At 47.4% G+C, this 475,148-nt stretch overlaps 26 protein-coding genes, 4 long non-coding RNA genes, 4 other non-coding genes and 1 pseudogene across 82 annotated transcripts; 17 read left to right on the forward strand and 18 right to left on the reverse strand.

Annotated features, from left to right (window-relative positions):
• Positions 1-27,725: 27,725 nt before the first annotated feature.
• LOC128595143 (U8 small nucleolar RNA) lies at positions 27,726-27,862 on the forward strand. Its single transcript, XR_008382811.1, has one exon. It is a non-coding gene; the product is annotated as a U8 small nucleolar RNA (small nucleolar RNA).
• Positions 27,863-78,580: 50,718 nt separating this feature from the next.
• Positions 78,581-79,531, forward strand: TSBP1 (testis expressed basic protein 1). The gene has a single exon (XM_053603600.1). It carries the CDS (start codon positions 78,581-78,583, stop codon positions 79,529-79,531), a length of 951 nt encoding a protein of 316 aa, XP_053459575.1.
• Positions 79,532-92,384: 12,853 nt separating this feature from the next.
• LOC128594577 (butyrophilin subfamily 3 member A2-like) lies at positions 92,385-110,296 on the reverse strand. 10 transcript variants are annotated; one of them, XR_008382596.1, is made up of 12 exons: positions 109,606-110,296; positions 108,729-108,869; positions 108,374-108,468; positions 106,169-106,516; positions 104,325-104,606; positions 104,016-104,216; positions 103,686-103,706; positions 103,570-103,596; positions 102,468-102,494; positions 98,851-98,993; positions 97,637-97,663; positions 97,244-97,323 (listed from the first exon to the last, which is right to left on the reverse strand). XR_008382596.1 is itself a non-coding variant. In XM_053603499.1 (11 exons), the coding sequence occupies exons 2-11, from the start codon at positions 108,737-108,739 to the stop codon at positions 96,659-96,661; spliced, it is 1,620 nt and encodes a 539-aa protein (XP_053459474.1). In that variant the 5' UTR covers positions 108,740-108,869; positions 109,606-110,294; the 3' UTR covers positions 92,385-96,658. The 10 variants fall into 10 exon arrangements, 9 of the variants coding, with proteins under 9 accessions (XP_053459474.1, XP_053459469.1, XP_053459472.1 ...); XM_053603499.1 differs by lacking the exon at positions 98,851-98,993 and having other exon boundaries at positions 92,385-97,323; positions 106,169-106,432; positions 109,606-110,294; XM_053603494.1 differs by lacking the exon at positions 98,851-98,993 and having other exon boundaries at positions 92,385-97,323; positions 109,606-110,294.
• A 5,824-nt stretch (positions 110,297-116,120) lies between these two features.
• On the forward strand, positions 116,121-126,620 carry LOC128594683 (la-related protein 1B-like; annotated as a pseudogene).
• Positions 126,621-127,991: 1,371 nt separating this feature from the next.
• On the reverse strand, positions 127,992-130,495 carry LOC128593380 (uncharacterized). 2 transcript variants are annotated; one of them, XR_008382345.1, is made up of 4 exons: positions 130,269-130,495; positions 128,500-128,626; positions 128,373-128,407; positions 127,992-128,175 (listed from the first exon to the last, which is right to left on the reverse strand). It is a non-coding gene; the product is annotated as an uncharacterized LOC128593380 (long non-coding RNA). The 2 variants fall into 2 exon arrangements; XR_008382344.1 differs by having other exon boundaries at positions 130,009-130,495.
• A 104-nt stretch (positions 130,496-130,599) lies between these two features.
• Positions 130,600-159,138, forward strand: LOC128593373 (G-protein-signaling modulator 3). 7 transcript variants are annotated; one of them, XM_053601320.1, is made up of 34 exons: positions 130,600-130,805; positions 131,548-131,629; positions 131,820-132,115; positions 133,612-133,959; positions 134,059-134,181; positions 134,284-134,520; positions 134,620-134,775; positions 135,136-135,330; positions 138,648-138,761; positions 139,480-139,593; positions 139,680-139,802; positions 140,785-140,944; positions 141,541-141,686; positions 141,942-142,094; positions 142,299-142,416; positions 142,643-142,730; positions 143,081-143,234; positions 144,326-144,510; positions 148,379-148,631; positions 148,867-148,979; positions 149,646-150,169; positions 150,724-151,107; positions 151,218-151,393; positions 152,039-152,258; positions 152,446-152,527; positions 152,620-152,752; positions 153,232-153,527; positions 153,753-153,900; positions 154,403-154,500; positions 154,672-155,194; positions 157,372-157,430; positions 157,654-157,756; positions 157,974-158,173; positions 158,407-159,138. In XM_053601320.1, the coding sequence occupies exons 1-34, from the start codon at positions 130,742-130,744 to the stop codon at positions 158,542-158,544; spliced, it is 6,306 nt and encodes a 2,101-aa protein (XP_053457295.1). In that variant the 5' UTR covers positions 130,600-130,741; the 3' UTR covers positions 158,545-159,138. The 7 variants fall into 7 exon arrangements, with proteins under 7 accessions (XP_053457295.1, XP_053457294.1, XP_053457296.1 ...); XM_053601319.1 differs by having other exon boundaries at positions 152,446-152,518; positions 157,307-157,430; positions 158,012-158,173; positions 158,407-158,679; XM_053601321.1 differs by lacking the exon at positions 157,974-158,173.
• Positions 152,265-159,832, reverse strand: LOC128593379 (uncharacterized). Of its 2 annotated transcripts, XR_008382343.1 has the most exons (5): positions 159,714-159,832; positions 156,760-156,873; positions 155,289-155,358; positions 152,614-152,749; positions 152,265-152,501 (listed from the first exon to the last, which is right to left on the reverse strand). It is a non-coding gene; the product is annotated as an uncharacterized LOC128593379 (long non-coding RNA). The 2 variants fall into 2 exon arrangements; XR_008382342.1 differs by lacking the exon at positions 159,714-159,832 and having other exon boundaries at positions 156,760-156,927.
• A 121-nt stretch (positions 159,833-159,953) lies between these two features.
• Positions 159,954-165,425, forward strand: PBX2 (PBX homeobox 2). 2 transcript variants are annotated; one of them, XM_053601333.1, is made up of 9 exons: positions 159,954-160,186; positions 161,150-161,223; positions 161,446-161,693; positions 161,804-161,994; positions 162,180-162,315; positions 162,854-163,007; positions 163,380-163,468; positions 163,590-163,676; positions 163,800-165,425. In XM_053601333.1, the coding sequence occupies exons 1-9, from the start codon at positions 159,966-159,968 to the stop codon at positions 163,890-163,892; spliced, it is 1,293 nt and encodes a 430-aa protein (XP_053457308.1). In that variant the 5' UTR covers positions 159,954-159,965; the 3' UTR covers positions 163,893-165,425. The 2 variants fall into 2 exon arrangements, with proteins under 2 accessions (XP_053457308.1, XP_053457309.1); XM_053601334.1 differs by lacking the exon at positions 161,150-161,223 and having other exon boundaries at positions 160,062-160,186; positions 161,281-161,693.
• Positions 165,426-165,572: 147 nt separating this feature from the next.
• AGER (advanced glycosylation end-product specific receptor) lies at positions 165,573-169,181 on the forward strand. Of its 8 annotated transcripts, XM_053601328.1 has the most exons (11): positions 165,573-165,976; positions 166,142-166,248; positions 166,362-166,554; positions 166,705-166,769; positions 166,887-166,974; positions 167,209-167,391; positions 167,535-167,662; positions 168,110-168,251; positions 168,542-168,568; positions 168,696-168,822; positions 168,932-169,181. In XM_053601328.1, the coding sequence occupies exons 1-11, from the start codon at positions 165,925-165,927 to the stop codon at positions 169,026-169,028; spliced, it is 1,209 nt and encodes a 402-aa protein (XP_053457303.1). In that variant the 5' UTR covers positions 165,573-165,924; the 3' UTR covers positions 169,029-169,181. The 8 variants fall into 8 exon arrangements, 7 of the variants coding, with proteins under 7 accessions (XP_053457303.1, XP_053457301.1, XP_053457306.1 ...); XM_053601326.1 differs by having other exon boundaries at positions 165,573-166,248; XM_053601331.1 differs by lacking the exon at positions 168,696-168,822 and having other exon boundaries at positions 168,542-168,649.
• Positions 169,182-169,363: 182 nt separating this feature from the next.
• On the reverse strand, positions 169,364-171,817 carry RNF5 (ring finger protein 5). The gene is made up of 6 exons (XM_053601335.1): positions 171,529-171,817; positions 170,593-170,611; positions 170,386-170,498; positions 170,230-170,284; positions 170,033-170,150; positions 169,364-169,929 (listed from the first exon to the last, which is right to left on the reverse strand). The coding sequence occupies exons 1-6, from the start codon at positions 171,666-171,668 to the stop codon at positions 169,832-169,834; spliced, it is 543 nt and encodes a 180-aa protein (XP_053457310.1). The 5' UTR covers positions 171,669-171,817; the 3' UTR covers positions 169,364-169,831.
• A 1,494-nt stretch (positions 171,818-173,311) lies between these two features.
• On the forward strand, positions 173,312-182,195 carry AGPAT1 (1-acylglycerol-3-phosphate O-acyltransferase 1). 6 transcript variants are annotated; one of them, XM_053601348.1, is made up of 10 exons: positions 174,048-174,354; positions 175,639-175,718; positions 177,786-177,868; positions 178,693-178,771; positions 178,911-179,119; positions 179,343-179,476; positions 179,815-179,990; positions 180,134-180,229; positions 180,356-180,428; positions 180,964-182,195. In XM_053601348.1, exons 5-10 carry the CDS (start codon positions 178,920-178,922, stop codon positions 181,146-181,148), a joined length of 864 nt encoding a protein of 287 aa, XP_053457323.1. In that variant the 5' UTR covers positions 174,048-174,354; positions 175,639-175,718; positions 177,786-177,868; positions 178,693-178,771; positions 178,911-178,919; the 3' UTR covers positions 181,149-182,195. The 6 variants fall into 6 exon arrangements, with proteins under 6 accessions (XP_053457320.1, XP_053457323.1, XP_053457318.1 ...); XM_053601343.1 differs by having other exon boundaries at positions 177,786-178,771; XM_053601347.1 differs by lacking the exons at positions 177,786-177,868; positions 178,693-178,771.
• On the reverse strand, positions 182,123-184,367 carry EGFL8 (EGF like domain multiple 8). The gene is made up of 8 exons (XM_053601339.1): positions 184,241-184,367; positions 183,898-184,020; positions 183,686-183,795; positions 183,477-183,572; positions 183,200-183,370; positions 183,029-183,108; positions 182,785-182,938; positions 182,123-182,494 (listed from the first exon to the last, which is right to left on the reverse strand). The coding sequence occupies exons 1-8, from the start codon at positions 184,339-184,341 to the stop codon at positions 182,451-182,453; spliced, it is 879 nt and encodes a 292-aa protein (XP_053457314.1). The 5' UTR covers positions 184,342-184,367; the 3' UTR covers positions 182,123-182,450.
• Positions 184,368-185,190: 823 nt separating this feature from the next.
• Positions 185,191-195,345, reverse strand: PPT2 (palmitoyl-protein thioesterase 2). Of its 3 annotated transcripts, none has more exons than XM_053601337.1 (9): positions 194,672-195,180; positions 194,155-194,345; positions 193,774-193,927; positions 193,218-193,313; positions 193,024-193,131; positions 192,103-192,186; positions 191,902-191,986; positions 186,923-186,977; positions 185,191-185,327 (listed from the first exon to the last, which is right to left on the reverse strand). In XM_053601337.1, exons 1-9 carry the CDS (start codon positions 195,156-195,158, stop codon positions 185,256-185,258), a joined length of 1,332 nt encoding a protein of 443 aa, XP_053457312.1. In that variant the 5' UTR covers positions 195,159-195,180; the 3' UTR covers positions 185,191-185,255. The 3 variants fall into 3 exon arrangements, with proteins under 3 accessions (XP_053457312.1, XP_053457313.1, XP_053457311.1); XM_053601338.1 differs by lacking the exons at positions 185,191-185,327; positions 194,672-195,180 and adding exons at positions 185,905-186,731; positions 195,255-195,345; XM_053601336.1 differs by lacking the exon at positions 185,191-185,327 and adding an exon at positions 185,905-186,731.
• On the forward strand, positions 195,014-201,105 carry PRRT1 (proline rich transmembrane protein 1). 3 transcript variants are annotated; one of them, XM_053601342.1, is made up of 5 exons: positions 195,014-195,144; positions 197,616-197,697; positions 198,593-199,131; positions 199,746-199,931; positions 200,061-201,105. In XM_053601342.1, the coding sequence occupies exons 2-5, from the start codon at positions 197,679-197,681 to the stop codon at positions 200,235-200,237; spliced, it is 921 nt and encodes a 306-aa protein (XP_053457317.1). In that variant the 5' UTR covers positions 195,014-195,144; positions 197,616-197,678; the 3' UTR covers positions 200,238-201,105. The 3 variants fall into 3 exon arrangements, with proteins under 3 accessions (XP_053457317.1, XP_053457315.1, XP_053457316.1); XM_053601340.1 differs by lacking the exon at positions 195,014-195,144 and having other exon boundaries at positions 197,564-197,697; positions 198,916-199,131; XM_053601341.1 differs by lacking the exon at positions 195,014-195,144 and having other exon boundaries at positions 197,566-197,697.
• Positions 201,106-212,791: 11,686 nt separating this feature from the next.
• FKBPL (FKBP prolyl isomerase like) lies at positions 212,792-214,635 on the forward strand. 4 transcript variants are annotated; one of them, XM_053601352.1, is made up of 3 exons: positions 212,809-212,992; positions 213,236-214,291; positions 214,585-214,635. In XM_053601352.1, exons 2-3 carry the CDS (start codon positions 213,308-213,310, stop codon positions 214,612-214,614), a joined length of 1,014 nt encoding a protein of 337 aa, XP_053457327.1. In that variant the 5' UTR covers positions 212,809-212,992; positions 213,236-213,307; the 3' UTR covers positions 214,615-214,635. The 4 variants fall into 4 exon arrangements, with proteins under 4 accessions (XP_053457326.1, XP_053457324.1, XP_053457327.1 ...); XM_053601351.1 differs by lacking the exon at positions 214,585-214,635 and having other exon boundaries at positions 212,792-212,830; positions 213,236-214,381; XM_053601349.1 differs by lacking the exon at positions 214,585-214,635 and having other exon boundaries at positions 212,803-212,992; positions 213,236-214,381.
• A 231-nt stretch (positions 214,636-214,866) lies between these two features.
• On the forward strand, positions 214,867-225,036 carry ATF6B (activating transcription factor 6 beta). The gene is made up of 18 exons (XM_053601356.1): positions 214,867-214,983; positions 215,351-215,430; positions 215,570-215,648; positions 215,872-215,963; positions 217,333-217,474; positions 219,685-219,770; positions 219,890-220,025; positions 220,121-220,252; positions 220,408-220,532; positions 221,203-221,388; positions 221,474-221,565; positions 222,321-222,500; positions 222,674-222,781; positions 222,962-223,043; positions 223,254-223,324; positions 223,529-223,640; positions 223,778-223,862; positions 224,355-225,036. The coding sequence occupies exons 1-18, from the start codon at positions 214,869-214,871 to the stop codon at positions 224,582-224,584; spliced, it is 2,133 nt and encodes a 710-aa protein (XP_053457331.1). The 5' UTR covers positions 214,867-214,868; the 3' UTR covers positions 224,585-225,036.
• A 127-nt stretch (positions 225,037-225,163) lies between these two features.
• TNXB (tenascin XB) lies at positions 225,164-293,423 on the forward strand. 3 transcript variants are annotated; one of them, XM_053601353.1, is made up of 44 exons: positions 225,164-230,709; positions 240,303-240,713; positions 241,066-242,904; positions 243,314-243,429; positions 248,109-248,265; positions 248,442-248,705; positions 249,553-250,287; positions 251,415-251,783; positions 252,839-253,135; positions 254,930-255,220; positions 255,589-255,894; positions 257,480-257,812; positions 263,187-263,495; positions 264,678-264,986; positions 266,211-266,498; positions 266,768-267,076; positions 267,483-267,782; positions 267,905-268,207; positions 268,669-269,019; positions 271,444-271,740; positions 273,452-273,784; positions 274,246-274,596; positions 275,267-275,617; positions 278,281-278,613; positions 279,607-279,930; positions 280,309-280,659; positions 283,290-283,613; positions 283,992-284,342; positions 284,891-285,178; positions 285,498-285,776; positions 287,283-287,570; positions 289,141-289,449; positions 289,750-290,085; positions 290,350-290,472; positions 290,593-290,736; positions 291,039-291,158; positions 291,271-291,414; positions 291,518-291,648; positions 291,768-291,900; positions 291,996-292,147; positions 292,240-292,336; positions 292,425-292,586; positions 292,665-292,828; positions 293,138-293,423. In XM_053601353.1, exons 2-44 carry the CDS (start codon positions 240,311-240,313, stop codon positions 293,237-293,239), a joined length of 13,266 nt encoding a protein of 4,421 aa, XP_053457328.1. In that variant the 5' UTR covers positions 225,164-230,709; positions 240,303-240,310; the 3' UTR covers positions 293,240-293,423. The 3 variants fall into 3 exon arrangements, with proteins under 3 accessions (XP_053457328.1, XP_053457329.1, XP_053457330.1); XM_053601354.1 differs by lacking the exon at positions 275,267-275,617; XM_053601355.1 differs by lacking the exon at positions 249,553-250,287.
• A 27-nt stretch (positions 293,424-293,450) lies between these two features.
• Positions 293,451-295,980, reverse strand: LOC128593390 (steroid 21-hydroxylase). Its single transcript, XM_053601357.1, has 10 exons — positions 295,779-295,980; positions 295,610-295,699; positions 295,340-295,494; positions 295,144-295,245; positions 294,958-295,059; positions 294,767-294,853; positions 294,398-294,598; positions 293,992-294,170; positions 293,805-293,908; positions 293,451-293,719 (listed from the first exon to the last, which is right to left on the reverse strand). The coding sequence occupies exons 1-10, from the start codon at positions 295,978-295,980 to the stop codon at positions 293,451-293,453; spliced, it is 1,491 nt and encodes a 496-aa protein (XP_053457332.1).
• A 3,428-nt stretch (positions 295,981-299,408) lies between these two features.
• C4A (complement C4A (Rodgers blood group)) lies at positions 299,409-313,868 on the reverse strand. Its single transcript, XM_053601358.1, has 41 exons — positions 313,712-313,868; positions 313,381-313,579; positions 312,998-313,199; positions 312,721-312,791; positions 312,551-312,639; positions 312,169-312,251; positions 311,902-311,998; positions 311,650-311,755; positions 311,431-311,563; positions 310,942-311,057; positions 310,656-310,835; positions 310,324-310,509; positions 310,005-310,190; positions 309,683-309,841; positions 309,265-309,391; positions 309,027-309,101; positions 308,561-308,755; positions 308,358-308,469; positions 308,198-308,268; positions 307,794-307,933; positions 307,485-307,694; positions 307,216-307,267; positions 307,026-307,115; positions 306,671-306,880; positions 306,404-306,479; positions 306,079-306,235; positions 305,869-305,985; positions 305,592-305,763; positions 305,128-305,360; positions 304,885-305,052; positions 304,154-304,213; positions 303,048-303,141; positions 302,757-302,943; positions 302,555-302,645; positions 302,367-302,441; positions 300,962-301,064; positions 300,694-300,783; positions 300,513-300,611; positions 300,260-300,343; positions 299,847-299,979; positions 299,409-299,684 (listed from the first exon to the last, which is right to left on the reverse strand). The coding sequence occupies exons 1-41, from the start codon at positions 313,774-313,776 to the stop codon at positions 299,543-299,545; spliced, it is 5,235 nt and encodes a 1,744-aa protein (XP_053457333.1). The 5' UTR covers positions 313,777-313,868; the 3' UTR covers positions 299,409-299,542.
• Positions 313,869-314,455: 587 nt separating this feature from the next.
• On the reverse strand, positions 314,456-321,282 carry STK19 (serine/threonine kinase 19). 2 transcript variants are annotated; one of them, XM_053601372.1, is made up of 7 exons: positions 321,048-321,282; positions 320,786-320,922; positions 316,650-316,745; positions 316,219-316,358; positions 315,351-315,448; positions 315,092-315,239; positions 314,456-314,885 (listed from the first exon to the last, which is right to left on the reverse strand). In XM_053601372.1, the coding sequence occupies exons 1-7, from the start codon at positions 321,145-321,147 to the stop codon at positions 314,840-314,842; spliced, it is 765 nt and encodes a 254-aa protein (XP_053457347.1). In that variant the 5' UTR covers positions 321,148-321,282; the 3' UTR covers positions 314,456-314,839. The 2 variants fall into 2 exon arrangements, with proteins under 2 accessions (XP_053457347.1, XP_053457348.1); XM_053601373.1 differs by lacking the exon at positions 316,650-316,745.
• Positions 321,283-321,453: 171 nt separating this feature from the next.
• Positions 321,454-323,745, forward strand: DXO (decapping exoribonuclease). Its single transcript, XM_053601371.1, has 7 exons — positions 321,454-321,675; positions 321,912-322,273; positions 322,441-322,676; positions 322,759-322,978; positions 323,078-323,213; positions 323,351-323,445; positions 323,536-323,745. Exons 2-7 carry the CDS (start codon positions 321,918-321,920, stop codon positions 323,684-323,686), a joined length of 1,194 nt encoding a protein of 397 aa, XP_053457346.1. The 5' UTR covers positions 321,454-321,675; positions 321,912-321,917; the 3' UTR covers positions 323,687-323,745.
• Positions 323,746-323,801: 56 nt separating this feature from the next.
• SKIC2 (SKI2 subunit of superkiller complex) lies at positions 323,802-334,586 on the reverse strand. Of its 6 annotated transcripts, XM_053601363.1 has the most exons (28): positions 334,461-334,586; positions 334,280-334,383; positions 332,911-333,020; positions 332,699-332,816; positions 332,500-332,614; positions 332,316-332,390; positions 332,046-332,099; positions 331,764-331,954; positions 331,472-331,600; positions 331,084-331,229; positions 330,542-330,688; positions 330,334-330,418; positions 330,048-330,154; positions 329,574-329,720; positions 329,400-329,496; positions 329,015-329,227; positions 328,801-328,911; positions 327,152-327,382; positions 326,613-326,750; positions 326,332-326,469; positions 326,085-326,189; positions 325,643-325,790; positions 325,445-325,571; positions 325,028-325,238; positions 324,772-324,882; positions 324,471-324,689; positions 324,144-324,284; positions 323,802-324,038 (listed from the first exon to the last, which is right to left on the reverse strand). In XM_053601363.1, exons 1-28 carry the CDS (start codon positions 334,480-334,482, stop codon positions 323,838-323,840), a joined length of 3,741 nt encoding a protein of 1,246 aa, XP_053457338.1. In that variant the 5' UTR covers positions 334,483-334,586; the 3' UTR covers positions 323,802-323,837. The 6 variants fall into 6 exon arrangements, with proteins under 6 accessions (XP_053457338.1, XP_053457336.1, XP_053457337.1 ...); XM_053601361.1 differs by having other exon boundaries at positions 323,802-324,284; XM_053601362.1 differs by lacking the exons at positions 334,280-334,383; positions 334,461-334,586 and adding an exon at positions 334,121-334,269 and having other exon boundaries at positions 323,802-324,284.
• Positions 334,587-334,703: 117 nt separating this feature from the next.
• Positions 334,704-341,015, forward strand: NELFE (negative elongation factor complex member E). Its single transcript, XM_053601374.1, has 11 exons — positions 334,704-334,778; positions 335,209-335,291; positions 336,924-336,993; positions 337,096-337,241; positions 338,040-338,114; positions 338,238-338,275; positions 338,455-338,762; positions 338,875-339,019; positions 339,183-339,237; positions 339,485-339,587; positions 340,846-341,015. Exons 2-11 carry the CDS (start codon positions 335,217-335,219, stop codon positions 340,941-340,943), a joined length of 1,113 nt encoding a protein of 370 aa, XP_053457349.1. The 5' UTR covers positions 334,704-334,778; positions 335,209-335,216; the 3' UTR covers positions 340,944-341,015.
• Positions 341,016-341,163: 148 nt separating this feature from the next.
• On the reverse strand, positions 341,164-347,336 carry CFB (complement factor B). The gene is made up of 18 exons (XM_053601367.1): positions 347,081-347,336; positions 346,759-346,992; positions 346,174-346,359; positions 345,862-346,035; positions 345,523-345,624; positions 345,280-345,416; positions 344,867-345,005; positions 344,398-344,529; positions 343,831-343,932; positions 343,617-343,754; positions 343,033-343,130; positions 342,779-342,896; positions 342,460-342,613; positions 342,275-342,351; positions 341,978-342,078; positions 341,757-341,889; positions 341,629-341,678; positions 341,164-341,368 (listed from the first exon to the last, which is right to left on the reverse strand). Exons 1-18 carry the CDS (start codon positions 347,142-347,144, stop codon positions 341,213-341,215), a joined length of 2,295 nt encoding a protein of 764 aa, XP_053457342.1. The 5' UTR covers positions 347,145-347,336; the 3' UTR covers positions 341,164-341,212.
• Positions 347,337-347,697: 361 nt separating this feature from the next.
• Positions 347,698-361,794, reverse strand: C2 (complement C2). The gene is made up of 18 exons (XM_053601368.1): positions 361,420-361,794; positions 361,051-361,257; positions 360,249-360,434; positions 358,038-358,211; positions 357,856-357,954; positions 357,502-357,635; positions 356,020-356,158; positions 354,767-354,907; positions 353,083-353,172; positions 349,873-350,013; positions 349,662-349,756; positions 349,473-349,584; positions 349,192-349,357; positions 349,009-349,085; positions 348,775-348,866; positions 348,466-348,592; positions 348,290-348,339; positions 347,698-348,133 (listed from the first exon to the last, which is right to left on the reverse strand). The coding sequence occupies exons 1-18, from the start codon at positions 361,463-361,465 to the stop codon at positions 347,954-347,956; spliced, it is 2,256 nt and encodes a 751-aa protein (XP_053457343.1). The 5' UTR covers positions 361,466-361,794; the 3' UTR covers positions 347,698-347,953.
• A 19,648-nt stretch (positions 361,795-381,442) lies between these two features.
• Positions 381,443-383,918, forward strand: ZBTB12 (zinc finger and BTB domain containing 12). 2 transcript variants are annotated; one of them, XM_053601369.1, is made up of 2 exons: positions 381,443-381,681; positions 382,189-383,918. In XM_053601369.1, the coding sequence occupies exon 2, from the start codon at positions 382,209-382,211 to the stop codon at positions 383,586-383,588; it is 1,380 nt and encodes a 459-aa protein (XP_053457344.1). In that variant the 5' UTR covers positions 381,443-381,681; positions 382,189-382,208; the 3' UTR covers positions 383,589-383,918. The 2 variants fall into 2 exon arrangements, with proteins under 2 accessions (XP_053457344.1, XP_053457345.1); XM_053601370.1 differs by lacking the exon at positions 381,443-381,681 and adding an exon at positions 381,868-382,089.
• Positions 383,919-385,505: 1,587 nt separating this feature from the next.
• On the forward strand, positions 385,506-406,368 carry EHMT2 (euchromatic histone lysine methyltransferase 2). Of its 2 annotated transcripts, XM_053601359.1 has the most exons (28): positions 385,506-385,803; positions 386,450-386,516; positions 386,611-386,835; positions 386,935-387,188; positions 392,032-392,116; positions 392,211-392,239; positions 392,382-392,537; positions 393,617-393,754; positions 393,865-393,979; positions 394,137-394,238; positions 394,456-394,604; positions 394,702-394,845; positions 394,931-395,166; positions 395,245-395,427; positions 395,523-395,605; positions 396,074-396,180; positions 396,278-396,400; positions 396,497-396,598; positions 399,594-399,698; positions 399,820-399,974; positions 400,059-400,226; positions 401,239-401,383; positions 401,756-401,833; positions 402,121-402,236; positions 402,337-402,423; positions 405,100-405,178; positions 405,333-405,508; positions 405,868-406,368. In XM_053601359.1, the coding sequence occupies exons 1-28, from the start codon at positions 385,540-385,542 to the stop codon at positions 406,046-406,048; spliced, it is 3,852 nt and encodes a 1,283-aa protein (XP_053457334.1). In that variant the 5' UTR covers positions 385,506-385,539; the 3' UTR covers positions 406,049-406,368. The 2 variants fall into 2 exon arrangements, with proteins under 2 accessions (XP_053457334.1, XP_053457335.1); XM_053601360.1 differs by lacking the exon at positions 394,137-394,238.
• A 693-nt stretch (positions 406,369-407,061) lies between these two features.
• SLC44A4 (solute carrier family 44 member 4) lies at positions 407,062-423,618 on the forward strand. 2 transcript variants are annotated; one of them, XM_053601375.1, is made up of 21 exons: positions 407,062-407,155; positions 408,811-408,859; positions 411,106-411,179; positions 411,295-411,373; positions 412,424-412,523; positions 412,607-412,732; positions 412,922-412,982; positions 414,619-414,700; positions 414,792-414,875; positions 415,144-415,379; positions 415,466-415,565; positions 416,178-416,270; positions 416,522-416,624; positions 421,039-421,292; positions 421,365-421,459; positions 421,555-421,658; positions 421,765-421,838; positions 422,083-422,153; positions 422,264-422,358; positions 422,441-422,525; positions 423,395-423,618. In XM_053601375.1, exons 1-21 carry the CDS (start codon positions 407,122-407,124, stop codon positions 423,514-423,516), a joined length of 2,121 nt encoding a protein of 706 aa, XP_053457350.1. In that variant the 5' UTR covers positions 407,062-407,121; the 3' UTR covers positions 423,517-423,618. The 2 variants fall into 2 exon arrangements, with proteins under 2 accessions (XP_053457350.1, XP_053457351.1); XM_053601376.1 differs by lacking the exons at positions 407,062-407,155; positions 408,811-408,859; positions 411,106-411,179 and having other exon boundaries at positions 415,203-415,379.
• Positions 423,619-423,716: 98 nt separating this feature from the next.
• On the reverse strand, positions 423,717-424,915 carry LOC128593405 (uncharacterized). Its single transcript, XR_008382351.1, has 3 exons — positions 424,783-424,915; positions 424,204-424,369; positions 423,717-423,848 (listed from the first exon to the last, which is right to left on the reverse strand). It is a non-coding gene; the product is annotated as an uncharacterized LOC128593405 (long non-coding RNA).
• NEU1 (neuraminidase 1) lies at positions 423,926-429,015 on the forward strand. The gene is made up of 6 exons (XM_053601377.1): positions 423,926-424,413; positions 424,863-425,055; positions 426,014-426,276; positions 426,971-427,153; positions 427,317-427,539; positions 427,635-429,015. The coding sequence occupies exons 1-6, from the start codon at positions 424,093-424,095 to the stop codon at positions 427,859-427,861; spliced, it is 1,410 nt and encodes a 469-aa protein (XP_053457352.1). The 5' UTR covers positions 423,926-424,092; the 3' UTR covers positions 427,862-429,015.
• A 19,831-nt stretch (positions 429,016-448,846) lies between these two features.
• Positions 448,847-452,099, reverse strand: LOC128593419 (uncharacterized). Its single transcript, XR_008382353.1, has 4 exons — positions 451,767-452,099; positions 451,508-451,548; positions 449,298-449,485; positions 448,847-449,090 (listed from the first exon to the last, which is right to left on the reverse strand). It is a non-coding gene; the product is annotated as an uncharacterized LOC128593419 (long non-coding RNA).
• LOC128595279 (small nucleolar RNA ZL8) lies at positions 449,193-449,272 on the reverse strand. The gene has a single exon (XR_008382911.1). It is a non-coding gene; the product is annotated as a small nucleolar RNA ZL8 (small nucleolar RNA).
• On the reverse strand, positions 449,580-449,646 carry LOC128595199 (small nucleolar RNA SNORD52). The gene has a single exon (XR_008382848.1). It is a non-coding gene; the product is annotated as a small nucleolar RNA SNORD52 (small nucleolar RNA).
• On the reverse strand, positions 451,647-451,711 carry LOC128595204 (small nucleolar RNA SNORD48). The gene has a single exon (XR_008382853.1). It is a non-coding gene; the product is annotated as a small nucleolar RNA SNORD48 (small nucleolar RNA).
• Positions 452,100-459,586: 7,487 nt separating the features above from the next.
• Positions 459,587-462,043, reverse strand: LOC128593413 (heat shock 70 kDa protein 1). The gene has a single exon (XM_053601392.1). The coding sequence runs from the start codon at positions 461,864-461,866 to the stop codon at positions 459,941-459,943; it is 1,926 nt and encodes a 641-aa protein (XP_053457367.1). The 5' UTR covers positions 461,867-462,043; the 3' UTR covers positions 459,587-459,940.
• Between the last annotated feature and the right edge of the window lie 13,105 nt (positions 462,044-475,148).

The raw sequence follows: 475,148 nt of genomic DNA on the forward strand, positions 1-475,148 counted from the left end.
CTAGCAAACTATAATCTTTCCTTCTAAAATTACTATGTATGTAATGACATGTTAGACCATCTTTCAGATCTTATTTCTCTTTTGTATTTTTTATCTGCATTAAGTTAACTCCAGATCCTGTAATAAATAGATAAAGTCTAAATTCACAGTGGTTTTTCATAATAGAATTTCATTTCTTACTCATGAGAAGTCCCAAATAGGAATGCCTAATCATTCTCTTAGCAATGTCTTAAGCACTCAACTTCATCTTATCCAATGTGTCCACCATCTTCAAATAGCAGCTTCTTAATTCATCATATTTAATTGTCTGCCTTAAGTGAGCAGGGAGGGAAAATGTTTGGAGATCATGAGTGGAAAGCTTTACAAATAAGCGTGGATGATGTCTTATATTAATATATCACTCCCAACAACATTGGATTGGCTAGAACTGAACCACATGGCCACAACTAACTGCAAGGCAGTCTTGGAGAAATAGTCTAGCAATATCGTATCAGTTTTCTATAACTTCTGTAAAAAATTACCACAAACTTAATGGCTTCAAATAACACAAGTTTATTATCTAACAGTTTCATAGGTTAGAAATCTGCCATACATATCTCACCAGACAAAAATCAGGTTATCAGCAGGTCTGCATTCCTTCTTTAGGTTCTAGGAGCAAATCTTTTCACTTGCTTTTTCAGCATCTAAAGGCTGCCTGCATTCCTTGGCCTATGGCCCCCTTCCTCCATCTTCAAAATAAAAATAAATCAAGGCTTCTCATCACTCTGACCTTCTTCCATTGTCACATCTCTTTCTCTGACACCCTTATACCTTCCTTTTTCACATTGGGCACACCCAAATAATCCAAGATAATCATACTATTTTTTTCAGTTTTATTTTATTCAGAATATTATTGGGGTACACACATCATTTTGGTTACATAATTTGGTTTTGTACATTAAGTCAAAGTTATATGTGTATCCTTCACCTAGAATGTGTGCATTATACAAATTAGGAATGAATTACCCAACTCCTCCTACCCCTACAATCTACTTGATTTCTATTGAGTTTTACTTCCATGTGTACATCAACCAGTTCCAATTTAGTAGCTAGTACATGTGGTGTTTGTTTTTCCATTCTTGTAGTACTTCACTTAGAAGAATGGTCTCTAGTTCCTTCCAGGTTGTTACAAAAGATACTAGAGCACCATTTTTTATGGCTGAGTTGTACTTCATGACCCTACTTTAAATTCAACTAATTAACAACTTTAATTTCATCTTCAATCTTAATTCCCTTTTGCCATGTAAGCTTAACGTATTCATAGGTTTCAGGGATTAGAACATGGAAATCTTCAAGAGGGCCATTAATCTGCCTACCCACACACATGTCTAAGAGAAGAAGGAAACACCAAGGTAATCTGTTATACTATTTTTTTATTTCTCTGTACTGGGTCCTCAATGATTTCCCTCAGATTTATTTTCCAGTTCACTAATTTGTCTTCAGTTGAGTCTGTTCTCTTTATTTATTCACCTAATGACTTTTATAATGAAATGACTTTATTTTCCATATCTGCTACTTTCATTTTTTTCTTTATTAAGTGTACTTGTTCTTATGAATTCTATTCCTTCCTTTGTATCTTTGAACATTCAAAACCCACTTGTTTAAAAATTTCCTTCAAACTGCTCTTCTATTGTGTACTGTTGCATTTGCTGTGGCTATCTACATGGCAGTAGGTTTCATCCAAAGCTTTTTAACTTTTGTCTATAAGCTCATTGGTTATCATGTGTTTGAGTTCCTCATAAATCCTATGTTGTACAATAATTATACTGCTCTGTAGATTTCATGAGCCATTTTTATGATAGTATCTGTGTTCATAGTTTCATCCCTGCATGAGGTGCTCAAATGTGGGTTTTATACCTGAATTTTCAGCCTTCATTGAGGGTTCTACCATTGCTGGAGACTCAATTCCAACAATGGCCTTGTGTAAATGAGTCATTTCCTGGCATACCCTTACCAAAAGGTAATGGTTTCCTTTCATAGAAAATGCTTTGAGAACCTTAGATTAATATAGGAAGATAGTCTCAAGTTCTTACAATGCCTGAGGCCTGTGGCTTTTATTTCTGATGACGATTAGGTGTTTAAAACTCAGCTCCCCAATAAGATACTCGCATGAGTTATGAAACTTCTCAATCACTATCAAGATCATGGGTTCTCTCTTGACATATTGCTCTTGGGGACTTCTCTTTCTAGTTTGCACGTTCAACTATACATTTTAAAGACTTTAAAAACATTGTGTCCGTGGTTACAGTGCCAGCCGTTCAACTATACATTTTAAAGACTTTAAAAACATTGTGTCCATGGTTACAGTGCCAGCCGGCCACATACACCAAGGCTGGAAGGTTCAAACCTGGCCTGGGGCCAGCTAAATGACAATGACAACTGCAACAAAAAATAGCCAGGTGTTATGGTGGGCGTCTATAGTCCCAGATACTTGGGAGGCTGAGGCAAGAGAATCACTTAAGCCCAAGAGTTTGAGGTTGCTGCAAGCTGTGATGCCACAGCACTCTACCGAGGGCAACATAATGAGACTCTGTCTCAAAAAAACAAAAAAAAAAAAAAAAAATATATATATATATATATAGTGTCCAACTTTTCCAAGTGATTAAGGGAAAGATTGGAATATTCATCTTGACAGCAAGCCCCCTTTTCCTGCATTACTCTTTATCTTCCAGTATTGAAGAACTTCCTGATTTGATAGCTTGCTATTCAGCATTACCCTAGGACACAAGAGACTTTTTGGAAAGTAGAAATCCCTTATTGAAGCAGCTAGGTAGTATCAGTTTTGTATAACAAAAGATCTTTCAAACAAAGGGAGAAAGAGAGAAAGAAAAATTAAGGAGAGAAAAGAGGAGGAAGAAGAAAGGTAGAGAAGAAAAGAACAAAAGCAGAAAATCAGCAATGAAAGAAGACAGTAAAGACAGAAAAGTTTCTATGCACTGAGAAACTGCAGTTTCCCAAAATAGTTTTATTCTCTTATTCAAAGAAATTAAAAAACAGATTACATATATCTTGCAGTCCTATCCTATGACAAAAGTATTACCTAGGAATTATACCAAAGTCTGTAGTTTATACCCAAAAAACAACCCATAAATGGATATATAGCTGCTCACCAGCTGCATTACCACTGAGAATAGAAACGGGCTGTAACTCATTTCTGCTCTCTCTCCCACAACACTTTCAGTATAGTGTCTATAGGATCGAAGTTTTCCCTGGGACCTGCAGAACTCACTCTTGTTTTGATTTGTTTTCTTTCAGCACTGTCTTGTTCAACCTTTGGTAAGTTCCTTTACTTTTAGTCAATTCTAACATTTAGCCCCATTTAATCAAGAGTACATTTTCCTAAATTTCTTCCTAGATTTCTTCCATTGAAGGATAGCAGAAGCTTGAGCTTTGCATTTCTTCAATTCTCTGTTCTTCATAACCAGACACCTCAATAATCAATCAAAACTATAGAATGGAAATGAAAGTTTCTAGTGGCTCATTATAATGACATGTCAGCAAGAAAGAGAGCAATTCTCAAACCTAAAGTACTGGAAAAACAGAATAAATAAAGCAGGAAGAGAGCAAGGAGTTAGTCGAAAAAAAAAACACACAAAAAGATGAAAATAGAGATAATAGAGAATGAAAGACAAATGGTATTACCTAACTCCTGAGGATTTCAATTCTTTGTATGGCTGAGAAGGAAGGGCAGCCTTCCCTGGAAGTATCCTGAAACCAGGCTTGCAGTGGTGGAAAGATGCCTAATCCCTGAACTCCCTGAGCTGCAATTGACACTCAGGGTTTGTTGTTCCTAGGGGCTCCTTGTTCTGATACCCACCCCATCCCCCCAAAAGGAAAGAAATGTGTATTTTTTTGAGCCAGATATCCACATAAACTTTTTCATTTGTATTAATTTTTAGGGTAACAAAGAAGCAAGGTCCCTTCTATTTCCAAATTCTAATTCTCTTTGGTGTGTCACAGAGCTGAGGAGCATTTACTAACCCTGCTGAGCTCTCATCCCTCACCTTTTCCTCCTCCATCATTGAGCATTTTATCTGAAATTAATGACAGCTTTAGAAAATGAAAAGTCCACTAATTAACAAAGAATAAATAGAAAATTAAAATTTAGCTGGCAGTGACAGTTTCAGCAAAACAACAATAGATTCTTGAACTTAGAAATAGGAGGGAAGAAAACAAGAGGGTTATGAGGAGAGCAGGGAACAGGAGTGGGCACAAGAAGAGCTATAATTAAAGTCATGTTCATTGAGTCCATATTTATAGATATTACAGATGAGAGAAATGAAGTTCAAAGACATTATTTAACTTGGCCAAGGGTATATAACTAGTAAAACTATAAAATTGAAGTTCTAAATACTGGTCTTTTGACTGCAAGTCCCATGCTTCTCCAACTGCCTCCAGAAGACCATTAAATATAGTTAATTTTCCAATTCCTTTGAAATAAAAGATTTGTTTCAAGGAATTTAGGAAATTGTGCATATATAAAAAAAACATTATTTTCATTTTTAAAATGTCATTTGAGAACCTTAAAATGTAAATTAATCTACCCTTATTGGATTATCATAAACTTGTCCTTGAATAACCCTGCTTTATTACATATATGACTCTTAAAGGGGGCCCTTAGAAAACTATCAAGATCAATATTTTATTATTTTTATAACTAAAACAGTTTTTATTTAGTTTTGTTTTATATTAATCTAATTAAGTCATAGGCTAATATACTATACAAACAAAGTAAAATATCTTCAGGTTGAAATCTACTAAATAATAGACTCAGATCTTCAATTTCTGCTGCAAAATTTTCAGGGGACCCATATGAGACTGGCTTGCTATAAAAGCCCTCCAAAGCAGAAAATAATTCAATGGGTTTCAATTGCTATGGCTAAGACTATTTCACGGACAGCATAGATTCTAGTGAGGTAAGACAGAAAATAAACATGTAAACAAGCAAATAAAATAATTTCAGTTCATATTAAATTCTATGGAGAAAATAAAATAATGCAATAAAGCAACACCAAGGAGAAGCAACTTTTAGCTAGGGAATTAGAAGAAACATCTCTGAAGAGATATTTGAATTGACATGAGAATGATGAAAAGGTGGCAGCCACGTGAGTTTAAAGGAGAGTCAGGAATGGGAATGATTATCCTCATTCTCCCAGGCACTTTACTGGACTGTGCTAACTTGGGAAAGAGGCTCTCAAACCAGGAGTTCAAAGGACTTGATCCTGTTATTTCTTTGAAAATCTTGTACTACGGTAGGATTATTGAAGCAAGAGGGTGAAGAAAAAGTTTGGAGAGATTAAAGATATAGAGGAAGTTGCTGATGTAATTCCAGGCAGCATGGTGTGAGAGTGAGGGGACGGGGAAGAAACATCAGATTAGGAGTTATTCCAAGAATTATGATAATGAGTATCCTTAAAATGAGGATTATCCTCTGATGGTGAGTAAATTAATTTAGGATATAACACATGTTGAGATAATCTCAAAGGAAGACAAATAATTAGCTATTAAGAGTATTCAGCTGAAAGATGCCTGAGGCCACCAAGAAGCTATTCATCCCTGACGCTCAAGATAATGTGTGGTCCTGCAGAATGAATGAGGCCCACTTGACAGGTCATTCTCCCAGGCACTTCACTGGACTGTGCTAACTTGGGAAAGGGGCTCTCAAATGAGGAGTTCAAAGGACTTGATCCTGTTATTTCTTTGAAAATCTTGCACTACCATAACTACCAAGGCAGAGGATGCTGGTCCATCTTCCCTACGTATACACAGATAAAGACTGCAATTTGAAATAAAGCTATAATAATTAATATGTATTAAGCATTATGTTCCAGGCTCTGTCATGAGCATTTTATATCTTCATAACAATCCTATGAACCGTATATTACTATAAATCCTATTTTTAAAATAAACTTAAGCACAAAAAATAAAATATAACAAGCCAAGTATCACAGACATTAAGTAGAGGAACTAGGATTCAAACCCAAGCGTTCTAGTGGTTGATGGCACATTATATTTAAAGAGACCTAATTAGGGTCCGCTTTCTACAATGACTTCAGTGAGAATTATATAGTTTATAAACCAATTAATCTAGACTGATGTGGATTTTTGTTAATATTCCTCAGTGTCAACTCTAAAAGAATCATATTTAAGTTTCTTCTCTATTTCTTGATTTAGGAAAGAGAAATAAGAATGAACAGGTAAAAAAAAAGTACATAGGGAAACAAAAATAAGTTTAATCAAGACTAAGATCCTCCCAACTCCTCAAAGCATGTAAGAGAAAAAAGACTGAGTGTCTTCCAAGTTCCCTTAAGAGCTTCAACCTTTAAAAAGGGAGAGAAGAAAGGGAAGTGGGAATGGCCTTCCATGCCCTCACCAGTCCTACATATCTTTCTGGGTCAGCCCCAGCACCAAAGTAGGCAATCCTTAAGCAATCCATGACCAAATAACACTACAGATGATATAGAGGATTTGATGCTCCCTGGGGAGGGTAGAGTGAGGGTTCTTTTCTGGTGCTTCTTTTCAAAGTGAAATTTACTCTGATGTTTTTAAGCAGTTTATCTCATGAATTTATAGGTATAGCTATTTCACACAGCTCACAAGGGAATTGAACAAGTTCTTGTTTCTTCACCATGAGCTCTTGTATCTACAGACCTTGTGCTCCCTGTCTGCCTCTTCATAGGCTGACCCTCATTCTAGAATGTCAGTCTTTTTGCTTCCCCTACAAAACTTATCCTAGATTTTATAAGTTAAAGCTGAAAGGCCTAAGTACACAGGACCTCAGTTTGTGAATTTAGACTTACTGAATCATTAGGAGTCGAGCTGCAAATAACATTGTTAACTCCTGTCATTTTAGAAAGGACTTAAATCCTGATTCCAAAAGATGCTGAGAATTATCAAATTTCACACAGGCACTTAACACCCAATGTAAGGCAAATAAGACTAATGTCCAGCTTTTCTCCATTGAATATAACTAGAGGTTGATTTTATGGTAGTTTTACCAATTACTATTACTATCAAAATTAATTTCATTAAAAGTTCCACAAGACTTGCCCTAGAATTTAGATCATTTTATAAAAGAAGCATTTCATAGATAAAAAGAATAGAAAAAGAATGTTAGGGAGAGAAGGGGGTCAGTATGTAGGAAAGAAGTTAAAACATTTTTTACAGGGGCTAGGTGCGGTGGCTCACACCTGTAATCCTAGCACTCTGAGAGGCCAAAACAAGAAGATCCCTTGAGCTCTGGAATTCAAGATCAACGTGAGCAGGAGCAAGACCCCATGTCTACAAAAAATATAAAAAATTAGCCAGGCTTTGTGATAGGTACCTGTAGTCCCAGCTACTTGGGATGCTGAGGCAGGAGGAACGCTTGAACCCAAGAGTTTGAGTTTGATGTGAGCTAGGCTGATGCCATGGCAGTCTAGCCTGGGCAACAGAGTGAGACTCTGCCTCAAAAAAAAATTTTTTTTAAGGAATAGTCTAGAAAGAACAGAAAGAAGAAAAGATTGTGAGGAGTGTGAAGGCAATGCACTGAACTTAGCATCAGGAAAACTGGGGGCTAAACTTCCTATAATTTTTTGCACACTTAGGCACAGCCCTTACCTCTCTCAGTCTCAGTTTTCTTTTTTTTATATATATATAAATTAGAACTTTTCTAGCATTGCCTTTCTTTGCTTTTGAAGCTATCACATTATGGAATGGAAACTCTCCAAACCCAAAAGATGAAAGAAATAGGGAGGAAAAATGGAAAAGATGGGGAAAGGTGGTGAATAAAATCAGAATAATGGAAATATAGTAACCCTGCATATTCCCCTGGAAAATCTCACTCCTAGATAGCATCCAAGGGAGAGGAACAAAGGACACTACCTGCAAATGTGCCAACTTTATGTACCTACTAGAATGTCTAATGTAACCTGAGGGCACAAATTCTGGGAAGACCTTTGGGAAATGGGTAGATTATTGAAACCATTAACTCTAGACTGATTTGATGTTGGTTATTGTTTCTAGCTTCATCTCAAGGATCCATAGGTGAGTTTTTATTCTTGTTTCAAAATTTGGTATTGTTGGGCTCCCACACTAGGCAAGGACCTGTCCCTATCTTACCAGTTGCCTGCTCTCAGAGTGACAAGGGCTTGAGGCTCCTGATTCTCCACCCTTTCCTTCATTGCCACCTTAAGTATATCATGCTGACTTTTGTTTTGTTTTATTTTTAATTTATTTTTTCTTTTTATTTTCTTTTTTTATTTATTATTAAATCATAGATGTGTACATTAATGCAATTATGGGGCACCATACACAAATTTTATATACCATTTGACATATTTTTATCACACTGGTTAACATAGCCTTCCTGGCATTTTCTTAGTTATTATGTTGAGACATTTACATTCTACATTTAGTAAGTTTCGCATGTACCCTTGTAAGATGCACCATAGTTGTGGTCCCACCAATCACCCGCCCTCCACCCATCCCCCCCACCCTCCCCACGTGGGTTTTATCCCAGGGTCACAAGACTGGTTCAATATACGTAAATCTACAAATATAACTGAGCACATAAACAAAGTAAAAAACAAAAACCATATGATTTTCTCAATTGATGCAGAAAAAGCTTTTGATAATATCCAGCATCCCTTCATGATCAGAACTCTTAAGAAAATTGGTATAGAAGGGACATTTCTTAAACTGATAGAGGCCATCTACAACAAACCCACAGCCAATATCGTATTGAATGGAGTTAAATTGAAATCATTTCCACTCAGATCAGGAACCAGGCAAGATTGCCCATTGTCTCCATTGCTCTTTAACATTGTAATGGAAGTTTTAGCCATCACAATTAGGGAAGAAAAGGCCATCAAGGGTATCTATATAAGGTCAGAAGAGACAAACTTTCACTCTTCACAGATGATATGATTGTATATCTGGAAAACACCAGGGATTCTACTACAGAACTCTTACAAGTGTTCAAGGAATACAGCAGCATCTCAGGTTGCAAAATCAACATTCATAAATCAGTAGCCTTTATATATACCAACAATAGTCAAGTTGAAAAAACAGTTAAAGACTCTATTCCATTCACAGTAGTCCCAAAGAAGATGAAATATTTGGGAGTTTAGCTAACAAAGGACATGAAAGATCTCTATAAAGAGAACTATAAAACTTTAAGAAAAGAAATAGGTGAAAATGTTAACAAATGGAAAAACATACCATGCTCATGGCTGGGAAGAATCAACATTGTTAAAATGTCCATATTACCCAAAGCAATATGCAATTTTAATGCAATCCTTATTAAAGCTCTACTGTCTTACTTTAAAGATCTTGAAAAAATAATACTTCGTTTTATATGGAATCAGAAAAAACCTCGAATAGCCAAGACATTACTCAGAAATAAAAACAAAGCAGGAGGAATCACGATACCGGACCTCAGACTATACTATACATCAATAGTGATCAAAACAGCATGGTACTGGCACAAAAATAGAGAGGTAGATGTATGGAACAGAATAGAGAACCAAGAGATGAACCCAGCTACTTACCATTATTTGATCTTTGACAAGCCAATTAAAAACCTTCAGTGGGGAAAAGATTCCCTATTTAACAAATAGTGCTGGCTGGCAACTTGTAGAAGACTGAAACTGGACCCACACCTTTCATCATTAACTAAGATAGACTCTCACTGGATTAAAGATTTAAACTTAAGACTGAAACTATAAAAATACTAGAAGAGAGTGCAGGGAAAACTCTTGAAGAAATTGGTCTGGGCGAGTATTTTATGAGGAGGACCCCCCCCCCCAAGCAATTGAAGCAGCTTCAAAAATACACTACTGGGACCTGATCAAACTAAAAAGCTTCTGCACAGCCAAGAACATAGTAAGTAAAGCAAGCAGACAGCCCTCAGAATGGGAGAAGATATTTGCAGGTTATGTCTCTGACAAAGGTTTAATAACCAGAATCCACAGAGAACTCAAACATATAAGCAAGAAAAGAACAAGTGATCCCATCCCAGGCTGGGCAAGGGACTTGAAGAGAAACTTCCCTGAAGACGACAGGTGCACAACCTACAGACATATGAAAAATGCTCATCATCCTTAATCATCAGAGAAATGCAAATCAAAACTACTTTAAGATATCATCTAACTCCAGGAAGATTAGCCCATATCACAAAATTTCAAGACCAGAGATGTTGGCTTGGATGTGGAGAAAAGGGAACACTTCTACACTCCTGGTGGGAATGCAAATTAATACATTCCTTTTGGAAAGATGTTTGGAGAACACTTAGAAATCTAAAAATAGATCTGCCATTCAATCCTATAATTCCTCTACTAGGTATATACCCAGAAGACCAAAATCACATTATAACAAAAATATTTGTACCAGAATGTTTATTGCAGCCCAATTCATAATTGCTAAGTCATGGAAAAAGCTCAAGTACCCATCGATCCACGAATACATTAATAAATTGTGGTATATGTACACCATGGAATATCATGCAGCCTTAAAGAAAGATGGAGACTTTACCTCTTTCATGTTTGCATGAATGGAGCTGGAACATATTCTTCTTAGTAAAGTATCTCAAGAATGGAAGAAAAAGTATCCAAAGTAATCAGACCTACTATGAAACTAATTTATGGCTTTCACACGAAAGCTATAACCCAGTTATAACCTAAGAAGAGGAGGAAGGGGGAGAATGAAGGGAGGGAGGGGGAAGCATGGGCGGAGTGAGGGTGATTGGTGGGACTACACCTGCAGTGCATCTTACAAGGGTACATGTGAAACTTAGTAAATGTAGAATATAAATGTCTTAATACAATAACTAAGAAAATGCCAGGAAGGCTATGTTAACCAGTGTGATGAAAATATGTCACATGGTCTATAAAACCAATGTATGGTGTCCCATGATCACATTAATGTACACAGCTATGATTTAATAATAATAATAATAAATAAAATAAATAAATAAATAAAGTATATGAAACTTGTCCTTTTAAAATTATCTTTATTTGGTGGTGGGAGTGGCAGTATATTGCCTCACCTTCTCAAGAAACTGCCTATTAGGAGACAGAGCAAGATAGTGGAACAGAAGCACCATTCAGCTTAGCTCTCCTATTAAGACTGGGGAAAAAGAGAGAACTTGGCCATTACTTGCTTGGCACAGGGACTTTGCCCAAAGGTGTAGCTTAGGCAGCACAGTGAGAAGGTGGTGAGCTGGATATAGCATGTGATCCAGAGTTGTGGAAATCTGCCAATTAATACGATTTCCTCTACCACTCTCATTGTCCTCTTCCTGTCCTCTTTCTCTCCTGTTCTTCAATTCTTTTCTTTCATCACCTTCCCTTTTTTTTTTAATTTTTCTTTTCTTTTTCTCTTTGCTTCTTTCTTCTTCTTTCTTTCTTTTCCTATTTCTCCCTTCTTGACTTCACCCTTCTCTTCCTTTTGACCTAAGTTCTGAGACAAGGTAATTTGAAGCCAAGGAGGAAGTGAGAAGGAAAAAGGACAAGGAGGTGAACAAGTAGAAAGAATACATGAGGGAGGAGCTAAAGGTCAAAACTCAGCTTCCAAAAGGTGCAAAGGACAAAACTTTATTCACAAAATAAGGTGAATAGAACTACACCACACTTATCAATTCTCTCAATAAATGTCAGTGGATTGAATTCCTCACTGAAGAGGCACAGGCTGGCCAATTGGATAAAAAAGCATAAGTCATACACAAGCTTGAAGGACAAATCAAGACTCAGGATTAAGGGATGAAAAACAGTATTTCAAGCAAATGGAAATCAGAAGAAAGGAGGGGTTGCAATCTTATTATCAGATACCAATAGATATAAGCAACTAAAGTTAAGAAAGACAAGGATAGACACTTTATACTGGTTAAAGGATCAAAAAAACAAGACATTTCAAGTGTAAATAGTTATGCACCCAACTTTAAACGCTCCCAGATTTATGAAACAGATCTTGTGGGTCTAAGCAATATGATATCCCATAACATCATAAGAGCCAGGGACTTTAACACCCCTCTGACAAAACTGGACAAGTCCTCTAAACAGAAATTAAACAAAGATGCAAAGGACTTAAATGTGACCCTATAACAAATGGGATTAATAGACTTATTCCAAGCACACCATCCCAAAGCTAAAGAATATACATTTTTTTCATCAGCCCATGGTACATTCTCCAAAATTGGCCACATCCTAGGATATAAATGAAACCTCAGGAAAATTAAAAGAATAGAAATCATATGTTGTATCTTCTCAGACCACAAGGCAATAAAAGTGAAACTCAACTCCAACAAAAACATTCATCTCCACACAAAGACATGGAAATTAAACAACCTTATGCTGAATGATAGTTGGGTTCAGGAAGAGATAAAAGAAGAAATAATTAAATTCCTCAAACATAAAACAATAAAGACACAAGTTACCAAAACCTGTGGGATACAGCAAAACCAGTCCAAAGAGGTAAATTTATCACATTAGATGCCTACCTTCTTAAAACAGAAAGAGAGCACATCAACAAACTCATAACCATCTTATAGAATTGGAAAAAGAAGAAAAATCTAATCCCAAACTCAGAAGAGGAAAAGAAATGACCAAAACTAAATCAGATATTAATGGAATTGGAAACAAAATAATCATTCAGAAAATTAGCAAAACAAAAAGGTGGGTTTTTGAAAAAATAAGTAAAATTGATAAACATTTGGCCAGATTAACTAGAAACAGAAAAGTAAAATCTCTAATTACCTCAATCAGAAATGGTAAAGGGGAAATAACAACAGATGCCACAGAGATACAAGAGATCATCTCTTAGTACTACAAGAAACTCTATGCCTAGAAATTTGACAAGATGGAAGAAATGGATCAATACTTGGAATCTCACCCTCTCCCTAGACTTAGCCAAGAAGAAATAAATCCCTTGAACAGACCAATTTCAAGAACTGAAATTGAAGAAACAATAAGAAATCTCCCAACAAAATAATGCCCTGGTCCAGAAGGCTTCACACAAGAATTCTATCAAACTTTCAAAGAAGAGTTTATATCCATACTGCAGAAATTATTCCAAATAACTGAGAAGGAAGGAATCTTCCCCCAACACATTCTATGAAGCAAACATCATCCTGATACCAAAACCAGGAAAAGACCCAACTAAAAAAGGAGACTTCAGACCAATTTTGCTAATACACATAGATGTAAAAATTCTCAATAAAATCCTAGCCAATAGATTACAGCTACACATTAAAAAAAATCATTAATCATGATCAAGTAGATTTCATACCATGCAAGGCTGGTTTAACATATGCAAGTCCATAAACATAATTCATCATATCAATAAAGGCAAAGACAAAGACATATGATCTTCTCAATAGATACAGAAAAAGCATTCAATAAAATTCAGCATCCTTTTCTAATTAGAACACTGGAGAATATAGGCCTAGGTGACACATTTCTTAAATTGACTGAAGCCATCTAGGACAACCCACAGCTAATATTTTACTGAGTGTAGTACAACTGCAAGCTTTTCCACTTAGAACTGGAACCAGACAAGGTTGTCCTCTATTACCACTACTATTGCCGCAAGTTCTTGCCAATATAATCAGGCAAGAGAAGAAAATGACAGGCATCCAAATGGGAGCAGAGGAGGTCAAACTTTAGCTCTTTGCTGACAATATTATTGTTTTGTTTTGTTTTTTGAGACAGAGTCTCAAGCTACCATCCTGCGTAAAGTGTCATGGCATCATAGCTCACAGCAACCTCCAACTCTTGGGTTCAAGCAATCCTCTTGAATCAGTTTTTCCATTTTTAGGAGACAGGGGTTTTGCTTTTGTTCAGACTGGTCTCGAATTCATGACTCACGCAGTCCACCCACCTTGGCCTCCCAGAGTGCTAGGATTACAGGCATGAGCCACTGTGCCCAGACTGATGATATGATCTTATACTTAGAGAACCCCAAAGACTCAACCACAAGATTCCTGGAAGTGATTAAAAAAAAAAAAAAAAAAACCAGCAATGTCTCAGGACATAAAAATCAGTGTCCACAAATCAATAGCCTTTGTATATGCCAATAACAGCCAAGATGAGAAGCTAATCAAGGACACAATTTCCTTCACAGCAGCCTCAAAAAAATGAAATACCTAACAAAAGATGTGAAGGACATCTACAAAGAAATTTAGGAACACCTAAGGAAAGAAATAGCAGAAGATATTAAGAAATGGAAGGACATACCATGCTCATGGCTGGGAAGATCAACATTGTCAAAATGTCTATACTTCCCAAAGCAATCTCCAGATTCAATGCAATCCCCGTTAAAATACCATCATTATACTTTCAAGATTTGGAAAAAATAATTCTTCATTTTGTATGGAACCAGAAGAAACCCTATACAGCCAAAGCAAATCTTAGTAATAAAAAAAAAAAATTGGAGGGTATCTCCCTATCAGACTTTTGGCTATTACAAGGCCATAGTGGTCAAAACAGCATAGTATTGGCACAAAAATAGACATTGACATTTGGAACTGAATAGAGAACTATGAGATGAAACTAACATCTTATAGCCACCTGATCTTTCATAAACCAAACAAGAACATACACTGGGTAAAAGAATCCCTATTCAATAAACAGTGGTGAGAGAAGTGGATAACCACATGTAAAAGACTGAAACTGGACCTGCACCTCTCATCACTTACAAAAATTGATTCAAAACAGATAAAAGATGTAAAATAAAAATAATAGAAAGCATAAAATAATAAAAAGCCTCAAAGAAAGTGTGTGGAAAACACTTGGAAGATACTGGCCTGGGGAAAGACTTTATGAAGATGATTTGTGTGACAATTGCAACAACAAAAATAAAAAAATGGGACTTAAACTGAAAAGCATCTGTACAGCTAAGGAAACAACCACCAAAGCAAATGGACAACCTTCAAAATGGGAAAAGAGATTTCATATTATGAATTGGACAAAAGCTTGATAAGTAAGATCTACGGAGAACTCAAATTAACAAAATAAAAGACCCAACAATCCCATATATCAAGAGGCAAGAGAGATGAATAGAAACTTCTCTAAAGAAGACAGACAAATGGCCAACAAACCTATGAAAAAATGTTCATCGTCCCTAATCATCAGAGAAATGCAAATCAAAACCACCCTGAGATATCACCTAAGCCCAGTGAGAATGGCCCACATCACAAAGTCTCAAAGCTGCAGATGCTAGCATGGATGTGGAAAGAAGGGAACACTTTTATACTGCTGGTGAGACTGCAAGCTAATACAACCTTTTTGGAAGGAAGTATGGAGAATCCTCAAAGAACTCAAACTAGACTTCCCATTTGATCCTGCAATCCCATTATACCCTAGGCATCTACCCAGAAGGAAAAAAATCCTTTTACTAGAAGGACATTTGCACTAGACTGTTTATCAAGCTCAATTTACAATCACCAAAATGTGGAAACAACCTGAATGCCCACCAGTTCACGAATGGATTAACAAGCTGTGGTATATGTATACCATGGAATACTATTCAGCCATTAAAAGAGATGGAGACTTTACATCTTTTGTATTAACCTGGTTGGAAGTGGAACATATTCTTCTTAGTAAAGCATCACAAGAATGGAGAAGCAAGAATCCAATCTACTCAATTCTAATATGAAGGCAGTAGATGAGCTAATACAAGGGGTGGGGTAGGGGAATGAGTTAGTGGGGAGAGGGGAGAAGAGAAGGGGATGGGGGTCATGTTGTATGGCACATCTCTTGGGGGTGGGACACAAGTGTAAGAGGGACTTTATCTAACAAATGCAATCAGTGTAACTTAATTCTTTGTACCCTCAATGAATCCCTAACAATAAATATTCATTATTTAATGTGTTATGATATCACATAGAAAAACTGGCACCTTTTCCCAAGTGCTGAGGGTAGCTCTTGTCATTTCTGGAGAAAACTATTATTTTTTTTCCCAAAAAAAATATTACAAATAAAAACAGTTATATGCAAATGAATAAAAAACTGATCATTTTTGTGACGTTTTCAACTCACAAAAACATTTTCTGGTAAATATAATTTCTTTAAAATAATACTTCACCACTTGAGGAATATTCAACAAAGAGAAACAGAGTATAGAAGGAAAAGGGAGTTGGATGAGTAGAAGAGGAAAAAGTAGGAAGGAAAGAAATGAAAAAAAAGAATTTCACTGAAAATCTCTAGAAAAGGAAAATGAAAGACCAATGTAAATTCTAAAAGACCAAGTGGTCGCCTTGGTGTGTGTCACACTTTATGGGGGCAAGACATGATTGCAAGAGGGACTTTACCTAACAATTGCAATCAGTGTAACCCGGCTTATTGTACCCTCAATGAATCCCCAACAATAAAAAAATAAATAAATAAATAAAAATAAAAAAAAAAAAAGACCAAGTGGTCATGTGTAGTGGCTCATGCCTATAATCCGTAGCACTGTGGGAGGCCAAGAAGGAAAGATCACTTACAGGTCAGGAGTTTGAGACCAGCCGGGGCTACATAATGAGACCTCACCTCTACAAAATGTTTTTAAAAATTAGCAAGGCAGGGTGGTGCCTGTGGCTCAGTGAGTAGGGCACCCGCCCCATATGCCGAGGGTGGCGGGTTCAAACCCAGCCCCGGCCAAACTGCAACAAAAAAATAGCCGGGCGTTGTGGCGGGCGCCTGTAGTCCCAGCTACTCGGGAGGCTGAGGCAAGAGAATCGCTTAAGCCCAAGAGTTAGAGGTTGCTGTGAGCCGTGTGACGCCACGGCACTCTACCCGAGGGTGGTACAGTGAGACTCTGTCTCTACAAAAAAAAAAAAAAAAATTAGCAAGGCATGGTAGCCCCGATGGTCTTCGCTACTCAGAGGCTGAGGCAGGAAGATCACTTGAGCCTCAGAGCTTGAGCTTACAGTGAGCTATCATCCTGCCACTGCATTCCTGCCTGGGTGACAGAGCAAACCCTATCTCAAAAAAAATAAAAATGAAAATAAAAAGTCCAAGTCATAATTTCATAATACACAAAACCTTTGAAATTCCATGTGGAAAATAATTCATTTCATAAATGAACTTGTTTCAGTAGAGAAGCTTTTGCCATCTTAAAATATGATTAGGTATTTCTCAGGGCAGAAACAATAGAGATTAAAAGAGCATAACTAAGGTATTAAGGTATACAGGAAGACAGTTTTTTAAAAGAATAAAATCACACAGATTAATAAAACACATGATAAAACGTTTATTATAGTGCTCCGTCATCAACATTCAGAACTTTCCAAATAACCATAAGAAGAAAAATAAGGTATAAAAAGTAAAAGAAAATAGAATACTTTAAATGTGGTGAAAGCTTACTACTTTAGTAAAGCTTAACTACTTTGTAGTTACTGAATTTCTTTCCATAACATTTTTAATAGAACTTTTTTTTCATTACTCCTGATTTTTCACTATAGCTTCAATATATAAATAAGACAAATATACAATTTCCATTTTAAAGATGGGAAAATTAATGTTCAAAATATGTAATGACTTGCCCAAAGTCATGGAGCTACAGGGTAGCAAAGCTAGGACTCAGGTCTTCAACTTCAAGACTACTTGTACTTCCATCTAAATATGGAGAAGGAAATGGGATTATCTTCCCTCCATGTCTTTGAAAGTCTAAATCTAAGTGAGATTATATTTGTCAACTTTTATTATAAGTAGTATAAGAAATTTAAGGACAACTCAAAGACCTTTGTGTAAGTTTCCATATTTACAATTCCCATTTTTATTGATATGTGATGATAACACATATTTTTAAGGTACATGTGATATTTTGATGCATGCATGTAACATGTAATGATTTAGATCTTCTACAAAGTGACTACCGTTGTGGGCTGGGAAGGGTAGCATGAAAAGGCATTTATGGAAGTTCTCCCTTTCCTTTACCAGTGTGAGAAATTTGAGGCTGATTTCAAGATCCCCTAAGTAATTGATCATATTTTTATTTAGGAAAGTGGAAACTCTGCTACTAAAAAATAAATAATTCATTAAAAGGTGAAAGATAAATCCTGGGGCTATGTAGAGTTGTTTATCTAAAACTTTTAGAAGGATTTGATAGCAGAAAGATAGTCAAAATTAAGAATAAGAAAATAATTACAAGAAGTATTATTTTATCACTCTTCTCAGAAAAAAAGAAAATGCAACTTTACCTTTTTGCTGCCTTTCCATGTAAATGTAATAATAGTAAATGCTGAAAATCCCTGAAATGAACCTCCTTGTGACATGCTGTCTCCAAACTCACTTTTTTGTTGTTTGTATTTTAGCCGGCATCCCAGCGCCCATCAGTAAGTTCTTTTTCTTTTTAATTCTCAGGTACTTTGCTTTACCACACTGTTAGAATATGTATGACAGTCATATTCCTGGATGTTTGGGGGGTTTGTTTATTTGATTTGCATTACTAGAAATTCCCAAATCTTCTAATGGATTTTTTTTTACTTCCTTCACAAATTTTCGATTCTTTTCCCCTTATTTGTTTCCTATTCTTATTTTAATAAGCTGGGGTACCTCTGTCAAAAAGAACTACTATTTACAATTTTTTCCAAAACTTGAAATCCAAACGCAAAGGGAAAAGTGTTAAGAAGAAAAATGGTCAAGTGAACAGTAAGCAAGTTCCCCTGCTAGAAATCCCAAAAACACTCAAAGGAAGAGGCTTGTTGGTGACCATTCTACTCAATACCCACCAAGAGAGTTTCTGTGGCATGTTGTGAGTCCAGTTCAATCAGTGAGGGTCCCCAAACAGTCACTGGGTTGGTGCAATGTATATGCCCTATATAAACAAAGAATAAGTCTGGAAAAAGCATCCAGATAGAACTTTAAATAACAATTAGAGCATATTCCAGCAGAAGCACTGGGAGGGAATAGAAAATGAGAGATATGTGAAAGGTAGTCTATACAAAAAGAAAAAATGTGGTAAATAAACATTTAAATGATCTGAGATTTCACCAGCCTTTTATAACCTTGATGCTTGAAGTGTGTCTAAGGACAAGCATCAGCACCACTGTGGAGTTATTAGAGATGCAGAATCTCAGCCTAATGTCCATCCCAGACCCACCAAATCAGACATCACATTCAATGGGATCCCCAGGAGATTTGTGTACATGCTGAAGTTTAAGGACCATTGCTGTACATTATTTTAATCCTCTGTCCTTAGAAAGGAAACAAAAAAGATAAGGGCACTTGGTCCCACTCTAACCAAATTTTCCATCACAGCAAATTCTCCATGCCATGAGTAAGGTTAAATCAAAAAACAAGAAAGATGAAACTCACCAGAGTTTAATTCATTTTTTGACACATTTCCATCCATCATTTCTGAGGATGTTCAGAGTTTGAGCTTCTGGGGTAGAGAAAAAGAATGATTTGAGAATTAGGGCTCATGGCATGTCACAACCTATGTCCACTCCTCTTAAAGTATTTGTATGCACGAAACATGATTATAATCGAAAGTCAGGCCAGGGGCAGTGGTTCACATCTGTAATCCCAGCAATTTGTGGGGTGCATGGAAGAGGATTGCTTGAGGCCAAGAGTTTGAGAAAACCCTGGGCAATATAGAAAGGCCCCATCTCTACAAAATTTTAAAACTTAGCCAGGCATGATGGCACATACCTCCTAGCTACTCAGGAGACCAAGACAGAAGGATCAGTTAAGTTAAGTTCAGGAGTTCAAGGTAACAGTGAGCTATGGCCACCCTACTCCAACCTGAATGACAGAGGGAGACCCTTTCTGTACAATAATAATTATGATAACCAAAAGTCTAACTTCATAAGGAAACTCTGCGGAGGTATTGCAAAAGAAAATATAGCCTACAAGGCATAGAGAAGTGTGATATATATTCGTGTGAATGAGTGTGTGTGTGAAGGAGGTGGCCAGTATTGCCAAGTATATGGGTCTAGTATCCCAATTCCTTTAACACCTGACCACACCTATGAAAGTCTTAAGTGTATCTAGCAGCTGAGCATATTGCAGATCAACTTACTCTATCGCCTGAGGGCCAAAGTCACCACAGACACAGGAATCCCCCCATCACCTTCAGAAGATGAGGCTATAAATTATAGTTTAAACAAGTTCAAATTAGCCTAGCTGGAAGAAAGGCAATGGCTTGTGTAATCTGAGATAGAAACAGGTTACTCATTGAGAAACGGGAAGGACCCCTGACCACTGTATCCCTACACTTCCAGCTAACAGATCCCAGCAATAACTGGAGTCCTCCAAGGTGAGAAAGGAAGCATCTGTAACTTTATTTGTTCCTCTACTGAAGGGGAAATTTTTGCTCCTGGTGTCTACATTTCTGATGTTTTCTTTTTTTTTTTTATTGTTGGAGATTCATTGAGGGTACAATAAGCCAGGTTACACTGATTCTGATGTTTTCATAGAAACAATTTCAATGCAAACTGTATTTTCCTATACCAGAGAACATGTCTCATTAATTCTGTTTTGTTTTTTCCCTATTATAGCTGGAACTATTGGACCTATAAGTGAGTTCCTTTTCAGTTTCCTATTTCTAACTCTCTCTGGCCTTCTGTGGGCATATCGGGACCTCTGCACATGCTCTGTACATTTTGAAGTTTAAGGAGCATTGTTGTACATTATTTCAATCCTGTTATCAGGATTATTTTAATCCTGAACATCCTCGGAAATGATGGATGGAAATGTATCAAAAAAATGAATTAAACTCTGGTGAGTTTCATCTTTCTTGTCTTTTGATTTAAGCTTACTCGGCATGGAGAATTTGCTGTTTAACCTGTTGCCATTTCTACCCTGCAGGATTTCTCTGTCATGTTTCTTGATTGTATTCAAATCTGCTGACACCTCCTGATACCCAAGCCATCAGACAAAATGCCCTAAATTGTCATTGAGTTTATGGAACATGAGAGAGCTAATTACTTCATATTTTAAATTTTATTATTTATATTTTTACCTATTTTTTAACTACTTAAATTTCTCACTTAAAATGAATATTAAATAACTTGATCTGGTGGGAGGGTCATGGGGCTTCCATGCTAAAGTTATCTGCAGTCCCACAGTAGTCGTTCTGCCTCTGGGTGACTTCCTTCATGATTTCTTTAGAAAGAATACTAGTGGCATGAAAATTATGTTAATGATAAGCCACAATGTTTTTCTTCCTTTTTGTATTTCAGTGCAATTCACAGCACCTACTCGTAAGTATCAAGTCCATTTCTCTATTCCACTCTCTTTTCTTTTTTTTTTTTATTAAATCATAGCTGTGTACATTGATATGATCATGGGGCATCATTCACTAGCTTCACAGACTGTTTACCAAGTTTCACATATACCCTTGTAAGATGCACCGCTGGTGTAATCCCACCAATCCCCTTCCCTCTACCCACCTCCCACCTCCCTCCCCTCCCTTTCCCCCTGCCCCCATTCTTAGGTTGTAACTGGGTTATAGCTTTCATATGAAAACCCTAAATTAGTTTCATAGTAGGGCTGAGTACATTGGGTACTTTTTCTTCCATTCTTGAGATACTTTACTAAGAAGAATATGTTCCGGCTCCATCCATGTAAACATGAAAGAGGTAAAGTCTCCATCTTTCTTTAAGGCTGCATAATATTCCATGGTGTACATATACCACAATTTATTAATACATTCCTGGATCGATGGGCACTTGGGCTTTTTCCATGACTTAGCAATTATGAATTGGGCTGCAATAAACATTCTGGTACAAATATCTTTGTTATGATGTGATTTTTGGTCTTCTGGGTATATGCCCAGTAGAGGGATTACAGGATTGAATGGCAGATCTATTTTTAGATCTCTAAGTGTTCCCCATATCTCTTTCCAAAAGGAATGTATTAATTTGCATTCCCACCAGCAGTGCAAAAGTGTTCCCTTTTCTCCACATCCGCACCAACATCTCTGGTCCTGGGTCTGCTCTCTTTTCAAATGTGACAAGGACTTGGGACTTGGGGCCTGATCTGCCCTGCTTCCTTGACACCGTGTCTCCCAACTCCCCTCACATTCCTGCTGCTCAGTTTCCAATGAGACCCTCATGATGCATTAGCTAATCCCACAGGTCCACATAAAAAATAAAAAGAGCCATCTTAGTAACCGTTACGATGACTCACTAGCCAAGGAAGACACATTTCCCAAATAAACCATAAGTCTCCAAGAAAATGATAGGATGTGAGGGAGAAAAATGTAGGAAGAAAAATAGAGGCGTAAGAAATTAATATGGAGTGAGTCTTTCCCAGTCTTCTGAAGGGTTTCAGCCAGCACTGAAAACAAGCACAGGCCTCGCATTACTATAGGTCCCCTGTACTGTGCAATTTTGAAAGCCTGCCTGAGGCTTACCATGCAAGCAACCTTTGATCTTCCCAAGGGTTTCCATTTAAGATACTCCCTCTAGAGTGAGTATTGAGAAACAACTATTTCCTTCACAGTAATTAAGCATACTGATATTTTTCTCTCTCTCTCTCTCTCTCTATCTTTCTCTATCTATCTATCTCTATCTCTCCAGCTGGACCACCAACACCTATCGGTAAGTTTGCTATTTACTTCTCCACCGTGGAGCATTTTAATTTCTCACAGTATCTTAAAGATCTTCACCTGGTTTCCATGTTGGGATTTCAAGGGCTTAGAGTTCGCATTTTCTTGGCCTTTTTGTTTTCTTCTACCTAACATTTCAGTAAGTCATACAGGATCCTGGGAATGTACATTTCACTGATAAACACAAACTACAAAGAGGAGGATGAACTCTTATAGAAGTTTTCTGTTGGCTTATTGGCACCAAACAGAGGACTTTTGTGACATGAAAAGCATGAAAACAGAATGAACCAGGGGCTGTGGCTCACCCTTAGAATTTCAGCTACTTGGGAGGCTGAGGCAGGAGGATCTTTGGAAGCAGGAGTTTTGAGTCTAGACTGGGCAACAAAGCAAAACCCCCATCTCTACAAAATACTTAAAAATTAGGTGAATATAGTGATGCGTGCCTCCCAGCTACTTGGGAGGCTGAACTGGGAGGATCTCTTGAGCCCACGAGTTCAAAGTTACAATGAGCTATGGCCACTGTGCTCCAGCCTAGGTGACAGAGTGAGACCCTATCTCTAAAATAATAATCATCATCATCAAAAGTTAAACTTCATGAGCAAACACTAAAGAGAAATCACAAAAGCACATACAACCTACAAGATATAGGGAGGTATGGTGTGTATAATTTGTGTGTGCTTGTATGTGTGTTTGCAAAGAAGGAGAAGGCTATATTGCCAAGCATGTGGGTCTAGTATCCCAATTCCTTTAACACCTGACCACCACTATGAAGGTCTTAAATGTATCTAGCAGCTGAGCATATTGCAGATCAACTTACTCTATCGCCTGAGGGCCAAAGTCACCACAGACACAGGAATCCCCCCATCACCTTCAGAAGATGAAGCTATAGATTATAGTTTAAACAAATTCAAATTAGCCTAGCTGGAAGAAAGGCAATGGCTTGTGTAATCTGAGATAGAAACAGGTTACTCATTGAGAAACGGGAAGGACCCCTGACCACTGTATCCCTACACTTCCAGCTAACAGATCCCGGCAATAACTGGAGTCCTCCAAGGTGAGAAAGGAAGCATCTGTAAACTTTATTTGTTCCTCCACTGAAGGGGAAATTTTGCTCCTGGTGTCTACATTTCTGATGTTTTCATAGAAACAATTTCAATGCAAACTGTATTTTCCTATGCCAGAGAACTATTCTCATTAGTTCTATTTTGTTTTTTCCCTATTTTAGCTGGAACTATTGGACCTATAAGTGAGTTCCTTTTCAGTTTCCCATTTCTAACTCTCTTCGGCCTTTTGTGGGAATACGGGGACCTCTGCACACCCTACCTGTTGCCACTTCTACCCTGCAGGATTTCTGTCATGTTTCTTGATCGTATTCAAATCTGCTGACACCTCCTGATACCCAAGCCATCAGACAAAATGCCCTAAATTGTCACTGAGTTTATAGAACATGAGAGAGTTAAATACTTCATATTTTAAATTTTATTATTTATATTTTTACCTATTTTTAAACTACTTAAATTTCTCACTTAAAATTAATATTAAATGATAGCTGGGCATTGTGGCGGGCGCCTGTAGTCCCAGCTACTCGGGAGGCTGAGGCAGGAGAATCGTCTAAGCCCAGGAGTTGGAGGTTGCTGTGAGCTGTGTAACGCCACGGCACTCTACCAAGGGTGATAAAGTGAAACTCTGTCTCTACAAAAAAAAAAAAAAAAATGAATATTAAATGACTTGACCTGGTGGGAGGGTCATGGGGCTTCCATGCTAAAGTTATCTGCAGTCCCACAGTAGTCGTTCTGCCTCTGGGTGACTTCCTTGATGATTTCTTTAGAAAGAATACTAGTGGTATGAAAATTCTGTTAATGATAAGTTAATTCTGACACTGATTTTTCTCCTTTTTGTATTTCAGTGCAATTCACACCTATCCGTAAGTATCAAGTCCACTTCTCTGCTCCCTTTCACATGTGACCTACAAAGACTTGGGACTTGAGGCCTGATCTGCCCTGCTTCCTGACACCATGTTTCTCAACTCTCCTTGCATTCCTGCTGCTCAGTTTCCAATGAGACTCTGCATGAAGCATTAGCCAATCCCACAGGTCAACATAAAAAATACAAAAGAAAAGAGACATCTTAATAACAGTTATAATGACTCATTAGCCAGGGAAAACACACTTCCAAATAAACCATGTCTCCATGAAAATGATGGGGTGTGAGGGAGAAAAATGTAGGAAGAAAAACAGAGGCATAAGAAATTAATATGGAGTGAGTTTTTCCCAGTCCTCTGAAGGGTTTCAACCAGCACTGAAAATAAGCACAGGCCTCGCATTCCTGTAGGTCCCCTGTACTGTGCAACAGGAAGCCTGCCTGAGGCTTACCTTATAAGCAGCACTTGATCTTCCCAGCCCCTTTTGGAGTGAGTGCTGGGAAACCAGTAATTCCTTCACAGCCCTGAAGCATACTGATATTTTTCTCTTCGTCTCTCTTTGTCTCTCTCTCTCTCTCTCTCTCTCTCAGCTGGAGCAACAGGACCTATCAGTAAGTTTGTTGTCTAACTCTCCACTGTGGGGCATTTTAATTTCCCATAGTACCTTAAGGTTGTTTACCTGGTTTCCATGTTGAGATTTCAAGGGCTTGGAGTTCATATTTTCTTGGCCTTTTGGTTTTCTTCTACCTAACATTTCAATAAGTCATAAAGGATTCTGGGAATGTACATATCACTGATAAATACAAAGTGGAGGATTAACTCTTGTAGAAGTTTTCTGTTGCCTTATTGGTACCACACAGAGGACTTTCGTGATGTGAAAAAGTCTGAAAACAATCCCAGGTACTTGGGAGGCTGAAGCCGGAGGATCTCTTGAGACTGGAGTTTGAGAACAGCCTGGATAGCATAGAGAGACCTCACCTTTTTTTAAAAAAATAAAAAGTTTTAAAAACAAGAGTGAGATGGCAAGTAGTGAAATAATAGGAGAAAGGAAGAACAGAAAGTTTAAATGGATAAGAATTTTCCTGATCCCCTAGGTGGGTTTAAATGGTCCAAAGGGTGACCTCTGCTTAGTACCTTGCAGCTACCCTCTCAGTGAATCCTTTAAATCAGTGGTTCTCAACCTTCCTAATGCCATGTCCCTTTAATACAGTTCCTCATGTTGTGGTGACCCCCAACCATAAAATTATTATTATTTTCGTTGCTACTTCAGGTGTTGCTACTTCATAACTGAAATACATGTTTTCCAATGGTCTTAGGTGACCCCTGTGAAAGGGTCGTTCGACCGCCAAAGGGGTCGTGACCCATAGGTTGAGAACCGCTGCTTTAAATGGAGAGGCCTTTTACATGTATTAGTTTGCCATAGTATCCCAGCTAAAAAGTCAACATTTCTACTACCCAACTGCAGTTGAACGTAAGCTTTGTGATGCAGATTCTTAGTAAGGAAAGTACATAAATGAAAAATAAGGTCTCCAGAGCCTGAAATCACCCACTGATTTCTTTTATTTCTTGTTTGTTCCTGTGTTTAGAGCTCTCTCAAAAAACCATTGGTAAGTCATCTGAGTCTCAATTATAATGCCTTTTGGTCCTTCAGAATACTTAGAATGTCAGTCTTTTTTTATTTTAATGATTTGTGCCCACAGATTCAGGTATCCAGTGCTTCTGCCACCTTATAACCCCACCCAGAACTCCTCTAGGTTGGATTTACGCTGTTTCTCCAATAAAAAGATATTAACTATGAAGCTGAAATGCAAGGTGAAAAAATACCCCCCAGAGATATGGTCTTTCCTGAGCTGTTTCCATTAAGTATACATATCTAGCTCTTTATAGCCAATATACATAAGATAAAGACCTTCTCTTTCTATTATTAGATTACCTTCACTCCATAAACTAGTGGAAATTTTAAGTTACCTTTCATTTTAATTGCTCTGAAAAGTCTCCAAAACAGGCTTTATTTTCACCAACCTTTAGCAACTTTCCCTATTATACTTTTCCATAGAAACATTATTCACAAAATGAGTAGGTTCTAAGAGATAATTGCTCACAATTACATGTTTATAAACTAAAACCCATCTGTGTACGAATAGTTTGTTTCATACACCAGATTATAATATTCCTAACAAAAATTAGAGAATTTTTTAAATTACAAAACTAAAGAAACATGATTTGAGTTTCCTCCATATTCATGTGATAGAATGAATAAGAGATCTATATCTACCTAATCATGTTGTCTGAGCTATTAATAATGTTATTAATAATGTCTTAATAATGTTTTTCTAATACGCATGTGCATTTACTATTGGATCTACACAACATTCCAATGGCAGTAGGTAAGACAGGTATAATACTCATATTTAAAGATAAGGAAACTGAGGGTTAGGAGTCATTTCTTGAAACAAAAAACAAAGAAGGAGAAAGGAGGAGGAGAAAAGATGAGGTAGTTAATAATAAAATTAAGACCAAAGTTTTATAGATTCTTAGTTCTTTCCACTACCATTTTTGGGTGTCATAATAGGTTACTAACAATGAATAAAATGAACGTCTAATTTGAGATTAAAGGCTTAAAAAGGCCTATAGGGAAATGCAATGAGAGAAAGAGCAATACAAGTCGTAAAGAGAATGAAGGTGCAGCTTAAGGAGAGATAAGCAGATGAAAATTTTGAAAGAAAATTGAAAGGAGAAAGATTAGGGCGGCGCCTGTGGCTCAAAGGAGTAGGGCGCTGGCCCCACATGCCAGAGATGGCGGGTTCAAACCCATCCCTGGCCAAAAACTGCAAAATAAAAAAAGAGAGAGAGAGAAAGATTAAGTGAATTGGCACACAGGAGAAAAAAGAAGGGTAAATGGACATGAATAAAGCAGAGAAAGGGAAGTAAAGCAAGGGTACAAGAAGTTACAAACTAAGAGTGGAAAGGAGGGAAAAAACAATAGGAGAACTGAAGAAACAAAACAAAATTTGAAGTGATAACCTATCCAAAGATTTAGTAACTTAGGTCAAGAGGGCAGGTGTTCTAAGAGTTCTACTTTAGGAATCAAAGGCACATATTTACAGTTATAGTCAAAGCAAATATTAAATTACTTTAAAAATAATTTCTAACTTGCCCATGGCCCATAGCCCAGGATATTCAGAGCTGGCAAAATACCTTCTAGCTATTTTACACAGAAAAAAATTCAGAGTTAAAGATTTAAGATTTATGATAGCGAAGTGGGATAATCCTTACCTGTTTCTCCTTATGGAGAACAGATTAGAAAATGATGATTGGAGCTCGCATGATACATGATTATACGTCTCTGTATAACCAGGACTTGCAACACCCTGGTTGCTCTTATCTGATTCTTCTTGACGATCTGTTTAAAAATGAAAATTAAAAAATGTAAAAAAAGATTTAAGGCTTATGGGTCCCGACTAGGATATTTATCGTGGTACGTGCCCTTGAAGTAAGGGACTATGGAAAAGAAAGACACTGCAATGCCCTCTGGGGTTGTCTTTTGAGATTCAACTAACCCTGCAGATTCACAAGATTATCATAGCCCTCCTGTGCACCTATGTACAACAGGGCCTTGCCAACAGAGCACTATCAGCCATCCCTCTTCTGTAAGAGTAGCCCTCCCTACTCTATGATCTATGCAGGTATCCACATAGCCACCTAGGAACTCTTCTCTTTGGCCCCCCATCAGTTGAGTATGGAAGCTGCCCTGGCTTAGAAGCCACACAGGTCCCCAGGAGCTAAAATCTCCTATAAGAACCCCATACACATTACCTGTAAGGATTCCCTAAGGAATATGCTCAAACATGAGCCACCACCCTCAGGGAAGCCCAAAGCTATGGCTTCTTAACTATTTATACTTCTCCCACTTCAGACAGAGTTTACCAATCAAGGATCATTCTTACATAAGTAATGACACCAAGTAACAGGCTTTCAATCTTTTTTTTTATTGAGTCACCATGCCTGGCCAGGCTTTCAATCTTTATCAAGTCACCAGGGGATAAGAGCTAGAAAATCAATTGACAGCTAACTTCTCATTAAAAATTGAAAGTTTTCTTGGCCCTTTGCTTATAGACACTAAAGCTAGTCAAAGCAGCAGTAACCACTCTGTCAGCACCCAATAGCTGGAAGTTACAAGAAGGGGGAATGGATCATTGCCTCCTACCCTAATGCCTCCCCGTGGAATGTATTTGGTCAGAAACAAAACTTTTAGTACACAAGTAGTCCCTTGAGAAAGCCGTATCTTCTTTTTTTTTTCCCATTTTTTTTTTTTTTTATTGTTGGGGATTCATTGAGGGTACAATAAGCCAGGTCACACTGATTGCATTTGTTAGGTAAAGTCCCTCTTGCAATCATGTCTTGCCCCCAGAAGGTGTTACACACACCGAGGAGAAAGCCGTATCTTCTATTTTACTGACAAAAAGGGTTTTACCTTTCCCTGAAATAATATTGATACCTAATAATCAACAACTGATAACAAATTTTCACCTTTCCCTAAGATCTCCTAGGTTGAAAAGATCTTATAGAAACCTATATTTTGGGCTGAAATACTGCACTAAATTCTAAATATTCCTTTTGCTCTACAGTTAACATAGTTGGATTAGTTCTCCCTATTGATCTCATAACTGCTATTACTTCCTCTCCTCTATTCTACCCCATAAAGCCTCATCCCTAGAAAAAAATTAATAAAAACTATATTCTTCAATCAAATAACCACACTAATATGACAATTTGAAATTTCTTTTTAGTGCAAACTGCGGGACCTCTCTGTAAGTTGTCTGTATATATCTGTATCAACCTGTCTCTGGTGGCTTCCTACTATGTCTAAAGGACTTTGGCTACAACTACTTACATTTCTGAGTTAAAGAGGTTGAAAATGGTCAGGCACAGTGGCTCACACCTGTAATCCTAACACTTTGGGAAGCTGAGGCGAAAGGATTGCTTAAAGTCAGGAGTTCTAGACCAGCCTAAGCAAGAGCAAAACCCCATCTCTACAAAATGTAGAAAAATTAGCCGGGCATGGTGGCACACACCCATAATACTAGCTGTCAGCAGGTTGACACAGGAAGATTGCTGGAGCCCAGCAGTCTTAGTTGCAGTGAGCTATGATGACACCACTGTACTCCATCTAGCATGACAGAGTGACACTCTGACTCAAAAGGAAACTGAAAATCACATTTCTCAGACTTTCAGACTTTCATTTTGCCATATCCTAACTGTCTCTGAGCAACCAATCATATTTTATAGAAATCACTTTACCTTAAAGTTCATAATAGGTATATTTCTAATGATTATAGCAGTTTGTCAATAATCATCATAAGAGTCTTCCAAAGTAAAGATGTAAGAGAGAGATCTGGAGAAGGATGTAAGAAATGAGCAAAAACATAAAAGAAAGATGATTAAAAGAGTGAAACAAGAGTGATAGGAGGAAGAAAGAATGAGGGAAGATGAAAAAAGTAATACAATTAAGAATTTTACCTCCAGCACCTACGACGAAAAGCTAGAATTAAGTGGTTATCCTTCTAACTAAAACAGCTACAAGTCTTCTAGAGGTAGATCTGACTCTTACGGAGAGGCTAGATAGTCCAGCAGCAGGACAATACAAAACGTTTAATCCTGAATGCAGATTTAGTTATTCCTGAGAAAATTGTTTGCACTGCCCTCCTCTGGAAAACATCAATAGTACCAGTACTTTCTATGTTCAGCAGCCACAATAACGTGTTTGTTTCTATTTTTAGTACGATATACTGGCCCCTGTGGTAAGTACCTCATCAATTTTTTCACTTCTGCATTCCTCGATCTTCTACAGAGTCTAGAGAGCTTGTTCCTTGTCCTGAATGTGTCTGTTGCCATAAGAACAAGGGTTTTAGACATAGTCTCAGGCTTCACAGTTTCTACCCACTGAGAATTCTCCAGGGCTATTTTTTTTTTTTTAATAGTTAGCACAGGAAGATCACTTGAGCACAGGAATTGGCAGTTACAGTGAACTATAATGCCCCACTGCACTCTAGCTTGGATGACAGAGCAAGACCCTGTCTCTAAAAAAAAAAAAAAGAGGTAGAGTAAGAAATTCCCCCAGTAAGTCTTGAATGGCTTATACAACAATATAGAAGAACTGTTTAACTAACAGAGAAAGAATTAAAAGGGCAGCATTTTAGTTCTGAAGCGCTTTATAGTTTCTAAAAGGCCTACTCAAAAATAATGCAAACAATATTTAAAAAATGAGAAAATAAAAAAATAAAAAATATATAAAAAAACAAAAAAATAATTTAAAAAATGAGAAAATAAATGTAAAAGGAGGAAAAGACAATAAAATTTAAATAGACTGAAGTCTTTTCAGTTTCCTGATGCAAGTCTACTAGGAAATACTAGTCAAGGCCTAGCCGAGAGACAAGAGAGACAAGGAGCACTTCATGGAACAGGATATGACAGTAGTTGTGCTGCAATTAGAGAAACAGGCAGAAGCATCAGGCAACTGCACACCTACATGGAAGAGAACAAAGGGAAATCTCATATTGTGACTAGCTAGGGAAAAGCCAATGTCAAAATCTAGGGTGTCAAAACCAACCCTTGGACATGGGGAATTCTGAGTCTGGAAATTAAGCAATAGCATTCCGAAATTATCAGAAGGCAAGTCAGGTATATTCAAATAAACACTTCTTCATTTAGCCTAAGCTCCTACTGTGCATCAGATACTGAGCTGAGCACTAGAGATAAAGCCATAAATAAGAGAAAGAAGTAGTTGGTCCCCAGTGCCACAGAGTTTACAGTCTTACAACAGTATTTAGGAAAAATGAACTCAAAATTGTTCAGAGGGCAGGTAGCATCCAACACAACCACAATACTATAGCCATTAAAACTTGATGTTTCCTGCCCTAAATGCTGATTCTAAATATCCTTCTAATGAATGAATAAGAGCCATGACTTATTGACGATGCCCCTCAATCAAGGCTGCCTCTCTCGGCACTCATAATTATTGCCAAGACCTACTGCCTTGGAAGTTCTCATAATTCTTACAGAGAGAAAAAAATTAGAAGCCACTCCACCGAGAGGATCTCACTGGGGCTAAAAGAAAGGGCCCATCTAGTCCTAAAGTCCCCTAATAGCCACCATGTGTCAGAGAATCTATGTGGATACGTGGCCCTTCCTTTCTTTCCTGCTTAACTCCCTCATCCCTATGTGTAAACACTTTAAAAATATAACAATGTATAAATGAAAATTATAGGCTCAGCGCCCGTAGCACAGTGGTTACAGCGCTAGCCACGTGCACCAAGGGTGTCGGGTCAAACCCAGCCTGGGCCAGCTAAACAACAATAACAACTGCAACCAAAAAAAAAAAAAAATAGCTGAGCGTTGTGGTAGGCGCCTGTAGTTCCAGCTACTTGGGAGTCTGAGGCAAGAGAATCACTTAAGCCCAGGAGTTTGAGGTTTCTGTGAGCTGTGATGCCACCGCACTCTACGAAGGGCAATGTATTGAGACTTTGTCTCAAAAAAAAAGGAAATTATGATTATTTTTATTTCTCCCTAGATTTTCCCAAAATTATAGGAGATTGGGAGAAGAGTGAAAAATTCACAATTAGGCAGCACCTGTGGCTCAACGGAGTAAGGCGCCAGCCCCATATGCCAGAGGTGGCGGGTTCAAACCCAGCCCCAGCCAAAACTGCAAAAAAAAAACAAGAAAGAAAAAAGAATTCACAATTAAAATTTAAAAGATTTTAACAAAAATTAGTGGCTCCCAATAGGCCACGTAAAGGTGAACAGTAGGATGAAGACTTTTCAAATCAATGAACAGGTCAGGTAGGAAAGAGTGACTAAAGAAAATGAGAACGATGAAAGTATATAGAAGTACAAGTTTAAGACCTTATGAATCTTTAGAAGTATTTCAAGCATTACCATCCCTGAATGGAATGAGAAGGATAAATAAAGCCTCACTTCAACACTTCATGTCCACAATCCTATCCCAGACCAGCAGAAACAGGCTTGAGGGTGCAAAGTACAAAGCAGAGCATTTATGCCCAGATAGTGTACCATTTTCTTTGCAGTTACCCTTTTAAAGCCTGAGAACTGAGTTCTCTTGGTTCTATACATGCTGATTTCTTTCTTTTCTTTTTTCCCCTTCCATTTTTCCTTCAGTGGAATCTTCAGACACAACCAGTAAGTTCCATTCCTATTCTTATATAATAGCTGCCTGTGGCTTCCCACAAGGTCTGGGATCTTTTTCTTCCATGTTTGTTTCTGTCCTGTAGGTGTAGAAATTCATGTTCCTCCATCTCTTTTGCTTATTCCAAAATCTAGGGGCTTCCCTGCCCTTAAAAACAATGAATGGAGGAAAATACCAACCCCACTGATCAACCCAAAAGAAGTTTATACTGACTTGTCAACAAAGGAAGGGGAGGATTATTCACATTAATGAATAAAAGCTTGCATAGAATGGCAGAAATAGGAAGAAGGAAGGTAAAGGCAATACAGTTTAAAGAAATTACCAATCTCCTACAAGATTTCAAGCAGTGACTAGTCATTGCAGAAAGGGAAGAGATAAATCATCTCCCTTTGCTGCAGCCTCCTATACTAAACAGGAGGCAGAATCCCCCTTAAGGCATGATGGCAGGTATATTCCCCAGCATGGCACTCTATGCCCCTCCACTGAGGAGGACAGTTCTCTGATGCCATTTCTCATATTTCCTCTTACAAGACTAGCAAAAAAAAACACTGATTTCTCTCTTCGCTTTTCAGCTACAGAATCCTCTTGTAAGTTTGACTGACACCCCTGATGATGAAACTCAATTGTCACAAGCAATGTCTAACACATCTTAAGCCAAAATTTATCCACCTATGTTGGTATACAAAAACTTAAAATTCCAATTTCCTTAACATCTTGTTGTTCTATTACTCAGAACTCCAGTAGGTTATGAATGACTTTCTAGAACATTCACTGAGTCACATAAAAGTTAAAGATTAGAGGGGAAAATTCTCTAAAATTGGTTGTAAATATTGTCAAGAGCTTTCCATAGAGAAGGAAAAAATGAGTAAGAGAACAATGACACAGAACATTTCGGTTTTCAAGCTGGGTGTGTCATCCTTCTATACGAGCAATTAGTAAATTGTTTGTTTCTCTGCTGTGCACTTACCAAAGTCTAGCCATGTCCATTGGAACTTGAGTTCTACTAGAAAAACTTGAAATTTTTATTTTCTTAGTCTTTGGCTGCTCCATTATCCAGAATTCTACCAGCTGGTAACTAGTTTTCTGAAAATTTCTAATGCCACTGTTCAGAAAACCTTTTCAAGCAAGAGTATCACTAAGAAATTTGCCATTATCATTTAGAAACACCTAAGTAGGGGCGGGTACAAGAAAGGGGTAATCAGAAAATCTCTCTGGGGTGGGTAGAGGGAGGGGAATAGGTGGGATCACACCTGTGGTGCATATTACAGGGGTATTTGCGAAACTTGGTAAATGTAGAATGTAAATGTTTTGGCACAGTAACTGAGATAACGCCGGAAAGGCTATGTTAACCACTGTGATAAAAATGTGTCAAATGGTTTATGTAGTGAGTGTATGATGCCCCATAATCATATCATTGTATACAGTTATGATTTAATAAAAAAATTAAAAAAAAAAAAAAAAAAAGAAAATCTCTCTGCTTGTTTTTCAGATGCAGAAACTCTCCATTCAGCCAGTAAGTCCATATGTTCATTTAATTCTCTTCCGCAGGACTCAGCTGGTCTCTAGGGAGGTCAAAGAGTCTTTATCTGCCCATATTAGGATACGAAGGGCTTAAGGTACATCTTGGCTTCTTGCTGTCTCATTATCAAAACACTTTGGGTTACTCATAATGTATGAAAACGTTCCAAACCTACTGAGTTACAAAAATAGAGAAAGCACAGAAAAGAATTACATAGTTACAAGGACCATCAACAAGAGATTGTCTACAGAAAAGGAAAACATGATGGAACAGAAAGGAAGAGATAAGTTTTTATAATGCTTTTTCCTTGGACCTTCTGCCCTACTACACCAGTTTAAATTCCCAGATATCTGAAAAGAATTTCCCTGACCATACAGGGATTTAAGCTCTCAGCTTTTAAATAATTATAGGGGGAAAAAAATCAAACTTTACTGATTTGTCTACAAAATAAACAGCAGAGGGAAAAGTTTCTGAGCAGTTCAAAATAATATATTATACAAAGGACATCACAAATTGAAAAAAAAAAATGAACAAGGAAGAAAGGAAGAGAAGATAACCTTTTTTTCTCTGTTCTATTTACCAGCTGGGTCAAGTACACTCGCCATCAGTAAGTCCATGTTTCCAACATTATCGGGTCCTAGAATCGCTCCTTTCCCTGGCAGTGCTAAGATTTCTGGGCTTAGAGTACATATTACTTACCTTCCATTATCAAAATTTCATTAAGTTATTTTTAATGACTTTTACTAAACTCTGATTCTATCAGTTCACATTAAAAGTAAACAACACCAGAGGGAAAGTTTTCTCTATTGTTATAATGACATGCCAAAAAGAAACTAAATAAAAGGGGGGACGAATAGTAGGAGAGAAAAGTTGCTAAGGTACTTCTCTGTTTTTCAGCTGGTTCTGCTTCGCAGCCCAGACGTAAGTTGAGTTTGTCTTTCTACTGTTTTCCACCGTTGTTCTTGGTCTATACAAGGCCTACAGACCTGTCCTTGCCCTGCTCATTTTTAACTCTCTGAGCAGCAACTTGAGACTCACAGCTTCCAGATTCCTTTGCCTTCAACTCATCTATGTTCTTCCTCTAAGACAGCTTACATTTACTTAATTTCAAACATATATTTACTTCGTGCCTCCTATTGGTTCTAAACATTGTTGGTTAGGAGCTTTTCATATGGAAGGAAAAAATGAGTAAGAGAAAAATGATACAGAGAACCCTTCTGTTTTCAAGCTGGGAGTGTCATCCATCTATACGAGCAATTAGTAAGTTGTTTGTTTCTCTGCTGTGCACTTATCAAAGTCTAGCCATGTCCATTGGAACTTGAGTTCTACTAGAAGAACTTGAAATTTTTATTTTCTTAGCCTTTGACTGCTCCATTATCCAGAATTCTACCAGCCAATAATAAGTTTTCTGGAAATTTCTGATGACACTGTTCAGAAAACCTTTTCAAGCAAGAATATCACTAAGAAATTTGCCATTATCATTTAGAAACAAATGAATAGGAGAGGATACAAGAAAGGGGTAATCAGAAAATCTCTCTGCTTGTTTTTCAGGTGCAGAACCTCTCCATTCAGCCAGTAAGTCCGTATGTTCATTTAATTCTCTTCCACAGGACTCAGCTGTCTCTAGGGGGGTCAAAGAGTCTTTATCTGCCCATATTAGGATACGAAGGGCTTAAGGTACATCTTGGCCTCTTACTGTCTCGTTATCAAAACACTCTGGGTTACTCATAATGTATGAAAACGTTCTAAACCTACTGAGTTACAAAAATAGAGAAGCACCAAAAAGAATTACATAGTTATAAGGACCATCAACACGAGATTGTCTACAGAAAAGGAAAACGTGATAGAAGAGAAAGAAAGAGATAAGTTTCTATAACGCTTTTTCCTTTGGACCTTCTGCCCTACTACACCCGTTTAAATTCCCAGATATCTGAGGAGAATTTCCCTTACCATACAGGGATTTAAGCTCTCAGCTTTTAAATAATTATAGGGGAAAAAAAATCAAACTTTACTGATTTGTCTACAAAATAAACAGCAGAGGTGAAAGTTTCAAAGCAGTTCAAAATAATATATTATACAAAGGACATCACAAATTGAAAAAAAATGAACAAGGAAGAAAGGAAGAGAAGATAACCTTTTTTTCTCTGTTCTATTTACCAGCTGGGTCAAATACACTCGCCATCAGTAAGTCCATGTTTCCAACATTATCGGGTCCTAGAATCGCTCCTTTCCCTGGCAGTGCTAAGATTTCTGGGCTTAGGGTACATATTACTTACCTTCCATTATCAGAATTTCATTAAGTTATATTTAATGACTTTTTCTAAATTCTGATTCTGTCAGTTCACATTAAAAGTAAACAAATACCAGAGGGAATGTTTTCTCTATCGTTATAATGACATGCCAAAAAGAAACTAAATAAAAGGGGAGATGAATAGTAGGAGAGAAAAGTTGCTAAGGTACTTCTCTGTTTTTCAGCTGGTTCCGCTTCGCAGCCCAGACGTAAGTTGAGTTTGTCTTTATACTGTTTTCCACCGTTGTTCTTGGTCTATACAAGGCCTCCGGACCTGTCCTTGCCCTGCTCATTTTTAACTCTCTGAACAGCAACTTGAGACTCACAGCTTCCGATTCCTTTGCCTTCAGCTCATCTATGTTCTTCCTCTAAGGGAGCTTACATTTACTTAATTTCAAACATATATTTACTTTGTGCCTCCTATTGGTTCTAAACATTGTCAGTTAGGAGCTTTTCATATGGAAGGAAACATGAGTAAGAGAAAAATGATACATAGAACCCTTCTGTTTTCAAGCTGGGAGTGTCATCCATCTATACGAGCAATTAGTAAGTTGTTTGTTTCTCTGCTGTGCACTTCTCAAAGTCTAGCCATGTCCATTGGAACTTGAGTTCTACTAGAAGAACTTGAAATTTTTATTTTCTTAGCCTTTGACTGCTCCATTATCCAGAATTCTACCAGCCAATAATAAGTTTTCTGGAAATTCATAATGCCACTGTTCAGAAAATCTTTTCAAGCAAGAATATCACTAAGAAATTTGCCATTATCATTTAGAAACAAATGAGTAGGAGAGGATACAAGAAAGGGGTAATCAGAAAATCTCTCTGCTTGTTTTTCAGGTGCAGAACCTCTCCATTCAGCCAGTAAGTACATATGTTCATTTAATTCTCTTTCATGGGACTCAGCTGGTCCCTGATGGGGTAAAAGAGTCTTTATCTGCCCATATTAGGATACGAAGGGCTTAAGGTACATCTTGGCCTCTTACTGTCTCATTATCAAAACACTCTGGGTTACTCATAATTTATGAAAACGTTCTAAACCTACTGAATTACAAAAATAGAGAGAGCACAGGGCGGTGCCTGTGGCTCAATGGAGTAGGGTCGCTGGCCTCATATGCCAGAGGTGGTGGGTTCAAACCCAGCCCTGGAAAAAACTGCAAAAAAAAAAAAAAAAAAAAATAGAGCACACAAAAGAATTACATAGTTATAAGGACCATCAACAAGAGATTGTCTACAGAAAAGGAAAACATGATAGAACACAAAGGAAGAGATAAGTTTTTATAATGCTTTTTCCTTTGGACCTTCTGCCTTACTGCACCCGTTTAAATTCCCAGATATCTGAGGAGAATTTCCCTGACCATACAGGGATTTAAGCTCTCAACTTTTAAATAATTATAGGGGAAAAAATCAAACTTTACTGATTTGTCTACAAAATAAACAGCAGAGGGAAAAGTTTCAGAGCAGTTCAAAATAATACATTACAAAGGACTTCACAAATTGAAAAAAAATGAACAAGGAAGAGAAGATAACCTTTTTTTCTCTGTTCTATTTACCAGCTGGGTCAAGTACACTCGCCATCAGTAAGTCCATGTTTCCAATATTATTGGGTCCTAGAATCTCTCCTTTCCCTGGCAGTGCTAAGATTTCTGGGCTTAGAGTACATATTACTTACCTTCCATTATCAAAATTTCATTAAGTTATTTTTAATGACTTTTACTAAATTCTGATTCTATCAGTTCACATTAAAAGTAAACAAATACCAGAGGGAATGTTTTCTCTATCGTTATAATGACATGCCAAAAAGAAACTAAATAAAAGGGGGGACGAATAGTAGGAGAGAAAAGTTGCTAAGGTACTTCTCTGTTTTTCAGCTGGTTCCGCTTCGCAGCCCAGACGTAAGTTGAGTTTGTCTTTATACTGTTTTCCACCGTTGTTCTTGGTCTATACAAGGCCTCCGGACCTGTCCTTGCCCTGCTCATTTTTAACTCTCTGAGCAGCAACTTGAGACTCACAGCTTCCGGATTCCTTTGCCTTCAGCTCATCTATGTTCATCCTCTAAGGGAGCTTACATTTACTTAATTTCAAACATATATTTACTTTGTGCCTCCTATTGGTTCTAAACATTGTCAGTTAGGAGCTTTTCATATGGAAGGAAAAATGAGTAAGAGAAAAATGATACAGAGAACCCTTCTGTTTTCAAGCTGGGAGTGTCATCCATCTATACGAGCAATTAGTAAGTTGTTTGTTTCTCTGCTGTGCACTTCTCAAAGTCTAGCCATGTCCATTGGAACTTGAGTTCTACTAGAAGAACTTGAAATTTTTATTTTCTTAGCCTTTGACTGCTCCATTATCCAGAATTCTACCAGCCAATAATAAGTTTTCTGGAAATTTCTAATGCCACTGTTCAGAAAACCTTTTCAAGCAAGGATATAACTAAGAAATTTGCCATTATCATTTAGAAACAAATGAGTAGGAGAGGATACAAGAAAGGGGTAATCAGAAAATCTCTAGACTGCCCTCAGAATGGGAGAGGATATTTGCAGGTTACATTTCCGACAAAGGTCTGATAACCAGAATCCACAGAGAACTCAAACTTATTAATAGGAAAAGAACAAGTGATCCCATTTCACTATGGGCAAGAGAACTGAACAGAAGCTTCTCCAAAGAAGACAGGCGCATGATATACAGACATGAAAAAATGCTCGTCTTCTCTAATCATCAGAGAAATGCAAATTAAAACTACAGATGTTGGTATGGATGTGGAGAAAAGGGAACACTTCTCTACCGCTGGTAGGAATGCAAACTAATACATTCCTTCTGGAAAAAAGGTTGGAGAACACTCAGGGATTTAAAAGTTGACCTGCCGTTGGATCCTGCAATTCCTCTACTAGGAGTATATCCAAATGATCAAAAATCATTTTGCAAAAAAAGATATTTGCACCAGATTATTCATTGCAGGTCAATTCATAATAGCCAAGTCATGGAAGAAGCCCAAATGCCCATCAACCCATGAATGGATTAATAAATAGTAGTATTGGCATACCATGGAATACTATGCAGCCTTTTAAAAAGACAAAGCCTTTACCTCTTTTATGTTTACATGGAGAGATCTGGATCATATTCCCCTGAGTAAAATGTCTCAAGAATGGAGGAAAAAGTATACAATGTACTCAGTACTTCTATCAAACCTACTTATATTTACTCACACTTTCTTATGAAAGATAGAACACAACTATAGGCCAGGATGAAGGAGAGAAATGGAATGGGAAGGGGGGGAGGAGGGAGGTTTAATAGAGGGAGGGTAAAAGGCAGGACCACACCTATGGACCACATGACAAGGGTACAAATCAAATCTGTCAAGTTTAGAACACAGATGTTTTGGCACAATAATCAAGTAAATGAGGTGAAAGCTATGTTGATTGGTTTGATCTAACCACATCAGATTGTATTAAAAAAAAAGTCAGCACATTATACTCCACATATGCATGAATGTATTCATGATCTATGTGTATTTGACTTAATAAAAAAAAAAAAAAGAAAAGAAAATCTCTCTGCTTGTTTTTCAGGTGCAGAACCTCTCCATTCAGCCAGTAAGTCCGTATGTTCATTTAATTCTCTTCCACAGGACTCAGCTGGTCTCTAGGGGGGTCAAAGAGTCTTTATCTGCCCATATTAGGATACAAAGGGCTTAAGGTACATCTTGGCCTCTTACTGTCTCATTATCAAAACACTCTGGGTTACTCATAATGTATGAAAATGTTCTAAACCTACTGAGTTACAAAAATAGAGAAGCACCAAAAAGAATTACATAGTTATAAGGACCATCAACACGAGATTGTCTACAGAAAAGGAAAACGTGAATAGAAGAGAAAGGAAGAGATAAGTTTCTATAACGCTTTTTCCTTTGGACCTTCTGCCCTACTACGCCCATTTAAATTCCCAGATATCTGAGAAGAATTTCCCTGACCATACAAGGATTTTAAGCTCTCAGCTTTTAAATAATTACAGGGGAAAAAATCAAACTTTACTGATTTGTCTACAAAATAAACAGCAGAGGGAAAAGTTTCTGAGCAGTTCAAAATAATATATTATACAAAGGACATCACAAATTGAAAAAAAAAAATTAACAAGGAAGAAAGGAAGAGAAGATAACCATTTTTTCTCTGTTCTATTTACCAGCTGGGTCAAGTACACTTGCCATCAGTAAGTCCATGTTTCCAATATTATTGGGTCCTAGAATCTCTCCTTTCCCTGGCAGTGCTAAGATTTCTGGGCGTAGGGTACATGTTACTTACCTTCCATTATCAAAATTTCATTAAGTTATTTTTAATGAATTTCTCTAAATTCTCATTCTGTCAGTTCACATTAAAAGTAAACAAGTAACAGAGGGAAAGTTTTCTCTATTGTTATAATGACATGCCAAAAAGAAACTAAATAAAAGGGGGGAGAAAACACCAGGAAGGAAAAGTTGCTAAGGTACTTCTCTGTTTTTCAGCTGGTTCTGCTTCACAGCCCAGACGTAAGTTGAGTTTGTTTTTCTACTGTTCTCCACTGCTCTTCTTGGTCTATTCAAGGCCTACAGACCTGTCCTTGCCCTGCTTTTTCTTTTTTTTTTGGCTAGGGCTGGGTTTGAACCCACCACCTCTGGCATATGGGGCTGGTGCCTTACTCCTTTGAGCCAAAGGCACCACCCACCCTGCTCATTTTTAACTCTCTGAGCAGCAACTTGAGACTCACAGCATTCTGGTTCCTTTGCCTTCAGCTCATCTATGTTCTTCCTCTAAGGAAGTTTACATTTACTTAATTTCAAACATATATTTACTTTGTGCCTCCCATTGATTCTAAATATTCTCAGGAGCTTTCCATAGAGAAGGAAAAAATGAATAAGAGAAAAATGATACAGAGAACCCTTCTGTTTTCAAGCTGGGTGTGTTATCCATCTATACGAGCAATTAGTAAGTTGTTTGTTCCTCTGCTGTGCACTTCTCAAAGTCTAGCCATGTCCATTGGAACTTGAGTTCTACTAGGAGAACTTGAAATTTTTATTTTTTTATGAATTATATTTATAGATTTATATATATTGAAGCAGCCTTGAGACCCTGGGATAAAACCCACTTGATCATGGTGTATAATTTGTTCGATGTGTTGCTGGATTCTGTTTGCTAGGATCTTTGGGGGGGTGGGGATTCATTGAAGGTAGAAGAAACCAGGTTACACTGAATGCATTTGTTAGGTAAAGTCCCTCTTTACAATCATGTTTTGCCCGCAAAAGGTGTGGCACACACCAAGACCCTACCTGCCTCCCTCCCTCCTTCCTCCTTCTTTCTCTCTCTGTTCTCCCCTTCCCCACTCCCACCGTGTCATTACTTGTCATTAATTGTCCTCATATCAAAATTAAGTACATAGGATTCATGCTTCTCCATTCTTGCGATGCCTTACTAAGAATAATGTCTTCCACTTCCATTCAGGTTAATACAAAGGCTGTAAAGTCTCCATTTTTTTAGTGGCTGAATAGTATTCCATGGTGTACATATAACACAGCTTGTTAATCCATTCCTGCGTTGGTGGGCATTTAGGCTGGTTCCAAATTGAGCTGCAATAAACAGTATAATGCAAGTGTCCTTATAATAAAAGGATTTTTTTTCCTTCTGGGTAGATGCCCAGTAATGGGATTGCAGGATCAAATGAAAGGTCTAGGTCGAGTTCTTTGAGAGTTCTCCATACTTCCTTCCAAAAAGGTTATATTAGTTTGCAGTCCCACCAGCAATGTAAAAGTGTTCCCTCTCTCTCCCTTCACATCCACGCCAGCATCTGCAGTTTTGAGATTTTGTGATGTGGGCCATTCTCACTGAGGTTAGATGGTATCTCAGGGTGGTTCTGATTTGCATTTCTCTATTAATTAGGGATGATGAGCATTTTTTTATATGTTTGTTAGCCATTTGCCTGTCTTCTTTAGAAAAGGTTCTATTCATGTCTCTTGTGCATCGTTATATGGGATTGTTGGCTTTTTTCATGTGGATTAATTTGAGTTCTCTATAGATCCTAGTTATCAAGCTTTTGTCTGATTTGAAATATGCAAACATCTTTTTCCATTGTGTAAGTTGTCAATTTGCTTTGGTTGTTGTCTCCTTAGCTGTACAGAAGTTTTTCAGTTTAATTAAGTCCCATTTGATTATTTTTGTTATTGTAATTGCCATGGCAGTCTTCTTCATGAAGTCTCTCTTCAGGCTGATACCTTCCAGTGTTTTTCCTATGCTTTCTTTGAAGATTTTTATTGATTCATGCCTTAAATTTAAGTCCTTTATCCATCTTGAATCAATTTTTGTGAGTGAAGAAAGGCGTGGGTTCAGTTTCAGTCTTTTACATGTGGATATCCAGTTCTCCCAGCACCGTTTATTGAATAGGAGTCCTTCCCCTAAGAGAGTATTTCCCCTATAACCACTTTTGGATTAAATTTACCAGTTTGAGGTTGAGATATATATATATTACTCTTCCTTTTCCAAATGAGGAAAGGAAAAAAGAATCAATTTCTTCAATCACTAAGCATATGCTGTATGCAAGTGCTGTTAGGAGGTGAGAATACAAAGAGGTTCAGGGCCTCAAATGTTCTTGTTTGGTTTATCCAAGATTAGGTGGTTGTAAGATGTTAGTTTCATTTCTTGGTTTTCTATTCTATTCCAAATATCTATGTCTCTATTTTTGTGCCAGTACCATGCCGTCTTGACCACTATGGCTTTGTAGTATAGCTTAAAATCTGGTATGCTGATGCCCCCAGCTTTGTTTTTATTACTAAGAACTTCCTTAGCTATACGGGGTTTCTTCTGGTTCCATACAAAATGCAGAATCATTTTTTCCAAGTCTTGAAAATATGATGTTGGTATTTTAATAGGGATGCCATTGAATCTGTAGATTGCTTTGGGAAGTACAGACATTTTAACAATGTCAATTCTTCCCAGTCATGAGCATGGTATGTACTTCCATTTGTTAATATCCTCTGCTATTTCCTTTCTTAGAGTTTCATAATTTTCTTTATAGAGGTCCTTCACCTCCTTCGTTAGGTATATTCCTAGGTATTTCATTTTCTTTGAAACTATGGTGAAGGGAGTTGTGTCCTTAATTAGCCTCTCATCTTGACTGTTATTGCCGTATACAAAGGCTACTGACTTGTGGACATTGATTTTATATACTGAGACATTACTGTATTTTTTTATGACTTCCAGGAGTCTCGTGGTTGAGTCTTTGGGGTTCTCTAATTATAAGATCATGTCGTCAGCAAAGAGGGAGAGTTTGACCTCCTCTGCTCCTATTTGGATTCTCTTTATTTCCTTGTCTCGCCTAATTGTATTGGCTAGAACTTCCAGCACTATGTTGAATAGTAAAGGTGACAGAGGACAACCTTGTCTGGTTCCAGTTCTAAGAGGAAAAGCTTTCAGTTTACGCCATTCAGTAAAATATTAGCTGTGGGTTTGTCATAGATAGCTTCAATCAGTTTTAGAAATGTGCCACCTATGCCTATACTCTTCACTGTTCTAATTAGAAAAGGATGCCGGATTTTATCAAATGCTTTTTCTGCATCTATTGAGAGGATCATATGGTCTTTGTTTTTGCTTCTGTTAATATGGTTGATAATGTTTATGGACTTGCATATGTTAGACCAGCCTTGCATCCCTGGGATGAAACCTACTTGATCATGATGTATGACTTTTTTGATGATAAGCTGTAATCTATTGGCTAGGATTTTGTTGAGAATTTTTGCATCTATATTCATGAGTGAAATTGGTCTGAAATTCTCCTTTTTAGTTGGGTCTTTTGCTGGTTTTGATATCAGGGTGATGTTTACTTCATAGAACGTGTTGGGGAATATTCCTTCCTCCTCAGTTTTTTGGAATAATTTCTGCAGTATGGGAATAAGCTCTGAAATTTTCATTTTCTTAGCCTTTTGCTGCTCCATTATCCAGAATTCTACCAGCTGATAACTATTTTTCTGAAAATGTCTAATGCCACTGATCAGAAAACCTTTTCAAGCAAGGATATCACTAGGAAATTTGCCATTATCATTTAGAAACAAATGAATAGGAGAGGATACAAGAAAGGGGTAATCAGAAAATCTCTCTGCTTGTTTTTCAGGTGCAGAACCTCTCCATTCAGCCAGTAAGTCCATATGTTCATTTATTTCTCTTCCATGGGACTCAGCTGGTCTCTAAAGGGGTCAAAGAGTCTTTATCTGCCCATATTAGGATACAAAGGGGTTAAGGTACATCTTGGTCTCTTACTGTCTCATTATCAAAAGACTTTGGGTTACTCATAATGTATAAAAAAGTTCCAAAGCTACTGATTTACAAAAATCTAGAGAGCACAGAAAAGAATTACATAGTTATAAGGACCATCAACAAGAGATTGTCTACAGAAAAAGAAAACATGATAGAACAGAAAGGAAGAGATAAGTTTCTATAACACTTTTTCCTTTGGACCTTCTGCCCTCCCACACCTGTTTAAATTCCCAGATATCTGAGGAGAATTTCCCTGACCATACAGGGATTTTAAGCTCTCAGCTTTTAAATAATTATTTAAAATAATCAAATAATCAAAATAATCAGACGTGAATGATTTGCCTACAAAATAAACAGCAGAGGGAAAAGTTTCTGAGCAGTTCAAAATAATATATTACAAAGGACTTCACAATTTGAAAAAAAAATGAAGAAGGAAGAAAGGAAGAGAAGATAACCTTTTTTTCTCTGTTCTATTTACCAGCTGGGTCAAGTACACTCGCCATCAGTAAGTCCATGTTTCCAACATTATCGGGTCCTAGAATCTCTCCTTTCCCTGGCAGTGCTAAGATTTCTGGGCTTAGGATACATATTACTTACCTTCCATTATCAGAATTTCATTAAGTTATTTTTAATGACTTTTACTAAATTCTGATTCTGTCAGTTCACAATAAAAATAAACAAATACCAGAGGGAATGTTTTCTCTATCGTTATAATGACATGCCAAAAAGAAACTAAATAAAAGGGGGGACGAATAGTAGGAGAGAAAAGTTGCTAAGGTACTTCTCTGTTTTTCAGCTGGTTCTGCTTCGCAGCCCAGACGTAAGTTGAGTTTGTCTTTCTACTGTTTTCCACCGTTGTTCTTGGTCTATACAAGGCCTCCGGACCTGTCCTTGCCCTGCTCATTTTTAACTCTCTGAACAGCAACTTGAGACTCACAGCTTCCGATTCCTTTGCCTTCAGCTCATCTATGTTCTTCCTCTAAGGAAGCTTACATTTAATTTCAAACATATATTTACTTCGTGCCTCCTATTGGCTATAAATGTTGTCAGTTAGGAGCTTTCCATATGGAAGGAAAAAATGAGTAAGAGAAAAATTATACAGAGAACATTTCTATTTTCAAGCTGGGTGTGTCATCCACCTATACATGCAATTAGTAAGTTGTTTCTCTGCCGTGCACTTGAGTTCTACTAGAAGAACTAGAATGTTTTATTTTCTTAGCCTTTTGCTGCTCTATTATCCAGAATTCTACCAGCTGATAATTCATTATCTAGGAATTTCTAATGCCACTGATTAGAAAACTTTTTCAAGCAAGTATATCATTAGTAAATTTACCATTATCATTTAGAAATAAATGAGTTAGAAGAAGATACATGAAAGGGTTAATAAGAATATCTCCCTGCTTGTTTTTCAGGTGTAGAACCTCTCCATTCAGCCAGTAAGTCTGTATGTTCATTTAATTCTCTCCCACAAAACTCAGCTTGTCTCATGTCTGTCCTTTAATTATGCTATATCATCTAATCCTTGGCATAATCCCTAACTCCTTTGTAAAGGATAACAAACTGAGGCCAAATACTTGCTTAAGATCACACAGTCATAAAATAATTCAAACCCAAAGCTGTGCGATTACCAAGCTTTACCTCTATACAAATATGCCTCCCTAGAAAGAACCTTGTTCCTGTCAAACAGATCTTCAGTGATACCTAATTTGTTTTTTTAGGTCCATCCCAGGTACCCATAGGTAAGTATTATGCCCTTTCCTCTACTCTGGTTCTCTTTGATCCCCTTCACTTCTCTTCTGTTAAAGTGATTTGAGTTTCTCATTCCTCTTTTGCTTCCTCGTTACCCAAGTTGCTTTATGTTATAGATAATTTAAGAAAACACTAACAAAAATAAGGACTAAGATAGCATTTGTCAACAAAAAGCTGGAGAATATTACGTTAACAGAAATAGGCAGAATTTTTAAGAGGGAGAGAGAAAGCCCATAATGTTTAATTGGAGATAGACCTCGAGTGTTTTGAGTGTTCTCTCAAGATTCAAAAAAAACAAAGATCCGGTGATACTTATGTAAGACTGTACCCAAAGCTGTTCAGGTCCATTCATTTGGACGGGATTGTAAAAAATAAATAATTAATTAAAATTTTGGGCGGCGTCTGTGGCTCAAAGTGGTAGGGAGCCGGTCCCATATGCCGGAGGTGGCAGGTTCAAACCCAGCCCTGGCCAAAACCCACAAAAAATAATAATAATAATAATAATAATTAATTAAAATTTTAAAAAATGAAGTTGCTCAAGTCCAATGAATGCAGAGCAACTTTAAGGAAACCTTTTTTTTTTTGTCCCCCCCCCATTTGGGGGGGGGACAAAAAAAAAAAAGGAAACCCTACTTTTGACTTCATTATCACTGCTTAATCTTACATCGAAGTTTGCATTGCAAGTAATCTATAGGGTTGTTTGGTATGCTTCCTTTTTTATTCACCTCATCCCTCCCCTTATGAACTATAGCAAAATATATTAGATAATACTATGTTTTTAATATTTGAGAAAAATTAATGGATTTCTTTTTGCTTATTTTTTAGTGCTTTCACAGAGATCCACAAGTAAGTTCTTTATTTCTCAGCTGTTCATAAGTGGAGACTTTTTCTTATCTTAGATGTTCTATGTCTAAGTGCCCAAAAGATTGAGACTCATGTTTTTCATTATCCATTTGCTTTCATGTTACCCAAAAAGCCTCCAAATTAGAACTCAAGACATTTTTTAATTTAATAACAGTGGGATTTTCCATTATTTGTGTTTTAATGCAATTTCCCAGGTAACAGACACCAAGAGTGGCTCAATATTTAAAGGAATTTAAAGGAAGTATTTAAAGGAAACAAAATGAATAAAAGCACCAAAAATGGTGATATTTCATACTCATGAAACCATATTTCACACTATGTCTTAGTTTTCCACAATTGTAAGTCTGTTTCTTATACCTAAGTTACAAATGATTTTTAAGCAATATCCTCTGAGATTCCTCTGACTGAAATTAAATTACATTAATATTACAACTCAGAGTTCTTATCAAGACTAAGAATTCAGCTGCCAACAAAGCCCAGGCAGGTAATATAAACGAGTAAGGTAAGGTAAGTCTTCTAGGAACTGCGTAGAACTGGGTGGACACATGCAGTCTGAAGAGTGTAGCAGCTCCACTCCAGCCAACTTCTCCATGCAGGAATGCAGAGTTGCCAAAGCATCTGACTTAACCCAGATTTTAGGTAAAATTTTCCAATTTTTATGCATGTTAGACATCTGGATTACTCTGACAGATTGTAAACATGCCTATATATACTCCCCTCCATTTTCATCTAAACATACACTGCATATAATTTTTATAATAATAGCATTTTAATAATTTCAGTAATGTTAGGAAAAAGGCAGTGGTATTAGAGAAAATTATATTGGCGCTATTAAAACAAAATGAGCTAGTGTCCCTGTGATGTCCCCATCCATACATCCTTTCTAAATCCCAAGCAAAGAGGCTGATCAACTAAATATTCCCACTGCACAGATGAAAATACAAAGTCAGTGGTCCAGACCCAAGGATGAGGTTGGAAACTCCAGATGTTCATGTTTGAGCATAGGCTGTATAATTGGGAATAGGGACCAAAGTCAGCAGAAGGGATTATTGGTTTTGAAGCTAGAAATTACAAGCCAGAATCTAAATTGAATGTATAATATCCTTTACAGTGGAGTGATGAGAGAAAGGATAAGCAGGATAGAAATGTAAAAATCCAAGACCCCAGGGGTTGAGAGGAGGAAAAAAGGTACACCAAAGTTATTGGAGACTATGCCACCTTCTTTTTGGCTGACTTAGTCTTAGCTGATAATTGTTTTTAATAAAAAATACACAGCCACATGTAAGCATAGAAAAGGAGGGCAGAGTATTTTCCAAGGGGTAGAAACTGAATACAGGAATATGCTGTGAGGAGAGTTGACAGGAAAGGTGAAAGAATGAAGAAACAGGTAGCAGTTTTGCCTCAGGAACAAAGCCAGAGTTTCAACACCTACTCTCAGATGGCAGCCAAAGCCTCAGACTACAACATGGTGGAGAAGTGGAATTGGATGACACTGAAGAAAACCAGAAGCAGAAAATAAACTGCCTGTCCATGAAGAGGAATCAAAATATCTCCACCCATCTGCCCCAAGCATGAAAACAGAACCACCCACACCGGTGCACACCCACATCTGCCCAGGGTACAGAGCCCAGCTAGAGATGTGCTATCTAAGCAGTGTGCATATTCCAGGTCAAAACAGTCGAGATCTGGTTCATGACAGTGTACTCAGGAAGCTGCGACAAAAGCAACCACAATACTCCCCACAAGAAGGGATTCACAAATCAGAGACTTTATAAGATAAAAAAAAATCCACAAAAGAAAATTCCCAAAGAATAACTAGAAAAAAAATATCTTTGAGGAAATTCAGAAAAAGCCCAACTGATTGGAGGGTTCCAACCCAAAGAAAGATGGAAATTTTCCCTAGAATTTGCTGGAGAAATCTGAAGACTAAAATAAGAAATTTTAAATTCTTCAATGACATCAATACATTTAACAAATGTATATGGCCTGTTCCAGGCCAGGTATCATCCTAAGCACTGAGAATATAGCAGTAAATAAGACAAAGCGCTTGCACTCAAGGAGTTGATATTTTGAGATTAAAAACAGGCAAATAATATATAATAAATGTCAGAAAGATAAATGCCATAAAGAAAATTAGGAAGAGTAACAGACTGGACAAGATAAAGATGTATAGAAAGGGGAGACAGTGTACTCCAGGTATAAGGAATGTACAAAGGGCCTGCTAAGGGGGATGCAAAATAGCCAGCCCAGCAGAAGGAAGGACACAGAGCATTAGAAGATTAGGTCGGAAGGCCAAAAGCCAGATTATGTGAGGCCTTGCAATCTTTAGTAAAAATGGCAGATTTTATTGTAGGTATAGAGAGAAGCAAGTGGAGGGTTTGAATAGGGGAGTCATAAGGATCTACTTTATAATTTTAAAAGATCATTCTGTCTACTATTGTGGACGATTAACTGAGATGAGAGTAATAAGGGTAGAGGGCTCAAGAGAGGAAGCAGAAAGACCAGTTAGGAGACCTGAAACCAAAGAGGAGTATGGCAAGGAGAAGGCTTCTGATTCCATTTATTTTGGAGACAGTCAATAGGCCCACTATTGGATTGAATAGGGGCTTGTGGGAAAAAGATGACTCAAATGAACTATTTACTGAAGAGTACATTTAGAGGAAGCAATCATGAGTTCTCTTTCGCTAGGTTAGATTCTAGATGCCTGGGACACTTAAGACTAGTTTATTAAATAATGTGAGCATAGCAAGCTTTGAGTGTATTCTCTAACACCTATCTCTTCCCTGTCCCTTAATGCTATCATAAAACCCAAATTTTTTAGTCACTTTAGATTATTAAAAAAATTCAGGCCACCCACTCTTAAAACACTCTAGTAGCTAATCTTAGGTCCACTGACTCAGAATAGGGAGGAGGTGCAGCCTGTTATTATAGTTTCCACTGAGTTGAGGCTGGAAGAATGGATTTAGGACATGCAATTTCCCTCCTCTGTTAGTTGAAGGCTCTTTTCTCTGAAAACCTGAGACTGACTGTCCTTTGATGTCATCTAGGGCAGGCACCCAAATGTCTTATAGAATACATATTTGAGTTCTTTAAATGAACCTGCAAGAGCTTGGCCAGTTCTGAGGGCTTCAAAAGATAGTCCCTGGTGTAGAAGAGTCCACCTTAGTCTTGTGTGTTCCAAAACCCCTCTGTTCCCTCCCTAGCAATAGACCTCATAGCCTGTACTACAAAGGTGCCCTCACCAAGTAGGCCACCCACCTGAATGATGTACCAGCAAGAAGACTCAAGCCTGGATGACTTTCATTACTACCCAATGGTTCTCAAGAAGCTCAAGCATCCTTATCACCAAAAGAAAAGGACCTGAGCACTGCTATCTCTTTCCAACTTTATTTTCCTTCTATTCAAATAGGTACAAAACAAATCAACAAATGTAATAAGCAGATATTCAACTAGGGGATGAGTTACCACACATCCTTTCTCAGACTCATCCCTAATCTTTGTAAGAAACTCTCAATGTCAGACAGGCACAATAGTTTACACCTGTAATCCCAGCACTTGGGAAGCCAAGGTGGGTGAATTGCCTGAGCTCACAGTTTCAAGACCAGCATGAGCCAGAGCAAGACCCTGTCTCTAAAAAAATAGCTGGGCTTTGTGGTGGGCATCTGTAGTCCCAGCTACTTGGGAAACAGAGACAAAAGAATCGCTTGAGCTCAAGAGTTTGAGGTTGCTGTGAGCTAAGATTCCACAGCACTCCACCCAAGGGTAACCAAGTGAGACTCTGTCTCAAAAAAGAAGAAGGAGGAGGAGGTGGAGGAGGAGGAGGAAGAGGAGGAGGTGGAGGAGGAGGAGGAGGCGGCAGCTCTCAATGTCCTTCTCATTTGCCTTCAGAAAAAGAAGGTACTATTTCTTCCTTCCCTACAACAACATAATTAACTACTCATAACTCAAAACTGCCTTAAATTTCCTTCCCCTTAAACCTATTTGTCTATATAGCCTTGGCAAAGGGTGATATTTGGAATAGGGGAGGTAATTTGGCCATCATCTGTTAAAATATGAAAGCATCACCTCTGCCTTGCACAGCTCCAAGAATCCTTTCCCAGTGTATTCTGGAGTTGGGCAATGTTGCAGCCTTTCCTGAGGACTTATCTCACCTCAGTTCAGTGAAGAGGGAAATGTGAACTTATAATCTCTTTTTCGTCAGTTTTGTGATCCTACCTGTCAATTTTGTGATAACAGGAAAAGTCCCACTCATCATCCAGTTTGCCATCAAAGCATATACTACATATCAAAAAGCAATTAAATACTTGAGTCTGAAGATTTAGGGAGAAATCAGATGGGGAATAAATTTGACAGTAATCAACATATTAATAGCATTTTAAACCACTGGGCTAAATTAGTATTTATGTAAAGCTGTATGTAAAGGGAAAGTGCTATGAATTAAGCTCAAGAACACTGGTTGTTTGGAAGAAGAGAAAAATCTAACTATATAGAGTGAGCAGGGAGAAAGAAAGAAATGAGGAAAAGGAGATCTCACAGAACTATTTCAAGAAGGAAAGAATAAACAAATGCATCAAAAACTGCTAGTAAGTAAAGTTTTGGACTAAGAATTGACAATGAATTTAGCAAAATGCTGGAGGTCCAGTGACACAATCAGTTAGCACACAGTTCTTATATGAATTTTGTAAAATGAAGGTCATTAGTAACCTCAGTAGGACAGGAAGAACAAAATCCTAATTGGAGGAGTTAAGGAGATAAAATTTTAAAAGGTAAGGCAGCTAATAAAAACATATAGTAGCTAATATAGCATGAAAGGCCAGTAAAGGCCACAGGTCTAATAGGTTATGGCTTGCCTCATGGGGAATACAAAAAAGACTATCCGTTAAAAAAAAAGATCAAAGAAGAAAATACATATTTTAGAGATAATTTGAAGAACATGCAGATATTGAAAAGAATCAAACAAATCTTGAGAATGAAAAATAATTATTGACATCAAAATGATGTATATTAATATTTATAGTTAGGTAACTATATATGAGTAATAGTTAAGTATTATATTAATCATAGTTTAAAAGAGAAAATTGGAAGATAGAACTAAGGAAATATCTTTGAACAGTACACAGAAAGAAGAGATTGAAAATATGAAAAAGAACTGAGAACAGAATGAGATCAAGTGTAACAGGAATTGGATATGAGAGAATTCAGAGAATATTTTAAAAAATAATAATGATAATATTCCAGAAGAAAAAAAATGTAAGTCCTCAGATCAAAAGGGTTCATTAGAGCTGAAATTAGATAACTTGAAACAGAAAGACAGATACACAGACACACATAATAAACACACACATACAAAAGTGTCAAAACTCATCATAAGAAACCGACAAACAGCCATAAAAAGAAAATCATTATGAAGTGACAATCTTTGTCTTTCTTAACTTTAGTTGCTTTAAATCCATTCATATATAAAAATAAGATTGCAGCCCCTCCTTGCTTTGCTTTCCATTTGCCTGATATATTGTTTTCTGAACCCTCACCCTAGTTTTGTCCTTCGAGACTAGGTATGTTTCCTGGAGATAGCAAATGAATGGCTTGTGCTTTTTTTATCTAATCAGCCAGCCCATACCTCTTCAGTGGGAAATTCAAACCATTTACATTTATTGAGAGAATTGATACGTATAGTGTAGTTCTAGTCACCTTATTTTGTGAAAGTCCATTGCTTAGTTTTATCCTTTGTATCACTGTGGAAGCTCAGTTTTATCCTTTAATTTCTGGGTGTTTACTTTGCTGATGGTCCATTGTGGTGGTCAGTGTGGAGAACAGGTCTGAGTATTTCCTGCAGAGCTGATCTTGTGGTGAATCTCCTCAATGTTTGCATGCCAATAACAGATTAGTTTAGCAGAGTACAGAATCCAGGGCTGAAAATTGTTTTATTTAAGGTTAAAGGTAGAAGACCACTCTCTTCTGGCTTAAAAAGTTTCAGCTGGAAAGGCTGGTGTCACCCTGATGGGATCTGCCCCTGTAAGTCAATTGACGCTTACATACGCCTGGCAAGTGTATTGACAAATACCTATCTATTTCTCACCGTCTGGGGGCTGAGAATTCTAAGATCATAACACTGGCTGATTGTGTTCCTGGGGAGGGCACTTATCCTGGTTTGCAGATGGTTGCCTTCTTGGTGTACTTTCGTATAGCATAAAGAAACCATCTCTCTCATGTCTCTTATTCTAAAGGTGCCAATCCCTTTTATAAGGGTTCTACTTTCATAAAATAATCAGCTCCACATATCATCACATTTGGGTTTAGGGCTTCAACGTGAATTTTAGAGGGACACAAACATTTTAGTCCATAGCAAAATGTAAGCCTAATATATAAATTCCTTTTTCCTTTCTTAATTCTGCTATTCTTTAGTATTCTAAAATATCTGGGAGATTCTAACCAGATACTAACACATGTTATTTCCAAAGCCCAGCTTTAAAATTCTGATTAAACTCCAAAGATTATCAGAAATAAAAACAGAAAAATTATCATCACAAGATTTTAAAAACATATAAATAAACTTTCTATACTGTAAAATAAAAATAAATAACAATGGAAGTTGGCATGATGATAGGGATTTGAAAGGAAGAGAATATTGTAAAAGAGAGACATTTGTTTACCTACTCCTTTCTGCCCATGGATGCTGTCAAAGAAGTCTCTCTTCCCACTGCCAACACGTGTAAGTCAGAGTCTCTAGGGAACCCAAACAGCTGTGGAAGCTCTTCATTGGAGGGCTGAATTTTGAAACAACCAATGAAAGTCTGAGTGATTTTGAGCCAAAAAGGAGGCTCGCAGACTGTGCGGTAATGAGAGAGAGATCTGTTCCAGGGGCTTTGAGTTTGTCACATATGCCACTGTGGATGCAGCAGTGAATGCAAGGCCACACAAAGTGGATGGAAGAGTTGTGAAAACCAAAGACATCTGTCTCTAAAGAGGATTATCAAAGACCAAGTGTCCATTTAATTGTGAGAAAGATCTTTTGGGGTGGCATTAAACAAGATACTGAAGAACATCACCTAAGAGACTTTTGAACAGTATGGGAAAACTGAAGGGATTGAAATCATGATGGACAGAGGCAGTGGCAAGAAGAGAACTTTGCCTTTGTAACCTTTGATGATTATAATTCTGTGGATAAGATTGTCATTCAGAAATACCATACTGTGAATGGTCACAATACCATACTGTGAAGTAAGGAAAGCCCTGTCAAAACAAGAAATGGCTAGTGCTTCATCCAGCCAAACAGGTTAAAGTGATTCTGGAAACACTGGTGGTGGTCACAGAGGTGGTTTTGGTGAGAATGACAACTTTGGTCCTGGAGGAACCACTGGTGATGGTGATAGCTTTGGTGGTAGCCATGATGGTGGTGGATATGGTGGCAGTGGAAATGGCTACCACGGACTGGTAATGATGGAAGAAATTTCGGAGATGGTGGAAGCTACAACGATTTTGGCAATTACTAACAATCAACTTTAAAATTTGGGGCCCATTAAGGCAAGAACTTTGGGGGTAGATCTTCTGGCCCCATCGGTGGTGGAGGCAAATGCTTTGCCAAACCACAAACTAAAGTGGCTAATGGTAGTTCCAATAGCAGCAAGAGCTATGCCAGAGGCAGATGGTTTTAATTACCCCCCAGGAAACAAAGATGAGTAGGAGAGGAGAGTCAGAGAAAAGACAGGGAAGCTATAGGTTACAGCAGATTTGTGAACTCAGGCAAGCACAGTGGTGGTCTAGCTCCTACAAGAAGACATGTTTTAGACAATACTCAAGTATATGAGCAAAATAACTCCAGGGCTATATTTGTAACTAATTGTATCAAAGGTTATTTTAGTTTCTGTACTGTGGAAAGTTTAAAGCATTCCAACAAAGGGTTTTGATGTAGTTTTTGTTTGTTTGTTTTTAACATCCATGTTGTTGATTGCTAATTCATGACACTGAATACATGTGTCTTTTTTTTAAATGTGCTGTGTAAAGTTCATCTACTCTGAAGCCATTTTGGTAAACATCCCCAGAAGTGTGAAGGTAGAATTCCTTCAGGGTGATGCCAGGTTCTATCTGAAATTCATTCACAACCTGCTAGGGTGGAGAAGCCATTGTCTTCAGAAAGCTTGAAATAGTTGGGACCTGACGTTTACCATTGAAAAGGGTCATCCAAGCAAAAATCATAGAATTACTGATTATAGAGATGGTGGTTGCAATATCCTATGCAATATATCTAAATTGAATAACAATACTAGATAAAAGTGAGAATTAAGCTTGTGTATCATCCATTATCATTAATCAGTAAATGATTTAATTCTCTTGAATGAGAAAAGGATATTGTGTACACAGCTATGATTTAACAATAAAAATAAATAAATTTAAAAAATAAAAAGGATATTGTAAGACAAAAAAAAGATCATAAAGAGAGAACATAAGTTATTAATTTTTAACTATTAACCAGTCTCCTAAAAAAAAATGTGACCCTGTCATCCTGGTTAAGAATGTTAAAAGTATATATGTGTATATTTGTTTCATTAGAAAAAGTAATGTTTACTCATATAACCCATCACACTAACCTTCCAAAATGGCCTGGATATTTAAGCTATTAAAGTGAAGTTAAAACCATCTTAAGGCTATGTTAACCAGTTTGTTGAAAGTATTTCAAATTGTATTTAAAACCAGCACATTGTACCCCATAAACGCATTAATGTACACAGCTATGATTTAATAATAAAAAATAAATAAAATTGTCTTAATAAGGAATAGCATATTCTTGTGAGATTTAATGTTTCCCAAAAGTCCCTTTTCTGGTGCTCTAAGTGAATGTTCAATGGGAACTCAGTACATAAATTTTAAAAAATACTAATTTGTTTTTATTTTCTTTTTAGCAATTCTTCCAATGTCAGCCAGTAAGTTCATTTTATCTTTTTCCATTTCTTCTGTTGTTCTATAGTGTGTGAGTTCGTATATCTACAGGGACACATTTGGCATACGACCTCTGGGAATCCTGAGAGTCAAACTCTTTTCCATCTCTTTTCCTCTACATTTTCTAGTATTACTTTAAGTTACAAATAGTTTTTGTTGGTGGTGGCTTTAAAGTGTTTTGGTTTGGTTTGGAGGGTTTGGGGGTAAATTAAAGGCCCACAGAAACTGGGAACCACATTGAAGGGACAAAAGAAAAAAAAAAAAAGTTATGCTTCTGGTAATAGAATTAAGTTACAAAAGAGAAACAAAAAGAAGCGGTGTTAGCAAAATACCCTGGGGTCAGATGACAGGAAAGACCGTGGAAATAAAACACTCAGATGTTTTTATTTCAGTATGAAGCTTATAAGTTCACAAAACAAAACTCAAAAAAACAAAAAGTAGGCATAATAAAATATAACAAATGAGAGCAAGAGAGGGACAGACTACAAAATGCAAATTAAGAAAGCACTAACAAAAAAAAAAAAAGAAAGCACTAACAAAAATAGAACCGAACATAAATGAGAAAGGCTGATCTTTGTTGTCTTCACAAAGTTCATCACATTTATTTTTTTCTTTTTTTTATTGTTATATCATAGCTGTGTACATTAGTGCAATCACCTGTACCCATTCTAAGATGCACCGTAGGTGTGGCCCCACCCATTACCCTCCCTCCACCAAAACCTCCCCCCTCCCTTCCCCTTCCTTGGTCCTTTCCCCATAGTCTTGTGCTATAGTTGGGTTATAGTCTTCATGTGAAAGCTATAATTTAGCTTCATAGTAGGGCTGAGTACATTGGATACTTTTTCTTCCATTCCTGAGATACTTTGCTAAGAATATGTTCCAGCTCCATCCATGTAAACATGAAAGAGGTAAAGTCTCCATCTTTCTTTAAGACTGCATAGTATTCCATGTATACATGTACCACAATTTGCTAGTCCATTCTGTGGGTCGATGGGCACTTGGGCTTCTTCCATGACTTAGCAATTATGAATTGGGCTGCAATAAACATTCTGGTACAGATGTCTTTGTTATATTGTGGCTTTTGGTCTTCTGGGTATAAACCTAGTAAAGGAATTATAGGATCGCATGGCAGGTCTATTTTTAGGTCTCTAAGTATTCTCCAAACATCCTTCCAGAAGGAACGTATTAGTGGGCATTCCCACAAGCAGTGTAGAAGTGTGCCCTTTCCTCCACATCCACGCCAAAATTTCTGGTTTGGGGATTTTGTTATGTGGGCTACTCTTACTGCGGTTAGGTGATATCTCAAAGTAGTTTTGATTTGCATTTCTCTGATGATTAAGGATGACGAGCTTTTTTTCATGTGTTTGTAGATTGTGCGTCGGTCTTCTTTAGAGAAGTTTCTCTTCAAGTCCCTTGCCCACCCTGAGATGGGGTCACGTGTTCTTTTCTTGTTAATATGTTTGAGTTCTCTGTGGATTCTGGTTATTAGACCTTTATCAGAGGTATAACCTGCAAATATTTTCTCCCATTCTGAGGGCCGTCTGCTTGCTTTACTCACTATGTTCTTGGCTGTGCAGAAGCTTTTTAGTTTGATCAGGTCCCAGTAGTGTATTTTTGATACTGCTTCAATTGCCTGGGGAGTCCATACAATATTCACCCAGGCCGATTCCTTCAAGAGTTTTCCTTGCACTTTCTTCAAGTATTTTTATAGTTTCATGTCTTAAGTTTAAATCTTTTATCCAGTGAGAGTCTATCTTAGTTAATGGTGAAAGGTGTGGGTCCAGTTTCAATCTTCTACAGGTTGCCAGCCAGTTTACCCAGCACCATTTGTTAAATAGGGAATCTTTTTAATTGTTAAATAGGGAATGTTTTTAATTGGCTTGTAAAAGATCAAATAACGGTAAGTAGCTGGATCCATCTCTTGGTTCTCTATTCTGTTCCAGACATCTACTTCTCTGTTTTTGTGCCAGTACCATGCTGTTTTGATCACTATGGATTTATAGTACAGTCTCAGGTCTGGTAGCGTGATTCCTCCTGCTTTGTTTTTATTGCTCAGTAATGTTTTGGCTAGTCAAGGTTTTTTCTGATTCCATATAAAACGAAGTATTGTTTTTTCAAGATCTTTAAAGTATGACAATGGAGCTTTAATAGGAATTGCATTAAAATTATATATTGCTTTGGGCAGTATGGACATTTTAACAATGTTGATTCTTCCCAGCCATGAGCATGGTATGTTTTTCCATCTGTTAACATCTTCGGCTATTTCTTTTCTTAGAGTTTCATAGTTCTCTTTGTAGAGATCTTTCATGTCCTTTGTTAGGTATACTCCCAAATATTTCATCTTCTTTGGCACTATTGTGAAAGGAATAGAGTCCTTGACTGTTTTTTCGGCTTGGTTATTGTTGGTATATATAAAGGCTACAGATTTATGGGTGTTGATTTTGTAGCCTGAGACATTGCTGTATTCCTTGATCACTTCTAAAAGTTTTGTAGTAGAATCCCTAGTGTTTTCCAGATATACGATCATATCATCTGCGAAGAGTGAAAGTTTGATCTCTTCTGACCCTATGTGGATACCCGTGATCGCCTTTTCTTCCCTAATTGCAATGGCTAAAACTTCCATTACAATGTTAAAGAGCAATGGAGACAATGGGCAACCTTGCCTGGTTCCTGATCTAAGTGGAAATGATTTCAATTTAACTCCATTCAATACGATATTGGCTGTGGGTTTGCTGTAGATGGCCTCTATTAGTTTAAGAAATGTCCCTTCTATACCAATTTTCTTAAGTGCTCTGATCATGAAGGGATGCTGGATATTATCAAAAGCTTTTTCTGCATCAATTGAAAGAATCATAAGTTCATCACATTTAAACTTGGACCACCCTGCTGCAGAGAATGAACCTTTTCTGACTTCCTCTCTTGAAAGAATTGAGTTGGGACTTGCCATTCATGATAACCACACACATTATAAAAACTTATTTGTGTTTCTCTTTAAGAAAAAAAACTGTGGGCATAAATATATAGGTTTAAAAATCTATATTTAACCCAAATCAAGATTTTTTTCTACAAATGACACCTCTTTTCAAAAAGTTCTTTTTTTAATTTTTTTCCTTTTTATTTATACCACAGATATATTCATGCGGTACAAGCGCAATTATGCCACATTGATGTATTGCATGGTGGTGAAGTCAGGTCCCTCAGTGCATCCATCCCTAGAGCAACTCACTTTATGCCAACCAAGCAACGTCCCATCCCTTGCCCACCCCCAATACCCACCACTCCAAGCCTCCATTGTTCATCATTCCACACATTGCTTCTATGTATATACACTTTTTAGCTCCCATTTATAAATCAGAACATGCTACACTTTTTAGCTCCCATTTATAAATCAGAACATGCAGTATGTTTCTGTCTGAGTTGTTTTACTTAAGATAACAGCTTCCATGTCCATTCATGTTGTGGCAAAAGGAGTGGCTTCATTCCTTTCTACAGCTGAATAGTGTTCCATTGTGTATATATACCACATTATTTTTGTCCAGTCCTCTATTGATGGATGCTTAGATTGATTCACTGTGCTATTGTGTATAGTGCTGCATAGTTTTATGCATGGGTTCTCTATGTCTGTTCCATTGATTTATGTGTCTATTTTTATACCAGTATCATGCTATTTTGATTACTACAGCCTTATAGTATAACGAAGTCAGGCAATGTGATGCTTCCAGCTTTGTTCCTTTTGTGCAAAATTGCTTTGGCTATTTGGGCTCTTCTTTGGTTCCATTTGAACTTTAGAATTATGTTTTTTTTTAACTCTGTGAAAAAGGGCATTCGCATTTTGAAAGGGATTGCATTGAATCTATAGATTGCCTTGGGCAATTTGGTCATTTTAATGATATTAATTCTTTCAATCTTGAGCAAGAAATGCTTTTCATTTGTTTGTGTCATCTACAATTTCTTTCATCAGTGTTTTATAGTTTTTCTTTTAGAAATATTTCATCTCCTGGCTCAGTGCCAGTGGCTCAGCAGCTAGGGTACCAGCCATATACACCGGAGCTAGTGGGTTCGAATCCAGCCCTGGCCTGCCAAACAACAATGACAACTACAACAACAAAAATAGCCAGGCGTGGCAGGTGCCTATAGCCCCAGCTACTTGGGAGGCTGAGACAGGAGAATCACTTAAGCCCAAGAGTTTGAGGTTGCTGTGAGCTGTGATGCTACAGCACTCTACCGAAGGTGACATAGTGAGAATCTGTCTCAAAAAAAAAAACATCTCCGTTGTTAAATATGTTCCCATGAATTTTCTTTTTTTGTAGCTACTATAAATGAGACTTTCTTCTTCCTCTTCCTCCTCATCCTCATCTCTCCTCCTCCTCCTCCTCCTGTTCCTCTTCTTCTTCTGTCTTCCAGAATCTTACTCTTGTCATCTGGGCTAGAGGCATCATTATACCTCACTGTAACCTCAAACCTCAAACCCCTGGGCTCAGGCAATCCTCCTGCATCAGCCTCCTGAATAGCTGGGACTACAGGTATGTGCAACCGTATCTGGATAATTTTTCAATTTTTTAGTATAGATGAGATCTTGCTTTTGCTCAGGTTGGTCTTGAACTCATGAACTCAAGAAATTCTTTCAGCTAGGAGGATTACAGGGATGAGCCACTACACCCACATGAGACTGCCTTCTTGAGTTGGTTCTTCTCTAGATCATTACTGGTATATAGAAATGCCACTGATTTCTATATGTTGATTCTGTATCCTAAATTCATTTGTCAAATCTAAGAGATTTTTGGTGTAGTCTTTAGGATTTTTTAGATACAGATTGTATAAACAGCAAATAGGAATAATTTGATTTCGTCTTTTACAATTTGGATAACATTTATTTATTTATTTACCCGACTGGTGAGGACTGCTAGTACTTTGTTGAACAGCAGTGGTGAAAGCAGGCATCTTTGCCTTGTTCCAATTTTTAGAGGGAATGCTTTCAACTTTTCCCCATTTAGTATGATGTTGGCTGTAGGTTTGTCATATATGACCTTTATTATTTTGGTACATGGTCCTTCTATGCCTAGTTTGTTGAGGATTAATATAGAGGAATGCTTAATGTTATCAAATGGTTTTCATGCATCTATTGAGATGATCATACAGTTTTTGGTTTAATTCTGTTTAAGTGATTATCACATTTATTGATTGGCATAGGTTGAACCATTCTTGCATCACTAGTATAAAACTCATTTGATCATGGTGTATTATCTTTTTGATGTGCTATTGAATATGATTTGCTAGCATATTTTGAGGATTTTTCCATCTGTTTATCAGAGACACTGGTCTATAGTTTCTTTCTTTCTTTTTTGTTATGACCTTGTCTGAGCTTGCTATCAGGGTAATACTAGCATTCTAGAATGAGTTAGGGAATATTCCCTCCATCTTGACTTTTTGGTACAGTTTAGGAACATTGCCATTAATTCTTTGTATATTTGGTAGACTTGGGTGTGAACCAATCTGGTCTTGGGCTTTCTCTTTTTCTTGGAAGATTTTTTTTTTTTTTTTTTTTTTGAGACAGAGTATCAATATGTCATCCTTGGTAGAGTGTGATGGCATCACTGCTGACAGCAACCTCAAACATTGTGCTTAAGCCATTCTCTTGCCTCAGCCTCCCAAGTAACTATATCTACAGGCGCCAACCACAATGCCCAGCTAATTTTTGTTGTTGTTATAGTTGTAATTGTTGTTTGGCAGGCCCAGGCCAGCTTTGAACCCACTAGCTCGGGTGTATGTGGCCAGTGCCCTAGCTGCTGAGCTACAGGCATCAAGCCAAGGAAGATTTTTTATTACTTGTTTACTTTATTACTTTATTCAATCTCACTATTTATTATATGTCTGTTCAGAAATTCTGTTTCATCCTGGTTCTATCTTAGTAAGTTGTATATTTCCAGGAATTGATCCATTTCTTCCAGGTTTTCTAGTTTGTGAGAGTATAGCTGTTCATAATAGTCTCAAATGATCTTTTGTATTTCGGTGGTATCAGTTGTAATGTCTCTTTTTTCACTTCTGATTTTGTTTATTTGGATCTTCTCTCTTCTTTTCTTGGTTAGTCTGCCTGGTTTATCAGTTTTACTTATCTTTTTCCATTTCATTGATTATTTGTTTTTGTTTTTGGTCTCTATTCCATGTAGTTTTGTTATGATCATTACTATTTCTTTTCATCTGCTAACATTCAGTTTGTTCCTGTTTTTCTAGTTTCTTGAGGTCAGATTTTCAGTTCTTAATTTGTGATGTTTCTACTTTTTGACATACACATTTAATGATATAAACTCCCCTTTTATTCCCTCAGTATTTGATATGTTGTATTTTTGTTTTCATTCATTTCAAAAAGTTTTTTAATTTCTCTTTTTTTAATTAAATCATAGATGTGTACATTAATGCAATCATGGGGTACAATGTGCTGGTTTTATATACAATTTGAAATATTTTCATCAAACTGGTTAACATAGCCTTCACGGCATTTTCTTAGTTATTGTGTTCAATTGCTTTGCTTACCCAGTGATTGTTCAGGAGCATGTTGTTTAATTTCTATGTATCTGCATAGTTTCTGAAGTTTCTCTTCATATTGATTTTTAGCTTTATTCCATGAAGGTCTGAGAAGAGGCTTGATATAATTTCAACTTTTTAAAATCTGTTAAGACTTGTTTTGCAGCATAACTTTTTTCTTTTTTTGAGACAGAGTCTTACTATGCCACCCTCAGTAGAATGCCGTGGCATCACAGCTCACAGCAACTTCAATTTCTTGGGCTTATGCAATTCTCTTGCCTCAGCCTCCCAAGTAGCTGGGACTACAAGTGCCCACCACATGCCTGGCTATTTTGTTGTTGTTGTTGCAGTTGTCATTCTTGTTTAGCTGGCCTGGGCCAGGTTCAAACCCACCAGCCTTGGTGTACATGGCCAGCGCCCTACCCACTGAGCGACGGGCATCGCCAAGCAGCCTAACATGTGGTCTACCTTGGAAAATGTTCATGTGCTGGCGAAAAGTTACTGGGCAGAATGTTCTGTAAATGTCTATTAAGCCCATTTAGTCTATTGTCCAATTGAAGTCCAATGTTTGTTAATTTTCTGTCTTGATGATCTGTCCAGATCTGTGAATGGGGAATTAAAGACTGCCACTATTATTATATTGCTGTCTATCTCTCTTTTTAGGTCTAGTTATATTTGTTTTATGAATCTGGGTCCTCCAGTGTTGAGTGCATATATATTTAGAATTGTCAACATCCTTTTGCTGAATTGATCTTTTTATCATTATATCATTATATAATGACCTTCTTTGTCCTTTCTACTGTTTAGACTTAAAGTCTGCAATATTTTATATAAGCATAGCTCACTTTTCTTTTTTTTTTTCTTTTGTGTGCATGTGTGTGTTTTGTTTTGTTTTGTTTTGTTTTTGAGGCAGAGTCTCAAGCTGTTGCCCTGGGTAGAGTGCTGTGATGTCCTAGCTCATAGCAACCTCCAACTGTCGGACTCAAGCAATCCTCTTGCCTTAGTTTTTTTTATTTTTAGTAGAGACAGGGTCTCACTTTTGCTCAAGCTCATCTCAAACTCGTTGACTCAAGCAATCCACTGACCTCGGCCTCCCAGAGTGCTAGGATTACATGCATGAGCCACCATGACAGCCCCTGCTCACTTTTTCTTTCCACTTGTGTGAAATACTTTTTTCCACTACTTTACTTTCAGTCTGTGTGTGTCTTTACAGGCAAGACGAGTTTCCTATATACAATATATAGTTTTTATCCATTTTGCCAATCTATATCTTTTAGGTAAAACATTGAATCCATTTACATTCAAGGTTAATGTTAATATGTGAGACTTTATTCTTATGCTTTTCATTGTTTTCTAGTCACTTTATAAATTGTGTTTCTTTCTTTTTCTCTTTTTTGTGTTTGCAGTTTAATGAAATTATGTTGTGTTGCCATTTGAGTCCATTCTCTTTCTCATTTGTGTGATTATTTTAAAACACCTCTGAGTTTTATATTTTCATGTAAATACCTAATTAAAAAAACAAAGACCAGCAGGACACAACTATGACAAGGACTATAGTTAACAAATGCAAACATTGTAACCTAATTCTTTCTACCCTCAAATTAATCTGAAAGAAGAAAAAAAGTTAACAGAGTACATAAAAACCATGATCCAATATATGCTGTCTATAAGAAACTCATTTCGAATTTAACAATAAAAAGTAAAAGAATGATAAATATTTGCCACAAAAGCATTGATTTTTTTAAGTATAAATGGCTATGTTAATATCACATAGTTCAAAAGATATTACCAGGGACAAAGAGGAACATTGCATCATGATAAAAAGATCAATACATCTAGAAAGTGTAGAAATCCTAAATGTGTATGTACCAAAGAACAATGCTTCACAATAACTTGGAAAAAATACCTATTAAAACTGAAAAATAGAAAAACCAATAACTATAGTTGAAAAGTTCAAGAACTCAGTCTCAGCAATTGATAGAACTATTAGATGGAACATGCAAGAGGTGAGAGAATTAACAATGCAGATATCTGAGGAGGGAATATTTCAAACAAAGGAGATAACAAGTAAACCATCCTACAGTAGGAATGTTTCCAGACTATTTGAAGAAAAGCAAGAAAGCAAGTACCATATAGCTAGCTGTAAAAGAATGAAAAGCAACATGAGGGCAAGTGATAATATAAATCACTTACACCTATAACCTCAGCACTTTTGGAGGGTGAGTTGGGAAAATTAAGTCATGGAGGCGAGGAGTTTGAGACAAGTCTGGGCCAACATAGCAAGCCCCCATCTCTAAAAAAAAAAAAATTTGTAAGTAGCTGAGCATGGTGATGTGTCTGTAGTCCTAGCTACTCAGAGGGCTGAAGTAAGGGGATTGCTTGAGCCCAGAAGTTCAAGGCTACAGTGAGCTATTACCACACCATCGCACAGCAGCCTGGGCAACAGAGTGAGACCCCATCCCCAAAACTAGTAATAACTTTGAAAAAAGAAAAGTGACATGAAACAAATCTATTTGGAAGCTATTTTAGTGGAGCAGATTTAAGGCCTTCTTTGAAAGCCACTGTAATGATTTTGATATTGACTGAAGCAAGATGAGGAACCACTGGTGAATTCTAAACAGAGTCTAACACTTTAAAAGGATCCCTCCAGCTACTGTACTAAAAATTGACTGGAAGGCAAAGGTAAAAACAGAGAGAGCAATTAGAGAAATGACCATAACTTGAATCTCAGTGAGAGTCATAAAGGTTGTTAATAGTGTCAGGTTCTTAAAACTAACTGAGCTGTCACAGTGTATCCTGCTAGAGGTCTTAATGGTACTCTAGAAAAAAGAATTGGGGAAATGGGAGTGGGGAAGAATTGTATTTCTGATCCAAAAATGTTACCACTAATCTATCTTCTTGTTTTGATTTTCAGAAACACCTCAAATATACTCTAGTAAGTTCATGATGTATTATTACTAGTACTTTAGTTCCTTCTAGAGATGGAGTGAGCAAACTTCTATAAAGATCCAGATAATAAATATTCTACATTTTACAAGCCATAAAGTCTCTGTCAAACTAGTCAGTTCTGCTATTGTGGCACAAAAGCAGTCATAGGCAAATATCCATACCAAATGAGCATGGATATTTCCTGATAAAATACCATTTATAGAGATTTGAATGTCACAAAATATTTTTTTCAACCATTGAAATATGTAAAATCCAGTCATACTTTATAGAACATACAAAAATAGCCAGCAACCTAGATTTGTTCCATAAACAGTACTTTGTCAACCCCTACTCTGGCGTTTAAATACCCTAATTCCACATAGTTATCCCAAATCAACAATCAAAGTATTGGCTCGGCGCCTGTGGCTCAAGCGGCCAAGGTGCCAGCCACATACACCTGAGCTGGCGGGTTCGAATCCAGCCCGGGCCTGCCAAACAACAATGATGGCTACAACCAACAAATAGCTGGACGTTGTGGCAGGCATCTATAGTCCCAGCTACTTGTGAGGCAGAGGCAGGAGAATTGCTTGAGCCCAGGAGTTGGAGTTTGCTATGAGCTGTGATGTCATGGCACTCTACCCAGGGTGACAGCTTGAGGCTTTATCTCAAAAAAAAAAAAAAAAAAAAATCAAGGTATTATGTTTCTCGCAACTTTATGTGTTCTTATTATTTCTGCTTTCTATGTTGTATATATCAAATATTGATAATGTCAACGTAAGAGATTCACTCATATATCAGTATTTGGCAACAATTGTACTTTACATTATTTTACATCAAGCAATGTCAATGAATAGTATTAGCACACATTTTCTAAGAAAGACCATATATGTCCCATATTTTATAAATTGTAATCTTGATGCTCCATACAAAATTGCTAGTGAATAATGAAAAGTAAACATTATTAAAGGTAGCTTATCACAAGCACAGTCTTTCTAAACTAAAGCCAAGAGAAAGTGGCAGGTAAATGAATGTTTCTTATATTTAAATAAATGAAAATTATTAATGCCACAAATACCATCCAATGCAAAGGCTTGTGAATTGGGAAGAAGAAGAGAAAACCTAATACCTACCAATGTCTTTGCCTTTCAGAGCAAAGTACTGGAAAAATCAGTAAGTTTTGATCACTTCCCTACCTTATCTATTTTTATGTCTAGGACCTTTGAGTTCTTTCTCAACTTTCCTGTACTACAAGTTCTTCTACCTTCAAGTAGTCAGTATTTCTTAAATAAGTGATCTCCTCATATTTCTATTTTGATTGTTCTTATCTATTTTCCTTTTATGACAAGATATAATAGTCTTATATTTGATTCGAGTTATTTACTACCAAAGATTATTTGTAGCATATATTCCCAGCTAGTCTGTCCCAAGAGAGGTTATTTTCTCTGTATTTTAATCGGAAAATTTTTACTAAAAAAAAAAAAAAATCTTCTAAGATTGACATAAAGAATATATGCCAGGACAAGATAGTGATTTTGCTAATTGACCAACAATACACATTTTTCAAATGGATCAAGACAGTGGGTGAAAGCTAGCTTGTGAAAGAACAAAGAAAGGTAGGAAATGCAATAGTCTGAATTTTGATAAAATTGATATTACCTACCCAAGATTTCAAATCCTTACATCAACAAAACAGCATCCTAAAAATAACTCTGTCTGTGGAATGGGATGTGGATCTTTGGCCACACCACCGTAAGGATGAAGCAGAGACTTTCATGAGTGGTATTCCATGGAGGTACTCTTTCTTTATTCACCTAGAAACCAGGATATCATTGGAAGTGGGTTCTCCGTGAGTTAGAAAATCCCCACTTTCTTTTGTGTGTTGTTTTTAGCACTATCTCCTGTGGGTAAAATACCTTATCTATTCTCAACTCTGATATTTTACATTGCTTATAATTGTTTTCTGGGCTGGCTGTTTCTACTACCAAAATAGAGTCTTATGCTTCTAAGATCATTTTAAACATTCCTATTCTCCAGGCTCTTCCAAAATTTTAAATAACTATTTTTGAAGAGATTGCTGTAGAGGAAATGAAATTTAAATGAAAGGATATCACAATCTCTGGTCATCTGGGCTCTAAAAAACAATCTCCTCCCCAATTCTCAGCAAAATGTAATGAAAAAAAGATTGGTTTCTGAATTCCATTAGTTCTTTGTTGGGAATTTAGACCTCTTTTTGTTGTTGTTGTTTTGTTTTGTTGGGGGGGGGTTTATTATAAGTGCAAGACACTTTCAAAAATAGTATCTCTTACTATTTCTTATTCTTACCATAGCCCTGCCTGGTAGCTATAATTATCCCCCATTTTACAGATCAAGAAACTACCTCAGATATCTGCCCAAGGTTAAGGAGTTGGTAAACGTCAGTGTCAGGACTTAGCCAGTGCTTCCTGTCTCTAAAATATACACACTTTCCACACAGCCTCCTACACTAAATCACAAATGTCCTTTTTATGATTAGTCATGGAACCATATCTATAAATGAAATGCCTGTAATAAAAAGATACATATACTAAAGAGACTAGATAATTAAATGTACACAAAAGAATCCTTTTAAAAATAGAAGACTTTCCATTTAAATCAGCGTTCAACTTTTAATTATTTTCTAAATCCGGATTTCTCTCTATTGAGATTATTAATGTATGGCTCAACTCTTCAAGGAAACCATGTAAAATAGAATAATAATTTTTTAATTCTTTAAATATATAATTACAAGAAGCAAGTAAGACTTAAATTTAGTAAGACACATTTCAAACATTCCAAATACTGACAAACACAAAATATGTCTTTATTTTTAGTCATGCTTAAGCCCCATTTTTTTTCCTTAGTTCACACTAGAAAGAGGGTGGGTTAAGGGGAGGGGAAGACAGGGAGATGAAGTCAAAGGGGTGGATTATCTTCTTTTACTTCACAGTACAAGACACACTTGCATTCAGAGCAATCATGATGTGCCTACATCCCTCAAATGTCCTCCCCACATAGGAAAGAGATAGGACTGTGATCTTATGTGTTTCCCTGACAGAAATAGGACTGTGATGGCTAATCTTATGTCAGCTTGACTCAGGAGAACCCTGACTAATACAAGGGCTCTGAGAAGGACTCATAGGCCAAATCTCTTCCTGGAGGTAAATTAGTTGTTAATGAACACTAATTTTTTTAAGTTATCAGGAAAAATAAATTTCTTTAATCTTTTAAATTTTTTTCTTGTAAAAGATATATTCTTGGCTCGGCGCTGGTAGCACAGTGGTTATGGCACCAGCCACATGCACCAAGGCTGGCAGGTTCAAACCCAGCCTAGGCCAGCTAAACAACAATGACAACTGCAATAAGAAAATAGCCGGGTGTTGTGGCAGGCACCTGTAGTCCCAGCTACTTGGGAGGCTGAGGCAAGAGAATTGCTTAAGCCCAAGAGTTTGAGGTTGCTGTGAGCTGTGGTGCTGTGGCACTCTACCAAGGACGACATACTGAGACTCTGCCTCAAAAAAAAAAAAAAGATGTATTCTTATTGATAAAATCTTTCAAACACTTATTATTCTTATTGATAAAATCTTCCCAACTGATAATTATAGAAAAATGAGGTTGAGGTTTAATTCACTGAATCAAAGAAAGATTTACGACAGATAAGACCATCAAATATCATCATCCTCTCAAGTTGAGTCTCTTATTTCTCACCCTCATATTCAGCTAATAAGTATATGATCTTTTAAAGTGTAATTCATGCCCTGAGAACCATAATGATTCTTAATAGATCATCCTAATGCTTAATAGATCTTTTAGAGTTTATATCTGATTGTGCTCTTCCTACTAACTGCTGAGTTAAGAAGATTAGTTTCCTAGTAAAGCCCAGGTTCTATTTCCTACATTAAGTATCATACAATTAGAATTACTAATGTGATAGCTGTTTCCTATCTTTTAGTTTTAACACAGATTAATCCAATTTAAAATATTTAATTAATAAATTTTAATCAGGCTATGTTCCATTGATCTCCAAAGTCTTCATTAAATCTTTTAATTTTATGAGAATTTTTTTGTGTGGGGGCTACTGCCTGCAATAAATGGACTTCTGGCCAGGGCTTATAAATCTTTATATTAGAAGATTTACATGGTAAATATAGAATGATTATGAGGTCCAAGGAAAAAAAAAGACTTATGCACTATCTTGAAGTCTTGGAAATGAAAGAGAAAAACTTAGAATGTGATGAGATAAATATTTGTGGGTTACTTCCACAATGCAAAGTTGAAATAAAAGTAAACCTCACTGTGAGATAGATAAGTTCCTGAAAAATAAATTCTAGCAAATCTAATTTATGTTAATTAAGTTTAAGATAGAAAAGATAACATCAAAGTTATTAAAATATTAAAATTATTAAGGGTATCTTTCATGAAGATACTATTAAAAGTTACTAAGGTATATTTCAGGGCAATAGGAAAAAGGATAATTTTTTTAATTCTATGAAATTAGGGATGATATATTTAAGAATAAACACCATTTCATGAAATCCTAGAATACTTAATTTTGACTAACAAAATCTACACAATTTAGAGGGTAAACATAGGCTAAAATAGATTACGCACTGATATACACAGTAGTAAACAATTACCCCAAGATATGGTAAAAATAAAAATATTCATATATTAAGGAAAATCAGTGTTCCCTGGTTCTCTGTACCCTCAATGAATCCTCAACAATAAAAAAAAAAAAAAAAAAAAAAAGCACAGCCTTTGGAGACTCACTCTTTCAAATCCTGGCTCCACACCTAACTAGCTGGGTGACCTTCAGCAAACTTTACTTTCTTGTTTTACAATGAGGGAAATGGTAGTAGCTACCTCAAAGAGGATTAAATAATGTTATCTAATGAAAGCACTCAATACAGTGCATGGAACATAGTAGTCAGTAATCCTTGGCCATTACTACTACCAAATGAGTTAGTACAGGCAGGAACTCTGATCCAGTCAAGGCAAGGCATTCTTATCTCCCAACAGATAATTTGGAGGAGTGGTTAATTATCTTGCAAGAAAACTTTTTGCTTAAAAATTATTAGGGTTAGCATTTAGGGTTTGATGCTTAAAAAATCAGCATACACATGAAGAATTTTATCAGTTGTAAAAAACGAGGCACATCTGTATAAGTTAAGAAATGAATTATAAATCAAAAGGGATATTGTAGTCAGTGTTTATTGGTGTTTTCTCTTTTTTAAGCTTTTGACACTAAAATGAAAATAACATTAGGGACATTGCAATAATGCTTTCTTAACCATTTTATATATCTTCTTAATGCTTTTCATTAAAGTACAAGTCCTGTCATTTTATTGTAGACAAACCAATATCTAATTTTCTTTTTTTTTGTGTGTGTGTGGTTTTTGGCCAGGGCTGGGTTTGAACCCACAACCTTCGGCATATGGGACCGGCGCCCTACTCCTTGAGCCACAGGCGCCGCCCCCAATATCTAATTTTCTAATGAAAATCAGGGATAACATATCCCAATCTTTGCTGAATTGAGAAAGACAGTCCCGAATATTTTGATCTTTGAGAATTTTTATTGTTTCATGCCTTAGATTTAGACCTTTTATCCATCTTGAATCAATTTTAGTGAGTGGAAAAAGGTGCAGGTCCAGTTTCAGTCTTTTGCATGTGGTTATCCAGTTCTCCCAGTACCATTTATTGAATAAGGATGCTTTCCCTCCAGTGTATGTTCTTGTTTGGTTATCAAAGATTGAGTAGCTGTAAGATGTTAGTTTCATTTTATGATTTTCTATTCAGTTCCAGATATCTATGTTTCTATTTTTGTGCCAATATCATACTGTTTTGATCACTATGGCATTGTAATATCGCCTAAAGTCTGATAAGCTGATGCCCCTGGCTTTGTTTTTATTACTAAGAATTGCCTTAGCTATACAGGATTCCTTCTGGTTCCATACAAAACAAACAATTATTTTTTCCAAATCTCGAAAGTATGATGGTGGTATTTTAATGGAGATTGCATTGAATCTATAGATTGTTTTGGAAAGTATAGACATTTTAACAATATTATTCCCAGCCATGAGCATTGTATGTTCTTCCATTTGTTAATATCTTCTGCTATTTCTTTTCTTAGGGTTTTGTAATTTTCTTTATAGAGGTCCTTTTCTTTTTTTTTTTTTTTTGTAGAGGCAGAGTCTCACTTTATGGCCTCACACAGCTCACAGCAACCTCCAACTCCTGGGCTTAAGCGATTCTCTTGCCTCAGCCTCCCGAGTAGCTGGGACTACAGGCGCCCGCCACACGCCCGGCTATTTTTTGGTTGCAGTTTGGCCGGGGCTGGGTTTGAACCCGCCACCCTCGGTATACTGACTGAGCCACAGGCGCCGCCCTAGAGGTCCTTTTCTTTTGTGTTAGGTATATTCCTAGGTATTTCATTTTCTTTGAAGCTGCTGTAAAGGGAACTGTGTCCTTGATTAGCTTCTCATCTTGATTGTTATTGGCATATACAAAGGATTCTGATTGTGGACACTGATTTTATATCCTGAGACATTACTGTATTTTTGGATCACATTCAGGAGTCTTGAGGTTGAATCTTTGGGGTTCCATAAGTATAAGATCATATTGTTGGCAAAGAGGGAGAGGTTGATCTTTTCTACCGCCATTTGGATGCCCTTTATTTCCTTCTCTTGCCAGCACTATGTTGGGTAGTAGTGGTGTGGAGGACCGCCTTGTCTGGTTCCAGTTCTATGTGGAAAAGCTTTCAGTTTTACTCCACTCAGTAAAATATTAGCTATAGGTTTGTCATAGATGGCTTCAAGAGATCAAAGCAAAATAATCTGTTTATTCAAGAGATTAAAAACAAAATAATCTGTTTACAATTATAATTGCACCTCCTTTCCAATTTGTATACCTATATTTTCTTTTTCTTGCTTAATTGTTTTGCATAAAGCTTTTGAACAATAAAATAAATAAATAAAATAAAAAGAAATATGCTACCTATGCCTAAATTCTTAAGTGTTCTAATTTTAAAAGGATGCTGAATTTTATCGAATGCTTTTTCTATATCTATTGAGAGGATCATATTGTCTTTGTTTTTGCTTCTGTTTATAGGCTGAATTACGTTTATGGACTTGCATATGTTAAACCAGCCTTGCATCCCTGGGATGAAACCTACTTGATTGTGATGAATAATTTTTTTTTAATGTGTAGCTATAATCTATTGGCTAGGATTTAATTGAGAATTTTTACATCTATATATATTAGTGAAATTGGTCTGAAGTTCTTTTTTTTTTTTTTTTTTTTTTTTTGGTTTTTGGCCGGGGCTGGGTTTGAACCCACCACCTCCAGCATATGAGACTGGCGCCCTACTCCTTGAGCCACAGGCGCCGCCCTGGTCTGAAGTTCTTTTTAGTTGGATGTTTTCCTCATTTTGGTATAAGGATGATGTTTGCTTCATAAAACATGCTGGGGAAGATTTCTTCCTTCTCAATGTTTTGGAATAATTTCTGCAGTATGGGTATAAGCTCTTCTTTGAAGATTTGATAGAATTCTGTTGTGGAGCCATCTGGACCAGGGCTTTGTTTTGTTTTGTTGGGAGATTTTTTCTTTTTTTTTTTTTTTTTTGAGACAGAGCCTCAAGCTGTTGCCCTGGGGGGAGTGCTATGCCATCACAGCTCACAGCAACCTCCAACTCCTGGGCTCAAGCAATTCTCCTGCCTCCACTTCCCAAGTAGCTGGGACTACAGGCGCCTGCCCCAATGCCTGGCTATTTTTTTTTGGTTGTAGCCATCATTGTTGTTTGGCGGGCCCAGGCTGGATTCGAACCCACCAGCTCAGGTGTATGTGGCTGGCACCTTAGCCGCTTGAGCCACAGGCACCGAGCCGGGAGAATTTTTATTTATTCTACCTCAGTTCTTGAAATCAGTCTGTTCAAGAGATCTGTTTCTTCTTGATTAAGTCTAAGGAGAGAGTGTGATTCCAAGTATTGATCTATTTCCTCAAAACTGTCAAATTTCTGGGCATAGAGTTTCTTGTAGTACTCAGAGATGATCTCTTGTATCTCTGTAGCATCTGCTATTATTTCCCCTTTATCATTTCTGATTGAGGTTATTGGAGATTTTACTTTTCTGTTTCTACTTAATCTGGCCAAAGGTTTATCAATTCATTTATTTTTTTGAAAAACCAACTTTTTGTTTAATTAATTTCTGAAGTATCCTTTTCAATTTTATTAATCTCTGATTTAATTTTTGTCATTTTTTTTCTTCTGCTGGGTTTGGGATGGGATTGTTCTTCTTTTTGCAAATCCATAAGATGGTTCATGAGTTTGTTGATGCTGTCATTCTGGTTTTTTAATGTAGGCATCTAATGCAATATATTTTCCTCTTAAGACTGCTTTTGCTGTATCCCACAGGTTTTGGTAACTTGTGTCATCATTGTTGTTATTATGTTTGAGGAATTTAACAATTTCCTCTTTTATCTCTTCCTGAACCCAACTATCCTTCAGCATGAGGTTGTTTAATTTCCAAGTCTTTGTGCAAAGATGAATGTTTTCATTGGAGTTGAGATCCACCTTTATTGCCTTGTGGTCTGAGAAGATACAAGGTATAATTTCTATTCTTTTAATTTTCCTGAGGTTTCATTTGTATCCTAGGATGTGGCTGATTTTGGAGTACGTACCATGGGCTGATGAGAAAAATGTTTATTCTTTAGCTTTGGGATGGTGTGTTCTGTATGTGTCTATTAATCCCATTTGTTCTAGGGTCACATGTAAGTCCTTTGCATATTTGTTTAGTTTCTGTTTAGAGGACCTGTCCAGTTCTGTCAGAGGGGTATTAAAGTCCCCGGCTCATATCGTGTTATGGGATATCATATCGCTCAGACCCATCGAGGTCTGTTTCATAAATCTGGGAGCACTGAAGTATATAACTATTTAAAATTGAAATGTCTTCTTGTTGTATTGTTCCTTTGACCAGCATAAGTGTCCATCTTTGTCTTTCTTAACTTTAGTTGCTTTAAATCCACTTGTATCTGATAATAAGATTGCAACCCTCCTTTCTTCTGATTTCCATTTGCTTGAAATACTGTTTTGCATCCCTTAACCCTGAGTCTTGATTTGCCCTTCAAGGTTAGGTGTGTCGGGCGGCGCCTGTGGCTCAGTGAGTAAGGCGCCGGCCCCATATACCGAGGGTGGCCGGTTCAAACCCAGCACCGGCCAAACTGCAACCAAAAAATAGCCGGGCATTGTGGCGGGCGCCTGTAGTCCCAGCTACTCGGGAGGCTGAGGCAAGAGAATCGCTTAAGCCCAGGAGCTGGAGGTTGCTGTGAGCTGTGTGAGGCCACGGCACTCTATGGAGGGCCATAAAGTGAGACTCCGTCTCTACAAAAAAAAAAAAAAACTAGCTGGGCATCCTGGTGGGCACTTGTCATCCCAGCTACTTGGGAGGCTAAGGCAGGAGGATCCCTCATCCCTCCCAGGAGACTGAGGCTGTTGTGAGCTAAGATGATACAATGGCATTCCACCCAGGGTGAGAGAGTGAGACTCTCTCAAAAAAAAAGGTTAGGTGTGTCTCCTGGAGACAGCATATAGATGGCTTGTGCTTTTTTATCCAATCTGCCAGCCTGTGCCCCTTCAGTGGGAATTCAGTCCATTGACATTTATTAAGAGAATAAATAAGTGTGGTGGAGTTCTATTCATCTTACTTTGTGAAAGTCTGTTGTATAGTTTTATTCTTTGCACCATCGTGGAAGCTAAGTTTTGACCTTTGTCTTCTGGGTGTTTATTTTGCTGGTGGTGCATTGTGGTGGTCAGTGTTGAAAATAGATCTAAGTATTTCCTGTAGAGCTGGTCTTGTTGTGGCAAATTTCCTCAGTGCTTGTATATCCACAAAATATTTGATTTCTCCATCCATTTTGAAGCTTAGTTTAGCAGGGTATAGAATTCTGGGCTGAAAATTGTTTTGTTTAAGAACATTGAAGTTGAGGGTAGTGCCTGTGGCTCAAAGGAGTAGGGCGCCAGCCCCATATGCCAGAGGTGGCGGGTTCAAACCCAGCCCTGGCCAAAAACTGCAAAAAAAAAAAAAAAATTGAAGTTGGATGACCATGCTCTTCTGGCTTGGAAGGTTTCAGTTGAAAAATCTGGTGTCATCCTAATGGCTCTGCCTCTGTAGATCAGATGGCACTTACTCCTGGCTGCTTGCAGAATTTTTTCTTTCTTTTTGACTTTGGACAAGTTTATTACAATGTGTCTTCAAGAGGCTCTATTTCAGTTGAGATGACGTGGGGTTTGATATTCATCTGAAAGGAGTGTGTTGGGATCTTTAGTAAAATTTGGAAAGTTTTCATTCATGATAGTCTCCAGTAGGGTTTCCATTCCTTTGGGACAATCTTCTTCCCCTTCAGGAATGCCTATTATTACATGTTTTAATGCTTTGTGGTGTCTCATAGTTCTCTAAGCACCTGTTCTGCTTTCTCTCTCTTCTTTTCTGCCTTTTTGACTATCTGGGTTAACTCAAAAATTTTATCCTCTAGCTCTGAGTTCTTTCTTCTCCATGGTCTAACCTATTTTTGATACTTTCTACTGCACCTTTACATTCCCTGATTATCTCCTTCAATTCCGTAAGCTCTGCCATATCCTTTCTATATTCTACAAATCTCTTGTCTGACTTTTGGTTCTGTCTTTCCATTTTTCTCATCCATTCCTTTTATTGTCTTTATCATCCATCTTTTAACTTTCCTTTCTGTCAAGTCCATTAATTCTTTATAAGTGGAATCTTCTGCAGTAGCTGTCTCATGGCCCCTTGGGGGAGTTCCTCTGTTTTGGTTTTCCATGTTGCCTGAATATTTCTATTGGTTCCTCCTGTGTTCTTTCTTCTTGTTCACCTCCTTGTCTTCCTTTTTACTTCTCACTGCCTCCTTTGTTTTAAACAGAAGTCCTTGCTCTTGAAGTACGTGCAATGTGTTGCTGGGACAGTTGGTGCTGCGGTGTTTTTAGCAGACAGAGCACACAGCCAGCAACCTCTATGGTCCTTATTCCAAACTTATTTGCCTTGGGTGATTGCCTGATTGTTTCCTCAGCGTTCAGATTCTGCCAGGTTGGTATTTTAAAGTTCACAAGAATCTTTCAGGGGCAAGTCTCACAGTGCTCTCTGACTCCAGTTCCCATGGGGTGTAGGAGTTCCTCAACCTGTCCCAAGACTGGATTTCTGATCCTAGCAGGCAAAATTAAGATGGCTGTGCTTTAGGCCCTGATAAGACCTTCTCCTGACCTTCCCACAATGGCCCCTGGTCACCAAGACATTCTCAGTATGACTGCCTTGCCAGCCACCAAACCTATGGCAAGTCCACTCCAACTGGCATTCAAATCTGGTTGCTGTATATGAGATTTGAGTCCATCTACTCTTCCAAGCTTCCTACTCAAAGTGCAGTTTCCCCCAACAACTGAAAATTCTTGAAAGGCTTCCGCCCCTGCTCTGTGGGCAGCCAGCCAATCCCAGCTCATACAATCACTTGCCTAATTCATCATATTTCCACTACTCTGGATCATACATTGTATCCAGCTCACCACCTCCTCACTATGCTCCCTGAGCTATGACTCAGGGTAAGGTCCTCACACCAGGTATGGGTTCTCTCTTTTTCCCCAGTCATTCTAAGAGAGCTCAGCTGAACAATCCTTCTGGTCCAGCATCTAGCTCCACCCACTTCCTCCAAGGCTATGCTCCTTTAACATTGGTCTACAGTCTTCAATAACTCTATAAAGTGAGCCCACATGACTAAATATAAGAAAAGTGAGTCTTTTGAGGTCTGACTGATTCACCCAAATAAACCTAGATAACAGGGAAAGTAAAACCAAGTCTTCTGATTCAGCTTTTAAATTCAGTATTCTTTCTACTATATTAATATTAGATATTCTCAAAGCAAGACATGTCTTTGCTCCACAACAAGAACCCATGCAATTCTCCTTGGTAGCTTAGGTATTTCTTTGACTCACTACAGGAAACCAAATTACAAAAAGAAAAAAGTACCAATACATTCAAATTTTAAATCACACAGAAATTGAAATATAGCATAACTGATCTACCTGCATGCAACAAAAGGGACTAAGGAAATGATTAAAAACTGAACTTTGAAGTCTGACTAGTCAAGTTCAAATCCAAGCTCTACTGCCTACTGATTACCTAATCTTATTTACATTCATGTAAGCTTTCTATGCCTCAGTTTCTTCATCTGTAAAATAAGGATAATAATAGCACCTACTCTATATGTTTATTGTATTAAATAATTTAATGTGTAAAATACACAAAACAATGAGTGCCTACTATATGGTGAGCACTTACTAATTATCAGCTGCACTGTTATTACTTTTGCATAATAAAATATGCTTTTATTCATTATGAAAAACATATTTAAGCTTTCTTCTTCTATTTTAAGAAATAATTATTCCTTCTTCCCACTATTTTTCCCTAGAATAAGTTCTATTTCTTTTCAGAATATATCCATCATTAGCCACTGAGCATTATTCATTAGTCATAATCTACTCAACAAATATCACTTCGTCTATAGTACATTTAACTTTTCTCTCATTGGCCTTGCAATTTATTGAAAAAAGTCTAGAATTTGTATCAATACTTCTATAATTTTACATGTTGAGATACACCATTTTAGATAACTTGAGATTCAAGAAAATCTCAAGTTGCCTCCTGTTTGTCAGTTTTAAGACCAAGAAAGAAACCAATATAAGGGGGAAATTCAAATAAAGAGAAAATACATGATATCTGAATCATGCACTTTTGTTGTATGCTCAGTTGTATTTCCAGGTTGCATGAATGAACAACTTGCAAGAAAATCAGTTTCCAAAGCCCAGATTCCAAAAACTAGAAGCCTTACAAGGTCTCAGAATAGCCAAGAAGAAAACAAGGCAGCACTAAAAAATGAAGTCATGTTTACAGGTTCTCGTGAATCCTTGACATCACCATACAGAAAGGAGTCAAAAACAAAAGCAAAAGGCCCTTATTTAGATAAAGACAAGATAGGAATGGAGGTCAAGGTAGACAGCAGCACAAGAATGGGAAAAACACAGGAAGCCCAAGTAAAGAAGAGTGAGTCAAGAGTACTAAAAAGACAAGAAAGCCGAGAAAGGAAGAGTGAGATGGATAAAAAACGAGCATCTCAAGTAAAGATTGAGGTGAATACACCAAAAAGACAGGAATCCCAAATAAAGAGGAGTGAATCAGGTGTACCGAAAAGACAAAAATCTCTAAGAAAGAAAAGTGGGCTAAGTGTATCAAAAGGACAGGAATCCCAAGAAAAGTTGATTAAGGTGAATGTACCAAAAGGTAAAGAAGTCCAAGAAAAGGAAAGGGAAAAAAGTATACAACAAGGACAGGAAGGTCAAGAAAAGAAGAATGAGGTGGGTGTACCAGAAGGACAAGATCAAGAAAAAAAGAGTGAGGTGGATGTACTAAGACAGGAAGTTCAAGAAAAGAAGAGTGAGGAAAATGTACTAAGACAGGAAGTTCAAGAAAAGAAGAGTGAAGTAAATGTACTAAGACAGGAAGTTCAAGAAAAGAAGAGTGAGGTGGATGTACTAAGACAGGAAGTTCAAGAAGAGAAGAGTGAGGTGGGTGTACCAGGACAGGAAGGTCAAGAAAAGAAGAGTGAGGTAGACATACTAAGACAGGAAACTCAAAAAAAGATTGAGGTGGGTGCACCTGAAGAACAGAAAGATCAAAAAAAGAGTGAGGTGGGTGTACCTGAAGGACAGGAAGCTTAAAGAAAGTAAACAAAAAGGTAAAAGAGTAAGGATAAATAAAAGGAAGTCCCAGAAGACAAATCATCATTAAAATGATTCCCATCCTCCTCCAGCCATTGCCTAAATGGATTATAATTATAAAATACCCTATAAAATACCTGCAGCATTTCTGCTCTTCAAGTTTCACCATTTTTAGACCTCTCAGCCACAATCCTCAGATTCCAAATATTTGTTTTATTTGGGGTCAAACACTGGAGTAAAATACTTTAATTAAAGAAATGTTTAATAATTTTCTTTGACAAGTATCTCTATGATAGCCTACCCAACCAACCAACCAATAACTCCTCATGCCAGGCTTAATGTTTGCAAGATGCTGTTCTAAGCAATAAAGGGTATGTGGGGGTGGGGGGGGGATGTGGAAAAATACAAGTCAGAGTCCCTGCAACCAAGTAGCTTGTATCATATATGGCAATATATGTATACATGGCAATTATTTTAATAAGTAAAATCTAAGTGTCAGAAAACTTAGACGGACAATATAATCCATCTTGGGATGAGAAAGTAAAGGGGACAACTTCATGAGGAAGGTAATAGTGGAATATGACATGTTTTGGAAAATGGTTAAGATATTGATATGCTGAGTGAAGTAGAAAGAGTAGAAGAAATTCAAAAGGGTTCAAGGCTATGGTGTCATGCTTTAGGGGCAGCAGGCAATTTTGCAGGGGCAGCAGACTCATGGGAGACATTCTGGGGTATAATTTTGAAAAGGAAGAGGTGAAGGGATTTGAAAAACCACAAATTTATATTTTATTCTTCAGGCACCTGGAAGCCTTCTGAGGTGTTAGAGAAGGATGAGGTAAATATGGTTGCATTACCAAAAAATGTTAATCTTGCAATTGTGCAAAATAGACTGAAGAGAAACATCACAGGTAGGAAGTCTAGTTAAGAGGTGCTTAGAAGAAGTTATGGAAAGAGAATAAATAGAAGGGATAGACACATTTTGCAGAGAAGAATCACTACTTCGTGATGACTGGCTGTATAGGAGTAAGGGGAAAAAAAAAGGTTGACTTCATAACTTTTGAAACCAGTAACAAACTAGAGGCTAGTTTATGGGGCAGGGGAGAGTAACAAATTGTTGGTTTTAAGGGGATAAGCAATAACGTTTGTCATTTAAGAGATAACAATTGAAGCCATTAAGACTAAATGAATTCTCCAACACAGAAAGGATACAGCTAGCAAAAGCAGAAGTCCAAGAACTGAGTTTTATATATGTAATAAGTTTAAGAAGGATGTTATCTCTGGGATTGCAAGATATAAGGAAAACCTGTGTAATGGAATGTTCCAATAATTAAAGAAGCTGAGAGTTCAAGAAGAATAGATGATTAAAGGATAGCCAAGACTTCAAAGAAAATAAGGATAGAAAGAGACCATTGTAGTAGCTATGAAGTTGACTTGTAAACAGCACTGCCCAAAGAAAGGTAGCTATGAGAAGGAAGTTAACCAGGTAGAATATAGACACACAAGTAAGTAGATATGGGATGTGCTTCAAAAAAACAATTTTTTTAGTCTATTTTTAAAGTAGAGTTTTTATTTTTATTCTACTCTTTTCTGTGCTGATTAGCCCAAACTCTTCATATTACATTTGGTTCTGTCATAGGATATGGATAAACTAAAGTGCCTTGAGTAGAGAAAGACTCAAGTGAGCTGGAAGTTACACAGGGCACCTGGGGGATGGGGGAGGGGGGACATATAAGGAAAACAATGAGAACTCTTTTCAAATGTATGAAGGTTCATCATGGATTAAAATATTTTGTGTGGCCTAGGAAAATAAGAGCAGTGAACGGAAGGTATAAGGTAACAAATGTTATCTCAGTAGTAAGGGTAAGTGGGGTGCCTGAAGGAGATTAAGCATGAGTTTAAGGCCACATGATCATTCGCTGGTAATGCTGCAGTGGAGACTCCGAAAACACCTGAGTAATTGGAATATATTAACTTCATGGTTTCTACCAAACAGACTTCCTAAAAGTCTATAATTCAAAGTATGAAATTATTTGGACTAACTAGATATCTTCTAAGGAAACTTTTCCCAGGGATATGTTGATTCTTTTGGAGAAGTATAATGAAAAAAAAAGGTGAAGAACCAGACTTTATTCTCTGCTCAAAGTATAAAGTGTTTCATAAATTTTTCAAGCTAATCAACCACAATCTTAAGAGAGTATCTCCACAGCTTCTAACATAATCCAAATCATTGCAGGGATGTCTTGTCTGTGCTCACAGCCCTCCCACAAGCATAGAAGCCTTTTTTAATTTTGGAGGTCACAGAATCCTCAAGACTTCCATGAGCTGACAAATTTAGCAAAACTAAATTGTGTTGGGGGAGGGAAGAGAATAGGGAGGACAGATATTCAACACGGAATTTTTTTAAGTTTATTTTTATGTCTCTGAAAAATATTCATTTAGAGATTTTACCAGGCTTAGCTGATTTGTCTCTTATACACATTATGCTGCTATAAGGGAAAATTTGTGACCAGAAGACATTTCACATCATCAAAAGCATTTAAATTTTCATCATCATCATGTTTTTTCAATAGCTCTTTCTGGTCCATCTGGCAGCTAAGTAGGAGATTTTAGAAGGCTTTGACAAATGGAGCTTTTCTCAGATTTCTACTAAGAATCAGGGACCCCTGTCAAGGCAACTACCAAAAAACTAGCAGATAGACCAGCAACCCAGCTCAGCTGACTCCATGTCTGTGTGTATAGCCCACTAAACCAAGGATTTGGAAGAGATGGATCTACAGAAACTTCCATAGTTCCTTCTAACTTGAGGTCAAACATTTTCACTCTCACTAGGTATTTGAAGGTAAGTACATCATAAAATAGAATACTACAACTATGAAAATTTTGTGAACCATTCTCTAAAGGCCACTGAAATATAGGTCAATTTAAAACCATCGTTAACCCTCCCTTAAAGATACCAGTGTGAAAATCTTAAAAGACCCAACCAAAAAGGAGGAGAAAAAGAAAAGCTATTAAAATGACATGTTTAGGCTTGGCACCCATCAGACAGTGGTTATGGCTGGTGGGTTCAAGCCCGGCCCAGGCCAGCTAAACAACAACTGCAACAACAAAAACAACAACAACAACAACAACAAAAAAAATATATATATATATATATATATATATATGGCATTGTGGTGGGCGCCTGTGGTCCCAGCTACTTGGGAGGCTAAGGAAAGAGAATCACTTAAGCCCAAGAGTTTGAGGTTGCTGTGAGCTGTGACACCACAGCACTCTACTGAGGGTGACATAATGAGTCTCTGTCTCAAAATATATATATCTTACCAGAATTAATGGCAGTAAATTTTATTTTACAAATAAGCTAATACAAAACATCACATGTCCTGTTCACAAGAATGGAAATCATTCAGTTAGTCATTTTAAGTTTAGGAGCAGAACATGGAAGGAAAACAGAAAAGTTAGTTTAGAGAGAACAAAGCTGAATAATAAATACAAGAGACTGGGAAGTAAATAATTTATGTAAAATTGGTTAGTGTGGCTCTCATCCCAATTAAATATTTCCTGGGTTAGTAGTGTATTAAAAATACAGTTTCCCATTTGCCTCCAAATAGCTCTCACCTTAGCTTATAAATGAAATATCTAGGAAGTGAACACAGGGAACTGGTAAAGGGGACAAGACATAGAAGGAAAAAACAGGATCCAAAGGAGCAAATGGATAAAATGAAAAACTGTCCAAAATATTCAGTTTTATGTTTGATAAAATTCCATTACTCTCCCCCCCTTAAGACAAATAGAAATAGAAAAAAAACTGGTATTCCTGTACTCTACCTGGGAGGTCCCAATGTGATTCTGAAGAAATATAAGCATATTTTCCCAATGTTTAAGGAACAAAACACACTTTCATCCATCATCAACCAGAAGCCTGAGTACCTGCCAAGTCTGGGAAGTCAAATCTAAGAGACTACAGATCACACACACTGTAATCCAGATCGCAATAAATATTTAAATATCAAGTTTCTCTTCAAAAATTAAAAATTCATGGTGTTAACTTCACGTGAATCTCCCCATTTCTTAATCCATGTTCATAGAAACATATATGTAAGTACAAGCATGTGTAAGGAATTTTTTCTAAAAATGGAGTCAAACTACATACATAATTCTGCAATTGGATTTCATCACCTAACAATGCATCACGGATATCCCTTTTGTCCATAGACTTCAATCTAAAACATTTAATAGCATAGCATCCAGTAGCGTAAATGAATTACCACTTATTCAACTATTTCCTTAAAGGTGGACATCTAGCTTGTTTCCAGCTTTTTTCCTTTGGCTAAATAGTGCTGCCATTGCCAGTGATGTAGAAATGAACATCTTTACATATGATGTCTCTTTGGACATCCTGGAGAAATAAAATCTCTAGGCTGGAAATGCCATCCTAGAGATTGCCAAATCAAAGAAAATATATATTTTTAATGTTAATAGATATTACTAATTACTTTCCAAAAAATTTATAATAATTCACATTCCTGCAGGAATGTATGAGAGTTTGATTTTCCTCATACTCTCTCTGGTGATGGAAACAGTAGCTATTTTTTATTTTTGTCTATCTAATAAGAAAAGTGGTATCTAATTGTTCCTTTGATTGCATTTTCCTTACTACTTGTGAGATTGAACATTGTCTCATAAATATATTTGTACTTTGGATTCCTTTCCTGTGAATTGTTTTCTAAACTGGTGGTTTACCCCTTTGTCTTTTTTTAGGCCCTTTTTGTATACTTTGTACCTGCAATTTGTGTTGAAAATGTTTTCCCAATCTACTCATTCTTTCTGTGCATCCAGTTTATCAACCAGTACCCTAAAATTATATCCTAAATCTAACTACTACTCACCTCCATCAAGAAGCCCAAACCATCACCCTATTTCACCTGCACTGCTGCTATGCTAGCCTGCCTCCAAACAGCTTCTTATCCCACTCTCTACTCCCAACAGAATCATGCTTTTAAAATATAAATCAGGGCCAGACACAGTGGCTCACACCTGTAATCCTAGCACTCCAAGGAGGCCGAGGTGGGAGGATCACTTGAGCTCAGGAGTTCCAGACCAGCCTGAGACCCCGTCTCTAAAAATAGGTAGGTATTGTGGTGGGCGCCTGTAGTCTCACCTACTTGGGATGCTGAGGCAGGAGAATCTCTAAAGCCAAAGAGTAGGAGGTTGCTGTGACCTGTGACACTATCACACTCTTACAGAGGGCAACAAAGTGAGACTCTGTCTCTAAATAAGTAAATAAATAAATAAAATATATTTTATGTCACTTTTCTGCTCAAGACCCTCCAAAGACTTTTCATTCCCCTCAGTGTAAAATTTTAAATTCTGGCCAGCAGTGATGGTTCATGCCTATAATCCTAGCACTTTGAGAGGCAGAGAAGGGAGGATCACTTTAGCCCAGGAGTTTGAGGTTGCAGTATGTTATGATGACCACTGCACTCTAGCCAGGGGGACAGAGTGACATCCTGTCTTTAAAAAAAGAAAGAAAGAAAGAAAGAAAAAAGTGGGAAAAAAATTTCTCTTTATTGCCAATAGCACTTGCGCAAACATGGTGAAAGTTCCTAAAACCCGCTGGACTTTCTGTAAGAAGTGTGGTAAGCATCATCCCCACAAAGTGACACAGTACAAGAAGGGCAAAGACAGAGAAAGCGGCATTATGACAGGAAGCAGAGTGACTATGGTGGACAGACTAAGCCGATTTTCCGGAAGAAGGCTAAAACTATAAAGAAGATCGTGCTGAGGTTTGAGTGTGTGCAGCCCAACTGCAGATCTAAGAAATGCTAGCTATTAAGAGATGCATGTTGAACTGGGAGGAGATAAGAAGAGAAAGGACCAAGCGATACAGTTCTAAACATCTTTTGTTTTATTATAAAGACAATAAAATCTTGAGATTATGTTCACTTCCGAAAACAGTTTCTTTTTTAAGTTCTTATCATGGACTTCAAGGCTTTACTCTAGCATCTTCTGGTTTCCCCTCCAGCATTATCGCCCTCTCTCCCTGTCCCACTGCTGCAGCCACGCTGGCCTCCGCATTCTTCTGCATGCCTGCCAAGCTTGCTCTCGCTTTCCCTAAAACATCTGCACTACTTCCTTCCTCCGTCCTTTAAGATGTGTCTGCTCAGATTTGACTACTCTAGCTAAAACAGTGCCCCCATTCTCTAAGCCTTTGCCCTGATTTATCTTTCTTCATACCATTTGTCACTACCTGACTATATATATATTCATTTTTGTTTTCTGACTTTCAGCCCCAGAAGAATGTAAACTGTTAAGACAGGAACTTTGCTAACTGTTGAATCTCCAGTGCTTAAACAGTGTCTCGCACATAGTAGATGTTCATCAAAGATATTCTCAATGAAATTAAGTAAATTAAATGAAGGTATCTTTCACCATACAAAAACCGATTTCATATAGTCAAATGTGTCTGCCGTATTCTTGATAATATCTGGGCTTTCAAAAGGGGTCTCCTCTGCTACTGTGATACATATGTTTATATTCATTTAATTTTTCTGAATTTTTAATTTCTCTTTTATCCTTGAATATTTTAATTCATTTTGTTTATGGGGTGAAATATGGTTTAGTTTTCTTTCCTTCTAGATATCAAATTATGTCAGCATTTGTAGAATAAACCACCCTTTTTCCACTAAATCACACATTCTCAGCAGAGGCAGTGTTGCCCTCCAGGGGGCAAAAAGTGATTCTGAAGGATCAAAAACTATTTCACATTTTACATATAAATCACAGATATTCATAAAGCACATAAGCAGATGTACAGTATAGTCATAAAATATATAAGCAGATATACATTTATTATATTAAATTTTTATGAAATGAGGCAACTATGCTAAAAAAAATTAATAGTTTCCTCAGGTAAATGGTAATTAAAAATATCATACTGCTTTGACACATGACTTTACAGAAAGTATGAATATCTGTTAGAACTGTCTTAGTCTACTCTTTTTTCCTTGTTTTCTTGGTTCTTTTTCATGTATGTTCTGTCATATGGACTTTAAAATATTTACTGGACTCCCTAAAAAAAAAACTAGCATTCTTGACTAAAAATGAGCTAAATTTATACAATGATTTGGAGACATTTGACTTCATTACTATTATTAAAGTCACCACACCCAAAAAGGTTGTAGAAGTCTTCATTGGTTTGGGTCTTGATATTGGTGCTTTCATAAGACTTTAGAGTTTTCTCCATATTAGTTCTAGTTATATTTACTCCTATGTATTTAATAGTTTTTTTGTCATTATGAATATGATTGTTTTAACTTTCTTTTCTAATTAATTTTAACAAGTATAGAGAAAAATAATTTTTATATTCCTCTTGATTCATGACTTAGACTCTCAAATTATTGCTAGTAGTTTTCTAAGCATTTCTTGGATTTTCTAAAACACTCTGTAAAGAAGTACGATTTGCTTTATAAAATTTGCATTTACACCTTTTGAGCTTGTATTGTTGGGTCTACATAGGATCCACATTCGTCCAGAAAAATCATTTCTTTTATCAATAGTTAATGATATTCTTTACTCCTAATAACTTCTGATTTAAATTCTATTTTAACTGATAGCTTTCTTTTCGTTAATATTTTCCTCTGCTATGTCTTTTTCCATTTTTTTTTTATTTTGCAGTGTATCTTGTGAATGGTAAATAACTGGATCCTTTCTCCCAATCTGAGAGTATATGTCTTTTAAGTGGCAAGTGTAAGCCATTTATATATATGATGATTGCTGATTTATTCAGTTTTATTTATGATACATACACTATTCCATTGTCCTTACTGTTGTCTGATATTTTCATTCTGCTATGTTTTCAAGCACCTCAAAGTTAATCATAATAATTAAGTTGTTCTTGCAATCCATAGTTATTCAGATTTACTCATATATTTGCCAATATCTTTGCTTACTATTTCTCTTTGCGTCTTAATCCTTGCTTTATGGTTTGATTTTCTTCTTTTAGATATGTATTTTTTATTTGTTTTCCAGTGAAGATCTGTGAATAGCAAACTCTGGACTTTTGCTAGAAAAAAAATTTTTTCAATGTTAAGTAGAGAGGTAATTTGGGCTGAACTTGAAGAGTGCATAAATTCAAGTTGCCCAATACAGCTAGAAAAATTTTTAACTTCACTTTCACTGTCAAACAATAATTTTGCTAAGTAAGAAATTCTAGGTTGCAATTTATTTTCTCTCAGCTAAATAAAGATATATTATCCATTGCTTTTCAGCTTTTGTTTTTGCTCTCAAGAAGTGTGCTAAGCACCTAATTAGTTTGGAAATTCAGGGGTTTTTTTTGTTTGTTTTTGTTTTTGAGACAGAGTCTCCCTTTGTCACCCTTGGTAGAGCATGGCGTCATAGCTCACAGCAACCTTCAACTGTTGGGCTCAAGCGATTCTCTTGCCTCAGCCTCCTGAGTAGCCAGGAGTACAGGCACCCACCACAATGCCCTGCTAGTTTTTACAGACAGTAGCCAGTATACATAAAACATGCAATTGTCCAAACACAGTATTTCTGATGAGGTAGCCACAAACAATAGGAGGAGCATATGTGGCTCATAAAGTGGGAAGACAAAGCAATTTAACAGTGGCTGGCTTTGAACAGTGACTGGCTCACTTACTAAATGAGGAGAAGGAGCCATTTTCATGCATGCTTGCCTAGTTTTCTTTGTAAGCCCCACTAAGTTAATAGCTTTTCATCTTTTTGGTGTTTGCATTATGTAACACTTTTACTATCTTTTGATTTATTGTGCTTTTTGTGGAAATATTTTGAAACATTTTCATAAAAAAAAGAAAACATGGAGAAAAAACAAAGTTCAAAGAGGTATTGCCTAAGAATTTTTCAAAATTGATGAAAAACATTATTCTGATGTTTTCAGATACACACTTTCAAAGTGAGAATAATGAAAATGTATTACATACTTACTAGTAAAATTGTGTAACACCAAAACAAAGAGAATTCTAAATGCTACCAGACAGGAAAAGACAAACGAACCTCCATCGGAAAGAGATATGGAGAACACTTAGAGATCTAAAAATAGATCTGCCATTCAATCCTGTAATTCCTCTACTGGGCATATACCCAGAAGACCAAAAATCACATCATAACAAAGATATTTGTATCAGAATATTTATTGCAGCCCTATTCATAATTGCTAAGTCATGGAAAAAGCCCAAGTGCCCATCGATCCACGAATGGATTAATAAATTGCGGTATATGTACACCATGGAATATTATGCAGCCTTAAAGAAAGAGACTTTAAATGGAGACTTTACCTCTTTCATGTTTACATGGATGGACCTGGAACATATTCTTCTTAGTAAAGTGTCTCAAGAATGGAAGAAAAAGTACCCAATGTACTCACCCTTATTATGAAACTAATGTAGGACCTTCACATGAAAGCTATAACCCAGTTACAACCTAAGAATAGGGAGAAGGGGGAAAGGGAGGGGAGGGTGGGGGGAGGTAGGTGGAGGGAGGGGGATTAATGGGATTACACCTGCAGTGCATCTTACAAGGGTATATGTGAATCTTAGTAAATGTGGAATGTAAAGGTCTTAGCAAAATAACTAAGAAAATGCCAGGGAAACTATGTTAACCAGTGTGATGAAAATGTGTCAAACGGTCTATGAACCAAGTGTATGGTGCCCCATGATCATACTAATGTACACAGCTATGATTTAATAAAAAAAATAAAAAAAGAAACTAAAAAAAATAATAATAATAATAATAAAAATACCAAAAAAAAAAGAACCTCCAGACTGGCCAGGTGTGGTGCCTCAGACCTGTATAATCCTAGCACTCTGGGAGGCCGAGTCAGGAGGATCCCTTGAGCTCAGGAATTAGAGACCAGCCTGAACAAGAGCAAGACCCTGTCTCTAGCAAAAATATAAAAAATTAGCCGGGTGTCATGGTGGGTGCCTGTAGTCCCAGCTACGCAGGAGGCTGAAGCAGCAGGATCACTTAAGCCCAGGAGTTTAAGGTTTCTGTGAGCTAGGCTGCCACCATGGCACTCTAACCTGGGACAATAGAGTAAGACTTTGTCTCAATAAACAAATAAAAGAAAATTTTTGTACATCAAGACCACAGCAAGGCAGTTTTGTCAGGATAGAATCTGCTATTCAAATTTATATACTTCTCTCAGAACACAGGCAGAACTCTTTTCTAGTTCAGAGCTCACTTAAAGGGTATCTGAGCTAGAAGAATAGGTAAAAGGGCTCCGCTAGGCAGGCATAACGGAAAACTTGTGCTCAGCTTCCAAGACATGAGGTATTCTGAATATAGCCCGGAGCTTGGTCTACAAAGAGGAGAATAGCTTCTTAAATCCCTTCAAGGCAAACATAAGCTTTCAATTTGCCTCCCATACTGAACCTCCACAAGATATCTACAAGGTAGACAGGGTAGTATGTGTACTCATTTTATAAATGAGGAAAACAGGTTTTAGAAGTGGATATCAAGACTTACTCTACCTCTGTCTAAGAGACCCTTAATAGTGCACACAGACTAAAAAAACAGCCTTATTCAGAGATTGACTTCTACTGTGCCAAGTGCTGAGGATGCCAAGAAACATTTCATTTTCACTAATTTTTCTCTTCAGCATCTAATGTTCTAATTAGCTTATGGAGTTTTAGTCAATTACTAATATTTATTGTTTCTAAAAATTCTATTTTATTCTCTAAGGTTTTTTCATAATTTCAAGTGTGGGGGGGTTGTGTTTAATGGTTTTCATTCTTTTATTAATCACTTTAAGGTCTCTTTATGATTACTCTATAGTAGAGATTAGCAAACTTTTCCTATAAAGGACCAGGTAGTAAATATTTTCAGGTTTCCAAGCCATACAATCTATGTCACACCTATTCAACTTTATCAGTGTAGTACAACAGTAGTCAATGCATAAACCAATGGGTATGGCTGGATTTTGCCTGTGGTGGGCTGCATTTGGCCCATGTGCTATCATTTGCCAACTTTTCATCTATATCTCAAATTCCTAGAATACCAATCATCACCTTTAATCGTACTTTGCTGTCATCAGTTTTTTCAAATGCTATTTCTACATCTATTGAGAGTACCATATAATTTTTCTCCTTTATTCAGTTAAAACTGAGAATTATTCAGCTATTATTTCATCAAATAGGTGGTCAGTTCCCTCTATGGTGTCCCATATCTCACCTGTCCCATATCTCTTTTTGTATATATATGTGCTTAGACATTTCAAAAGGTCTGTCCTTAGATGAGGTATGTAAAAATATGTATATATATATATTAAAGACCTGTCTTAACTTTGGAAATTCTTTCTTCTGCTCAATCTAGTGTTGAAGCTCTTGACTGTATTTTTTATTTCATCCATTGAATTCTTCAGTTCCATGGTTTGTTTGGATTGTTTTATGATATCTATCTCTTTATTAAATTTCTTTCCTTATTTCATTGTATTGTTTATCTGTGTTCTCTTGTATTTCACCAAGTCTCTCTAATATCATTATTCTTTATTCTTTTTTAGGAAATTCAGAATGTCTCCTTCTTCAGTTTCTGTTACCAGAAAATTGTTATGTTCCTTTGGAAGTATCATGTTTCCTTCCTTTTTCGTGGTTCTTGTGTCCTTATGTTGTTACTTGTATACCTGGCATGACAGTTGCTGCTTCCATTTTTATAGATTGGCTTTCACAGAGAAAGACACTCTCCTATAAATCTATCTATAGAGTTGGTTGGCTTTTATTGTGGACAGGTGCAGTAGTGTGGTCTCATATGATTTTTTTTTCAGCTATAATCAGCATCAGTGGTGTCTGAGTTCTTCAGTGGCTTGGACTAATGTTGTTAATAGAACCTATGGTGAGGCTTTGCTGGGGCAAGAATTTCGGGCCAATCCTCAGGCACCAGTGGTGGTGGCAGCAGACAGAGAAGGCCTCTTCTCAGGACCCCAGTATGTGTGGGAGCTGGTGAGCAGGGTAAGTCAATCTCTAAGGAGAGGAAAATGAGTAAAAAATATATTTTGCACAGGAAAGCTGGTTGGTATAAAAGATAATCCAGTTATGAAGATTATTTACATAGTCATGATAGCGCTAAAATGACTTAGCAGTTTAAAACAGGGAGGATAAATCAAACAAAGCTGGAGAAGCAGGCTAAAATCTCACTATGTAGAGTCTTTTAGGGTATGTTAGATTTTGTCTTTTGTCTTTGACCAATCAAAAAACCACTGAAAGGTTTTTAATGAAAGACATTAGTAGATTTGTATCCTGAACAAAAAAAAAAATCATTCTACATACAAATGGGTGACTAAGTCAGATCTTATTACCATCATTCATGTGAGTAATGAAAATACAGGCAGTTCCCTGGTTATGAATAAGATAGGTTCTATAGGTTTGTTCTTAAGTTGAATTTGTATGTGAGCTGGAACAGGTACATTTACCTGTACCTATAATAGCCTCCATTCATAAGTGCAAATTGTACATCTGTCAGAAATTTGCAACTCAAAGACTTAACTGTAATCACCTCTCCTCAAAAGTGCGAGTTGTACATAAGTCATATGTTTGTAACTCAGGGATTGCCTGTATCCTGGTGGTGGTAGTGGAGACAGAGAGAAGTGGCCAGATTTGGGAGTCATTTGTGAGTAAAATCAGCACGATGAGGTGATGGACTGAATTTGAAAGATATGGGAGAAGTGAGGTAAAAAAGGATCACTCCTTGATAGAGACAACCAGGGTTTCCATTTTGTTTTCTTTGACGTACCTTTTCAACATTCATGAGGAAATGTTAGTTAGGCAATTAAATATAGAAGTAAGAATCGCACAGAAGTCTGGGCTGGAGATATATATTTAATTGATCAATAGAGATGGTAGTTGAAGCCACGAGTCAAGATCATACAGAAAAGGAACACCGAATGAGAAGAAGAGGTATCCAAAGTCAAACTCGTCTCTCCCCTCCAGTGTCCCTGTAACCTAGTTCTCCACCAGCATTGCCTGAGCTCCACCCAAGACTCCTCCCTCTCCCTAATCCTCCAAATCCTATTAAAGCTATCCATTTCCATCTCTCCCAACTGCCACCACATTAGGTCAATTCCTCATAATTTCTCATCTGGATTACTATGGCAACCTCCTAAATGGTCTCCTTATATTCCTTCTCTCCCCATCCACTTGCCACATTGCATTCAAAGGTAATCGTATTCTTAAATCTGATTAAGTTGCTCTTTTGCTTAAAATCTTCAAGGGCTTTCCGTTGCCCCATTAGAAGATAACATGGTTTGCGAGACCTCTATGATCTATGCCTACTTCTTCAGCTTTATTTCTCATTACTCGTCCACTTCCTAATCACCAAGCACATCAGGCCATCCTTTCTCACTTTGTTATGAATTCACATATGTAGGACAAGTCTTACTAATTTCTGATCAGTTTGTAAGTCACTTCCTGTAGCGGTTTGGGGTCACCAGAAGAGGGGGTCTTGGCATGAGGAATGAAGAGGCTTGACACAAAGTCTGTGTCAGGGGACTGAGAGGACTGAGGAACTCTTAAGAGGAGCCCTTCCGAGAAAACCTCAGGTCCATATTGATAATCATAAAACAGGAAGAAGTAAACAAAAGCTGCCTGTCTGACATTAGCACTGATTAGGGAGGAGATGGAGAAGATGAGCTAGAATGTCTTCACCTTTGTTTTTGCAAAACCGCAGACCTAGAGCACAACTCAAGCCTCCATCATCAAGAGAACTTTGGAATCTAGAGAATCTTTACTACAATTATTATTGCCACACCTCCACACATACATTTTCTCTGGGAGGCCAGTTTTCTGATCTCCTGCATGCACAAAACTCACATGCCATTCTCATGATTCTCCAGGTCTCACAAGCAGGAAGTGAGTCTTATGCTAAAGATCAGGGCTCATTTTCCCCTACAACCTCTTCCAGGAAACCTCTCATTCCCCAAACTAGGTTAGCTATATAGAAGTTAGGTTTGCAACACCTCTACTTCCCTAATCAAAACACATAACACATTTACATTTTATTCTAATTTTAAGTTCAGTTAGCTTGCTTTCTTCCACCAATCATAAGCTCCATGACAGAAGATAATTTATCTGTCCCATTTATGCTGCTAATTTACTTAACACAATGCTTAGTCTACAATAGATGCACATTGTTAAATTACATGTAATGAGTATATTAATTATATTTTATAATGTTTAATAAATTATATTAGTTAAATTAATGAATATATGGAAAAACCACATGCTTCAATTGTCCACTGAAATAGGATTCATGTAATGACGAAAAGCCTAGCCAGGTTATTTTCACTTCCCAAACAACTTTGGAATCTGTGCCACAATCACAAGGTTATAGTCGTACATTGTCCCTGGGCAATTTCTTCCTACAGGGCCTTCCTGCTTTCTGTCTCATCTCCATCCTTCAGACTGTAGTATCTAAAGTACAACAAAGTTTATTTTTCTGTTTAAAACTCTTTAATAACCGCTCACTGCTAATAAGGTAAAGCACAACCTCTCATGCAAATTGTATACCATGTGATGGCATCCAGACAAGAGGTGAGTAAGTACCTGAAATTTCCCAGAGAAAGAAGCATCTTCTTCCTGTTCATATGGAGGAACTCTATGGTCTCTAGTGGCAGTTCTGATGAACCCACACAGTTTTATAACTCATGAAAATTTCTGTATAGAAATTCTGTACTAAATAAGGAAAATTACATTAAAACTAAACCATAATCCAGTCACTTTTGACTAGGTGTTATAAGCCTTTACATTCTACCCTTTGTGATCTAACAAATCCTCACTTGTAGGATTCAACTCAAATGTCATCTCCTTTGTAAAGTCTTCCTAAACACCTAAAATGAAGATTGCCCTCCATTCAGTTCCCAAACACTCTTACTATACCTCGATTATCCTCTGTTTATATGTTTACCTCCTTTACTAGACACTGAGTGCCTAGAGATGGGGGATCAGATGTTTTTCCTATTAGTTTCTCCAGAATCAAGCTTAGCTAGACTTCATAAGAAGTATTTTTAAATTACTGAAAGAATCTCAGTCAAAAGGGAAAAAAATTAAACAACTATTATACATAGTGACAAAGAGCTTAGGGACAAAATACTAAAGGAGGAACGACTATTTCTCCTATTAGAGTGCCAGGAAGCTTCACAGAAAGTTGACATTTGCCTTGCTTGAAGAGAGAATAGGATTACATCAGCAAGAGAAAAGTTGATTTTAAAGGTGAAATAGAATCCAGTCCAAAGAGTAAGGATGAGCCAATGACCAGAGGGATTTACATGATATCGTGGAGAATCTACAGAAAGTCAGTGGCTGGGCCTGCTAGACTGTAAGTGAAAAGGAATAAGCAGCAATGTGAAATAACATAAGAAAAATAGACTGGGCCCAACTTAAAAACACCTGTGATGACATGATAAGTAAAGATTTGGTGTCTTGCAGTCAATATGGACCTAATGGTTGTAAAGGGGAGCATCAAAATTAAGTTTGTCCTTCTAAAATTTTATTCTCCCTGGATTAACAAATATTATTTCAGTTATAGCTATAGCCTCCTCAAAGGTCATGACCCTGGCCAGGTGCAATGGCCCATGCCTATAATCCTAGCATTCTGGGAGGCCAAAGCGAAAAGACCCCTTGACCCAGGAGTTTGAGACCAGTCTGAACAAAAGCAAGACCCCATCTCTACTAAAAACAGAAAAAGTAGCTGGGCATGGTGGCACATGCCTATAGTCCCAGCTCAGGAGACTAAGGCAGGAAGATCACACGAGCCCAGGAATTTGAAATTGCTGGGAGCTATCATGATGCCACCACTATGCTCTATCTTCAAGAAAAAGACAAAAGAGAAAGAAAAAAACACACTTGTAACTGGTGCTAATTTGATCTAACATTCAAGGCAACTTGAATATTTGTAGTCCTCAAATATGACCCAAATAAACTCTGTACTCTAGTTTGCCTCAGCCTTTTCCCCCACCCACCCCCATAGGTAAACTAATTCTTACCATCAGATTAGGAAATGCTAACAGGCAATATATTTACTAACTGGAAATGTTCATGGTCAAAGCTTTCTACACGTCACCCTGTACCTGAAAATTCTCTTCTTCATTCATGTCTTATCCTGGTACTTACTGCCTGCTTGTAGTAAGTTTTCTTTCCATAGTTGTGGTATTGACAGAAAAGGTGAACCCACGCCCTTATCCTTAACTCCATGAATTATCACAGCACAACTTTTTCACAGGTAATATAAATTTAGTAAGGTTTGGAAAAAAAATAATGGTGTGTGTCATCCATCCCACAATAAAAAGTGGATAACAGACAATACTAGATTTAGATTCTCTCCTCTTACAAATCCATCAGTCATCCATTTCTCTGGATTTTTTTTTTTTTTGAGACAGAGTCTCACTATGTCGCCCTGGGTAGATTGCTGTGGCGTCACAACTCACAGCAATGTCAAACTCTTGGGCTTAAGTGATTCTCTTGCCTCAGCCTCCCAAGTAGCTGGGACTACAGGCACCCACCACAACACCCAGCTATTTTCTGTTGCAGTTGTCATTGTTGTTTAGCTGGCCCATGCAGTGCTCCAACCTGCCAGCCCCGTGTATGTGGCTGGCACCGTAACCATTGTGTTACAGGCACCGAGCCCTCTCTGGATATTTTTACATGGCCAACTTTTCTGGTCAGATACGCCAAACTCCCCAGAATAGAGCTGGGACCACCCTCAACCTCGGGGTCCCTCTGCACAAACCCAAGTTGAATAAAGTAAATTCCCCTTTACTCTGCAGAGTAATTCAGCCTTCAGCCACTTTCATATCCAAACAGTATGAAACATTTATTTTATAAACTCCCATGAAACATTTTTTAATACCAAAAGAAAAATTACTTCTCCTGGTTAAAGTTAGCCTACTCCAGGCAATTCCAACAACAGCCAACTTTTATCTTCGGCTAGCTGAGCACAAGGCATGAAGTAACTATTCTCATAACCACATATCCCAGGACTCTACACTCAGAACAAGAGGACAAGGTTCCCAGGGCCATCCAGGACTCAGCTCAGAAGCTTTTAACACAAGAAGTCTGTAGCTCCTGGAAGAGCCACAGTCAGGGGTCAAAGGACAGTAATAGGACCCTATGATGCCACAGTCTCAGGGATGAAGGGTAGTAATGGGGATTCCACCTCTGGAGGAATACCACCAACACCTGAGCCTGAGATGAACCTCTCCCCTGGGGAGCTCTTCAGCTCCTCCAAAGAAGAATTGTTATGGGATGCAGGGAGCCCCTCAGGCCCACCCACCACAGAGCAGATGGTCATGGACAAATCTCCTGAACGTAACATGAAGTATGGAAACAGAGTCCCTGAGAAGGAAGCCGGAGGGAAGGAGAAAATGTGGGACCCATCGTTCATGTTAAAAAAGGAAGCATCTCCTTCACTGTAGTCCAGGAAAACACCTACTCTGTGGGGAACTCGCTGAAGGCACAGCTGAGTATCAGGTTTAGTACAGGCACAATATCCAACATCAAACCGCCCCATAACCCAGAACCCCTTATCTGGGGACTCTTTGTACCAGTCTGTCCTTTTCACATCTTCCCTACAGACCCCCAGAGTCCACTGGTTGCTGTCTCCATTCTCAACCTCCACCTCCCAGTAAACTCGCCCCGACGTGATGCCCTCAAGGCCCAACACGCTAAAACATTCACTTGAGCTACCACTGGTGTCCTTCCAGGTCAGTGTCTTCTTGTCATGAGAAATGGCAAGGTTGGAATGGGCAGAGCCTGGATTCAGAGTGACAGACCCTGCGGAGAAAGTTACCAGTTACACAAGGCCCTACCCTGGCCCATAACAAGAGTGTACACACCCCTCATCCCACCACTTAGCTGCAGGGGGGAGGGGTGGGCGCTCTCCAAGCAGAAGAAGAATCCAAGAGATTAATTTGACAATTATGTCACAGGCTCCTTGAAGAACAGGGCCAGCTTTGCAATAGTCAACTCCACCACCCCCTCATCACCAATCATGGTGCCAGCACCTGTATAATCACAGAGAACAAAAGAAGCCAGAAGCCAAGAGGGCAGCAGAAGGAGCACCCAGAAATAACATGAGGTCACTCACAGGCCTGGAACTTTTCCGTCCGCCAATCTACAAGAGAACCACACAATTCATATCAGGGCTGTGCAGGGATGGTACACATCAAAATAAAAACCTAGTCTTCTGACACATCGCAATACAGGAGTCAGAGGGAAAAATATGTTTGAAAATATTCAACTGACTTTCATTCACACACCACACACACACACGTATCAATCATGCTACAATCTTCATAATGAAAGCTAAGCCATTAAGCTTAACATCCAGGCATTGACAGACTGGACACCGCCTGGATTTCACTATCAAATTATGATTCCTCAAGTCTCTAGTAATACAACCTTCCTGAAAGCTAGGGCTTTTTGAGAAAGAATTGAGGGGATTAAATTTTCTAAAACCTCCATTTACTTGTAAAAATCTGACTGAGCTGATCTTGTAGGTAATCTCTAAACCATGAGCAGAGAGAGAACTATATCTGGTTGAGTTGAACTTGAAGGATGACTGTAAACCATAAGTGAAAACTCAAGGTACAGAGTAAGGGAAATCTTGCCCAGTTAGGAGGCAACAGGGAAGTTTCTAGGATAAGAGAAAAGAAGTTCAAGTCAGGAAGCACATATATCCAGTGAGAGGTCTGATGGTAATGACCTCTTTTCCCCTCTTTGAGGACTGGTGGGAGCAAAAACATCCCTATAAATAAGGAAGAACCCAGAAATACTGGATCAAGCCATCTGGCTCCCTTAAGAATTGCCCAAAGCTTTTATACTGCATTGAAAGTCTCTAACAGAAACACCACTGTCCTCAGCCCCCCAAAGATGTCTATATTCCAAGCCCCAGAATGTGTAAGTATGCTACATACAAGGGGGACTTTACAAATGTGATTAAGATTAAAGATTTTCAGATGGGGAGATTAATCTGGACTGTCCAAGTGAGCTCAAACCCTTAAAAGCACAGCACTTTCTTGGCTGTAGTCAAAGAAACAGATGTAATCACAGGAGCAGTGTATGAGACATGCTGGTTTTGAAAAATGCAAGAATAGGCTTACAAAGGAAGGAAAACAGATGACCTCTAGAAGCTGGAAAAGATAATATCCTCCAGAAAGGAACACGGTCTTGTCCTTATTGGACTTCTCATCTACAGTGCTGTGAGATAGTAAGTTTGTGTTGGTTTAAGTTTGCGGAAATTGTTACAACAGCAAATAGAAAACAAAGAAGCCCACATAAGGTTAGGAATATAGAACACACCTTACATGGACTGAGGCGCTGGCGGGGGAAGATATCAGGAGAGAGGATAAGATTCCCCATCAACCGCACATGGAAAGCTGAGGACCCAGCTTCCTACTGGAAGGTGGAGAGGCAGAGATTCCCAGAGAGCCAGTAGACCAAGCCTAGGGTCAAGAGGAAGAAGCCATAAGGTGTATCAATTTTGCAACCAGAGACAAGTGACCCAGACTACGAACTTCACCTCAGTCAGAGTCACAGGAAGAAGGACCAGCAATGCTCCTAACAGCCACATGAGACATGCCCTTTCTCAGCAGATACCAATCCAAGGACCTTAAGGACCAGATCAAACTAGCCTCCCCAGAGTGAGGACCTGACATGACTAAGAGGGAAGCACAGGGTCCCCTCTCCCCCACTGTCCCCCAACCTCTATGCTCCTTTTAGGGAAGAAGAAAGATCACCTGCCAAAGCAAATTGTATATATATGTCATAAAACACCAAAATGTCTTCAACTGGAAAGCTTTTGCCTCCAACAGGGTGGAGCCTCAGGAATAAGATTAGAACAATAAGCAACAAGTAAATAACATTTATCTTGCACGTGGGTGCAAGATCACCATTGTCACCTATCCAGATTCAACAGGTATTTCCATCTTTGTTAATCTGCTTGATGGAAAGAGGATCACATAAAACAGTTGGGTGCCCCAGATGACCCTTTGAGAAAAGTGAACTTTAATTTACTCACCAAGACATGAGTGGATACTTGTTTATAATTTTCTACAGCACTACTGACAGATTACCAAAGAAGAAGAAAGAGAAGGAGGAGGAGACAGGACAAAGGAAAGAGAGAGAAGGAGAAAAGGAAACTGGCATTCAATTTTGAGACAACAGTGTATCAAGGGCTATGCTGCACACTCTAATGCATTCTTCGCTTAATTTCCACAGCAAATCCTTAGGTTGCAAATTATTGCTCTCATAAGATGAGAACAGGCATTTGTCCACCTCACACTGTAAACCTGTCAATATGAAAATGTTGATTCTAGTGTAATGATAACATTTACAAAATAAAAGTGTAGGTAAGACATACATTAAAACACATAGACAGCAGAGAAGGGGGAGATGGCACAAGAAGGCTATTTGAACTTCATTGTTTATTAAACAAATCCTAGGGAGAGCCAGTCCAACTCTTTGGGTGGGTTCCTCATGCATATGGTCCACCCCCAGCCCTGCTTCATCTCATGGCTTGTCCCTCTCTGTCTCTCAGTCTCTGTCCCTAATTATGAGCAGAATCATCCGGAGCAAGGGAAGGGCAGGTCACACAGGCTCAGAGGCACAGATCTCAACCCACCCTAGGGATAACCCTCCATTGCACTTGGATTCCCTCACTATACTCCTGTTCCAACTACCGCCGGGAGGCTGAGAGGCCTCATTCCCAGGGGCAAAACTTACATGCTTACTTCAAATGGCTAAAAAATAAACGTCTTTACTGAAAACTTTTAAAGCAGTATCAGGGAGTAGATTACATTTCATGCAGTCAAGTAACCTGCAAACCCTCTTCACACTTTCCAAGTCAGAACCCCCAGCTATGATTTTCAGTCCTTTCCTACACTTCCTAATGCCAATCCTGGGCACTCTCCTCTCTCCTCCACACCTACTCTTTTTTTCCCCAGTTTGCTCCCTAACTTTTCTCAGGTAAACAATTTTAACCTCTCCAGGTTTCTTCTTTTATGTATAATTTTTTTGGGGGGGTGTTTTGCTTTGTTTTGGTTTTTTGAGACACAGTTTCACTTTGTCACCCTGGGTAGAATGCGGTGGCATCATAGCTCACAGCAATCTCAACTCTTGGTCTCAATGGGTCCTCTTGCCTCAGTTTTACATTTTTAGTAGAGATGGGTCTCGCTCTTGCTCAGGCTGGTCTCAAATTCATGAGCTTAAGCAATCAGCCACCTCATCCTCCCAAAGTGCTAGGATTACAGGCCTGAGCCACCCTGCCCAGCCCTTTTATGTATGATCTTCACACATTACCCCTAAAAAACCTAACCAAGGGCCAGGTTCACCAAGCAAAACAGGATTCTCCTAAACAGAGAGAAAATGGTTGTGAGCAATTATAAGTTGCTTTTTTCTGTAACACAAACATATACACGGAATTTTACATAATTTCAGGCAGTTCACAGACTCCACCTCAGGGCCATAAACATCCTAGAGGCTCTAGACCCCATATACGGAGCATTTGCTCTAAAGCAACTAATTCCTCAGCATCCAAGGAGGCTTAGAAAAAGAAACTTAGTTTGTAGAGCAAGACAGAGCACAAGGAAGCAGACGGGAGACCAAAATCCCAGAAGTTGAGGACCAGGAAGGAACAAGAAAACCAAAACCTGACCAACAAGCAGAGGAACTTTCAGGTAAGAGAAATACAGAACCAAAGACTCCCCAAGGAAGACCTGACTAAAAATGCAAGCATGATTTCTTTTTGTTGTTGTTGTTGTTTTGTTTTTTTGAGACAGACTCTCATTTTGTCACCCTCAGTAGAGTGCTGTGGTGTCACAGCTCAAAGCAACCTCAAACTCTTGGGCTCAAGTGATTTTCTTGCCTCAGCTTCACAAGTACCTGGGACAACAGGCGCCCACCACAACACCCAGCTATTTTTTTTTTTTTTCCACAGACAAGGTCTCGCTCTGGCTCAGGCTGGTCTCAAACTCATGAGCTCAGGCAATCCACCCACCTCAGCTCTGTAATTCAGAGTGCTAGGATTACAGGCATGTGCCACCACACCCCGCCAAAAGCGAGATTTCTAACTCTTCTTCAAACCAGCAATTCCTGATCTACACAGTCATTACCCTGCTTTCCTCAGAGCTAAACTCTCCACTGTCAATGCAACAAAGTATCAACTGAACGAGGTATTGTCCTGGGGTCTTGACAACCCTGACAGTGACCTGTAGTAGAGGAAGGGCCAGAATGGTAACAGATCTGTGTTCCCAAGGAGGAGTCCCCACAGTCTTCTGAAGGAGACTATAAGAGTGACAAAGAGGGCCGGGCATGGTGGCTCATGTCTGCAATCCTAGCACTTTGGGAGACAGAGGCAGGTGGATTGCTTGAGCTCAGGAGCTCGAGACCAGCCTGAGCAAGAGTGAAACCCTGTCTCTAAAAATAGCCAGGCAATGTGGTGGGCGCCTGTAGTCCCAGCTAGTCGGGAGGCTGAGGCAAGAGAATCACTTGAGCCCAAGAGTTTGAGATTGCTGCGAGCTATGATGCCACAGCACTCTACTGGGGGCAGGAAAGTGAGGCTCTATCTCAAAAAAAAAAAAAAAAAAAAGGCCGGGCGTGGTGGCTCACGCCTGTAGTCCCAGCGCTGTGGGAGGCCGGGGCGGGTGGATTGCCTGAGCTCAGAGGTTCAAGACCCATATAAGCAGCAGTGAGCCAGAGTAAGACCCCGTCTCTACTAATAGCATCAAAAACAGCCAGCACCGCAGGAGAAAGAAGAAAATCAACAAAAATGGAGTACTTCAAACAAAGAAGAATGAACAAGCACACTGAAATTAAAAATAAAAATAAAAAAAGGCAAAAAGAGAAGGGCCACTGACAGGGAAGAAGACAGGACAGAGGCTAGGGGAGGTAAAGCCAGAGGAAACAGCAGAGTCGCTCACCTGCGTACAGCTGGGCCTTCCTCCAGGCTGAAAGAAAACACACCCTGGTGAGACGCCAGCCAGTAAAAACCTGCTCAGGGTGATCCTACTGACCCTTGCCTCACCTGGGCTGGAAATAAGGTGAGGCTATCCATAGTAGGAAAGAGGCTGGACAGCAGGGTGCTGTGGGAAATTCCCTGTACACAGGCCAGGAAGCCTGAATTTTGGCTTTCAGATAGCTGCCTCTGCCTCACAACCTCAAAAATTGATATTCCATCTTCAGTAGATAGAATAAAAAAATTATGGTATCATGTGAAAATATTTGGGGAATAAAATTTTAATTGTTCCATAATCATAAAAAAGCATTATTATACCCAGTCTTTTTCTGGCAAAGGTTTGGGAAATTACAAAAAAAGAGGAATGATTTAAGGACAGGGATGTGAGGTGAGTTCTGGGATAAAGGTAACCAGTTTTTCAGAGATAAATTATTTCTGAAGATAAACACCACTATTCTGGGGAGCATTCCGCTCGTCCCATCCCACTCCCTAATGTGGTCAGCAGCCCAGTTCTCTCATCATCACTTTTTGATCAGCACCTTCAGGAGCTGAAGAGAACAGATTCCCTGGAAGCTTTTATAGAGAGGGGCCTTGCTATGTCACTCAGGCTGGTCTCCAACTTGTGGCCTCAAACAATTATCCCACAGGCCTGAGCCACCAGGCCCACTGGCTGGGGTTTTGGGCTGGGGGAAATGGGGAGGCAGGACCCAACTTATTTACATAGCTTATTTAGTGAAACATCAGAGCATCTGGCTTTGGCTTTCAGGTGCAGACTGCAAGTTAGATGCATTGAAGGATAAAAAACTAACAATCTGGTGGACAGGCCAGGACTGCAATAAGACCCAGGATGCATAAGAGACTCCAGGAGTCATCATCACACTCGGGTTCCCAGGCACATCCGAGATCAGCTGCCTAGTTACCGAAGAGCCCAAGGAGCAGGGCTCCACCTCCCACCAGTTTCTGCTTTTGTCACCAGGGAGCTGGGATCCACAAGTCTGTGCCTAAATATAAACAAAGACAAGGGACACATGGGCAAGAGACTAAGGGGCATGTTCAGAGTCACTCACCAACCCTGTAAGCTTTCTTCCTCTTGTCTGAAAGGGAACAAGGAAAGAGGTAAGCTGAAAGCCAGAATGTCTCCTCAAAAGGATACAGAGAGTTCAAAAGAGAGAGTAGAACGTACCAAGCTCTTCCTGGAGTTGACCTGAAAGAGTAAAAAAAAAAGCATGAACTCCCACCCCTAAGAAAAGGAAAGACCAGAGAACCCATCAAAAAATATTTTTTGCACTTGATCTTAGACAAACAGCTGAGAAGTGATAAGAAGTATTTTTCTGTACCCTAGAAGAACTTCCAACCCCAGTTCCACCCTAGCCTCCACGGCTCCAGCTGTCCTCTCTGGATCTCCTCAGACACCTGCTCTGTGGCCTGAGCCCTGGGTCTCCCTGGAGAGCTGGCCCCGCAGAGCTCAGCACCAGCTCCTGCACGCGCCAGCCCTGGCCCTGTCCTGCCTTACCCACGGCCTCCAGCGTCTCCTCCTTTGCCTTCTGGTCCTCCTCCTTAGCCCGGCGCAGACTCTCCCTTTCCTCCTGCTCCTGCAGCTTTGTGAAATATTCTCTCGTGATAAAATATGCGGCCCCAAAGAGTAGGAGACCCAGCATGACCATGCTCACAGCAAACACTGACTTCCAGGGAGACGCCTGAGGGAAGAAGGCCTCTGTGGCCCAGGCAGAGACACAGTCAGGAGCACAGCCCAGGAGGACCAGCCCAACACGCTCAGCCCTGCCTCCCTCTGACCCTGCCGGGACCAAGGAGCAGCACTGACCCGGGAGGAAAATGGCCGCCACCTTCTCCAGGCCCAGGAGGGGGTTGAGGATGGAGCAGGTCACGTTCCCCGCAGAGCTGTCTCTCACCACCAGGGTGGCCTCCACACTGAATAGCTCCTCAGCATCTTGGGCGTGGGCCTCAGAGAACGCCAAGAACTTCTCTCCGCTGAGGTGTCTCCACTGGACCTGGGGCTTTGGGAACCACCCCGAGGCCGTGCACACCACGCGGATCCCGTCGTCCTCGGGCCCGTCAATGCGAACTTCAGGAGCGGAGCCCACCCCTGCGAGAGGGAAGCTATGGAGCCAGGGACGCGTCCTGGAAACCCAGGAACCCAGCAGCGCCTACGCCTTTGCCCAACACCAGGGGGAGCCAGTTGTGTTGCATTCTGAGGGGTGGGTGGGTGGGGCCTGGAGGAGCAAGGTACTGGCCCTGCCGCAGGAAACAGAAGGAAGCGGCACGGGGACAGCTGGCTGTGCTCTGCAGCCACCAGGTGCAGTCTGAAGCTCAGAGGATGAGGAAGAATGGCTTCCAGGTCCCAGGTCCCTTCTTGCCCCTTCACGCTTCTCACCTCACACACTCTCCCTGGGCATCTTGTTTGATGCCCTCTGCCTCTTTCTGTAAATCATGTCACCCTGTCTCCCAAACTTCCTTCCCTTATAACCGCATTTCTATGGGTTATCTCTACCACAATTCCTCCCATACACTTCAAACTCAAAATTCCAGGCCTGAATTTATAATTTTGCCCTATCTGTGGTATATCAATTATAAAAAAAAATATCCTCGGTTTCTTGCCATTCATTTTATCCAGCTCACCCTCTGACATCTGCTTGTTAGGAACTTCACACTCTGGCGCTGGGCTCCGTCATGTGACTTGATTTGGCCAGTGAGGGTTTACCAAAGGCAACTCAAGCAGAGGTTTGACAGGCACTTGCACCCCTGGTTTTGCCCTCTGATAATTCCACAAAGGACAAGCTTGGGCTAGTCACGGGAAGGTGAGACTCATGGAACATTCCCTGGCCACCCCAGCCTTTCCGCTGAAGCTGTCAGAGATAAGCCAACATCCAACTGACCACCACAAATGTACAAACCCAGCCAAGGTCCACATGGTGACCTCTTCAGCTGACCAAAGATGTATGAGCAAGCCCAGCTGAGATCAGCCAAGGCCAGTCCTGACTTGTTTAACTCCCTTAATGCTCAAGTTAAACATTTATCGCTATATGCCATTGAGACTTTGTGACTCTTCATTTCACAGCATGTCACAGCAACAGGTAACTGATGCATAATTGCCCATCTCTCTATCACTAAACACAGATAGCCAAAGCAAATCCCTGGGGGTCTCTCAAGTCCCCTCTTGCCCCTCCAAACTCTATGTCCCCAAACTCCATGTCTCCCAAACTTCCTTCCCTTATAACCGCATTTCTACAGCTTATATCTACCACAATTTCTCCCATACACTTCAAACTCAAAACTCTGAGGGAAGAAAGGCTCTGTGGCCCAGGCAGAGACACAGTCAAGGGCACATCTACTTTCAAGGGCACATTTTAAGGGCTCTATATGTTTGTACTGAATAAATAAATGTATGAGTGAGTGCCCTTTTACTTATCTATAACATGAGAGCTAAGTGTAGAATATAAATATCTTAACACAATAACTCAGAAAAGGCCATGAAGGCTATGTTAACCAGTTTGATGAATATTTCAAATTGTATATAAAACCAGCACATTGTACACCATGATTGCATTAGTGTACACAACTATGATTTAATAAAATAAATAAAAATAAACTGATATTCCTCTCAACTCCAATACTCCAGAACTCTAGAATACAGAACAAGTCACCAACCTGCCACCTTCAATTCCAAAGTGGCCTCTTCATAGAAGGCTCCTTTTTTGAAGAAGCAGGTGTACAGCCCATGATCAGAAGCCTGGACCTTGTGGATCTGCACAGCAGCCTTCCCCTGGGTGAGGAAGTCGCTCACGAGCGAGGTCCGCCCTGCGTATTGGGCCATTTGCTCCTTGTTCTGCTCCTGTCGGTTCCGATAGACGAACACCACATCTGAGAACTTGCTGCGGAACCACCTCAGCTCCATGCTTTCCGCATTCATGGCTGGGGACAGGAAGCAGGGCAGCATGGCATTCCCGCCCAGCACCGCCACAATGGGGTCCAAGGGTCCCATCACAAGGAACTTGTCTGTGGACACAGACATAGAAGTGAGAAAGCTGGGTAGACACAGGCCCAGAGGCAGAGAACACACACCATCAAGTGCTCCAAGCAGGTGCTGGACGAGCTGCCCCTGGAGGCCTGATGGATTACACAACAGTGACTGAATCTAGCTAAGACCTCTGACCACATGATGTGGCCCAGAGATGATGTCAAAGAAATTCCCTCACTGGCCCATGTTCCTGACCCCAGACCCTTCTGTGAACTCTCTACCTCAGTGATTCTCAGTCTTGACTATGCATCTGAATTTCCAGCAAGGCTTGTAAAACCTAAATTGCTGTGCCCCATCCCCAGAGCTTCTGACTCACTGACTTCTACAGGGCTCCCAGGGATATGGATGCTGTTGGTCTAGGGACCACACACTGAGAAACACAACTTTAACCTGTCTCCAGACAAAACTGACCAAGGTGAATCACACGTGTGGCCTGGGTCAGACTGTTCTGACAGTCAGCCACACCAGGAAACTCCCCACTCTCACTCCTCAGTCTTTTGTTTCTCTCCATATTTCCCCCCACCTCACTGAATTATATGTGTACCTAAAACCTAGAGTCAAATGCTGCTTCCATTGAAAACCTGCCCTATCTCTCCCAGGAGCCTGCGTGATAAGGTAATTGCTGTGTGAGAAAAAGGAACGTTCACCACACCCTCTGCCCCCTCAGCACCCCGGCCCTCTGAGGCCTGATGGATGGGCCACAACATGATTGTTCTGCCGGACGAGTCACAAAGGGCCTCCAAAGAGTAACTTCTCACCCCCCATGCTATTCAACCCTGGCCAGGGTCACCATTATATCTCCCCAGTGGACTAGTCTCCCCGTCTGTCCTCTCCCCATGTCCCTGTCTATGATCCTCTTACCCATGTCCCTACTATGCCCAAAGCCGTTCTATGGCTCCTTAGTTTCTCCCAGTGGCCCACAGGCCTGACAGCTTGACCCCAGTACTTCTCTGACACCAACATCTGAAGAACAGGACCCTCCAGTATTTCTCTCCCCTGCACACTTGGCCCCATCCAGCAATTGTCTCTGCTGTTTCCCAACATGCTGGGCCACTGTCGGCTTTGCACTGGCTGCTGCCCTCAAGGGAGCTGTCTTTCGCAGAGATCCTCACGGCTCTCTCCCCTTCCCGTGGCCCCTTGTTCAGCCACTGCAGCCCACCCACACCCCACCCTCCTTCATGCTCTCATCACACTCATCTCCTGGATGGACACGGGCCTGCCTGGTTTGTCCCATTTGCTATTCAAAGTCCTCTGCTAGAAGGTAAGCTCTGTGAAGACAGGGAATCTGTTTTGTTATTAGAATAGCACCTAACACAAAGTTGACACCCCATTTATTAGGTGAATAAAATAAATAATTAATTAATGTTTAGAATACCAGTAAAGCAGGTAACCAAAACTGATGGGAAAAGTATTTTTAAATTTTTAAAATTTGGCTTTTTTCCCATTTTTAATTGCATCCTTTTATTTTGTATTTCAAAATATTAAGGAATACATGTTTTATTTACATACTTTGTTTTTTGTACAGACTGAGTCAAAGTTCTAAGTGTTCCCTTCACCTAGATAATGTGCAGTGTACCCAATACATGTGAATTTACCCATCCCATCCTCTCTTCCTAATATTTGGCATTATTGGACAATTTTCAGGATCCCTTGTGATTATTTTATGGTTTAGTTACTCTTCTTGAATTTTAAACTGCAATCAGTGGTTGGGGAGCACTTCCTGGAGCCAGGGCCTCCACAAATCCCCTTCCAGTCCAGATTAAGAGAACCAGCAGAGCACCTAGAGGGTCCCCGACACCTGAGAGAGACACGGGAAGAGGGACAGGGACACTCACCTGCAGACACACAGGTGGGCAGCCGGGTGAGGAGGAGTACGGAGGTGAGACAGCAGAACAAAGAGCTGCTGGAGCAATTCTCCATTTCTTCAGAGCTGAGGAGAAAGACAGGATAGGACAGAGATCCAGCCCAGGGCCCTGGAGCCTCAGAGGGAAGACAAGGCTGGTGTCAGCACTTCACAGAGGCAAAGCTTGGGCCAGTAGGAAACCACTAGGGCGATTCTAACAGAGAGCTGAGCTGGCCTCCTCCCAGCCCTCCTGGGAAGACTCTGTGGTGTTAGGGAACTGACAGGTTGGCCTGGGAAGAAACTTCATCTTCCCTTCCCGCCATAATCGCAACCACAGCAAGCTTCACCTGGGGCCCATGGGTCCTTATCTCTTCATGGGTCACACAACACTGGTGATCTTCCTCCTCTCCCAGGACACAGGACCCAGACTTGGGCCCCAAGCCACGGAGGACGTGCCAGCTCCTGCTTGCTTGTTCTGTCGCCCCCTACTGGTGACCAGGGTATAACATGAGAAGAATCACAGATGGCATCCTCAAGGGGCAAGCCTGTCACAGCTGCCGAGAACCCGGTCCTGCTTTTTCTTTCTTTTTTTTTTTTTTGCTTGTTTACTTCACCTAAGTTTGAATCCAACCCCAAGCCCTGCCTATCATGGGCCAGAACATGGGTCCGCATCCAACAATTCCCCACTGACAATTTAATCCTCAACCTCTCTCTCTTTCAGGAAGATTTCTGCCTGAGAGGTGAAGGACTGTGGTGGGAGACAGAGCAGCAGAGAAGACAAAATGAGCCCTGGTTAGAGTCCGGTTTGGAAGGAGGGAGAAGAGGCAGCTGGTGTCCTAGGAAGGACAGGCTCCAGGGGCTGACTGCCAGCCTGCCCCCAGGGCTTGGCTCTGTACGACCACCTTAGGGGAGTGTCTTCACCTTCTCTGCCTCTCTTTCCTCACCCATACAAAATGGGGATAGCAGCCACACCTCCCCCCAAAGCTGTAATGATAGAATTAGAGCAGGGCCTGTCCTAGTAATATCACTACCTAGTCCTGCAGAAATATCATTAAGGTGCAACCCTCACTAAGGCTGTCTAGGTCCTCTGAGAACAAGGATATTGTCCAGCCGCCCACTTGCCCTTACTCCCCAGGCTCATCGCATTCTCAGCCTCCTCCACCTTTAGCCGCTGCTCCCTGGCTTGCTCTTCTTGGCCCACAGGTGTCTTTGAAGCCAACTTACCTGCTTCTCTTCCTTCCCACTTTGAAAGGCTGTGACTTCCTAAGGCGTCTGCAAACTCAGCACTTGAGAAAGTTCAGAGCCGGAGTGCTGGGGGCCCAGGATTCCTCATCTCTGAGTGGGAGGGGGCTTCATAGAAGAGCAGAGAAGCAGCAGAACCTGGCAGAGGTCACAACAGCATCTGCAGAGACCCCGGCCCCAGGGCCCCCCTAAGTGCTACCACCGGGAAGAGTCAACCCCTCTCTGGCTCCTGCCATCTGAAAGTGAAAGCTTGCAAAAAGCAGCCTGAGCAGAGTTTGCCTTGCCCTCTGGACATCGCACCCCTGTTGTCAAAAAGGAAGCAGCATAAGCCAGGCAGCAAAGAGAGGGCAGCCAGTTACCCTGACGCTCCCTGCAGAATACTCCACTTATAGTAGGAACATCGTCCTCTGCCACCCCCACTGCCACCACCAGCCTGCCCCACAAGAGCCTTCCCAAAGCCTAGAGACAGCAGGAAAACTTTATGAAAACACAGGAAGAGGAAAACAAAATTACCCTGGATATCTACTATCAGGAACTGGGCTACACAAATTATACTCATGCCACCGCATTCACACAACTACCAACAGAAATGAAGTAAGACGTGAGCCCTGCTAACTAGTCACACTAACGCAGTAGCTGCCTGGGGGAGGAAGGGGCTAGAGCTGCCAGGAGATGGCCCCTCACACACCCAGCCCAGCCCCCAGCTGCAGACACCTCAAAGTGAGAAAGGAGCAGGAAGGAACCCTGGACTCTGATCACCACGGGCCAGAAAGCTTATCTCACCCGAACCCCAGCCCCTAGAGCTCCCTAACGGGAGGGGGAGGGAGTGTCAGAGCACAGGTCAGAGTTCCTGTAAGAATAGGTGGGAGACTGGGTTATAGCTTTGCATCTTACAAGGGTATATGTGAATCTTAGTAAATGTGGAATGTAAAGGTCTTAGCAAAATAACTAAGAAAATGCCAGGAAGGCTATGTTAACTAGTGTGATGAAAATGTGTCAAACGGTCTATGAACCAAGTGTATGGTGCCCCATGATCATACTAATGTACACAGCTATGATTTAATTAAAAAAAAAAAAAAAAAGAATAGGTGGGAGAGCACCGGCAGAAGGACGTGAAACAGCAAACTTCGCTGCCTCCCAGCTGCTTAGGACCGTGTTCCAGCTGCTTTAGCAACACTGTTCACTAAGCCAGGAATGACTTTGCTTGTTTAAAATATTAATTATCCTATGCTAATGGGGTTAATATTTTACATCCCTTTTTAACAAGCTCGTAATAGCTCTTATCTTTAGTGGTTCCAGGTGCTTTTGAAAGAGTTTCAGATAAATGCCTAGACCATAAAACAATGGTTAATATAAAATGTATTACATACAGGTGTATGGTGATTTTTAAATATGAATGTCAATAGAATTCAACTACTTTGCTTAAAGGTGCAATCAAGTAAACTTAATTGATCTTGACACTTTTAAGATGAGGAGTTCCCTGGGTTGTTGTCTACTGCAAGAAAAATTTTAAAGAACTGTTTTCTGACGACTTATTTTCTGGCGGAAAAAAAGAAAAACACAAGGTAGTGTGTTTTTTTCTTTCAACTTTAAAATTTTTCCCTTCAATTTCTAACCACTCTGACCTGCTGATGGACTGTGCTCCACGTTGGCCGCCTGCTGAGAAGAGTTGCAGAGGTGTGGCAGCACTGTCCGCTTTCTCTGGACCCATCTGCCCCTCTAGTAGGGAGATCCCCTCCCAGGGAAGAGTCTCACTTCTATAACTGAAATGTCCAACCCAAGGTGGCTCAGGGACTGATCCCTCTCACCCTCCCTGAGGTCTCAGGGCCTTCCCCAGCACCCCCAAAGGTGGACAGCAGAAACCTTCTGGCCCAGGACACCTGTCCCACCATCATCTGAATGGGCAATCCACCCTGATTCCAAATCTGAGATTCCAGAGGAGGTGGAGATAAAGAGATGTAAAGATAAAGGAGTGAGGCAGAGGGGAAAAAGTCTTTTTTTGTTTTGTTTGTTTTGTTCTGTTTGTAGAGACAGTATCTCACTCTGCTGCCCAGGCTGCAGTGCAGTGGTGCAGCCATAGCTCACTACAACCTTGAACCCCTGAACTCAAGCAACCCTCCCACCTTGGCATCCTGAAGAGATTACAGGCATGACCCACCACCCCCAGCCAAACAGATGTTCTTCTAGAAAATTCAATCAATTGTATTAGACTCATAAAAAAGCAAAAATAAAAAGCAGCAGAAAAAGAAACGTCAAAAGAAAAGAGCAAAAAGGAAGGAAAGGAGGAAGAGAATGAGGAAGAGTGAGGGAGAGGTGAGAGAGAGGAAGAAGAAAAGGAAGAAGGAAGGGCAGGGACATCCTGGCCCTTAGCCCTGACATCTGTCAATGGGACGCCAGAACCCAGGCACCAGATGACAGGGGATGAATGCAGAGAGCAGCATAGCACTGCCCAGCAGGTGACCCGCCCAGGGACCTAGGAAGGATTTCCTGATCCTCCTAATCCCTTCCCTGGTCAAGGGTGAAACAGGCAAGTCTTGGTGGGAGGAATTTGAGAACCAAGTTATGGGGAAAGGCCTAGAGATCTCTAACCTTGATCTCTGTTCCTGAGAGGATCAAAGGGGAGAGGCCTGGGGCAGTGGGGGCTGGAGAGGCCCTGTCCTACCCTGAGAGGCTGATTCTCACACTCCCCAGGATGCCAGACACCCTTTTCATCTCCTGCCACAGTGTCTTCTCCACAGGAAAAGCTGCGTCTTAAGCCCCGAGGCCAGCACCCCTGCACTCTAATGACCACCTTCAAATAATCAGGCCCACCTCACACCTGGAATCAGCTTACTCTGCACTTAACTTATTTTATTTCCATGAATATTTTGGGGTAATAATGTGAGATAATTCTTACTGTCCTCATTTTACAGCTGAGAGATAGAGGCTCAGCAATATAAGGAAATCTGCACAGTATCACACAGTCCTGTGGCCAAAGTGATGGAACCAGGGCTAAACCAGAGCTCAGCGGAGCTCTAAAGGGGAACCACCAGATTGGGAGCACCAGACCCAGGGGGTGCTCCAGAGATTGCGGAGGGGTTGAAGAGGAGGCAGAGAACATCTAAAAACTTCTATTATAAAAGCTTTAATTTACCTCTTTTAATATGCTATTTGCATTTCTTCTTCTAACCCGTATAATGTTTGTACATACTATTTGTTAGCTGCATGTTCGACATATATTGCTGAGTGTATGATAAGGGTTTGGAGATCCTTGCTCCGAACCCCTGCTCTGGAAATCTTGTCTAAAGCAGCAGGTCTCAGAGAACTAAGCAAGACCAAGACGCAGCAGCTGCTGCCCGGGAAGCGCCCACGTAGGTGAGGGGAGTAACTGACGCGCCGCTGGAAAGGCAGCCCAAGTGGTCAGACCCGGTTTTACTTGCCCTCTGCTGCCCCCGTGTGGCTAGAACATAGAAGACAGAAAGAGCACTTCCAAGCCGCAAGACTTACTGGAGGGGTATGGAGAAGGACCCAGAAAACAAATCTTAAAATTGTGGCAGGACACGGCGGCTCACGCCTGTAATCCTAGCACTCGGGGAGACCGAGGCAGGAGGAGCTCTAGAGCTCAGAAGTTTGAGACCAGCCTGAAAAAGAGACCCCGTTTCTACTAAAAATAGAAAAATTAGCTGAGTGTTGTGGCAGGCACCTAGAATCTCAACTACTTGGGAGGCTGAGGCAGGAGCATCACTTGAGCCTAGGAATTTGAGGTTGCTGTGAGCTAGGCTGACGCATGGCACTGCAGCCTGAGCAACAATGTGAGACTTTGTCTCAAAAAAAGAGAGAGAGAGAGACTTAAGACATAAATCCAATACATGAATCTTGTTCTGATACTGATTCAAACCGTGTATATACACACACACACACATATGGGTGTGGATATATATATATTAGATAACTTGGGAAATTTGAACACTGATTGCACACTGCATATTTGAGAATATTATGAAATTGTTGCAGAGGTGCAGGGAGAAGGGGATGAGCAAAAATCTACCTAACAGGTAACAGTGAACACCGTCTTGGTGATGGGCACACTCATAGCCCTGACTTAAGCACTACAAAGGTGACCCAAAACATTTATACCCCCGTAATATTTTGAAATAAAAAAATAAATTATTGCAAAAACAATAATGATACTGTGCTCATGCTTTTTTTTTTTTTTCCTTTTAGTGCCGTGGCCTCACACAGCTCACAACAACCTCCAATTCCCGGGCTCAAGCGATTCTCTTGCCTCAGCCTCCCGAGTAGCTGGGACTACAGGCGCCCGCCACAACGCCCAGCTATTTTTTTGGTTGCAGTTTGGCCGGGGCCGGGTTTGAACCCACCACCCTCGGTATATGGGGCCGGCACCTTACCGACTGAGCCACAGGCGCCACCCAGTGCTCATGCTTTTTAAAAGTCTTTATCTTTTAGAGATACTGAAGTATTTGTGGTAAAAGTGATATAATATCTAGGATGTGTTCTAAAATAATCTGGGGTTGACAGTGGAAATAGAGATGGGACCAGAGTGGTCCTGAATTAGTAATTATTGTATTCTGGTCATGGGTACATGGAAATTCTTTGTTTCATTATCTCTACTTAAGTGTATGTTTGAATTTTCCAGAATCATAAGTTTAAAAAAAAATTTTCATACTCCCTCTTTCTATACATCTTTTCTCTGCAACTCTAAATAGCAAAATTCTTTAAGGAATTTTATGACACAAAATATCTCCACTTCTATATGTGTACCATGAAATACTATTCGGTCATTAAAAAAGATGGAGACTTTACATCTTTTGTATTAAACTGAATAGAAGTAGAACACAGTATTCTTAGTAAAGCATCACAAGAATGGAGAAGCAATAATCCTATGTATTCAATTCTGATATGAGGGTAATTGCTGACCTAGTACCCTGTGGGGGGTGAGGGAAGGAGAGAGGGAGTGTGGGAGGTCACGGGGTGTGACGCACCTCTTGGGGATGGATCACCATTATAAGAGCCACTTTACCTAACAAATGCAGTCAGTGTAACCTGGTTCTTTGTGCCCTCAATGAATCCCCAACAATGAAAAGAAATTTTAAAAAATTTAAAAGAAAATCTCCACTTCTTCCTCTTTTGCAGATTTAAGGCAGAATTCACATACTATAAAATTCATCATTTTAACTGTACAATTCAATGATTTAATTTATAGGGTTATAGAACATTTTCATCACCCCAAAAAGAAAGCTTATGCTCATTTTATACATATACTCCATTCCAACACCCAGCCCGGACAAATACTAATCTTTCTCTGTAGATGCATGCATTGTGCACGTTTCATGCAAGTGTATTCACAGTATATATGGCCTTTTTCAGTCTGACTTCTTCCTTTCCCTTAGCAAAATGTTTTCAAGGTTCATTCATGTTGTAGCACATATCAGTATTTCATCCCTTTTTATTGCTGAATAACATTCCATTGCATGGATACATTATATTTATTGCTCACCAATTCACAATTGATGAATATTTGAGTTGTTTCTATTTCATGGCTATTGAAAATAATACTGCTGTGAGTTATTGTACAAGTATTTGTATGGACCTATGCTTTTATTTTCCTCCGATGGATGCCGAGGGATGGAATTGCTGAGTCATATGTTAAATCTAAGTTGAACACCTTGAGGACTTGCCAACCTGGCTTCCAGTTATAGAACAAGATGAAGTAGATGCACTTCTGATTCTTTCTGCTAAATACCCGGAAGTCATATAAAAAACAAACACAAGAAGATTCTGAAAGTTAGAAAGAAGGTAGACTGGCTAGGAATCTCAAGATCCAAAGAAGAACACAGTGGTGAGTTCCCTGGATTTTGTTTTTGCTGCATATTATGCCTGCAAGACTGGGTGTTAGAAAAGCCAGCAACCAGGAAACTTCAAAAGTCACAGGCCAAAAAAAATCCCAAAAAAGTCTATAGCCAGGCTCAGCGTCTGTAGCTTAGTGGTTAGGGCACCGGCCACGTACACCAGGGCTGGTGGGTTAGAACCTTGCCTGAGCCTGCCAAACAAACAAACAAACAAAACAAAATAGCTGGGTAGGCGCCTGTAGTCCCAACTACTTGGGAGGCTGAGACAAGAGAATCACTTGAGCCCAAGAGTTTGAGGTTGCTGTGAGCTGTGACACCAGGGCATGCTACTGAGGGTGACAAAGCGAGACTCTGCCTCAAAAAGAAAAAAAAAAGTCTGTAGCCAAAGGACTAAGCAAGGGACATCCTGGAAAGACAAAAAAACCTTTTAGACAATAATTGTTCTATTCCAGACAAAAAATTCAGGGGGGAAAGGTGCCCACACCCAAACCTGCCAGCAAAGGCCAAGTGGAGTTCAGAAATGACACTTTAGACGTCCACAGTCACCCAGGGGAAGTACCCCTCCCCACTGCTGGCATAGCTTCAGAGATCAAGTGGGAAGCTGGGGCTTCCAACCCTTCCTGGTGGTACCAAGCCCCCTTCATCACGATGTCACTGGAGATCAAGTGGGAAGCAGGAATAAGGTGCTTCACCCTCTCTCGGCCAGTGTTTGCCAGCAGAGACCTAGTAGGAAACTTGAAGTCCCAGCCACACCTGGCAATAGCAAGGTGCCCTGCCTCTGCAAGTGTCAGCAGAGGCCAACTGGGGAACCTGGACTTCTACCCCCACTTGACAGCTGTCAGGTGCCACCCTCTTTCCTCTACTGGTCCAGTGTTGGAGAATGCCCACTAAAACAGACCAAAGTAAGATCCAGAGCCTCATAACACAATATCCAAACTGTATAAGGCATAACTGAAAATCAATTGTCATACCAAAAATCCGGAAAATCTCAAACTGAATAAGAAAAGACAATTAACAGACACAAACACAAGGAGTTAGTTTCATGAGACAGGAGTCTGCCAGCCTCCTCACTTGCCCACAAATTAATAAATGTCTCTTTCCTTCTCTTTAAACCACTTGTCCCCATTTTTCTGATGCAGCTTCAGGGGACAAGTACCAAACTTTTGGTAACAGATTTTGGAGTCCCTGGGTGGGCCCATAGGCACCCAGTGGAATAGCCCTGGGAGAGGCAGGGAGTACCCTCTCCCACAATACCCTGTCCTGGGAGCAGTCCCAGGTCAAAGCTGTAGGTCTTTGCAGGCAGGAGCAATTTCCTTTGAAGGTAAGAGCAAGAGACAACCTCAGCAGCTGCTGGAGCCTTTTTTAGCTCCAGGGAAACTCCGTCTCTGTCTCCCCAAAGTAGATGTAACTCCCTGCAACTTAAACTGAGTTGAGGAGAAGGAACTGGATTTGGAAAGTGTCTGGATGCCAGGCCTTTTGTTGGCTATGCCAGCTAAGGATTCTTTGAGACATTTGAAAGGAAACACCACCCTAGGATAGGGAACAATCAGTATGCATTTTGGAAAAAAAAAGACATTGTAAGAACCCCGTCCTCAAATTGCAGAGGACTCCAGGTAACAGGAAACCCTCAGGAAAGCAAATGATTCCTTCAGGTCCGGGACTCAGATGAGGAAAGGGGGTCCAGGAGGACTTCCCTGCCTCACTAGTAGCTCCAACCCAATTATCTCCATAGAAAACCCAGGTGCAAACTGACAATGGAGACCTGATCGGCAGACTTTTATGCATGGGGGGAATCCCAAGGCTCCATGCCTCCCCACTGAAGCCCCAGGAGCAAATTGACAGAGGGGATTTGATTGGTTCCAAGATCCCCTTTAAAACCAAAGACTGGGACTCTGGCCTTTGGAATGACATAGCTAAGTGGAGACGGATTTCTTTTTCTTTTTCTTTTTCTTTTTCTTTTTCTTTTTCTTTTTCTTTTTCTTTTTCTTTTTCTTTTTCTTTTTTTTGAGACAGAGCCTCAAGCTGTCACCCTGGGTAGAGTTTCCTGGCATCAGAGCTCACAGCAACTTCCAACTCGGTAGAGTGCTATGGTGTCACAGCTCACAGCAACCTCAAACTCTTGGGCTTAAGTGATTCTCTTGCCTCAGCCTCCCAAGTAGCTGGGACTACAGGTGCCCACCAGAATACCCAGCTATTTTTTGGTTGTAGTTGTCATTGTTGTTTAGCAGGCCCAGGCTGGGCTCGAACCTGCCAGTCTTGGTGTATGTGTGACACCCTACTCACTGAGCTATAGGTGCTAAGCCAGTACCATTTGTTGAAAAGACTTCTTTCCCATCTTGAATTGCCTGGGTAGCTTTTTGAAAATTAATTGAGCATAAATCAATTCTATTGCATTGATTTATGTGTCTAAATTTATGCCAATACCATGCTGTCTTGATTACTGTAGCTTTTGAAACTGGAAAGTGTAAATCCTTCACTGTCCTTTTTCAAAACTGTTTTGGCTATTCTGGGTTCGTAGCATTTTCATATGAATTTCAAAGTCAGCTTACCAATTTCTGGAAAAAACATAAGACAGGTAGGATTCTGAGAGGTACCAGGTTGAATCTATATATCAATTTGGACAATATTGCCACCTTAACAATATTAAGTCTTCCAACACAGGAAAATGAGACATCTATTTAGATATTATTTAATTTTTTTTGTTTGTTTGTTTGATAGAGGGTCTAGCTCTGTTGCCCACACTTACAGTATGGTGGCATCATCATAGCTCAATGCAACCTCAAACTCCTAGGCTCAAGGGATATTCTAACTTCAGCTTCCAGAGTACCTTGGACTATAAGAATATGCCACCACACCCAGCTACTTTTTCGATTTGGGTGGGAGATGGAATCTTGCTATGTTGCTCAAGCTGTTCTTGAACTCCTGGCCTCAAACAATCCTCCTGCCTTAGCCTCCCAAAGTGCTAGGATTACAGGCATGAGCCACCACAACTGACCTATTTTATTTCTTTCAGCAATGTTCTGTAGGTTTCAGTGAATGAGTCTTGCTATCTTTTGTTAAATTTATTTCAGAGAAATTTATCCTTTATGATAATATTAGAATAGAATGGTTTTCCTAATTTCATTTTTTTATTGTTTAGTTGCTAAGACATAGAAATGCACTTGAATTTTGTGTATTGATCTTGTATCCTGGGACCTTGCTAAACTTGTTCATTAGTTCTAGTAATATTTGGAGATATTTGGTAGAATTTTCTGCATGAAACATCATATAATCTGCAAATAAATACAGTTTACTTCCTTACTTCCTTTTTACTTCTTCCATTCCAATCTGGATTCCTTTCATTTCTTTCTTTGTGAGGCCTAATTACACAGGGAAGACTCTCAAATATAGCATTGAAAAGATGTGATGAGACTGAAAATCCTTGTACTGTTTCCAAATTTATGGGAAAACATTAAGATTTTTACCATGTAGTAGGAAGTTAGCTGTAGGTTTTCATTAATGCTCTTTCTTAGGTTGAATAGGTTCCCTTCTATTTATAACTTAAGAGTTTTTATCAATGATGAGTATTGGATTTTATCAAATACTCTTTCTGTTGAGATGACATGTGATTTTTTTTTTTTTTGGCCTTTATTCTAACACTCTGGTGTACATGTATTAAGTTACTTGATTTTTGGATGTTAAGTACTAATTAAATCTGTAGTTCTTATGGGTCTAGTCAGATCTGGGGGAGGGGGTTCCCCCTTGAGCCAATTTCCACAACTTGTAGCATTCTAGGAAATTGTCCATTTCATCTAAATTGTCTAATTTGTTGGCACATAGTAATTGATAGTATTTTGATAAGTTCCATCAGTAGCAATGCCCCCTCTTTCATTCCTAATTTTAGTACATAATTTGTCTTTTTCTTGGTCACTCTAACTAAGGATTTATTAATTTTGTTAATCTTTTCAAAGAGTTGACTTTTGCTTTTATTAATTTTGTCTATCGTCTTCTTAGTTTCTGCTTTATTTATTTCCAATTCAATGTTTGTTCTTTTCTTCCTTTTGCTTGCCTTTTTTTTTTTTTTGCAGTTTTTGGCCGGGGCTGGGTTTGAACCCGCCACCTCCAGCATATGTGGCTGGCGCCCTACACCATTGAGCCACAGGCGCCACCCCTTTGCTTGCTTTTAGCTTAATTTGTTCTATTCCCAACTTCTTAGGGTGGAAGTTTGGCTTATCAATTTGTGATCTTCATTCTTTTATAATATAGGCATTACCAGCTATGAATTCTGAGCAGAGCTTAGAGAGCTCTGTTAGAGCTGCAACTCAAAACTCCGCTATGTTGTGTTTTCCTTTGCATTCAGCTTCAAATATTTTCTTTTCTTTTTTTTTTTTTTTGAGACAGTTTCACTATGTCACCCTCAGTAGAGTGCAGTAGCATCACAGCTCACAGCAACCTCAAACTCTTGGGATTAAGCAATTCTCTCGCCTCAGCCTCCCAAGTAGCTGGGACTATAGGCGCCCACCATAATGCCTGGCTCTTTTTTCTTTCTTTTTTTTTTTTAAGAGACAGAGTCTCACCCTCGGTGATCACCCTTGGTAGAGTGCTGTGGCATCACAGCCCACAGCAACCTCCAACTCCTGGGCTTAGGCGATTCTCTTGCCTCAGCCTCCTGAGGAACTGGGACTACAGGTGCCTGCCACAATGCCTGGCTATTTTTTGTTGCAGTTTGGCCGGGGCCCTACCCACTGAGCCACAGGTGCCACACTATTTTTTGTTGTTGTTGTTGTTGTTGTTGTTGCTGTTGTTGCAGTTTGGCCAGAGCAGGGTTCGAACCCACCATCCTCGGTATATGGGGCTGAACCACAGGCGCCACCCCTGGCTATTTTTTTTGTTGTAGTTGTCATTGTCGTTTGGCAGGTCTGGGCTGGGTTCGAACCTGCCATTCACTTTGATGAATGTGGCCCTAACTGCTGAGCTATGGGCACCCAACCACCTCCAGATATTTTCTAATTATGTTTGTGATTTTTTTTTCTTTGATCCATTGGTTGTTTAGAAGTATGTTGTTTCTGGTCAGTGCCTGTGGCTCAGTGGGTAGGGTGCTGGCCCCATATAACGAGGGTGGCAGGTTCAAATCCGGCCCTGGCCAAACTGCAACCAAAAAATAGCCCGGCATTAGGGTGGGCGCCTGTAGTCCCAGCTACTCGGGAGGCCGAGGCAAGAGAATTGCTTAAGCCCAGGAGCTGGAGGTTGCTGTGAGCTGTGTGAGGCCACGGCACTCTACCAAGGGTGATAAAATGAGACTCTGTCTCTACAAAGAAGTATGTTGTTTCATTTTCACCCCACTTGCAATTTTCTCAAATTTCCTTTTCTTGATTTTTAATTTAATTCTATTGTGTTTAGAGAGCATACTTTCTATGATTTCAGTCCTTATAAAGTTATTGAGACCTGTTTTACATCCTGTCATCTGGTCTATCGAGTACCTTCCATATGCACTTGAGAAAAGTGTTAGGTTCTGCAATTATTTAGTAGAATGTTTTATAGATGTCAGTTAGGTTTAGATGGTTGCTAGTGTTGTCAAGTCTTCTGCTGGAAGACAGCTTTTACCTGTCAGCCCTCTTTGTGAACTGAAGGTCACTGCCTCCCCAAGGCCACACTCTTTCCAGGGGCAACCCACTTTCCAGGACTAGTGAACGTGGGGGTGCAACAGCCTGGCTCTCTTACTCTGATTCAAAACAGCTCTGAAGGGTCACCTCAGTTATGGATTAAGCCTCAAAGTCTGCTTCCTGGAGACTCAATCTGTGTACCCCTATTCAGTCAAACTATGACAACCTAGTTTTAAAGTATATTCCCAATCAAACCACTTCTCAGCATGTCCCCATCACTCCTCATTGGCCACCACACAGAGACTGGCCTGACGACGAGGTTGGGGGAAGGTTGGAAGCCAGAGAGCCAGGGAGGATACCATGCAATATTCCTAATAAAAGATGGTGGGGGTTCAGGGAAAAGCAGTCTGATTTGGAGTTGAATTTGAAACCAGAATTCCTTTCTCCTGTGGCCCTCACTCTAAAAGTGGTTCAAGCAATGAGAAGAGCAGGTACAATGGCCCTATGGTCTGGCCGTTCCTGTATAAAGAAGTGAGAAGGCAAGTGGGGCTGGATGGAGGGAGGAGTGATCAGAGATGAGGCCAGAGAGGCACAGGGAGAGGGGAAGGAACAGCAGATACTAGGGCCTCGCAGGCTCTGCAAGGAAGTTACTGTTACTCTGAATGAGTGGAGAAGGGACAGAAGAGTTTTGCCAGAGGAGTGGCTCAGTCAAAGCCTATTTTAACAGACTCGCTCTGGAGGCTGTGTAGAGAAATCACTGAGGACAGCAAGGACGGCAGCAGGGAGAAATGTTAGGAGATGCAAGAGATGATGCTGGGTTGGACGAGGGTATTAGCAGTGGGGATAAGAAATGGTCATATTCTGTGCGTGTGTGTGTTTGTTTCTACAGGTAGAGCCAATGGGACTTAAGACAGATTGAATGTAGAGTATAAGAGGAGTCTGCAACATCTTCAAGGATTTGGACCTGAATCACTGAAAGAAGATAACTGCAAAATGCTATCAGGGAAAGGCAGAAGGTTTGGAGGTAAAATTGGGTCAGTTCTAGGCATGCTGAGTTTGAGGTACTCATCAGACATTGGGAGCACAGTCCTGGAGTCTAGGTAGTGGCTACAGATATAAATTTGGGAGTCAGCAGCACAAAGATGGTCTTTGTAGGTGGTATTTGAATGACAGGAGTGAGGAGACTGGATGAGATCACATAGGGAGTGATAAAAATACAAGAGGCAGAAGGATTGACTATGGACCCTACAGTGGTAAGACACTGGGGACATGAGGAGTGACCAACAGGGAAGCAGAGATGGGCCCTAGAGGAACAGGGAGCTCCAAGTCCCTGAACTACATACTTACCAATAATTTCTCAGGTGGGTCACTCCTGCTTATTTCTTTTCTTTTCTTTTCTTTTTTATTTATTTTTATTGTTAAATCATAGCTGTGTACATTAGTGCAATCGCCTGTACCCATTCTAAGATGTACCATAGATGTGGCCCCACCCATTACCCTCCCTCCTGCTTATTTCTATAGCTACAGTGAGCTCTTTTTTTTTTTTTTATTGTTGGGGATTCATTGAGGGTACAATAAGCCAGGTTACACTGATTGCAATTGTTAGGTAAAGTCCCTCTTGCAATCATGTCTTGCCTCCATAAAGTGTGACACACACCAAGGATCCATCCCCCTCCCTCCATCCCTCTTTCTGCTTTTCCTCCCCACCCCATAACCTTAATTGTCATTAATTGTCCTCATATCAAAATTGAGTACATAGGATTCATGCTTCTCCATTCTTGTGATGCTTTACTAAGAATAATGTCTTCCACTTCCATCCAGGTTAATACGAAGGATGTAAAGTCTCCATTTTTTTTAATGGCTGAATAGTATTCCATGGTATACATATACCACAGCTTGTTAATCCATTCCTGGGTTGGTGGGCATTTAGGCTGTTTCCACATTTTGGCGATTGTAAATTGAGCTGCAATAAACAGTCTACTACAAGTGTCCTTATGATAAAAGGATTTTTTTCCTTCTGGGTAGATGCCCAGTAATGGGATTGCAGGATCAAATGGGAGGTCTAGCTTGAGTGCTGTGAGGTTTCTCCATACTTCCTTCCAGAAAGGTTGTACTAGTTTGCAGTCCCACCAGCAGTGTAAAAGTGTTCCCTTCTCTCCACATCCACGCCAGCATCTGCAGTTTTGAGATTTTGAGATGTGGGCCATTCTCACTGGAGTTAGATGATATCTCAGGGTTGTTTTGATTTGCATTTCTCTAATATATAGAGATGATGAACATTTTTTCATGTGTTTGTTAGCCATTCGTCTGTCATCTTTAGAGAAAGTTCTGTTCATGTCTCTTGCCCATTGATATATGGGATTGTTGGCTTTTTTCATGTGGATTAATTTGAGTTCTCTATAGATCCTAGTTATCAAGTTTTTGTCTGATTGAAAATATGCAAATATCCTTTCCCATTGTGTAGGTTGTCTCTTTGCTTTGTTATTGTCTCCTTAGCTGTACAGAAACTTTTCAGTTTAATGAAGTCTCATTTGTTTATTTTTGTCGTTGTTGCAATTGCCATGGCAGTCTTCTTCATGAATACAGTGAGCTCTTATCGTCTTTGTGTTATTATACCAGGCACAGAGTCAATTCCCATAAGATGAAAACTCCTCACAACAAAGGTGTGAATGGCTGAGACTTTTATCAAAGAAAAGTCATTTGAACAAAATGAACCTTTATTTGATAGGCTATTGTAAGGAAAAGGTCATTTTACATGAGAGGGAACTATCTGTGTCCCTGCCATGCTATGACTCACTAGAATGATGACAGGGCCAGTGGCACCCTCATTAGCATCAACCATTGGGAAGCCACTGGGAAGGAGAAAGACACTCTGAGAGAAGCATCAACACTCTCTTGGGCTGAAAGCTCATTGAGGACCCAGGCACAGTTTAAATGCCTGAGTAGGTGCATAGTGTCTGGTCTTGGTTAGGGTAAGGCAAGAAGTGGGCTGGACACCTGCCTGGTACTGTCCTTAAGCTCAGCTCTGCCTCCCACCCCACACTCTTGGTTCTGCATCCACCTAACCACTTCTTCTCTGTCTCTGTTGCAATTTCTTCTTTCTCTCAAACTCCAGCCTACTGCCTCCTTTTCCACAAACGGTGTGAGGTCACAACATTGCAGATATGGCAAGTTCAATTCTTTCCACCAAGGTCTTTGTGGTTCCATGAGAAACTGGTGTCTCTTCCTATTTTCTTTCACTGTTCACAAACACCAAACCCCCCAACTCAACACCCAGAAAGTGCAAAAGCAGGAACTTTTCACATTAGGGTTTCTCTTCCCAGATTCATACCCCCAACCACTGCCTCCTCAACTAAGAGATGTGATGTGAAAATAATAATGACACAAGTAGGGCCATGAGCTAAAAAACACAGGCAGAAAATTCACACAAGAAGAAACAAGAAGGCCAGGAGTGGCTCACGCCTGTAATCCTAGCACTCACGGAGGCTAAGGTGGAAGGATCCCGTGAGCTCAGATGTTCAAGACCAACCTGAGCAACAGTGAGACCCCATCTCTACTAAAAACAGAAAAAAAAAAAAATAGCCAGATGTATAGGCACCTGCCACATCTGGCTATTTTTTTCTGTTTTTAGTAGAGATGGGGTCTCACTGTTGCTCAGGCAGGAGGATCACTTGAGCTCAGGAGTTTGAGATTGCTGTAAGCTAAGCTGATGCCACAGCACTCTCCCCCAGGGTAACAGGTAAGACTCTTAGCAAAGTATCACAAGAATGGAGAAGCAAGAACCAAGGTACTCAGTTCTAATATGAAGCCAGGAGATGATCTAATTATACACCCACGTAAGCGAAAAACTCAAATCAATTCAAAGTGGGGGTGGGGGAAACGAGGGGGTGGAAAGGAGAGGAGGGAGGAGTGTGCTCCCACTTAATGGGCATAATGTTAGAGTATATGGCACATCTCTTGGGGCCAGGACACAATTTTAAGAAGGACTTTACCTCACAAATGCAAACATTGTAATCTAATTCTTTGTACCCACAATTAACCTGAAACAGTTTTTAAAAAGAGAACTGAAGGGGGCCCAGAGGGGGGAACTTGGCAGCACTGCCTGGCCTCCGTGGTGGTGCTGGCGTTTCCTCCCCACCCCCCACGTGGGAAAGTAGCTAACTTTAGATAGATACTGCAGTGCATCATTTGGGAAAGTCTCTGTGGACCTTTTTAAAAAGCATTGAAGTAACACAGAGCAAGGGATTTATTGAGCTCAGTTCCCCAAAAATCATAAAAGCAGGAAAACTCAAGACAAAGAAATCCAACAAGGCTAGTGATTTCAGAGATACGGTGAATTGGCCAACACCAAGTGAACTAATGAACACTGGATGTCAGAGTATTATCAGTCAAAGAAATAAGCAACCACAAAATAGAAAAGAAAAAAAAGAGAAGGTTGAAAAGAGAAGTAATAGTGACAGCAAAGAAAACAGGGAAACAAAATTAGATGATCCTGGTGAAAATGCCAGTGAGGGTGAGGCTCAGTCAAGTAATCAAAGAAGGAGAGCTAATAAGCACAGGTGGGTACCACGTCATTCAGATGATGTAAGACCAGGTAGTCAAGAAAGACCTGGATCCGGAACAGCTCAAGACGTCAACCGGAAGCAAATAAACCAGCACATAGCAGTAGGAGAAATGATACACAGAGTTGGAGGAGAGATAGAGAAAAGCGTGATGATCGAGATGAAGTTTCCAGCGTGAGAAGTGAGGGTGGTAATGCCTGCGGTTCCTTCAGAGGCCGGGGAAGAGGCCAAGGACGAGGCAGAGGACGAGGGAGAGGAAATCCTCGATTGAACTTTGATTATTTGCATGGTTATTGAGAACATGATGAAAGACTGATCAGCCATTTCAAACAGAACTTAATGCCATGTGTTACCATGGTGATGTACAGGCGCACGGGGTATCCTGTGGAAGAAGCATTGCTTACGGAGTATATTAAGCGTCAAAGTGAATATTACTTCAGCACAGAAAATTTGGAATGGGACTTTTTTCTTCAGAGGAAGGTGGATGAACAAGGTTTCTTGCCTATTTCACTGATTGCTGGTTTTCACCGTGTTCAGGCTCTCACTATAAACCTAAGTCTCATCTTAGAGGCACTGAAAGCACTGAAGTAGAAATTGTGGATGAGAAAATGAGAAAGAAGATAGAACCAGAAAAATGTCCAAATTCAGGCCCTCCTCTACGTACTGTGAAACGAACAGACTTCTCTCAACTGATTGATTGTTGAGAGTTCATACCAGGCCACACCTTTTGTCCATATACAGCTAACAACTTTTCTTTTCTTTCTTTCTTTTTTTTTTTTGTTGTTGTTGTTGTTGTTGTTGTTGTTGCAGTTTGGCCAGGGCTGGGTTTGAACCCGCCACCCACAGTATATGGGGCTGGCGCCCTACTCACTGAGCCACCAGTGCTGCCCCTAGGTAACAACTTTTCTTCTAGAGCAAACATCATAACAGTGGGCTATTTGGTCTAATTCACTTATCCTTTTTTTAGTTTATTGAGATTCATTGAGAAAATTAATGATAAATGACTTTTAATGCTCCAAATTCTATTGCCTCCCACACAGAGCTGTAAGTTAAATAAGGATCTAAGAATTGTGAGGGATGCTCTTTTGTGTTTCTTGTTCTTAAATTATATTTGTACTTTGTCATGCATGATTTTACTAAATGATTATAAATATATTGTGCCAGTTTTCCCCCTTATAAAATTGAAACAGTCTAGTATGATTGAAATAGTCTAAAAGTCTTAAGAGCAGGGTAGCCTTTCTTTAATTTTGTTGCCAATGTACTTCAGCTTTGGCTTGAAAAGATAAGATGACCTCCGTTCTAAAGCAGAATTGGCGTTCTCTTTAATCTGGTTTTGGGTGGAACAGTGGTTCTCAACCTTCCTAACGCCGTGATGTATTTTCATTGTTACAAAGGGGTCTCGACCCACAGGTTGAGAACCACTGGTGTAGAATTTCCAAAATCTGCTTTAATCTTAAGAATTTTTCCTGTATCATTTTTAAGGCATTCCCTCTTGAGAAAAAAATGTGTGCTTAAACTGTTTTCAGTCAGGGTGATGATCTACTGATGCTCTGGGATGTCATTCAATCAGAACACGCCATGGAACAGGTGTCTCACTGAAATGCCATTATAAATATTGGAACGAATCGTACTGTAGAAATGAAAGCAACCAGACTGTCTTCTGTTCAGGAATATCTACTCCAACTCCTTGTGGAGGAGGTTGGGCCAACACTACCGTGACGATAACCACATTTGAGATGAGGATGAGAGATAGACCAGAGGGCTATGTGTTTATAGGAGCTGACCCTTTCTGTATAATTGACCTGGGCTGCATGGGCTACTTTTATTCACGGTGGGAAAGTCAACTATTATTCTGGAAATACTGCAAGAGTCCGTCTTCTGTTTTTCAGGCTTACGTGTCCAGATCAATATAGTAGAAAAAGAGAGGCTCGAGTAGCATTTTCCACCTGTTAAGTACTTTGCTATTTGATTTGTCTTTCAGTACAGTGTACATCACATAACGCACATGCTGTCATGATGTTTCCCATGGACTGTAAGATCTATTCATGCGTACATACAAAAGATAAGAAATTTTTTAAAAATTCTTTGAAATTATTTTTTTTAAAAAAAGAAAGAAAGGGGCGGCACCTGTGGCTCAAGGAGTAGGGTGCCGGTCCCATATGCCAGAGGTGGCGGGTTTGAACCCAGCCCCGGCCAAAAACCACAAAAAAAAAAGAAAGAAAGATGAATAGCCATTAATGTCACAGCCCTTACCGGCCCCTATGGCCCTGGACTCGATCACCGCAAAAAGGAACCAGGCGTGACGCGGATTAGAAGTACAAGCTTGTAGGAGGCGAGCTAACCTTATTTGCAGGGTAGCCCCGAGCAACCTCCGCAGTAGCCTTTTATTGAGCCAGCACAAGACAGGTGAGGGGAGTATTAGACAATGACTATGTGCCTAAGGATCGCCGTGGGCTCGGGCTCTTTGTCCGCAAGGAGCACCTGCGGATGAATCACCCGAGGGTCCGTTCCCCAGCTGCAAATCATCTTGCTCAGAGGTCCTCTGGCTCTTGGCATCCTCTGCACATTAAACAGACAAAAATAATGTAAACACTGAAGCAAAGTGCAACTTAAATGAGACACCATTTCCTCTAGTGAAGTGGCAAGAGTCTGGACACAGGCAGACACTACTGACTGGAGGAGAAAGGCCCACCCTGCTTTCTGGAGAAGGACTTGGCAACACTTGGGAACCAAAGGATTTGATACCAGTCTCTCACCTTTTGATTCAGTGGCTTCATTTCTAGAATTCAGCCTAAGGAAATAATTAGACAGTTATGCAAATATGTATGGTCAAGAATATTTACTACAGCATAAATTATCAAGTATTTAAAAATTGAGACCCACCTAAATGCACTAAGACAGGAAACTGGTTTCAAGAACTAGTAGAATATTGGGCCACTCTTATGAATGATGTTGGCTAATGGGTCCCCTGATGTGATGCACTGGACACAACATCACTTCTGTGGTACTCCTGGCAAGAAATGTTTAAAAATCAGACACATCTAAATTTAAGAAAAGTCTACAAAATAAATGACCTATATTCTTTTAAAACACCAATATAAAGAACGGCAAAGTGGCCCAGACACACTTTGGGTCACGCCTATAATTCCAGCACTTTGGGAGGCCAAAGTGAGAGGATCATTTGAGCCCAGGAATTCAAAACCAGCCTGGGCAACCTAGGGAGACACTATCTCTCAAAAAAAAAAAAAAAAAAAAAGATGCGGGGGAGAAAAAACATAATAGGTGAAATCATTCTAAGGAACTACACCCATATATAAGGAAATTTTTTTTTAACTTGACAACGAGGCTCGGCACCCATAGCACAATGGTTACAGTGCCAGCCACATACACGGAGACTGGTGGGTTCAAACCCTGCCTGGGCCAGCTAAACAGCAATGACAACTGCAACAAAAAAATAGTTGGGCATTGTGGCAGGCGCCTGTAGTCCCAGCTACTTGGGAGGCTGAGGCAAGAGAATCACTTAAGCCGAAGAGTTTGAGGTTTCTATGAGCTGTGACACCACAGCACTCTACTGAGGGCGACATAGTAAAACTCTGTCTCAAAAAAAAAAAAAAAAACTTGACAACTAAATGCAATGGCAATGCATGATCACAGATTAGGTCCTGGACCAAGGAAAAAGTTTGTTGCAAAGGACATTATAGGGCTACTGGCAAAAATTGTATATGGACTGTAGATTAGATCATCGTATTATATCAATCTAAGTTTTCTGATTTGGATCATTACACTATATTATGTAAAAGAAAATTTCTGTCCTTATAAAATACACACTGAATTGTTTAAGGGTAAAAGAACACCTTTACCCTTACTCTCGAATGGTTCGGAAAAAATATTAATATGTACTTATAGGGAAGTAACGATAAAGCAAATGTGGTCAAATGATATCAATTGATGAATCTTAGTGAAGTGTATCCTGGAGTTCTTTTCTGTTTTCTTCTTTTTTTCTGTGAGTTTAAGACTATTTCAAAATAAAAAGTTTTTTTAAAAAGGAAAAGAAGAAAAGAGTGCTGCTGGTGAAGTATACTCCTCAGCAGGGGAAGGTGCTCAGGTGCTCCAGGCTGTGGCCATGAGGCCTCCCTCCACACTGGGCTGTGCACAGCTGCTGATGGCACCTCCTGCCACCCCAGACTCTCAGTTCTCTTTGCTACTGGAGAAACTCGATATGTATGTGGCCAACCCCAAAGCTGTCCTGGGTTGACTCAAGACAGTAGAATAAACTTTGGAGGGGCAATGAATTCCCTTTTATAATTTTGTATTCTAATTGGTATTCCCTGCATCCTAGGGACCTCTGCAGTGGAGAGGTGGAGAGGTGGAGATGAGGGGAATGACAATTACCCAAATTCAGTGATTGCTGAAGATATTCCAGACTGCAAAACGTAGAGTGAACTGTGTTCATTTATCATTGATAAGACATTCCTCTCCAAAGGAAGGCCTAGACTTCCCCAAGACCAGCATCATGCCCACCTCCAGAAAGAGAAAAATAAGTCTCAGCAAAGGTCAACATAAGGCCCAGCAGTCCCCTGGGTTCCCTCTGCAAGGTGAATGATTTCAAATTATGAGAAGTTACAGGTTCTCTGAGAAGCATTTGTACTGACCTGGCAAATTAAGCATCTTCTCCTTGAAAGAAGAATAGGGAGATCTCTCACCACCCCACAACTTGGTTTCCAGTTCCTGCTTCTCCTGGGCAGTGCAGGGCCAGCCACCCAAAGTCTCTGTCTCTAGAAAGGAGAGACTACATCCCTTACAGAAGGGCTGCCCCAGCAGGGTTCCACAAGCCCACTTTTCCCTCCTATCACCTGCCCTACAGATACACTATCCTACTTCCCTCCACTTCCCCAAGGGTTGTCAGGGACAGAAGGCCCCTCCCTCATCCCCCCCAGTGTTCCTCCACTCCTCCCCACCCCCATCACTAGGGTGTCCAGGACATTGTGTGACTCAGGAAACAGCTCAGACGTGAAGCTTGCAGCAGGCCGAGGAGGAGGAAGAAGGGGCATTGGGAGCAAAGGAGGTGGCTTCTGCCTACTGAGGGCTCTGAGGGTCCCTGCCTGAAGATAGACGGGGCTCTGGAATGCAGTCCCCTTCACTGCTGCTGCTGCTGCTGCTGCTGTGTTTCTCAGTGGTCATGACCAGAGGTGAGGCATGAGTGGGAGAGGTGAAGCACCCATGTCCCTTAGGAGGATGTCCAGTGGGATGGAGGAAGAGGGCCAAGCCCCAGGTTTTGAGGGGACACTGGATGGAGGAGATCCTCAGCCCCCAAATAGGGACAGCTTGCAGGAAGAGATGACTGCCAGTGGAGCTGCACAGACCAAGGCTTTGGGCCTGGCGCCAAGGGTGGTAACTGCTATGGGGGAAGAGGGTGCCCATCCCCAGGGAGAACATAGTCAGCTCTGGAACTAAGAGGCAGAGGGCTTTTACAGCCACATTGAGGAGGGGAGAGGGGACAGACGGACCACCTGTTAGGGGAAAAGATGAGAGGGAAGCAGGAGATGGAGACAAGGGCCCTGGTCCCTTTCCTGGTCCAGCTATCCCCACCCCCGGATGGCTCAGTGCTAGGCCCTTCCTGGAGGAAATCCCTTCTAAGACTCAACCATTCACCTCCCGGGAGCCCCCTCCGCCCCCCTCCTGATGCCTGTTGTCTTGCTTCCGAGGGTTGGAGCCTAAGGCTGGACTTGGGAGGCCAACGAATAAACAGGAAAGGGGTTGGGGGGGGTAGTAACCGAGAGGCCTGGGGTGAAGGGGGCTGGAGTAGGAGCCACGGGAGCTGGGGGCGGCTGGTTTAAGCACCTCTAGGGGCTCCACAGGCAGGCCTCTCAGGGGAGGAAAGGTGGAGGCACTGTGCCCCCCCACCCCCCCTTATCTCCTTCTCCTCCCTAGGGCTGCTGTGCGGGAGTTTCCCTGAACCCTGTGCCAATGGGGGCACCTGCCTGAGCCTGTCTCAGGGGCAAGGGGCCTGCCAGTGAGTGTGGGAGTGGGAAAAGAGAGAAAGGGGGCAGGAAAGGATGGAGGGAGAGGTGAGGAAGTGGGACCAAGGGAGAAAGGGAGGAGGGGCAGGAGATGGAGGGACATGAACGAAGGCAAGGGGGGCGGTGGGAGAGCAGGGGAAGAGGGGCAGATGACGTCGTTCTCCTCCCTCCTCCCCCGCCCAGGTGTGCCCCTGGCTTCCTGGGTGAGATGTGCCAGTTTCCTGACCCCTGCCAGGATGCCCAGCTCTGCCAGAATGGGGGCAGGTGCCAAACCCTGCCTCCTGCCCCCCGAGGGTCCCCTGGCCTTTCCTCCCATTTGGCCCCCAGCTTCTTCTGCACCTGCCCCCCTGGCTTCACTGGTGAGAGATGCCAGGCCCAGCTCAAAGACCCCTGTCCTCCCTCCTTCTGCTCCAAAAGGGGCCGCTGCCACATCCAGGCCTTGGGCCGCCCTCAGTGCTCCTGCATGCCTGGATGGACAGGTGAGCGCAGATGAGGGTGGCGAGGAGGGGACAGGCAGGAGCAAGGGGCTAGTCTGTGGGGTGGGAAAGCTGGAACTGCAGCCTGAGAGACTGTGAGCACTTTCAGGACAGAAGCTGTAAGAATTAACATGCCAATTCTTGGCAACCCACATACCCAAGATTAACATTGACCAGCTACATAACCTTGTCCATAAGGTTGTACTGATTGCTAAAAAGTTGAAATATATCCAAAATAAGGGTGCCATAAGCCCCATTGTGCACTGCCCTGATGCTTCTCCTGGCCCCGTCAAACTCCCCACTCCCCAGCAGCTAGAGGGTTACTGCCCAGCGTACCAGGGCCTCCAGCACTCTGCATTCCAAACATCTGAATGGCCACTATTCTGAGTGGTGGGTGCCCATAATATCAGCCAGAAAGACTGCAGCAGTGGGAGGTGTGTTGAGGACAGGAGGGAAGTGACCCAGAGAGAGGAGTAGGGAAAAGGAGTGTAACCCTGGGGTGAGCTTAGTGCTGCAGAATAGGGGCTCTGGGGCACCCAAGATCCAAATAGCAGTTCTGCTACTGACCAACTACATAACCTTGCATAAGATATTTTAGCTTTCTGAGTCCTCATTTGTCAGCTGACAGAGAGACTAATGCCCACCCTTAATAAGGTTGTTGAAAGGATGGAAGGGGCTCTGGGCGAGGTGGCTCACAACTGTAATCCCAGCACTTTTGAGGCCAAGGCAGGTGGATTGCCTGAGCTCACAGGTTAGAGACCAGCCTGAGCCAGAGCGAGATCCCTGTCTCTAAAAAATAGCCAGGTGTCCCAGCTACTCAGGAGGCTGAGCCATTAGAGTCACTTGAAGCCAAGAGTTTGAGGTTGCTGTGAGCTAAGATGCCATGGCACTCTACGAAGGGTGACAAAGTGAGACTCTGTCTCAAAAAAAAAGGACAGGATGAAAAGGGATGATGCTCAAGAAGTGCTTGCTTAGCTCAGTACCGGCTATACAGTGTGTGTGCAGTGAAGGGGGCTACAGCCATCTTCACTGCTGCTGCCATCACCACATGGGCTGTGAAGTGAGTCTCTGGGTGATTAAACCCACCCAAAGACCAGGAAGTCAGAAAAGGCAAAGTGACTGAACGGTAAGCCAGTCATGGCACCACTCAGCTGCCAACCTGAGTCCCCCTGCTGGTTGCCTTTCATGTCCCCCAAGAAGGTCACCACTGAAGGGACCCACGTCCCAGATTTTCCCAGTTGGGGCCAATTAGCAATGCTTCCATTGTTAGATACATGTCCTATTTTCAGTTTAGAAAATATGGTCACCCCAGATATATCCTTCTCCAAGCATGGCAAAACTCAGCACCAGGGGGTGGAACGGAGCAAAGAGAGTACAGTAATAAAGGGACAGAAATGTGATAATCAGACACTGAGATAATCCAGAGTGAGAGCTGGGTGATCTCAGAGGGGCTGGCGTTTGTGCCGTACTGGAACAAGACCCTCTGCCCTGTGCCTCAGGGGAGCAGTGCCAGCTCCGAGACTTCTGCTCAGCCAACCCCTGTGTCAACGGAGGGGTATGTCTGGCCACATACCCCCAGATCCAGTGCCGCTGCCCACCTGGCTTCGAGGGTCATGCCTGCGAACACGATGTCAACGAGTGCTTCCTGGACCCAGGACCCTGCCCCAAAGGCACCTCCTGCCATAACACCCTGGGTTCCTTCCAGTGTCTCTGCCCTGCGGGGCGAGACGGTCCACACTGTGAGCTACGGGCAGGACCCTGCCCCCCCAGGGGTTGTCCTAACGGGGGCACCTGCCAGCTGGTGCCAGGGGCAGACTCCACCTTTCACCTCTGCCTCTGCCCCCCAGGTACGTTCTCACAGGGGCTTTCCTGCAGCCCCTCTCTCTGGGCAGGGAAGGTTATCTCCCTTAGATGCCCACCCCCAACTGATCCCATGACCTCGTCAGGTTTCACAGGCCCTGACTGTGAGGTGAATCCAGACAACTGTGTCAGCCACCAGTGTCAGAATGGGGGCACTTGCCAGGATGGGCTGGACACCTACACCTGCCTCTGTCCGGAGACCTGGACAGGTGGGTTGTTTAAACCAAATTCATGACACCAGTGGCCCAGGTGGTCAGCCTCAGCCCTGCCCTACACCCAAGGCTCCCTTATCCCTTCCTCACCCCCTGCAGGCTGGGACTGCTCCAAAGATATAGATGAATGTGAGGACCAGGACCCCACTCGCTGCAGAAATGGGGGCACCTGCCAGAACTCAGCTGGCGGCTTTCACTGCGTGTGTGTGAGTGGCTGGGGAGGCACAGGCTGTGACGAGAACCTGGATGACTGCCTTGCTGCCACCTGTGCCCCAGGATCCACATGCATTGACCGTGTGGGCTCCTTCTCCTGCCTCTGCCCACCTGGACGCACAGGTATGGGGTAGAGCATATCCAGAGATGGGAGTACAGCTGGAGGGTGAGAGAGGAAGCAGGAGGGCCTCTGAGAGCCTTATCTCCATCCTGCCCCTTTAGGCCTCCTATGCCACCTGGAAGACATGTGTCTGAGCCAACCATGCCATGAGGCAGCCCAGTGCAGCACCAACCCCCTGACAGGCTCCACGCTCTGCCTGTGTCAGCCTGGCTACTCAGGGCCCACCTGCCACCAGGACCTCGACGAGTGTCAGATGGGTGAGCACCAGAGCTTCAGAGCTTCAGAGCTTCTCTGAGCCCAGACAGGCCTCTGCACTGAAGAGAGAAAAGGGCAGATTGCTTTTCAAATTAAAAAACCAAGCATCATTTTCCTTGAATTTGTCCAGATTTGGCATCATTTGCCTACATGATCCTCTCATGCTCAGGCATGAGATCCTAAATGCTCAGCCCTCCAGGTCCCATGGATTTGTCCCCTTAGTCCTTCTCCATCTTAAAGACACAAAACCCTTCCCCAACTTGGTCTTATCTACCTTCCTACCTATTGCCTTCCCTGCCACCTGGGCTTCTTGCCTTCCCACTCTGGACCTCTGAGAACTCCCGGATCTTCTTTCCTCCCAGCCCAGCAAGGCCCCAGTCCCTGTGAACACGGTGGCTCCTGCCTCAACACCCCTGGATCCTTCAACTGCCTCTGTCCACCTGGCTACACAGGTTCCCGCTGTGAGGCTGATCACAATGAATGCCTGTCCCAGCCCTGCCACCCTGGCAGCACCTGCCTGGACCTACTTGCCACCTTCCACTGCCTCTGCCCACCAGGTACCAGTTGAAGGGGGCCTTGGTTGGAGAGGACAGGAAACTAATCCTGAAGCCATTGGGAATTGCCCCTCCGAGAATGAGGAGAGCCTCAGGCCAATCAGGGTCAGTTACCTCAGGCTGCTTCTCCTCTCCCCATCCCCACATGAAAACTCAGGGACACTCATGACCCATAGGAGAAGGGTTGCCACAGACAGCAGTGAGATTGAGCATTACTCAATTCTGGGGTTCCATCATTCATTTCATAGTCATCAAAGAATGCACAACCTGGCCCACTATACACAGCAGCCCAGCAAAGGCGGGTAGAATAGCAGTTAATAAACTTTCCATGCTGGGCAGCACCTGTGGCTCAGTCGGTAAGGCGCCGGCCCCATATGCCTAGGGTGGTGGGTTCAAACCCGGCCCCTGCCAAACTGCAACCAAAAAAAAAAAAAAAAATAGCCGGGCGTTATGGCGGGCGCCTGTAGTCCCAGCTACTCGGGAGGCTGAGGCAAGAGAATCGCTTAAGCCCAGGAGTTGGAGGTTGCTGTGAGCTGTGTGAGGCCATGGCACTCTACCGAGGGCCATAAAGTGAGACTCTGTCTCTACAAAAAAAAAATAAATAAATAAACTTTCCATGCTGCAGCCTCTGCTCAAGTCAACCCAGAAAGCTCTGATCTGGAAACTGATCACAGAAACTCTCCCATAGAGATACCCACATATGAGGTAATTCCTTAAGACCCCAAAAGTCCTCTATGCTTGAATATGGTATAATGGGTAAGGAATGCAGCAAAATTGCACCCACCTGCAGGCTAGTTTTAAGGGGTGAAATTCTCCCCAGGGAGAGAGTGACAGAGTCAATGTCAAGAGAGCTGGATGAAGCAAAAAAAAAACTACAGCTGACTTTGTGTGAGGTACTGGCTGAGCACCTTACATGCGTTGTCTCCTCTTTACTTTTTTTTTTTTTTTGGTTTTTGGCTGGGGCTAGGTTTGAACCCGCCACCTCCAGCATATGGGACCGGCGCCCTACTCCTTGAGCCACAGGTGCCGCCCATCTCTTTACTTTTTTTTTGAGACAGGATCTCACTTCATTGCCTAGGCTAGAGGGCAGTGGCATCATCAGAGCTCACAATAACTTCAAACTCTCAGGCACAAGTGATTCTCCCACCTCAGCCTCCTGAGTAGCTGGGACTACAGTGTGCACCACCACGCCCAGATAACTTTTTGCAAAGATGGGGTCTCACTATTTTTTTTTTTAAAGAGTTCACTGCTATTTATTTATTTGTGCAGTTTTTTTTTGTTCATTTTTTTTTTTTTTTTTTTTTGGCCGGGGCTGGGTTTGAACCTGCCACCTCCAGCAAATGGGACTCGCACTCTACCCCTTTGAGCTACAGGCGCCACCCACCACGCCCAGATAACTTTTTGCAAAGATGGGGTCTCACTATTGCCCCAGCTGGTTTTGAACTCCTGGCCTCAAAGACACCACACACACACTCCTAGGCCTCTTTCCAAAGTGCTAGGATTATAGGTGTGAGCCACCAAACCCAGCCTCATCTACTCTTTACAATAACTCCAGGAGATCAGCATCGTTACTATGCCCATTTTATAAATGAAGAAACTTGACTGGGTGTACCAGCTCATGCCTATAATCCTAGCATTTTGCAATGCCAAGACAGAGATTGCTTGAGGCTCTATTAAATCAGCCTGAGCAACCTAGCAAGACTCCGCCTCTACAAAATATCTTTGAAAATTTACTTGGGTGTGGATGGTGCATTCCTGTTGTCCCAGCTACTTGAGAGATGGAGGCAGGAGGATCGCTTAAGCTCAGGAGTTTGAGGTCACTGTGAGCTAGGATGATGCCACTGCACGCTTGCCTGGGCAACAGAGCAAGACCCTGTCTCAAAAAGAAAAAACGAAAGAAACTGAGACTCAGAGAGATTAAATGACTTGCCCAAGGTCACCCAACTAGGAAATAGCAGAGGTGAAATTCAAAGTAAGGGCTTCATGGCTCAGCCCCATAGCACAGTGGTTATGGAGCCAGCCACATACACTGAAGTTGGTGGGTTCAACTAAACAACAACAATAACTGCAACAAAAAATAGCTGGGCGTTGTGGCGGGTGCCTGTAGTCCCAGCTGCTTGGGAAGCTGAGGCAAGAGAATTGTCTAAGTCCAAGAGTTTGAGGTATCTGTGAGCTGTTGACACCATGGGACTCTACCAAGGGCAACATAGTGAAACTCTGTCTCAAAAAAAAACAAAGTAAGGGCTTCAGTAGTTATAACCAGGCTGGGCACAGTGGTGCACACTTATAATCCTAGTACTTTGAAAGTCCAAGGCAGGAGAATCATTTGAGGTGAGGAGTTGAGAATAGACTGGGCCACACCTCAAGACCCCTGTCTCTCTACAAAAAAAAAAAAAAAAAATTGTTTTTAAATTAGCCAGGTACAGTGGTACCAGCCTCATGAGCTCCCAGCTACTCATGAGGCTGAGGCAGGAGGATCGCTTGAGCCCAGAAGTCTGAGAGAGCTCAGAGAGCTGTGATCAAGCCAGTGTACTCTAGCCTGGGCAACAAAGTGAGACCACGTCTCTTTAAAAAAAAAAAAAATCTAACCACTACTCCATGTCACCTTTCTAAGCTGAGCAATACCCAATGATAGGAGCTCAGGCCACCCATAGACAATCAGAAAAATAAGAGAAACCTCTTCAGTAATCTAGGGAAGAAGGTTGTAGGTATCACGGAGCTTCAGATACAGACTCCCCAGCAAGAAAAGGGAGGCACCAATGTCTAGAGGCTGATTTTACCTCTATTCAGGGCAAGACAGCGGAGATCAGAATGAAGCAACAGGACAAACAGAGAAGCAACACAGCTTCCCAAATGCCCTGCAAATTCCCCCCTTTGGGCATCCCTGTTCTCCCTGACATGGAGGCCTGCCCAGGTAGAACAAGAGAAGTGAATCTCCCTCCAAGCAAATGCCCATTTGTTTTATTTGTATCTTGAGGACCTCAGGTTGACCTGGGTGAGCCTGCCCTCTGTGTACACAGGAGTAGCCCCCAAAAGGCACTTCCTTACAGGCCTCCTACAGGCCCACGGCAGGTGCCCTGCTCCCTGAGCTTTCACACCTTAAGAAGGCAGAGCCACACACCTGCAGAGTGGCACAACCTGTGGATCCCTCTTACCCAGTCCACACACACAGAGCCCGAGGGAGGGCTGCCTGATGGCAAGTCAGAGACAGGGCTTGTTCTGATTGTCTGTGGGTGGCCTGAGCTCCAGGCAGAATTGGGAGCAGCCAAGGAAGGGCCAGCCCGGCTGAGCCTCACCACTCATGACACCCCTGTCCTCAGGCTTAGAAGGGCGGCTCTGTGAGGTGGAGACCAATGAGTGTGCCTCAGCTCCCTGCCTGAACCATGCTGACTGTCACGACCTGCTCAATGGCTTCCTGTGCGTCTGCCTGCCTGGTGGGTACAGAGTCCACCACAGCCACTCTCAGCTCCACACCTCTTGAACCTGCAGGGTTCAGGCCCAGCAACCACCTAGGCCTCTTGAAGCTCTGTCTAGCCTGCCCCAGGAGCCCCCCTTTCTCTCCTTCTCTGCTCCTCAAAATCTTTTCTATTCCTGAGATGATAGCATTAATAATAATATAAAAAAAATTTGCAGTTCTATCCTCACACCCACCCTCATCTCTGCCCTGCCAAGTTACCGGAGGATCCCTCCTTTCCAGCACTCCTGCAGAGTCCTCTGTGTACTCTCCTTGCATGTTGGGGGTCCCAGGCTCATCTTGGGGACATTTTTCTCCAGCTTCATTGGATATCTGTCTGTCCCCTGCTATGATAATAAATACATTTATGGGGTAGTTACTCCAGGCCAGCCACTTAGCTATGTACTTTTGGGGCATTATGCCATTTAATCTTTTTAACAGTACCATGAGGTGGGTTCTGTTATTATTTCCCTTTTACAGAATAGGAAACTGGAGCCTAGAGAGGTCAAGTGGCTTGCCCAAAGGTGGCATAGCTTCACCTTTTCTGCATCACTGTCTTGTCACCGCATGTCCACCTGCCCTAAGTGTCTTCTCTGGGAAGTGCCTCAGGTTTACCTTTCCTGAAAAGGAGAAGGGCTATAACGTGTCTCCCTTGATGACCTTGGCCTTCTCTCCCCACCCACCCCCTCCCCCATAAGGATTCGCCGGCACCCGGTGTGAGGAAGACATCAACGAGTGCAAAAGCTCTCCCTGCGCCAATGGTGGGCGGTGCCAGGACCAGCCTGGAGCCTTCCACTGCGAGTGTCTCCCAGGTAAGCTGAGGCTCAGACACTGGAGGGGAGGATGGGGCTGGGAGCAGAAGTCTGTGCAGGTCTCTGACCTTCTGGCTATGCCATAGGCTTTGAAGGGCCACATTGTCAGACGGAAGTGGACGAGTGTCTGAGTGGCCCATGCCCCACTGGAGCCAGCTGCCTTGATCTCCCAGGAACCTTCTTTTGTCTCTGCCCCTCTGGCTTCACAGGTCAGCAAGGGAAGTGTTGGAAAGGCCTAGAAGGATATTTGAGTCCCTCTGGGGTGGTGCAGAGGTCATTGATGGGTGTTTGATGATTGGGATGTAAGGAAGAATGAGAATGGTATCCTTCAAAGTTATTCAGTGCAAAATGTGCTCCACTGTACAACCCTGGGGACAAGAACAGTTGTTATTGTAGAGCCCACACTGGGCTCACCATAAATGGTGTGCTTAGGACTCAGAAGCAGACAGTAGGTTCAAAGGGAACTCACTTACTTGCACCTAATATGCCAGATACAGATGCAAAGCTGAGTAAGAGAGTTGCTATGTTCAAATGGCTTTAAATCTGATGCAGAGAGACCAGTAAGTCTTCCGTTGTCTATGGCCCAGAGAGGAGCTCAGAGAGAGGAAAGCCCAGTACGCTGCAGGAGCACAAAGGACCAGCCAACCCAGACTAAAGACAGGAAGGCTTCATGGAGGAGATGATGACTGAGATGAGTCGTGAAAGATGAGTAGGAGTATGGAGTTTATCTAGACAGAATGTCAGATAGAGTGTGGGGCACATACCTGTGGTCCTAGCTACTCAGGAAGCTGCCCGGGCATGGGCACTGCCCGCACAACATAACTAGACTCTGTCTTTAATCAAAAGTATTAAAACGGGTCTAGATAGAATGCCAGATGGTGTGTTTTAGCCAGAGATAACTACATATGCAAAGGCATGAAAAGAAGAAATACACACCCCATTTAAGGAACTATAAGAGATCCAGAGTCTAGAGTGCAACAGGGCAAAGATGAGAAGCACAGCGGTTGTCCAAACATCGCATCACGCAGGACCCTGTGCGTGATTCTGAGAAGGTCAGTGTTCTCTAAGGCAAGGCAGCCACTGAAGGACTGGTTCATAGGGAGTGAGCAAGTCATGTGGAAGAAGTGGCCTCTGTCCCCATCATGGATGTGGAGGGGCTTGTTTTCTCTCTGGGCCATCTCCCCACCCCAGGCCAGCTCTGCGAGGTTTCCCTATGTGCCCCAAACCTGTGCCAGCCCAAGCAGATATGCCAGGATCTGAAAGACAATGCCCACTGCCTCTGCCCTGATGGAAGTCCTGGCTGTGCCCCCACTGAGGACAACTGCACCTGCCACCATGGGCACTGCCAGAGGTAACCTCTCCCAAGACTCCTTCACGTGGCCCCTCCTCTGGGCTCTCCTCAGCTAGGGCAGGAGAAGACAGCCAGTCAGGTGCCAGGTCTGTGAGAAATGACCAGTGGGGAACACAAAGAAAATGGGACAGTTCTCTGGGCAAGACAACGGGAGGGCTCAACTGAGTAAGTGTTATCCAAGGAGGGGAGAGTACGCAAAAACAGGGGAGAGTGGAGGGGCAAGGGGGTCAGAGAAGAAGAAAGAGCATTAAATCTCAGGGCCAATTCACCGCTCATCAGACAATCCCTGCGGAGCACCTGCTTTGTGCACATGCTGTTCCAGAGCAAAGGAGACAAAGCGACTGCTCATGGGAGCTCTCATTCTAATAGGGAAAGACAGACAATGAACTCACAGAAGGAATGTACATACACATGTATCTAGTCAGGGAAAATGAGTGGGGTGGGCTGGGGCAGGGGATGATACTGAGAGGAAAGTCACTGAAGAGATTGGCCAGGGCCTCAGGCCAAAATGTGAGGAGGTCATAGGAGTCCAGCCAATGGGGAGAGGGGAGAATATACTAGAAGAGGAAAAAACCTCCCTTTTCTCTTCTTACCAGATCATCATGTGTGTGTGATGCAGGTTGGACAGGGCCAGAGTGTGAGGCAGAGCTGGGGGGCTGCATCTCCACACCCTGTGCCCATGGGGGGACCTGCCACCCCCAACCCTCCGGCTACAACTGCACCTGCCCTACACGCTACACGGGTGAGGCTCCCTCGCATGTACCCTGCGCTGGTCACCCCTCCCCCCAAAATCAAGGGCAAGGCATGGGAACATGGGCCCTTCATCTCAGTCACCACCAAGGAGAACTGGGCATGGGCTGCAGGGGACACAGGTGACCTGCAGGAGGAAGTGGTGAGAATGATAGAGCTGGGATGGGGAAGAGAAGGAGAGGGATGAAGAGGGGGTGGAGGGAAAGAAGGAGGATCCCAGTTCTCAGACCCCGCCTGTTTCCTTCAGGGCCCACATGCAGTGAGGAAGTGACAGCTTGTCACTCAGGGCCCTGTCTCAATGGCGGCTCCTGCAGCCTCAGCCCTGGGGGCTACTACTGCATCTGCCCTCCAAGCCACACAGGAGCCCACTGCCAAACTAGCACTGACCACTGTGCATCTGGTGAGCACCCTTATGTCCTGGGGCTGGGACACAAAAGAACAGAGGAAATGGGCAGGGTGTGTTTGTGCCATATTTTTAAATAATTAATTGGATGGCAGAGAGCTATTGTTTTAGTGGGGGGGGTATGTCCTGTGTTGGTACAACTGAGGCTATAGGCCAGGCTGCAGGCAAGGAACCCAAACCCTCACAGCCTCCTCTCTCCAGCCCCATGCCTCAATGGGGGTACCTGTGTGAACAGGCTGGGCACCTCCTCCTGCCTCTGTGCCCCGGGTTTCCAGGGCCCACGCTGCGAGGGAAGGATCCGCCCCAGCTGTGCAGACAGGTGAGCAGGGCACAAAGACCCCTGGAAGGGAAGGAGCTCCTCCCAGCCTTCCCACCCGTCCTCTCCCTCTCCCCTTGGGCTGCAGGTTACCTCCCACTCCACACCAGCATGCTGCCTTCCCCTGTGGTTTCCCATCTCCCCGCCATCACTCCCTACATCACAAACTCTCCCCAACCTGGGTTTCCCAGAACGTCTTCCTACTGTGCTCTGTCTCTGTCTTGTCCAGCCCCTGTAGGAACAGGGCAACCTGCCAAGACGGCCCTCAGGGTCCCCGCTGCCTCTGCCCACCTGGCTACACAGGAGGCAGCTGCCAGGTGAGGAGTGTTGAGCCAGATGTGCTGCAGAGGGGGGAAGGCTGAAGACCCCCTCTAGTGAGAGGGGTCTCAGGAACCAAAAGGTGGGCAGCAGGAAGCTTGGAAGAAGTCTCAGCAGGGAGGGAGCGAGGAGCCTCTAGGAGTTGGTGTAGCTTGAGGTTTGTGTGGAGTGAAGAAGGAAGGAATGAACAGATTCCCAAGAACTGCTCTGGGAAGGAAATCAGGGAGGGTCACCTGGTCCCATAGCATGCAGGAGAAAGTTTTAGAGGTAAGGAATTTTGTGTTGCTAGAGTTGTCAGAAAACCACTCTGGGACCAGGAACCTAACGGTCTATCCCACCTCATGCTCAGATTTTGCTGGACTTATGTGCCCAGAAGCCCTGTCCGCACACTTCCCACTGCCTCCAGACCGGGCCCTCTTTCCAGTGCCTGTGCCGCCAGGGATGGACTGGGCCTCTCTGCAACCTCCCACTGTCCCCCTGCCAGAATGCTGCGCTGAGCCAAGGTACCAACCCAACCACTGGACAGCAGATGAAGGAAAAAGGGTGTTCTCCTCTACCCAACCCCTAAGGACATCCACACAGCCTTTGGCCAAAGCAACTGAGAGTCAAAGCCACACAGACCAACCTATCATTAATTCTACATTTCAGCATCCAGGAGAGCCTAACACAAGTCAACTCCTGCCACCGCTTTCAACACAACTCAAGCAGCACCAACCAGCCCAGGCAATAAGACTGAGGCATAACACAACCACCAAGGACATAGTTCACTGTGGAGTAACTCAATACTGTCCTGATCACCATAACTCAACCAGAATGGACCATGCTCCACCCCACTACACTCAACACATTTCACCCACTCCATTTATCTTAATGTAACACCAATCCAAATAATATTTCCTTATCCAAATAAGGTTTTATAAGAAGAGCTCAGGAAAGAGACTATTGTGGGGTTAGAGGATGGTTGATGGGAATCACGTTGAGAGAACATCAAAGAGAATGCAAAATTCAGGGGACGAACTTAAGCCACATTTCCAAACCTGAAGTGTTCCTTGTATTCTTTCTTGCTTAAGACTTGTTTTAAGCCAAGAAAACTGCTTTTAACACTCTGATAAGCTTCAGAATTATCATGCCCGGGTGGCACCTGTGGCTCAGTCGGTAAGGCGCCGGCCCCACATACCAAGGGTGGCGGGTTCAAACCCGGCCCCGGCTGAACTGCAATCAAAAAATAGCCAGGCGTTGTGGCGGGAGCCTGTAGTCCCAGCTACTCGGGAGACTGAGGCAAGAGAATCGCTTAAGCCCAGGAGTTGGAGGTTGCTGTGAGCTGTGTGATGTCACGGCACTCTACCCAGGGCCATAAAGTGAGACTCTGTCTCTACAAAAAAAAAAAAAGAATTATCATGCCCATATTCTGGCAGAAAAGGTGGGAGGGAAAACTTACTGTATTATCTTCTGCAGTGTCAGGAGTCATTAACTCCTTAGGCTGAGAGTGGCCTCCACCCAGGAACATTAAGCGGCCCCTGAGGTAAAGGCTTCTGTGCTCAAGGTCTGGGGTCCCTGAACACTCTTCCACCCCACCATCCCTCTCTCTCCCTAGGCATAGAGGTCTCTTCCCTTTGCCAGAATGGAGGCGTCTGCATCGACAGTGGCCCCTCCTATTTCTGCCACTGCCCTCCTGGATTCCAAGGCAGCTCATGCCAGGATAAAGTGAACTCGTGTGAGTCCAGGCCTTGCCAGCACGGGGCCACCTGTGTGGCCCAGCCCAATGGGTATCTCTGCCAGGTAAGAGTCTAGAGGAGGGGGGAAGGGAGAAAAGGGTGGGCTGGATGTGGGAGACAGCAGTGATGGAGGGGAAAGCCAGTGTACCCCTTTTCTCTTTCCCTTCATTTACCCAACACTTGCAACTACCCACCTCCTGAATATTTCTCAATTCTGTCCTTTCCCCTTCACCCTTTGGCCCACTGCCTTAGTCCCCACCCTGGTTGCATTCATCCTAGATACCAGCATCAGCCTCCTAACCAGAGTCCCTGCCTCCACACTTGTCCTCCTACAGGTTCAACCTTTCCCCACTGCCAGGACACTCTGCTGAAAATGTTAATCTGACCTGTCACTCCCTTACTAAACACCCTTCAATGGCTGCCCACTTCTTTCGGAATAAGTCCAAGGCCCTGCATGATCCACCCTTGCCTGCCTCTCAGATCTCATCTCTCCCCACCCTCCTTTTCCTACTCTCTGCTCCAGCAACACAAAACTGCTGCTGCCTTTCCTGCCACCTCATACTGATTCCGGCCTCTCAGTCTTTATCCCTGCTGCTGCCACTGCCTGGACTGGCCTTCCCAACCCCTCTTCCACCAGGAAGATGTCCCTAATTTCCCTCCAGGATGAATTAAGGCCTTTCCTGGTGTTCCAGGTCACTTAGCCAGGAGAGGCAAAGCTGCCATTCAAGTCTGAGCAGCCTGATTCCTGTACTCAAAACCACAATTTTTTAGTGGTTGCCATTTAATTTTCCTATTTTTTTTTATTTTTACATTTTTTTTTAGAGATGGTCTCACTTTATCGCCCTCGGTAGAGAGCTGTGGCATCACAGCTCACAGCAACCTCCAACTCCTAGGCTTAGGCGATTCTTTTGCCTCAGCCTCTGGAGTAGCTGGGACTACAGGCGACCACCACAACGCCCAGCTATTTTTTTGTTGCAGTTTGGCCGGGGCCAGGTTCAAACCCACCACCCTTGGTATATGGGACCAGCGCCCTACCCACTGAGCTACAGGCACCATCCATTTGCCCCTTTTTTTAATTGAATTATTTGGGAATTTTTTTGTTATTGAGTTGTTGGATTTCCTTTTATATTCTGTTTATTAATATCTTCTTGGATTAATAGCTTACAAATATTTTCTCTCACTCTATAGGTTGTCTCTCCACTATTGATTGTTTCCTTTCCTGGCAGATTTTTAGCTTTATATAAAGCTAAATTCAAGCTTGATATAAAGCAAAAATCAATTTTTGCTTTTGTTGGCTATACTTTTGAGGTCTTACCCCAAAAAAGTGTTTGGCCAGACCAATCTCCTGAGGATTTCTCCAATGTCTTCTTCTAGTAATTTCTTAGTTTCAAGTCTCACATTTAAATATTTTCCATTTTGAGTTGATTTTATGATTTTTTTTTTTTTGAAACAGAGTAACACTGAGTTGCCTAGGCTAGAGTGCCATAGCCTCATCCCATCTCACATCAACCTCAAATCCCTGGGTTAAAGCAATCCTCCCGCTTTAGCCTCCCAATAGTTGAGGCTACAGGTGTTTGTCACAATGCCCAGCTAATTTTTCTATTTTTTGTAGAGACAGGGTCTTGTTCTTGCTCAAGCTGATCTCTTAACTCCCACCTCAGCCTCCAGAGTAGCAGAATTACAGGTGTGAAAGTATACCTTGCCAAGTTGATTTTTTTATATGGTGACAGATAGGGCTCTAGTTTCATTCTTCTTCATGTAGATATCCAATTTTCCCAGCACCATTTATTTATGAGACTATCTTTTCCCCAGTGTATGTTCTCAATGCCTTTGTCAGAAATGAGTTGGTGGTAAATGCACAGGTTCTCTGGTCGGTTCTATTAGTCTATGTTTTAGGCCTGCACCACGCCTGTGTCCTTGTATTATATTTTGAAGTCAGATATTGTGATGCCTCCAGCTTTGTTCTTTTTGGTCAGGAATGCTTTAGCTATTTAGGTCTTCTGCAGTTCCATATGAACCTTATGATTGTTTTTTCTATTTCTGTGAAGAATATCATTGGCATTTTGAGAAGAATTGCACAGAATCTGCAGATCATTTGGGGTAGCATGGACATTTTAACAATATTAATTCTTCAATCATGAGCATAGGATATCTTCCAATTTTTTATGTGCCCTTTTGATTTCTTTCATCAATGTTTCATAGTTTTTATTGTAGAGCTCTTTCACTCCTTTGGTTAAATTTTTTCCTTGGCATTTTATTTTATTTTTGTACCTATTTTAAATCGAATTGCTTTCTTGATTTCCTTTTCAGATTGTTTACTGTTGGTGTATAGAAATGCCACTAATTTTTGTATATTGATTTTTTATCCTGTAACTTTACTGAATTTGTTTTTTGGTGGAGTCTTTAGGTTTTTCTAAACATATAATCATGTCAAACAAGGGTAATTTTACTTCTTTTTTTCCAATTCAAATGCCTTTTTTTTTTTCTTTCTCTTACCTAATTGCTCTAGGACTTCTAGTACTGTGTTAAATAAAAATGGCAAAAGCGAACAACTTGTCTTATTTTAAATCTTAGAGGAAAAGCTTGCCATTTTCTCCCATTCAGTATGATGTTAGCTGTGAGTTCATCATATTGGGTATCTTTGTTTTGAGTTATAGAACCACAACTATTGATAGAAGGCTGAAAACAGATTCTCCAACCCACCCTCTTTCTTTCACTTTTTAATTTTATTTTTTAATCTTTTATTCTGAATATTTTCTTTTTTTGAGACCGAGCCTCAAGCTGTCGCCCTGGGTAGAGTCCTGTGGCATTACAGCTCACAGCAACCTTCAACTCCTGGGCTCAAGCAATTCTCTTGCCTCAGCCTCCCAAGAAGCTGGGACTAGAGGCACCCACCACAACACCCGGCTATTTCTTGGTTGCAGCTGTCATTGTTGTTTGGCGGGGCTGGGCTGGATTCGAACCTCCCAGCTCAGGTGTATGTGGCTAGCACCTTAGCCGCTTGAGCCACAGGTGCCGAGCCATTTTGAATATTTTCAAACATATACCAAAGCAGTATACTGATCAGTAATGAACCTCTGTGCACCCACGACTCAGCTTTACTTCCTCTTTCATGAAACTCCCTCCCTCCTCCAGCTCTCTGGCCATGCCTCAGATTCTTTGATAATCTGTTTTCTCTACCTCTGGAAATCCTACCTGTTCTCCAGTCTTCCATGCTCTCCTTCCTTCTCAAGAACCCAGCATATGGTACAGACCTTGTCAATGACCCTTCTCTCACTGGCAGACTGGCATGAAGCAATCAGAAAATGCTTGAGAGCATTGGTTATGGAGTCATAGACTTGCCCCAATCCCTACTCTGCCACCTATGGCTATGTGTCCCATGCAAGTCACTTAACCATTCAGGGACTCAGAGTCCTTATCTGTAAAGTGAGAATCAAATGAGATAATCTATACAAAGGGTTGTTAGGAGAGTTTTGTGAGGTTATGCATATAAATTATGCAATCAATGCTAGCCATCTCTCTCTCCTCTAGTTGACTCAAAGCATGAAAACAGGAATGACTGCTAATTTTTTTTGTATACCTAATTCCTAAAATGGTCCCTGGAACAAAATAGGCATTCAGTAGATGCTTATGAATTAACTGATAAAGCAGGAGACAATCTGGTGGGTGTTTGTTAGGGGAGGGAATTTGGTGGCAATGTGTCACAGGGATTGTTTGGGACTGGGGAAGGTTAAGTTGTATCTTATTGAACAATTATGTATCACATGGAGTTGGATAGCAGAGTTAAGCAATGTGTGGCCATGTGGATGGCGAGTTGAGTGATGCTGGTGAGCTAGAAGGTGGGACCTGGGCAGACTATCTTGAGCTGGGTCACTTGTAGGGCTGAGCTAGGTTCACCCATTGGCTTCCTGTCTGGCCCTCTTTGATTGCAGTGCACCCCAGGCTACAGTGGACAGAACTGCTCAAAGGAACCTGATGCTTGTCAGTCCCAACCCTGTCACAACCAGGGAACCTGCACCCCCAAACCTGGAGGCTTTCATTGTGCCTGCCCTCCCGGCTTTGTGGGGCTACGCTGTGAGGGGGATGTGGACGAGTGTCTGGACCAGCCCTGTCACCCCACAGGCACTGCAGCTTGCCACTCTCTAGCCAACGCCTTCTATTGCCAGTGCCTGCCTGGACACACAGGTAAGGCCTGGACACAGACATCTCTGGGGCATAGCTGAGCAGACCATGGAGACCCAGACAGTTCCCACCTTGAGGCAACCGCATCATCTTATGCATTCCCTGCCTCTACACCCTGCCCTAGAGAAAACACCCCAGGATCCATTGCTTAGATGAGTACTGGGCCAGCTCCCAGAATGAGCTGTGGGGAGGCAGTGACTGAAACAGTGTGTGATATCTGATCTCACCTCCACCACAGGCCAGTGGTGTGAGGTGGAGGTAGATCCCTGCCAGAGCCAGCCCTGCTTTCATGGAGGGTCTTGTGAGATCGTAGCAGGACCACCCCCAGGTTTCACTTGCCACTGCCCCAAGGTAAGTGACTACAAAGCTGCCTTCTCTGTTGCCCCTTACACTGACAACAGGCAAAATGCTGAGTAGAAATCCTAGTGGGGAGTGTAGGAGAGCACTGCAGTGGGAATTATCAGAAAAAGCTATCCCAAGTTCACAGTGGTGAGTGTCTCTCAGAAGCAGTCCAGAGAAAGGCAAGATCAGTTGGTAGCATGAATGGAATTTTCAGAAATCACAGGTCTCCAAGGTCAAGCTGGATGGTTAAATTGATGCTCTCTGGGGCGTACTTTATTTTATTTTTGAGACAGGGTCTCACTGTGTCGCCCTCAGTAGAATGCCATGGCATCACAGGTCACAAGCAACCTCAAACTCTTGGGCTTAAGCGATTCTCTTGCCTCAGCTTCCAAAGTAGCTGGGACTACAGGCACCCACCACAGTGCCCATCTATTTTTCGTGCAGTTGTCATTGTTGTTTTAGCTGGTCTGGGCCAGGTTCAAACCCTCCAGCCTTGGTATATGTGGCCGGCGCCATAACCCTGTGCCGGTGGTTATGGGTGCCGAGCCATCTGAGGCGCCTTTTAAATATGAGAATCTAGGACCCTCTGTGCTATCTCAACACAGGAATTTGCTTGAGAGATAGCGAGAAGAATAATGCAAGTTCCTTCTAAAGTATCTCCCCTCCTCTCCACAGGGTTTTGAAGACCCCACCTGCAGCCACAGAGCCCCTTCCTGTGGCCTCCATCACTGCCACCATGGAGGCTTGTGTCTACCCTCCCCTAAGCCAGGCTTCCTACCACGATGTGCCTGCCTCAGTGGTTATAGGGGCCCTGACTGCCTGACCCCACCAGCTCCTCGAGGCTGTGGACCCCCATCCCCATGCCTACACAATGGCAGCTGCTCAGAGACCCCTGGGTTAACAGGCCCAGGCTTTCGATGCTCCTGCCCTCCCAACTCCTCAGGACCCCAGTGTCAGAGGTCTGGAGAAAAGGGGTGTGAGGGCAGAGGTGGAGATGGGGCCTGCGATGATGGCTGCAGTGGCCCAGGAGGAAACTGGGATGGAGGAGACTGCTCTCTGGGGGTCCCAGATCCCTGGAAGGGCTGTCCCTCCCACTCTCAGTGTTGGCTTCTCTTCCGGGATGGGCAGTGCCATCCACAATGTGACTCTGAAGAGTGTCTGTTTGATGGCTACGACTGTGAGACCCCTCCAGTCTGCACGTGAGCCTGAAATCCACTGGAGCTAGGAAAGGAGGGAGATGGGTGAGGGGAAGGGGAAGGACATAGACGCCTCTGAGTTACAACGCCTCAGGATCCAGGAGATTTCAACTCTAATAACATTGCTCTATAAGGGTAGAAGAGACAGGGTGATGGAATGGCATCATTATTTAATATGGGGCAAGCCCTTTGCCTGGGTTCCTCTCTCAGAGTTGTGAGAACTGAGGCCTCAAGCCTCCCTCCCTAAGCCCTGTTGCCATGGAGTATCTCCCCTAGCAACTAGCACCTTACAGAGGGAAAAGGGCCTCAGACTTTCCTTCAGGAAAACAGGAGAACTTGGCAGAGGAGAGAGAGAGGATGGTCTTAGGAGATGATAGAGTGTCAATAGTCATAGGGTGTCCAGACTACCATCCAGGGCTCAACTAAGCCCATTGCTCCACAGCCACCCCTACATAGCAACCAAAGCCTTGGGGGTCATAGAATGTCAGGAATTTTCTCTGGTGAAGAGGGACACCAGTTGTGGGGCAGTCCTGAATCCCTCTCTCCTCACCCCACAGTCCAGCCTATGACCAGTACTGCCATGATCACTTCCACAACGGGCACTGTGAGAAAGGCTGCAACACTGCAGAGTGTGGCTGGGATGGAGGTGACTGCAGGCCCGAAGATGGAGATTCAGAGTGGGGGCCCTCCCTGGCCCTACTGGTGGTGCTGAGCCCCCCAGCCCTGGACCAGCAGTTGTTTACCCTTGCTCGGGTGCTATCCCTGACTCTGAGGGTGGGGCTCTGGGTGAGGAAGGACAGTGATGGCAGGGACATGGTGTACCCCTATCCTGGGGCCCGAGCTGAAGAGGAGCTAGGAGGAACTCTGGACCCCTCTCATCAGGAGAGAGCAGCCCCTCCAACACAATCCCCAGACAAGGAGACAGACTCCCTCAGTGCTGGGTAAGAAGCTGAACAGAGGGGAGGGCCTGACTCTAGTTTTTTTAACAGGGCAGAGGGAGGGAAGGTAGCCAAGGACCAACACAGAGGTCTCTGAGGTGCTTCCCATACAGGTTTGTAGTGGTGATGGGTGTGGACTTGTCCCACTGTGGCCCTGACCATTCAGCATCCCACTGTCCCTGGGACCCTGGTCTCCTGCTCCGCTTCCTTGCCGCAATGACTGCAGTGGGGGCTCTGGAGCCCCTATTACCTGGACCCCTGCTGGCTGCCCACCCTCATGCAGGCACTGGTAAGTAACCCTCTGCCATGACCCCTGACCTTTGCTCCCAGGTCAGCTCTGATACCAGCAATAGGCAACAGAGGTGGAATAAAACAAGATAGTTGAGATCCAAAATGTTCTTGTGGGGACTTACTCTCCTTAACTCCCCCCCTCTCTAACTGGATCTTCTTTCCTATTTCCCTAAATACTTTATCCTAAGCTCTGTCAGAGCCCTCCAACATACCTCAAGTTCTGATTTATCTTCTCTACTAGATCAAGAGTATCTAATGGTCTCTGTATCAAACACTTCATAATACACGAAAGGGCAGTAACTGTAATATTGTACATACTCTGTGCCTTAGCACTTTACATTATCTCACTTAACAGTATTATCCCAACAACCCCATTTTGAAAAATTTACCTTAGAAATCTGAACTCCTAAATTCTGTAAGCATTTCCTTTGAGCATCATGTCAATGCTCAAAAAGTATAAAATTTTGGAGCATTTCAGATTTCAAATATTTTGATTAAGTATCCTCAACATGTATTATTATCTGCACTTTATAGATAAGGAAACTGAAGCAGAGTGAGGTTACTCAAGTTGCCCAAAGATTTCCCAGTAGTAATCAGTCTCACAAGGAATGGCCTCTCTTTGTGACTCTTTCTCTCCCACCAGCACCCCCCGCCAACCAGCTTCCCTGGCCTGTGCTGGGCTCCCCAGTAGCCGGTGTGATTCTCCTGGCCCTCGGGGCTCTTCTCGTCCTCCAGCTCATCCGGCGTCGTAGGAGAGAACATGGGGCCCTCTGGCTGCCCCCTGGTTTCGCTCGAAGGCCTCGGAGTCAGCCAGCTCCCCGCCGCCGCCGGCCCCCACTGGGCGAGGACAGCATTGGCCTCAAGTGAGAGTGAGGAGGAACCTGGGCTTGAGGGAGCTTTCCTATCTACATATTTATGATCAGAAGAGATAATACTATTGCAGAAGTCAAAGATAGGGGAAGGAAAGAGAGGTAGGAAGGCTGCTGGAAATCTTGCAGGCTCTGATGTTCATAACTCCTTATAATTTATATCCATTCCAAACCCTTCCAGGACGCTGAAGCCAGAGGCCGAAGTTGATGAGGACGGAGATGTAATGTGCTCAGGCCCTGAGGAGGGAGAAGAGGTGGAGCAGGTGAAAGGGATAGGGAAAGAATGGTCTGGAGGTGATGGAGGGGATCAAAGGACAAATCAACCACCCTCACTGATCCTTGCTCTTACCCCAAGACTGAAGAAACAGCCTCACCATCCAAGCGCTGGCCTCTGAGTGGTGACTGTGGGGAGCTCCCTCAGGCAGCCATGCTGACTCCTCCCCAGGAATCTGAGACGGAGGCCCCTGACCTGGACACCCGTGGACCTGGTACATAAGTCAACCCAGACCAAAAAAATAGAAAAAAATTTCTTTTGACTTTTTTAGAATCAGAAAATCCTTTAATATCAGAACCTAGAGTTTAACAGTGATTGTCAAAAACAGTCCTTAGACAACAGAATCAGCATTGCATATAACTTGTTAGAAATGCAAATTCTTGAGCTCCACTGTTGAGCTACTGATTCAGAAATTCAAGATGTTAAGCAATTTGGAGTTTAACAAGCCCTCCAGGTGAACCTAATCCAGATTCAAGTTTAAGAAAACCATTGCCCTGGAATGTTAGAGAACTAAGGCCTGCTAGCTCCTTTTACAGATGAAGAAATTGAAGCTTAGAGAAAAGTCACAAAAAATTATGGGCCAAAACTTGGCTTCCTGACATCTCAGGCTTTGACTCTCCCCTAGCCCCCATTTTTCCCCCTCTTCCATCGTTGTGCCTTTTGATTAACCCATTACTCATGTCTCACCCACAGATGGAGTAACACCCCTGATGTCAGCAGTCTGCTGTGGGGAAGTAGAGTCCAGGACCTTCCATGGAGCATGGTTGGGAAGTCCTGAGCCCTGGGAACCTCTGCTGGATGAAGGGGCTTGTCCCCAGGTTCACACTGTGGGCACTGGCGAGACCCCCCTGCACCTGGCTGCACGATTTTCCCGGCCAATTGCTGCTCGGCGCCTCCTTGAGGCTGGAGCAAATCCCAACCAGCCAGACCGGGCAGGGCGTACCCCGCTTCACACAGCTGTGGCTGCCGATGCCCGGGAGGTCTGCCAGGTCAGCACACAAAGATCCCTAAAGGGAATGGGGGAAGAGTTTACAAGTAAAGCTGTGCAGAAGCATCCCCTAACGTTTGACAAAAAGGAAACTGATTTCAGATTGGGGACCTGAAAGGGAAAAAATGGAAGATAGTTGAACATGGATTGGGAGGAGAGTTGGAACTGTGAGAGGCCTGAGCTAGCAGTCCAGGGTACACCAGGAGTCACAGGCCCTCTGTGTCAGCTTCTACTCCGCAGCAGACAAACTGCAGTTGACGCACGCACAGAGGATGGGACTACACCCTTGATGCTGGCTGCTAGACTGGCGGTGGAAGACCTGGTTGAAGAACTGATTGCAGCTCGAGCAGACGTGGGGGCCAGAGATAAATGGGGTATGGGGGGGGATGTTGTGATAAGATGTTAAGTAGATGGGGTGTGAGATGACATGCAAAATACCGTATAGGAGAGGCAAAGAGATCCACCGGAGGGGCATCCCCTCCACACTCCTATTATGGTGGTAAATCTGTGGTGCGGTGACAGTATGGAACGTGTTGAGTTTTCACCACCATCCTAAACAAAACACATGCACTCTGCCCCAGCCCACCAGGAACTGGAATAGAGGAGAGTGTGGGATGAGCGGTCTCGTGGGGGGAGGTGGTCTCCTGGTCCCACCGACCCCAGAACAATGCCCCATTGTCCCTCCAGTGCGCCGGTGACGTCACTGGGGCACGGCTTCCTGCCAGCCGGCGGTTGCCGAGGCAACGCTTCCCCCCCCCCACTTAGAGGGAACGGCGGGCCGGAGTAGCCCTTCCCCCCAAGGCCGGGACCCGTGGGAAACCGGAACCCAGGCGTCTGGCCCCAACCGCAGTAACAACCTCCCATGTTGTCACCCAGGAAAAACCGCGCTGCACTGGGCAGCTGCCGTGAACAACGCCCGAGCCGCCCGCTCCCTTCTGCAGGCTGGATCCGATAAAAACGCCCAGGACAACAGGGTTAGAACGAGCAGCGGGTTCGAGACAAAAATTTGGGCGTAGGAGAGGTGGGGAGTGAGGGAACTCCTGAAAGGGGAGAAGCCAGAGGTCAAGTAGATGACAGCAGAAAAGGCCAGTCTCTTGGGTGCGGCCTTCTCTGACCTCGCCCCCTGGGTATTTCCTTCCGTACAGGAACAGACGCCGCTGTTCCTGGCGGCCCGGGAAGGAGCGGTGGAAGTAGCTCAACTGCTGCTAGAGCTAGGGGCGGCCCGAGAGCTGCGGGACCAGGCTGGGCTAGCGCCCAGGAACATCGCCCGCCAGCGGAACCACTGGGATCTGCTGACACTGCTGGAAGGGACGGGGCCATCGGTGGCCCGTCACAAAGCCACAACCAGCTGCGAGGCTGCAGCTGTGCCGCGTGCACGCACCGCGTCAGGAAGCGTGCCCCCGCATGGGGGCGGGGCTCTGCCGCGCTGCAGGACGCTGTCAGCCGGGACAGGCCCGCGCGGGGGTGGAGCTTGTTTGCAAGCTCGGACTAGGTCGGTGGACTTAGCCACGCGTGGGGGCATGGCCTATTCGCCTTGCCGGAGCCTAACGAGAGAAGGAGCAGGAGGCGGCCCGCCCCCTCGTGGCCGTAGGTTTTCTACAGGCATGCGCGGGCCTAGACTCAGCCCGGCGGTAGCGCGAGGATCCAGAATAACTGCGGGGCGAGGAGGTAGGGCTTCGGCGGACGACTGGCCCTGCGATTGGGTGGCCTTGGGAACCTGCGGCCCCACCTCCAGCATGCCTATCCCTCCTCCTTGCCTTACCCCGTCTCCGGAGCATGGGTCTCCTCAGGTTATGTGGGGTTCCGCAGCCTACCAAGAAATACCTTTAAACCTAGAAGGGAAAGGTCAAAAATAGAAGGCTACATTGGAGGTGGAGCGCGAACTCCAAAATGATTGCCTTTAAATGACAAGCATTCTGGAAAGCCCACCAGCTTTAATATGGAACCCCAAAAGTGAGGCGTCACGAGTTTAGTTTCCCTCCTAAAATAAGTGTATGCGCACCCCAGCAGGCATCATCTTCCACACGGAGAAGGTGCAGCTTTGGAAAGAGAGTTTAGGATAGGGGAGGTCCAGTTCCTCTCTCAGTAAAATAAAAGGTTACAGGACGACAGAGTGGAGTGGAAGAAGTACCCCTAGACTGGAGCCAAGGACTGCAGGCAGATAGGATCTAAGATAGAGAGCCTCTATCATTGCCCACAAAACGGCTGACAAATATTTATTGAGGACCTGGGACAATGTGCCCAGGTACTGTGTAGATGACAATGTGGAGAAGGATTCTGAAGAGCAAAACCTCCGCCCCACGCTGATGACTCCTTGCACCCCTCCCACAAAGAAACTTCACTGCAGGGATGAAGCGCCTCTCTTCTAGCCACTGCTATGTCTATTTAAGAACCCCAAGTCTGTCAATCATAATAAAGCTGATTTGAAATGTTATTTGTTTTTGGAAGGGTTGAGGAGAGGAATGGGAAAAAATACTATGACTGTATAGTGTTGTCAAGAACCTTATGCCCTAGGCACATATGGATGCAGACTACGAGTATAGATTAAGAGCGAAAATAAGCAGATTTGGGGATCCCATGTCAATTTAAGGTATCATCTAAATGCAGGAGTCTCTGGTAGCCCAGGGAGAACTGACATCACACGCCATGAAACAGGTGCTATTAAAACCCTACTGTAGGGCGGCACCTGTGGCTCAAGGAGTAGGGTGCCAGTCCCATATACCGGAGGTGGTGGGTTCAAACCTAGCCCTGGACAAAAACCAAAAAAGAAAAAAAAAAAAAAAAACCCTACTGTACTCTTTCAGAAACTGAGACACAGAGATTTTATTTGCCCAACACTGAAGAGTATTAAGTGACGGGACCAGATCTCCATTACCCTTCTTGCTCCAAGTCACTCAGCTGAAAACCCCCTAACGTGGCAGATTGTCATTTAGAGTCCCAAATTACTGTCTCGCTCCCTCCTTGGTGCCAGGCTGACTAGCATTGATCAAAGACCAAGTCTGAACGGTGGTCCTCTCCATTTTCCATTTCTATATCCCTCATTTATGACCAAAGTAAAAGTTTCCCCTGACCCTAGTCTGCACTAATCTGTGAGTTGCCAGAGTGAACCTTGGCCTGTTCTCTCATATTCACGAGAACAAGATGTGTCTCTCTGCATATCTTGTCCCCTGAAAAGACTGTAAATTCCTAGAGCACAGAGCCAATTATTTGACACATACTTATTGAATACTTACTGTGCATTGGACCCACTGCTAACAGCGTATGTATACATTTGAGAACTTGACATCCCACAGTCTTTGAGTCCTCTGCTTCCCACTGGAACCAAGCCTTTCCCAGTCCCAGTAAGTCTGAGGGAAGATGAGAAGGGCCAAATCCGATATCAGGGTCTGTCTTAGGGAGGGAAGGGACCTGGTTGGGGGGAGGGGGATTCTGAGGAGTGAAACCACTTCCTGTGTAGCTAGTTAGTTCCGGTGTTGACAGAAAGAAGGGGAGGCAGGGGTGAAGAGAGCAGAGCCAAGGACTGGGGGGGCTACTTAGGCCCTGGAGATGAGAGAAAGCCAGGAGACTTTCCTCACCATAAGCCCCCTCCACTCATGCAGCTGTAACAGTCTTCCCAAGTCTCTGTGGGGGCGAGAAACCTCTAAAGAGCTGTTTGGGTGGGAAAAGAGAATGGAGGAAGTTGACAGGGATGGGCGGGGCCTGTGGGGGGGCTGACCAGGAACCCAGCTTCCTGCTCAGTACCCAGACATCCAGCCCCCAGCTTACCCCCACCCCTTCCAGCCCTTACACCCCTCAGGAACCTGTTCCAGCCCTCTTCCCAAATCCCAGCACCCCTCCCCCCTCAGTTTCTCCCCTCCAGGGGATGGAGGCCGGGAGACCCCAGGAAGAAGAGGATGGTGAGCAGGTGAGCTGGGCACTGGGTGGGGAAGGATGACCCTGGGAAAGAAGGGAGGTGAGAGGACCTGGGCCAGAGACCTACTGACACAGGTGGACACAAGGGACTTGCAGAGGCTTGGGCACATTGAGGCAGGAACAAAGAGAAAGAAAATGGGCCACTGGCCTAGCCCCCTGTCCACCCCACCCCCTTCAACTACCACCGCTTGACTGGAATGGACATTTTGCATCAGGGCTTCCCTCAGGATGAGCAAGGCTGGCCCCGTCCAAACTCCACCACTCGTCCTTGGCGATCTGCTCCTCCATCTCCTCCTCCTCCAGGGACCCGACACACAGGTACCCTAACCCACCCAGGAAGCTCCCCAACCCCAGTGCCCATATCCTGACCGCATTACCAAGGCCCACTGCATCACGGACCCTGTCCCCACCTTCTCCAGACTCCCGATTGTACCCCCTTGGCTCTGACTCAGAGTCCTCAGTCACCTCATCTGTCTCCAACCCCCATGGCTCCCGTCTGCCAACTTCTCTGAGCTCTGTCCCCTCCTATTCTCAGCCCTGGGCCCCTGCTCGGCCTCCCTGCTCTCCCTGCAGACTGAGCTCCTTCTAGACCTGGTGGCTGAGGCCCAGTCCCGCCGCCTAGAGGAGCAGAGGGCCTCCTTCCATGCCCCACAGAGCCCCCCAAGCCTAGCCCCTGCCCCTCTCCGGCCTCTTGAGGACAAAGAACAGCTCTACAGTACCATTCTTAGTCACCAGGTGAGACACCCCCAGGAGGCACTACCCAGGCCTCCTGGTCTCTTGGCCTCTGTTCTCTTTTGGGCCCTACTCCCCTTTCTCCCTAGGCATCTACCCCATCACAAGCCCAAGTCACTCTATCTCCATTACAGCTTCCTATATGCCGCCCTCCCCCATACCAACTCTGGTTCCTCTTAAGGGCCTCCTCCCCTCAGACCCTCACCAAAGCTCTCCCTCTCCTTCCACTCCTCTAGTGCCAGCGGATGGAAACCCAGCGGTCAGAGCCTCCCCTTCCCCCAGGGGGCCAGGAGCTCCTGGAGTTGCTGTTGAAAGTTCAGGGTGGGGGTCGAATGGAGGAACAAAGGTCTCGACCCCCCACACACATCTGCTGAGACTTGAGCCCCTAACCAGCCCCTTCTCACTCCTGGAGTTCAAAGCTGGGCAGCCCATTGCATGCCCTTGCTTGGCAGGGGTACTGGAGACTGGAAAACCCAGCAGAAAGCTCAATATCCATCACCCTCTGCACCTACCCTGAGAACTGGAGGGAGTGAAAGTGCTCGAACCCTAGGAATAAGCAAAGCTCCTGGTACATGGGCACTTGAGGCAGTAAGAGGATCCCTGGCACCCATCTCAGGAAGTGGCTGGGAGTCCCTGTCCTGAGCTGTGAGGACACCAGCAGCAGTCAGGTTACCAGACAAGGTCTGAGGGCTCAGGCCTTCACCTCCCAAGAAAAGGCAAGTCTCCCAAGGTTATGACCTGAGTCAGAGACAGCTGTCAGTAGGAAGAAAGAGAAGGTGGGGGGCACAGCCAAGAAAGATTAAGACTATTCTCCGTCTCCTACTCCCACCGCCCGCACCCCCTATCCTCTACAACTGAGGGCCCTACAGGCTGTGAATGACCTTTAGCCCTGCCCATTGTCCCTCCCACTGCTGCTCTGAGTCTGTCTGATATTTTGGTAGTATGAATAAATGTAATCCCCCTCTGGACTGAAGACTGGTATCTGGGAGGGAGGGGGGCACCGGGCAGAGATGTTGGTTAGGAAGGTGAGGCCAGGAGGCCGCCTCTCTCCCCAGTCTGGCCAGAGGCCAGCTCCCCTCCCTGGCTGGTTAATTAGTGGCTCATTAAGCAGCGGCTGGAGACCTCCCTAATTATCTCCCCCAGCCTTAATTAAGTAGACAGGGAGGGGAGTCATTAGAACAAGAAATATGAACTGAGCTGTCTGTGAACCCAGGCATTCCAGCGGCCGGAGTCCACATTACCTAGATCCCTAATTCAGAATCTAGTGGCAGGCCTCCTAGCCCTCAACATGCCCCCATTCCGGGCCACCGAAGTCCAGCCGGGGCTTCCCAGATTTTCCCCAACGGGCCAGTCTCCTCCCCTTGTCCCCTCTTCACTCTCCCCTCCTCCATTCGGTCTCGTTCCTCTGTTTCTGTGTGTCTCTCTCCGCCCCCAGCTCCTCCCGGTTCCTCCTCTCTTCTCCCCTCCTCTTCCTCCTCGTCTCCCCTCCCCCAGCCTCCCTCCCTCGCTCCCCCCTCCCTCCTCCCTCCTCTCTCACACACACCCCCGCTTGGGCCTCTTCTCTCTCTCCGGCTCCATTTTCTCCGCCGCCGGGGGCCGGGGTCTCCTGTGGGGGGCCCAACTGGTACCCCAGGTCTCCCTTCAGTGCCGGGGTGAACCCCGGGGGAGCTGGGAGGGGGAAAGACGGGCGGGGATTGGGGCGGAGGGAGCAGCGGCCCCGGCGAGTTAGCGGGGGGAAGTAACCAGGCGGGGGGAGGGGCGGAGCAGGGAGGGGGCCTCAGGGCCCCCCCCAGCTATGGACGAGCGGCTGCTGGGGCCGCCCCCTCCAGGCGGGGGCCGGGGGGGCCTGGGATTGGTGGGTGGGGAGCCTGGGGGCCCTGGTGAGCCTCCCGGTGGCGGAGACCCCGGTGGGGGTAGCGGGGGGGTCCCGGGAGGCCGAGGGAAGCAAGACATCGGGGACATTCTGCAGCAGATAATGACCATCACCGACCAGAGCCTGGACGAGGCCCAGGCCAAGTGAGTGCCCCCACCCCGGGACCCCACACAGACCCAGCAAACCCCTGTTCACAAGCTCTCTGAATCTTCTGGGAACCACCCCATCCCCCCCACCCCCAACTCCAGGGCCTTCTCCATGATCCAGCAGCTCTCTTCTTTCCTTACTCCTGGGAGTCCCTAGAAAAGTGATCCCTCTCAAACCTCTCTTGATCCCTAGGCCCTGAAACCTTCACAGAGGGAACCCCATGTGGCCCCACACCAGCTCCTAACCTTTTGCTGACCCCTGCACTCCCAGGAAACAGCCCCATCTCCAGAGCCCCCTTCTGGCTCCTGGACTAAGAAACTGTTCTTAAGCTATGTCATCTTCTTCCCTAACTCTCTACCCAGCCCACCCCCTTCTCTCCAATCCTGGAGACCTCCACACCATTCTCCAGAGCACCTAACACTCCTCTCCACCATGACCCCAGCCTTCAAGAGTCCTCACCCACCCTGCCCCTGCTTAGCCAGACACTAGGTGCATCAAAAACCTCCCACCTGCTGAACCCCAGAACCTCCTCACATGCACTTAGCTGAGCACCCCCAACTCCTCTCTACCACCTCAAAGTCTGACTCTTCTCCACCCTCCATCTCTCTTCCTCTGAAAAATACTTTGTCACCCTCATTTCTCTAGCCACTCCCAAGGCACACCTTATACCTTCCTAGACCATTTCCCAAAGCCCCAAGCCCACTCGTGGTGCCTTTAGTCTGGCGCCTGCATCTTCCCTCTGTCTTCCTGAAGCAGAGCAGCTTCTCCAGGCTCTGGGAGTTAATCTTTTCTCCAAAAGCCCCTTCCCCTACTCCATTCCACCCCCAACCCACTTCCTCCCTCTGCACATCTCCCCTTCTCCTTCCTTGTGCCTGGGCTCCCCTCCTACTTTCAGAGACCCCTGCTCTGTTTGTCTACCTCCTCAACTTTTCTCTTTCCCCACTCCTACTCCTCCCAAGGAAACACGCCCTAAACTGCCACCGAATGAAGCCTGCTCTCTTTAGTGTCCTGTGTGAAATCAAGGAGAAAACCGGTATGTGGGTCCCCCTCTGATGTCCTCAACTCTAAAGACAGACCCTGTTCACTATAGGGCTAAAGACTGACAGCTTGGGGCCTGGAGGAAGTGAGGAGTCAGGGAGATTGCTGAGTGGGACTGGGAAGGTACCAAAGCCCGGGAACTTGGGTCTCCACTTAGACCAAGCACTGGCTGTGGGGTCCCTGGGTTCCTAAGTCCACTCGCCTGCCTGCATGCTAGGCCTCAGCATTCGAAGCTCCCAAGAGGAGGAGCCGGTGGACCCACAGCTGATGCGCTTGGACAACATGCTTCTGGCAGAGGGTGTGGCTGGGCCTGAGAAAGGGGGGGGCTCAGCAGCAGCTGCTGCAGCCGCTGCAGCATCCGGGGGTGGCGTGTCCCCTGACAACTCCATCGAACACTCAGACTATCGCAGCAAACTTGCCCAGATCCGCCACATCTACCATTCAGAGCTGGAGAAGTATGAACAGGTGAGGAGAAGAGGCTGGGGAGGGAAAGGAGGTGTGAATAGAGAGACTTTGGGGAAGGAATCTCGAGGGCAAAGAGTTTCTCCTCACCAGCCCACTGGCACCCACAATAGGCATGTAATGAGTTCACAACCCATGTCATGAACCTGCTGAGGGAGCAGAGCCGCACAAGGCCAGTGGCACCCAAAGAGATGGAGCGCATGGTGAGCATCATCCATCGAAAGTTCAGTGCCATCCAGATGCAGCTCAAGCAGAGCACCTGTGAGGCCGTCATGATCCTGCGTTCCCGCTTCCTAGATGCCAGGTAGGGGTCCAGGAATCCATGCCAACCCCCAGCACCAGGCTCCTTCCCATTCCTCTCCAAGCCCTTGGGCTACCATGTCACATAGCACAGAACTCCATGACAGTGGTGCCCTCTGAAATTCGGTAACATGGCAGCCCTGCTGGGACACCAACATCCTTCTCACTACCCTTCTCCCTCCTCTGTAGACGAAAGCGCCGTAACTTCAGCAAACAGGCCACGGAGGTCCTAAATGAGTATTTCTATTCCCACCTGAGTAACCCATATCCTAGTGAGGAGGCGAAGGAGGAGCTCGCCAAGAAATGCGGCATCACCGTCTCTCAGGTATTGTGAGAGTTTGGGGAGAAGGGAGCTTTCAAGCAAAATGTTCTCAAATCCTAGGAAGGGGTGGTGGTGTGCACCTGTAATCCAGCTACTCAGGAGGCTGAGGCAAGAGGATCATTTGTGTTCTGGAGTTCCAGACTAGCCTGGGCAACATAGTGAGACCCTGACTCAAAAAAAAATAAATAGGGCGGCGCCTATGGCTTAGTGGGTAGGGCGCCAACCCCCTATACTGAGGGTGGCAGGTTCAAACCCAGCCCTGGCCAACTGCAACAAAAAAATAGCCAGGCATTGTGGCGGGTGCCTGTAGTCCCAGCTACTTGGGAAGCTGAGGCAAGAGAATCACCTAAGCCCAGGAGTTGGAGGTTGCTGTGAGCTGTGTGACGCCATGGCACTATACCAAGGGCGATAGAGTGAGACTCTGTCTCTACAAAAATAAAGAAAGAAAGAAAAAAAAGAAACTGTTTCCAACTACTATTCAACGAAGGGCTTCAGGGGGAAGCCCTTCCCTCAACCTTCCTTTCTGTGAAACACCCCACAGGTCTCCAACTGGTTTGGCAACAAGCGCATTCGCTATAAGAAAAATATTGGAAAGTTCCAAGAGGAGGCAAACATCTATGCCGTCAAGACTGCTGTCTCAGTCACACAGGGGGGCCACAGCCGCACCAGCTCCCCGACACCCCCTTCCTCTGCAGGTAGATCCCACTGTCATCCCAGCTAGCTGTTTTGCACACTTCCTGCTCTTGTTCCCACTTCTTACCTGAGCAGGATCATAAGAGAGAGGGGGCCTTTCGGGACTAGAGGGACCAATCTGAGGCAGGATAGAGATGGCAAGAGACAAAGGCCACTGCAAGAAGTTAATTCTGACTTTGTTGCAGCAAGTGGCTGGGGTAGTTCAGGAACAGCCTGCTCTGAGTGTTGGAATAGTGTTCTCTGGATAATTTGGATAGGATGTGCTGCTACATAGCATGTCCTCATAGAGCTAGTTTAAAGGGCTTTCTGTTAACTGAGTTATCACCTGTCTGCTATCACAGGCTCCCTTACACTCTTCCCTCTGTTCCTCCAAGGCTCTGGCGGCTCTTTCAATCTCTCAGGATCCGGAGACATGTTCCTGGGGATGCCTGGGCTCAATGGAGATTCCTATTCTGCTTCCCAGGTCAGCTGCCCACCTCTCCTCTAACAAGGGCTTTCCCAAACTCCATTTCCCCACATTAGGATACGAGACCTCTTTTTTCTGAGGCTTCTTACCATGTCTTACCTTCCACTGCTGCCTGCAGGTAGAATCACTCCGACACTCGATGGGGCCAGGGGGCTATGGAGATAACCTCGGGGCAGGCCAGATGTACAGCCCACGGGAAATGAGGGTGAGTGGATTCTGATGCCCCCTCCCTCTAGCTCTCACCAGACAGAAGGGCCTTTTCCCTAGCAGTGTTGTGCCCATACAGGCCTTGTTTCTCAGATTCTAACTATCACGTTTTTTTTTCCAGGCAAACGGCAGCTGGCAGGAGGCTGTGACCCCCTCTTCGGTGACATCACCAACAGAGGGACCAGGGAGTGTTCACTCTGACACCTCCAACTGATCTCGCCCCATCAGGGTCACAGGGGTGGGAGTTCTCACAGGCAACTGTTGAAGACACAGGCATCCAGAGGACAAACCCCAATATAAGAGAAGCACAAGACAGAGAAGGGCAAATGGGGTCATCCCCGCCCCAACTAGACTCTCTGTGCTGGGGGTGCTGACTACATGGCAGGAAGAATGGGGTCCTACAGGAGAGTGGGGTCTGTCTCCCCCTTCTTTTTTCTCTTACACAGAAACCTATTTCTCAGAGCCCTTTTTCTTCTCTCTTTTTCTTTCTCCCTTCCCCTCTCTCCCCCTCTTTCCCCTTTATTGTCCCACATACTCTCTCTGGGTTCCCCCGTTCCACTTACATGTTCTGGAATCTGTGGAGACACCAGTCCTGTCCTATCAGAGATGCCAAAAATGGGGACACAACTTCTGGACAGAGGACATGGGCTATGCCTCCCCGTGCATCCCCACCCTCTTCCCCTCCAGACGGCTTTATTACCTCATACGCAGCTCATCTTAAACCAATAGAATCGCTCGGTGGACGAGAGTGTCTGACTACCTCGGAGGGAATTTCTGCTACTCTAGGGAATTATTGACTGGGTTTTGGGGTAGAACTTTTTCTTTTTTTAAGGAAAGAAAAAGAAACTCTGAGATCCATCTGTATTTTTTTGATTTGGGGTTTTTTTGTTTTTGGTGATGGTTCTTAATGTTTAGTTTGGGGAAGTAGTTTTTTTAAAATATAAATATGTTGATTTCTTGACTTTATTTCTTACTTTCCTGTAATAGGGGTGGTAGCCAAAGGGGTCTTGGTAAGAAAAGAGGGTACGAACAACTGGCAAAGAGACCCACCTGGCTCAGGAAGTGAATTCATATTATAGAGTACCCAACTGTCACCCCCTAAAATCAGCTGGGTGTTGTTTCTGCAAGCAGGTTTCTGCTGCATTTGCTGTGGAGGCAATTGAGGGGCTTACCCTACTGGCCTCCTAGCCCCCCTCTTCCCACAGCTCTTGGGCAGGGCTGGACTCAATAATTTTGAGGAAATTGAAGATGCCACTTTCCCCTGTGAGTGACACGTCTGTAACTTTTTTTAAAAACTATTCGTTGATTGGAGGGGGAAGAATAGGGAGGGGGGTTTTGCCAAATATGTGAAATATGGGTTGGGGTGCTTGTAAGTGTATCTCCCTTGATTTCCCCAGAAATGAGGTTATCTTTTGGTTACATCAAAACCAAGGGCATAGGGAAAGTAGAGGGAGGTTGCAAAAAGCCAGGTATAGGGGAAAGTAAAATCAACACTGTCCCATCCTTGGCCCTGAACCCTACCATCTGCTTCCCTCGGACATCCTCAGGACTTTACAAGACTGTCAGAGTGGGGAACCCTTCCCATCAAAGATCTGGGCAGACTTAGGGGACAGGTTGAGAGTGTGACGGGTGGTGGGTGGGAGGCACGGGCTGGGGGCAGTTCTCACCTCACTTGTAAACTGTAGTTTCACAGAAAACAAAAACAAAAAATGCAGTTTTAAATAAAGAAATTTCTTTTTTCCCTGGGTTTTAGTTGAGAATTTTTTTCGAAAAGCATGAGAACCTCCAGAAAAAAATAAATAAAAACAACTTCTTTATCTCACAAAGCTCCAAGTAGGATTCTCTCTATGCCCTGGCCTTGCCCTCACTTGCCCCTTTCCACTCTTAGAAACAATATCCTGGCCTGAACCCTATAGCCCAGTGACCTTGCCCAGTCAAGGTGGGTCTGCAGTGGGCCACCAGACAGCCCTCAAAGGACTGATGAAATATGGTGGGGGGGGCCTCTGAGGGAATAAGACCCTAGGAGGCACGCTGCCCACCCCCAGAGGCTGGCAGTGCCCAAGGGTGGGGTGATAATTGTTTCTCCCAGTACCTGAAGGACACTTGTCCCAGAGGCACAAATTCCTAGCATTCTCTGTGACAGGACAGGACTAAGATGGGGGCAGGGGAGAGGGTGCAAGCCCCACCTAGGGCGGTGGCCACAACAGGGAAAGGGGCAGACAGAGCCAGGAGCCTAGAGAGAGAGGATGGCAGCAGGGCCGGTGATCGGAGCCTGGGCGCTGGTCCTCAGTCTGTGGGGTGAGCCACTACTCCCTGAACCCTCCCTGCAAAAAGTACGTCACCCTTATCCCCCAATATCCCAGAACCTCCCTAGAACACAGGCACTGTGTTGCAAGCTCTTTCCCCTACCCTGTCTTCATTTCATTTCTTTTCTTGCCCCTCCACCATGGTGCTGCCTCCCAGGGACAGTAGTAGGTGCTCAAAACATCACAGCTCGGATGGGAGAGCCACTGGTGCTGAACTGTAAGGGGGCCCCTAAGAAACCACCCCAGCAGCTGGAATGGAAACTGGTAAGCAGAACCCTTGTCACAGCCCCCCAACTTCCAGAGACTAGCAATGATTTGCCTTATCAGTCCTTTCCCAAAGGATGTGTACTGTTTCAGCCCCTGTTCTCTGTCTCCAGAACACAGGGCGGACAGAAGCTTGGAAGGTCCTATCTCCCCAGGGAGGCCCCTGGGATACCGTGGCTCGTGTCCTCCCCAACGGCTCCCTCCTCCTTCCGGCTGTTGGGATCCAGGATGAGGGGACTTTCCGGTGCCGGGCAACCAACAGGAATGGAAAGGAGACCAAATCCAACTACCGAGTCCGAGTCTACCGTAAGGTCCCCCCCCTCTTATCTAAGAAAAAGCCTTCAACCCCAGCCACTGACTCCTTCTTCTTGATGTGTAAGGACCTGTCTTCTGTTGCCCCACATCTGGAGTGTAAGAGTCTTCTGCAGTCTCTGACTGAAATTTTCCCTTCTTCAGAGATTCCTGGGAAGCCAGAAATTGTAGATCCTGCCTCTGAACTCATGGCTGGTATCCCCAATAAGGTAGTGAAAGAAAGAGAAAGTGGTCCTGTGAACAGGAGAGAAGTATGATTGTGTGTGAGTGTGGGGAGTGGCATCTCTCATTTTCAAAGGATAATGAGATCACCACTCTTTCCTCAGGTGGGGACGTGTGTGTCCGAGGGAGGCTACCCTGCAGGGACTCTAAGCTGGCACTTGGATGGGAAGCCCCTGATACCTGATGCGAAGGGTGAGTCCCAAGGTCCCCTCTCCAAGCAGCCTGCTTTCTTTTTTTTTTTTCTTTTTCTTCAGTTTCTTTGTTGTTGTTGTCATTGTTTAGCAGGCTGGGTTTAAACCCACCAGCCCCAGTGTATGTGGCTGGCACCCTACCTACTGAGCACAGGCGCCGAGCCAGCAGCCTTCTTTCTGATCTCACTCCCACACCCAGCCTGGGATGTCTTACTTAATCCTTCCTCCACCATAGGAGTGTCTGTGAAGGAACAGACCTGGAGACATCCTGAGACAGGGCTCTTCACACTGCAGTCGGAGCTGACAGTGACCCCAGCCAGGGGAGGAGCTTCCCACCTCACCTTCTCCTGTAGCTTCAGACTGGGCCTTCCAAGGCGCCGGGCCTTGCACACAGCCCCCATCCAACCCAGTGTCTGGGGTGAGCACAGAGGTGGGGAGGGCCCCAAGCTCAGGTGAGCACATTCTAGAAGTATGGTCCTCAGGGAAAGAGAGGGGTCAAGCCCATGGCCACTGGACCACTCACAGGTGTAACTCTCAGACTCACGCCCTTCCAACCTGCAGAGCCTAAGCTTCTCAAGGTCCAATTGGTGGTGGAGCCAAAAAGTGGAGCAGTAGCTCCCGGTGGGACTGTAAACCTGACCTGTGAAGCCCCTGCCCAGCCCCCTCCTCAAATCCATTGGATGAAGGACGTGAGTGACCTGGAGAGAAGGGCTGGGAGGTAGGGAGAACTGGTGACTGGAAGGAGAGCAGAGGACTAATGGAGCAAGAGGCAGGCTAGATCCTGAGGAGGAAGACAGGGTAATCTGAGGAGTATGGGGTGTGTACAGGGTTTTTGTGTTTTGTTTTGTTTTTAGCAGAGTCTCACTTTGTCACTCTTGTGGTGTCATAGCTCACAGCAACCTCAACTCTAGGGTTCAAGAGATTCTCTTGTCTCAGCCTCCCGAGTATAGGCACCCACAACGCCCAGCTATTTTTTTAAAGATGGGGTCTCACACTTGCTCAGGATGGTCACAAACCTGTGAGCTCAGGCAATCCACCCACCTTGGCCTCTCAGGGTGCTAGGATTACAGGTATGATCCACTGCGCCCAGCCTTGTACAGGGGTTTTATAACAGTCTGTCTCCCTTACCCCACCAGGGCATGCCCCTGTCCCTCCCCGCTAGCCCTGTGCTGATCCTCCCTGAGGTAGGGCCTCAGGACCAGGGAACCTACAGCTGTGTGGCCACCCATCCCAGCTATGGGCCCCAGGAAAGTCCTGCTGTCAGCATCACCATGATTGGTGAGAACTCTCCCCCAATGCCAGAGACCCTGGGGGTGAGGTGAGGGACAGTGCAGGTTCCAATTCCCTACTCCATTCTGGCATTATCCCCAAGAGCCACCCCGCCCCTCTCCATGAACCCACACCCAGTCCTCCTCTGCCCCACCCAAATCTTGCCAAAGGAGCAGCCTCTCCTCTCCTCTCTCCCCTCTGAACTAAAGAGAAGGAAAGACTCCACTAGGGCTCCCACTAAATAGACTTCTCTCAAACAGAAATCTTCTCTTCTGACTTGCTCCAACATTGTCTTCCAGAAACAGGCAAGGCGGGGCCAACCGCAGGTGAGGGGTTGGATAAAATCAGAAAAGCAGAAGATAGTTCCCAACACATGTCACTGGGGGATGGTCAACAAGAAAGGAATGGTGAGTGGTAGAGCCTATGCCCTCAATTTTCCCCATCTCCCTACAGGCTCTGTGGGAGGGTCAGGGCTGGGAACACTAGCCCTGGCCCTTGGGATCCTGGGAGGTCTGGGGACAGTTGCCCTGCTTATTGGGGTCCTCGTCTGGAGAAGGCGGCAATGCCAAGGAGAGGAAAGGTGAGTGGACAAAGCCAGGGGCTTCCAAGCAGCAAGTAAGGGATGTGCGGGGTGGAACTTTGGAACCCTGGAAACCATGAGCAGAATTCTCCCCAATTCTCCTCCTCAGGAAGGCCCCAGAAAACCAGGAAGAGGAGGAGGAACGTACAGAGTTGAATCAGTCCGAAGAGCCTGAGGCAGGCGAGAGCAGTATAAGAGGGCCTTGAGGGCCTCACAGACACACCCCATCCATCACCTTTTCCCTTGAACCTTTCTGGCCCTAGACCAGCTGTCCCCTGTGCAGTCTCCGCCCTACCTCAATCACACTTTCTTCCACTACCAGAGTGCCCCACAGTGATGAGTAAATACCTGACACATCTTGCCTATGTGTTTATGTGTGTATATGAGATGACCTCACCCCTACACCCTTAAGAGCTGTGAAGGAGAGAGGCTTGTCCCCATGCTTCCCTACACTGTACCAAACATCTACTCAGGTTGGAGAGAAAATGTTTCTATCCTAGAAGGGAGGAAGGAAGAACTTGGGAAGAGTTCCCACCAATACATTTCACCTTTTTTATTGAATTTGTAATAAAGGAGGTAGTGAGGGGGAGGAAGCACTTAAGAATCAAAAACCATATTAGACACTGGGGAGACAAAAATTAAATTAAATCCACAAGAAGGGGTGTGGGGGAGGGTCAGAGGGAGCCTTGCCCACCTTTTAACATCAAATCAAGAAATCTGGGGGAAAGCAAAGGATTAAGAGACAGGAGAAACAGACATTTTCTTCAATCTGTCCTTTTTCCCCAGGGCCAGGAATTATGATGTTACTGAGTGAGCAGTTCAGAGCAGGCTTGCCCATCCTGTGCACAGATGTCACTCCTCCCCAAACCCTCCTGGAGAGTGACCTGGGCTGGCCTTAGCCAACAGAAAAGGAGGGGTTGGGGGGGGGGTCCAAGAGAAAGGAAGGGTCAGCAGGGACCCCCAATACTGATTCTCCTCTGGCTGGAGGTGGGCAGGAAGGAGACACGGCTCAAATACTAAGCAGCCAGAAAAAGAAGAAGATGGCGAGAAACAGGAAGAGGGAATCCTGCCAACTGGAGGCCGGGTGACCCTGTCCCAGATCCACACCTGTGGAAGACAGGAAAGCTGCAGAAACATATGCTCCTAAGCCAGAAGGGGGCCCAAAAGGGTTGACAGGGCTCCCTGATAGGAGCTGAAGTGTAAGTCTTACCTGTACCCCTGCGGAAAGGCTCATGGGTATTGAAGACAGTGGTGAAAAAGCCAAAGGGGAAAGCACCAACACCAAATGAGAAATGAAAGCCCCCAGTATCACCAAATGGCTGGAATCCCTAGGGAGATGGAATAAGTCAGAGGAAAACCAGACAAATTTTTGGCAACAAAGGGACATAATTGGATAAGAAGACTCACCCCTCTGCTCTCTGGAGCTGGCCGCTGGCCCTGGGGGCGGGGTGGAGTTTTCAATCTGAGAAAGAGGAGATGGACTATCAACAGTGAATTTTCTTCTCTCCTCTTCTGCACTCCTCCCAGGGAAGAGGCCTTCAACCTTCCCTAAGCACCTCTCACCTGGGATCCTGGGGCTTCTGGCTCCCTCGCCCATAAAGTGGAACAACCTTCTCTCTGCTAATCCCAGCTTTACACACTGGGCACTCCTGGCGCTCTGGCCGTGTCTCCAGCCACTGAAGAGATAAAAAATTGAAATGGTTTCTAGTACACAGGAGGGTCTTCTAGCTCCTCAGACCTCCCCATTTCCCTCATCATCTGAGTACGTACCTGATGGAGACAGGGCCAACTGGATGGGGAAAAAAGGAAAGGTCAAACTAGCTACAGAAAAGAGACACAGACCCCAGACTTCACAGAATCCCATTTCACCCCTCTTCCCAAGTATATCTGCCATTTCTGTTCATATTTTCCATTACCTCTACCATGTCTGCCAACTTGGCCTACCTGCATCTCTGATATTCCAAAATCCAATCCTGTCTCCCTTCCCCCAACAAACACATAAATTTTCTTCCCTCCCTTCTGTTCCTTTTAATTTTCCGATTCTTTTCAACCCACCCCTTTCCAGGTCTCCTCTTTCAGCACCAATCCCATTCTTGCCCCATCATTCCAAACCAAACTCCCTTTGCTAGCACATCTCCCCATACTCCTTTTCCTCTCCCTTTATTTTTTCTTTCAATAACTTCAATACAAATCCTCTCCCTCTCAAACGCAGTGAAGTCCCTATCTCCACAACCTCTTAACCTCTCAAGCCTGCCCTTGTCTCCATGTTTGTCATACCTCCCTCCCAGATCTCATCTGAATGTGATCCCATATTCCCTGGGTCTCCCTTACGCAACTGCTGCGTGCCTCCCCTAACCTTTGCATCTTACCCATTTCCGCCTGTACGGTGAAGAACCCTCACTTCCCTGGGGTAAGACGGCTCCGGTCTCACACGTACAGATGTACGGTGTCCCCCAACTTCCCATCAAACCGCCTCCCCTTAACACATCACACGCCCCAGTTCCTGATTCTTAAGACCTTTCAAAGATCTTGCCTATACAAACGTTATCTTCCCACCCACACTCCCCAGAAAAGACGTATGTACCCCTTTTCAGGCCTCGCCTACAGGGACGTGCTCTCCTATTATCTGTATGACTGCATCGCCCCCAATCCCAGTCTCCCTAGAGGTGAGCCCCACCGCCTTCTGCCCACCTCCCCGACTCTCACCAGTACAGGTGGCCACACACACTGACCACAGCTTCCCGAGCAGTCTCCAAACATATATTACATTCGAAGGTCGCGCCCGCCCCGCCCCGCTCGCGGTTTGGCCCTTCGGGGCCCCCATCCTCCTCCTCTGCTGCTGCCATAGCCGGGTTTGTTTAGCCCCTCAAGTACTCCCAGAGTCCCCCTAAATACACATAACACACGCCCCAACAAACGAGAAACCACCTCCAGCCCACAATTGTTGAGCAGGCTTCAAGGTTTTCTAATCATTATTGGCCTGACTGCCTGCCAATCACGCAGGGTTCAAAAGAAAGGATTGGTTCAAAGAGTAGGGGCGGAAAAGAGTTTGCGCGGGCCTGCCCTTGCACAGTGACTATTGGCTGATATAGCTGCAATCAATATGCTTTGCCGGGTGATCGGTAGTAATTCGCTACACCAAGTCCGGTCGCCTGGTGAGGAGGGGCTTTATTCGTCTGATGCTAGTCATATCAAAAGGCCAGAAGCAATTGGCTCGGGACTCCCTAGACCTCGCCCACTATAAACCCCTTTCTTTCCTTCACTTCCTCTTTCAAAGAATGTCCGGATTCCTATTGGACTTTGGAGCATAAGGCTCTAAAGCAACTCATTGGCTAGAACTCAACAGAAAATGGTGGTTAGGTAAAATGCGTCTGCGCAGCACGCGGTGGGACAAAGTGCGCTAACCCTGGTGGGGGTTGAGCTTTCTCTGGCCCCACTCCTTCACCTCTATATTGTTGCCATAGTGACTGCTCTGCAATTGGCGGGGCCTGAAGTTCAAAGGCCTTGGCTTGGCCTCATCCGGGTCCTTCAGCTGTGGCTTCTCTCGACTGATTGGGCCGTTTCCTTTGCTCCTGATTGGCCAACATTGGGAAAGACAGAGGCGAGAGATTGAGAAAGAGAGCAAATACTAGGGTCGTAGGGTTCAAAATGGCTCCGGCCTCCTTGGGTGACGTAGAGAGCAGAACTTTGCTCCGCCCCTCTCTCTTAGTGTGGAAAGGAGCCGAAGTAGGATTAGCCCGACGTTTGGATGGTGACAGCATCGACCTGCGGCGCTGGTGTTGAACCCAATTCCCTTGGTTGAAAGAATCAGCCCGCCCCTCTTTCGGTGATTTACAGAGAAGTGCACTAGAGACACCCTCTCTTTAATGTGATACAAAGAGTAGAACAGAGTTAACCTGAACTCCGTTTTGACCCTTAACAGCAGAAAAATACTGGCTCCACCTTTTCGTGAGGTGCAGAAGGGGCAAGGCGTGACCCTTTGTAGATGCCCCGCGGAGAAAAGTTAGACCCGCCTCTTTTAATTTGCCCAGCAGAACTAGGGTCTTTCCTCCAATCCGTGACCCTCCCTGTGGCCCAAGGAGCAGATCTAGGTAACAGTCCTCCCACTACCAGTGTTCTTGACATCCTCTTCCCCAAACTCATGCAAGGCAAAAGTGTGTGTCTAGTGACGGGAAGCAGACACAGGCTAAATTTTCCACAACACCCTGATAAAAAGGTACCAAGTGACTCAAATGAGAATTTGGGAGGTGCGTAGAGGAGTGGGCAGGTGAGGGTTCAGGAGGCTTGAAGAGGTTTAGCAAAGAAAAGTATTGAAAGGGAAAGGTGGAGACCAAGTTAGGAGGAGTAATGGAAGGATCCTGATAAAGAGATAATTGGAGAATGGAGAAGAAAGGAGCAGAGGTTGGACAGCTAGATACATGGCTACAAAGTTAAGGAGACATGCTCATCCGAGAGGAATCAACATTTTTCCTCGCTTTCTTTTCTAGGGAGCAACCCTAGCGCCTAATTTCTACTGGAAGAAAAGTTGCCCCCAGACTCTGTTGGGGGAGGGTTGTCTCAGCTTGAGTATGTAAGGAGACTGATAGGAACTAGGAAAGAAAAAGTACCGAGGTAAAAGAGCATGGGAGCGAAGGGTCACGGAGAGGACCAAAGAGATCCCTTCTCTTTAAAGGCCAGAGAGGGTGAGTGGAGGAGGGAGCTGGACTGCTGGAAGATAGTGGGGGCGGAGGGACAAAGGGCAAAGATAGCAGACCAGAGGACTGAAGGGTGAGGTGGGGTGAGATGGAACCCTGGAGAGAAAAAGAACAGAGGTGAACTCGGTGTTTGGCATATGGTAGGTGCTTCAGAAATGTTTAGAACCGAATTAGGGACAGGAAAGGGAGAAGAGTTGAAGGGAATAAGCAGCAGATGCTGAAGTTAAGGAGGAAGGAAGAAACCAGAAAGAGACCAAGTAAAAGTGACAAGAAAAGGAGAGCTGATGGGGAATGAAAGGAGGGAATGTGCCGAAGGAACACTCCAAGGGATCAGAGCTGAAAAGGGGATGAAGAACAAAAAGCTGCAGCTGGAGCCACAGAGAGAGACCGAGAAAGAGCCCAGCTGAGCTCTCCTGGGGCGGAGCTAGCAAAAGGATACTGGTAGATGTAAAGGAGATGCCTGGGTCTCTAGGAAGCGATTGGTAAAACAGGCTGCCCATCACCGCCCCCCACTTCCTGGCCAGCCCCGGAAACCAGCAGGCGTTGGGGAGGGGCGGGGGGGATATAGCGGCAGCAGCAGCCCAGCCCTCTGAGGGACAGCAGGAAGGAAGGGAGGGAGGGGGGAAGCTGGGGGGACAACCCCCCATCATTCCTACCGCTATGGGCCCAACCTCCCATTCCCACCTCCCCTCCATCGGCCGGGGCTAGGACACCCCCAAATCCCGTCGCCCCCTTGGCACCGACACCCCGACAGAGACAGAGACAGCCATCCGCCACCACCGCTGCCGCAGCCTGGCTGGGGAGGGGGCCGGCCCCCCAGGCTCCCTGCCCCATTGAGGTGTGGGCGGGAAAGGGATGGGAGGAAGAGGGAGGAGGGTGCTGAAAGGGACTAAGATGAGGGGATGGGGAGAGAGTGGGTCTGGGAAGGCCGATTGAGGAGAGGGTTGATGGGGAAAAGATAAGGGCCGACTGGGGAGAGGGTTGATGGAGAAAAGAGATGGGGTTCTGAAAGGGAGAAAGCATGAAAGAAACACAAGAGGGAGGAGAAATGGAAACCCTTGTGAATTTGGAACTGGGGGTGTGGACAGGGAATCCTGCAGAGGGAATTCCCTACACCTTCCCCAATTCTTTTTCCTGCCCTTTGACCCTACATAACTCTTGGGAGCTGGTGAGGGGAGAAGACCAGCAGAATTTATTTCCTAGGAATGCCCTCAGGCACCTGTTCCCATTTAGGCAGAGGACCTCTTGTTTCTCAGTGGCCTTCCACACTGTTAGACAACTGACACACAAATGCATTGTGGGGAGCCATGTTTTCTACATTGAATCTGTGTGCTTTTGACATGTTTAATGACTTGTGTGCAGTTAGGTTGTCTGACTATCCGCAGGCAGTGAAGACATAATGTGTTATTTTCTGTCAGAAATGCCCATTCTCATATCTGTGTCCATGTCTCACAACCAGTTTTGACATGTTCAAGTACCGTGTGTGTGAGTTTTCATATGCTGCACCTATTATATGGTTTCATGTTACATGCATGTTTTGGTTTTGCATGTTTACTTTAGCATGTAATGGTTGTATACCTTATTTTGTTTTGCCTGACATGTCTGTGGTCCCTCTGTAGGCAGTAGTCATGAATGGGGTCTCACGGCTTGGCTGAATAGCGACCACCTTCCTATGGTGATTGGATTGACCTGTTTGCTGTGTGTGTTTTCCCAGTCACAGTTCACACCACACATATGCATGTCCTTTCACTTAGCACACTGATGTAACACAACCATAGTACGTGTGCTTCGGGTTACATGTACTATTTCTTTGATAATTTTATTGATGAGCCATATGCTCATTAAATTTAGCCTTCCATTTTGTTTTTCAACTTGGACAATTGTTCTCCAGAGAGGGTCACTTAATATCCAATATCAGAGAAGAAGGTAACTGAGTTTCTTTCTTTTTTTTTTTTTTTGAGACAGAGTCTCACTTTGTTGCCTTCAGTAGAGTGCTGTGACATCACAGCTCACAGCAACCTCCAGCTCTTGGGCTTAGGCGATTCTCTTGCCTCAGCCTCCCGAGTAGGTGGGATTACAGGTGCCCGCCACAACACCCAGCTATTTTTTGTTGTTGTTGCAGTTTGGCCGGGGCCGGGTTTGAACCCACCACGCTCGGTATATGGGGCTGGCGCCCTACCCACTGGGCCACAGGCCTGCCAGGTAACTGAGTTTCTTCACATACATTCTCTGTCCAGTGGCTTTGTGTAGGCGGTGTCCATGAACTCAGTGCATGTCACAGGGTCAAACCTGCTTTGAACCTGTCACTTGTGTTTATGGACATTATTCCCCTCTCTTTGCACTATTAGCACATACTTAATGACAGCAGCATCTTTCCCCTGTGACATGTAACCTATTGTGTGTGAGATGACCCCTTCTTGATTGTTGTCACTCTGCTTTCATTTTGGCTATGTATGTGTACATTCAGAGTGGGTTACTGTTAGGCTTGGTGTGTCCATTATTTTCTTGCTGACTTTCCCTTTAGTGATCAATATTCCTCAAGAGGGTAGCTATCTGATTCATGATCAGGACTGTCTCTGTCATTAATTGTGGCTGTGTGGGTATGTATACAGCCTTATAATCTGTTCAGCAAATGTTTATTGGGCATCTATTCTACCTCCTACTGCTCTCCCACCTCCTACTGGCATTGGAGATAAAGTCCCTGTCCTCAAGCCACCTATAGCCTAGGAAAGAAAACAAAAATGTCAGTGAACAGTTACACATAGTGTGTTTTCGAGATCAGTGGTTCTCAAACTTTGAGCACATGTCAGAATCCCTTGAAGGGCTTGCTAAAATACAGACCTCTGGGCCCAATGCCCAGAATTTCTGATTGATTAGATCTGGGGTGAGAGCCAAGAATTTGCATTTCTACATTTTGAGACCCACTGATGAAGATAAATATGTAATAAAAACATAGACCTGGAGGGGTTCAGGAGACTTCCAAGAGATGACAGACATTGAGTGATGTGTAGCAGGAAAAGAAAAAGCAGAAGGACATTCCAGCCAAAGAGAGCAGCATGTTCAGGGCACAGAAGCATGAAAGATCGTGGTGTGTCTGAGAAACAGGTAAATCAGTTTGGAGCAAACATGGCTTTTGTTGGTATGCAGTCAAAGATGTAAGCAGAAGTCAAAGCTGTCAAGAAGGGCCTTTAAGACAGGGAAATGCTGAGATTTGTATTACAGAAAAATCTCTGTGGTTGCCACACAGAAGGAAAATTGGAGGAAAGAGTTAGGAATCTACTGCAAATAATCCAGGGAGGAAATAATGCTGGTCTGAATTTGCAGAGACAGTGGAATGGAGCAGCTCAGAAAGCCTACCATTTTCCAGGTGGCAGGGTCTCCTCTTTCATCTATTGCAGTGGTTCTCAACCTTTGGGGGTCAAATGACCCTTTCACAGGGGTCACGTAAATACATCCTGCATATCAGATATTTACATTACAATTCATAACAGTAGCAAAATTACAGTTATGAAGTAGCAACGAAAATAATTTTATGGTGGGGGGGTCACCACAACAAGAGGAACTGTATTAAAGGGTCAGAGCATCAGGAAGGTTGAGAACTACTATTGCTTGTTATCTTCTCACTTGGCACCTTTAAGCACAGCCCTTCCTGTCGTGGGGAGGGAGTGCCTGTGGCCTCAGCATGAGTGACAGGTATTTGCCTGAACACCCTTTTTGTGACTTATGACCCTGCCCCAAGCTGTGGGGCAGAGTGGAGGAAGAAGGAAGAACCTAGAAGGCAGGTTCTGTGTGCCTGCCCCTTCCTCTTGAGCCTTTCCTGTCCCAGGGCAGGTGCTGTTATGTCACTTTTACTCTCTGTCCTTCATTTTTCTGTCGGTGAGGTATTACATGCTATTTCTGCCTACCCAAATTGTGACTAGAAGGGAAGGAAGAGGGTAGTGGGGTTTGCTTGCCTGTCTCGAGGCAGGATTGGTGTATGTAGCTATTCCAGGTATGTCCATCAATTTACCTAGAAATAGGGAAGGCTGCCTGGGTAGAAGAGATTTTTCTAGGTATCCATTTGCATTCCTTTATCTGTCACTGGGTATGATTATAAATTTGTGTCTGTGTGTAAACTTGTCAGTCTTTGTATGACTATGTATGTCTGTTGGCATTAGTGACGTGAGTCTTTATTCTTGTCATTCAGCCCTCAAGTGTAAATGTGTGGGTGTTTTGTCACTATGACCATATTTGCTATGTATTTTGTCTGTGTATGTACAGTACATACAGGTGACAGTGTGACTGAGTGGTCAGGAACACAGGCTGCTTAGATTTAATCTAGAAACTGTTGCTTAGGAGCTGTATGTCCTCAGGTAAGTTATTTAACTTCTCTGGGTGTATTTCCTAGAAAATGTACATAATAATGGTATTTTATAGATTACTGTGTGGATCATATTTAAGATTTAACTTAGTGTGTGACACACCTCTTGGGAACAAGACACAATTGGAAGAGGGACGTTACCTAACTAATGCAATCAGTGTAACCTGGTTTCTTGTACCCTCAACGAATCCCCAACAATAAAAAAAAAAAAAAAGATTTAACTTAGTATATAGACCTGGACTGTTCAATAGAAATATAATGTGTGTGTATGGGCGGCATCTATGGCTCAAAGGAGTGGGGTGCCGGCCCCATATGCCGGAGGTGGTGGGTTCAAGCCTGGCCCTAGGCAAAAAAAAAAACCTGCAAAAAAAAAGGAATGTGTAAAAAAAAGAAATATAATGTGAGCCACATATGCAATTTTTAATTTTCTGGCAGCCACATTGGAAAAGGTAAAAAGAAAGTGAAATTAATTTTAATACTATGCTTTGGTGAACCCAATATATCTAAAAGATTAAAATTTCAAAATGTAATCAATATAAGATTATTAATGAGATAGCTTACATTCTGTTTGTCATTCAAAGTCTTTAAAATCTGATGTGTATTTTATATTTCCAGCATATCTCAATTCTGACTTGCCACATTTCAGTGGCCAAATATGGCTGGTGTACCATATTGGACAACACAAATATAAACCGTTATAAGATCTTTACCAGCTACAAGTGTTAGCTATCATTATTACTGACATTTATTATCATGTGTCTGTGTGTTGTGGATGTTCATGTCTCAGTCTCTTTGCCTGTCTGAATACATCTGGAGCCTTCAGGAAGAGTGGTTGGAGAATAGTCCTGTGCTTCCCATCCCTGTTGCCCCCATCCTAGAGAGACTTCCTGGGAAGGTTACTATGGGAGCCTTGGCTCCATCCCATCTCTGTCCCTTGTCCTCATAACACCTTCTCAACCCTGACTTCCATGCCTTGCCTACCCCCACCCCCTTCCAGAAACTAGGCTGACCATACCATCCTCCATCCCCTGTAGGTGGCCAGAATGGAGCTGTGGCCAGGGGCATGGACGCTGCTACTGCTGCTCTTCCTGCTGCTGCTCTTCCTGCTGCCCACTTTGTGGTTCTGCAACCCCAGTGCCAAGTACTTCTTCAAGATGGCCTTCTACAATGGCTGGATTCTCTTCCTGGCTGTGCTTGCCATTCCTGTGTGTGCTGTGCGAGGACGAAACGTCGAGAACATGAAGTGAGGGGCAAGGGATTGTGGGTGATGAGGGATCCTAAGGGTGAGAAGTGAGTAGTAGATTGGAGGGAGGGGGCACAGTGTGTGAGGAAGAGAATCAGAGAGCCCAGAGATGAGGATGGGGGAGAGAACTGCAAAAAGTGGCCAGAAATACAGTAGGGTGGGGGGAGCTGAAGCAGGTGGACATCAGTGGATCCTACTGGGACCCTTTGCTGTGACCCCACAGGATCTTGCGTCTAATGCTGCTCCACATCAAATACCTGTATGGGATCCGAGTGGAGGTGCGAGGGGCTCACCACTTCCCTCCCTCGCAGCCCTATGTTGTTGTCTCCAACCACCAGAGCTCCCTCGACCTGCTTGGTGAGACTCCACCGCAGGGCACAGCTCCCCCAGCCATGCCCTCCCTCCTGGAATCTTCCATAGCACCTCCCGCCTAGAGGTCTCAACTCGTCCTCCTCTGAGACATTTGCCCCTTGCTGCACCCTCAGGCCTTCTTTCCCTAGGATAGGGCTGCCCTTATAAGCAGGGCACATATACCTATAGTCACCCTTTCCTTTACTTGGATCTTCCCTACCCAGTCTCCTTCCTTCTTTATCTCTAGTCCCTACTAGTATGGGTAAGACCTGGGTGAGGTGGGCTTCCTGCTATGACATTCTGCCTCTATCCTGATGCTCACCCCACCCTCGCCCCTGCCCAAGGGATGATGGAGGTACTGCCAGGCCGCTGTGTGCCCATTGCCAAGCGTGAGCTACTGTGGGCCGGCTCTGCTGGGCTGGCCTGCTGGCTAGCAGGCGTCATCTTCATCGACCGGAAGCGTACGGGGGATGCCATCAGTGTCATGTCTGAGGTTGCTCAGACCCTCCTCACCCAGGACGTGAGTCATCCCAGGGAAATGGGGGCAGGGAGGGCTAGAGAGTAAAACAAGCTGTAAATTAGCTGCTATTCAGGGTCTCACTAGAGCATTGCGCCTACTCTGACCGCTCCCTATATGTATCTTCCTTGACCTTTCTCACTCAGGTAAGGGTCTGGGTTTTTCCCGAGGGAACAAGAAACCATAACGGCTCCATGCTGCCCTTCAAACGTGGCGCTTTCCATCTTGCAGTGCAGGCCCAGGTGATTACTACTTCCTCTTCTGGTACTCAGCTCCTGGCTCCCACCATTCCCTCTTCTCTGGGCAGAGGTTGGTTGTGGTAGTCTCAGAAGAGAGCTCTGTGTTGATCTGCATTACCCTTTCCCCAGGTTCCCATTGTCCCCATAGTCATGTCCTCCTATCAAGACTTTTACTGCAAGAAGGAGCGCCGTTTCACCTCAGGTGAGGACTCTGAACAAGTCTGGGGATACGGTGTGTCCAGAAAGGACATGGGAGAGGCTGGGTGGATGTCGAGTGAGGCAGGGGATCATTGAGTGTTGTAGCTATGAGATAGCCACATGATCATCTAGTCTGACCCCAGACCAGCCAATAAGTATTTACTAAGCACCCACCATACCCTGCTAGATAAATGGGTGGTACCTAGTCCCTGCAAGAGGGACTGTTACTATCTAGCAGGAGATATAATAAAGCCTGTGTGCAAAGCTGTAATGAATAGCACTTGGCAGTAAATCCTAAATTCAGACAAGGAGGGCTGGAGGGTGCTAAGGTGGTGTCTGGACTGGAGTTTGGGGAAGGCTTTGTATAGGAGAGCCTACATAAAACAGGTGGCAGCTGGCAAGTAGTGGGTGGTTGTTCAGGGTTGGTGGAAGAGAACTAAAAGGCTGAGGGTAGTAATAGGACCACCCTCAGAAGCTGGGCCCCACCTGTGGGCAAAGATCTGGGTGGACAGGCCATGATGGTGCTCCTCCCGCCCCAGGGCGATGTCAGGTGCGGGTGCTGCCCCCAGTGCCCACAGAAGGGCTGACACCAGATGACGTCCCAGCTCTGGCTGACAGAGTCCGGCACTCCATGCTAACCGTTTTCCGGGAAATCTCCACTGATGGCCGGGGTGGTGGTGACTATCTGAAGAAGCCTGGCGGGGTGGGCGAAGTGCGGCTCTGAGCACCCCTCCCATCCATCCCCATCTTCCTTCCCACACCTGCCAACCCAATGGGCCCAAGCCCTCATCTTCATTTCCCATCTCCTCACTTATTCTCCTCTTTGGAATCTTCAACTTCTGAAGTGAAGGTGGATACAGCACCACCACTCCCTGCCCTTTCCCACCCACCCCCATGGATTCTTGTGCCTCAGTGCAGTCTCTGCTCTGACCCCCATCTCCTGCCATCTTGTCTGTGGGACAGTTGCCTCCCCCTCATCTCAAGTGGCTCAGCCTAAACAAGGGTAGGGAACATTCCATCCCATCCCCTGTAGACTTCCTTTGTGGTCTCTCCCTCTCCATCCAACATTGGCCAGTGGACTCATCCATTCTGTGGAACAATTCTCCCCCTACCCCAAGTTCATGGATTCAATGGACTCATCTATTTGGGAGGAGGATTTCTCACCCTGTGGCTGGAAGCTGATACCTGGAACACTCCTCCCAGGCTCAGCCTGGGGACTTTCCTCAGCACCTTCACCTTCCTTTCCCGTGGAGCCTCCTGTCAGTGAGGGCTGGACTCTTCTAACTCAGAGATTTCATCCCTGCCCTTGCCCAGATGCACAGGGCTGTGCACACTCCTGGATTACAGTTCGGTCTCCGTATTTCTGCTTCTCCCTGTCCCCATGGTACAGTTCTTCAGTGGTCTTGGCCCTACCCAGCCCCCTACAGCCCTGCTGTACCATCTAACCAGACACAGGGGAAGAGGCAGACATCAGGTGCTGCACTCAGCTTCTGCTTCCTGGGGAGTTTGGGAAAGGAACTGAACCCTGGCTGGAGGGGATAAGAGGGCTTTTAATTTATTTCTTTTTCTGTTTGGGGCTTCCCCCTCTCTAAGCCAGTTTTCATTTCTTCCTGGTGGCATTAGCCACTCCCTGCCTCTCACTCCAGACCTGTTCCCACAACCAGGGAGGTAGGCTGGGAGCAAAGGAGAGGGTGGGACTGAGTTTTATGTGGTTGGTTTTTATTAATTATCTGGATAACAGCAAGAAACAGAAAATAAAGAGAGAGAGAGAGAGAGATCTGGGTGCTTGCTGGTTACATTTGTTAAGTTGAAAATCAGTCCTTACCCAGGCTATCTGCCCCCAGCTAGAATGCTCAGGGTAGGCCAAGACCTGCCTTTCCCATTCTCCAACTCTCCAAAGTTTCCATTGCTCCTTGCTCCTTGGTGACTTTTAGCCTTATCTGCAGATCCCAGTTGGCCAATCCCAGAGGACTAGTGGGTCCAGTGTCTATATAAATTAGGGGGCAGGGACGGTGCTCCATTCTTATCAATGATTGAGGCCAGGACCTAGGCTGTTGTCCTCACAGGAGCCTGGTTAATGACAAGGCAGACAAAGTGGCTGTAGTCTGTGCAGGCCACCTCCAGCCTGGAGTGGACCACACTGCCACTCTCACCCAACAATAAGTGAGTGAAACTATGGGTCTGGGGACAGGTCCCAGAAGATAAGGGTGATGAAGTGGAGATACCTGGGAAGGTATGGGGAGAATGAATGTTGGAGAGTGGTTTCTGAGAAAGAGTGCTGAATGGGGTGGGGTCTCTGAAGAGCTGGGCACATTTGTTGGGAGATTGGGATCTAGCTGGGGAGGAGTGTGAGGACTCACAGATGGCCAGCCTCTCCTCCAGCAGCAGCACCTGGTCACTGAGAGATTCGATCCTGTCGCCCCTGCCCCACAGCTCTGCCACCTGTTCAGGCTGCAGCTCTTCAGGCGGCATGGGCAGCACTGCTCTGACCCAGGCCCCAGCCCGACCGACCCACTGCAGAGAAAGAGACGTAGCAGGGTATTGGCAATGGGTCCCACCTCCCCCGTGTCCTCCGTGAGCTTGGCCCCAGGCACCTCAGTTCACCTGCTCCAGCCGCTCCAGGCGCCCTCGCAGCTCACGAATCTCCCGCCTCAATGCACGCTCATCATACTCTGCCTCTCGAACTAAGACAAAAAAGAACAAGAACATGACGAATAGCCAGGCCCTCGCCTATGGCCCAGGGTCCTCCCTGCTGCCATACTGCCGCCTGCTCACCAGCAACACTGAGGATGCTGGCACTGGTTGGGGCCTCCAGGAATTCCTCTGCACAGGTGCGCCCATCCAGGCCCAGCAACAGGCCATGGGGGCAGTCGCAGGTGAAGCTCCCTGCTGTGTTGAGACAGCGGTGGGTGCAGAGGGTGACGCCAGTCCTACATTCATCCACGTCTAGTCACGGAAAGAGGAGAGGGCTGAGAGAGGGGCCGGGGACAGGCGCCTTGCTGTGTCGGGAAGCTGGGCAGGCTGCGGGAGGGAGAGTGAGGAGCCGACTCACCCACGTGACAGTGCTTCCCTCCCCAGCCGGGGGCGCACTCGCACTGGTCCGGCCGAACGCAGACGCCTCCGTTCAGGCAAGGTTTGGTGCAGACTGCTGCGAGCAGAGGAAGGGGGACTCAGACCCAAACCTACTGCCTCACTTACCAGCTCCTCCGGGCGCACCTCACACCTCCCGCCTCCCGCAAGGCCTGGAACACTCAGCCTCACCTTCGCAGGTGAGCGCCCCTGGGTGCCGCTTCTTCCAGCCCTGGCAGCATACAGCATGGGTCTGCTGTACCTCCCGCTTCACCTCCCGCCACGCCACACGGTAAGTGGTCCTGGAACACAGGGTCCTTCTCAAAACCCTGGATACCGGTCCTGGTCAGGGATCTTAGGGTCCCACTTGAAAGACCCTGGAGTCCCAGCTCCCCATCCCTCACCTGTAGGTGCTACAGATGCGCCTTCCAGCGCATACAGTCAGGTAGGGCTTGTACACGGGTTGGCTGTAGGACTCGTTGTAGCGGAGCGGGACCACCAGTGTCTGCTTGGTGCAGACCCCCTGGCTGCATCCATGCCAGAGAAGGAGGTAGGAGACACTGAGTGCGCCAAGCTCCTGAGAGCCAGGAGTCCCACTGGGTCACCCAGGACTAGCTTTCTCTCCAGATAACAACCTCACGGCCCCTACCCACAATGAAACTAATATGTTCCGTTCCTGTGAAGCCCCATCCCCAGCAGAAGGCTCCCTTGAAGAGCTCACCCCGGGCCCACCCCCTCTGTTGTCACCTCTCTTTGGGAGATCCACCCTTGGCCCCCTGGCCTGGTATCAGTAGCAGGAGAAATGAGAGTCCGCCTAAGAGAGTACACAGCTCAGCCCTGGACCCCATGATTCTTTTACTCCAGACTCTGCAGGCAAGAAAAGGTTAATGACTGCCCTTCCCCTCTCCTATTAACTTCTCCAGCCCCAGCCCTTCCAAGAACAGTCTGCTGGTGCCCTCTAAGGGGGTCAGAATGTTCTCTTTCACACACCAGCCACCAGGATTGCACTTTGGGGTACAATTAACCAACACCATCTAATTCTATAGCTTACCATGATCCATTCAGCATCATACAAGCTCACACCCCACCACTCCTCTATCCTATCCACTCCCAGTCCTCTGCATAACCTGGGTGGGACATACACATGCTGAACCCTCCCCTCAGGACCCTCTTGTCTTTAACATGCCCTCATACAACTTAATCTTCATAGCTTCAAGCCTTCAGATATACACCCTCACACCTTATACACAAATCCAAGCACCTGGAAATGCCTCACCTTTAACAAATCCCTATTAATCACATGCCCCCACCATCACATACACCATGGACACACATCCCCTCCAACAATGCCCTCACACCCACCCTGAGGCTCTGAGTAACTTTAACTCTTTCCTCATTGACACTCTCCCCACTTGCCTTCCCCTCCCTCTCTTCCCACCTGGCTTCCTCTCCTTGAAGACTTCAGGCAGACCAGCCTCAGCAGCAACAGCTCAAACTAGTGGGTGGCTGGGGCAGGCTGGGAAGGAGAGGAGGGGCTGGGCCAGAGTCCTCCTACTCCTGCCCCCTCCCACAAGCCTCCTCTTGGCTCCAGCCTGATCAGCTCAGTGGGATCAAGTCCCACCACCCTAATCCTCACCCCAGCAAAGGGCTTCCTAGAAGTATCTTCCCAACCCTCTGAGGCCCTCTATTTCTGGACTCCCCAAATGAGCAGTGGCTACTGGCTCTTGGCCCCACCTACAACCCAATACAGACCAGGGGAGAGTTAGGGGGCAGGCAGAGGCAGAGCTGGCAGGGAACAAAGCAGGCCGGGCCATGGGAGAAGAGGCAAGATCAGCTGAGGAAAGAAAGAAGGGCAAGTTGTCACAAAGGAGCAGGGGGGCAGCTCAGGGCACCAAAGGAAAAACTCCCCCCATCTCTTGGTGACATTTATTAGGGCTTAGGGGAGAACAGAGTTGAGTCAGCTACCACCCCCCATGCCAGAGCAGACAGGGCCCTATTGTCTTAGCCAAAATTCTTTCTTTCAAGGAAGAGGAGGCTCATTGTCTAGCCCCTCACCCAGCCCTGGCCTACAAAGCTCAAAAAGGGGCACAATAAATGCCCACCCTGACCCTCAGCCCCCTGTCTAGCCTGGGGGTGGCAAGCACATTCCCGCGAGGCTGAGGCCGAGGCCCAAACTAGTGGAGCTCTGGGCTCAGTCCCCCAGTCTTAGGCTGTGACAGGAAGAGAATTGTCTTCAGCAGGAAAGAACCCACAGAGAATCAGGAACCACAGAATGGGCATTGAAGAGAGAACGGAAACACCAAGGAGGTCCCCACCCCAGACCAGGCATCCGGACACCTAAGCCTCAAGCTCTCCATGCCCACCGTCCTTGGGGAGCCAGGTCCCCTTACCTGGAAATAAGCCAAGCCACGCTGAGGAAATGAAACTTTATTTTCATAACACCCATTCAAGGGTAGTTAAAAGGGCTGGAGCCTCAAAGAAACTAGGCTCCCAGGGATACCCAACACTGATCATAGGGACTGGGGGATCCCCAAACCTGAGATGGGCCTCATGGGCCACAGATATTCCCCAACACTGACACTTTGAGAATGGAACTGTCCCCATGGGGGAGCCTCAGAACCCCACTCTCATGGGTAGTTCCTCTTGGGGTTTGGAAGAGCTGATGACAAGGGAGTTCAGAGAAAAAGGGAACATGGGGAGAACAGAAGCTAAAAATGTCCTGAGTGGCCTGGAAGAAGACCCCTGTGGTGGGCAGGGGCTGGGTTCTCCTTCTGTACAGCCAGATACAGAGGAGCAGCAGCAGCAGCAGCAGGAGCAGCCACAAGTTAAAAACCTGGTTCTCACTTCCCAACTTTGGCCTTGGGAGAAAGAGAAATCATGGAGCCACCCTCCAAATGAGAGGATATGAGGTAGGGGAGACCAGAACTTGTCATTCACAGAAAAACAGAAGAGGGGGGTTCTGGGAGTCCTGATGGGTGGGGGGCAGTGTGGGAGCAATGAAGGGATCATAGGCACGACAGAGCCTGACATTTGCCTTCCAAGGCCACCACTTGGTCTCTGGGCTTGGGAGGTCCTGGGGATTCTAAAGATATCCTCAGGAGAGCCAAGGTTCAATGCAGGTCGCATAAAGGGTGCGGTTGGAGTGCCAGGCTGTGTGGGCAATACCGGCCATCGGACACCTCACTATGGCCCCCCGGGCCAAAAGAGTCTTCAACCCAAAAGAATCACGCAGATAAACCTTCAAGATAGGCAAAGGGACACAGAAGCATTGAAGAAAAACACAAGGAAAGACAAAGTGAGTTAGTGCTGGTGTCCTGGGCCTCCTCCCCACAGGGTGAATCCTTCAGCTTAGGGGTCAGTGGCAGGGAGGGCTCCAGAAAGAGGTGGGACAGTGAGTGAAGAGAGGGGAAGTCATTCCAGGGGGCTCACCAGTTGCTCCTCCATATCCAAGACTGTCTCATTTGCATCATAGAAACCAAAGAAGCTACAAAGAGATTTAAGGGCAGGTTATCAGAAGAGCTGAAGAAAATCAAGGTATGTAGGGTCCTTCAGGAACTTACAGCCTACTGAGGAGACAGGCAGCAGGGAGGACACCCCACAATATTTAACTGACTGAATATCGCTATCTCATGAGGTGATACACTGAGGATACAGCATCACTTCTGTAGAATTACCATCAGAAATGCATAACCTGAATCTAATCATGAGGAAATATCCAACAAACACAAACTGAAGCACATTCTACAAAATAGTTGATCCATGTGCTTCAAAAGTATCAATGCTAAAAAAAATAAATAATTATCAATGGCTGAGGCCAGGTATGGTGGCTCACACCTGTAAACCTAGCACTCTGGAAGGCAGAGGCAGGTGGATTGCTTTAGCTCAGGAGTTTAAGACCCTGTCTCTAAAAATAGCCAGGCATTGTGGCAGTGCCTGTAGTCCTAGCTACTTGGGAGGCTGAGGCAAGAGTATCGCTTCAACCCAAGAGTTTGAAGTTGCTGTGAGGTATGACACCATGGGACTGTACTAAGGGTGACAAAGTGAGACTGTCTCAAAAGAAAAAAAGAGGCAGCGCCCGTAGTGGTTACAGCGCTGGCCACATACACCGAGGCTGGCAGGTTCAAACCCTGCCCAGGCCAGCTAAAACAACAATGACAACTACAACCAAAAAATAGCTGGACGTTGAGGCAGATGCCTGTAGTCCCAGCTACTTGGGAGGCTGAGGCAAGAGAATCACTTAAGCCCAAGAGTTTAAGGTTCCTGTGAGCTGTGACACCACGGCACTCTACCCAGGGTGACAGCTTGAGACTGTCTCAAAAAAAGAAAAGAAAGAAAAAGAAAAAAATATCAACAGCTGGGCGCAGTGGCTCACACCTATAACCGCAGCACATGGGGAGGCCAGGCAAGAGGATCACTTAAGGCCAGGAGTTTAAGACCATCTTGCACAACATAGCAAGACCCTCTCTCTACAAAAAAATAAAAAATTAGCCAAGTACAGTAGCATACACCTACAGTCCTAGCTACTCAGGAGGCTGAGACAGGAAGATTGCTTGAGCTCTGGAGTACAAGGTTACAGGGAGCCACTATTGTGCCACTGCCCTCCAGCCGGGGTGACAGAGTAAGGCTATGTTTCTAAAACAAAAAAGACATGACAACTAAATGCAACATGGGATCCTGAGTTGGATCTTGCACTGGGTATTATTTTCTATAAGAACAATTGAAAAACTTTGAATAAGAGTACCATATCAGGCTCGGCATCCATAGCTCAGTGAGTAGGGCACCAGCCACATACACCAAAGCTGGCGAGTTCAAGCCCAGCCCAGGCCAACTAAACAACAATGACAACTGCAACTAAAAATAGCCAGGCGTTGTGGCAGGTGCCTGTAATCCCAGCTACTCTGGAGACTGAGGCAAGAGAATCGCTTAAGCCCAAGAGTTGGAGGTTGCTATGAGCTGTGACTTGACAGCACTCTACAGAGGGCAACATAGTGAAACTCTGTCACAAAAAAAAAAAAAAAGTATCATATTAATGTTAATTTCCTAATTTTGATAATTATGTTGTAGATATGTAAAAAAGTCCTGTTTACACTAACAGTGATACGTACACTGACACACTGAAGTATTTAGGGGTAAAGAGATATCATGTCAACAACCTACTATCAAAGGGGTCACACAAAAAATTATATATATTTAAATGTTTAGTAAGCTTATATTTAATTATATTAACAACATTAACACATATAAGTATATATAGAGAGAAATATATATATAGAGAGAGAGAGAAGGTATTTATGTAAACATTATAAAATATTAACATTCGCGGAATCTAGGTGAGGGGTACACATACTAGTTTTTTGTTGTTGTTGTTTGTTTTTGAGTCTCATTATGTCACCCTTGGTAGAGTGCCGTGGCCTCACAGCTCACGGCAACCTCAGACTCTTGGGCTTAAGCAATTCTTTTGCCTCAGTCTCCCAAGTAGCTGGGACTACAGGAGCCCACCACAATGCCTGGCTTTTTTCTTGTTGTTGTAGTTGTCGCTGTTTGGCAGGTCCGGACTGAGTTTGAACCCGCCAGCTCCAATGTATGTGGCTGGCGCCCTAGCCACTGAGCTACAGGCGGCAAGTCTATCTTCTAGTTTTTGGGGGTTTTTTTGTTTTGTTTTCTTTTGTTTTTCCAGTTTTTGGCTGGGGCTGGGTTTGAACCCGCCACCTCTGGCATATGGGGCCGGTGCCCTACCCCTTTGAGCCACAGGCGCCACCCTCTTCTAATTTTTTTAAGTATGAAATTTCAAAATAAAAAGGTGTTGAAATTTTTTTAATTAAAGATTTTTTTGTTTGTTTTTTTTAGAGACAGTCTCACTCTGTTATCCTAGGCAGAGTGCTATGTCATCACACTTCACAGCAACCTCAAACTCTTGGGCTCAAGCAATCCTCTTGCCTCAGCCTCTCAAGTAGCTGGGACTATAGGCATGCACCACTAGGCCCACCTAGTCTTTCTATTTTTAGTAGAGACGGGTCTGGGTCTTGCTCTTGCTCAGGGTGGTCTTCAACTCTTGAGTTCAAGCAATTCTACCACCTCAGCCTCCCAGAGTGCTAGGATTACAAGTGTGAGGCCACTCAGCTCCACCAAACTAAAGAATATTTAACTAGCATGGGCACTGAGTGGACCCTGGCCATGAAAAACTGAATAAATGCTATAAGTGTTAAGTCCAATGGACTATGGGAACAAAGTGGAATCCCACTACCCTAGTTTTATTATTTATTATTTTATTCTATTTTATTATTTTTTTAATCCAGAAGTGAAAAAAGATGTAAACTACCCTAGGTTTAGAGCATCAACAAAGGCTTCCCAGCAATGAACCTGGACCAGGTAAGGCCATCCTGGGCAAAGGGAATCATAAGAGCAAAGGCACACAGGTGAGGCACAGCTGGGTACAGATGGAAGCCTGGAGGTTGTGTTGAGGGGTTGGATTTCAGAACCAGACAGGAAAGACCTGGATTTGAACCCCAGATCTGCTACACTCTCCCCACGGTGTGTGTTTGAGTATATTACTTCTCGTCATTGTCCCATATAAGAATATAAGAATACTTCATAGAGAGGAAGTGAAACACTATGGTTAAGAGCCAAAGAGCCAGGCGGCGCCTGTGGCTCAGTGAGCAGGGCGCCGGCCCCATATACCGAGGGTGGCGGGTTCAAACCCGACCCTGGCCAAACTGCAACAAAAAAATAGCCAGGCATTGTGGTGGGCGCCTGTAGTCCCAGCTACTCGGGAGGCTGAGGCAGGAGAATCGTCTAAGCCCAGGAGTTGGAGGTTGCTGTGAGCTGTGTGACGCCACGGCACTATACCAAGGGCGATAAAGTGAGACTCTGTCTCTACAAAAAAAAAAAAAAAAAAAGAGCCAAAGAGCCAGATAGCCTGACCTTACTGATGATTAACTATGAATGTGGGCAAGTTATTTAATCTTTGTACCTAAGTTTCCTTCATATGTCAAATGAAGATAATAGTAATTATCCCATAGGGTTGTTGTTAAAAATCAAATGAGCTAATATATGAAAAGTACTTAAAACAGTGACTTAGGACATAAAAAATGCTACAAAACCATGATCATCATCATTCATAGGGTTGCTATAGATGTGAAACAAGATGATGTATATAAAACTCATTCCTTACTATTATATGATTACAATATCATACAGGATGTCATGCCTTTACTCAAAACCCTCCAGTGTCTTTCCATCTCACTCAGAAAAAGAATCAAAGGCCCTAGTTGCCAGGGACTTTGCGGAAGTAGGGATGAGGAGCTGTTTAATGGATACGGAGTTACAATTTGGGGGGAAAATGTTCTGGAGATGGATGATGGTGATGAATGATAGTTATACAACAATGTGAATGTACTGAATGCCATAAAACTGTACACTTCAAAATGGTAATTTTTGTTATGGACATTTTATCACTCACTCCCTCACTTCCTTCAGTATCTGTTCAAATAGGAATTCTTCCAGGAGGACTTCTCTGGCCACTATTGAAACTAGGCCCCGGGCTGGCACAGTGGCTCAAGCCTGTAATACTAGCACTCTGGAAGGCTGAGGCAGGTAGATTGTTTTAGCTCAGGAGTTCAAGACCTGCATGAGCAAGAGAGAGACCCCATCTCTCTCTACTAATAGAAAAACTACTTAGGCATTGTGGCAGGTAGTCCCATCTACTCCAGAGGCTGAAGCAAAAGGATCACTTGAGCCCAAGAGTTTGAGGTTGCTGTGAGCTGTCTACCCAAGGAAACTTCTCTTTCACTTAATGCTGCATCACCAGGCCCCAGAACAGTGCCTGTGTTCATAGTGCTCAACAATTAACTGTTGAGTGACTAAAATAGCTCAGGTGACATTCAGATCATTCATGACCTATAACAGAGGTAAGCACATAGTGCCATGGAGCCACAGATTTTCCTGAGGAATAGGATGGAGGAGATAAGGATAGAAGCTGTCACAATAGTCCAGATAAGTAAAGAGGTGGTAGAAAAATGTGACAAAATGGCATGGAACTACACACATACATTGTACCAATATCAATTTCCTGGTCTTGATATTGTGCTATAGTTAGGTAGGATGCAACTAATGGGGGAAACTGGATGGTCTCTATACTATCTTTGCAATTTCCTATAAATCCATAAGTATTCCAAAATTTAAAAGTTTTTACAAAGGGAGAGTGGTAGGGAAGAAGAAGAAATAGAGTTTCCAAGACTTAGTAACTAGCTAGATACAGGGGTTGGGGTATGACCCAAGTTTTGTCATTGGGCAACAGGATGAATGGTGGATCATTAACTGAACAGTGAGAGAAGCAGGCATGAGATAAAGATTGGTGGGGAGTGGAGAATGTCTTTAGCTGGTCTTCAGGTCACACAGTCCCTCATTACCTGGACTGCCAGGGAGTAATAACACCATCATCGGGGCCCCCAATCAGCACCAGATGGCCCACACGAAGAAAGTTCTTCCGCCATGCTGCAGGATGGGAAGAAGAGAGTCTGAGTCAAAGGAATCAGAGTGGAATGGGTTGGAGAGAGGAACAGAGGTCAGAGAAGAAGACAAGGGACATAGGTAGAAGCCTGGATTCTCACCTGTGGCATTAGGATGATCTCTTTCCCCATTAATCAGGGCCAGGAAGCTGCTGGCATTGAGGTACAAGTCATCATGGTGAGGGTCTGGGTAGAAACAGCAGTTAACAAGATAGAGAAGCAAAGAGGGGAAGTAAGACGAGAGGCTGGAGTACAAGTCAAAGTGGATAGCAATAAAATAGTAACAATAATAATTGGTTGAGTTTTTTGTTTGTTTGTTTAATTGTTTTTGAGACAGAGCCTCACTTTTTTGCCCTGGGTAGAGTGCCATGGTGTCATAGCTCACAGCAACCTCAAACTCTTGAGCGTAATTGATTCTCTTGTCTCAGCCTCCCAAGTAGCTGGGACTATAGGCACCCACCACAACACCCAGCTATTTTTTTGTTGCAGTTGTCATTGTTGTCTATGTGGCCCGGGCTGGATTCAACCCACCAGCCTTGGTATATGTGGCTGGCACCCTACCCACTGAGCTATGGGCACCACCAATAAAAGTAATTGTTAACATGATAGCAAGCACTTTTATCTAGCACCGACATGAGTCAAGTATTATTCAAGGTACTTTGCGTTCATTAACGTATTTAATCTTCACAACCAGCCTGTGTGTAATATGGTATATTATTTTTTTCCAGGTAAGAAAAACTTAGTATCTTGCTCAAAGTTACCTAGTAAGATCAGGCTTCAAGCCCAAGTAGTCTATCCCACCCTTTACAGAAAAGGTTTGTGGACCTTTGCTGAGTATACTCCCTGAGAAAATAAGGTGACACACATACTCTAAAAAGTACCTGTTCAAATAATAATTGCTCAGTAAAGGTAAGTTATCATTAATGTCTTCATTACTGTTGGTTATGGTAGAGGTGGAAGCAGCAGACCCCACACTCTACAGCACCCTCTCCAAGAGGCTCCAGTTTAGTATCCCCCACTCACCATGCCAGTAGTTACAGATGGAGAATTCCTGGCCCCACGGGCTGTAACAGATCCGATAGAGGTTGGATCGCATGGAGGTGGGGAATAGCCACTTCAAATAGTCTGTGTCTGGCAAGAGAACAGCAATGCCAGGTGACCATAAACCTCTTGCCCCCAAAACTCAGGACCTTCTATGGAGCCCAGTGCCCACTTACCTCCATATTGTCCCATCTGTGGAGAGGAGAGGGAGATGAAAGAATCCACGTTGTGATCATCCATGACAGAGAGCAGTGCTCGGCACACCAGGCCTCCTGCAGGCAGAATGCCACACATTGGACAGGGACTTAAGAAAAGCCAGGCCAACAGTACCTGACCCACTATGCACCCCTAACACTACATAAAAGAGACTGAACCTCACAGAAGACAAGCACATCCTGTGCCAACAGGTCAGAGATCTTGTAAGTAACAGAGCCAGAATTATATGCAGGGCCTCCTGACTCTACCTCTAGGATGCTTTTACCTCCCCCATTAGCCTTTATGCCCAAGTGCCATGGGTAATGGGAAAAGAAGGGGCAGCAGTGCAAGCAGCCTCCCTCCCTTTCAAGACACAAGAGATAAGACCCACATGCTGAGGGAAGTCAGAAAACAAGGGCTCAAGTACCAGACCTCTGGCTGGAGCAATGTGGTAAAGATAAAGGGACACTATAAAGTGTCCCTTAGATATGGATCAAGCCGTAGGGCTTAGGAGTTGAGGGCAAGAGAGTTGCCTACCCTGGGAGTAGCAGATGAGATGCACTCCTTGAGGGGCCTTTGCCATGATGGGGACCACAGCCTCTCGAAACCCTTGCACCTGTTCCCACAGGGGTCGCAAGCTCTCTCTCCCATCGAAGAGATCGAGCACTGTCACCATAGTCCCGGGATGTGTCTGTGAGAAGGGGTCAATGCAGCCACCAAGCATGGGCTTAAGAACCACACACACACCACCCCCTACTCCGTGTCCACATGAGAACCAGGGATCTCATCATCCCCCAACTCTCCCCACGCCAGCACCATTTCCCTAAGGACCAGAGTGTGGCTTTTAATTCCCCACTTTCCTTCCCCAGCAACTACAGACGCCTCTGATGGCCTCTACCCAGGTGTCCTTTGCCAGACCTCATTGATGTATTCCAGCAGGTGGCGGAAGTTGTACGAGCTGTCGAAAAGCCCGTGCACCACGATGACCGGCTTGTAAGACGTGCGGTGAGGCGAGGGGGCTGCGGGTAGCAGCAGTGGCAGGAAAGGCAATAGCAGGAGGACCCACGCCGAGAGGAGCCGCTGCCCCCAGAGCCCCAGCATGCTGCCGCCTGAGAAGGGGCAATGAGAGCCCATGAAGGAGATGACAACACTCTCCCCTCGGAACAGACGCTGCAGCAAAGCCTCCCCTCCCAGCTCCCATACTAGGTCTTTGTCATAAAATAGCCTACTTACTCCAGTGGTCTCCTTACAAACACACCTCCCTACCACGTTGATGCACCAACGCGCACCCAAAGTCCCGCCCCCAATTCAGCACTCGGGGGTTTGTCCCCAGACCCAGTATCTTCCTAATGTATCACCCGAGACATACGCAACCCGAGGTTCCTCAAGACCCCTGAGCAGCGGCCCAGGTCCCCTGGAAAGTCCAAACTCCCACCTGGCCTGGCTCGCTCCGCCTGCTGTTTACTTCTCCCAAGTCTAGAACCCACGGGGGAGGGGAAGAGCTTGTGAGTGAAGAGCACGCAGGGGAATGACGGATAGGAGGGGGGAGGGCGGGCAGCTCGGGGTCGCGCAAAGCCGTCACGTCCGGGGCTTTCCCTGGCAACTGTGCGAGCGTCCCCAGCAACACAGGCGGGGGACCGGAGGGGCAATGGAACATTCCACTGTGTTTTAGGAGCTGGGGAGGAAATAGGCGGAGCGATCCATTGTAGGCCGATGGGGAGCAGATAAAGCAACAAACGTGTCCTGAGACTAGAAAGAAGGCCGCTCCGGAGCCTGCTGCACCCAGCGACCCAGTGGTCTAATTTCCCCACCTTTATTCGCCCCACTTTCCAATCCAGTCGTCCGGCTCTGCGGCTGAACTTGAAGTTTTCTCTCCCAAAGGGAAGGTGTGGGATGGAATAGGAAAAGGTAGTTCTCCGCATTTCGTTATACACTGGGTGAGGGCAGGATGGCCTGGAAGGCTGAAGCCAGCCTGAGCGTACGCTTCCACCCCCGCCCGCCCCAGGACAGCGTCTTACAACTCTTCATTCTGAAGTGCGTGTTAACGTCCTTGTCTCCAGAGACGCGGAGAGTCCTCGAGGCCTCTTGAGCTAAGTGCAGCTTGGCCCAGTTTCTCCTGCCCTACTCTACTCCCTTCCATATATACGACCCACCCCAAGGGCGGAGTGCCCATGAGGCTCCGCTGACTCAAGCCATAGTGATTTGGACTAGTCTTTTATCCTGACCGACCCCCACCGTCCAACCTTCGGAGCTCTCTATGGGCGGCTTTCGACCCAGACCCTTTCACTATCGCAGGACTTCCGATTACCTGGAGCTTGCACCTCTCCGCCTATCTGGGACCCCTACTGGGTACCCTTGTGCCCCAGTTGGGGCTTTTACTTGTTAAGACTTTTACATTTAAAGATATTTCTCTTGTGAAAAAGATTTGTCTGCATGTCTGAACCCCTCTCTCAGTTCACAATGTCTTTGCTCAATCTAAACTCATCTCTCTTGATCTAATCAATTTGCACTTGGTTTTGTGTAAAGTGAAGATGAGGTTGGGGTGAGAGGTTTAGGGCTTACGCAAAAGCCTAAGAAACCAGAAGGACCGGTATGAGGCCAGGATCTCAATCTGTAGGCCTGGGACTGGTTCTGGCGGTATACTTCTCTGTATACTCCGCTTGGACAGGGAGGGACATAGCCCGGAGAGCGGCTGCTGCTCCCAGTATGTATGTATGTATGGGGGGTGGGGGGGAGGTGGCGGGGAGAGGTTCTAAAGATGGAGGATGAGGGAAGATGATGATTCCCTAGCTATGTTTTTGCAGAAACAAAAAAAAAAAATCCAACTTGGGTAAATCTTGGTAGACAGCCTATCCTCACCCACGCGCTCCCAAGATGTAATAAGCAAATAAAAAGACTGCAATAACGCTGTGCCTGAGGTCGACTCCGAAGGTGGAGGTGCATCTTGGTGAGAGTGGTGGGTGGGAGTAGGAGGATTTAGGGAATGGTTCTGAACACAGATGGAGCCAGGAACTCTGAGCAGCCCACCCAGAAAGGGAAGAATGGGAGAATAAGTACACATTCCCAAACCCAGCTGCCAGAAATGAGCAGTTGTCATCCCCACCTGCACCCCTCCCCCTTCAGCTCCTTAATCCTGGATGAAGACGTATCCATGCACCAACCCCCACCCCACCCCCAGCAGAGCCAGGCTATTCCCCAATTCTAGACCAGAGACTCCCACTGTACTGCCAGGGTTGCAGGTCCACCGTACCCTGGGAACTTTTCAGGCCATCTCAGTTCTTCCCTCTGCCCAATTCTCTCTCACAGACAGTTATTCATCTCTTTTGTTTTGTTTTATTACTATTTTTTGAGACAGAGTCTCACTTGTCACCCTCAGTAGAAGTGGTAGCGGCATAGCTCACAGCAACCTCAAACTTTTGGGCTCAAGGGATCCTCTTGCTTCGGCTTCCTGAGTAGCTGGTACTATGGGCACCTGCCACACCCCCAGGCTATTTTTTAGAGATGGGGTGGGGTCTCACTCTTGCTCAGTCTAGTATTGAACTCATGAGCTCAGGCGGTCCACCTGCCACAGCCTCCCAAATGCTAGGATTACAGGCATGAGCCTTACTCATCTCTTTTAAAGGGGAGGACACAGGCCTGACATGGTGGCTCACACCTGTAATCCTAGCACTCTGGGAGGCCAAGGCAGGTGAATTACTTGAGCTCAAGAGTTCAAGACCAGCCTGACCAAGAGCTAGACCCAGTGTTGTGGCAGAAGCCCGTAGTCCCAGCTACTCAGGAGGCAAGAGGATTGCTTAAGCCCAAGAGTTTGAGGTTGCTGTGAGCTATGATGCCACAGGCACTCTACTGAGGGTGACAAAGTAAAACTCTCTATAAGTAAATAAATGGACACTAGGGCCAAGAATTTGGGGGAAGGTATCGGTAACTTGCAAGAAACTCTGAAGAAAGCTAACGTGGGGAAGACCTCACAGAGCCGAGTCCTAGCTATTCAGGAAGGAATTGTGGTATTGAATCCACTAAGACCTGCTCACTTCCTCCCACAATATAATCGCTACAGAAAGTCTTGGAGGGAGAGACTCGAGAGAATTCTCTCTCCCTCCTTCCTTCCCTTAGTCCCACTTGCTTGCCTGGTCTTTCCTCCCTGTTTCCATGACAACTCCAAGGGAGCCTAAACTGGGAGCTTGAATGCTGGGGTGAGAGGAGGAGAGAGGTGGTCCCAGAGCCGGGAGATACTGAGAAGGGCAGAACATCTGAAAGGCTCCCCCTCCCTCGTCTCGGTCCCTTTAAGCTCCCCCCCTCCCCGCTCTCTCTCCGCCCCCCTCGGCTGCCTTCATCTCTCCATCTCTGCGCTGCTGCTGGCTGCGCCATCCTGCACCCAGACTCCAGCACTCGCGGGACCCCCGACTCCAGCTGCAGGAACCCTGTCCAGTGAGACCGCAGGCATGTCATCCGAAAAGTCAGGTAAAAAAGCAATAACAAAACCTCCTGCCCATTCCACCATCTCCAGACTCTCCCCAGCTCCCTTTCTTACCCCTCCCTAGCGGTGGTTCTGTTTCATTCCCCTTCTCTCTAGCTCTCAATACCCCCACCCCCTCTTCTTTCTGTCTCCTTCCCTTCTCTTCCTTTCCTCCTTCCAATCTCAGCTTATGCCCGTTGCCAACAACATGGGCAGGCGGGCAGGTTGAGAGGGTGAAGGAGGTACAGAGTGGCTTACCATCAACAAGGTACTGCAGGGAGAGCATCACTGAGAGTGCCAGATGGACAATCACAGGCTGGCATGGAGACATTCAGTCAGGAAATATGGAGACGTAATTAGATGGGGGTTGTCAGGAAAGTAAAATCCAGAGGAGTCTTTTTTTATCTGCTCTAAAAGAGATCCTGAGAGTCTAGGGCACTCTCCCCTACTGAAGGGAGGGCAGGCTGGAACATGTTATCCCACATGTGTTTATACAACTGTTGAATTGGTACACATTATTAACACAGGACTGCATGTCTACACAGGCGCACACACAAGTTTAGGTCCAATAGGCTATCCCAAACGCAGCTATAGCAAAGGATAGAAGATTGGGTCCGAGAGTGAGAGCTGTGTGTATACTGATGAAAAAGGAAGAGGAGCAAAGGAGAGTAGCGACCTCAAAACTAGATAGAAAGGAAGAAGGTGCAGACGGCCTAGATACAACCCCTCTCTTGCCCCACCAAAGGGAGAAGGCTTCTCATGCATCTCTCTCTCTCTCTTTCTCTCTCCCCCATTATCTTTCTCCATCCCTGACCGGCTGTGTCACCCCTTACCTCTCCTCAAAACTCATCTCTATCTGTTAATTCTTCCCTTACCCTCTCCTCCGCTCACCGCCCCCAGGGCTGCCAGACTCAGTCCCTCACACTTCTCCACCGCCCTACAATGCCCCTCAGCCCCCCGCCGAACCCCCAGCCCCACCCCCATCGGCAGCCCCTTCCTCTCACCACCACCACCACCACCACTACCACCAGTCTGGCACTGCCACCCTCCCACGCTTAGGGGCAGGTGGCCTGGCCTCTTCAGCAGCCACGGCTCAGCGTGGTCCCTCGTCCTCCGCCACGCTGCCGAGGCCCCCCCACCACGCCCCGCCCGGCCCTGCGGCTGGGGCTCCCCCACCCGGCTGCGCTACCTTGCCCCGCATGCCGCCCGACCCTTACCTGCAGGAGACTCGCTTCGAGGGCCCACTTCCCCCGCCGCCACCTGCCGCCGCCGCCCCGCCCCCACCAGCACCGGCCCAGACTGCTCAGACCCCTGGCTTCGTGGTGCCCACGCACGCGGGGGCAGTGGGCACGCTGCCACTGGGGGGCTACGTAGCGCCCGGATACCCCCTGCAGCTGCAGCCCTGCACTGCTTATGTGCCAGTCTACCCAGTGGGCACGGTGAGTGCAGGGCAGATGGGAGTGGGAAGAGGGGGGCACAGTGGAACAAGACTTGAAGTTGGAGACACAGTGAAGACTGTTGGGATAGGTGGAACCAGGGAACAGGTGGTGTTCCTGGGACAAGCCCTGGAGAGAAGAGCTCCTGAGAGGAGAGTGACAAAGACTTGAGAATTGGTGTGGGAGGAAGGCTACTGGGATCAGAGGTCAGGGCTTGGGAGGGGGGATAGCCTAGAGGTCTAGAGGACATCTGGTAAGAAGGAAACCTCCAGGAAAGAGGAGAAGAAATGGAAGCTGGGAACCAAGGGGGATGAGGGAGAAGCCTGGAGGGAAGAAACAAGGTCTGAAGTGAGGCCAGGACAGTCACGGTGTGACTATACCTTAGGGGAGACGGTGTGAAGACCCCCAAGAGTATGGGTATTAATGATGCAGTGAAGGGAGGAGAGGATCCTAGGCAGAATGAATGGATGTCTGGGAAAGTAGGAGATGATCATTTCTTTGAGAAGCAACGAGTAAGAATGGTGCCTTTAAAACCACTTTGCCAGCCCTCCAGTGCTTATAGGCTGAGAAAGGGTCAGAGTGACGTCCTTTCCCCCACCCCAACTTTCCTTCCACAGCCCTATGCAGGCGGGACTCCAGCGGGGACGGGAGTGACCTCGACTCTCCCCCCACCACCACCGGGCCCAGGGCTGGCCCTACTGGAGCCAAGGCGCCCGCCGCACGACTACATGCCGATTGCGGTGCTGACCACCATCTGCTGCTTCTGGCCTACCGGCATCATCGCCATCTTCAAGGCAGTGCAGGTGGGGCTTACTTGGTTTTTCTTAGTCCCAGGGAGTGCTGGGCGTTCTGGGGATTGTTTTAGAGGGAGGCTGAACCATTTGAGAGAGGCAGCAACTCCTGGACTTCCTTCCATCATCCCTCCCCCATAGGTGCGCACGGCCTTGGCCCGGGGAGACATGGTGTCGGCCGAGATCGCTTCACGCGAGGCCCGGAACTTCTCTTTCATCTCCCTGGCTGTGGGCATCGCGGCCATGGTGCTCTGTACCATCCTCACCGTAGTCATCATCATCGCGGCGCAGCACCACGAGAACTATTGGGATCCCTAAAAACGCCCCCAGTCGGTACCCATCCTGCGCCCCTCGACTTCCCAGGCGCGTTCTGCAGTCATGCCGCGGACCCAGTGGGTGCCCTGAACACCCGCCTTTGGGGCCGTCGCACTTGGATACATCTTAAACTCCGCCTCCAGGGAACCTCTCACCTTTTGAGCAAGCTCCGAATTCAGTTCCTCAGGAACCCCTTTAAAGCCCACACCCCCAGGGACGCCGCTTTCTGGGGTCCAGACCAAAAGCTGGGCCGTCTGTTGCTCCAGGTTCCCACCCCTTCAAAGTACAGCGCCACAGGCAGAGCACCCTTGGTCTGGTCCCCAAAGGCCCGCCTCCTCTATAGGCTCCGCCCCAGCTCTGACAAAACCCCGCCTCCAGGTCGGCAGGCTCCGCCTTCTTCTCCGCGGGGGTAATTCAGTCCAGTGATTGGGTTTGTGGCTTCAGGCCTACCCCACCGACAGACAGATTCTTCTCTTTCTTCGGGCAGGAGGACCGAGCCCCGGGGTAGCCACACCTCCACGCGCACTCCCTTTTTTGCAAGTATGGTTTTGTCCCTCCACCAAGGTCTCTGCCTATTTTCTTGCTCATCCCAGATCCTGTCCTTTTGTTGTTTATGGAATGACATTTGAGGGGTTTCTGATTTAGGACCCTTCTTCCTGGAATAAGAAACAAGTCCTGTTCTCTGTAAATACTCCCTTCCACCCATACCAACCCTTGGGCAGCCGGCTGAAGGGAATACAGGATATGGGCCTTCCAATCAGGGAAGAGAGCCAGCCGGCTCCCAGTCCCCCTTGCAGCCCCGCCTTGTTCTGATCCGTGTGTGAGTGTGTGTGAACTTCTGAAAGACGATATTAAAGAGACAGTGGATTTATTGCCCACAATTCCAAAGACTGTGGTCCCACGAAGATCCCACCCTTTTAGTTTCCTCTTTCATTTTTCTTCATTTCTTCGGGGGCGGGAGGTGGAAGAGGGGGGAGGACTGACAGAGATTAAAGTTGGGGAGACAGATGCCCAGACCACGAGAAGGACATACAGATACAGGGACCAAAGGAGCTCCCTAGGAAACTGTCACGGAAGACCTTGGGGTCTACTCTCAATGGGCCTTTTCTTCCCCCTGCCCTCCTCTTCCATTCCCTACTATCCCCAGAACTCCAGGAAAGCAAGAGGGCAGACAATTGTGAAGAAGTTAGTTAAGGACAGGGTAATGAGCGGGGAGAAGATGCAAGCTGCCCATAGCTGTTCCTGACTTCGGGCTGGAAGGAGGGGTCAGACAACTTAGATTAGAGCCCCACATGATGTACTGTACCAGGCACAGGGAGACCAAAGAGGCCAGAGAGTTGTGGGAGCACCCGGGAGGAGGTCCATAACCTCTGAAGTCCCCCTGGGACTAGGTGCCCTCTCCTAAGCTGAAGTTAACCAGAGGGCCTCTTTGTGAGGGAGGTGGTGATTAGGAGGTGACATAAGCAGTGGACGAGACAGGGTCCTACCCTAAATTTATGTGTTTATGCAACATGCAGACTCCATGCAGGATACTGATGAAACATCTGTCCACACAGCACGTGTGACCTCTGACATCATGGAGCTCACAATCTTACAAGGGAAGCCATGCACTGAGGAGAAGGGAAGGAGGGTAGAATGAGGCATGGATATCATGGGTTCTCCTTTGGATGTTTCAGATTTAACGTGCCTACCTTACCAACTTCTTTTTCAAAAGCCCTTTAAGATTCCCTATTGATAACTATTTACAAAATTTCAAGTTGGCCTTTAACCCTTCCTATAATTTAAGATCATCTGCCTTCTCTAGTCTAATTTCCAACCAAACTGAATACACATCATTGGCACCTCCAGGTATTTCCTTAGTTGTTCTCAAATCTTAGACCTCCTTCCCCAATCTCTGCTTATTATAAACCAAATTGTTTGGAACTTCTCTGCACTGCAGACCACCTCTTGGCTATAGACCACTTCTAGGTTTTTGCTCTTGATGTTCTCTCCCCTTTCACATCTGCCTCTCTACTTGGTCAAATTTTATCTATTCTTCAAGGTCCAGGTCAATTCATCCCTTTCTCCAACAAGGACTCACTCTACCTTCCAGGTTGGATTAGAGTGATGGGTTTTTAAATATAGACCCAGGCATTCCTTGGAGCAATGGCTACATTAGAATCCTCTCAGGAGCATTTAAAAGTCTCAAAGCCCATGTTGCATCCTAGACCAATTAAAATATAATCTCTGAGGGTGGGACTCAGGCATTAATATTTAAGACATGCCTAGATAATTCTAGGCTTAGAGGCACTGCAGGTACCACCTAGAGAGACAGGAGAGGTAAAAAGGTGGCTTCAAATGGGAAATTTTTATTTAGAAGAGTATCTGGATCCAAAATTCTTCCATTTTTCACATTATCTGCATTTTTTTATCTCTTCCCTCTTGCTATATCAAAGGCAAAAGCCAAGTCTAGTTTATCTTTGATTTTCTGATTTTCATCAGATAAAATCTCTTCTACCAATCTTTGGATTCAGTCGAAATGAAAGGAATTAAGCAAAGGGAGAAATGCATAAAAATGACTTCTCCAAGACTCCTCTTCCCTTAGGGGGAAACAAAATACTCCAATTTGAATCTCTTGTTACCTTACCTCAGCTCCCTCTGTGCATGGTGCCCTTGGTTCTTGCACCTCTATCCACAGAGACTCCATCTCCAGGAGAGGCTCTGGCCTCCCATAACACCTCCTTGGGTGGTCTGAGTCCTCCATGATTCAATTCTGGGTCAGCACTACCCCTTATGCAGTGAAGATTCAGCACCTGGATCACAGTCTTTCTCTGCTTCCTCTGTCATTCATTATTTTTCATTAACAGGCACCTCCTCTATTTTTCATGTTCTCAGTGTTCATGTAGATCATCCAGTACCCTGGCCTCCAGAGATCTGCTTCTCTCCACTTCCTAGATACTCTCTCCCTGTGTCACAATTTCAACTTGGTTGCCACCAATAACTGCCACCCCTCCAAGGTCTCACTTTAGTCTTTAGTCTTTTCATGCCACCCCCCCACAGTACCCCTATTCCAAAAATTCTTCAACCTCATCTAGGCCTCCCAGGCATCAACTCTACCTAATACTTTTCATTTCTGTTGGATTGCCTCAATTTCCCGTTTTCCTCATTACCCAGTTTAGATTCCAAGGTTCAACACTGTCATCACCTCTCATCATACCCTTGAGCCCCCACCCTCCATCACATTTTCTCCCTGGTTAAATCTCACCCTGCTTGCTCCACACCTGCACCCAACAGCTGGGGAAAAACACACAGTCATACTGACTGCTCTCACTTCCTGTGGGCCCTCAGTGTGGCCTGCCAGCCCACATTTCCCTGATTGATTCACATCCCCCAAATCTGAGACCACAATTTCAAAGATGATACCCTTTCTTCCTATTTCACTGAGAAAACAGAACCTTTCTTTTTTTTTTTTTTTGCAGTTTCTGGCCAGGACTGGGTTTCAACCTGCCACCTCTGGCATATGGGGTCGGCGCCCTATTCCTCTGAGCCATAGACACCGCCCAAAACCAGAGCCTTGCAAAAGAGAACTTCCTCATAGTCCAACCTGAAATCCACCAGCCTACCTGCATCTCTACCACAGAGGCAACGCAGCTGACCTGCTCCCAGCCCCCACCTCATCTGTGCCCTGGGATCCTTCTCACCTGCTTGAAACATTGACTTCTAAAATCACCCCCATGTGTCCCACATAATTGGTTTTCTCCTCTTTATTCTTTCTTTCTTTTTGAGACAGTCTAAAGCTGTCACCCTGGGTAGAGTGCTGCGGTGTCAAAACTCACAGCAATCTCCAACTCTGGCTCAAGCGATCCCCTTGCCTCAGTTTTCCTATTTTTAGTGAGACAGGGGTCTCACTTTTGCTCAGGGGTCTCAAACTCATGAGCTCAAGCAATCCACCCACCTCAGCCTCCCAGAGTGTTAGGATTACAGGCATGAGCCACAGTGCCCAGTCTCAGTAAAGAGGCTTCCCTCTCTTTACTGAAACATCCCTATCATGGGCTGCGTCTGTGGCTCAGTCGGTAAGGCGCTGGCCCCATATACCGAGGGCGGCAGGTTCAAACCCGGCCCCGGCTGAACTGCAACCAAAAAATAGCTGGGCATTGTGGCAGGCGCCTGTAGTCCCAGCTACTCGGGAGGCTGAGGCAAGAGAATCGCTCAATTCCAGGAGTTGGAGGTTGCTGTGAACTGTGTGATGCCATGGCACTCTACGAGGGCCATAAAGTGAGACTCTGTCTCTACAAAAAAAAGAAAGAAAGAAACATTCCTATCATCATACAAACATTCTATAAAAATATACCTTGTGTTTGAAAAGAAGAAAAAACTCTTGCTGCTTACATGTATAGTAAAAGTACAACATTCGGAATTGTGCTTATCCCCTGGCAGTAAGAAAGTATGACTGGAGAGGGACACATAAGGAAGAGCTTCAACAATACTGGAAAGACTTTATTTCTTAAGCTGGCTGTTTGTTTAATCATTCTTTGTAGTATGCATGTATACAGCAGGTGCCAAAAAATATACGCACATTTTAAGAAAGGAAAAACTGTATTAAAATTGTAATAGTCTGCCTGACATGTGGCTCACTCCTGTAATCCTAGCACTCTGGGAAGCTGAGGCATGTGAATTACTTGAGCTCAGAGTTCAAGACCACCTTGAGCAAGAGTGAAATCTCTATCTCTAAAAATAGCTGGGCATTGTGGTGGACGCCTATAGTTCCAGCTACTTGGAAGGCTGAGGCAGGAGGATCCCTTGAGCCTAGGAGTTGGAAGTTGCTATGAGCTATGACACCACAGCACTCTACCAAGGGCGATAAAATGAGACTAGCTCAAAAAAAAAAAAAAATGGTGTACTACTCAAGTCACATTTGACTTCTGCAACTAGGAGGTGCTCAATGTGTTTTGTATTTATCTGTTGTTATTAGTATATATTGAGTACTACAATTTTATTTTATTTTATTTTATTTATTTTTTGAGACAGAGCCTCAAGCTGTCACCCTGGGTAAAGTGCCATGGCATCACAGCTCACGGCAACCTCCAACTCCTGGGCTCAAGCAATTCTCCTGCCTCAGCCTCCCAAGTAGCTGGGACCACAGGCACCTGCCACAATGCCTGGCTATTTTTTGGTTGCAGCCGTCTCTGTTGTTTGGCGGGCCCAGGCTGGATTTGAACCCGCCAGCTCAGGTGTATATGGCTCGCGCCTTAGCCACTTGAGCCACAGGTGCTGAGCCAAGTACTACAATTTTAATACAGTTTTTTCCTTATGTATACATTTTTGGCACCCTCTATATATGCATATACATTATAATTTTGTGTGCATAAAGTTATTCATATTTACTTGTAAATTTACCTCTCATTTGACCCAACTCTCTTCATGACCCAGAGTCAAATAGCTGGGCTCAGTACCTGTAGCTCAGTGGCTAGGGTGTTTGGCCACATGCACCAGGACTGGCGGGTTCAAACCCTGCCCAGGCCTGCCAAACAACAATGATGACATCTACAACTAGTCCCAGCTACTTGGGAGGCTGAGGCAAGAGAATCACTTGAGCCCAAGGGTTGAGTTTGCTGTGAGCTGTGATGCCACGGTACTCTACCAAGGGTGACATATGAGATTCTGTCTCAAAACCAAAAAAGAAAGAAAGAAAGAAAAGAAAAGAAAAACTGAGACAAGAGGATCGCTTGAGCCCAGGAGTTGGAAGTTGCTGTGAGCTATGATGTCATTGTACTCTACTGAAAGTGAGAAAGTAAGACTCTGTCTCAAAAAAAAAAAAAAAATTAGAATTTCTTTTTTTTTCTGAGACAAAGTTTCACTCTATTTCCTAGGCTGGAATGCAGTGACGCTATCATAGCTCACCGTAGGCTTCAACTCCTGGGCTCAAGTGATCCTCCTGCCTCAGCCTCCTAAGCAACTAGGACCAAAGTGGAGGGGCACCGTACCAGTTATTTTTCTTTTTGTTAAAGACAAGAGTCTCACTAGGTTGCCCTGGCTGGTCTTAAACTCCTGGCTTCAAGTGATCCTCCCACTTTGGCCTCCTAGAGTATGGGGATTACAAGCATGAGCCACTGTGTCCAGCACAGACCCCTAAATATTTATTAGAGGGCCTTTAAGACTCTATCATTGGCCTTCTCCTCTACCCTAATCCAAGCTCCTATGCTACCATTGTCCTTTGACTAGCCCCTTAACTGGATTTTCTGCTTCCATTTTTGACTGATACAGTTTATCCTCTGTATAAATCCAATCTTTTAAATTACCAGATGAACATTTACCTGCTCAAAACCTTCTGGTGGCCCCTGGCCTTGTTCCTCCCCACCTTTCTGACTATATGCCCTGCCACTCTTTCCTTTGTTTACTCTGCTATGCCCACTCTGACCTTTTTTCTGTTCTGTGAATTTAGCATAAAAATACAATATTCCTTCCTGCCTCGTGGCCTTTGCACTCCCTTTTTCTCTTCCTGAACACTCTTTCTCCAGATATATGCATGGCTGCTCCCTTAAATTATTTACGTCTTTGCACAAATATCACCTCCGAAAGGCTTTTACTGATCACTAAAATATAGCAGCACACATAGCATTTTCTACCCATTCTCTTATCCCGCTTCATTGTGTTCACAACACTTGTTGCTACCTACCATTGTATTATATTGATTGAGTTTTATTGCCCATCGTCTTCACTTGAATGTAAGCTACAGAGATCCAGGGCTTTTTTCTACTCTTATTCCCAGCACACAGCACCATGCTTGGGCCTCTGTAAAGATTCCTTAAATGTCTGAATGAATAAGTAGCTCATAAAGATGTGCAAGGAGAAAATGAGATGATATTTATGAGGCTCTTAGCACAATGCCTGGTATTGTGGTCACAATGCATGGTCAGTGTTTGGTAAAGGGGAGCTCTTATCATTAAATACTCCACTGCCAAAAAAGCTGCCTTTCATTGCCTTCTGCCTGACAACCCTGCATATAAGGCAAGCACAGCAAAATGCTTTGGGAGCAAAGAGGAGGGATGAACAATTTTGACACAAATCTCAGCAGAACTAAAAACCACAGAAACTACCAAAGCCAAACAGAGGGGAAATTTATTTAGCCTTTAGAAAGCTAGAATTTTTGTCTCTCATGCTGACAATAAATGGGAGAGGTAAGTGCAGCATATGGCTCCATGTGATGAATATGGAATGCAGGGGAATATGAGAGCATAAACACCTCCAACCAGCTCATTGCATGGTGACAAGACAGCACCCAGTACTGGCATACCCTGGGAAAGCTGTGATTGGTAAGCCAGAGATGAATAATTTGGGTGTCTTTATCTCTCCTGCCTTATGTTGCTTCTTCTACCTGCAATTAATCCCTTCCATTTCTACTTGTCAAAATTATGGCTATCTTTCAAGGCTCAACTCTCTGAAATCCTTTATGAAGCCTTTCAGATCACCCTGGTTGGAAATAACTTCCCTGCCCCACTTATCACTTTTTCTCTTGCATCTGGAGCATTTGCTAATATAACTACTGGTGGGAATCTCTGTATTCGTCTCTATATTTCATCGATGAATTCTGAATATCCAGTAAAGATTACTGAATGAAAAAGAAAAGAATCTTACTTCACTCATTTAGAGGGCAAGCCTTGCATGCCCTCTGTGCCCACAGACAAGATGGAACCAGCAATCCTAGCACTCTGGGAGGCCGAGATAGGTGGACTGCTTGAGCTCAGAAGTTCGAGAGACCAGCAAGAGCTGAGACCCCATCTCTAAAATAAAAAGAAAAAAAAAATAGGCAGGCATTGTGGCAGGCACCTGTAGTTCTAGCTACTTGGGAGGCTAAGACAAGAGGATCACTTAAGCCCATGAGTTTGAGGTTGCTGTGAGCTATGATGCCACGACATTCTACCAAGGGTGACAAAGTGAGACTCTGTTTCAAAAAAAGATGGAACCACCGGCTCCTCAACTTCTCCTTAGATTGTCTCCAGTTAGACTTTTAACAAAGGCAAAACAGTGGCAAGAATAGCAAAATATAGTCAGCTCCTTTGAGCCACCTTGGAAGGAGGAGACTCAAGAAAGGAGGGAAGTGACTACAGGTGAGATGTAAATACACTTATTTGCAGGTAAAATTGCTTAGAAACTTTTCAAATGTGAGGCTTCCCCTCAGACTGATCTTTGGCAAGGCATTAAGTACTGCTCATAAGGACTTGGAGGAGGGAAGACTTGTTCCAGAATGTGAGAGAGAGCAGAATTTATCCCTCCCCCAAGTCCTTCCATTCTTCCTGATGTCTTTTTGACCTTCTTAACCCAGAATCTCACCTTTCCAGAGGTTCCTATGTGCTCCTCCTGCCATCCTTCTCACCTGAGGCTGGGAAAGTCTTGGGCACAAGGTAAGTCACGTTCACTTAAACTTGCACCCATATAATAATTTCTGAGAGTGTTGGTGAGATTAGTTCTTCCAACACTAAAAGACGAGAGAGAACAGAGTGCATTTATAGTAAAAGGAAGGGATTGGATGCAGTCACTCGGAGAAGAAGATTCCTTTTCACCTCTTCCCTTCAAGCCTGCTCTTCTTCCATTTCATTCCTAAATTTTTAGGGGAAAGGGAAAGGAGAGATTACTCCCTCCACACCCCAGTCCAAGCCTCTCCCAACAGGTAAGTAGCTTTTCACTTGTCATTCTCTTTTTGTGTCTTTCTCAGATCCCATGTTCTCTAGCCAGGTCAGTGGATATAATCCTTCTGGTTTGCTTCTCTCTTTAGTCCTGATTTCGTGGTGACTATCTCCAGAAAGCTCTGGCATGATTAGATTCAAAGGGCAGGGAACTGGGAGAGAGCAAGCAGTGTGAGTCAGTCAACATTCACTGTATCTACATTTTGGGGGCGTCTATATCCTTTTCTTTCAATTTTTTCCCATTTTTTTTTTTGAGGTAGCATCTCACACAAAAGTAGAGGTGCTACCTCTTTCCCATTTCTGAGTCTTCACAGTTTGGCCCCTTCCTGGTCCTGTGTTTCTCAGGTTCAGACCAGAAGTTGGGGGGAGTCTACAGGACCACAGATGTCTTCTCTGAGGACCTATTAGTCCTCCTCTAAAACCTAAAAATTTTGTGCTTTCATCCTTTCGAAAATTTAATTCATGGTGACTTGGAATAGTTTCTTTAGGGGTTTCAGTATCTATGTTTGTATTTGCATTTATAATCCAATGGTAACAGAAGATCACCTGAGAGACAAAATTGACTGTTTAATTCAGTGTTTCTCAATAGGGGCCTACAGGAAGGAGTATTTTCTGAGGTTCATCTCCAATTCATTCTCCCTCCCCCCCAAAATCATATACTGAAATCTCTCTCTCTCTGTCTTTTTTTTTTTTTTGGAGACAGTCTCACTAGGTCATTAGAGGTGTGAGCCACAGAGCTTGGCTCATTCAACAAATCTTTATTGGGAATGTGCTGTGTGCCAAGCAGTATATTAGGAACTGGAGATACATAGATATATAAGACAGACATAGTTACTGCCCTCATGGAACTTACAGTGTGGACAAGGAGAATAAGTAATTATAGTGTTATGAAGAAGAAGTGTGAGATGCTATGAGAATGAGGGATGAGGGATGAGAGAACATTTCTTGAGGAGTGCTATGGTGTCATAGCTCACAGCAACCTCAAACTCTTGGGTTCAAACGATCCTCCTGCCTCATCCTTACCAGTAGCTGGGACTACAAGCACCTGCCACAACACCTAGCTACATTTTCTATTTTTAGTAGAGACAGGGTCTCACTTTTTCTCAGGCTGGTCTCAAACTTTTGAGTTCAGGCAATCCACCCACCTCAACCTTCCAAAGTGCTAAGATTACAGGTGTGAGCCTCCACACCTGGCTGAAATCCAATTCACTATCTGGAATCTAAAGTTTCTCAACCTTCCTAATGCCGCAATGTATTTTCATTGTTAAAAAGGGGTTGCAACCCACAGGTTGAGAACCGCTGATTTAGATGGTAGCAAAAATGTCTCATTCTCAAGAAATGTTCCCTCATCCCTCATTCTCCTAGCATCTCAGACTTCTTCTTCATAACACTATAATTACTTATTCTCCTTGTCTACACTGTAAGTTCCATAAAGGCAGTAACTATATCTGTCTTATCTATGTATCCCCAGTTCCTAATATGCCACTGGGCACACAGCACATTCCCGATAAAGATTTGTTGAATGAGCCAAGCTCTGTAGCTCACACTTGTACTCCTAGCACTCTGGGACGCTGAGGCGGGTGGATCACTTGAGCTCAGGAGTTAAGAGACCAGACTGAGCAAGAGCTAGATCCTGTCTCTACTAAAAATAGAAAAACTAGCTGGGCCAAACTTGTGGCAGGTGCCTATAGTCCCAGCTACTTGGGAGGCTGAGGAAAGAGGATCATTTAAGTCTAGGAGCTTGAGGTTTCTATGAGCTATAAACCCATAATACCCAGGGTGACAGAATAAGACTGTGCCTCAAAAAAAAAGAAAGAAAGAAAATTGGGCTTGATGCCTGTAGCTCAGCAGCTAGAGCGCCAGCCACATACACCAGAGCTGGCAGGTTTGAACCCAGCCTGGGCCTGCGAAACAACAATGACGGCTGCAACCAAAAAATAGCCGGGCACTGTGGCAGGGGCCTGTAGTCCCAGCTACTTGGGAGGCTGAGGCAAGAGAATCGTTTAAGCCCAAGAGTTGGAGGTTGCTGTGAGCTGTGACTCCACCACACTCTACCGAGGGGAACATAGTGAGACTCTGTCTGAAAAAAAAAATTGTTGAATGAACAGAGGAGAAAAAACACAAAAGAAGGCTGAGAACTTATAGCGCAGTAGTTATGGTGCCAGCCACATACACTGAAGTTGGTGGGTTTGAACCCAGCCCAGGCCAGTTAAAACAACAACAACTGCAATAAAAAATAGCCAGGCATTGTGGCAGGTGCCTGTAGTCCCAGCTACTTGGGAGGCTGAGGCAAGAGAATCGCTTATGCCCAAAAGTTAGAGGTTGCTGTGAGCTGTGACACCACAGCACTCTACTGAGGGCCACAAAGTGAGACTCTGTCTCCAAAAAAAAAACCCACAAAAGAAATAGAGACAAAGTCCCCTTTCCTGTGGAATCTATATAAACTAAAACATACACACACAAACCAGCAAGAAGACATTACAAAGCAATACATGTGTAGCAGAGTACAGTTTCTTTTGATAGAAACTAATCTTTGAAGTCACTGGAGTGATGCTCTTGGTCAAAACACACATAATGCAAATTAGCAATGTTTGTCCAGGGATTAGGGTGTAATCAAGCCTTTTGGGACTCATTCTAGACTGCTTGACTTTCCAAGAAATACTTGAAATGAAAAGAGTAAAAGGGAGGAAAAAGAGATGGGTTAATTTTCAGTAGCATCCCAGGGAGTCCAAGAATCCGAGTAGTTAGCCATGGAGAGAAGGGCAGTTCACTAAGGTTACTTTGGCTTAGAACCCAGAAATAAAACCTGAGGGAAAAAAGTGTAGGTTAGTGATCTGAGGTTGAACACAAAATAAAGAGGACTGTTTTGACACAAGTCTGCGGGTGATGATGAAATTGCCTCCCCTGTTGACTGTCCTGGCATGGTTCTTGTAGTCTGAGGCACAAGGGTGGGGTGTTAAGAGAGCAAACTGGACAAGCAAGGCTGAATCATAAAAGGGATCTATATTTTCTTTTTTTCTTTTTTCAGAGACAGTGTCTCACTTTATCGTCCCCGGTAGAGTGCCGTTGTGTCACAGCTCACAGCAACCTCTAACTCCTGGGCTTAGACGATTCTCTTGCCTCAGCCTCCTGAGTAGAAGAACCTGCTCCACCTTGGAGCAGGTTATACCAGTTATATATGCAAAATGTAGAACAAACTGAAGGGGCGCAGAACCAAGGGTGAAGAGAATGGGATGAAGTTATTCTGGAATCACGCCATTCAAAGTGTGGTTCATGGACCAGCAGCATCAGCATCCTCCAGAAGCTTGCTGAAATGCAGAATCACAGGCCCCATCCCAGACTTCCTAAATCATATTCTGCAATTTAACAAGTTCCTCGTGATATGTATGCATATTAATATTTGAAAAGCACTGTCTAAGATTTTTTGATTTCTCAGATTTCTTGGATATGAAGGGAAAGGTACAGAGAAAACGCAGATGGTTCCCCAAGGGAATAGGGCCAGTTGGAAAGAGGCCTGCGGTTTTTATCTTGAAGCACCCTGGATTGAATGGGCGAAGGAACAGACATGGGATAACCCTTGCTAAGAGCTCTGAACACAGGGATAGTAGCTTAGGAGGGCTCGAGGTTGCCCGATCAAAAGACTGCCGCCACTATCATTTACTATCACCCATGCCCTTCTCCCCTCTATCCTTACTCGCCCCAGTTTGCGGTTCAAGGACTTCTCTACGTTTGGACTCTGAAGCGCGTGACTTGGCCAGCCCAACCACGCCAGTTAGGTTCGATTCAGCCTAGTTCGGTTGCTACGGCCTGGAGCTTCACACTGGTGGAGGAAATGACGTCTCGCCCTATGCTACCCAACTCCTCCTACCCCCTCCCCCGCCCCCTATTGGCTGCCAGGAATTTGACTAGCCTTCCAATCTCTCAGGCTCCGGGGTTAGTTGTCAGCATCCCTCTCGGTAGCCCTGGGTCCCCGGGCCACCCCCTCCGCCTGGGGCAAGACTCCGAGGAGAGTATTCAGTAAGCACTTGGCTTTAGGAGAGGTGATCCGAATGGCCTGGCTCCTGCCACCAATCTAGGTGCTTTTTGGCCACCCAGGTACTTATTGACTCGACCGGGAGTCCGTACTTGGGGCGGCTACCAGAACTGTGGAACTTATGGAGCTTATAGTTCTAAATTAACTCTGGGTGGAACGGAAGCTCGAGAAGGACAGATTTTAGGAGAAAAAAAAATGGGGGATTTTCAGGACTAGGGGCCTGAGGCTCAGAAGGATTGAGAAAGGACGCGAAAAAAAGTCTAAATAAGAGTCCTGCAATTAGCATTGTTTTGGTTTTCTTTCAGGTGCTGACCTGAGCCATTCCATCCTTTACTGACCAAACTGTTCGCCCGCAGTGGAAGGGACTAGGCAGCCAAATGGAGACGCTACCAGTCAGTCCAGTAGAAGAAAAGGACACCCCTCAGCCGCAACAACAAAGCGGAAAATATTCCTGGGAGAACCTTGATTCAACTACTCAGATTAGGCCTCAGTCCCAAGACCCTTCTAATAAAACCCTTGATCTGGGAATGAGTTTAGATCGAGACAACCAAATTCTAGAGAATACTGAAGGAACTGAAAAACTTGTTGCTGAACATGAGGGAGACTCTGACAAGTCTCATGGACCAACCAGTGAGATGCCAGAAGCTCTTCCAGCTTCTGATCTCTGGTACTGTCCCGATGGGAGTTTTGTTAAGAAGATCATAATCCGTGGCCATGGCTTGGACAAACCCAAGCTAGGCTCTCGCTGCCGGATACTGGCTTTTGGGTTTTCTCTTGGGTCAGGGCTGCCAGAGGGCTGGACAGAGCTAACAATGGGCATAGGACCGTGGAGGGCGGAAACTTGCGGGGAGCTCATAGAGAAATGCTTGGAGTCCATGTGTCAAGGCGAGGAAGCAGAGCTTCAGTTCCCTGGGCACTCTGGACCGCCTATCAGGCTCACACTGGCCTCCTTCACTGAGGGCCGGGACTCCTGGGAGTTGGAGACCAGGGAGAAGGAGGCCCTGGCCACAGAAGAACGTGCAAGGGGCACAGAACTATTTCGAGCTGGGAACCATGAAGGGGCTGCCCGATGCTATGGACGAGCTCTTCGCCTGTTGCTGACTTTACCTCCACCTGGCCCTCCAGAAAGAACTGTCCTTCATGCCAATCTAGCTGCCTGTCAGTTGCTGCTAGGGCAGCCCCAGTTGGCAGCACAGAGCTGTGACCGGGTGCTGGAGAGGGAGCCTGGCCACTTAAAGGCTTTATATCGAAGAGGGGTTGCCCAGGCTGCCCTTGGGAACCTGGAAAAAGCAACTGCTGATCTCAAGAGGGTGCTGGCGATGGACCCCCAAAACCAGGCAGCCCAGGAGGAGCTGAGGAAGGTCATCATTCAGGGGAAGAAACAGGATGCAGGGCTGGCTCAGGGTCTGCGCAAGATGTTTGGTTGATTGAAAGTTACACGATAAAAGAGACCGGAACCTGTTAATCTGTGAATTGTGGTCTGTGCTGTGAGATTGGCTGGGCGATGGGGGTGGGTGGGTGTGGAGGGAGGGTTTCAGCCTATGGCTCATTCCCAGCTTTTGCCATCCTAAGAGAGGTAGCAGTGGTCTCAGTGCGCCTTTTTTAAGGGACTTATCCATTTCCGAAGACCCCTAGAAGCTGATTTCAAATTTAGGACCGGCTGGGGAAGAAGGCGGACCTTTAAGTCGTAGGAACTACATCTCCCAAACTCTTTACGGTTGGGGCCTGTTTGGCGCATGCGCCAACTTTACACCTGGTGAAGCTGCGTCCGGCGGCGGCTCTCCCACTGGCCCCGCCCACACAGCCAACTCCTCTATTGATTCATGTGCACGGCGACCCGGTCTCTTATTGGTAGGTAGGGCTTCCGGGACGCCCCTTTTATGAAGGAGTCAACTGATTAGTTAATGAAGGGGAGAGGCGGGCCTTGGGAGCCGTCTCATGGTTGGGGGGTGGGGGGAAAAGATGGCGGAGCTGATGCTCCTCAGCGAGATTGCAGACCCGACGCGCTTCTTCACCGACAACCTGCTGAGCCCGGAGGACTGGAGTCTGCGGAGTGAGGCCCCGGGGAAGGGGGAGGGTTGTGGCAAATTGTGTTCCTGAGGCATGTGGGAAGGAAGCGGAGGCCCAAAGAGGAAAGCTGGGCAAATACGGAATCCACCATCTGAAGGAGGGCGGAACGGGGGGCTAGTTGTACATTCGGGGGTGCGGCAGTGGGTGAAGACCGCTCCCCGCGGGAACATCAAATTGTTCCGGGGTCGGAGAAGGAGGGGCTGAAGTTCTTTGGTTGTGTCACTTTTCAAGTGGGCGGGCGGTGGGTCTGTCCGAGCTGAGCCAATGAGAGATGGGATAGGGGCTCGTGTGTGATCTGTAGGCTGGGCAGCGGAACGACCTCCTTGACACTCAGCACTTCTTGCGTTTAGACAGCACCTTGTATACTGGCCTGGATGAAGTGGCGGAGGAACAGACGCAGCTCTTCCGTTGCCAGGAGGAGGATGTCCCGGTATTGTGCCCCCAGGCTTTCTCCAATCCTTTGTAGGAGGGAGTGGTCCCAGAACCTGGATTCATCCCCAGGCCAGAGTTCCTCAGGATTCACCTCTGCTTTTTCACACTCTTTCCCTCTACTGTCCTTTCTTATTCAGTTTGACAGCAGCTCTCTGGACGTGGGGATGGATGCCACCCCTCCTGAGCCCCCCTGGGACCTCCTACCTATCTTCCCAGGTAAAATAGCTTTTGTGGTTCTTTCATCCTTCCAGGAACCATAACCTTTTCGGTATATTCACACCTCTGCATAAGTGCCTATGTACTCCTGTCTGCGTTAATTCTTTATATAATTCCTTCCCCCTTGCCCTGGTGGAGTATTCCCCACCCCATGTCTTTGGACACTTTTTCAACTCTTCTCAGGTTCTGTTTCCTGATTATTTTCTAACCCCCTTTGCTGCAGATCTTCAGGTGAAGTCTGAGCCATCCTCTCCCTGTTCTTCCTCCTCCATCAGCTCGGAGTCATCACTGCACTCCACAGAGCCTTCAAGCCAGGTGAGAGAGTCATCTCCCTCATTCTGCTCTCTGTAACAGGGACTGCTTCATTCCCTTTACCCATAGATGCTGAGGAAAGAATTTGTGTGCTTGAGTTGCTGGGAGAAGGGTGGCTTCTTCTTTGTCTTTGCCATTTCCTTAATATCCTCATTTTCTACATCTCCACTCTGTTCATCTAGAAGTAAAGATGGGGCTGGGTGCTGTGGCTCACGCCTGTAATGGTAGCACTCTGGGAAACCAAGGTGGGTGGACTGCCCTGAGCTCTGGAGCTCAAGACTAGCCACAGCCAGAGTGAGACCTCGTCTTTAAAAAAAATAAAAGAAAGAAAGAAAGGCCGGGTGTTGTGGTGGGCACCTGTAGTGCCAGCTACTTGGGAGCTGAGGCAAGAGAATCACTTGAGCCCAAGAGGTGGAGGTTGCTGTGAGCTATGATGCTACGGCACTCTACCGAGAGCCACAAAGTAAGACTCTGTCTCAAAAAATAAATAAAGAAAGAAATACAATTAAAAAAATTAAATTAGAAGTGAAGATGGGGTCTTTTTTGAGACAGAGTAGTACCCTGGTGTTATAGCTCATAGCAACCTCAAACTATTGGGCTCAAGCGACCCTCTTGCCTCAGCCTCTCAAGTATCTAGGGCTACAGGCATCCAGCACAACACCCAGCTAGTTTTTTCTCTTTAAGTAGAGATGGGGTCTTACTCTTGCTCAGGCTGGTCTTGAACTCCTGAGTTCATTTGAGCAATCCGCCTACCTTGGCCTCCGAAAGTGCTAGGATTACAGGCATGAGCCGCCATGCCTGGCCAAAAATGAGGTCTTTTTTTTTTTTTTTTTTGTAGAGACAGAGTCTCACTTTATGGCCCTCAGTAAAGTGCCGTGGCCTCACACAGCTCACAGAAACCTCCAACTCCTGGGCTTAGGCGATTCTCTTGCCTCAGTCTCCCGAATAGCTGGGACTACAGGCGCCCGCCACAACGCCCGGCTAAAAATGAGGTCTTTTTAACATACAGAGATATGTGACAGCAGTGGTGGGACTTGGAAGAAGAGACTTGTCAACTACTGTGAATTTTGGAACTGTTCTTGCCCAAGCTGTCCACCCTACACTAGATTTGAATCACTGAGACTTCATCAACCCTCCCAGGAATAAAGTAAAAAGAAAGAATAGGGGCCAGAGATAGCTTAGGGCAGCAGTTGTCAACCTATGGGTCATGACCCCTTTGTAACAATGAAAATACATCATGGCATTAGGAAGGTTGAGAACCAGAATGTCAAATAATTGGTGGTTTATAAACACTAAAGCTTTTGTTCTTGGTCTTAACTCTCAACAACTCCCTTGATTTCTTCTCTCCTTCTTCACCCGAACTCTCACTCAGGCCCTTGAAGTAGGGGAGGTGCTGCATGTGAAGACAGAGTCCTTGGCACCCCCACTCTGCTTCCTGGGAGATGATCCAGATCCAATATCCTCATTTGAAACCATCCAGGTCAATGTGGACCACACCTCTGATGATTCCTCAGGTAGTAACAGCTTGCCCCATCCCCAGGCTTTATCAAGGGAAAATGTATACATCTCTGTGTGTATGTGTGTGTAGATGGAGTGAGAGGGTGCAGGCAGCAGGACAAGATGGAAAAAGTTGTGAGGCAGATAACCAGTAGAGAAAGCAGAAGGGAGAGAGAAAATTTTAGGAAACCGTGGCAAGAGCAATGTTGAACAGATGGAGATGATTTTTCTTTTCCTTGTTCCTAATACATAAGTTCCATTGTGTCATTCAACTTACCATTACTTTGCACTTTTTAAAAACTTGTGGATAGGCCAAGTGCAGTGGCTCGCACACCTGTAATCCTAACACTATGGGAGGCCAAGGCAGGAAAAACACTTAAGCCCAGGAGTTTGAGGTTACAGTGAGCTGTGATCACCCTCTTGCACTCTAGCCTGGGTGACAGAATAAGATTATGTCTCCAATCCCCCACAGTACCCCCCCAAACCCAAAAGAACTTGTGGACAGTTAAGATCATATTTATCTGTGTTATTTTCTTTTCTTTCTTTCTTTCTTTTTTTTTTTTTTTTTGAGACACGGTCTCACTATATCGCCCTTGGTAGAGTGCCATGGCGTCACGGCGCACAGCAACCTCAAACTCTTGGGCTTAAGCCATTCTCTTGCCTCAGCCTCCCAAGTAGCTGGGACTACAGGCGCCCACCACAATGCCTGGCTATTTTTTTTGTTGTAGTTGTCATTGTTGTTTTGGTAGGCCTATTCTGCCAGCTCTGGTGTATGTGGCTGGTGCTCTAGCTACTGAGCCACAGGCACAGAGCCAATCTGTGTTATTTTCAGACATACAGCGAAGTTGGGATACCATGTATTCTACTCCTAGAGTCTACAGTTAACAGCATTTGTATTACCTTTAAAGTTTGTGAGGGTTATAACACATCATGGTTAAATAACTCTAATTATGATCACCTTTGAGTAGGGTATCTCGGTGGCCAGGGGACAGGGAAGAAAAGGAGCCTTGACTTCTCACTGAATTCTCCTTTGTTCCTTTGGAATTTACATCATATGACTGTATTCTCTATTCAAAAATATAAATTGAAGTTTTAAAATAGCAATCTTAGTGATCAAATAGTTCAGCACCAAAGTGAGTGGTATAGATAAGAGTTAGTAATGGATTATTGACCTTTGGGCTGAATCTGGCCCTCTGAATTAGAGGTCCTCAAACTTTTTAAACAGGGGGCCAGTTCACTGTCCCTCAGACCATTGGAGGGCCGGACTATAGTTTAAAAAAAAAAAACTGAACAAATTCCTATGCACACTGCACATATCTTATTTTGAAGTAAAAAAACAAAACAGGAACAAATACAATCACACCGCCTCATGTGGCCCGCGGGCTGTAGTTTGAGGACCCTTGTGTCTTTATGGTTTTATTTCACCCACATGGGACTTAGCATTTGTTTTTATGGAGCATTTGACGAGTCACAAAGATTTAACAGAGGCCAGGAAGGCTCAGAGGTGACTGAGGCTTTACAATTTGGTTCCTGGGAGAATTTGTATGAAGGGACAATCAGGAAACCCGGTTCAAGGCCAACTGAACTTGGGTGACTTGTGGGGCATGAGAATGGAAGTAACCAGGAGGCAGCTTGGGAGCCAAGGTTGGGTGCAGGTGAGCAGCTGAACAGAGATGTAGACTTCACAGTCGTCAGCATTGGAGACAGGGTGAGGTAGAAATCTGGCAAGATGGGAATTTGAGCCATATGAATGCTGGAGACTCCTGCTGCTTGGGCCTCTTCTATGTGAATAGAGAAGGTCTGTGAGGATGAAAGAAGGATGTGCAGAAAGGCCAGGACATCCTTGAGGAAGACTGAACACAGGAAAGATTGGAGAAGCCACTGAAAGAGAAAGGAAAGTATTAAGCAAAGGGGGAGGAGAACCAGCAGATCAGTGGCTCTGTGGCTTCCCTTCTGGATTGCCTGCCTTGAGCCAAAGAGTTTTAATTTCTTTTTTTTTTGTTTGTTTGTTTGTTTTTTGCAGTTTTTTTTTTTTTTGGCCGGGGCTGGGTTTGAACCCGCCACCTCCGGCATATGGGGTCTGTGCCCTACTCCGTTGAGCCACAGGTGCCACCTAAGAGTTTTATTTTCAAGTACAAAGATAAACGACCCATTCCCCATCTTAACACTCTTAGCCCTTCAGTGTTTGTCTAGTATCCAGCTTTATATCTCATCCTGCCACCCACAGATGTCCAGACCAAGATAGAGCCTGTCTCTCCTTCTTCCTCCATCAACTCTGAGGCTTCTTTCCTCTCAGCAGACTCCTCCAACCAGGTGAGCGTCTACCTTCTTTTCTCCCTCCAAGTGCTCCAGTGAGTTCCTCCTGTCTCTTCTTCAGCTCCCTCTCTTCCACAGTCCTCCTGACTAATATATCTCTGGAATGCCCCACACAGGCTTTTATAGGAGAGGAAGTACTAGAAGTGAAGACAGAGTCCCCCTCCCCTCCAGGGTGCCTCCTATTGGATGTTCCAGCCCCCTCACTCGGAGCTGTCCAGATCAGCATGGGCCCATGCCCTGATGGCTCCTCAGGTAATGGGGCATCCTGACAAGTGGGGTTCCTGGTAAGAGGACTGTAGTCCTAATATCCCTTTATTCTTTCCTTCCTGCCTCTCACCTTCCTTCAGGCAAAGCCCTGCCCACCCGGAAGCCTCCATTGCAGCCTAAACCTGTGGTGCTAACCACTGTCCCAATGCCACCCAGAGCTGTGCCTCCTAGCACCACAGTCCTTCTGCAGCCCCTTGTCCAGCCACCCCCAGGTATTGAAGGAAAAAAGGAGATGGGCTGCATTGACCTTATTAGGGAGCCTGTAGGGAGGCTCCAACCTTTGGGTGCTCAGGTGTGGGTGTGGGCACAAGGACCCCACCCATTCACGTCTTTGACCTCCCTCTGCTCACTTGTTCTATGTCCCCAGTTGTCCTCATCCAGGGTGCTATTCGAGTACATACTGAAGGACCAAGCCCCCCTGTTCCACGGCCTGAGAGGAAGAGCATCGTTCCAGCTCCTATGCCTGGGAATTCCTGCCCACCTGAAGTGGATGTGAGTATTGGGGAGGAGAGTAGGGCTAGTGATGGGAAGGGAAGAAGGGCGTCCGTCACACAGAGAACTGTAGGATGAGGAAGAAGTTGAGACCCAGGAGCAAAAGTAAGGAAGCGGATCCATAAGATGATCCTGGGGGTCAGAGTAGACCCCTGTTTCTGTAAGCATACCAACTTCATGCAGTTTTAGGACTCTTAGGTTTGTTATCACTACAGATGGAGAAATAGAGGTGATCTCAGTAAATCACAGGCAGGGAAGTCATACTGTTACGGTTGTGGTAGTAGCTGGAGAAGGGAGGCTTCTTCATTGGGGAAAACCAGGTAAACTGTTCTTTAAGTATAGCAAGGTTAAACTTTAGACCCTATAAAGGAGAGTTGAAAGAAGGAAGACCCACCAAGGAAAGAGATTCCACCAGGATGGAGGAAGTTCCTCCTACAGTCTAACTTTTCCCACTTCTGAGGAGCAATAGCAGGGAATAGTTGAGAGAAGGGCTTCTTCCCTGGAATGTTTTAGAGGAGAGGAAAAATTCTTTTCTGAGAGTGTACGTATGTAGAGGTCAGGCAGGCAGGGCAATGGCCCCTGGGAGCTTCAGTAATCATTCCCTGGGGGTTGAAGGCATGGTTTCTTTCCAATGCATCTGTCATTCTCTCTTTGGCCTCTGGGTGCTTAGGCGAAGCTGCTGAAGCGGCAGCAACGAATGATCAAGAACCGCGAGTCCGCTTGCCAGTCCCGGAGAAAGAAGAAAGAGTATCTGCAGGGGCTGGAGGCTCGTCTGCAGGCAGTCCTGGCCGACAACCAGCAGCTCCGCCGGGAGAATGCTGCCCTCCGGCGGCGGCTAGAGGCCCTGCTGGCTGAGGTGAGACTGGGCTGTCCCTGGGAGACAGCCAGAGTACGGGCTCCTTAGGATGACTCTTGCCTCCGTCTCTTCCTTTGCACCTTAGAATAGCAAGCTCAAGTTAGAGTCTGGGAACAGGAAGGTGGTCTGCATTATGGTCTTTCTTCTCTTCATTACCTTCAACTTTGGACCCGTCAGGTGAGACTCTCCTCACTTCCTGAGACCCCTCCAGGCACAGCTGTCCTCACAGCCACCTGATTGCCTGCTTTAGCCCAGTCCATTTCCTTCCACTTATATACAAACAGTTCTGGTATCTTTGGCACTGATTTTGCATCTAGCTAGCCCCTTGCTCCGTTGTTTTTCTAATAGGTATTACATCATAGAATAGATGATGGTGATAATGTCAATAAAAATAATGACTATTAAGTGCTTACCAAGTTCTAGGCTCTAGATTAAGCACCCTCCTTTTCTTGAATAGGGATCATTGTCATTCCCATCTTATAGGTGAAGAAACTCAAGTTTTATTTTGTTTTGTTTTCCTAAGAAAGAGTCTCATTCTGTTGCCCAGGCTAGAGAGCCAAGTGCCATGGCTTAGCCTGCCTAGTTCACACCGACCTCAAATTACTGGGTTCAAGCATTCCTCCTGACTCAGCCTCCCAGGTAACTGGGACTACAGGAACCCACTACAATGCCCAGCTAGTTTTTTTCCTATTTTTAGTAGAGACAGAGTTTCACTCTTGCTGAGGCTGGTCTCAAACTCCTAAACTCAAAGGATTCTCCTGCTTCAGCCTCCCAGGGTGCTAGGATTATAGGTGTGAGCCACTGCACCAAACCGAGACTGTTTCATTTAACAGACTGGAACTTAGGCAGTCCATCTGTAGAGCCCCCTACTCTTAGTTAGACACTTGATAAAGCTGGATTCCTCATCACGCTCTGTTCTTGCTTATCCACAGCATTAGTGAGCCTCCTCCAGCTCCTGTCTCTCCTCAGATGAGTGGGGGAGAGCCTCTGCCCCAGAGACACTTATTGGAGTTCTCAGAGCAAGAACTACTTCCCGGAGTTGAACCCCTACAGGGGTCTTCCCACAGTCCTGAGGAGCCCCAGCCTAGCCCCACAGACCAGCCCAGTTTCAGGTGAGGAGAGAGAGGGGACCCTGTCTTCTTTAGGGATATGATTGAATCTTCTCCCTGAAAGCTACTTTTGGTGAGTGGAAACCAAAGCCGTTCTCTTGCCTTCACTGCCTTCTTTGTTGCTATGAGAGTGCTGAGCAGTCTCCTAGAATTGCCTCCTCCCTGTCTTACTCTAGGAACCTGACAGCCTTCCATGGGGGGGCCAAGGAGCTACTACTGAGAGATCTAGACCAGCTCTTCCTCTCCTCTGATTGCCGCCACTTCAACCGAACTGAGTCCCTGAGGTATGGGGGATTCATGGCTGGGGCATCCTCCCCTGTCCTCCACAAGCCCTCTGCAGGCAGTCTGGCTGGCCTCTGTACTGAGTGCCAGCTCTCTGCCCTCTCTTCTCACTCCTGTGGGCACACAAGGAAAGTGGAATCTGGGCATGGCACAAAGGTTTTGAGCTTTTTCTGCTTCCCTAGGCTTGCTGATGAGCTGAGTGGCTGGGTTCAGCGCCACCAGAGAGGCCGGCGGAAGATCCCTCAGAGGGCCCAGGACAGACAGGTAGGAGAGGGTAGGGCTAGTTCAAGGAAGGCCACTTGAAGACAGGGGCTAAATGTCCTGGGGATTTTGAGTGGGCGTCTCATTGTAAAAGTTATGGGATTGTTTGGGGAAATTAGAAGGGTGGGTGTGAGATGGCATCAGCTAGGGGCTGTCTGTCTCTTTCCCTTTTCCCTTCACCCTCTTCAAATCCTTAGATACTTCTCCTTCCAGAAGTCTCAGCTACGGAAGAAGTTACCTCCAGTTAAGGCAATCCCTACCCAACCCCCTGGCCCCTCAGAAAGGTAAGTTTGGGTGGGTATTTGATTGTTAAGTGAGATTCTACTTTCAAGAGCTATACCCCCAGGAGCTGTCCCATGCTTGTGATTATTGTTACCTCCTTCATCCATTGGGGGCCTGTGTCTTTTTCTTTCCTCTTACCCCTTTCCCCAGTGGGGACTGAACACTAGGTTTAGTTTCCCCAAAATCCTGTTTCCCTACCCGCCTAGGGATTCTGTGGGCCAACTCCAGCTATATCGCCACCCAGAGCGTTCGCAGCCAGAGTTCTTGGATGCAATTGACCGAAGGGAAGACACATTTTATGTTGTCTCCTTCCGAAGGGTAAGTTCTCCCTGCCCCGTCTCTGTCACTCTGGACTCCCCAACAGTCTGTCTTCATTGAGAGGGTGTAGAGTAGGACTGGGGAGCCTGTCAGTATCTTTTCCTCAATCCTCCCAGTCTGGCTCCTTTGTTCCCTAGGACCACTTGCTGCTCCCAGCCATTAGCCACAACAAGACCTCCCGGCCCAAGATGTCCCTGGTGATGCCTGCCATGGCCCCCAATGGTAATTCTTTCCCTGCTGGGTGTTGGGGGAGGTCCAATAGGGAGATCCAGCATGGCAGGGGGAGGGGAGAGGAGTGGGACATTGGAGAGATGGTAGACTTATAGGTGAGAAGCAGGAGGAAATGGGTGAAGAAAAGAACAAAATAAAAGAGACCGATGGGAGGAAGATGAGGGTGTGGGTCTTCCTTTGGTGAAGGTGCTTGGGTAGATGCTGGGCAGAGGGCGGTGGGCTAGGAACCTGCCAGACTCACTCCTTTTTTTCTCTTGATGCCCCCTCCTATGTGACCCCACATGCATCAATGCCATTTTCTTTTCCCATCTCTTTCCTTCTCCCTGCACCAAACTCCATCCCTGCCATCCCATTTAACTCCCACTGGATCTGCCTCTTCACTGTGGCCCTTTCCTTCCCTCCCTGCTCACCTCTACTTTTCTGACTACCCTCCCCCTGTTTGCCTTCCCCTTGTCTTTTTCCTTCACTCTTCCCTTCTCACAGAGACCCTGTCAGGCCGGGGGACCCCAGGGGACTATGAGGAGATGATGCAGATCGAGTGTGAGGTCATGGACACCAGGGTGATTCACATCAAGACCTCCACGGTGCCCCCCTCGCTCCGAAAACAGCCCTCCCCAACCCCAGGCAATGCCACAGGTGGCCCTTTGCCAGCCTCTGCAGCCAGCCAGACCCACCAGGCCTCCCACCAGCCCCTCTACCTCAATCATCCCTGACCTCTGCCATGCACACTGACTTAGAACTGGGGGAGGGGGTACAGGGTAACCAAAAGGGACTGTTTTGAATTTCCCTAATCTCCAGGCTTGGGGCAATTGGTAATGGAAAGACAGAGTGTGGGGGTTAAGCACTTATTTGAGGTGAGAGAGTCACCTCTCTTCTCATCGTATAGGGTTCTTCTCATTTCTGTGAACCCCCAGTCCCTGCTTTTTTTCCTTTGAGGATATTGGGTAAGATTCAGTTTTGGAGTGGGTAGGCTCCTGTGTATATTCTTTTGTTTTTCTGTTGGGAGGGTGTTAGAGATGGGAATTTAGTCCCCAGGTGGGACAAGGGAAGTTTTTACGTTTTGTCACTAGTTACGGAGTAAAGGAGGGTGGTGGAGGGAGATCAGATTTACGTGTGTGCATATCTCCTTTTTTATTATTAAATAAACAACTTGGAGGGAGTTGAAGGAATGGTGGCTGCCTTTCTGGCTCATGATGGGGAGTTCGGGGGAAAGTGTCTTTGATAGGGCCAGCATCAAAACTAAAGCAAATAAGATATAGCTGGCTCTGGCGTGGGGTGGGTATGGGATTATAGACCTTACGTCATCCCCTTGCCCCTACCCCTGCAGTGCTAGAGTATGTCTTTGTCTAGCAGTGATGTTCCATGGCTTGACAGACCAGAGGATACAGATCCCTGGAATGTGTCTGAGTAAACAGGAAGGATGGGGTGCCCCCACGCCCTTTGGGGTGAGCAGCCTCTGGGTCCCCTGCTCTCTAACAGGTTCAGCCTTCTCTTGCTTTCCAGGATGAGCAGCTCAAACAAACAACAGGAACTAGAGCCAGAGGGCTCAAAGCCCAGGAGGGAGGGGCTGTGATGGAGAAGGGAATGATATTTGGGAAGAAAGGGGGGATGTTACAGGATATCCTCATAGCCCTAAACTGGAGGAGACTGAGACTTGAAAGTCAGATAAAAAAGACAAAAGTGGGTCAGGCAGAAAAGACTAGGCATTCTAATTAGAAGGAAAAGGAGTGGAATACAGTAAGGGATCAAGTCGCAGCCCAACTTGGTGGGATCCCCCTCCAGCTGCTCCTGTCCAGCAGTGCCTCAGGCCCAACCCTGCAGTAGTGTCCTGGGTCAGCTGGAGGGTGTGCGCTGGGCCTAGGCTCAGTGCCCAGATGACTGGACAGGGGCTGCCTGGGCCGTAAGCCCAGGCCTAAAGGAGGGAGGAAGAACCTCACGTGTCCCGCCAGGCAACATCCTCCCCTCACCCCAGCCATTACTGTGTTTGGGGTAAAAACAGAATGAGTAACTATGGCAACCTGGAACTGGGGCTCCCAGGAACTAGACCTCTCTTCCCTCCAGAGGGCAGCCCTGGCTCCTCAGCCATGCTTCCCGTCCCAAGGTCCCTCAAGCCTCATCCAGCCCTATGCAGGCAGAGAATGCAATGAGGGCAAAGATTTTGGAAGCAGGTCACATGAGCCGGGTTCCCTGCCGTGCCTTTTATTATTAGATGTCCTTAAACACTCTGAGCCTTTGTTTCCTCATCTGTAAGATGGGATACTCCTACCTACTCAGGACTGATGTGAGGATGAAAGATGATGTTCTCAGTGCCTGGTCCATGGTAGATACATACTTTTCCTCATCCCTTGCTCCTTTCTCTCCCCATTTACATCGTCTTTTTCCCGCCTATTCCTTTATCCCATCTGAGATCATTGCCATTTCATTACACTGTTTTTTTTTTGTTATTTTTTTTGTGGTTTTTCTATTTTTGGCCGGGGCTGGGTTTGAACCCGCCACCTCTGGCATATGGGACCGGCGCCCTACACCTTGAGCCACAGGCACCGCCCTACACTGTTGCTCTTTCTCATTCCTGACCACAGTTCAAGAAAGTACTTGAAGTGTTCAGACTGTGGGCCCTGGGTTGGGACGTGCTGCACCTCTTCTCAGTGTCAAGGGACAGTGTCAAGGCACTCTTTCATAAACTACGCATCAGAACTCTCTTGGCTGAGGGAGTGGAGCGACAAGAAGGATTGAGAGCAACAGAAAGAGTAGGTGTACCATGAGGGATGAAGGAAGGTCAGACTTGGGGCTACTTCCCTCCAGACCCATGTGGATCTGTCTTCCTTGGGCTACACCCCTCTGCAAGTCCCCTCAGCATGCCAGGCCACTGTCGCACCTGCACTTCATTGGCCCCTTCCTGTACCAGGCCCTCTTCCTCTACCTGTTCTGCTTTCCTCCCTCAGGATCCCCTCCTTTTCTCCATCCTCTGTGACCTCATTGTGCCTCCCTCCCTCTCTGTTCTCTAGATGTCTTTCCTGCCTTTTTTTGCCCTCTACCCCGCTGAGTTATCTCCATCTCTTTTTGACCCTTTGTCTGTAGTTCATTTTGTTTCCTGTTTCTTTTGTACTTTTTCCTCTCCATGTCCTGCTTCTCTTTTTCCTTTGTTTTTTCCTCTGTCTTCTCATCTCCTGCTGCTGGCCCTGTGCTTACCTCTTCCCTTTCCTGTGTCACCTCCTCTCTATTGCTCTTCCCACACCTTTGTCCACATCCCTTGCCCTTTTCCATTGCTTCCTCTCTGCTCCCCCGCTTGACTCTGCTCCTCCTCCTTCCTCCCCCCTTCTCCCTTTTACTTCCCCACTCCAATTCTCTGTCCTCTTCCCAGCTGTGGGGGCCGGGACTGGGGAGCCTAACGTTTGCCTCATCGTTCTGCTATGGCTTCTGGATACAGCACATCTGGATTCCGGGGCCCAGATGTGTGGTTGCCACAGCGACCTCAGTCCCTCTGGTAAATACAGGCGCCCACCCACCCCAGAGCAGAGAACAAAACAATTGTGTGACTTTCTTTTGTCACGAGATAGAAATGTCCTTCCTCCTCCCTTTTCCCCACACCCATGTCTTCAGGCAAAGGAAGTTTTAAGGGTCCAAACCCTTTCTGTGGCTCCCTTGCCCCTGTTCAGCCTTAGCCTCTTAGTTCTCACCCCTCTTTCATCTCATGCTTTGTTTTTCCTTTCCATGTTCCTCATCTTCACCCCAATTCTCAATATAGAAGGTTGACCACCCCTCCCCCATCTGATGTGGTTTCTTCTAATGGAAGCTACGCAATAACTGGATGCAGAAAGAAGTTTCAGAAATCCAGATTCTCCACTCTTCCTTCTCCAAGTCCCTCAAGAAAGCTGCTTCATTTGTCTCTGCACTGTCTTAAATCCTTTCCTTTCCCAGAGCTTTTGGTGGGTGAGGGGAGCAAATACAGGCTCTGAAACCCCAAAACCTGAGTAAAACCCACTTTCACCACTCCTAGCAAAGTTCCTTGGACAAGCCACTTAATGTCTGTGAGCCTTTGTTTCCTCGAGCACAAAGTGGGATTAGTGCCTGCACCCTATAGGAAAGTGCTTTGTAAACGGAAGCCCTGCACAAGTGTTTTCTATCTTCCCTCTCTCTGGGACTATTTCCTTGGATTGCAGCCTCTGGATTCTATCCCTTACCCTCTTTATCCTTCAGGTTGTTGCCCTCATTTGCCCTTGCTCTTCTGTGTCTTCCTTCTCTTCTCCCTCTCCTTCCCTTTCCATCTTTTCTATATCTTTGATGGCTTCTGAGGTCAGAACAGGAACTTGGATAATACTTCAAGGATGGAGGCTCAGATGTGAAGACCCCTGAACTGAGGATCCAGAAAACAGCCAGAGCACAGGGCAGTTCCTGACAACACTGTAACCCTTCTACCCACCACCTGGGATACCTCAGTGAAGCCAACCCCAGCTCCGGCCACCGGGTGTCCCTGCCTTTATGTCTGGACTCCTTCCTCTTTCCCCATCCTTCTCTCCCATGCCTCATCATCAATATTGACCAGCATTTACTGGGCATATGTGCTATGTGAAGCTTGGCACTTTCCTGATGAAATGGAACATGTATAAGACATGACCTTCTCTGAGAGTCTGAAAATGAGGGGAGGAATCAAAGTTTAAACAATAATTATTTCAGAACCTGGAACTGTGTCAAGCTTCCAGTGGCTTCCACAAATGCCTTGTAAGTTTGTAAACATGAGATCCCACATTCCTCTCTGAGACCCCAACAGTGGGCCACTGTTGGAAACATTGAATTCCAGGGCCATTCTTCTGGCTGCACACTGAGCCAAATATTCTTATGGTGACCATACTTCCTAAATAACAAAGACATAGGGCATAGGAAACAGACCTGTGGAACAGAAATCCAATGGTGTCATAAAAAAATCTATACTTTGTGAAGTCTGCTTTTTCTGTAATGCTTTTTCCAGACCCTCTCTTACCTTTTCCTCCTCTGAGCCCCCACTACACCCCCTGCCAGGAGATCTGAGAGAAGCTGCTACCTACTCCTGGTTCTGGGGACTTCAGGCCAAGGCAGAGGAAGGAAGCTGAGCCCAGCTCTGTCCAAGATGCTGACTTCATCCTCCCCATCAAAGCCAGGAAAAAACAGCCACACACACCCAGACAAATGGACACACACGGGGACACCCACGCGAGTGCCTATGTGTGCCTTTGCCTTCGGCCACATGGAACTAACTGAGCATCTGGCCACAGCCACATGCCCCAAGGACACCAGCACATTTGCAACTGTGAGGATCTGACCTGGTGTGCAGACACCTGTGCCACAACCCATATGGCAGAATCAGGCACATGCAGCTCTTTCACAAAGTCTCTTTCTCTATCACCTGTGACTTGGCCAAGCTGCACCTCAGTGGTAAGGTTTGCAGTGGGATAGAGAGAACTCTGTCTTCGGTGTGGAGCTGGAGGTGGGTTGCCCCACAGCTTGGATATTTCTCTTCTTGGCAAAGTCTCTTTTCACCCCCTCATCAGGGCAGCACATGAAGAAATGAGGCCAAGGAAATACCCAGCAGACTCATGTGGGTGTGTCTGCCTCCCTGTCCATCCTGTGCTCTGGTTGTCAGCCCTTGGTCTGCCTGAGACCAGAGGCAGAGTGCCCTTTTCCTCCCGTCCCTATTTCTCTGCCCAGCCTGCTCCAGTTTCCCTGCAGCACCCAGGCATTAGCCGCTTTCTGCTTTTCACCACATCATCCTCCATTCTTGCACTGCAGCCCCATATTTATCTCCTACTTCTAGCCCTTTCATCTCTAAACCTCCCTCTTAACCTCAGGCTTTCTTCCCACATCTCCCCTGAACCCCAACTTCCTTGCCAAGGCTTATATCCAGGTGTTCAGCCAAGCCCTTGCCTAGCCAGTGCCCAAGCCTCACCTGCCATTTCTCTAGGAATTCGCTGGGGTGGGAGAATGAAAAGTGGGTAGTGATCCCGAGTTGAGAGCAGGAGAGGGACTGATCATAGTACAGTCAGCTCAGGGATGGGGCAAGCAGGCAAGTGGAGAAGATAGAGGAAGAAGCAGTGGTACTGGAGTAGGGCAGTGACTTGGAGTCCCAGAGTTGGAGAGAGAGGTTACCTCCTGCCTCCTGCCCCCAATCTCTGTGCACTGCCAGGGGAGAATTGGCAGAAGGATTGAAGGAGCCAGCACTGAGCAACAGACATGGGGCCGGATCCAGAGATCAGAACTAAAGCAGTGGCTGGGAAGAGGTGGGAGGGGAAGGAGGGGGAGCAGGCTGGCCATGAGGAAGGATGTAGGCTGAGAGGCGAACATTGGGGTGGAGAGAAGGGGCAATAAGTGGGGAAATGACAGGTAAAAGAGAAATGGCAGGAAGGGTGGGCAAAAACTAGGGTGGGAGTTAAAAATGGGACAGGGAAAGGACGGAAGAGGTAAGACCAGGGATGAGGGGGTGAGATTAGGTTATGGTAGGACTCAGTGACCCTAGACAGACAGGGAGGGGCCTGGGGTGGTGGCAGGAGGAAAGGAGGGGTGGCATGTGGGAGGGCCTAGGAGCAGTGGGAGGACCGGCCCTATCTCCGCTCCCCTCCCTGACCTCATGCTGGTCCTCCCCTTCTCCTCCTCCTGCTCTCTGCACACTCCCTCCTTCTCACTGTCGCTGCCGAGATCAACAGCCGGCTGGTCGTGACTCATTGAGCCCCTGTTGCAGGGGACAAGCAAGGGGGGCATCCACGGAACCAAAGGTTGCCAAGGGGATCCACCCTGCCCTGCCCTGAGACACCCCACTTCCAGGGGACAGAACAGGTGCAGAGGCACTGCAGCCACCCCCAGTGCTCAGGTAAGAAACAGTTCCTCTCGGAGGAGCGGGAAGAAGCAAGGGATTTCTCTCTCATCCCTCACACCCCAGGTGAAGGTTTAGCAGGAGAGTTCTCAGGAGTGCTTCCCTGGGCAGGGGCTCGCTTCAGTGAAGGACAGGGAAAATAGGAGTACGCACTGGAGACCGGACTCCTTATGAAAGTGTGTCTGGGAGGGGGCGGTGGGTGGGGTGGAGGATGGGAATGCCAAGGTTTGGATAGGATGCAGACACCTAAGAGAGGCTGGGAACAAACCTACAGACTCTGGAAGGCAAGTAGAGGAACCAAAGGGTGGTGGTTATTTGTCACTGGTGTGGTGAGGTGGGGGGCTGGTTGCGGGGCATGAGACTGAGCTAGGTGAGGTGGGGGGTTGGTGGGGGGACATGAGACTGAGCTAGGGGCCAGCTGAACCTCGGGAGGAAGGTGGTGGTGGATCCCAAGTGCTAGGGCTGGAGCAGCTGAGCACAGCTTTGGGAGGTGCCCAAAGGGAGCTTCTTTGGGCATCCAATGGGGACTTTCTGGATGGCAGCGTGTGAGTTGGTGAGTTACAGGGAGAGGCCTTGGGGGGGAGGGGGTCTCTTTAGGAAATGCTGAAACAAGGCAGAGTCAGAGTTCTCAGGTCTGGTAAGGGTACAGAGCCTCCAGAGAGGATCCTAAAACTTGTTCTTGGCCAGAGCTCTGCACCCATGACTCACAGTTCAGCAGGGCTAGGATGGCTGAGAGTTGCCCCCTGAGGCACAGGGACTCCATCCCTCTTCTAGGCTCCCTCTGCTTCTGTCTGTCTAAAACTTTCCCCTCCCAATACATGTGACACACCCCGGGTGGGGCGAGTGAACCCCTTATCTCGCCTGGAAAGAATTTAATGGCTTAGAAACAACTGGAAGTGGAACTGAGAGGAACTACTGGGAAGCCACTCGGAAACACCACAGCTGCTGTCTGCCCCACCCCTGCTTCCCTGGCCCTCCCTCCAAATCCTTGGGGTCCAAAAAGCACCTCAATTCCTCAAACTTTCTTCTGCTCCAGTCCTGGACACTTGGTACAGGACCAGAACCCGTCTTCCTGCCTCTTACTGTCCCCCTGAAATGCCTTGACCTTTTTCCACTCAGGGTCCAGATATCCTTTGTTTTAATTTTTCCATTACCCCAGCTACTAGCTCCCCAGAATAAGGGGCATCTGAATCCCTCAACTTTTCCCTTTCCTGGCATCCCTTTCCCATCTGTTTCCAACCCAATGTCTGAGACCCTCATATTCCCTCCCTACTCTCACACTCCTAGAATCCTTCTACCTTTATCTGTCATTGCCAGATTCAACTGGGGGTATAGTAGGTAGGGGCAGAGGGAGGCATGGTGGTGGGACCAGAGCACCTATCTTTGGAACATCCCACATGGAAGCCAGCCTCTCTCCCCACCCCTTGGGACCTACAGTCCCTGATGAGCAAAGTGTCAAAGTTGGCCACGACACTGAATACCCAGGAAGCTGAGTCACAGTTTGGGAAGATGCCCCCCATTCCTGCCAGCCCTCCAACTGTGGGGAGTGTGCCAAAAGGGTGGGGCTGCATCCCCCCCTCCACACACATAGAACTGCAGAAAGGTGTGCCAGACATAGCACTAGGAGGGGATCTTGAGGGGGAGACACAAAAGAAACCCAAATTCTTTGCTTGCCTAGAATTGAGAGAAGAGTGGAATTCTTTAAGGAGTTGGAAGAGGGGAGCTGGAGTGGGGGAAGACGGGGAAGGGTGGGGGATTGTAAAGAAGCTCTGGGAGTATGATCTATGGATGCTGCTTCTCTCTTCTCAACTACTCTCACCACCTTGCCAGAGAAGCTGGTGGGCTCTCTTTGCTCCTTCCTGCTGCAAAGACCCTCTCTCCTTCCCTCTATCACACAGGGAAAGATGAGGGACCCAACTATTTGAGGAGGGGTACTGGACAACTCCCAGAGGCCTTCAGGGGTGCAGGAAAGTACAACAGGGGATAGGACCATGTATCTGCTGCTCTCCACTTGGGAAGGACTTCCTGTTTGGTTCCCTTCACGTCAGCTACCCTCTGAGCCAATGAGAAATGAGTTTTCTTAGGCATCACCCAATGACTGGATGCGGAGGAAACCTGAAGGGGAGATTGGGTGCATGTTTGTGCACATGCACGTGTATCTATGTACAGGTGGATTCATATTTGTATTTGTGGATGAACACATGTACATGTATTTATGTATGCGCGTACTTCTATGGTGTAGGAGTGATCTGCATGGCCCTAGACACAGAGGTGACAAGATTTGAGGGTACGCTAGAATCTATCTTTTACCCCAGGATATACTCCAAGCTGGGAGAAGGGCTGGGACACAGGAAAGGGCAACTGTCTGCCTAGGATTTCTTGGATGGGGTGCTTCTCAGTGTGGAAACACTCTTTCCCTGTTGTCCAGCTTCACCTCCATCTCTTGCTGGCTGGTAGCAGAGTGTGATGGATGGTAGCCCTGAAAACTCCTTTTTCTCTGATCCACAGGAAAAGAGTAGGGAGCCAGGAAATGTGTGTGTGTTGGGTGGTGTGTCCCTCCATGCTCACCAGTCAGCATTTCCACCCCCACGCCCACCTGCCTGCTCTCTCTAGCCTCTCTTGTCTGGAAGAGCTGGCCACCTGCCAACATCTCTCCTCAACTCTTTGCCTGGGCTGAATCCTGACCTGCTTCATCCACAGCCCTCTGATCTCACCCTGGGTACCCTACCACTTTCCTCTCAAAGCCTTGCTTCCCTACGCTCCCCAATTCTTGCCTCAATGAATTCCACAAACAACTTGGTAACCACCAACCAGATCAAGAAACAAGGTGCTCTCAGCACCCCAGAATTAACCCCCTTCTGGCCACTATCCCCTGCCAAGAGTATGACACTTCTAACTTGGAACACTATAGATTAATCTTGGTAGTCCTCAAACTTCATAATGTAGCATATTCTTTTACACATCTGGCTTCTATTGTTTAACTTCCTATTAGTAAGATCCATTCATACTAATGCATGTAATTGTAGTTCATGCCTACTTTATTTTATTTAACTGTATGAATAAATCACAATTTATTTAATCTATTCTACTGATGTGAAATGTTTGAGTAGTTCCCAGTTTGGGGCTATTATGAGTAGAACTGCTGTGTTGGGTATATTCCTAAAAGTGGAATTGTGGGGTTGTAACGTTTACATATGTCCAGCCTTAGTAAATGTAGTAGAGTCTGCCAAACAGTTTCCAAAGTACTTGTACCTTCTGGTCTGCCAAGATCCACCCCAGCCTGGTCTCTGACTCTGCCTCTGCCCTGGCTGCTATGTCTGACCAACTTCCAGCTTCAGACACTGTCCGTGGTCCTAGCCCTGACCTTGGTCCTGCCTTTGGTTCCAGCCTTAATGCTAGTCCTGGGCTTAAATTGGACTTTTAATTTATTCATATAGTCAGTATTTATTGAGCATCTATTTGTGCCAGATGCAAGGATACAGCAGCCAAGAACAACAACAGCAACTACAAAACAGATGCCTGTCCCCATGGACTTTACAGTCTAGTGGGCAAGACTGAAAGTAGACAATAAAGTAATAAAATAATCTCACCGTATGTTTATTTATATATGATCACAAATTGTTATAATTGTAATGAGTGAGAATTACATGATGCTGTGATATGACATGGTAAGGTGACCTGACCTGGTCAGGAAAGCTTCCCTGAGGAAGTGATGAGGGGCTGTGACCTGAAAAATGAGGAAGTCAAGAGAGAAGAGTGTTACACAAAGAGGGAACAGCATCTACATAGGTCTAGCATTGAGAAGGAGCACTAAGTGTATGATGGGCTTAAAGGTGCTGGAGGAGAAGGAGGGAGGGAATATTACAGCAGATGGGAGAGGTGGGAGAGGTCAGTGGGGCCATATGAATATCAACAGGGCTATTTGGAAGGGAGATACTGAAGAGTTTTTTTTGTTTTTTGTTGTTGTTGTTTTGAGAGAGTCTTACTATGTCACCCTCAGCAGAGTTCTGTGGTGTCACAGCTCACAGCAACCTCAAACTCCTGGGCTTAAGCGATTCTCTTGCCTCAGCCTCCCAAGTAGCTGGGACTACAGGAACCCGCCACAATGCTGGCTATTTTTTGTTGCAGTTGTCATTGTTGTTTAGCTGGCCTGGGCTGGGTTCAAACCTCCAGGCTCGGTGTATGTGGCCAGCGCCGTAACCACTTGCTATGGGCGCCAAGCCAATATTGAAGAGTTTTAAGGAAAAGAGGGACATCCTGCTTGCCTTTGTGATATTGTAGAGGCAAGAGAGGAAGCAGAGGAACCAGCCAGGAGGCAATTGCCGCTGTCAAGCAAAAGAGAGATGGTAGCTTGACTAGAACTATGCTAAGAGGGAGAGAAGAAATAAAGAAAATATGGTGGCATTGTAAGGACTGTTAGGCTTACAGCTTGTAAAACTAGATAAATAGGCTCAGTGCCTCTGGCACAAGTGGCTAAGGCACCAGCCACATAACACCTGAGCTGGCGGGTTTGAATCCAGCCTGGGCCTGCCAAACAACAATGAAGGCTGCAACCAACAAATAGCTGGACGTTGTGGTGGGTGCCTGTGGTCCCAGCTACTTGGGAGGTGGAGGCAGGAGAATCGCTTGAGCCCAGAAGTTGGAGGTTGCTGTGAGCTGTGATGTCATAGCACTCTACCCAAGAAGACAGCTTGAGACTCTGTCTCAAAAAAAAAAAACTATATAGTGAGGGTCTGACCTGCGAGGAATGCTGGGAGGGATTGGGGGTCAGTTTCAAACATTGAATTTGAGGTGCCTGAGGGGAAATATCAAGCAGCCAGGCAGATATATTGCTGCAGAGTTAGGAAGAGATAGTGGGGCTGATTTTACAAATTAATGTACAATTTGTTGTTGATTAAAATCATGAGTCTAGATAAAAGGACTAGGTGGGCAACTAGAGCAGTAGGTCTGAACTCTGCAGCAACATTACAATCATCTGGGGAGTTTTTAAAAATACTAACCAAAATGTGGTTCCTCAGTCATTCTAACCACATTTCAAGTGTTAATATTCACATGTCTCTCTTGGCTATCATATTGGACAGGATGGACATGGAATTATTTAAAATGGAAGGTGTATCTAGTGATTTTGAGAAGTCAAGTAAGATGAAGATGAATGATTCTTAGATTTTGTGACACTGAGGCTAGTGGGACACTTTAGAGACAGCTGTTTGGTGGGTTGAAGGAGGATAGGGAAGCCGGATGGTAGCGGATTGAGGTAGGCTTGGGTTATGGGGAAATGGCAACAGCAAGTACAGATAAACAACTGATAAATTGGCCATGAAGTAAAGGAAAGAGCTATATAGTGACTGGAGGTGATATAAGATCGGGTAATTGTTTATGGAGGGTTTTGAGGTTTTGTTTTTTTTTTAAAACAAAGTCTTACTTTGTCACTCTCAGTAGAGTGCTGTGGCATCATAGCTGACAGCAATCTCAAACTCTCGGGCTCAAGTGATCCTCTTTTTTTGAGACAGAGCCTCAAGCTGTCGTCCTGGGTAGAGTACTGTGGCATCACAGCTCACAGCAACCTCCAACTTCTGGGCTTAAGTGATTCTCCTTCCTCTGCCTCCCAAGTAGCTGGGATTACAGGCACCTGCCACAACACCCAGCTATTTTTTGGTTGCAGCCATCATTGTTGTTTGGTGGGCCCAGGCTGGATTTGAACCCTCTAGCTCAGGTGTATGTGGCTGGCGCCTTAGCCGCTTGAGCCACAGGCACCCAGCCTCAAGTGATCCTCTTGCCTCAGTCTCTCAACCAGCTGGGACTACAGGCTCCTGCCACAACACCCAACTATTTTTAGAGACTGGGTCTCACTCTTGCTCAGGCTGGTCTCCAACTTCTGAGCTCAGGCAATCCACCTGCCTCAGCCTCCCAGAGGGCTAAGATTATAGGCATGAGCCACTGCACCCGGGCTTATTGAGACTTTTTTAAGGTTTAGCTTTCATGCAGTGAAATGTACAGATCTTAAGTGTACCGCTCAATTAATTTTGAATACATATACATATACATATATTTAACCACCACCCAGATCAAAATATTTCCATAAATTTCTCCTGTGGCTCCTCTCAGTCAGTACTGTTTCTAAACGTAATTCTATCCTATCTTCCAAAAGCAAAGGTTTGCTCTGCTTGTTTTTGAAGCTTATATAAATGGCATCATCCAGAGTGTTTGCTCTCTGTTTCTGGTTTATTTTGATTTATTATGTTCATGCAATCCATCCATGTTATTGCATGTAGCAACAGGAATTTTTTCACTGCTGTATAGTATTCCATTGTTTGACTCTGCCACAATTTATTTATACATTCTACTATCAGTGGTCACTTGAGTTGTTTTCAGTTTTGGCTAATATGAATACATCTAACTAACATTATTGTATAGCCTTTTGGAGGATATATGCAACATTTCTATTGGATATTTACCAAGAAGTAGAATCACTGGGTTATAGGAATTGTTATAATGTGCTCTAATGGATACTACTGAACAGTTATCAAAGTATTTGCACAGATATATGCTCTCAACTTGCAGCTGAGGGTTCCAGTTGCTTTATATCCTTGCCAATATTGAGAAATGACAGCCCATTTAATTTTAGACATTCTCATGTATATTTAGTGACATCTCATTGTGGTTTTAACATCTCATTGTGCATTTCCTTGAAAATGTGGTAAAAACCTTTTCATAGGCTTATTGGACTTCTGGATATATTCTTTTCTGGAGTACCTGTTTAAGTCTTTTGCCAATTAAAGTTCCTGACTTTTTTTTTTCTGAGACAGAGTGTCACTATGTCACCCTCAGTAGACTGCCATGGCGTTATAGCTCACAGCAACCTCAAACTCTTGCGATTATCTTGCCTCAGCCTCCCAGGTATCTGGGACTACAGGCCCCCACCATAATGCCCGGCTATGTTGTTGTTGTTTTAGCTGGCCTGGGCTGGGTTTGAACCTGCCAGCCTGGGCGTGTGTGGCCGGCACCCTAACCACTGAGCTACAGGCACTGAGCCAGTTTCCTGACTTCGGCTTGTTTTATAGAATTCTTTATTTTACGTTTTATTTTCATTTATTTTTTTTTGAGACAGAATCTCAAGCTGTTGCCCTGGGTAGAGTGCTATGAAATCACAGCTCACAGCAACCTCCAACTCTTGGGCTTAAGCGATTCTCTTGTCTCCGCCTCCCAAGTAGCTGGGACTACAGGCACCCGCCACAATGCCAGCTATTTTTTGGTTGCAGTTGTCATTGTTGTTTGGTGACCCAGGCTGGATTCGAACCCACCAGCTGCCGTGTATGTGGCTGGCGCCCTAGCCGCTTGAGCTACAGGCACAGGTTTTATTTTAGGTTTTAATCCTTTCTCTGTGTGTGTGTGTGCATGCATATACACACGTGTGCATGTATCTCACGTATGTTTTCCCACTCTGTGGCTTGCCTTATTATTCCCTTAATGGTGTCATTTGATGACCAGAAGTTGTCAGTTCTAATGAGGTCTTATATATAAATCTCTTTTTTATAGTTAGATTTTGTGTATGTCCCATTTAAGAAATCTTCATTTACTCCAAAGTCATAAATATTTCCTCTTATTTTTTCTTCTGCAAGATATTCATATGAAAACTATTGCTTTACCTCATATTTACTTATTTATTTATTTATTTTGAGATGGAGTCTCACTATTTCACCCTTGGTAGAGTGCTGTGGCGTCACAGCTCGTAGCAACCTCAAACTCTTGGGCTTAAGCGATTTTCTTGCCTCAGCCTCCCAAGTAGCTGGGACTACAGGTGCCCACCATAGCGCCTGGCTATTTTCTTGTTGTAGTTGTCATTATTGGTTAACTTCCCCATATAGATTTTTTTTTTATTTTTGAGACAGAGTCTTACTGTGTCCCTCGGTAGAGTGCCATTGCGACTCAGCTCACAGCAACCTCAAACTCTTGGGCTTATGCAATTCTCTTGCCTCAGCCTCCCAAGTAGCTGGGACTACAGGCACCTGCCACAACACCTGTCTATTTTTTTTTGTTGTAGTTGTCATGGTTGTTTGGCAGGCCCATGCGAGGTTCAAACCTGCCAGCCCCAGTATATGTGGCCAGCGCCCTAGCCACTAGCTACAAGCGCCGAATGCCATGTAGATTTTTAATTGGCCTAGCACAATTGACTGAAAAGACTATCCTCTCTCCTCTCAATTGCAATATCACCTTTGTCACTAATTTGATGACCACAGATGCATGGGTCTGTCTCTGGACACTATTGTGTTCCATCTGTCTATCCTTGCACTTTATCATAAGTCTTAATATTTGATCAAGTAAGTGCTGAGGAAGTCTTTTTTCAATAGAAGATATTTGAGCTCATATGAAAGCTACTGGGTAGCCGGGTGGCGGATGCCTGTAGTCCCAGGTACTTGGGAGGCTGAGGCAAGAGAATTGCTTGAGCCTAAGAGTTTGAGGTTGCTGTGAGCTGTGATGTCACAGCACTCTACCCGGGGGACAGCTTGAGACTCTGTCTCAAAAAAAAAAAAAAGAAATCTGATGGGAAGGATCTAGTTGAGAGTGAGGGGCTGAATAAAAGAAAGAGAGAAGATAATTACTCCTTAAGGTTTCTTAGAAGAAAATAGAAGTGGGGATCCAGGCGCTTGGGGAAGGATTGGCCTTAGATACTCATCCACTAATTCATTCAAAATAGATGTGTTGGATAGCACATTTATCCAAAAGTTTATATGCCAGGCACAGGGATACAGCAGTGCCAGGACAGATGAGGTGCCTATTTCTCATGGATCTCCCATTCTTGTAGTGGGAGAAAGATAATAAACAAGTAAACACACACAGATAAGTCAGGCAACAGTAAATGCCGTGAAGAACAGGATTTTGTGATAGAGAGTAATGGGTGACTGCTCCAGGGGCATAAGGCAATCTTCTTGATGACATGTGAGTTAAGATTGGACAAAGAAGGAGCCAGCCTTTAAGTGAAGAGCATCTCAGAGGGAATATACCATACAAAGAAAGCCCTGGAGGCTACTGTGACCTTGTAGTGCTTGTGAGAAAAACGAAGACCAGTGTGGAGGCCAGGCACGGTGGCTCATGCCTGTAATCCTAGCACTCTGGGAGGCCAAGGCAGGTGGATTGCCTGAGCTCACGAGTTCCAGACCAGCCTGGCTACAGCGAGACCCTGTCTCTAAAATACCCAGGCATTGTAGCAGGCACCTGTAGTCCCAGCTACTTGGGAGGCTGAGGCAAGAGAATCCCTTGAGCCCAAAAGTTTGAAGTTCCTGTGAGCTATGACGTCACAGCACTTTAATGAGAGCGATAAAGTGAGACTCTGTCTCAAAAAAAAAGAAAAAAAAGCAGTGTGGGGGCAACATAGTAAAAAACAGTAACCAACTGATATCAGAGAGATAGAGAACAGATCACCCCAGAGAGGATATCCTTTAGGGTTGGGCTGAATGTGAATTTTTACATACATACCAGTTGGATAGATTAGTGGTGGGTAATGGGATTGTGGGTGGGGGTTGGAGAAGAAGGGGTCCATTTTGTCGCCTTCTTTTCAAAGCTGCTCTCACACCTGCCCTCTCTCCCTACAGCCTCCTGAATGATGCCAGCCCTATATCCTCTAACCTCCAGTTTGGCCCTCCTGGTGCTACTGGGCACAGCCAGAACAGGCCCCTTCTCTTCACGGTCCAATGTGACACTCATGGCCCCACGGCCCCCTCCTCAGCCAGGGGGCCACACAATGGGGACAGGAGGAGGAAATCCCTCTTCTCAGCTTTATGAGCACACAATGGAAGGAGGGGAGAAGCAGGTGGTATTCACCCACCGCATTAACCTGCCCCCTTCCACTGGCTGTGGCTGCCCCCCTGGCACTGAGCCCCCTGTCCCTGCTTCAGAGGTACAGGCCCTGAGAATCCGGCTAGAGATCCTGGAGGAGCTGGTGAAGGGGCTGAAGGAACAGTGCACTGGGGGATGTTGCCCTGCTGCTGCCCAGGCTGGCACAGGTAAGCAGGTGATCACAGGAAAGGGTACAGAAGAAGAGGCAGGCACAGAGGTGGGTTATGGTGGGGTGGGCATCGCTAATCCCTAAAGAACCTTGGTATGAATTAGCAAAGGCACCCCTTCCTCTTCCGTAGGAATGGTGGGTGCAGCCCAGAGACAGCTTGGAGAGCAGAACTGGGCTAGATGTCAACCTAAACATATTCTAGGGCCTTGAGAGTCGTGTAATAAGCAGATGGGAGCAACATGGCCATATGAAATGAAGCTGGCCCTGCAGGAGGGGCTGACCCATGGGACCACAGGGCTCAGCCTCTCTCCCACTGAGAGACTGAGGAGTGCCTCTCCCTTCCACTCCAGGTCAGACAGATGTGCGTAGCCTCTGCAGCCTTCATGGTGTGTTTGACCTGAGCCGCTGTGCCTGTTCCTGTGAGCCAGGCTGGGATGGGCCCACCTGCTCAGACCCCAAAGATGCTGGATTGTCCCCCTCTTCCCAACCCTCAGCCTCCGGGTCCTGCCCCGATGACTGCAATGATCAGGGTCGTTGTGTCCGTGGTCGCTGCGTGTGCTTCCCTGGCTACACCGGCCCCAGCTGTGGCTGGCCTTCTTGTCCCGGGGACTGCCAAGGTCGCGGGCGTTGCGTGCAGGGTGTGTGCGTGTGCCGAGCTGGTTTCTCAGGAGATGACTGCGGCCAGCGCTCCTGCCCTCGGGGCTGCAGCCAGAAAGGACGCTGCGAGGACGGACGTTGCGTGTGCGACCCCGGTTACACTGGTGAAGACTGTGGGGTGAGGAGCTGCCCTCGTGGTTGCAACCAGAGGGGGCGTTGCGAGAATGGGCGCTGCGTATGCAACTCCGGCTACACTGGTGAGGACTGTGGGGTGAGGAGCTGTCCCCGGGGCTGCAGCCAGAGGGGGCGTTGCGAGAATGGGCGCTGCGTCTGTGACCCCGGCTACACCGGCGAGGACTGCGGCGTGCGGAGCTGCCCCTGGGACTGTGGCGAGGGCGGGCGCTGCGTGGACGGCCGTTGCGTGTGCTGGCCCGGGTACGCGGGCGAGGACTGCAGCACGAGGACTTGCCCGCGCGACTGCCGGGGCCGAGGGCGCTGCGAGGACGGCGAATGCATCTGTGACGCGGGCTACAGCGGGGATGACTGTGGCGTGCGCAGCTGTCCTGGAGAATGCAACCAAAGGGGACGCTGTGAGGACGGCCGCTGCGTGTGCTGGCCCGGGTATACCGGGCCCGACTGCGGCGCGCGCGCCTGCCCACGCGACTGTAGAGGCCGCGGGCGCTGCGAGAACGGCGTGTGTGTCTGCAACACGGGCTACAGCGGCGAGGACTGCGGCGTGCGCAACTGTCCAGGAGACTGTCGGGGCCGGGGCCGCTGCGAGAATGGGCGCTGCGTGTGTTGGCCTGGGTACACAGGCAGGGACTGCAGCACACGCGCCTGCCCTGGTGACTGCCGCGGGCGAGGGCGCTGCGTGGATGGCCGCTGCATGTGCAACCCAGGCTTCACTGGCGAGGACTGTGGGAGCCGTCGGTGTCCAGGAGACTGCCGTGGGCACGGCCGCTGTGAAGATGGAGTGTGCGTGTGTGATGCGGGCTACTCAGGCGAGGACTGTGGCGCGCGAAGCTGCCCTGGGGATTGCCGAGGCCGCGGCCAGTGCCTGGACGGGCGCTGCGTGTGCGACGAGGACTACTCTGGCGAGGATTGCAGTGTGAGGCGGTGCCCGCGGGACTGCAGCCAGCATGGCGTGTGCCAGGATGGTGTGTGTATCTGTTGGGAGGGCTACGCAGGCGAGGACTGTAGCATCCGCTCCTGCCCCTCTAACTGCCACGGTCGCGGCCGCTGTGAGGAAGGGCGCTGCGTGTGCGACCCAGGCTATACGGGCCCTGCCTGTGCCACTCGCACATGCCCGGCTGATTGCCGGGGTCGTGGGCGCTGTGTGCAGGGTGTGTGCATGTGCCACGCGGGCTATGGCGGTGAGGACTGCGGGCAAGAAGAGCCTCCTGCCAGCGCCTGCCCTGGGGGCTGTGGGCCTCGGGAACTGTGCCAGGCAGGCCAGTGTGTGTGTGTAGAGGGATTTCGAGGTCCTGACTGTGCCATCCAGACATGCCCAGGAGACTGCCGTGGCAGGGGAGAGTGTCGCCAGGGCAGCTGTATCTGCCAAGAAGGCTACGCTGGGGAGGACTGTGGGGAAGGTGAGCTGGGCGCCTACCCCAATATGCTGGGTCAGGAACTGGGGTTTGGGGAACAGGCCCAAGGACCTGAAAAAAGAGTGGAGGGAAATCTGTATAGGTGGGGTGTCAGTGAGAGGAGCCAGTGTCCACCAAGGGCAGCAGAACCATGGGAGTATGCTGGCCATAGGACTGGCCTTCAGATCTCTGAAGAGCAGGCAGAGTGCCCCTTTCATTGGATGTAGGGAGATTCTGTGTTCCTGGAGATGGTGGGGCCGTAAAGGAGACACAAGTACTGTTCAGGCCTCTGTCAGCTTCTCCCCACCCGCAGAGAGGAGGGGGAGCTGGGATGAAAAAAGAAGTCTGTGATGTTGGGGATGGGAGATGGTTGCCTTGGGCTAACCAGCTTTTTCTGCCCCTTTCTTTTGGGCAGAGATGCCAGCCATTGAGGGCATGAGGATGCACCTTCTGGAGGAGACGACCGTTCGGACAGAGTGGACCCGGGTCCCTGGCCCTGTGGATGCCTATGAAATTCAGTTCATCCCCACGGTGAGGGAGATGCCAAACTCCAAGAGAGGGCTGAGTGGGCAGGACTGGGGGGTGCTCACTTCCTGCAGAAAGTTTCATATAATCAGTGGTTGAGTCCAGGTGGCTGTGTTCCTGAAGCTGCTGTAAAGGCCTTCTCCTGGGAATGAAGGCACCTGCAGCAACTCCAGCAAGTGTTGGTCCTGTGTGGTTGAAACACTCTGGTGACAGTGAGCTCAGTACTTCCTGAGGCAGTTCAATCCATTTTTGGTCATCACTGTGAGTCAGTTCTTTTTGTTGTTGCTGAATCCAAATCTGCCCCCATCCTAACATCTGTCCATTGATCCCGTCTGGGAATTCACCAGCAAGTAGAACTTTTTTTGCTTTCCCTGTTTCCTACACCACAGCCCTTCAGGAATTTGGAAACATCAGCCATAACATCACCCTTCATTCCCCAGGCAAAACACCCTGGTGTCTTCATCCTTTCTCCTAATTCTTTGTTCTCTGAATTCTTTACCTCCTGTGCCTCCTGCTTTTTAAATACCCCCTCTCCCCACCAAAAAACAAGTAGGGGTAGAAAGGAGCACACTGGCTAATTCTGGAGTCATTGGCACATATTAACTTGTCATCACATAAACTGTCAGGTGTTTTGGTAATATTTGGTTTTTGAAAGTAACTTTTTATTATGAAAGTGACATAGGCCCAGTGCAAAAAAATTAGAAAATACAGACATGCAAGGGGAAAAAATGGAAGGAAGGAAGAGAGGAAAAAAGGAAGACAACATTCAACTGTATACACTTTTTCAGCCTAAATATAGGCCTTTGCATTTGGCTCTGTTCAATATTATCCTTTTTGGTTTGGGCCAAGCTGTCTAGGCTGTTGCAATAATTTTGAGTCTGTGAACTTGTTCTCCCACATCCATGTTATCAACACATTGCAAAGCATTTTTTCTCTGTCTCCCTCCAACTTACTCTTAAAACATTAGGAGGGCACCCTAAGGACAAAGCCCTGTGGCCTTTCATTAGTGACCTCCCTTTATGCAGAGCTGGCTTTTAGGATATGGCCGTTTCCCCAATTCTAAATCATCTGACATTTTCTCCATCTAACTCATATTTTCCTCAATCATCCCACTAATGCCATAGTGTGTGGGCCATGCTACTCTCATCTTCATCAGCCTAGCCAGGACTCTAGAAAAATACATACATTCCTGGACCTAAAGCCTCAGAAGGCACTAGGACAGACAGGGACAGCTCAGAAGTGCTGTCCATCATCCTCATAACACCTTGCCTGATCTTCCCATTATACCCTCAGGCCAGACCTCTTCCGTGTTCTGTCTCTCCTTATTTTTTAGCCAAAGCAGAGGCATAAATCCCTACTTTGCGGTGCAACCAAGATAACTTGGATTTTTTCTTCTGTTTAAACATTTTTTGTTGTTGTTATAAAAATAATTTAATCACGAGACAAAAATTTGGCAACTGGAGAAAAGAAAAACAATTCTTGGCTGCTTCACACTAAAACAAGCACTGCGAACATTATAAAGTGTTTCTCCCACTCTCTTCTTCTTTGTGTATATTATTTATATAGCTCTAATCTTGACAGGGTGGGACTTTTAAAAGAAACTTTCCTAAGAAAGTTCACGGAAAGAAGAATTAAAATAAACACTTGAGATAAGAGTAGTTTTCAGGGCAGCAGTTATCTTCTGCTCTAAGTAAATAAATATAAACTCATCCTTGGGTGTTCTCAAGGGTGCTGCTTTCAGTTGAACCTTGAAGCTTCCTCACCCAAAGCCAGGTATGCCACTGGCTTATGCCAGACTTGGCCCTGTTCTCAGCTCATCTGCCATGCTCTGTACCTTTTACCTTACTTAGTGCTCTGTCCATGACTGTTGGCATGGAGTATATTCAGTAGCTGGCTGTCTGCCAGCTGCTGCCATATTCCCAGAAGCACTTATTTCTCAAAGCCCAAACTCTACTACTCTTGACCAAAGGACACACCTAGTTACTAGAATTATTTCCAGAATGCAGAAAGGAATGTTCCTCCTCTCCCTGCATATATAGCATTGATATTCTGACTCAGTGGTTCTCAAAGTGTATTCCTTGGATCTGCAGTGTCAGCATCACTTGGGAGCTTGTTAGAAATGCAAATTGTCAGACTCTACACCCAGATCTACTAGGCAGAAGGTCTGGGGGTGAAGCCCAGCAGCTGGTGTTGCAACAAGCCCTCCAAATGATTCTGGTGCACCTCAAGCTTGAGGACCACTACTTTGAGAAATGCCGTTTTGGCTCGGCACCTGTGGCTCAAGCGGCTAAGGAGCCAGCTACATACACTTGAGCTGGCGGGTTCGAATCCAGCCCAGGCCCACCAAACAACGACAGCTGCAACCAAAAATTAGCCAGGCATTGTGGCGGATGCCTGTAGTCCCTGCTACTTGGGAGGCAGAGGCAGGAGAATCGCTTGAGCCCAGGAGTTGGAGGTTGCTGTGAGCTGTGATGCCACAGCACTCTACCCAGGGCAACAGCTTGAGTCTCCGTTTAAAAAAAATAATAATAATAAATGTTGCCGTTTTGAAAATGCTAGCTCCTCTATGAATGTGAGAGAAAGCATGGGGAAACTGAAGGAGATAAGCCCTTGAATCAGAAAGAGATGCAGGTTTTCCTTGCCTTGAAACGAGGGCTAGGTCAAGTGTTCATTGAGACATAAGACCATGCAGCCTCAGAAGTGTTTTTCCTTGGGTCTAGTCTAAAAAGGGAGTTGAGGGTGAGGGAAGCTCCAGGGAACAGCCAAGGTATAGTCCTCTATCTGGAGCCACAAGGCTGATACTGAGAATAATGAAAAAAACTCTCCAAGAACAAAGTCTGTGAAGCAGCCAAGCTTTACCCAAGGGGCAGAGCCAGGTGCCAACACCTGGCTGGAGAGCCTGCCCCAGACCAGTAAATGGTGCTGGGAGACAGGGATTAGGCTAGCAGACTTTCAAGGGACTGTTCCCATATGAATTTCAGGAGGAGCCAAGGTGTCTAAAGGATATATATGTTTATATAGGTTGGTCTGAAGGGAGAAGGAGAACTCTGGCGATAGGCTTGCCTTGCCGAAAGAACCAGACATCATCAGATGGCATCCAAGGTGTTGGGGAGAGGCACTGTGGTAACAAAAAGGGAGAGAGGGGGACACAACTACAAGAGGGACTCTACCTAGCAAATGCAAATATTGTAACCTAGTTGTTTATACTCCTCATATAAACCTGAAATTGAAAAGGGTAGGAGAGAGATGGAGACACAGAGAATGAACAAGTAAATTTCAGGACGCATGAGGATTTCATAGCTCTTGAGTTGAGACCAAATCAAGGCTTCCCAGGCCTGGGTACCCTAAGGTAGGGTGAATAGGAGAAGGATAAGGGTCCTGCATGCCAGGAATCTTTTTGGACCAGAAAGCTAACAAAGTTTTACTTCGCCCTCAACCCAGAAATCTCTACGTGGCCTTCTCATCTGGTTTTATACTTTGGTATTTACTGTGTTGATTTCTCCACAGTTCTCTTGGTTCAAGAGAGTACCTTCTGAAAGTTCCAATCCTACTTGGCTGAATGAAGGTTTCCCCATCAGGGCCAACATAGCTAAGCAGAACAGAGTGTCCTTAGAGGCTGTCCTAGCTGGAGAGCCCAGTGAAATGTGCTGTTAGAATGCTCACAGATGTCCAGTTCCTCCTGTTTCCCCAGCAGTTGGCATTTCAGGACACCCTGCCTGGAGCATCGGCCCTGCCGATTTCCTCCAGAACCACCACACATAATCACAATACCTTAAATGTGCACTTGGAGGAGGGCCATTTTCTTGCAGGCATTTGCTACACATGGAGATTTGTGCAAGTATCTAATAAAACTTAAGGTGTATACATACATTTAGGTACTCGAGTTTAAGCTACCTAAGGACAGGGACCCTATCTTTTAATTCTCTGTCCCCAATGCCCAGCATTATGCCAGATAGAAAATCAGCAATCAGGAAACATTTTTGTGGAAATTTGAGAAGTAGGGGCTTGTTTTGAGGAGCCTACAAGCCTGCTGAAGAGACAAAAAAAGTCCCTAAAGGGAAACGTTTGATGCAGGTCACACTCAAACTACACAGCTGCGGGCGGGCATCTGCCAGGAGGTTCAGGCCGAGGCAGATGCTTTCAGGAGGAAGTGAGACTTGAAGGGGCATCCCTAATTTACTTCTTATGTTCTCAAAGGAATGAGCTTAGGATAAGCCTCCTCAAGCCCAGTTAGTCTGGGGGAAAGTCTGAGGGCAAATCCTGGTGCATGTCAGATGGAATTCTCGCAGATGAACAGAGAGTGCCCATGAGAAAGGATTCTAAGGTCACACTGCCAGAGCTTAAATTTCTGCCACATTCTTGGTGTCAGTGACTTTGGCAAGATACTTGTCCTTCTGTGTCGGTTTCCTCAGATGTGAATAGGACTAATAGGACCTATCTCATAGGGTTGTGGGAATTAAGTGAGTTCATATATATAAATTACCCAGAACAGTGGCTAGCATGCAATAAGTGCCCTCAGGGTGTTTGCTGTTACTGGTTTCCTCCCCATCTTGTATAAGGCCAAGTTCTATAAAGTCCCATGCTGACACTGTTTGGACTGGAGAAAGAAGAGGTAAAGAGGGACAAAAACGTAGCAGGGGCCAGAGTATCAGCCACTGACCCACCTGGTGCTCGCTCTCTCACAGACAGAGGGGGCGAGTCCCCCATTCACAGCACGGGTGCCTAGCTCTACCTCAGCCTATGACCAGAGAGGACTGGCCCCTGGCCAAGAGTACCAGGTCACTGTCCGTGCCCTTCAAGGGACCAGCTGGGGCCCTCCTGCCTCCAAGACCATCACCACTAGTAAGAGTTGGGACTGTGGGGGTGGGATTGTGTGTGGATACCTGGATTGGAGAGGGAATCTGCCCTCCAGGAGGAGGGAGGGGGAGGGACTGGATTGTGGGTAGGCTCTTGGAAGGACAGCTGATGACTTAAGAACAAGACATCCATGTGAGTCCTCCTCTTTCTAACCTGACTAGTGATCGATGGTCCCCAGGACCTCCGAGTGGTGGCTGTGACACCAACTACACTGGAGCTCAACTGGCTGCGTCCTCAGGCTGAGGTGGACCGATTTGTGGTGTCCTATGTCAGTGCTGGCAACCAGAGGGTGCGTCTGGAAGTGCCCCCTGAAGCAGATGGAACATTACTGACTGACTTGATGCCAGGCGTGGAGTATGTGGTGACTGTCACAGCAGAGAGGGGCCGGGCAGTCAGCTACCCGACTTCTGTCAGGGCCAACACAGGTATGGCTGGTTAGAGGTTAGGGAAGGGCCCTGGTTTCCAAGATATGGAGCCCCCTCCTCAGGAGCCCAGGCCTAGCACCCACAGGCTCCTCTGAATGCATTTGGCAGGGTGTCTGGCAATCTCGAAGCACCTGCTGGGGCCCTTGCTCTGTCCTGAAGGCAGTTTGCAGGTTTGACTATGGGAAGAACTGGCCCAGGGAAAGAAGCAGTGAATAGGAGATAAGGAGATGCTGTCTGATCCACTCAGATAAAGGAGGTTCTTCTTTTTTTTTGGCCGGGGCTGGGTCTGAACCCACCACCTCCGGCATATGGGACCGGCATCCTACTCCTTGAGCCACAGGTGCCACCCATAAGGAGGTTCTTATCTCAATTTAAGTACAACAACAGGCCATGTACTGACAGATCTTTTGGGGACTGCAATTAGGCAGGCCAAAGATCATCTGTCCCGCTGACATTAGGATTGATTGGTATTGCTGGAAGTTGGGTCTCACAGCAGGAATTTTCCACTAACCCTCAAGGTTTCTTAACAGATGTCTGAATCTTTCCTTTCTTTTCCTGTGACAGGGGGATGCCCACCTTGCTGTAGCTCACGTTCTCTACCCACTCCCCTTTCTCTCCTTCAGATACAGGGCCCAACCCGCTGGCTTCTCTCTTCTTTCTAGGGCACCAACAGTGGTGGGCTTGGAGGGGGTAAGGGGGGGTTTCCAGGACACTGACTTCATTTCTCGTGTTTCTCTTTCCAGGTGGGACTGGGGCACAGGGATAGAGGGAGGGGCTGCCGTGGGGAGAAGCGCAGGGGGAGCTGCCACTGATCTGTTCTCCCCTTCCCCTTTTTCACCCCTGCCAGCACCAGGCCACTACAGTTACCCGGAGGTGCGCCCCCCAGCCCCACCCCCCAAGCCCCGGCCTCGGCCGGCCCCGCGGCCCCCACAGCTCCCTCGGCCCTCGCGGCCTGCAGAGGAGGGGTCGGAGCCCCGGGCCCCCGGGCCCAGCCTGCCCCAACCCCAGCGGCGGATGTGGGGCAACCTGACCTCCGAGCTGGGCCGCTTCCGCGGCACGGTGCAGGACCTGGAGCGCCACCTGCGGGCTCACAGCTACCCTCTGCGGGCCAACCAGACTTACTCGTCGGTGGCGCGCCACATCCATGAATACTTGCAGCGGCGTCTGGCGGCCGCCGCCCCCGCCGGCCCCCCTGCCCCCAAGCCCGGTCGCCCACGCCCCACCGCCAACCCTGATCCAAGCACCAGGAAACGGGACTCCAACCAGGGCATCTATGGCCTCTCGCCGGAAGGCGTCGACCGGGTGGCTGAGCCCCGCCACCCCAAGCCCGAGGTGCTGGGCAGTTCCGCCGACGGCGCGCTCCTTGTGTCTCTGGACGGGCTCCGCGGCCAGTTCGAGCGCGTGGTGCTGCGCTGGCGGCCCCAGCCGCCCGCAGAGGGCCCTGGCGGTGAGCTGGCCGTGCCGGGCACCATGCGCACCGTCAGCCTTCCTGACCTCAGACCCGGTACCACCTACCACGTGGAGGTCCACGGGGTGCGGGCGGGGCAGACGTCCAAGTCCTACGCCTTCATCACCACCACAGGTAGCGTGGGCTGGGGCTCTGGGACCACCCATCCTCTGTCCAGCCACACCTGCCGTCGGAGTGCCATGAGTTCTTCCCGCTGCCTCACCCCTCAGACTGCTGTGCCCCACCACACCCGTCTACCTTCAGGCCCTAACTGGCCCAAGCTGCAGGGAACCCCCACAACAAATCACGCCCTTCTGTGTCCCTAGAAGCCATTCCCACGGGCCTGGCATCATCCTGTGGATACCTGTGGCCAAGGCAGCCTCATATTTGGGATTCCCAGGACACTTCTGTCAGGATTGCTGTTCTCGGCAATGAAGGGGCATTGGTGGGGATGGGGCACTTGCAAAGCTTCACTGGACCAGTTTGAATGTGTGGGGACTGAAACCAGCAATTCCCACTCTGACACATTGTGGTGAGGGTGGTCAGTGGTTACTATTTTCCACAATTTGTCCTTCACCTTGAAGGGCACATCGGAACTGCTTGGAGATGACTTTGAAGCCATCAGGCAGCATGTAGGGGGTGAAACCACTGCTTCTTGAGCTGCCTTTTCAGACCTCCTGGCTCGTTTTACACTGGTCTCTCCCACAGGAACAATGCTCAGGCTTGGGGAAAGAGCTCTGTGGCTGCTGTGGGGAGGGTGGTGGACCTCTTCTTTCCCCACAGGGCCCAGATGCCACCTGACCTGGACGTCTGCCCCCCACACCCTCTTTTTCCTCTCTCTCACTACCCACTTTCCTCTTGCATCCTCCCTTCCTAACACCACTGTCTCCTCCTTTCTTCCAGGCTTTCACTGCAGCACTAATGGAAGCCACCCGACCACCATGCAGTGGGGAGGTGGATGTGTGTGGGGAGGGACATGGATGTCTCTGGGAACTGGAAGTCATAGAAGCCTTGTGCAGGGAGTGATAGCAGGCTTAATGAATTTTACTTATTACCTGCCCTGTCTGTTCAGTGATGTGTAGTTGGGGTGCTTGGAGGACTGGCAGACCTTTGGGAATAGGGGCAGCCCAGGTGGTGGAACTAGGAGCAGAAAAAGGAGAGAGTCTTAATGCCTTTGAGGCTGGAGGGCAGAATCGAGGGACTGAGGATTCCTTTCTGGCTCTCATACTGGACTCTCTTCTTCTTGTCCTGCCCCTTCCCAGGGTCCTCACCCTCAGGCCTCTTGGGGGCTACTGATGAGCCTCCTCCCTCAGGCCCCTCAACGACCCAAGGGGCCCGTGCCCCTCTCCTGCAGCAGCGCCCCCAGGAGCTGGGAGAGTTGAAGGTGCTGGGCAGAGATGAGACAGGACGCCTCCGTGTGGCCTGGACCGCCCAGCCCGACACCTTTGCCCACTTCCAGCTGCACCTGCGGGTACCTGAGGGGCCAGGAGCGCATGAGGAACTTCTGCCAGGGGACGTCCGCCAGGCTCTGGTGCCCCCACCCCCTCCTGGATCCCCTTATGAGCTGTCACTTCGTGGGGTCCCTCCTGGGGGCAAGCCTTCTGACCCCATCATCTACCAAGGCATTATGGGTACATCTTGGAGTCTGCTTTTCCTGAGACAGGGGGAGGAGCTGGGGCCATCAGGACTACTTGAGAGATAGTCTATATATTGAGGGGCCAGTGAAGGCTTGGGCTGACATTCGATCTGGGTGGTAGGAGAAATGAGGAGAGAAGAGGAACTGTGGGTTCATAGGAAAGATGGTTGGAGTGGGGATCTTAGAATGATGATGGAGGTGGGTGGGAAGAGAGGAGTACTCCAGGAAAACAAGGCAGGAGGGGGAAGGTCCAAGGGAGGAACAGGGGTTCAAAGAGAGAGATTGTAGGCCTCTGGCCCTCCACCTACAGCTTTCCTTGGCTCTTGTCCTATCCCCACTTCCTGGTCTGTCCTCTGCCCTACCCTGTCCTGTAGACCTCTCAGGTCTGGATACTAACCCTCAGCCTCCTCCTCATCATCATCACTTTTCCATAGCCCCTGACACACTCTTCCCTGGGAGCCATGGGAGGCTTGCAGTGGACAGCACCCCATGGTTCCATCAGCTGATTTCTGCTGGGGGCAAAAAAAGAAAGGGGCTTCACAGCCATCAGGACTTCACAAATGGATGAGGTTTGTAGGACTAGTGCAGGACGGGGCCTGGGGAGCCTCACTGTCACATCTCCTCTTGGTTCCTCTCTATGGTACCAGGGTGACCAAATCTCTCTCAAACTCCAGGCCATGTCAAGCTCACCACTAGGAGAGAAGGGGGGCTGAGTTCAGCCTTCCAACTGCTCTGAGGCAAGGAGGCCTGAAAACTTGGGGCAGAACCATGGGGACCTAAACACCCCCCCCACACACAAAGATCTTGGTGATGGAGAGGAACTAAGACCTTGTGAGGGATGGAGAAACTTCCACAAGAGAAAGAACAGAAATTGAGGGGGAAATGCCTCCCTTCTATGGAGGTCACAGAGGGCTGAGGGGTAGGGAAATAGAGGCTTCCAGGGAGGGAGCTGTCCAGGATGAAATGAGGTGGGTAGAGGAGAGGGAAGAAGGCAGGGGACAGAGGAATGGGTAAGTCCACTGTGCTTTGCTTTTGCCCCCTAAACCCCAGACAGGGATGCGGAGAAGCCTGGGAAGCCCTCAGGTCCACCACGCCTGGGTGAGCTAGTGGTGACGGACATGACCTCTGACTCCTTGCTCCTGCGCTGGACGGTCCCCAAGGGCACATTTGACTCCTTTGTGATTCAGTACAAGGACAGGGATGGGCAACCTCAGGTAGTGCCTGTGGAGGGGCCCCAGCACTCAGCCCCCATCACCTCCCTGGACCCAGGCCGCAAGTACAAATTTGTCCTGTATGGGCTCGTTGGCAAGAAGAGGCATGGCCCCCTGGTGGCTGAAGCCAAGATCTGTGAGTGAGATCTCCCACCTCCTGCCCTCTGTACTGTCTTGAAGGTCTTCCCAGGACATTGGGAACCTGCTTTAGGAGCTCTAGGAAGGCTTCCTGAAGGCAGTGGTGTATGAGCTAAATCCTGAAGAGAAATTAGTGGTGAGCAGGCAAGGGAGAGGTGGCCACAAGAGAATCCATGTCACTTTCCTGGCTGGAGAGCAGGGCACATGGGGAACTAAAGGGTCTGGTTTTAGGGTTTTCTGGGCTGTGCTAAGGGACTTGGGCCTCAGTTGAGGGCCCTAGGGGCCTCTGAAGGGTTAAGTAGGAGAGTGACATGACTCGATATTTATCTTACAAGTAGTACTGTGGCTGCTGCAGGGGATAACTGGCAAAATGACTTAAGGGCTGGCAAGAAATGATGGTGGCTTGGCTGGGATCATGGCAGTGGGGCTGGATGTGGGAGGTGAAGGAGGCCCAGGCAGTCCTCAGGGTTCTGGATCAGATACTACCATTGCCTGAGGCAAGGAACAGCAGTAAAGAGAACAACACAGTGTGGAATGCTTAGATAAATATCTGTGCATTTACTGAGAGGTGTCCAAGACATTCTAAGTGTGTATTATCACACCTGGGAGGCATGCCTCTTTATAGACAAGGAAAAGTGAGGCACAGAGAGGGAAAAGGGATGAAACCTCAGGGTTATACTGCCTTGCAGGTTTAGAGATCAGAGAGAAGACTTTGTGTGTGTGGGGGGGTGTCATTAGTGCCAGCAGACAGGAGCCAGGGTGAGAGTATGGGGGGGGGGGGAGACAGGACTGCTGGAACCCTGGGGGTGAGCAGAGGAAGAGGAGCCTACAGGGTAGCCTAAGGTGACTTGCAGGGAGGGGCCGAACCAGGAAAGAGGGGGCTCAGTCATACTTGTCAGATACCAGAAGAGTAATTCAAAAGCTATAAAGTGTCCACAAGACTTAGCAATGGCAAGGTCACCACTGGCCCCAATGAGAGCTGCCTGGTGGAGGTTAAAGCAGGGTGGGGAAGGTGATGGAGATGAGGACATGGCTACAACCAGTGTAGACATTGCTTCCTGGAATCTGGCCTGGGAATAGAGAGCAAAGAGGGAAGATGGAAGGTAGAGGGAGATGCCCATGGTAGGGTGGAGTGGGGGAGCTTGTTTAAATACTGACGGCACAGCTGCTGGGAGAGAAAGGATTGGTGATGCATGACGGGGGTTCATCGATGGGTCAAAGTTCCTGAAAAGGAGGAGAGCCTGGAGTTCAGGGACTGGAGGCTATCCCACACTGAAACGCCTCAAGGATGCGCTCCCCTCTGTTAGAGGAGAAACCAGTTAGTAGTTAGGTTTGGAAGCAGCGGAGGTTGTACTGGGAAGATTTCCCTGACTGTGGGGATGTGAAGGAGCCTAGCTGGGTTCCCCTCTTCCTGAAGCTCCCCCCCATTCCCGCTCCCAGGTTATGGATAGAGTCAGGGCCACACTGACTCTACAAGTCTATACAATGTTTTTTGTGTCATTTGGAAGAAGGCACCTCTTCCTCTAGATCAGTAGTTCTCAACCTTCCTAATGCCATGGCCTTTTAATACCATTCCTGTGGGTCGCGACCCCTTTGTAACAATGAAAGTACATTGCGGCATTAGGAAGGTTGAGAACCACTGCTCTAGATGGACATGGCTTCTCACCAGGGCAAATCACCTCTGTGCAGTGAACTGCCTGCATAACCTCACACCGCATCCCTATGTGGGAGAGGCGTTCACCTTTCTCCTATGACCTATGTCCCTCCCTTCTCTTTGCCCCCCTCTTCCTAGTGCCTCAGAGTGACCCAAGCCCAGGAACTCCACCCTGCCTAGGAAAGCTGTGGGTGACAGACCCTACCCCAGACTCACTGCACCTCTCTTGGACGGTTTCTGAGGGTCAATTCGACTCCTTCGTGGTCCAGTACAGGGACAGAGATGGACAGCCCCAAGTGGTACCTGTGGAAGGGCCTGAGCGTTCAGTCACTGTCTCCCCTCTGGACCCTGACCACAAGTACAGATTTGCTTTGTTTGGGATTGCCAACAAGAAGCGACATGGCCCCCTCATGGCCGATGGCACCACTGGTGAGTAGCAGCCACCTCAGCGCCCATGTGACCTCTCCTAGTCCTCTCAGCACACTTGCCCTCAGCCAGAAACCAGCTGAGCCACCACTAAGATGACTGACCCTGTGATCCTAGTCTGGCTCCTGGGCTGAGGGGCAGCCAGCCTTCCCCACACTGCTGGACCCCTTCCATCCCATTCAGCAGCTCCCCACAACCCAGAAGTTGTGTCATACCCTGGCTATATCAGACTTCCCCAGAATTTGGCACTCATACTAATCAAATAGTGAACCCCTTATGAGACACTGTGACATTCTGTCCAAATGTCAGAATGGGACAGCCTCATTCCCAGGCTGCCAGTTCAGCACCTAACTGGGTCCTCTTGTTTACAGCCCCAGAGAGGAAAGAGGAGTCCCCCCACCCTGAATCTCCTGAGCAGCCCCTCCTGGGGGAGCTGACAGTGACTGGCGTGACTCCAGACTCCCTACACCTATCATGGACAGTAGCCCAGGGCCTCTTTGACTCCTTCACGGTCCAGTACAAAGATACACAGGGGCAGCCCAAAGCAGTGCCCGTCAACGGAGATGAGAACGAGGTCACCATCCCTGGGCTGGAGCCCAACCGGAAGTATAAGATGAACCTCTACGGGCTTCATGGCAGGCAGCGTGTGGGGCCTGTGTCTGTGGTGGCCAAGACGGGTGAGTCAGGGCCGCAGAGGCCTGCGTTCTCTGCTAGCCTCCAGACTGTGAGCAAGCCCTGGCCAGGCTCCTTCTAGCCCCCTCCACCTCCTGTTTCTCAACTCTGATTCTGCCAAAGCCTCCACCCACCTCCTCCTGCACTGCTCTCCAGGCCTCCTTGTCCCAGCTCCTCCTTTCCTTCTTAGCCCTGCTTGTCCATCTCCAAGGGCAGATCCCATTTTTCCGCCATTCCAAGCACCCAAACTTATCCCTCCACTCTATTCTGTTCTCCTCACAGATGTCCTCACCATTCAGTCACGTTGTTCTTGCCCCACAGTTTTTACTGAGCTCCATAATGGCGTATTTTAGGCTGTGGTCACTTCTAAGCTTCTGTCCCCATACCCTTCTGCCACTGCTGCTCTGTTCAGAGGTGGCAGATCCAGGCTGCAGGAACAAGAGCACCACATTTCCCCAGCTTCTTTGCAGCTGGGGACAAAGGGCTCACTATCAGCACAGCATCCCAGCCTATTCCTCCATATCCCCAGCCTCACCCCTTCCAATGCTAATTCCTTCTGTGAATTCTATGCCAAGAGAATAATGGTTGGGAGCAAAGGCTCTGGACCCAACTGGTTGACTCTTACTACCAGCTTTGCAGCTTACTACCCAGAGGACCTTGTGCAAGTTACTTGACCTCTCTGTGCCTCGGCTGTCAAATGGGGATGATAATGGTTACCACTGCACAGAGTTGTTAGGATTAAATGAGTTGATGTATGTACAATACTTAATAGTGCATGGCACATCAAAACTGTGAGCTATTTAAGAGTGAGCTGCTATTTCTAGAAAAACTCACTTACCAGTAACCTTTTTTGCTTCTCAACTCCCTACCTTTTCCATCCTCACTGGGGTTCATTCTTACCGGTTTCCTCTTCAATCTCCTATCCCATGACCTAGGGAGTGGGTCCCAGAAGGGTGGGTTTCCCTTGTGCCACAGTCTCTCCACTCCACAGAGGCTTGGCAAAGGCCTAACTTCCCCAGATAGTGGTAATGTCCACAGGCATGTGATGCCAGAGCCCACCAGAGAAGAGCAGGGCCTTCCTTAGCTCCCACCAGCCTTTACCCTGCCCCCACTTTTCCTCCACTCTTTCCTGGATCTCTCCCTTAGCAATTTATTCCTTAGGGTTAAAGCGGAGGGGAGGGAAAGGCTGCCTGGAAAGGCCTTAGCAGGCCGACATTCCAGTGTTCTGTCCTGACTCAAGGGATGGGGCAATCAGAACTGGGAAAGCACAGGTAGGGAGATGCCGCGCTGCCCCTCCTCACTCTCTGAAGTCAGCACTGCCCCTGAGCATGACATAGAAGAATCATCAGAGGTTTCCCCTCTTCTCACTCAGCTCCTTTCTCAAATATGAGGGGACACTCCTCACCCCCACAGGACCCATCAGTACAGGATGTAGGTGGAGGCTATCTCAGTCCTCTCTATGCATAATGCCCAAATGGCTGATATAAAGACTGCATGAGTCCTGAGCCTACAGCATCAGGAGTATATTTGATGTGTGGACTCGAGCAAGCAAGTCATGCTTTAAGCCTGTATTCCCCCATCTTTTCTCAGCTCCTCTGGAGATTGTGGACGAGACCCCCAGCCCCACAGAACCCAGCACAGAGACCGCAGAACCCCCAGAGGAGCCACTTCTGGGGGAGCTGACAGTGACAGGATCATCCCCAGACTCGCTGAGCCTCTCCTGGACCGTCCCCCAGGGCCACTTTGACTCCTTCACTGTCCAGTACAAGGATAAGGATGGACAGCCCCAGGCAGTGCGTGTCGGGGGCGAGGAGAGAGAGGTCACGATGGGGGGCCTGGAGTCCGGGCGCAAGTACAAGATGCACCTGTATGGCCTGCATGAGGGGTGGCGCGTAGGCCCCGTGTCCACTGTGGGCATCACAGGTGAGTGAGGGGTAGGGCCTGATTTAGGGTAGGGCCTGATTTAGTTCCTTCCCACTGCTGGCCCTGACTTCCCTATAGCCAGTTTCCTTCCCTTGCTCCACCGTAACTAGGAAGCCCCACCTGCTTGGGGAAAACCTAGAAAGACAGGTCATTAGGGACTGGGCTACAACAACCTTTTGAGAGCCTGAGTAGGTTTGAACTATCTGTTTCCTTGTCTGTAAAGTGGTGATAACACCGGGCAGCGCCCATGGCTCAAAGAAGTAGGGTGCCAGCCCCATATGCTGGAGGTGGTGGGTTCAAACCCAGCCCCGGCCAAAAACTGCAAAAAAAAACAGGGGGATAACACCTACCTCACAGAACTGTTGTGAGAATTAAATGAGTTAACAGATATAAAGCACTAAGATTGGGCCTGGCACAAACTAAACATACTATCAAGTGTTTGCTGCTTTGATTATTATAATTATCTTTACTGTGGGATCTGCTTTATCCTCTTTGGCTGGCTCAGCTGTTGGTCAGAATGTGTGTGAGCCTAAAGCCATGCCACCCTGAATGCACCCAAGCTCCTCTGATCTCAGAAGCTAAGCAGGATGATCGTGCCACTACATTCCAGCATGGGAAACAAAGCAAGACCCTATCTCAAAAAAAGAGCTAGGCCAGCCTCAGTGGCTCATGCCTGTAATCCTAGCACTCTAGGAGGCCAAGGCAGGAGGATTGCCTGAGTTCAGGAGTTGAAGACTGGCCTAAGCAAGAGTGAGACTCCTTCTCTACTAAAAATAGAAAAACTAGCCAGGCATCATACTGCCTACCTGTGATCTCAGCTACTTAAGAGGCTGAGGCAGGAGGATCATTTGGCTGTGAGCTTTGATGACACCATTGCACTCTAGACTGATTGACAAAAACGAGACTCTGTCTCAAAAAAATAAGTAAAATTTAGGAAGATATGCAGAGTCAGGCCTGGCTAGAAGTTGGTTGGGAGAACGTGCAGGAGACATTGGTCTCTTCTTTATCAGTGCAGCCCAAACTTTCCTTTCTTTTTCTTTCCTTCTCCTGCTTCTCCTCCTCCTCCCTCTCCCCACCCAGCCCTTCTCCTTCTCCTCCTTTTTTAAGACAGAGTTTTGCTGTCACCACAGCTAAAGTACAGTGCAGCAGTGTCATCATAGCTCACTACCGCCTCAAACTCCCGGGTTCACGAGATCCTCCTGCCTCAGCCTCCTGAGTAGCTGAGACTATAGGATGCACCATGATGCCTGTCTAGTTTTTCTATTTTTTGTAGGGACGGGGCCTTGCTCTTGTTCTTGCTCAAGCTGATTTTCAACTCCTGATCTCAAGTGATCCTCCTACCTCAGCCACCCTGAATGCTAAGATTACAGATGTGAGCCACCTTGCCTGACCAAAACTTTTCTTTAACACTCATCTAGTGAGTGAATTCACAGCAAAGAACATTCCTCATGCCCCCTCTCTCCAGCCCAGTTATGGGATCACCTGAAGCACTACACAGGACCCCGTCTGGGCACCTCCTGTCCAGAGTGTCAGGCAAAGAAGCTGAGTGAGCAGCAGTGCCTCTGGGACCCTCTTGCCAACCTGCCTGGCTTGGTCACAATGAGAGACATCTCCTTTTCCCTTTGCTTCCAAAAACAGACACGCTTTTTTCAAAACAGCTTTTATCATAAGGGGAAAGATTAAAAAGATAAAGGTAGAAAAACAGATAGTTTTCCAGAAGACTGTTTCTGTATTTTTTTTTCGTAGAGTGCCATGGCGTCACAGCTCACAAGCAACCTCAAACTCTTGGTCTTAAGCGATTCTCTTGCCTCAGCCTCCCAAGTAGCTGGGACTACAGGTGCCCGCCACAACACTCAGCTATTTTGTTGTGGTGGTGGTGGTGGTTGCCACTGTTGTTTAGCTGGCCCAAGCCAGGTTCAAACCTGCCAGCGTCAGTATATATGGCCGGCGCCCTACCTACGCTGCCTGTTTCTGTATTTCCACAAACCTCAACCGAATGATGGCTTGGTTAATTTAGTTTACGAATTTTCCACTCCCAATTTATTTTCTTTGCCCCAGTCAGCATTCAAAAGAGCGAGAAGGGGAAAAGGCACCCTGAGTTTCTCTCCTCAGAGCCTGAAGTAGCAGGCTGGAGGCAGGTGCCAGGCCCAGAGGTGCTGCCAAAAGCTTTCTCCTAGGGTGATCCTGGATCTGGTCTTTCATTCCTGGGAACCACACTGGGCTTTGTGAGGCCTTTTCCCTGGTCCCCAGGGTAAGGGCAGGCTCTGTGAGACACTAACTGAGGTGGTGCAGTAGAGGAAATTTGAGTTTTGGAATCTGACAAACTGAGTTCCACTTCTGGCTTCCCCTGTTCTCAGCTGTGTGATCTTGAAAAACCTCCTCTCCAGCATCCTCATCTTCAAGACAGCAAACATCGCCCCACTTGTCCTAATAGAGGAAGTGATGTAACTTCTAACATGTTCTCAGTTCATCTGACTTTTGCTTAGACCTTCTCTTAAAGGAATCCATGTTATTTTTTATTATTTATTTTGAGACAGAGTCTCACTGTGTTGCCCTCGGTAGAGTGCTATAGCATCACAGCTCACAGCAACCTCTATCTCTTGGGATTAAGTGATTCTCTTACCTCAGCCTCCCAAGTAGCTGGGACTACAGCCACCTGCCACAACTCCCAGCTATTTTTTGGTTGTAGTTGTCATTGTTGTTTGGCAGGCCCAGGCTGGGTTTGAACCCTCCAGCTCCAGTGTGTGTGGCTGGCACCCTAGCCGCTGAGCTACAGGTGCTGAGCCAAAGATTAATTTTTTTTGTTTGTTTTGAAACAGAGTCTCACTATGTTGCCCTCAGTAGAATGCAATGGCATCACAGCTCACAGCAACCTCAAACTCTTGGACTCAAGTAATTCTCTTGCTCAGCCTCCCTTGTAGCTGGGACTACAGGCACCTGCCACAACACCTGGCTATTTTTTGTTTGTTTATTTAGCAGGTTGGTGCAGGGATCGAACCCACCAGCCTCGGTGCATGTGGCTGGCACCCTAATCGATAGGCTATGGGCATGGAGCCTCGTGTTCTTTTTTAGAGACAGAATCTTGCTCTGTCATCCAGGGTGGAATGCAGTAACATGATCATAGCTCACTGTACCCTCAAACTTCTGGACCCAAGCAATCCTCTCACCTCAGCCTCTGAGTTGCTAGAATTATAGGCACCACTGCACCTGGCTGAGAAATCTGTGTTTTGATGCTGGTTATCCTGAAACATGTATTTTTACATGCCCTAGATAAAATGGAGGATGGACATTGATATCGGTGACTAGTGCAGCAAAGGCATGAAGGAACTGGAGCCTAACTGAGCTCTGGGGCTGTGCCTGGCACACACGCACTCATGGTGCCATTGCCAGGGAACAAGACATGGAGCTCATTAGAAACACTTCAGAATTGGAAAATTCCAGCATGGGAACTGTCATACTCATGAATAGTTATAATCTCACTTTTTCCAGTTAAGCCAAGCCACCAACAATAAGGCTTGATGGTAAGGGACAGTTTCATTCCCTCACGGAAAGAAGTACAGAGAGGGCAAAAGTGAGCAGGAAGTGGATGCTACAGGAACTCATAAGCTTAGAAGGCAAATAAAATGAAAGAAAATGCCTGGCCTGGTTCCTGTCCATAGTAGATGTTCAATACATGTGGTTGCTATGGCCCCTCCCACCACCTTCAGCTGCCCCCAACCCTACCCCCCCAACCCAACCTCATTTCTGTCTGCCTGAGCCCAGGTCACCAGCCTGTTTTAAGCAGGTGTCACCTGCCTGGAGCCTAGTCTTGCCCTGCCCCACCACAGAAGCCAGACAAACAAGCTCTTGGGAGCCCCCACCCAACCTCCCATCTGCCATTTTCTCACTTGGGACCGACCACCTGAGATTGGGTCACCAGTGAGGAGTGCCTTTCCTACCAGCCCCGGCTCCTGCTGCTGCAGTGGGACCCGGCAATTCCTGAGTGCAGCCCTCCCAGCCCATACCTGCAGACCACTCATGTATCTTACATATATTTGTTGGGCACCTACTGTGCACTGGGCACTGGAACACAGCAGTGAGTAAGGCAAAGCTCCTGCTAGTCTGTTGCCTGTCCAGAGGCGGACAGGCAAAAAACTGCGTAAATACGGCGGTGGTACCACACTCGTCAGTAGCGAGAGCAGTGGAGAAAAGCAAAGCCTAGTAGGTGAGATGGTGACACTCAAGAAAGACCACTCAGGTCTTGGGGGAAAGAGTGTCCCAGACAAAGAGAAGAGTGAATGCAGAGGCTGGCAGGAGGGAAGGGGCCCCAGATGTCTGGAGGCAGCAAGGGATGCAGCGTGTTTGGAAGTGGAGTTGCAGGGAGGGCAGGTGGTAGGTGATGATGTGAGAGATGCACTTGTGGGAACTTGGATACCATGCAAGGACTCAAATTTTACTCCAAGTGAGGTGGAAACCACTGCGGGAACAGGCTGTGACTGACGTGTTAACGGGATCCCTCTGGCTGCAAACCAACAGACTGAAGGGTAGAAGGAAGGAGATGATCGGGGAGACTGTTATGATAATCCAGATAAGCCCCTGGTGCTTGGAGGTGGCCAGGAGGGGTCAGATTCTTTTTTTTGAGACAGTGTCACTTTGTCGCCCTCGGTAGAGTTCCATGGTGTCACAGCTCACAGCAACCTCTAGCTCTTGGGCTTAGGCGATTCTCTTGCCTCAGCCTCCAAAGTAGCTGGAACTATAGGCGCCCACCACAATGCCCAGCTATTTTTTTGTTGTTGCGGTTTGGCTGGGGTCGGGTTCAAACCCACCATTCTCAGTATATGGGGCTGGCGCCCTACTCACTGAGCCACAGGCACTGCCCAAGGGGTCAGATTCTGAAGGCAATGATAGCAGGACTTGCCCACGGGACTGATGTGTCGTGTAAGAGAGAACATAGGAATGACTGCAAGGATTGACTTGTGTAGCTGGAAGAATGAAGTTATTTTACTGAGGTGGGGAGATGTGGTGGGTGCAGATGTCAGAGGAAACTCAGGAGCACGGTTGTAGATTTGTTGAGTCTTACATACCAATTAGCATCCAAGGAAGATGTTGAGCATACATGGGTCTGTGGGTCAGCGGAGAGGTCTGGACAGAGGATATAAACCTGAAGTCATTGACATGCAATGGACTCCCAGCCACTCTCCAAGGTCTCAGTGAGAGCAAGTGCAACTTCAGACACCTGGCAAGGACCCAGTGAGGGACTGTTGGCCAGACAGATGTTGCCAATCAATGCAGTGCTACATCAGACCACCTCATGGGTACCACAATAGGAAGAGACATAATTATCACCAAGGGAAGAAGGGTTCTTTCTTAATAGCTCTCACCATCTCTGTCCTAGACCCCCAACAGGAGGAAGAGACCCTTCCAGCTACCGAGCCCCCCCTGGAACCACGCCTGGGAGAGCTGACAGTGACAGATGTGACCCCCAACTCCATTGGCCTCTTGTGGACTGTTCCTGAGGGCCAGTTTGACTCCTTTGTGGTCCAGTACAAGGACAGGGATGGGCAGCCCCAGGTGGTGCCAGTGGCCACAGACCAGCAGGAGGTCACAGTCTCCAACTTGGAGCCTGCAAGAAAATACAAGATGAATGTCTATGGGTTACATGGCGGGCAACGCGTGGGCCCCCTCTCTGTAGTAGCTGAGACAGGTGAGTGAGAGGTGAGGCAGTCCCCATCCATGGTACCCTGAGCTCCCTACCCCACAGCCCTTCTCCGGACCCTGCCTGGATGCTACATTGCCTCATGGAAAGCCAGACCCTGCAGGTCCTCCCTGGGCTCACACGCATCTCCGTCTATTTCATGACCCCATCGCTTTCCCTGGCTGGACCCTCCCCTGCTTTCCAGGTCCTTCCCCATCTCCACTCTGACCCCTCATCATGGGAATGTTTTCTTCCTATTTGGCCTAAATCCAGCCTAAGACTTTCTCTTTCTTGCGATTGTCCACAGCTGTTTCCTCCCCCTTCTCTTTATAACCCTGCTGTGACTTGAACCTGGCTGCCACCTCCCCCTTCTGCCCTTTTTTATTGGGGTTAAACCACCACACATCTCTGAACTCTTCTAGAGGGCCTCAGCTGCATGGTCTAAGTTACATTCCTTTCTGGCCTGAGGCAGTTTTTATCTCTCCAGGAAGCTGCCCTCTCTTTTGCTCCTGGCTCCTTCCTGCCCCTCATGGCCCCCTGGGCATAAATTCTCTATGATTTGGGTTTTTTCCTATGCCTAGGAAGAGGAAACGCCATAACTTTTGTGCAGTACCCCATCTGGTGAGACATGTAGCCCTTCTCAGAGCAATGTTTGAAAATCTATAAATGTATAGGATTATGAAGGAAGCCACTTATATTAATATACAATTATCAAAATATTTGTTTAAAACTCAAATTCATTATGGACTTATTAGTCCATTAAATTATAAGACGTGGTGGCATATTTGATAAACTACGACATTTAGAAGTAGTGATGGGGTGGCACCTGTGGCTCAAGCAGTAGGGCGCCGGCCCCATATACCCAGGGTGGCCTGTTCGAACCTGGCCCTGGCCAAACTGCAACAACAAATAAATAAATAAATAAACTTAAAAAAAAATGTTGTGATGAGTGTAAATAGTATTTTAAAGTTTTTGCAATATCTCTAAAGTAATGTAAAAACATCTAGGATTTCTGTTGGTTACAAAGTCATAATACTGCTATAGTTGGTTTCCTATATTGATCATTGAAGGAAATGCTACATTTTAGATAGAAGTCTGAAAATAAAGGTGTAACACTCTCCTCAAGGCCTTCAGCACCCAGGGGCTCTTCCTTGAGATCTCAGCCCTGTTCTTTGTCTCCCTGGATCCTAGGTACTCTCCCACCAGCCCCAGCCACAGAGGCCTCTGATCCCCCCTTGGAGCCACACCTGAGGGAGCTGACAGTGATGGACGTGACCCCTGATTCTGTGGGCCTCTCCTGGACAGTCCCTGAGGGTGAATTCGACTCCTTCGTGGTCCAGTACAAGGACAGGGATGGGCAGCCCCAGGTGGTGCCAGTGGCTGCAGACCAACGGGAGGTCACCATTCCTAACCTGGAGCCCTCCCGCAAGTACAAGTTCCTGCTCTTTGGGATCCAGAATGGAAGACGACATGGCTCAGTCTCTGTGGAGGCAAAGACGGGTGAGTGAGGACCCCGCAGCTGGGCCTGACCTCCCATCTCCCTCTCGTCTTCACACTCTCTCTGCCAGATCTTCCCTTTGTCCATCTCCTTTGTCTCGTTTGAAAAGCCACAGCCTTCCCCAGTCCAAACCAGACAAGGACCAGGAGAACGGGGCCAGTTCCTGCTGACTGGCCACTCCCTTGTTGACTTTGCTGCTGTTCTCCTCACTTCTGCTTCTCTTAGATGGGAGAAGCCGCAGGACCTTTGCTGGAGGATGGAACACGGGAGACTGGGGTGCTGGGCCTCCTGCCTCCCTGGGCCTTGCAGCCCATCACCTCCTCAGAGTTTTGCTCTCTCTCTCGTGATTTCCACCCAAGTTCTCACCCTCCTGTTTCAGATCTTTCTGATGCTCTATCTGCCTCCTGCGGAGGCTCCCTTTCCTCCTCCGTCCTCCTCCTGGAGCCTCAGAAATTGGGAGCCAGAGGATCCCAGCCCAGCTGTGCCCCTTTCCTGGGGCTCAGTCCAGGCCCTCCCCTGCCTCTGGGGGCTCCCTGTTGCCAAAAAACTCTTGCAATAACAATGCCGTCAGCGTCCTCACTGTCCAGGAAGGCAGCGGGCCAGCTCCTTCCCAGGCCTTGGGGTGGCTCTTTGGGCAGACAGCAGATCCTTTCCCAATCTGAGCTCCCCACACACAGGCAGCCCCCACTCCCCTTCTCCTCCCTGTGGGAGTCTTAATTCTCCCAGGCCAGCCAGTGCAGAATGAGAAAGAGAACAAAGAAGTGAGAACCACCTGCATTGTGACATCTTGCCTCCCCCACCTGCTGTCTGCCCCCACAGGGATCCTGTGCCCTTGAGTTTCTCAAGGGCCAGTCACATCACGAAGTATTGGCTCTTGGGTAAGAGGAGACAGGGAACAAGTCTGTGACAAGCTGCACCCTTCAGGAAAATAGTCCGTAATAGGTGGGAAGAGGCTGGACAGCAAGAAGAATAAGATGAGGAGGGAAGCTGGTGACACTGTTTTGCCAGAGATGATTCAGGAGATGAAACCCTCCCCACTTTGGACAAGGGGAGAGAGGCCTGGGGCAGATGGGGATGGTGGTGAGGATAGGAGGCGATGGAAATAAATGTTTTGGAGAGGCACTGACTGAGCTCTTGGGCAGTTCTGAATTTTTCCAACCCCAGAAGGAGTCAGTTAAGGAGTCATTGCGGAAAAAATAAACACAAGAACCTTTCTTCTCTGTCAGCTACCCAAGGTGACGCCAGCCCAGGGGCCCCGCCCCAGCTTGGGGAACTATGGGTGACGGACCCTACCTCAGACTCGCTACGCCTTTCCTGGACAGTCCCCGAGGGCCAGTTTGACTCTTTTGTGGTCCAGTTCAAAGACAAGGATGGGCCTCAGGTAGTGCCTGTGGAGGGCCACGAGCGCTCAGTCACTGTCACACCTCTGGATGCCGGCCGCAAGTACAGATTTCTCCTCTATGGCCTCCTGGGCAAGAAGCGCCATGGCCCCCTGACTGCTGATGGCACCACGGGTGAGGGGCATCCCCTGCTAGGCCCTGCTGTGCTCCCCTGAGGCTCTGGGCAGCAGGCGTTCACTTCTGGGGGCTGACATTATGGTTATTTGGCCCTAGACACTTGGGCTCAGATCCAGCCCCCCACACCCTTGCCCGAGCCCCTAGCACCAACCCCATAGGACTCAGCCATGCCAAGCCCTGTCTCCAAAACTTTCCATCCTGCCCTTCGAGGTCACCCAGCCCTCCAGAAACGGCTCAGCCATTTCCTCTCCGTGTCTCCATCTCAGAGGCCCGGAGTGCTATGGATCATACTGGAACAAAGCGTCCCCCAAAACCCCGTCTGGGGGAGGAGCTGCAGGTGACCAACGTGACCCCGAACTCCGTGGGCCTCTCATGGACAGTTCCTGAGGGCCAATTTGACTCCTTTGTGGTCCAGTACAAGGACAGGGACGGGCAGCCCCAGGTGGTACCCGTGGAGGGCAGCCTCAGGGAGGTCAGCGTCTCAGACCTGGACCCAGCCCACAGGTACAAGCTGCTGCTCTATGGGCTGCACAGCGGCAAGCGCGTGGGTCCCGTCTCTGTCATCGCCATAACCGGTGAGTACAGTGGTGGCCAGAACTTATTGTGCCCCTTCCCACCTGGCTTTCCTGGTCTGAGTTGTAAGCTTCCCATTTATATCATTTCCTTTGCTCCAAAAAGTTTCCTTGTGCCCCTTTCCCGTTAGTTTCCCCTAACCGCAGCCTCTGGCAACCCCTGATCTGCTTTCTATCATTATGGTCTTGCCTTGTGATCAAGTCCTGTAACAGAGTCATACAATATGTAGTTTCTACTGCTTGGCTTCTTGCTCTAGCATAATACTTTTAAAATTCATCCGTGTGTATCAGTGTTTGGTCCTTTTATTGCTGCCATCTTGCCTTCATTCCTTTCCCTCCTTGCCTCTTCCCAAGAGTCTTGGTGTGTCCACAGACCAGTCATCCATCTCTACTTGTGTCTCTGAATCAGCTTCCAGGGAAGAAATCAAAGCCACGACCACAGCCCCCACCTCTTTGGTACCTGAGCTGACAGTGGAAGAGGCCACATCACACACCCTACATCTCTCCTGGATGGTGACAGAGGGAAAATTTGACTCCTTTGAGGTCCAGTACACAGATAGAGATGGGCAATTTCAAAAGGTCATTGTAGAGGGTGATAAGAATGACATCACCCTCTCTGGGTTGGAATCCAACCACAGATACCTGGTGACCCTGTACGGTTTCCATGATGGGCAGCGTGTGGGTCCTGCCCACATTGAGGCTCTGACAGGTGAGAAGGTCTCTGCCTGCTCTATTTCCTTCCTGATGGCTGGGAGAGTCCAGAGGAGAAAAAGTTCTCTTGGACACATCCTACGTCTCTCTCAAGTCTTCTCTCTCCATGTCTCTGCTCAGTCCCACAGGAGGAAGAAGAGGAGCCTCCAGAACCTCCCATCACACCACGCCTGGCAGAGCTGACTGTGACAGATGCCACCCCTGACTCCCTGACCCTCTCCTGGATGGTCCCTGAGGGAAAGTTTGACCACTTCCTGGTCCAGTACAAGAATGGGGACGGACAGCCCAAGGCAGTGCGGGTGCCAGGGCACGAGGATGGGGTCACCATCTCAGGCCTAGAGCCAGATCACAAGTACAAGATGAACCTGTACGGCTTCCATGGGGGGCAGCGTGTGGGCCCTGTCTCTGCCATTGGGGTGACAGGTGAGTAGATGGTGGGAGCCCCAGGCTGGGACCCAGAGTGAGGTTCGCTCTCTTGCTCTTGGTGGCAGCTAAGCAGAAATGGTGGCAAGGGTCTGGTCAGTAACCAAGACCAGCTTGAGGCTGCCACTGTGGCTCCTTTTGTGCCTTCCCCTGGGGTTGACTGATGTTTCCTCCTGGGCAGGAGAGGCCTTCAGGAGCTTTACTGTGCTGGTGACTGTCCCAGGTTCCCCACAGCTGACCCCGGAACTTAGTCTTGTTTGCTAGCTGTGAGCCGAGCAGGACCACTCAGCCCCAAGTGGGGGCTGGGGGGGCTCATCTGAACTGACCTCAGCTTCTCCCCCGTCGTGGCCACAGTTTCAGATCTTGAGGAGGAGAGAGACATTTGAAATGTGTTTAATAAATATCTTTTTATTGGGCCAGGTGCCCTGCCTCACTCTCCGTCACCCCCTTCTCCTTCTCAGCTGCAGAGGAAGAGACCCCTGCCCCCACAGAGGTGGAGGAGACCCCCAGCCCCACAGAACCCAGCACAGAGACCCCAGAAGCCCCAGAGGAGCCGCGCCTGGGGGAGCTGACAGTGACAGGATCGTCCCCAGACTCACTGAGCCTCTCCTGGACCATCACCCAGGGCCGTTTTGACTCCTTCACTGTCCAGTACAAGGACAGGGATGGGCAGCCTCAGGTGATGCGTGTCAGGGGCGAGGAGCGAGAGGTCACCGTGGGTGGCCTGGAGCCCAGGCGCAAGTACAAGATGCACCTGTACGGCCTGCACGAGGGGCGGCGCGTGGGCCCCGTGTCCACTGTGGGTGTGACAGGTAAGTTGGAGCTAAAGGGCCACTGTCCACTAAGGCCTCAGGCAGACATATTGTGGGGGTGGAGAGAACAAATCCCAGGAAAGCACCAGACCCGTCTTAGAGAGGGCCAGGGGTCGAGGCCTCTCAGGAGGTAATTCACTGACTGGTTTGTGCCTCTCTGCTTTTGCTTGGAACTCCAGAGTGAATTCTCTTTGTGAGATCAGGATAGATTTTTGAAATACCAATTAATTCATTCAAAAGATATTTATTAAACAAATTTCAAATGTATACACAAAGAGAAAGAATAGTGTAACCTCTCACATACCCATCCCTCTTCCTCCAGCAGATATTGATTCTGGGACTGACTGGCTTCTTTCTGTTCCATCCACCTTTCACCCTCCCTCATTAGAATGTTTTCTTTTATAACAGCTTCATAAAATATCAAGAGCAGTCTGGGCAACATAGTGAGATTCCCCCCCTCCTCGCCCCCATCTCTACCAAAAGAATTATAATAATTAACTGCTTGGGAGACTGAGGCAAGAGAATCACTTGAGCCCAGGAATTTGAGGCTGTGGTGAGCTGTGGTTGCATCACTGCACTCTAGCCTGGTTGACAGAGTAAAACCCAGCATTTAAAAATCATAATAACAGTAATAATAATGATAGTAATTCACGTACCATTAAATTCATCTGTTTCAAGTTGAAAATACTAAAACTTTTTTTTGTTTTTTTGCGCTGTATCACCGTGGGTAGTGCATTAGGGCATCATAGCTTACAGCAACCTCAAACTCTTGGGCTCGAGCAATCCTCTTGCCTCAGCCTCCTGGGTAGCTGGGACTACAGGCATGCACCACCATGACCAGCTAGTTTTTCTATTTTTAGTAGAGATAGGGTCTCCCTCTTTCTCAGGCTGGTCTCAGAATCCTGAGCTCAAGCAATCCTCCCACCTTAGCCTCCCAGGGAGCTAGAATTAAAGGCGTGAGCCACCACACCTGGCCTGAAAATACTAAAACCTATTGGTTGTAGTATATTTGCCTAGTTGTGCAGCCATCACCATCTAGTTTTAGAACATTTCCATCACCCAAAAAAGAAATCTTGGGTCCAGATGCATTCCCATCCCCAGCCCTAGTCTGCAACTAATCTATTGATACTTTTGTTTCAAAATGCCTATTCTGGACATTTCATGTAAAGGGAATCACATGATACGTGTTCCTTCCTGTCTGGGCTCTTTCCCTGAGCATACATGTCTGAGGTCCCTCTGTGTTGTGGCACACAGCAGTACTATTTGGCTTTTTATTGCCAAACAGTTTGCATTGAATGGATATCCAATGCAATATTTTAAAACTAAACCCAAACACCCTATATTTTCATCAATGAATACTGAAAAACCTCTTTTAAAAAAGACTATTTTTTTTAAATCCACAATATACTTTCCATACCTTTAAAAATGAACAGTCAAGGTGTCTCACACCTGTAATCCTAGTACTTTAGGAGGCTGAGGGAGGTGGATCACCTGACTGACCTCAGGAGTTTGAGACCAGCTTAAGCAAAGAGAGACCCTGTCAATATTACAAATAGAAAAACTAGTCAAGGCTTGTGCCAGGCACCTGAAGTCCCAGCTACTTGAGAGGCTGAGGCAAAAGGATCACTTGAGCCCAAGAGTTTGAGTTTTCTGTCAGCTGTGACACCGTGACACTCAACTCCAGGGCGAGTGACTAAGACTCTGTCTCAAAAAAAAAAAAGAACATTCATACCTTGATAATCAAGTTTGCAGGTATCACTGCAGTCTCCTGATTGTCTTACTTTCTTTATAATTCATTGCTGGATTCAGGTCCAAATAAGGAAGATACATTGCAATTGAGAAAACTGGGATTTTAAATGGGATGGTCAGGGAAGGCTTCCCAAAGAAGGTGATATTTGAATAAAGACTAAAGGCATGCAGATATCTGGGGAAAGAATGTTCAGGTAGATGGAACAGTCTGTGTAAAGGCCCTCAGGTAGGAGGCTGGCTGGCATGTTTGAAGGACTGCAAGGAAGCCATAAAAAATTATCAATGGGGCAGTGCCCGTAGCTCAGTGGGTAGAGCGCCAGCCACATACACAGAGGCTGGGTGGGTTCGAACCCCACCCAGGCCAGCTAAAACAACAATGACAACTGCAACAAAAAAATAGCCAGGCATTGTGACGGGTGCCTGTAATCCCAGCTACTTGGGAGGCTGAGGCAAGAGAATCGCTTGAGCCCAAGAGTTTGAGGTTGCTGTGATCTGTGATGCCACAGCACTCTACCCAGGGCAACAGCTTGAGACTCAATCTCAAAAAAAAAAAAAAATTATCAATGATCATAGTCAGAAGTGGGTCTTAAATTAGGCCCACCTTCTCACCCGTAACTGGGGGCCTCAACAGCTTCTTCCAGGCATAGGCAAGATTTTGTTTGTATGTCTTTGCAGCCCCCAAAGAGGAATACCCACATTCCCTCCTTCCAAAGCCACTCCTGGGGGAAATGACAGTGACAGATGCCACCCCTGACTCCCTGACCCTCTCCTGGACGATCCCCGAGGGCCAGTTTGACCACTTCCTGGTCCAATACAAGAACGGGGATGGGCAGCCCAAGGAGGTACAGGTGCCAGGGCACGAGGACGGGGCCACCATCTCAGGCCTGGAGCCAGACCACAAGTACAAGATGAACCTGTATGGCTTCCATGGAGGCCAACGCATGGGACCTGTTTCTGCTGTCGGTCTAACTGGTGAGTATACAGTAGGTCACTGGGTCCTGCCTGGAGCTGGACTCGGTTTCTCTTTTACTATCAGTATTCTGGTGTTTTTATTCCACTTTCTCTAAGTGAGCCTTCAGAACTCCTGGGAAGAGTTCTGCTGGTGTCTTCCTTCCAAGCCTTGGTTTTGCATCAGGTCTCTTACACTTCACATGTGGGTTTTTTGGGTCCTCTAAGAGGCAGGGCACCAGGGAAATAGCACAGACTCAGGCACACCTGGGGTTGACCCTAGCCTCAGCCCATTTGAGCCTCAAGCTCTCTGTGCCTCTCTTTACACATCTGCAAAAAATGACTAACCACATCTGTCTTGAAGGGTGGGTGTGCATGTGGCTTGGCTCAAACACAATGAAAGGTAACATTAACCTTCCCCTTCTGACGGAGGCAGTTAGTTCCTGAAAACTCCTTAGGGCAAATTCTCATAACTATCATTGATTTCAATGACTGATGTTCCCCAAGCCCTCAAATTGATACCCATTTGTGCTGAATTAACATTGATTTCTGTTAACATAGATACTATTATTTTTATAATTAATATTAGTCATATATACAACTTAACAAGGTGTTTTTTCCTTCATCAATTACTCTGTAGTGTGGCTGTTTGATGTTTTTTAAACTCTTATAGCTATTACCCTCTAGATTGCTTAAGACCTGATTCCCAAACAGAACAGAAAAATGAAATGCATGACCAGGCACAGTGGCTCATGTCTGTAATCCTAGCACTCTGGGAGTCTGAAGGGGGTGAATCGCCTGAGCTCAGGAGTTCAAGACCAGCCTGAGCAAGAATGAGATTTCCTCTCAAAAAAAAGCCAGGTGTTATGGCAGGTGCCTGTAGTCCCAGCTACTCAGGAGGCTGAGGCAAGAGAATCTCTTGAGCCCGAGAGTTTGAAGTTGTTGTGAGCCATGATGCCACAGGCACTCTATTGAGGGCGACAAAGTGAGACTTCATCTAAAAAGAAAGAAAAATGAAGTGCAGTGTTTTTGTAATTCAACTACCAAGGCAGAATAAAACCCTATAAAGAACAGAAAAGATTAAAGAAATCAATGAGAACAAAGCAGTTGATTCCCACAGGCCAAAAGAGCTGGCGTCATTCAAAGTGTGAGCTCTGCCGAAAGTTAGTAGAGCTACTGAGAAGTCTGGAGACTACCCAGCTGCAAAGATGACTGACCTCAGGTGGTCTCTCCTTTTACCCTCCACTGTGAAATCAAAATAGGTTTCTTTTATTGTATCCTCAATGAATCCCCTACAATAAAAAAAAAAATAGTTTTCTAAAAATACTCAGAAAGGCATTCTAAACCAGAGAGGGTATTAAAGGAAAACATGCATGAGGTGGAATTCCCCAACCCAGAGGATGTCTCTACCTCCTGATGTGACTGGTCTGTTGTGCGTGATGTTCTTCTTATAAAGCATTAATTATGTCCTGCGATCCCCTTCACTCAGCAGCTCCTGCAGGGTCAGTACATGCACACATTGGATGTCATGAGGGTGTCACCCTACTATTGTGCCTTCTCCTCATGTGTGTTCTGATTCCTGGGAGCCGAACATTCAAACAAGATAAGGGATCTCAGCCTAGGGCACTGGCATCCAGGCTGTGGGCTCTGGTATGTCAGAGAGAAACCTTAGAATCCCCTGGCTAGAAGGAACCTGTCAGGCATGTCCACCCATTCTCTCTGTCTTCTGATGCAGCTTCAGGAAAGGATGAAACAATTATCCCAGCACTAACAGAGCCTCCCCCCGTGACCCCTGAGACTCCCATCAAGCCGCGCCTGGGAGAGTTGACTGTGACAGATGCCACCCCTGACTCCCTGACCCTCTCCTGGATGGTCCCTGAGGGAAAGTTTGACCACTTCCTGGTCCAGTACAAGAACGGGGACGGACAGCCCAAGGCAGTGCGGGTGCCAGGGCACGAGGACGGGGTCACCATCTCAGGCCTAGAGCCAGATCACAAGTACAAGATGAACCTATATGGCTTCCATGGGGGCCAGCGTGTGGGCCCTGTCTCTGCCATTGGGGTGACAGGTGAGTAGATGGTGGGAGCCCCAGGCTGGGACCCAGAGTGAGATTCGCTCTCTTGCTCTTGGTGGCAGCTAAGCAGAAATGGTGGCAAGGGTCTGGTCAGTAACCAAGACCAGCTTGAGGCTGCCACTGTGGCTCCTTTTGTGCCTTCCCCTGCGGTTGACTGATGTTTCCTCCTGGGCAGGAGAGGCCTTCAGGAGCTTTACTGTGCTGGTGACTGTCCCAGGTTCCCCACAGCTGACCCCGGAACTTAGTCTTGTTTGCTAGCTGTGAGCCGAGCAGGACCACTCAGCCCCAAGTGGGGGCTGGGGGGGCTCATCTGAACTGACCTCAGCTTCTCCCCCGTCGTGGCCACAGTTTCAAATCTTGAGGAGGAGAGAGACATTTGAAATGTGTTTAATAAATATCTTTTTATTGGGCCAGGTGCCCTGCCTCACTCTCCGTCACCCCCTTCTCCTTCTCAGCTGCAGAGGAAGAGACCCCTGCCCCCACAGAGGTGGAGGAGACCCCCAGCCCCACAGAACCCAGCACAGAGACCCCAGAAGCCCCAGAGGAGCCGCGCCTGGGGGAGCTGACAGTGACAGGATCGTCCCCAGACTCACTGAGCCTCTCCTGGACCATCACCCAGGGCCGTTTTGACTCCTTCACTGTCCAGTACAAGGACAGGGATGGGCAGCCTCAGGTGATGCGTGTCAGGGGCGAGGAGCGAGAGGTCACCGTGGGTGGCCTGGAGCCCAGGCGCAAGTACAAGATGCACCTGTACGGCCTGCACGAGGGGCGGCGCGTGGGCCCCGTGTCCACTGTGGGTGTGACAGGTAAGTTGGAGCTAAAGGGCCACTGTCCACTAAGGCCTCAGGCAGACATATTGTGGGGGTGGAGAGAACAAATCCCAGGAAAGCACCAGACCCGTCTTAGAGAGGGCCAGGGGTCGAGGCCTCTCAGGAGGTAATTCACTGACTGGTTTGTGCCTCTCTGCTTTTGCTTGGAACTCCAGAGTGAATTCTCTTTGTGAGATCAGGATAGATTTTTGAAATACCAATTAATTCATTCAAAAGATATTTATTAAACAAATTTCAAATGTATACACAAAGAGAAAGAATAGTGTAACCTCTCACATACCCATCCCTCTTCCTCCAGCAGATATTGATTCTGGGACTGACTGGCTTCTTTCTGTTCCATCCACCTTTCACCCTCCCTCATTAGAATGTTTTCTTTTATAACAGCTTCATAAAATATCAAGACCAGTCTGGGCAACATAGTGAGATTCCACACCCCCCACTCTCTACCAAAAGAATTATAAGAATTAACTATTTGGGAGACTGAGGCAAGAGAATCACTTGAGCCCAGGAATTTGAGGCTGTGGTGAGCTGTGGTTGCATCACTGCACTCTAGCCTGGTTGACAGAGTAAAACCCAGCATTTAAAAATCATAATAACAGTAATAATAATGATAGTAATTCATGTGCCATTAAATTCTCCTTCTCAGCTGCAGAGGAAGAGACCCCTGCCTCCACGGAGGTGGATGAGACCCCCAGCCCCACAGAACCCAGCACGGAGACCCCAGAACCTGTGGAGGAGCCACTCCTAGGGGAGCTGACAGTGACAGGATCATCCCCAGACTCCCTGAGCCTCTCCTGGACCATCCCCCAGGGCCATTTTGACTCCTTCACTATCCAGTACAAGGACAAGGATGGGCAGCCTCAGGTGATTCGTGTCAGGGGCGAGGAGCGAGAGGTCACTGTGGGTGGCCTGGAGCCCGGGCACAAGTACAAAATGCACCTGTACGGCCTGCACGAGGGGCGGCGCGTGGGCCCTGTGTCCACTGTGGGCATGACAGGTGAGTAGCGTGCAGGCCTCCAGGGGATAACTGACCGCCTTTCCTTCTCGGGTACCTAGCTGACTGTTCTGCTCTCTCACCAACCCGTGGGTCTGGGACTTGCTCCCCTTTGTGTTTTCTCTCCATGGCTCTGAGGCCCCTGCCTGGTAGGTTGGTTTTTTTCTACCTGCAGCTTCATTGTCCACCCTGGCCTGGCATTCCTCTGACACTCAGCCACTGGCCACCTACAAGGGCAAAATATGATGGGCACAGTTCAAGTCTGACTCACCAGTCTTCCTTTCTTCCCACCCTAATCTCAGCATTCTTTGTTAAAACCACACACACACACACACACACACACAAGAGAAACAACCCAGCATCAGACCATATCAGGATAACTAAATAATTGAGGTAGCATCTATTAAATAAGCTATTATATCACCATTGAAATGTTTTAAAACAGACCATTACTTTGGGGGGAAAAAATAGCTTCAAATTTGTGTAAGGATGCTAATCACAACCGGTTGAAAATACAGGCATTTTTGGGTGGCGCCTGTGGCTCAGTGAGTAGGGCGCCGGCCCCATATACCGAGGGTAGCGGGTTCAAACCTGGCCTCGGCCAAACTGCAACCAAGAAATAGCCGGGCGTTGTGGCGGGCACCTGTGGTCCCAGCTGCTTAGGAGACTGAGGCAAGAGAATCACTTAAGCCCAAGAGTTTGAGGTTGCTGTGAGCCGTGTGAAGTCATGGCACTCTACCGAGGGCAGTAAAGTGAGACTTTGTCTCTACAAAAAAAAAAAAAAGAAAGAAAAAGAAAATACAGGCATTTTTAAAGCTATAGTTCTGTTAAAATGGGAGAAATTAAGAAAATTACAGGCATGGCAAGAAGAGTAGAAAGAAGCACACGCCACAGGAGGCATGATTTGTAGACAGGATAGAATGTTCCATCACATTCTTTTTCTATTTTATTCTATTCTGCATTGTCCAATTTTTTTTTAATGGCAAATATTTCTTTTTTCTTTCTTTTTTTTTTTTTTTTGAGACAGAGTCTCACTTTGTTGCCCTCTGTAGAGTGCTGTGGCATCACAGCTCACAGCAAACTCAAACTCTTGGGCTTAAGCGATTTGCTTGCCTCAGCCTCACAAGTACCTGGGAGACTGCCCGCCACAATGCCCGGCTATTTTTTTTGCAGTTGTCATTGTTGTTTAGCAGGCCCGGGCTGGGTTCAAACCTGCCAGCCTCAGTGTATGTGGCTGGCATCATAACACTGTGCTGCGGGCATGGAGCCAGGTAAATATTTCTTTTATAATCAAGTGAAAAGAGAAAATGTATACTATCTTCCCCTACTTTGCACTCCTTGTGCCTTTTCTGTCATTCTTGTAACTTATTTCATTTTTAATTATGAGAAAGTCATAATTTTTAGTCTGTAAGAAACCAAGGCGGGGAGGAATCACAAGGTGAATTAAATACCAAAAGTGCAGTCGGGCTGCCTTTACTAAGCCATTCTCAGCCAGATTCCCAGGCCTGACTTACAGCATCTCTTGAGAGATCCTACACATGGAGAAAATTCAGCCCCTCTGCGAGCTGGTCTCTTGTGGGGCAGTTCCTGCCTCTGTGACACTAAGTGAATGGCCTTACAAGGTGTGCTGTCACCTCCTGAAGACCATGCAGACAGACTAGCCATTCTCATTCAGTCTCCCTGACTCCTGGGGGAGAAACCTCCCTTCTAGAAGTGTGTTCAGAGGATGTTTGTGTTTGGGGGAAGAAGGCGAGTAGGGGAATCATTGGAAAATGAAGAGTAGACAGATTCACAGCCTGGAGGGAAGTGGTAATTCTCCTCCACTGTTCAGTTTTGTCTTCTTCGCCCCTGTCATGGCAAATGGCAGCCTGTGCAGAGGAGAGAGGTAGAAGGAGGGGCGCACTCCCTGTCCTTTCTGTTCTGTCTGCACCACCCTCCTCACCCCCACGCCCCACAGGATTAATAATTTCTATAGGCCATATTTTTAATGAAAAATATACAGTGATATTATGGAAAGCTTGAAAAATGAGAGGAGGGGTCTCATAATCCCATCTTCCCATCCAGTGACAGCCAGGAGTCACATTCCCTCCCTGCATGTTGCGTGCACCATGTGTTTTTAAATTGCAGTCAGAGTGTTCATACAATTCTTGGCCCTTACTCTTTTGTACACAGTTACATTGTAATCATCCACCTTGTGGCTGTACAACCAGCGTTAGTCATCATTTTAATGGTTATTTGAAGCTTTATGGTGAAAGTGCTATAAGAAAATTAATCATCTTCCATGGGTCATTTGGGTTCCTGACACATTTTGCTGTCATGAATAATCCCCTAATGAATTCCTCCATGTTATAACTTTTTCCTGCTGTTAATAATTTTCTTAGGAGAGATGCCCAGAACTGGGCTTACTGGGTCAAAGGAAATGAGCATTACTTTGGCTCCTGATACATATGTCCCAATTGCCTTCCGAAGGATTGTAACAGAGCAGTCCTGCCAGCAGTACAGGGGTTGGGGGCCACCTCACATGCTCTTATTCCAAGAATGACCGAATGGTAACTGGCTGCATAGCCAGCTGCAGACCCTGCAGCTCGAGGAGTATACCTGATGTGTGTCCTCTACTGTCTACCACAGGAAAGTACTGATTGAGCCTTTACCCCCTCTCCTTCTAGCCTCGCAAGAAGAGGTGTACGAGACCCCCAGCCCCACAGAACACAGCACAGAAGCCCCAGAGCACCTGACAGAGCCACTCCTGGGGGAGCTGACAGTGACAGGATCATCCCCAGACTCGCTGAGCCTCTCCTGGACAATCCCCCAGGGCCACTTCAATTCCTTCACTGTTCAGTACAAGGACAGAGATGGACAGCCCCAGGCAGTGCGTGTCAGGGGCGAGGAGACAGAGGTCACTGTAGGGGACCTGGAGCCCGGGCGCAAGTACAAGATGCACCTGTACGGACTGCACGAGGGGCGGCGTGTGGGCCCCGTGTCCACTGTGGGAGTGACAGGTGAGTGGGGGAAATAGGGAGCAGGAAAGATGCCCTAGAAGATGTTCCATTCTCTATTATATCCATACTTATATTCTTGTCCTAATGGGGCTCAGACTCGTGGAGAGACTGGCTGTGAGGCAACAAATAAAGCACAGGGGTGAGCATGTGATCGGGGCCTAGGACCACACCTGTACTGGGAAGGGACCTCTAAACCAGCCTGCCCTCGGGATTCCCAGGGCACAGCCCAGACCTGAGGTCAGGTGTGCCTTAGCTCCAGAACAACATTAGAAGATGAACATCACAGTTGGTACAAAGACCAGGAGGCTGGGCAGAGCATGGCCTGTGAAAGGAACTGAGAGTATGTGCGGTGATTCTCTTGAGGTGCAGGAGACAGTCTGGAAATGAGGGAGGAGAGGTGGGGGCAGCCCCCAGCAGCCTGGGTTATCTCCCAGGAGGAGGAGGGGACAGAGGTGGGGGAGGGTGCCTGGAGGCAGGGAGACCAGAACGGGGTGGTGACTCTGGTGAGAGATGATGGTGGCTCAGCCAGGACCCTGGAGCTGGTGGCGTGTGAGGGATAGCATCCAGGAGAGTGGGACACACAGCCCTCTGCCACAGGAGAGTGGGACACACAGCCCTCTGCTGTGCTGACAGCAGAGGAGGGAGGGCAAGGGAAGGGGGGTGGGTCCAGGAGCATATCCCAGTTGCTATGCCTTTTTGGAAACAAAGACAGGAGCCAAATGAGCAAAAGATGCTGAGGAGACCTCAGTGCAGGGAGGCCCAGGACACAGGGTCCAAGTGGGCCTGTGCTCAGGACACAGGCAGTGCTGGAGGGGCAGGGAGAAGACCTGGGAGATGGAGGGTGGGTGGGTGGGAGGTGAGGGGATAGGAAAGGCCGGGGAGAAGGGCATGGAAAGAAGAGATTGCTGGGTCATCCTGCTCTTGGGCACTCCGTGTTTGTGATACACCCTTCCCATGCTGAAGGACTCACTGTCCCTGTACTTGTCTGTCCAGCTCCAGAAGATGAAGCTGTGGCCACGCAGGCATCCCCCACCACAACCTCTGAGCCTCCCATCAAGCCACACCTGGGGGAGATGACCGTGACAGATGTCACCCCCGACTCCCTGAGCCTGACCTGGACGGTCCCCGAGGGCCAATTTGACCACTTCCTGATCCAATACAAGAATGGCGATGGACAGCCCAAGGCGGTACGGGTGCCAGGGCACGAAGACAGGGTCACCATCTCAGGCCTGGAGCCAGACCACAAATACAAGATGAACCTGTATGGCTTCCATGGGGGCCAGCGTATCGGCCCCATCTCTGCCATCGGGGTGACAGGTGAGTGGACGATGGGAGTCCCAGTACCAGACCCAGCAGGAAGTTCACTTTCTGTTGATGGGTGACTGAGCCCAAGAGGTTCCTCTGCTCTAGGCTGAGCCATGGTACACATTTTGCCTTTCCCTGGGGACTGACAGGTCCTCCTGGGCAGAGGAGGACCCTGTGTGCTGTGCTGGTGGCTGTCCTAAGTTCCCCACAGCTCATCCTGGAACTTAGTCTTGTTTGCTAGCTGTGAGCTGAACAGGACCACTGGTCTCCAAAGGGTGGAGGTCATCTGAACTCAGCTTCTCCCCGGTCATGGCCACAGCTTGTCTCCCTAAGACCTAAGGATACCCCCAGGCACCGTGTCTCACTCTCTGTCCCGTTTCTCCTTCTCAGCTGCAGAGGAAGAGACCCCTGCCCCCACAGAGGTGGAAGAGACCCCCAGCCCCACAGAACCCAGCACGGAGGCCCCAGAGCCCCCGGAGGAGCCACTTCTGGGGGAGCTGACAGTGACAGGATCATCCCCAGACTCACTGAGCCTCTCCTGGACCGTCCCCCAGGGCCATTTCGACTCCTTCACTGTCCAGTACAAGGACAGGGATGGACGGCCCCAGGCAGTGCGTGTCGGGGGTGAGGAGAGAGAGGTCACTGTAGAGGGCCTGGAGCCGGGACGCAAGTACAAGATGCACCTGTACGGGCTGCACGAGGGGCAGCGTGTGGGCCCTGTGTTCACTGTGGGCATGACAGGTGAGTGGGTGTATATGAGTCAAATCAGAGTGGGCAGACAGCTATAGAAGAATTTTCTTTTTCTCCCATTTGTAAAACCATAAATATTCTCAATAGCATTGCTTCTTTGACATGTTCAAATGCTTAGAGTTGTTTGTTAAAGGGAGGTTCAAATTCAGCATTCTGGGGCATTCTAACAACATCTTCCTTGGTTTTGATGCTGCTGGTTCACGGACCACACGTTTTGCATTTTTCGTTGAGATAAAGTATACATAACAGACAATTCACCATTTCAACCAGTGTTAAGTATACAGCTCAGTGGCACTCAGTACATTTTCATTGTTGTGCAACCATCACCACTGTCTGTTTCCAGAAATCATTTTCTCTCTAGACTGAAACTCAGCACCCATAAACATTAACTCCCTGTTTCCTCCTCCCCCTTGACCAGCGGTTCTCAACTTGTGGGTCGTGACCCCTTTGGAGGTCAAATGACCCTTTCACAGGGTCGCTAAATACATCCTGCATGCCAGATATTTACATTACGATTAATAACAGTAGCAAAGTTACAGTTATGAAGTAGCAACGAAAATAATGTTATGGTTGTGGGGGGGTCACCACAACAAGAGGAACTGTATTAAAGGGTGGCAGCATTAGGAAGGTTGAGAACTACTGCCCTAGACCCTGGCAACCAGGATTCTACTTTGTGTCTCTATGAATTTGACTACTCTTGGTATCTCAATAAGTGAAATCATACAATATTTGCCTTTTTTGAATGGTTCATTTCACTAAACATAATGTTTCTAAAGTTCATCCATGTTGTAGCATCTGTCAGAATTTTCTTCCTTTTAAGGCTTAATAATGTTCTGTTTTACATGTAAAATAATGTTGTGGGGGGGGTTGTTTGTTTTTTTTTGTTTTGTTTTTTGAGACAGAGTCTCAAGCTGTCGCCTTTGGTAGAGTGCCATGGCGTCACTCCTCATAGCAACCTGAAACTCTTGGGCTTAAGTCATCCTCTTGCCTCAGCCTCCCAAGTAGCTGGGACTACAGGCACACACCACAATGCCCGGCTATTTTTGGTTATAATTGTCATTGTTTGGCTGGCCCGGTTGGATTCAAACCCGCCAGCTCTGGTGTATGTGGCTGACTCCTTAGCCACTTGAGCTACAGGCACCGAGACAATGTTCTGTTTTATATGTACAGGTTTTCTCATCCATCCATTCATAGGCACGTGGGTTGCTTCCTTCCTTTGGCCTTTTATGAATAATGCTGCTATGAATATTATAAACATTATAATATTTATATTATATAAACATTATACAATATTATATTATAATATTATAAACAGTATATTATATTAATAATAAGTAAATATTAAATATTTATTAATATTAAATATTAATATAAACAAGCATTAATATTAATAATTCTTATAATTATTAATATTTAATAGTAATACTATTAAATAGTAAATATTATGAATATGTAATGCATATTTAATATTGATATTAAATATTAATAAATAACAATAAATATTTATTTTAATAAATAAGTAAATATTACATTATATTAATAATATAAAATTGCTGGATACATTTGTATTTGAAGCTCCTCCCAGCAACAGATTTGGAACCTACCTAAGAATTTATTGAAGTGAATTTTTATGCATTCAATTGAATTCTAAGAGTTAGAGTTAGGGTTCTCATTGTAATGTTTTTATCCTAATGGGGTAAAGTCCTGTCCTAATGGGGCTCAGACTCGTGGAGAGACTGGCTGTGAGGCAACAAATAAAGCACAGGGGTGAGCATGTGACCGGGGCCTAGGACCACACCTGCACTGGGAAGGGACCTCTAAACCAGCCTGCCCTCGGGATTCCCAGGGCACAGCCCAGACCTGAGGTCAGGTGTGCCTTAGCTCCAGAACAACATTAGAAGATGAACATCACAGTTGGTACAAAGACCAGGAGGCTGAGCAGAGCATGGCCTGTGAAAGGAACTGAGAGTATGTGCGGTGATTCTCTTGAGGTGCAGGAGACAGTCTGGAAATGAGGGAGGAGAGGTGGGGGCAGCCCCCAGCAGCCTGGGTTATCTCCCAGGAGGAGGAGGGGACAGAGGTGGGGGAGGGTGCCTGGAGGCAGGGAGACCAGAACGGGGTGGTGACTCTGGTGAGAGATGATGGTGGCTCAGCCAGGACCCTGGAGCTGGTGGCGTGTGAGGGATAGCATCCAGGAGAGTGGGACACACAGCCCTCTGCCACAGGAGAGTGGGACACACAGCCCTCTGCTGTGCTGACAGCAGAGGAGGGAGGGCAAGGGAAGGGGGGTGGGTCCAGGAGCATATCCCAGTTGCTATGCCTTTTTGGAAACAAAGACAGGAGCCAAATGAGCAAAAGATGCTGAGGAGACCTCAGTGCAGGGAGGCCCAGGACACAGGGTCCAAGTGGGCCTGTGCTCAGGACACAGGCAGTGCTGGAGGGGCAGGGAGAAGACCTGGGAGATGGAGGGTGGGTGGGTGGGAGGTGAGGGGATAGGAAAGGCCGGGGAGAAGGGCATGGAAAGAAGAGATTGCTGGGTCATCCTGCTCTTGGGCACTCCGTGTTTGTGATACACCCTTCCCATGCTGAAGGACTCACTGTCCCTGTACTTGTCTGTCCAGCTCCAGAAGATGAAGCTGTGGCCACGCAGGCATCCCCCACCACAACCTCTGAGCCTCCCATCAAGCCACACCTGGGGGAGATGACCGTGACAGATGTCACCCCCGACTCCCTGAGCCTGACCTGGACGGTCCCCGAGGGCCAATTTGACCACTTCCTGATCCAATACAAGAATGGCGATGGACAGCCCAAGGCGGTACGGGTGCCAGGGCACGAAGACAGGGTCACCATCTCAGGCCTGGAGCCAGACCACAAATACAAGATGAACCTGTATGGCTTCCATGGGGGCCAGCGTATCGGCCCCATCTCTGCCATCGGGGTGACAGGTGAGTGGACGATGGGAGTCCCAGTACCAGACCCAGCAGGAAGTTCACTTTCTGTTGATGGGTGACTGAGCCCAAGAGGTTCCTCTGCTCTAGGCTGAGCCATGGTACACATTTTGCCTTTCCCTGGGGACTGACAGGTCCTCCTGGGCAGAGGAGGACCCTGTGTGCTGTGCTGGTGGCTGTCCTAAGTTCCCCACAGCTCATCCTGGAACTTAGTCTTGTTTGCTAGCTGTGAGCTGAACAGGACCACTGGTCTCCAAAGGGTGGAGGTCATCTGAACTCAGCTTCTCCCCGGTCATGGCCACAGCTTGTCTCCCTAAGACCTAAGGATACCCCCAGGCACCGTGTCTCACTCTCTGTCCCGTTTCTCCTTCTCAGCTGCAGAGGAAGAGACCCCTGCCCCCACAGAGGTGGAAGAGACCCCCAGCCCCACAGAACCCAGCACGGAGGCCCCAGAGCCCCCGGAGGAGCCACTTCTGGGGGAGCTGACAGTGACAGGATCATCCCCAGACTCACTGAGCCTCTCCTGGACCGTCCCCCAGGGCCATTTCGACTCCTTCACTGTCCAGTACAAGGACAGGGATGGACGGCCCCAGGCAGTGCGTGTCGGGGGTGAGGAGAGAGAGGTCACTGTAGAGGGCCTGGAGCCGGGACGCAAGTACAAGATGCACCTGTACGGGCTGCACGAGGGGCAGCGTGTGGGCCCTGTGTTCACTGTGGGCATGACAGGTGAGTGGGAGACAGGCCCTTACCTCTTTATCTCTTTGCTCTTTTGTATTTCTCCTTTGGGCCTTAGTAGCTCTTAGAACTGAGTTCTAGGTTCCAGTATTTTCTAAAATGTTGCTAATGATCCTACCTGGGTCTTACACTGAGCAAGAATTAATGGAGACTATGTAGTCTATGCCCCCACCATGATCTAGAACCTGAAATTGTACATGTATCACATTCTGAGCCTCTCTACTGGGTATTTTGGTGCCTCAGAATGTGATCAAGGACCAGGCTTCAGTAATCTGACTCTGCCTTCAAATGTAATTGATTTTGCAAGCATTTCTTAACCTCTCTGTGCTTCAGATCCCTGCAAAATGGAGTTGTGATAATATTCACAATTCCCACTTCACGTGCGGCTGCGAGCTGCTCTCAGCAATGTCAACACATACTGTAAGAACTTCAGAAGAGGCAGCTAAGCAGCACCGTCTGTTCCATGGCCTGGGGAAGGCGCCCCCTCTCTGGGGCAACTCCTGCCTCCTGACCCTTTGGCCTCCCCTCCTCTTTTCCAGCCTCCCTGACCACACAGCCCCCTAGGGAGCCCCGCTTGGGGGAGGTGGCTGTGGCAGCGGTGACCTCGGACACTGTGCGCCTGTCGTGGACGGTGGCCCAGGGCCCCTTCGACTCCTTCTTGGTGCAGTACAGGGATGCGCAGGGGCAGCCGCAGTCAGTGCCTGTGAACGGAGACCTCCGTGAGGTCACAGTCTCGGGGCTGGACCAGGCCCGCAAGTACAAGTTCCTGCTTTTTGGGCTCCGGCAAGGGAAACGCCATGGCCCCGCGGCAGTGGAGGCCAAGACTGGTGAGGGCAGACCCCGGAGCCTCCTGGCCAGCCCGCCCCCTGTGGCGACGGTTGGAATTTCATGTTTCTGTGTCCCACACTCCCATCTGGGGACTCTTAAGTTTCCTTTCCCCCTCGCTCCTGACCTTCTCCCAACCCTCTCTACACCCACGGGACTCTTGCTTTCTTGACTAGCTCTTCTTCCATTCATACTCCAGGCCCACTCACCCCCTCCTGCTCCCTGGACAAATTCAAAGAGCCACACATCCCAGAAAGCTCAGGCCTCCTTCTGTTTCCATCACCATCTCTCACCTTCTGTGCGCCTCACTCTCTTCTCCAGCCCCAGACACGAAACCCTCTCCCCGCCTGGGGGAACTAACAGTGATGGACGTGACCCCTGACTCAGTGAGCCTCTCCTGGACAGTTCCTGAGGGTGAATTAGACTCCTTCGTAGTCCAGTACAAGGACACAGATGGACAGCCCCAGATGGTACCAGTGGCTGCAGACCAACGGGAGGTCACCATCCGTGGCCTGGAACCCAATAGGAAATACAAGTTCCTGCTCTATGGTCTAGCAGGCAGGAAGCGGCTCGGCCCCGCCTCTACTGAGGGCACCACAGGTGAGCTCTGGCCCTGCCTCCCACCTTTTCCAGAGCTCTCTTACCAGAGCCCCCAGAGCTGCCCTTTTGGCCTTCTCATGAGACTGATCAGGTCCGCAGCCTTGGCACAACTAGCATAGCGCCAAGAGTGAGTCCCTGCTATGTGCCAGGCACAGTTCCAAGCATTTATACATGTATGCATTATTTCTTTGATCCACTGACTGCTGATGAAGTAAAAAGAGCCCAAGCTCTGGGCCAAGCAGACCTTTATTTAAATCCCAATGCCCCTTGCCAGCTGTGTGACCATGGACAAGCCTCTTCATTCTCCTGACTCCAGGCCTCCTCACCTGCATAATGGTTATGAATATTGCCCACTGGGGAGCAGTAGTTGTTCCCACTCTCCTCTCTCCAGCCCAGCTGTGGAGGAAGAGGTGGAACATAAGGGAGGGCTTGGCTGCAGAAAGATGATGGAAAAGCCTGGTGGTGATATGCCCTTGACTCAGTCCCCTGAGGAAGGGGTGCGGTAGGTCACTGACCCTTACCACACTCCCAGGATGATGAGTCACCCTGACCAGAGGAGGACAGAGCAGCCGGCCACTCAGACCCAAACTTTCACCAGGGGAACAGGGAACAAGCTGCTCCTCCAGCCCCCATCTGCCAGCACCTGCCCTACCTGCACAGGCCATGTTCTGTGCTGTCTCTTTTCTCTCAGCTCTGCCCAGGCTTCTACCGCCCCAGTGCCATCTGATAGTGTCATTGTGGGGTTGAGAGAGCAGTGGCAAGGACCACCCAGGCTGATGGCCATGAGGGGAAGTCCACAGGCTGGCCAGCTGCCCCGACCAGCCCCCACTGTTTGGGGGTGTCTCCCTGACAACCCAGATGCCTCCTGGGAATCTCTGTGCTGTGGCCACATCCTTGCTCAGGGGGTAGGGGTCAGAAGAAAGATAAGTTCCTCCCTGCACCCCCGCCACCCCTCTGTCAGCTACCTCTGGACATGATCCTTTATATATTAATACACCTTGATCTCAGCAGGGGGCAGGAAGCTTGGGCAGTGGTCTCCGGAAGAGATGGAGCTGCCCCCTCCTTCCTATAGGGCAGGACCAGAAGGGCCTTGTCTCTTCAAGAGATTGTCCCTGAGCCCATACTTCAAGGACCCTTTCCCAGACCCTCATACCTAGAAGTTGCCAGGGTGAGGCAGGGCACAGTGGCTCACACCTGTAATCATCTAGGCACATGGATTGCCTAAACTCAGGAGTTTAAGATCAGCCTGAGCAAGAGAGAGACCCCCGTATCTAAAAATAGCTGGCTGTTGTGACCGGCACCTGTAGTCCCAGCTGCTTGGGAGGCTGAAGCAAGAGGATGACTTGAACACAAGAGTTTGAGGTTGCTGTAAGCTGTGACACCACAGCACTCTACTGAGGGTGACAAATAAAACTCTGTCTCAAAAAAAAAAAAAAAAAAAGAAGTTGCCAGGGCTGAGATAAAGGCAGCCCTTGACCAAGAGTTTTCCCCCTACCCTTTCCACAGCTCCCCTGGAGAAGGAGCCACAGCCCCCTCCCCGCCTGGGGGAACTGACAGTGGCCGAGGAGACCTCAGACTCCCTGCGCTTGTCATGGACAGTGGCCCAGGGCCCCTTCGACTCCTTTGTGGTCCAATACAAGGACACTAATGGGCAGCCCCAGTTGGTGCCTGTGGCCACAGACCAGCGTGAGGTCACCATAGAGGACTTGGAGCCTGGCAGGAAATACAAGTTTCTGCTCTATGGGCTCCTCAGAGGGAAGCGCCTGGGCCCCATCTCTGTCCTGGGAATGACAGGTGAGGCTGTCATGCTCGGCCCTAATAAGCTGGCCTGAGTGGGTTTCCTTGTGCCTTTGTATTGAAGACAAAAGGACTGGCAGGAGTGGGCAGGTAGGGAAGGGAGCCCTGGCCAGGGCACAGGAGGGAGGAAGAGTTTGCAGCCATATCAGCTCTGACTGGTCAAGGAGTCAAGGGCAGGGGCCAGCCCAGGCAGGAAGGAGAGGCCCTAATCTCCTAATCTCCTAATCTCCCAGCTTCTACTCTGCCCCATGCCTGACAGCTGCCCCTGTCACTCTCTGGGGTGGCTATAACCTCCTAGCAGGGTGGGCTTGCCCGAACAGGGGCAATCCCTTCTGTCATGAATGAGCTAGGAGCATTTTTTCCAGTGGAAAATCACTGGAAAATACAATGGGTGGGGACACAGACACCAGTAGAAGTGGCTGCATTTATGGTACAGGCTCCTCTTCTGGAGGTGGCCGACGCCCACTTCAGACCAGCCTGACCAGGACACAGCTCCCCTGGAGAAGGAGCGTCCGACTCAGCTGGTGTGACTTGCCTGTCATGTTCACTGGGCACTTCCACCCTCAGCTTTTTCCAGTAGGGAGTACCACGTGCCCCAAGCTCAGTGAATGGGTCCCAAGCAGTGGGGCAGGGGCAGAGCCTGTGCTGACATCTAGAGGTAGGGATCCCTGAGACACTGAGTACAGGAGGGGAAAACAAGTGCCTGATCAGACATAGCACAGGAGTCCATGAAGGAGCAATGAAGCAGCTTCCCAAGCAGGAAACAGGCCACAGTGTTGAGGCTCAGAGACCCTGGGGGTGGCAGGAGTCAATACTAAGATTCAGGAGATGGAAGAATACTTAGGAGACCTTAGGTCCCTCCCTTCTCTCCAAATGGCTGCAATGGCCAGGACCTGTAAAGTCCCACCTCAGCCTTGGGGCAGCCCCAGAATCCTCTCTTTGGGAAGCAAGATAGAAAGGGAGCTGGGCATGGTAGTGCATGCCTATAGTCCCAGTGACTTGGGAGGCTGAGGCAGGAGGATCACTTGAGCCCAGGAGTCCAGCCTGGGTAACATAGTGAAAGCTCATCTCTAAAAACCTTAAAAAATACGTCAGCCAAGCACAGTGGCACACATCTATAGGACCAGCTACTTGGAGGCCAAGGCGGAAGGATCACTTGAGACTAGGAGACTAGCCTGGGCAACATAGCAAGATCCTGCTTATAAAAAAAAGAAAAGATGGCTCGGCACCTGTGGCGCAAGCAACTAAGGGGCCAGTCACATACACCTGAGCTGGCAGGTTCGAATCCAGCCCAGGCCCACCAAACAACAATGAATAACGACTACAACCAAAAAATAGCCAGGCATTGTGGTGAGCGCCTGTAGTCTCAGCTATCTGGGAGGCGGAAGCAGGAGAATCGCTTGAGCCCAGGAGTTGGAGGTTGCTGTGAGCTGTGATGCCATAGCACTCTACCCAGGGTGAGAGCTTGAGGCTCTGTCTCAAAAAAAAAAAAAAAAATGCAAACAGAAAGAGGAAGGCTCCAAGACACCACCCTCCTCAGCTTCTCCCCTGGGCTTCTCCCATGTAGCCCCAGAAGAGGACACAGCAGCACCAGAGGCCCCCAAACCCTCTGAAGAGCCCCGCCTAGGGGTGCTGGCAGTGACCGACACAGCTCCAGACTCCATGCGCCTCTCGTGGAGGGTGGTCCAAGGCCCCTTTGATTCCTTTGTGGTCCAGTATGAGGATACAGACGGGCAGCCCCAGGCCTTGCTTGTAGATGGTGACCGGAGCAAGGTCCTTATCTCAGGACTGGAGCCCAGCACCCCCTACAAGTTCTTCCTCTATGGCCTTCGTGAAGGGAAACGCCTGGGGCCTGTCTCAGCTGAGGGCACCACAGGTATCACCAGGCCTTGCTGGCCTCTTATCTGTGACTTGGAAGGGTAAAAGGGGGTGCCCAGAAGCAGTGGTGGCAGGGAAAGAGTGTAGGGATACCAAGGTGGGAAGCGGTGGACTATATCTGAGCAGCCCTTGACTCTACTCCAACAGCATCCTCTACCTGCTCCGACAAGTCCCTGATTAGTTCCATTTTACAGACAGAGAATTAGAGGCCAGAGTGGGATAGCAGAAGTGCCCTGCCCCATGTCACTAAGCTGATATTTCTGTCTCCAAACCTTTCTTTCCCACCCACTCCATACAGGGCCAGCTCCTGCTGGTCAGACCCCAGGGGAGCCAGGACCCCGCCTGTCCCAGTTGTCAGTGACTGATGTGACCACAAGTTCACTGAGGCTCAACTGGGAGGCCCCACCTGGGGCCTTTGACTCCTTCCTGCTCCGCTTTGGGGTCCCATCACCCAGCACTCTGGAGCCATATCCACGTCCTCTGCTGCAGCGGGAGTTGATGGTACCAGGGACACGGCGCTCGGCTATGCTTCGGGACCTGCGTCCAGGCACCCTATACAGCCTCACACTGTATGGGCTGCGTGGGCCCCACAAGGCCGACAGCATCCAGGGCACTGCCCGCACCCTCAGCCCAGGTGAGGCTTCATGCTGGGTCCACACACACACTACCCCAAAGTAGAGGTCTTAGCACTTTTCATAGTGGGACCTAGTGCCTCAGCTAGAGGGGAGGGTGGCAAATGGCTGGAGGACTTGGAGGCACCTTCAGAGTGACTTGCATTCCTGGGCTCTACAGGCAAAGAAGGGTGGTAAGCTGGCCTGGACCCAGGGCAAGGGCCGGGGCTCCTACTGCAGGAACCTCCATGCTCCTGCCCTCACCATTGTTCTGTCCCCCTCCCCAGTTCTGGAGAGCCCCCGAGATCTTCAGTTCAGTGAAATTGGGGAGACCTCAGCCAAGGTCAGCTGGATGCCTCCACCATCCAGGGTGGACAGCTTCAAAGTCTCTTACCAGCTAGCAGATGGAGGTGACACCATTTTGCCCGTATCCTCATTTGCTTACATTTCCCCTGTCCCCTGCACTCCACCTACCCTCCAGCTGCTCTGGGGATTCCTGAGTAACTCCCCAACCCCGAACACATTTTCAGGGGAGCCACAGAGTGTGCAGGTGGATGGCCGGGCCCAGATCCAGAAGCTCCAGGGGCTGATCCCAGGTGCTCGCTATGAGGTGACTGTGGTGTCCGTGCGCGGCTTTGAGGAGAGTGAGCCTCTAACAGGCTTCCTCACTACAGGTGAGATGGACTGAGACCCCACGCAAGAAGTGGAGACAAGAAAATCTGGGCGGGCGGCGCCTGTAGCTCAAGGAGTAGGGCGCCGGTCCCATATGCCAGAGGTGGCGAGTTCAAACCCAGCCCCAGCCAAAAACCAAAAAAGAAAATTTGGGCATGGGTGGGGGGGTGAGAGGGAATAGGGAGAGGGAGGGGGCAGGGGAGGCATTGGAGTCTCTAATTGCAGACAAAAGGCCAGTGGAGCTTGGGGAGGTAAAGGGTAGGAGAGCAGCAGGGGACGCCTCTGAGCTCTTCCCCTTCTCCAGTTCCCGACGGCCCCACCCAGCTGCGTGCTCTGAACTTGACTGAGGGGTCTGCCCTGTTGCACTGGAAGCCCCCCCAAAAACCTGTGGACACATATGACGTCCGGGTCACAGCCCCTGGAGGTGAGCAGGGCTGAAGCCTTTGGAGGGACTCGTTGAGGAAGGGAGAGCAGGAGCAGGCTGGACTATGTCAGGGCCTGGAGGGGCAGATAATGACCCCCACGTGCACTCCCAGCCCCATCTCTGCAGGGCTCAGCCCCAGGCAGTGCCGTGGACTACCCTGTAAACAACCTTGAGCTCCACACCAACTACACGGCAACTGTGCAAGGCCTTCGGGGCCCCAACCTCACCTCCCCTGCCAGCATAACCTTCACCACAGGTACAGTCTGTGGGATAGACAGGATGGGTGGTGAGAGTGGGCTGCTGCTCCAGGAACAAGGATGGGGCTCATCCCCAGCTCTTCTTCCTATTTTTCCTCCCAGGGCTAGAGGCCCCCCAGGACTTGAAAGCCAAGGAAGTAACTCCCCGCACGGCCCTGCTCACTTGGACTAGGCCCCAAGTCCCACCCACAGGCTACCTGCTCAGCTTTGACACGCCTGGCGGACAGACCCAGGTGCCCAGCCCCTGCACCACTAACCAACTTCCCTCCTGGGCTGACCCCAGGAGGGGTTGACTCTGGCTATCCGGAGGGTCCCCACCACCTCCCTGACCTGCCCCTTGTCTGTCCCACAGGAGATCCTGCTTCCTGGAGGGGTCACCTCTCACCAGATTCTTGGCCTCTTTCCCTCCACCCCATACAGTGCACGGCTCCGGGCCATGTGGGGTGAAAGCCTCACACCACCTGTGTCCACCTCCTTCACCACAGGTGCCTGGACACTGGGGCCTGAGGGTGGGTGCTGGGTGGGCAGCAGGAGCCTATGATTTGAAAAAAGTATCAGCCCCTCACTCTTCTCTCCCTAGGTGGACTGCGGATCCCCTTCCCCAGGGACTGTGGAGAGGAGATGCAAAATGGGGCCACCACCTCAAGGACCACCACCATCTTCCTCAATGGCAACCGCGAGCGGCCCCTGAATGTGTTTTGCGACATGGAGACTGATGGGGGTGGTTGGCTGGTGGGTGGCATCAGGAATCCCAGGGCTCTGTCCAGGGCAGGGGCTGCTGCTCCAGGAGCCAGAGGTTGATGGTGCCCCCACCTGCTCCCCAGGTATTCCAGCGCCGCATGGACGGACAGACGGACTTCTGGAGAGACTGGGAGGACTACGCCCATGGTTTTGGGAACATCTCCGGGGAGTTCTGGCTGGGTCAGTGCTTCTCAGGGACTTGGGTAACTAGAGAGGGGGTCAGGGCCCTGTGGACACCAACTGATGAGGGCACACCCCCCACCTCCAGGCAATGAGGCCCTGCACAGCCTGACAAAGGCCGGAGATTACTCCATGCGTGTAGACCTGAGGGCTGGGGATGAGGCCGTGTTTGCCCAGTACGACTCCTTCCGAGTAGACTCCGCTGCGGAGTACTACCGCCTCCACCTGGAGGGCTACCAGGGCACCGCAGGTAAGGGTGGGCCGCAGGGGTGGTGGGATAGGTGGCCTGAGGGGAGGTCCTCATCACTTCTGCCTCCATCCTTCCCAGGGGACTCTATGAGCTACCACAGTGGCAGTGTCTTTTCCGCACGTGATCGAGACCCCAACAACTTGCTTATCTCCTGTGCTGTTTCCTACCGAGGGGCCTGGTGGTACAGGAACTGCCACTACGCCAACCTCAACGGGCTCTATGGAAGCACAGTGGACCACCAGGTGAGGGGCATCAGGCAGCACAGAGCCAGGGTGCCCTGCAATGTGACAGGACCCCCAGTTGAGCAGCCCTCTACCTCCAAGCCCTCGTCTGTGAAGTGGAATAATAATGCTGACCTCACAGTGGTCTGGAGGACATGATTTATTAGCTGGAAAGGGCCAGCTCAGGATTAAACCTCAATCCTTTGCAACTGAGGGTCAGAAAGGCAGCAAGGAGGGAGGTTGGTTGAGTTCTGGGAGCTCCTTGGAAAGGAGCAGGGAGGAGCAGATGGATTTTGGGCTCTGACTATCTCTTGACCACCACTTTCCCAGGGAGTGAGCTGGTACTCGTGGAAGGGCTTTGAGTTCTCAGTGCCCTTCACGGAAATGAAGCTGAGACCAAGAAGCTTTCGGTCCCCAGCGGGAGGAGGCTGAGCTGTTGTCCACCTCTCTTGCACCCCAGTATGACTGCCAAGCACTGAGGGGTCGCCCTGAGAGAAGAGCTAGGGGCTGCCTTCACCACCCAGCAGGAAACCTTCTCTGCCAGCGATCTCACAGCACCATGTTTACAGGGGGGAGGGGAAGGGGTTATATGGGAGCAATAAAGGAGAAACTGAGGCACATGGCTGGCGCTGGTCCTGCCCCATCACTGGTGCTGGCCCAGCTGGCGGCCAGCCACACCCCGGGGCTGCAGCCGCACCTGGAAAGGCTGTACCTTGAGATTGGTGGTGAAGTAGGGCTGGGGCTGCAGGGAGGGCAGGGCACCTTCAGCCGGTGGCAGCAGTGTGAAGGCCTGCAGCAGTCGGGACAGCACCACAAAGAGCTCCAGGCGTGCCAGTGGCTCACCCAGACATATGCGGGCCCCGCACCCAAAGGCCAGCACTCTGGGGCTCTTGCCCGGCTTCAGGAAGCGGTCTGTGGACAGATGTGGAGGGTGTTCAGTGGCCACCAGGCCCGACCTCCACTGCCTCTGCACATAGGCACATGGCACCCTACATACCTGGCAAGAACTCATGTGGCTGCTCCCAGACAGTGTCGTCAAGGTGGGCACCTTGGAGATTGGGGATGACAACTGTGCCCTCAGGGATGTCATAGCCAAAGATCCTGAAGGAGAGTGGAGTTAGAGGCTGGCCCAGATCCTGCTGGGCTCAGGCCTTCCTCACTCATCCCTAATCCTCTAAAGTCACCTGCTGAGCTGCATCGTGCGGTGGGGCAAGGCCAAGGGCACAACAGGCCGTAGGCGCAGTACCTCGGCAATGGTGGCATTGAGCAAGGGCAGCCGCTCTCGGTCCTTGTAGGAGACCCAGGAGCCAGAAGCACTGGGGCCCAGTTCAAGATCTAGCTCCTCCTGTAATCGCCTCTGAATCTGGAAGTGGGGATGTCTAGGGTCCAAGCCCTGCCCTGTCCAGCCCACAGCTTCCTAGCTTCCAGCCACCACCCCAGCAACCCAATGGAGTCTTTGTGCCAATTAGGAGAAGGCAGCCTCTCTGGGCAAGCACAGCTTGACTCAGGGAGTAGTGCCTGAGCTGAGCAAGCTGGTCCCTCACCCCACACCAGGCTTCCAGGAAGGAGTTTTGCTCCCCCAGGGCATACCTCAGGGTGGTGAAGCAAGAAAGCCACAGCCCAGGAGAGGGTGGTCGCTGTGGTCTCAGTGCCACCAATGAGAAGGTCCACTGCAGCCATGTGCACATGCCCTTCAAGGAGCTGTCCACCGCCCTCTTCCACTCTTGACAGTGCCACCTCTTGGAGCATGTAGTCCATCATGTCCCTCCACTGGCCTGCCACCAGGCTCTCCTGCAAAGTGCGGGAGGAGTGGGCTGAGGGGCAGGCCTGGGAAGGGGTGTGGGACAGCAACAGGCCCAGAGCTGGGGGATGCAGGAGAACCTGCCTCGTAGCAATGCTGGGGCCAACAGCATCACCCACCGTGGGCCCAGGGGCATCTGATCCACACACAATCCCCACCTTGTGCCACCTCAGCTGCTTCTCTACAAAGTAGTCCCTCTTCTCTATAGTCTGCTGCAGCTTCCAAAGACATGGATTGGGAAAGAACTAGAGAAGGGAACAAAAGAACTATAGCTTCTAGGAAGAATCCCATTCCTCCTCCCCAACCCCTTTTCCCAGGACACAGGGGTGTCTGGGCTATACCGCCTCACCCTGAGAAAGGGAATTATGTCCAAAATTTGGATGGACCAGTGGTCCCAGATTTTCATCACCTCCTGGACCCAGTTGTAAAAGGCATGTATCAAGTTGTCCTCCTACCAGAAAAGGAAGGAATGCTTTCAGTACAAGAGAGGATCAGGGAGGGGCTGAGGCTGGGCCTGAGGGTATGTGAGCATGACCTTGATCTTGTCTCCAAAGGTGAGGTAGCAGATGATGCTGCAGGTGAGGAAAGAGAATTCCTTCTGAATGGCCACAGGGGAGCTGGTCTGGGTTCTCAGGCGCTGTGGAGAAGGAGTGTGAGCTAAGCAGGCCGGGGGCAGGAGCTGCCAGGAGAGCTGAGGATAACCTAAGGTGGCTGTGGAAGCCCAGACTCACCTCAAAGAACTCCTGGGTCAGCTTCTCCACCACAGTCTCCATGGAGTTGCGAATGCCTAGCAACAGGGCTGAGCGGGTGAGTTTCTTGTGGGCCTTCCAGAGCAAGGAGTAGTCCCCTAGCGACAGGTCTGGGTAGCCCTGAGATGCCAGCTTGTCTACAGGGAGTGTAAGGAGTGAAGGGTGAACACTGACCAAGGAAGCCAAGGGCCTGACCACCTTCTGCCTCCCCCAACCCCTGCTCCTTCCCCCAAGAAATGCCCTGGCCCTTACAGGACAGCATCTGGGGTCTGCCGGCAAAGTCCACCCACTTTCTGATCATGGCTTCCTCAATGGTCCTCTTGGAGTTCAACACCACCACATCTGAGGGAGAAGCAGAGCAAGGTCCTGAGGACCCTACCCACCCTCCCTTGGTGGGGCCGGAGAGGGAGAGGGCACTCACACTGCAGCCCCAGGCGGAGTCTATAGATAGGCCCAAATTTCTGGGTGAGGCCAAGCAGATATAGTGGCAGGTTGGGCTGCAGCAGGTGCAGGAATCCCGGGGCAAGAGGTGGGAGGTGGAGGCTCCTGAGCTTCCACTGGCCCCACAGCAGGCAGGCGCCTGCCAGCAGCGGCAACAGCAGCAGCAGCCCTAGGAGCAGCATGGCCAGATACTGCACAAAGACCTTGACACCCCACTTATAGTTCTCAGGTCCAGCCATCCATCCTGCTGCTCAGACTGTTTGGGGGCCTCCCTCAACTCCTGTCCTCAGGTCCCTTCCCACCATCCCGCCCACAGAATGACACATTTCTGGAATGGCACCAGTCTTATTGGCCTTGCAAAGTCCACATTTCAAAAAACTGACCATCCATCAAGAAAGAAGGAGAGGAAAAGCAACCCTGACCTTTTTTCCTGCAACCATAATCATTTTTCTGGCTCCACATCACTTATGGGGGCAAAAGTGCTCCCCCCTGCCCAGGCCTCTCCCTCTACCCCTTTGGACCAGTTTGTCTCTGAAAAAAAATAGCAGTCCTCACCTACGTGCCCTCCAGGATTGCCCAAAGAATGAAATAAGGTGGAAGGGATTTGTGTTTTTGCTTGTTTGTAACTTACAGATGGGGGTGACCATATGTCTTGGTTTGCCTAAGGCCTTCCAGTGTATATCTGTAGCTCCACTCTCAAAAGTGTCCAGAAGACTAAGAAATGTATGGTACCCCATTTTGGAGCACTTACTATGTTATCAGACACTGTTCTAATGCTTTCCCTATGTTAATTCTTTTTTTTTCTTCTTGAGACAGTCTCACTTTGTCACCCTCAGTAGAGTGCCATGGTGTCATAGCTCACAGCTCCTCAAACTCTTGGGCTCAAGCATTCCCTTACCTCAGCCTCCCAAGTAGCTGGGACTACAGGCACCACCACAACACCCAGCTATTTTTAGAGACAAGGTCTTGCTCTGGCTCAGGCTGGTCTTGAAACTGTGAGCTCAGGAAATCCACCCACCTCAGCCTCTCAAGTGCTGGGATTAAAGGCATGAGCCACCACATCCAGTCCCTACATTAACTCAACTCTTCACAACCCTGCTGTATATGCAACATTAGTATTATCCCCACTTCATGGATGAAGAAACAGAAGCAAGAGTCGCTTGCCCAAGAGCACAGCTAGAAAGTGGCAAATCCAGGATTCCAGCCTGGCAAGCTAGCTGCAAAATCTAAACCTTTAGTCACTAGGAGCACCTGTCTTTGGTTGCAAGGAAAAGACACTAGCTTGACAAAAATAAGAATTGTTATACAAATAGAGGAGTAGTTCTCAGAACCCAAGAACAGGAAAGTAGAGAAGAAGACCTCATTGGCATTAGAAGGCCAGAGATAGGGAACAGAAAAAGCCCCAGAGAGGGGCAATTTCCCTTCTCTGTTCCCCTCTCCTCTTTCTGTCTGCTTTGGTCTCCTCTGCAGTTAAGTTCCTTGTGTTACCAGGCTCAGGCAGATCAGAACTGCCTTCTCAGACTAGAATCCAGCCAGGAAGAGTGTGGGCATGCCCCCATCAATTCCAAAGTTCCCAGGAAGGAGTTCAATAGTCACAGCCGGATCAGGATCAGGGGTCCAACAACAGTTTGGAATCCATAGCCATAAAGGGTGGGTTCCACTGGAGCAAGTACCTATCAGGGACCACTTTTGTGGGTAAGGAGGCAGTTGATGGGTTTAGGGTGAGATCATGCCAAAGTCAGGTGGGTAGCAGTGCTCAGTGAGACACCAGGCCCACCTGGGATGTGCGTGAGAAATTGGAGGTAGCCCAAGACCCACACTGTCCCCTAGCTCCCATCCCTGATTCTTTAGACAGATCCACTGCCTGTGAGTGGGTTACTCTCCACCCACAGCTTTACCCAGAGCACAGGCTGTATTGCTAGAGAGCACAAGTCAAGTCCCAGCCATGCCACCCACTAGGTTGACAAGTTTACTGCTGAGGTCCTGGTGGAAGAGGCTTAGGCTCAGCTTGGATTCATAGCTGGGACTGGGAGAGAGAGAACAGGCTTGGGATTTCTGAGATTGGGTAGTGACAGCTGCCACACACACACCAGACCCAAGCTGTGTCTTGGCATAACTGCAATGAAATCCCTGGCCCTGGCAAATGAGTTTATGCCACCACCATGCTGATTGGCTTTGGGGACAAAGATCTGATGGGCAACCATAGGGTGATGTAAGCAAGACCCCCAGCAAACCTCTGAAATACTGAGAAAGGTCAGAACTTCTCAAAGTTGCATGGAATAAGGGACTCAATTTGCAGTTGTCATTGTTGCCTCAGCTGGCCCAGGCCGGTTTCGAACCCACCAGCCTCGGTGTATGTGGCTGGCGCCATAACCACTGTGCTACAGGCACCGAGCCAGAAGGGACTCGATTTGAAAGAAGAATGACCTGGAAGGTTGGCACATTTGTGAATGTCCCTTTAGAAATTGACTCCACTGACCTGGCCAAACCTATCCCTTGCAGCCCACTAGCAAATCCAAATCCCAAACATGATGAATCATGTGCAATACCTCCAATGTGCTGTCCTGCCCTGGCCTCTGGGCCTTGTACCTTCTCTTTCTTCCATCTCCAATGCCCTCATTCTGCCCTGCGTCTTGCCTCCTTCTCAGCCTTAAGAACCCCAACTTAGGTGCCATCTCCTCCAGGAAGCCTTCCCACTCCTCTTCTGGCACTGCCCCTGACAAGGTTAGATGCCCCACAGAAATATGCGGCTCCTTGACACCACACCTTTCACAGAGGAAGGGGACTGCCCCTCCTCATCTCTCTCCCAGTGATGAGCCCCTGGACTGAGTTGGCAGTTGTATCTTGTACTTGGCACAGGGTATGGCAAGGAGAGAGAGTTCTATGAGTTTCTGTTGAATGACTGCATGGCAGGCTGCTGAACTGTCATGCTTTCCATCAAAACTGATCTCAGTTAACTTCTTTGGACAAATTTCTAGGTCACCATTGCAGACCCCAGAGCTGCTATCACATGGGGGAATGTTAGTCTGGCAGGGTGGCGAGGGTAGGCCCCAGAAGGACAGCAGCTTCCTCAGAAACCGCTTTATATTAACAAACATATCAGTCAGACTTTTGGCTTGTTTAAAATTACTAGGATGAAGTCATCATCTGTCCTAAGGATTATACAACTCTGGGAAAGTTACCTAATGCCACTGATAACATGATCAAGTGTCAGCAGGCTGTCAACTGACCAGGATTTAGTTAAAATCAATGGACCCCAGAAGTACCAGCTGCATGAGAACAGAGTTGGGGAGCTCATAGGCAGAAGAACTGAGGGTCTGCTCAGCAAAAGCCCTGCTGAGGCCACAGTGACCAGTGACAAAGAGGCAATGGCGGGCCCTCAGTGTACACACTGGGGCTCAGGGTACAGGCAGTTGGGACCTGATTTTGCTTTGGGTAGTCCCATGATGGAATAAGCTGCTAGTGAGTCATCTGGGAGAGTTCAGCAGAACTGGACAACCCAAAGGTCATCCAGGCTCTGACAGTCCAAGATTGTGCAAACCTGGCCTGAACCCCAGAACCTGAAATGGACAGAGGGGACACTGCTCAGTCCTAGAGACTCACATTGACGCTTTGTTGCCAAAGGCCTTTATTATGACTCCAACCCTATCCAGGGGCTGTGTTCAGGGGACCAGGAGCAGCAGCACGTGCAGGCATCATCTCTCCCTGGCTCCAGCCCCTCCTGAGGGAGGCAGGGGGCAGCCTTCACACCTGGCAGCCCTGAGTGCTATACTCCTGGAGGAAGTCCCTGAGCTGGGCACAGGCTGCTCGCTGGCGGGTGCTCTGGCACAGGCGTGCGGAAGGCATCTCCTCGATCCAGCTATTCGAGTCCAGCAGGTATTGCGGGCTGCAGGGACAAAGGGTCAGTCAGCAGGGGTCAGGGGGATGGCAGATGGAGAGCAGGAAGACCTAGCTTCTGAGGGGACAGGGCTTAGATGCCAGAATCTGTTCCCTGAGGAAGGTCACTGGGCATGAGGATAGCAAATGCCTGAGGGGACCAGAAACTCACTCTCCCTTGAGGTCATGGGTGGCCCCATCCAGACCCATGATCAAATATTCTTTCCCAGGTTCCAAATGAAGGCGGCAAGAGGCTCGAACCAGGAAATTGCGGGTCTGATGGGCAGTGGCCTTGTCATCCTTGGCTGAGAGGATAAGGGTAACACACAACAGAGGGGTCAGAGGGGAGGAGAAGGTGAGCACAGGGCCAGGGCTCTTCACGGACCTCTCATTTAACCTTGGCCACCCCACGAGAGCTGCTACTGCTTTCCTGCTACGGGCAGGCCCAGGGCTTCTGAGAGGCTAGGGGGGATTTACGCTCAGACCTGTTTGAATTTTCATAATTCTAGCAGTCAGCCCCCAAACCCAGATCTCAGTCTCCCCGTCTCCCTCTAGCCCCACCCGCCTCTCTGGTTCCCTTCATACTAAAGTGCAGGACTTGGATGATCTTGGTCTCAAAGAGGCGGAAGGAAGCTCTGCTGTCTTCTCGGAGAACCTTAACCTGGAAGCCTAAGAATGGGTCAGAAGAGGGGAAAGTTAGTTACCTGGAGACTGAGAGGGATGGAAGCAGTGTCAGAGCAAAGAGGCTGCCTGTGGGCCTGTGAGAGGAACAGGCAGACCCAGGGAGACCAGAATAGCTGGTCCTGAGGGCGGGTCAGACAGGGCCGGCGAGACTGACCATACTCCACACGGGGGTAGTAGCAAGCGAACTTCATCCTGTAACCATCCTCCTCCTGTAGACCCCGCTCCAGCGTGCGACGCTGGCGAGGACACTTTCCTAGAAGTGGGGGCCCACATAAGACAGGGCATAGCCCCCTAGCATCCCATCCTCCCACTCCACCCCAGCCCCTGAGTCTCACCCTCAGCACACTGGCAGACATCCCTGGAGCACAAGGTAGACAAAAGTTTGCTCTTACTTGGTGCCCCATAAAACACAGAACATTCGTGCTCTGGAGAAAAGCAGAGAGGGGAGTTAAGAGCGAGCCCCTCTTCTCCTCTCTGCCTCCTCAATCTCATGGAGCCCCAGGGCTCCCAGCCACCCTTCAATGCCCTAGTTCCTGATGTCCCATAGGAGAGTGCTTATCCCAAACCTCCCCCTGAATGCCAGGGTTTCCCCAGAGTGCTCACCAGGATTGTAGTAGTCGTACAGGGTTGCGCTGGCCGGCTGAACCAGCCCCACGGCCACCTCCTGCACCGCTCCAAAGCCCACACATTCCCGGGAGGTAGGCACCTGGGACAGGTGGGGAGGAGAGATCAGGGACCCACTCCCTGGGCCCTGCAGGCTACTGTGCCACATTTCCTTGGCCTGCTTCTGTTGGGTCTCATTGATCTTATCATCAGTGTCCTTCACATTCTGTTAATCTTCCTGTTAACAGAACTTGAAAAGCTGCTATCCAAGGTCTCTGATGACTTCACAGCCCCCTGGTAACCTTGTCCTAGCCTTCCAGCCTTCGCTGCCCCAGGCCCTCTGCAAAGTCTTGCATCATAGACACACTCTCTGTGAAACTCTCCCTAAGCTAAGGGTTAGCTTCTGGGGGTTCTGACCTGGTATTCCTCACACTCCCTTCTCTTCTTTTCCTCCATGCTCCCTGGGAGGGGGGTGTTTCAACCACTCCCTGGCTCCACCATACCCACTCAGGCTGATGGTTCCCAAACTGAACTTTCAGCCCTATCCTTGCATTAGGTTCTTGGCAGGACTTATACGTTCTCCAGCATACTCTACCTGCCCCCCAAATCCACTCACCCTCCTGACACCCTCAAATTTATCTCAGATACCGTCGGGTCTTCCTTTATTTGCCATGCCTTGCCAACAGGTTCCATCACCCCGAGTTGTCCAACTTCCTTCTCACAGCCACACAGGCCCAGCCCAGCCCAGTGCCCCCAGGGTCTCTCCTAAGCTGGGCCACCACATCATCAGCTCCCTACCCAGGAACCTTCGGAGCTCCACATTCTACGTCATGTTCAACCCAGACTGCTCTGCCCGGTTTCTCCAGCTGCCCAGGGGCATCCTCCTGACCCACAAATACCTATCTAATGCTGGCCACCATACCTTTCTCACATTTTCTCCCAGAAGTTATAGGAAATGTTCAAAAAAAAATCTTTGAGGGCCATCAGAGGGTCGATAACTGTTTTATCCAAGTAAGACCATGCATGAAGAGACAAATATAACTATCATCTATGGCCACCAGTACTTTGCAAAAGGAAATATACTTTAATACTTAAAAAACACTAGGAGAACAAAGGCATCCCCTTGAGTTGAATAAAATCTGTTTCATGAAAGGCTCCCCTCACAAGCCCTCAGGGCACCCTGGCAGCTGTGCCCGCCCGTGCCTGTAGCAGTGGCCCCCTAGAGATCTGCCCCTTACTATGCTGTGGCTCAAGTGGCTCACACTCTTCTCCTGTCCTCTTGCTGCTGTCACAGGTTCTCAGAAGCACTGGCTATTGACACAGCTGTCTCCTGAGAAACCTCACAACACACGCTCAGTGAACCCGGTGCCCCGATTCCCTTCTTACATCACTCCTCCTCACTTACCGAATCAAAGTATAGCAGGACATGGGGCCCTTCGGTCTCAAAGTGACTCACGTAACGGTCAGAGAGGGAGGTCAGCTGTGGGGAAGAGGAGTGGGTCACAGGTTGGTGGCCCTGGGCCCTGTACATGACAGGGCTCAGCCCCTAAGGGAAGAGGGGAAGAGGAGGCTGCTCTGGGCAGCTGCCCGCACCTTTTCCAGGTCAGCCTGCAGGGCATGGAATCCACTCAGGAGGGTGATATCTGCAATGGCCATGCCAGATAGCCCCACCTTGCCAGTCCGCCTGAAGAGAGATGTGACCAGTTGGCAGATTTGGCCTGCACAGGTTCCAGACGCCCAGCCCCAGCCCGGCTCCCGCCTCCTCCCCAGGCCTGGTGCGGATCCTGGAGCCTACCAGATGCACACGGTGTACTGCACTCTGGATTCCTCCTCCTCCACCACCTTGGGCGCCTCCCTCCTACGGCGGTTCCTCCGTCCCTCAAACAGCTGCAGGGGCGTCATGGGCTGCACATGGGCACCTGGGTCATCCTTGGCCAGCTGTTCCTCATAATCATATTCCTCATAGTTTTCATTCGCTTCCACTGCACAGGGAAGCATTGTGAGGAGGGGCCAGGATGGCCACTTAGCTCCCTGCACCAGCCCTGCTGAGCCCCAAGGCCCAAGGCCTCCTGACCCCAACACTTACTCGTATACTCAACATGGCCCTGGACTGTCACTTCAATCTGAAGGTCCTGGCAGGTAGTGTTCTTCATGTCCAAGACATTGTAGGTGCGAAGAACCTGGCTCAAGAAGGGGCATGGAGAGGTCAAGAGACACTTGGGGACACAGACTTCTTTCCAGTGCCATACCTTAAGGGCATCTCCCTGCATTAGGGGATATGAGGCCTTCAGTCCCTTCTCATCCCCTCACCGGACAGTTCATACACATGAATGGGCACCAGATATGCCACAGGTGTTAGGCAAGACAGTGACAGAGAGGTGAAGAAGCAGGGGCATGCCCTCAGAGGCCAGCACTCCAGATGGGGCACGGAGGAGGCTGGAATGGAAGGTTCAGGAAAGGCTTCTGGCTGAGGCTTGCAGGAGGAAAGAGCTTGTCCCAGGGGACAATAAACAGGAGAAAGACATGAAAGGCACAGACATCTGTGTAGATGAGTGGGTCTGTCTGGCCAGAGAGGTGGGCAAAACCCAACTATGAGAACCATGATGAGGTAAGAGGGACTAACTTTTCTCCAAGGCTAATCTGACTGATGCTTTTAGAATGTTTCACTGCTGTTTGGACAATGGCTCAGACAGGTAAAGTTTGGAGAAGCACCAAGTGTTTTAGCACAGAATGTGGGACACAAGTGACAAAGGTTCTAGGCAGCGGGGGGGAAGGGGGAGTTATTGGGCTATCATGAAGGGATCAGGGGAGGGGCCACTGAGATGGCCTCTAGAGAGGTTGCAGGGCTCCCAAGTAGAAGAGGTTCCCATCAGCCAGCCGAAGGACAGAGGAGCAAGAAGGGGTTTGGGACATGCCATGTCTGAGGTGCTATGGGACATGTGGAGTCCATGGGTCAGGGGAGAGGCCTGGCCTGAAGAGCGGAATGTGGAGCCATCTGCACTGACAGGGGTAAAAGTGCCCAGAGATGGGGAGAGCAGAACAAGGGGGAAATGCTCAGGACGGTAGCACAGGAGCCCAACCCTGAGGTGTCTTCCTCCTTGCCTGGACCACACGCTCTGCCCATAGGTCTCCCACTCAGCCCCTGTCTCCTCCCTCCTCTGCCCCCACCCTGCCCCTTCCCTGAGCCCCCACCTTCAAGGTTCCTTTGCTGTTTCCTCCCACATTCACATTGATCTTGCTCCCCAAGGAAAACTTTCACCAGCAAAAAAAGGGAAAGAGATGTCAGAAGGCACAAGGAAACCTATTTGCTGCTCCAACAACTTATCTCTTCTCTTAAAACCACCCCAACCCCTTTTCCACCTCACATTCTCACAAAATTTAAGACTTCATGTGTATTATCTCACTTCAGCCTCCTAACAACCCTGTTTTTTTTTCTTTTGAGACAGAGTCTCACTTTGTGGCCCTCAGTAGAGTGCCATGGCATAGCATCATAGCTCACAGCAACCTCAAACTCTTGGGCTTAAGCGATTCTCTTGCCTCAGCCTCCTGAGTAGCTGCGACTACGGGAGCCTGCCACAACGCTCGGCTATTTTTAGAAATGGGGTCTTGCTCTTGCTCAGGCTGATCTTGAACACATGAGCTTAGGCAATAAATTCACCTGGGCCTCGCAGGGTGCTAGGATTACAGGTGTGAGCCACCATGCCCGGCTAACTATTGAGTAAGCTCTGCGTATATTATTTTATAGGTGAGAAAAAAGAAACTCAGAAGTTAGGTAAATTTCTCCAGATTACACAGCCAGGAAGTCAGTCTTCCCCAAGGAAGAGATGCCTTGCAGATTCCGCAGGTGAGAGGATGGAGGTGGCTTTTGGCCTTGCCATATTTGGGCCAGGTATCATGGAAACCCAGGCAAGGGAGGGGTTCACCTTTAGCTCTTCCTCTAGCCCCTGAATTTGGTGGTTGTTAAGCTGAAGCACATAGGACTTGAACCCATTTCGGCCTGGGGAGGTGAGAGTCACATTGAGTTCCTTCTCCTCGGTGGTGTGGGAAGCGATCCAATACGCAGAGAGGGCATCCAGGGCTATCACTGTGTCCTAGGGAGGTTAGACCAGAACTCAAGAGTTTGGTCCCAGGACTATCCACACCCAGAGGCTCAGGACAGCTCCTACCTGGGTGCTGCGGAACCCCCCTCGGAAGCTGCTCTGATGGGTAAGCCAGGCTGCAGCCTGGTCTGCCATCTCTGCCTTGCCCTCTCGAAGCAGCAGATGTAGCAAGCCATAGGCTGTGGTTTCAATCCACAGGGCTGGGGCCTGGGGCATGGGATCTGCTGGGTTGCGAGGAGCCAGGGTGGGTGACACGGCATTGTTCTGAGAACTGGCGACTGAGCCCCAGTACAGGCTCTCTGGAAGTGAAGAAAAACCCAAAGTGAACAGGGCAGGGAGAGGACAGGATACTAGCTGCCTGGCCATTGGATGTCCTCTGTTGGGCTTTCCTAATTCTACTGCCAAATCATCTCTACTTATGCTTTAATTCCTTCCCAGGGTCTTCACCCAATCTCTCCCTCTGGGCACACTCAGTGACCCCCAAATCCTCCAGGTCTCAGACATACTGCCTAGACCACATTGTCCCTCACCACCAGTCTCCTGAGCCATGGCCATGAGGTTGTTGTGGGCAACATTCTGCAGGTCCTCAGGGGCCTTGGTCAGTGTCAGGGCATAGGCTGTGATGGCAGCTGCATGGGCACCCAGGAGCCCAGCGCTTGCTTTCTCTCCCAAGAATGAATTTGCCTTTGAGATGGAGGTTTCCTGGAAGAAAGCGAGGAGGAAGGTCTGGGGGCTGGACACTTGCTTCCTGAGGGGAAAGAGGGAGAGCAGGGGGCCAGTGAAGGGCAGAAACTCAGCTGTCCTTACCACTCCCTGCTTCAACTGCTCTGCACTTCTGTCCTGGAAGACGGACAGCCCATGTTGAAGGGCGATTGCCACAAAGGCTGTGAGTGCCACGGTCTCATCATTTCCCACCAAGCCCCCCTATGAGGGGAAAAAAGATGTCAAACAGGAGGGGGATGGGGCAGAGAATCCTCTCACTGGTGCTCCTTGGCCCAGCCCACAGTATGCCCACACCTGCATGCCCCTGTGGATCACTGGACAGGGGTCCTGGAATGAGCCATCTGCCTGCTGCTGGGACAGCAGCCACCTGGCCGTCTCCTGCAGCTTCTCAGGTGAACCACCCACCTGCTCCTGGGCCATACTCAGTACCTTCAGCACAAAAGCAGTGAGCCTAGTGGGGAGGAAGATAGGGCTGGGGATGGGGACAGTCCCTCTAGGGCTGGGGATAGGGACAGCCACTCTCCCAGGTGACCTGGGTATTCTCCCTCCCATTGAATCAGCTCTGTCCCCACTTGCCCTGATCCCTCTCAGAGACCTGGAACCACTCTCCCAGCCTCACCAGGTGCTGCTGTCCCGGTGTAACCATGCCCCATAAGAGCCATCTGTCTTCCGAAACTGCTGGATGCGCATGTAGCCTTAGAGAGGAGAAGCGGCTGCTCAGGTGACACTCACCTACTCTTTTACTATTTGTGCCCAAAGCCATGCTCCCTATTCCCATCAGGTACCTCTTTCCATACCCTCTCTAGCCTCCTGGGCTAGCAATCTTTTATTAGCTGCCCTTCCCTAGCCCCACCCCTGTCGCCCCTGTCGCCCCTGCACCCGGAACCTTTCTGGATCAGATCCACAGCATGGTCCTTGGTCTCAGGGGGCAGCATGCTCCACTGCTCCGTCTTGTCCAGGTAGCTGGAAGCAGCCAGTGTTGGAGCCAAGTAGACCATGGTTTGTTCCCCACAGCCTTGGGGAAGCCTCAGGAGGGAGGTCAAGCCTCCTGGTGACAAGGCCCCCTCAGAGCCCAAAGTGTCCAGTGGATCTGAGGCTATACAGAAGGGACAGTGTGGGCATCAGTGCAGGCCCAAGGACCCAGGGTCAGAATATCATGGGATTGTATGATCAAAAGGGGTCCATAAGCTTCACATGAATCTGAGGGCAGCCACTGAGAAGGGACTGGAGGACACTCCCACCTGTAATCCTGACAGTGCTGCTGAAATCTCCATCGGGGATAATATTGGGATCAGAGTTGCCAGGAATTTCCAAAGTCCGGGCTCGGTGATCTGGGAAGATGGGAGAAGTTGGCAGTCTGTCTTGCCATCCACATCCTTGACCGCCCACATGTTTAGGAAACTGATGGCTGATGGAGGGGGGGTCACTCACCCAGTGGGTTGAGTTCATAGACCAGCTCCTCTGTGTGGATAGCCCCTTCCTTCTGCCTCAGAGGAAACATGGCTATGAGAGATCACACAGGACTCCAGCCTGCCCCAGCCAGAACAGAAGCCCCCAGGACTTTGAATTTGAACCTCAGGGACAGAGTTGTATCAAAATTGTGGAAGATATGAATAGACCAAAGCATTAGGCTTGAGTGCTGGGCCCTTAGCCTGCCTAGTAGAAAGTGCCTGCCCAGATTCAGGGGCTGCTCCACTCACCTCAATTTGCAGAATCTTAGACACTGCATCCCCCACAGGGAACTCAAAGGACCCTCGAGCCACCACTTTCAGGGACACATGAGCAGCTGCTATGGGCACCACAGAGAAGGCAACAGGCCGAGCAGAGCCTGCAGGCACCAGCACCTGCTGGGCCAGCCCTCCACCCCCTGCCAGGCACAGCCCTTCCACTGGGGACACGTGGACGCTCACCTGGGGGCAGGAAAATGGGGATGGCTAGAGCTCTAGCCCAGTTACACTCCCCAGCCCTCACCTGCTCCTGGTTCCCCCCAGGCTCCCACAGGGCCTCACAGTCAGGTCTTTATCCAGGTAGTTGTAGAGGACAGGCCGCAGCTCAAGCTGCTCGAAACGGCGGACAGACAGAGGCAAGCGGAGGTGCAGGTGGAACTCACGGAACACTCGGAGCTGGGCTGGTGTGGCCACACATAGGCCTGGTTGGGGAGGGAACATGGGGGAGGGGATAGAGATTAGATGGGGGGATTAAGACCTCAGTGTCACAGGAGGGAGGGGCAGGGAATAACCCAGGCCTGCCTCAGCCTGCCTCTGCTCTCTGGCCCAAACCAGGTGGGTGCCAGCACCGACTTCCCCAGATCTCTGGACCCCTTTCCTATACTAAGAGCAAAGGGCTAAGCAGGGAGGCACAGTCAAGGGAAATGGAGGAAGGGCACCCTGAGGCCCAAGCAGGGTGACCTTGCCTTTGCTTTTAGACAGGCTCGTGGCATGGATCTCCCACGTGGTCAGAGAATCAGGAAGAGCTACTGTCAATCTGCATCATAAAAGGCAGAAAAGCCCATCAGGCCCTGGGCTGGCCCAGACATACCCCAGAGACAAGGTTAGGCCCACCTACACCCTCACATTTTGGAACGGTCCACTGGTTCCAGTCTCCAGAGCCAGTTCTCTGGGAAGAAGCTGCGCACAACAACGTCATCCTCGTCAAGCAGGTCCTCCTCCTGCAGCTTCTCCATGACTGGGGGACCACAGCGGATGGGAGTGAGGAGGGGGCCATTCTGCCCTTCCAGGCACTGCTGCCTGTCCCCCAGCCCCACACAGCCCCTCACCTCTGGCGAGGCCCTCCTGGCCCCTGGCCTGGCTCTTACGCAGGCTCTCAGCAAACTGGCAGCAGGACAGGAAGGGCTTCTGGCAGGCCGGCTGCAACACACGGGCTGCCCGCTGCTCACAGGAACGTGTCATGGGCAGCCGTGTCAGCCCATCCTGGCAGCAGCGTTTGGCTGCTGGGGAAGCATACTGGCCCACTGCAGGCCCAGGTATGTGTCAGCATGAAGGGACAAAAAGGAGATACTCAGCCCTGACCCCAACTGCAAAATCCACAAGGAATCTCCTTGAGAGACCAGCAACAGAAGAGAGGCCACTGGACAGAGAGAGTGCCACTCACCTTTAACCCTGGAATTTGGATCTCTGGCCCAAAATACTATATACTGGATCAGTGAAGAGCTAAGGGGCTGAGAGGCAGAACCCCCACCCCAGTGGTGAGCTTAAGCTTCTTCCTAGGTGCCCACAACTCACACTTCTCACTTATCGCCTTATGGAAGTTCACGTTTCTTTTATTCCGGGCTTTCTTCTCCTTAGGACAGCTCAGACCTAAGACAGAACAAGACCGCAGTCAAGCCATCAGGTGTGTGTCTCCCTCTCCTTCCTTCCCCCCCCCCAGTGTCCCCACCTCTCCTCTTCCTACCTGCCCCCTCAGGCCCTCCCTCCTTCCCTATCTTCCCGCCACCCAATCCCCTTCCTCCTCTGTGCTCACTCTCTCTGGCGGAGGTCCATTTGTCTCCATCAGAAAAGGCCAGACCTGCTGCCTGGAATACTTGAAGGGCACTGTCCCCACCCCCGGGACCACAACCAAGGTTATAACTGTTCATAACTTCAAAGACCTGGCAAGAAAAGGCAGGAATGCTGGGAGCCAAGAGTACTGAAGGGCAGGACCAGCCACTCAGCTATGGGTGAGAGAGCAGAGAATAAACAAATATGAAAGGGATACAGATGGTGGAGACGGAGACCACAGGGCCAAGAAAGGAAGCAGATGAGGCCCAAGGCCTGAGGGAAGGTGGGGGAGAAGTCTGTGGGGAGGCTGAGTGAGACTCGGAGGCTGGGCCCAGGGCTCAGGGCAGCAGAGAGAAGAACCACACAGGGGCAGGAGGGCTGGGGAGAGGGTCTGGACAAACCTTGTTCATGTCAAGGGGCTTGTGGGACCTGCCACCCACAGCATATAGAGCCATGTCCATAGCTCCCAGTGCCACCAGGGCTGGGGAGTCGGTCTGTAGGCGGAGCTTTACAGTTTCCCCATCACGATACTCCCTGTCACTGTCCATATTCAGCTCCAGCTGGCAGGGACAGGAGGTGGGAGCAGTCAGAGAGGAAGAGCTTCTTTCAGTCCCAGCATCCCTGCTGCACCCCTAGCTAAATCCATGCCCTATTAGCAGTCACTCTGGCCTCCATCTCTCTTAACTCTCCAACATAAATGCAATCTCTCGGGACCCCAGTTACCTTGCCCTCACAGGCCCCAGCCTGGACGTCCACTCGCAGGGAGTTGGCCACTGGGAGGTCTCTATGGTAGTAGAAGGCCACAAAGTAGAAGGAGGGGGCCAGGTTATGGTCCACAAACACAGAGACCGTGGTCAAGGTCCTCCTGGGCTCTCGATTCATAGACACAATCTCACCCCGGGATAGAATCTGGGCCAAGAAGAGGAGGGACAAGAATGGTTTCCTTTTCATGGTACAGACCCAGGCCTGAAGCACTCCCAGCTCCATCCAAAGGGCTCTTCTCTGCACCCCCACCCTCCTTGACTCCCAGGCTCATGCACACCATGTAATAGTAATGTGAGAAGGTGGCCCCACTGATGCCCACAGCTCGCAGATTCAGGTTGAGAGTATCCCCAACACGAGGGGGTCGAGGATTCAGCCACTCAATAGACAGAAACCCAGAGCCTTCCGAGGGGGGAGCTCTCACGGCAAGCCTAGCTGTGGCTGGATGGAGGGAGCCTGCAGACACCTGGAGAGAGGGCAGGTGCCAGTCAGTTCAGTGGCAAGGACCTAAATACCCCAGTCCTCCCCACAAGCTGGGCCGGGGATCCTCAGGATTCCAGCTTCCCCTACTTTCCTTCCCCCTCTGTTGCCTGTGGGTCTAAGGAGTCCTACCAAGAGCTGCAGTTCTGAGATGGTCTGAGGGATAATGATGGGAATGCTGACTTGGCCGCTCCCATCTGTGTTTTGTTGAAAGTTCTGAGTTTGGGAAACAGACCCAGGAGAAGACAATGTGGCAGAAACTTTGACAGGAATGCCAGAGGCTGGAGAGCTGGACATCTCACGGACCAGGGCCTAGATGGGTGGTGGAAGGGCCGGTAAAAAGGGGTTAGTGAGCCCCTGTACCCTCCTGATCAACATCCCCTCTCCTACTCAGACTCCCCTCCCCCCAAGAAAAAACCTGCAGCAGGAAGGGGGCCCCAGGTACAAGGTGTCGCTTGGTGTTGCTAAGATCCAAGGAAAAAGGAGATGACACAAACCGCCAAGATGTGAGCTCTGCCTCCTCCATTTCCCCACCTGCAAGATAAAGGGCAGAGAGGTGGAGGACAGCCCAGGGAGGACTAGAGAGTGAGCAGGGAGTGTTTCCCTCTCACAAGACAGTGAACTCCTCAGTGGCATAGGCCACTCAAAGCCCAGCCTATGTATCACACAGACGATACATAACACATGTTTGCTGGCAGGTGAACAAATGAATGAGCAAACAAATACAAATAAACTGAGCCAGGGTGAGAGGCAGAGTTAGAGAGAGACCCAGGCTCCTGAACCTTTCCTGGCTTTGAGTCTGAGATGAGGTGGGAGACATTGGGGTGGGGTCGGTACTAGAGACCAGAGGGTCAGCTTAGAGGTCAGGGACAGGGGTCTGGGGTTATAATAAGGGAAAGTCACTTACCTGGAGACTCAATGATTGCTGCTGCAACATAGAAACGCATCCCCAAGAGATCAGGAATATTAATATTAAGCTTTTCCAGGGCACCCTGGAATTCCACCTCTGAGAGGGAAATGTGGCTCTGCCCATCCACCAGCTGGGGCAGAGAAGAAAATAAGACATGAGTGGGACTGCGTCTCTCACCTCTCCCTCACCTCCTTCACCTCCCAGCCTCCTTCCTACCTTGGTCTGATTCTCCAGCCCCCGAAGGAAAGTCTTCTCACCATCCTCACCCAGGAGCCCAAAGCGCACATACGCCACCCCCTGCACTGGCTTCCCATAGATGTACCTGTTGCCACAGGGAAACTGGGAAGAGGGTGGGCCAAGGGTGGGGGAACTAATGATCTGGGGGAAGGCAGCAGCACTCCATGGCTCACTAAGACTGAATGGGGAGCCTGGAGAGTAGAACCTGGCAGTGGTGGTGGTGGCAGTTACCTGGCCTGGATGTCTAATTGGATTTCACCAAGATGGCCGGGCACTATCAGAATGTAGGGCTTTCCGGGGGTGATCTTCACCTCAAAGTTGGGAAGAACTGACCCAAAGTGAAGGGTAGACAGATCAGCCTCTAGTTCAGAGACTCCCTTCCACTCAGGGCTGTGGATAGCATAGTGTCTCACCGGCCCCACCTTTTTCCCACCTCTCTCCTTCCACCCTTATTTTCTTCAGGAAAACAGCTGTCTGTTCCTTGTCACTAGCTCTTACCATATTTCTTCACCTCAAACTGGGTGCTGCAGTTGGATTCCAGGCTGTCTGAGAATCGGGCTGAGATCTTCCAGGTCCCTGGCCTGAAGACAGACAACAAAAAGACTCAGCCCATCTGTGCAGGAGAGCCATGAAGAAGCTTGGTCTCCTGGAAAGGACTGTGGGGTTAAGCCAGAGGCTCAGAAGGATCTGGGCATCTTGGAGATGTGACTCTGTGTGTGGGAGGTGAAGAGCCTAATGCAGTGGTTCTCAAACTTCCTAATACCACAGCCCTTTAATACAGTTCCTGTGGGTCGCAACCCACAGGTTGAGAACCATTGGCCTAATGGGAAACAGGAATGAGGGTAGTCATTGGGGTAATTCCCAGGTCAGAGAAGCTCACTCTGAGATGTCCGGGATCACAAAGTCATCTTGGAAGATGGATAAAGGAGCATGTACCTCCTTCTTCTGTACGCGGAGGCCATGCGAGTTCTACAAGAGCAGTAGAAGTGGTCACAGATGAGAGGTCACATAAGTGGCCAGGGGCAGGAAGGCCAGAAGTCAGCGACTCACCTCCACCGTGACTGTGACAGTGTCAGTGCTGGGGCGCATCTTTTGATCCAGAGTAAAGACCCGGTACCGAACTGGGAGTGGAGGAGTTAAGAGGTGAGTGGGAGTCCATGTGCAAAGGGAGGGTGGGCTCAACTCCAGGGAGTGGGGGGGACATATATTTGATAAGCAACCCTCCCATGTAGTGCTTTCTTAAGGTTATCTCACTTAAGGGGCATGAAACACGTGTAAGTGGGCTGGGAAGGGGGTTAAAGGTACAGGCCTTGGGGCTAAGACTCACCCCTCCGGCCAGGGTTATAAATGGGCTGGTCAGTCTGCAGAAAGAGGTGTCCCCGGCGAGAGGAGAAGAGCAGGTTGACACCCTGGGTGTCTGTATTTTTGGCCAGAGAGCCCTTCAGCCAGGGTGACTGGGCCACCAGCTGGACCTTGGGGCCTCTGAGGAGGTGATTGAGGCCACAGATCTTTGTGTCTTTCTGGGGGATCTGTCAGGAGAGAAAGAGGGAGTAGGTCAGAGAGAGAGGAGACAGAAAAGGACAGAGATCAGACAGGAGACTGCTAGGGTGAGAAGAGGAGGGGAGGAGGGCAGTGGGAAGATGAAGACACCAGATAGGGGAAAAGGTGGGAGATCTCCCAAAGTAGCAGCTGGGTGTTGGAGCCAATTACCTGGAGACTGAGAAGTACGAAGTCTTTTTCTGAGCTGAGGGTGAAGTGCTCCTTTGGAGAGCAGGGGGCGTTATTAGAGGATGGGTTTCTCAGGAACACTGATCCTTTCACTACCTGTCCTGGGGGTACATCCTGGAGCTGTACCCCCACTGACAGGGGGACGCCCAGATGAACGACAGAAGGAGAGAACAGGAGCAACCTGGGGAGAACAGTGAGGGTCAACAGTCAATCTTCACTCTGACCCCTCCACCCCGGCTCTCCTTCACTCCTGAATTTGGTCCCACTACCAGCCCTGCCCCAACCCAAGCAGCCAGCATTGTGCCTCCAGGACCTGGGCTTCTGCAGGGACAAAGTGAAGAAGCTAGATGCCCAGATCAGTCCCCAGAGGAGCCTCATGGCTGCAGGATCCAAGAGGGGTCAGATCCGTCTGTCCAACTTCTCCCTTCTGGTCAAGTTGGGGCTTGGGGTAAAGTTGACTCTGGACCTTGCTCCTCCCCCAGCCCAGTTAAGCCGGGAAACCATGTGATAGCCAAGAAATGCAACTGGCCCCAGGCCCAGTGTTGGGGGAGCAGCTGGAACACCTAGCTCTCTGAGGGGATCTGACAGAATTTTGGCCCAGAGATCAATCCTATCCTTCCCTGTTAACCCCTGTCATCCCAGTGCCTTGGCACCTCCTCCCACTGGGTGATATGTGTAGGTGTATGTATGCACATACTCCTGTATACACAGGTGTACAAGGGCCCAACATGATCCACATAGGATATTTAAAGGTCCCAAAAAACATGGATGGGCTTCTAAGACACTTGTCTCTTATTGTCACCCTAACACAAACTGAACTATATTAGGTTTTTTTTTTTCTTACTTTTTTTGTAAGCCCTAAACGAAATTCCTATGGTTTTGGAGATCAGGTACACTCTCACCATCCCACAAGGAGAACTACTCTGAATGTGAAAGTTAACCCTTTTCCTCTCTGAACAATGAGGCAAAGCTGAGGGCTAGGTTTGGTTTTAACTTTATCCCCAGACCAGGCACCCAAACTTACATGTCACAGTAACCACAGGACAACCAGAAAATATCAAAGACATAAGTAGTTTATTTGGCAATTTCAATCTGACATGTAGTGAAGAGAACCCTGCCTTCCTTCACCAGCCTCCCCAGAAATCCCACCATCCTATCTCAACACAGAGAACAGCACCTTTTACATGAAAGGCAGCAGCCACAGCCTTGGCACAGTTTCTGGCTCCACTTCCATGGAAGGGCAGAGAAGCATTGCCCAAACCCCACCACTGACTCAGCCCAGGTAAACAGCAATAATTATATCTGATCCTTTGCTTGGAGAGCCTAACACTTATCCTGGCTCCCAAGACTTCCCAAGGTGACCCTGTCTCAGCCACCATAAGGAAGCACTCCAGGACCCGTTGGTCCACTCTGGGGAGCTGTACAAAGAAGAGTAGAATCCTCACGTCTCTGGCAGGCGGAGGAGGGTTCCAGACGTGGTGGAGATGCTGTGTAAGAGAAAGACAAGGCTGGAGCCAGACACGTAGGCCTGTGGTGTAAGGAGAACTCAGAACTTAGCAAAAGGTATTCCTGGGTTCCAAAGAACAATGATAGAGGAACAGAGCTTCACTAGTGAATTAAACATGAGCTGGGAGAAAATCTAGCCTTGGCTCATTGCTCTGTCATCTGCCAGAGGCCAGAGGGCAAGACTCACCAGTCCACCAGCTGGGCCCCAATGAGGTCATGCACATGGTAGGTGAGGCCAAGACGCACTGTGGCAGGTGCCTGCCGGCCCAAGAGCTCAGACAGGAGTAGCTCCTTGTACTTGGCCTTTCGGACCATGCCGAGGACAGTCTGGCGCCCTGGATGAGATGGGTGGCATAGGACAGGGAAAGGTGAATAAGGACCAGAATCCTGAGGAGCCACCGAAAGGTGTTCTTGAGGAGCTGCAAGCTTGAGCTGCTGACAGATACCTTTAACAAAGTACTTGATGAATTTCCCAGCTCCAGGCACAGCTAGCCACCAGCTCCCAGCATCGCGGACATTGAATACTCCAGCATTCACCAGATGCCTGAGGGCAGTGAGAAGCCAGGAAAGATGAGGCCTGGGCTCTGAGAGCCATCTCTCCTCCCATCTGTTAATGTTTGAGCACTGAGTCTTCAGAAACACGGGCAACACACAAGAGGGGTTAAAGAACAAAACCCCAACTTCGGGCGATTCCCTGCTCATACCACACCCCTTACTGCCTCTGTGTTCCTGTTTATCCAGTCTCTCTATTTGGACTGCCCTCCCTCCTCTCTTTCTTTTCCTATTGTTGTTCACTCATTCAACTAGCTTCTCCTCTCAGAAGCCCTCTCCAAGCCCAGATACACACTCAGTTGCAGGACTGAAAGGAGAAACCAGTGTTCTATGCTCCTGCCATGGCCTACGTGTACCTCAATATAGCTCCCACCATCTCACAGAAAGTATGCTTCCCCAGATGAGATCAGTCCTTTAGTTTGTTTTTAAAATGTGAATGTGCAGGGGCCTCCCAGCTCCTATCATTCTCTACCCTTTTAGTTCCAGTATGATCACCATCAGGTTTGTATGGTTCCTGCCAGGCCCCTGTGTGCGTTTGATAAGCCACCTAGACAGATCTTCTGAAGAGTCAAGGGCTCTTTCCGAGGCCCTAGGTAAGACAGGTCTCCTCTCCTGTGGGGAGGAGTGCAAAGTTAGAAGATCAAAAAGAAGAGCTGGACTATTTTGGCAGGTGTGCCAGAAGGAAAAGGAAAAGGCTGGATGGAACTGGAGAGAGGCAGGGAAGCTCTAGATGCCTGATTCTGTTGGTTCCACAAGTCTCACGTGATCTCTGGGTCCCTGAAGCCAAAGGTCTGGGTCATTTGGTCCTCCTGGAAACTAAGGTCTCCACAGGCTGGAAGCACCAAAGCCAGAAACTTCTGCACTGCCCCAGCATATGGTCGGCCATCACAGGCCCTGAGGACCTACAAGCAAAGATGAGACATGGTCTGGCCCCACACTCACCCTCCACCAACCTCTATCCCCAAGACAGCATTTCTCTTCCTGTTTCCCATCTTGCTCAGGTCCTTCCACCTTCTATACCATTCTTTCTCCTCCTCCTGTCCCTCTTCCTCATGTTACTACTTACCAGAGCCCTGTGCCCTCCCCACCCCATGGGATATGAGATAGAAAACTTGTTTCTTTTGTTTTTATTACTGTTTCCCAATTTCCCGGCCCTGCCCTACCACCCAGGGTATACACAAAGTCACACATACTCTGGTCCTATAGTCCTCAGTGAAGATAATTCCATGGGCATCCAAGTCGAAGCCCAGCTGGATGATTCTGATCTCCCCCTGCTCTTGAAGCTCCTTCTGCCTCCACAGAGATGGGAGTGAAAAGAAGAGTATCAGGCTAAGATGCTCTGCTATTCTCTAGGTACTCGGGGCAGGGAAATTTTGTTTGGCAGTATCAGGGCATTTTTCTCTTAATAAAGGAAAAACTGTGTGGGAGGATAATCATGTGGATAAACATTAGCCTTTCCAACTAGTTACCTACCCTTTCTTTTACCTGCCTTACCAGTTGTCTATCAAACAATCAATATATTTTTCTATGACCAGTCATATGCCAGGCACTAAAATAAAATAATTAAGATATAGGCTCTGGGCTCAGCGGCTAAGGCACTAGCCACATATACCTGAGCTGGCGGGTTCGAATCCAGCCCGGGCTGGATTCTAGCCAAACAACAATGACAGCTATAACCAAAAAATAGCTGGGCATTGTGGCAGACGCCTGTAGTCCCAGCTACTTGGGAGGCAGAGGCAAGAGAATCGCTTGAGCCCAGGAGTTGGAGGTTGCTGTGAGCTGTGAGGCCACGGCACTCTACCCAGGGTGACAGCTTGAGGCTCTGTCTCAAAAAAACAAAAGACATAGGCCCTGGCTTCAAGAAATCAACACTCTAGATTTTGGGTGGAGGAAAGTGGGGAGGAATATGGGATAAAATATTTAAAACAAATAAAAATAAACCAGGCTTCTGTTTATAGGAATACAGCAAGAATAAACTTACCTGTTGAAAATTGAAATTCTGGATAAAATATTATCTAAAAATTATTTAAGTATTAACGAGCTCACGAGGTAATACAAATTACCAGACCAATATAATATCTAAGTGAAAACAGGTATTCGTAGAGGTAACTGGAACATGGAGGGCATTTGCTGATCTAAGCAAATCTGTCCAGCACATCACCAAAAATAACTGGGCACATAAGAAAATAAAACTCGGCTCAGCGCCTGTAGCTCAGCGGACAGAGCTGGCGGGTTCAAATCCAGCCCGGGCCTGCCAAACAACAATGACAACTACAACTAATAAAATAGCTGCCTGTTGTGCGCTTATAGTCCCAGCTACTTGGGAGGCTGATGCAAGAGAATCGCTTAAGCCCAAGAGTTTGAGGTTGCTGTGAGCTGTGACGCCATAGCACTTTACCCAGGGCAACAGCTTGAGACTCTGTCTCAAAAACACACAAACAAACTCTAAAGAAACAAAAAATAGAAAGAAAACCCAAGGCTCCCGTAGCACCGTGGTTACAGCGCCGGCCACATGCACCAAGGCTGGTGGGTTTGAACCCAGCCCGGGCCTGCTAAACAACAACGACAACTACAACAAAAAAATAGCTGGGTGTTGAGGCGGGCACCTGTAATCCCAGCTACTTGGGTGGCCAAGGCAAGAGAATCGCTTAAGCCCAAGAATTATTTTTTTTTTTTTAGAGACAGAATCTCACTTTGTCACCCTCGGTAGAGTGCTGTGGTATCACAGCTCACAGCAACCTCCCCCTCCCAAGTAGCTGGGACCACAGGCACCCACCACAATGCCCAGCTATTTTTTTGTTGTTGCAATTTGGCCGGGGCCAGGGTTGAACCTGCCACCCTCAGTATATGGGACCAGTGCCCTACTCACTGAGCTACAGGCATTGCCCAAACCCAAGAGTTTGAGGTTGCTGTGAGCAGTGACGACACAGCACTCTACCGAGGGTGACATAGTGAAACTCTGTCTCAAAAAAAAAAAAGCTTTAATCTGTAAGAGATTAAAAACAACTAACGTACATACAATAAATAGTCAAATATTAAAAATGCAGAAAACTGTCTAAGAGACTTAAAAAATACACAGAGACGGTCCAAAGTTTTTAACATGAGCCCAAAAGGAAAAAAAAAGAAATGATAAAGTGGGGAAACTATGTGAAGAGACAACAACAAATCCACAAATACTAATTTGATTTTTATAAATTCACAGAACAGACAAAATAATCACTAAGGAAATAGATGGTTTCAATAATAACTTCAGCTACTAAGAAATTAATAACTAAATAATACAAATTTTTTCGAATATAGCACAAAAAAGTCTCACTACATTTTGAAGGACTGAAATCATATTGTACATTTTCTCTGGCCACATGTCATTTATGTCAAAAATCAGTAACAATAAGGTAATAGGAAAATGTTAGAAATTCTGGCATATATATATATATATATATATATATTTTTTTTTTTTTTTTGAGACAAAGTCTCACTACGTCGCCCTTGGTAGAGTGCCATGGCATCACACCTCAGAGCAACCTCAAACTCTTGGGCTTAAGCGATTCTCTTGCCTCAGCCTCCCAAATAGCTGGGACAACAGGCGCCCACCACAACACCCGGCTTTTTTTTTTTTTGTAGTTGTCATTGTCGTTTAGCAGGCCCAGGCTGGGTTCAAACCCTCCAGCCTTGGTGTACGTGGCCGGTGCCCTAACCACTGAGCTAGAGGTGCCGACCCACTGACATATATTTCTTTTTTTTTTACATATATTTCTAATCAACCCAATGAGTCAAAAAAAAAGCTCACAAAAAAGGAGATTAGAAGGCATTCTGAACTAATACCAAACTCGAAATATCAGGGAAAATTGTAGCCTTATATGCATATAGTAAAGAAGGATAAAGATTAATGGGGAGAATGAAGTAAAATAAACCCAAAAGTAGAAAGAAAATAAAAAACATGCAGAGTAAGCAACAAAGGCACTTCCTACTGGATCTCACCCACATCCACATACTGAACTGCCTGCTATGCACGCCCCTATGACTTGCAATTCATTCTTTCTTTCTCTCTCTTACTCTCTCTCCCTCTTTCTTTTTAGAGAAAGAGTCTCACTCTGTTGTACAGGGTGGTACAAGGAAATCTATGCTCAAATTCAGGATCTGGTTACCTCAAAGCCTCCCAACCTTGACTTTCACCTCTGCAGGGCTATGACCTAACGCCAGGAGCAGCAGAACCCAAGAAAGATGCAAAGGTGGTTTTTCTGTTTTCAATGATGAAATCATTCTGTAATGAGTTCACTGCAGCCTTGAATTCTTGGATTCAAGGGATCCTCCCATCTTAGCCTTCCCAGTAGCTAGAAGTACAGATGTGCCACCACGCCTCGCTAATTTTTAAATTGTTTTGTAGATATGGGGGTCTCACTATGTTGACCAGGCTGCTTGCTCTCAAACTCCTGGTCTCAAGTGATCTTCCTGATTCAGCCTCCCAGAGTGCATGAGCTACCATGCCTGGTGACTTGCAACTGTATAACACTGGCCCAAAATTCTCTCCAATCCTCTTATCTATTACATTTGCCTTTGGATGCTCACAAGCATCATCAACTCAACGTGTACAAAATTAGACACATCATCTGGCCCCCGAGGTGCTCTTAACACCACCAACCACATTCATCTCCCTGCCTCAGCCACTACTTCCAATATACCATTCCCTCTCCTGTTTGACATTCTCTACCAGCTCATTGCCTTCTGTGTGCAAACACTAGTGTACAAGGCCTGTTGTGATATGACGTCTGCCTGCATTCCCAGAGTTGTATGCTTGACCCATGTCCAAGACTCAGTTTCCTCCAAGCAAGGCTTTGTTCTTCCACCTCCAGGATCTGGCCTGCACTTCACCGCCTAAGGGACTCTTTTTTTTGTTTGTTTTTAGCGACAGAGTCTCACTTTGTCGCTCTCCTCTCAGTAGAGTGCCGTAGTGTCACAGCTCACAGCAACCTCCAGCTCTTGGGCTTAGGCGATTCTCTTGCCTCAACATCCCGAGCAGCTGGGACTACAGGCGCCCGCCACAACACCCAGCTATTTTTTTGTTGCAGTTTGGCCGGGGCCGGGTTTGAAACCGCCACCCTCAGTATATAGGGCCAGCGCCCTACTCACAGGCGCCGCGCATGCCTAAGGGACTCTTAACAGGTTCTGTTGCATCCATTCTCTGGCACCACAATGCCCCGCCCCAGAAAGGCCTAAGAAAGCTTGCTGAATGGCTGGTGCACTGACTGAGTGAATGACTGACACGGGACTTCAGGAGTGTCTGCGATGCAGGGACAGGATGTCTACCAGTCGCACTGACGCCCCTCACCAACTGTCGGTCGGCCACCGTCCGGTCAGGCACCAGGCTGTACACCTGGCTCCTCAGCACGATGGGCGGCAGCGCATCTTCGAAGAGGCCTCGCGGGAACAGCTGCACTAGCTCCGAGACAGCCGCACGCACAGACACTGGGCAGAGACCCGGTCACTGAGAAGAGGGAACTGGGGGCGCCATTCTCCCAATAGACAGGAGTACCCGAGGAGGGCCCTCCCAGCTGGGGCATTTAGTCCCGCCCCACGGTTGCCATGGTTACCTGACTCGCCCCGCAGGGAATCCGATTCTACAGGCCCTTGCTCCCGCCGCCTCTTCAGTCCAAAGGTCTCCGGGACCAGGCGATGCCTTTTCCGGCTCATACCCCTGGATTTTATGGTACCGGGAAAAGGGTAGGGGTGAAGGACAAGAATGTGAAAATAGGGCCTTCCGGCGCAGGGAAGTGACGTATGGTCCCCCGCCACCCGGGAGTCCCTCCTCGTAGAGCGGGTGACTCAGTCTAAGTACCATGACGCGATGTTGAAACCAGCATCAACTGGTTATCTCGCAGGCCCTTGCCGAGAGGGGCGGTGCCAATGCAGATTCCAGCACCACTTCGGCCTGGTCTGGGCCCCACGCCTGCCGCTGATTGGCTCCTTCCCAGGGCTCTCACGTCCGGGCCGCGTGGGCGGTGCGCAGGGGCGCTGGTGGCCCTGTTGGGATTGACTTTGTGGTACAAAGCTAACCTACCACCACCACCCTTGCCCCTGAGGTGTCTGCTCGCCACTGTCGCTGAATGATTGCATCATCTAAAACAGAAGAACCACCTTTTCATTCCTCTTGGGCTCTGACGTACCTGCCCTGGGATCATAGCCTTGCGGAAGTGAAAGTCGAAGTTGGGGGGTTTTGAGGTAACCAGATCTTTTATCAGAGCCCTATCTTCCTTGCTAAACTCGCTGCGTTTGCAGGACGTGGGGTGGGAGGAGGTATAGGGCAAGGAAGAGGCAGGATGAGTGCTTGGCGCTGGTTGTGTATGAGGGACTGGGCGCCTGCATCTTTCAAGGATCAGGAGGCTTGTTTAGTCCTGACTTAGAGTCACCCTTCTCCTCCCGTCTCTGTAAAATAGAAACTTTCCCCCTCCTCTCAGGACCTCATGGAACCCAGAGGGAACAAGAGAGGAGCTGGGAAGATAGAGGCAACTGGACCTCGGAACAAACTCCCCTGTCCAGCACCCTCACTGCGCACAGACCCTGCCCTCTACTCTGGGCCCTTTCCTTTCTACCGGCGCCCTTCACAACTGGGCTGCTTCTCCCTGGATGCACAACGCCAGTACCATGGAGATGCCCGAGCTCTTCGCTACTATAGCCCACCCCCCACCAACGGTCCAGGCCCCGACTTTGACCTCAGAGACGGATACCCTGATCGATACCAGCCCCGAGAGGAGGAGGTCCGAGAAGGGCTGGATCACCTGTTACGCTGGCTCCTGGAACACCGAGGCCAGCTGGAGGGGTGAGCGAAGCATAGCACACAGTAGTTCTGGAGACCTGCACTACTTTCAAAATTAAGAGCCAAAGCTGGGGTGAGAATCAGTCTTTGGAATGAACCTAGGCTGTTCTTTGGGGGAGCATCTGACCAATGCTATATCAGATCTTTAGTCTCTAATTCCTCCCCCTCAGGGGTCCAGGTTGGCTGGCAGGAGCCATAGTGACGTGGCGGGGGCACCTAACAAAATTACTGACAACACCATATGAGCGTCAGGAGGGCTGGCAGCTGGCAGCCTCCCGATTCCAGGGGACACTGTATCTGAGTGAGGTGGAGACACCAGCTGCTCGGGCTCAGAGGCTTGCTCGGCCACCCCTCCTCCGGGAGCTTATGTACATGGGATACAAGTTTGAGCAGTACATGTGTGCAGGTGAGAGTTGCCCCCACTTGGTAGCCCCTTGCCCCTCCCAGAGATTGAGAGCCTCACTCCTGCTATTTCTCTCCCTGTGCAGACAAACCTGGAGGTTCTCCAGATCCCTCTGGGGTGGTTAACACCAACGTGGCCTTCTGCTCTGTGCTGCGTGGCCGCCTGGGAAGCCATCCTCTGCTCTTCTCAGGGGAGGTAGACTGCACAGACCCCCAAGCCCCATCCACACAGCCCCCCACCTGCTATGTGGAGCTCAAGACCTCCAAGGAGATGCACAGCCCTGGCCAATGGAGGAGCTTTTACAGGTTCAGGATAATGATGGGCACGGCAAAAGCCTAGAATCAAAGACTAGGAAGGGGACTTGGAGAGGAAGGGTCTCAGTGACCCCTTGCTTTTCCTGACAGATACAAGCTCCTGAAATGGTGGGCTCAGTCATTCCTCCCAGGAGTCCCGAGTGTTGTCGCTGGCTTCCGTAACCCAGAGGGTTTTGTCTGTTCTTTCAAGACCTTTCCTACCATGGAGATGTTTGAATATGTCAGGGTAAGGCATGATGTCAAAGCTCCCACCTGTATCTTTCACACACCAAGACCACATGTCCAGCATCCAGGGCTAGTCTTTCCCTTCTCCCATCCCCAACCTCATTGTCAGTCTTCTGCCTCTTCCTCTGCCCACTCCAGAATGACCGTGATGGCTGGAATCCCTCTGTATGCATGAACTTCTGTGCTGCCTTCCTTAGCTTTGCCCAGAACATAGTTGTCCAGGATGACCCCAGGTGAGACATTCAGGTCTGTCCCTCCTCTCTGGGTCCCAGGAGTTCATCCTCTGTTCCTCAACTCATGCCTCAATCTGCACCCCCATCCAGGCTCATCCACCTCTTCTCCTGGGAACCAGGTGGCCCAGTCACTGTGTCTGTGCATCAAGATGAGCCCTATGCCTTTCTGCCCATGTGGTATGTGGAAGCCATGACCCAGGACCTCCCATCACCCCCTAAGACTCCCTCTCCCAAGTACTGATGCTATAGAGGGGCTGGTCCAGTCTCTGTGTGCACAGATGATAAAGATATATTTGTAAGTGGTTCTTTTGCTTTGTCTTCTTAGCTGAGTCATTCACCTCAAGCACACATGGTGGTTTGCTGTTTTACTATCACATTTTTACAGAGGTCATTCACTGGGTATAGAGGCTGGCTGCAAAGACGATGTCCCGTCGCAGCAGGGTAGCCGCTGTCTCCATCTTGGCGCCCAGCACAGGCTCTCCTACCAGGCGGGCTGCCCCCCTCAGTGAGCGGCACATCTCAGCCAGGCGCTGAATGCAGCGGACCACCAGGCCCTCAGGGGTTCCTGAGAGCCCTGCCAACTCAGAGAAGGGCTGTGGGGAGAGCAGGGTGAGGACTGGACATGCTCTAGCTGGGCAGCTTACCCCTCCTCCCCCTGCCCCCAGCTGTCTGTAAAACCCCAAACCCCAGGTACTCACCATGCCCCGGGCCCACTCGTACACAACCTCAACCAGCCCAAAATTCAGCTCCCCAACAAATTCTTCCACTGTCTGATTCAGGCCACAGGCCACCTGGACCTCACCAATCCGCTTGGCCACAGCTCGAACACGTTCTACTCCCTACCGAGGAGAAAGGAGAAGCTAAGACCAGCCTTCCTGCTTTAAGACAGGAGGCCAAGATCAATCAAGAGGTCATTCCCACCCCTGGGGCACTTACAGGGCTGGAGCAGGGCACATGGGGAATACCTAGGGAAGGGGGTTGGGAATGAATACCCCAGGCAGGAAGAGAAGGGTGCTGTCTTCTACCTGTTTGAGGGTGCTTGGGAGCTGATCCCCAGGGTCCCCAGGGCTCTGACAGACCAGCCCAGAGAGCAGGGCAGCAATTTCCTCAGGCCGCAGGGCGCTCAGTGCATTGTCAAACATGAGCTCAGTGAGGAGCAGCTCATGGCTGCTCATAGCACAAGCCACCCGCCCTGCCAGTTTCACGGTGCCTGCCTCATCCACATAACCCAGGGTTCGGAGCACCTGCAAGAAAAAGGGTAGGTGTTGGGAGGCTGGTGTCTTCTACTCTAGCTCCCCGCCCCACCCCCACTCCTGCTGCTCCCACCTCTACTCGCTGGTGGTACTCGGGGAGCAGCAGCAGGGACTGATCCGACAGTAGGAAGCGCAGCCGCTCCATCTCCTTCTGTATCTGCATTCTCTCCTGCAGCCTCAGGTACTGCAGAGAGCCATAAGTCAGCCTTCTCCTTGCCCCTCAGCAGGGGTGCACTGGGGACAAGGGCTGAGATGGGGTGGCCAGTCTACAGGGACCAGAGAGGAAAAGCTGTTCCTCCCAGCTTGGGAGCTGGCATCCAGAGCCCTACCTGGGCAGGAAAACGGGGGCTATGTACACACTGAGCACCCTGGATCAGCAACTCCAGCTTCCGGGCCCGGAGCCCACCTTCTACCACTGACACATCCTTGAGCTGCAGGTCATTGACAGGATCAAGGGTGGGCGGTCCTGCTGGGTAGGCCTGAGCCAGACGCAGCAGTTCTTGGACAGCAGTGGTCACAGCTGCAAGGGGAGGATCCTTCCTGAAGAGGCAACAGGTCTTCATCTCTGGAGTAAGAAGCTTCTCTCCCATAGAAGTTCTCCCCTCAGGTTGGGGGAGACCCCCCCAAATGCCCTCCCACTACAGTCTCCCTCAGGCCAACCCACTCTCTACACATGCTATATCTCTACCCCCTACTCCATACTATATGCCCCTCACAAGGAAAATGGCCACCCCAGCATCTCTAACTTGAATTTTGGTTGCTGCCTCTTGCTGAAGTCCTCCAAGATCTTCTCCCCATTCACCCGGAGCACTTTGGTGGTGATGGCAGCCACATCTCCTGGCTGGAGCTTGGTCACAGTGTGGTCACAGGGTCCTGTGAAAAGGGGAGAGTAGGTCACACCTTGCCACACTGCCACCAGAAAGCCAGACACCTGCCTCACTCACCTTCAGGCAGGAACAGCTTAAATCCCACAAGGTCATCTGGATGGGGCACATCTGGAATGGCCGGCCCCCTGTCCTGTGGGTCCTGAGACATGGGCTTATCACACAAGACCAGGGCTGTGAATACTCTACTGGTGGAGTTTGAGGAGACCTGGGGGTGTCAGGGAGGCCAAGATAGGGGGATGTGAGGAGTGGATATCAAAGGTAGAAACCAGATCCCTACCCTCGGGCCAGGATCAGGAAGACCTCACAGACCTCAAGTCAAGCAATCAGAGCCGACTTCTTGAGGGGAGAAGGAAAGTGAGCATGAAGTGGTAGTGATGGGAAGGGGTGAAAGGGGGACAAGAGGGAAAACCCAGAGCCCTATGGTGACTGAAATCCATCCCCAGCCAAATGGGGAAGACAGAGGGATCCCTCCTACCCTCTAGGGTCCAAATTCCCTCACCTGTAGGATCACACCTAAAGCATTGTGATGCTCCTGATTCTTCACCACCACCACCCTTCCTGCTGAGAGAGATTTCAGCCCATTCACAGATTCTATGATGCGTTGCTGGAGAACAGGGACATGCACAAAGGAGATACAGGAGGAGGCGTCATAGGGGCAGACACCCAGGCTAAGTTCAGGGGCACCCAGAATGACACATACTCTTTCTCCGTTCCCCCATCATCTCCCCAGCATCACACTTGCTCACCTGGATCATATGCCGGGTCTCTGTCAATTCCTCCCCCCAGCTGTAATACTCAGGCAGGTCAACCAATTGGCCAGTCATGTCAGGCTCCTCCAAGGCCCCCAGCCTCTTGGTCAGTTCAGCCAGAGCTTGTTCATGGGCCTGAGCAAAAGCAGGGGGAAGGCTGTGAAAGGAGAATCTCCAGGCCCCATCTGCCACACTCTCCTTCTTTACCACACTGGCCTCCAAATGCTAACTTCGTGTGCCATCTTGTTTGATATACTGGTCACTGCCAACCTCCTCACCTTGCTATCCTTGCGGGACGGAAACTCAGAGAAGCTCCTCTTCATCATGTCCTCCACCCTGAGGGCATCCACTCGTAGTAGGTTGAGGATCATAGTGTATGTGAGACGGAACTGGGACTGCAGCTGGGATGGCTTCCCCTGGAGCCAGGTCAGAGAAACCAGTAAGATCAGGGTAGGACATATGGCTCCCGAGCCAGTACCCTGGGGACTGGATCTACCCTCGGCAGATCTAGTCTTGGCTCTAGCACTGCAACCATGGAGGCTTCAACGAACTTGCTCACTTCCTCTGTAACACAAGGAAAGCAAATCAAAATAGACTCTCAAAGGTCCCATCTAACGCTGTATTCACAGGGATGGGGTGGGTGGGGACTAGGAGATGGATTCCAATCTCATCCTTGGATTTGCTCACTCCTACATTGATTTCTCTCAAGAAAAATTAAGAAGTCAGAGGAGAGGAGAGAAGAAGAGGGCTAGAAGAGAGAATCTAGCAGGTCCCAGAGGTGGGGCCTTGCCCAGCCAGCCTCATACTATCCCCTCACCATCATCATGCGGTGCAGGTCCGCCATCTCAGGCACTTGGCCCTTGCAGAGCAAGATGACGGTGCCTGTGGGGTCCAGACCCCTCCGACCTGCTCGGCCTGCCATCTGTACATACTCCCCAGGGAGCAGGTCCCGGAAAGTCGAGCCATCATGCTTGCGCATGGAGTCAAACACCACTGTACGGGCAGGCATGTTTACACCCATGGCAAAGGTCTCTGTGGCAAACAAGACCTGGGGCAGAGGAAGAGAGAAGATCAGCAAAGGACCACATACACAACCCTGGCCTTGGCCAAGCCACCTCACTTTGTAGCCAAGGCTAGGCAGGCACAAGGCACAGCTCCAAGTTGTTACTTGGATCTTGTTTAACTCTCCAGACAAATCTACAAGGTAAGGACTATCATTTTCTTCATTTCTTCTTTCATTTTATGCCTATGTCCTACTCTCATCCCCCCACAGCAATCCAATGTATTTAATGAATGTGTTCTTGCAAAACCTGTCTTGTTTTATGTCTATAATTTATAACTCACATAAAAAGCCATTATACATCTGATTGTTTTCTTCTTTTCCACCATTTTGTATTTCAATATCCATCCAGGTTCCCGTGGTTATATCCAACCCATTACTTCTAACTGCCACAGGATACACTGTGGGGTGTTTCTCCTACATTTACCTACCCTCTCGCCCAGCAAAGGGCACCCTGGTACCACCAACACCCTGCTACCCTACCACCACAAACAAGATTATAGCAAACAAAAAAGAGTGTACAAGGCCAGGTGTAGTGGCTCACACCTGTAATACTAGCACTCTGGGAGGCTGAGGCCGGTGGATTCCTTGAGCTCAGGAGTTGAAGACCAGCCTGAGCAAGAGCAAGAGCCTGTCTCTACTAAAATTAGAAAAATTAGCTGGGCATTGTGGCAGACACCTACAGTCCCAGCTACTCAGAAGGCTGAGGCAAAAGGACTGCTCAAGCCCAAGAATTTGAGGTTGCTGTGAGCCATGATGCCACGGCACTCTACCCAGCCTGACAGAGTAAGACTGTGTCTCAAAAAAAAAGAAAAGAAAAATCCCACAAGAGGAAGAGTATACACTTTCCCTCACAGACCAGGGTGAGTATTTCTTTGTGGTACATGTATACTCAGGAATTGAATTTAGGGTCAAAGAGTATATTTTATTTGTTCTGCCTAAATAGCACCAGGGAACATTCCAAATTGGCTATCCCTGCCCAAGGATCCTTAGAATCTTCCAGTCTCCTATGTCTCTGGCAACATCTGGCCATAGCCAGCTTCCTACCTTTCACCAGTCTAAAGCTGTGAAGTCTTATCTCAGGAGTAATTTGCACTTCTCTGATTACTAATAACTTTTTATATGCTTGCTTTTTAGGTTTCTCCTCTGAGAACAATGTTCTCTTTTCTTATACATCTGCGTTTTGGGACAAGAAACTTAAAAGTTCAGGAGGGTTAAATAATTTCTCCAAGTCAAAGCTCAAACAAATGGTGAAGTTGGGATTCAAACCCAAGCAGTTTAGATCCAGAGCCCAACTCCTTAACCACCACACTGACCTGTCTGAACTTCTGCCCCTCTGCCCTCTGGATAGCCCCTAAAGGGGCAATGAGTACCCTGAGGAGTCCCTCTTCCACCACCATGAGTACCTTGACCAGGCCACGGCTGAAAAGCATCTCCACAATCTCCTTGAGGATGGGCAGGATGCCGCTGTGGTGCACACCCAGGCCACGGTGCAGGAGCTCTGACATGTGCAGGACCTGTATGGAAGACCCACAGTCAAGAACAGGGACTCAGCACACCCTACCTCCACTAGCCTCCCAGGTGCACCATGTATACACACACACACACACACAGGCACACCTGGGGCAGCTGGCGGTCAGAGCCTCGGAGACGTGCAAGGCAGCGCTGCAGGAAGAGGTGAATCTCACTCTTCTCTGAACTTGTGGTGAGGTCAAGGGAAGTGAGGCCTGAGGCCTGCTCATCACAGCGGCCCCGGGAGAAGGTGAACACCACCACAGGCAGCTGGGCTCGTGTGCGGAGTGAGGCTAAGAGGGACAGGTACACTCCACGGTCCTAGGGGAGAAGGAGGGAGTGGGCAGAGGGTGAGTCCCCTGAACCAGTCGGAGATAAAGTAGTGCCAAGTGTGGCAGTGCTCAAAGCTCAAGTTCAAATCCCCTAGGGGACAAGGAAGGAAAGGTGAGGGAGAAACAGCTGTTGGCAGATACAAAAGCCTCCTAGCTCTCACCTGTGCAGGCCCCCCTTGGTGCATGGGCTGCTTGGCCCCAAAGGTCTGGGCATGTTTACTCATTCTCTCCTTCTTGGCCTCCACAGCTGCATAGTACCTGGGACACAGGAAGGGGTGGCCGTCATACCCAACTGGCAGCCCAGCTCTGGCCCCCTCCCCTATCTCTAGGCTCACCCCTTTGTGTGGAAGGCTCCTCGGGAGTCCAGCAACAGGAATAGCTCCCCCTGGGTCTTGGGGCTATTCCCGGTGAAGAGATAGTGCTCCAGGGGGACAGGGCGGGCAACAGTGCTGATCACATAGATCTGGCGACGCTTCAGTCGCCTGAAGGGAGAAGGGGGCAGCAGGTCAGGGGTGGGCGTGTGAGAAGGAACCCACATGCCCACCCTCTTTTCCACCCTCTCTGACTTCAGTCTTGTCTAAGACCCAGAATGGAAGACTGACCCCACTGTCCTAGCCCAACATGCAAGTAATCTGACCCCAAATAAGGTCCTGTCACAGCCCAAATGGGACATGTTCCCCAGCCCCACCCCTTTCCCCTTGCCACTCCCAAGGCCTTCCCGCTGGCCTTGCTGTGGCAGTCTTACTCCCCCATCCCAACCAAGAAATACTGCAGGCCCCTTCACCCAAGCACTCCAGGACATGTCTCACCCAATCCAGTCAGCAAACTCAAGGGCATTGGGGACAGTTGCACTCAGAAGGATAATGGAGACATGATCCGGGAGCATGATGAGCACCTCCTCCCACACGACCCCACGCTGGGCACAGAGAAGGAAAAGTGGTCACAAGGAGTGCAGAGGGCACTGCCCTTCTGCCTCTAGAAAATTGGCACAGGGTTCCATGTGGGGGCAAAGAAGGCAGGTCCTCAGGGTATGCAAAATAGGAGAGCTGCACAACTGGTTCTACAGGAGACCTTTGGGGTTCCCATACCCCTTACCTCAGCATCGTTGATATAATGAACCTCATCAAAGATGACCCACTCCAGGTCTCGGATGACATCCGAGCCACTGTACAGCATGGAGCTGGGGAGAAGAGGCCAAGGGCTGACTCCCCAGTGGCTCCTGTGTCTCCCACCTCCAGCATGCTCTGGAGCAGCCTCATCTTCCCAACCAAAAGTTCATCCATCCCAAGTGCCCATCTCTCACCGAAGGATCTCTGTGGTCATGATGAGGCAAGAAGCTTCCGGATGCAGCTGCACATCCCCAGTGAGCAGCCCCACATCGCCAAATGTGTTCCGGAAGTCCCGGAACTTCTGGTTGCTCAGGGCCTTGATGGGTGAAGTGTAGATGGTGCTGGGGAGAGGGCATGAAGTTAGCCAGGCCCTCGATGCAGACTTGTGGTCAGTGCCTCCTCTCCCACATGCCGCCCTCCCAAAAGCATGTTCTAGAAGCACAGGTGGTCCCCTTCCTCACCCAAACTGCCCTCACATTCTCCTTCATGATATAACCCTGGAAATGCGCTGTCCCCCTACCCCTTCCTAAACTAACCCAGGTCATTCTTCTAACCTCTCTCACCACCATGCCTTCTCACTTCTTTCTAGCCCCCACCTCAGTCTCTCCCCGGAACCCCCTCACCTAAAGGATGAGGTAAGAGGAGGGAGAAGAGATGTTAAGAGATGAGACTCAGAAAGGAGGCAGGAGAAAACAGGGCTGATAGTGAAGGAGGAAGTCGGGGAGGGAACTGGTACCGTGTCATGTGTTTCTGGGCCAGGGCAATGGCATATTCAGCCACAACTGTCTTCCCCGCGGATGTGTGAGCTGCGACAAAGACAGAGTTGTGCCGCTCTAAATGTAGGATGGCCTGTTTCTGAAACACATCTGGCTCAAATGGCCACTGTGGGAAAGAGAAATAGATGGGAGCTGAAAAAAGGAGAGGGGCTCCCTGCCTCCTGCTCATGGGACATGCGGGACCAAAGGGAAGAGACAAGAGCAAGGCAAGGCAGAGACTGAGGACTAAGACTGACCTAGAAGATATATCGCTTCTGGAGAGAGAGAAGGGAAGGGGTGGGCTGGGAAGCTGGGCCAGGGGCTGACCCAGCAAAAGGTGCTAGAATGAGCAAGAGCTAGCCATAGTACCTGGAAAGCTGGCTGGGGAATGAGGCGGTAGAAATCACCCACAGGAGAGGTGACATCTACAGGAATGGCCCACTGCTCCTGAGGTGGAAGTTTTGGGGGCTCTGGGGCACATATAGCTGTAGATGCTTCCTGGAAAAGCCAGGGATGGGGTGGCAATGAGACAGCCAGACAGGTCTTAATTACCACTTCTCCCCAAAAGATACCCCTTTCTTCCCCTCTTAACCAATTAGCTAACCCACCCTTGCTGTGACAAGGCCCCTTCTTTCTCGCCTCCACTGTCAGAACCACTGACCTTCAACACTAGGTCTTCCAAGCTGCCTGTTCGGGCCAGGGGAGCACTGCAGGAAGAGACTGAAACGGTGTCCCCTCTGGGTTCTGCCGGCTGTCCCAGTGCCTCACTCTCATCCTCATCACCCCCACCCAAATCTAGAGGCTCTAGCAGACGGCTGAGGCTGAGCAACCCAGGAGCTGGAGATGGGTGATCTGAGGAGCAAAAAGGGTGACCTTGTCAGGTCCTTCTTTGATTTGTAAAAGGGCACTACTTCTATACTCCCACCACGAAACTATCACTAACCTTTGGGTGCAAAGTCCACTCCCTTCTTGAAACCAGGTGGAACAGTAAGAAGATCTAGAGGACAGGGAGACATAGAACCAGGGCCACTGCACACTGGTGTGCAAGTGTTACACAGCATGAACCTGAAGGATACCATTCACAGCATAGACACTGTAGATTGGGATGTTTGCTGTGACACTTGCCCAACAGATGACAGTAAACGTTGTTATAGAACGTTTTTCTAATTTGCTCAAAGGCATGAAAGGGCTCAGACTCAGAGCCCCACCTCACCTTTCTCAAAGTCTATCTCCTCCTCAGCCTCCTCCTGAGTACTCAGATCTGTTATGGTGGGTTCATCCATCCCACCTGACGAGAGAGTAGAAAAACAAGGATTCACAGGATGATAGTAATACAAGATGAGTGGGGAATCCTTCCCTGGAGACTAAGGGCTCCCTCTCCTACCATCCCATCTCACCTGGCCAGAAAGGGTACTGTGTTGGATTTCCCCATAAGGACTGGGAGACTGGCCCTGGAGGCCGGCTAAGAGACAAGGAGGTCGTGGCCGACAGATTTGTGTTCTCCAGCAAGACCTGAGGCAAGAGATCAAAGCCCCAGCTTTCGTCTCACCCCCTCATCTTCTCCTAGGCTGTTTTCTGTAGCCTCTGGCCTCTTACCTCCTTGTAGCCCAGTATCTGGCCTGTAGTTGGGTGTCTTTGAGCCTGTAAGTCAGATGGGATGGGGGCCCCCAAAGCAACCAGAAGAGACCAGGGATCTGTCTTCCTCTGCCATTTTCTGGAGAAGAAAAGAAAGTAACTTTATCCCTCTGTCGCAGCTTCCTTCAAGAACTCATCACCCCAGTCCAGGCCCCTCCAGCCAGACTCCTTACCGAGCTGAGTGCTCCACACTGTGCAGAGGGAGCCAGGCTGGGGATGACAGAAACAACTGCTCTGCTTCTTGCTGCAAATCTGGAGCACAGGGAGGGAGGCCATGGGGAAGCTGAAATAGAACAAGATGAGAGGCATTAGGTAAGGAAATAGGGTAAAATGCAGACAAAAGAGGTGATGGGATTTGTGTTTATTTGGGGTTTTTTTAGAGACAGGGTCTCACTCTGTCACCTAGGCTGGAGGATAATGGCATGCTCAGAGCTCACTGCAGCCTCAGACTCCTGGGCTTAAGCAATCCTGCCAACTCAGCCTCCCGGGAAGTGAGGAACTATATGCAGGTGCCACCAGAACCAGCTAAATTTTTTTTAATTTTTTGATTTTTTTAAATTTGTTGAGACTGGGTCTTGTTATGTTGCCCAGGCTGGTCTCCAATTCCTAGCCTCAAGCAATCCTCTTGCCTCAAGCCTCTTGAGGTGCTGGGATTACAGGCATGAACTACCTACCATGCCCAGCCAGGATTTACTTTTAGATCAGAAATGGCAGATGTCCCAAACAAACTAGGACAATCAGGCTGAAGCAATATTTTCCAAAGGTTATCCAAGAATTCCTTGCTATTCAGTTACCTGGGGTATTAGTTAATAATGCAGATTTGGGGTTTTAGAATCATGGAGACCAGACCTAGTAATTTGCACTTTTGAAAAGCTGTCTGCTGGGGCAGCGTCTGTGGCTCAGTGAGTAGGGCACCGGCCCCATATGCCAAGGGTGGCGGGTTCAAACCCAGCCCCGGCCAAACTGCAACAACAACAAAAAATAGCCGGGCGTTGTGGCGGGCGCCTGTAGTCCCAGCTGCTCGGGAGGCTGAGGCAAGAGAATCGCGTAAGTCCAAGAGTTAGAGGTTGCTGTGAGCCGTGTGACGCCACGGCACTCTACCCGAGGGCGGTACAGTGAGACTCTGTCTCTACAAAAAAAAAGAAAAGAAAAGCTGTCTGCTAATCATGAAGCACACTAAAATTTGAGAATCACTGATTGCAGAAAAAGAGGTTCCAGACCTAAGGATTTAGAGAGTCCGGAGCTCAAAGTCTTAATCACCAACAAGTGCCCTGGTGCTTGCATACAGAAGAACGGAGCTCCAAGGAGAAAAGACACACTTGAAAAAGCAGCTAAGGTATTTGCAGCCCTCCCTGATCTGTCCTCACATGAGCTCAGACTCACTGCAGGTCCACTGGGCTGGAGTCTGTTCAGTACCAGTCTGGACTTGGACGACAGGTGTCCAGGCATAGGAGAGCGAGGTCATGCTACATGATCCTACCGTGAGGAAGGTGGAAGTTTAGACTAAATGAGGGTCAAAGGTTAGGGTTAAAAGTTACTCACTGTGCTCTCTGAAGCCCCAGGCACGTTCAATAGCTCCCAGCGCCCTGTGCAGCCCACCTCCACGGCCCGAAGGGGCAGGTCCAGGGGATCTGGAGGAGGTAGCACTACGGGGAGAGGTCAGAGGTCATTAGTCAATAGTCATTCTTTGCCTACTACTCCGTTCCACTCCCCTCCCCCTCACCGAGTCGCTCAGTCTCCATCATCTTGGAACCACCTCGGCTGCCAAGCAGCCCGGAACTGCAGCGAGTACGCGCCGCGAATAAGGCCCGCCCAGGAACGGGCGGAAGTGGAGGAGATTTTCGGCACAGCCCCCGCAGGGAACGTGGACTACCGCGGCGGAGGTCGATCTGTCCGGGTGGAAGGCCGGGCGGAAGTGCACCTTTGGCCGCCTTGGTTACCGCGTTCTCCGCCTCTCCCTACGTCATCGCTCTGAGCCCGCCGTCGGCGGCCAGCGCGGGCGCCGCCCGAGACCGTGGGGGCTTGGTTGCCGCCCCCTCAGGTAAGGCCTTCTCCGCCTCTCCCTTCGCTCATTTTTCCGAGTCCCTTCTCTCTTCTTCCCCTTTTCGTTGCTCTGAGAGCGTTGCGTGGATTCTGCTGCCTCCTTTGCTGTTCGAACTCCGCGGTTGACCCTACTAACCCCAGAGGGAGTAAGGGGATAGGGTGCCATCGTCTTGGCGACCGAGAGGGTGTTTTTCCCTCCCCATGCCACGTGGTACCCCAAGGCGCTGAAGTCTGATCCCTCGAGACAAGAGGGAATTTCGAAGAGCGGGAGCTATGGATGGCAACCTGGTTTAAGCAAGGGGTAGGGAAAGACTAAAGTCAGGAGTAGGCAGTCCTGGAGGGTTGGGGTTGGGCACAGTTTGGACTGCGTGTGAACCCTGGGGTGGTGACAGTGGAGAAAGATGTCTTGGGCCCTGCCCCTGAACCAGGAGCCACCATGTTGGTGATACCCCCCGGACTGAGCGAGGAGGAGGAGGCTCTGCAGAAGAAATTCAACAAACTCAAGAAAAAGGTGAGGGAGTGTGTGTGGGCATGGCCCAACCTTTCACAGACTCTGCACTCTGAGAACACCTGGGGTGAGTGTGAGGGGATGGGGGGATTCTTCTGGCACATACCTGGAGACATATCCCCTCTTAGTGTAGCTTCTCTGAGTCTTCGTGTAGACATTCTCTCTTTTCTGTGTAGTCTCCCGTGGAGTCTTCCTTTCTCTAACTTTTAATAACATCTAAGATCTGATAATCCCCAAGTTTGGTTTTTCCAGTTCCATCCACTGTCTTACTGATAAACTTCAGATACCTAAAACTGAAGCTGTTACCTTTCTATCTATTCTCCATCTTCCACGTAGGACTGACTCCACTCAATTCTCTTGTACATTTGGACTCAAAATCTCATCTCCAGCTTTCCCACTAATTGTATAGCCGAACATTTGCCAAGTCTTCTTGATTCTTCTTTTGAAGTCATTTTTCCTGTTAATTCTTTACTGTGTATTCTTCCAGAGCCGGGGCTTTACTGACAGTCACCTAGGCTGTTGTAAGGTCTATCAACAAGTTTCTAGTCTTTTTTTTTTTTTAACAGATTTCTTCACTTCTGCTAAAATGATCCATTGAAAACACAAAACTCCACTCCCTCTCTTTCTCAAAACCCACAAGTGGTTTCACATTGTCTATATAACAAAGCCCCAGAACCTTAATTTGGCATCCCTGTCTAGTTAAATAGAACTATTCACTACTGTCGAAATATGTGTTCTTTTGGCCCCGCGCCTGTAGCTCAGGGTCTAGGGCACCAGCCATAAACACCAGAGCTGGCGGGTTCAAATCCAGCCCGGGCCTGCCAAACAACAATGACAACTACAACCAAAAAATAGCCGGGCTCTGTGGCAGGTGCCTGTAGTCCCAGCTACTTGGGAGGCTGAGGCAAGAGAATTGCTTAAGTGCAAGATTTGGAGGTTGCTGTAAACTGTGATGCCATGGCGTCATACCAAGGGCGACAAAGTGAGATTCTGTCCTTAAAAAAAAAAAATGAATTCTCAAGACCTTCTTTGCATCTTTGCCACCTTGTTTCCTTTGTCTAAAATACCCTTCTCCTCTCTATAGTGCAGATCCCGTGGAGGGCCTAGTTTAATAGCCATTAAGCATCAGAAAATCTTACTTGTTTTTAGGTGTGAGTAATCTGCACTTCTTATAATCATTCTTGGCAGTTCACTCTAGTCGTTTTATTTACCAGACTATAAGCATCTTGAGGGTAGGAGCCATGCATTAGACTTCTGAATATTTTTGTTACAAAATGTCTGGATCTCATTAAAGATGCAGGGGTTGGTTGGATGAAGCCCCCCAAAAATACATACAGGCTTATACTCACTTTTAGTTTATGTCCTGGGGCACCAGTCCATGGTTGAAATCTTTGTCTTCAACTTCAAAAATGTGAGACTCTGGAAAGCTTCTGAATTCCATGGTTTGGTTAGATTAGGTATTATTGGCATTGTACATGATCTGGGGGACCAGATGTAAGAGGGAGGGCTATCTCAATGCACCACTTTAGGGACACCTTTCTTGATATCCCAGAGTGATGCACCCAAGGACCTTGGGAGAGGACCTGGCCAGGGGTTGGCCCTCATTGACCCCTCTCTTCTCACCCTCATTCACAGAAAAAGGCATTGCTGGCTTTGAAGAAGCAAAGTAGCAGCAGCACAGCCAGCCAAGGTGGTGTCAAACGCTGTGAGTACCAGGGAAAATAGGGATGGACTGAAAATGGGCAGCATGAGGCTCTCCTTTCTCATAGCCTAGCCAACAAAATGCCTCTTCCCCTCACTACTCAAGCACTATCAGAGCAGCCTGTGGTGGACACAGCCACAGCAACAGAGCAGGCAAAGCAGCTGGTGAAGTCAGGAGCCATCAGCGCCATCAAGGCTGAGACCAAGAACTCAGGCTTCAAACGTTCTCGAACCCTAGAGGGGAAGTTAAAGGTGAGCATAAGCAGAAGGATTATTCAGGGACCCTTGACTACAGAGAGCATTCCTCCAGGTTGGAATGGAGGTAGGTTTAAGGGAATGGAAATGCAAATTACAGTAACCACTCTGAGCTTGAGGTTTCTTATCTGTAAAATGAAAAAGTTCGGTGACTTCTAAATTCTTCTCATCTTTTTTTTGGGGGGGGGCCAGGGCTGGGTTTGAACCCGCCACCTCCGGCATATGGGACCGGCGCCCTACTCCTTGAGCCACAGGCGCCGCCCTAAATTCTTCTCATCTTACAAATTCTGTAAATTAGATTTGAGTTCTTGGAATGTGTTGTTCTGAGGGGTTGAATGGACTGAAAATCATCAGATTCGGGAGAGGTTTACATAAATACGTATATGTCAGGTCACTTATAAAAAATAAGAGATGTAGGCTTGGCACCTGTGGCTCAAGCAGCTAAGGCACCAGCCACATACACCTGAGCTGGCGGGTTCGAATCCAGCCTGGGCCTGCCAAACAACAATGACGGCTGTAACCAAAAAATAGCTGGGCGTTGTGGCAGGCGCCTGTAGGCCCAGCTACTTGGGAGATGGAGGCAAGAGAATCACTTGAGCCCAGGAGTTAGAGGTTGCTGTGAGCTGTGATGCCATGGCACTCTACCCAGGGCGACAGCTTGAGGCTCTGTCTAAAAAAAAAATAAGAAGAAGAAATGTACATAGAATTAAAAAAAAAAAAAAAAGCCAAGAAGAGAATGAGGGAAAAGGAACACTTCTGCTCCCACACTGAGATAGATCCTTACCACTTCTCCAGGACCCCGAGAAGGGACCAGTCCCCACTTTTCAGCCGTTCCAAAGGAGCATATCTGCTGATGATGACCTGCAGGAGGTAATGGTTCCTAATTATCTGTCCCTGAAGGGCTGGGGATTGAGGAAGATGAAAGACCCACATATTTTGGACCACATATCAGCAATTGGCAATTGTCTTAACTATTCTTGGTTTCTTTTTCAGTCGTCCAGACGTCCTCAGAGGAAATCTCTGTATGAGAGGTTAGAGAGTTAGCAGTACGACTGAGCCCACTTGGTGTTGCGGTTGATTGCATACATCCTTGGGAGGTTTGGAATTGGAGTGGAAGGAACCGGGCTGCAAAGGGAATGTTGAGTGTCCACGGGGTCTGGGAGGAGGAAGCATAAGCCCCCTTTAATCCTCACTGTCTACTTTTCTCCAGCTTTGTATCTTCTAGTGATCGGCTTCGAGAACTGGGACCAGATGGAGAAGAGGCAGAGGGCACAGGGGCTAATGATGGCCCCCCTCGAACCTTTGACTGGGGCTATGAAGAACGTGGAGGTGCCCGCTCCTCAACCTCCCCTCCCCGAAGCCGCAGCCGGGACCGCAGCCACGAGAGGAACCGGGACAGAGACCGAGATCGGGAGCGGGATCGAGATAGAGATCGGGAACGGGACAGGGATCGGGAACGGGACAGGGATCGGGACCGAGACCGAGATCGAGACCGAGACCGAGAGGGCCCTTTCCGCAGTGAGTGATCATAGCTGGAGGGGAAGGTGACCTAAGCTAGGGTTTACGTGGGTCATGCTAAGTAGAGTGTGAAATGGGCTATGTCTTGTGACTGTGATCCCCAATCCCACAGGGTCGGACTCATTCCCTGAACGCCGGGCTCCTCGGAAGGGGAATACACTCTATGTGTATGGGGAAGACATGACGCCCACCCTCCTCCGTGGGGCCTTCTCTCCCTTTGGAAACATCATTGACCTCTCCATGGACCCACCCAGAAAGTAAGGATCACAACAAGGCATGATGAGAAGTCCTGGAAGATCCCTGGGGTGTGGGACGTGGGGGAGGAGGCTTCCCTGCCTGCAGCAGCCTGTGAGCACTGAGTTTGGTTGGGTCCAGAAAAGCCCATAGGCCTCCCACTGACCCTGTTTTCTCTTATCCCAGCTGTGCCTTCGTCACCTATGAAAAGATGGAGTCAGCAGATCAGGCTGTTGCTGAGGTTGGGACTTCCCAGATCCGTTCATCCCATCCCTCCTGCCATCCTCATGTTCTCTCCTTAAAATACTGGGAGCCAGTAGGAAATTGGTTCCTCTTGACAGAGAAAGTCTCCCTATTGACACAGAAAACTTACATTCTTAGATCCCTATTCAGTCTACTCCCAGGATAGCAACCCTTGAAATAACTCCTTTGGTTTTGTGTAATGTTTTCCTCCCCCACCTTCTGCCTCCTCCCTTCTTCTGTTCTAGCTCAATGGGACCCAAGTGAGAGTCTGTGCAGCTCAAGTCAACATAGCCCGCAAACAGCCCATGCTGGATGCTGCTACTGGCAAGTCTGTCTGGGGCTCCCTTGGTAAGAACTGGGATTCTTTTCCACAACCCATCCCTTCTTTTTGTTCCCCTGCACATGCCTGGGTTCCCTAGGGGTGATCGAGGTCAGAATTTACATGGAGGCTATGGAGATGGTAAGGGGATTGTGAGGCTTTCAATTAGAGTAAAGGAAAAAGGAGAAAAAAGATTGAAAACAACTCCCAAAGTGATGACTGAAACCGGCAAGAAAGAGGGAGCTGGAGTCAGGTTGCTGAGGAAGATGAGCATCTCATGAGACTTGTTCATTTTGAAAGGGCAGAGAGTAGGTTTCATATTTGAAATTAGAGATCTGAAACTCAGATGTGAGGTAAGGAACAAAAACATAGGTTAAAAACAGGATGGCTATAAAACAGTATCGTCAGAAGAGACTGATTTTGGAAAAATGAATGACTCCGGACAGGCTTGAACAATATTCAGGGACTGTGTTAGGAAGCAGACTGTACTTACGCCCCATGTATCCCCAGCTCTCCTGACAAGTTAGGCTGATGTTGAGGATGCAGCAAAGGAGTCAGGAGAGATCAGAGGGCTGGGAGCAGCACCAGAGGGGCCAGGGCCACTGAAGCTATATGACACATACTTTGAGGAGAGAGTGGTCAGAAGTATTGAGGTACAAAGATCACAAAGAGTGGGAACTGTCATGGGTGGAATTCTCTTTAGCCCTAGGGTCTAGGGATGGAATCCTTGGATGGGGTGACGAGGGACGTGTGGAGGGGAGGAAGGGGAAGAAGCAACTAGAGACTTGAGGGAAAATGCTGAGGGCCAAAGCTACACACTGGATGAGTTCTGGTGGGGGCTAATAGCATCTTTTAGTGCAGATAACCCATTTTGCCTGAAAATATGAAATAGATTTTTCCTGGGAAAGAAATGAGCAGAAAGAAAGGCCCTGCAGACAGAAGGAAAGCAAGCCAGAATTGACCAGCATATCAATAAAGGGCTACAGAGATTTTTTTGATTTTTAATTTTTGACATAATGATTGAAAGCATGTTAACATTCATATGCCTCAGCAATGACAACATTTAGGGTTTTTCTAAGAGCAAGACATTTATCACAGTCTCCACGTGTGTCACAATAATAGCTCCTTGGCAGTGGTTCGGGGGCTGCAATTTGAGGAGGCTGAAAGGAGACAGGCCATTCTGGCCACCAGTGGGCAGCGGCCGGGAGTGAGGTAGTCAGGTTCTGGGCCTCAGGTCTGATCAGTGATCTCCTTCAGACCCTAACTGTCCCTCTCCTCCCTCCCTAGCTGTCCAGAACAGCCCTAAGGGTTGCCACCGGGACAAGAGGACCCAGATTGTCTACAGTGATGACGTCTACAAGGAAAACCTTGTGGATGGCTTCTAGGGAATGGAGCTGGATTCCTTGTGCCTCATATGCCCCCAATGCCGGTCTCAGTAAAACACTGAGGTGGAAGCTCACACATCTCCCTCAGCCTCTGGTTTTTCACCACTTGGGATTGGGGTTCAGCCTTTAAAAACGGCTGTCAAATTTGATCTCACTTGTAACAACATAGCCAGTGCACATTCCCCACTCCCTTACCCCAAAAGGATCTGGAACACAGGCATTATCGCAGCTGTTTTAATTCAATCCCATGCCCCTTTCCAGGAAACCCCTTAAAGAAAATCCAGATCCTCATCTTTGAGTTTCTCTTTCAGCCATGGCAGCACTTGAAAGAGGTTGATGTGAAAGTCTCGGGCATGAGCAGGTGCCTGTCGTTGCCGTCTCTGGTTTTTGCAGACATCCACTACCCCCCAGCTGATTATGCCAACCTGCAGAGGCAAGGGGGTGCCATGGATCATTTGGTGGAATTCCTTCCTAATCCCAGAAGTTTGGCTGTTCTTAATAGGGTCTGAGCTTATCTAAAGGAATTAGACCGGGGATCCAGCTCAGCCCTGTTCTCCTCATGGTCCTAAGATGAGTGAGCCTCTGCCCACTTCCTATTACTAGCCACATGCATTGAGCTTTCCTGCTTTGGAGGTCTATGCTGACCACTTGGCATCTCCCCACAAACAGGAAAGGGAGAACTCACTTGAATGAAGCGACTCCTCTTATGAATAATCAGGGGGCCTCCAGAATCACCTGTGTAAGAGGAGAAGCTGTAAGGAAAAGGACTCGGGCCTCAGGAACCTGAGGCACAGGCAAAGAGCCTTCTCTCACCTCTGCAAGTATTGGGGTCGGCATAGGGATTCACCCCTCCAGTGCAAAGGAACCTGGGGGTGACCACCTCAGAGATGTCCTTGACTTTGTCATACCCTGGTGCATATTGAGCATCTCTCTCACAGCTGGCTTTCTGGGGAGGTAGGTGGCACAGAGAAGAAAGGATTGATAAACCAAAGTGACTTAGAAGGGATTATGGCCTAGGACCTCCCATTTCTTACCTTATCCCCATTCTTGATATAGACCTCCTTCCGGGTCAGCTTCTTCTCCTCCTCAGACACAAACAGAGCTTTGACATCCATTGCAGGGAGCAGCTCTTCCTCTGGATAGATGGGCAGACTGGGTCACTTCACCTGCCCTTACCATCTCCCCATTGCCTTTATCATCAGCGGATGTCCCTCAAGGCCTTCCTACAAGCTGGGCACTGGGCTGTGCGCATGCTCCCTAGTATACCTCCCTCTCATGCCCCACTCATCTCTTGGATTCTCATCTTTTTCATTTCCCTGAATATGTCTTACTGTGTTGCTGGCAAGTGGTTGCCTGAGGAAGCCTCAAAGCTCGAGTTGTTCCCTCAGTGCAGGGGAGACAAATGGGCCTGTTCAGGAGAGGGGAACAGTCAGGGACAGCAGACTGGGCCTGTCCCTTACCCCTCTGTTCTACCTTGCCTTTCCCAGCCTTTCCTCAAGGATCCAGCTGTTCTCACCTGAGAGTCTCGCCATACTTCAGCTTATTCTTGAGCTTGACCAGGGCCACATCATAGTCATAAAATTCAGGAATTCCTTCTGCCTTTTTCCCATTGATGTTGTAGTTGGGGTGAAATAGGACTTCTTCTACCTCCAGCTCCCGCCTCTGCCCTCCTGAAATAGCAGAGTGGGTACCACTTCTCTGAACAGCGTCCTGCCTCTGACCCCAAATCATTCCTCTAACTTCAAGTCTTCCCCATCCTTGACTAGTCTAGGGTGCAAGGGAAGGGGCTGCATTGAGTGCAGGTGGAATGTAGGACTAGTCAATTGCATCCTTACCCACGCTGACCTTGATTGAGTGTTCCTGGTCATCCACAGTGAAACAGTGTGCCGCTGTCAGCACAAAGTACTCAGACACCACAGCCCCCATACAGTTCTCATGTCCCTTTGAAGGGCGCTGGAAATGGAACAATGGAGGGGGAAAGCTCAACTTTAATAAACCACAATGTAATATAAACATTTTGCCCTTCCCCTACCCCTATTTTACCCCGACCTCACCCCCTAAGTCCCCACTCCTGAGATGCTGTGCTTACAGTGATTGAGATCTTGGCCTGCCATGGTTGCTTGTGGTAATCGGTACCTTTCCTGTGTTCCCAAACCATGCCACAGAGACCCAAAGACTTGGTTTCATCTGACAGAGAAGGAGAATGTGCTGAAAGCTGGGGACACTTCATTTTCAAATGGCAGCAGCCTTTTGGGGAGGGTTCCCTGCACATCTACCTGGAGCAGAGACTTATGAGGAGAAAGGGACAAGCCACAGGCATTTACTTACGTTAGGAGTGAGGGAATGCTGTTGTGTAGTGAAAAGGACTTGGGACTATGCTATCAGAAGCTGGCTGGTTTTGGACCCAACTCAGTTGCTAATTTGCTGTCCCTTGACTTCCTTTGGTCTCAGTTTCTGCGCTTGTTAAATAAGGGACCATAAGATCTCTAAGTTACACAGAGCTCTGTGATTCTGAGATTAGGAAGTAGACAGTGCCAAGAAACAGGAATAGTGACAGAGGAGGAGCAATGAGAAAGGCTTTCCAGAATATTAGGTTCAGGGGTAGAGGAAACATAAGTGACTTCCAGGTGGTCTGGAGAGAGTTGAGTACTTAATGCCCTTGTATCTTCCTACCAATCATTTGGAAGAAAACATCTTCCAAGTTTTCCATGTCCTTGACTTTGAACACATGTTGCTCGTTGTCTTTCTTGGAAGCCAAAGCATTGATGTTCATTTGGTCCACCAGAGGCCCAACCCCAAATACATAGATATCTGAGGAAGAAAAAGGAAGCAGTGAGACTCCAGGCCCTAAGGAAGTGTGGTGCTGTGTCCTAGGCAGGTCACTCACCTAGATAATCCTCCCTTGGGTTTTTGCGATCCCTGCCAATGTTCAACAAGTCCCGGATCTCATCAATGACAGTGACTGGGTCCCCACCCATGTTGTGTAAGCCTGCAGAAAGACAGGGACCATGGAAAAAAGAAGAAAAAGGGTCAAGGAAGATAAACTGGCTAGAGACAGTGACACACATGGCTGGGTAAGCAGGTTGAGGAGGGAATGGAGGTGGCAGATCATAGAAGGCTTTGGTGAGAAGGGTCCCTCTTTGTAAAGGGTCACAGACAAGATGAACAGCTGGCTATGATCTGCTTTTGGCAAGGGAGGCAGGACATGGAAAGTATAGAATACTATGGTTGGGAGAATTTAGGAACTTTTTTGGGACAAAGAAGGTCATAGAGGTTCAAGGGCTGAGGATTGTGAAGGAATCTTCACAGTCAAGAGACTGTGACTGCTTCAAATAAAAGGGAAGATGGGTATTCAGGGCCTCAACCCTGAGTCTAATGATACAAGTGGCCTTAAGAGCTACACACTGTTCTGAGAGGGTAGGGAGGCTGAGACAGGAGAGAGGTCCCTTCTGACCATCAGTCATGAGGATGATGACATGGCGGGTACGGTTCCAGCCTTCAGGAGGGGTGTCCTCTGCCCAGCTCATCATACTGTACACTGCCTGGAGGGCCTTCTTGGTGTTAGTCCCTGACTTCAACTTGTGGTCTGTGGAGAGGGAAGAGGTCATCACTTCACCTAGTCTTCCAAGCCATTCTTCAACCCCAGCGGCCTACTGGCAAACAGATTCCACAACTTCCAACTTTTTGAGTTGATCATCATCCCACTGACTTCCCTTTGGCCCCAGTGTGGCTTTCCCAGCCTCCAATAGGTTCCCACTAACCCCCATTGCCCTATGACCCTGCTATTCAACTTCTGACTACAAAGTGGTCCTCCCTGTCACCCTTAGTATGGTCTCACCACCCCCTCCACACAATACTCCTGAACCTTCTGACCCCTCCAACCCAAAGTAGACCTCCCATCCCTCCCTTCCCTAACCTCTGACCTTCATAACTGATTTTGTTGAGCTGCTCTGTGACCCAGTCTGCATCATTGCTCTTTGTGTCAGACACTTTGATCAAAATGTTGGGATATGTGGCATATGTTATTAGACTATATCTTGGTCTCACCCCATAACTCGCCACCTGTGGGTGAGGGAGCAAGGAGTCAGGGCATTGAAAGTAGAATACTGAAATTGGGAGAATTCCGTTAACTTTTCCGGGATCATAGTAAGACTCAGGGGCGAGGTTCATGGAGGAATCTGTTCACATTCAAGAGACCGCTTCAAGCAAAGAAGGAGAGAAGATAGGACCCAGAGATTTTCTGGGGCCATATAATTCAAAAGTTCTAGGATTATCAGGAAGCTAGTCCTGGAAGAGCAATACAGAGTCCCCAGGTTTAGGGGAAGGGGGACTCCACCTTCTCAATTAAGTTGGATAGACACCTCTTGGCCCCTGTGAAGTTGCTGGCTCCAATGCTGTCTGATCCATCCAGCACCAGGTAGATATTCATGGAGCCTGAGGGGTCCAGAACAATCTTCCGCTTCTGTTGTTCCCCTGAATGCCGGCAGAGAGACTCAGGCTCTAGCATGTGTGGTTCTCATCCATCTCCATCACCCCCCTCCCCCAGTGCCCTCACTGTCTCCTCCCTCTGCCTCCAAACCTGGGCTGTGCCCATCTTCAGCATCCACTCCTTCTATGGTCTCTGTCAGGGAAGACAGGAAGGCTTCAGCCACCTCTTGGGGGGTGTCATACATGAAGGAATCTAGAGAAATCGGAAATCAGGTCAAATGTCTGGAAGGGTCAGGGACACAGTGACAAAAGAGGCAGGATGTGAGTATCTAGGGTGGAAAGGGCTCAGAAGTGAGAAAGTCCTAGAGGGAGGTTTAAAAGAAGTAAGGAAGGAGCAGGGGTTGAGGCAAGGAGAGAAGACAGTACCCTGGTGTGGGGACAGTAGGACAGGAGAGCAGGATCTGACTTGGAATCACAGGTCAAGGGTCACCTTGGCAGGAAGGCTCTGTCCCACTCCAAGAGCCACCTTCCTGACATGTTCGCCGCTCGGAGCCACGCAGGGTAAGCCCTCGGCTGCAGTAGTAAGTAACACTATCCTCAAGGCGGTACTGGCTGCCCACCTTCCTTGTGCCGATGGGAATGCCCGGGTTGGAGCAATACCCCGCTGCAGAGGCATAAGACACGGAGTGAGCACTAAAGCCTGAAGCCCAGAAGGCAAGGCAGAGAGCAAGAGTTAGGGTGCCCATTCCTCAAGCTGGAGTGCAGTCAGGGAGAGGGCAATGAGGAAGGGGACACTTCTTACCTCCATTGTCACAGATCGTTGTTTGCCCATCCCACCGGCCATTCTCTTGGCAGGTGCGATTGGCAGAGCCCCGGAGAGTGTAACCATCGTAGCAGTGGAAAGAGATCTCGTCACTAACATTGTAGTAGGGGGACTGGGGCCAGTATTCTCCATTCTCGAACCCTTGTGGTCTTGGGCAGTTAATTGCTTTTGGGAAGAGGACAAGTAGACGTCAAGAGGGAAGGACTACTTTAAGGCTATCCTTCCTGGTCTCGGAGACCCTGTCACTGAGACACAGCTCATTCCCAGTCCCACAGGAGTAGCATCTACCTACCCCTCAACACCTGGGGGTCCTGCTGCTCTTCCCTCCCTATTTATGAGTGCTTTTTTAAACCTGGAACCCCAGGATAAATGCTTAGTAAAAGTTAGCTCTTCTTCCAACCCCCTTCTTCCCATCTGCCACCCTAGAACTGTTTCTGCTCTTGGTCAGCCCACCTTGTTAGCCTGTCTGGTCTCAACACAAGTCCATTCTCATCCTAGTCCCAACCTTGCTGCCATTTGCTCAGCCCTCCCTTAGGCCACCTCCCACGTTCACTGCTCTCAGACCTCTGCACTCTGCCTTCTTGACAATCTTTTGGTCTCGAGTCTTCAGGGTGCTCCAGGACCCCGTGGATCTGCAGGTGCGAATCTGCACAGGGTATGGGTAGAAGCCGGAAGGACACACATACTCGAGTGTATGGCCATTTTGAAGAAGTCGGAAGGAGCCACCTTTGATCTGTATCCCCTCCAGAGGGCAGGAGCCTTGGGGCTGGGCCAAAGGCAAAGGGGTTGTGCTCACACCTAAAGAGAAAGGCTGATGAAGCCTAGCCCCACAAGGCCGAGGAGGGATGCTAGGAGCAGCAGGAGGGGGCAGGGGAGCCTCACTTACCTCCAGACAAGAGGCCCAAGACCAAGGATACCAGGCAGAATCGGGGACTTTGATAGCTCCCCATAGCAATAGAAGGCAGGAGAGAAGCTGGGACTAGGGTTAAGATGGCCTGCCCAGGCTTGCTCTGCACGTCTTCCTGGCTCTGTGTCCAAGCTGAAACTCCAGACCTGGGCCTAGTAGCTCTCCCTTCCTCTGTCCCCCACCATCCCCTAGCCTTTTATGCAATCTGTGTTCTGGCACCTGCAGCTGCCCCGCCTGTCCCTCCTGCCCTGCCCTCATCACTTTCCCGGAAAATCCGAGTGGGAGGGCCCCATGGAGCTGCCAGTTGAGGAAAGAGAAACTGCACAAGTCCCACCCTTTGCTGCCCAAGGTTCAGGACTCACCCCTTCAATACCTCCTTTCAGCTCCTCCCCAACAAGCCTAGACCACCCACTTAGGGACCAGAAACAAAGCCCCCAGCTTGCTCCCCTGTTGACTGTGTGTTAAGGGGCAGAGTCCAGTTGCTGTTTGTCCAGTGGGGTCTCTGACCTGCCTTTCTATGGTCCTTGGAGTCATTATGGCCTCCCCTCCCCCCACCCCCAGGCCTGCCTGGCCCCAGGTAAAGGCGCAGATAGATGTAGAAATCACTGATTTTTATTAATTTCATAAATGGGAAATTCCGTGTGAAAGTGAAAGGGGCATGAGTCAAGTAAACTAGGGAGAGGTTTGGGCACAGGCCAAGGGGATGGGGGCAGCAGGGCAGTCGTGCTGGCAGGAAACCTGGAGATTGCCCAGCTGAGATCCTAGAGGCAGCTAGGTGGGTGGGTATTCAGAAGTAGGAGATGGAAGAGATGGCAGATCCTAGCAGGACAGCAGAGGGGTCAGTGGCCATGATTAGAGGGGCAAAAAGTTCAAGATGCCCTCCAGGTGCTGCCTCAGCCAGGGCTGCAGGCGGAAGAGATTAATGTGGAAGTCTCGCGGTGGTGGGACCTTGCCACGGGGAGCCCTTTTGCGGGAGTTTTTGTCAACAGCACCAGCACAAGGGTTGTAAAGACCCCAGCTCACCAGGCCCACCTAGAGGAATGGAAAGAACTGGCTGGAGGCTACCACAGCCCTAGCTCCAAGCCCCAACCTCCGTGGTTCCTCCAAAGACCTCCCTCAAGGGAGGACCATCCCCCAAGCAAGTGTGAGATCCTGTAACTCCAGTCCAGAGAGCTTCCCCCACCTCACCTGAAAAAATCTGAATCTCCGCTCAAGGAAAACTGCTCCCCCAGATTCTCCTGCCAGCAAGGAAGGACAGGAGTCAGTGTCATCCAGGGCAGCACACTGGTATCCTGGCACATATGCTGGCCACAGGGACACAATGCCCTTCCCGTCAGGAATCCAGGAGTGATAGGGGAACTCACCTTTGCAGGGATTGTCATCCTCCTGGGTACCACTGCAAAGGAACTGGTCTGTCACCACCTCTCTGACATCTGTCAAGTTGGGGAACATGGCTTTGCCTTGGGAGACTGCTTGGATACAGTTTGTCCACTGCAGTAGGGGTGGAGCAGGAAAGAGGAATGGAATGAGCAGGGACACCCAGCAGACCAGCTAGGCCTGGAGGAGGGGTGACCTAAGTCAGATGGAGAAAGCAGCCAGAGCTGGACAAGGAAGAGAGATGTTCTGGGAGCTGCCACAGGGGCATCCTAGCATCCTTGATCTGAGACCCTCACCTCTGTCCCAGTCTTGAGATTAATGTTCAGTTTGCTCCCATTCAAGGCAACAAAATGAGCAGGAACGCTCAGTTTGTTCAGCAGTTCATGCTCTGTAGTCAAGGAGAAAAGGGTGTTGTTGCTGGTCCTCTTGCCCCAAATCCAGACTGCCAGCTTGAAGACTGCAGCCCAGGCCTTGTCATTACCCCCAAGCCCTAGCCCCAGCTCTCAGGCACCCTAAGCCCCAGCACTCACCATGGTCCCGACAGGTGCTGCTTTGGGGTCTCCGCAGAGCCAGATTGGCCTCCATTGTACAGGGAAGGCAGATGGGTCTGGGGAGAAGGCCGAGGGTCACTCAGGCATACCCTCAATATCCACTCCAGGGGTCTCCAGAGCACTCTCCCATGAAGGGCACCCTTCTATCCCAGACTCTGATACCTGGCATGGGTGGACATCTTCACTTTCTGGGCCAGCTTCAGCAGGGCAATGTCATCACCATAGAACTCCTGAATTCCCTGGTCCTTCTTAGCGAAGATGTCAAACCCCTGGGAGATCACAGCCTTCTCAATAAGGAAGTCTTTTCCCCTCTGGGAGTTGGGATCCCCTGGAACAATGTGGCAGATTAGTCTAGACCAGGGCACTTAAAGGACCAGAGACTGGGGACAGGTGGTGGGATCTCTGGCTTCAGGGTCAGGGATCTGCTGCAGCCCCTGCCTTACCCACATTGACCCTCCACAGAGAGCGGTCCTCACTGTTGTGGAAACAGTGAGCTGCTGTCAGGACCCACTGGTCCGAGATGAGAGCCCCCCGGCAGGTCTCGTGGCTCTTGGGCTGCATGGGAACAGGCGATCTTCAGGCTGCTGTGTCTCTGGCCCATGGCCACAAGCCCCACCCCTTTTCCCTGATACCTTAATAGTGACATGCCAGGGTGTCCTCTCTTGGTCAGAGGCATTGGCCGACATATTTCCCACCCCACAGATGGTATCTGTGAGCTTGGAGACATCTGAGGATCAAATGGGGAAGGAGGCAGGTAAAGGGGCACTGGGTCCAGGTCCCCAGCATGGGCCTCCGGCTGGCTCCTCCTGTTCTCCCTGCCCAGAGAGGTGGAAGCTCACTCACCTAGCATGTGCTCAAAGACCTGGTGCAGAGCCTTGGTGTCCTGCAGAATAAAGGCGTGCCTCTCACCATCCTTCTTGGACCCCAGCTCATTCAGTTCTCTCCAGTCCACATCCAGCTTGCCCACCCCAATGGCATAGATATCTGATGGGGAGGAAGGGGAGCACCAGAATCCTGGTGAGGGGCCACCCCATGAGATCCGAGGCTGTTGTTTGGGACTCAGTGTGTCACACAAAGACCTACATGAGCCGGACCCATGCCGCCTTCACCCTGCCACCTATCTGCCTTCATTTCTTGCCGCTCCTTGCCCTTCATGCCAGCACACAGCCTCTCTGAAGTCCCTCAGATCCGTAGCCACATGCCCATCTCAGGCCACCTGCACCAGCTATGCCTCTGCCTGGTTTACCCCACCGAGAGGCTCACTTTCTTACCTAAGTCTTGGCTCAAATATAACCTGAGAAAAGCCTTCCATGGCCTCCCTGTCCAAAACTGCAATGCCCCAGACACTTTCATCCCCTCACCTCACTACACTTTATACCTTTTTTTTTTTTTTTTTTGAGACAGTTTCAAGTTATCACCCTGGGTAGAGTGCTATGGTGTCACAGCTCACAGCAACCTCCAATTCTTGGGTTCAAGTGATTCTCTTGCCTCAGCCTCCCAAGTAGTTGGGACTACAGGCGCCCACCACAACCCCTGGCTATTTTTTGGCCTGGGTTGGATTTGAACCTGCCAGCTCCAGTGTATGTGGCTGGCACCCTAGCTGCTTGAGCTACAGGTTTTGAGCCTTCATACCTTAGCTTATGTCACCAACCACCTATTATGCTATGTGGATTCCTTATCTCATTTTGTTTTGTTTTGTTTGTTTGTTCAATATGGGTTCTCATTATGTTGCCCAGGCTGGTTCCTGAGCTCCTGGGGTTGAGCAATCCTCATGCTTTAGCCTCCTGAGCTGCTGGAACTACAGGTATATACCCAGCTTCTTTATTTATTGCCTATAGTGGGGAGAATTGTGTCCCCCCCCCCAAAAGATTTGTTCAAATCCCAACCCCCAATACCTGTGAATCTGACCTTGTTTAGATAAAGGGTCTTTACAGCTGTCATAAATTTGAGTTTATACTAGATTAGGGCAAGCCTCATCCAGTGACTAGGGCCTTATAGAAACAGTGGAATTATAGCTCGGCACCCACAGTACAGTGGTTATGGCGCTGGCCACATGCACCAAGGCTGGCAGGTTCCAACCCTGCCCGGGCCAGCTAAAACAACAATGACAACTACAACAACAATAGCCAGGCATTACGGCGGGCGCCTATAGTCCCAGCTACTTGGGAGGCTGAGGCAAGAGAATCGCCTAAGCCCAAGAGTTTGAGGTTGCTGTGAGTTCAGCAACAGCATTCTACCAAGGGGTGACATAGTGAGACTCTGTCTCAGAAAAAGGGGGAATTTGGATCAAACAAATGGGTTCTGGATCTCCTACATGTATACGAGAACACCATGTGATAATACAGAGATGCGCACGGGAAGAAGGAGAGATGAAGACACAGGCAGAGGTTGGAGTTATGTGACTACAAGCCAAGGAATGCCTGGCCACCACAAGCTGGGAGAGACAGGACAGGACTCTTCCCTAGAGCCTCCAGAGGGAGCATGGCCCTGCCAACACCTTAATTTCAGACTTCTACCCTCCAGAACTGTGAGTGGATAAACTTCTGTGTTTTAAGCCACCCGGGGCGGTGCCTATGGCTCAAGGAGTAGGGCGCTGGCTCCATATATCAGAGGTGGTGGGTTCAAACCTGGCCCCAGCCAAAAACTGCAAAAAAAAAAAAAAAAAAGATAAGCCACCCAGGTGTGGTGCTTTGTTACAGTGTGCCCAGGAACCTCAGATGTTGCCCCATGCAGAGTGGCATGCAAGCAGAGGTTTCACAGCTGTATCCTCAGCACACAGAATGGCGCCTGGCCCAGGATGGGCCCTTGGTAAATACTTTTAAATGACTGACTGAATAAAAAGAACTCAGAATATAGCATGGAGACAAACTTCTGATCTGGTCTTCCTCTGAGAGAAGGGTCTAAAGCCACCTGTTCCCACTGGAGGGCCTGGACTCACACTACCATCAGTGCCCAGCATCAGAGTGTGGTGCCAGTCACAACCGCCCTGAGGTGGCCCACAGAGCCTGATCTTCTCCCACCCTTTGCACTCCTTGTGGCCTGCTGTTTTGCTCCTAGAGAGTGCTGTGTTATGTGTAAGAATCAGGGTGGTCAGAGGGGTCTTCAGCCAGGAAACAACCTGGTAATAGCCCATGGGTTGTCTTTGGCCATTTTCCTTTGGTCCTCTACTTCTTTTTTTTTTTTTTTTTGTGGTTTTTGGCCAGGGCTGGGTTTGAACCCGCCACCTCCGACATATGGGACCGGCACCCTACTCCTTGAGCCACAGGCGCCACCCCAGTCCTCTACCTCTTAATGAAATCTTTTTGAGCATTTAACCTCGGCCCATTGAGTAACACTAAGGAGGAAGAGAGTAGGTTTTGACTTTTGTCTTCCTTAGGCCAGAGATTTAAAGAGGAATCAGCATACCCTTGAGGGGCAGGTGGGTAGGGCAGTATGAATGGAAAGGAGAGGACCTAAGGGGAAGGTGGGATTTGGGGGCTCAAAACCAGCTGCCTTCCCTCTCTACACAACTCCCCTTAAAATTATTTTCTAGTCAAAGGTCAGTATAATTTGTGTTCAGTCTGAACTGGAGAATTATTCCTTTAGGGGCTGAAACTGCCAAAGCTGTAGTTAGCTATCTATACTGCTAAAAGAGGAAATGTTAGGGACCATCCCTACAAGGAATGAAGGTCCCTTCCTAGAAAGGTTCCTGAAAAATGAGATAGTGGTGATGATGATGATGGTGGCAGTCAAAGCTAACATAAACTGGGTGTTTCTGTGTGCCAGCCAATGTTTGCCTGAATATCTTCCCCTGTCAGCCTACGAGGAATGTCCTTGCTCTGTTCCCTTAGATGAAGAAACTGCCCATGGCCACATCCCCTGGAAGACAAAACCAAGGGTGAGACCACAGGCAGTGTGTCACCAGACTCTTCACTGTGGTCCTCAGCTGCCTTTGTACAGAACAACACAGAAATAAATCCATATGGCTCCAGGTCAGAGCCAAAATGCTGGAACCCCTGACTGAGGACCCCGTGCTCCCTACAGGGACAGCTCAGATAAGGAGTAGGGGCTCACCCAGATAGTCATTCCTCTTCTGGTTGATGTTCAGAACCTCTCTGATATTGTCGACAGCGATCTTGGGAGAACCACCCATGTTGGACTTTCCTAGAACAGAGATGGCAAACAATTTTTCTTTCTTTCTTTTTTTTTTTTTTTTTTTGCAGTTTTTGGCCAGGGCTGGGTTTGAACCTACCACCTCTGGTATATGGGGCCAGCGCCCTACTCCTTTGAGCCACAGACGCTGCCCTCTTTCTTTTTTTTTTTTTTTTTTAGAGACAGAGTCTTACTCTATTGCCCTTGGTAGAGTGCCGTGACATCATAGCTCACAGCAAACTCCAACTCCTGGGCTTAGGCGATTCTCTTGCCTCAGCCTCCAGAGTAGCTGGGATTACAGGCACCTGCCACAACACCCCACTATTTTTTTGTTGCAGTTTGGCCGGGGCCAGGTTTGAACCCGCCGCCCTTGGTATATGGGGCCAGCGCCCTACCCACTGAGCCACAGGCACTGCTCAGCAAAGTGTTTTTCATCTGGGTGGATATCAGGATTCTCCAGAGCCCTGAAAGAGTGGGGAAGCATTCAGCCTGGGAACCTTGACACTTATTTTGCTTATGTGGGTTTCAAAATATTCCTTTTAGGCCAGGCGTGGTGGCTTATGCCTGTAATCCTAGCACTTGGGAGGCTGAGGCAGGTGGATTGCCTGAGCTCATGGGTTCGAGACCAGTGTGAGCCAGAGCAAGACCTCATCTCTAAAAACAGCCGGGCATTGTGGCAGGCACCTGTAGTCCCAGCTAATTGGGAGGCTGAGGCAAGAGAATCGCTTGAGCCCAAGAATTTGACGTTGCTGTGAGCTATAACATCATGGCACTCTACCGAGGGCGACAAAAAAAAAAAAAAATTCCTTTTACTGAAATTTTCTACATTCCAGTCACTAGGCCAGGAGTTTCACATACTTTATCTCCTTTAATTCACATGCAACCCCAGGAAATAGGGGTATCCTCCTTTTATAGACAATAAAATAGCCTTGGAGGGGCTGTGTAATTTGGACAAAATCAAGAGGCAAATGACAAGGCCAGATCTAATGGCTGCTCCTTCATCTGTGCCCCTCGATACTCCTGCTCAAGACCCACGTTTCCCCATGTAGGTCCAAGTCACCTTCCAGGTAGTAAGAAGAGCTAACATATTCTTTTTTTTTTTTGTAGAGACAGAGTCTCACTTTACTGCCCTCAGTAGAGTGCTGTGGCATCACTCGGCTCACAGCAACCTCCATCTCTTAGGCTTAAGCGATTCTCTTGCCTCAGCCTCCCGAGTAGCTGGGACTACAGGCGCCCGCCACAACACCCGGCTATTTTTTGGTTGCAGTTTGGCCGGGGCTGGGTTTGAACCCGCCACCCTTGGTATATGGGGCTGGCGCCCTACTCACTGAGCCACAGGCGCCGCCCAACATACTCTAATCACAAAGCACTTTTACACAAACTACTTGAATTGCTCTCCATAAAAATTATGTAAGGAAGGGGGGAAGCCATCATCATCATTGACATATGGCTATGATCAGCATTATCAACACCATTTATTTCTATTTTTATAAATAAGAAACTGGAGCCCAGAGTGGCAGAGGGAGAACCAGACTGCAGGTCTTCTGGCCCCACATTGGGGTTCCTTCCACTAGCCCATACCCACTCGCAGGACAACAATACCCACCGTCTGTCAGAAGGATGATGGCATGTCGGATTTCCTGCCAGGCCATTGTTCCTATGCCGAGTCGGAGCATTTGGTTATTCATCATGATGTAGACACTATTCAGGGCCTCAAAGATGTTGGTCCCGGTTCCGTTTTCATGGTCTGGAAAATGCCAAAAAGAAGGACTCTCTTCGAAACTTCCCACCTGCCACCCAGGGGTAGGGAATCACCCTGTTTTTCCAACCACCAGAAATGTAACTTATCAATTGATTTGATAAACTCAGATCTTTGCCATCTAGGTAGTGATTTGGCATCATTGCTTATTCAAACATTAAAAGCCATTCCACCTTAGAAGTGTTCATTGCATTACCCTAATTCAAGACCACTCTAAAGTCCCAGGATTCAAAGATGAGTTTTCCAAAGAACTTGAGTTGCTTTAGTCATTTGCTAACTGCCACCCAGGTAGCTTCACACAGTGTCCAGATGAATAATGACACGGGGAGTTGGCAGTTTGGAAGGCCAGACCACGTGGAAGGAGCCAAAGACCTGCACAGTGTGTTTGGACTTGCAGCACGTCAGAGTGAACCGCGAGTTGGGAGTAGCTGGACTCCCTCACTAGGACACTGGACTTAAAAGCTACATGTGAGGCTTAGCACCCGTGGAACAGCGGTTATGGCGCCAGCCACATGCACCAAGGCTGGTGGGTTTGAACCCAGCCCAGGCCAGGTAAAACAACAATGACAACTGCAACAAAAAATAGCTGGGCGTTGTGGCGGGCACCTGTAGTCCCAGGTACTTGGGATGCTGAGGCAGGAGAATAGCTTAAGCCCAAAAGTTGGAGGTTGCTGTGAGCTGTCATGCCACGGCTTTCTACTGAGGGCAACATAGTGAGACTCTGTCCTCAAATTTTTTTTTTTTTTTTTTTATAGAGATAGAGTCTCACTTTATGGCCCTTGGTAGAGTGCCGTGGCATCACACAGCTCACAGCAACCTCCAGCTCCTCCATGCTCTGCCACAGCACCCGGCTATTTTTTTGTTGCAGTTTGGCTGGGGCTGGGTTTGAACCCGCCACCCTCGGCATATGGGGCCGGCACCCTACTCACTGAGCCACAGGCGCCGCCCTCTTCAAATTTTTTTTAAAAAGCTACACCTGAGCCCTGGGACTCAAGTGCCACCAAGAGGCATCTTTCTCTCTCTAATTTGTCCAGAATCTGTCTGCAGGCCCCACAGTCCATCCTCTCCACTCCCATCACATCATGTGATGACACCCATACCTTTAGAGTTGGCATTTTCCAAACTGCTGATGACTTCTGTCACATCCCGGGAGTTGTCATGCAGGACAGACATGAGGACTTTGGGCTTGGAGGCAAAGGTGATGATGGCGACACTGACATTGATCTCAAAGCTGAAGATCTGTGCAGGGTGAGTGAGAGGTGGCGTGAAGGGCCTTGGAACCAAAGGGAGGATGGTAAGACAGCAAACAATGGCCCCCAAGGAGGCAGAGAGCCTGGATGGACAGAGGCAATAGCCACAGGAGGCACCAACTAGGAAATGGCTGTTTAGAAGAAGCCAGCAAAGGCACAGTTGTCAAGTACTTATTCTCTTTGATAGACTCTCTTCTCATTTAATCCTCACATCAGCTCTGCAGGGGGCATGGTGGTCCCTATCTTAGGGGTAAGGAAGTTGAGACTTGTTAGCCTGCCCCCACCACACCATGAGGAAAAGGTGGAGGCAGGACCTGAGCTTGTTGGCAAGTAGCCTCTTCACAGTTTAATGAGTACTTGCTTTTAAGTCCTAAGAAAGACTCTAAAGAGCATAGAAATTGCCCTCTTTAACATGTAACTACATAGCTGAAAGGAAAAACCATCTGTCTACATGGATTATTGTGAAAAGCATAATTATAAAACAAAGGGTTGGCAAGAAACTTAAACCAGCATCTTCCAGACTCTTCTTTTTTGAGACAGAGTCTCACTATGTCACCCTCCGTAGAGTACTGTGGTATCACAGCTCACAGTAACTTCAAACTCTTGGGCTTAAGAGATTCTCTTGCCTCAGCCTCCCAAGTAGCTGGGACTACAGGCACCCACCATAACGCCTATCTATTTTTTGGTTGCAGTTGTCATTGTTGTTCAGCTGGCCCAGGCAGGGTTCCAACCCACCAGCCTTGGTGCATGTGGGCAGCACCATAACCACTGTGTTAAAGGTGCCAAGCCTTTCCAGACTCTTCTGTCTGTGCTTCCTGTCAGTAAAAACATTGTGAGCATGTGCCCCAATGTAGGGATATGGACTTACAAATTAGATAAGTGTATCAGTTTTCAAATATGTTGTATACATTATAAACCCTCCACAAAGAATTAAAATTTTAAAAGGAAATTAAAATACATTAAATTATTAGTTTAATTTAAATTATTCAACAAGGGTACCGGATTTTTCTGACACATCACCAAGGATTATCTCGTTACCCTTTTTATGGGAACCACTGTTCTAGACAAGTGCATTCCTGAAAAGAAAGTTCATCTTTGATGTCCCCTAGCACCCAGCGTAGTACCTGGCACGTAGCTGGTACCCCAAAAGTGTTTGTGGAAAAAAAAAATATGTGCATATAAATTGAAATCATGACTCCTGCCTGTCACGAGTATAACTTGGGAAGACTTCTGGGAAGAGGTGGGCTATGAGTGGGACTTTGAGGAAGGGAAGGAGACAGGAGACAGTGATGCAAGAAGACCTCCTCCACATGCCGGCTTTTAATTCCTGACCCTGTCCACCATGAGGGAGGCACTCTCCTTGAAGATGTGAAAGTCTTCTTGTGATACACTCTGAGAGGCATCCAGGAGCAGATAGAGGTTCAGGTGACCAGAGCGCTGGATTTGGATTTTACGGCCCAGGTTTTCTGGAGAAAAGTGGAAGGGGAGGAATCAGAATATCACCTCCTTCCTGTGCCCTAGCGGGGGGTGGGGGGGCGTCCAACCTCTCTGCTTCCCTCTGGTTACAGAAACACACACCCCACACCCCCCACACCCCGGCTCCCAGACCTCCAGGAAGCCACCTCCCTCCCCTGCTCCGGCCAGGCGCAGAACCCTACTGCCCCAACCACTGCCTCAAACACTCACCCTTTTTCTGCTGGATGGGATTGGTGGCCCCAAGCAAGTGAGAGAAGGAGGTGCCCAGGGCAGGGGCCACATCCTCAGGGAAGTCATAAGAGTAGGGCTCTGTGGGAAGAGCCACAGAGGGTCAACCAGGATAGGCCTGGGGTACCCTGGGGCCTGGGAGGGAGGACAGAGCAGCTACTCACGGCGGCAGATGGGCTCTGTCCCGCTCCAGACCCCATTTTCTTGGCACTCCCGCTCTGCAGACCCTGTGAGCACCAGATTCGAGGAGCAGCGATAGCGGACCTTGTCCCCAAGGCCAAAGCGGGAGCCTGTCCGCACAGCACCCACTGAAATCCCTGGGTTGGGGCAGTGTCCAGCTGCAAGTGAATGAGGGAGGACAGAAGTAAGCAGCCTCCTCTGGCCACTTGGCCTCACTCACTCACTCCCTCACCTGCCAAGCTCTCCCACCTCTCGGGACCCTCAGAACCTTGGAGGGTCCCTTGGCCTTCCCCTGGGAGACACCAGAACTGTGCTTCCCAGGAGTGTAGATGGAGAATCTTGAGGAAGACAAAATGTTTAGAACTCAACACCCTGATTCACCCACTGAAGCTCCCCAATCCCAACCCAGGGATTCACTCCTGTCTGTCCCAGAGCCCCAGGGAAGATGCTGGCTGATGATCCCTACACCTCCATAGAGAAAATTTGCATATCATAGACCCCAAGGAGGCATCACTGCACCCACCAGAAGGGCCAACTCTAGAATGACAGGTAACTCCAAATGCTGGCGAGCACATGGAGCAACCAGAACTCTGTTACGTTGCTGGAGTGCCCATGGGGAAAGCTGATGGTCAGCCTCTGCTACCGCCAAACTACGCCAGCCTGTGACCCAACCAGTCCATGTTTAGATCATTTACTCCAGAGAAACCAGTGCACGCGTGCACCAAAGGTCAGGTGCAAGAATGTTCATAGAGTTTTACTCCTAAGAGCCCCAAACTGAAAACAACCCAAATGCACACTGACAGGAGAATGGATAAATAAACTGTAAGATAGTCATATACAGAATACTACATGGCAATAAAAAAGAACAAACTACCCATACACACAGCAACACGGATAAATCTCACAAACAGAATGTTGAACAAAGGAAGCCAGATGCAAAGGCCACAGCCTGCAGACCTCAATTTACCAAAATCCAGGAATATTTATTCTATCTACATGTAGTGTAAGAACAAGCTAAACTACTCTGCAAAGGCAGAATTCAGAAGACTGGTTACTTCATGGGAGGGGACAGGATGAAGCCTCTGCCATGTTGGGCAAGTTGTCTGTTCTAGGTGGTGATGACAGAGATAGATTCATACATAAAAATCCATCAAGCTGAATACTTAAGATTTGTACATTTTGTAGGTAGAGTATACCTTAATTTTTTAAAATTATATTTATGTTTGAATAAATAGCCATTTGGCAAAGACTCAAGGGCAAGAGTGGGAAGCCACAGGCTGAGTCACTGGACATAGGGTCCTGCCGTCTTATGGACCCTATGTCTTCTGTATTATGTACTCAGAACTATGATTTAGGAGAGGCCCCCCAAACCTGCAGGCAACTGTGGCTCCAGGAAATCCTGGTGCTCCTCTTCTGTCAAGGAGAGCCCCTCACCATTCACAGGGGCAATAATAACTATGGCAAAAGCATATGTGGCTGTGCTGAGTGGTGTGTGCCTTCAGTCCCTGCTGCTCAGGAGGCCAAAGCAGGAAGATTGCATGAGCACAAAATTTCGAGGCTAGATTGGGCAACACAGTGAGATCTTGTCTATTAAAAAAAAAAGTCAAAAACAAAAGCGTGTGCGCATTAATCCAATTCTAGATGCTTGCTAATATCGACTCATTTAATCCAGGCAGCAATCCCAGGAGGCTGGCACTTTTACTATTCCCATTTTACGGATATGAAAACCGAGGCATAGGCAGGTTAAATAACCTGTCCGAAGGCTATCAAAGTCAAGGTTCTTCATCTACACTCCTGAGAAGCACAGTTCTGGTGACTTCCAGGGGAGGCCAAGGGACCCAAACCTGGTTCCAGAGGCAAGGCACTTAAACACAATAGTGGATTCTCCCGTTGCAATAATTTGTGAGACTCAAATCCCAAGTCTTGTTTTGAGGCATTCAGAAAAGCTGGATAGAGTGTGTGGAGCATATATTTTTGATGTGAAGCTTAGCACCAACTGCCCAGGGCCAGGTTGCCTGCATACTGATGATGAGTGACCTGTAGACCTCAATTTACCAAAATCCAGGAATATTTATTATTGTGGCACAGGGAACACCAGACCCCTATCCCCACAGAGGCTTCCTGGGCACACATTAGGCTCCAGCATTCCCCAGAAGCCCCCAGCCCTCATGCAGCCCATGGGTCACAGCACTCACCCCCATTATCGCACACAGCAGTTTCTCCATCCCATAAGCCATTGAGGCGACACTGACGTATAGGCGAGCCCCGCAGTGTGAAGCCATCCTCACACTCAAAGGTCAGGTTGCTGCCCACAGGGTGGGCCCCCAGCCGTGGGGTGTACACACCGTTCTCAAAGGAAACAGGGGCTGGACAGCGAACAGCTGGAGAGAGAGTAGGAGGGAATATAGGGATGGATGGGGAACCCCTGGGCTGGCACTGAGCCGGTGACAGACTGCTGGATGACTGGGAACGGCCAATCGGTCCTCAAAACATTAAAATATTAGATTGAAGCACATGAAAGTGCTGTTTGGACAATTGGTTGAATGTTGACAATTCCACACAGTTCAAACTAATTGATTAATACAGAGCCGGTTCCCTCAGCCCCGTGAAGGGCCGTGGCCACTCCAGCCCCTCCTTGGGAACCTCAAGTGTCCAGAGGACTCCAGGACCATTTAGCATCCATCCTGAATGGCCACTACTGTGCAATCAATTGTACATAAAAAGTCATCCCTGGCTTTTGTACCCCATAATCTCCATCAAAGCCTGCCCTTAATTCCTTGCTCCAGGCAATTGAAATTTTCTGGATATTTCAATTCCTTGCTCCAGGCAATTGAAATTTTCTGGATATTTCAAAATGTCCTCTGCAAAAGCACCTTTGCCTTCCCCCCCACACCATCCAGTCATGCTAAGTCCCACCCTGAGCAGCTCCTAAACAGAAGTTCTGGAGTGGCTGGCCCCTCGTGGGGCCCCCTGATGAAGGACTGCAGGGAGCCTCACGTTTGCAGACAGCCTTAGTCAGCCGGGTTGCTCTTGGAGTCTGCCACTGTCCATTGCTCTTGCACAGCCGTGATGCTGGGGATGGGTACAGGCCCTGGGGGCAGGTGTAAGTGAGGAGACTCCCAGAGGCCCAGCCGTGGCTGAGGGTGAAAGTGCCACCGGAGATATTCACATTCTGAGGGCAAGAGAGAGCAGCAGCTGCCGGCCCTGCAGGCATGGGGGACAAGGAAACAGCAAAGGGAAAAGAAGAAAGGCACAGATGAGAAAAGGAAAGAAAAAGTGACCTTCCAATTCATATGTGGGGACTCTACCTGGTAGCACCAGCCTGGCTCAGCCAGGACCCCGACATCCCCCTCCCCCGCCTCCTACCTTGGTATAGGGGCAGCAGACAAAGAAGAACCATCAGTGGGTCCATAGTGTCCACCCTAGGGACAGGGAGAGGCAGACAGCCACGAGAGGGAAAAGGTCATCTGACTTCCCGAAAACCAGAGCTGGCTCAGCTGCTGCTTCATTAGCTGCCAGAGAAGGAAAACCAGGGAGTGGTGGGGGTGGGGAGAATGCTCTTCTTTCAGGAAAAAAGAAGCAGAGATTAAGGACTGAGCTGAAGGGGCAAAACCTTTGCCCTGTCTCCCTAATGCCAAAACACCAATATATCTATAAAGTCAAAAGAGCTCCACCACAGGCTTTGCTTACTGCTCCCAAGCTCCCCTACACATACATGCACACCCACACACACACATCCACACACATACACCAGCAAGCTCACAAACTCAGACGGACACACGCGTGCGCTTATGCACACTTGCTCTTGCATAGTCTAAAGCAAACAAACCCACAATCCATCCAAGATATTGCAAAACATTCTATGTAAGTAAAGTTTTCATTTTCTTTTGGGTTTTGCCAAGTGGGTTTTACTTCCTGAAAATAGGGAACAGTGCTGTTTTCTTAAACATAAACTTCCAAGGGATTGAGACTAATGTTCTTAGAACTTATCAATATACAGGAAGATTCACAATACTTTTCTTTCCAGCAAGCCTTCCCCACAGAGAATATAGGGATAACAAAATCAGCACTTAGTTTTGGAAACAGGAAAAAATGTTTACAACATTTTTACCAAAAGTCCAATAGGTAAATTTCCCATGTTACAAAATAATTAAATTTAGGGTTGGTTACTCAGATGAATAAAAATGTGTTGGGGTTGGCTCAAGCGGCTAAGGCACCAGCCACATACACCTGAGCTGATGAGTTTGAATCCAGCCTGGGCCCACCAAACAGCAATGATGGCTGCAACCAAAAAATAGCCAGTTGTTGTGGTGGGCACCTATAATCCCAGCTACTTGGAGGCGGAGGCAAGAGACTCACTAGAGCCCAGGAGTTGGAGATTACTGTGAGCTGTGATGCCACGGCACTCTACCCAGTGAGACAGCTTGAGGCTCTGTCTCAAAAAATAAATAAATAAATAAAGTATTGGGGTTTGGAATGTGCCAAATCATAACCCAGACTTGTATCAAATGCAGGAAGCAAAGACGCTTTAAGCTAGGGTATTAGTCTCACTATCCCACAAAAGCCTCTTAAATACATTTTTGAACAATGTGGGGTATAAATAAACATGATCAATCAAAAACAAAGATGAAACTTTCTCTGAAGTGATCATTTAAGTAAGACTACATTTCCCAGCTTTCCTGGTGGCTATGTAGCCAGGTGACTTGGTTCTGCCTAATGGGATGTGAGTGGAACTGATGTGTGTTCCAAATTATATCCCTAAAATAAAAGTGGGAAGTATGTCCTTTTTTTCTCATGATCTGGCTTATAAACTGAGTGGTGATGCATATGAAGATGAGGACAATGTCCTGAAGACGACAGGGAAAGCAGAGGAGCCTGGGTCCCTGACACTGTGTTGATGTCAACCAGCCCTGCCCACCTACTCAGAATGTTACAAGAGAGTAATAAACTATCTTCAGGGTGGTGAGTATTTAGGAATGTTTACAAATAATTGAAGCTGGCTCAGCTTCTGTAGCACAGTGGTTACCGTGCCAACCACATACACCAAGGGTGGCAGGTTCGAACCTAACTTGGGCCAACTAAACAACTGCAACCAAAAAATAGCTGTGCGTTGTGGCAGGCCCCTGTAGTCCCAGCTACTTGGGAGGCTGAGGCAAGAGAATCACTTAAGCCCAGGAGTTGGAGGTTGCTGTGAGCTGTGATGCCATGGCACTCTGCCAAGGGCAACATAATAAGACTTTGTCTCAAAAAAATAAGTAAATAAAATAATTGAAGCTTTGTCTTCTTTCAGTCATGTGGTGGGATTGAATTTCCCCCATCCACTTGTTTTCAGCAATGACATATGAGTACAAGTGGTCTATATCACTGCCAGGTGGAACCTCTGAGAGTCAATGCAGTCTCATCATGCTCGTTCCCTCTGGATGGCAACATTTGAGATCGTGTCTGTTCCATCAGCTGAGATCCCTGGGTGCTATCAAAAGCAGAATCTCCTGCTGACTCTTGGTGGATAAATAACACAAGCAAGAAATAAACCATTGTTATTTTAATCCATTGCATTGCAACTGATACATGGTATGGGGAGAAAAAGTACAACTCAAAGCGTAGGGGCTTTAAAAATGATTTATTCTTTCTCACAATTTGTTGTGTTGCCCAGGTGGTTCTTCTGCTGGCCCTGCCTGGGTTTAGTCATGCAGCTGCAATCAGCTAAAGGCTGAGTGCAGTGGGAACAGTGGGACAGCTGGCCCTTTCTCTCCCATGGTCTTTCATCCCTTGCCTCTTACAGCATGGGAGTCCCAGGGCAACATTCCAAAAGAACCAAAGCATAAGTGGTAAGATTTCTTGAGGCCTATCCCCAGATATCTATCACATAACATCACTTCTGCCACTTTCTACTGGAGAAAGCAAATCACAAATCGACTCTTAAAGGGGAAAGTGGCAAAGTCACATTGTAAAGGGGCATGAACACCAGAATAGGAGAGATTTAGGGTTATATTTTGCAAGCCACTGTGGCAACACATATTTCAGGGTTGTTTGTGCCCAGGGCATAATGAAACCTAACCTGACTGAATACTTTTTTTTTTTTTTTTTGAGACAGAGCCTCCAAGCTGTTGCCCTGTTGTGCCGTGGCATCACAGCTCACAGCAACCTCCAACTCCTGGGCTCAAGCGATTTTCCTGTCTCCACCTCCCAAGTAGCTGGGACTACAGGCGCCCGCCACAACGCCCAGCTATTTTCTTTTCGTTGCAGCCGTCATTGTTGTTTGGTGGTCCCAGGCTGGATTCGAACCCGCCAGCTCAGGTGTATGTGGCTGGTGCCTTAGCCGCTTGAGCCACAGGCGCCGAGCCCTGACTGGATACTTAAATTGCTAAATTTTGGGTGCCTTGCTAAGCCATCAAAGTCATGTCTAACAGCTACCTTTAAAAGAAAGAGCTCTTCTTTCACAAGTTTCTGTCGCTATCTATTGAGTTAGATCGACGTGGCATGGTGTGGCAGAATCCATTCTCTTTTCATCTTTTCGTAATAAAATTCCCAAGTTTCCTGGGCCCATGAAGGATGCTCTTACGGAGAGGTGTATGTTCCTTGACTTTTCTTCTCCCCTTCCCACCTCCTGGAATGTGGACAAAATGGTAGAAGTGGAGCCACTCTAGATCACAAAGAAACAAAATTAAAGAAGCCTTGCTCCCCAAACCTGTAGCACTAACAGGACTGTCATGGACTACTTAGACTATTTAAGTCATTGTTATTTTAGCCGCTAGACCTGTATCTAACTAAATCACCTTTGTGGGAGCCAAAGGCAATAATTAGGGACGTATGTTTATGAGGACATATGCTAAATTTTTGCAGTAAAAAGACGCCAAAGTGCAGTAACTTAAATAAGATGGAAGTTTACTACACTTTCAAATAAGTGCCTCAGTGTAAGCAGGTCAAGGTGATGTGGTATGTGTAGCCCTGGCTAGCAGGGCAGAGTTACTCATCAGTCTCCTTCAGAATCCTACATTCCTTCCATCCTGTGGTTCTGCCATACCATTGGGAATTTGACCTTGTATGCACGGCCAAAACAGGGTGTCCAGCAAGCCTGTACTTCCAAGGAAATGAAATGAGAGCAGCAATAGGAAACAAGTAATGAAATGAAATTTCACCCAACTATTCCATTGGCGAAAACTCAACTATATGGAAGGCTGGAAAGTATGGTCCCTAGTTTGTAGACCATGTGCACAGCTAAAACTCTAATACTAGATAAGGAGAGGATGGATTTGGGGAGATAAGCGATGTGCAAGGGTCAGCCAAGTTTTTTTTCTTTTTGAAACAGAGTCTCACACTATCTCCTGGGGCAGAGCGCTGTGGTTCTGTCACAGCTCACAGCAACCTCAAACTCTTGGGCTCAAGAGATCCTCTTACCTCAGCCTCCCAAGTATCTGGGACTACAGGCTCCTGCCACAATGCCCCACTAGTTTTTCTGCCAAAATGCACAGCTAGTTTTTCTATTTTTAGTAGAGAGGGGATCTCACCCTGGCTCAGGCTGGTCTCAGACTCCTAAATTCAAACCTTAATCCTCCCACCTTGGCCTCCCAGAGTGCAAGGATTACAGGTGTGAGCCACTGCACCAGCCAGGGGGTTGGCCAACTTTGATGAGGAACTCTGGCCCCAGGGAGGCCACATTGAACAGAGGCAAGAAAGAGAAAGTGGGTCACCAGAGTTGGTTTACTGTTAGTTGTCTAGAAGGCCCAGTTGAATGTGGAAGGACAATGACCTGGGTGACTCTAGGGCTGAAGACACCAGAACTTTAGACTCCTCTGTCCTCCCAAGTAGCTTTTCAGTAGACCTCCCTCGGATGAAGGTGACCTTGGGTTTTTTTATTTCTTTCTTTTTTTTTTTTTTTTTTTTTATTGTTGGGGATTCATTGAGGGTACAATAAGCCAGGTTACACTGGTTGCAATTGTTAGGTAAAGTCCCTCTTGCAATCATGTCTTGCCCCCATTTTTTATTTCTTTTTTGTTTCTTTTATTCAAAAGCCTGGCAAATGCAACCTGTTTTCATATCACATGGAAGAAAGGAGGTGAATAATGCCTGAAAATACAGACCCTCCTCTCCTGCCAGCTTTTTTCATCTTGTTCAAAAATTTCTTCTTATCAATTCCAAGGTTTCTTTCTTTCTTTTCTTTTTTTTTTTTAATTTTTTTTTGTTTATTTTATTTTATTTTATTATTATTTTTTTGGCTTTTTTTTTATTTCGTTGCTTATTTTTTATTTCTTTACTTTTTTTTGTTGTTGTTGTTGAGACAGGGTCCCACCCTATGCCCCTGAGCAGAGTGCAGTGGGCGTGGTAGCGCACCACAACCTCAGACTCCGGCTGTGGGCACCCCACTGCCTCAGCCTCCAGAAGCCGCTGGGATTACAGGTGCTCGCTGCGGCGCCCGGCTGGGTTTTTCCATTTTTTTCACGAGTCGGGGTCTCACTGTCCCTCAGGCGAGTCTCGAACTCCTGAGCTCAAGCGATTCTCCCTTCTCAGCCTCCCACAGTGCTGGGATTACAGGCGTGAGCCACCGCGCCCGGCTCTTTCTTTCTTTTCTTTCTTTCTTTCTTTTTTTTTTTTGAGAAAGAGTTTTATTTTGTCACCCTCGGTACAGTGCCATGGAGTCACAGCTCACAGCAACCTCACATTCTTGGGCTTAAGCGATTCTCTTGCCTCAGCCTCCCAGGTAGCTGGGACTACAGGCGCCCGCCACAACGCCCGGCTAGTTTTCTGTTGCAGTTGTCACTGCTGCTCACCTGACGCAGGCTGAGTTCGTACCCACCAGTCTTGGTGTAGGTGTATGTGGCTGGCACTACGGGCCAAGCCTGCACAAGCCTCTTGCTAATTGCAATGGATCTGTTCTTGCCCCACCATATCCACGAGGGTCTTACCACTAGGGTGTTCCACTGACTTCCAATATCAGCATCTTTATGTCTTTGCCTGAGGGATTTGGGGGGTTGTCCTCCCCTACCTATGCACAGAAACCTAGAAATGCCAGATAATTAATTACTCAACCAATGACTGATTGATATAAATACTGGGCTCCCTTGCCCCTCACTATGGTTTAAGTTTGCACCATCCCACGGTTCCCCAGTGGCAAATGTGCTCGATAACACACCCTTTGTTGACTGCCTTCCTTCCCTATCCCACTTTCCACTCCACCTGTGTTTCCTGGGATCCCATTCCAATGCACTGTCTGCACTTGGATCCTTGTCTCCAGGTCTGCTGGATAGCAGGATAGCGGCAGATACTATTCTAAAACCTTTAAATGTAGCTGCTCACTTAATCTTCACAACAAGCTTATGATACAGGTTCTGTTGTTACTACCACTTTATAGATGAGAAAACTGAGGGACCGAAAGGCTAAGTGAGCTGCTCCAGGCTCTCACAGGTACTAGGTGGCAGAGCTGGGATTCAAACCCAGGCACACAGCTCCTGCATCTATAGACTCCCTACTTTGTAGACAGCCTCTTGCTTGCATCTTCTCTGCAGTAGCTGTTCAGAGCTCCCTGCACATCCCTGAAGTCCTTGCATCATCCCAGCTGCTTTCATCATGCCTTCCCAAGACTCTCTCCCCTAGGCTCTCACTTCTCACTATCCTCTCCCCTATAACAGGTTGTCTCCTCAAATCCCTCATCTTCCAGACTCCTACCGGGCCTGTCTTTACCATTTACTGTCTTCTAACTATTTATGTGCTTGTCTTAAGTTCCCTAGAAGAAGGCACTCAGGAATTTTTTTGTGTGTTTTGTTTTTGAGACAGAGTATCACTGTGTCACCCTGCCACCCAGCTGGCAGCAACCTCAACTCTTGGGCTCAGTCTCCCAAGTAGCTGGGACTACAGGCACCCACCACAACACCCGGTTGTTTTTAGAGACGGGGTCTCAAACCAGTGAGCCCAGGCAATCCACTTGCTTTGGCCTCCCGGAGTGCTAGATTTACAGGCGTGAGCCACTGTGCCCGCCCGACCCATCCCAGTTGTTTTTTTTTTGTTTTTGTTTTTGTTTTTGTTTTTGTTTGTAGAGACAGAGTCTCACTGTACTGCCCTCAGGTAGAGTGCCGTGGCGTCACACGGCTCACAGCAACCTCTTAACTCTTGGGCTTACACGATTCTCTTGCCCCAGCCTCCCGAGCAGCTGGGACCACAGGCGCCTGCCAGAACGCCCGGCTATTTTTTTTTTGGTTGCAGTTTGGCCGGGGCTGGGTTTGAACCCGCCACCCTCGGCATATGGGGCTGGCGCCCTACTCACTGAGCCACAGGCGCCACCCTTGTTTTTTTTTTTTTTTTAAAGACAAAGTCTCACTTTGTGCTCACAGCAACCTCAATGTATTAGGCTCCAGCGATCTTCGTGCTTCAGCCTCCCAAGTAGCTGAGACTACAGGCACCCGCCTCAACACCTGGCTATTTTTAGAGATGAGGTCTGACTCAGGCTGGTCTTGAACCGGTGAGTACAGGCAATCCACCCGCCTTGACCTCCCAGAGGACTAGGATCACAGGAATGAGCCACCACGCCTGGCCCATCCCAGTTTTTGTTTAAACAATGAGCTCTATGAATAAAATCAAAGCCAACACCCTCCCTAGTCCTATTTCCACCCCCAAGTAACTAGCATTTTTCAGATCAGCAACAGAAATGGCTCTGGTTTTTCTTCCTTCTATTTTTTTTTTTTTTTTTAGAGACAGAGTCTCACTGTACCGCCCTCGGGTAGAGTGCCATGACGTCACACAGCTCACAGCAACCTCTAACTGTTGGGCTTACGCAATTCTCCTGCCTCAGCCTCCGGAGCAGCTGGGACTACAGGCGCCCGCCACAACGCCCGGCTATTTTTTTTGTTGTTGCAGTTTGGCCGGGGCTGGGTTTGAACCCGCCACCCTCGGCATATGGGGCCGGCGCCCTACTCACTGAGCCACAGGCGCCGCCTCCCTTCTATTTCTTTTTTTAATAAAAATATTTACATTGGATCTGGCCCACCCACTTCCTCTAACACAGGCCGCTGCTTGGTTACTAAGTATACACACACCATCCCCCATGCTACCAGACGGCTAACTAGCCTACTTACTGTGACTGATTGCCCAGCTGTGATCCTTTATATACAACCCTCTTAGAGCCTCAGAAAATGGTTATGCCCAGCCCCAGTTTCCTCCTCATCCTCTCCAGGGCTCTAGGCCCCAGAGGCCGCCCTGCAGGCCCAGACCCTGATCTGGACACTGAACCTCCTGTCCTCACCCACCCCTTACACAACAATTTCTGAGAATTAAATAAGGAACTAAGGGGTAGGGCCTCAAAGAAACAGAAAACCCATCCCTGACCTTTTCTAAGGAGCCACCACTCTTTCAGACAAAAATTCAGCCCTGGCCAGGCACAATCTAACACTCTGAGAGGCTGAGGCAGGAGGATCACTTGAGCTCAGAAGTTCAAGACTAGCCTGAACAGGAGCAAAACCCCCATCTCTACTAAAATAGGAGAATTAGCTGGGCATAGTGGTGGGCATCTATAGTCCCAGAGTGAGATTTTATCTCAAAAACAAAACAAAACAAAACGCCGGCTCAGCACCTGTAGCTCAAGTGGATAAGGCACCAGCCACATACACCAGAGCTGGCAGGTTCGAATCCGGCCCCGGCCTGCCAAACAACAATGACAACTACAACCAAAAAATAGCCGGGCGTTGGGGTGGGCACCTGTAGTCCCAGTTACTTGGGAGGCTGAGGCAAGAGAATTGCTTAAGCCCAGGAGTTGGAGGTTGCTGTGAGCTGTCATACCACAGCGCTCTACCCAGGGTGACAGCTTGAGGCTCTGTCTCAAAAAAACAAAAACAAAAGGGGCGGCGCCTGTGGCTCAGTCGGTAAGGCGCCAGCCCCATATACCGAGGGTGGCAGGTTCAAACCCGGCCCCGGCCAAACTGCAACCAAAAAATAGCCGGGCGCTGTGTCCGAGAGTGGCAGGTTCAAACCCGGCCCCGGCCAAACTGCAACCAAAAAATAGCCGGGCGCTGTGGCGGGCGCCTGTAGTCCCAGCTACTCGGGAGGCTGAGGCAAGAGAATCGCTTAAGCCCAGGAGTTGGAGGTTGCTGTGAGCTGTGTGAGGCCACGGCACTCTACCGAGGACCATAAAGTGAGACTCAGTCTCCACAAAAAATAAATTAATAAATAAATAAATAAAAACAAAAACAAAAAAACCCCCAAAACTCAGCCCCTAAAGACACATAGACCTGAGGTATACCAGTGCATCCATCTGCCCACACCACAGCCCTTACCTCACGCTGACCATCCCAGCCCTCTGAGGTTTCTACTGTCTTGGGGGGCCAGTGGTACATGTTATCCCCCCCATTTCTCACTGCCTGGGGAGGCTTCCCTGTGGCAGGTGAGAGACAGTAACCATTCCTCAGGTGCTCAGAGGGCAGCGGAGAAAGGGCAAGGAGAGGGATGGCCTCTGGCTGCAACCCCTGGCTCCTGACCTCACCACCTCTACCCAGGTCTCGACTTAGCATTGGTGGAAGTGGGGATATTACTACCCTCTCCCGCCTTTCACTAAAAATACCTTTCTGATGTTTTCCTCTGCATCCCAGGGACTGGGGATATGCTCCATCTCTTTCCATATCCTGGGTACTAGCCCCTTATCACCAAAAGGACAGCCCTGGAGTTTAAGTCAAGCAGCTTCAGCCTTCACTCTCCCAGTATTGCCCCAAGAGGCAAAGAGGGAACTTTCTGGGTAGAAGGGACATTTGTGCCTCACTTTGCTGCCAGATGAAAAGAAATGGTTATGGGCGGCACCTGTGGCTCAGTAAGGCACCGGCCCCATATACCGAGGGTGGCGGGTTCAAACCCGGCCCGGCCGAACTGCAACAAAAAAATAGCCGGGTGTTGTGGCGGGCGCCTGTAGTCCCAGCTACTCGGGAGGCTGAGGCAAGAGAATCGCTTAAGCCCAGGAGTTGGAGGTTGCTGTGAGCTATGTGATGCCATGGCACTTTATAGGGCCATAAAGTGAAACTCTGTCTCTACAACAAAAAAAAAAAAAAAAAAAGAAAAGAAAAGAAATGGTTATACCCCAGCAGACTCCTCCTGCCCATTCTCTGGCCCCTGCCTCAGTGTGGTGGAAAGAATTCAGGCTCTGATTCAAGACAATCTGGAATCTTAGGTTATCCAGGCAAATTTATTTGCTGTTTCATAACTTCACTTGCTCTGTTTTGTCACTTTTCACACATGGAGCCAACAGCAAAATACACTCCCCTTAAAGTTACCTCTGAGAATTAAATTAGGATCATCAAAAAGAGAGGATCAGCTGCCCTACAACAATCATAAGTATATGACCAATCCAGGTTTATATCTGTATCCCCACCCATTCCTCCCAGGATTATTTTTAAGTAAATCTAAGACATCATATTACATTTTACCTGTAAATACACATCAGTATGCATCTCTACAAGGAAAGAACTCCTGTTTGAAAACACAATCATTCCTTGAGCCACAAATGAAAATATAATCATAATTATCACAGGTTTTTAAAAATCAACAGTATCAAATATATTTTGAATACTAATAACATGTGTCTTAGGCCATTTCCTGCTGCTACAACAAAATATATAGACTATATAATATGTATGTATATATATATATATATATATGTATAACTTGTTGCTCTTGGTATAGTGCCATGGCATTACAGTTCACAACAACCTCAAACTCTTGGGCTTAAGTGATTCTCTTGCCTCAGCCTCACTGGTAGCCTCCTTGGTGGTGGGACAAGTGTGAGCCACTGCGCTCAACTGGGTAATTTATAAAGAATTTTATTTCTCGGGCGGCGCCTGTGGCTCAGTGAGTAGGGCGCCGGCCCCATATGCCGAGGGTGGCGGGTTCAAACCCAGCCCCGGCCAAATTGCAACAAAAAAAATAGCCGGGCGTTGTGGCGGGCGCCTGTAGTCCCAGCTGCTCAGGAGGCTGAGGCAAGAGAATCGCGTAAACCCAAGAGTTAGAGGTTGCTGTGAGCTGTGTGATGCCACGGCACTCTACCTGAGGGTGGTATGTGAGACTCTGTCTCTACAAAAAAAAAAAAAAAAAAAAGAATTTTATTTCTCGACTCGGTGCTTGTGGCTCAAGCGGCTAAGGCACCAGCCATGTACACCTGAGCTGGCAGGTTCGAATCCACCCACCAAACAACAATGACAGCTGCAACCAAAAAATAGCTGGGCATTATGGTGCACACCTGTAGTCCCAGCTACTTGGGAGGCGGAGGCGGAGAATCGCTTGAGCCCAGGAGTTGGAGGTTGTTGTGAGCTGTGTGAGGCCACGGCACTCTACCGAGGGCCATAAAGTGAGACTCTGTCTACATGAAAAAAAAAAAAAAAGACTAGATAAGACATGAAGAGGCCAGGCTCAGTGGCTCATGCCTATAATCCCAGCACTCTGGGAGGCCGAGGCAGGTGGATTGCCTGAGCTCAGGAATCCGAGACCAGCCTGAGCTGGTGAGACTCCATCTCTAAAAATAATCATGTGTTGTGGGCACCAGTAGTCCTAGCTCTTCAGGAGGCTGATGCAAGAGAATCACTTGAATCCAAGAGTTTGAGGTTGTTGCGAACTATGACACCATGGTACTCTACTGTGGGCAACAAAGAGAGACTCTGTCTCAAAAAAAAAAAAAGACACAAAGAGCCAGGCTCCCCATAAGCCCTGTCAAAAAAAAAATTTTTTTTTTTTGATTTTTGGCAGGGGCTAGGTTTGAACCCACCACCTCTGGCATATGGGACCGGTGCCCTACTCCTTGAGCCACAGGCGCCACCCAGCACTATCAAAATTATCAAACAAATGAAGGATAAAGCTCAGGGAGTCTAAGCATTGAATCGTTTTGCGAATTACGTCTACCACTGAAGTTAATAAATGAGTCACTTATACATTAGTATTTCATGGGTTTTATTAGCATGAGTCAGTCCGTCAGGGTCATCATATTTACATTTTAAAAGTCCCATTTCTAGCTCGGCAAATGTAGCTCAGCAGCTAGGGCACCAGCCAGGTACACCAGAGCTGGCGGGTTCAAATCCAGCTCCAGCCTGCCAACCAACAATGACAACTACACCCAAAAAATAGCCAGGTGTTGTAGCGGGCACCTGTGGTCCCAGCTTCTTGGGAGGCTAAGACAAGAGAATCACTTGAGCCCAAGAGTTGGAAGTTGCTGTGACCTCTGATGCCACAGCACTGTACCCAGGGAGACAGCTGGAAACTCTATCTCAAAAAAAAATAAGTAAATAAATAAATTCCATTTCTGAGTTCAAAAGGCCAAAGACCAGACCCTTTGAAAAATAACCACATAGGCTCAGCGCATGTAGCACAGTGGTTACAGTGCCAGCCACATACACCAAGGGTGCTGGGTTTGAACCTGGCCTGGATCAGCTAAACAACTGCAGGAAAAAAAAAATAGCCGGGCATTGTGGCAGGCGCCTGTAGTCCCAGCTACTTGAGAGCCTGAGGCAAGAGAATCGCTTAAGCCCAAGAGTTTGAGCCCGCTGTGAACTGTGACGCTATGGCACTCTACCGAGGGTAACAAAGTTAAGACTGTCTCAAAAGAAAGAAAAGAAAAGAAAAACAACCATATAAAGGTAAAGCCACCTGCCAGGGGTATCTGTTATCCTTCCCCAGACGACATGCTGCTATCTTTCCATAAACTACCACAAAACCTATCTCAGCAGATTTCTGTACAAAATGAGGGAAGACACACAAATTAGCACCAATGCAGTAATTGGCAGAAAGCAGCATTTCAATAAATGTTCATCAACTTCCAATGACTGCTAACAACAACAACAAAAATCAATAAACGTACAGCCCACAGTAGTAGCCACTTCAGCCCCCCTGTGTCACATGTCCTCAGCCCACCTCTGATCTCAGCTGTAGATGACGTGGACGATTCTCTGGGATCTGAGATTCACCTTGGCTTCTTCAATACCTCAACGCCCAGTGGGCAGGCACAAGTGGGAAGGGCAGAGAACTAATGCCCCAGAGTCAGCCTGTAATCAATTGTAGAATAGAAATTTTTTGGATAGATGCTCCTGCCTCCTGTCCTGTAGGAAGACAATTTCTGGAGACATTCTGTTCCCTCCTCAGGGGGTTCTGGCAGAATTGACTCATCCTGGCACAACAGTAACATCACTATCATGCTCGTAAGCTGGCTTTTCCTCCTGCACGATCTCACCCTCCCTATAGCCCCACTTCTGCATTCTGGAATCCCCTAAATGAATTACCTCTAACCAAGTCCTTGTGTCAGGCTCTGCTTTGGGGGGCTCTCAAATTAAGACAGTCCCTTTTCCATTCTCCTCTCCCCACAATCTGTGCTCTTTCTCTATGGGCTCCTCCCTACCAACATAGCAGCCAAATTGGGACTGAGAAGTACAATCCATCAATTTATTGGTTTCTCCACATTCCTGAAGTACAAACTGCTAAAGCACAGGGGAGCCTGTGACACATTTGGGTGGGAGAGAGTCATATAAGCCAGTCAGTGCTGCACTGAGTTACAGTATCACTGAAGATCTTTGTCAATTTTTCCATTTTCTTTCTTCCAAGCACATAATGAGACAGAATTTCCCAGGCCTTTTCAAATTAGACATGGCCACTTGGCTTGCTTTAGCCAGTGAAACGTGAAAGTCGTGTATTCTGGTTACTTTCCGGCAGAAATGCTTAATTGCCATGTCATGTGAGGAACTCTAGCGCCCTCTTTTGATGAAGCCTCCTTCAACCTGGATCCCTGAGTGACTGCATGATCAGAGCCCGCCCACACCTCACCTACTGACTCAACAGGTAACATTAGTGAGAAAAAATTAAAAATTGTCATGTTCAGCTACTGAGACTACAGGGTTATTTATTTATTTTTTTAATTTTTGCAGTTTTTTGGCTGGGGTTGGGTTTGAACCCGCTACCTCCGGCATATAGGGCCGGCACCCTACTCCTTTGAGCCACAGGAGCCACTCAGGGTTGTTTATTATTGCAGCATTATTTAGCCATCCTGACTGATAACAAGCTGAAATAGGAGTACATGTAAAGTTCACAGGGACACAAAGAGGGGGATATTGGATCTCCGTAAAGGTTCAGAAAAACTTCATAGAGGAACTTGAGATGAGTGTTTACCTGACAAGGCAGACAGAGGGCAATCCAGGCAAAGCAATCCAGGTGAGCAAAGGCTTGGTGTCTGAAACCCCGGAGTACATTAAGGCAACTGCAAATAGTTCAGGAAGTTTCAGGGTAAGAGAGGGAAAGGGAGACCACAGTGAGACTGGACCAGAGAGGAAGGATGACCCACTAAGAAGCCAGGGTTTACAGCCTGTAAAGCAATTAGCTATGTGGTATTTTAGATAAGCGAGTGTTATGATTTGATTTGCCTCTCAGAAATATTAATCTGGAATCAATGTGAAAGGCCTGGAAGACCAGTTAGGAGACAATTAGAGTTCTGGCAGACACCAGGGGCTAAAAGCAAGCAAAGAAATTGGGAAGTAGAAGCAAGGACCAATGTTGAGGCATAAACCATGGACCCCCCTGAGCCCTCTTCTGGACTCACACACCTGGGTGTGTTTATCACATTGCAAGGTGATTGCTTATTCATTAATTATAGTTTGTTTGTATGTTTTCGAGACAGAATCTCATTCTATTGCCCAGGCTAGAGTGCCGTGGCCTCAGCCTAACTCACAGCAACCTCAAACTCCTGGGTTCAAGCAATCCTCTTGTCTCAGCCTCCCAAGTAGCTGGGATTACAGGTGCCCATCACAACATCTGGTTAATTTTTCTATTTTTCTGTTGGAGGCAGATTCTCACTCCTGCTCAGGCTGGTCTTAAATTCCTGAGCTCAAGCAATCCTCCCACCTCAGCCTCTCAGAGAGCTGGGATTACAGGATGAGCTACCACATCTGGCAATTATAGTCTTCTAGGAGAGACTAGGAAATATGTCCTACTCTCCTTTTACCACCTGCACTAGCTCAGTGTTGGTACATAGTATAAGCATTCACATATTTATTAAATTGATAGATAAAGGATTTGGTGGCTAAGTATACAGGAGGGAACCAACAGGAAAAGAGGAATTTATATTTAATCACAAATTTTCAACTTGGGTGATGGGATTGATGGCAGCACCACTACTTGATCCCTTACGAAGAGAAATAAGTTTGAAGAGGAAATCAGTACATTCCACCCAAGATATGCTACATTGTAAGAATGAACTTGGACCCTTATCTCACATTATATACACAAACTAACTCAAAATAGAGCAACAACCTAAATATAAGAGTTTAAATCATAAAGATCTTAGGAGAAAACATGAGGACAAATCTTCACAATGTAGGATTTGGCAATGGATTCTTAGATATGACACCAAAACACAAGCAACAAAAGTAAAAAACAGATAAATTAGACCACCCAAATTAAAAACTTTTATTTATCAAAGGACGATTCATTAAGAAAGTGAAAAGGGTGGCGCCTGTGGCTCAGCGGGTAGGGCGCCGGTCCCATATGCCGGAGGTGGCGGGTTCAAACCCAGCCCCGGCCAAATTAAAAAAAAAAAAAAAGAAAGTGAAAAGAAAATCTACAGAGTGGAAGAAAGCATTTGCAAATCGTATATCTTTTTTCTCACTTAATATGACAGTACAAACTATTAGGTTGTTAGTGTTTTTTTAGGTAAAATCCAAGCTGTAGTTGAGCACTTCACCCAGGAGGTGTGCCATGTCCCCTTACAGGCTGCCCATTAAGTGAAAGCATACCAATTCTACTCCCTCCTTCCCTTTCCCCTTCCTCCTTCCCCTCCCCCCACTTGAATTTAATTGTGTTTTTCTCTTGTTGTTCATCTATCTTATAAGGCCCAGTACGCAGATGAAAATGTCTTTGAGCTGGGGGGCGGGAGGGCGGAGTCAAGGCTAAGGTTGAGTCATTTTAAAGGCTCTTTCTTATCCATAATGCTTTGTGGGGACGTTGACAAGTGGATCCAAGATAGTATAGAGAGTAATGATAGGAATTGGACGAATGTTTTGGAACTAGATAAAAGTGGTAGTGGCACAACGTTGTGAATGTACTAAATGTCACTAAATTGTTCAACCAATGGGTCCTGCTTCAATTTTGTTGAATGGAAAGAAAGAAGACGAAAGTGCCTATTCCCCAGTAACAAAGTCATTCACTTTCTCAAGACCAACACAGATTTTTGGAACTGTGCCTTTGATGCTCTTGATGTTTTTACTCTCCTCCATCGGTAGGGCTCCCTTCCCTCCCCCAGGCATTCATTCTATGGTTTGGAAGTTAGGCAAGGGGAAGAGAAGGAAGACATTAGACCCATCAACATCCAGTAGCCTACCGGAACGTCAGATCTGAGAATAATTCCCTTAAATCTATCCAGTTCCACATACCCTTCAGACAGTTCTCTCACACTACAGGAATACAAATACCCTAATTTAAACACCACTGCCCTGAAGAAACTCACGTCACACCCAAAGATGAGTACAATAGAGTTCACAGCAGCAATGTGGTGATAACCACCAGTTTTAACAAACCAAATGTCCATCAACATGACAAAGGATAAACTCAGTCATGCATCACTTAACAATAAGGTGATATTATGAGAAATGCATCATTACATGATTTTGTCCTTGTGAAAACATCATAGAGTGTGCTTACACACCTAGGTAGTATAACCTGCTATACTAAGCTATGTGGGATAGACTAGGGCTCCTAGGTTATAAAACTTTTACAGCACGTACTGTCCTGAATACTGTAGGCAATTGTAATACACGCAATGATAAGTACTTGTGTGTCTAAACATAGAAAGGATGAGGTAAAAATACAGTATTATAAATTTATGGGATCACCATCCTATATGTAGTCTGTCATGACTGGAATGTCATTACTCAGTGCATGACTGTAAATTGTAATGTACTTTGTACTCTCTTTTGCAGTATAATGCAATGGAAAGACAGCAAATGAATTACAGCCACACAAGTCAATAAAACCATAATTCTGAGTGAAAAAGCCAGCTCCAGAACAAATAGAGTAAGATTCATCTATGCGAAGGTTGAACAGGCAAAACTGAACTGCATAGGTCGTGAAAATATGATAATAAGCAAAGGGAGTACACAGGTGTACCTGGGAGACATTGACGATTTGGTTCCAGACAACCTCAATAAAGCAAATCAGACAAATCTTTTGGTTTCCCAGTGCATATAAAAAGTATGTTTACATTCCACAGTCTACTAAGTGTGCCATAGCATTATGTCTACATCTGAAAAACAATGTAACTCTGGAAAGCTGAGGTGGGTGGATTGCTTAAGCTCAGGAGTTTGAGACCAGCCTGAGCCAAAGGGAAACCTCCTCTCTAAAAACCTCCTCTCTAAAACCTCCTCTCTAAAAATAGCGTTGTGGCAGGTGCCTGTAGTCCCAGCTACTTGGGAGGCCGAGGCAAGAGAATGGCTTAAGCCCAAGAGTTTGAGGTTGCTGTGAGCTGTGATGATACTGCACTCTACAGAGGGTGACATAGTGAGATTCTGTCTGAAAAAAAAGGAAGAAACCCCTTTCTTTGCTCATGCATAAGAAGCAAGTCTTCATCCATTCAAGTTTTATCATGAGATTGCAGCAATTCAGTCACATCTTCAGTTTTCTTCCTTCTTTATTCTTTTCTTTTTTTTTTTGAGACAGAATCTCACTCTGACACCTTAGGTAGAGTGCTGTAGCATCATCATAGCTCACAGCAACCTCAAACTCTTGGACTTAGAGGATCCTCCTGCCTCAGTCTCTCAAGAAGCTAGAACTACAGGCACTGCCATAATGTCCGGCTATTTTTTTGTTGCAGTTTGACTGTGGTATCACAGCTCACGGTAACTTAAAACTCTTGGGATCAAGCGATTCTCTTGCCTCAGCCTCCCAAGTAGCTGGGACTACAGACGCCTGCCACAATGTCTGGCTATTTTTAGAGACAAGGTCTTGCTCTGGCTCAAGCTGGTTTTGAACCTGTGAGCTCAGTCAATCCGCCTCCACCTCCCAGAGTGCTAGGATTACAGGCGTGAGCCACCTCACTGGCCCTTTTGTTTCTTGTTTGAGACAGAATTTCCATTTGTTGTCCTGGCTAGAATACAATGGTCTCATCATAGCTCATTGCAAGCTCAGATTCCTGGGCTCCAGCAATCTTCCTACCTTGGTTTTCTGAGTAGCTGAGACTAAGGTATGTACCACAATGCCTGGCTGTGTTTTCTATTTTTTGCAGAGACAGCTATCACTCTTGCTCAGGCTGGTCTCCTGAGCAATCCTCCTGCCTCAACCTCTGAGCATGCTAGAATCACAGGTCTGAGCCACCTCACCTGGCTGGAATGTGAACTACTCTTTTCAGAAGTTTAGCAATGGGAACAAGAGATGAGACAGGAAAAACAGTTTTGGACCAGGAGCAGTAGCCCATGCCTGTAATCCTAGTATTTTGGGAAGCCGAAAGTAGAAGGATCACTTGAGGCTAGGAGTTCCAAACCAGCCTGAGAAACACAGTGAGACTCTGTTTCTACAAAAAAAGAAAGAAAGAAAAGTTTTTAATTAAATTGGTAGTCCCAGCTACTTGGGAGTCTCAGACAGGAGGATCACTTCAGTGTAGTAGTTGCAGTGAGCTATGATCACACCACTGCCCTCAGGCCCAGGCAACAAAGTGAGACCCTGTCTCAAAAAAATAAATAAATAAGGTATTTTGTAGTCTGTCTCCCAACTAGGCAAAGGGGAAAGGTGCTGTTTATTCAGCACCTGCTGTATACCAGGCTCAGGTACACCTTACACTAGCCCTGGGAGGAATCAGGGCCTTCAATTCAAAGATAAAGACACTATGATTCAGAGAATTAACTTGCCCAGGGGTCCTCATTTAGTACAAAAATATGACTTTGAGTCTAGGTGTGTCTGACACAAACGCCTATGTTCTTCCTGGAATCTACATGGCCTGACTACAAAGGAGATTTCTACAAAGAAGGCATTTTAGAATAGAAGGAACTAGGTGGGGACGTAAAGTCAGAGAATTTAAAAGGGAAAGGCAAAGTCAAGGCACCACTCCCACATTTCCGCCAAACAGCATCTCTTGAGTTTGAGTATTCAGTTCTAACTCAGGAGCAAACTTTTGATGGGTGGATGCTGGCTGAGCCCAAGAGAAATGACTTCAACAGTCAGTTATTTATTGCATGACTTTTATTTGCAAAATATAATCCGGGACATAATGCTGGCATCAAATTTACAATCTCAGGGGGAAAAACAGATAGTGAACACATTGTATAATGGGTAGCTTCATCAGAATTGAGATGTAAGGATGCACTATTCTCCTGGAGGACGTAACAAATAAATCCAATTACTGGGAAACGTGGCATCTCGGATGGGTGGGAAAGTGAGTGTAGGTTTCAGTGGTGCAAGGAAGATGAATGAAGGGACCAAGCTTCAAGGCACTCATCAGTGCTGGTGGTGAAGCCGTGTAGACTACAGCTTAGTTTGGGAAAGACAGAGGAGCAGAGTTGAGGCGCATTGTCAGTCCATGGGAAAGGTGAGAGATGGGAAGGACCGACTTCACTGGGAAAGATTAGAGTACTAACATAAATAATCGCATAATTATGACAATTAATCTCAGGGTTAAAGATATAGTAGAGATGAAATGGGCAAGATCATGGACAGCACAAGTACAGAGTGTCTGCCTCATCAAGACTTTCGCATTAATTCTGATAACGAAGGGGAGGACGGGTGTGATTTTAAAGGGTTGTAACTTGGAGTGGAGAAAAGCTGAGAGCTCTGGATCGTCTGGCTTTGCAGGCAGTGAAATCATAATTTACGCCAGAAGAACTGAGGTAATAAGTGGTTTCTGAAAACTTGGAAAAGTCTGGACGTGTGTCTGGAGGAACTGTGATCGTACTCAGCAGGGGATGCCCGCTTGGGCAACCGGGACCAACAGCTCCGATAGCCCCTGGGCAGCCTGAGCCTCGGTTGGGGCTACGTTAGGGCCCACGGCTGCATCCGGCGGCTCCCTCCGCACAGCTAGGCAGGCGCGGCACCACCCCTGGGAGCAGGTGGCTGCGCGACCCCCGGAAGCCCGAGTGGGCAGGCGCGCGCGCTGAGGGATGCACAACGGGCGGGGCGCGCGGGGGCGCGGAGCGGGTAGGGCCACTGGCCGCCGGGTTGGGGGGCGGACCCGAGCGAGCGGGCCTCCGCGCGGCACTAGACACGCACGCGCAGACTGGTCGCGGGGCCCGGAGGCACAGAGGAGGGGGAGCGAGAAAGAGGGGGGTGTGTGGAACGTATTTCCGCTCTGGCGGACAAATAATCCCGGCCAAAGGGGAGGCAAGGCCATCCGGCCCTTTAACCGTGTGGGGGTGTTGGTTAAGAAAGGGGGGTCGGGAAAGGGGGATCCTGCTCCTTTAATTTCCTCCCTTCTTCCTCCTCCCCGAGTCCTCGCCGAAGCCGCAGCGCGCGCGGGGCCTGGAATACACAGCACGAGCCGCCCCCGCCCCTCCCCCCTTACGCCCACGCGGAGCCGGCCCCGCGCGCGCGCCCCGTGCACCCCCGCGCCTGCGCGCTGCCCAGGCCCTGCCCGTGTGTGGGGGGCGCCGCTGGCCCCGGGGGGGTGGGGAAAATAGGGGGGAAAAAAAACAGCGCGCGGAACCGGGCCAGGTGAGAGGCGCGTGCACTCAGGGTCTTGGGCTGGGGGGGCGTGCCACGGAGCTCTGAGCGTGGGGGGGGCGTGCACGATGCGTACAGGCGGCGGGGGGAGGACGTGAAAGGCGCGTGCAAACGTGTAAGGGGGGGCGGAGGAATGGGGCAGCGGGTAAAGGGGGCGGAGTGAGAAGAGCCTGCAAGCAGAGCCTCCCTGGAATCCAGAGACCCAGGCCTTTGCTTCCCCCCCCTTTCTCCGACCTTCCACCGCGGGCACACGCGTTCGCCCCATCCTAGCGGGCTGCCGGGTTGGGGGGTGTGGACGCCGCTGTCCCGCCCCCGGGAACCACGCCTCCCTCATCTCCGAGGGACAGCGCCTCCCCCGGGTTAGGGAAACTGAGGAAAAAGCATGAAGACTGGGAGATCGTATGCGGGGGGCTGGGCAAGAATGGGGACAAGGGTCCTGGAGCCTTGGCTTCCTGAAACCAGAGACCTTTGTCTCTGACCGATTTCCTTCCTAACCAGGGTTGCCCACCCCTGCCACAATGGCCTCTGGGGTGGAAGTCCTGCGCTTCCAGCTGCCTGGCCATGAGGCCGCTACGCTGCGGAACATGAACCAGCTCCGGGCAGAGGAGCGGTTTTGCGACGTGACCATTGTGGCCGACAGCCTCAAGTTCCGAGGCCACAAGGTCATCCTGGCCGCCTGCTCACCGTTCCTGCGGGACCAGTTCCTGCTGAACCCCAGCTCTGAGCTGCAGGTCTCCCTGATGCACAGTGCACGAATTGTGGCAGACTTGCTCCTTTCTTGCTATACTGGGGCTCTGGAATTCGCCGTCAGGGACATCGTCAACTACCTAACAGCTGCCTCCTACCTGCAGATGGAGCACGTGGTGGAGAAATGCCGGAATGCCCTCAGCCAGTTCATTGAGCCCAAAATAGGCCTCAAAGAGGATGGGGTCAACGAGGCTAGCCTTGTGAGCAGTGTCAGCGCCACCAAGTCCCTCCTCCCTCCAGCCAGGACCCCAAAGCCAGCCCCCAAGCCCCCACCCCCACCTCCTCTACCCCCTCCACTCCTGCGGCCAGTGAAGCTGGAGTTCCCACTGGATGAGGACCTGGAGCTGAAGGCAGAGGAGGAAGATGAGGATGAGGATGAGGACGTGTCTGACATCTGCATCGTCAAAGTGGAGTCAGCCCTGGAAGTGGCACACCGGCTTAAACCCCCTGGAGGCTTAGGAGGGGGGCTAGGTATTGGAGGCTCTGTGGGCAGCCACCTTGGGGAGCTGGTCCAGAGCAATGTGCCCCCCAGCACTGTAGCCCCACCGCAGGGTGTGGTGAAGGCCTGCTACAGCCTGTCGGAGGACGCAGAAGGGGAGGGCCTGCTGTTGATTCCTGGAGGCAGGGCCAGTGTGGGGGCCACCTCGGGCCTGGTGGAAGCAGCAGCGGTGGCCATGGCTGCCCGGGGGGCGGGGGGCAGTCTAGGGGCGGGGGGAAGCCGGGGACCCCTGCCTGGGGGCTTTTCGGGTGGAAATCCTTTGAAGAACATCAAGTGCACCAAGTGCCCAGAAGTTTTCCAGGGCGTAGAGAAGCTGGTCTTCCACATGCGGGCACAGCATTTCATCTTCATGTGCCCTCGCTGCGGCAAGCAGTTCAACCACAGCAGCAACCTCAACCGCCACATGAACGTGCACCGTGGCGTCAAGTCACACTCCTGCGGCATCTGTGGCAAATGCTTCACACAGAAGTCCACACTGCACGACCACCTCAACCTGCACTCAGGAGCACGGCCCTATCGCTGCTCCTACTGCGACGTGCGTTTCGCCCACAAGCCTGCCATTAGGCGGCACCTGAAGGAGCAACATGGGAAGACCACGGCTGAGAACGTGCTGGAGGCCAGCGTGGCTGAAATCAACGTTCTCATCCGCTAGCTGGGCAGGCATGGGGGCCAGGAGGCTGGGGTCCCTGTGCTGGGTGGGAAGAGGGCTTTTTGGCCCAAGAGAATTGGGGAATGAGGGGATCTAGTGCAGAAAGACAACAATGGGGAGCCTGAGCAGACACACACATCCTGAGGGCGGGAGGAAGGAAGATTTCTTTGGAGAGAATACTTTGCTTCTTCAGAGTGGGAAAAAAAGGATGGAGTCAGGGACAGGTTCTTTGAGAAGGCCAAGGAAGGAGCTAGGGGGTCCCAGGGAAAGATTTTCTTCTCTTAGATGTGCATGTATATGTGGAGGGATGGGAAAGGGTCCTATAGAAGAGGGAAAATTAAGACTGGAAAATGTTTTATTCCTGTCTAAGGCTGCCCAAGGGGAGGCTCTGACATTTCTTGAGGTAAGAATGGTGGGTGGGTGGGTGGGAATAGGGAGGGAATTTGGCAAGCAGCAGCTTAGGTGCTCTTGTTTAGAATAGATCTTGGGAAAGGGAGTGTGGTAGTGGGGAAAGATTATTGAGTCCCAGAAAAGGAAGGGGGAGAGAGTTCTTGCATGCTGGGGAAATGGGACTGTGGATACATGGCTCACCAAAACTTGAGGGAAAACAAAGAAAGGTGCCAGGTAAGAGAATATGGAAGTGAGCATCCTGGGTAGATATTGGGAAGTGGAGGGGGGGAGGTACAATAGCAAGAACAATGAATAGATATGGGGTGGGGGGAGGGCACTTAGAAGAAAGTACACAAGAAGGATTGTTGGGGAAGGCGAGAGTAGTAGAGACATACAGTATTTTTTAAGAAAAAACGTATTTTTTAGGATTTTTTCTGGAGTTTGGGGTTTTAGTTTTTCTGCTTTCGTTTTCCACAAAATAAAAAAAGCAAAACCTTTTTTTCTTTATGCTCTGGCAACTGCGTGTACATGACTGTCCTACCCTTGACAGCCTTTCCTGATGCTGTGTGCTCAATACCTAGAGGTCACAAATCATGCAGGTCACATACGTGAAGAAGCCCAGCCCTAAAAAGGGTAAGGGAGTATGACAAGTGAGCTCCTCTGACCAAGGACACTCCCCTCCGCCAGTTCTTCAATCTCAACACCTAGGTAGATACCTCACAGCACAAGAGTGTTGATACACCCAAACTGCTCCTCTATTTGAGGGGTTTGCTCTCAGTGCTAGGTATGAGCTACAAGTGGCCAACATACCCACTGAAATTATAAGCTGGACTCTGGGCATTTTTTATTGAGGGGACATGGCCTGTCTTCGGAAAACTAAAAATTCCTGAATTTGGATTAGGGCATGGGAAAGACTACAATTCCCAGAAAGCTCTGGACTAGTTACCCAAAGAAAACTACAGTTCCCAGAAGACCTTGAATTGGCCTCAGGTGCCCCACCTGCTTGTGTCAAATACTGTGAAATCATATATTTTCTTAATTCTGACCATGTAATACTGGGATAGTACCTTAAACTGCTATTAAGGTTGCATATCATGGTGTATGTTATTCATACTTGAACTGTCAGCTAGGCTATGACCCACAAGGGCCTATGCTTAAGTATTTGGCAAAAAGGGTTACTGCAGTATCACTAGACAGTAATGACGCTTGGGTACTGGGCTTACTTGGATCCCTAATGCGTGTAGTGGCGTAACACGCTTGGCATAAACAGGAACATTTAGCCCCAGGTTTTCAGTAGGGGACGCCGCTCCAGGGAACACGAAGCAGCATGCAGAAACCAGGAGAGAGTAAAAATGTCCCCTTCTTACTCGTTAGAGAGGCGAGGCCAAAACAGGCCAAGCCTTCCATTTGGCGACCCAGAAACTAGAAAGAAAAGCAAACAGAGGCGGAATAACCACGAGCGGGCCAGAGGAAATAAAAGCGCTCCCGAGAGCGAGAGGTTTAAACGCTCTGCTTGTTACCTAAACCCAGGTCGGGGACGGAGAAGCCACACCTGGACCCAGGCATGCCTTGCCCTCGGCTCCCTGCAGGGAAGAGGTCAAGAATGATTGGAATTCTCTCCTGCAGTCCCCAATTTGGGACAGCCACAGCCACCTCCGAGAACGCTCTCGGGGAAAATGGCCAGAAAGCGTGCAGCGGCTCCTTTAAGGCTCCTCCTCGCCCGCCCTCCCTCGCCCACGTGACCCGGGGCGGCCGCGCGCCGGCTCGGCCCCCCGCGCAAGCGGCGATGGCGGCGGCGGCGGGAGCTGCAGCGGCGGCGGCCGCCGAGGTGCGGAAGGGGAGGGGGAGAGGCGGGTGCATGCCCGCGCGCGCGCCCGGGGGAAGCGCGCACCCGTGCAATGCTCCGGGGGTGCAACGGGGCCGGGGGGCCCGGGCGGGACTTGCAGCAATCCGGGGGGCCAACACCGGGGGCGGATGAGGGGACCAGGGGGTGGGAGGTGGGGGGAGTGGGCACGGAGGCGCTCGTGCAGCCGCCGGCTGCCCCTGAGTGGGCAGTAGGCGCCGGGGCCCCAGCATCACGCGCAAGGGGCACGAGGGGCCGTCCACCAGGCTGGGGGGCAGCGGGTACTGGAGGGGTTGGTGCCCGGGGTCCCCGCGGCCTGGGGGACAAAGGGGGAGCGGCGCGTGCAGCCGGGAGGAGGGGGCGGGGCCGGGGCGCGGAGGCCCCGCCCCCTCCCCCTCCTCTCCTCTCTGCCCCTGAGATGCGGGGTCTGCCGAGAGGGAGGGGGCTGATGCGAGCCCGGGGGAGGGGTCGTGCGGCCCCTCCAGGCAGCCGAGGCCGCGGAAGGGGGGCCCCCCACAGAGGAAGAGGTAGGCCCCGGAGCCTACTTTCTCTTCCCAGGGCCCAGGCATCCTGGGTCCCCCAGATCCCTACCGGGCTGACCAGCCCCCCTGTTCCTTGTCACCCCTCCCAGGGGGAGTCCCCCGCTGAAATGGGGGCACTGTTGTTGGAGAAGGAGACCAGAGGAGCCAGCGAAAGAGGTGAGTGAAGCAGAAATGGGTCCACTTGGATCTTCACCTCCCCTAACAGCATCCCCTGAGCCTGTAGCCCTGAACTTTTTCTCTACCTATACAGTTCATGGCTCTTTGGGGGACAACCCTCTTAGTGAGGAGATCTTGCCCAAGGCCAACCCTGACTCCCTGGAGCCTGCTGGACCCTCATCTCCAGCCTCTGTCACTGTCACCGTCACCGTTGGTGATGAGGGGGCTGACACCCCTGTAGGGACTACACCGCTCATTGGGGATGAACCAGAGAATCTCGAGGGAGATGGGGACCTCCATGGAGGCCGGATCCTACTGGGTGAGAAGCTGGGGGTATCTGGGAGCTAGGTGGGCATTCTTCTGACTTTACCTTCCTTTCTTATCTTGCCTTCTGCTTGCTTGCTTGTTTGTTTTCTAGGCCATGCCACAAAGTCATTTCCTTCTTCCCCCAGCAAGGGGGCTGCCTGTCCCAGCCGGGCCAAGATGTCAATGACAGGGGCAGGAAAGTCACCTCCATCTGTCCAGAGTTTGGCTATGAGGCTGCTCAGTATGCCTGGAGCCCAGGGAACTGCAACAGCAGGGCCTGAACCCCCTCCAGCTACCACAAGCCCAGAGGGGCAGCCCAAGGTCCACAGAGCTCGCAAAACCATGTCCAAACCAGGAAATGGACAGGTGAGGATTTGGAAGTAGGGTGAGAAAGATTGGGGCAATCAACCTAAACTCCCCTGGGTTTTTTGACAGTTTAATCTCTGACCTCTTCTCATCCATTCACACCTTCACATAGTTAACCTAGGGGCTATTATGTATTAAGGGTTGGGAGGGTCGTAATCTGCGAACTAACAGACAGGATCCTATCTTCCTGGAATTTACCTTCTTGGGATAGGTGGTGAAAGTAGAAATTACATATGTTAAAGAGCTAATTATGTAGTTAATGTCTTAATTACTCTTATGATAATGACTTTGTGAAGGAATTTCAAACCACTTTTCCTTTCTATCTCTAAGCAAGTCCTGGGGGAGTTTTGTCATCTTTTCTTTGAAACTGCCTCTGTTCCATTTGTAAAGTTTTTGCTGGCAATCCAAACAGTGAAGGAGATGAAAGCCGCAGAAATGACAGAGGAGGGGACTGACAAAGGCCCCAGAATCCCTGACAAGGTTTTAGGGCTTTTGGTATCATACCTATTGTTGACATAAAGGAAAAAACGGAGGCAAATTAAGTAGCGTTATTTAAGGATTGCAACCCAGGAGCAAGTTAGGCTGTATGGCAGCTTCTTCCAGCAAATGGCCTTAAATATACCCTCCATTAGCAGCCCTTACAAGTTTTTAAAGGAAAAGGAGAGGCCAGTTTCTAAGTTGTTTGCCAAGAATTTACATTAAAATAAGTTATTGATTGGCCATTCATTTTTTTTTTTTTGGTATCACAAATTTCAGGAGCTTGAAAATAAAAGATAGGTCCTTCAGTTGGTCAGGAACAAAAGGCCTATAAACAATTGCCTGGGAGGCTGAGGCAAGAGAATCGCTTAAGTCCAGGAGTTGGAGGTTGCTGTGAGCTGTGTGAGGCCACGGCACTCTACCCAGGGCCATAAAGTGAGACTCTGTCTCTACAAAAAAAAAAAAAAAAAATGAAAAAACAATTGCCTGGGTGGAGGTGGGCACTGAAGTCCCATATGCTTATCTCTCGGGGTACTGCACATAGTTCAGGCTATTCATCTGTTTTTCTTTTCTCATTGTGATAAAGTTTCATTTATAAATTACATACAGTAATAGATTAACAACAACTAATAATAAAATAGCACAAGTATAACGATATGGTAGCATCACTAATAAGAAACTACAGATAAGGGGGAGCTACTGTAACATAAAATTTATCATCTAAGTCTTTTTCTTTTTTTGAGTCAGAGTCTCATCACCTTAGGTAAAGTGCCTGGCATCATCAAAGCTCACAGCAACCTCAAATTCTTGGGCTCAAGCTATCCCTTTGCCTCAGCCTCCCAAGTACCTGGAACTACAGGAACCCGCTAAGATGTCCAGCTAGCTTTTCTATTTTTTTTTTTTTTTTTTTTTTGTAGAGACAGTCTTACTTTATGGCCCTCGGTAGAGTGCCATGGCATCACACAGCTCACAGCAACCTCCAACTCCTGGGCTTAAGCGATTCTCTTGCCTCAGCCTCCTGAGTAGCTGGGACTACAGGCGCCCGCCACAACGCCCAGCTATTTTTTGGTTGCAGTTCAGCTGAGGCCGGGTTTGAACCCGCCACCCTCGGTATATGGGGCCGGCGCCTTACCAACTGAGCCACAGGCACCGCCGCTTTTCTATTTTTTTAATAGAGATATGGCAGGGGAGGGGGGGGTCTCGTTTTGCTCAGGCTGGTCTTAGAACTCCTGAGCTCTAGCAATCCACCCACCTGGCCTCCCAGAGTACTAGGGATTTTTTTTTTTTTTTTTTTTGTGGTTTTTGGCCGGGGCTAGGTTTGAACCCAACACCTCTGGCATATGGGACTGGCACCCTACTCCTTGAGCCACAGGCGCTGCCCAGTCCCAGCGTACTAGGATTACAGGCTTGACCCACCATGCCTCGCCCTAAGTCATTTTTAAGTAAGCAATTTAAGTGAGCAGTTTAGGGCTGGGCATTATAGCTCACACCTACAATCATAGCCTTTTGAAAGGACAAGGTGGGAGGATTTGCTTGAGGCCCAGAGTTTGAGGCCAGCCCCAGCAAGAGTGAGACCCTATCTCTATAAAAAATAGAAAATTATGTAGTCCCAGCTACTGGGGAGGCTGAGGCAAGAGAATCACCTAAGTCCAGGAGCTGGAGGTTGCTGTGAGCTGTGATGCCACGACACTCTACCAAGGGTAATAAAGTGAGACTCTGTCTCTACAAAAAAAAAAATAGAAAACTAGGCAGATTTTGGGGCACATACCCCCATATCCCAGCTACTCAGAAGGCTGAGGCAGGAGGATCACATGAACCCGGAAATTTGAAGTTGTAGTCAGATATGATTATGCCACTGCACTCCAGCTTGGGGAACAGAATAAGACCCTGTCTCAAAAAAAAAGCGTACAGTGTAATGGCATTAAATATCGTCATAATGTTGTATAACCATCAATCTCTATAGCCTTTCATCTTATAAAACTGAAACTCTGTACCCATTAAACAATAACTCTTCATTCCTCTTTCACCCTCAGCCCCTGGCAGTGACCATTCTGAATTTTTTCCAACTCTGAATTTGACTTTTTTTTTTTTTTTTTTGCAGTTTTTGGCCGGGGCTGGGTTTGAACCTGCTACCTCTGGCTTATGGGACCGGTGCCCTACCCATTTAAGCCACAGGTGCCGCCCTGAATTTGACTACTTTTTATTTATTTATTTTTGAATTTGACTACTTTTAAATATCTCATATAAGTGGAGTCATACAGTCTTTTGTCCTTTTATGACTGGCTTATTTCACATAGCATAATGTCCTCAAGGTTTATCCATGTTGTAGTATGTCAGAATTTCTTTTTATGGCTGAATAATATCCTATTGTATGTATGTACCACATTTTGCTATCAATTCATCAGTAGCATTTGGATTGCTATCATATTAGCTATTTTGCTAATGCTATTGTTAATATTATTGCTAATTTATTGCTTTGAATAGAGTGCAGTGGCATCATAGCTCACAGCAACCTGAAACTCCTGGGCTCAAGCTGTCCTCCTGCCTCAGCCTCCTGAGTAACTGGGACTACAGGTGCCTGCCACCATGCCAAGCTAGTTTTCCTATTTTTTTTTTTTTTGTAGAGACATAGTCTTACTTTATGGCCCTTGGTAGAGTGCCGTGGCATCACACAGCTCACAGCAACCTCCAGCTCCTGGGCTTAAGCGATTCTCTTGCCTCAGCCTCCCGAGTAGCTGGGACTACAGGTGCCTGCTACAGCACCCAGCTATTTTTTGGTTGCAGTTTGGCCGGGGCTGGGTTTGAACCCGCCACCCTCGGCATATGGGGCCAGTGCCCTACTCACTGAGCCATAGGTGCCGCCCTAGTTTTCCTATTTTTAGTAGAGTGCTGGGATTATAGGTGTGAGCCACCTTGCCCTGCCCATTTTAGCTATTTTGAGTAATACTCTTATGAATGACATTGGTATACAAAGGTCTTTTTTTTTTTTTTGTAGAGACAGTCTCACTTTGTCACCCTCGGTAGAGTGCTGTGGCATCACAGCTCACAGCAACCTCCAACTCCTGAGTTTAGGCGATTCTCTTGCCTCAGCCTCCCAAGTATCTGCAACTACAGGCGCCTGCCACAACGCCCAGCTATTTTTTTTGTTGCAGTTTGGCCGAGGCCGGGTTTGAACCCATCACCCTCGGCATATGGGGCCAGCGCCCTACTCACTGAGCCACAGGCGCTGCCTATACAAAGGTCTTTTAACCTTAGTCAATTTGTTTTCTCATCTGTAAAATAGAAAGTGGGGGACCTGCTTTGTGTGGTTGAAAAGATTAGTGATGGGCTCCGCACCCGTAGCATAGTGGTTACAGTGCTAGCCACATACACGGAGGCTAACAGGTTCAAACCCAGCCCGGGCCAGCTAAGCAACAATGACAACTGCAACATAAAAACAGCCGGGCATTGTGGCGGGCACCTTGTAGTCCCAGTTACTTGGGAAGCTGAGGCAAGAGACTCGCTTAAGCCCAAGAGTTTGAGGTTGCTGTGAGATGTGACACCACAGCACTCTCTAAGGGTGACATAGTGAGACTGTCTCAAAAAAAAAGAAAAGAAAAGATGAGTGATGGCTGGGCGCCCGTACCTCAGTGGTAAGGGCACTGGCCACATGCACCAGGTCTGGTGGGTTCAAAACTGTCCCAGGCCTGCTAATAAGAAAAAAAATAGCCAGGCGTTGTGGCAGGTGCCTGTAGTCCCAGCTGCTTGGGAGGCTGAGGCAAGAGAATCACTTGAGCCCAAGAGTTTGAGGTTGCTGTGTGCCATGACGCCACGGCACTCTACAGAGGGCCACAAAGTGAGACTGTGTCTCAATTTAAAAAAAAAAAAAGGCTCGGCGCCTATAGCTCAGCAGCTAGGGCACCAGCCACATACACTGGAGCTGGCAGATTCGAACCCAGCCTGGGCCAGCCAAACAACGACAGCTACAACCGAAAAATAGCCAGGTGTTGTGCAGGCACTTGTAGTCCCAGCTACTTGGGAGGCGGAGGCAAGAGAATCACTTAGCCCAAAGAGTTTGAGGCAGGAGAATCACTTAAGCTCAGAGAATGTGAGCTGTGATGCATGGCACTCAACTGAGGGTGACATAGTGAGACTCTGTCTCAAAAAAAAAGAAAAAAGATGAGTGACTATTAAGTATGGGACATGCTTGACATACCTCCTCTGGGGAAACAGCAGTTCTTGTTACTGCTACTTTCTGGTTACTGGAGCTCCAAATGGCATTTTTGAGGGTATAGCTCACCACCTCATCTCCCGTGGGACTCCAGGCTAAGCCAGGGAGAACTGTAGGTGCTCTGTGACCCTAAATGTGCTCTCTTTTGGCCCCCAGCCCCCAGTCCCTGAGAAGCGGCCCCCCGAAGTGCAGCATTTCCGCATGAGTGATGACGTACACTCTCTGGGGAAGGTGACTTCAGGTCAGTCCCACTTCCCACCCCCTGTGGCTTGATGTGGCCTGTCCTGAGAGCTTAGAGTATAGGCCTCATTCCTTATTTCTTTCTCTCCTTGCAGATGTGGCCAAAAGGAGGAGGCTGAACTCGGTGAGCTTGAAGGGGCAAGGCCTTTCTCCCTGGGGGTGGGGGACGCTGCTCCCAGGAGTTTTAAGTGCTGGGTTGACATCCTGTGTGCAAGAGAAATGGGCAGGCAGTACCAGTGGCCTCAATTTTTCTCATCTTTCTCTAGTCGGAGGAGTTGGGTACTGCCCGAGGTTCAGGAGAAGCAGCCCTGCAGAAGGGGGATCCTGGGCCCCTGGAGGAGTGGGAGACAGTAGTAGGTGACGATTTCAGCCTCTATTACGACTCCTACTCTGTGGATGAGCGTGTGGACTCTGACAGCAAGGTGAGGGGCCAGCCTGCCCAGCCTGCCTCCTGTCAACCCTCTCCCAGGCCCAGGGCTCACTCTCCAGCCTTTCCTCGTCCCTGCTTTTTCCTCCTTCTGTTCTTTTTACCTTCTGAACACCCACTCATTCACTGCCCTATACTTTGACTTGTTTCCAGTGTGTGCTTCCTCCCCATTCTGTCCCTGGCCATTGCTCTGCACTTTGGGTTTAACATCCCTTTTTTAAAAAAACATACATTATGCCATTTATATGAAACTCAAAAGCAGCTCATTGTTTTATTTGTTGTTTGCTTGCTTATTCTCCTGTCCTTTGTTTAGTTTTGTCTCCTATGTTTATCTACACAATATACAGGATGTCCATAAAGTTCATGTGCAACACGAACTTTATGGACATCTTGAAAAGTTCAGTCTTTCTTGGTTTTGCTTTTTATTTAATGCTTTATCATGTAAACTTTCAGTTGTACACATAGAGAAAGCTCCCTCTTTTTCTCTATGTGTACAACTTCTCACCCTGTCACCTGTGTCGTGTCATTGTAGTTCACTGCAACCTCAAATTTCTGGGCTCAAGCCACCCTCTTGCATGTGCTCTAACACCCCAGCTAATTTTTCTGTTTTTAGTAGAGACAGGTTCTTGCTCTTACTCTTGCTCAGGCTGGTCTCAAATTCTTGAGCTCAAGCAATCCACCTGCCTCAGCCTCCAACAGTGCTAGGACTCCCAGTGTAAGCCATGCACTTGGCCCTCATTAGCTTTCCATCTAATGTTTTTAGCAGCCATTGATAGTCTTGCCTATCTGTGAACTTCATAAAAGGGGTATTGAACTGTATGTTTGTCTTCTGCACCTTTTTTTTTTTAACTTAATAGTATGTTGCCAAGACTCGTGTACCTTGTAACTGCAGCACCTTTTTCACTGCTGTCAAATATTAAATGCTTCCTCTCTTTATCCTGCCCTTTACCTCTTTTCCTGCCTATATTCACCTTTTCCAGGGAGCCATGTCTGGGTGGTAGTGGTGGTCGGTTGTTTCCTTCATTTGCATTGTCTGAGTCCTGGGGTTGATATGTCCTGCTCTGCCTCTCTCAGTCTGAAGTTGAAGCTCTGGCTGAACAATTGAGTGAAGAAGAAGAAGAAGAAGAGGAGGAGGAGGAGGAGGAGGAGGAAGAAGAAGATGAGGAAGAGGAAGAGGAGGAAGATGAAGAGTCAGGGAATCAGTCAGATCGAGTAAGAGTAGAAGGCTGGCAACTCCAGAAGAGTGGAGGGCTGTGGGGCTAGAAGTCTGAGTCCTGGGGGGACAGGGAGCTGAGGTCCCTAACTCTCTTCCTCCTCTTCAGAGTGGTTCCAGTGGCCGGCGCAAGGCCAAGAAGAAATGGCGAAAGGACAGCCCATGGGTAAAGCCTTCTCGTAAACGACGAAAGCGGGAGCCTCCACGAGCCAAGGAGCCTCGAGGTGAGGCAGCTCCTCTGCTTCTGGGTCCCCTCATACAGCCGCGTCCCAGCCCCTAGAGCATGCACATTCACACACATTCATGCATGTCCACCTGCATGTACCCACGCATCTAGGCACCTGTGAGCTCGCACTCTCACTCTCTCTGTCTCTGTATCAGGAGTGAATGGTGTGGGCTCCTCAGGCCCCAGTGAGTACATGGAGGTCCCTCTGGGGTCCCTGGAGCTGCCCAGCGAGGGGACCCTCTCCCCCAACCACGCTGGTAATTGCCAATTGCTGGGACAGGGAGCTGCTAGGGGGCACCCTCGGGGCAGGAGGGAACAGGGAGGAGGGGAACCCTGCCAGAGCTGTGGTGTCCCTGGCCAGGCTTTGGGGTTCTGGACCATGGAGGGGGGTAGGGAGGGAGTGAGAGGACCCCCCAGGGGTCCCACTGATTGAAGAGTAGAGACTTTTTCAGCTCTGTTTTTCCTCCGTCCAAGGGGTGTCCAATGACACGTCTTCACTGGAGACAGAGCGAGGATTTGAGGAGTTGCCCCTCTGCAGCTGCCGCATGGAGGCACCCAAGATAGACCGCATCAGTGAGAGAGCAGGGCACAAGTGCATGGCCACTGAGAGTGTGGACGGAGAGGTGGGCCTTGGGCTGGGGGGAAGGCGGGGAGAAGCGGAGAGTCCAGCCCCAGCTCCCAGCCTCATTCTCACTTCTTGCCCATCCTCACTTCCCACAGCTGTTGGGCTGCAACGCCGCAATCCTTAAGCGGGAGACCATGAGGCCATCCAGCCGAGTGGCACTGATGGTGCTCTGTGAGACCCACCGTGCTCGCATGGTCAAACACCACTGCTGCCCAGGCTGCGGCTACTTTTGTACGGCGGTGAGTCACGTGGGGCAGACGGGTGGTGTGCCCCACGAGCAAGGGACCCTACTAGCCTAACCACATCCTTTCCCTTCCCCCCCAGGGCACCTTCCTGGAGTGCCACCCCGACTTCCGTGTGGCCCACCGCTTCCATAAGGCCTGTGTGTCCCAGCTGAATGGCATGGTCTTTTGTCCCCACTGTGGGGAGGATGCTTCTGAGGCCCAGGAGGTGACCATTCCCCGGGGTGATGGGGTAACCCCACCAGCTGGCACTGTAGCCCCTGCACCCCCACCCCTGGCCCAGGATGCCCCTGGGAGAGCAGATACATCCCAGCCCAGGTACAGCACCCTTTTCTCCTGTCTGTTCCCTGCTCCCATTCCTGTCCCCACCCCAGACATCAGCACCTTCTCCCACAGCGCCCGGATGCGAGGGCATGGGGAGCCCCGGCGCCCACCCTGCGATCCCCTGACTGACACCATTGATAGCTCGGGACCGTCCCTGACCCTGCCTAATGGGGGCTGCCTCTCAGCTGTGGGGCTGCCACTGGGGCCAGGCCGGGAGGCCCTGGAAAAGGCCTTGGTCATCCAGGAGTCAGAGAGGTGAGCGAGGGGCTGTTCTCAGGCACAGCAGAGCAGTATTTAGGCTCATCATGAAATCTGAGGTGTCCACCTTCTCTTCCCCACTCCCATGGCAGGCGGAAGAAGCTCCGGTTCCATCCTCGGCAGTTGTACCTGTCCGTGAAGCAGGGGGAGCTGCAGAAGGTGATCCTGATGCTATGTGAGTGTGCCACTCGTTTGTTCAGCAGACTTTGGCCGAGCACCGATTCTATCTCTGGGCTTGGGGGTGGTCATAAAAGATATAGTCCTTGCCCTGAAGGACTTAGTGTGGTGGGAGAGAGACACACATAACCCATGACCATGGGGATACTGTTGACTGGGTGCTGGATCTTTTTCTGAGGCCTACACACATTAACTCACTTAGACCTTTCCTGCGCAGAGGGCACAAAGAAGTTGAGTACCTTGTCCATCATACAGTGGAACTGAGGAGCAGTACTGGGTTTGAACCCAGGCAGAGTTGGTGCTCTGGACTAGTCCTCTGATGAGTGCCACGGGGGGGGGGGGGGGGGTAGCGCAGAGGATGCCCAGGAGGGACTCCTGACCTGGTTGAGGCCCTGAGAAGCCCTCCTGGAGATAGTGCGCTTACCACTTTTCCCTCCCTCTCCTGGTGTCTGGACTCTACCCACAGTGGACAACCTGGACCCCAACTTCCAGAGTGACCAGCAAAGCAAGCGCACACCCCTGCATGCAGCCGCCCAGAAGGGCTCCGTGGAGATCTGCCATGTGCTGCTACAGGTCAGCACAGGCCCGGCCCCCTGCCTTGTTGACCACGCCCCCAGAACTTCTCCCCTGCCCAGGGCCTCCCTGGTGCCAGCCTCCTGCCCCCTCACAGGCTGGAGCCAACATCAATGCAGTGGACAAACAGCAGCGGACACCACTGATGGAGGCCGTGGTGAACAACCATCTGGAGGTGGCACGCTACATGGTGCAGCGTGGTGGCTGTGTCTACAGCAAGGTGCGACAGCCAGGCATGCACCGGGAGTGACCCCAGGAGTCAGGGAACAGTTTTGGGGTGCCGGCCAGAGGCCTCATCTGCCCATGTCTCCCTCAGGAGGAGGATGGCTCCACCTGTCTCCACCATGCAGCCAAAATTGGGAACTTAGAGATGGTTAGCCTGCTGCTTAGCACAGGACAAGTGGATGTCAATGCCCAGGTCAGTGGCCCACCCACCTTCTCTGGGTCCCTGGTATCTGAGTTCTATGGCTCAGCCTCAGGCTTTACACCCCCTTTCTTCTTCATCTGACCTCTGACTCTATACCCAGGCATCTGTCTCATGCCACTCCTGTCCCCATCTTTCTTTTTTTTTTTTTTTTTTGAAACAGAGTCTCATTGTGTTAAATTCAGTAGAGAGCTATGGCATCACAGCTCACAGCAACCTCAAACTTTTGGGCTTAAGTGATTGTTTTGCCTCAGCCTCCCAAGTAGCTAGAACTATATGTGCCCACCACAACACCCAGCTATTTTTTGGTTGCAGTTGTCATTGTTGTTAAGCAGGTTGGAGCTGGGCTTGAACTGCGATTGTGGCCCGCGCCCTACTTACTGAGCTACAGGCACCGCCCCCCCCCACCCTTTTTTAAATTTTTTCTATGAGGCAGTTTCTCTCTGTCACCGCCTTGTAAAGTGCTAATGCATCATAGCCCACAGGAACCTCAAATTCTTTTTTTTTTTTTGTAGAGACAAAGAGTTTCATTTTATCGCCCTCGGTAGAGTGCCAGGGTGTCACACAGCTCACAGCAACCTCCAACTCCTGAGCTTAGGCGATTCCCTTGCCTCAGCCTCCTGTGTAGCTGGGACTACAGGCGCCCACCACAACGCCCGGCTTATTTATGTGTTGCAGTTTGGCCGGGGCCAGGTTTGAACCCACCACCCCAGTATATGGGGCCAGTGCCCTGCCCACTGAGCCACAGGTGCCACCCTGCAACCTCAACTTCTTGGGCACACATGATCCTCTTGCCTCAGCCTCCCAGGTAGCTGGGACTATAGGCATGAGCTACACACCTGGCCTCTTCCTCTTCATTTGCATTTCTCTTTACTGTTTTCTTTTTCCTTTTTTTGAGACAGCCTCAAGCTGTTGCCCAGGGTAGAGTGCTGTGGCGTCACAGCTCACAGCAACCTCCAACTCCTGGGCTTAAGCGATTCTCCTGCCTCATTCTCCCAAGTAGCTGGGACTACAGGTCCCCACAATGCCCGACTATTTTTTGGTTGCCACTGTAGTTTTTGGCAGACCTGGGCTGGATTCAAAGCCGCCTCAGGTGTATGTGGCTGGCGCTGCTTGAGCCACAGGCACCAAGCCACTGTTTTCTTTTTCTTTCTTTCTTTCTTTTTTTGAGACAGACTTTTACTTTGCCGCCCTAGTCATAGCTCACAGCAACCTCCAACTCCTGGGCTTAGGCAGTTCTCTTGTCTCAGCCTCCTGAGTAGCTGGGACTACAGGCATCCACTACAACACCCGACTATTTTTTTTTTGTTGCAGTTTGGCCGGGGCCAGGTTCGAACCCGCCACTCTCAGAATATGGGGCTGGCGCCTTACCCACTGAGCCAGAGGCGCCACCCTGAGACAGACTCTTTATTATGTCACCCTCGGTAGGTGACATCACAGCTCACAGCAACCTCCAACTCTTGGGCTTAAGAAATTCTCTTGCCTCAGCTTCCAAGTAGCTGGGACTACAAATGCCTGCCACGACGCCAGCTATTTATTTTTTGTTGTTGTAGTTGTCATTGTTGCTTTAGCTGGCCTGGGCCGCGTTCAAAGCCACCAGCCTAGGTGTATGTGGCTGGCGCTGTAACCAGTGTGCTATGGGCATCGAACCTGTTTTCTTTTTCTCAATTCTTTCCCTTTTTCAGTATACAGAATAATTAGTTCCTGCCTTAATCTCTGAAAGTGTCCAAAGAGGTTTGTTATTAAACCTCTTGGGTTTTCATAGATTGTGCGTGTTTTATTTTGTTACTGACATTCTTCTTGGTCTTTGAATTGTTTCATCTTTGTCCAGGAGAAACCCTTTGTAATAGGACCTTGTGGCCTTTGAGATTATCTTGACCTTTCAGCACACTTTCTGTCCCCAACTCAGAATCTGCCATTTCTCTAAGAAACTCTAGTTCCTTTACTTGGGAAACACCTTTTAAAGCATAAAATCTATGTACCTGCTAGTGTTTATTGCTATTGGGTTGTCACTGCAGTTAGGACTTTTGAGTGAGCAGACTTAGGAAATGTGGTTTTTGTTTGTTTGTTTGTTTGTTTGTTTGTTTGTTTGAGACAGAGTCTTACTATGTTGACTGGTAGAGTGCCATGGCGTCACAGCTCACAGCAACCTCCAACTCTTGGGCTTAAGTGATTCTCTTCCCTCAGCCTCCCAAGTAGCTGGGACTACAGGCGCCCGCCACAACACCAGGCTATTTTTTGGTTGCACTTGTCATTGTTGTTTGGCAGGCCCAGGCTGGATTTGAACCCGCCAGCTCCAATGTGTGTGGCTGGTGGCCTAGCCACTGAGCTATAGGTGCTGAGCCACTGGCTGTTTTTTTGTTGTAGTTGTCATTGTTGTTTAGCAGGCCCAGGCTGGGCTTACACCTGCCAGCCCCCATGTGGAGTATGTGGCTGACACCCTAACCATTAGGCTACAGATCCTGAGCCTTGTTTTGTTTTTTAGACAAAAGTCTTATTCTGTCACTCTCAGTAGAGAGCCATGGTATCATAGTTTACAGCAACCTCAAACTGTTGGTTTCAAGTGATCCTCTTGCCTCAGCCTCAGCTGGGACTATAGGCATTTGCCATCACACCTGGCTAATTTTTCTGTTTTTAGTAGAGATAAGGTCTCATCTTGTTCAGGCTGGTCTGGACCGCCCAGAGTGTTAGGATTATAGGCGTGAGTGACCACACCCAGCCAACTGGTTGTATTTTATAGAGAAAGAAAAATTACTTAATCTTTCCACAGTTTTAAGCAACAGGCACTATTTAGTCCCTTTTTATGGATGAGGAAAATAAGACCCAGAGACATTAAGTGACTTGCCCAGGATCCCCTAACTTGTGAGTGGTGGAGCTAGGAGTCACACCCTGAGTCTGGCTCCAGAGCAAGTGCTCTTGGCGTATGCTGCTTTGGTAAGCAGAGCCAGCTGCTCCTAGCCCTCTTCCCTGACTTCCTTCCCACCCACAGGACAGTGGTGGGTGGACACCCATCATTTGGGCTGCAGAGCACAAGCACATTGAGGTGATCCGCATGCTCCTGACACGGGGTGCTGACGTCACCCTCACTGACAATGTGAGTGGGAGTTTGGGCAGACTTGGGAGGAGGTGGGGACAACCCAAACCCCTGAGCAAGGTGGAAGCTAGATTCAAGGCTCAGATGCTCTACCCCATCCCTCTGCCTCCCACCTCCACAGGAAGAAAACATCTGCCTGCATTGGGCCTCCTTCACTGGCAGCGCTGCCATCGCTGAGGTCCTCCTGAATGCCCGCTGTGACCTCCATGCTGTCAACTATCATGGCGACACACCGCTGCACATCGCGGCCCGAGAAAGTTACCACGACTGTGTGCTGTGAGCCCACATCCCAAACCCCACCCATTCCCACACCTCTCACAGCCTCAGACCCCACATGTAAATGTCCTGTCCCCTGGGCAGGTTGTTCTTATCACGTGGGGCCAACCCTGAGCTGCGGAACAAAGAGGGAGACACAGCATGGGACCTGACACCCGAGCGCTCTGATGTGTGGTTTGCACTCCAACTCAACCGCAAGCTCCGGCTTGGCGTGGGAAATAGAGCCATTCGTACCGAGAAAATCATCTGCCGGTGAGCCTTGGGCCCCCTCGCCCCCTGCACCCAGAGCTGCTCTCTACTAGGCCCTACTGAATGCCCATAACATCCCTCAAACACTCTCCTTGCCTCACCAAATCCCTATAACCACCCAGGCCCCCTCCCCACTAGGGTTGCCAAAAAAATAGAAGATGGACACCCAGTTTACTGGCATTTCAGATGAACGGCGCATGCTGTTTTAACGTAACAACGTCTAGTACATCTGGGCACAGTGGCTCACACCTATAATCCTAGCACTTTGGAAGACCAAGAGGATTGCTTGAGGCCAGGAGTTCCAGGCAGCCTGAGCAACATGATAAGACTCCATCTCTACAAAAATAGAAAAATTAGCCAGGCTTTGTGCTACTTGCCTGTAGTCCCAGCTACTTGGGAGGCCAAAGCAGGAGGATTACATAAGTCCAGGAGTTTGAGGTTGCAGTGAGCTAGGATCATGCCACTGCACTCTACCAGGGCAACAGGGCAAGACTCTTGTCTCAAAAAAAAAAAATTGTCCAGTGTGATATTTGGGGCATACTTACACTTAAAAGTTATTTCTTGACCAGGCACAGTGGCTCATGCCTGTAATCCCAGCACTCTGGAAGGCCAAGGTGGGTGGATCACTTCAGCTTAGGAGTTCGAGACCAGCCTGAGCAAGAGCGAGACCCCATCTCTACTAACATAGAAAAAAATTAGGCATTGTGGCAGATGTTTGTAGTCTCAGCTACTCAGGAGGATCACTTGAGCCCAAGAGTTTGAGGTTGCTATTAGCTATGATGCCATGGCACTTTATCCAAGGCAATAGAGTGAGACTTTGTCAAGAAAAAAAAAAGGTTATTGTTTATCTGAAATTCAGATTTAATTAGGCAGCTTACATTTTATCTGGGAACCTTACTTCCCCAACCCTCGTTCCTTCCCCATGCTCCAGGGATCTACTCAGTTCTTCTCGCACCTAGGAGAGCCCCTCACCCCCTGCTTTAGCCCCCCAGCCCCAACACCTCCTCTTCTTTAGGGATGTGGCTCGGGGCTATGAGAATGTGCCCATTCCCTGTGTCAATGGTGTGGATGGGGAGCCCTGCCCTGATGATTACAAGTACATCTCAGAGAACTGTGAGACATCCACCATGAATATTGACCGCAACATCACCCATCTGCAGGTGAATGGAGGGCCTTAGACCTTCCCAAAAGAGTATCCAAGTACAGTTGGGAAGTTGAGAAAGTCATGGACCAGCAAGGGCGCATGGCCAAAGGAGTGGGAGTTGAAAGGGGCCTTATGGTGAGGGGTTGCATCCACCTGGAAAAAGGGGTCCTTTTTTCTGGGTCACATGGAGGTATCATATGAGTTCGAGTAGCCCTAAGGACATGCCCATCAACAACATAGATTTCCTTTTATACTGGGACCATCACCACCCATTGTCCTAAAACACGGACCCAAGGAAGGACAGATTAAGGGGTTTAGAGAGCCCTGTGATTTGAGAAGTCAAGACCAGGTCTAGGGGTCAAGCTGACCCTCTGCCTCCTTGTCCCAGCATTGCACATGTGTGGATGACTGCTCCAGCTCCAACTGCCTGTGTGGCCAGCTCAGCATCCGGTGCTGGTATGACAAGGTACATGCCCCCTGCCTGGTCACGATGCTTGGCCACTCCTTCAGAGCAGCTAGCTTCATGTCAGCTTCCAGGGACCTTGTCTGTCACCTCTATGCAAATCAAAAGCGATGCTTGTGTGTTTCCTGTTCTCTAATCTCAGGGCTTATATGGCCTTCCCCAGCCAGCCATCCTCCTTGTCTCTGGGTTGGGGTCAGCTGTGGATTTTTCTGTAGCGTCTTGGGGTTCCTGGGCAGTTGAGGTGCCCCTCCCCAGAGAAACCACTGTCCTCCCCTCCCTCCACACCCCAGGACGGGCGGCTGCTCCAGGAATTTAACAAGATTGAGCCCCCCCTGATTTTCGAGTGTAACCAGGCATGCTCCTGCTGGAGAAACTGCAAGAACCGTGTTGTGCAGAGCGGCATCAAGTGAGGCCCTGCTCCTGCAGGCCCCCCACCTCACCCCCCTGCCCTTCCCCTGGGGCTCTTCTAGGACCTCCATCTAACAGCATCCCCTCTCTCACCCCAGGGTACGGCTGCAGCTCTACAGAACAGCCAAGATGGGCTGGGGGGTCCGTGCCCTACAGACCATCCCCCAGGGGACCTTCATCTGCGAGTGAGTTACAGGGACCCCTTGGCACCTGGAGGGGGACACATAGCCACCGGGTACAATAAGCCAGGTTTACACTGATTGCATTTGTTAGGTAAAGTCCCTCTTGCAATCATGTCTTGCCCCCAGGAGTGGCACACACCAAGGCTCCACCCCTCTCTCTCCTTCCCTCTCTCTGCTTTTCCTCCCCCACCCCATGACCTTAATTGTCATTAATTGTCCTCATACCAAATTTGAGTACATAGGATTCCTGCTTCTCCATTCTTGTGATGCTTTACTAAGGATAATGTTTTCCACTTCCATCCAGGTTAATACGAAGAATGTAAAGTCTCCATTTTTTTTAATAGCTGAATAGTATTCCATGGTGTACATATACCACAGCTTGTTAATCCATTCCTGGGTTGGTGGGCATTTAGGCTGTTTCCACATTTTGGTGATTATAAATTGAGCTGCTGCAATAAACAGTCTAGTACAAGTGTCCTTATGATAAAAGGGTTTTTTCCTTTCTGGGTAGATGCCCAGTAATGGGATTGCAGGATCAAATGGGAGGTCTAGCTTGAGTGCTTTGAGGTTTCTCCATGCTTCCTTCCAGAAAGGTTGTACTAGTTTGCAGTCCCACCAGCAGTGTAAAAGTGTTCCCTTCTCTCCACATCCACGCCAGCATCTGCAGTTTTGAGATTTTGTGATGTGGGCCATTCTCACTGGGGTTAGATGGTATCTCAGGGTGGTTTTGATTTGCATTTCTTTAATATATTGGGATGATGAACATTTTTTCATATGTTTGTTAGCCATTCGTCTGTCTTCTTTAGAGAAGGTTCTATTCATGTCTCTTGCCCATTGATATAAGGGATTGTTGGCTTTTTTCATGTGGATTAATTTGAGTTCTCTATAGATCCTAGTTATCAAGCTTTTGTCTGATTCAAAATATGCAAATATCCTTTCCCATTGTGTAGGTTGTCTCTTTGCTTTGGTTATTGTCTCCTTAGCTGTACAGAAGCCTTTCAGTTTAATGAAGTCCCATTTGTTTATTTTTGTTGTTGTTGCAATTGCCATGGCAGTCTTCTTCATGAAGTCTTTCCCCAGGCCAATATCTTCCAGTGTTTTTCCTATGCTTTCTTGGAGGATTTTTATTGTTTCATGCCTTAAATTTAAGTCCTTTATCCATCTTGAATCAATTTTTGTGAGTGGGGAAAGGTGTGGGTCCAGTTTCAGTCTTTTACATGTGGATATCCAGTTCTCCCAACACCATTTATTGAATAGGGAGTCTTTCCCCCAAGGTATGTTCTCGTTTGGTCTACAAGGGGCAATTTTTAATCACTCTACCACGTCATCTCTCAACTTGTCAGACAAGCGGCCCCTTCCTGCTGGGCCTAAGCTTCTCCACCATCCACTAAGTGCCCATGCCTGCCAAAATCAAGGCCGGACACAGTGGCTCACGCCTGTAATCCTAGCACTCTGGGAGGCTAAGGCAGGTGGATTGCTTGAGTTTACAGGTTCGAGACTAGCCTGAGCAAAAGCGAGACCCCATCTCTAAAAATAGCCGGGCATTGTAGTGGGTACTTGTAGTCCCAGCTACTTGGGAGACTGAGGCAAGACATCACTTGAACCCAAGAGTTTGAGGTTGCTGTGAGCTATGACACCGTAGCACTCTACCCAGGTTGACAGAGTAAGACTCTGTCTAAAAAAAAACAATTTAAAATAGCTGGGTATTGTGGGTGCCTGTAATACCAGCTACTTGGGAAGCTAAGACAGGAGAATCACATGAGCCCGAGAGTCAGAGGTTACTGTGAGCTATGAGGCCGTGGCACTCTACTGAGGGCAACAAAGTGAGACTGGCTCAAAAAAGTTTTTTTAAATAGCTGAGTGTTGTGATGGGCGCCTATAGTACCAGCTACTCAGGAGGCTGAGGCAGGAGAATCACTTGAGCCCAAGAGTCTGAGTTTGCTGTGAGCTGTAATGCCATGGCACTCTACCCAGGGCAACAAAGTAAGATTGTCTCAAAAAAAAAAATCAGCCTCTGCCCCCATCTGCTGATACTGCCTCTCCTCGGTCACACCGCCACAGTGCCCGCTTCATGTGTCTTGGTCTTCGTTCTCCTGGCTTCTGTTCACTCACTCTTAGACAACTGGTTCCTCTTTACGCACTGCTGTCCAGATGTGGCTGTCCCCCACCCCTGACTTGCTCTGAGCTCCTCCTTGCTCCTCTAGCTCTATCTCTAGGAAAGGGGTCCTTTTTTTCAGTAGCTGTAGTCCCTCCTGTTCTTCAGCCCTGCAGCAGCCAACCTTCTCGGTGGCTTCTAGTACATAAACCCTGTTTCTAAATCTGAACAAATGTCCCCACCGTCCTTACCTAATCCACCCACCCCTAGATGTCAGACCCCCTAACCACAGAGGCTCAGCATCTGTCTGCATGCTTGCTCCAGGCTGAGGCCAGAATGCTGCCCTGCCTGTCGCTCCAGCTGTCAGGGGGGACCCCAGCTGGCAGGACTGCGCCCTGTGTTATCCCTCACATGCCTGTGTCTTCATGTTCCCCTTCCTGATCCTCTCCTCTGGGCCTGCTATGGTTTGAAGTTTGGGGAATTTGTGGACAGCGACAGGGTGGTTGACGAAAAGTGGTAGAAGGTTCTGGGGTTTATGAGGAGAGACCCCACTCACATGCTGAACATCACTTCCTGTCCAATAGGTACGTTGGGGAGCTGATCTCCGATGCAGAGGCTGATGTGAGAGAGGATGATTCTTATCTCTTTGACTTAGACAACAAGGTGGGCAGGAGACCCCCTCTCCCCCTGCTCCCAGTGGCTGGGTTTCTGGAAGTCAGCAGTTGGAAATCTGGGAGGAAGGACTGCGCAGTGGGTGGGGAGGTTAGCCAACTAGGCTGGGCAGGGGTAGACCTGAAGATTGACACCTTGCCCTCAGGATGGAGAAGTATACTGCATTGATGCCCGTTACTATGGCAACATCAGCCGCTTCATCAACCACCTGTGTGACCCCAACATCATTCCCGTCCGGGTCTTCATGCTGCACCAAGACCTTCGATTTCCACGAATTGCCTTCTTCAGTTCCCGAGACATCCGGACTGGGGAGGAGCTAGGGTAAGAAGACTCTGCCAGGGGTGGGTGATGCAGCAAGCTTGAGACCCAAAGGCTAGAGAGTGCCTGGTTTCCAAGCATGGATGAAAGCAGAGCTTCTCAGTGTGGACAGCTTGTTGAAACAAAGTCCTGAGCCTCTCTGCGAGATTCTGATTCAGGAAGTTTGGGATGGGGCCAAGAGTCTGTATTTCTGAAAGGTAGCCAGGTGATGCTGGTGCTGGAAGTGTGTAGAACATAGAAGGGCTTAGGACCCATCTGAAGAAGGTGAGGGTGGGTCCTTCTTAGGGAGTAGGACCCACAGGGTCTTTGGGGTGGCTTTGGATGGCTAGGTTCAGACCCACAAGTTCTTGTGCTCCTGACAGGTTTGACTATGGTGACCGCTTCTGGGACATCAAAAGCAAATATTTCACCTGCCAGTGTGGTTCTGAGAAGTGCAAGCATTCAGCTGAAGCTATTGCCCTGGAACAGAGCCGCCTGGCCCGCCTAGAACCCCACCCGGAACTGCTGCCTGACCTCGGCTCCCTGCCCCCTGTCAATACCTGAGAACGGACCACATCCTCCCTTCCCTGCCTGGATGGCCACTGGTAGCCTCCCCTGCCACTTGCTGCTCACAGCCACACCTGGGGGTGCCACCATCTTCTCTCCCCACTACCCTTTAACACATTCCTCAACCAGAGATCCCAGCCAGGCCCTGGAGGTCTGACAGCCCCTCTCTCCCAGAGCTGGCTCCTCCCTGGAAGGGTGACTTCAGAGCTGGCCACCTCTATCCCCACCCTCAGCTGAAGTTCGATGAATTGAAATCAGGTCTCTATGCCAACTGGTTTCTTTGGTTCTCAATAATAAATGTTGGGTTTGGTAATAAACCAGGTAACTGTTGTTTTGGGGTGGGGAGGAAGCACATAACAGCCAGAGGGAATGTGGGTAGAGGGGACAGGAAGCAGGCGTGGCAGGTGTGGACAACTGCTCGGTGGGAGGGAAGGGTTGTGAGGGACAACTGTGGCAAGGTCTGGTCAAGGGATTAAATAAAGGCAAATTTTGACCTTAATCTTTGTAGGGAGGGAGAGAGTGTTACCACAGTTGACATAGTTTGTGAGACTATGAAGTGGGTTTTTTTTTTTTTTTTTTTTTCTGAGACAGTCTCACTATGTTGCCATTGGTAGAGTACTGTGGCATCACAGCTCACAGCAACCTCCAGCTCTTGGGCTTAAGACATTCTCTTGCTTCAGCCTCCCAAGTGGCTGGGACTACAGGTACCCGCCACAATGCCTGGCTATTTTTTGGTTGTAGTTGTTTGGTGGGCCCAGGCTGGATTCGAACCCGCCACCTCTGGTGTATGTAGCTGGCGCCCTAGCCGCTTGAGCTACAGGCGTTGAGCCCTGAAGTGTTTTCTTATCAGAGTGTGCCAGGTCCTTCACACTGTGGTCTGCAGCATTCCTGGCAAGCAGCCCTTGTCCAAGGCTCAACTTCCCAGCCACCTGGGCACAGAGTTGAGAAGAAGGAACTAGAGTGTGTGTCAGGGAAATAGCCGGGGGTGGGGCTGTGACGTGGGGAAGGGCGGGGCAGTGGCAGGTGAGACGCCAGGTCTCCCTGGCTCCAATCACTCCGGAGACTGAGCCATGGGGGGAAAGCAGGACGAGGATGAGGCTTTTGGTGAGGCTGGGGCCGCTGCGGGAATGGTAGCTGAGGCTGGTTCCAGTGAGGGGAAATAAGGAGAGTCCTGGGTCCCCGAGGGGTGGGCTGGGAAACAGGAGTAGAAGGAAGGAAGGAGTCAGGGTCCTGGGAGGAGGATGGGGCTCCCGGGATGGGAGCCATTGCTGGAGTCGTTGGGAAGTGCAGCTGTAGTCTGGGTGTCAGTGAGGAGTTGGGGCTGTGATCACTTGGAGGGCTGGGAGCCTTGCAGGGGTAGAGGATTTCAGGCCTGGACCCTGGGTCCCTGAGGGCTGAGCCCTGGGAAACAAAGCCTGAAAGACGAGCAGGGTCAGGGGCCTGAGGAAGAAAACGGGACGGGGGGCTGGGAGTGGCTCATGCTGCAGAGCCTGCACGAGGTGAGATTTGAGTCCCTGTGAGGAGGAGTTTCAGCCTGGACTCTGGGTCCTTGAGGGAGAAAACTGCTGGTGACCCTCCTGCTGGGGTCTCTGTGAAAAGTGGCAGGAGGAGTGAGTTCTGGGGGTTCTTGTGAGGAGTTGGGGCTAAGAGTTGCCTCCAGTTTCTTGGGAATAAGGAGTAGGGTCCTAGGGTACTTTGAGGAATAGGGGCAGGGCCTTCTGAGGTTCCTGTGAAGGGTGATAAAGGGGGAGAGGGTAGGGAGAGAGAGAAAGGAGTCTATTTCCAGAATCTCTTGAGAGGAATAGAGGCCAGGGGTCTGAGGAGAGGGAGCTGAGGACCAGCTTGGGACCCCTATGGGCAGTGGGGGTGGGGGCACAGAGGCCCTTTTGAGTTTGGAGGTCTGAGCTCCTGGTATCCAGGGGAGGAAACCTCAAAGGAGGGGCCTCCATGGGGCGTGGCTTGAGTTCCTTAGGGCTTGAGAAAGGGGCAGCTAGGACTCCCTGGTAGACTTCCTGGAGCAGCTCTGGATCAATCATTGACATCATGTCCATAAGCCACTGAGGGACAGAGTCCAGAGCACCCGGTCAGAAAGGACCCCACCCCACGCCTTCCCAAGCTCTTGCCAAGCCTTAGCCAGTCCTCCTCAATGCCCACAGGACCCTGGCTGCCTGGCCCCACCTCCTCCCTGTGTGTACTCAGGGAGGACCAGGAACAGGATGCAGCCACAATCTCAAAGGCCGGGCTCAGGTGTTACCCTGACTGCCTGCCCAGAGCCTGGTGGTGGCCCAGGACTAAGGTCCCTCTAAAGGGGGGTCTGCAGGGGGCCCCTCTTTCCCCAGGCCCTGTACTCATGGCCTCCAGCCAGAGGGTGGAGGTAGGGCGTGGGACAGATGTGGGGAGGGGGCTGGGGATCTGAGTAATCCCTGAGTAGAGCATAGAGAGGGGAAAGGGATGGAGATGAGGGTGTGAGAGCCACTGAGACACAAGAACCCCGATCCCTGCTGGAGAGAGACTCAGGAGAAATGGGGGGGGCAGGACACGAAGGCCATTTCCCAGGCTGACAGCCTTGAGGTGTGAGTGGGAAACTATAAAGGTCCCCGCCCCCCTCCCAACATAGTTGCCAGGGCCGAATTCACAGTGAGCTGCTGAGGCTGAGCCTCCCTCTCCTGCTCTCCAGTGTCCCCTCCTGCCAGGCTTGCCCAGAAAGGATATGTGGAGACAGAGTCCTAATTTTCCACCCTCTTCCCCATTCCCCTCAGGGAAGCCAGTCCAATATGACCCCTCCTTTCGAGGCCCCATCAAGAACAGGTGAGTTCTGGGTTCTGCCCCTGGGGGTGGAGGGAGTTATATATTTGCTCTGTATTTGCTGTAATATTAGTAAGAAACATGTAAGAAAAAAATCTCTGCTGGACATGGTAGCTCATGCCTGTAATCCCAGCATTCTGTAAGGCAGAGGCAGGAAAATCGCTTGGGCCAGGAATTTGAGACCAACCTGGGCGACACAGCCAGACCCCATCTCTACAAAACAGAAAAATTAGGTGGATGTGGTGGCTCCATCCAGTAATCCCATCTACTCTGGAGGCTGAAGCAGGAGAATCACGTGAACCCAGGGGTTTGAAGCTTCTTAAGTTATGATGACTGCACTGCACTCTAGCCTGGGCTACCGAGTGAGACCCTGTCTCGAAAACTTGTGAAAAAGTAAACATCCTGCCCTGAGAGAGTGGGCCCCTGGCGGGATAGTTAAATCTTTAAGGGGGACTAAGGGGATTCTGGGTGCTGAGGGTGATGACTTGGGTGATTGACTACACAGATATGTGTGTTTGGGGAGAACTTACCCTGCTGAGCACTGGGTATGAGTTGTGCACTGTTCTGTTAGACTTCAGAAGAAAGTTTACCCACCCAGCTGAGATCTAGCTTCCTTCCTTCCTTCCCTCCCTCCTTCCCTCCTTCCCTTCTTTCCCTTTTCCCTTCCCTCCCTCCCTTCCCTTTTCTTTCTTTCTTTCAAGACAGAGTCTCACTATGTCGCCCTTTGTAGAGTGCTGTGGCATCACAGCTCACAGCAACCTCAAACTCTTGGGCTTAAGTGATTCTCTTGCCTCAGCCTCCCAAGTAGCTGGGACCACAGGCGCCTGCCACAATGCCTATTTTTTTGTTGGAGTTGTCATTGTTGTTTTAGCTGGCCCGGGCCGGGTTCTAACCTAGGAGCCTTGGTGTATGTGGCTGGTGCTCAACTCACTGAACTATGGGTGCCGCTCCAACCTGAAACTCTTGGGCTTGAGCAATTCTCTTGCCTTAGCCTCCCAAGTAGCAGGGACTGTAGGCGTCTGCCACAACTCCCAGATATTTTTTAGAGACAGGCTCTCACTCTTGCTCAGGGTAGCCTCGAACCCATGAGCTCAGGCAATCCACCCATCTCAGCCTCTCAAGAACTAGGATTACAGGCGTGAGCCACTGCACCCAGCCTCTCTATTTTTAATTTTTATTTTTATTTATTTTATTTTTGAGACAGAGTCTCGCTTTGTCACTCTAAGTAGAGTGCCATGGTGTCATAGCTCACAGCAACCTCAAACTCTTGGGCTGAAGCGAGTAGGGTGCCGGCCCCATATACCGGAGGCAGCAGGTGGCAGGTTCAAACCCAGCCCTGGCCAAAAACTGCAAAAAAAAAAGAAAAAGAAAAAGAACAAAATCACTTTCATTATCAGATTCTATTACATTTCTTTTTTTGCCATTTTGGTGGTCTAAAATCAGATTCATACGCCACAGCACTCTACTGAGGGTGACAAAGTGAATCTCTGTCTCAAAAATGAATAAATAAATAAAATAAAAGGACCCCACAGGATATCTACATAGCCCTTATCTTATAGATAGGGAAACTGAGACTTAGAGAAAAGAAAAATAATCGCTCAGGTCATCAAGCCCAGTAGAGTTTGATTCATTCATAAAATCAGATTCATAACTATCTTCCAATAAACTATCATTTTCCAGATCACTACAAAATACTTCAAAATCACTCAGACAATCAGATAAAGCATGTGCATATAATTCATTAAAACGTTCTTCGATGTCAGCTCGGTGCCTGTAGCTCAGTGGTTAGGGTGCTGGCCACATACACAGTGGCTGGTGGATTGGATCCTGGCCCGGGCCTGCTAAACAATGACAACTACAACAACAACAACAACAAAAATAGCCGGGCATTGTGGAGGGCGCCTGTAGTCCTAGCTACTTGGGAGGCTGAGGCAAGAAAATCACTTAAGCCCAAGAGTTTGAGGTTGCTGTGAGCTTTGACACCATAGCACTTTACCCAGGGCAACAGCTTGAGACTCTCAAAACAAAACAACAACGACGAAAATTGCAATAGCTAATGCAAGAGCAAACATGAGTTAACTTGTGACCAGTCAACAATGTTTGGGCATGAAAACATGAGTTAACTCATGACCTATTGATGCCCGTTCGCCAGCATCCCATAATTCTCCAACTTGTGACCCATCTGGACCATGCCTCCAGCATCAGGTCCTCAAAGGCTTCGAAAGCTCAGACTCTCATTTCTCTCTCAGGAGCTGCACAGATGTCATCTGCTGTATCCTCTTCCTGCTTTTCATTTTGGGTTACATCATGGTGGGGATTGTGGGTAAGTTTTCAGCTGCTCAGCATTGGGGTGGTGGGTGAGGGGTAGTAACCCAAGGAGGGTGCTGCACCCACCACTGCTCCCTCTGTTGAGTTGTCTGTGCGTCTCTTGTCTTCAGCCTGGATGTATGGAGATCCCCGGCAAGTCCTGTACCCCAGGAACTCTACTGGGGCCTACTGTGGGATAGGGGAGAACAAGTGAGTACAAAGGTGGGCAGGAGGGAGGTGAGGCGGGGCCAGCCAAGAGACACCCCCTTAGCTCAGACTCCAGACCTGACCATGCTTTTCCACATCCCTTCCCTGTCGTTCCCACCCCACCCTCGGCCTGCCTGAGTCAGACCACTCCAGGCCAGACTAAGAACCACAGCTGGGCAGTTAGCTTCTGAATGCCCCAGAAGTGGAAGGCAGTTAGAGTCATGTTAAGTGCATGGATTTTAGGTTTCTGAAGACTGGTGTTTGGATACCCAATGGGACCAAGCTTTGGTTGTATGGCCTTGGGCAAGTTAATCAACCTGTTTGAGGTTTGATTTCCTTGTCTGAAACTCGAGGATGAATCCAGGAATGATGCCAGATCATCAGTTCTTACATGCAGGAAATGTTCAATAAATAATGAAACTTCTAAGGGCCAGGTGTGGTGTAATCCTAGCACTCTGGAAGGTTGAGGCAGGTGAATTGCCTGAGCTCACAGGTTCGAGACCAGCCTAAGCCAGAGGGAGACCTCATCTCTAAAAATAGCCAGGCATGGTGGCGGGCGCCTGTAATCCAGCTACTTGGGAGGCTGAGGCAAGAGAATCACTTAAGCCCAAGAGTTGGAGGTTGCTATGAGCTATGACACCACAGCACTCTTCTGAGGGTGACAAAGTGAGACTCTGTCTCAAAAAAAAAAAAAAAAAGGTGAAACTTCTAATATTTATATAGCATTTGCTCTAGGCATGCAATATACTTTACACATTTGAACTCTTTTTAACCCCCATTATGACTTTGCTCAAGGTCAGAAAACTGGTAAGAGGTACGTAGCTCCAAAGTTCATGCTCTCAGCTATTTAAATTAACTGTTGCAGTGCTGAATTGTTCTGAGAAAACTTCCCCATGTCTCCCCTTCCTCACCATCTGAGACAGAGCCAGGAGCTTGGTGTGACTCTTCTGGGCTATGCTGGGCCCACTCTAGTCTTGGGGACCGCCCTATAGTCCCTCTCCTCCCCCAACACCTGGCCAGGCCATGATACATATGCTTCCTCCCCTCCTGCAGAGATAAACCATATCTCCTGTACTTCAACATCTTCAGCTGCATCCTGGCCACCAACATCATCACAGTCGCTGAGAATGGCCTACAGTGCCCCACACCCCAGGTCAGATCCTGGGACCTGCTTCTGCCCCAGATTTGCCTCAGGGTCTCAGGTACCAGCCCCCTTAGCATGATCTCTGCCCCCAGGTGTGTGTGTCCTCCTGCCCAGAAACCTCATGGACCGTGGCAGAGAACCAGTTCTGGCAAACAGTTGGCGAGGTCTTCTATACTAAAAATACAAACTTTTGTCTGCCAGGGGTGCCCCGGGATATGGTGAGCTCCCCCAACACCATCTCTGTCACCCAGGAAGGCCTACAGTGGGTGGGGGTGGGAAGAGAAGGATAGATGATCACCAGGCTGGCTCTCCTGGAGAGGGCGGGATGGCTGAGCCCCACAGGGTGGTGGTGGTGAAGAAACCCACTTCATCCTGCTCTATGTCTGTCTGTCCTCCCACACATACAGCAAGTGTTCAAAAGCCTACAACAGGAACTCTGCCCCAGTTTCCTCCTCCCCTCTACTCCAGGTAAGAAGCACAGATTCCTTCCTCAGCCATCGTCTAACCCAATATTTTCATTGCTTAAATGAGGAAATCAGACCCAAAGAAAGTAAAGTCACACAGCTTGTTTTCTTTTCTTTTCATTTTGAGACAGAGTCTCAAGCTGTCACCCTGGGTAGAGTGCTGTGTCATCATAGCTCACAGCAAACTCAAACTCTTAGGCTCAAGCCATCCTCTTGCTTCAGCCTCCTGAGCCGCTGTGACTACAGCCCTTGCCACAATGCCCAGCTTGTTTTATCTATTTTTTACATAGTTTTTTTTTTTTTTTTTTGCAGTTTTTGGCCAGGGCTGGGTTTGAACCCATCACTTCTGGCATATGGGGCCGGCGCCCTACTCCTTGAGCCACAGGTGCCATCCTTTATCTATTTTTTTTTTTTTCTTTTGGCCGGGGCTGGGTTTGAACCCGCCACCTCCGGCATATGGGACCAGCGCCCTACTCCTTGAGCCACAGGCGCCACCCTCTTTATCTATTTTTTAATAGAGAGTCTTAGTCTTACTCAGGCTGGTCTCAAACTACTAAGCTCAAGCAATCTTCCCACCTTGACCTCCCAGAGTTCTAGAATTATAGACATGAGCCACCATGCTGGGCCTAAATGTCATTTTTGTAATAGAAAAGATTTTTTTTTGGCTCAGTTCCCATAGCTCAGTAGTTAGGGTGCCAGGCACATACACTGGGGCTGGGGGGTTCAAACCAGCCTGCTAAACAACCATGTCAACAACAACAACAAAAAATAGCTGGGCATTGTGGTGGGTGCCCGTAGTCCTAGCTACTTGGGAGGCTGAGGCAAGAAGATCACTTAAGGGTTTGAGGTTGCTGTGAGCTGTGACGCTACAGCACTCTACCAAGGGCAACATAGTGAGACAGTAATCTCTGTCTTCTATCTCACTATGGTATGGATAAGGTGGTACAAGGAAAACAATTTTTTTTTTTTTTGAGACAGTCTCATTTTGTCACCCTGTAAATAACAAAGCAAGCCTGCCTGACAAAGTTGTGAGCATGCCAAAAAATGGCTCTGTAGGCACACAACAGGTGCCACAGATAGGGATGGGCTGGGAAGGCTTCCTGGAGGAGGTTAGAGCTGAACAGAGAATACTAGATGGGTTTCTGGACGTGAGGGGGCAATGAGAGAGAGGCACAGCAAGAGAAAGCTATAGCAGTGAAGCGGTGAAGAGAAAGTGGACTGCACTCAAGCGGTAGAGCCTGGAAGGCTGACCAGGAAACATGGGCACTGTCTCCAGGTAGAGGCTCTGGAGATGTTCAAGCAGCAGAGGGGCCTAGAGCTCTGGATAATGAAGTCTATGCTGTGCCATGGTCTCCCTGGCATATGGACACAGAGCAGATTGAAGTGTGGCAAGGTGTTGTAAGAGTTGAGGCCAGAGGCCAGCAGGGTTTGAAGCAAAGTAGCGGGGAGGGAAGATGAGGGTGGTCAGGGCCTACAGGGCAGGAGCTCTTGTTTGGTGGTGGAATCCAGAGCAGCCTCTCGGGGGAGCACAGCCCATCACTCCTTCTTCTCCTGAGGGCATGGTGGGCTGGGAGTGGGGCTAGAGACCTACTAGGTGAAGCCCTGGCCCTCCCACATAGCATCTTGTTTCTTCCTTCCAGCTCTGGGACGCTGCTTTCCATGGTCCAATGTTACTCCCCCCGAACTTCCAGGGATTACAGGCAACATCTCCCAGGGCATCAGGTAGGCATCTTCTCCCCCGATCCCCCCGCCACATTGCTGTCCCCCACCCCTTCCCACCCACAGCCCCTCTGACTCTGTCTCTCCTCAACAGTGGTCTTATCGACAGCCTCAATGCCCGAGACATCAGTGTTAAGATCTTTGAAGATTTTGCCCAATCCTGGTACTGGATTCTTGTGTGAGTCACCAGATTCTCCCCTACTCTCTTGCCCTTGCCCCCTCCCTTCCCTGATCCTCTATCCCTTAGTCCAATTTCTGAAGCAGAGGCTTTGGACAGAGGAGGAGGAGCCAGAGTTCAGAATGGACCCCAAGCCTAATGGGACTTATAAGGGAAAGGGGGTCTAATCTGAGGACATTGGGTGATACAAGGAAAGGCATTTGGGAGCCTCTGAGGAAAATGATTTAGGAAACCAGAAGTGACCCTCACCTTTCTCACCTGCCTGCAGTGCCCTAGGTGTGGCTCTGGTCCTGAGCCTGCTATTTATCTTGCTTCTGCGCCTGGTAGCCGGGCCCCTAGTGCTGGTGCTGATCCTAGGGGTGCTGGGTGTGCTGGCATATGGCATCTACTACTGCTGGGAGGAGTACCGAGTGCTGCGGGACAAAGGTGCCTCCATCTCCCAGTTGGGCTTCACCACCAACCTCAGTGCCTACCAAAGAGTGCAGGAGACCTGGCTGGCTGCCTGTGAGTGCCTTGTCCGTCCCAAGGATTGCCCTGGGCCTGTCTGCCCCTGACCCTGACCCAGGACCCTCCACCCCTATCCCCTGCAGTGATCGTGCTGGCTGTGCTTGAAGGCATCCTGTTATTGATGCTCATCTTCCTGCGGCAGCGGATTCGCATCGCCATTGCCCTCCTGACAGAGGCCAGCAAGTTAGGGACTACCTGGGAAGGAGTTTGGGCTGAGGGCAGTGCAAGCCCAGGATGGGGGTGCCAGGGAGCCCCAAAAGGAAAGAACAGAATAGCACAGCTGTTAACACTGCTGTGTAACTTAGCTTATCTGCCTTAGTTTCTCCACCTGTAAAACGGGGGAGTAGTAACAGCTCCTCCCTTACTGGGTTGTGAGTATTAAATGAGTTGGGACTTGACGTGCCTTGGCAGGAATGGTGGTGGTGGTCAGAGGAACATGGGAAATCCAGGTGGGGAGAAGCAGCAGCAGTTTACGCCCAACCAGGAGCTGCCCAGTCTGTCAAGAGATCACACTTTGGGGGCTCTCTAACCTTATTCCCCCGAAGCTGCCCCAGGTGCCTTGAGCCTAATACATTCAGTTTAGTTCATTTGGTGAGCACCTACTGTGTGCCCAGCCCTGAGCTCCTGGGGACACAGGTATGAAAGACAAAGTCTCTGCCCCGGTTTCTGCCAGCCTGGGGTCTGAGGGAGTGGAACAGGCCCTGGCGATGGCAGAGGTGGGCTCCATGTCCCAGCCCCTTGGGAAGACGGGACAGCTGAACCTTCCTGGTGGACACCTTGCTTGTCTCCCTGCAGGGCTGTGGGACACATGATGTCTACCATGTTCTACCCACTGGTCACCTTTGCCCTCCTGCTCATCTGCATTGCCTACTGGGCCGTGACTGCTCTGTATCCTTTGCCCACATAGCCAGTTCCTCCCAGAGTCCCGGGAGTGGGGGAATGAGGCAGTATTTGTCCACACAGTGCCTCAGTATAACTGGAAGAGGCTGTCCCTTTCTCTGTGCAGACACAGAAAGGGTGAGCACAGGCTGAACCTTAGCCTGCTTTGTGTGGGGACCCACCTACACAAGCACCAAAAGCAGGTCCCTAAGGAGAAGCTGTGGAGGCCATACAACATGCCTTCCTTGACTCTCCTCTAGGTACCTGGCCACTTCAGGGCAACCCCAGTATGTCTTATGGGCACCCAATGCCAGCTCACCCAGCTGTGAGAAAGTGCCAATGAATACATCATGCGACCCCATGGTAAGAGGCGGGGAGTGAACATGGAGGGGCCACCGATAGGCTGAGTGGACTTTAGGGACCAACAGGTTCAAATCCTTCATTATGCAGAAGAGATTGAGGCCAAGGAGGGCAAAGGGCTCACTCAGTCACACACACGCTGCCCACGCACAGCTGGAAGGAGCCAGTCCCCTGGTATTCCTCTTGCTGAGCTGCCCATTATGTAGGGAGGGAAACTGAGGCTGGGAGATGTGGCATGCTGTGCCTGAAGGCAGTGTCCCTCGTGCCTAGATACCTGAACTTATTCTTCCCCTCACTAGGACATTCCTCTATCTTCAGGACTATTAACCACTTCACCCTCTTCAGTCTCAGCCTGCTCCCATAAGATGGAGATGATCATAATTTCAGTATGTCTGGGTGGCTGAGAAGATTAAATGACTTTGGGCACAAAAAGTGCTTAGTACTGTGCCTGGCACCTGATAACAGCTTGATAACTGGTTGAGTTGTTTTGTTAATTCGTTCACCCTGAGAACACAGTGCCCTAGGCAGCAGCAAGGTGGGACTCCCTAGGGGGCCTGAGAGAGAAGCTGCTTCCCAAACTCCCCTGTGAGGTTTCCAAGGAGTGGTACCAGGCTGCTGGGATTTCGCGGTCCTCAAAACTGTCATGTCTTCCCTTCATCTGAGCTGAGACCATGGGCTGTGCCCTGTAAGAAAAGGAAGGCTCATTTATGTTTATGGAGGACCCACTATGTGCCAGGCACTGGGCATACAAAGCTCAAAATGACATGAGTCCTGTTTTCTAGTTGCTCATGATCTAGCAATGAAGATGGGCAAACCCACAATTACACAGTGTGGAAAGTTGCTGTTTGCTTTTTTTTTTGTAGGGGGGGTGTTCTTGGGATTTTTTTTTTTCTAGCTGTCACCTGGCTAGAGTGGCATCATGATGGCTCACTGCAACCTCTAAATCCTGGGCTCAAACGATCCTCCTGCCTCAACCTCCCTGGCAGCTGGGACTACTCTCAGCCACCACTCTTGACTACTTTTTTCTATTTTTAATAGAGACAGGGTATCACTCTTGCTCAGACTGGTCTTAAACTCCTGACCTCAAGTAATCCACCCCCCTGAGCCTCCCAGAGTGCTAGGATTATAAGCAGGAGCCAAACATAGACTCAGAAATAATCAGGATTTGGGAAGTCGCATTTGCTAGAAAGTGTTTTTTATTTATTTTCATTTTTTTGAATTTCAGGGTAAGATGGAGATACATACAATTGGTCATATAGTTTGCTTTTGTAAGATTAGTCCAGATTGTAGTGTAACCATCATCCAGGAAGTGTGCAATATACCAGTGCAACGTGCCCATTGTTTTCTATTTGTGTATTATTATAAACACATGCAAAAGTAGAATAGTACAGTGAGTCCCTGTACCCAGATTATCCTGCCATTCTTACTGCATCATTCTCCCCACCCTCCACCATATATATATATGTATATATATATATATTTTTTTTTTTTTGAGACAGAGTCTTACCATGTTTCCCTTGATAGAGTGCTGTGCTGTCACAGCTCACAACAACCTCAAATTCTTGGGCTTAAGTGATTCTCTTGCCTCAACCTCCCAAGTAGCTGGGACCACAGTCACCCACCACAACGCCCGGCTATTTTTTTGTTGCAGTTGTTTAGCTGGCCCAGGCCGGGTTTGAACCCGCCATCTTTGGTGTATGTGGCTGGGGCCGTAACCTCTTGTGCTATGGGTGCCAAGCCTCTTTTGATTTTTTTAGATCAAATTCTGGATATCATGCCATTTCACCAGTAAATATATTAGGATGGATCTCAATAGATAAGAACCTTTAAAAAGCATAACCAGCTCAGCGCCTGTGGCTCAAGCAGCTAAGGCTTCAGCCACATACACCTGAGCTGGCAGGTTCGAATCCAGCCTGGGCCCACCAAACAACAAAGATGGCTGCAACCAAAAAATAGCTGGGCATTGTGATGGGCACCTGTCGTTCCAGCTACATGGGAGGCTGAGGCAAGAGAATCACTTAAGCCCAGGAGTTGGGAGGTTGCTGTGAGCTGTGATGCGACAGCACTCTACCCAGGGCAACAGCCTAAGGCTCTGTCTCAAAAAAAAAGCATAACCAGGCTCCGCACCTGTAGCACAGTGCTTATGGCGCCGGCCATATACACCAAGTCTGGCAGGTTCAAACTCAGCCCAAGCCAGCTAAACGATGACTATTGCAACAACAACAAAAAATAGCTGGGCGTTGTGGTGGACACCTTGTAGTCCCAGCTTACTTAGAAGGCTGAGGCAAGAGAATTACTAAGCCTAAGAGTTGGAAGTTGCTGTAAGCTGTGATGCCATGGCACTCTACTGAGGGCGTCATAATGAGACTTTGTCTCAAAAAGTAAAAAATAGGCTCGGTACCTGTAGCTCAAGCGGGTAGGGTGCCAGCCACATACACCACAAATGGCGGGCTCGAATCCAGCCCGGGCCTGCCAAACAACAATGACCATAAAATAGTCGGGCGTTGTGGCGGGCACCTGTAGTCCCAGCTACTTGGGAGGCAGAGGCAGGAGAATCACTTGAGCCCAGGAGTTGGAGGTTGCTGTGAGCTGTAACACCATGGCACTCTACCCAGTGCGACAGCTTGAGGCTGTCTCAAAAAAAAAAAAAAAATAGCCGGGCTTTGTGGCGGACACCTATAGTCTCGCTGAGGCGAGAGAATTGCTTAAGTCTGAGAGTACAACAATGACAACTACAACGAAAAAACATCGGGGCATTGTGGCAGGTACCTGTCCCAGCTACTTGGAGGCTGAAGCAAAAGAATTGCTTAAGCCCAAGAGTTGGAGGTTGCTGTGAGCTGTGATGCCATGGCACTCTACCAAGGGTTACATATTGAGACTCTCTCAAAAATAAATAAATAAAAAATAAAAAGCATAACCACTATACCATCATCTACCATTACCATACCAAACAAAATTAACACTTTATTTTTTATTTATTATTATTATTTTTTAATATCAAAGTTTATTGCAGTTTGGCGGGGGCTGGGTTTAAACCCACCACCCTTGGCATATGGGGCTGGCGCCCTACTCACTGAGCCACAAGCGCCACCCTATTTTTATTTTTTTTTAAGACAGAGTCCCAAGCTGTTGCCCTGGATAGAGTGCCATGGCATCACAGCTCACAGCAACCTCAAACTCTTAGGGTTGATTCTCTTGCCTCAGCCTCCCGAGTAGCTGAGACTACAGGCGCCCACCACAATGCCCAGCTATTTTTTTTTGTTGTTGTCACTATTGTTTAGCAGGCCCGGTCCAGGTTCGAACCCGACAGCCCTGGTGCATGTGGCCAGTGCCCTAACCACTGAACTACAAGTGCAAAGCCTACTAATTTAATTTATTAAGAAATATCTCTAACACACTAAAAGATTTTTTTTTTTTTTTTTTTGTAGAGACAGAGTCTCACTGTACCGCCCTCGGGTAGAGTGCCGTGGCGTCACACGGCTCACAGCAACCTCTTAACTCTTGGGCTTACGCGATTCTCTTGCCTCAGCCTCCCGAGCAGCTGGGACTACAGGTGCCCGCCACAACGCCCAGCTATTTTTTGGTTGCAGTTTGGCCAGGGCTGGGCTTGAACCCGCCACCCTCGCCATATGGGGCTGGCGCCCTACTCACTGAGCCACAGGCGCCACCCGATTTTTTTTTTTTTTTTAAACAGAGTCACTATGTTACCCTGGGTAGAGTGCTATGGTGTCACAGCTCACAGCCTAACAGTAATTTCTTTTTCTTTTTTTTTTTTTTTTTTTTTGTAGAGACAGAGTCTCACTGTACCGCCCTCGGGTAGAGTGCCGTGGCATCACACAGCTCACAGCAACCTCTTAACTCCTGGGCTTACGCGATTCTCTTGCCTCAGCCTCCCAGGCAGCTGGGAATACAGGCGCCCGCCACAACGCCCGGCTATTTTTTGGTTGCAGTTTGGCCGGGGCTGGGTTTGAACCCGCCACCCTCGGCATATGGGGCCGGCGCCCTACTCACTGAGCCACAGGAGCTGCCCAACAGTAATTTCTTAATGTTATCAAATATCTGTTCAATTTGCTGGAAAGTGTTTGGTACAAGTTGTAGAGGCTGCTCTGGGGAGGGGATTGTTAAGTGTTATGAAAAAGGTTTTGTCACCTTCATGCCCACCAGGAACACCATGAAGGCACGGCCCACAGAGCCTAGAAGCTCTCATCATGGGGACACTGAAGGGAGCTAAGCACACTCACACAATAGGCAGACCTAACCCTAGAGATGGGAACTGGCTCCTCCAGCTCAGGGATGCTGTTACCTCTTCTACTCTGGGAGGGGCAGGAGCTAGCTGAGAACAGGAGAAGGCCAGGGCTCCTCAGTGAGGTCTCTGAAGGCTGAGCCTGAGTTTATTCTATCCCTCTACTTGCACCAGGCCCAGCCTGTGAACTCCTCGTGCCCAGGGCTGATGTGCGTCTTCCAGGGCTACCTGTCCACAGGCCCAGCACAACGTTCTCTTTTCAACCTACAAATCTATGCAGTCGTGGGGCTCTTCTGGACCCTTAACTGGGTACTGGCACTGGGCCAGTGTGTCCTAGCTGGAGCCTTTGCCTCCTTTTACTGGGCCTTCCACAAGCCCCGGGACATCCCCACCTTCCCCCTGAGCTCTGCCTTTGTCAGAACACTCCGGTAAGCCTGGGAACTGTAACCATGGGGGGTCCCAGGGGTCCAGGGGCTATCCCTGACTAACTCCCTCTGCAGTTACCACACCGGGTCGCTGGCATTTGGAGCCCTCATCCTGACCCTTGTGCAAATAGCCCGTGTCATCTTGGAGTACATAGACCACAAGCTGAGAGGTGAGCCTCAGGGGCAGGAGCTGGGAAGGGCAGCCTGAGGAGCTGGAGAGGCTGTCAGAGACCATTGACCAAATATGAGCTCTTCTTGCTCCCAGGACTGCAGAACCCTATAGCCCGCTGTATCATGTGCTGCTTCAAGTGCTGCCTCTGGTGTCTGGAAAAGTTTATCAAGTTCCTAAACCGGAATGCATACATCATGGTGAGCTGCCCTATGCAAGCAACCCCTCACTCGAGTGCCTCTTGGCCCAAGACCCCTGTCCTGGTTCAGGCAAGCTTACCACAGATAACACCTTCCTGCCTTTCAGATCGCCATCTATGGGAAGAATTTCTGTGTCTCAGCCAAAAATGCCTTCATGCTGCTTATGCGTAACATTGTCAGGTTAGGTGGTCCCCCACCATGTGGTTTCCTCCTTAGATCTCCCACCCCAAGGTTGGCTTCATGGACATGCTGGGCTCAGAAAGGCCCCACACTTCATTTAATGCTCTACTATCCGCCATCTTGAAATGTGAACACTTTTCATTTCACATGGGTCCTCACAATTAGTCAGTTCTGCTCCCAGCCTTGCCAAGCCTCTCACCCCCAACCTAACTTCCTCCTCTCCCTGCCCTAACTTCCCGTATAGGGTGGTCGTCCTGGATAAAGTCACAGACCTGCTGCTCTTCTTTGGGAAGCTGCTGGTGGTTGGAGGCGTCGGTAAGGACTAGGGCCAGGGGCTGCAGGGGCTGCAAGGGCAGCAGGTGGAGGTACTGGGCAGCCTAAGTGACCTCAGAGGAGCTGCCCTGATTTCCAAAACTCTCCCACAGGAGTCCTGTCCTTCTTCTTTTTCTCCGGTCGCATCCAGGGGCTTAGTAAAGCCTTTGAGAACCCCCACCTCAATTATTACTGGCTGCCCATCATGGTGAGTGACTCCCCTCCGGGCCTTACCCCTCCTCCAACTCCCCAAAGGAACCCAGCAGTCCAACAGGCCTTATGTCTTCCAGACCTCCATCCTGGGGGCCTATGTCATCGCCAGTGGCTTCTTCAGCGTTTTCGGCATGTGTGTGGACACACTCTTCCTCTGTTTCTGTGAGTGACACCCCCAGCTACCTCCCCACAACCCCCAGGTAGTGGACTGTTCAGGCTTTTCTGGAGATTTGGTGCTTCTAGAAACAGCAACTTTGGGGCGACGCCTGTGACTCAGTGGGTAGGGCACCGGCTCCATATACTTAGAGTGGCGGGTTCAAACCCTGCCAAACTGCAACAAAAAATAGCCATGCGTTGTGGTGGGCGCCGTAGTCCCAGCTACTCGGGAGGCTGAGGCAAGAGAATCGCCTAAGCCCAAGAGGTGGAGGTTGCTGTGAGCTGTGAGGCCACTGCACTCTACCAAGGGTGATACAGGGAGACTCTGTCTCTACAAAAGAAAAGATAGCAACTTTCTGAGTTAAAAGAGCCACAGGAAGAAGAAAATAAATAAATACAAAAGAGCCAGAGGATGCCTCTTGTGACATCCTAAAGCCAGGGTTTGCAAAAGAAAGGAAGGCGTGAGTGCCCAGGCTGGTAGGCTCTCCTAGTAAGGAGCATGCCTGTGGAGAGGCTTCTTCCTGTCTTTCCCCAGGAAGTCAAGGGTAGAAGTTAGCAACGAGAGAGACTTCCCAGCAGGTGGCTGTAGTGAGACGTGATTTTCTTACCCTGTTACGTATATCCATTCAGGGCTTGGTATGTGGCATGCTCTGCGTGACCAACACGCATTTTTTCTGTTGGTTCTTCTTATCACTCCAAAATATAGTATTACCGACTCTACTTTGCATGAGGAAACTGAGATTACAAAAGCTGCCTGGAAAAAAATTCCAGCCTGCGGTGGTGGTGGTGCAGCCAGGGGCCTCCCTGTCCAGGATTTCCCCGGGGTTGCGGGCGGCCCCCAAACACAGCCCTAACTCGTCTCTGTTGCGGCTCAGTGGAAGACCTGGAGCGGAACGACGGCTCCCTGGACCGGCCCTACTACATGCCCAAGGCCCTTCTGAAGATTCTGGGCAAGAAGAACGAGGTGCCCCAGGCGAACAAAAAGAGGAAGAAGTGAGAGATCCAGGCTCTGATCCAGGATTGCACCCCGCCTGTACAGCCGCCCACCCTTATTTCGCCTTACAGATCTCAATTTTGTAATAAAAAGATTTTATTGTGGCGCCTGTGGCTCAGTGAGTAGGGCGCCGGCCCCATATACCGAGGGTGGCGGGTTCAAACCCAGCCCCGGCTGAACTGCACCCAAAAAACAGCCGGGCGTTGTGGCGCCTGTAGTCCCAGCTACTCGGGAGGCTGAGGCAGGAGAATCGCGGAAGCCCAAGAGCTAGAGGTTGCTGTGAGTCCTGTGACATCATGGCACTCTACTGAAGGCGGTAAAGTGAGACTCTGTCTCTACATTAAAAAAAAAAAAGATTTTATTAAAAGTTGATATTTTGTTTTCTCAAAGTCCTTGACTTTCATTCCCTCCATCGCTAAGTGCTACCTTTTTCTTTCCCCCGCCGAGCCCTTTAAAACTGGCCCCGCCTCTGTGACACGTTCTGGAGCTGCGGCCAATCAAAACGGCCACTCAGGTGACACTATCCCCTTCCTCTTGCGGCCGGTTCGCCTCCCGCCCGGGTCACGCGCTCTGGGGCCAATGGGAAGGGCCAGCTGTGAGGTCCTGCGAGATCACGTGGAGGAAGGTTGCGGAGAGGAACAGGGGTGGATCAGGGCTTTAAAGGGTCCGGGTCAGCTGACTGACTCTCACCCTGTGTATGTAGTCCAGTGGCCAGCGTCGCTGCAGCCGAGGGAAGAGATGACAGGGGAGAGGCCGGGCGCAGCGCTCTTAGGCAGACTCCGGGGACCGCGAATGCTGGGCTTCTGGGGAGACTGTGGGGTTCAGGTGTTTGCTGCGATCTTCTTGCTGCTGTTGTCTGTGGCAGAATTCGAGACTAGGGCTGAGGATGACTTCGATCTGGTGAGTCACCCCTTGAATAGTCCTATACTCGATCTACGCAGGTGGCGGATGCCCATTCTCCCCCGGGACGCGAGCGACTATGCAAGCCACCTTTCCGCGGCATGATTTTCTCCCTTCTCCCAGACCTGGGTCCCTCCCATCAGCACCCAACCTCTCCTCTCCGCCCCTCTCCCGCCCCATCTTCTTCATTCATGCCCCATCCTCTTCTGAGGATCCCCTTCCCTCCCAGAGAGGACTCCTCCCCTCGTAGCCTTTCCCCCGCTCTGAGCCGCCAGCTTCACTCCAAACCCTCCTTCGGGTTCCTCTTTCTTGTCATAGGACCCCAGCCCCTGCTCGGGATCCCCCAAATCCTCCCTCTTCCATGGGTACCTGAGCTCGAGTGGATATCTGTCTGTCCTAAAACCCCAAGACAAGTTTGTCCGTTTTGACCCTTCCTCCTCCTGTGGCAGGTGCAACCACTGGTGACTATGGAGCAACTGCTGTGGGTAGGCGGGAGACAGATAGGCTCAGTGGACACCTTCCGCATTCCGCTCATCACAACCACTCCTCGGGGCACTCTCCTCGCCCTTGCTGAGGCCAGAAAAATGTCCTCATCCGATAAAGGGGCCAAGTTCATTGCCCTGCGGAGGTCCACAAACCAAGGTATAAAGCTCTCACCGTGGATTAGATGGGTGGGAAATCCGAGGGGCCCAAGGGCCCTGAAGATAGGGGAACTTGGAAGGATGTACACCTGGGACCCTGAAAGGTTGGAGGAACCCAAGGAGGGAAAGTGTCCAGTGCAGTGATCTGGAAACTGTATTCATCAAGGAGTTGAACATTCATTCAACAAGTATTTATTGAGTAACAGCTACATAGCTGGCATTGCTCTGGGTTCTATGAATACAGCCATTTAAAAAATAAACCATGGTTGGGTGGCGCCTGTGTCTTAAAGGAGTAGAGCACGGGCCCCATATGTTGGAGGTGGTGGGTTCAAACTCAGCCCCAGCCAAAAACTGCAAAAAAAAAAAAAAAAAAAATAGACCATGGCATAGCATGGTGGTGCAGGCTTGTAACCCTAGCACTTCTGGAGGCTGAGGCAGGTGGATTGCTTGAGCTCAGAAGTTGGAGACCAGCCTGAGCAAGAGCAAGACCTCCACCTCTAAAAACATAGATATTTTTGGTAGTGATAGTGATAGGCACCTGTAGTCCCAGCTACTGGGGAGGCTGAGGCAAAAGGATTGCTTAAGCCCAAGAGGTTGCTGTGAGCTATGCTGTGAGCCACTCCACCCAGGGCAACAAAGTAAGACTCTGTCTCAAAAACATAAATAAAAAATAAAAATGAAAAACAGACCAAAATCTCTGCCCTCACAGGACTTAATATTATATGGGAGGAAACAAACGAGCATAATAAATAAGTAAATTTATTTTTTGTGTTGAAAAGAGGTGAATGCAATAGAGAAAAATAAAACAGGGGCTATAAGAGTGCTGGTGTTTGATTGTACCCCAGGGCTATTGCAAGGCCTCAGGTCCCTAGCAGGAGGTGGAAAAGTTAACGGGCACTGGTAGAAAGTGTACCTCCAGAGGCTCACTCTGGGTTTCTTCCTGCCCCTTTTTTTTTCAGGCAGCACATGGTCCCCTACAGAGTTCATTGTAGATGATGGGGAGACTCCAGATGGACTGAACCTTGGGGCAGTGGTGAGCGATAATGAGACAGGAGTGGTATTTCTTTTCTACTCCATCTGTGCTCACAAGGATGGCTGCAGTGTGGCCTCCACCATGATAGTATGGAGCAAGGATGATGGCGTTTCCTGGAGCCCACCCCGGAATCTTTCCCTGGATATTGGCACTGAAGTGTTTGCCCCTGGACCAGGCTCTGGCATTCAGGTCTCTGTCGTGGGAGATAGAAGGAAAAGGGGCTGCCTTATGGAGAGTCTGGAGGATGCCCCCAAATGGACTCTTTCCCAAGGGGAAGATCTTGTGAAGTCAGATTTTCTGTCTTGGGTGGGATTCCTCGAAAACAAAGGACATCCTTGCTATGTGTAGTGGCATGCACCTGTAGTCCCAGCTACTCTAGAGACTGAGGTAGGAGGATCACTTGAGCCCAGGAGCCACTGCACACCAGCCTGGGCAACATAGGGAGACCTGTCTCTAATAAAGAAAAGAAAGAAAAAAAGAGACATCCTGGATGAACACCCACTAGGTAAAGAGTTAACTTTGCCTTTGGCTTCCCATTTTAGGCTTGTCCATTCAGTGCTTTCATGCAAAGTAGAAAAAAACACTCCTTGTTTTGGGCAGATGTAGCCTTCACAGGTTGGTTTAAGCTCTTTTGAACCCCGAGGCTAGGCCACTGGTGTGCAACAAAATGTCTAGCTGTACACCCTGGGTGTACTAAAGTAGCATATTCTGGTAACAGATACTTAATTCAAGCCATGTGTTTGTAGGAGGATCCTCAATGACCCAAGGGCAGAACTGAAGGGGATCAGATGTGTCCTCACACTTGGGAGGTAGTAGTTTCCCTGTCTCTGCTTCTGAGTCCTATGATGTCTCCCTCTTTGACACCCAGCTTCCCTTCCCACAGAAACAGCGGGAGCCGAGGAAGGGCCGTCTCATCGTGTGTGGCCATGGGACACTAGAGCGGGATGGAGTCTTCTGTCTCCTCAGTGATGACCACGGTGCTTCCTGGCGCTATGGGAGTGGGGTCAGCGGCATCCCCTTTGGCCAGCCCAAGCGGGAAAATGATTTCAACCCCGATGAATGTCAGGTCAGGAGTCCATGAGATGTTCCCCACCTACTTGACCATTTCACCCACAGATACATGGCTGGCCCAGTTCTGTGCTACCCAGCTCTGTGCAACCTGGCTTTGCTCCCTCAGGACCTAGGCATTTGCCTTGTACTTTCCCTGAGGTCCCATTCTCTCCCCTCAGCCCTATGAGCTCCCAGATGGCTCAGTCGTTATCAATGCCCGAAACCAGAACAACTACCACTGCCACTGCCGGATTGTCCTCCGCAGCTATGATGCCTGTGATACACTGAGACCCCGTGATGTGACCTTTGACCCTGAGCTTATAGACCCTGTGGTAGCTGCAGGAGCTGTAGCCACCAGCTCTGGCATTATCTTCTTCTCCAACCCAGCCCATCCAGAGTTCCGTAAGTGCCTGACAGTGGGGTCAGCAGGGGGAGGCCCTGGTCTAAATGAGGCCTGGGAAGAGACCTTTCTTCCCTGACCCTCCTGCTCTCCCCAGGAGTGAACCTGACCCTGCGCTGGAGCTTCAGCAATGGTACTTCCTGGCGGAAAGAGAAGGTCCAGCTATGGCCAGGGCCCAGTGGGTACTCATCCCTGGCAGCCCTGGAGGGCGGTGTGGATGGAGAGCAGCAGGGCCCACAGCTCTACGTCTTGTATGAGAAAGGCCGGAACCACTACACAGAGAGCATCTCTGTGGCCAAAGTCAGTGTCTATGGGATACTCTGAACTGAGCTCCTGCCACAGAGTTAGAAGGCCCTTGACTCACCCTATAGGACCATGGGTCTGCAGAAGGTCTGCTGGAGATGTCTAAAAGAGAGTCCCATCTTCCTTTAGACACTAGAGTTTTACAAACTCAGCTTCCCTTTAGGGAAATCACTTCCGTTAGGACTAAAAGCCCAGCTTTCTCTCCACATGGGAAGCCCTGGGAACCCTTCCTTTCCACATAGTTCCACAGTAGCCACTGACCCTTTCTGCCCCGCCAGGACGTTGATTGGTCCTGTGATGGGCAGGCTAATGGGCCTGTGGAATTGAATGAATGTGAACTCAGGGAACAGAGGAGCTTCCTCTATAGGGTTGGGGGAAGATACTGATTTTGAAGAGGACTGGAGGGCAGGTGAAAGTCCCTGGAGGGCAGGATATTTGGTTTCAGAGTTAGGAAGTAGGTGCACCACCCTCCTTGACTATTTATGAACCCAAATGTTTGTAACTTAAAATTTTTAATGAAAGAGAATGAACATTTGGAGAGTCTCTGTGGTTCAGTCAATGCACATCTTTGTGTCTATTTTCCTCAAAATGTATTTGTGAGGCCGGGAATGAGTTTAGGGGAAAGAGCTGGTGTCTTACTGCCTAGGAAATTCTGACCTTGGCAAATCGAATTCTCTTTTCTCTTTGACTCTTTCTTACAGAAAAACAGGTTGCTAGTCATAGGTATAATGAGGAGTAGAAGGGGAGATAAGTTTGTGGGGTTTTTTGAGACAGTCTCACTTTGTCACCCTTGGAAGACTGCCATGACATCATAGCTCACAGCAACCTCAAATTCTTGGGCTCAAGTGATTCTCTTGCTCAGCCTCCCAAGTAGCCGGAACTGCAGGCACCCGCCACAATGCCCAGCTATTTTAGAGATGGGACTTGCTCTGGCTCAGGTTGGTCTCCAATGTGTGAGCTCAAGCAATCCACCAACCTCAGCCTCCCAGAGTGCTGGAATTATAAGTGTGAGCCACCACGCCTTTAAAATCTCTGTTTTACATTTCACTGTCCTCTGTGAAACAGGGAGCAGGTATGTAAAACGCAGCTGAGGGCCTATCCCAGGCTGGTCTGGCCGAGAAGTGAGCCCTTCCTACAGCAAATTACATGAGCTAATAGCCCAAAGATGGATACTTGTGAAAGGAAGCCAGAAGTCTGTGGGTGAGTGGGAGAGCTCCAGCTTTCTTCCACATAGAAAGAAAATGCAATGGGCTGATGGATTCAGCCGCATGGCTCTGTGCAAGGCCCTGTGGTGGGCCTGCAACTGGCTCATGGCCACCTTCTTCACTCTGGTAGCCTTTGTGCAGGTAAATAATCCAGACGCAGGACTGTGGGTGGTGATGTACATGATACCAGCAGTACTGACTCTGCTTGTTGAATTTAATCCTCTTGTTACAGGTAACATTATTTGGAAGAATGTCTCTGCAATATACTATTCTTTTGTGTGGTCTGGGCTGTCAGCCTGGCCTATACCTCTTGCTTCATACACAACAGAATATCTTACATGAAGAAGGCAGGCTCTAATCTTTAGAAAACTGGAGAGCCAATCAGGCTGGGTCTGTAGATGGCAACATAAGCCAAATGGGTTGAATCACCTCCAGCATGAAGCCCATGGGCTATGGTAAACTCAAGGGAGCGCTCTGGTCTGGTGATTATCACAGCATGGATGAGCCTATGCCACAATTCATCAAAGAATCCAGTTGTGGAAGAATTCAATTGGTTATTGCCACTGTAATCATTCTTTTCTCATGGGTCTATCTGTACATAAACAAGGAAATTCAGTCCTCCAGGCCAACTCAATAGAAGACAACTTTTAAACAACTTTAAGGCTGAGCATGGTGGCTCACGCCTTTAATCCTAGCACTCTGGGAGGCTGATGCAGGTAGAATGCCTGAGCTCACAGGTTCTAGAGCAACCTGAGCAAGAGCCAGATCCCCGTCTCTAAAAACAGCCAGACGTTATGGCAGGCACCTGTAGTCCCACTACTTGGGAGGCTGAGGCAAGAGAATTGCTTGAGCCCAAGAGTTGGAGGTTGCTGTGAGCTATGACACCACCCAACTCTACTGAGGATGAAAGTGAGACTCTGTCTTAAAAATTAAATAAATATATAGGGCAGCGCCTATGGCTCAGTGAGTAGGGCACCAGCCCCATATACCAACCGTGGCGGGTTCAAACCCAGCCCCGGCCAAACTGCAACAAAAAATAGCTGGGCATATGGCAGGTCCCTTTGGTCCCAGCTACTCGGGAGGCTGAGGCAAGAGAATCGCCTAAGCCCAAGAGCTGGAGGTTGCTGTGAGCTGTGATGCCATGGCACTCTACCAAGGGTGACCAAGTGAGACTCTGTCTCTAAAAAAAAAAAAAGAAAAGAAAAGAAATGCACCATTGCATTGTGCCCAGTAGGTGAGGTCCCACCAAATACCCTCCCTACTCCCCCATATATCTCACCATTAAAACAAACATTTTATATTGGCATTATACATCCAAAAACTTAATCACTTTGTGATACTATCTAATACTACATATCCAATCTATACTCAAACTTCATAAAAAATCTTATTTATAGTTGATTTATTCAAATAAGGATCCAAAGAAAAGCATGATGTAGGGACAGTGCCTGTGGCTCAAAGGACTAGGGCACCAGCCCCTTATGCTGGAGGTGGTGGGTTCAAACCCATCCCCGGCCAAAAACTGCACAAAAAAAAAAAAGAAGAAAAGCATTATGTAGCGTTTTGATACCTTTTTTTGTTTCTTTTGAGACAGAGTCTTTGTCATCCTGGGTAGAGTGCCATGGTGTCATAGCTCACAGCAACCTCAAACTCTTGGGCTCAAGTGATCCTCTTGCCTCAGACTTTTTTTTTTTTTCTGAGACAGTCTCATTATGTCGCCCTCGGTAGAGTGCCATGGCTTCACAGCTCACAGCAACCTAGAACTCTTGGGCATAAGTGATTCTCTTGCCTCAGCCTCCCAAGTAGCTGGGACTACAAGTGCCTGCCACAATGCCTGGCTACTTTTCAGTTGTAGCTGTCATTGTTGTTTGGCAGGAGTGGGCTGGATTTAAACCCACCTCCTCTGATGTATGTGGCTGGCCCCCTAGCCACTGAGCTACAGGCTCAAACCTTGCCTCAGAGTCTTGAGTAGCTGGGACTACAGGCGCCTGCCACAACACCCAGCTATTTTTTGTTGCAGTTTGGCTGGGGCTGGGTTTGAACCCGCCACCTTCAGTGTATGGGGCAGATGCCCTACCCACGGAGCCACAGATGCTGCCCAGTAAAAACAATTTTTTTTTTGGTAGAGACAGACTCTCACTTTATTGCCCTTGGTAGAGTGCTGTGCCGTCACAGCTCACAGCAACCTCCAACTCCTGGACTTAAGCGATTCTCTTGCCTCAGCCTCCTGAGTAGCTGGGACTACAGGCACCTGCAACAACGCCAGACTTTTTTTTTTTTTTTTTTGTAGAGACAGAGTCTCACTTTATGGCCCTTGGTAGAGTGCTGTGGCATCACACAGCTCACAGCAACCTCCAACTCCTGGGCTTAAGCGATTCTCTTGCCTCAGCCTCCCGAGTAGCTGGGACTTCAGGCGCCCGCCACAACGCCCGGCTACAGACTGTTTTTTTTGTTGTTGCAATTTGGCCAGGGCTGGGTTTGAACCTGCCACCCTCGGGATATGGGGCTGGTGCCCTACCCACTGAGCCGTAGGCACTGCCCAGTAAAAACAATTTTTTAAAAAGTGCTTTCTCCAGCCTGGGCAACATAGAAAGACCCTGTCTCAGGGCGGCGCCTGTGGCTCAGTTGGTAGGGCGCCTGGGCCCCATATACCGAGGGTGGCGGGTTCAAACCCAGCCCCGGCTGAACTGCAACCAAAAAATAGCCGGGCGTTGTGGCGGGCGCCTGTAGTCCCAGCTGCTCGGGAGGCTGAGGCAGGAGAATCGCTTAAGCCCAGGAGTTGGAGGTTGCTGTGAGCTGTGTGACGCCATGGCACTCTACCGAGGGTGATAAAGTGAGACTCTGTCTCTACAAAAAAAAAAAAAAGAAAGAAAGACCCTGTCTCTATAAAATAAAAATAAATTAGCCAAGTGTGATGCCAGCACCTATAGTCCCAGCTACTCAGGAGGCTGAGATGGAAGGATCACTCAAGCCCAGGAGTTGGAAGCTGTAACATGCTGTGATCGGGCACTCCAGCCTGGGCAATAGAGTGAGACCCTGTCTTTTAAAAAATAATAAAATAAAATAAGGCCAGGCTTGGTGATTCATGCCTGTAATCTCAGCACTTTGGAAAGCCAAGGTGGGACTATCTCTTGAGCTCAGGCATCAAGGATACAGTGAGCTATGAGCACACCACTGCCCTCAAACCAGGTGAGAGAATGAGTCTCTGTCTCAAAATAGATAAATAAATAAATTTCAGAAATTAAAATAATTAAAGCTTTCTCACATCAAGGATATCTGGTTACTCTGAAAAGCAGAATAAATGCTTAACTATCCCCTTTAATTACCAGTTCTCAGAGTGAAGTAATATAATACTTTGCCTTCGTCAGTAAACCACACTGTTACCCCACAGGATGCACATACAGAGGGAGGCTCTACAGGCCTGCAGGAAGCAGGGCAGAGCAATACGGGCAATGTGGTGGCGGGTCTGCCTTTCCAATGCAGGTCACTAAATAGAGGACATGAAGGAGCAAAGGACGGTAGGGGTGCTGCATCTGCAGAGACTGAGACAGCTTTCCCATGTCTAGTGCTGCTAATATTGCACATCCAACATGGTCTAGGTTCAGCGTCCACAGCACAGTGGTTATGGCACCAGCCACAGACACTGAGGATGGCAGGTTCCAACCCAGCCCGAGCCAGCTAAACAACTGCAACAACAACAACAAAAATAGCCGGGCATTGTGGGGGGCACCTGTAGTCCCAGCTGCTTGGGAGGCTGAGGCAAGAGAATCACTTAAGCCCAAGAGTTTGAGGTTGCTGTGAGCTGTGACTCCAGGGCACGCTACCAAGGGCAACATAGTAACACTGTCTCAAAAGAAAGAAAGAAAGAAAAAAAATGTGGTCTTGCTGACAACTTTATTTATCAGAAATAGCTCAGGACAGAGGGGACATGATACTATGAATGCTGACCCATAAGCTTGGGCCTGGTGAAGTACAAGTGGCAGGAGGCTGGGGAGAAAGTGACCACCCTCCTTTTTCATAGCCAAGAATTCTCAGCTTAAAGAGATGACACTCCCCAGGAAGGAAAGGAGGGTATGGAACTCATTATAAACCAGAATCCTGGGCACCACTCTAGAGCAGATTCAGTATCTCTAGAACCAGGTTCCTGAGTCTGCATTTTGATTTTTTTTGTTTTTGTTTTTTTTGAGACAGAGTGCTGTGGCATTACAGCTCACAGCAACCTCAAACTCTTGGGCTTAAGCGATTCTCTTGCCTTAGCCTCCCAAGAAGCTGGGACTACAGGTGCCCTCCACATTGCCTGGCTCCGAGACTGCATTTTTTTTTTTTTTTTGGTCGGGACTAGGTTCGAACCCGCCACCTCCAGCATATAGGGCCAGTGCCCTACTCCTTTGAGCCACAGGCGCCGCCTGAGACTGCATTTTAAACAGGAACTTCAGGACACTAGTGCCAGGGTCACCTGGGCTGCACTTGGAGAAACATTCTCTTAGACAGTTAGTCTAGATTTCTCAAAAGAGAAAATGTCAGGAAGAATTTGTGTCTAAAGAAACCAATAATCATAATAGCTGCCAGGGACCAAACCTGCCCTATTTACCTCTGTATCTTAAATACCTGTCACAACACCCTGTACATGGTGGGCACTTGATACATAAGAAAAGACACATCAAAAATGGGCAAGGTGCTGGGCCAGTGCTTCTCAGAAGTGTCTCAGGATGGGTGGCACTACCTGGGAACAGTTTGAAATGTTCAGCCTCTCCCTTCTCCCACTCCCCAAAGACCTGCAGAAAATCGAAGCTCTGACCAAGGGGCCCAGCAACCAGTGACTTAACAAGCCCTCTAGGTGATTGCAAAGAATGCTCAATCTGAAACCAGGGTCAGAACACTTTTTTCACTTTTTTAAACAAGTGCCAATGTCCAGCCAATGTGAGTTATATGTATGTCAGGGGTGCAGAAAGGGTTAAAGAACATTTTTCCTTTTCTTTTCTTTTTTTTTGAGACAGACTCTCACTTTGTCACCCTCGGTAGAGTGCCATGGCGTCACAGCTCACAGCAACCTTAAACTCTTGGGCTCAAATGATTCTCTTGCCTCAGCCTCCCAAGTAACTGGGACTAGAGGTTCCCACCACAATGCCTGGCTATTTTTAGAGATGAGGTCTCCCTCTGGCTCAGGCTGGTCTTGAACCTGTAAGCTCAAGCAATCCACCGGCCTTGACCTCCCAAGTGTTGGGATTACAGGCATGAACCACTGTGTCCAGCCATCAGGGAGACATTAAAATGAGACAGCAATCACACCCTACTCCCCACTTTGAATTATGTATTCACCTCTTGAAATTGCTGGCTATCACCACATGTAGCTATAAATTGACCTAATAATGCCACAAGGGATACTATAACCCTGTGGTCCCCAACACCCAGGCTGTGGACTGGTGTCAGTCCACAGCCTGTTAGGAACCCAGCTGCACAGCATCACTGCCTTAGTTCCATCTCCTGTCTCACCCACCCACCTACTCCCATCCATAGAAAAACTGTCTTCCATTGGCTCGGCACCTATAGCTCAAGTGGCTAAGGCACCAGCCACATACACCAGAGCTGGCAGGTTCGAATTCAGCTCAGGCCTGCCAAACAACAATGGCAACTACAACCAAAAAATAGCTGGGTGTTGTGGCAGGCACCTGTAGTCCCAGCTACTTGGGAGGCTGAGGCAAGAGAATCGCGTAAGCCCAGGAGCTAGAGGTTGCTGTGAGCTGTGATGCCACGGTACTCTACCCAGGGCGACAGCTTGAGGCTCTGTCAAAAAAACCCAAAAAACTGTCTTCCAGAAACTAGTCCCTGGTACCAAAAAGTTTGGGGACCCCTGCTGTTACCCACACTCTATAACTTAACAGTGTGTCACTAATCAATGTTGTTTTTGTAAACCATGAGAATTCCTAACAAACAACTTTTTATCAGCTTACTCCCTGTCCCCTTATTTTATTGCCTGGAAAAAGTTGATTGTAACAAAGGTCAAAGGAAAGAAACTCATACCCAAAGGAAGGTAACAGGTCTGAGTCTTCCAGGATGTTTTCCTTTCTTTGGCTCATGTAAACTCCTTAAATCACATTTTGTGCTTCGGTCTATTCTTTTTTTTGTTTGTTTGGCTGGGGCTGGGTTTGAACCCACCACCTCCGGCATATGGGACCGGCGCCACCCCGGTCTATTCTTTTTTTATTTTTATTCTTATTTTTTGGTAGTTTTTGGCCCGGGCTGGGTTTGAACCTACCACCTCCAGCATGTGGAGTCGGGGTCCTATTCCTTTGAGCCACAGGCGCCGCCCCTGTCTATTCTTTTTGGGTTGACACTTATCGTGCTATGAGCAGGATTCAGAGTGACCCACCCCAGACCACCCAACCTTCCTCTCAGAGTTGGCTCAACTGGTCAGCTCTGAACACTGGACTGCAGGAAATAAAGTGGTGAGTACTACTGAAAATCTGGGCCTCTTCTACTTGTTGGTTAAAAGTCTAGATTTTGCTTGAGCTGTTCTTTCAAACCCTTTCTAGAACAGAGGGGGCTTTTTTTTTTTTTTTTTTTTTGTAGAGACAGAGTCTCACTTTAACGCCCTCGGGTAGAGTGCCATGGCATCACACAGCTCACAGCAACCTCCAACTCCTGGGCTTAGGCAATTCTCTTGCCTCAGCCTCCCGAATAGCTGGGACTACAGGCGCCCACCACAATGCCCGGCTATATTTTTTTGTTGCAGTTGGGCCATGGCCAGGAACCTGCCACCCTCAGTATATGGGGCCGGCGCCCTACTCACTGAGCCACAGGCGCCACCCTAGAATAGAGGTTTTTTTTTTTTGTTTGTTTGTTTTTTGAGACAGAGCCTCAAGCTGTCGCCTTAGGTAGAGTGCTGTAGCATCATAGCTCACAGCAACCTCCAACACCTGGGCTCAAGCGATTCTCCTGCCTCCGCCTCCCAAGTAGCTGGGACTACAGGTGTCCACCACAACACCCGGCTATTCCTTGGTTGCAAGTGTCATTGGTGTTTGGCAGGCCCGGGCTGGATTCGAACCCTCCAGCCCAGGTGTATGTGGCTGGCGCCTTAGCCACTTGAGCCACAGGCGCCGAGCCAGAACAAAGGTTTTTTATCTTTAACCTGTGAGCAAGAGATTTGGATTACAGAAAAAAACAAAATTGGCTTTTCCACCTCTGCCTGAGGATCAGAGGTTCAAGTTCATTAACTAGATTGGACTCCAATAGAGGCATCCAATAACCATTGGCAGCAAGGTTGGTTGGGTCAAGGTATTGGTAGTTGGTAGCACCAGTGGTCTCATTTTATATATTATGCTTTAAAAATCACAACTTCCTTTCTACTTTTGAAATTTGAGCTTGAGTTTTCATTTGTAACCAACTCCTATTGGTTAGATACCAGTTGGTTTTACACATAACACTTATGGGGCTGGGCGAGGTGGCTTACTCCTATAATCCTAGGCCGAGGTGGGTGGATTGCTTGAGCTCAAGAGTTCAGACCAGCCTGAACAAAAGCAAGATCCCATCTCTACTGAAAAAAAGAAAAATTAGCCAGGCATTGTGGTGGGCACCTGTAGTTTCAGCTACTCAGGAGGCTGAAGGAGGAGGATTGTTTGAGCCCAAGAGTTTGGGCAACAGAGTGAGACTCTGTCTCAAAAAGAAACCAAAACGATGGGCGGCACCTGTGGCTCAAAGGGATAGGGCGCCAGTCCCATATGCTGGAGGTGGTGGGTTCAAACCCAGCCTCGGCCAAAAACCACAAAAAAAAAAAAAAAAAAAGGGCGGCGCCTGTGGCTCAGTCGGTAGGGCTCCGGCCCCATATGCCAAGGGTGGCGGGTTCAAACCCAGCCCTGGCCAAACTGCAATCAAAAAATAGCCGGGCGTTGTGGCGGGCGCCTGTAGTCCCAGCTACTCGGGAGGCTGAGGCAAGAGAATCGCTTAAGCCCAGGAGTTGGAGGTTGCTGTGAGCTGTGTGAGGCCACGGCACTCTACCGAGGGCCATAAAGTGAGACTCTGTCTCTACAAAAAAAAAAAAAAAAAAAAAAAAGAAACCAAAACGAAAACCAAAAAACTCATACAGGGTGGCACCTGTGGGTCAAGGAGTAGGGCGCCGGCCCCATATACCAGAGGTGGTGGGTTCAAACCTGACCCCAGCCAAAAACTGCAAACAAAACAAAACAAAAAATTCGTACAAAAAAACACTTATACAGCCTCTTATAGATATCCACGAAAGTCGACTCACCTAACCCAACCCGGGATGATCATAGGAACAATGGCTAAAATGGGGAGCTTCTGAAATACCAAAAATAATTGATTTATGTGCACATTGGAAAAAGCTGGTTTTAGAACCAGACAAATTGGGTAGACTTACTTCCAAGGGCATCGAAGAAGCTTCTAAAATTGCCTCCATTCTGGAAGAAAACAAAAAGATACCCATCTCCACCACCTGAGGAAATTCCCAGGTCTTTAACCCCCTCCCTGAAACTTCTATTGTGGCAGTGCTTGAGTCTCTATAAACCCCTTTTAGGGGTTTTAGGGACTCAAACCATTTTTGCTCCATTAAATTTTGCTAAATTTAATTTGTCTAAAGTTTTTTGTTTTTTTTTTTTTCAAATAGATGGCATGTTTGGAGTAGAGCTCTCAGTGGAGGACCAAGTGACCATGCAAGGTACCCGCTGGCCAGCTGTGTCTACTGCTCTCTTGTAGCATCTGGGGATCTTGGGCAAGTTCTCCCTCTGATCTTAAAACTCCATGATTTGTGTTTTGAGGTTTCTTTCTTTCTTTCTTTTTAAAAACAGAGTCTCACTTTATCGCCTTCAGTAGCGTGCAATGGCATCACAGCTCACAGCAACCTCCAACTCCTGGGCTTAGGTGATTCTCTTGCCTCAGCCTCCCAAGTAGCTGGAACTATAGATGCCCACCACAATGCCTGGCTATTTTTCTGTTGCAGTTGTAATTGTTGCTTAGCGGGCCCGGGCTGGGTTCGAACCCGCCAGCCTCAGTGTATGTGGCCAGTGCCATAACCACTGTGCTACAGGCACCAAGCTGATAAATTTTTTTTCTATCAAAAGGGGGATATGAGATAATAAAATGACTTTTATCTCAAAAAGGCCAGCCAATCCTTTTAAAGTATCAGGCCCGGAGAGACATTAAAATAAGGCAACAATCATGTCACACTTGTCCATGGATCAGCAGAAGCAACACTGTTAAAATATCTAAACTACCCAAAGTGATTTACAGAGTCAATGCTATCCATATTAAAATACCAACATCATCTTTACATTTGTAGCAGGTCTAGAAAAAATAATTTTACACTGTATTTGGAACCAGAAAAGACGCTGAATAGCCAAAGCAACTTTAGGCAAAAAGAGCAAATTAGGAGGCACCTTACCAGACTTCAAGCTATACCACAAGGCTATAGTAACCAACTCAGTATGGTGTTGGCACAAGAACAGAGACACAGACCAATGGATCAGAACATAGAACCCTGGTATAAAACCATCTTCATACTGCCATTTGATCTTTGACAAAGCAGTCAAAAATTTACAATGGGGAAAAGAATCCCTATTCAACAAATGATGCTGGGAAAATTGGATAGCCACATGTAGAAGACTGAAACAGGATCCACACCTCTCGCCACTCACAAAAATTAATTCATAGGACCAGGCCTAGTGGCTCATGGCACTCTGGGAGGCTGAGATGAGTGGATTGCTTGAGGTCAGGAGTTTGAGAGCCTAAGCAAGAATGAGACTATGTCTCTACTAAAAAGGAAAAAAAAAAAAAAAAATAGAAAAAAACAAATAGCAAATAGCCAGGTGGTTTTTTTTGTTGTTTGTTTGTTTTTTGAGACAGAGCCTCAAGCTGTCACCCTGGGTAGAGTGCTGTGGCATCACAGCTCAGAGCAATCTCCAACTCCTGGGCACAAGCAATTATCTTGCCTCTGCCTCCCAAGTAGCTGAGACTACAGGCACCTGCCACAACGCTCAGCTATTTTTTGGTTGCAGCCGTCATTGTTGTTTGGTGGGCCTGGGCTGGATTCGAACCCGCCAGCTCAGGTGTATGTGGCTGGTGCCTTAGCCACTTGAGCCACAGGCACCGAGCCAGGTGTTTGTTTTTGTTTTTTTTTTTTTCTTTTTTGAGACAGTCTCACTTTATATGCCTCGGTAGAATGCTGTGGTGTCACAGCTCACAGCAACCTCAAACTCTTGGGCTTAAGCGATCTCTTAAGAATCAGCCTCCAGAGTAGCTGGGACTACAGGACCCTGCAACAACACCCAGCTGTTTTTAGAGACTAGGTCTCACTCTGGTTCAAGCTAGTCTCGAACCTGTGAGCTCAGGCGATCCACCCACCTCAACTTTCCAAGTGCAGGTGTGAGTCACCGTGCCTGGCCTGAATAGCCAGGTTTTATGTGTTGTGGTGCACGCCTGTAGTACCAACTTCTTGGAAGGCTGAGTCAAGAGTATTGCTTGAGTCTAGGAGTTTGAGCTTGCTGTAAGCTATGACACGATGGCACTCCAGCCTGGGGTAACAGAGTGAGACTTTGTCTCAAAAAAAAAAAAGGAAAGAAAAGAAAAGAAAAAAAAAATTCATGACGGATTACAGATATAAAACTAAGGCATGAAACCAGAAGAATTCTAGAAGAAGAGGTTGGAAAAACTCTTTTTTTTTTTTTTTTTGTAGAGACAGAGTCTCACTTTATAGCCCTCGGTAGAGTGCCGTGGCCTCACACAATTCACAGCAACCTCCAACTCCTGGGCTTAAGCAATTCTCTTGCCTCAGCCTCCTGAGTAACTGGGACTACAGGCGCCTGCCACAACGCCCAGCTATTTTTTTTTTTTTCTTTTGGTTGCAGTTTTGGCCGGGGCTGGGTTTGAACCCGCCACCCTCGGTATATGGGGCCGGCTCCTTACCGAATGAGCCACAGGCGCCGCCCCTGGAAAAACTCTTATAGATATTGGCATAGACAAAGAATTTATGAAGACCCCAAAGGCAATCACAGCAACAACAAAAATAAACAAATGGGACCGGTTAAATTAAAAAGCTTCTTCACAGGGCAGGGCCTGTTGCTCAGTGAGTAGGGCAAAGGCCCCCTACACCGACGGTGGTGGATTCAAACCCAGCCCCAGCCAAACTGCAACAAAAAATAACCGGGTATTGTGGTGGGTGCCTATAGTCCCAGCTACTCAGAAGAGGCAAGAGAATCGCCTAAGCCCAGGAGTTAAAGGTTGCTGTGAGCTGTGATGCCACAGTACTCTACTGAAGGTGATAAAATAAGACTCTGTCTCTAAAAAAAAAAAAAAAAGTTTCTTCACAGCAAAGGAAATAATCAATAGAGTGAATAGACAACCTACAGAATGGGAGAAAATATTTACATGCTATAATCTGATAAAGGGCTAATAACCATAATCTACAAAGAATTCATGCAAATAAACAAGAAGACACCAAGGGCCGGGCGAGGTGTAATCCTAGCTCTCTGGGAGGCTGAGGCGGGTGGATTGTCTGAGCTCACAGGTTCGAGACCAGCCTGAGCAAGAGTGAGACCTCCATCTCTAAAAATAGGCAGGCATTGTGGTAGGCACCTGTAGTCCCACCTACTCTGGAGGCTGAGGCAAGATAATCATTTCAGCCCAAGAGCTATGATGCCACAAGCACTCTACTGAGGGCAACAAAATGAGACTCTGTCTCAAAAAAAAAAAAAAAAGGTCAGACAATTTAGCTTTAGCTTGGTTACTTGGAACTTCCTCATGAATGACTACATTTTGGTTTGGTCTGTTGGGCCCATAGTAGGAGCTTAGTCCAAACCAATAGACTCATATAAATCTTATTTAGCTGTGGTTTGACATCTATCAAGATGATTCTGATTTTTTTTTTTAAGAGATGGGCGTCTCACAACCTTGCCTAGGCTGGACTCCCAGCTCAAGTAATTCTCTTGCATCAACCTCCTGAAGAGCTGGTACTATTGGTGTTCACCACTGTGCCTAGCTCAATTCTGATATTTTGAAATCCTGAAAATATGGAGATATACCTGCTTTTGGAGGTTGGGGTGGAAAGCACCACTGTGAGAGACTGGCACAGAATAATGTTCAGGAACTAATAGAGGTTCACAGAGGATATCATGCCAACCCCAGCACCAGTTCTTTGGCCATGGTTTTTTTTTGAGACACTACGTTGCCCTCGGTAGAGTGCTGTGATGTCACAGCTTACAGCAATCTCAAACTCTTGGGCTTAAGTGATTCTCTTGCCTCAGCCTCCCAGTAGCTGGGACTACAGGCACCCGCCACAATGCCCGGCCAGTTTTTTGTTATTGTTATCATTTTTGTTTAGCAGACCCTGACCAGCGCCAGCCCCATATACCGAAGGTGGCGAGTTCAAACCTGGCCCTGGCCAAACTGAAACAACAAAAATAGCTGGGTATTGTGGCAGGCGCCTGTGATTCCAGCTACTGGGGAGGCTGAGGCAAGAGAATCGCCTAACAGTTGCCACCTGTGGTTCAGTGAGTAGGGTGCCGGCCCCGTATACCAAGGGTGGTGGGTTCAAACCCGGCCCTGGCCAAACTGCAACAACAAAAAAAAGCTAATAGATCAATGGATGTGTTTATGATATGATATTTTCTATTAAATTCAATATTTTCAAATAAGAAAAAAAGAGAATCTCCTAAGCCCAGGAGTTGGAGGTTGCTGTGAGCTGTGTGAGGCCACGGCACTCTGCCGAGGGCCATAAAGTGAGACTCTGTCTCTACAAAAAAAAAAAAAAAAAGAGACCAAAGGAAAGTTAGTGTCCCAGCATGCCTGGGGTTCAGCAAGGCATTTGAGGGACCAGGAGGAAACTTTCTGGGAGAGGAGGCATGGTGCCCATAGCTCAAGTGGTTAGGGCACTGGTCACATACACCAAGGCTGGCGGGCTCAAACCCAGCCCAGGCCTGCTAAACAACAATGACAACTGCTACAAAAAAAATAGCTAGGTGTTGTAGTCACAGTTACTTGGGAGGCTGAGACAAGAAAATCGCTTAAGCCCAAGAGTTCTGAGGTTGCTGTGAGCTGTGATGCCATGACATTCTACCGAGGGCGACATAGTGAGACTCTGCCTCAAAAAAAAAATAAAACAGAGGGGGAAATTTATTCACCATCATTAGAGGAAACTTAACTCTGTAAAAGAAAATAAAATTTCAAGACCCCCTAAATTTATTATGCTAAGGGGCGCATTAATCCCTGGAGACCAAGTCACAGAGCATGCTTGCAATTCTGCTTCTTAGATTGCAGATTAAATCTCTACCTTGTTCTTGTTCTGCAAATGATTAGGAAAGCCCAAAGACCAGATCCCCTTTTCTAATCACTGATTTTTATTATAGATTAACCGGTTCTTTGATTGTCCTAGACCTAAATCAGAGCAGATGGTACCCAAAGATCCCATGACTATTGCATCTTTAGTGTGGAATGTTAAATATACCTTTCCCAAAAGAAAAAATGGATCAGATCATTGTAACTGTGCAGTAAGCCTTACATAGAAATATGTCGAAATTCTGCAAGCCTCCCTGAACTCAAACAGCCCCAAACATCTAACTTTGGAACACTGTCTTCCATTCTTTGTAATCTATGCTTCCAGGCAGCCCATCTTCAAACTTTTGAGTGAATAAACTCTCTTTAAATTAGATTTGATAGGCCTTTCACAGTGGCTCATGCCTGTATGACCAGCACTTTGGAGGCTGAGGCCAGTGGATTGCCTGTGTTTCAGACCCGCCTAAGCAAAAGCAAGACCCTGTCTCTAAAAATATCCAGGTGTTGTGGCAGGCACCTGTACTCCCAGCTACTTGGAGGTTTTTGTTTTTGTTTTTTGCAGTTTTTGGCCGGGGCTGGGTTTGAACCCACCACCTCCAGTATATGGGGCCAGTGCCCTACTCCTTTGAGCCACAGGCGGTGCCTCTGTCCCAGCTACTTGGGACGCTGAGGCAAGAGGATCACTTGAACCCAAGAGTTTGAGGTTGCCAAGGGCGACAAAATGAAACTCTGTCTCAAAAAAAAAAAAAAAAGATGATGAGTCTGTTAGGAAAAACAAAGGCAAAATGCTTTCCCATTCTCTCACCCAACAACAATTAACACAGAAGACTTCTGTGACCAGATGTGTGGGGATTTCTCCTTATCAGCATGCAAGTAATCGGTTCTACAGGGATGCCAACTGGGTGTCCTCTAATTCATCAGTCCCCAACCTATTTTGGCACCAGGGACCAGTTTCATGGAAGACAATTTTTCTACAGATTGCGGGGTGGATGGTTTGGTTTGTTTGTTTTTTTGAGACAGAGCCTCAAGTTGTCACCCTGGGTAGAGTGCTGTAGTATCACAGCTCACAGCAACCTCCAACCCCTGGACTCAAGTGATTCTCCTGCCTCCACCTCCCAAGTAGCGGGGATTACAGGTGCCCACCACAACGCTGGGCTATTTTTTGGTTGCAGCCGTCATTGTTTGGCGGGCCCAGGCTGGATTTGAACCCGCCAGCTCAGGTGTATGTGGCTAGCGCCTTAGCCGCTTGAGCCACAGGCTCTAAGCCTAAGAGGGTGGATGGTTTTGATATGAGTCTCAAGCAGTTTATTATGGTCTGTGTGCAGTCAAACCTCTCTCCTAATGATAATCTGTATTTACAGCCATTCCTCAGAACTATGGCATCGCCACCCCAGCTCCACCTCAGATCATCAGGCATTAGATTCTCATAAGGAGGGCACAACCAAAATCCCTTGCATGCCCAGTTTAACCCTATCTCTACTAAAAATGGAAAAATTGGCCAGGTACAGTGGTTCATGGCTGTAATTCTAGGACTCTGAGAGGCCAAGGAGGGTAGATTGACTGAGCTTACAGGTTTGAGACCAGCCTCAGCAAGTGTGAGACCTCATTTCTAAAAAATAGCTGGGTGTTGTGGTTGGTGGGGGCTTGTAGTCTCAGCTACTATGGAGGCTGAGACAAGAGAATAGCTTGAGCCCAAGAGTTTGAGGTTGCTGTGAGCACTCTACTGAGGGCAACAAAGTGCGACTCTGTCTCAAAAAAAAAATTTGTTTTTAATTAAAAATAAATAGAAAAGGGCAGCGCCTATAGCTCAGTAGGTAGGGCACTGGCCACATATACCCAGGTTGGCAGGTTTGAACCTGGCCTGGGCCAGCAAAACAGCAATGACAACTGCATTGAAGAATGAATTGAAGAATGTTTGAAGAATGAAACCATGGACCACACAAAAGAGCAAAAGGACGGTTTATTGAAAGACAAAGAAATATATAAGAGAAAGAGGAGGAACAGAACCTCAGGCAAGCGGTGGGGGTGGGGTGGGTGGGGGTCGGACAATTGGGCAGCTTCATGGGCCTTTATATGGGGGTTATATTGCTTTTCCTATCCTGCAGGCAGGGAGATTTGGGGAACAACCTAGAACATGTCAGATGACCAGGAGCATGCAGGTGGAAAATAATTCTAAAGTCAGCACAGGAATGCAGCCTTTGCAGTCCTCGCCCCAGGCAAGGTATTAGGATGTGTGCACCCTACTCCAGGAGGAACCACCCAGATGAGATATCAGGCTGCTTTTTCCTAACAGTGCTGGAACCCAGGGGCGGTGCCTGTGGCTCAAAGTAGTAGGGCACTGGCCCCTGCCAGAGGTGGCAAGTTCAAACCCAGCCCCAGCCAAAAACAGCAAAAAAATAAAATAAATAAAAAAAAAAAAAACAGTGCTGGAACCCAGAGAATGTAACCTAGAGCCAGTTTGTGCCTAGAGATAGGGGTCTGTTATGAGACTGACTTCTGAGCTCACCCACGGCTAGAAAATGGAGGTCCCTTCCAACCCTGAATGGGGCAACCCTGTAACAGGAGGATCTTTGCAGCTGTGATTAAGAATTGAGATGAGGCCTCAGCACCTGTAGCTCAGTTGCCATATACACCGGAGCTGGCAGGTTCAAAGCCAGCCAGGGCATGCCAAACTACAACCAGAAAAAAAAAAATAGCTGGGCGTTTTAGCGGGCCCCTGTAGTCCCAGCTCCTCAGGAGGCTGAGGCAAGAGAATTGCTTAAGCCCAAGAGCTTGAGGTTGCTGTGAGCTGTGATGCTAGAGCACTCTACCCAGGCAACATAGTGAGACTGTCTCAAAAAAAAAAATTATTTTTGAAGATGGGGACGGGTGCAGTGGCTCACACCTGTAATCCTAGCACTCTAGGAAGCCAAAGCAGGTGGACAGCTTGAGCTCGTGAGTTAGAGACCAGCCGGAGCAAAAATCAAGACCCTAGTCTCTACTAAACATACAAAAAACTGAGGCAAGAGTATCGCTCGAACCCCAGAGTTGCAGGTTGTTGTGAGATATGCTGCCATGGCACTCTACCCAGAGTGACAGCTTGAGACTCAATCTCAAAAAAAAAAGATGGGTGCCAGGACTCATGCCCATGATCTTAACATTCTAGGAGCCTTAGGCAGGTGGACTGCTTGATCCCAGGAATTTGAGACCAGCCTGAGCAAGAGAAAGACCCCATCTCTACTTAAAATAGAAAAACTGGGCAGCACCTATGGCTCAGTGAGTAGGGCCCTGGCCAAACTGCAACAAGAGGCTGAGGCAAGAGAATCGCCTAAGCCCAAGAGCTCAAGGTTGCTGTGCCCTGTGATGCCACAGCATTCTACCGAGGACGACAAAATGAGACTGTCTCTAAAAATAAAACAAAATAAAAATAGAAAACTGGGAAGTTAAAATAAACCAGCTGCTTGAACCCCAGAATCTGAGGTTGCCGTGAGCTATGATGCCATGACACTCTAACCAGGGTGACAGTTGAGTCTTTAAAAAAAAAAAAAAAAAGGGCGGCACCTGTGGCTCAGTTGGTAAGGCGCCAGCCCCATATACCGAGGGTGGCAGGTTCAAACCCGGCCCCAGCCAAACTGCAACCAAAAAAATAGCCGGGCGTTGTGGCGGGCGCCTGTAGTCCCAGCTGCTCGGGAGGCTGAGGCAAGAGAATCGCTTAAGCCCAGGAGTTGGAGGTTGCTGTGAGCTGTGTGAGGCCACGGCACTCTACCGAGGGCCATAAAGTGAGACTCTGTCTCTACAAAAAAAAAAAATAGGGCGGCGCCTGTGGCTCAGTGAGTAGGGCGCCGGCCCCATATACTGAGGGTAGCGGGTTCAAACCCAGCCCCGGCCAAACTGCAACAAAAAAATAGCCGGGCGTTGTGGCCGGCGCCTGTAGTCCCAGCTGCTCGGGAGGCTGAGGCAAGAGAATTGCGTAAGCCCAAGAGTTAGAGGTTGCTGTGAGCTGTGTGACGCCACGGCACTCTATCCGAGGGCGGTACAGTGAGACTCTGTCTCTACAAAAAATAAAAGTATATATATATATATATATATATATATATATATATATATATACACATACATATATATATATATACTACTGGGACGTGATCAAACTAAAAAGCTTCTGCACAGCCAAGAACACAGTAAGTAAAGCAAGCAGGTAGCCCTCAGAATGGGAGATTTTGCAGGTTGTCTCTGACAAAGGTTTAATAACCAGAATCCACAGAAAACTCAAACTTTCTTAGCAAGAAAAGAACAAGTGATCCCATCTGTGTGGGCAAGGGACTTGAAGAGAAACTTCTTTGAAGAAGACAAGCGTGCGGCAGACATATGAAAAAATGCTCATCATCCTTAATTATCAGAGAAATACAAATCAAAACTACTTTGAGATATCATCTAACTCTAGTAAGATTAGCCCATATCACAAAATCCCAAGACCAGAGATGTTGGCGTGGATGTGGAGAAAAGGGAACACTTCTACACTGCTGGTGGGAATGCAAACTAGTAACGTTCCCATTGGAAAGATGTTTGGAGAACACTTAGAGAACTAAAAATAGACCTGCCATTTGATCCTACTATTCCTTTACTAGGTATATATCTAGAAGCCCAAAAATTACACTATAACAAAGATATTTGCCCTAGAATGTTTATTGCAGCCCAATCCATAATTGCTAAGTCATGGAAGAAGCCCAAGTGCCCATTGACCCACGAATGGATCAATAAATTGTGGTATATGTACACCATGGAATATTATGCAGCCTTAAAGACGGAGACTTTACCTTTTATGTTTACATGGATGGAGCTGAAACACTCTTCTTAGCAAACTATCTCAAGAATGGAAGAAAAATTATCCAATGTACTCAGCCCTACTATGAAACTAATTTATAGGTTTCACATGAAAGCTATAACCCAATTATAGCCCAAGAATATGGGGAAAGGGAGGGGAGGGGAGTGGGGATGGGTGGAGGGAGGATAATTGGTGGGACACCTAGGGTGCATCTTACAAGGGTACATGTGAAACTTACTAAATGTAGAATATAATTGTCTTAGCACAGTAACTAAGAAAATGCCATGAAGGCTATTTTAACCAGTTTGATGAAAATATTTCAAATTGTGTATAAAACCAACACATCATACCCCATGACTGCATTAATGTACACAGCCATGATTTAATAATAAAAAAAGGCTTAAAAAAAAAACAACACAAAACCCAGGCGGCGCCTGTGGCTCAGTCGGTAGGGCGCGGGCCCCATATACCGAGGGTGGCGGGTTCAAACCCGGCCCCAGCCAAACTGCAACCAAAAAAATAGCCAGGCATTGTGGCAGGCGCCTATAGTCCCAGCTACTCGGGAGGCTGAGGCAAGAGAATCGCTTAAGCCCAGGAGTTGGAGGTTGCTGTGAGCTGCGTGAGGCCACGGCACTCTACCGAGGGCCATAAAGTGAGACTCTGTCTCTACAAAAAAAAAAAAAAAAACCCTAGCTTTCTCAGAGACTGGTGGATTGGCTTGAACCCAGGAGTTGGAGACTAGCCTGAGCAAGAACAAGACTCCATCTACTAAAAATGGAAAAATTAGCTGGGGATTGTGGCAGGTGCCTGTAGTCCCAGGTACTCACTTTGCTGAGGCAGGAAAATTACTGAAGCCAAAGAGTTGAGGCTGCTGTGAGCTATGATGATGCCAAGGCACTCTACCCATGGCAACTGAGACTCAAGGGAAGAAAAAAAAAAAAAAACACCTCAAATGCATCGTAACATCTAGCACATTTGTAGTTTTTTTTTTTGTTTGTTTATTTATTTTTTTTTTTTTTGTAGAGACAGAGTCTCACTTTATGGCCCTCGGTAGAGTGCCGTGGCCTCACACAGCTCACAGCAACCTCCAACTCCTGGGCTTAAGCGATTCTCCTGCCTCAGCCTCCCGAGTAGCTGGGACTACAGGCGCCCGCCACAACGCCCGGCTATTTTTTGGTTGCAGTTCAGCCGGGGCTGGGTTTGAACCCGCCACCCTCGGTATATGGGGCCGGCACCTTACTAAGCCACAGGCGCCGCCCACATCTAGCACATTTGAATGCTATAACAGTCAACCTAGAAATCCTTAACTTAGTGTAAAGGTGTGAAAGGAACTAATCTTAGGGCTCAGCGCCTGTGGCTCAAGTGGCTAAGGTGCCAGCCACATACACCTGAGCTGGTGGGTTTGAATCCAGCCCGGGCCTGCCAAACAACAGCTGCAACCAAAAAACAAAAATAGCTGGGCACTGTGGCAGGCACCTGTAGTCCCAGTTACTTGGGAAGTGGAGGCAGGAAAATTGCTTGAGCCCAGGAGTTTGAGGTTGCTGTGAGCTGTGATGCTATAGTACTCTGCCCAGGGCAAGAGCTTGAGGCTGTCTCAAAAAAAAACAACAAAAAACTAATCTTAGTATTTTATACCTAACTGTAAAGAAGTACGGCTAAACACAAACTGTGATGATTATTTATTGGTGAGACATTTAATCTTTTTGTATAGTTGATTTCAGAGACCAAACAATATTTTTATTTGCTTTAAATTATTTTATTGGAATTCTTCAGATAAAACCAGACAGATGTATATCTGATAAAGTGAAAGGTATCTATCTACTTGTCACATAAGTGCCCCCAAATTTCTAGGTGAGATTTTTCTCCAATATGACTGCAGCTGCTCACACAGGTTAATACAGGAAAGAAGTTCCTAGAATCTGCTCAACACCAGCTAGAAGACATCCTTTGTGACAGCAAATTCCTAAAATTTCATAAAAGGAACACATATTAAAAGAACGTGGTCAATTGGCAGTAAAAACATGAAGGTGGACATGTTGGGAAGCACCAGACAGATGGGAGGCTGTGAGTGGATCAGGTGGTTTCAAAGATCCTTAGAGAAAAGCTCAGACTCTATAGTCTAACCAGGTCGTCATTACCACTCTGGGGTTGGAACCAAAAGGACACTCACCACAGTAACTGGGGAGAAAGGGCATGGCTCTCCACCCGTCACAGCCTGAAGGTCAGTAGCAGAAACCATCATCTAACATCACAGCCAAGTCCCCATGGGAATAGGCTCCAAACTTTAGGCCTGTGGCCATCAGGTTAGTGCAGAATCTGTGAAGGAACAATGCCCCTGACTGGGCTTCCAGAACTCTCCTAGGAAAGAGAACCACCAATGAGAATAACCAAAGTTAACAGCCCTCCCCCTTTAGTTCCTCTCAGGATCCCCAAGCATCCAGGTTCCCTAAATGAGTCAGAACTTCATTTTGACATCAGGACCAGTGTCAGAGACTCTAGTCTGTAAAATCATCATTCCCAATTTAGGGAGATCTGGATCAATGGGAAGTGTTCAGGAAGGAATGTAGTACATTCAAAACAACAGTTTTGAACAACAAGTCCAGGCAGGGATGTTAAGTTTGAGAGGGAAAGAGTAGGAAATAATCCAAAACTATAGTGGAGCTCTGAGAGGCTCCAGTGTACTCCTAAGTTCACACCTGTAATTACAGTACTTTGGGAGGCAAATGCAGGATAATTACTTGAGACCAGGCTAGGCAACAAGGTGATACCCTGACTTTAAAAGGAAAGCTTAGCTCAGCACCTGTGGCTCAAGCAGCTAAGACACCAGCCACATACACCTGAGCTAGTGGGTTTGAATCCAACCCGGGCCTGCCAAACAATGATGGCTAGAACCAAAAAATAGCCCAGTGTTGTGGTAGGTGCCTGTAGTCCCAGCTACTTGGGAGGTGGAGGCAGGGGAATCACTTGAGCTCAGGAGTTGGAGGTTGCTGAGCTGTGATGCCATGGCACCCTACCCAGGGCGACAGCTTGAGGCTCTGTCTCAAAAAGAAGTAAATAAATAAAAATAAAAAGGAAAGCTCGGGGTGGCGCCTGTGGCTCAGTGAGCAGGGTGCCGGCCCCATACACCGAGGGTGGCGGGTTCAAACCCGGCCCCGGCCAAACTACAACAAAAAAAAATAGCCGGGCGCCTGTAGTCCCAGCTGCTCGGGAGGCTGAGGCAGGAGAATCGCCTAGGCCCAGGAGTTGGAGGTTGGTGTGAGCTGTGTCACGCCACAGCACTCTACTGAGGGCGATAAAGTGAAACTCTGTCTCTACAAAAAAAAAAAAAAAAAAGGAAAGCTCGGCTCAGTGCCCATAGCAGTGGTTACAGTGCCAGCCACATACACCGAGGGTGGTGGGTTGGAACCCAGCCCAGACCAGCTAAACTGCAACAAAAAAATAAATAAATAAAAAGGAAAGCTTGGGGCATGCCTGTAGTCCCAAGTACTTGGAAACTGAAGCACAGCGCTTTGGCCCAGGTGTTGGAGGATGTAATACTATGTATTACCATGGCCCTGTACTCCAGCCTACTTCCCAAAACTAGATACTACCTCAATAAATAAATAAATAAATAAAATAAAAATAGGGTGCTGGCCCCAAATGCCGAGGGTGACGGGTTCAAGCCCAGCTCCAGCCAATCTGCAACAACAACAAAAAAAATAGTTAAGGCGTCGTGGCGGGCGCCAGCAGTTCCAGTTACTGGGGAGGCTGAGGCAAAAGAATCGCCCAGGCCTGGGAGTTGGAGGTTGCTGTGAGCTGTAACGCCACAGCACTCTACCAAGGGTGATAAAGTGAGACACCGCCTCTACAAATAAAATAAAATAAAATAAAAATAAGTGGGCCAGGCATGGTGGCTCTTGTGTGCAATCCTAGCACACTGAGAGGCAATGGAAGATGGATTACTTGAGCTCAGGAGTTCAAGACCAGCCTGAGCAAGAAGGATACTCCACCTCTAAAAATAGCTGGGCGTTTGTAGCCGGGCCTGCAGTTCCAGCTACCAGAGAGGTTGAAGCAAGAGAATGGCTACAGCCCAGGAGTTTGAGGTTGCTGTGAGCTATGACGCGATAGCACTCTACCCAGGGTGACAAAGTGAGACTGCCTCAGGAAAAAAAAAAGTTCTTTGAAGTATTTTCATTGATGCATGTGTTCATTAGAAAATAGGCAGACCTCCATAGTAGCCCATTAGCTGGGAACAAAATGAGAGGCACTCGGGAAGCTCTTGTAACCGATACTCACTTTTTTTTTTTTTTTGGCCAGGGCTGGGTTTGAACCCACCACCTCCGGCATATGGGACCGGCACCCTACCCCTTGAGCCACAGGCACCGCCCAGCCGATACTCACCTTTATTCAAGGACAACACACTGATGGACGTCTTAAAATTCCTAATAGGGAAACAAGACATAGGAACTTAAGATTAATAAGGGTTCCGGGCCATTAACTTCTCCCCGAGCTGAGATCTAGGGATCCTGACCCGGGGAGCGGTCAGCGCGCTGCGGTGATTGGCATCAGCGAGACACTCAGTCACCCGGGGTGGTCATCATTCCCGTCCTCCCCCAGGCCGACCGCCAGTCGATCGTAATCACTAGTGCAACCCACTCACCATTATGGCGCTATGAGGATCAGAAGCTTGGGAAGAAACCAAGCAGAGGCCGGGGGGACTCTAATGAGTTCCCTGACCTCAGCTAGGTCAGTTTCAAGCAGTGGCCTCAGGAAGATACAAAAAACTGCTCTGCAACGGTCGTTCACCCAGCTCGGCCGAAGTCTGCTGTGCCTTCCCCCAGGAGGCTCCAAGGTACCTGAACTCTGCAAAGGCGGCGCGGAGCCTGCCAATTCACCTTGCTCAGCAACAAGCTCCGCAGCGCGGGCCAAGCACACACCAAGAAGGACATAGTTACCATCCGCTAGCCCACCACCCAAAGAGAAAGACGCGGCCTCGGCCTGGGCTATTTATGGCTGCCTTGAGTTGGGGGCCTGACGAGTATGGCTGTCTTCTTACATGCCTGTCTTGACACACATTTCCCCATCGTTCGTCCAAATAGGAATAAAACAAAGTGAAAAAAAGGCTATGAAAGTACATGTCACACTACTCTGGGCAAATATTTGGATATGTGAATTTTGAAAAACATAAAACAGGATGATCTGGCAGGGAAGGCAGGAGAAAGACCGCGGCGCCGGCCGACAGGCGCGAGCTAGGCGCCCCTTGGTGGGCCGCTAGTCTCCGGAAAGGTTCTTGCTGGGGCTCGGTCTGCGCGCATTCCCTCCGACTCCTCGGCGCTCCCGGCTCCTTAAGCCCAGCAAAATCTGAATTCGCTCCCTTGCTCGAGCATGCAGACTGCCGAGCACCTTAAATTTCATGTTTTTTGTTAGACAGCTTTATGTAGATATAATTGACGTGTAATAAACTGCACGTTCGAAATATGCAATTTGGTAAGGTTTTTTGTGGTTTTTTTTGCTATCTGACCTCTTCTAATTGTACATTTCGGAAGTGTTAAGTATATTCACATTGTTATACAACGGATCTCCAGAACTTTTTCAACTTGAAAACTGAAATGCGAGGGCCGGGCGCGCTGGCTCACCCTTGTAATCCTAGCACTCTCGGAGGTCAAGGTGTATTGCCTGAGCTCACAGGTTCGAGACCAGCCTGAGCCAGAGCGAGACCCCCCCCCCCATCTCTAAAAATAGCCGGGCGTTGTGGCGGGCGCCTGTAGTCCCAGCTACTCAGGAGGCGGAAGCAAGAGGATCTCTTGAGCCCAGGAGTCTGAGATTGCTGTGACGCCACGGCACTCTACCGATGGCGACAAAGTGACATTCTGTCTAAAAAAAGAAAGAAAAACTGAAACGTTGTGCCCATTAGACAACTCTCCATCTATCTGTTTCATGCTTTTTTTTTTTTTTGAGCAACTTGTGACCTGGGCTAAAAGAGGATGGAATTATAACTTTTCTCTTATTTTACAATAAAGGCTGACCATCCATCCTTACAATAGCTCAGTTGTATGTGGCTGGCGCCTTAGTTGCTTGAGCCACAGGCGCCGAGCCGAGTCTCTGAGCTTTTCTCTGAGGATCTTTGAAACCACCTGATCCACTTATTGCCTCCCCTCCATTCTGTCTGGTGCCTCCCAATGTGTCCACCTTCATATTTTTACTGCCAATTGCCTACGTTGCTTTAATATCTGCCCATTTCTGTTTTTACAAACTGCAGAGGAGCTCTACAGACCAAAAGGAAATTAAATTCTTTCTCTTTGTATTTCACCAACTCCTTTGCCTTTTAGAATTTGTTTCTGTAGTCTCCAGTGATTCCTGTGGGTCCCCAGGAACAAAGGAATGTATCGCCAATCTTGCCAAAGGAAAAATGGACACAGGATTCACATTCACAATACCTTGAGAATTCGACTCCTGTTACCTTTTTTGTCCCTCTTAAATACAGCTGACCACTGCACCTCAACTGCAGGCATTCTCCCTTTCTCTTTGGGATACCACACCATTTCTCTCTCTCCTTCTAAAAGATAAAATAAAACTTATACTTTTATATCCTAATCTTAGCCTAGAGAATATCTTTTTCTCTTCCCTTGCTGAGCACTACTGAGTTTTTCCAAATCTGTCATTTTCTCGAGGCTTCAGTCTTCCTTCAAAAAATTTCCAAGGATTGGGTGGTGCCTGTGGCTCAAAGGAGTAGGGCGCCAGCCCCATATACCAGAGGTGGTGGGTTCAAACCCAGCCAAAGTCAAAAACTGCAAAAAAAACTCCAAGGATCCTATATTCTTTGTTTATTTGATAACATTTCTCAGCTTCTAGGTGCCAGTTCCTTCTGGGGCTGATGTTGCAAAGTGATTGTTTTTAAGTTCCAACGTGTATATGTGTACAGGTAGATGATAACTTCTTAGATATTGCTTCCTAATGAACTGCTTCCTTATGAGAAAGTCATGAATTTAATTGACCCAGTCTCAGGAGTTCTTTTTTGGCCCATTAAACTTGCTAGAGATTTTTCCTTAACTTCTATCATTCTTACTGTTGTCACTGAGGCCTTGCAAGCCTTCGGGTTCCAGTTCAAAGCAGAAAGCCTCTTATCACCAGCTGTTGCTCCGGGAAGCACTGATACCTTCCCACACTCCCTCTCCCAAGACACTATCCTCCCAAAAATAAAATCAGGATTAGCTCCTGGTTCCATCTGCAGGATTGATGGAACTGCCTCAAGGTCATGTGTGGCCCTCCAGATCTCCAAGTGTGGCCCCTCAACTGAATATAAACTTCACAGGAAAAAATCCCTTTATTGAAAGGATTTGTTCTGTAGAATTCGTATTCAGAGCACACTTAGCCCCTCACCATGTGGTGTTCTACACCACCTCTATCCTTACTAACAAGAAGACCCTCATCAGATATGCCTCCTTGACCTTGGACTGTCCAGTCTCCAAAACTATAAGAAATAAATTTCTTGGCTCAGTGGCTGTGGCTCAAGCAGCTAAGGCGCCAGCCACATACACCTGAGCTGGTGGGTTTGAATCCAGCCCAGGCCTGCCAAACAATAATGACGGCTGCAACCAAAAAATAGCTGGGCATTGTGGCAAGCGCTTGTTGTCCCAGCTACTTGGAACAACACAGATGCTCTGAGGCAAGAGAATCACTTGAGCCCAGGAGTTGGAGGTTGCTGTGAGCTGTGATGCTACGGCACTCTACTCAGTGCGACAACTTGAGGCTCTGTCTCAAAAAAAAAAGAAAGAAAGAAAATTCTTTTCTTGTAAACTAAGTATTATGTTATAAGCAACAGAAAATTGATACTGAGGAGTGAAGTTGTTGCTGATAACAAATATCTGAAAATGTGAAAGTGGCTTTGGAATTGGGTTATGGACAGAAGCTGGAAGAATTTGTAGGAGCAGTCTGGAAAAAGCCTAGATTTGGACGGCGTCTTTTGCTCAGTGGTTAGGGCACTGGCCTCATATACTGAGGGTGGAAGGTTCGAACCCGGCCCCGGCCAAACTGCAACAAAAAATAGCTGGGCATTGTGACAGGCGCCTATAGTACCAGCTACTCAGGAGGCTGAGGCAAGAGAATCGCCTAAGCCCAGGAGTTGGAGGTTGCTGTAAGCTGTGATGTCTCAGCACTCTACCGAGGGTGATAAAGTGAGACTTTGTCTCTAAAAAAAAAGAAAAGAAAAAAGCCTAGATTTTAGTGAGGGCTTAGCAGACAAAATTATAGGAAAATCCGGCATTCCCTAGAAATTGTTCACGTGGTCCTGACCTCATGTTGGAGATATGGGCAGTAAAGGCCATTCTGATTAGGTTTCAGATGGCACTGAGGAACAAAGTGTTGGTAACTGGTGTAAAGGCCAACTTTGTGATAAACTGGAAACTTGGAACTTGTCTGCATCGTGTTCATGCCCTAGTGAAAGTGTTTGGAGTTTTTTTTTTTTGTAGAGACAGAGTCTCACGGTACCGCCCTCAGTAGAGTGCCGTGGCGTCACACGGCTCACAGCAACCTCTGTTCTTGGGCTTACGCGATTCTCTTGCCTCAGCCTCCCGAGCAGCTGGGACTACAGGCGCCCGCCACAACGCCCGGCTATTTTTTTATTGCAGTTTAGCCAGGGCTGGGTTTGAACCTGCCACCCTCGGCATATGGGGCCGGCGCCCTACTCACTGAGCCACAGGCGCCACCCTGGAGTTTTGTTTTTGTTTTTTTTTTGAGACAGAGCCTCAAGCTGTTGCCCTAGGTAGAGTGCCGTGGCATCATAGCTCATAGCAACCTCCAACTCCTGGGCTCAAGTGATTCTCTTGCCTCAGCCTCCCAAGTAGCTGGGACAACAGGTGCCTGCCACAACGCCCGGCTATTTTATGGTTGCAGCTGTCATTGTTGTTTGGCAAGCCCGGTCTGGATTCGAACCCACCGGCTCAGGTGCATGTGGCTGGTGCCTTAGCCGCTTGAGCTACAGGCACTGAGCCAAGTGTTTGGAGCTTTAAACAGTGGGTTCTTGGGTGGTCAAAGAATTGAAAGACATACCACTAATGAACACAGAACCACAAAACAGGCTAGAATGGGTGGGTGACTGTCCCTTGTGAAAACACTAGGGCTTTATGGAATCCAGAATTTAGGATGTCTGGTGGAAGAAATATCTAAGCAGCAGAGCATTCAGGCTGCTGTGTGACTTTTTTTTTTTTTTTAACAGAGTCTCACTACTCGGTGTCCTGGATAGAGTGCTGTGTGGTCATAGCAACCTCAAACTTTTGGGCTTGAGCAATCCTCTTGCTTCAGCCTCCCTCGTCCCTGGGACAATAGATGTGTACAATGTCCAGATAGTTTTTTCTATTTTTAGTAGAGACAAAAAAATATGTCGGTCTTGCTCAGGCTGGTCTTGAACACCTAAGCTCAAGGGATCCACCCACCCAGGCTTCTTTTTTTTTTTTTTTTGTAGAGACAGAGTCTCACTTTATGGCCCTCGGTAGAGTGCCGTGGCCTCACACAGCTCACAGCAACCTCCAACTCCTGGGCTCAAGCGATTCTCTTGCCTCAGCCTCCCGAGTAGTTGGGACTACAGGCGCCCGCCACAATGCCTGGCTATTTTTTGTTTGTTTGTTTGTTTTGTTTTGTTTTTAACGCCTGGCTATTTTTTTGTTGCAGTTTGGCAGGGGCCGGGTTTGAACCCGCCACCCTTGGTATACGGGGCTGGTGCCCTACCCACTGAGCCACAGGTGCTGCTCAAAGAAAATCTTTTTTTTTTTTTTTTTAACTTTTATTCATTTAATTATTCTTTCTTGCAGTTTTTGGCTGGGGCCAGGTTTGAACCCACCACCTCCGGTACATGGGACCGGCGCCCTACTCCTTGAACCACAAGTGCCACCCACCCAGCTAGTTTTAGAAACAGGATCCTGCTCTTGCTCAGTTCGAGCTGGAACTTCTGAGCTCAGGCGATCCAACTACTTCAGCATCTGAGAGTGCTAGGATTACAGGCCTGAGCCACCTGGAGTTCTGTCTTTAAATACAGGTGCCTGAGGAGGGAAAAGTGGACAGGGGACGAGACCAAGATGGTGCATTTCTTTTTTTTTTTTTTTTTTGTAGAAACAGAGTCTCACTGTACAGCCCTCGGGTAGAGCGCCGTGGCGTCACACGGCTCACAGCAACCTCTAACTCTTGGGCTTACGGGATTCTCTTGCCTCAGCCTCCAGAGCAGCTGGGACTACAGGCGTCCACCACAATGCCCGGCTATTTTTTTGTTGCAGTTTGGCCAGGGCTGGGTTTGAACCCGCCACCCTCAGCATATGGGGCCGGCGCCCTACTCACTGAGCCACAGGCACCACCCAAGATGGTGCATTTCTTAACCTAAATATTTATGGAGTCAAAGACCTTCAGAGGCAGACCTGGCTCCAGTGTACATAACCATAGAATATGGAAACTTAAGACCCTTAAGCTCCTGAACGAGGAAGGAAATTTCCTAAGAGATATTCAGGTTATGTTCTGAATCTACAGAGAGTACCTAATTTCTGGTTTCTAAGCCATGTGAAACTTCCAAGGAGGGACAATGGGGAGTAGTCAGCAAGCCTTGAATGACTCACAACTAATCAACTAATTTGGAACCAAACCTGATTGCTCTATACCAATTTCTTCCTTCATTCCTTCACTCCTTCTTTTTCCATCCTTCCTCCCTCCATTTCTTTCTCTTTGCCTCTTTTTCTTTCTTTCCTTCCTTCCTCTCTTCCTTTCTTTTTTTTTTTTCTTTTCTGACAAGAGTCTCACTCCATCACCCTGGGTATAGTGCTGTGACATCATCTTAACTCACAGCAAACTCAAACTCCTAGGCTCAAGTGATTTCTTGCCTCAGTTTTTCATTTTTAGTAGAAACGGGGTCTCCCTCTTGCTCAGAGTGGTCTCAAACTCCCGAGCTCAAGCAATCCACCAGCCTCAGCCTCCCAGAGTGCTAGGATTACAGGCATAAGCCACCGTGCCTCACTCCCAACCAATTTCTTAACCAAAATTTCTCTAGGGCATTTTCCAGTTGCTCTGAGCTACCTTGGGTCTTTTTTTTTTTTTTTTTTGTAGAGACAGAGTCTCACTTTATGGCCCTCGGTAGAGTGCTGTGGCCTCACACAGCTCACAGCAACCTCCAACTCCTGGGCTTAAGCGATTCTTCTGCCTCAGCCTCCCCAGTAGCTGGGACCACAGGCGCCCGCCACAACGCCCAGCTATTTTTTGGTTGCAGTTTGGCCGGGGCCGGGTTTGAACCCGCCACCCTCGGTATATGGGGCCAGCGCCTTACCGACTGAGCCACAGGCGCCGCCCGGGTCTTTTTTTTTTTTTTTTTTTTTTAAGATAGAGTCTCATGTTGTTGCCCTCGGTAGAGCGCTGAGGTGTCAGAGCTCACAGCAACCTCAAACTCTTGGGCTTAAGTGACTCTCTTGCCTCAGCCTCCCAAGTAACTGGGACTACAGTCACCTGCCACAATGCCCAGCTATTTTTTCAGAGACGGGGAAGAGGGGTGTCTCCATCTGGTTCAGGCTGGTTTCAAACTCGTGGGCTCAGGCAATCCACCAGCCTTGGCCTCCTAAGTGTTGAGATTACAGGCGTGAGCCACCATGCCCAGCAGTCAGAAATGTTTAAATATACACTAATTACATTCACCACACTCTCTGCAATAGACTTCAAATATTTACTCCTCCCAAATGTGGCTTTGTGCACTTTAACATCTACTCTTATCCCCCACCCCAGTAACCACCATTCTCTGCTTCTACATTTTAGATTCCATCTGTGTGGGGACATGGTGTTAGTTTATGAACCATAGATGTCAAAAAAATAAGCCAGTCACTCCTCTAAACCCTTCAGTTACTATGCCTACTTTGCCCAGAAACAGGGCCCATTCCAATCAAAATGGGCACTTGTGGCTAGATTAGTCTTCTTATCCACTGGCAAATAAGCCCTTAAAGAAATACCCATAGCGGAGCAGTGCCTGTGGCTCAAAGGAGTAGTGTGCTGGCCCCATATGCCGGAGGTAGCGGGTTCAAGCCCAGCACCAACCAAAAACTGCAAAGAAAAAAAAAAAAAAGAAAAGAAATACCCACAGCCAGAACTCTTAACATGTGTTCCTCCCCTCATAAGTACTATCCCTTTCAATATACAGAGATCTGGGCGGCACCTGTGGCTCAGTGAGTAGGGCGCTGGCCCCATATGCCGAGGGTGGCGGGTTCAAACCCGGCCCGGCCAAACTGCAACCAAAAAATAGCCGGGCGTTGTGGCGGGCGCCTGTAGTCCCAGCTGCTTGGGAGGCTGAGGCAAGAGAATCGCGTAAGCCCAAGGGTTAGAGGTTGCTGTAAGCCGTGTGACGCCACGGCCCTCTACCGAGGGCGGTACAGTGAGACTCTGTCTCTACAAAAAAAAAAAAAAAAATCAATATACAGAAATCTATGGATTTTACACCCACCACAGAAGGTCCTCTATCCCTCCCCAAATACAAACAAACACTTTTTTTAATGTTTTATTTTTCATACTTGTGCAAAATTACAAAGCCAAAGAACATCCTCTGACTTTGGAGTGCGTTCTGCAAAGCAAAAATTTTGTACAGAAGGTGGCAGTGTTGATTCGTTTAAGACAAAGAACAACTTCCATGAAATGCAAAGAATATTGACGAACATACTGGTTATACCATAAAAATATAATGAGGCCAGGTAGTTATAACCAGATTACAAATTTACTAGTAGTAGAGTGCTACAGTAGAAAAAAGTATAGGGCGATAGCAAAGTCCTTGAGTTCAAACTGCCTCCAACATAAACGTGGAGAAAGAAGGGAATGAAGGCCCTCCTAATCCACCTCCTCAATGGTGGGGCCAGACCCAGAGCCCCCCTTGGGGGCCTGAGCCCCGAAGCCGCCTGCCCCGGGACCACCCGTACCCTGGTACAGTCCGCTGATGATGGGGTTACACACCTGCTCCAGCTCCTTCCTCTTGTGCTCAAACTCGTCCTTCTCCGCCAGGCTGTTGGCATCCAGCCAGGAGATAACCTCCTGACACTTGTCGAGCACCTTCTTCTTGTCCGCCTCGCTGATCTTGCCCTTGAGCCCCTCGTCTTCCACCGCGCTCTTCATGTTGAAAGCGTAGGACTCCAGGGCGTTCTTGGCGGACACCCTCTCGCGCTGCACCTCGTCTTCGGCCTTGTACTTCTCGGCCTCCTGCACCATGCGCTCGATCTCCTCCTTGCTCAGGCGGCCCTTGTCGTTGGTGATGGTGATCTTGTTGGCCTTGCCGGTGCTCTTGTCGGTGGCGGTGACGTTCAGGATGCCATTGGCGTCGATGTCAAAGGTCACCTCGATCTGGGGCACGCCCCTGGGGGCCGGAGGGATGCCGCTCAGCTCGAAGCGGCCCAGCAGGTTGTTGTCCCGCGTCATGGCTCTCTCGCCCTCGTACACCTGGATCAGCACCCCAGGCTGGTTGTCCGAGTACGTGGTGAAGATCTGCGTCTGCTTGGTGGGAATGGTGGAGTTGCGCTTGATCAGGGCGGTCATCACGCCGCCGGCCGTCTCCAGCCCTAGCGACAGGGGAGCCACGTCCAGCAGCAGCAGGTCCTGCACGTTCTCGGACTTGTCCCCCATCAGGATAGCTGCCTGCACCGCCGCCCCATACGCCACCGCCTCGTCGGGGTTGATGCTCTTGTTGAGGTCGCGCCCGTTGAAGAAGTCCTGCAGCAGCTTCTGCACCTTGGGGATGCGCGTGGAGCCCCCTACCAGGACCAAGTCGTGGATCTGAGCCTTGTCCAGCTTGGCGTCCCGCAGAGCCTTCTCCACCGGCTCCAGGGTGCTTCGGAAGAGGTCCGAGCACAGCTCCTCGAACCTCGCCCTGGTGATGGACGTGTAGAAGTCGATGCCCTCAAACAGGGAGTCGATCTCCAGGCTGGCCTGGGTGCTGGACGACAGGGTCCGCTTGGCCCTCTCGCAGGCGGTGCGCAGCCGCCTCACCGCTCGCTTGTTCTGGCTGATGTCCTTCTTGTGCTTCCTCTTGAACTCCTCCACGAAGTGGTTCACCAGCCGGTTGTCGAAGTCCTCCCCGCCCAGGTGGGTGTCCCCGGCAGTGGCCTTCACCTCGAAGATACCGTCGTCGATCGTCAGGATGGACACGTCGAAGGTGCCCCCGCCCAGGTCAAAGATGAGCACGTTGCGCTCCCCCTTGCCGGTCCTGTCCAGGCCATAGGCGATGGCGGCAGCCGTGGGCTCGTTGATGATCCGCAGCACGTTGAGTCCCGCGATCACTCCCGCATCCTTGGTGGCCTGGCGCTGCGAGTCGTTGAAATAGGCCGGCACGGTGATCACCGCGTTGGTCACCGGGTAGCCCAGGTACGCCTCGGCGATCTCCTTCATCTTGGTCAGCACCATCGACGAGATCTCCTCGGGGTAGAACGCCTTGGCCTCCCCCTTGTAGGTCACCTGCACCTTGGGCTTGTCGCCGTCGTTGATCACCTGGAAAGGCCAGTGCTTCATGTCTGACTGCACCACCGGGTCGCCGTACTTGCGGCCGATCAGCCGCTTGGCGTCAAACACCGTGTTCTGCGGGTTCAGCGCCACCTGGTTCTTGGCCGCATCGCCGATCAGCCGCTCGGTGTCGGTGAAGGCCACGTAGCTGGGGGTGGTGCGGTTGCCCTGGTCGTTGGCGATGATCTCCACCTTGCCGTGCTGGAACACACCCACGCACGAGTAGGTGGTGCCCAGGTCGATGCCGATGGCTGTGGCTCTGGCCATGCCGGTGCCTGTTCCCTGGGTTCTGGTCTGAGACTGAGAGAATCCGGGAGAGATCTGCGTGCGCGATCTGGCACAGGAGCTCGGTTTCTTCTGAAAGGCGGAGACTGGATTCGGAGGAGACCGTAGGTCTAGCAGAGTCCCACTGTGAAACTCCAACACGTTCCCAGCTTTCCTCGGGATGCGATTTCCGCTAAGCGCGCAAGGCTCGGCTTTTATAAGTCATCCTCCAGCCCCGCCTTTCCCACATTCAGCCAATCAGCGGCTTTAATGAGGCCGCCAAGTCCCGAATATTCCAGGGGTTTCGCCTCCGGTCCTGCCCCCGAGCTTCCTGGAACCAATCAGCGACCAGGGCGCCGCCCCTCCTCAGAACTCTCCAGACTCTTCTGGGATTCACTGGAAGGGACAAGGGGATCTGAGAGTAGGCGGCCAGAGGCCTTTGTGGGGGTGTTTGTTTACTTGGTATCTGAGGCGATGCTGGCCGCCAGCCAGGTGTGTGACATTGACGGGAAGGGTCTGTGCTAATCTTGTCACTGTAACGTGAAGCGAGGTTTGTGAGATGACTGCGGGGACACCCAGAATACTTGCAAATTGACTACAGGGTTAAAACAAAAACAAACGCCCCAGAAAAAATCCCGGTGTTTCTGGAAGACAGCGGGACACTGATTATGAGATTCTGATTGGACAGTGGGTGCTACGGACCGGCCGCCTTTGGGTCCTCTTGCTGAGGGAGCAAACGTGTTGGGCTGCCTGAAGAATGCTGTGTCCATCTGGGGCGTTTTTCCTATTTTAGGTTTACAGTGAAAACCAGAAAGAAAAAGCTAATGCACTGTAGTTTTTGTCATCCTCTTTAACCTACATGGATAGGACATCCAGAGATGGGATGGCTTTGAATTTTCAAAAGGAAAGCGATTATTACTTTAAAGAAACGGTTCTTTTGCTAGGTGTAGGGTCTCACGCCTGTAATCCTAGCATTCTGGGAGGAGGAGGCAGGTGGACTGCTGGAGCTCGGGAGCTGGGAGACCAGCGTGAGCAAGAACGAGACCCCCGTCTCTAAAAAATAGCCGGGCATTGTGCCTGGCACCTATAGTCTTTGCTACTGGAAAGGCTGAGGCAAGAGGATCGCTTGAGCCCAAGTTTGAGGTTGCTGTGAGCTATGACGCCATGGCACTCTCTCTACCCAGGGTAACAGAGTGAGACTCTGTCTTTAAAAAAGAAAAAAGATTTTTTTCTTTTTTTTCCTCTTTGTATTTATTTATTTATTCTGGTCGTTCTTCCTCCGGGGGAAAACAGACAGTTCTTAACGAGAGAAGGCTCCAGCGACCTGGAAAGGAACACGCTGTGGGGGGCGGGGGTGCACCACGCCCTGTCCCCGCCCGCAGCTGCTCCCCTGTGCTTGGACTGAACATTAGTGACAACAAAATTTTCCATAGAGTGTTAGCTGTCTTTGAAGCCTTGTGGCTTTGTCCCTTCCTCTCACGGTTGCTAGCTTGGGGTCTGGGCCCCATCCTTTCTACTTTCTTCTCCATCGCTGGGTGGTGGGTGGGGCCGGGGTTAACCTCAGAGTCCCTTAAGATCTTCTACCTGTCGCTGCTGCCCCTCGACTGTCCACCACTTTTAAGTCAAATGTAACCGGTTGGTGAGGAAGGGGCGAGAGGATGGTTGCTTCTTTTGGACAACTTCACATACCACATCTGTGACGCCTGTTTTAGGCAAACTTTTGAGTGATACTGTGAAGTTGAGAGGGCTTGGGACCCAGGTTCTAATTTTACCTCCTTTATAATCTAAGGTTATTTATCACATACTTGATTCACTCACTTAGGTTTTTGTTCTAGATACCAACTTCCTGCAGATTTCTCTCTTCCTTTCCTTTTAAACCCAATTATATTTAGTAATCTACTTTGCCTTTTTTTTTTTTTTTTTTTTTTTACCCTTCATCCTTTGTGTGTATGCAAGATCCTATGTTAGGTGCTTTTCTTGGAATCCAAGGGTATTCAGTTCACTCTCTCATTTGCTAATCTAAACTGATGTTGCTTTAATAATCTCTGTGTCTGCATGCTCACACAGGAAGGCAGGCAATAACTTTTACACTAAGATATAACTTTCTAATGAGTCACCTCCCTAAACTAGTCGAACTGGTCAAACTTCAGGAATTTTCCCAAACATTTTTCTAAGCTGTCTCTGGCTGGGGGATCCCCCCAATTTTAATCTTAGCTGCACATACGCATCCTTCCAGAGACCCTTAACCTTACCCCTCCCTCTGTAAGCTTCCTCACCATGAACTGCTGCCTCTGGCAATTCTGGTTTTACTCCTTTCCATCTTCCAAATATGTAATATAAAATATTACTCTATTGTCTTGAAGCAAAGATTATTCACTGTCTCCACTGCCTGCCAGGTGGACTTGGTGATAGAACCCTAAATCTCGGTGCTGCAAGGGTAGCAGAGAAAAGATCTACTGGAAATGGTCTTTCCTTTTTTTTTTTTTTCAAACAGAGTCTCACTTTGGTGCCCTGGGTATAGTGCCGGAGGGCCCTGGGGTCACAGCTCACAGTAACCCCAAACTCTTGGGCTTAAGTGATTCTCTTGCCTCAGCCTCCCAAGTAACTGGGACTATAGGCGCCCGCCCCAACACCTGGCTATTTTTTTTTTCTTTGTTGCAGTTATCTTGTTTATCAGGCCCTGGCCAGGTTCGAACCCGCCAGCCTCTGTGTACGTGGCCAGAGCCCTAACCACTTAGGTACAGGCACCAAGCTGGAAATGGTCTTTTCTTTCTGTAGAGGCAGAGACTCCCTTTACCGCCCTGGGTAGAGTGCCATGACGTCACAGGACTCATAGCAACCTCCAGCTCTTGGGCTTCCGCAATTCTCCTGCCTCAGCCTCCCGAGCAGCTGGGACTACAGGCACCCGCCACAACGCCCCGCTATTTTTTGGTTGCAGTTTGGCCGGGGCTGGGTTTGAACCCGCCACCCTCGGTATATGGGGCCGGCGCCCTACTCACTCAGCCACAGGCGCCACCCTGGAAATGGTCTTTTCAATGAAATAGCTAAACATCTGTGGTCAGAGTCTACAGTAGTATAGTTGACTTATGCTTTAAAATTTTTTTAGACAGAGTCCAGTTCTGTTACCTGGATAGGGTATAGTGGCATTATCATAGCTCACTGCACCCTCAAATTCCTGGACTCAAGTCACCATGTCTAGTAATTTTTCCATTTTTAGTATAGAGATAGTGTCTCAGTCTTGCTCTGGCTGGTCTCACACTCCTGAGCTCAAGCAATCCTTCTTACTCAGCCTCCCAGAGTACTAGGCACCTACCGAGGCTAGGTGACTTACCTTTTAAATTAAGTCTCTGTGGATTAGCCTAGTAACCTACACATCTATATTCTTTGTCCATTTCCTGACAAGGAGAGGGTCAGAAATTTGTCTTTGCTTTTAGACAAAACGCTTCTCAAAGCAGAAGCCCAGATTTAAATTTATTTATTTTTGAGACAGAGTCTCACTATGTCGCCCTGGGTAGAGCGCCATGGTGTCACAGCTCACAGCAACCCTCAAACTCTTGGGCTTAGGGGATTCTCTTGCCTCAGCCTCCCAACAGGCACCCACCTCAATGCCCAGGTACTTTTTTGTTGTAGTTTCCCTTGTTGTTTGGTGGGCCCAGGCTGGGTTCAAACCCACCAGCCTTGGTGTATGTGGCTGGCGCCCTAACCACTGGAGATATGGGTGCCAAGCCTATTTATTTATTTTTATTTATTTATTTTGAGACAGAGTCTCACTTTGTCACCTTTGGTAAAGTGCTGTAGAATCATAGCTTACGGCAACCTCAAATCTTTTTTTTTTAGACAGAGTTTCACTATATCATCCTTGGTAGAGTGCTGTTGCGTCACAGCTTGCAGCAACCTGAAACCCTTGGGCTTAAGTGATTCTCTTGCCTCAGCCTCCCAGTAGCTGGGACTACAGGCACCTGCCACAATGCCTGGCTGTATTTTGTTATTGTTATCATTATTTAGCAGGCCTTGGCCGGGTTCGAACCCACCAGCCCTGGGGCATGTGGCCAGCGCCCTAACCACTGAGGAACGGGTGCCGAGCGGAGCCAACCTCAAACTCTTGGGCTCAAGTGATCCTCTTGCCTCAGCCTCTCAAGTAGCTGTAACAACAGGTGTTCATCTCTAAAAATGCCTGGCTATTTTTAGAGATGGTGTCTTGCTTTCGCTCAGGCTGATCTTCAACTCCTGAGCTCAAGGGATCCACCCGCCTTGGCCTCCCAGAGTGCTAGGATTATAGGTGTGAGTTATCTCACCCTGCCCCAGATACAAATTTAAGTGCTATCTAAGGTGAATATAAGAACCCCAAGAGAAGACTTGGTGCCTGTAGCACAGTGGTTACAGTGCCAGCCACATACACTGAGGGTGGCGGTTCGAGCCTGGCCTGGGCTAACAACAATGACAACTGCAACAAAAAATAGCCGGGTGTTGTCCAGGGCAACTGTAGTCCCAGCTACTTGGGAGGCTGAGGCAAGAGAATTGCTTGAGCACAGAGTTTCTGTGACACCACAGAACTCTACTGAGGGTGACATAGACTCTGTCTCAAAGAAAAAAAAAAAAAAAAGAACCCCAAGAGATTTTCCAAAACTTTAATTTGATTAATTTCAGAATCAAGTTTTTATTGGAGCGCAGGTTTTCCAGTTGGAATAGAGGTCAAGTACTTCTCAAGGGGCAGGGGAGAGGACTGAATACTGGCTGTCAAGAGCACAGACTGCCAAGTAGTAAGTGTGGAGGAGGAGAGCCTTCCTCAGTTTGATGATCGTTTCCCCGCCTTCTTATATTTTCTCAATCAGTACAGTTTTCTCCTCAATTCTTTTTTTTTTTTTTTTCCTGAGACAGAATCTCACTATGTCACCCTCGGTAGAGTGTTGTGGCATCACAGCTCACAGCAACCTCAAACTCTGGGCTCAAGTGATTCTCTTGCCTCAGCCTCCCAAGCAGCTGGGACTATAGGCACCTGCCACAACGCCCGGCTATTTTTCGAGAGGAGGTCTCGCTCTTGTTCAGGCTGGTCTCCCTTGAACCTGTGAGCTCAGCAATCCACCCACCTTGTCCTCTCAGAGTGCTAGGATTACAGATGTGAGTCATTGCACCCAGCCCTCAATTCTTTGGGTTTTAAAAGATGGTAGAAAGCCAGGTGCGGTGGTTCACACCTGAATCCTAGCACTCTGGGAGGCCAAGACAGGTGGATTGTTGAGCTCACAGGTTAGAGACCAGCCTAAGCAAGAGCAAGACCATGTCTCTGAAAATAGCAGGGCATTGTGGTGGGTGCCTGTAGTCCCAGCCGCTCTGAAGGCTGAGGCAAGAGAATTGCTTGAGCCCAAGAGTTTAAGGTTGCTGTGAGCTATGATGCCATGCACTACAAAGGGCAACAAAAGTGAGACTCTGTGTCAAAAAAAAAAGGTATAGTTTTTATCTAGGAGAAAGCAAAAGTGGTTTAACTGATATGAAACCTAGAGCCGGGCATTCTTTTTTTTTTTGAGAGAGAGAACCTCAAACTGTCGCCCTGGGTAGAGTGCTGTGGCATCACAGTTCACAGCAACCTCCAACTCCTGGGCTCAAGCGATTCTCCTGCCTCCGCCTCCCAAGTAGCTGGGACTACAGGGCCCACCACAATGCCTGGCTATTTTTTTGGTTGCAGCCGTCATTGTTGTTTGGCGGGCCTGGGCTGGATTTGAACCTGCCAGCTCAGGTGTATGTGGCTGGTGCCTTAGCCGCTTGAGCCATAGGCGCCGAGAAGAGCCAGGCATTCTTAACAATCAATGGCTACATATTCAATGATATAAGAACTCTGGAGCTATCCAGAAGCATAGAAAAAAATTGGGAAGGAATAGTCCTGGATTTGCATGTGAGCTTTATTTCTTGAGGCTGTCTTTTTTTTTTCTTTTTTTGAGACAGAGTTTCACTTTGTCACCTCAGTAGAGTACTCTGGTGTCATAGCTTACAGCAACCTCCAATTTGGGGGCTCAAGCGATTCTCTTGCCTCACCTCCCCTGGGACTATAGGCGCCCACCACAATGCCTGGCTATTTTTAGAAACAAGGTCTTGCTCTATCTCAGGCTGGTCTCTAACTCATGAGCTCAAGTAATTCAACTGCCTTGACCTCCCACAGTGCTAGGATTAACAGACATGAGCCACCTCATCTGGCCTGACTTTCTTCCTTTTTTCTTTTTCTTTTTTCCAGACAGAGTTGTTTTTTCCAGACTATGTCGCTCTCGATAGAGTGCTGTAGCGTCACAGCTCACAACAACCTCCAACTCTTGGGCTTAAGCGATTCTCTTGCCTCAGCCTCCCAAGAAGCTGGGACTAAGGCGCCCGCCACAATGCCTAGCATTTTATTTTTGGTTGCAGTTGTCATTGTTGTGTAGCTGGCCCCATATGGGTTTGAATCCAGGCTGGCACCGAGCCTTTGTTTTTTTTTTTTTTTTTTGAGACAGAGTCTCACTATTGTCTCCCTCAGTAGAGTGCCACGGCGTCAAAGCTCACAGGAACCTCAAACTCTTGGGCTTAAGCAATTCACTTGTCTCAGCCTCCTGAGTAGCTGAGACTATGGGCGCCCGCCACAAAGCCCTCATTGTAGTTGTCATTGTTGTTTAGCTGGCCTGGGCTGGGTTGAACCTGCCAGCCTCGGTGTATGTGGTTGGCACCCTACCCACTGAGCTACGGGCACCGCCCTGCCTTTCTTTTCTTTCTTCTTCTTTTTTTTTTAAAACGATGAAATACAAGCTGAGGCCAGCGGATTGCTTGATCTCAGAAGTTCAAGACCAGCCTGAGCAAGACTAGCCTGAGCAAGAGCAAGACCCTACTTACTGAAAATAGAAAAACTGGGTGGCACCTGTGGCTCAGTGAGTAGGATGCCGGCCCCAAATACCAAAAGTGGTGGGTTCAAGCCCCGGCCAAACTGCAACAAAAAAAATATCTGGGCATTGTGGCAGGCACCTGTAGTCCAGCTACTCGGGAGGCTGAGGCAACAGAATCGCCTAAACCCAGGAGTTGGAGGTTGCTGTGAGCTGTAATGCCACGGTAGTCTACGGAGGGTAATAAAGTGAGACTCTGTCTCTAAAAAAAAAAAAAGAAAGAAAGAAAAGAAAATGGAAAAAGTGAGTCAAGACAATCTCTTGATTGCTGTGAGCTGTGACAATGGCACTCTACTAAGAGTACCAGAGTGAGACTGTCTCAAAAAAAACCCAATGAAATACAGTATGCATGTGTCTGCATCTGTTGACTAAATTGCATTAAATTTCTGTGTGTGTATACATACACACGTGCGCATACACACACACACACACACACATATATATATATATTTTTTTTGCTAGACTCTCACTCTCTTCCTCTGGCTACAGCGTGGCATTGCCATAGGTCACTGCAACCTAAAGTTCCTGGCCTCAAGCCATCCTTCTGCTTCAGCGTCCCCAGCAACTGTGGCTAATTTTTCTATTCTTAGTGGAGAGGGATCTCACTCTTAGGCTGGTCTTGAACTGCTGAGCTCAAGGAATCTTCCCTCCTTAGCCTCCCAGAGCCCTAGGATTGTCCCAGCCCACAATGTATGTTCATTTCTGAAATAGATTAACAATTATCTATTTCATAAGGATGATGATAGCATCAAAGATTAATAAGGTATACACTTCAGGTACACCATATGTGCTCAAAAGTTTTCTGTCTTGTCTTCCTTTTTTGTTGAGGATCTTGTACTCTGAAGTCCCCTTCTTAGTCATCCACATTGAGATGCTTATAAAGTTGAGGACCCACTACCAAGACCAGGGCAGTGTTATTTTCAGCTTTATGTAGAAATTGTCCTGAAATGTTTAGACACAGGCCACTCAGGCAAACCTTTTCATTTTCAAAGATGAGCACAAAAAATCAGAGTAGTTCAATGGCTTCATCTGGTCACCCCATATGACACGTAATTATAGAACTGGTGATCAGACTTACATATCCTTACTTTATTATTATTTTTTACTTTCAATACTGACTTATGGACCTAGTCGTCTTATTCTCTAAGCAGAGGAAAGAAAATAAATGAGCACAGGAGAAGGGAGTGAAGATCGAATGTCCCACCTGGGAAACCATCTAGGGTACTAGTGGGTATATGACCAGCCCGTCCTAGCCATTCCCCTCTTCCAACTCACTACCACCACTCTCCTTCCAGCTTCTCCCTACAGAAAAGGCTGCTTGGTCAAGAGAGGGGGAAAGGAGAGGAAGCCCTCTCACTACGGCAAGGCTGGCAAATCGTTCACTGAATCCTCTGCATATTAAAAGTAGTGTCTTCACTAAGCTTGATGTCCTAGGGCGGGTTTGAAGAGGTCGAGAGTTGGGTGGAACAGTTTATTTGTTGGGGAGTGTTCCAAAGACAATGACAAGGCCCTCCCCACCTTCCAGGTCAGAATACTCCAGAAAGTTGGGAGCACAGCCAGCAACAGCGGAAAAGAGCCAAGGGGGGCGGGGCGCCGCCGGGGCACCGCGGGGCTGCCCGGCCTGTTGCCTGCGCCTTCCAATGTTTTTCCTAAAAAGGGAGAAAAAACGCAAAGCTCTTTAGACTTTCTGTCATACGAATTTATTAGACAGAAACACTGGAAATTTTTATAACTTTCATACGACTAAGCCAGATGAATTGGGTGGCCAGAAGCGAGAGGGGCCCCACGGCCGCAGACAAGTGCAGGGACGCGCGACGCTAGGTGGGGCGTGTGTGCGTGTGTGCAGGGGTGTCGGCTAGTTCCTCAGCCACCATCTTGCCACCCGGCTCTAGTTCCTCATCCCAGAGAGGCACTGGAAGGAGGAAAATGGTCCAAGACCCTCAGGAGCGAGTCTCGATCTCTGGGCTCCTCCCCCTCCCTCTCCGTGGACCTTCCCCACCACTCCCGCGTGGTGTCCTCTCCTCCAGTTCTTTGGGTATTTCGGAGGGATGACTCACTGCCGCCCAGGTTGAAGTACGCAGTGGCGCGATCATGGATCACTGCAGCCCCAAACTCCTGGGCTCAAGCCAACCTCTTACTTCAGCTTCAGAGTAGCTGCTGCTTCCAACTTAGCGCCGTACAGAGGCGGACAGGGAGAGGTGGGTTTAACGCGGCGTCCGGAAGCGCTCCGCGGCCCGCCCCTTAAACTTTAATTTAAATAGCAGGGTAGGAGAGGGCCAGGGTCTGGAGGGCTTACTCCCTCGGGCTGAACCGCGCCGTTCCTTCACAGGGCTATCCCGAGCAGGTGAGAGAGAGGAAGGAGTGAGAGCAGTCACCGCGCCGTGTGCCTACGTGAGGATCGCTCCTTTACAAATCCCCAGTATTGGCTCCTCCCCTGAAATAACCCTATCTCCTCTTTTAGCCGTAAGCCACCCACTTCTCTCACATTTATAAAATACTGTACTTAATTTTTAGTTGTTTTGGTATCGTTTTCATCTTTTCACAGCAAGAATGTGTGTTGTAAAAAATCAATATCCTAGGCTCAAAATCCATATAAAATCAGTCTGATTGCCATGGCCGCCTGCATTCTAAGGCCTGGCATAGGAAGGCAAGCCATAATTGGCATCTGGGAACATAATAAAATGTTTTTCCACACCTGTGGATCTTTTTCCTGGTGCACTTGCCCTTCCTTAAACTTTCTCCTACTCAAAACTTTTTTTTTTATGGGTCGGGCGCAGTGACTCAGGCGTGTAATCCCAGCACTCTGGGAGGCTGAAGCTAGAGGACTGCACAGAATCAGGAGTTTGAGAGTAGCCTGAGCAAGAGCCAGAACCCCTTCCTACCAAAAATAGGAAAAATTAGGCAGGTGTGGTGGCCGAGCGGGAAGTTGAGGCAGAAGTTGGAGATTGCAGTGAGGTGTTGACGGCAGGACATTCTACCAGGCCATTGGAGTGAGATTCAGTCTCAGAAAACAAACGAAAAACTTTTTGTGGATGGCAGTCTGGTTGTCTTTGCTAATTCTACAATTCCTTCCCCTCCTGATGATCTCCTTGATGTTGCAAAGAGTGTTTTCAAGATCAGTACTCTGCTAGGGTATGGCAATAACATACTGATTTGTTGATAAAACACCTACTAGTAACCTTGACCTGGTCATAAGAACTCTTGTTTTCTCCATTCAAAGTAATTTCTGGAGATTTCCCTAATCTCTCTTATCATAGGCATTTGGCAGATCCTTCCCGATATTCACCATTTCCCAACTACCCTCTCCCCTACCCCACCCACAAATAGTTTGTAGGTTGTAGCCAGTGGTTTAAAGGGTCAATGTACTGTCTGCAAATGAGTCACAAATGCTACTACAGCTTTAAAGTAGGAAGGAGGTCCCATAGCAAATGTATATTCCTAGGAAGACTGATTTACATTGTGGCCAGAGTCCACAGTGCTACAGTTTAACTACCACAAGGGATATAAATTCCTCTATGTGCTGGCCTGGGAACCAAAATATCTTACATTTCTTTCCTACTTACAACTTCCAAAGTGAGATAGACCTATATGTGCCATATCCGTGTACTAGATTTTCTTAATAGAAAGTTGATTTTTGTTTGCTTGTTTTGAGACAGGGTCTAACTCTGTTGCCTGGACTAGAGCAGAGTGGTATCATCTTAGCTCACTGCAACCTCAAACTTTTGTGGTCAAGTGATTCTCCCACCTCGGGCTTTCGAGTAGTTGGTACTAAAACAAAAAAAATTTTTTTGAGATGGGGGCTTCTCACTAGGTGGTTCAGGTTGGTCCCAAATTCCTGACCTCAAGGGATCCTTCCCTCATCCCCTTGGCCTCTCAAAGTGCTGAGATTACAGCTTATTTAGTTAACTAGTTGAAGGTCTTTGCCTAGTACAATAGAGTCCTCAAATATAGAGGTCCTTGGACTATTGAGTCACCATTTTCTTTTCTGTCTCTTTTTTTTTTTTTGAGACAGAGTTTTTTTTGTAGAGACAGAGGCTCACTTTATGGCCCTCGGTAGAGTGCCAGGGCATCACACAGCTCACAGCAACCTCCAACTCCTGGGCTTAAGCAATTCTCTTGCCTCACCCTCCCGAGTAGCTGGGATTACAGGTGCCCACCACAACACCCGGCTATTATTTTTTTTTTTGGTTGCAGTTCGGCCTGGGCCGGGTTTGAACCCGCCGCCCTCAGTATATGGGGCCGGCGCCCTACGGACTGAGCCACAGGCGCCGCCGAGACAGAGTCTTAAGCTGTTGCTCTGGGTAGAGTGCTATGGCATCATAGCTCACGGCAACCTCCAACTCTTGGGCTCTTGGGCTCAAGGGATCCTTTTGCCTCAGATTTTCTATTTCTAGTAGAGATGGGGTATTGCTCTTGCTCAGGCTGATCTTGAACCTGTGAACTCAAGCAATCCACCTGCCTCGGCCTCCCAGAGTACTAGGATTACAAGCATGAGCCACTGTGCCTGGCCTGAGCCACCATTTTCTTTCTTTTTTTTTTCCCCCTGAGACAGAGTCTTAATATGTTGCCCTGGGTAGAGTGCTGTGGCGTCACAGCTCACAGCAATCTCAAACTCTTGGGCTCAAGCAATTCTCTTGTCTCAGACTCCCAAGTAGTTGGGACTACAGGTGCCCCCCACAACGGCCAGCTATTTTTTTTTTTTTTGCAGTTTCTGGGTGGGGCTGGGTTTGAACCCACCACCTCTGGCATATGGGGCCAGCACCCTACTTCTTTGAGCTACAGGCACTGCCCAATGGCCAGTTATTTTTTTTTGTTGCAGTTGTCATTGTTGTTCTAGCTGGAGGTTCAAACCCTCCAGCTTTGGTGTAGGTAGCCAGTGTCCTATCCACTGAACTGCAGGCACAGCCCTGAGCCACCATTTTCTATTTTTTTTTTTTTGGCTGGGGCTGGGTTTGAACCCACCACCTCTGGCATATGGGACCAGTGCCCTACCCCTTTGAGCCACAGGCACCGCCCAAGCCACCATTTTTTTTAAGTGACTCTTCCCTAAGGTGCTCACAGGGATAATTAAAATGTAGCATTTCTTGGGTCATGCCTGTGGTTCAAGCGGCTAAGGCGCCAGTCACATACACCTGAGCTGGCAGTTTTGAATCCAGCTGGGGCCCACCAAACAACAATGATGGCTGCAACCAAAAAAAAAAAAAAAAATAGCCAGGCGTGTGGCAGGCACCTGTAGTCCCAGCTACTTGGGAGGCAGAGGCAGAAAAATTGCTTGAGCCCAGGAGTTGGAGGTTGCTGTGAGCTGTGATGCCACAGCAGGGCAACAGCTTGAGGCTCTGTCTCAATAAATAAATAAAATGTAGCATTTCTCTTTCATCATCCTTTCAGAAATAAGTTATAATTAACATATAAGCTCATAAAGTGCTTTTACCTAACATTGATACAATTGATTTTTTCTCTTTTGCTGTGAAAAAATCACTGACATAAATTAATCATTTTAAAGTGTGGCATTCAGTGCTGTTTAGTTCCTTCACAATACAACCATCCCTATCTGGTTCCAAAACATTTTCTTTTTTTTTTTTTTTTTTGTAGAGACAGAGTCTCACTGTACCGCCCTCGGTAGAGTGCCGTGGCGTCACACGGCTCACAGCAACCTCTTAACTCTTGGGCTTACGCGATTCTCTTGCCTCAGCTGGGACTACAGGCGCCCGCCACAACGCCCGGCTATTTTTTGGTTGCAGTTTGGCCGGGGCTGGGTTTGAACCCGCCACCCTAGGCATATGGGGCTGGCGCCCTACTCACTGAGCCACAGGCGCCGCCCTCCAAAACATTTTCATTGCCCCTAGATACAACTGATTTTTAAAGGGACTCAGAACCCAAGCTTTGAGTAATGTGGCAGGTGGTTTTCCAACAAGGAGGCTGTGGAAAGAACTACTGTGGCTAGCAGCCCGGACATGAAGTGTCTCCAAGGGAAAAGTGCATGGGAAGGAAGTCTGTATTTAGGTCTTCCTGGTTCTGGGCTGACAAATTTTCTTTAATATTTGGCATAATTGTTTAGGATTATACAGAGTATCGGCAAAAGTGATACTAATTGTGAAACCTATAGTAGAAACATAACCTGAAAACAGGCATGCATAAACAAAGCCCAGTGGACTTAGGACAGTGTTAGAATCCAGGGTCAACTCTTTGTTTAACCAGTGATTTTCTTTAAAACCCTTAAGTAGACTTGTCACCTGTAGCTCAGTGGCTAGGGTGCCAGCCACATATACTGGAGCTAGTGGGTTCTAACCCAGCCCTGGCCTGCCGAACAACAATGACAACTACAACCAAAAAATAGCTGGGCATTATGGTGGGTGCCTATAGTCCCAGCTACTTGGGAGGCTGAGACC

This window comes from Nycticebus coucang, chromosome 9, assembly GCF_027406575.1.
Source record: "Nycticebus coucang isolate mNycCou1 chromosome 9, mNycCou1.pri, whole genome shotgun sequence".
Classification (NCBI taxonomy): domain Eukaryota; kingdom Metazoa; phylum Chordata; class Mammalia; order Primates; family Lorisidae; genus Nycticebus; species Nycticebus coucang.

What these genes read in the sequence shown, in the direction of transcription:
- TSBP1 (XM_053603600.1), top strand. Translation starts at nt 78,581, where the DNA reads ATGAATGAACAACTTGCAAGAAAATCAGTTTCCAAAGCCCAGATTCCA.
- LOC128594577 (XM_053603494.1), bottom strand. An exon ending in GCCCACCTGTGTGTCTGCAG is followed by an intron (nt 106,517 to 108,373) that starts GTGAGTGTCCCT and finishes CTGTGTCCACAG; the next exon opens with ACAAGTTCCTTGTGATGGGA. An exon ending in TCAACTCCAGGAAGAGCTTG is followed by an intron (nt 103,597 to 103,685) that starts GTACGTTCTACT and finishes GTTCCCTTTCAG; the next exon opens with ACAAGAGGAAGAAAGCTTAC.
- LOC128593373 (XM_053601319.1), top strand. Translation starts at nt 130,742, where the DNA reads ATGCAGTCCCCTTCACTGCTGCTGCTGCTGCTGCTGCTGTGTTTCTCA. An exon ending in ACAGACTCCCTCAGTGCTGG is followed by an intron (nt 151,108 to 151,217) that starts GTAAGAAGCTGA and finishes CTTCCCATACAG; the next exon opens with GTTTGTAGTGGTGATGGGTG. An exon ending in GCCCTGAGGAGGGAGAAGAG is followed by an intron (nt 152,519 to 152,619) that starts GTGGAGCAGGTG and finishes TCTTACCCCAAG; the next exon opens with ACTGAAGAAACAGCCTCACC.
- PBX2 (XM_053601333.1), top strand. Translation starts at nt 159,966, where the DNA reads ATGGACGAGCGGCTGCTGGGGCCGCCCCCTCCAGGCGGGGGCCGGGGG. An exon ending in AGCTGGAGAAGTATGAACAG is followed by an intron (nt 161,694 to 161,803) that starts GTGAGGAGAAGA and finishes CACCCACAATAG; the next exon opens with GCATGTAATGAGTTCACAAC. An exon ending in GCGGCATCACCGTCTCTCAG is followed by an intron (nt 162,316 to 162,853) that starts GTATTGTGAGAG and finishes AACACCCCACAG; the next exon opens with GTCTCCAACTGGTTTGGCAA.
- AGER (XM_053601326.1), top strand. Translation starts at nt 165,925, where the DNA reads ATGGCAGCAGGGCCGGTGATCGGAGCCTGGGCGCTGGTCCTCAGTCTG. An exon ending in CCTGATACCTGATGCGAAGG is followed by an intron (nt 166,975 to 167,208) that starts GTGAGTCCCAAG and finishes CCTCCACCATAG; the next exon opens with GAGTGTCTGTGAAGGAACAG. An exon ending in TGTCAGCATCACCATGATTG is followed by an intron (nt 168,252 to 168,541) that starts GTGAGAACTCTC and finishes ATTGTCTTCCAG; the next exon opens with AAACAGGCAAGGCGGGGCCA.
- RNF5 (XM_053601335.1), bottom strand. Translation starts at nt 171,668, where the DNA reads ATGGCAGCAGCAGAGGAGGAGGATGGGGGCCCCGAAGGGCCAAACCGC. An exon ending in CAGAAGCCCCAGGATCCCAG is followed by an intron (nt 170,285 to 170,385) that starts GTGAGAGGTGCT and finishes CCTCTTTCTCAG; the next exon opens with ATTGAAAACTCCACCCCGCC. An exon ending in GCCTTTCCGCAGGGGTACAG is followed by an intron (nt 169,930 to 170,032) that starts GTAAGACTTACA and finishes TGTCTTCCACAG; the next exon opens with GTGTGGATCTGGGACAGGGT.
- AGPAT1 (XM_053601343.1), top strand. Translation starts at nt 178,649, where the DNA reads ATGTTCATGTCTCAGTCTCTTTGCCTGTCTGAATACATCTGGAGCCTT. An exon ending in AGACCCTCCTCACCCAGGAC is followed by an intron (nt 179,991 to 180,133) that starts GTGAGTCATCCC and finishes TTTCTCACTCAG; the next exon opens with GTAAGGGTCTGGGTTTTTCC. An exon ending in ATCTTGCAGTGCAGGCCCAG is followed by an intron (nt 180,230 to 180,355) that starts GTGATTACTACT and finishes CCCTTTCCCCAG; the next exon opens with GTTCCCATTGTCCCCATAGT.
- EGFL8 (XM_053601339.1), bottom strand. Translation starts at nt 184,341, where the DNA reads ATGGGGTCCAGGGCTGAGCTGTGTACTCTCTTAGGCGGACTCTCATTT. An exon ending in CGCATCTGTAGCACCTACAG is followed by an intron (nt 183,796 to 183,897) that starts GTGAGGGATGGG and finishes CCTGTGTTCCAG; the next exon opens with GACCACTTACCGTGTGGCGT. An exon ending in CAGCATCCTCAGTGTTGCTG is followed by an intron (nt 183,109 to 183,199) that starts GTGAGCAGGCGG and finishes TTTTTGTCTTAG; the next exon opens with TTCGAGAGGCAGAGTATGAT.
- PPT2 (XM_053601336.1), bottom strand. Translation starts at nt 195,158, where the DNA reads ATGCGGAGAACTACCTTTTCCTATTCCATCCCACACCTTCCCTTTGGG. An exon ending in ACAGATGGGACAATATGGAG is followed by an intron (nt 193,132 to 193,217) that starts GTAAGTGGGCAC and finishes TTCTCTTGCCAG; the next exon opens with ACACAGACTATTTGAAGTGG. An exon ending in AGATCATCCTAATGCCACAG is followed by an intron (nt 191,987 to 192,102) that starts GTGAGAATCCAG and finishes CCCATCCTGCAG; the next exon opens with CATGGCGGAAGAACTTTCTT.
- PRRT1 (XM_053601340.1), top strand. An exon ending in CAGTCTACCCAGTGGGCACG is followed by an intron (nt 199,132 to 199,745) that starts GTGAGTGCAGGG and finishes TTCCTTCCACAG; the next exon opens with CCCTATGCAGGCGGGACTCC. An exon ending in CCATCTTCAAGGCAGTGCAG is followed by an intron (nt 199,932 to 200,060) that starts GTGGGGCTTACT and finishes CCTCCCCCATAG; the next exon opens with GTGCGCACGGCCTTGGCCCG.
- FKBPL (XM_053601351.1), top strand. Translation starts at nt 213,308, where the DNA reads ATGGAGACGCTACCAGTCAGTCCAGTAGAAGAAAAGGACACCCCTCAG.
- ATF6B (XM_053601356.1), top strand. Translation starts at nt 214,869, where the DNA reads ATGGTTGGGGGGTGGGGGGAAAAGATGGCGGAGCTGATGCTCCTCAGC. An exon ending in CACCTCTGATGATTCCTCAG is followed by an intron (nt 217,475 to 219,684) that starts GTAGTAACAGCT and finishes TGCCACCCACAG; the next exon opens with ATGTCCAGACCAAGATAGAG. An exon ending in AACCGAACTGAGTCCCTGAG is followed by an intron (nt 222,782 to 222,961) that starts GTATGGGGGATT and finishes CTGCTTCCCTAG; the next exon opens with GCTTGCTGATGAGCTGAGTG.
- TNXB (XM_053601353.1), top strand. Translation starts at nt 240,311, where the DNA reads ATGATGCCAGCCCTATATCCTCTAACCTCCAGTTTGGCCCTCCTGGTG. An exon ending in CATCTACCAAGGCATTATGG is followed by an intron (nt 251,784 to 252,838) that starts GTACATCTTGGA and finishes CCTAAACCCCAG; the next exon opens with ACAGGGATGCGGAGAAGCCT. An exon ending in CGCCTGGCGGACAGACCCAG is followed by an intron (nt 291,649 to 291,767) that starts GTGCCCAGCCCC and finishes TCTGTCCCACAG; the next exon opens with GAGATCCTGCTTCCTGGAGG.
- LOC128593390 (XM_053601357.1), bottom strand. Translation starts at nt 295,980, where the DNA reads ATGCTGCTCCTAGGGCTGCTGCTGCTGTTGCCGCTGCTGGCAGGCGCC. An exon ending in CAGACCCCAGATGCTGTCCT is followed by an intron (nt 295,495 to 295,609) that starts GTAAGGGCCAGG and finishes CACTCCCTGTAG; the next exon opens with ACAAGCTGGCATCTCAGGGC. An exon ending in AGCAGCTGAGGTGGCACAAG is followed by an intron (nt 294,599 to 294,766) that starts GTGGGGATTGTG and finishes CGCACTTTGCAG; the next exon opens with GAGAGCCTGGTGGCAGGCCA.
- C4A (XM_053601358.1), bottom strand. Translation starts at nt 313,776, where the DNA reads ATGAGGCTCCTCTGGGGACTGATCTGGGCATCTAGCTTCTTCACTTTG. An exon ending in GGGCCCCCTTCCTGCTGCAG is followed by an intron (nt 310,836 to 310,941) that starts GTTTTTTCTTGG and finishes CCACCCATCTAG; the next exon opens with GCCCTGGTCCGTGAGATGTC. An exon ending in CCAGGAGGGCCTCGCCAGAG is followed by an intron (nt 308,470 to 308,560) that starts GTGAGGGGCTGT and finishes GTGGTCCCCCAG; the next exon opens with TCATGGAGAAGCTGCAGGAG.
- STK19 (XM_053601372.1), bottom strand. Translation starts at nt 321,147, where the DNA reads ATGAGCCGGAAAAGGCATCGCCTGGTCCCGGAGACCTTTGGACTGAAG. An exon ending in TTCCCTGCGGGGCGAGTCAG is followed by an intron (nt 320,923 to 321,047) that starts GTAACCATGGCA and finishes GTCTCTGCCCAG; the next exon opens with TGTCTGTGCGTGCGGCTGTC. An exon ending in GGGGCCCAGCTGGTGGACTG is followed by an intron (nt 314,886 to 315,091) that starts GTGAGTCTTGCC and finishes TCTCTTACACAG; the next exon opens with CATCTCCACCACGTCTGGAA.
- DXO (XM_053601371.1), top strand. Translation starts at nt 321,918, where the DNA reads ATGGAACCCAGAGGGAACAAGAGAGGAGCTGGGAAGATAGAGGCAACT. An exon ending in CAATGGAGGAGCTTTTACAG is followed by an intron (nt 322,979 to 323,077) that starts GTTCAGGATAAT and finishes TTTTCCTGACAG; the next exon opens with ATACAAGCTCCTGAAATGGT. An exon ending in AGATGTTTGAATATGTCAGG is followed by an intron (nt 323,214 to 323,350) that starts GTAAGGCATGAT and finishes TGCCCACTCCAG; the next exon opens with AATGACCGTGATGGCTGGAA.
- SKIC2 (XM_053601361.1), bottom strand. Translation starts at nt 334,482, where the DNA reads ATGATGGAGACTGAGCGACTCG. An exon ending in AGTGGACTTTGCACCCAAAG is followed by an intron (nt 331,955 to 332,045) that starts GTTAGTGATAGT and finishes TTTGCTCCTCAG; the next exon opens with ATCACCCATCTCCAGCTCCT. An exon ending in CTGACCGCCAGCTGCCCCAG is followed by an intron (nt 328,912 to 329,014) that starts GTGTGCCTGTGT and finishes TCTTCCATACAG; the next exon opens with GTCCTGCACATGTCAGAGCT.
- NELFE (XM_053601374.1), top strand. Translation starts at nt 335,217, where the DNA reads ATGTTGGTGATACCCCCCGGACTGAGCGAGGAGGAGGAGGCTCTGCAG. An exon ending in CTGATGATGACCTGCAGGAG is followed by an intron (nt 338,115 to 338,237) that starts GTAATGGTTCCT and finishes TTTCTTTTTCAG; the next exon opens with TCGTCCAGACGTCCTCAGAG. An exon ending in TCCATGGACCCACCCAGAAA is followed by an intron (nt 339,020 to 339,182) that starts GTAAGGATCACA and finishes CTCTTATCCCAG; the next exon opens with CTGTGCCTTCGTCACCTATG.
- CFB (XM_053601367.1), bottom strand. Translation starts at nt 347,144, where the DNA reads ATGGGGAGCTATCAAAGTCCCCGATTCTGCCTGGTATCCTTGGTCTTG. An exon ending in CCCAAGGGAGGATTATCTAG is followed by an intron (nt 343,755 to 343,830) that starts GTGAGTGACCTG and finishes TTTCTTCCTCAG; the next exon opens with ATATCTATGTATTTGGGGTT. An exon ending in AGAGGAGTCGCTTCATTCAA is followed by an intron (nt 341,369 to 341,628) that starts GTGAGTTCTCCC and finishes TTGCCTCTGCAG; the next exon opens with GTTGGCATAATCAGCTGGGG.
- C2 (XM_053601368.1), bottom strand. Translation starts at nt 361,465, where the DNA reads ATGGACCCACTGATGGTTCTTCTTTGTCTGCTGCCCCTATACCAAG. An exon ending in TGCTGTGTGCGATAATGGGG is followed by an intron (nt 358,212 to 360,248) that starts GTGAGTGCTGTG and finishes ATTCACTTGCAG; the next exon opens with CTGGACACTGCCCCAACCCA. An exon ending in GGATGACAATCCCTGCAAAG is followed by an intron (nt 348,340 to 348,465) that starts GTGAGTTCCCCT and finishes CCTTGCTGGCAG; the next exon opens with GAGAATCTGGGGGAGCAGTT.
- ZBTB12 (XM_053601369.1), top strand. Translation starts at nt 382,209, where the DNA reads ATGGCCTCTGGGGTGGAAGTCCTGCGCTTCCAGCTGCCTGGCCATGAG.
- EHMT2 (XM_053601359.1), top strand. Translation starts at nt 385,540, where the DNA reads ATGCCTTGCCCTCGGCTCCCTGCAGGGAAGAGGTCAAGAATGATTGGA. An exon ending in CCAAACCAGGAAATGGACAG is followed by an intron (nt 387,189 to 392,031) that starts GTGAGGATTTGG and finishes TTTGGCCCCCAG; the next exon opens with CCCCCAGTCCCTGAGAAGCG. An exon ending in CAGGGGACCTTCATCTGCGA is followed by an intron (nt 402,424 to 405,099) that starts GTGAGTTACAGG and finishes CCTGTCCAATAG; the next exon opens with GTACGTTGGGGAGCTGATCT.
- SLC44A4 (XM_053601375.1), top strand. Translation starts at nt 407,122, where the DNA reads ATGGGGGGAAAGCAGGACGAGGATGAGGCTTTTG. An exon ending in ATACATCATGCGACCCCATG is followed by an intron (nt 416,625 to 421,038) that starts GTAAGAGGCGGG and finishes TACTTGCACCAG; the next exon opens with GCCCAGCCTGTGAACTCCTC. An exon ending in ACCGGAATGCATACATCATG is followed by an intron (nt 421,659 to 421,764) that starts GTGAGCTGCCCT and finishes CCTGCCTTTCAG; the next exon opens with ATCGCCATCTATGGGAAGAA.
- NEU1 (XM_053601377.1), top strand. Translation starts at nt 424,093, where the DNA reads ATGGGAAGGGCCAGCTGTGAGGTCCTGCGAGATCACGTGGAGGAAGGT. An exon ending in CTGAGGATGACTTCGATCTG is followed by an intron (nt 424,414 to 424,862) that starts GTGAGTCACCCC and finishes CTCCTGTGGCAG; the next exon opens with GTGCAACCACTGGTGACTAT. An exon ending in CCCAGCCCATCCAGAGTTCC is followed by an intron (nt 427,540 to 427,634) that starts GTAAGTGCCTGA and finishes TGCTCTCCCCAG; the next exon opens with GAGTGAACCTGACCCTGCGC.
- LOC128593413 (XM_053601392.1), bottom strand. Translation starts at nt 461,866, where the DNA reads ATGGCCAGAGCCACAGCCATCGGCATCGACCTGGGCACCACCTACTCG.